Source organism: Poecile atricapillus, chromosome 1 (genome assembly GCF_030490865.1).
Source record: "Poecile atricapillus isolate bPoeAtr1 chromosome 1, bPoeAtr1.hap1, whole genome shotgun sequence".
In the NCBI taxonomy this organism is placed as follows: domain Eukaryota; kingdom Metazoa; phylum Chordata; class Aves; order Passeriformes; family Paridae; genus Poecile; species Poecile atricapillus.
The window spans coordinates 25,529,236-26,016,822 of NC_081249.1; the positions used below are offsets into that span (position 1 = coordinate 25,529,236).

The following is a 487,587-nucleotide window of genomic DNA, read 5'->3' on the forward strand; positions in this document are numbered from 1 at the left end:
TTCTCAGCTCTACCTTAGCCAAACTTTCTGTTCCATGTGCAAATAGGCATGAATGCATTTCATCTTACCAGGCATACTCAATGTGACTGGCAGAAGCATGGGGTCTGTGAGCTACTCCTGAATCCATGAGAGTAGATACAGGATTGGGTACGTGGCTGGGGAGGGTAAACCAGAGCACTGTGCGTGGAACATTTTGGGCACCCCTCTGTTCTCTGGACAGCTTGGACTGTACTGTGATCTTTCTCTGCTCAGCCCTAGACAGGACATTCTCCAGGAAGGGACTATTCTGTATTGCTCATGTGAGAAAGACCCGTACAATGTTGCCTTTCCAGGAAGCCTTAGGATTTTACACCCAATATTTTAGATATATATCTATTTTTAGTAACTGAACTCTTATGAATACTTTTTCCTTTTTCTTTCCCCCTCATAAAAGGGATAAAATCTGCAGTAAACTTGAAAGCCAGTACTAGTATCTGCAGGCATTGAGCTCAGCTCACTTCTTGGCCTCAAGCTGTTGTCTCTTTCCACAATGACCAGTCATCTCCTCTGAGGTTGGGTCAAACTCTCCCAGGGCAGTTTTGCTAAAACATAGACTTCCATGAAACGGTTCCATTTTGATGAATCATAATTTTGAAGTGAAGAATATCTGATTTGATGCGAAATTTACCAGTCTGTTTAACTGCAGTATTCCTTCTTCCTGAGCTAGCACTTGGAGGGCTCTGAAGGTTTGGCACCATAGATCTTGTATTAATTGCAAATACCATAGTACAGTGTATTTTCATTTCTCACAGCCAGTGATTTAGGCACCGCAAGGCATCATTGAATAGACAATGATTTATGAGGAGCAGGCCCGAGACTGCAAAGGTTGTTCATAATTTAGCTCTGCTTTGACATAAACTTGGTGATTCTGTTGGCCTTGGTTATTAGTTATAAGACAAAGAATCTGATTTTCTGAACAAATAGGGGTTATAGTTCTGCAATACAAACATCTACTGTGGGATTCATGAAACACACCACTGCCAGAAATTCTGTTAGTTTTAAGGTTGAAGCCATAGGCCTGTTCTGTAATGCTCACATGAGCAAGGCCTGTAAAATATGGCCTTTCCAGAAAAAGCACTGAGATGAAAACCTCACATTTAAGAAATAGGAGCACCGAAAATTAGGCTCAAATGTCCATTGTCAAGGTCTTAAAAATATTTATGACTTAAGAAGTATTTAGCAGTGGTTGCTAATTCATGGCAAACATAGAAGATAGTTTAGCGATGGTCATTATCCTTATTCAACAAACAGTAGTTTTTTTTCTGCCTGCATATTCGGGAGTTGAAAATGGGAATAAAGGCAGCTCATGAACAATGTCCCAACCCAATAGCCTATAAAAAGTCTTGGGAGAGCCTGCCATGCATCCCATTATGCAGTGGGCATAACCCTTAACACATGCTGGGTGTCTGAAACACACTTGCTCCAAGCACAATCTCCACTGAGTAAAGCCCTTAATCGTATTCCTAAGTCCATACTTGTGCTCAGGGCCTGATCTGTGTCTGAAGGACTTTTTGGAACTGCAAACTGACATTCCTGTGTTCTGCCTCCCTCTGGGAGGTACAGTTTAGAGCAGGGGAAAGGATTCTTTGGCAACTCAGTTCAATCAGCTTGCAAGACTACAAAACATATGGGACAAACAAGCTCTTCTGCCAGCATCAGAGGCCAGGAGATCAGCACCTCTTGCATGAAGGCTTGAAGCTGTGTAAGATGTTCCCTCTTAGTGCCATGCTAAGTGACAGCAGTACCATGCAGAGGTGCTGATCCCTGACCATGGTGGGAGGCTACTGCTCCAGCAGTTCTGGCTGTGTGAGCAATCCTGTAAAGCACTTTGGCAGAAAGCAGCCAGGTTAATGCCAGCTGCCCAGCTCATCCAGGCTAACCCAGGCAGCTTTGCTCATGCAACAGCAACAATGGTGACCTCCAGGAACAGGCTGACACCCTCCTCTGACACAGCTCTTTCCACAATAATTAATGACTTCTAACCTGATTATCTTTGCAGTCTGAAGTGAGTCACAGATGAAAACATCTCTTCCTACTAGGAGCCCAAGCCTACACTGAGCTGGAAAAGCTTATGTATGAGTATAAACCAAGACAGAAGGAAGGGCAGGTAGAAGCTCCCTCTGAGCAGGAGAAATTGTACAACTGACAGAGCTGAAGCCGACTGGACTCCAAACATGCTTAAACGCCTTCCTGAGCTACAGCCTTACAGCTACCATCTCAAATTGGTCTCAAATCAAGATCTCATATCCCATGTTGGTAACAACTCTCTACAACAAAACAACCTGAGTTTAAGACTAGTCCATGCTGGAAATAGATGTTCCTTTGAGGTTAACATAATGGACTCCAAGTTTCTGCCTCCCATGTAGTTTTTTTATTCTTTAAGAAGTAGGAGCACTACACTGCATGTGTGTGATGTGAGACTGTGTGTCAATGAAAGACATAAAAAATTATTCCAGCAAAAGGCTCTGACTGGAATAACAACGGAGAAGCCAAGGAGCTCGAGGTTCTATAACAACTTAATTCAGAAAATCATAAGGCAAGACAGCTGGAGTGAGGAAAGACTTGTGGCAATATTTTTTTAAGAATTACATGACGAAAAAATAGTAATAAATATTAACAATGTTTTTTGCTTGGTTTTTTTTTTCTTTTTTCTTTCCCATGACATAAACAATGGTACTCTGGTCATAAGCCAAAACCTGACAAAGGTCCAAGGTTGAAAAGGGTTTCTTTGAGCCTGTCTTCTTGGTATAATTATTGTAGGTTCAGAGGAACTAGATCTGGAGTGTTGTAAAACTCAACACAATGAACTTGACAGACAGCCAGATTTCTGTTTTCAGCCAGTTTAGGGTTACTATAATCTCATTATTATGCTTGAAAGACGACAAGTAATAGAATCTCAGGTAGCTGTTCTGTCTTTACTCAGCCGCATCTTCTCTTTTATGCCAATTTCCCTTGATTACCTGAACTAGTGAGGCTCGGTTTTCAACCACTTATCTTCCAGCAATAATCATCTGATCAGCCTTACAAGGTTCTCACTGCACTCAACGGTTTTAATGGGTCAAGCGTTAAATTAACCCTTTAACCATACCCCAGGAGAATACAAAACTTATTAAAAAACAATTTACTATTCAGTCATTGTTAACTTTACAGAGGAGAAGGAGTTCTTTAAACAGATTTGCTTGTTGTTCCATCCACTCATACCTTGTTTTGCTGTACCTTTACCCTTACTAAGACACAAAAATTTTTTTAAAGCTTCTTAAAGAAATATTCTTCTGATTCCTTACTTCCAAGGAAACATAAAACAAAGCCACAGAAAAGCTGTGTGTATCTTATGTTCTATTTTAAGTCAACTTCTCACAAAGTTTAAATTAATTTTTCCACACATGGAAAACCGTCCGCAAAGACATGATTCATGTCAGTCAGTATTGCATCTTGGGCAGAACTGTAAGGGTGGTGGAACTCTTATGGACCCATCTATATGATGGGAAGGGTTTGGAATAGCTCTGGAATGGAATGGAATAGTATTTGTACTGGCTACAGCAGGGAGACAGCCAAGCAGGAGGTCATTTACTCATGTTGGTCTGTGTTAGTGTGTAGGGCAGTCACAGCTGTAATGCCACTCCCAGCTTCCCCACAAAACTCTGGAGTCCTCTCTGGGAGGAGGCTGGATGCAGGAGCCCAACAATGTTCTCTGGCTTTATACTTCCCAAGGACAGTGCACAGCCAACAGAAATACAGGTTCTGCCTTAACTGACCCCCTTCAAAGTTGGGGAAACCAAGGGATGTGTGAGGGGATGTGGCTCTGAAGAAGCAGCCTTGCCAAAGCTGCACAGTAGGTCTGCAGGTCAGGGAATAACACTGGATTAGGTGTTATTAACATAACATCAGGAGGAGCTTGAACAAGAGGCAAAGGGCATCAGTGGCTTTACCAGACCTTAGTCCTCTTGCAGAACCAGGGATCCCTGCACACAAGAACAGCTTTAGCAGACCAGGCTATCTTTTCCACAGTAGGGCAAACTCTCCCTTTCAGCAAAGATCCAACAGCAAAAAAGACATAAGAATAGAAATATTTCATGTAAACCACAGTGAGAAAGAGCCTCAATTTGCTAGTTGTTATGAACTAAAAATGTGATACATCCCAGTGCTACTTCTTACAACAGTACATAGTAGATATGCCCAGGGTGTAGATCTACCTTTGCTATTTTTAACCAATTCTTACTTACGCAAAATTCTCACTGCTGGTCACAAGGGTATTGCCAGGAAATGACTTGAATGAAAGACAGAATATTTTACAGAGACATCTCATACAACATTTTCATCACCTTTAGTTTGTACAATCCCATCTGATCTTTGATGACATTCAGAACTGCTTAAGGGTCTTTACTAGCTCAGGTTAGTACTCATCAAAGGAATATTAGGGCTATAAAATCTGCTGTACATGTCAGCCATTACATGTCTGTATAAAATTAAAGTGGTGATTTCAGTCTGTTTATAATATATTGGTCTTTTACAGTGGATGAATTGAAAAAAAGAAGACACAGTGCTTAAACATTAGATGACGTGATGATTTTGGGTACGTGGGCTTTCAAGAAGTGTCTAAAATGAACCCCCAGGCCCTTACACAGAAGAAGGATGGGCCAATGATGAGGACATTGAGCACAGCAATCCTGCTGGGCAGGGCACTGCCAAGAGTCAGCCAAGAGAAACACTAGAAAGAGAAACACATCTTGGGGCTCAGCCCTCTGCAGAACTTCAGGATCTCACTGTGGTCTGCAGTGAAGGTGACTTGTCTTCAAAGAACTCCAATAGTGTGGCATGTTTCCTATGAAAGGGTTATTCTATTCTTCTCCTCACTGCTTCTTTTCAAAACACAGACTTTAGAAAAAACATGGTGGTGACTTTTCCACATCATTCCTACTGGCAAGCATCATTCCCCAGGAGAACAAGTCTCAGGGTTCAGTGGCTCCTTTAGCCTCCAAGTGTTTAGTCTTCAATCTCCTTTCTACAAATTTTTGAATCACTACCCCACAAACAAATATTCTTCACGCAGAAAAAATTCTGCCAAAAGATATTTTCACCCAGCAATCACTAGAAGAACATTAATGGCTGGTACTTTACATGTGAGTGCTGTTTGGGAGTTGCATCTTCAGCCACTTTCTGTGCAATCTCTTCTGAGGAGTGCCTGAGACCAACCAATATTGTGTATATCAAAGATGGCATTTCCCTGCAGAAAAACAACAATGGAAATAAAAAATAATTGTTTTGTTTTTTTTTTTTTTAAAAAAGACACAATGACAAATTCCCACAAATGAAATTAAAAAGACAAGGCAAGATTTACTTTCCAAACACAGGCACACAATGCCACTTGGAGGCATTTTCCCTTGTCTTTGATCAACTGCTTTAGATGCCATGTCATTGGCAGACATGTTAGAAAGCCTCTGAGCTACCTATGGAGGGGCAGATGGAGGCAACTAATAGGTACCCTGCATTCCTAAAATAACTCTAAACATTTCTGTATAGGCAATTGAGTCCCACACCTTGATTGTTTTGCCTTCAATATCAGAGATGTATTTAAAAAAAATATTAAGTAAATATCTTTTTGTTTTCCCATCAGTTTCCATTTGAGGAAAAAAACAAACTCTACATTCAGTGATATTTCTTCAGATCCTCCTACAAAAAAATGAGCATGTCCCTGTAAGAAAAGCAGGGAGTAGATGTTTTTGTGGACATCTGTATATGAAAAAAAGGAAGAGAGTAATGTGAAATTCAAACTGCTTCTGAAGGCAAGTATAATCTGTTTAAATTTGAAAGGAAAAACAGATAATTTTCATTTATGAAAATGGATATATGAATTATTAATAAAGGGAAAGGGCAGATTTGGGACAAAAGAAAACAAAAAAGGAGAATGTTGCAGTTTACAGACCTTTATCAGTGGATGTTTAGCCCTGGGGAAGATGGAGTGAGACCAGCCCTGGGGAGAATGACTTGGGGGTGTTTGTGGGAGAGAAGCTCAATATGATTTGACAGTGCACACCCACAATTCAAAATCCAACTGTATCCTGGGCTGCACTGAAGAGGCGTGGCCAGTAGAGAAAGGGAGGGGATTCTGCCCCTCTGCTCTGCTCCAGTAAGACCCCACCTGGAGTGATGCATCCACCTCTGAAGCCCCCAGCATAAGACCTTGACCTGTTGGAGTGTGTCCAGACGAGGCCACAGAGATGATCAGAGACAGGCTGAGAGACTTGGGAGTGTTCAGCCTGGAGAGGTGAAGGCCCCAGGCAGATGTAGCAGCTCCATCCAATAAAGTCCTAAAGAGAGCTTATGAGAAGGCCATAGAGAGACTTTACAAAGGCATGTAGTGATAAGACAAGGGGGAATGGCTTTAAACTGAAGAAGGGTAGGTTTAGATTACGTATTATGAAGAAATTTTTCACTATGAGGATGGTGAGACCTTGGAACAGGCTGTCCAGAGTAGTTGTGGATGCCCTATCCCTTGATGTGCTCAAGAACAAGTTGGATGAGGCTCCAAGCAACCTGGTCTAGTGGAATATTCCCTGTCCACAGCAGGGAGGTTGGAACTAGATGACATTTAAGGTTCCTTACAGCCCAAACCATTTCTATGATTCTATGTTTCTGAACAGCCACACTTCAATATAATGAGACAAAAATCATACGTAACTTCTCCTCAATGGGCTAATGCTTTTCCAAGCTTTCTGGAATATTCTTGGGAGCATCTTATCCAATGTGTACACCTGGTATTCATCTGACCCAAAGGCTTCCTTTGTAGACAATGGGAAAAGACACATTTAGGGACTATTTTCTCTGAGCAATTTTAAACACATATTTTGAAGATGTACTTTTGAGAAAACCTGTGCCTGTGAAGATTGTGGAAAAGGGAGAAAGTCACAAAATATTTGTAGATCTTTGGTCATGTCAAGCTGCATCATTAGAAATATGTCAACTCCATTCAAAGCACCCTTTCAGTCATAGAATCAAAGAACAGTTTTGGCTGGAAGGGATCTCTACAGTCCAATCACCTGCAATTAACGGGAACATTGTCATCTTGATCAGGTTGCTCAGAGCCCCATCCAACCTGGCCTTGGATGTTTCCAGTGATAGGACATCCACTGTCCCTCTGGGCTACCTCTGTCCATGTTTTCCAGCCTCAGTGTCAGAGTCTGTTTTCCAGTAAAATTTCTACATAGACCTAATGCTTTCTTGGAAGACCATTGAGTCCATTCAGTTCCCCAAAAGACATAAAGTGCCTGAAACTTGTCAAATACAAGATTCTTCTCCAAAGAATACCATAGTATAGCTCTGCACCAACTTGGGTTTAAAGGCCAGCATCTTATTTCCTTTAGCTCAAACAAAGTTCCCTGTAATTTAAGGGAAATGGCCTGTAGTTAAGGGATAAAAAAAAATAGCAGTAAACAGTACCCAAAAACTACATTAACAAGTGCTCCTGAAGAAGCAGTGATTTTCTAGTATACAGAGTGGCTACATTATAATACCTAACTTGGAATCAGTGCAAAATTTTAGCAATTTTAAAGTGTTATCAAAATAAAAATACATTACAGTAGACAGTCTGCAAGTTGGGCATTGTATTTCTGCTTTTTAGAACTGTCTGCTTTATGCACGCACGGAACTTTATCAAACTGAAAAGGTCTTCTTTAAGTCAACAGTGTTTCTTATGTCTTCAAATGGGGTACAAGAACATACCTACATAAATATGTTGTAATTCATCTTGAAAAGTAAAAATGGATAAAGAAAGGTTTTTTCAATTGTATTAAATCCTTCCATTATTAAGACAAAGCTTTTAGGGATGAATAACCTGAGAATAAGCAAAATATAAACAGACAAGTAATTTTTATGAGTGTGGCTGATGACAAATTCCATTCTAATTACTGGGTTCCCACAAAGTTCAAGTCTTCAAAAAATTGCATGAATTTGTCAGTGAGAAGACAGATTTTAATCTATTGTGTGCAGTATTTGTATGCTGAACATAGAGATATTGTAAAAACAGGCAAAACCAAGGAGTGAAACCTGGCCCTACTGAAGTTAGAGAGTTATTCCCAAAGCATAACTTCTCATATTGAATGTAAACTGTCTAGAAGTTTGCTTTCCAGATTAAACTACTTGGCTAAGATGTTTTATAACAAAAGACCTTTAAGGGCAATTCAAATCTTCCCTAGATTGGTGTCTAAATTAGATAGCTCTGTTTCTCTCCATTGGTTCTAGCAGAGACATAGACAACTGGCTTAGGCTGTCCATTACATGGCTGAAGACAGATGAGACAAAGCTTGCTGCCCATGAGGGAACCATTTGCTACGAAGGTAATGTGAGTGGACAACAATTTAAAAAGCTTGCAGTGGAAGTTGGTCCTTCTTTGGAGATGCTGGATTCTTTCTACGTGTTTGGTAGTTTATTACGAACTTTAACAAATCAAATAAAACTCTACACAACTTTCCCATGTTCTCCCAGACACAAATACCCAATGACTCTGCACACAGAGAGGAGCAATGGAGAAAATAGATGGAGTTTTACCTAGATTTTAATAGGCTGTTGCTTAGTAAAACCCTATCAGACAGTGAACTCAGGAGATGAATCATTGTTGTAGGACACAGGGATGTCTGCTTCACTCTTGCTTCTCCTGCTGACCTCCTGCATGGCCTTGGGCAAACTGCTCCACCATCTGTTTCTCCACCCTCCTTTGTGCAGGGGATGGCTGCAGGCCATTTTGCAGTCAGATGGGAACCAGCTGTCTCCATGCCCTGACCCAAAATGGCATGACCAAGATGATGTGGTGCCAAATCTGAGGTAACATACCTAGGACCTTAGAAACACTCTCCAGCTCCAGCTTTGGGCTTTGTTAGACATACTGAAGCCGCTTCTGCTCGGCTCGTGGCACCAGCAGTGCACAAGTCCAAGTAGACATATCCATAGACTAAAAGCACCTGCTCGCTTGTGTCTTTTCTTCTTGAGTGTAGAACAGGCAGCACAACGGGAGCTGTAAACTCTGTCCTAGAGATTTATAGCACTGATTGCATGTATATCTGTTGGTCTGCCCAGCCACCCAGTTCATGCACCCACAGGGTAAAGAGATGGGATGGTGGCATTTCTAATTAACACTTCACTTCCACAGAGAACAAAAGAAGGTTTAAAGTAATTATAGAGATCAAATTGAAAGTAATAATATGAATGGAACTGTTGTGTGTGTATACACCTGTGTATGTACCTGCATGCATTTACACAATGTATTTGACCCCGTTTCCTGAAGTGATATAATAGGAAAGTTCCTTGCCTCGTCTTTTCCTTTACCACTGCTTTCAATTATAGATTTCAGTTCATTCAAGGAATACAAACCTTTTGTCTTTGAAATTAGTGAGTTACTTACTTATTACCCAGAATAAAAAGATCACAGAGGTACTGGAGTCTGAAGCACTGCTACGAATAAATACTTAATATACAGAAATCCTGTGTTTCTCAGCTATTTATTCAACTAGCTGGAAATGTTCTTAGAAATAAAGAACAAGCTTAACCTAGAATCCACTAATCATAGAAGAGTAGCCAGCAATTTTACTTCAATGACTGTGCACTCTCACACCACACTCCAGGCTTGCATTCTTCCAGCATGTTTTCAAACACTCTTCTGAGCATGAATTCTGCTGGGGAAGATTCACAGGCACTGCATAAACTGGTCCTTAATCCTTAACAAAACTTCCTACGGGTAGATGCTCTACACCTCTTTCTGGCAGAGTGTGATGCATTACCCTGTTGCATTACCAAGCCGATGCCCTCAGGTGTGACCTCCCAGCAACAGGTTTCTCTCTGGGGCATGAGGGAGATTTTAGGTAGGAAAGCTGGTCCAGCTCTCTGCACAGAGAAAGCTCACTGGTCTCCTTTATTCAGCCTGCCCTGATTCTGGTGGTTCACGCAAGTTGGAGCATGGCTAATAAAAAAGCCGAAGTGGGTTCCTCTTGTGTGTAGTACACCAGAGTGGTTGTTGGTGTACCAGGCTTATAACTGAGACAAGAATTTGTGGAGAAAAGGACAGGAATTTCTTCAGCTTGAAATACAGGGTGAAGTTCTGAAAATCCATCCTTTGGGTCTGCAAAAAAACCTGTTCAGCTCTGGCTCAACCCTGCTATTATGAATATTCATAATCTCCAAAACCATGCTTGTTTAATAACTGGGCTTGGATCTAGGGTCTGTGAAAACAAGTACATGCCACAGCTTGATCTGAGGCTCCATGCTGACAGATGTAACAAGTGCATGTAATTTATGTTGCTGTCATTGGTCTAAATGCCAAACTCAAATGTTGCTCATTTATTCCCTTGAAAATATCTGCAGAGGAAGTATTGAAAGCAAGGAATGAATCACTCTTTCCAACAATACCATTCCTATTGCATTTGTCCAAGATAATCCAGAAAATGTGTGGAGTTTGGCTTCTTTTCCTTTCAAAGTCTCAGCCCTCTCTGTCTCCCTGAACAGGCTATATCTGTATCTCACCTCTGGAACCAGGAATATGTGCTGGACAAACTTCCAGGATAGGCAGCCAGGACACCTTGATATAAGGTTCTCACTTTGAAGAGTGAGATGTTTTCCTCCAGCATGGTGGACAGCATCAGAGGGTATGTGTGCAAATTAAGCAAAGCCACAGGCTTCCTTGGCAGTGCTAGGCCATTTCCAGCCTATCATCTTCCATGCCTTCCTATCCTTCATCACATGCCATCATCTTCCCATGATACAAACAGCTGAGTCCATCCTAGCTGCATATGCACCCACAATATGTCCATCCCAGAAGGTTTCTCTGCAGAACAGGGAAGTGGTGTCTCCACTAACCCAAAAACCATAGATGCAGGAACTGAAGAAAAAAAAGGAACAGCAGAGCATCAAACCTGCTCCCATGTATCACATTTCATCCCATGAACTCCGCCAGCCACATCAGTCAGGCAAGTGTTGACTATATGGCACAGATGGAAGAGAGACACTACAAGGCAAGTAAAGGAGAGAAACTGTAACTCTGTCTTCCCAGAGGTCTGGAGGAGCGGGAGAACACAGACAAGTAAGCTGCAATCCAGCTTCAAAAGGCAGCAGAGACTCAGCAGCATGAACCTAGAGATGTTGTGACATCACCACCACCACAAACTACAAGATTAAAGCAAAATAGATCAATATAAGAAGCCTGGGTACAATCCAGACATTCCTATGGCATGAGCTCCACACAGAGAAAATACACTTGGCAGAAATTAGGTTGAGTGGTAAGGGAAGTAATCCTCTTGCCTACTCCCCTACATCGCTTCTAGAGAGGGAGATTTGTTCCCAGAACACCTCAATGCTCCTGGGGAGTAAACAGGATTACAACAAGATCCACCTCATTTTGGAACAGATCCTCCTTTCTTTCCAAGGGGCTGCAAAGGATTTGCAACAGGAAAAACCCCAGAGGACAGGTCTCTTCTGATCAAAATAGTCCTCTGATCAGCTGTGACGTGCCCATCAACCAGGTACCACATCTTTACTCTCATCCAGCTGACCAGAGGGTGTTTTACCTTTACATGTTGCTGATGGAGTGCTCTGCAGGACTTAATGTGGGAACTGTGGTGACACCTGAGGCTATCAAAAGGTTAGGAGGTAAATCATTCAGCTAGTCAACTTTCCCACCATAGGCAGGATTTGTCTTCCTTTGCAGCTAGTCTTGCAAATTCTACTTGTTAGGAAATGAAAGACATGAGCAAAGTCTGCTGAGCTAAATGGTTTTGCCATTACTCCCCTTCCTTAAACTTAAGTTGCTGTGGTGACATAAATTGTTATCCTCACTTGGATAAGCCAGCACTAAAATAAGCCTAAAGTCTTGTAAGAGTCAAACTTACAAGCTACATCCATTCAACATAAAATCATGTGTGCCACTTTTGTAGGGGTGCTCACACTTCCCTGTCAGGAAAAGAAAGGCTTTGCAAAGTTTACTCACCACCTCCTCCATTTCCTATCAAAACTTTGTTCTGCTGAAAATGTGGGTTGTCATCCATACAGGCTTTTTCTTGCAAAATTTGCTCTTTAGAAATCAAGTTTCATACAAAAAAACCCATAGCCCCAAAACCAAAAAAACACCACCACCACCAAAAAATAATATTATTGAGCTTTCCAATAGAGATATTGGATTTTACAGCTTTCAGAGCAACATTTCCACAGCATAAATTTATTTGGAAAATAAACCCATCTTTTTTTTTGAAATAGTTAATTACCTTGGTAGAGGAAACAAATGAAATAAAAGATTTATGGATCCCTCTTTCTCATGGGGAAGGAGAAAGTGATCTGTTTGCAGGAGTTATATTTTCAGGCACTTTGCTGAGACACCCCAACCCCCCTCAGTTGCTGACTGTAAAATAAGAAAACTATTACCCAGCTGGGGTAACAATAGGCTCCCACAGTGCTTTTCTGCTCAGCCCGCAGCTGCCAGTGAAAGTGGAAACTACAGCAGCAGGATAACATTCTTTTCTTACAGCCTGTTTCTATGGGCAAGGAGCCCTCCCACTGCTTCAATGTATTTTCTATGCAAAACTGTAGAAGAAGTGACATTTTAAAAGTTTTGACCTTTGTTGTTTTTTTTTTTTCCCCTCCCCCATCCCCCCCCCTTTTTTTTTGCATGAACCAAGGCATAAATTTTTTAAGCCATCTGACAGGGTATGTGTTAGGAACAGCAATAGCCATTACTATAATAACAAAATGTTTCAAAATTTGAAAATTCTATATTGTGTGCGGCTTACTGGTAACCTTTCTGAAGAAAACAATTGTGATAAGAGATTCAGAACCCTTCTGTTTATTGCCACAGGCAAACAGATGATTGTGGCAGATCTCATACACCTTTGCAATATAGTGTCATTGAATGCCACCTTTTCATTTACTAATTTAATATTTTGAGGCCAAAATTTCAAAGTATTTTGCAGGCAAATATTTTTTCACCATCCCTTTTCAAGGAAAAAGAAATAGCCAATTTTATTAAAATTTCCTTTGTAAAAAGTATTTACAAGAGAAAAATAGTGGACTGAATAATGCTAGTGATGAGTTGTAAGTTAAGTACATATACATATATCCAAATTATATGGATCAAATCTGGTAAAAAATTGTCATAGTTTCCAATTCGTTTACAAATATAACAAAAACCCCTCAAAACCCTACTGGTTAAAACATAAAATTACACACCAAATGTCAGGAAATTATAAAGGATGTTAGTGATGTAAAATAAGTTAAAACTGTTCAAGCGAGGTGGCGAGGGGGGGAGGGATGCCCATGAGCCATTGAAGTGAATGAAGAACAGATTCTAAAAACAAGCCTGGCAGGTTAATCCATGTGACACTCTTCCATTTACCACCAATTCCCTCTGCTAGCTACCACTCTATTACCAGCTCACCCTAATGTTCACCAGGGGCACTGGCTCTGCTGCTGGTCCGTCTGTATTTCTCTCTCTCTGGGTCTGACCCTGCATTCTTTTCATACCCAGCACTCTTCCCATCAGACGTTGAAACCAGTGGAAATTTGACCAGGGCAAATGATGACAAACACACCTATGGGACAGAAGTGTTCTAAAATAATCAGTTTTAAAAGCTGTTTTAAAATTCATTAACATTTGGAGGAGAAAGGAGAAAAATCTCACATTTTAAACTAGTGGCTCCACTGGTGGATTGATAAAGAGCTATAAAGACTTCTTGGTAACTTGAGTCCTCCATCAGAACAAGATAAAATCATCTCTCATTCTACAACACACACACACTGTAACCAAATCCATCATTAGCAAACTACATCATTCATCATTAGGCAAGAATCTACTATAAATTACAATGGCTCCATTAAAAGATTGGGAAACCTAACCAAAAAAAAAAGTGCAAAAGCAAAGGAAAAAAAAAAGCTCTCCCAGGAGGGTCTGTGTCAAGATAGAAAATTCTTTCAAGTCCCCCTTATCTGTGCCTGAGACACTATAAACTCCTTGGACACCCCTTGAATTTCACATCCTATACAAGCCATCTCCAGGTAAACAGGGGAAATAAGGTCCTAATTTCTACCCAAAATGTATGGATTTTTTTTTCCCTGTGCAGAACAAGCCCAGTAGATTTTCAAACCCGAAGTTGCTCTTTCTGGTGTGTGAATCAACAGCTTAAAAAAAAAATATTCAGAAAGGTTTCCATGGCAAGCCTGACACCAGGGAGCTGGGAACCAGCCATAGTTCTAGGGAAGACACCAAGGTACCTGCACCTTTTCTGAGGGTTCCTCAAGGGTTGGGGCACAGACCTCTGGAATAGCTCCCAGAACCTGCACCCAGGGAAAGTGGCCTCCTTGCCTTGGTGGGGGTGCAACCAAGTCAAACCAAGTTATCATTTCAAAAGTGTGTCTCTCGTCATCTGCTGTATTAATAGTTTATTTGCATGTTTCCTGGATTCTTTGCTGCAATATGTGGGTGCAGGCAGAAGAATTTGAAATGATTTTTAGGTTGATAGTGCTTCCATTATTCAGGATAATGTGCTATCCAAGGCAGGCAGCTATTTGGGATAAATAGCCTATCCCCATTTGTCCAAAATAGCCAAATGTCTGGCATGAGTCATGCCAAACAGGCAGCTGCTCGGCAGGAGTGTAGTACTGGCATACTAAAAAGGAGAAGATATTGAAGGGGGCAGAGAAAGCTAAAGGTGGCACCAGTGCATAGTGACAGAAGGTTTGTGAGGTTGGTAATACCCAGCTATCACACTCGCTAAAACTCTCAGATGACACCATCATAAACGGCAGCATTTGTCTGCAGGTTGTGCACAACAGTTTCCAAGACACCACTCATCTCCTTAACACCATAAACTGACAATAAACAAATACCTTAGAGGCCACAGTGTGGGAGGTGCTGGCAGGTATTAACTCTGGAGCACATATACTGCAAGTGTGATATCAGGACAGGACAGTTTTGGGAAACAGTTGTTTTAGTAAGCATGCATATGCGATTTGCATAGCACGGGGCATTACCTCAGTTGTCTGATGGATTTGTGAGAAGCAGTGGCTTTCACAGGCAGCAGCATGGATATCACAGGGAGCTGCAACAAAAAATTTACAGATGAGTGAAGGTATCTCTGTCCTTAGCTGGCTCCCAGGTGAAGTCTTGTACATGCAGATTTGTAAGCACTGTACATACCCCTGCTGTGTGCAGGCACCTTCCTGTCCTTTCCAGCCTGTGAAGTCCCTTCCTCCCTCAGCGTTGCCTAATACTGATAATTTATGCAGCAGATATTCCTGTGAAGTAGGTAATGAAATTCATTTCACAGAGGAAGAAACCGAAGATGTAAAATTTGTGCCATACCCAACATGGCAAAGAAATCACGGGACAAGGTCCTGAATGAAAATGGTTACTGCGAAAGTCTGTGACAAGAATATCCTTTGTCACAGTCACCATGATGCAAGCTCAGCAGGTGTCATTTCAAACTCAGTATCTTGGCCATCTACTTGTCTTTTAAAATAAGTGGAAACAGTCCCTGGCATGTAGTAAGCTTCTTGCCAGACTTTGGAATTCTCTAGCTTACATTATCTTTAGCACATTTAAGTGCCAAAAAAAATAGAAAACTACACTGGGTAAATGTGTAGTTAGTCATGCTTGTAAAAATGTCAACGCTGTCAAAAATATTTGTGTGAAAATCATAAACAAAATCTGCTGCCATGAGAAGCTTTTTGGTTCTTAATTATGGGACAAAATGACTTCTTTTTCATGAAGACTTACAAAAAAGACAACTAACAATGTGATGGAAATATTGGCACAATCTTGACTCAGCTGCTTCCCTGGGGTAATAAAGTTGCTCCCAGAAAGAAGAGGATTATGATCTTCACAGAGTACCTTAAAAATCCAGCTGATATGCCAAGCTATCTTAGCAGGTTCCTAATAGGATGTGCAATCTTGCACCTCTCAGCATGTTTGGAAGGTTTCAGGTGCTTAAAGGCAAGAGAGGCCTTAAAGTTAGCAGTCCTTTACTTGGCATTTTTGAGTGGATTTCTAGAACTGTAACTCTCAGATTTGCACGCTTGCTTATAGAGGCTGGATAAGCATATTTTATAACCTAAAAAAATAAACAAAAGCAGTAGGTCACCAGACCAAATCATGTAGGTCAGTGGAGAGGAATACCTATAGCTATGGCGAGGTTTGTGCTCGCTGACCTGTGGGAACGGTTGGTGGTCCCGCTCCATTTCTGAAGGACAGATGTTCTCACCCGCACGCTACCACAGGTGGCAATGCTGGGGTCAGCAGACCCCACGGGCACGTCCCAGGAACGAAGCCACACAGAGAGGGTTCACTGGGGCCAGGTGCTCTGACAGGTCCTTTGGAGAAAGTTGTACTCCCACCCCCGTCTCTTCTTGGCAACTTTGTAAAAGCGGACTCACACTCTTACAACCTGTGGTTAATTGCTAAATTTTCACTGCAAGCAAAGTCACAAGAAGTGGAAGTGAGCATTCAATAGCTTGGTCATCTGGGGACTTAATTTTCAAACCATGCAGTGAGTTAGGGCCTTGTCTTTTCAGAACAGGATCATGTATGTTTGTGCAAGGTTGTAAATAAATATAAACAAACCAATATTGAAATGAAGAGACAGCCAAGCCATTTAAGATTATTTTATGATTAGGGTGGTGAACATTGGAACAGGTTGCTCAGAGAGGTAGTGGAAGACCCAGCCCTGGAAATATTCAAGGCCAGATTGGATGGTGCTCTGACTAATCTGGTTGGATTGAAGATGTCCCTGTGTATTGCAAGGAAGACTTTTAAAGGCTCCTTCCAGCTTAAATCATTCTATGATTTCTCTTGTCCTGAGCTGCAAATATAGCTTGTTTAAATTAATGTCCAGTTGTACTGCTATGGCAGAAGCTGGAGAAATGACTCTGAGAGGTCTGTCACAAACATGGTGTGGAACAAGTTACTAGAAAATAAATTCCACAAAGGGCTGGAGCAACTAATGCAATATTTCCTGCTGACCTTTAAGACCTTTTACAGAAATGGCTTCCCATCCCTAAATATCAGTAACAATGTGCTATACTACAAATGTAAAAGATTTCTTGAAACAAAACAAAAATTCATAACATGCATCTTGTATTACTCCATTCTATGTCAGTTGTTACCTTCTCTCCTCATAGAATTTCAGACTGCTGTTTGAAAAGGCAAGGGAAAACAATCTTATAGTAGTACTGGCTAGATTTATTCATGGGAGTTTACATTACTGTATTTTATAATTGAAAATATCTGCATGGAACTGAGATACAATTAAAATTCAAGTAATATTTTACACATCACAAAGGGAATAAAACATGAAGCAGAAAAACATGACATTAGATGAACAAAGGCTAAATTGGCTAGTTTCAGTCATGTCTACCTTCTTTCCTCCAAAGTTCTCCTGAGAGTGTCCAGGTACCTCTTCCTTGCTATCCCCATGAAAACAAGCTTTTGCTGGTAGAACAAGTGCTCTTATGCACTGTCCTTAAACCTTAGTCTTAATCAGATAGAGCAATTTCTAAAATATTCCATTCTTCCTGAAAAAAAAGCATAAAACAAGAACTGTATAAGTTTTTGTCACCCATTTTTGGTTTGTCTTGTGAAAAAATTCTATTGTTTGAACAACAAATAAGAGCACATTTGCTGCAGTGTTCAGTGAGCATGAGGACTACAGGAAAAGCAGATCAGGAATAAATGGATTAAAGGAAAGACAGTCTTCTCAGCAGAAAGAAAAAATATTGCCTGGAGAATATATTGAAATGTTGAATAAAACAAGCAGTAGTCTGTGACCTGCCTTGCACAAAGGGCAGCAGGGAGATGAAAAGTACTCTCTACCACTGGCTGTCATTACACAGGGAGAGAGAGGCCTTGAAAGCACAGTCTTCTTGTCAGGACTTTTCCCAGTGGCCCTTCCCATCCTCTGTACCGCAGAGATTCAGCAAGAGGATGTGCTGTCATCAGGCCAGCACAGGACAAGCCACTTACGGAATAAGACAGCAAGACTGTCATGCTAAAAAATGCCATCTGCTTTCTGGCCTGTTCCTAAAACAGTTCAAAAACACATTGCCAATGGCTCACACAAGGGAGCTTCAACAGGCATCAGAATTTTTTTGCATCTCTTGGGAAATGAGCTCTTCCAAGGCCACCTATTTCCAAGGTTCTTAGAACACAAAGACAAGCAAAGTGGATTATTTTACATGAAAAGTAATGAGAAGTTTGACTCAGCCTTGTTGAGAGCATCATCAAAATTCAGCCTAAGCCTGATAAATTGTCAAGGTTTGTTTCTATGTAGAGGCTCTCAGCTCACTCTCCTTAGGTTGTTGGGAGACAGAGGAGGGAAGCAGATACCCTTCCAGATGGCTCTCTGGGACATCACTAAAATATTTCTATAAACCTTGTCCCCTTATGTCAGTTTTCTGGGACCCTGAACACAGAAGAGTATCACAGACATTACGAGTTCACACTGGTGCAAAGGATGAGCAGAGATGTGTGAGATAGGACAACTTGGAAATGTTTCCGATAGGAAGGGTCAAAGTAATCTCACCAGTTCATCCAATTTCCAGGTGAGTCTATGAATGAGGCTGTTGCCCTTATCTTTCCCATTCTTCTGTTGCTACCTCACATCCAGCCAGGATAGGAGAATAAGTTCCTTGAGACATAGTCAGTCTCTTTGCTGGATCTGAGTCCTACTAATGCAGTTCTTCCAGGGCAATCATGCTACTGTTGAGTGTAGTTATCTGCCTTTATCCTGCCCACAGCTCTGAGAAGCTGTTGGAACAGTCTATAGGATTGGATGAGATCTACCCATAGGTACTGGGGGGGTGGTGAAAGAGCTTGCCAGGCCACTTTTCAATGTTTACCAGAAGTCCTGGCTAACTGGGGAGGTCCTGGTTGACTGGAGATTGACCGGTGTGATGCCCATCTACAAGAAGAGCCAGATGGAGAATTCTGGGAACTACAACTCTCAGCCCTACCTCAGTGCCTGTGTGGGGACATGAGGCAGATCATCCTGAATGCCATCACACAGAATGTGCAGGATAACCAGGGGAATAGTGTACCCAGCAGGACCAGGGCAGTGATTGTCTCCCTGTGCTCAGCACTGGGGAGACCACACTTCAAATCTCACGTTCAGTTCTGAGTCCCCACTACAAGAAAGACACTGAGGGGCTAGAGAGTAACCTGAGAAGGGCAATAGAGCTGGTGAAAGGTCCAGAGCACAAGTCTGATGAGGAGCAGCTGAGGAAGCTGAAGATGCTTAGCCTGGAGAAAAGGAAGCTGAGTAGGGACCCTACCACGCTCTACAGCTACCTGAAAGGAGGTTGTATTGAGATGGAGGCTGGTCTCTGTTCCCAAGTAACAAGCAATAGGACAAGAGGAAAAGGCTTCAAGTTGTGCCAGGGGTGGTTTATATTGGATATTAGGAAAAAATTCTTCAGGATTGTAAAGCACTGGAACAGGCTTCCCAGGGAAGTGGTGGAGGCACGATCCCTGGAGGTATTTAAGACATGTAGATAGGGCGCTTAGGAGCATGGTTTAGTGATGGACTTGTCATCACCAGATTGATGGTTGGATATGATGATCTTAAAAGTCCTTTTCAACCTAAGAAATTTCATGACTCTGTTCTAACAGTTTGCAGCTTTTCTTGGCTATGTTAACAGGAGATGCCTATACCTAATGCTAAGATGAAATGAACTCTCAGCAGAAGAATTAAAATCTAAAATGAAAATGGTATCTTTTTGTAATACTGTTGTAATCTGCCTCTGGAAATTCCTGAATCTCTTCTCTGTTCAACAATGAATTTACTAACTTTAATTTATGTAAGGCACCGTAATAATAGATACCAACAAAATGTAGACATCTGCACCAAAGCTGTTTTGCTTTGCCTTTTCTTTGTTGCAATCCATGTGACCTATGGTAGCTGTCCAATTCAGGCTGAGACAAATTACTGCTGGGAAGTGCTTACATCTTTCCATTGACTCTCGGAGGGCAAAAGAAGAGGTGGACTAGTTCACATGTCTGTATTGCACAAGTTTTGATTTCAGTCATTCATATATAAATTTTAGTTACTTAGTCTGCTGCAAGGGTCTCTATGCAGTTTAAGGGATTCCATTAAAACTGAATCTTCACATATGGGGCAAACAACAAAGGTAAGGTGGTGAGTGAGTGAGTGAGTGAGTGAGTGAGTGAGTGAGTGAGTGATGTGAAACTTTTCCAGAAACTTTTCCAGGTTCAAGCTCACTTCAGTAAATAGTTTAGGATGGAAATCAGCCTCAGAACAAAATGCAGAGATTGCTTGTTTGGCATAGCTTTCCCACAGTAAATAATAGATACAAAATTAGCTAGTGAGGGAGGAAGGGAAAAAAAAAATAAATCATTTGCTTTCACTTGCAAAGCCTTTAAAGCATTCAGAACAATATAAATCCTGAGACAGACAGAGACTGTCCTCTACAGATGGGCACTGGGCATCTGCAACAAAACACAATCATGACCCTACATATAAGTTTCTGTGAAGGGCCATTAGATGAGAGACAGCTCATTGTGTGCACATGTGCTGGGATGAGAAAAATGAGTCACTCCCAACTCTGGATCAAGCAGGTGATGTAAAGGATTGGCAGGGAAAATGATGCAGACAAAGGCTCTGCTTTCTGAAAAGCACTGAGTCACATCCTAGGAAAAAGCATAAAAAAAGAAAGCAAAACTGGATGCAGTGATATCAGTTGAGAGTTGGGAGCAAGGATGAACACACCCACTTCTGCTATAGAGCATGTACACCTATATTGACCTAGAAGCCCAGCCTATCTTTTGCAGTGTCTTCTGTAAGGCCTTAGGATTGAAACTTTCTGTCTGCTCAGCCACAGTTTTGTAAGGAGCAGTCTTTTTTGTAATTTCACATGTCAACATGATGAACAATTTTCTGGAATGACAAATTCTTCAGTAGTCACAGGGCTGGTAAGAAGTAGGCTGCTGTTAAGGAGAGTCAGGCTCACCATTTTTCCAAAGTTTTGTTGCCCTCCTTAGCAATATTTCTAATTTGGTATTAGTGAAAGGATAACCAGAAACTATGTCATTACATAAGTAATTTAAGAGATGGACTGTTACAAACATTCTAGGATCAGAAAGAGCTGTTAACACAGTGAACTCTTAATTTCCCTGCTATGTTACCTAGATTTTAGAGCAACAGGAAGGCAAGCAGATAATGTTAGTTCTAGACTGTGGGACAGCCATAGTGGATCTGGCCTGCATTTGTGTTGAGATGCTCAGGTATCTTGCTCTCCTCACAAATACTTTTATTATCCTTACATCACAGAACCCATCTACTTACTATGGACAGTGGACATTAATACTGTTAATTTCACTGATTTAGAGGAATTCAGCTCACACAGTACCACCTTTTTGCTGATTTTGCTAACCCCTGTCCATTCACAAGATTGAAACAAAAAGCTGAAGACATCGAAGTTGAGCAGGGGGATAGCCACTACCTCTATCATCACCTTCTTGGATGTGGCAGGGAAGCTAACTCCAGAAAGCCCTTCAGGGAACTAGCTTCTGATATGAATAACAGATTCAGAAACCTGATTTCTGAGCTTGGGACCCCTCAAAGGAGGCAGCAGGTGTCTACCCTTTAAGGCACAGCCAGAGTAATTCTGAAGGACAGCTTCTCTATTGCTTTACAAGCCTCTCTCCCTATGCACATATAACAATTGATACAGCAGATGCTCTGAGAGGTAAAAGTCACCAGGAAAATGAATACAAATCGAGTTAAAGATTAAGTTGAGAAGTGATGCTCAGGCAGCATAAATTGACTTAGTTATCTTCTAAATTTTTTTACGCATCCAAGTCCTGCTTCCTCAAATCTCAAGTCAGGTTTCATTAACATTTCATGATGCCCTCGGAAGACCTTGCTGCTTTGCATCTGCTCTGGCTCTGATTCTGTGAAAGTAATTTTTGTGTATGCTGGTGAACAGATGTGAGTAAGAGATAGATCTGGGTAGATCTGGGGATTGTCATTCTCTTGACACTCCTCTGCAAGTTCAAAGAGGTACTTGTCACTCAACCCCAGCTTTTGGGAAGAAGCACTGGCCAGTTTTGGGACTCCACACATTTTTGCTGGGCTCTGACCGTCGATCTTTGAAACCTTCTGGAGGGACCAGGCTGAAGCCTGAGACCAGAGTGACACATGAGACAATTAACACATTAGACCTCCCCAACCCCCAGTGAACTTTTGTCGGCCTGTCCTCTTCCTGAAAGGAAAGGGGAAAAACATCCTTTTTGTAGTGGCTGCTCATTATATAAAGCAAATCGAGAGTGAAGGGAGGGAGCAAAGCGATGGCACAGAGCCCGATAAGTGCACCCTTAAATCTATAATTAAAACCAAAGGCAAGTTCCCAATATAGCCAATCCAGTTATATAAGATCTTACAAAAGCTTCACACTGTTTGCTGGGTTTTGCTTTATTACTGTTCCCTCTCCTCGGAGTTCACTTCAGGTCAGTAGCGGATGAGGTATTACAGTCAGAGTTTATGGCAGGGTAGAAATCTAACAGTGCCCTGTTTGTAAAGATATGCAAGTGTGCACCCAGAGGGAAAAAATAATCACTGGCTCTACTTGAAAGAGAGAAAGTTAATGGTCACTTTGGAGCTCAGTTTAGACCACCTCTAGCTCCGGAAGCGAATTGCTAGTTACTAAGAAATTGCTTGAAATGATGTCCTGAGAGTCCGTGAAAGGCTGCTTCTTGTCCACTGGTCAAAGAATTATGGTAAAACTACATGTAAGACAGAAAATCAGGCTGGATACGACCTGCTAGCCAGCCAGACTGAGGAATTTGGATACAGAAGTTTTCTCAGAAAGCCCATGACAAATCTGTACCACATTTTTTCATGCCTGCTAAATGCATCCTGCAGGAAAACACAAGATCAGCTGGCATATTTTACGTGTAGGCAGCTCACTGCAACCGTACCGAGAGTAGCTACTTCCATGTGGGTGTTGGAACATGTATCAGAACCACTACACTAAATAGTATTCAAGCTAGATTTCAGAAATATAAATAAAAAGCAGTTATCATTATTGATAAAAGCCATCACTGCTGCATCCTCCTCTTGAATTCTTTACAACAGTAGCACTCCTAAAAGCAATGGTTTCCTAGGGCCATGCTGAAACAAAGCTCTTCCTCCATGTAAAACCCCCCAAAACACAAACCATCAAGAATACCATGTTGGAACATGGTACAACCACTCAGCCATCACACACTGCACAGACATCCACGCATTTCTGAGGTACAGGGTTCCAAAGGTAAGGAGAATATGGGAGCCGGGGAAGAAGGCAGAATTGTGTTCTCCGCTTTCTGATTAAGTGACAAAGTTTAGGCACATTCAATGCTCATTAGTTAATGCAATTTGTTGAAGTCCCAGTGTGGTAAATGTCCTTGAGAGGAGCTTACCTGGAAGAAGCTGAGATATTCTGAGTATAGCACCAACATTCACCTATCAAAACATCTTCACGTTCTAAGCCCCAACTATATTTAATTTGTCCCACAAAAATAGAAGTACAGGAAAAAAGAACACTTTAAAAAAAATTCCTAAAATACTACTCTTTCTTCCCAGTGACAACCAGAAATGCTACTATTTTTTACCAGCATCATAGGTATCAGAAAAATGGGACGAATTATTTGCAAAATTGTTTGTGAAATCTATGACCATCTTTTCTTTGTAACATGAAACTTCAATTAAATATACCTTTCAAAGATTAAGTTTAAATGGTATGTTAATTGCTTGAACTGTGAACTATGACTGTTCCCACCTTGCAAACCTATGGAAAAATGGGCAAAACTGCATTGCTGAGGCAATATAATTAAAATATGATATCTGCTTGAGTTCAGTTCCAATTCTTTCTGCAGGGCTCCATCAGAGGATTTTTATGATTAATAACTGACAATGTCAGGCACTAAAATGGTTATCCAAAGAGTATGTTTTAAAATTGCACTGGTTTGAAAGCTGAGGCTCAGCTCTGCAAAGACCTGTGTGGGAGGGCTGTGGGAAGGAGAGGCTCAGGATCTTACTTTCCTCGTGTACCCACCAGCCCTCATGGGAATGTGGGTGCTGGCAGTGCTCCAGTCCCACAGTGACAGTAGTACAAGGTTCTTCAAAGACAGATTGGTCTTTCCAGGGCAGTGGCTCTACAGCTGCCACATCTGGTAGGCAGGAGGAATGACTGTTTACCCTTTCAAAAGATTACACATGATGCAGAGACACTCTGGATCCCAAAGTACATCTACCCACCTCATAAATACGATGTTTTCACAAAGTTCTTTGAAGCCATGTCAGATGTATGGGGCATAAATGAGAAATGGGCTCATTCAGTTTCATTGAGATGTAGTATCATCCCAGATTATATCTGCTGACACCAGTCGAGCTCACAACCACCACCAAGCTGTCTTCAAGAAGGCTGACATCTCTATATTAAAAGGGAGGATTGACACTAAAATTAAGGCTCACATGGTTACTATTTTCATCATAAGATGTGACATGAACTGTTGTTTTCTGAGCAAAGACAATGATCAGCTTTTGTGATGTTACCACAGAATCACAGGTTGGAATGGACCTCCAGGGATTATCTTGTCCAACCCCTCTGTTCAAGCAGGGGCACCTAAAGTCTAAACCATGTTCAGACTGTTTTCTAATATCTTGTTATATATAATTTTAATATCTCCTCATCTATGTATCCATGTTGTCTTCCAGCTGTACATTCAATAAGACAACTAGCAACAGTAAGAAGGCATTATCTATTTACTAGGTAACATTCTCAGATAAAACATAATTTCTTCCCAGGGAAATAAGAAAAATGGATACAACACACTCTTCACACTTCTAGACTATGGCATGTCTTTCTGTTTTCAGAAGGGCACCACTCAGTGTCTAACCAGTGTCAAGCTGCTCTGTAAGCAGCTTGTGTCTAAATGGGATGCACTAGCAGCAGTCCCATGTACTCAAGCTCTTCTCTTGTGTTTGTCTAGAGTGTTTAAACCATTTCCCTCAGTATACCACCATTTTCCACATGTTCTTGCAGATAGAAGCTCAAGGAAAAAAATGCATCTGACAACTTCTTCACAGCCAAAAGACAGTTAAAAAGTCCTGTGCAAATCTCATGAGGAAGAATAATTTGTGTCAGTCTTATGTTGCTTTTCACTTTCAGAGTGAAATCCACTGTAAGACCACAAGAAAAAAAAATCATTTGATGGTTCTAAGTGTCTGCTAGCCTTGTGGTATTTTTTACTAGTGAAATCAAGGTAATCAAGCTTGAGGTCTAAAAGCTCATTAGGTTCTGGATGGTATTGACTTGACTAGAGGATTTTATTGCCTTGAGCATATTTGATAGTCATTACAGCCTATCAGCTTGGTAAAATAACCTCATTGTGTCAATGCTGGAGCTAATTGACTGACTTTCCAGGGCTCAGACAGTCTAATAAGTATTTCATTGTTGATATTTGTTTAAAAACAAATTTGTACTGTTTCATAGATTTTCAGCTTCAGGTGCCATAGCTTCTCCTCCTATATTATGTGGAAAAATTAGTTTCAGTGCTATGCCAACATCTCATTCCTTCTTGTTGCCTTTTTATGTTTTACATCATGAAAGAGCATGAATTATTTCAAGGGACCATTCAAATAAGATACACAATGTGTGTATGGCAGATCTTATGTGCTGTGGCAAAGGCATGGCAGATGTTATAAAACAGCCTCTGATTTCTCAGTACAGAAACAGCCTCTCTCTCATTAGTCATTTGCTAACATATCTTTTTTTTTGTTTTGATTTCTTCATGTCTTCCATTGTTGGTTTTTTTTTTATTTTCACCTCTAGGGTCTTCACTTTAGATAGACCAACTGATAAAGGAAATACCAAGAAGAGTTTCACTTTCCATGCTATTTTTTTCCTTAATGTTTAAAAGAAACTTTTCATGTATGGTTAAACAACCCCCTCAGAATGTCCATGTCCAAAGTTTTGCTTAGTAACAGTGAAAATAGAGATCACTATGGCAAAGTTCAAAGCCTTTTTCAGGGGCTTTTGTGTTTTTTTCAGATGAGTAATCCCAGAAAAACTGCCCAAGATTTTCAAGACTTTTTCTGTTTCTGAAGATTTCAAAATCTTATATGCCTTTTTTTTTTTTTTCCAACAATGCATTGAGGAAAAGTGCCTGGATATAAATAGATTGGTCACTGAGATAAGGAGTAAGTAAACATCTTCTCTTAAATAACCCAATTAAAAAGATTTTTATCATGCTGGTGCTGTGCACTCAGAACTGAATTTTAATTTCTATACACTTGTGAAGAGCACCATGTACAAATGATGCAGCAATGCTCCTTCACTTAACATACTTTTGAAATGGCCTCAAGAGAAGAGCTACTCATGTTCTCAGGCCCCTCAGATACAAGAAGAAATAAAAACAAAACTTAGTTCAATCTTTGAAGCAAACAAAAACCATAGGAAAAATTAAATATGTGGTTCTCTTCTTGTCTTCTCCCCAGGGAAACCATGACAGGCGAGACCCAGGAAGGTAGAAAAGATTTTTCTCAGTGCTTCAGAATTATTTGTTCTTCCTTCTTGTGGAGATAAAACAGACAATACAGTGATGGGTCCTAGTCAGATCTGCACTTAGGCATGGAAATTGCTTCTCTCCAGTGACTGTACAAAGGACCAGGGTTTGTCAGTAGCAGTCTGAATCACTGAAGATTTTGGATGCAATAGTAGTCAGAAAGCCTAAATCAGGCACCCCAGGTAGTCAGCTGAAGTCTAAAAATGGGAAAAATAAGGGAGACAGAGCACCATAAATTTAGAGGGCAGATCTTTTTCTATTTTAAGTCTTCAAATCTGCCTTAAATCCATGCTATGATTGTAGCACATTGGTTCCTTCTGCTGAGGGTAATAAGGTACCTTCCGAAATATCTTGCTAATTTACACAACATCTGAATGCAGGATGGTATTATGGCACCTCTCTGCTGTTTTAGCATTTCATTTGCAGGCAGCAAATGCTCTTATCTACTCTCATGCTGTCAAAAATGCGTGCATCTTTTGTGTCCACAGAAGTTGTGTGATGAGAGGAAGTTCCTCCCTAGAATCCATCCCTTACCCTGCAGGTGTTTGAGCTTTCCAGACTGCTGATAGCAGGCAGACATATATTATTGGTGGTGCCAGCAACAGTTCCCTTGTCTTAGCTCAATGTGGAAACAATTGCTCAGGGGTCCTGTAAATAATAGTTCTTTGGAATTATCTGGAAAAAAAAAAAAAAGCAGCCCCTTGGTACACTGTAAGCTGGCAGTAATTTTCACATTACTCCAGACAGTATCCCATTCATTGCTTGACAGATCTGTTTTTAATTCCAATTTCTCTTACTCCTTCAGCTCTCCTGTGCACATAGACAATAGAATTTAACTGTTTGTGTCCATCACCCATGTCTTTATTTGCTTCCAAATGTTTACTGTTTCAGAAAAATATCTAGCAAAAAGCACAGACTAGTACTGAGGCTGTCTGTCCTACAGAGAGCAGAGAAATCTGGGGGGGAAAAAAAGAAAGCTAAGAAGACCTGACAGTAGCTCATGTGAAGCCCACTGCACATGCAGGAAAATGATCTTTAGAAATACATCTGCCTGATGTACTCTTAAATGATCTCCCTGTATGATCTCCCTGATCGGATCAGTGACACAGTACCACAGATAACGACATTGGAAAGGAAGAAATACAGTTCTGAGAAAAACTGCACTCCAGGCTAGTGCATTTAAAAAATGTTCCCAGAGTGATTTTAAGTAATGCAAATTATGCCAGAGAACAGAAAGTGCTCGTACCTTAATTTGCAGTTCTGTTAGCTGCACAGAATCTGTTGCCTGAAACCTGTCTAGCGAGCCCTTGATCCACTTGTACATGTAACAAGATGCTGGTTTTGTGGAGGCAGAGAGCCAGACATAAAACACAAACAAGTTTTGAGAGAGGCACTATTAGTGTTACAGTCCCTGTGTTGTACAAAAGCAGTTTCTCTGAGGACTGATGGCTGGTCTATATGCAGGGAAGCTGCTGGCAAATCAAAGGCAAAGTTAGATTTCTGTCAATTAGAATAAATCCCTCTTTCCAGCTGCCGTAACATCAATGTATTCCCATTACTCTTGCCCCGACTACCACGATGTAATAAACTTTCAGGAGAAACAGCGACCAATAGTTACATGAGGGTAGCAATCGTGTCTGGCTGAATTGTTCTCACTAGATACAAAGGCTAGTTATAGGTTCCTGAGCTTTTTTTTCCTGCTTACCACAGCAACTGAGATGCAGGTGTTCTTCTCAGAAAAATTCCTGCCTAGGATATCTGCAGTGTGCAGTAGTGTCTGCAGAAACAGATGATCCTTGTGCTTGTGTCAGCAGACCTGCGTGGCTGGGCAAAATTAGTTTTCACAGCCACAATTCTGAGGTGCCATCTGCAAAGCACAAGAATGCATCATACCATGAGAGTACAAAATATATGCATCTTCATCCAAGATGCTGGCCTATCTCCCCCTGCCATATGCTCCAACTGCTAAGCTAAGTTGCCATTCCTGAGTATGTGCCAAACAGTAAAAACAGCATAACCTCTTGAGTTATATCCAGTAGTGCAGGGCTACTGGATCTTCAGCTGATCATGATTCAGCAGCTGAAAATTCAAATGAAGGTATAATGTTTAAGGCTGATTGTGAAAAGTGAATTTAAAAGCAGGAACCAGAAGGAAGTAACCAAAGACACCCTTAATTTGTACTTAATTTTTTTTCTGGTGTTAGATTCCCCACAGGGAGTCTCCCCCCACACAGGGGGAAGGAACTCATAAAGGAATTAAGAAAGAGCATATAACAATATTAATTAAGGGATAAGTAACTGAAAGGTTGTTGAGTATAAATATGAGCCAATTCACTGTTGATTCCTTATTGCAAAAAAAAATTCAGAATTTAGAAATTAAATTGATAGCAACTAGCAGTAATTCAGATAATTGTTAAAGTAATCATTAAAGAAATAAATGTCCCATGAATTTTTAAGTAAACATAAAGAATCTAATGGAGAATTACAGCCTCATTTGCACACTCCACTACCTTTGAAACTTTTCACTCTATTCAGAGTGATCCAGTCTAAATTCTGTGTTTTCAAACCGGAAATAATAAAAGTAAGCCAGCAGTACTTACTCCAAAGGCTACTGGGGAATTAATGTTGATTGTCAATCACATTTTATCCAAATTCAGTAGTGTGGGGTTACACTTTCACTGGAATGAAGGTTTAACAAGCACAAGAAAGAACCTTGGAGCAATAATTAGATAATTACAGAAATACCATCCCTTTAAGTACCACTGAACTGCTCCCACAGGGGATTCACAGGAAGACCCTAGTACGAAATGAGTGGAAATACAGCACCAGTGCTGAGAGATTTTGGCCCCAGTTTTACAAACACTGATATAAATTACCTCACACAACAGAAGCCCAGGCTGTGCTGTTATATACCTGTGTTCACATAGGAAGTACACATAGGAAATACCTATTATTCTTTGCTGGAAAATTCCTGCCCTGGTTACTGTTCTTATGAATGCCTCATTTGCAAAGGAAAAAAAAGTTGCCCTGCCTTACTGGGAAAGTGGGCAGCAGGTTTCAGCAAGGGTAGGAATTTGAGTGGTTAGGGCTGCTGGATGACTGGAATACCAGCTCCACTGAGCCCCCTTCCTCTTTCACAGCAGGTACAAAGAGAGCTGTGAGATCTTGGGGAGGGCAAAGCACAGAAGGGATGAATTCAGAAACAGTTCAAGTCTTGCAGTGCCTTCCTCTGCCTTTTGCTCATTGCCATAGAGCAGCAGCAGTGAGCAGGTTCCCATACAGCCCAATTTATTTGCCCAGTGTCCAACACACGACTATTCCATGAGATCCTGATAGGATAGTAGCTTCTCCCTTGTACATCTGTGTTATACTAATATAAAAGAAAACATTGTTTATTAAGCAGTGCAGCCTCTGTAGTTGTTTAGCTTTGATGAAATCTTTAGGAAGAATGCAAAGACCCAAGCAGGGAAAATCAGTGGCACACTTTTCAACATAACTAAACCCACAAATTATATCACATGTTGCCAGCAGAAGTCAGTTTTAGTCTAGTAACTGGCTTTGTAGTTCTTGTGTTTTTGTTATGTATTTGACATCTAACACACTGTACATGTGCATTTTTTTGAATGTAAATAAATAAATACGTTTCAGTTAGACTTGGGCAAGTGTTTAACTTTGTCTCAAAGGTCATAAGACTTCTCGGTTTTGCCATCCTTACCTCAGTGCATCTTCAGTGTCTATGTACAGGCCTGGCATAATTCCCTGAGTCACAGGTGTTCCTGGTACCATGTGTCAGGACTTACAGCAGCAAAACAAGGTGTTGTAATGTGTACATCATTCTCACAGTGACTGTTTGTAAACAGGGAAAATAAAGGTAAAAGCTCTGACAGACAAAAACTGATCAATGAAGAGAAATGCAAGCATACAGGAATGAGTTGTATGTGTACAACTCAAGGATGTCATTAGAATCTGGGACAAGTTTTATATAGATACATCTACTATTCTTAGTCTTCTTTAGTTTCATTAATGCAATTAATTAAGGCTCTAGTTACTGTGCATAAAGTGCTATCTTTTTATCAGCAAAGAGTGCAAGAGTAGACATTTCCCCATCTCTTAAGAACAATGTCCTGGGTTTTGCATGAGTTTAGTGATCATGCATGCCATAATTCCTATGACTCCAGAGAAATATTTGTACAGAGCTGCCTTCTTTGGCACAAGCCCCCTGAAGGTGGAGGGCTGCTTGGCACTTCATTCCTGGACTGACATGACTGGAGGAAACCAGACCTTTAGCAGCATTTCCTTTAGTGATGGAAAGTGAGGTTTCAGAAGGAGGCCATGACTTGGTGCAGCTCTCAAGCACCTTCCTGGATCTAAGCATGTGTGTGCACTGCCGTGCTTATTCAGCAACTGCTTGAGGCCAAGCCTACGTTACAGCAGCTTAAATTACATGGAAGCCTGTTGGACTCCAGCATATATTTCAGATCTTTGTGAAATAGGATCCACAGTGATTAAGAACCCAGAAAACATCCTGAATATAACCAGATTCTGACAATTACATTTTACTTGGACAAAATTTTCTTGGACACAGAACTGTAGCAAGTGGATTTCAACATAAACATAGCCAAGATGCTTCTTTGTTTTGAATTTTCTGAGGGCATGTACCCTGCATCTATACAATTTTCCCCTGAAATAAACTTTTCTAATGAGTGTCAAACAGATGCTGACCTTCAAACTTAAGGCACGAGACCACTGTACCCAGAGATGTTCATTAACTTTGAAAAGTCTCTAGAGGGATTGATGCACTGTTGCAGAAAGTGGCATATTATGTGTGACTCATGGCTTTTACGGTAGAGTCCTGCCCCCAGGCTCCCCACCACCACAGGCACAGCATTTGAAGTCATTTAAGAGATCTGTAAAGAAGAAATCCAGCTAAAGTCTGGATTCCCTTCCAGCACATTCAGATGGGCCAAGGGTTGAATGCATTTGGCTTTGTTGCGCTATAGAATTTCCTGGGAGGAAATCACTGTGAGCAGCTCAGCCAGAAGGCTTGTTCTCCAGCCTGCTACTAAGATGCCTTAAAAGACTCATAATTTTATTACTTTTTTTGCTTATTTTTAAGACAGTCTAGCTTAAGTACCTTACAAACATCTAAGGCATGTTCATGATACTGTAGAAACTGTTTAAACAGATAAATGGCTTTCCTCAGAAATATATATATAAAGCAAACTCATATATAAGCAAATGATTCTATATTATGTAAATATATCATACATGCATGAGCATTTCCAAAGACACAGTTGCACAGGACAGGCTGAAATAGATTGACTGGTCTTATTTTAAGCTGTTATCCTCAGTACTCACACAGGACCCATAGCTAGGAAGGACTGTTCTTGCAAAGCCACCATTGAAAATGCCTACTTGAATAGACAAAAATAACAGTATATGTACCTGGTGTTTCTCCTCCCCTCACCTTTGTGACTTTAAATCAGTCACAAAGAGATGGATGAATGCTGAAGGGTCAGTCCTGCACCAGACAGGCAGAAGAAAGGTCTAGAGTTTTGTTTTAGAATGGTGGATGGTTTTGACACAGAGATCGTTTTGAAATTTGTCCCCCCACAGGCATTTTTCACAGACACACACACACAGACACACTGCCCTCCACAAAATGGTACATCTGCATGACTCAATTCAGATGTGCAAGAGGTCAATTTTGTGCAATTTATTCAGGGCTATTACATGCAGTAATGAAGCATCTTTCTTCTCTCCCATATCCACTCTTACTAGTAAGATTAGAAAATGAGTGTTTCCTATGGTAGGAATATTGATGATGGTGCACCTCACTGTGGTTGCCACATTGTTACATCCTGTATATGAGGGAGAAGGTTACTTTAAAAAGTCTTTCAAGTCTTCATTTCTCTAGGACTTTCAGCAGCCATACGAAATAAATGCAACGTAATAGATTATTTTGGCCTATGAATAAATTAATCATAACATATTTATGATTTAGAGATTAATTCACATTTTGACATGTGAAAAAAATGCTGTGGCAATGGCAGAAAAAAATCCCCTCCCTCCCCCAGACTCATTCAAATCTTAGATATGCAACATTTTACCCAGGGTTATTTCCAGTAAATCTTCATACATCCTGGCTCAAATTCTGTATTTCAAAATTGTCCTTCTTGTCAAATACACAAACATCCCAGTTTTCCCTGGCATCTCTTAAATAACTGCTACATATCTTTTCCTCCACCCCTCCTCCCCCTTGCCTTTCTTCTAGGTTCTCTTGTCTTTTTTTTTCCTTCCCCCTCTTGTTCTCCTGCCTCCAGGACCTCATAGTTACTACTTCATGCCCAATCGCTCCTATTCAGTCCTGTCTCCTTTTCTCTCTCTCCACTGGTAAGGAAAACTTACCAGAATGTGTAATCTCCAAGCACTCTTTTCATGTAAATGTGAAGAAGAGTCATTTGAGACTCTCTCCTAGCAAAGAACTGGTCATTTGTCAGTTAAATAAGTTTCTTATCTTTATGTACTTCTGAATAACTTGAGATTTTATTGTTTTATGTTTTGGTTGTAAGATTAAGCATTTTGCAGGAAACCACAAGTGAAATGGTATTTTTCTGCCTAACATAAGCCACGATCAAATCTTTGAGTGCTCACCCCCCCCCCCCCGCTATGCTTTTGACCACAAATTGCTATCTAGTAACTAGTATATCAGAGGAAACAGAAAGTGATGGTTCTCCAAATGGGCAGAAAGGCTGCCCCCAAACCCTGCACTGTTTAACTTTCCGACACACTTTCCCCAGTGCTGCACACCAACTCCCTCCCGCCCCATTTCCATGCATATTCAATGGACCATATGCTTGATCTCAAATATCTCCGGGCATTATGGATCCTATTCACCAAGAAGTGGCTTCTACACTCATGAGCAAAGGAAAAAAAAAAAACCCAAAAAAAAGACCTTTTCAAAGAGCATTCAAGAGTTTTCTGAGAAAGAAATCCTAGTACACAGTGACCTGTATGTACCAGGCCACAGCCCACTTTAAACTAAACCCACATATTTCTGCTGAACACACTCACATTGGCATTAAGAAATTCCTGTTATTTTGCCATAAAAGGAGGCCTGTATAGAGATCTCATGAGAGGGTTAAGCAGAAGCTTATTGACAAACATAAACCTAGTGATTCCTTGGAATCCAAAGTGTTTGGTGGGGTGACAAGGCAGTCCCATCACCAACCCCTGGTACATGATAAAAGCAGAGGCAGCTCCAAAGCTGACACACCAACTGCCTCGGGATCTGCCATGCAGCCAGATGCCGTGTTGGGAATTTTTCCCTGACACCCTAGCATATGGGCTTTGCATTGCCATTTGAAGAGCATGAGACAGACAGAAACAATCTGGAGGGGGTGGGAAATGGATGACATGTCAGCCTGGTGCTTGTATTTGGTCTTTGGTTATTAGGTGATGCTTAAATACCGATTTGGCCTTCAGGCAAAAGAAAATATTGACCCAAAGGAAGCCCTGATGTAACTGTATTAGTTGCAATGCAGTTAGTAGGGGGATTAATTTGAAAGTTTGTTTGCTTTCGCTTGCTTTTTAAAAAAAAAAAAAAATTTTTTTTTTTTTACTCGAGCATGTTGCCAGAGAAATGCAGAAGCAATTCTGGATTATATTTAAATAGAAATTAGGCTACTGTGTAATCACACTTGTTTCTCAAAGCTGTGGTACTCCATTTGCTGTCTTGTCAATTCTGAGCAAACCAGTTTCTATAGCCCAGTCACGTACTGCAACCAGGCCCAGCCAGAGCTAAGAGGATCCCAAGTGCGAGTGGCTTTCAGGTTCATGAAGTTGTCAGACCCATCCCTTCCTTTTTCATCAAGGGTTGTCTGGCACTGAACCTCTGCTTTGCTTCTTCTAGATCATGAAGAAAGAACTGTACAAGATCTATACAAAAAACCAGTGGAGCCAGAATTTCCAGGGAGAGAAGGTGATGAGGCAGGAGGTCCAGAGGAGGAAAGGACCACATGCTAAGGAAACACATACCAAAGGAAAACCACCAGAGAACAGAGGAACATATGCACTGCAGGAAGGAGATGGAGAAGATGAGATTTAAACAGCGCTGAAGAATATTTGAGAAAAGGACATAAATTTTCCTGAGTAAGGAGTAGTGATGGCATACACTGCTGAAGGGAATCTCTGAAGGTACCACATACGTGAGTTTCAATATGCCATCTTGGCTTTCTTTTATCCTTTCCAAGAGAGCTTGGTCTGATGGCTGTAAAAGTATCTCAAATAGTATTAGACTTCACAACCCCTGAGATGACAATTTTCTTCTTCCATTTTCCTCAAAAACTCTACACCTACATGTGGGCACACCTGCCCTCTGCCCCCACCCAGCCTCAGTATGTGTGTGGGCACACGAGCCACCTGTGAGCCCTCCACAGTCAGGGAACACTCTGCTCCAGATGCTCTGGGAACTCTGGAGTTGGAGAATCATAATCACCACACGTGTATTGCCCCAGCTCACCTGCACAGCAAATGAGGGTTCTGCCATCCACCCATTTCTGACTGAACTAGCATTATATGGAAAGGAAGGATGGAAGATCATGTTTTGGCATCAAATGTTCCAATGTCATTTGCACAAAATGTACCTCTTTTTTAATTCAGTGCATTCTCCTGAAGACAGTCACAAAAATGGGGCTTTGTTCTGTCTTGATGTACTACTTGCATCTCATGTTTAGGTTTTTCCACTATAAGCAAGACTTCCTTCAGTGGTATTCATGAGCTGGAAAAAAGAAATATAGAGTCAAAAAAAAATTTCTGAAGAGACAGTTTCATTTTTCACCTGCACTGCTTGAACTGCAACATTTGTACTTACAAATTCTGAGTAAGTGCTTGACCTTTTTATTGTTTCTTCATTTATTGTTCTCTCAGTTCCGCTTCCCACTCTCCATGTTATTGCATGTATTTAGGTAGTTGCTCTTCAGCCTGTTTCTTCTTGCTTTGTTGAATTCTGACTCTGCAATCAGATGTTTGTGTAAAAGCTCTTACTGCCAGCAGGATGCTGACACAGATTTGGGTGTATGAATGTCCTGTGTCTCTGGTAGGGTGCTTGACTTTACTTTAAAAAAGAAAAAGCCTTAGGATAATAATACATTTTAATTAAACCATGCACAACCCCTTTGGCAAGCACAAGGAAAATCATACTCTATCTCCACAGCAGTGCTGCATAAAAACAGAGAGCATCTTTTCATACCTGTGTCTTTAATGGCAAGCATCATGAGACAAATACAATACCATTTAAAAACTGCACTTATACTTTCACCCTGTGAGTGGCTCCTTGTTATGGGGCTTACAATGGATTAGTTTCATCTTTAAAAAGGAGATAGAAAGATAACTCCTTGAGAACACTGTGAGCTTGTTGTGATAAGGACCTGGTATTAGTTGATTGGCATCAAAGATCATGGACGTATTTATAGCACACTAAGCTTGATGACAACATGGATGCAGGTTGTCAAAGGAAGTCAGTTCCCAGAGAAAGCAAAATATTTAAGGCCCATATTTTCATATATATTTGAGCTGAGAGCCTGCCTGTGGGCTTAGATCAGATCTAGCACAGCTAGAGGCAAAGCCTTGCAGGGCTGTTTTGCATGAACTGCAAGCTCTTATCCTACCAAGTGACAGTGATGTGGTAACAGGGAGGACTCACACTTAATTGGTAATCTGGATCACCTTCATTCCCTGCTCTTTTACTTCCAGGCCAAGTTGTTCCCATCCAGTTCAGCAGTTCAGGCCTAATCCATCCAATACACACAGAAGCTGCTTTCTTGGCTCCTGGGCACCTGCTTACAGGAGCATTGCAGAAGATGTACAAAACTTATAAAAAAAAAAGTCTGAGAAGGATTTTATTCATTCTATAATTTTCTGAGAAGTGTGGAGGATATACTAATTTTTTAGTTCTAAAAGATGTTTTTTACCTTTATACCCGGGCATTGCACTATAACATTTGCTCATGGGAAACACTTAAATCAAAAATTTCGGAAAGAAAGAACAAATATAAGTTCCTTGCCTAAAACTAAGCATTCTTGTGGAAACATCCCTATGATTTTTATAATTTTAACTTAGTGCTTTATGACACTTTGTAACCAAGCTAATATATGAAGTTGCCATTCCAATCTGTATTTCTCACACTCTTAGGAATGGGAAAAATATTTCCAGCTGACTGATCAGAAACCAGAAGGACTAAGCTTACAAAGAGCTAATGAAATCCATTTTGCAAGGTAACTCTTAACTCGTTGTTAATCAGCTCCACTGATTGCATTCGACTTAACCAGAGGAGTTAACATGTCCCACTAAATTAGAAGTAGTCACTTTACCAGGTAAAAATAGATATTTTCTTAATATTTGCTGAAGCCTTTAAAAATTTTCTTTTGCTTTAATATTTTTGTTTTGCTTTGTTTCCAGACACAAACTGAAACAGGAGGTTTGTATTTGGCAGCCTGTGTCCTCGCTGTTCCTCGCCTCAGCTTTGCAGGGTGGTTTTGTCCAACCAGTAGCCAATGAAGTCTGTGTGCTGAACAACTCATGCTGAAGGAGAAGCAGCTGCTCACTGACACCGCACTCCACCGCACACAAATCTTGCACTTTTGCAGAAAGAGAACAAATAGTTGCAGAAAATACGCATGGAGTTTGATGCTCAAGGGGTATAAGATTAGGTCCAGTGTATTGACTAGGGAAATAGCCCGCAGGCCTTAGGCCAGCGGAGGCTGCGTGCCAGTGACTTCATTAGGGCTTTTGCCTATGAAAGGGCTGCCTGTTTGGATCCTGGAAACTTGCATCAATACGTCATTTTGTGTGACTAAAGTAAGCAGAATGCATCCAAAGCAGTGGCCAGTTACGGACCTCAATCTGCCTCCATTTTCAGGCAGTGTCACTCTTAGGAAAACAGGTTTTGATTTGATCCAGAGGCTCTTTTCAACAGGACTTTCCTCACTGACTTTAACTCATGAGAAAGATCCCCATTCTTTCTTATACCTTCCCACAACAGACACCAGCAGCTGACCTCCTTCATAGATTTGAATCCCAGAAACCCAAAAAACCTTTGCAAATTTCTTTGCATCCTCATAATAAACCTTCCCACTCCCTACCCTCACCTCGTGGCAGTGGGGCAACCATGATGCCAGTAACTCCCAGAGTTCTGCTGGGAGAAGAAAAGGGAAGGAACAGGGTGTTGTTGCAGATGCAAAAGCTCTGCACTTCTGGCAGGATAAAACTACATATTTACATTGCAAAATCCTACAAGATGCAGCTCCAGCATTTCAAGAGAAAAAGACAGAGAGAAACCAGTAAGCAATCTCCTTCTTGAGCTTCAATGCTCTCTGATACAATCAGGACAGTAGGAGTGACTAGTTTGGTGGGCTTGGTAAAACTGCTTTGGAAATTAAAAGGTTTTGTCAAAGAGCATCAGTCAGAGGAAGCAAAAAGGAGCAATACCCTAACCCCCTGAACTAGCACTACACACAGGTACCTACAGCATCCTCACTGATGTAGAACAAAACCAGGAAACACAAGAATATTGAATTCTTTGCTATTTGCTAAAAAGTAACTATTTTTGCAGGTGTATGGTAAATTATCATTCCTCCACTGCTTTTTTTTTCAGATTCTCCACTTTTTGCTTTCCAATTTGCTTACTTTCTGAAGTTCACTGAAAATATGTGCTTTAGCTGCTTGAAAATAAAAAATCTTTATCAGCAGCAGCAGCATAAAAATCTTCATTAAAGGACAAATTGAACATGATTATGCTACTAATGAAAGCACTGGAATTACTTCTGGAGACTTCCTCTACAGCTTACAGCACAGTAGGTCTAACGATTTCTGAAAATTCATCATTTGTGTCATTATAAACATGTTGTGTCACACACATACAGTTATTGCTCTGCTGAATCAATGTTGATTTGATCAGCTTACCTTTGACATCAGCATTTCATAAATTTCTTAGTCATTTCCTCATGATGACCTCACCAAACATGTTCTAAAGCAGCAGTAAGTTATTTGAATGCTTCCCATCCTTTCCACTGTGCAGTTCTGGCCCAAAAATCTTATTCTTTTTCCCCCTGGTCTTCTCCCTCCTCCCCATTCTTTTTTGCTCTGACCCTGTGAGCTAAAATTCTGATTTAGCTGCAGTTACCAGCTTCCCTCTTAAAACAGGTATTGTCATAGTGAAGGGAAAGGACAAACAAACCCCACCAAATCTATTTTTAGCAGATGGTCCCGACTGTACAAACTTTAGCGGGGGTTATTTCTCTCTCCCCCTGTTTTTTTTTTTTTTCCGACCCCATGCCCGCCCCCCCCCCCCCCCTTCCCCCCGAGTTCCTGGGTTGCGCTCCCTTCAATCTTGTCAGCTGTAAAATGGGTCTCTTTTTAACCTATAATGGATCAGTGAGATTAAAGGTGAAGTCATGAATTAGTAGCAGTGACAGCCCAGCACGATGGCCCCGGCAGCAGGGGGTCTCTCTTTGTGCTCGTCCACTCTGACCCCCGGTGCCACTCTCCGCCTGTGGGAACCGGACAAGAAGAATGTCGGGGTGGGGCCGGGGGCCGCCAGCCCCAGCCCCAGCCCGGCCAGCGCCCCCCAACACATTCTTTCCCTGGAAATATTCTGACATCACCCCGTCATACCTCCTCGCCGGCTCCTTCGTTAACTCCTTTATGCCTTGCCGCCGGCAGACAATGGGTCCTGCTGCAGGGTGGAGGAGGAGGAGGGGAGGGAGATATCTTTCCCAGGACAACTTTTTCATAAGCTGTGGACCTAAGGCAAGCGTGGATTTTAAGACTGGGAGGTGGGTGAATTTTCTAGGAGTCGGGCTGTGCGATTTGAGATGCCGTTCTCCGTGACAAAAAAATCCAAAATGAAATGTGCCAGTAACGCAGGAAGATTTCTTTGAAGTTTTAAACCCGAATTCCTAGAACAAAACCATCTCTACCATAAGCACAGCTTATTCGGTGGCTACATTTTGCCTTGGGAAGTACGTCAGTACCGCTCGTTAGAACCTTTGCAAAAGTGTGATGCATTTCCAGTCTCCTCCATGAAAAGCTGTGGTAGGGCAATATTGGAAACAAACACAAATAACAGCAGCTTCCTCTTGAGAATTCCTCTTTTGGGGAATACCTGAGAGCAGTGAGGCAGTGACAGAGCTACACTTTTCTGCAAATCAGAAACAGACTAGTCCTCCCATTCACATCCTCTGGGATATGTTCTGTCCTTACAGAAACGTAAATTTAATGTTGGCTTCAGCCTATCTTCTAGGATAAGCAGCTAGACTTTTCATAGTCCTTCCCAATGAATGCACTAATTAATTAATTAATTAATTGTAATAGGATTTGTTATCCTGACTGGTTTACCCTCTTAGTAGTGAAGAAACGTACATTTCTGAATGTTCTGAACGTACATTTCTAACCCTTTAAAAGCTCTCCTATTACACCTGCACCAGAGCTATGCCATCTCATATCACTTCTCTGAGGGATATAACGTGTGCAGGACTCATCCAGAAAGGATGGTTCCAGAAAACTTACAGAGGATCTTACCAACACCATAGGGAGATCACTAAAACCCATTTCACAGGATGAGCAATTTCAATTTAATTCTTGTGATATTATAAACTCTGATAAGAATTCACTATCTCTGTGCCTTGAAGTTCTCCTCAAGCATGTCCTAGACATACCCCAACAGAGTTAGGTGGGATTTAGGCCCCTGAAATACATATAGATGTTTTAAGATGTCTAAATTCATAATTGTCATTCCTTCTCAGAGGCTGTCTAGCCCCAGGGAAACATTAGTGTTTGTAGGATTCTTCCATTTGCTCTGAAAGATGCCAGACCACTTGTTTTTCTCTTCCAAGTGGAGTGGTCTGGAAAACAACCCCTCCTTTAACTTACTTTGCAGATACTCCTGGGATTCACATGAGGAAATTCTTGATCCAGTCTTGGAGAAGAGGGTAAGGGAAGAAAAGCATGCGTTACAAACAGATGTCTCTTCTTATAGAACCTCATTTTGCCTTTTCTATGGCTCACTAGACAAAGAACCTAAGATGCAGTTAAAGATGCAGCAATATTTCCTGTAAAACTAGCACAAATAAATGAATGAATGGCCCAGGGAATGGACAGGGAAGACACCATGAGCATCTTCACCTCTTGAGCAACGTGTACTGACACAACCTGACTGGAAAGCTCACCCCAGCTTGACATCACCCTGTTTATCCCCAGCCAGCCCCAGCCCACACCACAGGACTGTGCAGGAAGTCATTGCCAAGGGGAAGGAACAGCTCTGAGGCTTCAGGAGCAGCAGCCCTGTCTCCAGCCCCGAACAGCAGCAGGCACCGGCTGGAGCAGTCAGTGGAGTGTGCAGATGGCACAGTCTCAAACAGGTTTCTGACTAGATGAGCTGACAGCGATGCCTTAAGTTCTAGCTTGCTTTTCCACATCAGTTCATGTCAGCTGTGCAGTATCCAGTTACACTTTCTGCAGGTCTGTTGGGCCTGTTTCCCAGAACAGGCTCATCCCTGCCTGGCATCTACAAGGCTGCAATCCATAACGCTACATTTGGAGGACAAAGAGGAAAGCACATTGGAGTTGTACCTAACTGGCGAGGGAAGGCTGCAGGATGCACATTGAAAAGTGTCACTTGGCAGTGAGGCTTGGACCAAGTGGGACACTCACAGGCTACCAGTTACATCCCCTTCCAGATAACACCCTCCAAGCCCAGGGAAGAAGAGTTCAGACTGCAACCAGCAAAGGTCTTAGCAAGCCGAGCAAGTTGCCTACCTGATGTGCCAGACCAGGATCCCTGTATTATGTAGATCAGTGTCTGTGTAGTATCCACAATGCTTTTGTATTTCCTTAGGGAATTGCAGTATTAGGTGCAATATTTGTCTGAGATGAATCAAACTCATATCTCACTGAAGGGGTATCCAATCTCTATATAGTTGCACGTGCTCAGAAGGAAAGGTGGGGACAAGGCTGATTTTACCTCTCAGATCTTTCTTTGAAGCATAAGAAGATACCTAGTATCTCCACTCAGTCCTTAGGCTATGGGGTCATGTTTCTTCTCTTTGGCATGCCACTGAAAGCAAATTACTGGATGTTCTGTGGCAATGTTCCAGCAAGCAAGCTCCTAGCCAGGCAGTGAGAACACTCAGGGAGTAGGAGAAGACATCTTTCCACAGAGGGGTGGGACCAGAGCCTCATAAACCTCAGGTAAATGCACTGGACAGTAGGTGTCTGTAAAGGATTATATAAAGCACTGACCATGACCTACATTTAAAATTGTGTGTATTTATTTTTTTTAGAAGGAAAGTTTTAGCCTCCCACGATGAGGGGGGTGAGCAAAGGATTGTGCACAGGCAGGCAGGGCTGACTCCAGGGTAGTCAGGGGAAGGTGCCTTGAGGAGCACTTCATTCTGACCCTCCCTCTCACCTTGCTGGTTATGGCATGTAGTGTGGGCTGTTTAGGGGTCTGTGCAGATGTAGAGAGACAGCATAAGGCTCAGGACCCCACTGTGAGGAGGAGTGGCAGATAGAAAGGAGTTTCTTCCCTTAAAGACTTCAAAGAGCTTTCCTGGAATTTGTTCCTTGCCTCACCCAAACAGAAGGAGGAAGAACAGCATTAAACTTATGAAGCAGTGGTGTTATCATAAATCATGATTTCATGAAGTATAGTGTATTCCTTCTTAAAGTTTGGGCTTTTGTATTCTCTCCATGTTAAGAAAACAGGAAAATATTTGTCCTCAGGGTCTGAAGAATAGCTTGAAAACCGTCAACTTTCTAATATTAACATCAGATATCAAATAATTAATAAGTCGATGTTGAAACATACTTCCAAGTACCGTTGTTTAAAACATTATAAAGAATTAATTCTGGTTTTGTTAATTTTGAGATTTTAGACCCCATTTCAGGTTTTGTGGCTCCTGACTACTGTCTGTTGAATAATGGAGCTTGAGCACCCTCTGACTCCACCACAGCCAGGAAAATTTCATAAATCTCCCCCTTTGGAGCTGGGGAAAGCCCCCTTCAGGGCTGGAGAAGCTTGGAGCAGGAGAGGAAGTCTTGAGTCAGGAGCTATGGACAGCGACTGAGAAGGAAATCACCTCCCAGAGTCACAGAGGCATCATACACCAGTGAACAGTTGTCCCCTGTACCATGTGATCCCATATCCAGCCCAAGAGTTCTGTTCATTCCTCCACTACCCAAGACCAAGAGCAAGCCGTCCTGGGAGCAACTTGGTTGTCCTTGGTGGCTCATTAGCAGCTGAAGTGGAAACTCAGTGAGAAGCAATCCAGTCCCAAATGACAGTAAACTCCAACTCCATTTCTTTGTGAATTTCCTGCAGGGCTGCAGCTCCCTATTCACTCTCCCTATTCCTCAACAGTGCATTGGTTGGGGCTAGCACAGAGATTTGGTTCCTTGTTGTGTCTCCTGCCTGCAGCCTCCTCGTGCAGCCCAGAATCCAGAGAGAGGGAATCCCTGCCTTTGCCAAAGCAGCTCCCTGCATCCCTGCTCTTCTCTCATGGGAGAGCCTGTCTGTGCACACCAAAGACACTGCCCTGCTTCTTCGTATGGGCCTGGGCAATTTGTAAAAATAGTGAGTGTTGAGGACACATGCTTTGGTTGAGCACTGCCTGGAAACAAGAACATACTCCCTGTCGTGCCATCTTCTCTGCTCCTGGATGTGCAGCCCAGCAGCAGCACCTGCTCTGACCTCCCTCCAGGGCTATTCCTGCCACCTGCCCTCTCCTGCCAGCCTGAGGGAGAGCTGTTCTGCCTGCTGGGAGGCATCAGCAGGGCCAGTGCTCTCCCGTGTCCGCTGCAGGCTGTCACTCCCTCCTGTTGCACAAGGAGGTGTACACACACACAGGTTTATGTGCACACATACATAAACACACACGTGTCCCTGTGTGTGTGAACAGAGCCTGGGACATCGCCACTCTGTGCAGGGTGGCTCAGGACAGGGGGGCATTATTTAGTTCTTCCCCTACACACTGCCATGGGAGGCAGAGAGGTGTTATGTGTGTTGGCATGGGGCTAACATGGACTGTATTAATCACCATTTTTGCCATTTTCTGTTCCCTGGAAGAAGAGGGAAAGCAAGGCCAATCCTGAACCACTGTGGGGTGTATTGTGCCCTATAGCAAAGCCATAGTTTAATAGCAGCTTTTTATTGAGTCACTTAGGTAGTTTCTTTCTAGGGGAAGGATGGGATTAAAAGCAGATTAAAGTGATCAATGCTCCTCCTAAATAAAAATCAATGCTTCTTCTAAAATAAAAATATTTTAATTCATATTTTTTGTGGATGTTCCAATATTTCCAGTATTTCACTATCAGTCTTGATCTTCAGGAAGAATATAGGTCTGAAAAAAATATTTGCCAAAAATAGAGAAAGCCAAAATTTTAATTATTATGTCTCTGCCTGTTTCTCATACTTCTCACTTAGAAAACAACACAATGAAACGTTTCATTACCCCTTACTAGCTGCTGAGAAAATTCTGGAGTTACATTGAAACATCAAGCTTTCAGATGACTGCAACTTCTATCAAATACTTCTAAAGAAAACCAAAAATGTCTCCATTAGAAATACAAAAACATTTTGTGACCAATACTCTTTTAGGAAGGTTTATTATAGTTTTAAAGTCAAATCCAGCTTGGTTTTTGGTTTTTTTTTTTCCCAGATATCAACTAAACTGTATTGTGAGAAAAGTATAAAGAAATTTTTTTTTCATTAGATTTTTATTTTAATCACCTAAAAATCATTCTTATGGAAATGAGAAAGACAAAAAGATTCCCCAGGGACTGAGAAACTTCACTGATTTGCATCATTAACACTGAAAAGAACTTGCCTGGAAATGGCCCCTTCACGTTTTCTTTTATTTACATTTCCAGACAAATACAAAATTAATTTCAACAAGAAGGTTTCTTGTAGATTCATATCCCATTTTGATTAGTCTAACCATTAAAACACGAATATAGCTTGCTGTGCTTTGATGGACTGATTTAGTCTTTGTTATACTGGAATTTTTTAAAATTTTTTAAAATTTTTTTTCTTAGTTTTTACCTCATTTATAAAGGGTTTGCAACATGAGGGCTCTGAGTGATCACTGACTGTATTAACATTCATAATTAACACCAGTAATTATTAAGATGCTTTTGGAACAATTACCATTTGTGGCATGGAATGGGAGAAAAGTGACATTCATTTAACAAAACTCTGTGGTTTCCGTTTAATGAGTCTGTCCAAGCATAAGCAAGAGAGAAAAAATCCCCAAAAAACAGAGCACACTAAATATATATTTAAATGCAGACAAATTCCTATGACAAAGTAGTTCTTTCAAGGCTCGAATCAAAATTTAAAGCAGTTTACCTTCTTTGTGTCTTCTGAAGAGTTTTACGTAACAAACTTTCAGTGTCATCACTAATAGCAGTTCATGCCAAGGATTACTTTCTTAAAACTGCTACTCAAGCCCGGTGATTTGCAGTACACTTCTTATTACAGGATACATTATGCAGAAACCCTCTGCTATGTGATGGGACATGGCAACCCTGCTGTGAGAATGCCTATCAGCGCTTCTTTTAAGGCCCTTTCTCAATTGTCAGCAAAGTATTTTTTAAGGTTAAAAGGTGTAAAATTATTCTGAAACGCTTTTCTGACCTGTCGCCTATCACTGCAAAAAGCTGTAGTTCATTTTTTTTCTAAAATTGTATTTTTAAAATGTGATATTATAAGAATAAAGCCAGTAAGAAAAAATAGTTTTATATGATTTTCATTATATTTTTTATAATTTTTTCAGTACTGATACACATTAAGATTGTGAGTCCCTTTTTATTTCTGATTTTCTTCATTATGATTCTTACTTTCCTGTGAGTCAGTTATGATGTGCAATTAATGAGAAAACAGCAATTAAAATAAAAATATTTTAATTCATATTTTTGTGGATTTTCAAATTAATTCCTGAATCATATTCTCTAATATAAAAGTCAAATGCAGCAGGGTCATGAAGCATAATCTCGTTTTACTGATATATAAAGCTCACAAGATCTGTCATTCTTCAAGTACTACCTGTACTTTGATTGAAACAACAGTGAATATCAGCAGGAAAACTAGAAGAAGGCTTCTATTCTTCAGACTGGTGGCTGGCTTTTATGGCTTTGCAAGCTGCTTAACTCTAGATTTCCCAGGCTACATGCACGATTCAAGGTCAATGATCCTATAGTTTTAAATCCTGTGCACAAGAGGTTACCATCTCCTATTGTCTGTAGCTTAAGATTTCCAATGGCAGCTAACTATTTATGTGCTGGTAAAATGCTGGAAGGTATCTGAAATCACTTTACACTGTGTTTCATGGACTGTTCTACAGCACAATCTTATCAGACAATACTGGAGAGCTCAGCCCTGCTGTAAAGAAGCGTCAGACATGAAGGGCCTGATTTTCCCATCTGATAGGTGATACATGCACACAACAATGTGAGTTGCAGCCTGAGCCAAGTACAAATAGGTGGTGCAGCTGAAAATAGATGCTGTGCTGGGTTTGTGCATTGAGTTTTGTGGCCTGTAGCAGAGCACCAAGGTGATTACACCCAAGAATTCTTATAGCATAGCCACAAGAAGTGACAAAAGCAATAAGAAGGCATTGTCATTTTGCACTCAGGTACCTAGGAGGTTTGTATCAGTCCTTTCCAACTTGGACTCATCCACTTTTTCTGACACCCACCTAAGCAGTCTGAGCCTCCAGAAAGGTTTTCTTCCTGTATCCTTCAGTGCCATTAGTGCTGAGGTGTGCAAGTCAAGCAACTACTGTGTACTGTGCTGGCATTACCAAAAGGCACACTGCACATTCTGCTTCATATTGATTTTATCACCTCCTCTTTATTAATTGACTATATCTCATTAGCATACAATTCATTTTAGCCTGCTTGCTCATACCTTGATAACCAAACAGGAGAAGGTTGCCATTCATAGATGCATAGGTGACTTCACCTTCAGACCACACAAGGATAAACTGCATGTTCCCCAGCAAGAAACACTCCTCAGGTCTGCTCTTTGAGAGGCATGGCCTGGCCCAGCATCCCTGGAGGCCCTTCATCCCTGTGTCTGTGCAGGATAGGAGCAGGGCTTATCTTCAGCCAGGTTCTGGGTTCAGAAGCAAGTGTTTAGGTCTCAGACATGAGAACAGAAACTGAGATTTCACATCACAGCACAAAGCACAAGGCAGAGAAGCAAACATGCTGTGCTCCAAGGTTGATGTCTATCCAGCCAGCAGTGCCTAGAGAGGCTTGCAACATCCAGCACATAAAACCTTAAAACTCCTCCCATGGATGACTGTTCACTGCTATGCAAGATGGATTGGCTCTTTCAGACAACAAAACAGCAGATTTCTAAAACTATACCCCAGGATATAAAATTCTATATTTAGAAGTTGCTAACAAATGCAAAGAGCAAATGAGATCATTGTAGACTGGAACTAAACAAATAAATCTTATACTGGACAATTCCAGATGAGATTGTAACAGACCTGTTACCACAGGATGATCTTTTAAGTTTGACCATGAAAAATATGGTCACTGTATTTCAAAATGTATATATGTATACACAAAGTAAAATTACTCTCTCCAACTGAACAGTTACTCATCATTCCCTGTCAGTCTTCCTGCAACCATTCTGAATGCCCAACAGCCTTCTCTTAATCAGCTCCTTAAAACCCCACTTCTTCCACAGGGAGAAATTCAAGGAAGTTGTGAAGTGAAACCCACCTTTGTCTTCTCTGGACACTTTGTCCTTGGAGAAGGTAATTTCATGTTCATCCTGTGCATTTTTAGGAATAGCCAGAATCCCAGGCACATCCCAGACATGAAGATCTGGAGTGGTCAATGTCATGCTAGCCAGCTCTTTGAGACCAGACTAAGACATTTTTTAAAATCACTTGAATCTTGCCAGACTCTCTCCACAGAAGTCTTGGGTGCAGCAGAATTAATCTGTTTAAACATTAAAAATCAATCTGTCTGGAATTAAAATAAGGGATCCTTTTATCATACTGAAAGGAAATGTGCAAATCCACAGGCATTTCACCCTAAAGTTGATATCTACACTTTGGATCTTATTCCTGGTTGAGGATAAACGATTCATAGACCTATAAAACTAAGATTTGGGAATTATGTACAAGAAGCTGCTATTGTTCTGAAATTCCAGATTCAATTTCTTCTCCATCCAAATTCCAGTTGTGATCTCCAGATAGGTGAGGAATAAAAGGCAAGATTATTGTCTTGATGTCATTTTTACACTATCTTTACACCTCTTTCTATGTAATCATTTCCATGACATTACCACAATGGAGATAATAGGGCAGAAGAAACCTAGAAGGTGCAATCCTCAGGATGATGAGAATTTTGTTTTTACAATATTTCAGAGACACTAGCCAATGATCTGTGAAAGGAGGTCCTATGCAAAATAGGAACCATCCTGGAATTTCTTCTTTTCCAAGTAGCTGCTGAAGCCAATGGTTGGGTTTTGCAGGAAGTCTGGATTGCAGGCATCTGTGGGAAGTGATGCTCCACACTCTAGAATGATTAGGAGGACCTATGTTTACCCATTAAACCCAGAACATGGCTATTGCCATAATCCCAAATAAACAGAAATCCTGCAGCTAGCTGCAGAGTCACAGGTTTAATTTAATTATTATAAGTTAATGCTAAGGCCGTATTTTGGCCTCTAGGGCAGGATGGAGACCTGGTCATGTAAGAGTTCAAAGCCCTGCAAACCAGCAGCCTGAGGGCAAGGCTGTTCTCCAAAGGTACAGCAGGAGACCATAACCCAGTTATGCCAGCTTCTCTCATGGATGGCCATGAATACCGAGGAGTTTGCCAGCAGTGCTGGGGAAAGCTTGCAGGTTCATCAGGATCCTTTGCTTGCAGAGCTTTCACTGCTTACTGTGCCCAGTCTAACTGAGATATTGAGTACCTGAACTCTTTCTTGCCCAAAGAGAGAGGCTACAGATCCAGGTAGCATTTTCCAAAGCAAGGCTTTGGTAGGGAGGAAGTGTGATGTGTCTCTAACAGCTAGCAGGGGCAGGCAGACGTGAAGAAAAGAAAGTCAGTCACATTCATCAGCAGTGTGTCCAAGACAGATATATGCAACTACTTTTTTTTTTTTTTTTTTTAATTTAGAGGTGGAAATTAATACATAAATATCCATAAAAGATAAGAAATTTACAAGACAATTTTAATGTCCAAACAATGAATGTGAAGAGATGAAAATTAGTGGAAATACTGCAACAATATCCAGACTTTTAAAATCATCTGATTTCATAATCTAAACCATCATATTTTTGCATAGTAAAATACATTGATTTCAGCATGGTGTTTTTCATACACGTTTAGTATGAATATGCTGTTCTCACTTCTTGAACAAGACAGTAGTTTCTTCTGTGCACTATGCAATATAAAATAAAGACACCACTTTTTTTCTTTTTTCTTTCTTCCTTTTGTTCCACTGGTTTTCCATTTTCAAGGTTTCCTATACTTTTCAAAAGAACCCCATATTGCTGAATTTTTTTTTTTTTGTATACTGTACTAGTGAGTAATTAAAAGAAAAAAGCAGCAACTTTATGATAATTTTTCATAAAAAACATGCTCTAAAGCAGTGGGCAAAACGAAATAAATGTTTTAGTCTGCTTTTAAAACTACAGTGGTGTTACATATACATACATATATACATGCAAACCATATAGATATATCTATAAAATACAAAGAAATCAGATGAGGTAATAGCACCCCCTTCTGAGAGTTAGGACCAAAGCTTATGCCCTAAATTTAAAGCAAATTGGGAGATTTTTCTTCATGGTGCTACAGCTTTTTGATATGCAGCTCCTACTCCATGTTTTGTTCTACTGTGCTAAACAAAAGACTTGTACATACTATTTACTTGGCATTTATCCACTCCTCACTCTGTCACAGTAAGAATTCCTTGGTTACAAGGCAGCAATTATAATTTGGAGCTGGGAAGTCCACAAAAAATTACTTTCCCCAGCTTACCTGTTCAATTATTCCATGTATAAAATAGTGGTGCCGTGGCTCTTTTGCAGTCACGGGACAGGTGGAGGGAGGTGTGAAAGGCTGGTGTAACTCAGCAGGAATGTCAGTTCTCTCCTCAACAACTCAGCTTTCCTGGGGATGGAGCGTCATGTATTTTGAAATGGGCACAGCCTCCTATTCCCCATGCCCATTGCCTCCTCCAGTTTGAGGTTAGGGCAGGAAAGGACCAGGAGCCTGTCTCCCCCTTGTAAGCAGCAAGGGTTTAAGAAGTGCTATCTGCAGCAGCTTCTGGGATCATGCCCAGAGCCTGGTACGACAAGAGCTACAGCAATGCTCTTTATGAGCCTCCCTTACCATGTTTACACCAGAAACCTGGGCTTGGTTCCTCCCTTGGCAGAGGGTTGACTTACAACCAAAGAAGGGCATTTCCCACCCTATAATGGAAAAAGCAGACCAAGATGACTTCCTGCCTTATCCATTCTTTTCCGACAGCAAATTTCCCTTCAAGCAATTTCATCTCATCGGGAACGAGATTTTTTCCCCATTTGCTCAACGAAACATGGGCTCCTTTACACAGATGGCACACACAGAGCTGTCTGCAGCAGAGAGCAGCCCTGTGAGCAGCTCTGTCCCACCACATCAGGCTTTAATGCCACCCACCCCAGCAGCCCATAGCTCACCAGCCGTGACACAAAATAAATCATACCAAATAACAGCAATTACACCACAAAATGCTCAGAGAACTGAGAAATATGGCCAGGGTGAAGAGTCTGATCCCTTTTTTGAAGCAGTATCATAAAAGATATCATAACAATGCTCCTTAAATTCCCACTTCTCCTTGAGAACTGATTTGGTGTATCCTTCAGCATATCCTCTGGACAAATAGTTTGCATAGACAGTACTGCAAAAACTTCTGTAGCGTTTACAACAAAGCAGCTTAGGGAATAGCAGAAGGTTATTTACTCTTCTCTTTTTGGTTTTTTTTTTTTAGCTGCTGAAGAAAGGAATGTGTTTGATGGAAGGTGCTAGACTAAGAAAAATAGTGAAGGATGCAACTTAAAGCACAGAAATCCACATGACACTGAGCTATGTATAATTTACCATGACAAATCAGTGCTCTAGCAGAAAGAGAGTCACAGCATGTGAAGAAAAAAATTAGCACAAGCTGAAGATAAGATAGACACCGTTTTCTACTTGTAGTGCTAGGGAAAAAAAAAAGCAAAAATTAAGCCAAACAAATAGAAAAAAAATCAGTAATACTGAAAGAGAAAAAGGCTCTACCAGGACATGTATAAAGGTATGCATCACAGAAATACAACATCAGAATACTATATCATCATAAGGAAAATACTACAGCTGAAAAATTATTAAAGTGAACAAAAAATTATTTGTTAATGAATCTGGTGGAAGAGCCTCCAGCAGAGTTTTTTGCAGCCCAAAACCTGTAGCAAACAACATGCCAAGGTAACTATGAATAAAGTAATTGAGATAACTTGCAATGTAATTACAGTCCATAAAAGGGGATATACCAGAAGCCCAGATTACAGAGGTACTTAGTACTTGTTTTTGGCTCAATGTTGTTATGTGCAGGGCTTTGGCATGTGAAGAACAGCCACCAGTATACTCAGAGAGAGTGCAAAAGTGAAGCTGGTTTGGGGAAAAGAGCTCAAAGCATACCTACACACTTGGGATCTTTCAGGTCAAGGGTAGCAAGCCCCCAGGCTAATGCTTACATTCCCAAAATGACATATGCACTGATCAAGATGATCAAAAACTCATACAGAAAATAGAATACAGGAACATAAATGGGCAAGCATTTGTATTTTGTTATAGAGTTTTTTTAAAATATGACCACTGGTAAAACAGGACTCATGGGAAGGATAAATGGCTTCTCCTGGGAATACAAGGGAGGTTGCAGAGAACCTCTGACCTGGCAATGCCATGCTGAGCAGGATCATCAAGAGCAAAGAAGAGCTTTTTCTTGCTCTCTCTAGGCACTGACAGTTATCCCCAGAAGGAAAGTGTATTATTGTGCCTGGAAGAAGTGCACACTCATGCACTCCCATCGCAGCTCAGGTATTGAGATCTCTGAGCTGGCTCCTTTGAGAGTCCAATTGATTCAGAAGCATTTAAGCTTTAGTGCCAGCCAAGTCCATTTACTCTTTTCATCTCTAACAACTCCTGCCCCATTCAGTCTCTGGGCTGGGCACACCTGACTCTTCAGCCCTTGCAGCATCAGATCTGACCTTCTGCTTCCCTCAGTGGGGCTGGGAGTCAGGGGATTACGTGGGCATAAACTGGAACCTCTCAATTGCATCAACAAAATGTTTCACAGAATCACCTGTAAAAAAAATGGCACCTCACAAAAATGCATTAAAGCAAACAGTATTACTACTTGAGGTGAGATTGAGAGACAAATCCCCTGTATAACCAACGGTTCTTAATCTATGCCTAGCCCAGAAAAGTCTACTGGATTAGATTTGGAGTGGAAACTAAGACAGGACTTTGAAAGTCGACATAACAGATTCTAAAATGAAATAGGAAATTGTTGTGCAAGAAAAGACAATCTGCAATTTTCCCTTCATACTATTTTTTACAATTCTGTCATAGTTCTCGTAATTCTTTGGAACATTTGGAGGCTTAAAATTTCCATTGACTAATCCAAAGAAAAAAAAGTCCATTCAGTGTCACCTGACTTTTCTACTGTTTCTTTGAATTTACTATCGAAGATACTCATATCTCAAAAAATGAACTTTGTGAAAAGACTTTGAACCAATCACAGAAAAAGTAATCATAGTGGAAAGGTTGTAGAGCCTAAGGACATGCCTCCCAATAAAGGTTTGAAGCTATCTATGGAAGTGTAAAACATAATATGCAAAGCAGGAAACTATTTGATAGATTATAATCCAAATAGTTATTCTGACCAGCACAGAATTTGAAGTGTTGCAGTAGTCTGCAGAAAAGTTGAGACACGGTTTGGAACCTCATCAACTGTAGGACAAACTGTGTACATCTGCCTGGCAGTAATCATTCAAAGATCAACCAACCTAAGCAGTAAGTTACAATAAATTACTTATTTTATGAGAAAATATCAATACTACCCTAAAAAAATTAAAACAAAAATTCTATCTCAATAGGCTAAAAAACACCTGCTTTTGAATTTTGGGAGGGAATATAAATGTTACAGAAATCCAAGAAACAATCAAGATGCTAAAGTGTTGTATAAATGGGGTACAAATGATGGGAGTGACTAAAAGCCCAACAGAGAACTGTCACCTCTGCAAGTGACTGTGGTGGCACAGTAAAGCCAACCCCATGGCAAATGCCCTCTTAGTGGCCACAAACTGCTGATGGAAACAGGCCACCATCTCACTTGAGGCTGGAGAGCCACAGCCAAATGTAAGCAAGGCTACAGCAGTTTAACAAGCCTGTGTCTCCCAGCTGAGACACAGCAGCTGGTGCAGCACACCAAAGGACACTGAAATGCTCCAGCCTCAGCAGAACAGGGCATGCATGCTGCAGGCTGATGTTCTCAACCAAGAGCCTAAGCAGATGTGTTTTGTAGAGCATTCAAGGAACTTACACAGGAGATCAAACCCTTAGCCCTATCTGATGCGTTCTGTCAGGTGGACAAGTAATGCAATACAAACAAATTGTTATAAAAGAGTCTCACCAGACAGACACAAGAGGGATCGAGTCCCCACTGGCCAGAAGCAGAGAAAGCCCACCTCTGCTGTGGGATGCTCTCATGAGTCAGTGTGTGCCAGGGCCAGGGCTCCCTCCTTACTCTGTTGATGCGCTGTCACACCATGCTGAAGTGTCTCAGTTGGATCCAGCACCTCTTGATAATCAGTGAACATAAATGTGGAGCTGAATGGAGTCACAGCATTGCCTCTTCCACTGCTGGCAGGACTCTTCCCTGCTGCAGCCCCCCTGCTCAGCACGACAGCACATCAGCAGGCCACGATGAGAGGAGGAACAACATGAGGCACAAAGGAGAAATGCTAACAGAAGCAGGGGGATATGGCAAAGGAGAGCTGAAAGCCTATGAGTAAAGAGAGAGAAGGAAGGAAAAATTAACTTGATGAGCATCTAAATGAAGACTTTATGGGGGGGGGAAAAGGCAATGTATTTCTGTGCTTCTACTTTTCCCTTTACACAGGCAAAAGCAAGAAGCAGAAATGATGGTTTTTATACTGTTCATGATGAAATTCAGAAAGGAAATAGAAAAGAGATTCAAAGGCAAAAAAAAAGCTCAGAGAGCTCCCACTTCCAGGCTGCTAGGCCAGTAATTTTCAAGCTGTGGTCCATTGTGACTTGCACCGGCAGGCTGTGTTTACCCTGTGACTTAGTGCCAGCAGTACTGCTGGATAAGGCCTTTCAGCAGATCAGCATCAAATCCTATTTTCAAAGATTTAAAAGAAAAACAACAACAAAAAAACAAAAGCCGCATTTAAAAAATTTGCTCTGTACAAAGTCTTGTTGTGATAGTCTACATTCTGGACAATTCCTCCACCAACTTTTAAATGAGCATATTTGGGCATTAAGATGTCTATTTTTTATGGATTTTGTGAGCATTGTGAAATATACATGGTTTTAAAGTTTATCAAATTGGCTAAGAACGTACATCTTGTGCAGGAACATAAAGGAGACCCACAAAATCTAAACAATGACATTCAACTTGAATGAGAAGTAAATTTGAAATTACCATGGCTTTTCAGTTCTCATACTTCACCCTGCTTATGTATTTTGAGAGAAGCACTGCCAGGGCACTGGAGGGTGCAGTCATGAAGCTCAGTATCAGCTGCACAAAGCCTGGTGTTGACACAGGTAACTTCTGTGCCACTGCCACATTGATACCTGCAAAGTCTCCATAAACTCCTTTGGCTCACATGAATAGAAAGGCATATTTAAAAATCTAGAGAGAATGGAAATCCCTGGTCACCCTGAACATGAAAAGGCTAGTTCAAATTCTGGAACAACCTAGGCAAAAAAATGTTCTCAAATGGCTAAACCAGAAGTTAGAACAGTTGGCTCACACTGTTTTGCAGCTAAAATGACAAAAGTCCTTTCCCTTGCCTGACGTTCTCTTTCATGACCTGTTTAACACTTTCCACTCTTTCACTCTCTCAGGCTCAATGCTTTTATTTTATCCTTGCCAATTAACTTTACGACTCTCTCTCTTTCTCTTGCCCCTCTCATCCCAGTGATTTTGTCCCCTTGCTGGCTGGGATGTCAGCCTTGGTTTGACCTCCTACCACAGGAACTGCTTTTTCCTTTAGGCAGTCTCCAAGTGAGCTGATTTGTAAGGTTTATAATTATTTCTCTTTTAAATCACCTCCCAAGGCCCTCTCTGCCACAGCAGTTACAAGAAATGAACCAGTGATAAATGGTAGGGATAAAGGGCACTTGATAAAACTAAACTAGATGAACTAAAGTGTATCAGAAGGTACATTGCTGGTTTCTTTTTTCCATATCTACCATTTACAATCCACTTCTCGGAGCAGAAATTAAAGATTAAATATAGTACATCATCCTGTCCCAGAGTACACTGACAAGTGCAATACAGCAAATACACCAATAAAGGTCACTTCAATCACCCACACAGAGGTTGCTGATGGGCATATATCTAGTCATGCCATGCAGTGCTGGAAGTTTTTTCTATGACAAAGCATAGTCCAGGAGTAAATTACTCACCTCTGCTGAAAGGCCAGCAGTGCAATGTTCTGGAGCACCCACTTCCATCAGAGAGAGGAACACCTGTGAGAAGCAGGTATGATTTCTTTGGACCCAAATGTGTGCCTTGAGAACTCCAGACCCTACAAGACACATCAGAAAGCTGAAGGAGCCCACCTTCAAGCAAACCAGCTACTTACCTCTAGAATTAAAAATTGACACGAAGACAGCAACAACAATTGATTTCCTGTATCCATGATCAGTGGCTACAATCAGTTAACTCAGATGTGTGCTGGGGCAGTAGAGCACATGCAAACACTGGGGTATTAATATTCTTGCAGAAAATTATAAGTGAAAGGACACCAGTAAAAGACACAGTGTGAATATTTTTGTCCCATTACTGCATCTTCTGGCTTTCCTGCTCCAGATGTCTTTGTCTTTTCCGCAGTCTCTCCTAAATGAAGAAGCAAAATATGTATGTGAGAGGGTGCATTCCCAAGAACCCTTAGGAAAATCATTATACAATACCAGGAATACAACTTCAGCAGGCACATGAGCTCTATTCTCCCCTGGCTGCAGTAGTCACACTTCTGAGCCTGCATTTCTTGCCTGGAACAGCAGTCACTTTGCTATCTGTCCAGCCAGCATCCTTTTGTTGATCAGTGAAGTTTTGGCACTGCAGATGTGATAAGAATAAAGACATTTAAGCAATCAGTTAATCTAACAAATATGTTAAATATAGTGAGACAATGCCCACTGCTTTCATTGGCACCAGACATAAATCTCAGAGAAAATTGCACAGATGCAATCTGAGTTGAACACGAGAAGTGTTTGGCACATTTGAGCTCTGCTACCCTGAAGATAAGACTTGAAAAAAAGGACAGACTGCCTATCAATACCTTCACAGAGCACACCCTTTTGAGCTCTATAAATACATTACATTCTCACCACAATACTTTTTCCCCCCTAGGACTGTCTTTAAACATACATGCCTGCTTTTCTATCCTGAGATATATTTTTTTAACATCCTTCTGGTAACTTTCTCCAGCTTTGAATTATTAGTGAGCTACTTAATTGTAGCTAACATTTTCCAACATTACTCAAAATCCATGTCATTTCAGAAAGCTATTTATAAAAAGGTGTTTTTAACAAAATATTTGTAATAAGGCAGTTGTCAGCTGTTTGCAGGTGCCCCTCACAGTCAAGTCTTACTAACAAAAGGTGGGAAACAACTTCCTGGAGGAGACTGCTCTGAGATTTTCAATTAAAGCAAAGCTGTTTCACATTGTAATGGCTGAGTGGTGTCTCCAAATTGAATACAATGACTCTTTAGGGAATAGTTGAATTTTCCAGGCAATTGTCTTATTAGAAACCTTCCTAAATTTTATAGACATTTGTAAAAAAGAACTTTTTGAGAACAGACCTTGTTTTCCACCTCCCATTTTCATGTTCCTCTCATGAAAAATCATTTTTTCAACTTGCAAATATGTTTTTCTCTCATTCAAAGTAAAAGTAAAAAAAAATTCTTAAAGTTAATTAAAGTCGAATTTTTAATGCATTTTAGGTAAATCCTATTCAGCTTGCCTGTGTGCTTTCCTCTTCAGAATTAAAATTCTCCTGTTTTAAAATAATTTTAAACCATCACAGCAGGAAATAAATGAAACCAAGAACTAAAACATTTTGAATTTTGAATGAGAATGTACACTGAAGATTTTTAATGTGATTTAGTTAATCCCATTAAATTTCATACCTTTATTAATTCATGAGATATCTTCTGAGTGATCACAACAAGATTATTCTTAGATGGCTAAAAAATGCTCAACTGTTAGTTCAGAGTTAAAAAGACAGTTCAGTAGTCTTAAGACAAGAAAGAAGCTTCATCTTCTCTTACAACTCCAGAAACAGCCTATTTGGTGTTTCTATACAGCATATGCCTCCATGCCTCTCTGGTTAGAAGCCAAAGGTCGTTCAATATTTGAATTGTTGCAACCACAGGGCACGAAGGGGCCAGCAACGAAAACCACCAAGTCTGCTTGAGCAGACAGACAAACATAAAGAGATGTTTGGACAATGCTCTCAGGCATATGGTGTGATCCTTGGGGTTATCTTCTGCAGGGCCAGATGCTGGACTCAAGGATCCTTGTAGATCACTTCCAAATCAGGGATACTCAATGATTCACTGACAATTGTCTGATACAAAAATATAACTGTTTTTTGCTTCAAAGTTGCAGCAATACCTCAATATGACTTTATGAAGTTGTCATGGAGTGGCTTTACCTTTAAGGTGGTTTTGGGAGCTAAGGAAGTTGAAGCTGCTGGTGGCTGATGGGAGTCTTTCCTCCTGACCAATTATCAGTAATTTCTAAAAATTGACAGCAATTTTGACCATTAAAAAGTGAAGTCAACTTGTGAACACCCCCTTAAGATGTACAGTCAAAGCTCTCTTGTCCTCTTTGGGTTTTCGGCTTCTGGAAAGGTAACAAGGCTCTGTCTCGGCCTCCTCCCCCCTCCAGGCCGGACAAGGCTGCAGAAGGGGTGGGGGGGGGAGAAGCAGAGCCGGCCAGCTTGGCTTAGTTTTCAGTTTCTGCTGCTAGACTGAAACCTGACACCATGAACTCTTGCAGCTTTTCTAAGGCTTTAATTCTTTTACTTCCTGGATAAAACGTACAGATTACTCCTTTTTCCCAGAGAGACAGAAAGAGAGACAATCAACATGAAGAAGACATCATAAAACCAGCAACAACAGTGAGGAAAAGAGTTAAGTTTTAGATGGGGAGAGAATAAGGAGATGCATTATAAGCTGAAATATCTTTCTGTTAAAGCTATGGAGATGGACAATAGTAGTTTGAAAAGACTCCTTTAATTCATGACAAAGTATATTGGGAGGAATGGAGTGTTCAAAGTGTGGATTTTTGAGCAAAGAGAGAGTAATTGTGATACAGTGAGGTGCTGGAACAGGGTGAAGCGAAGATTTGAGGCCTTGAGGGCAATGAGAGAACTGTTTCCAGGGAAGCTCACAGAGACAGATGAAGAGGACTTTTGCCTTTGAATAACTCATCCTTAAAATGACATCCCTAGACTCATTGACCCATACACACCTCAGAGTGATGTGAAATGGGAGGAGTGAACTCTGATGACAGATTTCCAGGCAGCTGGCATCAGAAAAATAGAAAACTATAACAGAAATAGTTTTCTCATGAGAAACTCCATAGATCAGCAGAAGAAGACTTCTGTTTCTCTACAAAGGCTGATGAAGACTCTAACAGGAATTGGGACTGTTTTAAGCACCAAAGTTCTAAAGTTTTTCTGTCTCTATGTTGTCGTGTGTACAAAGGAATGGTCAGGTAGTGGGGGATAAAAGAGTATTCTGGAAGTTTATTCTGGTGTTTTTATTCTTGTAATTTTGTTAATAAACTTTCTTTATTCCTTTTAAGTTTTAAGCCTGTTTTGCTCTTGTTCTAATCCATATCTCACAGCAAGAAATAAGTAATTTTTTAGTTACTGCTTTAAAACCACGACAGAAGTGTTATATGAATTGATCTGTCAAGACTGGCAGTGCCTTTGTTGGTTTTAATCTGTTTAAGAATAACTAGAGAGTAAGAAAATTCTCCAGCTCATTTTTCTTATGTTGAACCCAGGAATGTCACCCTCTCCAACATTTAGCTGTCCACCCCAGCTGTGTCCAAATCCAGGACAGGGGAGGATCTGGCTTTCAGCATCCTCTCAGCTCAGTCCCTCTCTCCAGTTCTCTTGTCTTCATGGTCAAAACCAAGGACTCACAGACTAGGAAGAGCTAGGCCATATCTCAGCATAATCCAGACAATTAGGGTGCCAGAGAAGAGGATATGCTGCAGAATTACTGAGGCAAAGTCACAGACACCACCACAGGTAGGCTGAAGAAGAACTTCTCTAAATCTGATTCACATCCAATTCAGGTGGAAGACCTGAATACCATAGAAGACCAAGGCCCCAGGCTTGAGAAAGCAGGTTTATAAAAACCCTTCACATGAGGTGGATGAAGAGATCCATTCTTTCCATAATGATGTGGCTGACAGAGATAAGAAATATGCAGGGATGAGACCAGCCAGGCCAATAGAAAGGTCGCTCCCAGTGACCCCACAGAAACCAAAATATTGACATCTCCCAACTAGTCAGATGATGAGGGAAAGATTGCTGTGGCACTGCTAACTGAGCCTGAGGTAGAGAGTTTTTGACCTCAAAGTTTGGAAGAACTTGACAGAGCTCAGGAAAGTAGATGAGAGTGAACATGAACACTTTTTCCACGTGCCACACTTGCCCCTAAGACAAAGGTTTACACAGATTGCAGATATTGCAGATATGTGGCAATAGGTCTGATGAGGCTTTGGAGGCATAGGACCATCCCAGAGGCCATGGGATGGCTTGCAGGAAGGTTTGTTTTTCTATTGAACTGATGTATCTTGAGAACAAAAACCTGGTGTTGATATGGACATGTCTGCCTAATATTGATAGACTTCACCAGGTTATACACTTATGAGATAACATCACAGTCTTCACCTCCAAATACCCTATGCGAGAACATAGGCAGGGAACAATTATTTGGCCACTTTGAAAACATATTCTCTACACCAGCATGGAAAATTCACCATCTGAGCATCCCAAACAACTGAGAGCTAGGAAGGCTCAGAGTTGACTCCAAGTCAGAAGATGTGCCATTGCACTGCCCTACTCCACAGTTCAGCCCTAGCTCAGCACAAAATAATGCGTTCAGTTTCCAGAGTTACACGACCCTTCATTACATGTAAATAATGACCTTAAAGGAAGGAAGACTCTTACTTTGCTCCTCACTTGCACTGCAGTGAAAGAACTGTTACAATTGATCCCCAAAACACAGAATGGTTTTTTTTTTCCATTGATTAAATGAAATATTGAAACTAGGCAGGAAATCCCCCAAAGTTTAGCACACAGGGTAAAAACTGTGTTCCAGGGATTTCCAGCACTTACATTAGGCTGTAGGTAAGTGGGCTCAAAGTTAGTATGAGTGACAGATCCAGAACACAAGACAGGTTTAAAGTTATCCACAAATAAACACATCTACATGGGCAAGCCCAGCCAATGAAGGCTATAAAAGGCTGCAGGCTATAAAACTGTTCAGTGGAAGGTTGTATACTCCTAGACTACCACTGACATCTCAATTTTGTCCTTCAATTTAGCATGCCTGAAGCCTGTCAGGCCAGCAGTGAAAAAGTGTAGAAGATGGACCTTAAAGAATTTCAGCCTTCCCTACAAAATTATTTTTCTCTCTGGTTTTGCCAGGTTTAGACAGCTAGAGAAAGGGATCAAAACTTGGGGCAAACATAGTTCTGAATAAATAGAAGACAGTCTGAAACTTCTGGGGAGTTACTGGAAAAGAAATAACAGCTTGCCAACATCTTTCCATCAAATTTCAAAAATGATGGATAAAATGTCATCCAGTCCCCAGCCCTGGGATACAATCTCTTTGAAATCTGTGGGCAATATCACAAATATGAGATTGGGTATGCTTAGCATGTAGCGTTGCACACAAGTTCTGTGAGCAGACACAAACATGGAAGTTCACACAAGAATTAAATAAACAGAAAACACAGTAGCTGGGAAGATTCCAAACACCATGTGTTATTTACTTAATCACCCTGCAAACACATTTCAGATTATTCTGTTTTTATTAGGTTCATGTTAAAATGCAAATCACATACTGTAGTTTTAATGACACAATAAAATAGAAAATAATTTTTGGCATAAAGATCTACTGAATAGATTTCTCCCCCACTAAATTGGCTTGTCCGATACATCCTCTGCTCAGTTTTCGTTCCTTCTCTACATAGCAGCTCTTTTGGTAGGACGCCAAAGCCTGTCAATTAACAGTAAGCCTATCCCTTATGAACAGAAGCAGGGACTGTGATCATGTTCAACTAAGATCAAGGATTAGTAAATCAGCATGGCACCAGATTGCAGGCACTATTTAAACCCCACAAGCCTACAAGCCACTGCAACAATATTATATTCCATCTGGATGTGGAGAACAAAATCTCATAGTTACAGAGGAACTTACTTTTTACCTTTCCTGTGCAGGCAATTACAAGTCAACTTAAAATGAGCCCTGATTTAATCATGTTGTCTCTCTCAAATGCCAGTTAGGAAATAACCCCATGCTGCCTCTGCTGGTATCTTATCAAGGACTTTCCATCAAATTACACATATTTTATTACACCTACTATAAATTATAGAAGACTGCATTTTTTACAAGCAAACCAAATATTGCACCAAAGCTGGCACAAAGGTTTCTTTTTAGAGCTTGAAGAAGTGTAATGCTATCTCACCCCTTGCCTGGCACATGGGGTTGTTTCTGCCGCTTGCTGCAGAATCAGTCACACTGCACATGGTGAAATGTTTCATTTACTTGATAAACAGAATTTGAGTTCAGGGCTTTGCCAGAAAATGACCACCCAGTACAGTGTGCATCCCATGTTCCCTATAATCATTCTTTCCCTCAGGGATTTTTTAATTTATTTTTTCCTCCTTAAGAAAGGCATAGGTTTCTTTTATCCCAGATCAGGTGACAAGAGAAGGAACTGAGATATTTGCTGCCAGGTAAAATACAAAGTCATGGAGGTCCAGGGGGATCTCATTCCACAAACCTACTGCCAAGTTGAAAACAAATGATATTATCAGAAAATGATCACAGAAAGCAAGCTTTGCTCAAAGAAAAACAGTCTTTATTAACCTCTCTTTGAAATCACCTGAAAGCAAAGTCAAAGAACAAAGAGGGAAGGTGACCTGCCTCACTACTGCTGCTCCCACCAACCATCCTCAGCTGGAGCAATGCCTTGTGCAGTGCCACACTGCCGGTGTCAAAACAGTGATAGCTCTGCAGCCAGAGAGGACACTTGGGCCTTTAGGCAGAGGTTTTGAATTAACACTGCCTCCCTTGTTGAGAAATAATTTCCTATATCTGAAAATCAAAACAGAAGAAAGGTGATGCTATTGTTTTCAGCCTTGGTGCTTTTGACTTCTTTTTTCTATGACAATCATCATGTAAGGAGAGTGTGGAGCCACCAGCTGAGAGGTCCTAATCTAGTGCCCAAGGCGTGTCTTGTGAATCGAACTACATTTGTTTTATAGCAGGCACATGGGCTATTTCTACACACTGGGACCCCAGAATATGTCAGTTCTTGGTGTTGATGGCTTCTGCAGTCACTTTGCTGTACCATACTGGGATGAAAGCTTGGAAGCAGCCAGCCTCTCTCCTCCCTCCCTCCTCCCTTCCTCCTCCCTGTCTAGTTTCCTGGTGAAAGGCAGACATGCATCCAGGAGTGCCCCATGGTGCTGCCCAAACAGATGTCATTTGGCATCAGCAGAGGACCACAATATAAGGAGTGTGTGTCCAGGCATACCGTGTATATTTGCACTTTCGTTTGGGATTCATCTGTCCTAACCTAATAGATCTGATAGTTACACGTCTGTATCTAAGCTAGCCACAACTGGTTGCTTGTGTAATCAGAAAAGAGGAAGAAGCATTTTGAAGGTGTGATTCATGCCATCTTAAAGCAGATACCAAAAGTATGGTCAAATTCTCTTTGAATTAATATAAAGGCAGTCAGGGAGATGACATTTATTCTGTGGATATCTAAAGACAGCAGATACGCATTTCAGTCTTTGCAACTCAGCGGCACAGCCCCCTTTGCTGAACACCTGGAGTTTACAGAGATGAAAGTGATTTACAGTCATTGTCCTGTTAAGGACAACAATTAATTTGAGACTTCAAATAATATAAACTTAATGTCAATTCTTTAGTTCCACATTGCACACAGACACTGAAACAAAGGATGAAGCCTGCAGATTTCTGCAATTCATTGCAAGACGTAGTAAGCAGACACAGCTGGTTTTGACCTCTTTAACAAGTATCCCACCAAAACCAATTAGCAAATCAGGTTTCCTACGCCGTCAGACTGCTCAATTCAGAAATCCCTCTTGCTCAGGACTTCCCTGTGGGCAGCATGGCTATCAGCATGGATATTAAGCATCAGTCATCTTTTTGCACATCTGCTGTGCTGTGTAAGGGAATTTATTTTCTTTAAATGCTTACGAGAGGCAAGGGCTGTAAACCTCTCAATTTCCTTATTAAAAGCATTTTAAATTATGTTGCCAGCCATCCTCCATGGAAGAGCCATTGAAATCCCTATGCATAGCAGTGCTTCTTCTAGTGACAAGTCCAAAAAGAGACTTTCTTCTATTTCCAATGATGCAGGCACAAGCTCCTTATTTATAAATACAACTTCCTGTGTAAATTTAAGTCCAAGTAGCCTAGGAGCAGCTAGCACATTCTTCAGTACTTTGATGAAAATGTCACATAAATCATGGTGCAAGTACTGAGTTTTGTTTAAGAGAATTGTGTCCCATGTCTGTCATGACAGAGGGATTATTTTAGGAGAAGAGCTTTCATAAAAATCAGGACCTTTAATTTAATCAATACCTGAAGTTCACTAAAGACAAAAAAGTTGCTATGCAAATGAGTTCTTTCTAGTGATACTGTCAGGTTTGTCCCTTTAAATTGTACTTGCAAGAAAAAGTAGGTTGTCTCACTTGATGTTTAAGCTACATAATTGCTCAGATGGACATTTATTGGCTTGCCTAGTGTCTGATGGTCTCTGAACAGCTAAGTAAGAGAAAGGAAATTAACAGGCTGCAGAAGTTCTGATTGTGAAACAATTGCTCTTTGGAAGTGTTACCATGCCAAGTGAAAATACAAGAACTGAATGTAATTTGGCATTGCTAGAACTTGTTAGTGCTTTTTCTTCTCTTAGCAGTATCCTCATGTGACAGGATTTGGTTATGAGGAAACTCCTAGAGCAATGCTCTATCAGGTCCTTAAGGACTTTCAAAGCCTGTCTAAAAAGAGGGAGGAGAGATGGCAAAGGGAATGGAGATCTACAGGAAAAATACAATGAAGCCTGGTGTAGCTTTCCCAGTTCCCTTTAAAGCCAAGATGTAAATGCCAAAAGCTCCTCTGTGTCCTTGAATTCTCAAACTATGAAGTAAATGTACACAACCCTTTTTTCTACCCCAACTGTGCAGAAAAACCTTTCTATTGCTGAATTCTATTTATGTGTCTCAGTAGAAGACACAAAACAAGTTTAAAAAAATATCAATTGCCGATGGTATTTTCAGCAGAAAATTATAATTTTATTTGTTAACTAGAGGCTGAAATAATAAATAATCACTAATGCTATCAGCTGAGGGGTAACATTTGTGTCAAACACCAAAAGCTACTAACAAGCAGTACTACAGTTTCATAACAGGGGCTTTTATTCAAACAAAAAATCCCCACAGGTTTTAGGATTTTTTTTTCCTGCCGATCTTCTGCTGAGCTTATCAAGCTGAGCAGTCATGGAATCAATCTCACTGAGGAGCCGCAATTTCTCCCCAATTCATGAAGCTTAAAATCACAGCTTTGGCAGCAGCCCTCCCACCCACCCACAGCTTTCATGGATCCAGATATAATGTAATTTTATTTTTATCCTGTATGGTTTTACATGGAAACTCAGAAATGCATTTGCACCATCACATAGTGTCTATGAAAGCAGCAGGAAAGCAAATTCTGCATTTGCAAGTTCAGAGAGATCTTTCAAATACTCCAGTCACCAATGCCTTTTGGGGGGCAGGAGGAAGAAAGAAAGCACCTTTTTCTTTGCAGGTAGATGACAAAATGATTGGATCTACCTTCTACTCCGGTGTCGATTCCCTTATCTTGATGGACTATTTATACAGTTGTAAAACCACAGGACTGCTGAAATACTGGCTAAACCCCTGTCCTCTATGCCCAAGGGAGCTCAAGCATCCCAATTCCTTTTTAACAGATGTCAGTCTAACATGTTTTTAATACCTCCAGTAATAATGAAGTCTCCCAGTGTTATTCCAGTGTTTCTGCTTCCAGAGTTGGCAGGTTTTTTCTGTGTCTGACCTGATTTGTATTTGATGCAGTGTAAGTCTGTAGTTTCTCTCCCATTCAGCTTAGACAAGAACAGTTTCGTCCATCCCTGCTGCAGCCTTTCATGTACTTAAAAACTCACCATGTCACACCTCAATATTCACTCAGCTAGAGCAAGCAGTCTGGACATGCTGTTTTCTGGAGCTCTGATCATTTTCACTCTTCCCCTCCAATTACTCTTCCTAGAATGTGCCACCCCAAACTGGACACAGCATTTCATACCAGGCCTTGCTAACACAGAGCAGAGGAGAACTGGACACGATGTGTGCTGTATTGCTATTTATATTCCCAGCCTTTTCAGATTATCTCCTATTTGCCAGGAACTTTTGAATTCTATTCCTGGACCAGCATGCCGGCATCCCCTCTCAAGTTTTTGCTTATTTGCAAATGTATTGAATGCAGTTGCTATGCTATCATTTAGGCTGTTAATGAAAACTGACCCAGATCACTGACACTCAGCTGCTCTTTTTCAGTGTAGTGAAACATGTCATTTCATGGTGGGAAAACACAGAAAATACTATATTTTTTTTATTTTTTTTTAATCTCCGAGTATGCATGTTTTGGTACTATTGTTTGTAATGGGACAACCTATAGAAAGCCTGTATTTTTCATATTCCAAGAATTTTATCAAATTTCAGTGCATATACACTTGAAACCTGGCTTTTGTTTTATGGAGTGGTTTGGGAGTTTTTTCCACTCTTCATTTCACTTTGTTTTTTCTCAGCACAGAATGAATATGATCAAAGAAAATAGTCACCAAGGTGAAAGAATGACTTGTTACAAGACACTTGAAAATTGCTTGTTAAAACTAATGTTTTCTTAGTAAATATGTTCAAGGCTAGGAATAAGCAACCTATTCTACCACTATGTACAATAGCAGAGCAGGAGAGAAAATACTATAAAAAAATTAAAACACTCCAAAATTATTTTTCTGCAAACTATGAGAGAAAATTAATTCTCTAGCAATTCAAATATCTGCTTGGAAAGAAACCTTCCATAACAAAATTATTTGTAGGGCAAGTAAATGTTTGAATAAATCTGAGTTAGGTTTAAATGCAGGGTTGGGGTTTAAATGCTTTTGGGGCTTAAATGCAGAGAATTAACAAACATTTGCTTAAGAAATTTCATTGGTCATCTCAAATCATTATTCCATGGTTTTTTCTGGCATAGTTAAATCAAACTCCCACAAAAAAGAGGAGACTCTGATGAGTTCTCTGAAGTGGACTTTAAGCTGTTGAGACTGATACATAAAAATTAAGACAGTTTTTGGTTTTTTTACCATGACCATGACATGGGATTGTTTCTGCAGTCATTTCTTTAATGTGTCTAAAAATTCTATTAACAGAACCACCTTCTCCTAACATAATACACACCCGTGTTGCTGACTGATCTTGCTCCCCAGACAAATCCTTGGTCCTGTATTTGTGTTACCATGCTCCTAAACTCTGTTTTTTGGCATGAGACAGCATGAAGGGACAATTCCCTCTGGAGAGTGGTGCCAGCAGACAGGCTGGGTGACACTGCTGCAACCTGCCTGGTTGCCAAACACAGCCCCAGCCTCCTTCATCCTCCCCTGCAAACCCTCACACCACATACTGCCACAGACCGGGGGTTGTGCTGTAAAACCACTGCTCTAGGGGACTGTGGCACAGCCCTCTCATCACTTCTGAAGTCTGGAACTGAAGGAGCACATGAAAAATAATAATTAGGTCTAAAGAAGCACCACATGAGACCCAGTGGCCTGCCACACATGGATGTGGCCTGACTGTTTTAGGGAAGGACTTAGCAGTGGATAAAGACATTTCCAAGTGATAGACAGTTTTGAAGATCTAGAGAGGAGAAATCTCTCAATCTACATGTAGAAACCCTGTCCTAGGCTTCACTCTTCTCTGGAGATAGAATCTTAGAAATTTAGGGCATTATTTAAAGAATACTACCTTTGCCAGCAAAAATCTAGGTTCAGAGTGGGTGAGTAGGTGAGTAGGTTAAGTGGACTGGTGGAGACCTGCCTAGAGCAGTGTCAGGGTCTGGGTCCCTTGGCTACAGGCCAAAGTGAGCTATTTGTACATTGCCCTGGAACAGGGGTGCTTGAGGTCTAAACACACTTCCTAATGAAGTAGGATTTATCCTAGAGAAGACACAGCAACAGTTTTCAAATATGCAGAGGACTATTATAAGTACTCATTTTTTTATTGATACATCTTGTCCACACATATTTATTGGTATCTGTTCAGTGAGGAATCCATGGAAAACACAGATTAAATGGCAGCAGGAAAACTTCAGGTTAGGAATGATAAATGATACTGGAGCAGGAGACATGGAGAAGCAGTTGCACAGAAGGTTAGAGGGGAAAATGGGACCTCTAACTTCAAGATTGCTTAAGAACAAACTGAGTGAGATTACCTAAGAAATTGGAGTGTGTAGATAACTCTGTCTTGGGAAGACCTAGCTCAGCCTGTGAGGTCACATTCGTGGCTCTACCAAGGTTTTATGAGTGCTGCTGTGTGTGCATCATAAGTAGGATAGGGAAATGAGTATTACTGATTAAACGAGAGGCTGCTCAGGATGCACAGCAAGGATAGCGCTGTTAAAGCAGGCAAAAGTTCCTTGGGGAGCTCTAATCTGTGAGTAGCTACCAAGTCTGGCAAAGATTCAGATGCTTTACACAGCCAGCATGTGAAAAAAACAAGACAAGTTAAAGGTAAACTTCACGTTTAGGTGCTGGAGCGTGTTCAAAGAAGACCAGTGAAGATGGGGAAGGTTCTAGAGAACAAGCCTTATGAGGAGTGGCTGAGAGAACTGGGGTTCTTTGCAGCAACTTCTTTTAAGAAGGAAGAATACAAATAAAAAAAATAGTAAGAGTGCCTACGCTTATTATTACAAGAACTGTCTTCTTTTCTCTAGCACTATTTTTGTTACTATAACAAAGCAAATCATAATTAACTAGGGACCCAAAGATTCCTCACATTTCAGCTAAATCCTGCAATTTTCCTGTCCAAAAACCCTCACTAGATTTTTGGAGCAAAACTGTTAAATCCTACATAGCAGTGAAGCTTCTGTCCCCAGTCTCCCCAGGAACATGGGCTTTCTGGGGCAGCGTGTGCAGCTAAACCTGCATTCACAAAACCAGCAACAAAACTCACTCTAACCCAGGTGTGCTCCCACCCTCACAGTCCTTGATTATGTGATCACAAAGCCACACACTCCCCCAAACCACATCAAGTTTGTCTACAAAGTTGGGCACATGGGGGATTTACAACTTTAGTCTAACCCAGCTACTTTAATTGCTGTATCAGAACCTTTATTGCTGTAATCGCTCTTCTCTCAAACGTTCACATTAACAAATTGTTCAGCCTTGATGTGCTGTGTACTTACTAAAAGGAAAACCTTGTTTTCTTCTGGAGATGGTACTTCAGAAATGTAAGCACGTAGAAATGTAGAAATGTCTTTTGATGAGTTGAGTGTCTTGTTTGTGACTGTATCTCCTACATAAAGCTGGACCTGCTTTGTGTTTTTCCTGTGACCAGTCCTCAGGTTCTTTTAAGGCTTGCATTCACTGTGCAGTGTGTTAAATCTCTTTTCCTTCTCCATTTCCTTTTCTTCTTCTCACCTCTCCTCTCCTTCCTTCTTTCCCTTTTTCCTTTTCCCTTTACCATATCCGTAAGAATCTGCCCTTGTTTGTTGCTGATCTGTAAGTCAGCAGCATCTCACGGACACTGAGGTGCTGGAGCGTGTCCAGAGAAGGGCCATGGAGATGGTGGAGGGTCTGGAGAACAAACGCTGTGAGCAGTGGCTGAGGGAGCTGGGGTTCTTTAGCGTGGAGTGAAGGAGGTTCAGGGGGAACCTCATCCCTCTCCACAAGTACCTGACAGGAAGCAGTAATGAGCTGGGTGTTGGTCTCTTCTCCCAGGCAACAAGCAATAGCACAGGAGGAAAGGGCCACAGGTTGTTCCAGGGTCCAGGCTGGATATTAGGAAAAAGATCTTCATGGAAAGGGTTGTCAATCACTGGAACAGGCTGCTCAGGGAAGTGGTGGAGTCCCCATCACTGGAGGTGGTGGGTGTTGACATGTAAATGCGGCACTTGGGGACACAGTTTAATCGTGAACTTGGCCGTTCTGGGTTAACTGTTGGGTAATCTTGAATATCTTTTCCAAGCTAAAAGATTCTGTCATTCAGGAACTCAGTAAGAATAATTTGAAAAAAGAATATCCAGAAAAATATTTGGGATATATCTATGCATTCAAATGTTATCTTTTCACATTTTAGTTGGAACAAACACAGAAATAATATTTGTATCACATACTCATCCTGCCATGAGCTCCAAAAGCTCTCTCTTTAAACACATATTCCACAAACTAACTGTCTTCTAGCTTAATCAATACTCAGTATTTTCTTACTCTAGACAGAAGGGAATGAACCCTTACCAAGGCAGAGCAGTTCCATCTTCCTTAAAAGAGATAAGGAAATTCAGCTTGGCTTCCTCTCACCCAGTGGTGTTTAGCATAAACAAAGAACTACCATAATCACCATTATTCAAGAAAACAACAGAACTACCTTTTCTAGTGCAGCCTGGTTTTATTCTTCAGGGTACAAGCAGACTGCATGTGTGTGTGCACCTGCCTGCACATGCCACATAACTGGAGAGGGGGGAAGTTAGCATGCAGAATAATGTAATTACTCATTCTTGAATAGAAGGATAATTACTGTCACAGAAACCCACATAACTTGCAGATCTTTTTGTTCTTTTTAAGATGATAAATACAGTATTTTCCATTTTCTAACAGGATGCATCCTTTTCCTTCTGATTTCCCTTCCCCCCAGTTAAGCTGAATTACATACATTTCAAATGAATAACAAGGGTTATCTGTTCCCATATAGGAAAAGAAAAGCTTATCTGAATTTTTTAAAAAATAAAAGTAATTCCATGTCTCTGGAGCCACAGTGGTTAGTCACTGATTGGGCTGTCACCTGTAATAAACTTCCTTTAAGAATGACTTTCAACATCATATCTAGAAGAGGATGGGGAAAAAGAGGTAGGAGCAGAAAAAGACACAGTGACCAACCACAGACTAAGACTTTAAAAATTCACAGTGTGAATCTCATATTTAAAAGCAATGATAGCCTGTGTGTGCCTTGCTGCCAACCACTCACAGAGCATAGTCTGGAGGCAGGTGGTAAGCAAAGCAGTGCAAAAAGACACACGAGCAGCCAGGAGCTCACAGCTTCTGACAGCTGGCCAGGTACCCTCTTCCCCTCTTCCATCCAGAGAGGCCTTTGGAAATGGAGAGAATTGCCACTGTGTGAGTAACCATCTGTTGGAATACATTCTCCTAAATAGCTTTATTTAAAGATGTCTTTTAAGACCTGTTGCAAAACCATAGGCAAGAAGAGTACTTTTTTAGGTATAAACCTAAATGCACTGCTTGACTTTAGGACATTAGGGCAACAGAAGTAGAATAGATAGTGGCAACTGTTTTAATGGGACTTTTTAACAGCTGCTGACAGAACAAGCCTGCTCTTATTTAGTGACAGTGATGTTGAGGGAAAAATTTCAAAGCCTCCATAGGAGCCTGGAGCTCACATGCATCTTTATGCCTCTGTGAACAACAGTAGTTTAGGCATCATCTGTTCTTACACCCTCTGGAAAAAAGAATTGAGATAATTCCTGCCCAGCAAATCCCCACTAAGGTTAGGCATATTATATATTATATATTATATATTATATATTATATATTATATATTATATATTATATATTATATATTATATATTATATATTATATATTATATATTATATATTATATATTATATATTATATATTATATATTATATATTATATATTAGTTAGTTAGTTTTAACTAACTTTAACTAACTTTTGATGGCTGTACAACTATGACATCATACCACTTAATGTAACTGATTTCAGTGTGTTTACTGGGATTTTTCTCCCACCACTGACCTCAGAATCATAGAATTGCTTAGGTTAGGAAAGACATCTAAGGCCAAGTCCAACTGTTAACCTAGAACTGACAAGTCCACAATTAAACCATGTCCCCAGATGTCACATTTACATGTCTTCTCAACACCTCCAGTAAGGGTAACTCCACCACTTCCCTGGTTCAACACTGGCCCTACACCAGGGACCCACGAGAGCTGTTTGCTCACCATGCCCTGCTACAGCTGTACAGGAGAGAAAAAAAAAATAACAAAGGCTTCAGGAGTTGATATAAGGACTGGGAGAAAACACTCCAAGGGCAAAACAGGCTCAGCTTAAAGCTGCAAAGTGAATGTATTACTAATAGAATCAGAGGAGGTTAATGAGAAGTAAAATAGCCCATAAAGCACGGTTTCCCCCAGCCCCTCCCTCCTTCCCACTGACAGCACAGGGAGACAGGTGTCTGGGTGATCCCAAAACCAACAGGGCATGGGGGTTTTGGTCACTTCATCACCAAGTTTCTCTTCCTCTGCTCTGGGAGAGGAATCCTTCCTCTGTGAGACTGTGGGGTCCCTCCCAAGGGAGAGAGTTCTCTGAACTTCTCCAGTGTGGGTCCAGTCTATGAGCAGCAGCCAGACTGCATCTGCTGCAAATGTGACTTCTCCCCACGGGCACACAGTCCTCCCAAAACTGCTGCAGTGTGGGTCACTCTTCCCACAGGGTGCAGCCCTCCAAGGACAGGATGCTCCAGCCTGGAAGGAAAGGTCCCCTCTCTCCAGCAGGTCTCCCACTGGATCACAGCCTCCTCCAGGCCTCCATCCACTCCAGCAATTCCCCCAGGGGCTGTGGGTGGATCTCTGCATCCCCCGTGGATTCCAGGGGCTGTGGGTGGATCTCTGCATCCCCCGTGGATCCCCATGGGCTGTGGGTGGATCTCTGCATCCCCCATGGATCCCCAGGGCTGTGGGTGGATCTCTGCATCCCCCGTGGATCCCCATGGGCTGTGGGTGGATCTCTGCATCCCCCGTGGATCCCCATGGGCTGTGGGTGGATCTCTGCATCCCCCGTGGATCCCCAGAGACTGTGGGTGGATCTCTGCATCCCCCGTGGATCCCCAGGGGCTGTGGGTGGATCTCTGCATCCCCCGTGGATCCCCAGGGGCTGTGGGTGGATCTCTGCATCCCCCGTGGATCCCCAGGGGCTGCAGGGCACAGCTCCTTCACCATGGTCTCACCACAGCCTGCAGAGGAATCTCGACTCCAGCACCTGGAGCACTTTCTCCCCTCCTTCTCCACTGACCTTGGTGTCACCATGTGATTTCCCTCACATGTCCTCCTCCTCTCCTCTGACTAGAAGAAAAACTGTGTGTCCTTTGTTTTGATTTTCTTCTTACATCACATATCACAGACGCCTCTCTCATTGGCCCAGCTTTGGCCAGCAGCATGTCCATCTTCAGAGCCATCAGCCATTGGCTCTGCTCAACATGGCGGAAGCTTCCAGCATCTTCTCATAGAAGCCATCCCTGTGCCCACCAAAAACCAGTCTATGCAAAACTCGTACACTTGGGCACCCTGTTTCAATGCCTGACCAACCTTTCAGTGAAGATGGTTTTCCTGTTATCCAGTCTATATCTCCACTGGAAAAACTGGAGGCTATTTCCTCTTGCCCTGTTGCCTGTTTCCTGGGAGAAGAGACCAACACCCAGCTTACTACTGCTTCCTTCCAGGTAGTTGTAAAGAGCAATAAGGCCTCCCTGAGCCTCATTTTCTCCAGGCTAAACAACCCAAACTCTCTCAGCTGCTTCTCATAGAATTCATTCTCCAGACCCTCCATCATTCTCATTGCCCTTCTCTGGACACCTCAATTCCAGCACCTCAATGTCCTTCTTACAGTGGGGGGCCCAAAACTGAACACAGACTTTAAGGTGTGGCCTCAGCAGTGCCAGGTACAGGGGGATGATTGCTGCCTTCATCCTGCTGGGCACACTGTTGCTGAGCTTTGTGCTGTCCCAGTTTCACTGTCAGTAATAATCTGCTATGTCTGTGTATGCCTTTTTGAGCTTCTGTGCAGTAAACCTGAAAAATCCTGAGCCTGGGAAGCTCTTTCTGCTCTTATTTTTTAGGTAAATCAGGTAAATAAATCAACTTGTGTGGTGCTATCCCAAATCCCCCTACTTGAAATGGGAGATACTTCATCCAAGACAGATTACTTTGCCGGTTCCAGGAACTGATACCTTGCCATGAAAGTAATAATAAAGAAACAAGAACAGACTACTCCACACTCCACCAGAAATAGCAGGCTGCCTGCTCCAGGCTCCAATTGAAATTCTGTCTGTTTGCAGTAGCATCCTTAGCAACCAAAAAATCATACAAGACAATTCCTGTAGGTGAGGTGTATCCAAGCAGCCAACATTTCAAATGCAAGCTTTTCTTGTGGGCCTGAAAAGCTAATTTTTCTACAAAAATCTTGAATTTATTTAAAAGCCTTATCCAAGATATCTTTCTCACTCACAGATTTAGCATATCAATGTTCCTGGGAAGTCATAATCATTGCTTTCATTCTATAGATTTCCTTGCCCTCTAACAACTCAGATTGTGTGTTGTCTCAAGCATTCCCTTCAAGTCAGCTCTGACAGCTGAGTCAGACCAGAAGAATGGTTGAATTAAAAAGCCTGACAATCCTCTACCCCTTATTCAGCCAATAATCTCATTTGTTCATTGATTGGAAATTAAAGATGATAGAAATGCTTTTATTTTTTTCATTTTTTTTTGCTGGTGATGATATGCAACTCTGCTATTTTGTGCAAACCTCTCTATTACTCACTTAAGGCCAAATTACTGTGGAGACAGAGCCCAAAAGCCCATAATAAAATACAGTAAAGATGTCAGAGAGGAATCAGTTGCAGCCAGGCAGGTGTATCCTACTGATGTTCACAGCCCAGCTGTGAAGGTTCATGCCTTAAAGTCCCAGTGCTGGCTGTTCCTTTTTTGCAGCAAGATGCAGAAGGATGTTTGCAGGATGTCACTTCTCCAGCAGTGGGAATATAGCAGCTGCTTCCCTGGCTGCAGAGAAGGATTGTACTGCCTGGGGTGAAAATGGATATGTTAGTCTCTTACTCTCCTGGAGCTAAAGCTTGTGTTAGCCTCATTGTGTGTTCTGCTGATAGCTGAAATGTTCTCAGTGGTTCAAAATTCATATTTTTACTCTCCTAATTATCCCCTAGCCTAGCTTCTGATATTGGAAAATTATCCTCTAATTCTCTCCCTTTAATCAGATGGTTTATATTTTTAAAAATTCTTGATTATACTCATTTTCATGTCCCCACTTAAGCATAGTTAGCATTTGCTGACCTCTAACCCATGTTAAAAGAGTGATGAATTGACTGCAGTCACTCCAGCTGTTCACTAAATATTTTTCACATTTCTAGAGTGGATTATTCATTCAATATGGGATTAAAACTTCAGTATCTGAAAGATTCCTTTTTAAAAATGTTCTTCACACTTATCCACCCAGGTCTTTGACATCTAGAATGTTGTAATTGCAAGATCTGAGGTACTTCTAAACAAAAAGTCATTTCACAAACACTTATTTTCTGAAGGTGGCACATGGAGCAGGCTGTGTTCATGGAGGCTGCTCTAAAAATTGTGATTGGCTCCTGAACTATATCTCAGAGCATCCCTCTTCACCTCACATCTTCTCCTCTTGTGAAAGATGAGGAGATAAAATGCCTTGATCCAACCTTCGGGGGAGTATATCTTTGGATATCTGAAAGGTTTTGTTTCCACTTGCTCTGGATGTTTACATCAACATTCTAACCTAATGCTCATCACCTCTGAATCATATCCACACTTTCAATGATTTTTTTATCAGTTCTCTCTGAAAAGAGCTGTCCTTAACTTGTGGGGTACATTAATTTCATGAAGGGTAAGAATTAATTCAGGACTTTTAAACTTCCAGAGAAATTATTGGCAAGTTTGTTAAAGAAAGAGATGAAGAGCAAAAAAAAAAATAATATTATGCATGGTTAATTATTTTTCTAAGGAAAAAACTTTCTTCTAATTTTCCACAGAATTATTTTTTTACCTGAGAAATCAGAGTTAAAAACATGCATTTGAGGCTTTGAAACCAAAATCTATTTGAGTTATCTGGGTTCATGTAGCCTTCTTTTACATCCTTTTTTGGATAGTAAAGCCAATAAAAGGATATTGATATTAAGGAAAAAAGACATCAAGGACTAAGAAAAGAAAATAATCCTTGTGTTTATCACTAGCTCACTCTCAGACAAACAAATACTTTCTTTTCTTTGAGGAGGACAACAGCGGTATATGAAAAAAACCTGTCTAAACACTGAGGGCATTTCTTTGGAATGCCAAAAAAAGTTAACTGACAAAATGAAAAGACAAATTACCCACAAGCACCCCAACTGTACTAATTGGCTGTCTGAGGGCCCAGAGAAGCTCCTCAGACACTGTGTGCGTGCTACTCTTTCCTGGGGTAACCAGCAACTACGGCAGAGGGGGAAAAAGGCATTTTTGACAAAAGACCAGGTGCTGACAGGAACAACCCCCAATTGTAGGACAGTAACAATAGAGCAGCCATAGGGTGGAGGCAAAACTGGCCAGAAAGCTGTGCTAGGAAATTAGTTATCAGTGGTCAACCATCAAAGTAAAAGGATGTATTGAGAGGGATTTCCCAGTAGTCTGTTCTGTGCCTGGCTCTATTCAATATTTTCATTATTAACTTGGATGTTGCATTAGAGATTGTACTTTTTATGTTTACATCTGACTCTAACCTGGTAGGAGATGAAAATGATTTGGAGGACAGGAATCAGACTCTGAATAAACTTTGGGAAACTGGAAATGTCTGAAAAAACAGACTAAAAGTTCCACATCCGTTTCTGCATTTCAGCTGCTTAAATACAGAGTGGGAAATGATTGACTACTTAAGAGCTTTGCAGGATCTGGAGTTGTCACAAGCTCAGAATGTCAGCCAAAGACATCACGTGGCAGCAAAAAAAAAAAATCCCAACATGCTGGAATGTGTAAACAGGAGGGTCATCTGTAAGACATACAAAGCAATCCTTCTGCTTTACTCAGCTAAAGCACTGAGTCGATGCAGGGACTGATTTGCACTCAAGCTGGAAAGAGTCTATACAAAGCATGCACCCTAATCAGGACAAACCAAGAGTAGCTGGAGGAAATGGAATGGCCAGAAAAGGAGGGCTGAGGGAACAGATCAACAGTTTTCAAAAATGTAAAGACCAGGAAAATAACGAGGGCAACAGACAATTGCAGCTGTCTCTTCAACATTAATGGTGCATACATCTTACAGCAACTTTTGTAGACCACTTATCTGCCTTGTAGTTACTATGGCTCACAAATAGTAAAAGGTTCTAAAAAGTCATTGATATATTACTTTTATATATAAAAATCTGGGCTTATTTCAGGAAAAAAAAAAAAACTTGGCTAGAAAAGTAAGACATAATTTGTAGGACATGGATAACTTCACCTTCTAGTTATTTAATTTTAGACTTGCTTCCTTTATTCTTTCATACTAACATTTACTACATTAACCTCTTTCATCTCATTACTTTTATCCTTGCGTGCCACACACTGTCCCTCCCCTAATCCCCAAAAGCCCTGTTCATATATGAACAAGTTTCTGTGGACCCAGGCACCATTCTCAAATGACTTCAGTGGCTGGTATTCTCATCAGCCACAAAATACCATCTCCTTCACCATAAGGAATGAGGGAGAAATCATCTCCCTTTTCTCTAACCCAATTTATTCAGCTGAACTCACCACAACATGGTCTTCTCCCGAAGACCTCACTACATTGCAGTGTTTGAATGCTTTTATATTCCTTTGGCATGATAAGTAACAGCGTTTTCCCCTTCAGCAGACTTGCAGGACCCAGAGCTCATTAATTATTCACGGAAGTACAGTCCTGCTGTCCTGCTGAGTAATTCCTTAAGGCCAGGAATTGCAGTTCAATCCCCTATACCAGCACCTAAGTTTTTGGTACATGGTCTTTTTCCCAACTTTATTTCATGAGGACTTCAATTAATAGCTCACATAAAGGGGGGGATATAAAGTGGTGGAAGTTAGTATTATTCATGTTCCACTGGAACTACCTTTCTATTTGAGATGGTGTGAGAGATGCACAGAGCAATGAAAAGTAAAGTGCCTCCCATGTCCTGCTATAGGTTACCACTTCCCCAGTTCTCGTGGCACAACAGAGGTGGGTCCTCTTCCTCAAGCCTCTCACAAAAACCTGTCCTTGCCAGTAGGCTGCCAGCATGCACACTGAAGGACATGGAGGAGAGGTCATGATTCAGCCTCCTCCCTCCACCCTGCAAACATCAGTACACAGCAGCTATGAGGAAGTGAAAAGCTTAAGGAGCAGAAGTGAACTTCAGCATTTACTAAGACAAAATATGTCTCAGCAACTCCATCTCCTCTAGCTTCCTAAGCATGCCTTGGGCTTCTTTCTCTATCTGAAGAGGTCTTCACAGGACCTGAACATCACTTTTATGAGGTATTCAGACCGCTACTGATTCATTGCCTTGTTATAAATGTGTTCATTGGACTATTTCTCCTGGTCTGCCCACTCAAGTGTTCCACAGGAACACCTATTCTTGAATTAATGCAATTTAAATAAGACCATTTCTTGAAAAAGCCAGTAAAACACTGCAAGAATATCCACTGAAAGATGTCCTTAATTAGTTCTCCCTAGAGACTGGGTGCAGCATGAGTGAAAGTTTAGTAACTGAGCCAGCCTGTGCATGGGTGTTTCTTAAGGCTCCAATGTCCCAGTGGTTGCCCATGATGTGGCAGGGTGTATAAAGCAAATACTAGCCCAGCCTGCTTCTGCTTGGCCATTGGATCCAGCATCTGGCAACCCCAGGCAGAAATCTGAGTACAAGTGGTGAGTACAAGTACCTTTCTATGCACAGTAGTAGGGATAGCCAGATTTGCTGTGCAGCCTCCACCTGCTGTGTAGCTCCAACAACCAAGCACCCTGTAGTAAAAGTTCTGGGTAGAAGAGATGGTTAAAAACACCACCTCTTGTGGGTCCACAGGTCTTTTCTTAAAGCCCTCCAATATTTCTTGTCAGATAACACTGGTCCAGGCTGAATCCAGTCTTCTAACAATACAGCTCTCATGCTCAGGATACAAGGGTATTTTCAAATCAGCATTGTCAAGGGCACCCAATTGGGTACAGAAATAAAATTTTAAAATTAAGCCAGTGTAAAATGAGACTGAAGTATTTTATAAGAAAGCTACATTTTTTTAAACTTTAATTTTCATGGAAGACACTAAATTTAGTGTTCTATGAATACAATTCTGTCTTCAAAACTTGTACATTATCTGAATTTAGTAATAAATACAAAAAACCTTGTAAAAAGTGAAACATTGTTCATTGATTGAAACACCATCCATGTTGTGAAAGTTCAAAACTGAGCCTCATTTTACATTTCTGAACCTTCGTATTTATACTTCAAGCAGTATTTTTTAACAGTATAAAACCTACTGTTTCATACTAAATAGATCATTTTTCACTTTATACTTTTAAAAATGATTGTTCACTACATTTTAACACAGCTGTATAATAAACATTTTTTGTAGGAAGTTCATCTCACTGGTTCAAATGGAGTGGCATTGTCTGCAAGGTCTCATTTCAAAATTATTGCACTTTTATCCTTTTTGTCATGCCACAAGTTGTGAAGTCCAAAATATTTACCTTTCTGATTGTCAGCCTTTCCTCCACAGAGACGTCTGAGTGAAGACAAAATAGACAACTTGTTTTGTTGAATCAATAGAGGCATATTATCACAGCAAGATTATAATTCAGGTGTACAATACCTGCATTTTACAGAGCACAAAACTGAAACTGCCATGTGCTGTGTCTCACAGTAGGTAACTAATATCAACAAAGTACCAGAGTCTATGTTCAAATACTGTTGTATGTGTCTAACTTCAATGCACAAAAAGCAAGGCAATTCAAAGTTAAGGCTTAAACTCTATCCATAATCTACTCTCTTCAAGAATTGCATTATGAATGCAGCTGAATTCTCATCTCAGGCTTTTGCAGCTCCATGTTGCCACACAAACAGTGAGAGGAAGCAAACCTACTATTACATGCAGATTCCTATCAATTGCTTTATATCTGGTAAGGATACCATCTACTGGCATCTGTATTTACTTGAGGCCTAAACCTGAGGTTTTGGAAAGAGGCTGTGATCATTGCATAAGGTGTTTGGGAATGTGTTTAGATAACTAAGTACTTTTCTTTTTTTTTTGGGGCATACTGGAGTTTTGGGTTAGCACAGCCACGTTTTCATAGCAGGGGGAAATAGAGGTGGCTGCTGTGAGTAGGTGCCAGAAGCCTCCTTCATGTCCAGCAGAGCCAATGCCAGCCAGCTCTATGAAGAATGTGCTGCTGGTCAAGGTTGAGCCCATAAGAGACAGTGGTGACACCTCTGTAATACCATATTTGAGAAGAAAAAAGTTACTGCACAGTTGTAATTGTGCTCAAAGAGCAGAGTGAGAATATGTGAGAAGAACAGCCCTGCAGACACCAAGGTCGGTGCAGAAGGAGGGGCAGGATGTGCTATACAGCTGAGATACCTCTGCAGCCTGTGGTGCAGCCCATGGTGAGACAGCTCTGCCCCTGGAACACCACAGAGATCCGCCTGCAGCCCACGGAGAAGCCCCATGCTGGAGCTGGATGCCTTTGAGGAGGCTGTGACCCCATGGGAAGCCCCGGCTGAAGCAGGCTCCTGGCTCCAGGGACCTGCAGACCTATAGAGAGAAAAGCCCATGCTGGAGCAGGTTTCCTTGTAGGACTCGTGATGCTGTGGGACATCCATGTTGGAGCAGGACTGCACCCTGTGGAAGGGTGACCCACATTGCATCAATTTCTGAAAAACCATTGCCTGTGGGATGGATTCACATTGGAGAAATTCATGGAGAACAGGGAGGGACCCCGTGGCAGAGCAGTGGAAGGACTCTTGTCCCTGAGCAACATCAGGAACAACTTGTGATGAACTGACAGCAACCTCCTCTTCCCTATGCTGCTTGAGGGGAGGAGCTAGAGCTGGAAGGAGAGAAGGGTGGGGAAAGGTGTTTTTAAGATTTACGTTACTTCTGTTTATCTTGCTCTGATTTTGTTAGTAATAAATTCAATACATATCCCCAGTCTGAGTCTGTTTTTCCCATATCAGCATTTGTTGAGTGATCTCTCCTAGTCCTTATTGTATTTTCTCTCCCCCATAGAGTTGTAGAGGAGTTTTAGTGGGTGCCTGGCATCCAGCCAGCCAGAGTCAACTCAATACACAGATGTAGGAAAACACCTGTTTTGTGAGCTTCTTGTAGCAACAGGAGCAGACAGTCTTGTGTGGATTTCTGCATCTTTTGAACTACCATTATAAGGAGACGGGAAAAAGAGGGAATAGAAGTCCATGTTGAAACCAAAATAAGCCGGAGTCAGTGGTTTTGACTATCAAGAACCTTTCCTTTCAGCTTGTGATTTTAGGTAAACAAGAATACAGTGTAGGAAGAAAAATGGTCTATTTTGAGCTGAAGATATAGAGGGAAGTATAACTAATGTCATCATACCTGAGCTAAGAATTTTGTTTATACAGTAAAGATCAGATTTCAGGCTTGGAAACAAAGGTTGTTTGTGAAAACTCATCAACCCATCAAGACTGTGTGTTAGTCTTATGACCAGCATTTTTTGCCCCTGATGGGTGCATCTGCTACTACGGCCTTACATCTCCCACTGCTCAAAGTCTGATTTCAGTAAATCAAATTCTGCTCCAGGCTGCCCCGTTTCTCAGGAATTTTAATTGTTTGCTTCTTTCTTTGTAGTATTGCCAGAACTAGGGTTTTGCAGCTGATCCACAGATTTTGGAGTTAGCAGAAAGGAGAAAGGTCTGTGTTTTTCACAAGGTGTAGCTATGCCATGGAAACATAGGGTGTGAGCACCCTGGGAACTGCATCCCCCTCCCCAGGGGCATCTTTCCCCAGAGGCATCTTTCTACATGCACTATTTAACTACTTTTTAAATTTTTTTTATATTATTTTAGTTCAGGTTTCAATGATATCAAAGCTCTGATTAACTAGTGGCAGAATGTGAACCACTGTGGATAATCTGTAGCTTCACAATATGCCATATTGAAGAATTTCATAAGCACCAATATAGCAATCTCAAGCATTAAGACACCTTCAATTTTTGACACAAAAGAGACCTCATACTAAATTTTCAAACCTCCTTGCGAACTTCTCCTCCTTCAAGCAACCTAGCAATCTCTGGAAAAGACAAAGCCATGATGGGAGCTGGGAGATGACAAAATATTACTGCAGAACAAATAAAAACAGAGCTAGAACTCTGTACTACAGAGGTATTCGTCCTTTTTTATTGCCTCGAAAAACAATCCTATTCTTCTAATCCAAGTAAATTAGTAAAGAGTACGTTCAGCTTTCAGAAACCTTCAGTATTTCTGTAATGCTTTTACATGGAAAAATGGAAAAATTTAAAATGGAAATTTTAGTAAAAACAGATACTGAAATAGTGTCATTGCTTACTTTCTAAGCTCTGCTGTGAGGAAGATCAGAGAAGAGTCTTTTGTGTCACTTTTATTTTGAACCTATTTTGTTGCCGAATATGGGACAAGATTGGTTCACTGCTCATCGTGCCATTGGTTTTGTGATTCTATGAAAACCCCCAAAAGTCTGCATGCAAAACCAATGAGGTAGAACATGTTTGACAAGCTTAGCTCCAACTTGACCAATGTAGCAGGAAAAGACTTTAAAATCATTGCCTCTCTTCAATAACAATGGTACATACAAGTGTTTACAAGAGGATTAAAGGCTGCTTTAGCAATTTGTATTAAAGATTCCTGTATCAGACAAGTTTTATCACAAAACCTGTTGGAGCACTACGCAGCTGACCAGATGCAAACAGAAGCAAGTTATGCTACTGACTTTAATTTACCTGCTTTAAAAGGATGCTCGATGTATCTGCAAATACACATCATGTGTACAATAAGCCATACCTATTGACAGCCTGGCCAATTACAACAACGGCAAAAAAACCTCCGGAAGAAACGACCCCTAGCACCTGGTAATTAAAATTGCTAATCACCAGCAATTATCTGGCACAGCTTTATAGCCAGGCAAAACAGTTTGACCCTTTGCCCATGGAAAGAAGAATGTTTGCTGTCTATTGATAAGTGCTTAGGCAAAGCTGTGCTCGGCTCACATCCATTAAGTGGCGCCTAATAGGAAGTCAACAAAAGAGCTCTGACATCTGTAGTGGGCACTTGGAGCTGGCCAGGTTTGGGAGCACAGGTGTCCGTCCCATGGGCTCCTGCCAAGGACCAGCGTGCAGGACATGGGGACATTTTCTTGAAAAGAAAACTTGAGCTATCAATGTTTCCCAATTGGCTCCTCTACAACCAAAGAGTAAATTCAGTATGTTTCCAGGACAAAGATTAAAATCATTACTCTCATCAGGAGTGGTGGCTTGTTTTCAAACTGTCTGCATGCATTCAAACACAAAGAGGTAAGAAGTCCAGGAGGCTCAGTCATTTAGGTAAAGGTTGTTCTTTGGTTTATTTCTGTTCTTATTAATTATTGAGTTAAATATATTAAAAAAATGTCTCTCTAGTGTGCTCTTTAAGTCTGATAAAGTATTTGAGATAATAAGGTTTCTTTTTTTCCATATGACACTATTATGCTCAAAGCTATAAAATACCCTTCCATTGTTATAGCTCCAGGAAGATGCTGCTAGAGATAGTTTGAACTACAATAAACAGCTCCATTAAAGCTTCTGATCCCACCAATGACTCTTCTAAGGTACTAGATAAAAAGATCAGGTTTGGTTTTAGTTGGGTTTTTTGTTTTTGAGAAAGAAAGAAAGAGAGAGAGAAAGTCTGGCAAAAATATTGCAAGCTTCTAATAATGAAGCGACCTACAAAACCTGAAGGACAAAGCAACCCTTAATCACTTAGGAATGCAAATTGCTCCAAGAACAGGCATCAGTAGAGATTACTGAGCTGGGAGCTTCTGAAATCCAGAATCAAACCTCTGTAGCCTCATTCCTTCATGAGGCTTTGGGGGAATCTTGGCAAGTTGGAGTTTCAGTGCAAAAGGAAATTTACAGACACAAGCAATTTGGGAGTATTCTGACTTGTAAGTACCATGCCTTTTCCTGCGTAAACTGTCAGAGCCCCTCCATGTGCATCTTTGTATTGTGACGTGAAATCTGAACTGTTTTGTAAGTGTGGAGTAACATTGCTGGCATGCTACTTGGCAGTATCTCCCAATCCAGAACAATTAATGAAGTAATTCAAAGTGTTCTCTCCCTTCCTAATTTTTTCTTAAGCTCACCTCTCAAGCTGCTTCAAGTTACTGGGTTTGAAAATAACTTAATTTTCTCATTGTCATGACGTGAATAATGCAGCCAAGACTTGCATCTCTACATTGTTTGCTTTGGCAAAGATTGCATCCTGGCTGGATACCTCTTGTCTGCAGAGGGCATCTCATAGTACATGGTGTAGTTCCTCTTTAGCCCATACACAAAAGTCGCTTTGCTAGAGAAGAAGCAATGTTATAATGGGCTCATACATCTCACTCCAACACTGACTTAAAATGCAGGTAGAGTTTACATCCTAGCCTACGAGCCTGGAAACACTTTTAGCTCTCCAATTCAGCCATAGCCCAGGAGTTCTCAAGGAGTCTGTACTCTTTATCAAAGCCAGTCGAAATAATTTAAATAATATTACAGATAAAATCAAAACCAGATAAAAAAATCACCAGCCTACTTTTGTATTCCACATAGAGTTCTGCCTTTGTGGAAAATAAAATTTTCTGCTTTAATTTTGGCACATGCATGGATTATTTTCCATGATTCCAATTCTTGATCATTGGTATTACCATGAGATTTCTCTCCCCTGCAGTTTGTAAGCTCCTGCCAGTGTGAAAGAGCAGGATTTTTCTTTGACGAATCTTTAGTGAAGCCAGAAATGAATGAAGTCACTGGAGATACACCTACTTACAAGCTTGTGTTATAAAGGGCAAGGCAAGATGAAACGATAGATCATAAATTCTGGCATTGCTTGACACTCAGATTCTTCTGTCTGCAAGTCTAATTCAGTAATGATCCACAGCAGAAGAGCATGCTACCAGATTTGTGCAGTCTATCCATCACAGGGTGAATTACACTGGGTAAGATGAGAAAATGAAAAATATGAGTGAGAAGAGAAGGATTTTCTCATGTCCTTTGGCATTTGGAGTCCATGAAACACCAGTGGATTTCAGAATGTTCTATTCAAATTGGGACATCATGGTCACCTAGGTTATGAAAATATATTTGTCTGTCAACATTTATGCTGTCGAGTGATTTTTAATACCATTGTCCAGAACACAATCTCATGGAATGGCCAGTGGGGATAAGACATTCTGTTATGTTTTGTTCCATTTTGAGAGGCTGAGTCTTTAGGGGTGATAGTAGCATAAGCAAAGGACTACAGGCACCAGCAAATGAATCCCATCTTTAAAAACTGTGAGCTCAAAACAAACTAGATGGTGGAGGTGCATCTTGTATTACCAGTCATTCAATTTCCATTTCACGTATAATGTGCTTAGCACAGAATCAATGCACAAAGTTTACCAAATCACTGCTTTTCTAATGGTTTTCTCCTTTCTCTGTGTTTAATTCCAAAACAAAACCAACTTGTCCATTTCTGCTTCAGGTGAAAGCCTGTCTGCGCCCCACAGGTCAATGAACCCATTCTGGGCTTCCTTGGAAGAGAACCTCAGAGTCAAGAGTCTTCCACTGAAAGAGTCTTGCAAGAAACCGCTGAACAATTAAACCTGCGGAATCCCTCTTCAAGTGCCTGTTGACCTCTTTTGTCCTGGGGAGGAAGAAGAAATGAAGGAGGTAGGTTTCAAACCATTTAACTGCTGCAGTCCACACAGCAGTATTGTTGAGCTGTGCTACTGTAGACAGAACCCTGGGAAGTGCTTTGTCCCAGGATGGCACATCTCGGCTGGCATACCTTCCAGTGGTTTCCTTGTCAGCCCCAAGGATACACCCAGCACGAGGAAATACTCCACTCCAGAAATCAATAAAGCAATGCCTATCTCACCACACCTCACTCAAGATGTTCGTAACGTAATAAACACTCCTGTACTGCCAGTGCTTCATGGAAAAACAGGTAGATGCTCACCAAGAAATCAAATCTCTCTTCCCCCAGGGTATATGTGTTCCTGCAGATTCCTTCTTCAGCACCAGCTCTGTCTTGCTCAGATTAAAACTTAGCAAGTTTGCTCATGCCTTCATCTTAAGTTCAGTCAGGCTTTTGATGGGCAACAATGATACTCCTCCTGGACTGGACAAACAGCTGCTAGGCAGGACAAAGATGCCATGGTGGCCCAAACCATTTCAACATCTCCCCCTACCAGAAGCAGGACACATGGAATCAAGATAAATATAAAGATAAATATAAAGATAAATATAAATATCAAGATAAAAATAAAGAGAAGGGTGAAAAAGCAGATATATTATACCTGGGATGGTGATTTGCCCTGCTACATCTTGGTTTCCTCATTGATTGTCGGATATTAGATCTCTGGCACTGTGCATTTTCTCAGCCACTGCCCTGGCATACCCTACCATTCTCATGGCACAATTATAGAATTTTCTTAAAAACATGTATCTTTGCATTTCTCACATACATTTTAGTGACTGGAAACCATGGGTTTGTTACCAGCTCAGTCATCTCCTGCTTTAGTTGCTTGTGGTTACTGAATACATGTTGTGCAACTCTTTCTACTTGAAGTGCTCCAGAACCTTCCCTTGACTTGTTCCCTTGTCCTCTTGACTTGTTTTACCTTTGTTATTTGAAGAGAGAAAGAGAGAGAGAGAATGAAAAGCCCCCATGTTACCTAGTGCTCCCTCCCATCAGACTGAAGCAGATATGGTTGATCCATTCGTGCAGTCGGAGTCAGACACCAAGATTATTTTGGGACCCTAATTAAACAGTAAGAGTGAATCAACATCAAAAGCTTCAGTAATGCTGGAATTACGTGGACCTAGGTTTAGCCAGGCATCTGACACAGCTTCTGCAAGTCAGAGTCCCACTCCAGCCGAAGCAGGGATTTGGGAAAGAAGGGGGATCTGAACTGTAAGAATATCTGTACCTTCCCATCCATGGAAATGTCTCCAGAGCATAAAAAGGTGGCTGAGCCAGTCGGGTGACAAGGACAAAGCTTCTGTGGAGGACAGCAACCTCCATAGTTACTACCTCTCAAGGAGACCATCTCTGTGAAAAAGGGTCTGCTAGACACAGGTCAGGATGAGACAGCCCCCAGTACACAGGGACCTCGTATCTTTCTGTGCCTGTTTGCCAAAGTCTTCCAGATCACAAGGTCTCAAATCCCTGTGGCTCCTTCCTAGTCCATGAGGAAATGGAATGAGACCCTAATAGAAGATGAACCAGAGATAGCTAAAAGTGTAAATGTTGGGCAGATCAGTCTCTCCAGCTCTCTAAATCTGAAGAGAAATCAAACTACACTTTTCAGAGCAGTAGTACAAATACAAAAATCTATCACCAGTGTCCCAGGCTCAGCTGCAACTTTTTCCCAGTACTCTGTCAGGAGGTGGAAAAGCACTCCACTGAAGAAGCTTAGCACCTTATTTCTGTTCAATGCAAACTAAATCCCTGCCCAAGAAACTGACTTTTAAGCTGAGTACACTCCATTTAAAATGTTAGGACAGGGAAATCTTATGTCAGTAAATGATAATGCAAAAAAATTTCTTAAGAGAGCTTAAATGGAATATTGTTATTGAGACATGGAGACTTTGCTGAGGAATGTTGTAAAGGAAGCAGTGAAAAAGACTGCAGGACATGCTAGAAACAAATGCAAGTGTTGAAATAAGTTAAAAATAAAAAAAAATAAATTAAGAATAGGATGTGGAATGGGAAAGACAGCCAAGAAAAATGTTAATAAAAGGTATTGGATGAAAGCCCAGAATAGAAGTACAACAAATACAAACAACAAGCAAATGTACACATAACAGGGTGAAAATTAGAGTCTGTCTTCCTCTTGCATGCAGAACTGAGCAAATAGAGCTACGGGCAATTTTGAAGAATGGCAGCTCTGAAGCATCCAAAGTATAATAAGCATTTCTGTCAGGTCAGCAGCCAGAGAGAGAGCCTGAAGTGAACCTGTGAAGTACCCAGAAGGAAGGTGATGTACAAAATGGTACAATTCAAATACTTCATGTGCATCTTTCGAGGCTCTCAACAAGGTGGTGTAATGAAAGTCTCAGAACTAGCTGTCTATCTTACTTGTTATGCCTCCTCCATAGAAAGTTTTGTAGAACATAAAAAGGCCTTTACCCAAGATCAGCAACAGTATGAAAACAGGTTTCAGATGTTATTTTTATTCCATGGAGACAAATAATTAACAGTTACTAGTTACATGACAAAATCTTTTCTGTCCACTGAATATTTGTACTACTTCAGATTTATTTGAAAATTTTAAACCATGAACATTGAATATTACTGTTTATGTTTACCCCAAATAATATGTGACATCTTTGATAGATTCATATCCAATAGTCAGAGTTTGAATTGTGAGTTTTAATTTGAGCTTGATCATAATCTTGTATTTCCAGGAAACATATATTATGTTTCCTGGCTTGATGAGCACTGCTTTTGCAACTGAGAGAGATTTAACAAGCTTCTGTAGATAGGCTGTATTTATATAGGATTGAAAGATTTACATAATTGCAATCCTCCTTTTCCCAGCCTAAGCATGGCTTTTGCTATTCAAGAGAGATGTTTAAGAATAAGATGACATAGTGAAAGGCAAAATGCTAGTTTTAAAGTCAGTTTTCCTATGCAGAAATAAATATAGAGGATATTTTATGTTTCTATTTCTTCCTGTCAGAGTTCAGGCTGGGATTTGGAAAGCTGACTCCCTGGCAGGCCCAACAACATTTCTCTCACTTTACAAGAAGTTCTACTTTCAGAGCAAGTACATGAACAAAAATAATTGAAGTATCTTATCCTCAAGTATTAAGATAGGCATGCTTAGGATTCTTTAAAAAGCAATCTTGTTAAGTACTTTAAGACAATTTTAAGTAAGCACACACATAAATAGAGCACACAGAGATAAATGTTCATATGTAATTGGAGATGGAATAACTACAAGTGAACAAGTACTTTTCACAGTAAGTACATACACATAAAAATAAAATAAAAATGGTTAAAGGAAAAAGCTAAATAGGTAGGTCAATTCCTACATCAAAAATGGAATTAAAATATTGTAGCAAAGAAGGAAGTACTGAGTAGGATGCAGGAATATTTTGGAAGAGTTTACTTTTACCTTATATAAATATTTTTATATTCAAATAATATATTTAAATATATTTTTATATTTAAATAAAGTTTTTTAAAACTGCAAGTGACACTGCTAAAACATTTTATGGTTCCCAACTTCCTTCATATCTCAAATCAGAGAAACAAAATCTGAGATGCCTAAGATAAATCACCACTTTTGATAGACCAGGCCCATGACAGAAAAAGACAGTTCTTCTTGTCTTGTTCTGATCCACACACTGTCTCATGGGGCATAAAGAACCCCTCCTTATTCCCAGGTCATGTCTCATGACAAACTGAATACTTGCTCAAAAACATGAAAATGCTGAAGACTTACATACAAATGGTTGAAAGTGATCACAAAAGCCTTTTCTAACATCATTCTCAAGGAGGTCTTGCCTCTCTTTACAAGTATTCAGGGACTGGCAGAGTGCACGCAAAAAAATGTAATCCCAAATCACAGAAATTTGGCAGAATTATGGACAGAAGAAAACAATAGCATATAATGGAAAAAATTTGGCAATCATAAGAAGTAATGCTAACATCTCAACATCATTAAGTGAAATCTGCTCCAGAAGTTGAGCCAGTTCCCTTTCCTAACCACCACTTCCCTTTTGTGTGAAGTTTGTCTGAAAAGTAAAGGTTTTGGACATGTTTTCAGTCCAACCAAATGGTAAATTCCCTTTCTTTCCAATCAAGACAAACAACAGCCCCAAATCCTCCTGACTCAATATTAAGCCACTGACTGACTGGTTCTCCTTGCAGGATCAAAGCAGACAAAGTCCCAAATGTCCTTTCTGTTCCTCAAGCTACACAGAGAACCTCCTGCTCCCCTTTCTTCTGGCTGCAAGAAGGAGAAGCTCCAAGCATCTTTTCCAAGGGTTTGTTGAAAATGGTCTCAGGAAAGTTCTTCTCAGCAGATCTTTCATCCTCCTTCAAGAAGCCAAATAAACCCTGGTGCTGGCTACAGGAATGTTCCCATTAGAGAAATTTTTGTACTGACCTGATAACAGTTTTGGGAGGAGTGAACTCTGTGTTTTGAAAAGCCAAATGAATGTAGTGAGGCTTTGACCATCCAACAAGCAGACTGTTGGCCTCTACTTTACACAAGGCAGCACAAGTACATTTTAAAGCTGGCAGAAGTATTTTGTGGGGCTGTGCAGTGGGAAGCCCAGGTCAGGTATGAAGCAATTCTCCAAGCAGAACTGTAAGTTTCAAGTATATTGTAACAATGACATATGTGAGATATATATGTGTATATATATATATATACACACATAATGTTCCTGGGGTTTGGGATCAGCAGATAAGATGGACATGGCCTTTCAAAGAATTTTTTGCTGAAAGTGATGAAGCTCAGACATTACAGACTGAGAGGTTTAAAGAATTTTCCTAACAGGTCTCCAGCAGTTTGTTGAGGTAACATAATGTTTGCAATCTTTTTACTGATAGTGAAGTCTAAACTGCAGTACCCGAGTGTTTCAGGATAACTTTAAGATCCAAGATGTGGAGGTATTTTAGAAGTCTTTAACAGTGCCTTTGCCACTCTGTTAGCCACATTTATGAATTGCTCTAATGGCAGCTTTCAGAGGACCATGTGTATCCATCCTGCTGGTGTAAACCCCTCAGCTCACTGAGGATTTAGCAAACAGTGTATGGGGGCTTAAAGGAAAAACACCTCTTTTTACAAAAAGAGACCATGTGTGGGTGTCTAAAACCAAAAGGAGTCTTGAGAAACATTGGGAACAGACATTAGCTGCTTACATTTTCATACTGCTTCAAGTTATTAGCCAGGTACAAAGGATGGTGTTCAGAAGAAAAGATGGTAGGATAAAAAGGTTGTTGACCTTTTTACCCAAAGAATTACAGAAAATTAATACCAAACATAGCATATTTCACATGACTGGGAAAAATATAGGTGTAGAAGGAAAAGATTGTTGGTAAAATGGTTGGCATTGGCCTACTCAAGTCAAAAGTTTTTGGAAGTGGTTTAAATCTATGTCATTTAGATATTAGGCACTGCTGGAAGAAAATAAAAGCAATAAAAGTCTTAACATGCTCCTCTCCAGAAACATTGTGGTTTGATTTTTCCTATAAAACATTAGTTTAGGTTTTACAAAGTTGGTAATCAAATGTTTACAAATAGACTGCCCTTATACCTGGAGTGGTAGCAACAGTGAGATTCCCTTTCAAACTGTACTTATGAGTAAGAACAGAATGTATTCAGTTTGACCTTTCAGAGTGAAATGAAAAAGCTTGTGCTGATTCAGTCTAAACATCCAAGGCTACACAATCAGACAAATCATAGGAAAACATATCCTGATAAGACTAACTTATTTAATATGGGTTTGAACAAGCCAGTATCTTAAGTTGCTCCCAGTTTGAAATATCTAGAAACTATCACACTTTACCACAGTCATCTCCACATGGTTAAACTTCTTGTATGATTGCAAGGAAGTGTCAGGACACAAGTCTGTGGAGACCTTCTCTGTAACCCTGCAACCCCCACCTCAGAAGGACAGCCTCCTTGCTTTCACTGCCTGTGAAAATACTTAGGCCACAGTCAGTAAAATTACAATTACATTTGAGATCAAATCAGAGCAAATAAGATGCATCTCATGTTGTTTCATTAAAAATGGAGAACCCATTATTCTTCTCCTTTTTGAAAAGGTGAGAGGTAGTTGTTCCATCCTTTCACTCACCCAGGAATTAATGATGTGTTTGAATTTCCTTCTTGGCAGTGAGAAAGCAAACCTATGTGTGACAGAAGAGCTTCCAAGGAGTGTCTCTCTATATGTAATCCAGGTCACAAGCCTGTCTTTTATTCCAATGGCTAGAACAGTATTTTGACCCGTGTTCCAAGGGCTGTAATAGGATATTAAACAGCCAAAGAGTAAATATAATTCCAGATTCATCTGCTAAATTTACTAAATGATGAATTACAGGAGAGAGACAGAAAAAATCTTCTCTTTGCCTGATCTTCATGGAGTCAGAATTCTGATGCCTACCAACACTTCATTCTGACAGTGTAGTTCTTTAGGTTGGGGGTTTTAGGGAGAAATTTTTTTTGTTCTGAGCTTTTTCTCTTTTCATTCTGACAATTTGTGTCCAAGAAAGAAGACCAGAAATCATGTAGGAAGGAATAGAAACCAAGGATATGGAAGTGATTTGTAATGATGTGATTTCCCACATGAAATGTGGAAAAACTGTGGAAAGGCCTGGACATTCTTTGCATCGTATCTAGTTTTGCATTAGATCCTTCTAAGGACAACAGAAATGACTGTTGCTGGTTGTGGCTACTGCAGATGTGGTCCACCATGACCAGCACCGGCTTCACTGGTGGTGTTAATCAGATTATAAGGCACTGATAACCATTCTTTAGCTTCTCCAGGCAGCTCATATTTCAAAGGAGCAAAAACTTCTGGCCAGATAACTATAGGAAGAATTCCTGTTTTGCTTATTTTTTTAGTCCAACATGGTCTTAGGATCCCTTAATAGCTATGACCATGTGTTACATGTATTACTGTAGACTTCCGACTTGTTCTTTGTGACCCTACCAGAGAGTTTTGGCGGATGAATCAGGCCCTTGGCATCCATGCCTGAGGAAGCCAAACCACCCTGTCCTTCCTGTATCCACAAAATGCAGCTGACCACAAGGGCTCCTATATGTACATATCTAAGTACAATATCCTGTTCCAGAGCTGAGCTCCACCCAGCAGGTCTAGGAAAATACAGCAGACATGAGAAGCAGGTGAGGAGAGGCTGGCGGTTTCTGCACAATCTGAGATTGTGGTTTCAACACACTGGAAGCCTAACAATGTTTAGAATCTTTGGAGATTTAACAGAAGAGCTCCCAAAAATATCTGATGAGATGAACAGTAAATTTTTAGGAGAAGCTTTCTGCAAAAGTGGAGGGAGCTAGAAGAAGCTTATTTGAATATTATGTGAGTAATGAGGGCAGGAGTTCTCCCAGCAGTACCAGCTGAGGTGGTATTTCCTACCATAGATGAATTACCTACCCATAGAAGGTGCAAATCAGAATAGGGACAGCATGATTCAGGAGGCATGGTTTTCAGCAGATTACATGCTAATCCTCGTTTTCCATGGCAAGGAAACAGCTAATCTCTTGGTACAAAGACAGAATGTGAGGTTGAGGATGGGAATGACATGCAGGGAGATAGTGAGAAATGGTTCCCATAGTGCTCTGGAGGCCTCTGGAGGAAATACAGGAAAGGTCATTAGAGAATCACAGCTGGCTGCCTGCCCTGGATCCCCCTGGAAGTACAATGCATTCAGCTGGGGCCACTGTGGGGCCTCTTCAGATCACAGCCCAGAAAACTGCAGCTGGGGCCACAAACCCCCTGTGGGCATCCCAGAAGTTTTAGGAGACTTTGAGGTGGACACTGAACCCTGTGATCTCTCTCCTAGATGAAGGAGAACCCTACAGGGATACAACAATACAGCAGGCTCTTCTCTGTGGTGCCAGGCAATAGAAGAAGAGGCAACAGCAAGAAACTGATGCACAGGAAGCTCCACCTGCACTGGAGGAAGAACTTTACTCTGCAGGTGACTGGGGATATTTAAGACCCATCTGGGGACTTTGTTTAAGCAAGGAGGTTGGACCAGATGACCCACTGTCCTTCCAAACTAACTTCCTGGGGTTTTGTGACTCTGATTCTGTGAAGTGCAGGTTGGCATTTCCCTATAGGGGAAATAAGACTGTTCAGACTGCTCCCCACACCATCACTCGAGACTGGATTGCATATTCCTCACCTTTCTGAAGATCACCTTAAAATCATTCCACTTCAAGTCTGTAGTATTGTGGGGGTCACACCACACCAGGTAACCTCCAGGTGGGACATTTGAGACACATTGCCATATCCATTTATTCATGGACAAACACGCTCCGTTATGGATCACCTCACATGCAGGGTCAGTAACTGCAGTGACCCCCACTCCCAGTGTCACACATGGAATTGGCAGCTCATCCCATGTCTGAGGAGAGGCTGGCACAAAGCAGGGAACAGACACCCTGCTGATGTTCAGGATAGTGCCGTGCAGCAGCAGCGCTTCCATGAGCTGCTCTTGGCAGACAAGAAGGGAGCAGTGCCCAGCTGCTGCAGGGTCACTCAGAGGAAGGTACAAACTGAGTGTTGTGGGGCTGATGAGCTGTTGCCAAAGCTCTCCTGGGAAGTTCTGCACCTGTCATTCAAACAGGGACAATGTCACACACACCTGTGTTCATTGGCAGGGCTGGAGCAGGAATGAGGGCACCATGCATGCCAAGAACAGTCTGGGGAGGACTCTGACCTGAAATTTTGGTGCAGAGAACAGCAGTGCTCTCACTAGTTTTAAGAGAGCCCTTAACTACCTAAATGAGGGTGACACTTTGCAAGATGGCTCTGCAGAGCCAGCAGTAAGGAGACCTATTCTGCATTCACATCAGTCTCAGGGACATGGGTTTATTTTAGCCTGGTGCATAATCCTGAGGTGCAGTTCCTTGTCTTACTCACCAATTGTTCACTGCCAGGCATTCCATGGTAATTTGTACATAGAGTGGCAATCTCCCAAAGATCCTTTGTCACAGGTAAATCAGGTTATTACTGTGATACATTAACGTAACAGCTTATAAATTCCAGTTTGTATTTACTACATCAAACCATTGTGCAATAATATAGAAAAGGAAAGGTTTTGAGATTAAACATGCAAAAATATGATATTGCTTACTATTGCAGGGGTTTTTTTGTTTCCCATATTTGCATATTTATACAATGCTCCAGGTAAATGCTGCCCCATATATTTTTTTTAATCAATGTCATATTATCAGGGCATGCAATATAATAAACAGATCTGTTAAAGCACCAGTGATGTCTCTATTGGCAGGCTCATAAAAGAGCTCGGTGACCTTGCTTAATTAGCCATGTAATAAACCAGAACTGAAAGAGCCTATTCCCACAAACCACAGCACAGCACCCCTCCACCCCCCGCCTGCCAGAGGGGCTCTGAATGGGAAGTCAGCAGACGCTATGCAAAGTGCAGCCACTTAGCCCTAGAGCCCTTTGGAATGTATGCAAAGATTCACAAAGACATTTCCTTCCAGCCACTGATTTAAGAAACAATCTTTAAAGCAAAAAGATAAGTTTTCTAAATACTTATTTTATTGGTCAGTGCTGTTTAAGTTGTGTTTGGATAATTCTGTATCTTCTTGAAACCTCACAACACTTGTGTTGAAAAACAACTTTAAAACTCTTCCATTTCAAATATGTTTTCTATGAATTCCCTGAATTGTTTTGTTGCTTATTTTAAAAAGAAAAAAAAATTCAACCCCTCTGGTAATTAATAGCTATTGAATTGAATATGTTTAATTTTTTGAGTGGAATTTATTTTGTATCCATACAGAGCAGCCCTCTTAAATTGTAAATCATAATCAATAAATTATATGGAAAACAGGGTTACATGTATTTCTGTTACTCACCTGATTTCATGAAAAAGCACACCTAAAAATTTAGACCTGTACTATAAAAATAAAATTGTTGACCTTTTATCTGAGGCCAGGCAGTAAAATGGATACAAATTTTTAGCAGATTCTTTGACTTTATCCTACCAAACTCTTAAGAAATACAATCTTTTGTAAGTGCAAGCAAAAATCACAGTTTTAAATTTCACCCAAGTGTTAGTTCGTAACAAGCATAACCACAATCAATCACACAGCCACAAAGTTAGGCTTTTCTTCTGCAAGTGCAACAGTTTTTCTGATTGCTATAGGAGTTAGCTCTTTTTGAAGTAAACATATGTGAAGTCCATGACTGCTATCCTTTCATGGCATGCCCCTGAGTTCTGGCAGAGCACAGAAACAAAGAAAAAAACCCAGATCCCCAACAGAAGCTAACACTGTTTTTCAGCTATCATTTCCATACAGGATAGTGATTTTCAATTCTTAAAAAAAAAAAACAAAAACAAAAACAAAACAAGCAAAATCAGCATCGGCTATTTCTTTAAATAAACTCTTTTTTTTTTTCTCCAGAATGCTTTTTATTTTCCTAGTGGACTTGAAATTTGTGGTGTTCCTATGCAGTGAAACTAATGAATATAACTCTGGTTTTAAATCCTATACAGCTGTTCATCCATTCAGGATTGTTTTAGCTGCAGTCATTTCTTTCAGGACTGCAGATCACAGTCAATTAACATGAACAGAGTTTCACTGGGTCTGCCAAACAGTCCCCACTATTCTGGGGAAGTTCCAGAATATCAAGCACAACAACATCTTCAACAAATCTGAGATTACAGCTGGTTGATAGCAGAGTATCCAACAGGAAACTTTTTTCCCTTGATGTTCTTTTTTGTTGTATCCCAGAGTGAAGTGGGAGATGTATTTTAGGCAAAGCATATTTGTTAACTCATTCTCTGAGTTTTCTAATGTGATCTAAGAGATGTCTGGAATGTATCTGAAGGCTCAGGAAGCTGCATAACTGCATGGCTCAGCAGCTGATTCAACAGACAATGTGTGTGTGTGTGTTTGTTCACATTCATAAAATTGAAATTTTTATCCACGTGCTATAAATACAAATGTTAGTACTCACACAGGACTGTGAGCAATGCCAATGACTTCCAATAAGACTATGCATAAACAGCTCAGGATCAGACACTGCAGCTGAATTTTCCAGTCAGTGTCCACCTCCAAGGGTGACCACAGGCATACCAAAAAAGCTAAACTGAATTGGGAGAGGGGTAAGTACACATGCAGATAAAAGGGGCCATTAAATTTAAGGTGAAGTTGCAGAAGATAACAGCAAGCGGACAAAGGAGAAGAGAACAGGGAACTGTGAGTTAGTCGCTTTCAGATCTGGATATCGTACACATTTCTTCAAGACAAACCTATGGGACCCTTCCCAGAAACAAAGCTGGATACAAGTTTATGACATGGTAGAACTGGGACTCTCACCATTTAAAACTGTTATGCTGCATAAAGTACAGTTTGTTGTTGGTATGGCAATCCCACTGAGAAGACTCAGTAGACACTGAAAATACAGATGTGTACTGTAATCTCCTCTGGAGGCTCCTCTGGCAGCCTCTGCTCCTACTACGTCTCACACACCAGTGCAACCAGACTGAGGGCTGAGGACAGGAGTGGTACATCCTCAGCCTGTGATTTGGGGCACAGGGACCTGGGCTGGAGGTGTCCCAGATCAGTCCAGTTGCATGAACAGGGAAATCCCAAGGGCAGCACTCCCGAGGCCGACTCACTTCCCATAGACAATTGCCACTGCTGCACAATCACACACCCAGCAGCTCACTCTCCTGACTGCCAAAAGCGTGTGCTCCAGAGGAGAAAAGTTTGGAAATACCAGCTGCTGCTGCTCTCTGATTTCCAGCTGCTTGGGGCCTGCAGTTGCTAAGGCTGGAGGAGGATGCCCTCCTCTGGCTACGCGCGTTCCCTTTTCATCAAGCCTCGGAGCCTGAAGAGAAATCACTTTGAACACTGAGGCGGGGAGCTGGAGGCAATTACTTGTGATTGATAGCACTAAATATGAAACCGCATGTACCTCATCCATGAAGCATGGAATCAGCAGCATATTGTTAGTGGGGGAGATGAATGGGGCTTGAGATAACCTTGGCAAATTAGGCATATGTTAGCATTAAGCTTTGTCAGTAAGCAGGCTATAAATTACAGACATATTGTAACTCCATAAACTCATCTAATGAATTGAATGACAGTGGTAATTTAAGACAGAATGGAACTGTTTAACCCTTTTAAGAATTTAGCTTTATTTCTATATTACACAACAATCCAAACTGTACTAAAAGGTTGGTATTTCATATATACCACAAGATACCATAACAGTAACAGGGAAACAATTATTCCATGTCTCATGTATGTTTTAACAAACAGTTGGCAATCTGTAAATTATTTCACTTGTAAGTTGGTTTAAAAAGAATGGGAAAAGAATGGAATAGCTGGGGTGAGTTTCTTGAACATTCCCTTACTTTGTCATTATTTTTCCATATGATCAAGCTAAATATATTGAAGCTATAGGACACAGCATGCTGTCATTTCTGGACTACTATTGAACTCCTCAGGAGGTGTTATAAGACACAAGGCTAAAGGGCAGGTGACTTTAGTCATAAGAGAAGTGCAATAATCCCCTCAAAATGCATGGCCTGCAGTGTCTTATTGCTATTCTGAAATGGCAGTTATAAATAAATATAAGAGGAGAAAGTCAGTCTCCTGCATTTACCGGCTGCTATTGACAGACTTATGCCATCAGTGACAGCTAATCCAGGTTTCTGAAGCCATTTTCCATCTTACTGTGTATTTCAGACAAAGTAATATTTGAAAATCACTGGCACACCAATGGCACAAAAGGGCTTAAAATCTAAACCAGAAAATTTAATACAATATTTTATTAATTAAAATGTGTTGATATAATAAAAAATATATTTACTTTTATTCAGTAGAACAACTGAAGAAATGAGCATATAAATTATGCCATAGCTTTAGTCCACTTCTGAGGAAATTTTAGAAAAGCATGTTTCTTCACACACTTAAGGCAATTGATCTTGGCACTCATACAAATCATTGGAAAATTTCTTATCAGACCTTTGTAGAATATTTGCTTTTATGCCCATTTTTCCCTTTAAGAAAGATACAGTATATGAATCACACAGGGACAGTCCTATGGGATGTAAGGGTGGAAGGGACCCTGGGTGGATGGGATGGTAAGCAGAAAGTGAAATCCTCAACATATGTAATGTTATATTATGTAAATGAGCATTACTTCCGATGCTCACCCAAGACAATAAAGACATATAAGAATTAAAATTATAGACTTAGTGATAACTCAATATGTAAAAAGGAGGAAAAAGTATAGTTACAGATATTTATTGTGTGCTTGCAGTTAACACATACTTCCGTTTAGAAAAGGATTCTGTTCACCCCATCCTCAGGAAACACAGGCGCTTTGCTAGTCCTGCTTTGGCTAATGAAGGAACAAAGCCTCCATAGGACTTACCTGGAGTTTTGCAAGGAGTCTGCAGAAAAGCCAGGAGGAGACCCAGCCCTCATCAGTCCCCTTCTTTTAATACACTGATGTCGACACCATGCCTGGAAATATGTCTGAGATCAAAGAGAAGCTTACTGTTGTCAAGAGCCACAACAGAGTAAATTCAGGAGTGCAAGCAAGATAACATAGGAAATTGCTTGCATGACATGGGAAATTCACAGCCCAGGCATGGAAGGAAAGAAGCTCTTTCACACCTTTCCATTTTCTGTTGAGCAATGTCGTGTTTTACAATTGTTGTATATCAATGAAACTTTGTAAATGCTTAAATAATGACATAGTCAGAGTTCTGTAGAGTTTTTGGTTCAAATCTGACCTCTGAATAAAATTGGTTCTTCATTCCAGAAAAGATTACTGTGACCTTTACTACTCCATTTTCCTAATGGTTTCTTCACTACAATAACAAAATTGAATGACTATCTCAGCCATCTCTAATATTTGGAATTAAATTTACCTAGTGCAAATCAATAAAGTGGAAATCAAAACTAAAAGCCTGGGATTATTTTAGCAATACTCTGTGTGTAATACAACTTTGCATTTAACCTCTGGACTAAATGGTGACTCCATAACTAGGTCAGTCACTGAGCACATGCTTTACATATTTCAGTGGAATCAAACTGTTCAGATCAGCAATGATTAATGAAAAGATCTGCCAAAAGTGATTTAGAGAAAAGATGTTTACTCAGTCCTTTGTTGTTAGGCCATCAAGACAGAAGATGTACTTGGGGTACATATGAAATGGTCCTTTGCATGGAAAATAGGATGATTTTTTTTTTGTTTTGGCTGCATGATGATTACATGGCCTAGTTCTTGTGGGAGCACATGCATGGGGGAAGGAATCCCCATCCCAGCACTGCCAACAGAATGTAGGTTAGGACTGCAGTCATTTCTTCCTGTTCTGGCTGTGGGAATCTCAGAGCTGTGGACTCAGGTCTCCTAATGCCAGCCAGCTTCTCAGCAGCACTCACAGTCTGCACAAGGAACACCCTGTTCCCAGGGCTGCCACCCTGGAGCTCTTTATCCACAGACCTTGGTAAGACCAGCAAGTGTCTGACCTGGCAAGGTCTGTTGGTGTAGGACAAATTGAAATAGTTTGCCCAAAAAAAAGTCAGCAGGGAAGAAATTTCACTGACGATTAAGCCCCACCTTCCCAAGCTCAGGCCCCTGTCTCTGCTGGACCACAAGGCTGCTGTGCTGTGATGCTGCAGGATCAGACAGACGAGCAGAGCTGTCATGCAGCCTGTGGCACCAGCACTCCCTCTCCCACCACTCCTTCCCAGTGGTAAGAGAACCCCATTTACCTTAAGGTAACTGGAGTCAGGCCCAGCTGAGGGACTCCAGGACATGCTGGCAGGTGCCACTTATGTTTCCTCAGCAACACGTTGAAAGGAACCAGTCTGACATAGCCATCCTCAGCCTAAGAGGAAAGTGGATTGGTAGACACTCATTGGGATCCAGGGCACACAGTCCCTCCAAGAGAAGTGATGCTGTGACTCCAGAGATGCCACATGCACCTCCCCAGCAGCAGCACACACTGCAGCTCAGGCAGAGGGACAGGCAGGGGCAGAGAGGTGCTCACCCTCCCACGGTGCTGCAGGGAACCACACAAAATCTGCCTGCTCACCAGCCTGGGCTGTTTGTCTCCAGCGGCTGGTGCCGGCTCTGCGCTGGCTCCTCAGCAGCGCAGCACAGAGGGAGAAAGCATCTGTGCTTTCCCTGCAGCTGGGAGCCTCTCAAGGACTCTCATCAGCTCACAGGGGCTGGGATTGCTCCTTAGGCTGGGCAGATAATGGGTAACCAGCTTCATACAGGTCTCTCCCCACTACAGCACCAGTGTAATTAGTCAGTGTTCTGCTGGAGGTAAATATTAATTAACTGTGATGAACCTTCTTTTTACCTTAAGATTTCAATTTAATTTTTATTCCTGCATCTACGATACATGTCATACAAGAATAACACATTAATGCATTAAAATTGAAAATTAGTGGAGACGATGAAAGGATGAGAGGTATAATTAACTTTCAGATAACATACAAGTGCAAGTAGGCAGTATGATAATATGCATAACAAATAATAATAATAATATCACTGCTTAAGGTAAAACCACCTATTTTAACAATGGACACAATTAAGATGATTTCTCAACATGTTTTTGGGAAGTGTCTGTTCATTGCAGCCTTGCCTGAGCCAACCTCTACATAAATGCTCAAATGTTCTGAAGTGCCAGTGTAACCATGGCCTGTTCTATGTCAGGGGTAAGACCTGAGCACAGTGGCCTCCTTCATCCCACCACCTTCACTTTGATATCCCCTGGGAGCACAGCTCAGGAAACCGGTTTGAAAGGAAGACGCAGCTTTTGGATGAAACTTATTCTGGCTTTAGGCCCCTGTCTTACTTTAATCAAAAACGTAAAAAATATTTTTTGCAGATATGGTGATCTGTGGTGATCTCCTTAAGCCCTCAGTAGAAATGTTTGGAAGTTCTGGATGAAAATACCTTTTTCCCAAGCCACACTGTAGTGTTATTTTCTAAGCACAGTTAGAAGTGTAAATCCCCTGTAAATCCCAGCACATCCCTACTCCGGCTGCCTTCCTGCAGATGGCAGCCTAAGGTGGCTGAGCTTGGCTCTTGCCTCGCAGTGCTGAACGTCAGTGGGAAGTTAAACCATTCATGCAACTTCCTAAAATCTTTCTTGCATCCAGTTTAGGAGTCCAGTTGTAGCTGAGGTGACATTTTCTGCATGGACTCGTGGTCCCTGCTGACTTTGGTGAGCTCACATTTTCAAGCTGTTTCATTCAGTGAATAGCAGAGTTAAGCCAAAACTGAAAAGGCATGTTCTGAAGAGGGGAAACAACCTGTCAATCTTTGATAAGACAGATTTTAGATTACAAAGAGAGAAACCCTCTAATTCAAAGTTCATGTGAGTTAAGATTAGTAAACTATAAAAAAGAACAATATTAAGTAAGTGTTTTTATAATTTGAAAGTGCTTCACAGTCATGAATTAATTAGCTGTTATATGAGATAAAACACTGGATGTAAAAATGTTCCCATATTTAATTGGGGCACAGATGCCATTAAAAGACAGACCACAGATAATGTAGCTTGCAACTGACCCCATAGAAGCTTTGAGGGCATTAGAGGGGTAGCATTCATCCACATGGGGAAGGAAAAGGAAGGGAAGAAGAAGGGAGAATGGATTGAAAGCAACAGCTCTTCTGAGCATCTCAACCAATTTTCAGCATTTATTTTCAAGGAGACAAGTGAAAAAAATATTGCAATTGTTCCTGCAAAACTCAGGAAACAATGATTCATTAATTAAATTAGGGAACAGAGTTCTTGAAACAGCCTGTGAAGAATGAAAAGTTGGTCTGATGGATGACATTAAACGTCAGATAATTAGGATCACTTTTGACAGAACAGAGGTTTAGCAAAGAAACCTAAAGTTTATAAAGAACACTGCAGTAGCTTCTGGAAATATCCGCATTTCAGTAGATTTTCTTAGTAAAGCAGATAAGGACAGAGCTCTATCAGCAAAGGCAATTTTAAAATTCATAAAAATTAATCTTCAAGATTGTTTTAATCTCACTCCATTAAAACACTTCCCATAACAACATACTGTACTTTACCACACTTTCTCTTTTGTCTCAAAATATTGCCCTTTCAGACATAAATTGCTAGCCAAAACTCATAGTCTTGAAGGTTTCTTTCCACTGTGGTCAGAACATGACTGTGTTTCATCTGAGGTTCTGTATTGGGGCATCCTGACTTCACCTACTGAGCCATATTCATGTGATCCAGCCAATGGAAAGCATTTTATTAATTCTGGGCAGAAACCACATCCAGAATCTCATCTGAAATCGCTGTGGTAGGGGAAATATCAAGATCCTGTTCTCCACTGAAAAGTTTTAATTGAACAAAGATTTTAGGCCAACCCTGAAAAAGTGTTCTACACCGAAGTCTTGAGACGTGAACACAAGGATCTGTCCAGCAATGCTGTCAGTGCACCTTCACAGGATTTTCTCAGGTTCAGCACTCACTTCAGATGGGTGTCCCCTTCACAAGCATATGGTCCTTTGGGTGAACTCCTCACTTCACCAAAAGTAACAAGAATATTTCCACCTTCTTTGGTGAATTCCCCTTTTCAAGTGAAAATTAATTTTATTGTATATGACTCAATGTCCCTATACCAAATTTATTAAGATCTCCCTTAATTTTCCATCAGACTTTTAAACCATTTTACCGAATAGTTTTAGAAGGAAGTTCCTTTTAGTCTTCAGTGCTGTGTATTGAACAAATGCTCTTTAAAATGGTGAAAAAAGTAAGCTAAATGACTGATAATCACTAAATACTCTAACTGCATGTTGTCATGTTAACCATAGGGTGTAACAGCACTTTTCTTTGACATACAATGGGGCTGTCCCATGCTTATATGTTGTGTAAACAAGTTGCATACTCGTGTCCACAGACTGCTTCTTCTGTCATCCATGTCCTGTGGATTTTCACCTCCACTTGCCCTGCCAGCAGCACTAGAGCTCACCCCAAGAAGGCATTGCTGTCTATGAGTATAAATGGGTAATACAAGAAGGGAAGTGAATTTTCTGGCCTCAGAGTAGTTGGTGGTAACACCAAGTAATTAAATAGTGGAGATTTTGCTTAATTGCAGCCTTCCTCATGCAAGGCAAGATCTGAAATATGGGCAGAGGAGATGAGCTCTATCTGTGTTGTCTTTGTGGGTGCTGCTAAGTTTGCATGGATACTGCAGCCCTACCTTTCAATGCTCCTCTAGAAAGGTTATGGGCTCCTGGATCTCTTTCTGTACAGATACACTGATACTTCCCTCCTTGGCAGCATTCCTGGAACTGGCCTGTCCCATCCCCACAAAACCCCAGCTAAGGTAGGTTACCTCCACAGTCAGATTGCTCTGCTAGCATGCTGAGTTAGTCCACCACCAGCCTTCCATGTTTCACTCTTTGCTAGAAGAATGGAGAGGACTATGTGTTTCACTTCTATATTATGTGTTCTCACATATTTTAAAAACCTTCATGGAAAGCTGATAAAAGCTCAAAGGTACCATCTTGTAGCTTGGTGCCTTCCAAAAAAAATATAAAATTAGTTAATATAACTTATTAAGAACAAAACTGAAAAAACATTATTATTACCTGGCTAATTTGCCCTAGTGACACTTTACAAATTGTCGTACAAGACAAAAGGAGAAAGGACAATTGCATAAACTGCACAAAGATGAGAAATAGTAAGTAAAAAAGCCAACAACAATATATCACAAACAGCTCAGTAAATAATAGTGCAATTTTCCTAGCTAATAGAATGGTTTAACACCTGAATACACTCACACGCCTGATTAAACACTAACAACGTAAACCCATGAAAGAAGATTATAAGTTGTAATATCTCTTTGCAAATAATAGCATATTAGCCACTGTTGCATACTTCTCCAATTACATCCCTTTCATTCTTTTCATCTGGAAAACAGTTCACATTATAATAGTCAGCATCATTTGTGTTTTAAAACAAGCTATTACTTTGCATGCGGTGTATATTGCCAAATTGCAGGTCTCTTTCTCCATATATCTAAGGATACTCTCAAAGTTAATAAAATCAGTAATTGGCAAAGCAAGTTATCTTTAACTTGGCTTTCTATGAAAAGAATGTTTAAAGTTCAACAAACACTTATTTCTTGTCACACTGGACACTTTTCCCCAGCTTTTTTTTCCTTATCAGATGTTGCCAGGAGCATGGATTGTACCTAACAGCAGCATGCCCACATTTACCAAAATTCATGAACCTACCCACATCCACATCCATACAGCTGTGTTTGGCTGCTGCTCAGTTGACTTGAAACAAGTGTGGGTGTCTTGAAAAGAAATGTGGAAGGCAAAACCTCTGGTTTCAGTCACAACAACCTCAGTTCACCACCTTCTCTAATCAATCACTTTCATCCCTTTCTATTTTCCATGCACCTCCAGCTACGCAATTCACTGCCTCTTCTTGCTTGGACATTCAGCCACTCTAGTTTACTGACCTTCAGCCCTGCCCTTCTGCTTGAGTTATTTAGAAATCCCTGGCTGGTTTGAAAATCCTTCAAGTCAGGCAAGAGAAGAGAACCCCTGGAGATTTAAGGGAGTAAAAAACTTTCCAGCCCAACGGCAGAACACTGGAAAAGTTCAACACAGTGCACTGTAGCATTTTTATTGCTGAAGCTCTTAAAGGACAGGATAAACAAAAATTTCTCAGGAACAGTTTGGGTATGCTCCATTCTTTTTTCAATGCACCAGGTGAGACTCCATCACCTGCTGCATTTGCATGATTCCTTTAGAACACAAAGCTCTGTGGTAAATAAAGCCTGGGGTTGAGCCAATATGGCAACTTATGTGCTTCAGAGGGTGTTCAAAACAAGGAGGAAAATCAGCCCAGTGTTTTTAAAGCATGATGTTTGAACAGAGGTGATACTTATTCAGAAAAGGTAGCCTAGATGGATGCATCTGGTAAGAAAAACCCAGGACAGTAGTTTTCAGATAATTATTTTCTCTTTTCTTCCTAATTTTTCATTCCAGCTGTTGAGGCACATAAAATGGTGGTTACGATTTATTCATCATAGAGGCAAGACTGCATTTTAAGATTTTTCATGATCTTCTAAACCATCAAGTACTGGCTATTTACTAAGACAGACCAAGGAAATTTTGGACCTGTCTTCATGACTGATACAGCTAATTCTAAGTTTCCTACCAAGAAAGTTCAAATTGGTTAAAATTTTTCCTTTTGCTTCTTTGACTCCTGGAAGGTAACAATTTGCACAGCCTTTTCAGTCAATCTACCCAATATGCCCATGGGATTCACAATAAGGTATTTTTAAACTGCTCCTATGGCTGAGGCATAATCAGAAATTATAGGAATTATAAATAGCAGATAGCACCCTACACCTCTCTTACCAAAGAGCATTTTGTGTGCTAAAAAGCTTTATAGGAGTAAGCTCTCTTGGAGATAAAGCCAGGGGAAAAAAAAAAAGAAAAAGAAAAAAAAGAAAAAAGTAAATGTAAATGCTGGCAAATACACAAGTGAATTTAGCACATTTTGGTGGCATGCAAAAAGGAACTGGCTCTAGTCCAGTTCTATCACCTCTACAGAAATGAGGATGACAGATTAGCTAGTTTTTCCCCACTCTTATTTTGCATTCCTTTTTTCTTGTGCAGAACTATGGGTCTGTAGAGATACAGTGTTAGAATTGAAAAGCAGGTAAAACAAATTGAAGACAAAAAAACCCCAACTGAATAAGTAAGAGAACCTGGTGTAACCTCACACCCAGCACACATCTCAAGAGTAACAACAGGTAAGTGAGAGCTGGCACTGACAGAAAGCTCATCTGCCACAAACTTTTAAGTGCTCTAGATTCAATATCAAGGCAGTTGATGTAAAGGAGACTGAGGGGAGACCTCATCACATTTTACAGCTTCCTCATGAGGGGAAGAAGAGGGGCAGGAACTCACCTCTTCACTCTGGTGACCAGTGAGAGGACCCAAGGGAACAGCCTGAAGCTGAGTCAGGGGAGCTTTAGGCTGGATATCAGGAAAAGGTTCTTCACCCAGAGGGTGGTTGTACATGGGAATGGGCTCTTCAGGGATATGGTCACAGCACCAATCCTGACAGAGTTCAGGAAGTGTTTGAATGATGCTCTCAGGTGCGTGGTGTGACTCTCAGGGTGTCCTGTGCAGGGTCAGGAGTTGCACTTCAGCACTCTTTGTGGGTCCCTTACAATTCAGGATGCTCTATAATACTATTATTCTACAATTGAATGAATATTGGCTGTGAATTTAGGAAATGAACAGTTTAAAAAACTGTTTATGGCTTGAGCACAGGAAAGGCCACAATGTGTACCTGTCTGTATAGCTTTATATAGCCATATGAAGCACTTCGTTGTCTTGACCAATATCAGCAATTTCTAGTGTTTTTTGATTTTCATTAATCAGTAGTCAATGACATAGATAAGATGTGTGTTCACAACCTCCACAGGAAAAAAATCACCAGGAGGTTGTTAAATAACAGCAGTGAAAAGGTTAAACTGCTCACTTAGGGCAAGTCTGTACCCTACAGGAAATAATTTCCTGCACTGCACAGGTCTAGTAAAACACTGCTGTCTCAAGCACCAGTATTTAAGACCTGTTCAAAGCTATTGTTGTGGTTGTGGCTCCAATGGCTCCTGATGTTGCAACTAAATTTTTCTTCTACCTAAAAATTAACTTTAAGAAATACACCTTTAAGAAGCACATCTTTTTGTTCTTGCCTTTTTGCTGCACTCACTTGCACTTGTGCCAGAATTGCTGGCAGCCTGGATAGACTCCAAGGCAGATGACTGAAATGACCTGCATTGAAAATAAAAAATAAATGAAAACAAACCAGCTCCATGATCTTTGTCAGGACTCTGTGGAGGGAACAGCAAGAACACTTGCTTCACCACAAATAAAGGAGAACCACAAAGCTACCAAAGTTTGCACTTGAAGTAGGTGTCACAGGAAGAGTCAGGAAGCAGATCCAGGGTGTGTCTGAACTGCACCACTCAAAGTCAGCTCATTAAAACACAAAGTCTCCTGGCATGTTGGCAACTTCAGTTTTATTCAGCTGAATAAATTATTATTCGCATTATTTGGTGCAATGACCTAAAAAAGGAAATACACGTATGTACACTTTATGTTCCATAGATGTATGGTATGCCTCCCTTCTCTGGAGGCAGATACCTAGGGAAAGCAGTAGGGTAAGACTAAAACCATAAGCAGTCACCGAGGATTGGAGCACCACTTCAAGCAGCTCAAATCTCTTGAGATGAATGGGGGCAGTTGCACACTAGAATAGTGTCTTGCACAGAGAGATGCTGTGGTCCAGCCTACAAACCCTTCCACCAACCCTGCTCTCTGCAGCTGTTATGTGCAACGTCAGATCCCTGCAGTTGCACAAGTTTTCACCTCCTTTCTGTTCACTTTTAAATAATGTTTTTCCCTCGGCTACATATTCCTGCCTTCTGTTTAAGCCCCTGCACTGTGGTGGGGCGGCTGGCAGGTCTGTATTTCAGGAGTCCTTTCTGCAGAGCCCCTTGTCCCCGCGGTCCCTGCTCAGGGATGCTCGGGAGCATCAGCTAGAGGTGGGGATGGGGTGGTCAGGGCACAGCACCCCTCTGGGTGTTGGGAAACACGGGTGTGTTACAGCATGGGCTGCCTGCCTCGCACTGTCTCTGCTGTAATTACGGAGAAGGCGTGGAGGGAAAACAGTGCTCGTGTGATGCAGCTGTATCCGCTCTTAATCCTTCATTAATGCCTCATCAAAAGAGTACTGTACTTTTCATTTGTTTCGTTTGCAGAAGGTCAGCATACTTGGAAGCTATTGTCGTACAGCATTGCAGACTTTTTACATATTTCTCTGGTATTGTTCCAAGCTATTGTATACGCAAATGAGTCGATTGGTATGCAGATTGTCTATCATTAAAACCGTTTCAAAATCAGCTTTGTTGTGGGTTTATCGTAGAGCTTGCATACCCTTCCTGAATGTAATGTGTGGTTCTGCATTGGTGCGGTGAGGTGGTTGTGGAACCTCACATGGGACCAGTCCTCCTTTTCATATCGGCAGAACTTGCAGTGAAATCGTGGGAAATTTTCCCTGGGAGCAAGCGTGTGAGTTGAATCCCTCTGCTCTCCTCACCCTCCCTCTGCAAACCACACAGGCTACGTGTGGCCATATCGGTGCCTGCGCCTTCCCCTCACCTCCTCCTTTTGCTGGGCTGTATTTGTGTGACTGTGTGAGTTCCTAAATCCTGCAAAACTTTTTCCTTGTCTCCTGGGGAGCTGCGTCAGCCCCAGATCTGGTCCAGCCATTCCAGCAGGCAGCACATCTCTGCAGCTACCAGCACTGCCTGCACTAGCTCCTGCCTTGCTGCCCATGGCACTGAACCCTCCCCATCAGCCCAACACATCCAAACATCACACACACCCAGGACACAGTCCTCTGCTTTGTTTTTACAGCCTTGAGAAACAGTGCTTCAGAAAATAAAGGCCACTTGCCTTTTCTATCACCTTCACACAGATATTTAATGTTTCCTCTGTGGTTTTTACCAGGTTCTTACGCTGGTATCACAAGGTCTTGGTGGAGAACCTGGATTCACTTGTCCACAAAAATGATTTTAATGACTTCAATGTGAAAAAATTAAATAAGAATTTTTATTCGCAGCTGCATTGTGTCAAGTGGCATAAAAGTCTTCTGTCTTTAACAAGGGAACTATAATCATAACAAGAAAAAGATAAAGGTTAAAATTAAAAGCTACATTTTATAAAATAATTCAATGACAGAAAATGTTAATTTTAACAACTAGAAATATATCAGGAGATTTAGAAGAACAAATAATGTAGATATGCGATTCTTACCAGAAGTGGAGGAGAGCTGACTTAGGGATTGTCTGTACAAACCCAGTATTTACAAGGTTACGGGACCTCATAAAATGCTGCTGAAGGAGCTGAAAAGGTTGGTTATCCTCAATGTAAAACTGCTTTCTATCATCTTTGAAAGATCATGCTGATCACAGTGCTAGACAAGTAGGAAAGCTCTAATTTCTGATCATCTACCAAAGAAAAATCTGGGAAACTACACACCAGTCAAGCTCACACTTTTCCCGGGAAAAGCTGTGTATTGAGCCCTCATGGAAGGTATGCCCAAGCAAATTAGGGTCAAGAAGGTGACTAAGACAAATCATATTGGATGATAGCCTTTTATGATGAAACAATTTGCTTGATAGACAAGGGGAGAACTGTGGAGAAAACACTACCTTGATTTTAGCAAGGCATTTGACAGCATCTCCTAAAAAATCCTTGCTGACAAGTTGGAACGTGAGCATGGAATTACAGCAATTCTTCTCAACTACTGAAACCTGATGCCAACAAGATGCATTTTTCCATCTTGGTTTCCAAAGACCAATGCTAAAATAATAATCATGAAGAAATTTTCCATTAGTTTCAATTATTTCTTTATTTCAAGATGTACAGACGCAAGTCAGACACTCATGTCAAGATTTATCAATGGTCTTTTTCTATCGCATCTGAAGAAATCTGTTAAAATCAATTCCCGGTCCAGACCTATTAAAACATTGGCTCTTAGCTGCAGAGACCGCCTCCCTCACTCATCAGCATCTGCAGGAGAGATGCCACTGTTTGACATCACTGTTTGTGGCACAGGTGATGGCTAGAGTGCCCTTGGGAATAGTTTGTTAATGCCCATTTGAAGACAAAGTTTAGCTCAGTCTCGAAGCATGATTTGTGATCTACTGCAACTGTATGGACTTGTGTTATTTATTCCAGTCTGTGCTGGATTCCAAAGCAATTTGTGTTTTCTGCACAGACGGAATACTACACAGTAGTATTGTTTAAAAGGGTACTAGCAGAAGTCACATCTTTTGCACAAGTGATTTTTGGTCTTTTGATTTGTGTTTTAAAGCATCATTGCATAAAGGGAAATTATAATTTATATTCTGAAAGCACTCCCACTCTGGTGACAGGTAAATTTGTGCAGATAAAATAGATTTCCAAACTAATCTTCCCAGCCAAGAAAATGGCAGTAAGATGTGCATGGGCATGTGATGCCTGACAGTGCAGTGGTATGGTATAAAAAGGAGGAGAAAAAACAAGGTCAATCTACCCTTTCTGTTTCATCCCCCTCCCACAGGCCTGAGATGAGAGATGTACCCACTGGTTCTTCAGGCATTTTGAACAGGGAGAATTCCTTTCTGTTGCTCACCAGCAGTGTCTATCTTCCTATGGCTCAGGGGGAAGAACTGGGCTGCCAGGAGCTCCCACTAGCTCTGCCTAGTCCTAAATAAAGGCAATCACTTAGATCATTTAAGCAAGCAGCAGTAGCACCCAAACACATACAAAAAAAGGTCAATTTATGATTGTCAGTTCCAGTACAGCAGCCTAGCAACTCTGGAGCCCTGGCATAATGACAGGAACTTGTTCCCATCATTGCCTCTTGCCCATTGTAATATCACAACTCATTTCAGGTTTTCAGCTCTGTTATCTGAGATGAGTAGTTACCAGAGACACCATTCAGTAAATTTGGAATACAGTCACCTCCAATTCCAATTCACCCCAACTGAAATACTTAAGTTATTAATCTCATTTCTGTTTTCAAGTTCTTTCTGCTTGAAATATTCCTTGCTTTTCACTGGGCAGAGTAAGCATTTCACAAGGTAAATCCAGTCAAATTTACTTGCCTGCTAATAGGGGGTACAGTTTGGTGATACCAAAATGGCCCTAGTATTTCTTAATTTAGTAAAATATAGTTATCCTTGTGCTGGATTTGAACCCTTGCTTTGGGGATCAGAGTTGGGTCTTATTCACCTGAAAGAGAGCAAACATTTTTGTATTGCTATATGACCTCAACTGCAGAGATACTGCTGAAACTGTTGTTGTTACTGAATCATTTAGAATGCAAAGAAAAAATTCTGGTAATGCCAGACATGAGAATTCGGTGTGAGACACTGAACAAAAACAATGGTTTGGTGCATTAATTTTGAAATCAAACTGTGCCAAACTGGTTTGAGAATTCATCAAAAAGACCTTCAGAAAACGCTTTACAAATAAAATCTCTCTAATGAGTCTGAGCAATATTTTTCAGCTGAAATGTATTCTACAGAACAAAGAAAAGTGCAGTAATGCTGCCATTATTATTGTTGTTGTTGTTGTTATTATTACTATTATCATTGTTATTATGCTGTAGTAAAAGCAGAAGATACATAATTCCCTCATTCAGAGCATCTTCAGTAGGAAACCTACAATTTTGAGTTTGTAGGTAGAAGACTAGGGAGAGACAGGCAGAAACATTTATTGGAGAGAGGGATGAGGAGCCCAGAGATTTCTTCTTTAATACTCCTTCTTTTTACTCATAGAGATACAGTTTGAAGCTGATTTTTGGATGCCAAAGGAGTATGTTGTGTGGGGTATCAGTGGAGGGGGCTGGCAGCAGGGGGGCTGCAGGGGGGACATTTGTGCTTTGGATCTGTGCTGCAGCAAAACCTTAAGGCTAGTAATTCTCATTGAGAAACACACCAACCCAGGAAATGAGTAGTAAAAGGTCTCTCTCATTTCTTTCATTTTTAAAAGGTGTCAAAAAGTGGAGAGAAGGAAGTATCAAAATTACAGAGGGCATAGAAATTAACAAGGATGTGGAAGGAAGAAGGAATTATCACAAAAGGGGAAAGGAGGGAACATGTTACTGCAGTCTCTGCATTTGCAAAGCAAGAGTAGTGCTGTGTTAAAGGCATGGATGTTCTAACAAACTAGATAGAAAAAGAGAGAGTCTTTCTTGTTTAAAACTGTTAAAAAATTCTTAAGGGCCAAATGCCAGCCAAGGGTAACCATGGCTTTGTGTTGTCCTGTGTAAAGACAAGCACAGAAGAAAATAAACATATCCTTTAGGCTGATGTTGGCACTGGAATATATCTGTGTACACTGCCCATGGAAGAAGGTTTTTTGACAATTGTGATGTGCAACCATGAAAGCAAGTCAATGGCAGATGAGTCTTCTAGTGAGATCAGTGGGAAGAAACAGCATTCACTGCTGTGAGAGCCAAGCTCACAGAATCACAGAATGCCTCAAGTTGGAAGGGACCCATAAGGATCATCAAGTCCAAGTCTCTGCTCCTCATAGGACTACTTAAAACTAAAACATATGTCTAAAGCATCCTCTGTATGCTGTTTGAATTCTGAGTCCACTGAGGGAAGAAGATCTTTAACACAACAGTAGCAATCGGATGGATGCACCAACAAGCTCTTTCAAGGTCTGTCCTCCAGCAGCCTCCAAGTCCAGATGATAAGGTTCCCTTTGGGATAGCAGCTTTGAGCCCAGACCTGCACTCCAGGTCCCAGACTGCATGTGCAGAGATTAAAAAAAAAAAAAAGTTAAATACAACTGCAAATTTAAATCATTAGCAAAGCTTGGCAAGCATCCCTTGAATGCTGAAATTACAGCTCTCCAAATCAGTTCCCATTAAAGGCCCAGTTCCACACTGTGTAGCAGGAAAGCTCTGAGCATCTGACATATGATAGAGGTATGTAGGAAGACAGCAGTAACATCCCTCTGGTTTGATCCTCTCTGTAATTGTGGATAGGCTGCAAGGACAAGAAGGAATGTGGCTGCATCACTGAATCAGATAATTAAAACAATCTAAACTGCCACAGCCATAAAAGTGGTTCTAGAGACAGTCTACAGAGATACTCCACAGCATAATAATTTGCAATGACTTGGAGGTTCCCTTTGTTGCTACTGAAATCACGAAAATGTTGCTGTTGCAGGATTTTCACTCATTCAGACACTTAACAAAGTGAAAAAGAAAACTTCCTGTCAATGTCAAGACAGGTTACCCAAGGTTACACAACAATGTCAAACACTCTGTGGGATTATCAGCAATGCAGGGTCTTCCCCTTTAACATACAGATTGCATGATTCCCTCCAGACAGGAGGAACACAAAGGCTGCAGATATGCATGAAATCACCACATTGCAGTCTCTGGTTTCATATTGGTTGGGGCAGTGTTGGCTTCACTACAGTAGTTACTTCAGTGATGGAGAAAACAGCTGATCCCCTCTCCACCACACATAATTGTTTATTAGATGGTTGGTATTAGCAATTAAGTGCTTGCAATCACAAGATCCACCACTGAATTTTGGAGTATGGCATTAGCTGGTAACAATACTGAGATCTTTGATGTAATTTTATTTTAATTGGCCTCAACTCATATCAGTGGGTATCACAGAATTTAAAAGGATGGAAAAGTCCCCTCAGACCATTGGGTCCAACTATTGTCCTTTTCTGAAACATGTTTTCTCTTATAGAGGAAGAATATTACCTGCCTATAAAAGAAAAGAAAATCAGAGTAACACAGACAAAACTCAGGAATATAAGCAAAAAGAGGATGTGACTACCATACAAAATACAAATCTCAACCATAGCTGCAGTCAACTATCCATGACTTCTAGGAGAGAAGTCCTAGGTAATGGTATGGATTCAGTGATTTCAGAAGAGCAGTCTGATCATGAGACACCCTACCCTAACTCAGCACCAAAAGCAAATGATAAAAAGACCAGAATTTCTGTAATTCTACTGTACCCCAAAATCATAAGCAGCTATCACAAATACCTGTAATCCACATCCACTGCTCATAAATGAAAACTTAAAAGAACCACAGTGTCTGCCTCACAACAGTGGAGTTGGTCATTTACTGGTCATGATACTAATTTAGTACAGCCAAGCATGCACTACAGTCAAACAAACTGTTTAGTACAGTCAGACAGACCAGCAGTGTAAGTTGCAGGTTCTATGACCCATATTATTCTGGGGAAAAATACTGGGCACGTTATACTGGAGCTGGGAGGAGGAGAAAAAGCATCTTTGCCTCAGCTACAGAATTTGTGATGTCTTGTCAGCAGATCTTTTTCAAGGGATTGGCGGCCTGCAAAGAAGTTATTCTACCCCTTTTGATTCATTTAAAAGGCTTTCTCTTGAGAGTGATATATCTAATTGTCTAGAAAGAAAATGCCATCATGGCTGAATCCCCACCTTTCTTGCCCTGTGTACAGCCCCCTCCCGGGACTGTCTCACTACCTGAACATTACTCTTCTCCAGAGTTCCATTCCTCTCACACCAGCAAGTGCAATTGCAAGGTCTGTGTCCACCCCACCTGGGAAAGGCAGGTTACCCTGCAGGATAGACCCCTGGGAAGCACTGCTTACACTGTCAGCAGTGTCTGCATGGCCAGAGGACAAACCTCTTAGTCTGGACCTGCAGGTTTGAAGCATCATCCTCATGAGTCAGAGCAGCTTTGCCTGCATGGCCTGGTAGGGGCCTCCAGGGGGTCAAACAAAGTAAGGGAAAAGTGCAAAAAATGTCACAGATGTGGCTCATTTGAGATCAAATTTAATTAACAAATTCCATGCAACTGTAACTACAGTAAATAGTTGTAGCAAAGCCTTGTAATGGGTATGTTTGGTAGAGAGAAATGCAAACCACCTGCACTCTGAACTGGAGCCTTCTCCTTGCTTACTCTGCTCAAAAATTAATGTCTTTCTATTGCAAAAGGCAAAACAATTGTCTGAAAGATAACCGGGTTTTTTTTCTAAATTTGTACTTGTAGAAGATAACACACAGTTACTTAATTATCTGACTTATTGGCTTTTTTTGCAAACCAATCCAGAAACATTCCCTCCTCCAATATCTGGACAGAAATGTATAAATGTATAGCAGGAAAATAAAAAAGGAAAAATAAATAAAGTATATCTCAATTACTTGAGATATTTTTTTACATCAGTTTTTAAAAAGAAACTATACCTTCTTTTGACACCATTGAGGTTTTAACTTTAGTTATTAGGATATTTCATAAGCAGTAAGGTCACTTCAGTTCTGCTTCTACAGTTCACTCCTGTACAGTAACCACAGAATTTCCCTACTAAATGACTACTATTTGTAATGCTGAACTTGAAAACAAAGTACCTAAGGTTGCTATATATAGATCACAGTATTGAAAATTATGATAACTAAATGTTTTATGTAACTTCTTAACAGAAAGATTTGGTCTGAATCCAAAACCCCTGGTTATAACAAAAGTGATTTAAATAGAATAAGTATGTATTAAAAATTATTTATATTTTCTTATTAAGAAAGGAAATGGTGCTTTCCATAAACAAAAGAACACATGATTTCTTTGACACAGATATAAGTTACAATGGAAAAAGCTCAGAAAGCTTCAAATAAAACCGGTGTTTGTTTAAAAGGATGATTTAACAAGTTGATTGGATGAGGTTCAGTCAGCCCATACAGTTTGCAGCCAGCAAATTTCTGACAGATTTAAAGCCCCTATGCCAAAGGCTAGGATCACCACAGCCTCCAGAAAAGGTCACCAGTATTCTTTACTGGGGGACACTGCTACCATTAGACCTCAACATGAAGAAGTGAGCTCTTTTTGACAATGCAGCTGTTCATTTACTGAGGCCACAGCTTAGCCAGATGAACAGTGGAATTCCTATTGATAGAAAAGGCTACAATATAATTAAAAATACACTGCTGTTACAAGTCACAACCTTGTCTTGGAAAAACACAGTCTATGAACAGCACACATTATCTGTCTGCACGTTGAATCAGAATTCATAACTCATATAAAAACCAAAGTATCCCGGATTATGAGGCCACAACTGAAAATGCACCATTTGCAATTCTCCACTGTCCTCTAAAGGCTGCTTCAGGAATTTCAGTCTCTGAGTTTGAAAAGCAAACTCTGAATCCACGTACTAGAACACAAGTCAATGGGTCCAAGAAATGTGAGAGGTTTATGAAGAGCTTCAGCTGGAGCTCTGCAAGCTATTGCAAAAGATTGATCTGACCAGGGACACAGTGACCACGTCTGTGACATGTGTGACACTGCACTGGCAGCATCACTGCCTCTGGCAAGGTACAGGATCAGCAGGATTTCTGTTCTTCTGCATCCTGACACAGCTCATTCTGCTGGTGAGGTTTGGAAGCCAGGTGCCTGCTACAAGTAGCAATGTGCATCCAGATCAGCTTGCCAAAACTGAACCAAAAAATTTGGTCTTGTTTGGTGCCTTCCTACCCCTTTAAAGGTGCTTTTGAGGGGTTCTTTATTTATAAAGGAGAAAAGCTTAAAATAAACCTGCAGTTTTACAACTGTCCATTAAGAAACCTCTAGTTCAAGCCACAAGGAGCTGTGACTTCTACACAGCTATTGCTTCTGAGTCACAGTTTGCCCTTTTACAGTCTTAATCAAGGAAATGATAAAATTTATTATTTTATTTTGCTTCCTGGCTACCATTCAATTACTCTTTTTTTTTTTTTGTAATTATTTCCTATTGTTATTAATGTCTGTTATGATCTTTTCATTTGAAGGTGCTTTCTTTAGATTTCCAGAACATTTTGCCTTGTGAAATACTGGAACCTGTGCATGTGTTCTAACTCTGGGATAAGTCTGGATCTGATTCTGGTTTTGTCTTAAACATTAGTTGTGTTAATAAAGTTGCAATTAGTGGAAATTACACTTTTCTCTTCTATCAAATAACATTTTCACCCCCCATTTTAGGTTCTCTTTATGCTTCCTGTACACCACTAAATGGCGCAATTTCACTTGTTTCCATCTGATGGTTCGATTGCTTGTTTTCTAGAGATTTTTAGTTTCTTCCTTTTCTACCCATCATAATGTGCTCCGTATCTTATTTTTACAGACCAGGTTGCTCCCAGCTGCCTTTTTAGTTACTGTTACAAGCCCTCTCTGTAATTTCCCTCTGTTTCTTTATATTTCTCAGCAGGTTCAACAAAAGCAAGAGGTAAAACTCAGTACAAGTACCCTATTTTAAGGAGTGAATGCAGTGCCTTCTAAGAAAGCAAGGCAGAAGACTGTTCTTTACCTCCCTCTTTGTAATTTTTGGAGTGGTGAAGTGGCCTTGAGCGGCTTTGAGAATGTTCCCATTGTAAAAGTGAGAGGCATCCTAGATGCCTGACTACCTTGTTCTTGTGGCAGGTAACTCGAATGCAAATAATTCATTTTCATTTTCTGAGGCACTGGAAGAATTCATAGACGGGGTAATCACCTTGTGACAGATTTTTCCTACCATATATTTTAATATTCAAACTGATGGTAATAATCACTCCAACTGCATTTTCTGTACCTAAATGTTTAGCTAACTTAATTGCTGTTCTGATAACTTCTGAAGGAAAACACTTAACATAAATTGCTCCACAAAGAGCTAAAGTAAATTAACTGTGCAGTGATAGAAATTTCACCTCCTACACTCCTCAGATTTTTCTTGCTATGTTTTTCTTTCTCCACTATTTCCTGAGCGTCTCTTTGACCATCATTGGATGCCTTTCAGGATTCCTGCTCCCTTCTCTTCTCTCCTTTTGTGAATGAGTATCCACCAGTTTGGTTTCTTTAACTCTCCTGACCTCTGTGTTCTCTCTGATCCCATACACCTCTGGTCAGCTTTGGCTTTTCCCCCGCACTTGAGTCTATTTCCACTCATGCAGCACTTAGGTTTTAGTCCAATATTATGAAAGAATGTACAGTACTGGGTTGTCAGAGTGTATTAGCAAAAAAAGCTAACTTTGAAACAAAAAGAAAATAAATACTGACTGAGGTACCTTTGCTGCTCTTCTGGTTAAAGAGAATAAGCATCAAGTTAATCCTTACGAGTGACTTTCACCCCTTAAGGACTAAATTGCACTAAGCTACCAAAAACAGTTAAAATACTGCATCAGGGAGCCTGTTATTTAAGGGAGTCTGAGTGATCCATATGTTAAAGTCATAGTATTCCTTGTCAACATAAAAATAATAAGTTTTCATTATATTTTAAAATTGTGGTTCAGCAAGCCCTCAGAATGATATATGTTAAATCAGTGGCAGCAGAAACTTTTCACTCTGAACAATTACAGACTAAGAAAGAGAGTATTTTACTTGTAATTGTTTATTATTACCCTTGGCATTGTAAGTAATCTTGTTTTGTTAAACAGGGTAGAGCAGGCAATGGTTATAATGCCTTTGTAGAAATCAGACAGAATTTCCTCTGACCTCTGAAACAGCAGGTTCTTGTATCTGTCCCTGCTCTGCTTGCCAATATTTGCACATCTCGTGCAGCTCTCCCAACTTTTTCCTCTCTCCAGTTAGCAGAATCTTATTAGAGGCTAAAGTGGCATTTTAGATTTCAAGTAATCAACAGATGATTTTCAAAATTAATGAGGCACTTTGGAGAAGCCCCTGAGCACCCTTATGTGAATCTGAAATACATTCTGTCATCTCTGAGGCTGCTTATTCAGGTGAAAATTGAAATGAGTACAAATGTGCTAAGCCACGGCTTGTTTCTAAGGCCAGCATCAGGAAATATTCATGCAAGATCACAGACAACTCCAATCTTTAAGTCAAGAAGTTTAAAATAAAGCTTCAATTTTCTGTCCAAATACCTCCCTTTTTCTAATAATTTATTACTTTTCAACTCTCAGTGTGTTTAAAAGTTACATATGGACTTAAAGAGTGTCCTCAATAGTGAAAATCATTGTTAGATGTAGCATGCTGGAAGTCAGAGCTTCATATTGACCAAAGACAATTGGCCATTCTTGGTAAGAATGCTGTATAAAAAGGTTGAAAAAGTTCTTGTCCAAAACATGAACATCTTACATATGTGACAGGAAGCAGATAAAAGTCTTCCACAATTAATTTTAACAAAACAAATCACGTAGATTTAGGCTTTTCAAATAAATAGTATGCTCCTACTGTATAAGGCTGAGAGACCTTGGCATTTATTCACTGCATCTGGTATATGAGGAGAAAATACACAGGGCCTTGACTGAATAGAATCACTTAAATAAAACTGGATTATGATTATATTCTGCCCTTGATCTCCTACCCTAAGCTTATAACTAATTCACTGGAAAATGCATTATGCCATGAGCTTCTGCATGTCCTAGTGGATGCTTCTAAAATACTGAACTGAATCATTCTGTATCCTGGTGCAGTCAAGCTGTTAGAATTTACAGAGGGAGATAAAACTTTCAGGGTTTTTTTTAAACTTTTTCTTCTTCAGAGTACATATTGGTTAAGCTATTCTCTTCAGTCACCAGAACAATATCCCTTGTAGTTTAAAAGAAGAAAATATTTTCCAGCTCTCTTCCTTTTAAAGCATTTATGATATTCGTAGCACCACATGGATAGCCCTTCACCCAGAGAAGTGCTGCATATTGTTATGACATTGTAAGATGAATGAGTTTTATTCTCAGTTTCTGCATTTCTACTTTTACTGCAGTGTCTCAAAAATTTCTTTAGGCCTTGGGAACTCTGAAAAGGAAGGGGCTGAGCATGCAGGCTCAGATAGCAATGGCCCTGGGACAGGATACAGTGAGGAGGAACTGGGTTTGTTCCAGCCTGGAAATATGTCTGGAACCACAGACCAACAGCTCTATTGTATTTTCAGACACTGTAACTCTAAGAAAAAACCCTAAAATTACCAGTCAGAAGTGTACACTAAAAAATAAAGAACATCCTTGTATAGTAAATGTGTTAAGAATTGTTCTTTAACATTGACTGCAGTATATAACTCCAGTATTGAAAAATAAAGAGGTGAAAATGTCTCATGTTTCTCCTCAGAAATACACCTTGATGTAGCACTGCTGCCACCCACTACAAGGAAAGCCACTTGTGCAGTCACAGCAGCAGGAGCCTGTCACTACGTGCATTTATGTAGAATTCAACATTTGTGTTTGGCCACAAATGAAATACAAGATCACTTCTCTCCCACTTGTTAGGAATTGTCAACAGAGGTGAGGTTGTCACAAGAAAACCTGTGTAAATTGAAATAAACATACCAGCTGCCAGGTTAGAGGCTAAGAGACTGGTGTCCACCCACAAAGAAGCATGGGGACAACAGCAGGGCTCCACTGGTCCCTTCAGCCTGGCAGTCAGAACAACTCCTGCAGCAAAGACTTTCCCCAGATCAACAGGTTGCTGTAGCATCACCTCAGAATGATCATTCCCAGTATGACCGCTACTCTGAGTTCCCTGGGTAGTGCTGGATTCATTTTAGGAGCAAAGAGAATTCAACTTTCCTCTGGAACTTGTCCTCTAGTTCCAACATTGTTGCTGCCTCTCTGGCCTCTGACTTGTCTAGTGATGGGATCATGCAACACATCTCAACCCAATGGCCAGAAGTGCAGCTAATTTTTTTTCTAAGTCTTGAGCAAAACACAATCAAATAACCTTTGCTGTTCTTGCAGACTTTACAACATGCTCCCACCAAACTGGCAAAAATTGAGTTACTCCTGCCTGTCAATGATCCATGACCCTATGATGCCAAGTTCAGCATCCTTCAGCTTTCCCTTGGCTCACAGAGCCCATCCTTGCACAACAATAACAGCTGAAATGCTCCCTGCACGCTCCACCCAGTGACAGCATCTGCACCAGCAGGGCACAGGGTGAAAAGCTTGACATGTTTTAACAAAAGCAAGGATTCCAAGGCCTGCACAACAGGAATCCTGATGTCCAGAGAGCAAACCAGTTAGTCCAGGGCTGGAAGTCAGCTCATGGTCCCCATCAGAGCTCACTGCCATGATAACCCCACAGCAGCCTTACCTGCAAGGCCTGGCAGGTGCCTCTGACTCCCAAGGGTGCAAGCAGAGTAAGAGCAAAAGGCAAAAAAGGCCACAGACTTGGTTGATCTGAGGGTAATTGTTAATTAATAAACTGCACACAACTCTCAGTACAGATAAGACTAGTACCAAAATCCTGCAATGGGAAGGATTCTATAAATCAATATGCTTCTAACTGGAAGCTTCTCCTTACTTAACCTGTGAAACAATCAGAAACTTTCAATTACAAAAAGCAACACACTTGTGTGAAAGATAATTGTGTTTTTATTTTTCTAAGCTCGCACTTGTGGAACATAATAAATGACCTGATATAATGACAACTTTGCAAAAGAAGAATCCTCCTCTCCCCAACATCTGGACAGCAATATATAAATATTTACAATGAAAAAAATAGGAAAGAGAAGAAAATGAAGTCAACATTAGCCAAGTCAGTTTGTTTCTACATATCTGATTTTGAACAGTAAGTATTCAAGCTTAATCAACACCTTCCTTCAGTACTGAGGGTTTTAACCTCATTTTCAGATCTTATGTGCAACAGATACACTACTGACTCTGCTTTTATAGTTTGCTCCTGTACAGTACCCATAGAATTTCCCCACTAAATTTTTATTCCAGGTTTTAAACTTTGAAAACAACAAAAAAATTAAATATAACTTTATGTCTCCTGATACAAAGTTTCTCACACAGTCAAACACATCACAACACTGAAAATCAGCATAATGAAATGCTGTATAGCTTCTTAACAAGGACAATAGGTCTGGGTCCTGATCTGTTGGCTTTAACAAAAGCTCTCTTCAAATAGAACAAGTACATATAGAAAAAATAACCTTCTTATTTTCTTTTTAAAAAAGGAAATGGTGCTTTCCATAAACAAAAGAACATGTGATTTCTTTGACACAGATATAAGTTACAATGGAAAAAGCTCAGAAAGCTTCAAATAAAACCGGTGTTTTATTTGAATATAGGATGAAAATTTGAAAAAAGGATGATTTAACAAGTTGATTGGATGAGGTTCAGTCAGCCCATACAGTCTGGTAATTCTAGAAACATCAGTGTAAAAAACCCTGCTTTTTTTGCTTTCTGCTATCCAGTGTCACACAATCACTGACTGGGAACATGTTGTCTGCAGCGATGGAGACGGTGCCCACAGTCTGGCTGCACGGTGTCACCGCTGATGGCCGTGTCCAGGCAGGGGTCCCACTCCCTGCGGGTGCCCAGCAGCTGCCCCTCGGCAGCCGTGTCACACGTGAGAGCTGCGTCTGCCCCGCGTGCCCAGCGACACTCGCAGCCGCGGCTCTCTGGCCTTGTAGTGCTCGTTGAAGTCCAGCCTAAAGCTCAGGAACCGAAGGCTCTCATCAGAACTGGTTGTCAGCAGGACCAAGAACTGCTGGACGATTCCCTGAAGGGGAAAGAAAAACTGAAGACACAGCTAAGAAAACATCCCTGGTGTGTTTTTTGGACAGGAATATCAGGTGGTGCACACACCTGGTAAACAGGCAGAGGGAATCTGGGAAAAGGCAAGCACAGTGGTTCATATCCAACTGTTAACAGATCAGTTGTGCTGGATTCATTCTTTCTGCAAAAACCCAGAGCTCCATTTTTATTTTTCAAGGATCTGCCATGCAGGCCAGAGACTCCAGCACTAAACAGCTTGGTCTTTTAAAGCGTGCTCCCCACTCCCTGTGCCCTGCTGGCACATTCCATCTGTCTGAAGGTTCCCAGGCTGCAGAGCAGTTGCCTCTGTGTGCCACTGCCTTGGGAGAGCATTCAGGATCCAACCTGTGCCAACAGGAGACCTCACCTTGAGTCCGTGTTGCAGGTGCAATGCCATCCAGGCCAGCATTAGAGCACTGCTTGCTTCAAACATACCCATTTGATGTGGGTTGTATAGCACATGTGGCAGCCCGGAACAGCAAAGCAGACCCAGGAGGACAGTCAGTGCTACAGACCAAACTAGACTGTGCATTTGGAGCAATTTGAAGGGGGATTTGCACTTGGCATGTGGGAGGCACACTTCTGCTTCCCATCTTCCCATTCGGCTCTAGTCACACCCCTGCAGGAGCCTCGCAGGACACAGGAAAGCAGAGGGCTTTGGGAGGATGGGAAGACTCACTTGAAGAGCTCATTTCTAATCTCCAGTAAATATTAACATGAACATGCCCATAACTAGAGCACTCCATTACTTCCAAAGATGACCAGAGCAGGCCAGGGAAATCCTGTGTGGAGAATCCACAGTGGGGCTTAGCATGAATACAGTCCAAATACAGTAGGCAAAACCAACATTGCCAGCTTGTTGCAATCTTGTAGAGCACATAAAGCACATATTTATTTACAATCTACACTTAAAGACTTAGGGTCATTTTCCTGGGGAATGGTAGCTTTAGCATCAGATGCAACAAATAAAGACAAAGAATAAATTACTTAAAGAAGATAGCCTGCACATGCTCCCCCAAACATCTTATCCAATGCCCACTCCAGTGTTAAGTGTTAGGCCCTTCTTAAGAAACTTTCTGCAGTCTTTAATAGCAATGACTTGCAAAGACTGTGAGGAAAAAATGGAATGCAGAAGGAACTCTATCTTTTCCTCCCCTCAGACTACACCAAAAGATAGCCATTACTTTTGCTACTGGAGGAAAGAGACAATTTCCATGAAATTACTCTTCTCCTTTGTCAGGGGAACATAAACGATAATAAAATCTTTGACTACTAAGGAAGAGCGAACACAGGCTTGTAAGTACAGAAGGAAAAAACAAAGACCTAGTTCCACAAACTGCACACACATGAATACAGAAGTTACAGCTAGTCAATATTTTAAATTAATTTCTACACAAAGCTCAGTGTATTTTAGATAAATATAATTTAAGAGTCACCTGGTAAAAGTGAGTGAGTATTCGCAGCTGTGAGCACATTTTAGGTATTGACTCTTGAAATTCTTTCATCCTCTTGTTCTCTTCTTCCTCTTCTGATGCAGTTACACCCCACTTGCCCTACATAGAAACCAAACAAGTTAAGAGGTGAAACATCACATGATTCAAGTTACTAACTGGGCCACCTTCAGCCCAGCTACATCGAGTTTATAAAAAACAATCATTGCCATAGAAAGACAAACACAGAGCCTCCAATATAGAAACTATCAGACCCCCATCTTGGTGGCTGTACAGCACAGGAAAGAAATAAGAGGTTTATTAGCAAGGCAAGTCTCACACCAACACTGCATGTCAGTCTCACAGCAGGGAGGCAGACATGGAGCTATGGCATTTTTTGCAAAAGGGCTCCCATTTACTTCATCTAAGAACCCTAAATTTCTCATCCTCCAATGTCCACTAGAAAAATCAACTCAGATTTTAGGCAAGACAGAAATGAAAAACTCCACTCAGCAGTTTTGCTTGAAGTCACTAGCAACTGCTGATGACTTTTACATCTGTCCCAACTACTTTTTTCATTTTTATTGTACTTCTACATGGTATCTAAAATCCTCCATATATCAAAATTCATTTCACATTCTAGAAATATCCTTATCGTACCTCAAGCTCACGCTGTTTTTTCCTCTCTTCAAATTGCAACCTCAGCTGCAGCTCCTCCAAAGCAGCTCTGTACATTGCATCTTGGGCATTCTGGAGTTCAATGATCTGGTCAAAAACTGCTCGAAGCTGGTTGAGAAGTACCTGTTAGGCAACAAAACAAGTAAACAGCTGTACAGCACAAGAGTTTAAAGTTACCACCCTTCTCCAGAAAAGGAGAAAAGAAAAAAGTAAAAGAAAAGTAAAAAAAAAAATAAAATCTTTTGTACACAGCTGGAGAGACTGCTCTGCAAAGCCCTAAGTCAGTTGTTCCATGATGATACAGCTTCTTAGGATGAAAAGCAACTGGCCTACACCACACAAGTTTTATTCAACATTTCTCACTATGTCTGGGCAGTCAGTACAGAACCTAGCATTATAAAATCTTGTATCAGAGGAATAAAAATGACTTTTTCCTTTGCTCCTACAACGTTAAAGGTCCTTCCTGACATATATGCCAAGATCATTAAATTACAATTTCATGAGAAGGAGAAGACTTACCCTGGAATCACTATCCAGCAAGCACCTAGCTATGATTGTGTCCAGAAAAACTTCATGAGCTGCAATGATGTGATCCAAGTCCTGTGCTTGTTGGACTTTGTTCCAGAGTTCATCCCATGAACATTCAAGCACCTGGAGCAATGATACAGGATTGGGCTATTTCAATTTGTGAGATGACAAGCTCTATGAAATTTAAGACACGCAACACATACAGAATTTTACAAGTGCTTCATTTTAAAAGTAACTAATTGGGTGGGTAGAGTATACCTCAAATGTAATATAATACTGCATTTGATGAATGAAATGGACCATTTCTGATGCCAGAATGTGACACTGATGCAGCACCCCAGAAAGCTCTGTAAAAAATCCAAAGAGATGGCATGTTAAATACTGCAAGGACAAGCACAGCCAACAAATCAGCTTGGTAATTTTTTTTTACCAAACTCAATACTTCATAACACAGCCACTAATCTTAGATGGAAGCAGCAGTGACCTTCTGAGGCCAGGTGCCCTCTCCCACCCACCAAAAGTTCTTAATTATAAAACAATAAATTTTTAAGTATAACTATGCCATTAAGAAGTGTAACTCTCAATAGTTATTTTTTACTGAGAGAAAAGCAGATAGATAAAAAAAAAATCAAGAATGAGCCAGTACAGATGCTCATAAATATGGCTAAATTCTCTAGCTGAGAAATAGGATCAAGAAGACCCAGTCCATGAAACATACACCAGAGGCACTACATTTCAGAGCTTTCCTATTTCTTCTCAAACATCTTTCTCTTCTTAGCCTCTTCTGTTCTTAGCTAAACAAAAGCAGAGGGAATAAGTGAAGGTAAAAGTAGTAAATTCAGAACTGTGCATGTATGAGGCTTATCAGTTAACAGACAGCATAAGAAAGAGGGAGACATGGGGTACAAATAAGACATCCAGGAAGATGAATACAAAGGGATGGAAGTTACATTCTCACAACTGGGCCAGCATAAATATACTTATGGTAGTGTAACTTTTCAAGACAGGAACCAAGGATTAAGTAAAACAATAGATAAGAAAATTCCATTTACAATTGTTGTTTTACCTTCATCATCATCACCACCATCTACCATTACACAGCCAGGCAAGAGGAGCACAAAAATACAAAATTAATCTGCACATCACTCATCAGACACTCTTCTCCCTCTTAACACACAGTTTAAACTAAGATGCAGTCATCTATATCCATTTTACAAGCATGTCATCCATCTGGACACCTCTCACCTGGCATACTTTTCAGAAGCTTTGCATTGCACATGTGCCCTTTCCATATATCAGTAAGAATATACTCCATTCTCTTCGCTCTCCAAAGGAAATTAAATACTCTTAGATAGTGGCTCATGCACTCACGTGTAAATACCTACAAAACAAAGAAAGGATCAGTACAAATTAATAGCCACACCATATATCCTAAAGTACCAAGAAACCTCTTCACAGTCCATCTTATCCGATCCATGCAGCTCCTTGGTAAATACTGTAAAAAAAACAAAAAGTTACCTAGAAATGCCAGAGTTTTTGGAAAGATCCTCCCTTCGGGCTAACAGTTACCTAGCATTCAAACAGACAGAGGAAACTGCTAGATGTGTAAGAAGGAGTGAACAGAACAAAGCCTAAGCCTCTTTTAAAACTTAAAGTGAAAATTCCTTCTGCTGGTCAGACTCAGTTTGTCCTGCTTAAAAAGGAAGTTCTTTACAAGTTCTTTATAGAGAATAAATACATTCTGATAAACAGTGCAACTACCTATTGAATGCCATCTAGACAGTAGAAGTTCTCCGGGAATACATTTTTCAGTTCCTTGCAAATTTTCCCAAATCAGCATCTACAGACTAGCAATTATTGAAGAATAGGAGTACTCAATTTATTAAGTACTTGCTAAAGACTGTGCTGGTACAAATGAATTACTGATTTGCAGTAATGACTGTTTTAAATGTAGCTTTTCTGCACCCACAGTTAACTGGTAAGAATTAAGATTTTTACTTAACTGTTGATACAGTGGGTACATCCTACAGGCAAAAAAAAAAAAAATCTCTGATTTCATGCTCCAGAGCAAAAAAAGGTTACTTTAATTAAAGAAAAAACACTTTGCAATTTAATTCAGCACTCAAAACACACAGAGCCAGCAGTGTATGACATTACCGTTGCTATTGGCCCATCAACATGATAGTCCAAGCTGAAGACATCCCATCCAGTGTCCCCAGGAGATACCTGTATTAAAAAGATATGCTACAGTCAGAGTATAATCAGAGCCTACTAAAGCTGAAGAAAAGCATCATTTGCTTACTCTTTTATTCTGAAGGGCCTATGAGCAAACAAGCATCCACATCAACAAGAGATACAGGAGTTTCTTGTTGAAAGTAGCAGATTAGACAAAAATTGATCAAACACTGATAAAAGGGTGAGACTGATCTCACAAAAATACTGATGTTTGCAACATCAGTGTTTCTCCACTGAACCTAGTAAAGGAAAATAACAGTAAGGAAAAATTTCTTTGGCATCTGAAGTAGACTAATTTCAGATGCTATAGCTCATCACTAAAGTCTTACCTGAGAGACTGACGCTTTCAAATTAACTCAAGTTTCTTAACACAGGCTTCTTGCATGAAATGGGCTTTCATTGCTTCTCTTTCTTTAACTAGAGGTAAGAAGGAAGCACACACCCCAACCTGCCCCTTCCTGCCCCAATTCTTGTAAGAGCAACAGCATTACGAGCTCTTTGGAGAACCTCAAATCAGGGCCACCAGCATCAATTTCTGTTAGACCCCAAATACTCAACCTTGTATTGTCAATGGCTGTAAACCCACATCTTGAAATACAAATAGACAACAGACAGGGAAAGTGAAAAGAAGATGACTTATTCTATGACCTTTATATTACTCAAAGTAAACTTCAGTGGAAAGGAAGGGAGGAAATCTAGTCACATACAAAAATCTTGTTTCATATAGATGCCTGTGTACAAACAAAAGTATGTTTCAGGTCAGAGTCACCATGATGCAACGGACCTCCAGAAGTCGAACATCCAATCGCTTGAGAATCTCAGGATTATCGAACTGGGCATTCGTGGCCCTCACTGCCGTTTCCAGGATTCCGGTGAGATTGTGCTGATATAAGGTTGTAGCTGGTCGCGCGAGCTCTGGCCTGGTGGTTATGAAACAGTCATAGCACATTACTGAAATACTCTGCAGCAGCAATTCAGTCCTAACTGCAGCACACAGCAAAACACTTTTCTAACATTCAGAACTTCCCATATTACTCTTTCAGACTTAATTATGAAGAAAATCAGTGAGCAAAACATTTGCACAGAGCATGAGCAGAATATGTCTATTCGCATGCAGCTACACTCATGGATATTAGCATAAGGAGTAACTTAATCCTTATTTAATGCCAGTAATTTGAAGTTACCAGGCAGGATTGCAAGTTTAGCTAGCCTGTAATCTGAATGCCTGTTGCATTCACATCTTAAATGAGGTGGATTACATCATTAGCACATCAAACCAATAATTTCAGTTCAGTTTTGAGAAACTCACTGATAGCCATCTCACAGGCTCAGAAGTGCTGGCAGGAACACAGAAAACCACCTCTATGTAACTTCACCTTTCCAGAGAGTTGTAGCATACAACTCTTGTACTACCTCTCTCTCCCTCAGGATCAGTACTGGAAAGCTTCTCAACTCCTGCCTCAAATGTAATACTGACTCTACAAACCAACCTCATTCTGCTTCACATTAAAAAGCATGGTCATGTACACGTGGATTTTAATTTACAAACAAGTTAATGAAAGTTTTATTACAAAGCCTGCCTTCTAGATCGAAGAAAAGCTTTGCAAGCCAATCCTTCTGTTTGAAAAAGCTTCATCAGTAGCACGAGCATGTAAAAGTGAGCTTGCAAATACTCTTTAAGAACTGGAATCAGTAGTTGGGGGTGTACCTGAGTGCTTGAAACAGAAGCTGGTGAGGTTTTAAAATTGCACTGAGGGGTTTTGACACAATGTTTTGGACCAAACACCTCTGAAATATAGGGAAGACTAATAATTCCAACTGAGCTAATCAGCGGCATCAAGGGCAGAATGATTCTGCTTAAACTTGCTGACAGGACCAAGAGAAGTGCCAACATCCTCGAGGCTGTCACAGGGCCAACATAATGATATCTGTATTAGTTCAACTTCTCAGGACTTTGTCAAATGGTACTGTATGTACTTCTTATCAAAAAGAAAGAACAAATTTTAAGCCTCAGGGTCAAAGAAACGAAGCCCCAAATAGAATTTTAAAGTTATTACTCAAACATTTAATTGAGCAAGGTACTTAGAGGGTTCTCTTCAAGAAGCAAAACAGTTTCTGTGCTGACCATGCACAAAATCATCAGAAATTCCTATTATCTTACTTGAGCAAGTCCATTAAATGCCTGATAAAGTCTCCTTGACCAAGTAACAAGTAGCGTCTCATGGCCTGCATGTGTTCCAGCAAATTGTACTTCTTATTCAGAACATCCAGCAGGTATTTGCTAGTTTCAAAATAAGCTGCATCAATTTTCTCTTGAAATGCATTTTCCAGATCTGTGAACAAATCAGCAGCTAAAAGAAAATAGAAATCGAAATTAACTTAGTAGTTTTCAAAAACTGAGACAAACAAGCTTTGGAGTTGAAACACACAAACAGAAAAACACACTTGCCATAGCCAAAGTGAAAGCAAGTCTAAAGCAGCCTGAACTTCAATAATATGACTTTTAATCTGTGCCCAGATTGTACTTTCCAGTACAAGCTCATGTTATGTCACTTTTACATAAAAAGTTGGGGATTTTTAAGCTTGCTGAAATACTGCAGTTTACAAATCAAATAATTTATGGAGATCCATAAGTGCAGAATTAGGAAAAATCTTTGTTGGGCAGAATCCAATCAGAAGCCACTTCTAAGGGTGCAGGGGAAAATAAATCAAATAATCAGAATGTTAAAACACTCAAGAGAAGAGAGTTTCCATAGATAAGAGAATGAGAAAAAAGGGAATATGCTTAGGTTACCTGGGGGACAGCTAGCAACCTGCTTTTTCTGTCCGTCTTTCATGTATGGGAATTTGGAGACGGAAACTAGGCAGCAATAGAAAGTACTGGGAAGCTTATTTCACTGTTTTCTACAACTACAAGCTCATCAAGAAAGGGACTCCAGTAAAACTGTTATGAGATAGCAAGAACTGTGGCCTCTTCAGGCAACATGGAGCAATACTCCAAATACTGGATTGCCAACTATCATAAGATTCAGACCTCCCTTCAGCATTAAAGGATATACTCCCACTTCAACTGCTCAATTAATAAAATGCTATGACCTGAAGAAATAAGCAGTGGCTCTAATAAAGAAGTCACTCGTTAAGAAGGGAAGCCTAAATGTCTGGTTCACTGACATTCCTGGAGGTTTCCAAACTATCATTCAGTAACCAGTGAAACTCTCCATAGAACACAAAAAGTGCAAGAGATGTCAAAGAGATTACAATTTTATAATACATTGCTGTGTTTAAAATCCCTAGACTAGAGAAATACTACTTAGTCAAGTAACACACATCAACCTTAGGGATGTGAGAATTAATATAGCCTGCAGTGAGTGCAAGTGTGTTCCCTCAAGATGCTGTGAGCCTTACAGGCAAAACAAGAGAGGGAACAAGCCAATCCACAAGGAGTCCCTAGCTAATCTCTTCAGCCCCTGGACACAGAGGCTGGGCCTAGCACTGGCTCAAGGCACAGGCAAAGCCAGCAGGCAACTCCCTGGCTTCTCTATGGCCAGCCCACCGTATCAGGCACGCTGGTCCAGTCTCCACTCACACAGGGGTGAGCATGTTTAAGCAGTAGCTCTGATCTCAGATCAGTCTCAACTTCTTAGTACCTCAAACAGAAAAAACAGCCTTTCGCCTCTCCTTGGTACTGATCCTCTTGCCTTGAAGGAAGTGACCTGGCCACAGCCCTTCATCTCAGACTGGAAAGCCAATTTTACATATGTAGCTATAATGCACCACCTCTGCATACACACACAGCCCCCAGCATAGGCAAAACACAGCATTCCTGTCTGACATGCAAAACTGCTAAAAAGGTTTTTCACATCAACACCAGGTCCAGACACAAGTTCTGAAAACTGTGCAAAATTATCTCAGAACACTGAAAAGCCAGAAACAGATAAAGAAAGGATCAGACTAAAAGCACTGACAGGCAGGTCCATGAGCTGCTACTGAATAGCTAAATAGCTAATAGCTACAGCTGAATACAGTGTCATTCCTGGTCTAGAAGTCCCCAAACTACAGACAGCAGCTACATGTTGGAGCTGAGGCCACTTTATTGGCCTTTTTTACTGTTCCTCTTTCCCCAATTCTACAATTCTCTGCCAGGTAAGATGACCAACTTCAACACAGTTATATCAGAGTTCTTGTTTTAATACATGTTCAGACACTTTTCCACACCATGATTACTGCAGCATCAAAAGGAAACTGGGGAAACATGATAGTTAAGGTTCCCAAAAATATTAAAGAAATAAATAATACAGCCAAACCCATGAAACATTCCGATTTAAAATCCAAAAAAGCATCCAAAACTCAGACTGGCATCCTAGCTTCCCATGATCTTAATAATAAGTAATTATCTAAAGGGACTTTCAGGATATTGTTAGATGGCATAAACAAGCACAAAAGGAAGCATTTCCAGCATTCACGACACAGAATATTCTTTCAGGATTAAATGGGTAAAATGCCCTAAACACAAATGCAGTTTCATGCAGAATAAAAGCAACGCAATACCATGAGATATTTAGGCTGCCAACTGTAAGCTCAGCACACCTTCAGCACACTGCAGATAGAATAACATATTTCTAAAACTACACCTCTGTCTCAAACAGTTATTCTCAGCACTTAAGATAATGTAGGTGCTTTGTAGCTCTCATGCCCTACATAATAGGAAACCTGTATTTGGGCAGATCTTCCATTCAATCAAGGAGAAAGAAAGAAACAAGCGCAAATTTAAAGAAATATTGGAAAAGCATGGCCATAAATGCTGTATAAAGTGGTGAAAGTAGTGCAGCCAAAGAATGGTTTTTTCCCTTTTTTCCAGGAGTAGCTGGCAAGATGATTGTTCAAATACAGCCCTTATTCACTTAACCCTGACCCCTTTCTGCACTTCAGGCTTATCTCTGACTAAGCAAGCACTGAACATGGTACAAAAATCACATTATTAGAAGACATATTCTTCCAGATATGAATGGGCTTTTATTACTAGAACATTTTGCATAGAGGTACTCATGCCAGAAGTCCACACTGAAGAGTTAATACTAAAACTAATTCAAGGTTATCTGGAGGTGAAAAAAAAACCCAACAAATGCAAACCAAACAACCCCACATATACAAGCTTTAAAATGATATGTAAGTAATATTATGTTATAAAGTTAAGAAGTATGTTCTTTGAAAACAAGAATTTGACAGAAAAATATGTAAATGATTAGCATCAGAAAACTTATCCCAGTGACCTGTATCTCAGCAGTTGACTATCTTCAGTATATTAAACAAGTTATCAAAAGAAGTTACAGTAGCAAAAACCATTTGCACAAGGCAACAATCTGTCCTTTCTCTAAGATGTAGCAGCGTCCTACACATTCTTTGCTTAGTATTTAGACAAAGTCTCCTTGGTTTAGATGTTTACTATTTGCTATCTTTCACCATAACAATGTTGATTTCATTGCAACAAATATGCCACCAAAAAATAACCAAAAATGGTATATAAGTTCTCATTCATTAAAACTGAGATCTATTCTAAATAAAACAAAATAACATGAAGGAATTCTAATAGTTAAGTTTTGGTTCCAAGTTCACCAGCTGGCAATCCCAATTTTAAGTAATCTTCGAAAAGAATTTTATTAACCTTGACATACTTATTTTTGACATATTGGTATAGTGTATTCACAGAAAGGCACTATACCAATAGTGCCAATATACAGAAGATAGGCTCCTGTTCTTATTGCTTATTCTCTTATTTATAACTGAGTATTTTTATTTTTCAGCCACAAAATTAACTCAGTATTATGGAATTGTATGATGGAGTATATTTGATGAGAAGACAAACATACTCAATTTTTATTGCAGCACTCAAGAATATCCCTGCTCCAACCCCAGCTGAGGCAGCTGAAGGCAGACTGTTTTCTGAATGGCTTCATTCACAAATTCAGTACATTAACAATCATCCAAAAAACTTAAGAAAATTATACACATGCATCAACATACATATTTTGAAAAAACAAGTATCCATTGAACTATCTATATTGTAGGGCAGATGGGATTTTTGTACTCCTTTCCATCCATGAAGTCAGTTTACAGTGTAAACCACATATAGTAAGGGAGGTCATTTCAACAGGGAGACAATAATAATAATACTGTACCATCTTTTGAAGACTCTGCAGATTTTGCAACAGCAATCATCTTTGTGGATGGAGTTTGATCATGACAAACTTGATGCAAGAAGTTTATGGATTTTCCTATTAATAGGACCTGAAGAAAAAAGGAATTTTTAAGAATTTATTTGCTAAAAGAAAAAAAAAATAAAATACCAAAGAAGCCATCCACAACCACCAGGACAAGAAGATATTTTGTCATCTTTCTGTGCTTTTATTTTTACAATCTCAACCACAGTAATCCAGAATAGCAATGCTAATATGAAAGGGTTTTAAAAATAAACTTTTCCTCCTACTTGAGATCCCCTCAAAGTTTAACAGTTAGAGAATGGAAAGGAGAAACAGTCCTGTAGCCTACCTCAGCAAACAATTCTAAAATTCCTGAGACGATTATTTTTTGTTAAATTTAGCTTCCGTTTTCCCAAATCTAAGCAGCAGCACAGAGCAAATAAATTATCAGAAGATGAACTTTTAGATTCATACCTTTTTTGATTGTTCCATTGTAATAAAAGATGGGATCATTGACTTCCTCAAAGTGTATTTGTCATGCCACAAACGATCAGTTTTAACTGTAGGATCTGAAGCTACAAAAAACTGAAGATTGAAATAAGTATTAAAAGCCAAAGATTAACGTAAACTCTAAGTGATAGTTTCCTCTAAGCTATAGTTTCCTTTAAGCTATTATTCCTCCTATTTTAATAGATGCAGAGGGAAAAAAAGAACCCACAAGGAAACAAAAAACCCAAATTTTGCAACTGATACAGTTATCAAATGCTATAGTCAATCAGCTCCACATAAGAGAATCCCCTCATTTGTAAACAACTAAAACTACTTAATTAATTTTGCTGAAGTTTGGATGGATTATGTCCTCATCCTGTCAAACAATATACCTATTTTCTGGACACAAACTTTTCTCACTGTCTCCAAATACCATTTTCTCCAAGAATGGCCAGTTGTCTTTGTTCAAAACTGTCTATCATATGAAAATTATAGCTTTCGGTACAACACATCCAACAATAATTTTCAATATTAAGAACACTCTTCCAGTGCACATACAGAGGTTAGAGCTAATGAATTACATAAAATCCAAAAAACACAAAATCTCATATCTGGGGAGTAGCTGGGAAAAAAAAGAGTCTATTTTACACTTCTAAAATAAGATTCATAGACATTTTACGCAATTCTGACCTTAAAGTTCAGCTGTTACTGTCATTCAAATTTTGACCAAAACAAGGACATTGCAAGAAAACAGCATACTTGATTCTGCAGTAAAAGTATTCAGATTTGTCTCAGAGGCACTCAACTAATTTTAAAACATGATTCTTTGGCTTTTTGGAAAAAAAAAAAAAAAAAATTTAAAAAAATCTAATCACTTTAAAAAGATACTACTGATTGGGGATAAAGTCTTGAGAGAATTTAGAAAAGCATAAAATATATTTCCAAAATGATAAAGGACAATCGCTGTTTGTAATTGATGTTACGGAAGTCACAACAAGTAACTTTGCAGAGTTTCTATTCTGGAACCATAAACCTCTTCTACCCAGTCTGACAGACTGAACTTACTTATCAAGGATAAGAGTACACAGGCAGATCAAAGATACTTGGAGCTTCATTCCAAATGAACAGTTACAAAGAACTCTGCATACACATTATTGTTGTTACAGTAAGCAAGAAAAGATACAGAGAAATTGTTTTGTCTTCAGAAACTCAGACCTACTGTCAGTACACCATTCTGACTCTATTAAACAGACCCAGCATATGATTTGTTGAAGACAACACATTGCAACCTGCAGATATCAAAATCATGAAGAATTCATGAAGAGAGTGGTATTTCAGGTTGTTATCATATGTATTTCTTACTCATGTAATATATTTTCATCACACTCTATTTTTCAATTTCCCCTCTAAGCTTCCCAGATCATCACACCACAAAGCAAAGAGATGAAGTATTTACTGTAGCATTTACATTACCTCATGGTACGTGTCCTCCAGCTCTCCATCATAAATCCAGCGATAAAGGAAGTTCAGTACAGGATGAGATACTAGGCCAAGAATGTGCTGAACCAGAGATCTCATGTAGGGATCTCCTGTTTTAGTATAGGCATGAACTGCTGAGGCTAGTTCACCACCTTTTCTCCCTGTAAGAAGAAAGGAAGAGGAACAGAAACATTTGAAGGAAAACCATATGCACCCCATTTAAATTCAGCAGCCATTAATTTTAGCTACCCGTGTGTCACACTGAGCTTGCTAAACAGCAATTCTAAAATGTAGCAAAAGTAGACTTTTTTATTGCTAACAGGGAATTCCTAGGTTTGAATTATTAATCTCACTAAAGCATTAAGCAGAGCTCTCTGTCTACTTTATGGTAGCTTAGAGAAATGCAATATTCAAGGCATAAGATCACACACAGAGGCTGATGTTATGCTTCCAGAGAAGCATTAAAAGAGCCATAGAATGTTTTCCTTCTCTCCTGTACTTGACACTCTCAGATACTCTGTGTGCATACATGCACACAAACACAGCTTTCCTGTTTCTTTGTCATAGTTGCCCCCATAGCTCCTTTAGGTAACATCTCCTTCAATTTCTTGCAACTGAAAATTAAGATGCTGTCAAAAAAAAAAGTTTAAAGATAGACTGAATATTTGCTTTTGCTGCCATGCTTCACAGCTAACCACTTCCTTGCAGCAGAGGCCATGGAACTCAAAATTTTTATGAATGTCTTTAAAGTAAAACCCATTTAAAAAAAAATAAAAAATATACCAATTCCAATAATCAAGGCAAAACAAGTATTGTAGGCTTTTTTTTTGCTAAGATGCTCTTTATAAAGGGCTACAATCTCATAAATCTGAAGTGTCATCAGGGAGAAGCATCAGTTACTGGTCAGTTTAGTCACCTATGAGCCAAAGTTCTGGTAAACTCCAACATCACTCTCCCCAGCATTTCCTTGTGGACTGCCAACAAAATCATGGTATTTGCAGATTTGTAAAGTTTTGTTGTTTCACATGAATCTGAAGACAAGTTGCTAATGACTCCTCTATGCCATCATATACAGAGAAATTGCATAATATTCATATATAGTGAGGAAACTAAGCCAACCACTTTATAACATATTAGTGAAGGTTTTTCAGTGTACCATTCTCTGAAAGATGATTGAGTAACTGAAAATACATGCTTAAAATTGAATTTTTGGAGCATATTCTAGTTTTTAAAAAGTAAGAAGTCTGAATGTATCAACACAGCACTATAATTTGTCATGCTTTGTTTAAACTAAACGAGGGAGAATCTAAACTACCTACTTGAAATTTTCTAAAAAAAACCAAAAAAGTCAAAACAAGCACTAATATTATTGATACCCACCTCTAGCACACACAACTATTCAAAGTTATATAACATCCCCAGAAATATTAAATTAATATTAAACAGACCTTGACAGTGATCAACAAGTGCTGCAAGGGTCTTTAACCTTATTTTGGGGTCATATGTCCAGACTAGAAGACGGCGAAGTGTTAAACTGCTCTCAAGTCCCAAATTCACACCCTGATCATCTTCCAGTTGTAACTGAACAAGTTAGAAACAGAAAGACATGTCAAAGAACAAAATTGAAGCAGAACTCAGGTTTTGAAGTTGGTTCTGAAGTCAGATTTTACTAATACACTTGAAATACCTCGTGTTATATATTTTTTCATCAAATCACTGGGCCAAAACCTAAGAGTCAATTTTTAGTGGAAACAGAGACTTGAGCACAGGTAGAAGAACAGAGACAAGCATAAGTGCAATAAGGTAGACACAAAGCACAAAGACCAAGAAAATTAAAGACAGCAAGGTAATAGTCATGAAAACAGAGAAGAGCAAAGGAAAAGAGAGAAGAGATCCCGGAAGACAGCAAGAGATACTCAAAAAAGAGTAAAGAGAATCATCTAAAGGAAAGGCAGGCTGAGGGAGGTAAACCTTTTATTACTGCACATGCAGCTTATTTTACTTCATTATGGGACAAATTCTGTTCAATGTCTTCCTCCAGAAGCCGTCGGAACTTAAATTAGCCTTATAATGAGATTAAGAAATTGCTACATTGAACAAAAAACACCAAAATAAGAAAACTATCATAATGTGACTACCATGAATCTTCCAACACCATGAAAAATAAAAGCTAAGTATTTGCATCCAATGTGCAAATGCAAATCTTATACAAGTACAGATGGAATAAGCTGGACAAGAACACAACCTAAGAATACAGAAGCAAGTTTCTGGAGCAGTACAAGGAGACAGTCTCTTAGAAAATAAGTTGTTTATGATATATGACAACCAACCCACTCTGTGCTTTCCCATCTAGCACATTTTTTTAGCCAAATGCAACATACTAGTTAAATTTAAGTCTAGTGTCATCCACATTAAGTTCAGCCTTGGAGCCAGTTAAATTCATTTGCTTCCGAATGCTCCTGGGTCCATGTCTGGGATTTTTCTTTGGTGTTTTTGGAAATCAGCAATGATAAGAGAGATACATGAGCCACCCTTTGACTTTAGGGAAGACATGGTACATCTTCATCATGGAACTGCATTTTTAAATGGGCTGACAATGTGAAAACAACCTGCAAGAAAAAGACCAGAGACGCTTATGGAGTGGTAGACAGTATCCTCAGGATTACTCATTCAAGGGCAGAAACATGCTCAGGGGAAGCTCTGAAGACATAATAAAAAGTTATCAAGAGTGTATAGAACCCTTTGACAAGTATGCCCGCACTGCTCTCTAGAACTGCAGTTAACAACTCCTAAGCTTGCAGCCTATACAATCTCCTGAATCTAAGAATACCACATACACTCAATTTTAAGTCAATTTTCTACATGTTTTCAAGAAGCTAAAAGGTACAGGTTTTTTGTCCATTCTGCAGTGTGACCTTCAAGCCCCTCCACCTTTCAAGTCACAGAAGAATCTCTCCTCCACTGCTGGACCTCTTTCCTTTCCTTCATCTCTTTGGGAAGGAATGTTGCCAGAAGCTTCTGAAAATCCAAACATAACATGACTCTGAGAACCCCTTCAATTCGGTGCTGGGGGATCTGCATTCCCCAGAAACCCCAGTCTGCTGCTGCAGCAAAGCACTGCTGACACTGTATTGACTGCTCCCTATGAAAATGCATTTAATCAACATACTCAATGCACTCATGGACTCTAACACTGAAGATGAATCTGGCAAGGAACATGAAGAGCAACAAGAAGAACGGCAGTAAGACTGGGAAAATGTGCATCAAACTACTGAATGATGCTAGGTGAATGGTGACAGGAAAAATGGAAAATGCTGAGGTTCTTAATGCCTTTTTTTCCTTGCTATTTCAGTGAGATTTTCTGCTGAGGATACTACATGTCAAGATAGGAACTCTGGGACAAGGAAGACCAAGTTCAGAAGGTTCAGGCTAGGGTACACCAAAAAATGGGATATGGTTAAGTCTATGGGACCTGATGGGATGCACCAACAAGTGTTGAGGGAAGGAGCTGGCCTATGTCACTGCAATGCCACTCTCCATTATTTTTTCAACACAGCAATTAGAAGAGGTTTCTGACAGCCCTGAGAAAGCAAATGTCACTCCTCTCTTCAAGAAGAAGCCATAAAACTACACACCAGTGAGACTCCCTTCATTCCTTGGGATAGCAACTAATCCTGGAAAATAATTTCCAATCTTATAAAGGACAAAAAGCTTCCTCAAGGAAAAAAGCTCAGGGAAAGGAGAAGAACATTTGTGGTGATGCAGTCTGTCTTCCCAAGTAAGTGTTTAGCGTCCCAAGGCCCTGCTTTGCCACAAGCAGCTGGACATCTGCCTGCTGATGGGAAGCAGTGAATGAATTCCCTACTTTGCTTTGCTTGCACGCACAGCTTTTGCTTTCCCTTCTAAACTGTCACTAACTTGATTGACTTGTCTTTTTGTCTTCCTTCTATTTTCTTGCTGTTCCTCAAGAGATGGGGGAGCAAGAGGCTGGGTGGGTGCCTGGCTGCTGCCCAGGGTCAACCCACCGCAAAGGCAAATGCAGTTTGAAAATAAGTAACCACAGACCTTTTTTTTTCTCCTTACAGGCTTTCCCTTCCACCCTACCTATCTCTTCTTTTGAAAGGTTTGGTGGAGCAGGAAAGGTAGACAAAATTGTATTTCAAAGTAGTCAAACATTTTCATGATCAAGAAGTTTTAGAAGTTAGAATAAATCAAAGCTTCAGCAAACCAAGAGAGAAAACACATTTTGGACAGAGCAAGAATTACAAAAGGAATAACTGGGTAACAGCCACCAAAAATAAGCAAAAAGTGTATGTAACAGACATTCCAAAAGAATGTTCAAGAATTGCAAGTGAGTTAAAAGGAACAGATGCTTTGAAAACATTAACAAAAGTCTACGACAAACTATAAAGATTTCATTGAAGACAGAATTTTAGAAGGCAGTATAATTTAGCTTTAGGTTAATTCTCAGAATAAATTTTTCACCATTACAAGTAATGAACCCCTTGAAAACCCCTTTTTTTAAAAAAAAAATCAAGGAGAAAAATAATGTTTATTTTATTTTAGGGACAGCACCTAGATGCACATACCTACAAACTTTAGTAGAAAAACTGCAAGATTATCAGCACTGATTTGGTCTATATGTTACAGAAAAATTGTAAAACACTGAAACATCTGCAGAACAGATGTCTTTACTCTCAGAAAACAAAGGGACAATAAAAATGTATGAACTGCCCCACACAGAAAAAAACCTGGAACTGTTATTACTAGCTGCTGAATCATGCACTGCTGGAAACAGAGATTGCTTCTTTTCCCCTCAAGGATATGTAACATTGTTTGGGATTTGAATGATAAAGACATCCAAGATGAAACTGATAAAAAGGATGCAAAACAGGGACAGAGACCTAGAAATATCCATTGTATTCCTTGCTTATGTAACACATCAAATACCAGTGAATTCTTAAGAGAAAAATATTCAAGGGCACATACATTTAAAGAGTAAGAAACGTACAGAGAATTGTGCTCATTGTCAACAGAAACTGCTGTACATCCTTTACATTCTAACAGAATAAGGAGGTATTACCTTTTTCGGAGATATTTAGATAACATAGAACAAAATAATTGTTGAATACGTACCACTTAACTTACCTGAGAATGTAAAACAGACAGAAGTCGGTAGTATTCTTTAAGTTCCTGATGTAAAGCTGCACAAAAACTCTGTAAGAGAAAGAAAAATAAAAAAAAAGCAAAGCAATCAGGAGAAATCCTTCTGATTTCACGACACTTCCAACATAGTTGGAAATTTCCTGATGTTTCAGCATAAAAGCCAATTCTTAGAGAAATCTTCCCTAAGAGCTGCATATACCTTTCCCAAGAATTTATACACATTATCAAGTGACCGTGTTTCTTGCTACCTTAACTCTATCAACAGATTAAATTATGACAAGTGTAACTCTTCAAGTAGATGCACCATCTCAGTAATGGCATTAACAATTAGCACAGGGATGTACAACATGACCCAGTTGAAGATTTTTTTTTTTTTTAATAATCATGTAAGAGACAATCTGCAGTGAAGTAGAATTTAAATTTCAGGAAGGCCTCTAACAACAGAACACAGAAGTTAGGGAGCCAGCATTATATTTACAGTATAGACTATATGACACGAACAAGAAAGTACAATGCTTATAAAAACGCTCCCAGTAAATGCTGCCAGATTAACTACTCTACATAATTGACCTTTCATCAATTCACAGTTATATATGATTCATCACTTGACATGGAAGAAATGAACAACACAAAGTATGTCTTCAGAAATCTGTAGAATGTGCAGAAGTTAATTTAAGTTGGAACTAAAGCAAAAACTCTTCTTTGTAAAACAATTCTAAGCACAGCTACTTTAGGTTGTTTAAAAATCCAGATCAATTTTAAAAACAATTCCTAAAATAATACTTGTTTAGCAATAAATATTTTCCACGGTTTAGGGTTTGGGGATGTCTTGCTTTGCTTTTGTAATGGTCTTAACATACAAACTAAAAAAATCCCTGCAGCACATTTTTTAAAACAGAACTAAAAATATGGCTCATTAATTTGGGACTAAGTGAAAAAGACTTCAAAACCCCACAAAGAGTGCCCAAAGTTTTTTATTTGTTTGGTTTCTCGGGAGAATACTCTCATGCACACACACAAGTTCTTCAGAACTTTCTAATCAATTCTCAGCTAGTGAATTTGATTTTTTTTCTTTTTAAATGGGAAATTTCCCAGGATTTTCCCTTTAAGGCCTTTTAAAATTACAGTCAAAAGAATCTGCAAAAAATAAGGAAAACTTCATAGAAAGAACCCAAGAACTTGAAGTAAAATATTTATTCACTAGAGTATGTAAAAGGCAGAAATAATTTCTAGAAGCACAAGGAGAAAATAAATCTTCTTTCCTGCTAAGCAGCTAAGAAGCCTAGGGAAAAAAAAGTCATTAATCTTGCCATTGTGTCCTTTTTTAGGGAAAGGAGGTTCCTTTTGTCAACTCAATGTTGTAAATGGCAAAGAAATTTGACATTCATTTTATTCCAGAGGATACTGAAGGGCAAAAAGAAATCCCCTTATGTGTAACTCCACTTTTCATTTCTTCTCACTTGCTTCTCCAGTAAATTTTTCAACCTATTAAAGCGGCACTTGCCAAGATAAAGGGCAGAGCAGAGCCTCCAAGAAAACAATCAAAGGCACTGTTCTGCTCAAAAAGGAAGAACAGTATTCACTGACGTTAATTATTTAGTAGCCAAAAGGATTTAGAATCTATCTGGTCACCAATTCTTCAGAGAAGCTTTACAATTTAAAATTACAAATTAAAATTTACATCCAGTACCAATTCCTGCATCACAAACCACACACTTTTGCTTCCCAAACTGTTACAGGAAAACTGGACATTATCCTAGAATTCTGATTTGGTCTGCTGCAAAAGAGAATTGAGGAAGGAAACAGAATGCTTGTTCAAGAGAAAAAAATTTAAATGCCCACTAGCTCAGCTCAACTGGATCTTAATGGGTAAAATGCCAAAGTACAGGCTAAATTATATTTAACTGCCTATTATTCTTTTTATTTTCTGAGGACAAAGTAAAACTTAGATATTAATGAGCAAAGGTAGGAAAACAAAGTGTAATATCTTGTTATATCTCTACTTCTAATGTCAATACCGGACATTTTGTATGGTAAAACCAGTCACCAGAATCATAATAGAAGAGGTGACAGACATCTTATTCTACACCTGGTTTAAACAGGGGTTTTCACAATCATTCTTTCTGAACATTAAGTGAAAGATGTTTTATAACAATATACACTGTTGTGCTGAATTCCTTAATGCAGAGCAGCACCTGAAATTCTCAGCTATAAAAGCTATGAAGAGCATGAAGGCATTCTCTCTGTGCCCAGATAGTGACAGCAAGAGTAGAATATAAGTTTTTATTTGTACATTTATGTCCTAGATATATACACAAGTGCTTGCCTCAAGCAAAATTAGCAGCATTAGAGCTATGCAGATTCAGGTAACTTAACAGCACAGCCTTCTGCACAGGATCTGAAACCTGCATACAGAAGCCAAGATACTGCACATTTAAATTCACTGAAGAATTAAGGTTCTCCCCTTTCTGTAAACTTGAAGATTAAAGCCAGAGACGGTAAAAATAAGCACAAGCAGGAAGCTGCTAGATAAAGAATAAAACTTCACCCAGATACAAAGGGGAGAGTCCAAAGAAAATGCATACATAGTAGCACTACCATATAAAACATGGAAATCAGCATTGGATCAGTAGAAAAATAGTTATTTATATGTAACTAGAAGGGTTACCTAGAATAAGAGACAGAATGGAACAGAATAAAACATTAGAAAAGCAGGAAGCACTACAGTGTCTCTACTGACCTCTTAAGAAAAATTAGATTGAAGGGAGAAGCACTTCAATTTCTTGGCAGATTAGGTAGGATGTTATGGCTAGAGGCAAGGATAACATTTCTGTCGACTCAGAAGGGATAATATCCAGTTTTACAGAGGGAGCAAGTGAGAGGAAACAGGAATGTCTTAGCAGTAAATGTGGTTTTGGGTATTACAGCAGCAGTGAAGTTACTGTAGACTATAAATCATGATGATGAAACCTATAAAAACAAAAATTAATATTCTTTTGATGCTGTATTCAAAAGAAAGGGCAGAAGATAATGGACTACTTGCATTTTATGTAAGCTAGTGCAGTACTAATACATGAACATAAACAACAGCTGACAAGAATGTCTCCTGCACAGGTAGCTAACAACTGGTGATTAATTACCTCAGGGATGACATCAGCCCATTTAAGAAATGTTTTGCTTATGAACATGCATGAACAATTTTAAAATACTGGTATTTTTTAAAAAGTGAGATTAAGAAAAGGAATTTATGAGTGCTTCCATCTAAAAATTACAGGAGCAAATCCTTAAGACCAGAAAGAGCAAATGCCTTTTTCTTGCCTTCTGACATATCGAATGCAGCATCCTCAAAAGGAGTAAATCAAAGGATGAATGATTCAAGCTCTAAAGTTTATGCATCATCCTAGCACTGCATTTACTCTAAGACCAAATACTGTAGTTAGATTGTTTTTTCTAGCTGACCCACCTGTCCCACAAGTCCAAATGCACGATCCAAACTCCTCTGGTCTGTATATTTTCTTATTTTGTTATGTAGCCACCCCAACTCTGCAAGTCTACTTGTTGTATCTCGGAGAGATTTGGACAAGCTCACCTATAAAGTTAAATTAAAGTTTAAAAAAGTTAAAAGTTAAAGTTATAAATAAACGAGTTTGCAATTAAGTCAAATCTGCCATGCCAATACTGGTTTCTTCACAAAGGTCTCTCTTATAAAAAAGAGGCAGTGTAAGAAAAAAATCCATTTTGCATTCTACAGTACAGATACTGCAAAAAAGCAGACAACCACATAATTAGCATTATATTTATACACACATGCGTTGAAAAGGCAGCAGCAACAAACTATTGGCAACTTTGAGACCTTCTCTTTTGGAAATCTTAATGTAACAGTATTCATACACTTTTTTTACATTAGGCAAGTATGGCAATAAGAAAATGGTCTTCAGAAGAAAGGAAGAAATCTGCATTTTCATGTTGTAATATCAGACTTTATCTTATATTGACAATCAGCAAGACTGAAAATATGAGAGTTGTAGCAAAGTGTTAATGACTAAAACTAATTAAAAAGCTTTGACGAAATAATTAGCTATTGCTACATGTGAAAGAAACCTTTATTAGAAAATAAATGACCCAATGCCTGACTAGGCAGCAGGAACACAAACTTCCAGAATCCAACTTCCAAGGCTAAGTCCAGCTTTTATAAGTTATTTAATCGTATGTCCTTCTGAACTCTCCTAGTCTGTTTCTGTTTTTTTCCTAGTATCTCATTTGCCTTGCAAGCCTGCCTTAGTCCCAATACCCTATTTAGCTACCACTATAATTTTCATCTGAATCAGCAGATTTCTTCCTCAGAATTAACAACAGATAAGACATTTCCAACTTGAGATTTTCTTCTTCCACATTTCACCATATTACTAAAGAACACTATCATCAAGTACTCAAAACTTCATTGAATAAAAAACCCCAAACAATCCCACTGATAACACAGACCACGAGGCAGAGACTGACCTTTGCCCACAGCAGCTGGGCCTATCCTACCTCTACAGACAATTTTAACTTTGACAGCCCGCTGGAACAGTCGAAACCAAAGCAAGGAATTGTTCTAAGAAGTTAAGCTGCCAAATTAGGAATCAATGTTCTTCATTAAACGTTTTAGTTAACAGTACAGGCATTCTCAGGATAACAATTAGTGTCAGAGTATGTTATCCACACCAGTGTGGGCTTGAACCAGGCTGCAGCATTTGGTTGTAAGACCAGAGTTCAGTCCCTAGCCCTCTTGTTTACCCACAGAGGTACAGCTTTAACTTCTTGAACAACTTCTGTAGGGTAAATTCCAGCCCAAACAAGCATAATTGGACACAGAAATCCTGCCCGCAGCTAAAGCCAAAGAGATGACAAAAGAATTATTTAGAATTCTGCAAGTACAGAGTACTTGGCAAACATTGAGCACAACGCATATCCGCTGGATTTAAGTGAGGAACAAGCAAAATTAGCTTGTGTTATTACATTTGTGTGTCTTAGATCAAAACAAAAGCTGCTATCCTATACAATGTTGAATGCCACCACCAGATCTAATATTAACACTAAGATTAGGAAACACTGCAGCAAGAATAGCACCTTATAAAGTATGCTTCTTTCTGGAAAAAAACCCCAACAACCCAGACAATGAGACTGTCAGCTGAGGGAGAACTACATGCTTTGACTACTATTTTGCCTAATGTGCAGTCAATACAGCTAGAGGAGGTATGATCTTGGTCCTCCTTATTTTTCAGAAGTTGCTCCAGTTGCAGCTCTGGTGAGTCAGATAATCTCATCTTCACCAGGTTTGGTAGATCAGACCAAGTACAAATAAGAGAGTGGAAGATGACTGACTTCACAAAAATTACTGAAGACAAAGTTCTTGGGCAAAGATTATTCAGCTGGTTTATGGTCAGTAATTCCTTGAATTACAAGTTCCAAGTAGAACAGCTTCTGACCTCAAATCAGCCTATTGGATATGAAAGCTACACAGAAAACCAATGAAACCCATTGCCAATTTTGTAATCACTAAGTTTTTTTCACATTCCTCCCAAAAAATAAATTATGCTACCTTTCTTTTGCCATATATAAACTCATATATGGAATATAATTTACTCAGTAAAGATGTTGAGGAATTACAAACTTTCCATCATCTACAGTTAAATGTTTATTAAGAATCTGTAAATTAAAAGGATTTAACTTACTTAAAGAGAGTTAGGTTTTTCCATTTATCCCTCCATTAAGCAGACATAAATGTCACTGTAAAGTAATGGTGAACCACTATACATTTCACCTTTTCCTACTATTATGAAGAAAAAAAGGAAATTAGCTCATCTTTCAACATTAAGACCTGTCTACTATGCTCTTGGCATGTGAAATGGACCAAAAATAATTTCCCTGCCCATTTAAGGACTATGTAATATTGCCATAGTAGAAAGTTTCTAATACAGGTAAAAAATTGAAAGCATTGTCCTTCCATCTGAACAAGAACATGAAAACCAACTAGCAGAAACTGAACTCTGAAGCTATACTGTGTAAATACTGAATATGAAGATGTTAAAGTTACTAAGGACATTTTTTGTTCTTTGCTCAGCTGACCCAATCACACATTTGGGGTTTTTTTGAATTGCAGATGGGCTTAACATCTCACCACCTTGAAGCAAAGTCTCTCAGGCATCTCTCCTATTTGATGTCTTCATTCAAATTCACATCAGGCCTTTCTTCAGTTCTACCACCAGTCCTTTCTTTCCTAGGTAATCTGCACCTGATCACTTAAAGTTGTAATCAGGCCCGTAACATCAAGTGGCTAGCATCCATTCTATATCTCAAACTGTTAAATTTAATTCAATAATAACACAGTCAAATGCCTGCATCTGCTTTATATTAATTCTTATACACTGGAGAGGAGAAATGTTGACAGAAGTCCTCAAACCCATAATTTACTAGTCCTTATACTGGATTAAGATTTGGGAGACTATTCATGTTTTGTGAAATGCTGCATTTTCTTTCTGGCATCTAATCTACCCAACCAACTTTCAACTACTATTGTTGAAACTACTCTGTTGTATTAACAAAAGAACCCCCAGAAAAACAAAACAGACGAAACCAGCACAAAACAAAACAGCTGGTAAAGAGAATACAGACTTGTAGTAATATTTTAACTTTTTTACATGTTTCTCACAGCTATTTTTTCCCTTCTTATATACTCCTCTGCTTACATATGAAAAACAAGTCACCATACAGTACCTTTCCCTCCACTTTATAGCAGTTTTCAGAATTGCACATTTTGATATTTTTTCCATCTATTCCCTGGAAGACATATAAAACATCTCTTACAAGATTTGCTTCCGTTATTTCAACAGAACCTAGAAAAGAAAAAACCAAAAACAAAACAAGTATTTAGATTTGTTGAGACAATTAGTTTTGATTACAACTTCAAAGAGCTATTTAGATGCACAGCCACAAAAACCTAAAACTATAAAAACTATAAAGCCTGTTCTTGTAACCTGCAAAGAAATGTTTTTGGTCCTCTTAGTCTGACAGGAAAGACCAAGATTGCCTTTACCTGCCTCTAATGCTACCTGTGCTTCCCTCAGAGCAGTCAGCTTGTATGGCACAGGGCATGTCCTACTTTAACTGACACATCGGCCAGTTCTTAAACTTGTTATCTCCTCTGATCCAACACCAGTGAAAGTTCTGAGGCAAGCACCACAGTAACTTTATCTTTCTTTGAACAAACAGCTGAAGCTGTTAAATAGACTTACAGATTAACCTCTTCTACATTCACCTAGGAAAAGAACAGTTAAGAACAGAAGGAAGAGCTGCTTGTTTCATAATGGCTTTCAATCACATATGCCACTGCTCAGTGAGAAGACTGATCAAATCAGACTGCATAACAGCCATGGAGCTAGAAAATATTTAAGTGTAAATAGTGTTTCTGAAGATAAATAGATCTTTGATTTAGAAAAGCTTTTGCGATTGTAACATACAGTTTGCTTCTGGTTCTTATCTCTAGTAAGTAGTTAGATTGTGTTAGAGATATAAGATATTTATGAATTTAAAATAAACATAAGATCAAAAAAGGCACTGTGTAGGCCATTAAAACTATCCCCATCTTTTCTGGGCAAACTATCATATGCTTTTGTAAATTCATTTAGGATTTCAAGAATTAAACAATTTTAACAACAACTATCCAGAAACTGAGATGCTGCAACATGCTTCTCCCAATTTAGACAGTACTCTTAGTCTTGTCAGTTTGCCTCCCCAACAATCCACTTTCCCAGAAAAAAACAAGAAAAATTAAATTCTATTCTTCTTTCAGCAGAACTAGTCTCCACTTCAAGATATCATTTAAAACTCAGTCTCCCCCTGCAACAATAAGATGTGCATGACTGTAGGTTGTCCCTCTTAGGCACTTGTAGAGAAATGGTGAAAGATGCAAGTGCACATTTCTTTAACTGATAAATAATACAACATGTATTAACATCAGCCATACAATGTGCTTTTTAATACTCTGTAGACGTAACAGTAAAAAAGCCTCAAATAAAAGCAAGCAACTTTAGGAGAAAAAAATTAATTACAGGAATTTTATATTCATAGAACTGTATCTTCTTGACAATAGACTTCTATATTCTGAATGCAGTCCTACTTCTATTTCTATACCAGCAAGTGACTACGTTTAAGACAACTGTCAGTCCTGATACCCATCCCACACAGGAACCAAAGTCACAGCTGCTGGCTGACTCAACACAAGAAGTTCTGCTTTTTATAGCAATCAGTATAATAAATTAAAAGGCAGTGGTAGATTTTGTATGTTTTTCTATTTCTTTTTCCTACGTTTTTTTCTGCTCCATTTTCTACTTATTCTTTTTTTCCCTATTTTTGTATTTATTGAAACTACCACATATATAAAACACATATTTACATAATACAGATAGATACACACACCTTCTGGCATATAACAGTCTTGTTAACTAGGCTCTATATGCTAAATGTTGTCCTCAGATACACCAGTACAATTCTGATCTATAAGCCACTGCTTTGTACACTGCTACTCAAAAATGCAGAGGCTGGCAGACAGGCTATATTTTAGTTCCTTAATATCCACACTTATTTGTATAGAAGGTAAAAACAAACCAAAACAAAGCACCACAAACAAAACCCTGCATCTCTTATCTTTCTTTGCCAGAGAATAACGTTGCTATAGGATGTCAACATCCGCCATCAGCTCATTTATTCAGAACTTAGTTTTACAGTAACAGTTGCCACAGAGATCACCTGTTAAACAATTCCTCCTCAGTTACACTTGTGTAAATTCAGAATAGATCCTCTAGGCATCAGCTTCAAGTTTACAGGCACTTAATCATGGACTTAAATTAGCAATATTAGGAATTTAAGAAGAAATTCTTTACTGTGGGGGCTGTGATGAGGCACTGGAACAGGTTGCCCAGAGAATTGTGGATGCCACATCTCTGGAAGTGTTCAAGGATAAGCTGGATGGCTCTCTGAGCAACCTGGTCTAGTGGAAGGTGTCCCTGCCCACAGTAGGAGAGTTGGAACAAGATGATTTTTAAGGTACCTTCCAACTCAAACCATTCTGTCACGAGTCATTCACCAGTCTGTATTTATATTTTTTTATTTTATTGACAATATCTTACATCACTTCTTCTGAATACAACCACTGCAAACAGTATGCTAACCTGAAGAAGAAAGAGATTTAAGAGCTCTATATTCCAGTACACATTTCCAAGTTCTGAAAGACACCGAACCACAAACAGATGAGTATTTCAGCAAGTTCTGATTACTGAATTCTATCTGACTCTAAAAATAGCAACTTCTGATCATCAAAAGAAAGATCATCACTCACATGTCACAATCACTTAACTGTGGTAAACACTGGAATGAACTCAGTCGTTGAAGAGGAGCAGTCCAACTAACCAGTGCAAAAAAGAAACTAACAACCAGCCAAAGAGATTGTGGCCAAACATACTAGTCTTGCATATTTGCCTCTATCCTTCTACTAAGCACATTCTAGAAAAACACTCTTCAAAAAATCAACATGCTATGATTCCAAAATAATTTAAAATATATGGAGGATATAAATAACAACTGTAAAAAACATGATCTTTAACAAATACATCTTTGCTCACCACTTGTATCCCCTTCTCGCCTAGACCTTGGCACACCACGAGAGACAGCATTTGAAAAGCCTTTTGAGGTAGTGCTTTGTAAAGAAGGCTGGCTTGCAGTTAAAGTCCATGCAAGACGTGACCCTAGCTGCTGACGGAGGCAATCTCCAACGCCCGGAGCTTGATAGGATTGTCTAAAAGGATGAAAGGAAGAAACATCTTAAAAAACTTTGATTCTATACCCATTATATGGGGTGGAGTGATGCAAATTTTGAAAAATGCCCCAAGCTTTTGCAGATGTTTTGTGGGGGGGAAGGGGGGTAGTGGTGGTTTAATAAAGGAACCTTAAAAAAGGGTAGAGAACACAAAAGCAATTAATTTCTTCCTATAAGTCTACACTTTCAAAAAAGCCCCCAACCTGTAGAAAAGGGAAGCGTAAGTTTGATATACATGATTTCATACCAAAGATTAACTTTGATGAAACGTGTAATTATACTGAAATAGGTTAAAAGTGAAGGTACTATAAGAATAATAAACACAGTCATAGTAGAAAAAACTAAATATTTAAGTTTTGTTATTACCTGAAGTTGTAGTTACATGTCAAAGAGCTAAAGGAAAATCAAGAAAGAGGAGAATGTTCACTTTCCAGCTACTCTACTCTTTCAGATAGTTTTATCAACTGCCTGAAGATATACTTAAGGAGGGAATATCCAGACAAGTCCCAGTTTCCCTTCTTTTCAAACTTGACAATTCTTTTCACCAAGTCTTAACCATGAAAAACTGTCACACTGGCCAAGCTCCAGTTGGAGCTCCCCGGTTAGCCAGCATCTTGGTGAGTTTTTCTACAGGGTCCTTCATCACTCTAGGACAAATCCCCTCCAGTCCCATACACTTGTGAGCATCTAAGTGGGTCAGGAGAGCAGTAACTTCTCCCTCCTAGATTAGAGTGGATCCATTCTGTTCCCTGTTCATGTCTACCAACTCAGGAGGCCACCTGTCCTGAGAACAACTGGTGTCGGTGACAAAGACTGAGCTTTGCTGTGTTTAGCATTAGTAAATCATCAGAGTACAACACTGAATTTTGGATGTTCAGAAGAATGTGAAAAGAAAGATATAAAGAGAAGTTCAGCAGGAATGAAACTCACAGAGTTTTAATTTGGGTTATTCAGTTCACAGACTGCAGGACTAAAGAGCACAGTGAAATTGCAATAAAATGGAACAGAATGAACAGGTCAGAACAAGAATATGCCAAAAAGAGGGTAGGTTCTGCTGATATTTTTAAGTAAGCAGATATAAGAAATAACCTCACTGACATATCTGTCTATATTGTACCAGGATTATACAATGACTGAGGCTAGAAGCAAATTCTGGAGATCATCTCCTACAACCCTTCTGATCAAAGCAGATCAACAAGAGGTTAGCTGGTGCATTGTTCAAGTCATGCTTTTAGTATTTTCAAGCATGGAGATGACACAACCTCTGTGGGAAACACATTTCAGTGTTTTGCAATATGCCCCCACCTTCAAACCCTTTTGGTTAACTAGGATTCACAACTCACTAATTTTTCCAGTTACCTCTTGTTCTTCCCCTGACCCAAAACAGTCTAGCTCAGTTTTCTCTATGCCCCTTATCATACCATTACATCAGTAACACCCCAAGACTTTTCTTCTCCAGGCTGAATAACTTCAGGTCTCACTCAGCTTCCCCTCATATGTCAGATGCTTCAACCCCTTAAATGGTTTTGGGTTTTGTTCTCCAGACCCGTTTTTCCAGCCTGCCTATGTCTTCTCTTTGTACTACAACTGGACCCAGTGTTTCAGACGTGTCCTCATCAGTACAGAGCAGTGACAAGTTTTATTTGCCTTACCCTCCTGGTGAAGTCCTTCATAACACAACCCAGGAGGTTCCTTAGCCTTCTTCACCACACATTGCACACTCATGTTCAACTTGGTGCCTACCAGGAATCCCAGGACATTTTCTGTAAAACTGCTCTGCAATCAGCCAGCACCCAGTATGTACTGGTGCATGGAATTACTCCTTGCCAGGTGTGGGACTTTGAACTTCATCAGGCTCCTGTGAGCCTGTGTCTGGAGCCCACTGAGCTCCCTCTAACAAGCAGGTTAATGACCGCCTTTAACAACCACTCGTCCCAGCTTTGTATCACCTGCAAAGTTACCAAAGATTCATTCTGTGCCATCAGGTGAGATGAAGAATGCAGCTTCTGTTGACACCATTAGGGACTGGGTTCCAACTGGACTTTGCGTCACTGATCAAAATCTTTTTGAGTCTAGCAGCTTCAGTACACCTCACTGTCACCTTACCTAGTCCACATTTTATTCATTCTGTCAATAAGGCTGTCACAGGCAGGCAGCATTAAAAGTCTTATTAGGTTGAAATAAGCAACAATTACTGCTCTCCCCTTGTTCACCAAGTCAGTCATCTCATCATAGGAGGCTGTAAGATAGGTCAAGCATGCCTTTCTGAACTCTGTGCTGACCACTCCTAGTCCCCTGCTTCTTGTCCATCACGTGTCTGGACATGCTTTACAGAAAACAAAGACTTTCCTAAGGGTCTCAGTGTCCTGTGCTGACTTTACCAGCACAAAGGCAAAACAAGCACCAAGTACCTCAAGTTTTTTCACATTTGTCACCTAAGTACATGCCCCTTGAACAGGGATCCCTGTTTTCTCTAGCCTTCCTTTACTGCTTTTGTAGTTGCAGAAATATCTGCTGTTTCCCTTCATGCACCTTGACAGATTAAGCTCTAGGTCAGTTTAGGATTTCATTGCAGTCACTCTGCCACTGGATGCTCCTTTGCACCTGGCCTGCTTCTATCTTTTGTACACTTTTTTGTATCTGAGTTTTGTCAGAAACAACTTGGTTCTCCATGCATTCCTGCCACTTAATTTCTCCTTCCCTGTTTCTTTCCTAAGCTTGCAGGATGTGATCCATGAATATCAACCAGCTCTCTAGTCTGACAGTTGAGCCAGATGATCACTGTAGCTCCCTTCAAACAGAATTATCTATTCTGTTCTCTCCTTAATCCTTCTTTTCTCCAGGGCAGCCTCTCAGGGGATCTTTCCAAGAAGATCCCAGAAGAGCCCTAAGTCTCCTACCCTGAAGTCAGGGACTAAATACTGCTTTTTACCATGATTTCAATTCCAGAATCCTGAACTACATCATCTTATCACTACTGCGGTATTTGTACTGTAAAGCCTATTAGTAACAATAAAATACAGTTCTGTCAGCACTAACTCCATAATATGTCAAATACACTCTACTAAAAAATATGTCTTCAACTCAAAAAATAAAAGCTTTGGTCCTTTCTGAAAATACATCTTGTGATTTGGTGTTTATTTCACAACTCTTGGGGGTGGGAAGGAAAATTAGGATACAAGAAGATAGTGATTATAAATGGACACATTTGGCAACCATTTATGGCTTCATATGGTCATATGCCAGCACCTGATATTCTGAACTGTTCAGCTCAGGAACTCAGCTTCTCTGCATTTAAAGTGGGATTTCCAGTGGAATACAAAAGCAAAGGGTGGAGAAAAGAAAAGAAAAAAAGAAAAAAGGCAAGTCTTCTCCAAACCTATCTGTAAGGTGAAATTTACCCTGGAATGAGTGATTGTGGAGTTGGAGTTGGCCCATTTAGGGCATACAGGCTGATGCTGCTGATCCCACTGCTCCCCATGCTGCAGGAACTCTGGGCAGATTGAGCACTGCGATCCTGGTAATTCAGTGGAAGGGTCTGAGGCCTGGCATAGTAATAAGGAGTTGAGTGAGCATCCCGTGGCAATGCTTGAGCAAAAAGCGTGGCATAACTTGACACCTGAAAAGGATTTGAAAAGGAAGGAATAATTAAAAAAAAAAAAAGTGGAAATTGCTGTAAGTCACATCTTCAGTGAACGTGAGTGTAACACCAAGAATACAATAAATATATGAAGACCATGTTTATTCAAAGAAAAATTTGATGATGTAATTATCATGACAAAAAAAGTGTCTTACAGTGAGCAACAGTACTTTTAGCAATACAACTTCTTTTTGCCTACAACAAGTCATTAGCAATAGCTGCAAAAAGCACTTTGGTGCCAACAGAGCTGCAACTGTATTTTGCTTTCACTACTCCATTTAAAACTCATTATCACATGAGCAAGCATCACACCACCAAGCAGAAAGCAAACATAAAAACCACCCATCTAATATACTCACAACTTCAGTTACACATGTTGGACAGCTCATATTTTTACATTTATGTAGCATAAGAAAACTACACCAAATATTACAGGTACTTAAGTCAACTGTTTTCTTCCTTTCAGCTTCACACATAGCTATCATGAAAACAACCTGAGGTATTGGTTAAGACTGGATAATGATTCTTAAAGACATCTAAAATAAGTGACACACATTCACCGTTTCTCAGAAGCGACAAAAATCTCCTCACCTACCTTGTTAGACTGTTTACGTGGATCTTCACTAAGGCTAAGCAGGAGGTAGAGTATTGACCATTTATTTTTCAAAATGCCCTTCAAAAAAAGATGAAGACAAATATAAGTAAGTTTAACTCTTGATGATAACAAAATTCTTTTTAATTATCCAACTTCCTAATATATACATATATAAATAAATTTTCCAGATAAATAAGACTAGCTAAGAATCACATTCCTGAATAAACTGAGAATGTTCAGCGCAGCCTCTGTATTGCTAATTTTATACATTTTTTCCACTGTGTTCAAATCATGAATTCTCATCTGCTCTGAGATCAGCAAACAGGCTCAATTTAAAATTCATAGCTACTAAGACTGAAGTTTATACAGAGCTGAATTGTTACCAGCATTCCCATACTCTCACCACTTAAAACATCTCAGATGCAGCCATTAATTTAACCGAAACATGAAAAAAGAAAACTCTTGGTGAAGTTTTAAGCAAGGACCTGTCTTTTCTCCCTTTTCCTATCTCATCTCCTTTCCAGGGAGGCCTCAAAAGTGAAGGGTTTCATTTCTATTACTTTAAATGCCATTGAACAGAGCTACCAAAAATTTCATAGTTTAAGATGGAAACACTGTTAATACGAAACTTGAGAAATACACAACATAGTCTTTATCAAACAGACACATACAGATTTTTAGAATAAGACTATCAGCAATTTTAGATCTCAGCAGAAAGCTGACCAAGTTCAGCTATAGTCCAAGCTACAAACAGAATACTTTAAAATGAAGGCACATACTAAAATTATTTATTTTAAATATGCACTTTCCTAGATATGTTACTCCATACTTCTGTGACACTAACACCTGCACTTGAATTTATCAGGGACATAGAACCTTATGATGGACATTAAGCTGAGTCAAAGAAACTTATACAAATTCCCTCACAATACTGATCAGGCTATGATCTGCAATACTAAGCAATGTTGAATATAAAGCAAACTTGAGTAATATCAAGATTCAACACAGACTCCATCCCTTATGAAGCAACAAAATTTACCAAAGCTCTACATTTTTATATAAGACTAAAAGGAGACATTCTATATTATTATGTAGAGCACAATTCCATTATCTTCTGCTTTGATCCCAAAAACAAGCAAAACGTAGAGGCATTGCATCTGTTGCAGGTAACTAATACAGCAACTGATTAAGAAGTGGTGAAGAAGGAGCAGCAGCTGCTTCTTCTTCCAGCCAGGATAGAATAAATTCAAGTGCTCTGAGAAGCACGGGTTTGCTCAACTGGCAGGCTGCCATATAAATAAGCACTGACCTCCTTTCCTGTTTGGAGTAATAGATGAAACAAAGTTAAAACAGATTCACACACACTTTTTTTTCCCCCCTCCCAACTGCTTTCAAGAATTGTTGGAAGAAGAGCCTCATTGATTCAGAAAATGTATATCCCTCTGAGCCCTTCCCTATGCTCATGGAAAAAGCAATGATTGTACACCATTAAGAGTAAACCTAACATCAGGCTGAATAAAAACTGGTTGTGTGAATTTTAAAGAAGCCATGATACTATTTCATATACACAAGATGCTAGCAGAGGAAAGAAAGAGGTTAGAAGAACCTTAAATGTTTAAGGAGGCAGTAATATACCAGGATATGGCCTGCATTACAGAAGAATAAGCGAACATATAACACAGGCAAGGCATTTTGTTCCAAAGATTAGTCATCATGCTCTGCAGCACTTTGCCTGCCAAATGGTGATGCAGTACATAAGCTACAGAAACATGTTATACAAAGTCTGTACTAAGAGCTGTCTGCAAATCAGTGCTCTGCCATACAAACCAGTGCAATTAATACACAAACCCACAGGATACCGTAACCACGACAACTTACTCAGTAACTTGAGCTCCAAACACTAACAAAGTAATGGGTAAGTCAAGTATGGATGAGGGGAGGAGAAGAACCACGTTCTGACTAGCCATACTCTCCACAGAATACCTTTTTTTGTAATCTTAATCTTAGCATTATCATGTTCAACTCAGGTTCTCTACACACTAACATATTTTGTCAGAATACTGGTATGCAGTATTCTTTGATTAACACTGGTGTTAAAGCCATCCAAGCCAGCAAAGCTTTAACCTTCAACACTGAAGACCTGGGGCAGTTAAAAATTCAGATGCATGAGACTACTAGATAAGTAAAATTAATACACTGCAAAGCATCTGTAAAATAAATGATGAGAAAATTCATCAGTTTTACATAGAAAATGAACCCTTTATTTCTATAGAGTTCCTTTCTTCTTATGAAGTACCCCTTCACACAACTCGAATCAAATAATAGAAATACAGCTAGGGTTGAAAGGCTTCTCTAAATGTTGTCTGGTCCAATCCCCTTGTTTAAAGCAGGGTGATCTACAGCAGGTTGCCCATGACAATGTCCAGTTAGGCTTTGACTTGTCTCCAAGGATGAAGACTCCACAACTTTCCTAAGCAAGCTGTTTGAGTATTTAACTATCCTCCCAGAAAAAATATTGTTCATGACCTGAGCAGCCTCCAAAACAATTCTAACATCACAAGGATGCTTATGAGTGCTTTCAGTCTCTTCATACATTTATGAAACTACCTGTGAACCGAGTTTTCTGTAGAGTTCTGAAAACAAAGCAGCATCTGCTTCCCTTCTTTGTCGCACAACTGTTTAAAAAAAAAAAAAGTAGATTAAAAATTTGAAAGTGCAACAGTCATGTCTTAACATATACTTGTGGTAAATTATAAAATGCAACCAAGAAAGCTTCAGGATGTCAGACTGTTTCATTGTATTTACTTAAGCACTTCGACTGTTTTCATTTTATCTGCATTACAGGCCTGAGAATTCTTGCACTGCAAGTGATTCAATATAAGTATCTGCTTTTCTTAGCTCAAACAAAATGTACATTTTTTAAGTAAGTGTCCTGGTAAAGTCTAGTCTGCCATTCAGTAGGTTTAGGGAACTAAGGGACTGAAGACACAACTGAAAGTAGATATGCATTAAAGAATGTTATACAAATTACATGCAACTGCTCCAAAACTAGAGTGTAATTGTTTTTATTTTAGGCAATAAAATCAAGACAAAAAGTAGTAATGCCATTTTCCGCAACTCAGGCAGAATTCCAGGGTCACGCAACTTTCATATATTACAAAAAATAATAGACTCAAATCAGTGCCAGTTGCAGAAGTACCTTCTCAGAGGAGACACATCTTCCAACTAAGATTTCTTAAAAAGTTATGCTGCATCAGAAAGAGCCACGTTAAAAGAAAACCAAGAAAATAAAGACATCTGAAGAAACTTCAGTGATAAGAAAAAAAGCTATTATATGTTAGAAATGTTAATTAGCATCAAATGTCACTGGTAAGTACGGTCTGCCAAGTAAGCCATTACTTGGGTGGTATCTCCAAAATAAATATAAAGTTAGAAGGATATATATCCAGTCACTTGTTACATGATCACTAATATAAGCTTACAAGCTGAAGCTGGGGAGGAGGATGAAGGAGACAGTCTTCTTCAGAAAACTGGCTACAGGCCCAAAGAATATATGCTGTCCTATCTACAAGTAGCCAAAGCATGGCAGGATGTATGTATTGTAGATTCCAGTGTTTTGGAGTTGTAGCTAGAGGAATTCTAATGGGCTTATTTGTCTATCAGCAAGTCACAGAAGCTCTGCATTAGCAAAAAAATACACATGGACTTTAAACCAGTTACAACCACTGACTTAAGTTATCCTAATTCAATCTCTGAATATTCAAAGCTCAAATATGAAGCTTTAATTTCATCAGCACAATTCAAATAATTGTTTCTGGACATGCTATGGTGCAGCAGAATCTGCTGAAAGCAGTATTTGGCTTTTCAAGAAGAATTCATCACGTCCCCTTTGGATACACACAGTGCAACACTTGACTCAGAGCAGCAAAGAGCACAATGGAATGAAAATGCAACATCCCTTACAAAGTCATGGTCTGTGACTTTTTTTTTTTTTAAGAAGGTGTTTGCAGAAAACTTGTAGAGAAACTGAAGGCAAGTCATAAGTCACAAACCATTCCATCAGTTCCCAGGACGCTCACGCAGCAAGTTCCACACAGGTGCTCATGAAGTTAATTGTGCCAATGTGTACTATTACTGAAGTGTACATCTCAAAAATACCCGTCTTTTACTCTTCTAAGAAGAAATAAGAACTCAAATTCCAAGTACTATTAAGGTGAAAGGAGTGCAGTATTAATTGCTCTTTGTCTTCACAGTGGCTAAGATACAAAGCAGCAAGGAAAGTTTAAGCTGAATACGCAGAAAAATCTGAGCTGTGAATACAAATAGCCACTCAGGAATAGTCACCAGGAAATTAATGGCATCTACATCATGAGATTTTCAGGAAGTAAGCATTAGTAATAGATTAGATAACTATCTGTGAGGCAGAGTTGTCCCCTTTTCAGAGAAATAACTTGATTAACTTCATGAAGAATTTTGTATTTCTAAGAAAGGAACAAGATGCACTTACGTTCTTTCTTGATTTTCTCTGCTACAAGAAATTCATCACGCTCAACAGTGGGAGCAAAATTGCTTCCAATAACTCTCACTGCATACTGGAACTGTTGGGCTGCATCAGCTGAAAGAAAAAGAAAACTCTGTGAGATAAGGAGAATGCTAAAGTTCTACTAAAACTGATTTTAAAAAAAGTGAGACATGAGATTGCATTGCTATGTCTGAAAGCAGCAAAAACATACTTGGCTTACATCTGATAAGGTTGTGCTGCAATTCTTAGGCACACTTCTAACCAGAGGGCAGCAAAGTCCCGTTTATCCAGCTTAGCCTAACATTAATGTGATATTTCAAACACACTCACCTGTACACACCCCACAAATAACTGCACCAAAATTTGTGAATAAGCCCTTCCTGTTCTGTGCTGTCACTTAGGTCTACTCAGTTATTAGAGAGCATTTGCACACTTAACCGCCCATCCCCATGGACAGAAACGCCATGGGACCTGGTGCACAGTCACAAAATTCAGCTCACACACCAATACACTCATTTACCACCTATCCCTGGATCTTCTCTCAGATATTCATGACAGTGGTTTTACCAGTCTGCATCTCGGTTTTTGGTTTTGTTTAAAACAGTTTGAATGGTTTCACCTTTTGATTCAAAGCTAGCTCAGAGATATCAGCATCCCATCCCAATGCATAATGTGGACACTAACACAGAGGTCACAAATCAGTGACCTCCTTCCACTGCTTCTTCCTCATGCAATAATTCTGGTTTTAATCTTGTTGAACAGCACTGTTTTAGTGCAAGTATCTTGCTTTTTGGGAAAACTAACAGTCTGGTAACACCAAGATAGGGCCAGGTCAGTATTAGTGCCTCTACAGCATAGTCATATTCCCATTTATTGACCTGAAAACCAAACAATAAGCCTACAGACATGTCAAGTGCCCTTATAAAGGGTCAGACACATTTTTATTCTTTATCTAGAAACAACTGTAATAACACAAGGAAAAAGGTACATAAGAAAATATCCAAGAGTGCTTGCCACATATTTGAATCTTTTTACTTCAGGAAAGAAACCCATCTAAGCAATTCTGCATATTGTCTGTTCTGTATATAACAATTATGTGTGCAAATGCATCACATGCTCGTTTTTTTATTCAGCCAGCTGAGCAGTCAGCTCTCAGGGAAAACCGCCAAGTAATGCAGCAAAGGCTCAGCCAAGGATGCTGGTCAGGATAAATATGTACAAAAGGAACAGAAAAATGAAATAAGGTAAAGGACCACTAGAAGAATAAATATTTCAAGTGTCTACCATCTCTTAAATTAACTAATATTTGCAATTGGAAAAAAAAATACCTTGAAGATACTAAGTCAAATATTGATTAAATGCTTTAAAATCTTCAAAAATTTATAGAAAGAAGTTTTAAATATATTCTTCTTGAATGTCCATTTTATACTATAAATGTCATTCACTGGTCAAACTCAACCAGAATACAACCATAGAATAGCAAGCATTCACCAATTCACACAAAGAAATACTTCACACAATCAAGAAAACAGTCTGTTCAGACAAAATCATTAACATTTAGCAATATTTGACAATACTGGCCTACAGAAGATGAAAGAGTATTGTTCTATTGTCAGAGAAGAAAATGCCACTATTACTGTAAGGGCACAAATCTCTATGACAAATGTCTCCTCTACTGTTAAACTAAGCAACCTTTCAATTGCACTATGGTTTTGAAAATACAAATATAAAAATTTAATAGTCCAGCTACCGATAAACCATATGAAGAGTTAAGTATGAGGAAGTATTTCTGTGTAATTCTTAAGTTTAATTCATGTCATAACAGTACTCAAGATTTCAAGAAGTATTCTGCATGGTTAGTTAAAGTCAAATACTGGCACTAAGTTATCCCAAACAGCATATGTTCCATTAAGTCCTCAAGTGTGTAATTGGCAGCAGATAGGAAAGGGGCAAGCTTTTCTTATAAAGGGGAAGTTTTAAGGAAAATTCATTACCTCCTGCAACAGCCTTCTATTTCAATACCAACCATAGCAAGACTAGATAAAGCACTGAAACTTAGTATAGCCTTTTCCATACTGCCCGAACAAGGCATCTGAGAAAGATCTCTAGTTGAAAGACTACAATTCCATTCAACAGAACCTGCTTTTTAAACCTGTTGCACTACTGAAAACATGGGAAAAGTCATCTGCTCTTTATACATTGCTGATTTGCACCAGCAATTTAACTGTAGCAACACTGGTTTTCTATTTTATTTAATTCAGATTTTCATGTTTTATTCATATCAAGTCCAGCTTCTCTTTTACAAACAAAATTCCCTGCTGTGGGTGTTTCCTCAGCAGATTATTTCTCATGAATTCATAAAATAATTTCATTATTTAATAATTTAATGATTAAACATAACTTAATGCAGATATGTGTTAGTACAATAAAAATTTACACAGGTTATAACTAATAGGCACATCTAATTGGTTCCCTCAAAGAATCATCATTATGACAGCAGACATACTTAAAATATACAGCCATCTATCCCATTTGAACATCCTTCATCAGAAAATGATTACAGCATGACTGTTACGTAACAGCAAGCTCAATATATCTGATGCAGCTGACTGAAGGCTAAAGGGGTAAAACAACCTTGATCATTACTTCATTTCCAGAGGTCCGATCAGAGCAGAGAATAGACAGCCACTTCTCCTCAGACTATATCCCTTAAGTAATACACACACAATTAATGACACTTACAAGCAGCTGCACAGCTGAACAGAGAATTTGCACTTGTGAATCACAAGAAAAAAAAGAAAATTTAATAACTGTCTCCTTTGAACAAAGCAGCCCATCAATCCTTCAAATATCTGTACTCCACACATCCATTCAAACTTTCCTAAACACAGTAATATGCAGAATTAGAATTGAACTACTTCAGAAGGCAGATAACTGCACTTTAAAGCTGAATACAAATATAGCACATTAAAAAAAAATAGATATATAAAGAAGCAATGCACAGAAAGACTCTGGTTGTAAAGCAAGCAAGGAGAAACAGGAGTAAAGATAAAATTTAAAGGAAAAGTTCACAAGACAGAGATAATTAGCCAATATACTTGCAAGAAGGCAGTACTTCAGAGGATGTGCTGAAATTCAGCAAGACTTTTGCTATAAAGAAGCTTCTAACACTACCTATATATAATTTTACGGAAGTGAACTGAAATTCACTTTATACTCTTACATATTTCTTTAAACAAGGTTGGTTATCAGTGAATTAAGCTTCCAAAAGCAGGCAGAGGGAAGCCCTGAAAAACCTAAGTAGTAATTGAAACTATTTTTCCAAATCACTGTGAGAAACCTTGTTTTCTGAAAAGAAGACATTTGGCTATTTAAATAGGTCTATAAACAATTTCTGAACTACACAACCATGCTAAAGAAAGTTTAACTAAACTTTCTTCCTTTCTATCTTTCTTTCTTTCCAAGAAAGAAAGTTTCTTTCTTTCTCATCCCAGACAAACAGTTTCCTTAAACACAAATGCCAAATTATTGTAAAACAATTACACTCTAAACTGCATTCAGTGCTGCAGGAGTGGTGCTGACCAGGGAAAAATTATTGCTGCAAACTACTTCAGATACAGATGCTGCCAAGACCCAAACAACAAACTTCTTTCCTGTAACAAAGTGTGTAATATGCCTAATGTGCTGTTGTCACAAAATTAAGCTGGGAAGAAAAGCTGTAAAGCTTTTCACCTTCTCACATATACCATGAGTATATATGATATTTGCCAAGACAGTAATGCTGCTGTATCTCCTCTGTTTTACTCATGTTCTACATTACTATGAAGTACTACCTGGGAAAAAATGAAATTGTATTAACATGTCATATAATGATAAACTAGAAGACTAGTTTATCAATGCCATTAGCATTACTATTTTGTTCTTGAGGAGAACATCTACATGCATTGTGAGCAAAACTGCTTGTTCCTATAGAAAACACTGGGTTTGCAATGTGCAATTATAGGCCCAGCCTGGTTCTGACATGCAAGGTGCCACACTGGCTTGAGGTAATCCCAGACACAACTGCAGATTGGCAGAACCCACTGAGAGCAGCCCTGCAGAGAAGGACTTGGGAGCTCTCACGGATGAAAAGCTGGACATGGGGCAGCAATGCATACTCGCAGCCCAGAAGGCCTGAACACATCTTGGGTTGCATCAAAAGAAGGGAGGCCAGGAGGTCAAGGGAGGTGATTTTCTCCTTTACTGCGGCCTTGTGAGATCCCACCTGCAGTGCCACATCCAGCTCCAGGGTCTCCAGCACAAAAAGACTTGGACCTGTTAAGAGCAGGTCCACAGAAGACCACAGAGGGGTCAAAGGGCTGGAGTACCTCTCCTGTGAAGCCAGGCTGAGAAAACTGGGGTTGTTCAGCCTGGAGAAGAGAAGGCTCTGTGCAGAGACCTCATTGTGGCCTTTCAGTACTTAAAGTGGGTTATAAAAAAGAGATAGCAAGTTCTTACCTAGGCAGATAGTAATAGGACATGGAGAAACAATTTTAAAATCAATAATAAAAAAGGAGACATTTAGACACCATGCTAGGAAGAAATTCTTTACACTGAGGATGGTGAGACACTACAGCATATTGCCAAGAGAAGTTGTGGATGTCCTGTCCTGGAAGTGTTCAAGGCCATGTTGGATGGATTTTGAGCAACCTGGTATAGTGGAAGGTGTCCCATCCCATGACAGCAGGACTGGAACTATAGGACCTTTAGGGTACCTTCTAAATGAAGTCTTTATAAGATTCTATGAAGTATTCCTGAAAAAAAAATTAATTCTACATCAGTCTTCTGATTGAGTCAATGATCTTAAACTTCTCTTCTGTTGATGAAAGCTTTTAGTTGAAGCACTTAAAATTTATTGCTAATTAACTGTGTTTCTATTCTCCAGACTCCTTTCCCACCAAGGAAAAGAAATCAAAATAAGCCCAAGCCACATACACTCCCATATCTTTCCTTACTTAGAAGTTGTCCATAAACTTTGCTCCATAGCACAGGAAGCATAACTATTCTTTAATTCTGTTAATATGGCTGGCTCTTGTTGCATTGTTCGTAAACAGATTTATTTGAGGACCATCCCACTGAACTATCAACAGCTCTGTTATAATATTTTAAGAACTTTCCCTCACTATGAATTTTTTCCTCTTTTGTCAACCTCCATCTGCTCTGTTACTAGCATAGGTAAAACTCCTTATCACCTTTTGAATGAACTCTATGCTTTTCCCCCAAAGATAAAATTTTAACATCTATTCCAATAATTCAGAGTTTAAAAACCCAAAATCAAACAGCAATAACAAAACTGCCACTGACACTCTAGAGATTAAATTGAGGCCACAGTATGGACTTCAGGTAGCAAACTGCTCCCCAAAGACTAAAATACTACTTTACTTTCTAGAGCATGCACACCTCCAATAGTACTTTGGCACACAAAAATCTTTTTAGGTTTCAAACTCAAATAGATTTAGCATGAATATTTATAGCAATACCATTTGTTTCCATTGGAGGCATTAAGAGTTCTTAGAGTTTTAAGATTACCAGGAGGTTTGTGAAAGACAGCTAAGAGCAAGAAGTTCTTTGTCAGAAGGACTAAAATTACTGTCCGAAGAGAGGCATGGAACCCTGTATAAGTGCTGGAGCCTACAAGCACAGTGAGGGGGAAAGAAAATTATAGAAACTACTGCACAGGTAAGCAAGCTCCCTGCAAGACCAGGTGTAAGTATAGAAGTGAGTGGATAGCCTGGAAAAACACAGAAGATAATATAAAGCCAGTACAGTAATTCTTAAGACACTATGAGAACATGTGGAAGAGAGAGGTCAGCAACAGCTCCAACTGCAGGGTCAGAGACCACAAACCAATCACTGGCTGACTGCAAACACACAGCACCATGCAAAGCTTTAAGTCCCTCCTTGAGGACTGCCTAGAGCACAGCAACAAAAAACTTTCAAACACTAGTTTTTGGAAAAAAAAAAAGTTTAGGTAGATAATTTAAAGAAAAAAACAAACTAACAACTAAACAGTTCTTCCACATAACTCAGTAGACCTTGTAATGAATTTCTCAGAGGCAGAGCTGTTTGCAAAAAAGTATATCCAAATAACTAGGCCTATGCAGCTGACTGGTTCTGGAAACAAAGCAAGCCATCTACTTAGGGGATGATCGCAAAAGAGGGAAGAGAGAGAAAATGGGTCCATCACTGACAGCCTGAAGCCACAGTCCATCAAACCACAAATTCACTTCAACATAAATCTTTAACAAGCAGAGAAGGTGGAAACCTTCTAAGGCCATCATGGGCAGAAGCAAAAAATTCCTTGATGAGTGTTTATGGAAGACTTCAGGCAGAGGACTGCACAATGTAGGCTTGGAAGGAAAGTAATCCCACCTTAGCCTTAAGTGAACAATAATCGCACAAACATTATATAAACTTTAGGTCCTCCTAAAGCTGTAGCTCCCTCACAGACGTAACACACAAGTGCTGAGAAGGAACAAAGGGAGAACAAAATTTCTCAAGCAGAAACTCAGGAAATGTAAAGGCAGGAACAACCACTAAGTCATTGAACATCAATTCCTTTATTATTTACCATCTAAATTTCATCCAATTTCATCAGTACCTTGTACTTCACATTCACAGCAGGTTAACTACATAAATGGTTTAAGATGAATGTTTTCAGCTTCTTGTTTTCAATTGTTAGTAGAGATTTCTCTACTAAATTTAAAGATCTGTTAATTGTCTAAGGGTTTTGCCCCTAAACTCCGTAGGAGTACTTGAACATCATAAATTACTTTCCAAAGACTAAGCTGATAACACTTGAAAAGTTTGCTTCAAAAAAGAGGCTGATTATATACAAAGCAGCCTAACTTCACTGTACACAAGAAGCAGAGAAGCTGCACACAGACCACTAACCACACACTAATACCTTACTTCAAACTTGTCCTGTGCTGAAAGGAATGAGAATTATAAGCCTGAAAAATAGTAAGATGCTAAATAGTTTGTCCAGTGGGTTCCTTACCACCTTCGGATACATGCATCTTCCTTGACACAGAGGATGTCAGCGCTAACAAAATTCCTTTATTGTCTTTTATGTATTCCTTGGACATAGGTATCAGCATCTGGGGGGAAAAAAACACCACACACACCCTTTCATGACTTTCACAGAATTTTTCATTTTTCAGTCTATGCACTTGAAGTCTATAGCTGAGCTAACACATGCACTACAGTTGACTCCTTCAAGGGAAATCCTGTCTCAGAAGGGTGAGGTTGCAGTGCTAGCATCCCTCCTAACAGAGGAATAAAGAGCAGGGTAAGAACAGGCTTCCCATCTGTCACATGCATAAAAACATGGGTGATAAATGTGGCAGACAACCCACTTTTTTTTTTTTTTAAGACGCCACTTCAAAGAAGTCCTCAGATAATCCTCAAGTGCGCAAACAAGCAGACTACAGGTTGCACGCAGAAACTCATTGTGATTTTGGCCAAAACTTCCACTTTCACTAGTCAAACACAGCAAGGATTTTAGTTACATTATCAGAATCCAAACACACAGGAGCAGCTTCAACATTTATTTAAAAAAATAACAAAACCTAGTTCTCTTGCATGTTTTTGCACATACTGCTTGTAAATAAAATTATTATTCAAGTCAGGAGACACAGAGAGGTATCGAAACAACCACTTAAAAAAAAATCTAGATCCTAAGTTGCTAGAAGTGAGCCATCTCCTTCAGTACTCATAGTTCAGTTGATAAACAGAGCTTTCCATTTCTGCTCTCATGCTCTGCTTAACTTTTTTAAGTATCACAGACCTAGATAACACTAATAAACAAGCTTAGATGGAATTTAGATTAAATCCCAAGTCTAAGAAAAAAGAGTAATGAAGGAAACAGGACTATTATAGAAATAATGTCCTTGAAAAGGCATGCGCTATTCCAATAAAGCTAGACAATCTATTTTCCAATTTCTTTTTTGTTTTGTTTTTTGGAAATAGAACTAGCAACTAGCACAACAATTTAAGATTTTTGGTAGCAAATGTTTGAAGTACTCTTAAACAAGAACATATTGTATCAGAAAAAAAGTTTCCAGAGAATGTTAAAGGGAAGAAAGAGCTCTAAAAACAGAGCTATAAGAACACCTTAGAATTGTAGTCTGATGTGAAGCACCCTTTAAAATAAAGTTAAAACACCTGCTAAAAGAAACATGTGGTTACATAAGAATACAAGAGGCATTAAACAGTTTAGAAGCTACTGATTATTTAGTGGAGATAGGGAAGGAGTAGAAATTTGCCACATCCTGATAAAATCTTTCAACAGGAATTCCTGACACAGAAATACTATAGATCCTGGGGGAAAAAAATAAATATTGTATTGCAGAAGACTTAAAAATGCAATGGAGAAGGAAAATATTATGAAAAACAAAAAAACAGCTGTTGATCTTAGAATTACTTAGGTTGAAAAAGACTTTTAAGAACTTAGAGTTATATGGAGTGTTTTCTGTGAAGGATTCCCTACTCAACAATTCAGTGAAGACAAAGATTCCAATTTACTACCAATTTTACCAAGGTTCTCAGATGAATCACAGAATCACAAAATGGTTTGGGCTGGAAGGGATCTTCAAAGACCGTCTAGTTCACTTCCCCTGACATGGGCAGGAACATGTTTCACTCAATCAAGTTGCTCAAAGCCCCCTTCAATCTGGTCTTCAACACTTGCAGAGACAGGATTCACAACTCCTCTGGGCAACCTGCTCCAGTGTCTCACAACCCTGGCTAAAAACATTCTTCTCTCTGTCCAATCTAAACATACCCTATAATTGTTTAAAGTCATTAGCCTTTATTCTGTTTGGTAAAACACGTCTTTCTTATAAGCCCTTTCTGAGCACCTAAAGGCCACAATGAGACCTCTGAGCAAAGCCTTCTCCAGGCTCAACAGCCCCAACTCTCTCAGACCTGCTTTGTATGAGAGGTGCTCCATTCCTCTCACCATTTCCACGGCCCTCCTTTAGACCTGATCTAATACATCCACGTCCTTTTACAACTGGGGTCCCCAGAACTGAACACAGTACTGCAGATGGGGGTCTCACAAAAGCAGAGCAGTGAGGGGAGAATTACTGCTCTCTACCTGCTGTCCATGCATCTTTTTAAGGAGGTCAGAATATGCTGACTTTCTGAGATTCACATTACTATCTCATGTCCAATTTTTCATCCACTTCCCAAGTCTTCTTCTCCTTCTCTGCAGGACTGCCCTTAATCCACTCATCTCCCACTCTCTACAGATATTAGGGATTGCTCCAACCCGGGTGCAAACCTTGAGGTTCACAGAGGCCTGCTCCTCAAGCCTGTCAAGGTCCCTCTGCATGGCACTCCCTCCCCTCAGCACATCACTTGCACTGCTCAGCTTGGTGTCATATGCAAACCTTTCAAAGGCACACTCAAACCCAGTCTGTTATTAATAAAGATACAGATCATTGTCAATGATCGATACAGACCTCTGAGGGACACCACTTGCTATTGATCTTCATATTGACATTGAGACAGTGACTACAACTCTATGGACATGACCAGTTTCAATTCCTCATTCACCAAACAGTTCAACCATTAAACCCAAATCTCTCCAACTGAGAGAAAAAGCTGGAGTGTGAGACCACAACATGCTGTCTGCAATAGATGGAAACAAAGTCTGAGAGACAGACAACATATATATCTCTACCTTGTTACTTACTTTCTAGATTTCTAACGTAACAATAATCCATATGTAAACCACATTCTAGTAATTTTTTACAACAGGTCAACCCTTAAAAGTTTTAGTTACTGTCCAGGAAATATCTAAAGGGACTTGTCAGAAGAAACGGGCATGGAGAGAGAAAAGAATAAGGGATTTGACACTAACTGATTACTAATAAGGGAGAAAGGCATCTCTCATACAAGAAAACAGATGCAATAAAAGCTTCTGCATGAGTTTCTCTAGTGAGCCATGCTGATAAACAAAGCAACTTAAAAAGGAGACTCAGCAGATGTACGCCTTCCTTTCCACCTCTCCGACTGCTTACTAAAAAGAGTCTTCGCCTTGACTGCAAGGGAGAAACTTACGCAAGTAGACAAGAGATTCAAGAGATTCATTCCCCTGCTGGAGACTCACAGCAGCATCAAGACACCGAGGACCTGTAGCGGACCTGGCGCACGTCAATGGCTCCACTCGAGCAGGGATCGACAAGGGTTCCTCAACGCGTACACGGAGCCCCCTTTAGCCCCAACACCCCGGCACCGGCGCCCCGCTCCCCGAAGAGGAGAGCGCCTTCACGAGCCGGCCAAACGCTCCGGGTGAGCCGGAGGCGGAGGGCACGGAGCCGTCTGCAGCCGCCTCCCGCCGCAGGGCTCTGGCCCGCGGGGCCGCCGCCGTGCCCGGCCGGCACCTCAGCATTGCCCGGGCTGTCACGGCCCGGGCCGGGAGGCCGCCGACGCTCCCTGCCGAGGGGGCCGGCATCTCTCCAGCCCTGCCGGGGCAGCCCCCGCGGGCTCCGAGCGCTGCCGCCGGGAGAATGGCGGGGGGACGCCGTTACCTTCGCTCTTGCCCAGGATGCGGCAGCACAGGCTCTGCAGCAGAACGTTGGGGGATTTTTGGTCCGGAGTCGCCATCGCCGCGCGGGAAGCAGGAGGTGGCGCGGGGGCCGGGAGCGGGCGGCAGAGCCGGAGCACGGCGGGGTGGCGGAGGGAAGGAGGGAGGCGAGGACGCGCCGCCCGGTCGGCAGCGCAGGAACCCGGCGGCACCTCCCGCTCCCGCCGCCGCCTACGGCGCCATTTTCACGGGACCCGCCGAAAGCCGCAGCCGCGGCCGCGCACCCAGAATGCCCCGCGCGCCGGTTCCGGGACAGGCACCGCCCCGCGCGCGGGCCGGCCCGCGGCGGGAACAGCGCGCGCTCCCCGCCCGGCAGCGGCAGCGGTTGCGGCCTGCGCGCCTTGCCCTGCTGGGAACCGCCTCTCGCCTGCCCTCAGAGTCTCTAAGAGAGGTTCCATCAAAGCACAGGTTCACTGCAACGCGGGTCTTATAACCACTGCAGGAGGTGGAGGCCTCCTCAGGCCATTACAGGCAGGAGCGAAACAGTCTTTGATGGAGGGCTAACTGAGAACTTCAGGCGTGGGATTGCAGAATGTAGACACGGATGCAAAGTGTTGCCAAAACATGTTCTTTCACCTGGTGAGCAAGAGGCCAATACACACACAGAGTCGAGGAATTTGATTTATTTACAGTTCTGCACTGTAAGAAAGGGGCGAATGGATCCGCTGGGTGGCAGATCCGCAAAGCCATTATCCGAACGATCAAAACTTTTTACTATTCAGACATTTGAATAAACAAAAGAATTAGTGTTTATTGGCTACAAGTTACTTAGTTCTCTTCTTAATTAGTATTCTATCTTCATTTAATGATTTGTTTGCATCTCACCCTTGTTAATCTGCATTCTCAGTCTTTCTCTTTTTTTGAGTTGTTGGATTTCTTGAGTTGGTGGCCTGGCCATGAGTCCGGGGTCACAACTCGTCCTGCTGGAATTACCTTTTACCCAGTCGGAGCTGATTTCAGCGCACTTGCTGAGTTGACTTTATTATTTATTTCTTGATCTTGGAAGTTCTGCTAGATGTCCTTGTGGCCCTAAATTCTGTATTCTTTGTGTCCACCATCAGTGGTATATCCTTCTTCTCAAGTTTTTGTTGACCTCCCCCACGTCTTAGGTCATTGAAACATATTGAGCCCTAAACCTTAGCAAAACCATTCTTCCAACAACTAATTCATCTCTCTAACACCTGGACACCACTTACAGCTTCTTAGCTACTCTCTGTTTTACAGATTAAATCTTTTTTTGTTGTTGTTTAGGCTTGAAAGTATACAGAGTTTGAACATCAGAGAACACACTTTCTTCAGAAATATTTACATATTGCACATCTTGCAACAATCCAACATTAGCTGTAAGTGCTGCGTACAGACATCTTCACAAACATAGCAACACACAAGTGCTGAGAAGGAACACAGCCAGGGAGAACAAAAATTCTGAAGTACAAACTGACAGAATGTACAGGTAGGAACAACCAATAGATTGTTGAAACTCAACTCTTCTTTGCTACTTACCCATTAAATTTTGTCCAATTACATCACTACCTTATATTTTATATTCACAGCAGGCTAACTACACAAATGGTTTAAGATGAAGATTTTCACCACCTTGTTAGGAATTTTTACTAGAAATTTCGCTATTAAATGTGAAGATCTCACAGGTATCTGAGATTTTTGCCCCTAAACTCATACAAGTAATTGAACACCGTGAATTACTTTTGGGGAGATCAGGTTCACTTATTCCCCCCAGAGAAGAACAATCTGTGGGGTGGCTGCACTTCTGTGATTTGCTGCCTTGGGGATCAGAGCTCATTAGTGGCTTTTCCACACAAAGTAATTACGAATCAGGGGGGGTCTGAAGGAATGTGTGAGGATCCTGGACCCACGTCTCTGTGTCCTGCTGTGCAGTGAGCTGGGTGTCCCCAGTCCCTGCAGAGGGCCTGGGCTCCGGCTGCTGGGCACCGTGGGGACCAGGGACAGCACGCTCATGGCTGGTCTGCGCTGCTCCCTGTCACCTGCTCCTCAGGCTTCTCACCCCTAGCACAGATGCTGATGTTACCACATGTCCGAGTTCCATCTCTTCAGTAAATTCATGCTATGTCCAGCCCAAAATACATCCTAAGGGAATAGTTACCACCTTTGTGCTGCTGGAGTCATGTGTAACCTCTAAAAGGGATGGTTTGAAATGCTGCAGCAGCAGCCAGGTGGGCTCAATGCACTCCTGGCTGTGAACAAATTCGTTCCTGCTGTGCAACACATGGCTTTTGACAGCCCCTGTTGGCTTCATTGTCTCCACAGCCACATTTTTGTGTGTATGCTTTCTACAGGCACATACACATGGCCTTTCATTATGGGAACATTACAGATGTAAACACTGGCTCACTGCTAGAAACAAATCACAGTGGCAAGTCAAGAACTGAAACACATTGAGGATATATGGGATTTTGGTGCTTGGAATATTCTAGTAGAAACCCTCATAGTCTCATCACTCACACTGTAACTCTTCAGTTCTTTAGATTTTTTTCAGAAGTAAAATAGGACCCAAAACTAATATAAAGTTACCAGAACTTTATCCTGTGTAAATATGGGTTGTAAGCTTAATTTCCAATAATTCTGAAGTAAAGACTTCAAAGATGGCGTGAGGTTTTTTTTGGTGTTGTACTGAATAGCAGAAGAATCTCTGTTCCATTTTTCTGCCCAAAGCAAGCACAGTTGTGCTACAAAGAGCTGGTGACTCACCACTGCTGCTAGTCACTCCAGATTTAGATTCCACCATGGAAGGTGTTAATCTAGCACGCAGCAAATACATGAGGCAAAAAAATAACTTTGGCAGTCATATCTGGAACTGGTGTTCCTTTACAAATCCTTTACATTCCAAGGGAATCCAGTCACTCACAAATACCCTGCTTTTAAGTGGATATTACTAATTCTTTCTGGTCACACTAGTTCATTTTAACTAAGGCAATTATGTCACTGGTCTGAAATCAGAACACGTTATGGAGCAGCAGGATGAGAGCATGCCGTTGAAATGGGCTCACTCAGGCCTCCTGCAAGCAGCAGTACAAATACAAACCTAAGCTTATCAGCTTCAGCACAGCCACATCCTATGTTATGCTTCTGAAGTAGTGTGATAGTCAACCATTCATTTATATTACTGAGAATGTATTCTCTTATTTCTATCTTCTTTTTCCCAAGGAAATGAGACTTACTGCAGTTATTCTGTATATCAGTGCCTCTTCATAACTGCTGGATCTCATCACCAATTTTAAACAAATTCAGCAGAGGGATAGAGTTCTTAAGGATATTAGTAAAATTTAATGGAATTCAGTAGCTGAGAGTACTAAGGCCTAAGTCAGTCCCCCCTTGAAAAGACAGGTAAGGAGAACTTCTCCCTATTGTGTTTGCCCTTAGCAAAGCAGCTGATTGGTGTGCACACCCTGGACAGATAGACACAGATCCTAGCTCCGAGCCACCTACAGTACCAGCTCTTCTTGCCCAGCCTGATGGGTGGATGGTTGCAGAACTGAAGATGTAAGGGAAAGGGAGCTCTGGAAATAATGTGGAAAGTAGTCAGAAAGAGACCAGAGGGATGGAAAATAGAGGGAAACTAAGCTTCATTAGTGTCACTCCTCACAGACCTCCTTGCTTTTTTCTTAATGGAAAGAATGAATCCTGAATTCCTGTTTAGAAATGCTAATTCTGATAAAGCAGGCTGTGAACACATTCAGCTTATTGTGGTTTTACCAACTCCAGTACAGCTATGATTGCTTAAATCAGCTTAAAAAATCTCATTACTAATGGGAAAGAAAAAAAAAAAAATAAACTATTTTCTTACTATATAGCTATAAGCTTAGTTCACCTTGCTGCTTGGTCTCTCAGCATTGGACAAGAAAAAAAAAAAGTTATTGCTGCTCAGATTTTTCACAGTACAGAAAGTTCATCAGTTAGCAAAGTTAAATGTGTGCATTTAAAATTATGACAATTTCTTACAAGAAAATCAGCTCATCCTTAGAAGGGTAAAGGGACTTGTATTTCAGATCTTCTTCTTAAAGATCATATTTCTGATAGTAAATAGCTTTATAACAAAAGAACATGCAATAAGATCCAGCAGGAGGTGGAAGCTGAAGCTTGCCAAAGTAAGGCTAGAAACAAATGACAGTTTTAATTCGATAAGGATATTCACTCACTAGAAAGAGATGTTTAACAGCATGGCACTTTATTCATATCTGAAACACTGTAAATCACCCTTCTGGTACAGGGGATCAGATATGAACTGACATGTGAGCTACTGAGTTGCATTTATATTCTGCACAAGATCAGTCTGCAGGGTATCCTTTTTAATCTTAAATCATCTAAATCTAATCAATAGTACTAAGCAAAAAAATCTTATCCTTACAAAAAAAATAGGGGTTAATTGTGCTGGTTTTGTGAACTCTTCTTTGGTTATGCCTACGGGCCACAATACCTTAGGCTCTTGCTCTTTGCTCTTTGTGGGGCACACCAAAAGCAGTAGGGAATCATGCTAACATCTCCAGCATTTCACTGTGCCAGACAGACTTTTTCATGTGTCCTGTAGCCAATGTTAAGAATTACAGTAGCTGGAAATAGGGATGGATACTGTCTGTGCATGTGGCAGCCCTGGAAGTACAGCAGCTGGGCCTTTTCTGGCTCCAGCACCATGTGGCTTCTGTCCCTAAGCATATATTTTCCACATAGGCAACCTCATAATGGCCTAGAGCCCTGCTATGCTGAGTCTGCACCATTAAAAGGGTATTAAACGGATCTAATTTTTGAAAGGCCATATGTTTTAGGATGATGTCCTGTGACTCAGTTTCAGATAGATGTCCCTGTGCACAAGTGGGGCTCAGATGAAGAGAGACTTTAATCCAGTTTAACACTCTTGCTCATGTTAGTTCTGCATTGCATCCTATTTGTTGTGACTTTCATAATATTACTACCACATCTCCATTTTCAAACTTCACTTCAGCTGTTCCTCTGTTGACTGAGGAGCCTGATGTACATTCCATAATGCCATATACTTACAAAAAGTCTGCTGAACTGGTGTTAGTGTATCAAAAAAGAAACTTGTGTTTCCCAATACTTAAAGAGATGCCAGAAAGTATGATTTTAGCTATATAAGAGCAAAACAAAGGACTTTTTTTTTTTTTTTAATTTGGGATTTTTATTCAATACTTACAATAAAATAACAGTTCTAAATCACAGAGTCAATGTGTCAGGGTGGAAGTGACCATAGTGGGTTATCTGGTTCAATCTACCTGCTCAAGCAGGGTCATCCCAGAGCACTTGGCATGGGATTGTGTGCTGATAGCTCTTCAATATCTCCAGTGAGGGAGACTCCACACCCTCTCTGAGCAACCTGTTCCAGTGTGTGATCATCCACACAGTAAGGAAATTCTTCCTCATGATCAGGAACTTCCTGTGCCTCATTTTCTGCCTGTTGCCTCTTGTGCCGTTGCTTGGCACTGCTGAGCAGGACCTGGCTCCATCCTCTTAGCACTCTGCCTTCAAATACTGACAAAGATTGACACAGTCCCCTCTCAATTCTCTTCTTGAGGCTGAACGCCCAGCTCCCACAGCCTTTCCTTGTAAGAGAGATACTCCTGTCCTTTAACCATCTCTGTAGCCCTCCACTGGACCTGTACCCAGAGCTCCATGTCTCTCTTGTCCGGAGGAGCCCAGAACTGGACACAGCGCTCTAGATGTGCTGGGTAGAGGGGCAGGATCTAAATGAATTAATTATCTAAATGAATAATATTAGCTATCTATAAACTGGAAGTAGTACTGATGTTTTGCATCTTGGCACAGTTGTCTTTCTTCTGCTAGTGCCTTGGCTATCTGAGAAGTTTCATTTTTTTCCAGTTCTCTTTAATCATAAACAGCATTCCTTTCCAACAGGAAGATACACAGACAGATGCACATTGAAGCCCACTCCATATTAAATGCTATTGACCCTACAGGGGTGGACATCATCATACATCTTTCCAAAGAGCAGTGTAGCTGCAGCCAGCAAACAGATTCCAACAAGCTCAGTAAAGCTATCTGACGTTTTCTTAGTCCTGTGCTGCTTTTCATATCACAGACATGTCACATATATGGAGTTTCAGTAAAAAAACCACATCAAATAATCTGCCAGCAAGTGATTCCATGAAAATATTTTGCAAGAAAACTTCTATTTTGTCAAAAATTCCCTAAAATACTGTCAAGATATTTTTGAAAGTTAAAGCAACTTTGTGACAATTATTTAATTTTAAAAATCAGAGTAATAATTTTGGAAGGGAGCCTGGAATGAAGCCCTGTAATAAAACTAAGTTACTATTTCTAAATATATAAGTTTCATTTTTAACAGATGATCAGCTGTTCAATAGGAATTTTGACCATATCTGGCTTCAGTATTTTAGAGCAAAGACTTTTGATCTTTATCAGCCCCAGAAAAAGGTCTGTGTGGGGAAACTATACAAATAAGACACGGAATAAAAAAATGGCATGTAGCAAACCAGTAAAAAAAGATGTGCTAATTTGTAAGGAAATTATTTCTTATGTATTCTATTATGTGATAATGTCACTAGGCAAACATAACTCATTAAGTACAGCATAAGTCAATAATAAAGCTCTACAAAGCATTGCAATACTATGCAAACAAGAATGACAAAATAATTGGAGTTTTCTGTTGGTTTTTGTTTTATGGCATTGTTTTATCTTGTTTCACTTTAAAGCAATAAAGTCAGGGTTGGAGGTTTTACAGTATGATTTTATTTTAAGAACCTTTGTTTACTCATTTTCCCAGGCACATATTTCTCATTCCAGTAGCAGTTCTCATGTCTATGCGAGCTGAAAGCCTCAAGCCTGAGGTTTGGGTTTTTCCTCACATCATAAGGAAGAAGGGAAAGCAACCAGTTGGCAAAGGAGGAACCAATTCCCCACATGCTTTTGTTTTAAATGTCAAAAATATTCATAAACTGATAAGCAAATGTCACCTTGTGATTGTACTTGAGCTAGCTGTATTTAGGCAGTTTTCTGACAGTGCACTCTTTAAGGGGGTCAGTCTGAGGACTTCACTCTGTAATGCTTTTTAGAGTATTGATTTTTCTGCTCTCTTCTCAGCGTTTGGAGTTTATCCTGATGTTCATTTTTTTCTTTCCAATGAACTAGTTAAGAAAATGAGGTAGCAGCTGTGTCCCTAGCTGTGTTAAATGTATAGGGTAAACAGTTTTAAAAATAGAAGGAAACATTTTCTTTCCTGCAGGTTTGAGAATAGCAATTAGTCACTTTGTAACAGTGTGTACCACCATACTTCCCGACTGTCAAGGTAACAATATCCCCTGCAGAATACATCTTGAGCTTCATCTTCCTACAAATGTTGGAAGAAAAATTGCTATTCACTTTAGTGAACTCTTTGTATTTATGAAGCTGATTATCCATCTCCTAAAGTCCACTTCATACCAACCTGAGCTTTTTCCAGTACAGTTCTTGAAGATTACTGACTTCATTCACCCTATTGCGATGAGTCTGTGTATATTACTATATATATTTGTAAGGAAAAACAAAGAAACTTCAACCCATAGCCTTCTTAAGAAAATAAGAACAATTCCTAGTTTTCCTGCCTGCCACATTCTAGCCTGATGGTTATTAGTCCCTGTATCTGCATTAGTGAATATGGAATTTTTCTGTTTCCTGCATTAAACTATCGAATCATCTTTCTATGCCTGATTAAAAAACAACCATATTTGCTTAGGTTGAGAGGTGAAAGAAATAGGTGCAACCAAGTGACTTTTCAGGCTTGAATTTATAAAGGCATGTAGGAATATATGCCTCCATGGCTGTTAAAGCATTGGTGAGTTTTAGGCTTGTAAACGTCTGTGAATCCAAGCCTACATTACATGCTCCCAGATGCCTGTATTAGAGGAAGCTGTAGAATTTCCAAGTGCGGTTTATTACTACCAATGTTGAACTGCTAGCAGCTGAGTTACAAAGGGATCAGCCTGGAGCTGCAAAGATTTGCCAGTTCTTAGGTGTGTGTTTTACCAGGGGAACCACATTTGACTCCTACGTGCAGGAGTGTTTCATTGTCCTGAGGCAGGGTAGTTTTTCTGTAGGTAACTTCTTGTGTGTTATACTGTTCAAAGATTTCTTAAACATAAAATCTAGTGGGTTAGAAACTAATCTCAACATTTTCTTCCTTCTGAACATCTGTAGCAATTAAAAGCATATTCTAGGAGAATCAGGCTCCCAGAGACAGAAATAACTACACACGAGTGATACAATCAGGTAGTAACTGGAGCCTTTGAGAATGAGGTTTGTTGACTCCATTTCTTGGGTTTCCTCTGCGTGATTAGATCAGCTCTAAACTGAGAGCCTGTGTAGCCATATCCTGTGTTTCCATTTATAATGTCAGATAACACCTTCCATCTCAGGATGTCTGTCCCCGCACATATATTTTTGGTATTCTCTGAGGCAGAAAAGGGTTATAATCCGCATTTTATACAGAATAAAATATGGAAATGTAGACAGACAGAGATGAAGCATTTTGCCCAAGGTTATAAGGAAAAAATCTACCCAGTTCAGCAATATAAGACAGATATTCTCTTTCTTATACTTTAACTACAGAACTATGGTTCCTTCCTACTTAGAATGCTCTCAATGTTTTTAAATGCTGCAATTATCCTTTGACTGCTTTCTATTTAAAGACAGGGATAAATACGCAGCACTTCTCTCGAAGGCACAACAGCAGCATATATTTGTTAACAGATTGTTCAGGTTTCTCAAACCTCCTGAAGAAAGAAGTCATTATCTTTCTAGGGCCAATATGGAGTTAAAAGTCAGGAAACCCTCTTATCCTCAATATAAGAAAAAATAGTGAACGCTATATTCCAGATAATTTAGAAAGAATAGTTTTTCTCATGAAAATTGAAATTCATTGGATTATGATTACAGTTATCACTATTGCTTTATGAGGGAGAGAGAGTATAATAACAGTGGCATAATCTTTGTGTAAAAGTCTTCTAATAATCTTGTTTAGTAATGTCTTTTTTCTAAAATGAGCTGCTGGAAATCTGAAGAAATGAAATTTTCCTTCCTTTGTTTCTGATTTCTTAGAGAACTGCATGGTGAGCATTATTATCCTGCTTTATAGGGACACTATGAGATGTGATCAAATAAGCCAACAAAACAGAGTCCAGTCCAGGAAACTATGCAGGTTCATTTCATTTCCCAGTCACTTCCTCTGCTGGACAGAAATACAACACAAACCAGACAGAGCTGTTTATCAAACCATAAAGATGGAAAACATCACACTGAGTCATTCCAACACAATCTGCTTTGCTGAATAGAGAAAGAATTTCAGCAGCAAACCTTATATAAGCTAATACGTGAAAAATCAGTTTTAGATGAAAATTGTACGTTTTCCTCAATTGTCTTATATAATGTGAAGCATCTAAATTCAGTTATGGGCAACTTAGTATTGTTGCCTAGTTATATTTGCCTAAGGGCAAATGTTTATGGTGGGAGGACTTCACAATTTTTACTGTTTACTTGGGGGTGCAGCATTATTCAACAAGTGGGCCCCACATGTTGCCTACCTCTGCATGGAAAGAGGGGCATAAAGAGGAGGCTCCTGGGTGCCCAAGGCTTGTTAAAGTATGGAGTTGGGAAACCTGGAGGTTTATGCTTGTCAGAAGTGACTCTGGGTGTTGTATGTCAATGTCGTTCTAATTCCAGATGACAGACTCCACATATCTTCATGTAAAATTAATGTAATAAGGGAGCTATCTATGTTAATAAGTACTGGCTCAGCTAATATATTGTGTGCATCTGGTAATCATAAATTTTCTGTCATTTTAATCCCCTATTCCATTTTGAGGATAAATGACTCATTGTTTGGAAATGGGCAAAACTGTCTAGAGAAAGTTAACATGTTTAAAACTACAACTCTCAGCTGAAAATGATGGAAAGAGCAAATAATCAAAAAACTCTGGATTTCTGATAAAACCAAGTTGTTCTTCTACAATGTAATTCAATCTTAAAAATGAGGTCGTTTGACTGCATGATAAGAACAAGTTATAGACTACTAGGAGAGATCTCCCCCGGTGAGTTCTCCAGGTTATATTTCTATCCATGTTAGCTTCAGAAGATGCAGCTGAACAACTGCAACTTGAGAACACAGGAATACCACAGCAGAAATGAGACAAGCAAAACACAAATGCTGAGACATAACATTTAGTAAAACAAGCATCAGAGCCTGAATCTAATATTCTGCTACTATGAAGAGCAGAACAACACTAAAACAAGTCAGAGCTCAGGTTTGATCTCAGAGAGTCCTTTTCTCTGCTTGACAAGGCGTGTTATCGGTAAGCTGCACTATAAACTTGCTACTGCTGCTAGTCATCATGAAACAGTGAGGTTGGTCGTGTTGCTGTATTTGTTTTGTCGTAAGGAGAATGGCTTACGAGCATGAAAGCAGGTTTATCTGGAACATCCAACTGACGTTATCAGTCCGGAGGCCGTTCTTTTGAGTCTTCAGAAGACTTGCACGCAAAAGATCAGAATGCTTGGTAAAAAGGAGTGTTTGCAGTCCATCGCCATGCCCGGAGCCGGCGGCAGGTGTCACTGCAGAAGGCGCAGGAAAAGCGGTCGCGGTTCCCAAGCCGCGCTCGCTCCGGCGCCGTCAGTGCCCTGCGGGGCTCCGCTGTGACAGCCGGGCCGCGGGCTCGGGGCTCTGCACCAGCTGCCATCAGCTAACTGCAGCGCTAGCTGCCTATCGCCAGAGACGAAGAGAAGGGCACGTACCCCCTAGTTAGTAAAGGGTATTCTCTATGGTATTCTTATTTGAATGTGGACTGCAGCTCTCACTTGGGAGAAGGGGCTGTTCAGTTCTGCCTTGCTGTCACAGGATGCATTAACTCTTCAACACTTATTCCTGCTTTCTTCCTGCTCTGACTGGTGTTGTTTGTGCACATTCTAGAGACGGTCCAGACTTGCCCAGAAACCAAACTAACTTCCTATGCACGCCCCAGGGCATGGGCTCTTCCCAAAGCTTTTCCACTTGTGCTCAGGCAAACGCTTCAGCAGCAGTTCAGTTCTGCAGGTTCACACTTGATCATTTCAGCTGTTAAAAAAACGTGTGGTGCAGCACAGAGATGCCTTTCTTTCCTTTCTACAATTGTCCGTCTAAGGGAGGAATACATCATCATCCCCTCATGACTGGCCCAGAAACTAAGTCCCGTACTTTTCTCACAGCCGGCGAAGCTAGCCAGACAGAGCAGACTGAGGTCCAGGGAAAGTTCAGAGAGATTGCTCTGAAGCTTAGAAAGGAGTATATTGGAAGAGGGAAAGATCTTCCACCTGTACAGCTTGCTCAGGGATCTGCATTACCCAGTCCCACCAGCCAAATCATTGCTTCTAAGGCAAAAGACAGATTTTGTGGTGATCACTAAGCAATACAACACCACCTGGGGATAAGCGATATATGAACATAATAAAGCAGGTCATTCTACAAAGTGTGCTACACTCAGTGTCCCTGTAAAAAGCACAGAGATCACATGAGGTATAGCTGCTAAGACTCAAAGCAGCTAGGATGTAGTTTTTGTACTGTCAGTGCCCCTCCACACTATCATCTCCTAGAGAAACAGGAGGTGATGCTATCCCTCTTCACATCTTCTCTTCCAAAACTTCCCCAGCCTTCTGAGCAAAACCTCTGGTTTGCAAAATATCAGATTGAATGCTTCATAAATTCATGCGAGAATAGTAAGCTTTCTTGCACCAGAGGAGTGTGGTTTGAGCTGTTCTGTCTCTGTGACTCTCACTCTTGGGACACTAGCTTCCCACATTCCTGAGGGTTTGCCTCGACAGACTGCTGTTGGACCACACATGTGTTCTGCATGCCCTTGTGTTCTTCTCCCTGAAGGCATTAAATATGGAGCAGCCCCATCTGCCGTTCCGTTCTTTTGCCATGTATACTCCAGAATAACAGGACTCTGTAGCAGTGGGGGAGGAGAACAGCTTGTGAAAAGAGAACAAACACAAAAATAAATTTTGGAGAATTAAAATTTGTTCAGAATCCAACAAATTATCAGGGCTGTTTCAGCAGGTATATGAGATTTTAGCTCATGATATCAGTGCTGTTCAGGAGAGACAATAACGTTCAGAATTTAAGTAGAAAGAGGATGTTCATCTTCAGACACTGAAAAATGTCCCTTCTAACTGTAGAAAACACAGAACCGTTAACCTACATCTCTTAGATTCCTGATAAAATGACTTGCTGCTTAGACTGGGTTGATCCCTTGAGTCCATCAGCACATCATGTCCTAGTCCTTTGGGGAGCCACAAAGGAGCAACAGCTAATCAAATCTATTTTTTTTCTCCTAGATGAACAACTTCCACAAGTGCATGAGAGGACATGACGCTGTCAAGCATGCCAGAGGAACTGAGTCAAATCAAAAAGGCACAATGTCACCCCTGGGAGAACAAGAGGAGGTATGCAGAACACCTGCTTTCATTGCTGTGGTGCATGAGAACCTGAGGTTGCGGCGATGACCTTCGGGACACCCTGCAAGATTCAACTGCTTACCCAGCTCTTCTCTGCAGGTGTGAGGAAGGGTCCTATGATTTATTGTGTGTTTTTTGTTGAGGTTGTTGATTCTTTGGTGTGTGTAGTTCATTCACAGGATGAAATGGGTCTGTGAAAAATCAAAGTGCATTATTGCTTTCATATGGTAAGTTCCATCTTGTCAGTTATAGCAATTTTTTTTTTTTTCCCCTAAAGATAAAAACCAGAAGTGCATTTTATAACTTTCGGTCTATTATTCAAAAATTTCTTTCTGTCTCATGTCTTTTTGTACATACTCCTTAAAAACATGAATAAACCTGTGGAAAAATCTTGATAATATATTGAAACGTGATCTGTAAGATCATAATTAAATTAAATTAATATACTTATATTTTTACTAATAATAGAAGTGACTTAAAATAAAAACATAGAGAATTCAGTTGTCTGCTATGATTTACATTAATCCATAAGTATTCAAAAGTGGTCATAAATTGCAGAAAAATAATAAAACGTAATAAAAATAAAGGAATTAATATGAATTATCTAACATAAAAAATGCATTATTTATATTACACTATATCTTTCCTATTTTGAAAGTATATCATCCAGTCAAGAAGCAAGTACATAGCTTAGATGATTAGTTATATACACCAGAGAATGCATATCAAGATACAGAGTAAAAGAATATTCATATACTGAATGCTCTTTGGTAGAGAAAACAAAACACAAATACTAAACAATGTCTTTGATATTACAGCAAGCTGATTAGGACCTTCCAGAGCTCATTATAGAAATGCACTAAACAACAGTTAGTTTTGTTTACTCTACAATACAAAAAACTGGCATTAATTTTGGATAGATATTTTTCACCATTATTCACTCAACCAGATCATGCATTTTTGGAGGCACAAGCAGATTTAACTTGAACATTTCAAACAGAATTAAATGTAAATATCACTTAAAGCGTCCTTAAAACATCTTACATCAATGTAACTGAGATCAATTTTAGGTACAGCTGTCAGCTAAATAAAGGAAACAAAATTATTGACAGAGTTTACTTTGTAGTTCAAGTTCATTTTCTGTTGACTTTGTTGTCATCTGTGCATGATTGCTGCTCCTCTTTTCCAGAATAGGACCGTTCTGTTCCAACATCTTTTGTGCTCTAAGATGCCAGTGTAGAGCTTCAGTATTTGTTCCAGTAAACAGATTCCTCCAGTTCAATAACACTTTTCTCTTGGTTTGTTTGATGAGGCCGAGGTCAGGAAACAAAAGGATTTTGTTCTCCGGATACTGGATATTGCCTTGCTAGAGTTGCTTTCAGCAGTCTTTCGTGTTCTCCTGTTTCAAACTTAGATGAAATAAAAACACTCCCACTGTTGTTCACAGTCACGTTCTCCTCACTGGTATTCTACAGCACTTTTCCCTATAAAATATGTTCTTACCCAATATGACTTTCCAGAAGTTCAGTTCCTGTTTAGTAATATTTGAAACAGGCTCTCTGTGGCCTGTACCAGAGGGGGGAACAAAGGTTGTGCACAACTCCAGACATAGTTTGGTTTTCAGTTGCTTCCTGCCTTTTGTCTAGTGACACACATTTCACAAAGGAATACAGACACCTCAGACACCTTCTCCACCTGCAGCCCATGAAATTTTAAAGACACTTTTAGGCTCTTTACTTCCCCTTATCATGGAAATACAAGCCTTCAGGAAAAAAAGTGGAACACACATCTAGGGGGAGAAACTATTTAGCTATCTTACTATAGCCTGCCCACATCCAATGGTATCTGAACTCAGAGCCCCACAGTGTGTGCACATGCTTCCGATACAGCCCAGACCACACCATGGACAGACCCCAGTATGTACTTGTTATCTAACTCTTTGTGATGCCTGGTTTGCCAAACACTCTTTTTAAAAGTATTTATCTGGAAGCAATTATTTTAATACCCTGAGAAACTGCCTGTTAGGGTAGATAGAACCATGCTTTCACCACAGTGATGCACAAAATTAAATCCATAATAGTTTTAAGCAATATTTTGATATTTCCTATACTTAAAAGACATAGTTTAATGCTAACTGAAAAACCACAAAAACACAGTCAAAGGCAACACCACCAACTAAAGCATTTGTTTAATTTAATAATAAAATTAAAACTTTAATTTTTAAAAACATTTGACAATAAAGAACCATCACAATTTAATACATAGTTTCTCTTCACAAATACCATCTCCTTTTTCCATTACAGTTTGACGATGGATTACTTGTCTGCTGGAAGTAATTATTTATTATATTCTTATATCACCTGATTGCAAGCAAACCTTTCCATAAAATTCTTGACAGGAATTCTGTCCAAAGAAGCCTCTGTAGCAATGATGTCAGGTGTAGCTCTGTGCTAAGAGAACTGTGCAGAGTATGCATTGCATGCACTGAGGAACAGCTACCTGCACACCAGTGGAGCTCTCAGAGGGCTGCTCTGTCTCTGGACGGCACAGGAGTTGTCCCAGGGAGCTTCAGCAGCAGCACTCCCCCTTCCCACAGGCTGAGCACTGCTCATGTCCCAAACTGTCAACAGAGCTGAGGACTCAGGACAGCAAACTTCCTTTACATTCAACAAGCCTAATATATATTTGGACAATCTGCTGTGTGTATGTTTCCACTGAGATGTTCTGATCATGATGTGATTGTGACGAGACAAATTTAAATGGACAGTTACAATAATCCATTACCATTTATTTTAGCAGATGTGTGTTTTTTGCATAGCCTTTTCATAACGAAACAGATTCATAATCTTATGCTCCCCTGCAGGCAAAGTCTTTCTGTCTGAAAAACATCTCTGGATTCTAATTGGAGAAGCAGGCAGAAAAGAGAGGAACATTTCAATTACCTTTTGTAAAATACTGTATCCTTGTGTCAATCTTGAGATCAGCAAGGTACTTGGGGAATATGTCCTTTTAGACACTCATCACCTTCTCTATCACAAGATTTATGGTCTCTCTCCTTAATCTCTACAGTTGAGGTATGTTAATCTTTTACATACATCAGTATATAAAAGTGTGGATTGATTAATAATGTAATTTATCAGAAATCAAAAAGCACAACAACAGAGCCTTTTTTGTCTTTCCCAGACCTTTCTTTTGACATGCATGCTAGCCCATAGCATAAAAGTCTCAGCATTCCACATCACTAGAAATGTACTTCTTCTCACATGAATTTTCAGACTGTTGTGCTGAATAACATAGGTGAAAAGCTATTTTAGGGTCTGAAATTTTCATGTTCTGAACAGCCATTGTGTGCGTGCAGGAGAAAAAGCAAAAAAACTGACCAGTAAAAATACTATTGCAGGTAAAAGTTCAGGTAGGAATTATTTCTTCAGATTCTCCCTGTAAAAATTAGAATACATTTTTCTGGATATGTATTATTCTATTATTTTAACTATTAGTATATACTTATGTTTCACTAATAGGAAAAGTAGGCAAGAATATGGACAATGAATTAAAAGACCTTTAGTTAGAGGTCATGGACAGACCAGTTTTGGTGACTCAGACACAATATGATCAAGTTTATTTACTGTTAGGAAGAGCTTCTCAGTTGATTCACATAGTCAAGAGCCATCTTTATATAAGGTCCTTGGCCATTTTCCTGGGAATGTACAACTGCTGCCACAAAGGCTCTAGCTACATATCACACAAGTTGATTTTAACATTTTATGGCACTGGGACTCTACCTCAAATTGTTTCACAGTCCACATTTAATCCTGAATCAACTCTGTGTGCTTCAGCATAGTTTCTATCCCTTATGCAAAGGATGGATATGGGACATTTTGTTTGATTAAAATTCTGCTGTGACCTAATCCTCCTGAAAGGAATACCTCTTAAGATAGACAAGTGCCCTGGAGTCTCCACTCGCATTCCTGTCCTTACGGATGTCTGTCTTCTGCAGCTTAACCCTTGCTGCTCACTGACAGCCCTGATTAGGGGCTGGTAGAGCAACACCACTGTTGATCCAAGGACAGTGAAAATGCTTGCAAAACTGGTTGTTAATTATATGCTTGCATTTCCTGGGAATTCTTTAGAAAATAACCCTGGACCAAGACATCCAGCATTGTAAAAACAACAACACACAATGTCAACCACATATAAATGCATTTCTGGGATTCCTACAAACTTCTTAGCTGGTAAACTACAGTCATACTTTTGTCTTTTCAGAGCTAAGACAAGATTGGTTGAAGTACCATTAGGTTTTAATTGAAAAGTAAAAATACTTGAGTAAATCAAGGCATTGCTATGGATAGGCTTTAACTGTCATGAAATGTTGTACAGGTATTTTTTTTTCCACCATCATAATGAAGGCGGATGGTACTAATGGGGTAGGCCATGACAATAAAAGATTTAAAAGTCCTTTAGCCCATCCCAATAAATCTACCTCTGACAGATATGAACAGACAATCTCTAACTTAAAGAATTAATAAAGCATGCTGAAAAAATGCGTGTGTATTTATAACATGCCTGTTTGCATCTGCAAACTGGATGAAGTCAAATAATGATTCAAACTGCCAACAGAAGAACCTTTGCTTAAGTCTCATTTTGAAATACATCTGAAAACAGTCAGCACCAGTTAGGATTTCTTAACTGCCAGGGGTGACAGGTATCTATTATTGATGGAAAAGATGAGCTGTGGCAGAACCATCTCTTAATATGGAAACACTGATCCACATTTCATTGATACAGAATGAGAACTGCTCATACAAAATGAAAATGTCCTGCTCCAGCTTCTACAAACCTGAACCCAATAGAAAGATATTGCATTAAATTAATTTTGAACACCTTCCCATTACTATTATGATAGGATTTTGAAAGAGCACACATCTATCCTATATATTTTGGAAGACAACAAATTAAATCCTCTTCTGAACTATGTATTCCTTCCTGTCTTGGCCACATGAACACACACACCCACACTACTCTAGGGCTGTTACATTACTCGGAAATACTTACCTCAGTCTAAAAATACAACAACCCTATCAGTGAGAATAATTATTTTATTATTAGAACCTAGAGGAAAATACAATGCATCTTACACAGTTCTAATCTAACAGTGATTTTAGTCTTCTGTCTTAAAATGTAAACTAACAATATTTCTTAAATTTGCAATATTTTATGCAATAAATCTTATTTAGTGATGTTATTCATTAACTTAGCTTAACACCAGTACAAATCCACTTTCTGAATGACCTTATTTAACGTCACTGTAAATGTGGTGAAAGAAGTTGTCAACTCAGCACAGATTACTTGTAAGACTAGGTGGAAATTCTTCAAAGGATCAGGTTGTTCTTTTCCACTAAAGGAAAAATTCTGTCATGGGAGTCAATACCTGCAGGAGTTTCCCCAGGTTAAATACTTTCTATCTTTTTCTGAAGGAATAGCAGTACTGCAGGTTCTAGCTCTGAGCTTCCACAGGAGTCTGTGGAGCCCAGCGAGATTTTATAAGAGCTGTATGTCTTCTTGTTGCTTGTCTACTCCTAAAACACAGTTAAAAGTACCAGCTGTCTACTATAGATATCTGTATAACTGCAAGCCTTTAAAAACTTCTCAGTGTGGATAAGATATCAAAGGAAAAAAAAAACATCATATGGCAATTTTATAGACCACTGTCCACTCTTTACTAGGAACAAGGTAAAACACATTATCTTTTTCCTCTAAAACCATATACTAATGATAAATGTTTAGCCAAATACAGATTAATTTGAGGAGTTAATCTGGACTTTGAAAAACTACATTTAACCACTAGTGCAAATCTTGTCCAGTTATCCCATCATAGTATCTTGAGATTCAGTTCTTTATCTAGGATCTAATTGTCAATATATGAGTAGCAAAGCATCCATGTTTCAGAAAAGAAAATCCATATATTCATTATACAAGATTGTTTGATAGTCTTACAAATCCATATCAGCAAACTGAATGCACATCACTGAATTTATTGAACTGAAATGAAGGCGACCATAACTGTTATTATGGTAACTTCTGCACCTAAAATTCTAACACAGAGGAGAAAACCCTTTCTGGAGCTGTTGCCATAGAAAGTCAACATTTCTTGCACAGGGCTTCTGATCCTAAAAAGTGCTATTTGAGTGCTCAAATTATGTTAATTAGATTTATTCATGTACTAAACAGAGAAAATGTGTAAGAGGGGAAAAGAGAACCATATCATGTGAATATAAAATAATTAGCAAGATTAGTGGTGGCTGTCATTAGTAGCAGGTGTTAAATGGTTTCAAGCAGAGCTATGTCTTGAATATTTAATTTAATTCCTCTTTTACATTATGTTTATGATTTCCTATTCACCTTTACTCAAAGGCATTGCAAAAGTCAGTTGAGACACTTCTGTGACATGAGGTGTATAGAACAGGTATGCTATTGCAACTCTAGCATGATTTGTGTTCAACTTTAAATCAAGATTGCAATCACTTGCACTTAAAGGACATGTAGTTATGGCACTTAGGTACATGGTTTGGTCATGAAATTGGCAGTGCTGAGTTAATGGCTGACATTGATGAACTTTAAAAAGTGTCTTCCAACCTAAAAGATTCTATGGTTCTATGACTTGATTACAGCTAGTAGCATTCCAGAGTAGCAATCTTACCTCAAAGAGGTACAAGGATTTACAGAAATTTTCTTGGATTGTGTTACTGTTTAAGATGATCAAGACTGGAGGAGTTTCTCAGTGCAAGGAAATAAAAGCTGCCCTGGGATGTCATGAAGGTGCACTAACTCACAGCATAAGTAGAATGCCTTAAATAAGGGAGTAACTTGAAATGGTTTAAACCAACTTCATGTATGTGACATACAAATATCTAGATCATAAACCTGTATGATTGTATGCTCCTCAATACCTAACATATATCTGTATGATACACAGGTAAACTAAGTTTATATTAGGAAAGAAGGCTAAAGTGGTAAATATCAGCTAAAACAATGGGCAATACACTGACATTTAGCATAATTTAAAATTCAAGATGAAAAACATCTACTTAAAACTCAGTTGAAGCAGAGCAAATATTTGAAATTCTGTTCTATACAGTAGTCTCCTTTAAAGGCTTAAATGGATATTCCTATGAATGAGAAGTAAAAATGAGTACTTAGTCAAAATGTACAGTCAAATTGTCAGTTGTCATTGCATCATGATATAAAATGAATTAGCAGACTCCATTAGTTTCACCGTTTTGGCATAGCCTTCCTAATTCCTAGATTTTTTAAACTGACACAGATGTCTACAGAAAATGATTCATGCTAGACAGTGGCATATGAGCTGTAATGGACAGAATAAAAAACAAATAATTTTATTGAAGTAAATTTTTGTATTAAAGTATTATTTTTGCATTAAAGTACTATTTTTGTATTAAAGTATTATTTTTGTTGCCTTTGCCATTGTGCTGTCTTTTCAGTGAGTATGACAAGTTCTAAAAAATATATCCTGGAAAAGAAAAATTTTTTCATGGATGAGGCATTCAATCTTTTTATCTTACTAAAAACAATAGTCCAATAACCATGTTTATTTGTCCTTAAAAACCCCACCATTCTCTCAAATGTCCATATATATTTGATAGTACAGGACTGATCTGACTTTATTGAATAATTGCATTTGATATTAGATACAAAACTAGTTGACATTACATAACAAGAGATGTGATTATTTCTAACTCTATTACGTGTAACATATATTTTCAAATGCAATACTTTTCAAATATTAGGAAAATAACCTTATCCATCTGAAATACGGTTGTTTTCAGCCTTTATAATGGCCCAGATTACACATTTCTATGGCAACAATATAAATGTTCTCTATTAAAAAAAAAAAATCACAGTTAATATAGAAGTTAAAGATACCTTAGTCTATACCTGTTATGCATATTATAGGGCTTCTTTCACATGAAACTGATTTTAAGTACAATCTTCAGTGATCTAAATATCTATTGACTTCTTCACTAGAAAAATCAGTGCTGACAGCATGAAGTTACTTTGAAAATGGCTTTAACCTATACTTACCCTGGAGGTTTATACCCTTTTGGGATTCAGCTTCTTCTGAAGTGATGCCAGGAATGCAAATACGATAGATTTGGTCTTCTAATATCAGCCAGGCACACAACCCAGGGAATAACAGATTTTACATATTCCATAAATACATCTCTTCCATAACTGAAGACAGGGAACTCCATGTTCCTAGTGTTAAATGTAGACAGTATTTTCTCCTGTATCAAAATCTGATAGACTTGATTGTGAGAGCAGGGATGCATTTATGGAAAGGTGCGAGAGGGAAAAAAAAGATATTATGAGAGGTTTAAAAGCAGTATTTTTCACTTTCAATAATTATGGAATTAATAACATTAATATCAACATCGATATCATTAAATGCATTGTGATCAAAGAATGTTGGCCTAAAAACCTCTGACCAAGGTTACATTTGTTGCACAGAGAATGCTGAGGCAGGGTCACCTGCACAAAGTGTTGCAGTCAAGGACAGTTACTCACAGGTGGTGGCTTGCACTACTTCTCATGTTGAGTGTTACTTTTTGAGGAGAGAGGAGGAAAACCGATAATGAAAAAGCTAACTCAGAAGAGAAGGCATGGCAGATCCTCTGATGAGCACTCTCCCCTGGGCAGCTGGTACTGCTGCCGTCCTGCTTTCCCTGCAGGGATGCCCTGGGTGACCTCGGGACCTGCCCCAGGCCCTGTCACATTTGTTGTTTCTGTGGACAGTGTGATTAGGCTGTGCAGGGAGTGCTCTGTGCTGACTGTTCTGTGCACTCCCTCATGGCTCTCCTCGGGTCAGCCAGACACCCCAGTGTGGGGGCAGACAGTAGAGGGAAGGGTCAGCCTCGGCCACTGCTGGTCACTCCTCAGGAGAAGCATGGCCACCGCAGCACTGTGTCTGCTGGGGTGAGGCTGTGCGAATAGCAGCCTGAGAACAACCATGGGGGCCAGCAAGGGAAAAGGACTGAGGCTGGGGGACAGCCTGGGGGCAGGAGCACCCAGCTGGGAGGAAAGGCAGGGTCCAGAAGGGCCAACAGAAGACCCTTAGCAATAGAGAGGGGAAAGAACTCAAGGTGATGTGCAACACTGGGCAACACAGATTATATAAAATAACAGTCTATCTATGCATTGCTGCACATTCTAAAGTTTTTTTACATCCACCTTACATGATATAATATATATATAAGCTAAACTTCATAAAACACCTGTGTCATCCTTGACTGCACTGAATTCACACATTCCATCACAGTCATCTTTCCATACCCCTCCCAGCCTAAATCAGAAACATACCCTCTTTCTGTCTACCCATGCTAAAATCAACATAAAATACACTGCCTGTTTTTCCTAGACTGAGCAAATTTAGCACCTTTTCTCAGATGCACAAAGTACATGCAACACCACTCTGTGTCTTCTTTTGTGATATGTCAGTGCTCCTTAATAAAATGGCAGAACTCAAAATGATTTCTAGTTCAATGAAAACAGATGTAAAGAATTAACAGCCAGTTCAAATTTATTTCTATATCTCATAGAAGTGTTCTAAATTAATGTACTTCAGAAAAATGAAAAACAATCATGGGACACTTCAAGATGGATTATTTAGGTGTAAAACATTAGCCTAAGGTTTGGCATGCCACAGTTTGTTTATATTCTGCCTTGAAGACTTCCTCTATAACCTGTAATAATTCATGTGGAGACAAAATCCCAAAGGAGCTCAGTGCCTGACTCCCATGGGATCCGGTCTGAACTATACCGTTTATACCTGTATTATCCCATAGGACAGAGGGTGGGATAACAGCCACAATATTTCCTGACAGAGTTTTGTTCCTTATCTGCCTTGCTCAGTAGCTGGTCTGTGACCACCTTGCTCAAAGGATAAGGCTGCATGGACTCCAGAGACCTGCAGACCTCAGCTGTCTGTGCCATATGTGATGTAGGGCCACTGCAACTTCCACATCAATCACACATTCCTTGGCTGACATGTCCATTCTCCATCAGCCACGGGGCACGCCGAGAAGGGCTGTTGCTGAATATTGTCTTGGACGCAGTCAGATGCAGAGGTATCAGCATATCCAGCTGCACTTGGGGTTCCCCGAGTCAGTGTCCACAGTGGAAATGTCTGCATATAGACAGGTGTCTACAGGGAAACACATCTGATCATCTGAAAGCCTCCCTGAGCTCCCTGCCTACGGTGGCTAGGTCTTCATTGATTATACAGGAGTTCATTCAGGTGAAAATTCGTACAGTGAAGACACTGAAATGTAAGTCAAATTGCACTCTTAGATTTCATGCCATGGTGTACACTTGAAATTTTGAATCTTTGGAAAATCTGAAATAAAATCAAGACACAAAACAACACAGAAAATGTACCACACATGTGTTCTCAGTTCCCTTTTGCATATGAGGAGAAAAGTACTTCTTCTGCCTCACAGTGCTGTTTTATGACAAGAAAGACAAAAGATATTACAGCCAATGGTAAAAAAAAACCAAAAAAAACCTGTACTATTAAACTTCCTCTTTATAGACAGAAGGGACAAATATTTTAGGAAGATGTTGAAATTTGTAGTATATTTTCTTAGTCCTTGCATGTTATGTAAAAATTTATATAATGCATATTTGGATGAAAACTATTGGTTACCACTTATCAATTTTTCCAGTAAAAGCCTGTTCTTAGGCAGCTACAGTAGAGCCTAGTATTATAGAATCACAGAGTCACAGAATGGGTCTGGTTAGAGGGGACCACAGGGGGTCATCTGCTCCAACCTCCCCGCTCGAGCAGAGTCATCCCAGAGCACAGGGCACAGGATTGCATCCAGGCAGTTCTTGAATATTTCCTGTGGGGGAGACTCCACCAGCTCTCTGGGCAATCTGTTCCAGTGTACAGTCACCAGCACAGTAAAGAAATTCTTCCTCATGTTCAGGTGGAACTTCCTGTGCCTCAGTTTCTGCCCATTGCCTCTTGTCCTATTTCTCAGCACCACTGAGCAGAGCCTGGCTCCATCCTCTTGGCACCCTCCCTTCAGATACTGACAGACATCAACAAAGTCCTGTCTCAGTCACCTCTTCCAAGGCTGAACAGTTCTGATGCTCTTGTTGACACTGCTAGGAGAGAAAAAGCTAAGCAGTCCAGCCAATTTCAATGCAGTGTGGATGGTATTTTTAGTACAATATGTGTTAATGCTGCTTGAACCTTTAATTACTTTCTTTTAGCCCATGTGCTTGTAATAAGATACTGAAGAGAAACCACCTTTTTGTCTCTTGCTTTCTTGCCTAACACCCACTGGAAGATGCTGAGGTTTAGCATCTAAGGTTTTCGGATTTAATGTTTCCCTGTTAGAAATTTAGTGCTGTTTTACTCCTGAAACTGTTTTACTTGTAAATCCAAAATACAAGAGTATGGTGCAAGCTTTTTACTCTAGACAATGTTTATTAAAAGACTAAAAATCTTTTTAGTTTAGAGGAAACAGTAAACAAAATACAACTACTCTGAGCTCCATATCATTTGAGGAGGTGGTTAAAAAATTGGATATTACATTACACAGAAGTATTTCTCTTATTTCCCTGAGTCTTTCTCTTGATGGGCTATCAATTTTAGAAAAGAGTCTTTAAGGGAACTTTCAGACTTGGTATTCAGATTCTCTATGACTTCTAGTATCCACCAAAGGAAAGGGCCTATGGCCTATAGTATTTAAAGGCTCTTTAATCCCAGTCCTTTATACCCTGAATCAAATTTTGAAGATGAATTGTAAGAGATGTCATTACCATATTATTATTAAAGGTATTAATCAGAGATTCTTCAGAATTTCACTAATGCAATGTTGACCAAGACATATCATTTGGATAAGGAAAAAGATGTCTGGATTTTTTTTATCACTGTGCCTTTTGCAGTTTTGCCCATGTCTCTACTTCGGGTCCTCTCTGCCCTTCTGTAAGCTCTAGACAAATTTCCCAATTTCCCTTCAATAAATTCAAAGGTTTTAGGGGTCCCTTTGATCTTGCCAGCACCTGGCTGAGCATAAAAGAGTGAATGCTTTGGATCCTAATTTGCATGTCAGCTATTCTGGCTTGACATATCAGGTAGTTTCAAGCTCACTCTGCCTTTGAAGCAACAGTGTTTGATTTTCTTTCATAGCTTAACTAGATATGAGCTGACAGATTAAACTTAGCCACAGAAGGGCAATCACTAGGATATAAATGTATTAGACCTCCTCTGCTTTGTGGAGTGTCTGGTTGATTTGCTTTAAAAATTACTTCAAGTGGGGCCTTACTTGAATTAGTGTGTTAATTCAATAGTGTGCAGAGGTGTGTCTGGTTTCCTTCTGTGTCTGGAACTTTGCTGGAAATAGCAGATCCTGGTCCTGCTTGTTCAGGCAATCATTTACAGAATTACTCCTTCTGAATTGTCTGTAAGGGAACAGAAAAAGAAAAGGAGAGATTCTGGCTCTCACAAGTACTAGGTTAATTACAGCTCTGACCTCTCCTGAGTACCTGTAGTCTTCACTGGCTACAGTCCATGATTTTCCCTCTCTCTCTGTCTAGGCTTCAGGCTGCTCTTCCCATGCTCAATCTCATTGACTTCAGCCTCTCTATACATATCTCATTCCTCCAATTCCCTTTTCTTTGGATGATAACACAGCAGTGCACATCACCTTCAGCATTTATAAGTAATAGAGCATGGTGGGCAAGAAAGTATTCAAGAGAGGGAGAATTTAAACTAATGAAGATTTTGCACAGGTCATAGGTATTTTCCTGTGTGGAGATCCTTCTGGTCTACATATTTCCTACCTCTTTCAGACCCTCCTCCTGCTCTGTCTGGGCAACATCATCAGCTTTCTTAGCACATAAACCAATTACCGCCCTATCGGTGGAAACCAACAAGGCACTGGAGGAGCATTAACCCACAATGAGGTTAGTTATTGCATTAGTAGTGTTCTTGGTTTTATTTATTTAAACCAGGCATATTTAGTTATGGTAAAGAATACTTGTTAATTTGTTACTTGATTAGGCCAAACTGCAAAGAGATGGACAAATCTCACGAAGTTCCAGGCAGGGATTGTTACCCTGACTTTCTTGAAGAGTTTCTGTCCTGTATGACATCAATGGGAAACTGGTAAACATAAATATCATACCCAAGGAAAACTTCAGTATTATGCAGATACCCTCATTTTGTTGGTACTATGAGCATGTTTTTTAATTGGTTTTATGAAACTGTAGTTTGGGTAAACAGGCAGAAATTTCTGAACTGAATTCAATGATCTAATTTTATTCAAATAATAGCCAAAAAAATATACATGGAGCACAGTCAAAATTTGTGGGTTTGGCACATATGGACTTGTGGACTCAACATAAAACACTACCAAATGTTACCTCTGAGAAAACAGTCCCTTAATAATCATAGAATCATAGAGTCATTTAGGTTGGAAAATATCTTTAAGATCATTGAGCCAAACAATTAATCCAGCATTGCCAGCTTCACCACTAAGCCATGTCCCAAGTGCCACATCTATACATCTTTTGAACACCCTGGACAGCCTGTTCCAATGCTTGACAACTCTTTCAGTGAAGGAATTTTTTCTAATATGCAATCTAAACCTCCCTGGTCCAACTTGAGGCCATTTCCTCTTGTCCTATCACTTGTTGCCTTGGAGGAGAGGGTGACACCCCCCTGGCTACAGCCTCCTTTCAGGTTGTTGTAGAGAGTGATAAGGGCCCCCTGAGCCTCCTTTACTCCAGGCTAAACAAGCCCACTTCCCTCAGACGTTGTTCTTCATCAGGTTTGTGCTTCAGACCCTTCCCCTTGCCCTTCTCTGGACACTCTCCAGCCCCTCAATGTCTTGTAATGAGGGGCCCAGAACTGAACACAGGATTTGAGGTGTGGCCTCCCCAGTGCTGAGTACAGGGGGCAATCACTGCCCTGCTCCTGCTGGCCACACTATTGCTGATACAGGACAGGTGCCATTGGCCTTCTTGGGCACCTGGGCACTGCTGCCTCATGTTCAGCCACTGTCAAACCAGCACCCCCAGGTCCTTTTCTACCAGGCAGCTTTCCAGCCATGATCTTTCTGCACTGGCAACACCATGCAGGATTAATAAAATTCCATCACTATTCCTAGAGTATTATTGTAGAGCTGACTCTTTCCTTTTTTTATTTATATTTATTTATATTTTTTATTATTTATAGATTCATTTTGGCCTCTTCCTTTCACATGAGAATCTACACAACTTTCGTATCAGATTTTCCAGCATAATCAATCATGACAGCATCCTATAAACCATATCAACACAAAGAATGATTTTTCCAGGGACTGAAGTGCCTACTAAATGCCAGAAAACTGTTCTCTTCTTGTTTTCTTCCACCAGAGATTTACATTTGGTAAGTGGTTCTGTAAATCTGACCAAAAGTTTCCTTGAGCTTGCACTCCTGGCTCTGTAATGCCTCTGAGGACTGTGATCTCAAATTAAGAACATCCTAGAAAGTCATTCCATTCCTCTTTTTACTGTGGAGACAGATTTTTGCTTATAGTCCTTTACTACAAATAGGACAAAAATGGTGTTTTAAGGCATTCCTGGGGTCTCCTTTCTTGTTACTTAACATTCCAGATTCTTTTGCTGATACAAAAGATGACTTTTACTGGACAGTTTTAGAGAAAACAAGCTATTTTGACATATCTGATTGCCCCTAACTTCCCTTCCCATTTTGGTTTACCATTGTAGTTTAGGACAGTCTAAGAATTTGTTCACCTGTTGAGTAGAAGTTAAAAAATAAATTAGCATGGTATTTGGTATATTCTGCAGCTGCTACAACTGGAGTCCCCTACCTCACCCCTGTGAGATCTGCCCTGGAGCAGATCATAACAAAAGTAATTCGAGTGTGACAGACATCAAATTATGATATTGTTGATATCTACCTATCACAAGGAACACATGTTCAGGGTTCTAAATATGACAAGTAAGTGAAAAGAGCACTATTAATACTGCTTTACAGCTACTTGTCCTTTACCACTAAACCAATGCTAAGGAGCTGAAGTCTGCAGGGATACACCTCCTGTTTGCAATGTGCTGTGCAGTTCCAGGCTGGTTTGATTTTTAAGACATAAATGTCAAGGGCACAAAAACTCAAGCATGATAAATCGATTGCCTCATATGTGCCTGCATCAGATGTATGAACAATCCAGTCGGGTCTGAGGAGAAAACATGCCAAGTTTTCCAGCTTTTAATAAAAGCCTTGGCAGCCTATCAGCATAGGAAGAATAACATTTAAGCTTACTGAAAAAGGATATTTCATCAGAAAGTGCTTTTTTAACCTAATCATGGAGGAAAGTTCATTGTCTTCACCTTTTCCTGATCAACATAACTACATAAAAAAGAGACATGTTGCGTTTTGTCAGCAGTGACTGAAACACCTGGAACCCCTGTACAGTGCAGGAGATTATGTAGAACCATATCATTATATCATAAAAGGAGGAAAATCACTGGGCAAAAAGGAAGCCCAGTTATGTTCTTCTCAGCAAAAATAATACTTGAGTAAAAGCTGCAGTAACTACTATTTCAAGTAATAATGTTTATGTATCAGAAAAATAGCATCTTTGAAAATGTAATGGAAGTAGAGGGTGGGTCTCAGTATCTGCTCTTTCCTATTTTCCCACCAATTAATATTAAATAAACATCCAGGTTTCTAGACAAGCCTTTCTACTGCATTTCTAAAACATTATATGCATATGCAACACCCCAGTAGTTCCTTAGGCCTTTCAAGATGACAATAGTTTTATTACAAAATGTTCTTTTCTTGCATCATTTAGTAATTTTATAGCATTTTGTTTATTTGATGAACACAAGAATAAACCCAGTCAATACTCATATTTTAAGCGGTTTCCAATTTCATGCAGTAAAAATGCCCAACTATGCTTTCACTGTAAAATAAAGTTTCTTAAAAGAAAATCCCATCAGAGTATTTCACTGATTCTCATTGAAGTCAAATTACCTGTTTACTTTCTGTATAAACACAGCTAAATATATCCTGGTACCAGCAGATGCACAATCGGGAGATAAAATGTTGTTTGTTTGCTTTTAAAATTTTTCTGAGTGTAACATAGTATTCCCACAGCCTTCTTTTGCTAGCTGAGTATGAGACTGAATAGAAAGTCTATGACTTAACAAATGCTTTTATTATCCAGGGTTTCAGTGCCATTAAGAGCTTTTCTAAAAACTACAGAGCTGTAATAGGGCCATCCAAATTCTCTTTAGGCTCACTAGCATAAAGCATACTGGCAGCAGTCTACTCATGGAACTCAGACAACATATGCTGCTTCTTGACTAAAATTAGCTTTTATGTCCCATAACTGTAACACTTAAGGGATATGTAATACACTGTAGTAATACAGTTTCAGCTTCTGTATTCCAGTTCTTTTTTAGCAGCAAGTTCATCTCTACAAATAGTGTAATTCATATGTATCTGCACTGCATTATTTTGTATATGTGCTATATTTACAAATATGTAATGCATCAGCCACCAGGCTATGCATTATTAGAAAGGTGCCGTGATTTTGTATTACTCTATCTGTGTGTGTACACAGTGATAAGTACTAAAGGGCCCCACTGTAATCATGCTGTTAAACAGAAAAAAGGAGTTTGCATGCATGAGGCCATGTACACATTTATAAATAATTATGTCAGTAATTAATTGATAAGAGTTACCCACCTTTTCTCTCTCTACTCCCTTCCCCTCATCTCTCTTCTTTCTGGCTAGCAGTTGCTCAAGACTTGGTAAAATTTTTTCATAAGACTGTTTCTGTCTTCACTGTCAGCACCCCTCAAGCTCAAAGCAGCTCTACAGAAATGCAAGAAGCCATTCAGATTGATTCAGTGTGATGATCATTAGGAGTAAATTCATCTGTTACCTATGTTCCAGTCCACCAATGTCAATGGGACTGTACAGTTGCAAGCAAAGACGGGAAGGCAGTCTAAGGGCTAAGTATTTCAAGGAAGGAATCCCTGACTCATGACCTTAAAGCGTGGCAGCCTCCATAAATCACTTATCCCTCTACTGGGTTCTTAATATCTTGCCTTTGATGATTACCCTGAGCCACCTTCTCTTTCAAAAGCGGGAGGAAGGGAATAGCAGGGAAGAGTGGAAAAACTGACATTTCTCTTACTCCCCTCTCTAAGCAATATGGAAAACTAAGGCAAAAACCTTGAAATTCCTCTTTTCTCATGTGCTTCTCAGTATAGAGGAGGCAAAGCAGTTGCTAATTGTGGAACTCAATTTCAACAGCACTATTGAATACGTGAACAACCCCTCCCATATCCAGCTATAAATCAATACCCATTATAGGACTCATTCTAGAAATGTCACACAGGCACATGCACTCCCCAGCTCAGATGCATCAGGGCAGGCCTGTGCCACTCAGGACAGAACTCCTACTTTATGTGGCTTTGAATCACACCTCCATTTCCATGTATAGGAAAATTCAGCTACATTCATCTTTCTGCAGTAACACTGAATCATTTGTAATGGTGGCCTAATTTTAGGCAGTAAACTGCCAGTAAACAATTATTTTAGGAAGCAAAGGAAAGAGGCATACCCAAAAAGTCAGATAGTTTTCATTCTCTCACCTGGGGATGTTAAAGCACTAGTTGTAGAAGATACCAACCGTGCACTTGTCACAGCTTGGCCCTTCCCTTCCAGCACCAGCCAGCTTTGCAGAAGCTGTAGCACCAACATGGGGAAAAGCAACAGCAGCCTTAAGTCAACACTTCAGTCAACACTGAATGACTGCTGCAGGACTACCCTAGTAGATATGTCTGTTTATACAATACCAAATAGTGTTGGTGGCACTTAATCACAGTACTTGGCTTACTACTGATACATCCCTCTTAAATGGTTTCTGGTCATATTATCCATCTCCACTGTAAGTTCACTACTATTAAACATTGGTTCCCCTGGATTAATTCCCAGCTAATATTTTTTTCTGTCCCACATTTCTGGACACTAGAAAGTCAAACCCTGTTAGCAGCTTCTGCCTGAGTGCAGCAGAGACTTTCACCTGTTGATAAGGACAGCCTACTCCAGCAAACAGGGGGTTTGCCTAACCAAAATTTAGGACCGGTTACATGGAAATACGAGCTTTCTCAGAACAAGTCACTTCAGTCTGCACAGACTGAACATCTCAAGAAAGACCTCTTCTTTGCAAACTACAGCCTCTTGATAAAATCTTTCCCTCAACGGCCTTTTCACCCTGTGTAGATGTTGATTCCCTTTCCTTCCTCCTCAGCTGTAAGTCAGGTGGGCATCCTTTCAGAACCAACAGCTTTGGAAAGCATCACGACAAGGCATGGATACCATCACTACTGTTTATTACTTCTTCTCCATTTAGCACACAATCTTTATGCCCATTACATGAAATAAAGTACGACACAGAAAAAACCAAACATGTAATAGAGCAAAAGCACACACACAGTGTCTGTGGGCAAGCAACCTTCATAATCACACAAATCTACCTCCACAATCTCAGCAAGCTACACAAATTTTGTCATGCTTATATAATTTATGCAGACCAGCACTAGATTTGCCAATTTATACATCTGTCCACCATCTACAAAAGTCTGGCTCCCCTTCCTGCTCCCCTCTAGAGGATTTAAATATGTGGAATGTTAAAGGAGAATATGGAATTGAAACTTCTGTAATTATATATAATATAGATATAATTTACAATAGGCTGTACTCTGGAAAGATAAGGCAATAAAAATGCTAATGTAATTTTAATTTTTGCCCTTTTATGCAACTAATTTATATCTTTATAAGCCCTTTTGTAAAGAGGTAAAGCTTTGTGATAACGTATCTCTGCCGGGAGGAAACATTCTTCCTGGAATTATTGCCTACTTAACTAAAGCAATTTTTCTTAATTCACAAATGTCAATTGGAACAAACCTGTAACAGCAACTATATTAAAATTACAAGCAAACTCTTACATGAACAAAAAAGAGCAATGGCTGTGGCCATTACACATTTAAAAGCAAGTGACATGATGGAATTGAATGTTGTCATGGTTGAAAGCTTCAGGATCTCACACACTTCATTGAACCCATCTACAAAATGCTAAGTCTCACTACGTTCCCTCACAGCAAGAGTTCCAGTCCACAAAATGCTCATCATGCCCAACCTCTGCAGTGCTCAAGGAGATGAGACAGATAGCTGCATAAGGGAAAACATAGCAGTGTCTTAAAGAACTACTTCTCAATTGAATAAGCTTAAAAGCACCATAAAAGCACTTTTGACGCTTGCTACAGGCAGATGAAAATACCACATATAGACCATTAATACTGAACACATGGCCAAAAATTCCTTTGAATATATATATTGGAATACTGATTTTTTTTTTTTTTGCCAGTCTGAGAGGAGATGCTGATACTTTTCGGACAATGGAAATGAAAGACATGCAGTCTGCGTCACTGTCACCTAGGATTTACCTACAGGAAAAATAACGGACTATAGCCATCCTACTTCCATGCCTACTGCCGGTGGGGGGTCATCAGGAGGCATGAAGGGGTTAAAAAAGGACCCTAATTTGGACACTCTCCTGCCACCACCACTCCACTACCATGTCCACTCCCATCCCTTGAGCATGCAGCTTCCAAGAATAACAAAGAGAGAAGGGAAGAGAGAATGATGCAAAGATACGTGGGCAATGGGACAAGTCAGAATGCCCTAGGCTGCAGTGGTCTGTCCCTTTCTTAGGAATTTGTCCTCCAGCTAGCTGTAACTTTCAAACTGGAAAATCTGATGACTGTATGACTGCATCATTATTATCTACGTGAAAGGTCCATTTTTGTAGTGTTTAATATTTCTGGTACTTTATATATTGATTTGTAGTTACTCATGCTTCCTAAATAAACAGCTATAAAACAAATTGAATACAGTCAGGAGAAAAAGCAGATATTCTTGAGAAACCTGAACCACAGCTTTTTTGAGGCCCAGCATGCTGATATTGCTATATTTAGTGCCTTACTTGGTGGGAAAGAGCAAACCACTAAAAGATTTCTTCCAGCTTCGATTGAATGCCTCATCAAAACAAAAGTAATTTTACAGATGACATTAAAGGAGCCAGAACATGATATTCTTATTATTTACTACACTTTTGGAGAACTACATGCTTGCTTTTATGGCTATAAAGTATTGTCAAAAAGTATTTCCTAACCTGCAAGTGTGTTATGATAAATACTTGCTGTATTAACTAGTCCATCTGGTTATTACCATGGAATTTGAAAGGAATTTTCACACTTTCAAAAAAGTTATCTCCTTTTTCTTGATACTTGGGGGGAAAAGTAGCCTCAAGACATGCAATTTATTTGGAATTTGACAGTTTCAGAGTGTAGAACTACTACACAGTTAAGATGGTCTGATCAGAAATGTGTAAAAGGTGAAAAAAATGTATGTAAAGGTGGGAACAAGACCTGTGAAGTGCTACCAAAATAAGACAGCAAAATAATGTGCTTGTCCCTTTAAGATACCAAAAATAAACCACAATATTTTGCTCATCTAAATCCTGATGCTGCACTCGGCTCTACAGTCACAGGAGTCTGACTGTGGGGAGTTCTCTGCTGGATCGAAGCACTGAGGTGTAAAATAGAGACATAAGGCAAGACTAACATTAATGCAAATCCAAAGTGAAGAGAACACAAAGTTTGCAAAGCAGCAAGGACAGAATATTATTCACAATACCCATAGATTTCAGTACTTTCCTTTCTTCTCTTTATTTGCTGATCATTTGTATCTTTTTTCTCTTTGAATTGCGCATAGCTGCCACTAATGAGGTTTGTCACTATTCCAGCAACAAATATCTCTGGAGGCACTTGTGTGTGGTGCTTGAATAAGAAAGCAGGTGAGTGAATAAGGAAGTAAATGGAAAATCACATTAGTAACCATAGCAGCCAACAGCATTTCATCCCAGAAGAAGCTTCCTCTGGTGGAGGCTGGGCTTCCTCTTAATGAGTTTCATACAGTTTCACAGTGATGGGGCAAGTCTTCCAAATGGTCCATGTGATTGTTCTGTGTCACTAGTAAGACCTTCCTGACTCCTGTGCCTCTCTTGGTGAAGAGGATTGCTTTGCAGCAGCCTGGATCTTATGCATCAGGTAAAGCAGACAAACAAATCTTGGTTGTAATTGCAGTTGACTGCCTGAGCTGGCAGACGACGGCAGACGAATTATTTTAACTTATGTGCATTTGTTTGATTGCATCTGTTTAGAAGTCATACTCTGTTCTTTTAGAGGATTTTGTTAAGAAACTATTTAACAAAGGTCACCTTTGTTAGCAAGGATGTGGGAATCATATGTTGCCATAATGACAGTGCATTTAGCTTTTGACTGTAAGAGAAGTTATCCATTATTGCCAGAGGTTAGAAACAGATAGGTCAAAGAGTCAGAAACGTATCTCATTTTCACATACATGTTTTCTGGAAAAAAAAAAACCAAAGAGATCTACACAAAGAAAGTCAAGCAAAAGTGATCTTCAATGTCCAGTGTTTTTTTGAGTCTCCCTCTCAAGTCCTTGGGCTGCTCTACTTCCACTAAAATCATCATCAGAGTGGTTTGATGCTAGTCATTTTACTTGCTTTATCTTCACCTTCAATTTGTTATCTGTCCTGGGCAGGGAAGTTGTCAGAGTATCACAGTAACTGTTAATTATATTCTTCTTCAAATGAAGTACATCCGTCACAAACTCCAGGCAGTGAAATGTTTTTAACATAAAGCATATTTCAGAAGTATTGTTGGTATCTCTTTTCACAACTAATATTTAGAAAGGTCTGAGAAAATACTATTTCAATAAATCAAAACAAACATCTGTTCACTAAGGGAATAATTTATTAGTACAAATTAACTAATTTAAATATATGGGGACTCAAGAATTAGAAGAAGTTGGTCTTTTCATTAGCTTTTCAGAAATGTAATAGATGGAGATACACAATTAAGAGGTGATATATTGATAGGGGAAAAGCCAGGAACACTGCAGAATAAACAATTTCACTCAAAGCACAGTTTCTCAAGTGGATATGTTGCATACAATCAACAGCTTTTCAGTCTCTGCCATTTCCTATTCCTCACACTATTCTCACACATGCCCAAGACAACTCTTATCACCTACATACAGTTTTTTCACTAATTATTTAGTAACTTTGGCCAGAACTACTAGAGGTAAATAGTCACTACCATAGTAAGAAGAAGGAACCTAAACAGATGTAAAACTAAAATCTAAAACAAAGATCCTCTGACGCCTACCATGTTACTCATTTACTCTGTGGTAAGTAGTATGATCTAGAGAATGTGGTAATTCAGCTGGGCTGGTAGGAGTATCCTGAAAGGCCAGTAATGGATCACAAGGAATCAATCAGAAGAATAGGAAGGAGAAACAGAAAGCAGTAGAACAGGAGGTCAAATCTGCAGTCAGAAAAGAAACAAGAAATTTAGAAAAGACAGCATACAGGTAATCTTAGGAATTTTTAAAATGAGAAATGAGGAGTGAAATGAATGTGATGGCATATTAAAAGACAAAGATGATTAGTTTAATAAATTGCTTAAACGTGAAACATTGCATAATAGGCAGAACAGATCCATGACCAATAAGATCAAGGCTCCTCATTTGGCTTGACTGCTAAGTCACAACGTGACCTTTAGCAGGTCACTTTAGGATAGATCCAATAAAGGACTCAGGCACCTTAAGCCTGACATAGGCAGATTTGATGTACCTAAGTCTAAAAGTGTGACCTCAACACCCTCTTCAGTTGCACACTGACCCTGGAGAAGCTTGTCACTCTAACTGTAAAATGTATATGCTGTGCAGTCCTCCCTGTACGAACACAGCTCAGTTGGCAAGGTCCTGTGCTAATTTTCAGTGTCCTACCAGTACTCTCCTCTGAGCTGCACATTTAGGTGCCCTTTCTGTGGAAATATGGGTACAAAGCACTAATGTAGGCTGGGATTTCACCCTAGTGTGTGCCCAGAACCCAGCTGTGCTCATTTTCTCTCTTTTTCCTGGCAGTGTAGGGAAGGGCAGAAAAATGACTCAGCTTTGCTTGAGCAGTAGCCTGGAAATGGCTTTATCTGAGCACACATGTGTCCCCTGCCCTGGACTGAGTCAGTGAGGACAGGAGCTTTGGTCCCCTTCTCACCTCAGGGAATGCAGCCAACCTACACCTATGAGTGGCTTCCAGGCTCTGGATCTGAGGAAAATGCTTCTTGCAGCCCCACCTTGGTTACCTAAGCTGAGGAGACAGCAAGGAGTTCATGCTCAGAACCGAACCATTGTTAACTGTTCCCAGCTCAGCAGGTGAACTCCCTTCCCTTCAGAGATGCTCCGTGAGGTGCACCAAGTAACGTGGGCATTGCACACAGCGACACTTAATGAAGTGTAAAAAATACATTCTCTCATCTGGATGAGAGAAACTACTGAGAGTATTATATGAAAGAAAACTTTAGAAAGCAACTTTCTGCATAATTTGAAAATTTGTTTTCACTCCAAACCCAGGTAAGAAGCAACATCATTAAATTGATTGATTAAATGGTACTGTTTGAATAAAAGCAGAGTAACTTGAAAAATACTACAAAATATGAATATTCCATAATTTCTTTGAAATTTGAATAGCTAGACAGAGAAGTGTGCTAAAAAGCAATGGAAACAGTTCACTGTTACAGCTTTGTGATCTGTTTTGAAACTATTACTTTATATTCATGAAATTCTTCTGAAGTTTTTTCTTGATGAAAACCGATGACATGCATACATATTATTTTAATATGTAACTGTTATTGTATATAAACAGAAAATAAAGTAGTTTTGTGTTAACTCATGCAGGATTGCTAATTTTGAGAAAAATTCCTGTTGTTTCATGGATCTTTTTTTTTATGTTCACCTTTCCATTTCAGTGATGATTGCTCGAATGCAACAAAATGCAAGTACAGAAACCTATGTCACAGAAGTGTTAGGTCTGTAAATAGGAGCATGAAAATGGAAGGTACTGCAAAATGAATATAAATTATTAGTTGTAACCAAGATGACAATTGGGGTTTAGACCAATGTCCCTTTAGAGTTTGAACAGCAACATTAGCTTGACCACAGTGTACTTAGTGTGCATTAAATTATACATTTTGCAATCTAACCAGCAATAAAAACTGCTGAATTTATAAAATGCACCTACATTAAAGGTGACCTGTAAACAGTCATATGTTCTTTCTCTTAGTATTTATGTAATGATCTCAAATAGTTCAATTTCTATTTTTCCTACGTGTTTGTTGTATTAGAAATTTGTGCACTTTGTGGTAGAATATTTGATGGTGTCATGTAATTTGATGATGTCGTGTAATTATGACAAAACACAAGCCAAAATAAGCAAAAACTTCATTATTTTAGCCATCAACTATACAAAAAGGGACAGCTTATGTGATTGCTGCCAAAGAAGGGAATGGATTTTCATAAGCATAAAATTCTTATTTTGTTAAGATCGACTTTCTTAGTAAAAGATTGAATTTTATGAAATCAGTAAGTTTCAATTAGTTTTTGAGAAAGTATTTGGTTTAGAGCCTTCATTTTATACGAAGTTCTAGAGAGTTATCTGAGACTACTTAAAAGATTCCTACAATCTTGAGTGAGCTCCTCGGTATGAATGGCATGAAAAAACGACAGCTGCAGAAAACAAAGGCCTAAATACCTAAAAGGTGTTGTCTCAGGCATTTAGGGAAGGGGGGGGGGAAAAAAGGGGGATAATGATACGCTTCTACTTCTCTTTCGCGCTCATTTTTTGCCGAGTTCTGGTTATCCCTTTACCTACAACCAGTAATTTCTACTGTTCGCGGGCTTAGCAGCTTAGCTTAGCTGTGATGTTTGGGCTCGCCACCGCACAGAAGTTTCTGAAGCTGTTCATTCCGCGCTTTACGAGCGGGCTGGGTCCCATTTGTCCGCGCCGGGCTCCCGGCCGTGCTGCGCCCCAGCGCTGCCGCTCCTCGGCCGGGCCGGGCGGAGCGGGGGTCGCCTCCAGCACGGCTCGGACCCCGCGGGCCACCGGCAGCGCTTCCGGCAGCCCGTCCCGCAGCCCGGGCGGCAGGAGGCACGGTGGGGCAGCGGCCCCGGGAGGCGCCGGGGCGGGCGGGGGTCGGCGCCGTCCTGCCGCGGGCACCTCCGCCCCGGAAGGGCGCGGCGGCCGCTCCCCGCTGCCCGGGGCGCGGAGCGGCGCAGGTGAAGGCGGGGCCCCCGCAGGGTCACCACTCCCTGGCGCTCCCAGCGCCCGCCCAGTATCACTCATTGTCTCCCCACCTTGCTCCCAGTTCCCTCCCAGTAGCCCCAGTGTCACTTCCCGGCTCGCCCTAGTGCTCCCAGCAACATTCCCTGGCTCCACCCCTGTCCCCCCCATGGTCCCGTGCCCATGGCGGGGGGGTTGGGACCAGATAATCTTTGAGGTCCCTTCCAACCCAACCCAACCCATTCTATAGTCACGAGTACTGCCAGCATCATTCACTGACTCCCCGTAGTGCTCCCAGCTCGCTCCCAGCATCACTCCCTGCCTTCCACTCCATGCTCTCATGCCGTCCCAGTCCTTCCAGTATCGCTTCGTGGCTACGCTCAGTGCTCCCAGTTCCCCTCCCACTGCTCCCAGTGCCACTCCCTGGCTCTCCACCAGTGCTCCCAGTTCCCCTCCCACTGCTCCCTTGCTCTCCACCAGTGCTCCCAGTTCCCTCCCAATGCACGCGATATAGCTCTCTGGCTTCTCCCTATGTCTTCCCTTCCCAGTATCGCTCCCGCCAGTGCTACCAGCATAATGCACGGGCTCACCCCAGTGTTCCCAGCCCATTCCCAGGCACGGGCAGGTTTCCCGCCTCCCCCCCCGCCGGGAGCCGGGACGGGACAGGGCGCGGGCACGGCCGGCGGCGCGCGCGTGCCCGCCCCGCGTGACGTGCGCGCCGCCGGGGCCGCCCGGCGAGATGAGAGCGGCGCGCGCCGGGCGGGGGCCGGGCCGGTACCGGGCGGGCCCGCGCGCGCGCGCGCGCCAAGCCCGGGGAAGGGCGGGGGGAGCGGCGCGGGGGCGGCCCCGGCCCCGCCCGCCGGATAAAGCCCTGGGCGGCGCGCGCGGTGGGCAGAGCGCAGCGGGCGGGGGGCGGGAGAGCTTTCCCGGCGGCGCGCTCCCCTCCGCCTGCCCTCGGCGGGACTCTAGCGGCAGCGGCGGCAGCAGCAGCAGCAGCGACGGGGGGCATGCGGGGCCGCGGGGCGCCGCGCCGCAGCGGCGGCGGCGAGCACATGGCATAGCCGGGGGACGGCGGCGAGCGCCGGGCCGGCGTCACAGCGGGTCCGGCGGGGCGAGCGCGGCTCTCTGCATGTGGCAAGTGAGGAGGCGAGCCAGGGAGCGCGGCGGCACCGGCGAGCACCCGGCGGCGCGGTCCTGAGCCGCCCGCCCGCCATGGATTGCAGCCTCCTGCGGACCCTCGTGAGCCGATACGTGAGTACCGCCGGTGCCGCTCGCTCCGGGGCGCGGGGGCAGCCCCCGCCGTGGCCCCGGGTCGCAGGAGGGGCTCGGTCAGGAGTTGGGCGGTCCCGTGACCGGCCCGGCGGCCGGGGAGCCTCGGGGCCGCCGCACGTGATGCCCCGTGCGAGCGGGGATGCAGCAGCGGCGGCACCGGGTGTCGTGCGCTCCCCGCAGCCCGGCCGCCCCACGGGACTGTCCTTCGCTGAACCTCAGCGGCTTGACCTGAGAGTACAGTGTCCGTAGTTAGCAGGGCAGATAAAACCTCTAGCTCTCCAGCTTTTTTCTGCTTTCTGGTTTGTTTTTTTTTTTTTTTTTGACATGTTTGCTTTTGGTTTGTTTTTTCCCTTTCTGTTACCTATATTGTTTCAGTCAAGCGACTTTTTTGTGGAATTGTCTAATTTAAGTATACTGACGACTGGGCAGAACGATCCCAAGTTTTTGTAGGTGTGCGCAGTAAGATTCAAACGAGCCAGACTTGAGAGCGCTCCGGGGAAAGACGGCTGATGTGGTTTGTTGGTCAGCGTGTGAAAACCCACCCGCATCGCCTGGGAGGGCAACTCGGCAGCGCATTAGAGTGGGGTCCAAGTGTAGGCTGAGGTGCGTCAGTGAGCGCGGCTCCAGTTCCATGGAACGCCTAATAAATGCTCAGGATAATGGTTTAAGTAGATTAGCAGAATGCCTGTAAGTGTGGGGCTTAGTACAAGTCATGGGGACCACCAATACCAGGAAATGGTGAATTTCTGCTTTTGGGTATAGAGGTAACTTTGAAAAGATAGGGAGAGATAATAGGAATTTTCGAATACAAATAGCTTTTCTTTCTGTGCAGGAAGTACTTTTGTTTTGGTCAGAGCACTCAAGTTTTCTCACGGTAAATACACTTAGTTTTGTGTGTGCCAAGAGCTGTGTCCACCTACAGGTGGAGGCTACAGGCTGAAGTCTGTCTTTTTGAAGTATAAACAAAGAAAAGTAGTAGAGATGAAAAATTATACTCTTTTTTCTTCTGGTTTACAATAGGATATGTGTGGGATGGGGAGAGAGTGGAGAGGTGAGTATAGAAAGCAACTATGTGTATATGGATCTTTAGAAAGTGGTCCTAAGAACAGAAAGAGACTACTCCAAATAATGTGTAGCAACAGTAATAATGAGGTATAAGAGAGATAATGATCTCTATGGATATAAAGATGAGGTGAGTTGTGCCGAGGTCTGTTTGGAAAGAGGTTGGATCACTTCGGGTGCAGAGATCTGTTAGTGCTGATCTAACTGTTGGATTTAGTTTAAGTATTCTTTCTTTGTGTGTGCTCACCTCTGGAGCCTGTACAAATGTGTGTTCATTCTGCACAGAGCGAGCACACTGTTAAATCTCTTCTGCATAACGTTGTTGCTAATCTCTTTCAAAGTAGGCTTAAGCATCAAATATGATGTAAGTGGGCTTGAGAGCAGCTGCAGTAAAGGTACATGAGAAGACAGCATGTTGAAAGTGAAGGGCTTGAGCTCTTGAATTGTGAACTGTCACCACCCTCCTGCTCTGCCGATGAGACTAACGCAGCAGTCTAAAAGATAAATGGAACATTATTATATCCCATGTGAAGAAGGCTTCCTATTGCCTAGGTCACACTACCTTCTGTATTGTGTGTATGGCTAGGATAGTCCATGCTGCCTTGTGTATTTTCACCTGTTGCTTTTTGTTATTTTGCTTTCACTCAGTGTCTTAAATTCGAAGCCTTTCTTCCACTGAAAGGTAATTTTAAGGACAAGGTGCTGTAAGTAAATTTGTGTTCAATTCAGTAAGACCACTGAGATCTGGCAACCTTCTGTCTGTGTTGCATGGTTTTTCTAGTCTTTTTCATATCTCCATGGTTCAACTACTTTTGTGCATCTATAGCAGTGAAAATTAAAAGTACTAGTTTTAGTTGGTTGCTGGGCCCGAAGCTGACTGCTCTGCATGAGTAGCAGATGTACATGTCAGGGGCATCACTCCAGAATTGTTCACCAAAGCTCTGTACACACCAGCCAGGCACAGATGTAGATGTGCTTGCCACTTTCCAAACTACTTTTAATATGGGAGACAAGGCACTGACTATTGTGTGGGAGAGCTGGAGGGGATAGTTACATCTTGTGTTTATTCCAAAGTAAGCTTAAGCTTGTGTTTAGTTGAACTTTATACAAAAACTTTTTCTTGATCAGGGTCTTAGAACTAGGAATTTTTGTTCTGCAAGTCTTGTGGACTTGTTCAACTGCCGGTCCTTCCTAAAGAAGGCTGGTCTCTGGATTATGCTGAGAACCTTGGCTGATGCATCTGGAGATGCTGGGTTAATTGGGAGCTCTTGTGGTACAGTCTCAGGAAAACAAACAGTTATGATATGATGGACTAATGGAAACTTCTAATAGGATGGTTTTTAACAGTTCTGTGTCATTACTTTTCTTTCTTGGTCCTGTCTGTTGTAGGTCATAAAGGCATAAGTTAAATACTAGGGGGTTTGTTTGATTGGGAAGATCCCTCCCAATCCTTTTTCCTTAACTGGACATTTTCTGTCCTGAAGCAGTGCAAAATTGGTGCACATATTTCCAAAGCTCTGTGGAAGAATAGTAATGACCGTGTGCTGTCAGCTTCCTGGTTAGCATTTTCAAATATTTGCTGTTTTACCTGCATTGAATGACCTTTTTCTATCTTCAAGGCATTGAAGAGTTTAGTGATGTTGGTTGAATAAAATCTCTGTTCAGCATGCTAGTCATACTGTATTTCATACCTCTTCACCAAGGGATGTTGTAGTCACTTAGAAGTACAAGAGGGAATTGTCTTTATCTTACTTGTTTAATTGACATTCTTTTGTTCCCCCTCTTTAGATCATCCTGCAAATTTTGGGTTATTTTCATTTCACGTCTTGCTTCCTGTAGCCATACTCAATTTACAGGACTGATGGTGAAAAATAACTTCTTTACAGAAAAGGTGTTTGTTTCACTGCAGTACAGCTGACATGAAGTTCAGTTTTCCATATCCTTTGTGATCTTTCAAGCTGATAAACAGTGTTGTAATTTTCTAATTTGTGTCTGTTGAGGTTTATCTGTGCATTTTACTGCTTTAGAATGTGTATGAATTACATTAGAGGCATCTTCAAGTAATAAAATAGAAATAAAGCCTAATATACAGCTTTGTTTCTACATGGAATCATAGGAAATGAATGTCTTCTACATTAATACAAATAAGATCTATTTTGACACCAAAAATTATTATTATTTCCCAAATAATGCAAATAATGGCGGTGTGTGGGTAGTATGAACTTTACTTGATGGGACTATACTTTTTGTCACATACTCCATAAAAATATAACCTTTTTTCTAGATGTTGCTTTTGCATCAGACAAAATGCTTCTCTGTCTTCTCCATGGATTCCCCAGAGGATATGTGCTACCCCAGGGAGGGCAGCTGCATAGACAGAAAATACAGAATTAGCATGGGGTATCCTGTAAGTGTCATGCAGAACCTGCTTAGTAACAACAGAAACTTGTTAGCTTAATATTAAGCAGTGCACTATTTAGGGGGAAAAAAACCGGATACGATGGCAATTAAAACTGCCTCTATACAAGATTAACTTCTATTTTGTAGTTAAATTATTTGGGACATTGTGATGACACATTAAGTGGTCTGTTCTGCCCGTTATTAATGTAGCTGCTTTAGTTTTCTATCATCACTTATTTTTTGCTGGTGAGAGGACTTCTGAAGTCTGTCCTCATCATAGTTGAAAGTTGATTAATAATATTTAAACAGGTTTTGGTGACATCTCTCACAAAATGAACACTTTCCTTAATAAAACATGGGCGTATGTCTTATGTAGTTGTTTATATCTGAACATGGATTTGGATATCTCTGAATATTGTTGATTTGAATGTGTCTGGGAAGATGTTGCTCTTCAGCATATGCCTGTTTGGACACTAAATGGTTGCTGAACATCTTGCAGCCTATGGTGACAGTCTGCTCTGTGTTTATAAGACAGCTGGCACTGGGCACTAAAAGCTCCTGCCCAGGCTGATGGCTTTAGGTTGTAAAGTAAATGCTACTGGGTCAGAGGTCTGTATTACTGAGGAGTTTTGCCTGTATTGTGTAGTATATTTAGAGATCTTGCTACTTTACTGCTTCTCCTCTGTCAGACTCTCCTGTTACTTCAGGATTACAAATCTGGATCTTAAGTATTTGTTACTTGTGTAAGTATCTCTAAATGCATGTAGTAGCAGGTAAAACATGTTTCCAGAAGGAACAGTGATTTACTACAGCTTTGGTCTCTGGGGAGCTGCTGGCCTATTACTTGTGCAGGTATTTCTGAAAAATCTTTTTTGGGAGGCTAGAATAAATTGAGTTTACAAATGGAAGCGCTGTTTTTCACTTTTGTAGAAGTGGGTTAACTTTAATCGTAGTTTGAGAAGACATTTGACTAGCCTAACCAGGAAGTTATGGTGGGGATTTTTAGCAAGTTCTTAACTAAGTTTCATGCCAGCCTGTGACTTTTTGTCATTGACTTAGATGATTTTGTTGCTTTTGATTTGCATGATAATTCTAAAACTGTTTTCTGATTAGATTTCCTAAGCACTTTGCTTGTGTATGTAGTCTTTAGTAGACATAAATTAATATTGAACTTGAGTTTATTTATTTATTTATCTAAATTTTATGTAGTAGAGGTTGATAACTGCTTTGACCTGAAAGTTAGTGAAATTGTAAGCCTTGGTGCTTTACAGTTATTTGTGCCTTAAAGGACAATCCATTTGTCAAGTGTTTCAGATGACCTAATGTTTTTAATCTAAATTTAGTTAATTCTTTTGAGGGTGTTTGGTTCTTGCTTTTGCTTCTGAATTTATTCAGCCTACTTTGCACTCCCGCAGATGAGTATTAAACTGGTGTAATCTATGTTTCTTAGTCAAGGTTCCTGATAAGCAGTTTTCTTCCTTGTCAAGTAAGTCAAAAGTGTTGTGTTATGTTTTAAGTTCAGAGGTATAATTTGACAAAATCAGAAGCTGTTTTAAGCTTTATATAAACATTTTTCTATGACAGACCTTTTCTGCTAGCTGTACTGAGTGTACAAAAGATGCTCTCTGTAGGATCTGTGTATGTATTCATGGGTCAACAATTAGTAACTTGAAGCTCATAAGGGTTTGTGTCTATTCCTGATATGTAGTCCATTTTTGTTATCTCTTGTGCAAGTCTGTGTGTCACAATGCTTTTTTTGAAACTTGAGATGCTTCCCATCTCTTAGCTCTGCTTCACTGCAGGTACCACCAGTTCTTCCTGCTGTGGAAGGTTCAACAGAGGGCATCAAACAGCATGAATAACTTTTGAATTTCTGTTTCCCCAAGCACCATTGCTTTGTTATTTGCCTAATTGCCTTTTTCTCTTATTTTTTGGGGGTGTGGGGGGGGCATGCACCAACTCTATGGAGTGCTTCCTGCTGGCTTTTCAGCAAGTTGTTTTAAAAAGGCAAAAAGTTTCAAAGCTTTACTTAGAAGTTAATTTTGTTGAATGTGGCTGACAGAATTTGTCACTCCTGCAAATTTAGCTCTTCAAACTGGTAGTGAGTCTTGTGTTCATTCTGGTTTGTAATGTACTCTAAAGATATTTCAGTATTATCTGATGCTCAAAAAGCCCCAAGGTACTCTCCCTTCCCCCATCAATTATTTACTGCTGAAGGGCAATAAACATAGAGAATTGCATGAGCTCTGTTTTTTCCCCTCCCCCCACCCCATCAATTGACTGATTTACACAAGTAAAACAACTTCCTTTTTCTTTTGAGAATAAACAAATGAAAATAGGCCATTGCGTATGTAAAACAGTTAACTTACAGGAAGTCAGTGTACATATTACATGCTGGTTGCTATTGACTACAAAATATTACTCATCTGCACTCATCAGACGTTCTGTGATAGTAGGAAACATTGTTTTTGGAGCATCTAAATTGTAGAACTGTTTCAATGACTTAAAATAGATTGAGAAGTTTTGATCTTTTTTTAGCATCAAAAATCCAAAAACTGTATAGTTGCTTTTGTCTCTTGATAACATGTTGTTTGATTTAAAAAAAGTTAATATTGTTCCTCTTCTATGCGCTTTCTCAAGCACCACTGAGTATCAGTTCTGCAAGCAGGAAGCCTTTTGAAAATTATTTTGGGGAATGGAAAGTACCACATAGCACATTTATAGCTTAACATCTCTGATCACTGTTTCTCATTGAATTTTTTCTTCTGTCATACAGTAGTGGTTGAAACAAGAAAAGTGACAAGATGGAATGGGATTTTCTAATGAGTCTGCTTTTTAAACCCCCAACACTTAGAAAACAGTGACTGGGCTGACAAGTAAAGCATTCCGCAGATACCATGGCTGGCTACTGTTTGTGGTGTTGAGATGGGCATAAAACGTAGTCCATCTAACTAGGCTGAAGTGTGACTAGAAATCTGTCGTGGTTTCTGAGGTGCTCCAATGGGATTTACAGTGCGGTGCCTGCTGCATGTCATGTGCAGGTGTGTCAGGGAGCAGAAACAAGGGAAAACCGTGTTGCAGAGAAGATTGAGCAGATGTTTTAGAACCTGTTATGCAACTGAATTCAACTTTACTGGGTTTTTTGGGTTTTTTTTTGTTGCTGATGTTTGAGAAAAACAGCCTGCCTCTCCTCTTAGAAGTCTTTTAGACAGTTGATATTTTTTTCCAGAATAATTCTGCTTATTCTAGTGGTTTACCATTACACAGGATAATGTATTATTTTTATTTGTATAATTGTTGAGGGACATTTCAGCTGAAGTTCATCCATCCTGAGCTGTGAAGCAAAATGACACTGGAACGCTATTATCTTCTCTGCTATAATTACCATGGTAACAGCTGCAGGTAGACAAGACAAACCAGGGATTCTTATTCTATCTCATATGTACACAAGCTGTTTTTCTTCCCTCTCCGTAATGACTCTGAGAAGCCTGTGGCACAGACTCTTTGAGTCATCATTAAAAGTGTTTTATTTGGTTTTTTTTTCAATTTAACTTTGATTTTAATTTTGAAAGTATCGAGTATTTGTGATACTATATTAAAAAATGCACTCTTCTTAGGAAGAAACTGCAGCCTAGCTTGGTATTGTTCTAGGAGACTGAGGAGATGAGCCAGTGACTCTGGAGTTTGTTTGAACATCACAGAAGACCACAGGCTGATATATCACCTAGTTATCTTTGCTGACGTTAATTACTATGTGCATTCATTTCTTCTTGGGACAGGGATGAGAGTACTGTCTACCTTTTCCATAGAGAGAGAAGTTGTAGGGGTACTTTAATGCTTCCAGAGAGCAAAATTACTGTGTCACAGGAAGAAAACTGGGTGTGAACACAAGCCTGTAGTGTCTGTGATTTGGGGTTGGTTTTTTTCTTGTTATCTAAATGTTCTGCATAGCTTCTCCTGATACCACCTATTTCCCTCTTTATTCCTGTCTGCATTCATATGCATTCATGTGTAGATGGGTGCACGTGTGCTTCCTTAGTTCGTGTGCTGTTCATTTAGCAATGTAAAAAATTGTGCCAAGATTTACCAGTGATAAAGATGTGTATTGGTATTTAAAGAAAGGGTCTTCACATGAGCTCTTTTTCTGGTTACTGAGGCATACTGGGAATGTGTTTTTTGGTATGCATCTTATTTGCATTGCCATGGTCGTTACTACTAGCGTGGAAACTTAAGAATTTGGATATTTCATAGAGACGTTTTTCCATTTATTTTGCTCTTCCCTGTAAACTAATTTCCCTTTTTGAAATAGGAGAATCTGTTTCCTTCATCAATCATTAAGCTCATCTAGATACAGGCCAGGGTAAGGGGGGAATAGTGTTTCTTTTGCCTGGTGACACTCACTAATCTCTTTGCTTCAGTCAAAAGAGGATTTCATCTAACCTATTTTGAATAGAGGATTAAGGACAATTAGGCTCTTCCTCTGCTTCACCATTAAGATGGGATGTTGTGAAATCCTCTGAAAAGAACATCTGCTGATGTGCCATTAAAAGTTTTGCAAAATTAATGTTAATAATCAAAATAGTTGTATGCAGAAAAAACCCTTTGTGTATGAAGTACTTGTCTGGAGATAATTGTATGGATGGACTGGGGAGAGGGAGGGAATGCTGAACTGTTTGCCCAGTAGTTTTTTTTGTCTCTAATGCTTCTAGTTTACACTGTGGAGTAGACATGCAGATGAACCAAAATGGATTTTTTGTTATCTGAATTGCATTAGTAACTTGCAGTTCATGCTTAACATTTCACATAGTTTTTCAGTTCTTTTCAAAGTCCTATTAATGAGTTGTTTTCACAAATTATTGTAATGAAGTATGAACACTATCCATTATCTCTGCTTGTATAACTATTTTATGCTAGTTATATTCATTGTAAGTAACATCTCTTGAGATGAATCTGAATCAGCTGTGGCATTTGATGGCTAGCGTGAAACTTCTGTATTTGTCAAGAGGTCATTAGAAAATAAAACTGGAAAATGCTACTGTTGGAACATATGATGTGCATAAGACAGTATAAGGGTTAATGTGAAGGAAAAATGGCTGTGTGTATATTTGAGAAGTTTGGCTAACAATTTTGCAGTATAAATGAAAATATATAAAACCAATAAATATATAAACCAATAAACTGGTTCTATAATTTCTGTCGCTCTATCATGAGGCATGGACATGTATCCTGTGAAGCTACAAAAAGGTAGTTGAGTGACTCTTGCCTCTGAGAAATTGCACTTACAGTATTAATTTCATTACTAGCAGTTTTAGGTAGGTTACTGGAACTCATAGTTTCTTTAGGTCTATTTCCTGCAGACCACTAGAGAGTAGAATCTAATCCTATTTTTGGGATGGTAATGTGTCTGAAGAAGGGCTGTCGAGAAAAAGCTAAAGTCTATTTACTTGGTCTTACTCTTGAGGTGACTGTGAGTCAAATAAACTGTAATTTCCCAGGCTGGCGTTATCCATGGCTCATGAATGAGTGGAGTGTTTGGCTGTGGGATCCCGAAGTTCACTCAAGGAGAATTGGTTCTGTTAAAATGTATCTGGTGTCTTTGCCTTTGGCTTGAGGCTATGGAAACAGAGGGCATGCCAGGCGCTAGATGAGTTTTGGGAATGTGGAGGAAACATTGTTGGGGGATTTGACATCTACTTATTCAGTGATTACTTTTTCAGAGGGGAAAACATTATTTAAAATTTAGCTGCGTGAAAGTTCTTAAAAACCAGGCTGCCATTTAATCTTACTATAAAATATGCCTTTTATCATGTGAAATACAATATGTGTAAAAGAAGTTACTGTAGATGCAAGCTTAAAACAGTTTATTGACTGAATCATGGCTAAAAACATAAACTTTTATGCTGATATTTGCAGAAGTATAATGTAAGTAAGTTCAGGCTAGACATTTTGCTTTGGTTGAAAAGACTCCTTACACTCTAAGTAGATTTTTATAGATTAATGTTAGTCCTTTAGTTTAATACTCAACATTTTTTCTGTAAACAGAATACACTGGCATGCTGTTGTTGTTTATTGGTGTGTTGTGTGTGTGTGTTACAGAACAGCCATAAACTTATTTCTATTAAATTGTGTAGTTCCTTTTTCTTTAATTTTTTTTTTTCCCAGTGGAATTGCACTAACAGTAACCATGATGTTTAGAGTTACCTTAATGTTTCATGTTCTAGGGTTCTCGCCATCAATATGAACTTTGGAGAGCTTAACTCTGATAAATCCAATCTTTTTGCTCACCTAGGCTAAGAAAAAAAAAATCAAAGATTTCTCAGGTAACCTTAAGTATTAAAAACATTTTCAAGTTAATTTAATGTTTAAAATCCAATATAGAGATTTTAAATGTCTTACACTGTTACTTTTTAAAGAATATGTAGTATTTTTATCCCTTTTAACCAGAAATTTTTATCAGATTTTCAATTCCTTAACAAGCAGTTTTCAAGGTTCTAAATAAATGCCCTTTATTTTTGACTTTAAGCTCTTTGTATATTGTTGGTACAACAGATACATAGCTAGTTGAATATAGGGTCAGTAGTTAATATCATGGTGGGGAGGATGGGTCCAGGTGGGCTAAAGCTAGGCTAAGAAATTTAATGACAATTATTGAGCACAACTACACAATTCTTTCACCTTCTAAAGATTAAAAAATAAAACTCAAAACTAAGTTATTGTAACTTTACCTGCAAGTGCTGTGGTGTTGTAAGTCTCCTGAACAATGTTAACTGTCTGCTTGCTATTTACAGATGGCCTAGTTTGGTAGGAGGTGCCTGTGTATTGGCACTAAGAGGGAAGAAATGAAGAGAAAAATGGAAAGAAAGCTCTCCCCTTAGCCCAGAATGGCATGATGGCTTTAAGCTGATTCATGAATATGAATATGTTGACTTCTTGATGCTGTAAGCTTTTCTCTGACATAAGGAGGTTATGTTTCCATACTCGTTGGCTGTAATGACACAGAAGCAGTAGGAAAGCTTCACATGCTTTTGTGGAGCAGTGCACAGTGAGCACAGGCAGGTATAAAGACATGTTTGTAAAGGGAGTCTGGATTGTGGTTTTGCATCTCCTGCCTCTTTGAGCCCAGGAGGTCTCAAATTTAAAAGGCTTATCTTTTTTTCTTAAAGGTTCTTAAGCTTCTGACTTACTTCCTACGAAGTGGTTACCTTGAGTATTTTTACTGTTAGTGATATTTGCTGTAACTTTTTTAAAGACCTTTTATGGCAGCATATAAATAAAAATAAGTTTTACAAAAAATTACTTGATGCTAGATTTTTGCTGGGCATGTAGAATTAAAACATCAGCATTCCTTTGCTGTTTCTTTGCAAACTCTTAAGGTGTTTTAAGATAAAAATAATAACACTTTTATGCAGGCATTTGCTTTCTTAAATATTAAAAATGGTGGCAAAAGCCAAACAAAGTATGCTTGAGTTGTGGTAATAGTTGAGTCATTGAGAGAACTGCAAATACTTGAAAACCTTTAAGGTTAGTAAGGCAGTAGCATCGGCTTTTCTTGCTTTCTCCCTCTGCCTGCAGTCAGATCACTTAATTCTGCTTATAGTGACTATTTATTGCTGCAGAATAGCAGCTGCTAGATTATGTGGCTTGTAGCTGATCCTTGACAGTATATGATAAAGGAGAAAAGTGCTACTGCACTGTCAAATTCCTAGTTGTTTTGGAGATGTGGAGTGGAAAAGGAGGAATGCGGTCTTTCCAGCCCTGTGGATTGGAGCACAGGGTGCTTCCCACCTGGCACTGGGCAGTTAGGTCAGTACAGGAGTGAAAAAGCATGGCTGTGGGGCTGCTGGCTGCAGGCAGCTGCATCTTGTCACTTCTTCCTTAAACTGATTAAAAGTGTGGTCAGGACTTCCCTTCAGTTTCCTGCAGTGTGTGGAAAAGACCAAAGCAGAGGTGTTAAGCGAGCTGAGACAGTGGTGTGTAGCTCCTGGAGTCTTGCAAGAGCTGTCAGAAGGGACTCTGGCTGCACAGACAGGTTTGTGCTTTCTTTTCCTCTCCAGATGTGCTGTCGGCTTGTTCATAGAGACATCTGTTTCACTTTGCTGAGTGACAAACCACTGGGCAGTGACTGTGTGGGTGCATTCCTGGAGAGGCAAATCTGTTCCTCTGGGTTTGAAGATGAAATGGATGAAGCAATAGCAAATTTTGCTATGAGGGAAGGAGTGCTGCCAAGAGCCAGAGTTCTCTAGGTAGTGCTTCTAACTGGAATGAAGTGACATCCCTGAGTGCTGATGGATGAGTCAGGGGCTGATTTGGCAAGATGCTGACATCCATGGAACACTGCCTTGTTTTGTGAGTAGCAGCTGGCACCAGAAGAGAAGTTAATTGGGAGAGGGGTGGGAGTTAACAGTTTGTGTAAATGTCAAGAAGCTTGACGATTTATAGAATGAGGAGAAGTATGTGGGGGACTACTGGAGGGAATGTTACTTAAAAATAAGCCAACCGGGAAATAACTCCACCTTTTTCTCTCCAGACTAACTCCCTGCATGGTCTTGTAGCGCTTGTGTCATACGATTTGACCTTCCTTATGTTCTAAGTGCAGTCAAAATGTAATGATGTGTGGCAGAAATGAACAGCCCTTAAATGCCTGATGTTTCCTCCTGTGTTTATGAGAACATATTTTATAGAAATGAAGATGCCAGTGCAGGAATACTTCAAGATTGTGAAAGTCTATAGCACAGGCGCCTATGGGAGACAGGTATCTTTGGTTTAATGTGAAGACTAGTGTCAAATGCTTAAAAATCAAGGTTTTCTTTGCAAGACAAGGTGTACACAATCTATTTCATAATGATATTTGGAATGAATTAATTCTGAAAATCATTACTTAGACTCAGCATTTTTAAAACAAGCAACAGAAAATATTTGTTAATATTATCCTAGTCTGAAAAAAGCTTCATGCTCTTTACCTCTCAATAAAAAGTGGCAAGAGGATCTGGAGAGATCCCTTCTAACCTGCATTGCTCTAATTCTAAAATAAGAACTAGTGGCTTCTGCTTAATTTAAAGGAGAAAATATCTTGCCTCTTTTGCAGCCATCTTGGTTTTAATCTCTGGGCCTATGGTAGCAATAAGACATTCTAAAGTTTAAAACAGACTCTGTGGATAAAGCTGCATAACACCCTTGAGTGATAACTTGGAGTCTCCACAGCAGTAATTAGACTGTGTGGTGCCTTTGTCCATTTGTGCTTTAAGATCACTACAACAGAGGTTCACAACAACTTCCCTGTGTTTATCTGCTCAGTGAAAACTACTGTAGGTGGAACTGAGGCATTCACAGCTGTGCACCTGACCAGGCTAAAGTATTTCTCCTGGTTCCTACTCTTCTAGTTAAAGAAAAATTATTGCAGTCAGCTTATACATGGTTGTTAACATCATCCCCTGCTTTCTTTGACTCATGTGTCAATTACAAAACCTTTTTCCTTCAAAGATGTGTTTTTCTCAAAGTAGCGAGTAATTTGTTAAGCTCTCTGATTCATGTATCTTAATTCAGATGTTCATAATATCTAAGGAAGTCCTAGCCTGATGCTATTGAGTAGCTAGGTGGAGAGATAGCTGTGGATGGGAAACTCTTTGAGAACTACATGCCTATATTTTAATTTGGAGCTGGTGTTGTGTAAGTGTGACCTGAGAGGCTGGAAAAGAAAAGCTACTAGACTTTAATTAGTAACAAATAGTGTGAAAATGCTTGTGCCCTTGAGACTTAAGCTGGCCTGTCTCAGCTTTCACGACATGTCACCATGGAGCAATGATGGGTGCATGTGCCCTGAGGAGTTACTCTGGACCTCCATTTAGGTGCTGAAACTACATGTGTTTAGTTTGGGGAATGGTAAAAAGAAAATAGCATCAGCTCTAGACATTGTTATGGAGTTGTTTATGCAAATGCCATTAATATAGAAAAAATACTGGATCACGGTAATGGGCATGTAACAGTAAGCTGTTCTTGAAAGACTTGCTGGGTTACGAGATGACAAGTTTTGGAAAGTATCTCAGGCCTTAAGTTGAGGAAGAGGTGGTGAAAAGTATTTGACTGTTAGGAAGGAAAATATGAAAGTAAAACCTCCTTGATCTCAGTGTAGTTGACATGTTCTCTTAAAATAATTTGGGCTAATGCAATGGGTTTCTGTGTCTCTTTTAAAATACCAGAGAGAGAAGAATGGTGAAAGAATATTCCATAGAAGACTGGGAGTCCTTGGCTGAAAGAGAAACTTGAGTACTTGATATCATGTGCTTGAAGTCACGTGTTGTAATGTGTCCTTCTGTGGTTTCTGAGCAGGGAGAGCAGGCTATAAATACTTTGCTGTTCTCCACTTATGTGGTCAGTTGAAGCTTGATTGAACTTTTATTTAGAACTTGACCACTAAATTGGCAAATTAAGCCAGCTTTCCTGCTTCTGATTTGAGTTTACCCTTAAAAAAAAAGGCAAAGTGAATCTACCTGTTCCTGCTAAGTGTTTTAAATTGGGATGCACTCTTTAAGAGGCATGTTCTAAAAGAGGATCTGAAAGTTTTGGTAGACACTATTCCAGGAGGAAGATTTTTTCTTCTCTTTGGAGCAGACTTTTGAAGAATTAATGATACTCCTTTGGAAAGGCTGAGTCCAGTACAATCCATTTACATAAAACAGTCTTTGCTAAAAATGTTTATTTTTATTAGCAAATGTGTTAAAACATTTGATCTTATTTTGCACTGTTCCATTGTGGCCATAAAGGCAATGTTTCCATTAGCCTTTAAAATACTGGAGACATTCCTGGAAGGGCTTAATTCTGAGCCTAAGCTCAGAATAGATACCAGAAAGTATACAACCCTTGCTCTGGAGGGTATCTCTCAGCCTCACTTGGCTTGCTGAAGCTCTGTTTGTCCAGCTTTTGCTTCCTCTGCAGATGGTTCAGGATGTTCTGTTTTCCCATGTGCTATGTCAGAATAATGAATTAATCTTTAAGTCCAGATGCATCCTATTCCAGTGCCTCAACTTCCCTTTAGTGTTGCCTCAGGTAATCTTACTATGGTTCCTGCTTTTTCTGTAAAGGCTTTCTTGAAAGATATTTTTCTGCTCAGATTTCCTGGTTCATTGTTCCATGCTTATTATCCTCTTTGAGCCCAGTTTGAGGGTCTCTCTGCAGTTCTTTGCCCACCTTGTCTATCTCCTTGTATGTATCCCATTGAGAAGTTACAGGAGACAACACAGTGAACTCCAAATGAGTTCTTGTGGCCTGACAGAAACACTTTCCTCCTCCTTCCTTCCCACAGTCTGCTCTGGGTCATCTGATCCCCAGCTGACCAGATCAGCTGTTGCTGTGTGGGGCCTTATACAGGGCGGATAAATTGACCCTTGCTTCCTTTGAAGATCCTACTGCTCTGGGTGTTTGGAAAACTGCAGCCAACAAAGCCTGCTTTTGTTATCACCCTCAAACTGAGCTGAAGCATATGACTGAACGGATTATGCCACACCAGGTTACTAAATATATTTTTGCATGGCACTCTTACACTGAAAAGAAAAACACAATGATAGCTATCTCCAGTAATGACAGGAGTACCTTCTTTTAGTGGACATCAGTGCCAGAGCTTTATTTTAGTACCTTCAAAGTCATTACTACAGAAAACAGTGCTGCAGCTGTCTTGGCAAGCTGTGCTAGGAAGAAGTGCAGTTCCTAATTTAGTGTGTATCTGATTGATGCATTTGAAAGTGGCAATTCAGCCTGGCAGCAAAAGAGGATGGAAAGCTGGTGCTGAGCACAGTAGGGTTTAGCTTATGGTAGCTCAGGGCTACTTTATTCTGTACAAAAGGGAATTGTTAGTGTGCTCACCCTGTGCCCTCAGAAATGGTTTGCAGGATGGTCAGTGCTGCAGCCTGGCCGCTTGTTGCTGGAAGGACTTGGAAAATAAAGGTATATTTTGAAATAGGTGCCTTGCTGTCTTTGAGGCTTTGGAACTTGGACTGGCCTACTGTCTGTGAAGCAAGCTTTATACCTGGAAGAACCACCTGAAAATCCATAATAATGGCATTGCATAAATTCCCAACCAGCATGTCCAGGTCTGGTTTAGATTTTGGGTTATCTAAATAATGATCTGATGCTTAGGCTAGGAAACTTTTTTGAGGACACTGGTTGCCATTGGATCACATAAAATAAAATTAAAATCTAGAAGCTTGTTCTTACAGGCACATGGTTTGCAGGAGCAGTGATATATGAAGCTGTCTTGTAGCAGTTTTATAGAGACAGCAAGAGCCTGAGGGAAGCATGTTCCTTTGGCCTCTTACTAGAGATTCACAGGGAAAAATGGTTGCATTGCAGTGTGTGCTGAGGCCTGCCAAACCCCAGGAATTGTGGTTTTTGCTGCAGTGCAAGATGTGTCTCCTTGATGGCAATAAATCTGGAAGTTGCAGTGGGATTGCTGAGTGATTATTATTCTGGGTGCCCATTGCTTTGACACATGGCTGTATGACTACAACCAGGACAACTGTGTAAAAAGCTTGGTGAAAAAACAGATTTAATATAAGCTGAAACTTTCCTTGCATGACAGAGGATGGGCTATTCACGGAAAGTGTGTTATGTTAAGGCTCCTGCATTCTTCACCTTATGGCTTTTTTTGTAGACATAACACACCTAGTTAGGTTTGTTAGGTTTTCTGTTCTGCAGATAGAAAAGTTTTTGGCAGAGGAGGACAGATACTTCCATTGCTTGCATGGAGTTGGTAAACACTTGTGACCTTTCCAGGTTTGTAACGTACACCAGTGGAAAGTGTTGGCTCTCTTTTTGCTTCATGAAAAATGTTTTCTTAAATTTTTTTTCCAGGTAGTGACAAATATCCTTTTTATGGAAAACTACTTGATGCATATTGACCTTAAAGCAAAGGGTTAAGCTGTCTCACGAGGCTGCTTTTTATCCTGGAAAGAATCAGCAGTGAAAGTTAGGCTGTCAGCTTTGTTAGCATTTCCCAGCTATTGTGCATTTGCCAGCATATTTTAAATGTTTTAAATGTAGCTTTTGTATTTTTCTAATGCATAACATTTGTATGTAGTGGTTTTTGTGAGGATGCCAGAACAGCCATATAGTAAATATTTGATAAGAATAGTAAAGATTTTGTGTTCTCAGTGGGCTAAGTTCTGATCCAAAGGAAGTGAAATTGCCACTTTAAATTATTTATGAAATGCTGCACATAAGGAGAGAAGGTTTGTTTGCTTTATTATATGTAGATGGCAGAAATAAAGGTCTCAGTTTAGTTAAGACATAAATGGTGTGGGTGGGTTTCAAGCATGATAAAAACCTAAGTAATCCTACTTTTATGGCTGTGAGGGACATTCTCATCCAAGATGGTAGCTGCAGTGCAGGTTGGATGGTGAAATTCTCCTGTCACTCTGTACTTCAGCTGACTCAGTTTTTGAAGACCTCACTTTGTAATCCTTCATCTGAAAAGCATGAACTGTTTGCTTGAATGTCTTAATAATGGAACTGTCACTTGTGCTAAAAAATTATTTTTTAAGATGGCAGACATGTCTGTCAACTCACATGGGAATATGAATTTTCCTTGTGCTTTGCTAGTATTAAAAAATAAATGTTTATATTGGTATTTCTAACGTCAGTGTAAGGGGAAAGAAAGTGAAGCAAATGTGGTTGATATTTTGGGCATCTAATGAAACATGCAAGAAGTATTCTTTCCTATTTGTTCAAATGCAGAAGGGCTAGGGAAGAAGTGAGGTGTTGAAGGTAAAAGACTAAAGTTGTTACAGAAGAAAAAAAAAGAAAACAGTGTGGTTATCCCTCTGTCCCAAGGCACAAAGCTTCAAGTGCGAGTCCTTGGGTGTTTAGTCAGTTGAGACACCCGTATCTGTCCCTTCTCCCCTCCCTCCCAGTTACTGTTTGATTTCTGATGTGTGGAATGAAGAGTGTTAAAATGAAGGAGAAATGTGAAAATTTCAGAAGATTATGAGGTAGAGACTTGCTGGTTTTTCACAGTAAGGGCCCAGTGTTTGAGTAGTTTGCTCTCTGGAAAGAGTGTGCTTTCTTTCAGCATTATTGTTTTCACAGGTGTTTGGTTTTATTGTGCATCTGTTTGCTGGATTTTCTTTTTGTTTGTTTTCCCTGGGGACCACAGCTCTTTTAAGGGATGATAAATATTTATTTCAAAATTGAGTCTGTGCTAATGATGGGAGACATACTGAAATGGCCTTTACCCAGTTCACTGTAGAACTTTAAATGTAATTCTAGTCTGGTGAGAAGATCCTGTAGTTTTTAGAGCATTGAAGAAAAAGAATGAGCAAGATTGCCTGGCAAACAAATAAGGGCTGTACGTGAGAGGAATAATACTTCTTTCAAGTGAAGAGTTCAAACATGCTTTTTAACATACCTCAACTTTGCAGTTTACTTTTGATGTTGGGATTTTCTTTTAGTTCCTAGTATTAGTTTTCTTTTTTGCTTATTATGCTCCAAACAAGAAACAAAGTCATTTTTTTATAAGCTTGAGTGTATCTGGCATGAAAACACATTGTTGTATTTAAAAACACATGAGTATGTTCTGCAACTTTTAATATAAATTATCTAAACTCACTTGGCAAATGAGGGAAGAGATTCAAAGTAGAACCCATGGAAGTTAAGCTCCATAAAAAAAAAATCAAAGTTCCTGCTCTTATATTGCTTCTCAGTGGGTTTGCAGTTCTCTTTTCTTCTGTTTTCTGTTAAAATAAACCCATTCTAAAGCCCTTAGTGTGTGCTTATATCTGACTGGCAGTTTTCCACTTCTGTAGAAGGTAAGCTTTCAAAATAGTAGTTCAAGGCACAAACATTCTGAAAATGCAGATGATTACCCTTTTTTATGAGTTTTGAGTTATTATGAGTTAATTTTTTTGGGGGGGCAAGATAGAGTAAATCCTTGCTATCAAGTGATTTATTTTTTTTAATTTTAGAGTATGAGGTGGTCTTTATCAATAGACACGAATATTACCATATATGTTACCGAAACATTAAAAAGGCTTTAATGATCAGTGTTTTTAAAATCACTAGGTTTGGCTTAAATCTGCTGTGGTTTGCTTTAAAATGTCTTGATGTCTTTGAGGGGTTCGAAATGGAGCCTGTGAGTTTACTTTCTGCAGTTTTTGTACATGCTGTATCTTCAATCAAAGACATGATAGTAGATGTGTGCATGATAATATTAGTGGACCTGGAGAGACTTACTGAACTTCTTGTCTTCTGAAATATTCTATGAATTAGACTTGACAATTTATTTTAAGCTGTTTCCTTTTGGGCCAATAAAGATGTGATTGTATATTGTGAGTTCATGTATGTGTATACAAACACATATATAAAACTTCTTGTGGGAACAAAATGCATGTTGTAGATATCAAGGATGTATGTGTTCAGAGGAGAAAATGAAGTGGGAGAACTGCCACTGTTTAAAGTCTCCATATTCCTCTTCTAAGTAGCTCTTTCCATTTCTCTTATTTGAATGCGCCAGTTTTACTTCTGTAAATAATTTCTCTGATTCCCAGTGTGAAAAAAACATGGTTTTGGTTTTGTTTTGCATGCATTTTTTTAATGTTGTTTCCATGTCTACTGCAGAAAAAGCAAATGGCTTTTACAAAAGAAACATCCAATTTCCAACTCGTGTCTGGTTGAATCCACATTTGGGTTTTTCTGCTTCTGTGTCTGAACTTCTGAGGTATCTGTTTCTTTCCTCAGTTTCATGCTCAAGAGTCTTTTATAGGCAAATTTTTGCAGTTCTCTGCTGTCCTTTCTTGTCTGAATTTTGTGACCTCTTCCTGGCTTGTAGCATACTCTATTAGTTTGGTCCTTTTGTAGGAAGGCTTGTTATTTCCTCCAGTTTGGAGGAAAAGCCTGTCTCTTATGTAGTAACCTTTCTGTTCAGGACTGCCTCAAAGCCTGTTTATCACCTGGTAAAGTAATAGCAGAAATTGTCTGACTTGAAGCCTTAAGTGGATTGCTTTTGTTAAAACAACTTTGTGTATGCTTTGTGTATGTTATTCTTCAAAATGCCAAAATGGGTTTGCTTGTAGAGGCTGTTATGTTGAAACATTCATTATATTGAGCCAAACATAAATCCTGCTAGTTTTATTCTACTTATATGCAGAATAACTTCAGAATATGCGCTTCTTTCAGTGGAAGTTTTGGGGGTTTTTACTGGGTGTTTATTGGTTTTTTTGTATGATTGTGGTTTTTGTTAGTGTGGATTTTTGGGTTGTTTTTTTTTTGTGTGTGGCGATGGTAAGAAAGGAACACTGAAATAAAGTACTGTTTGTTCTTACAAGGCTTCCCCTCTTCTTATTTCAAGGAGTTAAAGTTACTAGCTTAGATAACTTTCTGATTAAAAAAACATCCTAGAGAAAGGCTAACAAAGATTGTTCCAAAATGGTTAATAATCAACAAGCCATGCTTTCAAGCTATAAACAGTATTGTCCATTTAGCAAATGCTTTTCTTGTATGTCTTAGTACTTTTGAATATTTTTGTTTTAAGGTTTGCAGGTGCATGCAGACTTGTGTTGTCCTTGAGATATCTACATGCTTTCTGAGTTCTAATGTGGGTCATGCACATACCAGTTCTGATACAATAAAAACAGTTGTCATGGAAAAGTAGTAGGTAAGTGAAGACACAGATATGGAAGGGAAGCAGGGAGGGAGCAAAACCTTAAAAATGGTACAAAAGAGTTGTTTATCTGAGGATATCATGTCGTGGACCTTGGACTTTAATTCCATACTTCAACTGTTTAAAATGCTGAAAGCATTAAATACTTGGCAGTGTTAATCAGCTTAAGTGTACATTTAAAAATTAAACCCGAGAGAATGCTTAGACCCAGTTCCATAGGTTGGTTGTTAAGAACCTTATTGAGAGGTGCTGTTCCCTGCATGAAGAGAACTCTTTATGAAACTGAGGCATCTGGAGAGTATTGGGGCATCAGGAAATGTGAGAAACTAAGAGAAGTAAGGATTTTTTTCTGTTTATTTCTGCAGAAGTTCCTGAAGGCTCCTGTTGCAGCACAGTTAGTTTGAAGGATGCCTCCCTGATGTAAAGTGTGTTTTGTTCTCTTGATTAGCAATATTGCCATTTACCGCAGTGCTAACATTAGACTCCTCTCCTACTACAGCGATATATGATAAAAGCCAAATCAGTAGAAGCAACTGCTCAGATTGTAATGACTCCTTCCTCCAGTGCCATATTTATAACATTGATGACCTGGAGTAATGTGACTCTTGGACTGATATTGCTGCAGTAGAGATGGACATAAATAAGGAAGGAAGAAAGCATTGCCTACATAAAGAAAATATTTCTAAAATCGATTCAAGATTTCCACTCCTTTGTATTTTCTGAATCTGGTATCATTGTGAACTACCATGTAATTTAATAAGAGGTATAAAGTTGCTCAAGTATGGTGAAGTAAATTATTTGATCTTAGGATGGAGCTTTGGTGATTTGTGCAATTGCTGCCCTTTATTTCACTTACGAAAAAAAACCCCTGTGTTTTAATCTGAGATGATAAATCCCTCACAATGTATTGTAATGGTATATAGATGTTACCCTAGTTCTGTGTATTTAAAAAGAAAAAATAAAATCCCTTTTTACTTTTGCGATTTCAGCATGTGCCTCTGATGTAATGTCTGTTTCTTTTGTGTGCGTGTTTGAAGCTTTTATATTGTAATGCATCCTGTATGCTGCTGTTATGCATTGTGGAGAGCAACTTCACTATCTCCATTACTGACACAGCTTTCTAATGTCTCACGGAATGGCCTTGCCGTTGTGTTCTCCAGCAGCGATACTGTCTGTGAAGCATCCTTCCTTTTAACTGGTATTATACACAAGCTGAGTTTGCTTCAAGGGAAAAGTGTTGCTCTCATTTCTCCAGTCATCAGGCCTGTTACTGAGAAAGTGGAGCTTGACAAGTGTCTCCCAGTGGCAAGTAAACATTTGTTCACTGAAATTTTTGGGTGTCTACCTGAGTTGTTTTTAAATTTTTTTTTTTTTTTTTTTTTTTTTTTTTTTTTTTTGTCTAAGACACCAAAAATGTGAAGGAAGGACACTCAATGGGGTTTAGCATGCAGGTTATACCTCTCAAGAACGAGTTTATACTGGTTTAAATGTTGAGAGTAAATGGCAAAAACAAAGACTGAGATATTATATCAGGTCATCTGGGCATCTTGGAGCTGAAAATGGCATGCAGCTAATAGCTTTACTTTCCCAAGGGAACTTGAAGAATAGAATGACTAAAAGAATAAAATGGTTAGATATTTAGGTAGCAATTGTAATTTTGTTACAAAACAAGATTACTAATGTTTATTTTGGTATTCTGACTGTGTCAAAGTTCATAGTCTAAATTGTGAGAAGGCAGCTATTTAGCTACTCATGCTGGGTTCGTAGGAGGATCAGCCATTATGTATGCAGTTGGTATCAGATGAATTATAGCTTTGTAGAAACAGACATGTGCTGTGCTCCACCCCAGTCCAATATGTAAATAATTTAATACATTCAAGAATTCTTGTAATTTTGGCCTCGGGAGATTAGCTAGGTCAGTACTGGGCATGCTTGAGTACTGAGGGAGTACATGCTAGCAAATTGCTGTCTCTGCTGTCCAGATCTGGTTGAACTGGAGGAGTGTTTTTTCATATGCAATGCAAACACAGTCCTAGATAGGATAAGCAACTTAGCCAGGGTCCCTCAAACCTGGTGATGACAGTGAAAACTAGGATTTGTCGGTGAATGCTCTCAGTAAGGCTGGGCTTTCAGATAAAACTCATAACCTAAAATGGAGGTTTTAATCTTTCGGCACCATCTGTTGTGCAGGGCAGCAGCAGGTGGTCTGTCCATGGAGAGGACTGGCAGAAGTGGCTGGGTGTGCTGCAGGGTGGGTGGAACTCTGGTGGCACTGAAAGCACTGTGCAGTTACTGCTATCAGTTTCTCCCTATCTGATTTCCATTCAGCCATTATCCAGATGTTGGCATTGAGAAGTCTGTACTTAAAAAACAAGTTAAGAAAAGACATATCTTTGCCTGATGTTGTCAAATTACTTAATGTGCTTGGGCTGAGATTTCAGATCAGCCTCAAGTATCTCAATTTCTCATGTTTACTATTGTCATTTCTTTAAAAGGCTCAGGCAAGTATAGACATAGTATAGTATAGTGTATATATAGACAGCCTAAGCATAGGATGTCTAGCTTTGACTCCCAAGGTTTGCAAAGGTAAGTAATGTGATACTCTAATTGCTTGTTGCACTTGCATCAATGTATCAAAGTACTCCACCATTCTAATTTCACACATTATTTGTTTGTCTTCTTCAACTGTACTCAGCTACCTGAACGTGGTACCTCTTGTGGCTGGTGATAAGGTACTGCACAGCTCAATTGTAATGCCATGTGGAAAAAACCTGGGAAAAGCAGAGAATGCTAGTATGGAAGATACCTAAGTTTTCTCTTCTCCAAAATCAAGTAGTCGATTTTGGCTAACAAATGAAAGCAAATTCAATCTACTACTTTTTAGCTGTTTTTATTTGGGGGATCAGCATATCTTTGGGCTTATGGATTTCTTTAAGAGACCTCCCTGCTAGGTGAGCACCTGAGAGTCATCCAATCTGTTGTTTTAATTGCAGTGCCTACAGTTAGGGAGTCTGCACTGGATGGGGAAGCAGTCCTCTGTTATTTCTACTGTGTGGGTGCTGAGCAGTCTCTGGCTTTTCTCCCCTTTTAGGTAGTGCTATTCAGACTTCATTTTTTTTTTCTTATCACTGTTCATTGTTTCACTAGTTCAAATACAGGTTTTGCATGTTGGGTCATGCTGAAGTATGTGTATCACCAGCTATGCTTACAAAGGTGTTTTTTCCATAGAAGAGGGGAGGGAAGATATTGCTTTGAGCAAAACAGAGACTGGCAGGGTTGAATAAGTATCAGAATAGCAATGAAACTCCTAATTTTGAGGTTGAGGGTTCCCTTTGATTGCTTTCTATGCCTTTAGACAGTCCAGTGTTTCTGTTAATCACAAGAGAGTTGAAATAGGACAAAAATGAAAAACTGTGGTTAAAAAACTTAGTTCTGTTTAACAGCATATTTATTACAGGTAATTTGCTAGTCATGATAGTTTTGAAAACAATAAAACCAAGAAGCCTCCAAACTCTTGGAAAAATTTATTGTGCTTAAAAAACTAGACAAATACTCTAATTCTCTGTCCTTCTAGGAGCAATGACTATATAATCTGACAAAAAATGAGCATACTGTAATCTAATATGTCATTTTTAGTGTAATAAGAAAGCTATTCCATGCTCTACTTCCTTTCATGCTATTAATAAGAGGCTGCCACATTATATTACTTTGTTCCTGAGCTGTGACTTAAAATTTTCACCCTTCGAGCAGGCCAAATTCAGTGATCTGATGCCCACTACATTTATTTCATATACAAAGTCAGATGAAGTGACAGAATAGCTGCAGGTTATGAAACTTTGACATTTCAAGAGGATGCAACAAAAGGCATCAGACTTTGACTGATAGTGAGCTACATCAGAAATGTCTAACAGAATGTAAAGGTTACACTAGTTAATAAATGGAATGCCAGTAATTTGCTGTGTGCTAACATTTTTAATGGAAGCATATATCTAAATATGTAGAAAGCAAATCCCACCCAGAGGGCATCTGAGCCAAAATAATTTGGAGACCGTAAGTGGGGATTGCCAGCTGCCATATTCTTGCTGAACTTTGGGCATTTTTTAACACCTTCTGTCAGTGTAGGTAGCTTTGTCTGCTCTTTTGTTTCTCAGGATTATTATGGTAAGATGTGAGATTATAGAATGATTTAGGCTGGAAAAGATCATAGAGTCCAGCGATTAACTATACACTACCAAATCCAACTGTAGTAGAGTTGGGTTGTCTTATTGCCATACTGTTAGTAATTTCCAGACCCCAGGAAGTTCATATAGACCAGTATGCAGACAGGTGTTTCAGCTTGCCAATGAGAAGTGTCAAGCAATGATAATAGAAAAGGGGAGTTGAAGGAAGCCATTACTGAGCAAAAGACATGATTCACGTGAGCAAGAAGCTTTTTTGGCATTCTCAAGAACAGTGTCAGTAGTGTCAGAGAGGATGAACGCAGGGGGCTTGCGTATGGTGAGCTGGTGGTGACACTGCAATGGTTCACGGAACACATGGCTGAGAAGGGGCTGTCATAGGGCAGTACTTGAGAAGAAGGATTGCTGCACAATGGTGGTGTGCTGTTAGACCTCTCTGGAACTGGCAAAGGGGCTGAAAGGTTTTTCAGTGGAGAACTACTGGGAAGTGTAGGAATGAGCAGTGAATGGGCAGGTGAATTAAAAATGCAAGGATTCCCTTTTAGTCTCTGGGATTGGAGATGCATTCTGCCTTGTCAAAATCTGTAAAGAAATTTAAGAAGTATACTAGCTTTATTGTAATAAATTTTTTATCATTCCTTAAACTGAAAGCTGTAGAAGAAAAGGGTTTTTTTGGATAGCACTTCACTGAGTGATGAAAGGACAAGGAAAATATTTCTGTCCCTTTTCTCTTGTTGCCTCTTTTCTTAATTTTAAGAAAAATAAAGCCAAATTAAGTCCTCTTAAATGGTATATAAAAATAGACAAGCTGATAAAGTATGGGATCTTGTATGCCTTTGCCAAAATGCTGTGTGCCTTTTCAAAAAGGTAGTAGACTGAAATAACTATTTTAAAATGAGTTCACTCATGACGTAAGTGTTTAGAAAAATTGGATGGAAGAGAGATAAGCAAAGAGACTGCAATATCTGGATGTGAATACGTAGGAACTGTATTACAGATCAGTTGCTTTAGTAGAAAGATGCTGTATGATTAAGGAAAATGGGATAAAGTAAGAAATGTTAGTTTAAATGGATTGAAATACACCTTAAAAGGAGAAGGGGGTTAATACAGTTGCTGTTTTGTTGACTGATAGTGTAGCTGTGATGTTTAGGCACATAATCAGATTATTGACAATTGCAAAAATGCTAGAAGGCATGAAAAAAACAGAAGGAAGAAGTTTTTGTAAAAGTAGTACAGTTCATTTACTCAGGACAGAGGAGGAGGAACAAATCTTACTACTGAATGTGGTGGAGGCAATACTTACTTCAGCTGTTGAGGATGGTTTTTGGTCGTCTACCTTGATGCACAAAGAGGAAATGTTAATCTTGGGCAATGCAGGAAGCCTGATTCGAGATGTTACTAGGCAGTTATCTTGAAAAAATGACCTGTTGTATTGGTATATGGCATTCCTGTATGAACAAAAATAGTCCCAATTTTTTTAATAAGACTTATTCTTCCCCTTCCCAAAAATTAAGTCAAGCCTCAGACTCAGTGAAGCCAAGTAAGAAGAAATTAAGAGGTAGAGCTATGAAGGTGAGTTTTGCATGTCAAGACAACAGATTGGAGACTTGGAAGTAACATGTGTCAAGAAATTAAAAAAAAAACCTAAACCCAGCAGGTTAAATAGAATGAAAAAAGCTGATGATAGTAGTCCTCCAAAGAGCAGAACTGTTTGAAGAATGACAGGTTTAAAATTAAAACCTGAAGGTAATTACTGACAGCAGCGACAATGGGAAGAATGTGAGGAAGGATGTGGTCTGTTCAGTGGCCAGCACATCAGGGAATTCTTATGGAAGATGATATTACAACAGACAAGCCACAGGAATTTTTTGCATAAGTGTTCACTGCTGGAGGACTTTACATGAATTCTCACACTGAAGAATTTCTTAAGAGCACGGTCAACAAGATCTTTTTAATTAAAATATGTTGAGAGGAAATCAGTATAAATTAATATGACATCATGCAAACCAGTTAAAATTTACTCAGGTTGTAAAATGCCACAGACATGTGTCTAATTTTTTTGTCAGATGTAATCCATCACTTAGAACAGGCTGTGTTGTACCAGAAGAATGGAAGCTGCAAATGTGATACCACAGTGACTTAGGAAAGAAGTAGAACTGAGTGCTTCAAGAAAGTAGAGCACCATAAAAAATTTTTAAACACGTCAAGTTAAAAAAAAAGATGGCCTTCTAATGCTGTAAGTCATGCATCATAAAGCAGTTAGAATCCTTGGAGGGTGCAGGGAGGGAGAGGAATAAGTATATGGCTGGTGTAATGCACTTCGATTTATAAAAAGCCTTTGACAAGACCTCCTGCCAAAGGCTTTTAAAGGAAATCAGCTGCTGTGGATTAAGAGGAACCACCTCCTGTTGTATTAATAACTGGCCAGAAGAAGAGAATAAAGTAAGACGAAACAATCGATTTCCACAGAGGTCTTTCCAATGGGATCTTCAAGGATATGTGTCCTCAGCAAATTCATACATATTCTAGACAAAGGAACAAAGTGTGCTGACATTCAGCTAGAAATGCAAAATCACACAATGCAAAGTTAATTGTGATATGTTCCTGAAGAATTTCAAAATAGACAGCTACTGGACAATAAATAGTTGATGGGATTCCATATCTTCTAATTGTGGTATGATGCCTACTGCAGGAGGAGGATGAAAACAGTTCTGATAATGTCTGCTTTAACAGAATCATGGTTAGCTGTGAACCTTTGGCAGAAATGTTACTGTTTTCTGGGAAATTCTTTCAAGGGATGAACTTTAAAGGCAGAAGTGTTTGGGAAAGGAATAGGAAGTAGAATAGAAAAGATCATTATTGTTCTTCCTTGCTGTACTGTATGCTGTATCTGTCTTTAATTGCAGTCCATGAGTAAAACTAGTAATGGTGACTGGAATAATCACCATGGCCAGGCTTTTTTGAGAGAAGGCTAAACAGGATTGAGCGGTAAAAGGAAAGTTTGTGGGTTAAACTTAACTATGAAGTTCTTCTGGAAAAGGGACCTAAAGGATGTGTCTCTGCCTTTTTTTTCCCTTTCTCTAGTAAGTCCCACCACTTTGTTGCAAGGTAATTTCCAGTATATTAATTACGGTATGATACTAAAAGATGCTTTGCAGAGGAGATTTTATGGAGAAGGTCACAGATGATCTTAGAGAAGTGTCCTGATTGGTTTAAGAATTAATGCTAAATATAAAAAAATAAATCACTGCAAATACAGCTGACTTTTCAAGGCTGTCATGTAGAGTGTCTGTAATTCTGTTGTCTCTGAGTGATCGTGTCCTTTGTAAAACTTAAGCAATTTGGATTTCCATTAACTACATATAGCAATAAGAATGTGGACTAACTTGGGCATGTGAACTTTGAAACCTGAAAAATTACATTCTTAATAGAGGTATTAGTCACCTACAGCCCTGATTGTCTACTTCAGGAGAAACAGTAGTGAAAATTCTTTAAAATAAGAGCAGCTTTAATTTAGTCACCTTCCTCCAAGGCCCTAAGTAACAGATCTGGTCTCCTCTTCAGAGACCTTGGTGAGTGTTTCTGGGTCAGGGTAATGGTTAAAGCACTGCTGCTTTTGTGAAGAATGCAGGTGTTACAAATTCAGTTATGAAAATATTCCTGTGTGCCACCCTGAATGACTCACCTAATGAACTAGAAGAATAGTTGCCTCCCCGTGAGTTGTGGTGGTTAATGACCACCTACTGTAAATTGCTGTCAGGTATTATGGGTAGTAGAGGAAAAAAGCTGATCATCCAATGTGAGCTGCCAGGGCTAATTTTCATTTTAAATTTGATGTAAAGGACTGAGGTAATTAACTCTTCTGTTCATTTCCCCAAATTGCTAATAGAAATTTCTGAACAGTTTTTAGTGAAGTGTATTAAGGAGATAAAATGAGGGTCTCTTTTAAGTGGGGGGGGGGAGGAAGGCTCCTAAGTTTTACCTTATCAGAGACAGTCTGGCTATAACTGTGCTGGTTTTGCACATGGGTTCTTTGTGATGGGTTTTTTTGTTGTTAAAATTTACACTGAGAGGCATACTACAAAGGGAAATTGATACAAATGGAGAATTTTATTGACTGAGTTATAAATCGAATCACAAAATAACTGCTTTTAAAAGATTGTGTTTTTTCTCCTCAAATTAAAACCTGTGGGGAAAAAAATTGTGACTGAGACTTCTGGTAGGTTTGAATCTACTAGAACTGAGGATCATCTGAAATTCTGTGAAATATTAGCTATTCTCAATATAAATCATTTAGCAATAAAACCGCGTTTTCTGATTTTGCCTTTTTTTAAAATGTTAGTATAAGTTCCAGACCTAGTTTTATTAAATTGGATATGTCTTTAATGCTGTAAATCAATTTTTTCACTTAAGTTTTTGTTGAACAGAGAATAGTAAAATTTTGTATATGAAGATAAGTGGCTACCCTCTCCTCTAAATGACTGATGCACTGGATTCTATACCTTAATAGTGAAAGTCACCTAAGTATTAAGCAAGCTAAATACAGCTATCAAGTCAAATTTTTTGTGAACACTTGTGAAGATTATTCTATATAAAGCAAACAGCTTTTATAAAACCCTATCAAATGTTTCTTGTTAGTAGTCATGGTTGGAGTTCCAGAGCATTTTCAGGACCGGTACTGCCACAGCGCTGTTCGTAAGTCTTGTAATGTATAGAATTTCTTCAAGGCTTTCAGTAGAGAGGAATTTTTCAACTTCAGTTTAAAACCGTCCAATCCACACTGAATCCAGATTCTTGGATAAAAAATGAAGTTTTGCAATTGTAGTCCTGATTGTTATTATTGCTGGAAAGATTTATGAGTATTTCTGGGTGTAAGTTCAAGAGTTCATTGTTATTCTGCAGTTACAACTTTAAAAATTATTCTTATAGAAAGACTTTGTGCAAGAATTTGGGTGGAAATAAGCTATGACAGGATTAGGTCTGCAGATGAAAGGAACAGGTTCTCCTTTAGGGACTATCACTATTGAAAATAATTTCTCTAAAGGTAAAAATGTTCGGTTTAATTTGCAATTTGTATGCACAAGCCGGTCTTCTCTCTAGGCAAAATCCTTCATTTAATCAACTCCTGATAATTCCTCATTTGCTGGAAATGCCCAAATCTGTTTAAATACTTAGAATTCATATAGTTTTATTTGCTAAGTCTGATAGTATACTGAAACATGACCACTAAATTGCTTCTGTTAATTTTGTCTATCTTTTTCTGTGGTTTACCATTTACATAGTAAGCTACTAAAGCCCTTTTTCTACTTAAGTGTTGTTAAACCAGCTAATGCTGTGTAATGTGGGTCACTGGCTAAAATGATGTATACTACTCAATTATCTGAACAGAAGGAATGATACAAAGAGAGGAAGATTGGTACACTGTCTGAAAAGTAGGGGTTTGCCAGTTTTTGCTTTCTTGATGCTTGGAATTTTTTTCCTTAAGACATTGCATACATTGAACAGTTGAGATTTAAACTGAAAATATCCTCTTGAAAGGACAAAGTTCAAACTTCTTTTTTTTCTTTTCATAACTAAGAATAAGTCTTGGTGATTCTGTTGAGTTTAGGTGGCTCTGTTATTGGAGAAAGGAGGTTTGTATGATGTTTTGCTCATTCTGGTGCAATAGAAGTTGTCTGGAGTACTGTGTAGTTCATAGAAGGATTAGTATTTCCCAGTTAGAGAATATAATTTCAAAGCTGAAATCACTGTTCTTTAATGTGGGGAAAGAACATTGTTTCAGATTATTCGGGGAACTTCTAGGGCCTATTTTTAAAATGAAGATACAGAAACATCTGTGCAAGTGGATTGTAGTATTTGTATCAGTGCTTCTGAAAGAAAAAGCTCTTCAATTGTGGCCGAAATCATGTTACGTGCATATTCCAACAAAACAGAAAAGGCCCATGGAAAATGACAGATAATCTTTGAGTTGCTTATGAAGTACGAAATAAGTACCTTATCTATGTATTGTTTGAGTGTCAATGCCAGTTAGCAATTTGCTTGTAGAGCACGTCTTTCTTAAATGGATTTCCATCAGGAATAGAATAGGTTCTCTACTTGTGTTGTGTGTCACCCCCTTTTTAATGTGGAATCATGTTTATCAGGAACTTCATTTTAGTGACATTGAAGTGTATCAGATTTATTTCAGAAGAAACTTGTTTTTTCAGAGGACTTCTGCCTATTTGTTGCTTTCATTTTTCTTTCCCTCTTCATTCCAGCCTCTCTTACTTGTACTCAGTTATATGGTGCTGTCTTGCACATATTACTGTTGCCTGAAAGGGCTCAGGAATTACGTGGAAAATGAGACTATACTGATCTTCTTATGCTCACTTCAGGCACACTTCACCTCTTGAGATTATTTTCTTCCTTGACATTAATTCTTTTGTCTCATTCTACGCATGATGTATTTTTGTTCCTGTGCCCATGCTAACCTATTTTCTTTGCTCAGAATGTATTTTGTTGAAGCTGGGTTTGAATGTCATATCTATTTCTTGTTGTTTCAGAAGAGCGAAATTCTTTCCTCTGATGATGATCTCTGGTGTACAGTCATGTCTGAAAAGTGCTTTACAGTGCTAATAAAATCAGACAGGATTTTGTGAACTTTGTCTCATTTGAGTACTAAATAATCTTCTGTAGAAATGTATTGAGAGAATTTTTCTATTTATTGCCATGTCCTCTCAGTAAATACTGCGTGGTTTTGTTGTCTTCCCAGCTGCCTTTGTCACATGTGTTAGTACTGTGCCAAGAGTCAGGGTGCCTTACATACATGTTTGTGTTTGCAGTTAAGATAGAGTTTAAAGCCTCATTAAGACTTCAAGACAAATTCTGACACAGCTGCTTTGCAGAGACAGTGTGCAGTCAACCTCATGTTAGGTAATGCTTTGGTGTAAACTCATATTTCTTAATCTCCGTTCTCTTTCGTCCCCTCATTTCCTATGACCCAAGAGTTGTCTGCCTTTCAGTCTTGATCACAGTTCAGCTTTGGCAGTATGGGCCTCATTATACCCAAGGAGTCATCAAGGATGCCTGGCTGTGATTCTGTTAGCATTTACCAAGTATGGTTCTGAAGTTAAAGGATCACTAAAACTTCAGCTCTTGCTGCTTGCAGCCACTAGATAGATATTGTTTGGTCAGTGGGTTAAGCACAGTTAGAAGCCGTGAAACTACTCAATATGGCACATAATGCTGTGGTCTGGTTGACAGCATGGTGATATAAAGTGCTACACTCTGATCTTGGGGGTCCTTTCCAACCTTAAGGATTCTCTGATTCTGTTATTTTAAGTCAGCTATAAATATTTCTAGCACACTGATTATATTTTTTGCTTACTGTTAGGCCGTTATTATAGTGGAGACTCTTGTGACAACCCCCCAAAATACTGTTTATGGGTCTTTCCAAGGCTGAAGTAGATAGCTTTAAGTTAGCCATAGCTTAGGAAGTTTAGAACTAGTTCAGGAAGTTTAGACAGCTGTGTCTTCTTTTTTGTTGTCATTTTCTTCACCAGAATGACCTGTTATACGTAGAAAATTCAGTGAGTACAGCACACACAAAGTGCTTCTAAGAAGCACCATCACCTTCGGAAGCAGAAGATACTTTAATGGAATTGCTCTCAGCTTCTTATTCCTTCTCTGTAGAAGGAATATCTCTACATGCATACATATATATATGTATCTATAGGTATCTATATGTATATATGTATCTCTATATATGGGCAGCAGCTGCGTAGTCAGAAGCAAGATAACTTTGTCTGTGCTGGCTCTGTGACAATGTTGACTTGATCATGCTGAAGTGAGAACAGAAGTTGCTTCACTTAACCTGTGTTGCAGGCTATGAATGCTCTTAGCAGGGAATTAGGAGGGAAGAACAGGTTCCCTTAAAGACAGTGATGATTGTTTGCATGTTGCTTCTAGTTCGTCACCTTTTTAGACCTAAATATGATTTGTAGAAATCTTATTGCAAAACTAAGGTAATTACAGTGTGAGTGTAATTAAGGAAGATGTTTATGAGACTTCTGACACCATACGTCATCCTCATGTAATACTAAGGGGATACTCCCAGTTTCAGGCACTGTTTTCTTAGGCAGGAGTCCACAGGTTTTTGTTTAAGCAAAGAACAGCCATACCACTTGCACTTGTTTTTTTGACTCTGGGCTTTGTTGTTCAGTTAAATACTTCCACTTACCCAGGAACTTAAAAATAATTTCTATAAAATGGTTAAATTTAGATGTGGTGGCTCTTATCCCAGTGGAGTATACTCAATGATAGGCAGTGATATTTTGACTGTATTTATTGTACTGCAGCTTGAAAGCTTGAACGTTTTAAGATTGTACTATTCTCTTAATGTATTTTGCTATTTTTGTTTCCAAAGCTGACCCATAGCAATTAGAAAAGGCTATCCTATTTCTTAGCAGAAGTATCCTATTTCTTAACATTCTTGTTAATGTAGGTGTACTGATCTTCAGCTTTGAGGCTACAGGCTGCAAGGGTTAGATAATTGAAATAGACAAAGTCTGAGCTGCTTCCATTTGTTTGACAAGTGTATTAGTTTTCAGTTCTGACTATTGCCAGTTCTGTTGACTGCACAATACATATATCCAATAAATACACATGTATAGGTGTAGTCATCTGTCTTGTCATGTTTGTCAGTAGAAAGTCTTCTGGGGTGAAAGAACGTGTTAAGTGTAGACTAGATGAACAATGTGATATGTTATGGTTGGTACAAACTTTCTAGTAAAACAGATGGCAGGTGATGTTTTTCTAAGCCATATTCTGAAATACTCTTAATCGACTTAATAAAATAAAGTCTATTATTTCAAGTATTTTTCTGTAATGAAAAATATTTTAGGACTTAACATTCTTCAGTGGAATGTTAACACATTTAACAGTGGAAGAAACGTGAGGATTGGTGGTGAGTTAAAAAAATTCTCAGTGAGAGATCATATTTTTATGAGTAAATGATGAGCAGTACCTTCCCTCTCCCAGATGCCTTTTGGCTTTTATTCTTCCATACAAAGTTCCATATTCCAGGAAGCCAGTCGGCATTTGTTTCTTCAGTTTACCAAGTTGAAGAGTTGTTAGAAGTCTTTTTCCGCTGTTGAAAAGTCCGACATTAACCCAGTGCCACGTAATATTCAATACATGCATTTCCTTTGTTCTACTTCAAAGGAAAAGATAACAGATTTGAGAATCTCTCTGGAGTATAAACACCACCCTTCCTACAAGCACACACATTCCCCTACACACCAGCCTGTATAACATTCTTAATCATTTTTGGGAGACTATTACAGAAATAACACACTGAGCTGCAGTGCACTGTGTGGTCCTGCTATTGGGTTGATCTTGGACCTAGCTCATGGTTCTATTACTCTTTAATAAAGAATAGCCTAAAAGCTACTTTTGTGTTGATGCACGCTGATCTCAACTGGGAGGGTTCTCAAGGTAAGGTGTGTTTATGATCACATTTTTTTGTTCTTTTGTTAGAATTACGTGTCAGCAAGAACAGGATGAGCTGGCTTAGTTTTGAGAGCACAGTGTGAGACTTGATTTTTCAATGGAAGTCTTTTGTTGGTATGAATGTGGGGAAAAAAAAAAAAGCTTTCCCAGGAGGAAGGCAATAGAAAGCAACTCTTCATAGCTGAAATAGGTAACATAAAAAGTGGAAAAGCAGAGAAGTATTGTATTAAAATGTTGATACATTTTAGGAAAAAGAGTTGTCATGTATGGCAACCTTGAGAGAACAAAACTTCGAGATGGAACTACTAGACGTGTTTAAAGATCTTTTCATATGTCTTACAAAAGAAAGTCTTTTTCTTTTAGGCTATGGTGTTTGCTTTATTTTCTCTTCCATGTATCCAGGTTGTGGAAATTCAAACTATTTTAAAGATGGGGCAAGAGACACATTGCATAAGAGGATGTTGCTTGTATTATGTCTGGGTGACTTAACAGCTTGTGCTATGACTTACTTTTTCTTCATGGGAGAGGAACTATTTTAATTAATAAAAGCATATTCTTCTAGAATAATTCTGTATCATTCCCACCTTAGTTGTTTAGATCATATTATTTTGAATACAGTGAAGAATAAAGCTGTATAGGAAACTCAAACCCTGTTGTGTTGTTTTTTCCTTAAACTTCACAGTGTGTAGCACTATATGATAATCTAATTCAAGTTTTCCTTTGTGATGCCTAGAGTAAAACCTATAGTATTTACAATTTGTAGATCAGTAGATTGCTTTTTCCCTTTTGGGAGATGTTTTTTAAGGCTTTAATATTAGTGGATATTAGTAGATATCTTGTTTGTTCCAGCAAGTAAGTCTTATTTTCTGTAACAGTGTGTGCATTGTTAACTTCTAATCTTTTATTAGCAGAACAAGAAACTGAAGTTTGTAATTCCAAGTACTTTGCTATCCAAAGAAGAAAAAGCCAGCATAGTCCCATAACAGAACATCTTTATTTTGTTTGAATTAACATACAGTGAAGGGGTAGAAACTTTTTTAGTTTTCTAAATGGAGCAAAATTTAGGAAATACTCTATCCACAGTAAAATAACACTGCATTTATCTTGAAATAGGACAGTCTTATGCCTTTTGGACTAATAAGGCAAGCTACAGTGTCATGAGTGAAGGATGGTAGGGCATGGGATAGTAGAAAGCTTCTCAGGAAGGGCATTGCTTTTTCTATAGTATCACAAATATATCAAAGTCAGTTACTACACTATAAAAATTTTTGGTTATGGGCTGTATCTTTACTGCTTCAGAGGTAGTAGTTTAACTGTTGAGGAAGAGAGGAATTTGTTCATGTATATAGCAAGAAAAATCTGAGGTGCAGATTGCTTTACATCAGTATGGGTAGGGTTAGGCACATTGTGAGAAACTTAGTTTTTTTCATTTTTTGCTTCTTTATGCCATGTTTAAATGAAGATTGTTACAGTTAAGAGTAACCATCTGTTATGTAGAGAGAAGTAATGATGGGAGGAAGTTGATGTGGTAATTGTTTATTTATGTAAACAAATCGAGATGTGTAAAATTTCTGAAGGCCTGAAATACCTAACTTCAAGACTGAAGTATTTTTGCTGATTGGTATGTGTGCTATGTAAAAGGAAGGTTTTGGTGATGATAAAGTGGTTGTCAAGTCACTGTTTATCCTAAAATTACTTGATTTTCATCTCTTTAGCTTATTAACTTAGATGTGGTTTGAAAAGTGTAACAGTTACATGGCTTGTTTTATGCCTTTGGTGATGTGCAGTAGAAAGCTGCCTATACAGATTTGATTTGTGGAAAGGGTGTAACACAGGTAAGTCATTCTGATGACTTCTGGTCCAGTGTGGAATGAGAATGAATATTCTGTCATAGACTGGCCTTACAGTAATTTTCAGTGAAGAACAGTGTCAGAGTTAATTTTGTCTAGTACTATGCAGATTCCTAGTAGAAGTTGGAAGTGGTGCTGATAAGTGGAAGACAAACATTTCTTCTGTGCTTGAGGCTTTTTTCTGAGATTTGGGCTTTTCTTTACTGTTACTGTTTTCCGGGTTCTAGTAACAAGCCAAATGCAAGAACCTTATGGAAGCATGACCTAACGTGCCCTTCCACCTATGTTTGGGAAGTCATGGTAGGTTTATTCTCAAAGGGTCATGAAGAAAATGATTACCCACATTTTGTCAACTTCAAATATCTTTGTTTTGCTTAATGTGTTCAGAACCTTCAAAGCTTTGTAGAAATAGACTCATTGAGCAGACAGGATTTACCAGGCAGCATAAGACAGTTTGACAAAATCCATTACCCTTCTGAATTTACAAGGTTAGTAGTGTTTTTGTAGAAATCTGTGACCAGACAATCTTTCCCCCTTTGCCTTTTTCTGATGGATTTCTGTTTATGCTTGAAAGTTGGATATTGAAGGTCTTCTGACCTTGGAAATTGATCTGCTTGAATTCTCTAGAGCCTGAGCTTGGGAACCTTTAGATCCTGCTCTGAGGTTTACTTGCTCAGCATGTAGTTCTTTTCCTGTTTGTTCCTGTTTTGTTCTAACTTTTCATTTCTCTTCAGTTGATTGTTTGGTTTTATATTGAAGGAAGCATTTATAATAGGCTGAGCAAGTTATTTTTTTGTTTTAAATGCCATAAACTGATGTGCAGTATTGGTTCTTGGCTCTGTCTGGGAGGGGGAGAAACACAGGAAAGTTCACTTTGGCAGATCTAAGCGATGATGAAATTGGTGAGTTTTTCCTAGGATTAAAACAAGGTATGTATTTGCCACTTACACAGTAACTACTAAAGCTTGGAACTTGGTGTTTAAATGATCATAGAAAGCACTTGTAAGGAATTACCTTGTGTATTGGTGTAATTCTGAGCAAACTGAAATTCTTTATAGTGCTTTTTTTTTTTTCTGTTCCATTTTTCTGAAAGGAAAAGCAGCAACAACTCGTGTGAAATCACCTTTGTTATCATATTTGGTCCATAAGACACAGTGCTGACCTGTAACCCTGGTATATTGATATTGAATGTCATTTAGGGGTGTTTAAAGAAAAAGGTGAACATTTTTAGAGAACTGGAACAGAGAAAGTGTCTGGTGAGGATGCAAGTTTTAAAATGTTGCAAAATAGACATCTGCTAATTGATTTTTCAATTTTGGGTCCTGGAAAAGTAGTACTAATCTCTTTCAAACAGCCTCACGTAACTGTGATCTGATCTTACTAGCATCACTAGAAGTAATTGTTGTAATTAGAGCTGTGATCTATTCTCTTACTGACATACAGGAGAATGGGAAAAAATAAGTAATAGATTTGATGTGTATTGATTTATTACTTGCTGTAACTTGAAGGAAAAGTGTGGGCCTTCTCACTTATTTATTAATTCCAAGGAATTGCCAAGGTGATTTCTTTTCTTAGCTTAGCCTTGTTCTATAACCTAGAGAATTTTTTGAACTAAGATGATGGGACAATCCAATACATTACATCATTTGAGTGAATTTAATGTGAGCTCCCTGGAGTGGAACTTGTTAAATCAATAGCATTAGAGCCACTCATTTTTAGAGGAAATGGCACGAACCAATAATGACAAGCTAGCAATAAAAGAGGAATAGCGTTTTTGGAGGTATTTCAAAAGAATAAGCATGTTCTTAGATCTTCTGGTGTGTGATCATTTCAGAGACACTGGAACTACTTAGCTAATGTGGAATAGATCAAATCAGAAAGCTGGCCATATGTTGGTTCTGTATAAAATGGGAGAGATACAAGATATTTGCAACATGATCAAAGATGCTATCCACAGTTAGATGCATAGTACTTTACAGTAACACACAATTCCAGACCACCTTCAAGCCTTAATCGAGGGAGTTCATTAACTTGTGGAAAGGTGAGTACCAGTACAAAAAACAATGGTTGTAGAAGCATGGTGTAAAGAAGTTTTAAAAGGCTGTGAGTACAGGTTAAATGTATTGTTTTAAAACACAAACTAAATTGCAGAGTTGTCAGTTGACTTAACTGTGACCCTTCTTAAAGGAAAGGACTTTTCAAGTGTAGTAGTTGCTGATTTTTCCCCAGTTTTACCATAGGAAATAAAAAACGGTTAAATCATGCAACAGCTAGTATTGGAATTGTCTTTTTCAGGTGCTGAGAGGGAGCTGCATAGTTTCCTATTCTCTTTTACAGTACTGATGATTTAACTGATTCGGTGGTGTGAACTGATCCACAGCATTAAAAAAGCTTAGAACTGAAAACACTAATGGATTAGGAGGTTAACAGGGTAGCAGTAGGGGATTAGATTGTGTATTGTCTATCCTGTGCAACTCTTTATAAACTCAGTTTTAACAGATAATATAGAATACATAATTTTGAGCAAATATGGTTCCAGAGATGAAGTCATACCAGGAATTAGATGTGGGAAAACACCTGTCTTCAGAAGGTAAGAATGGCAAAGGAGAAGACACTTCTGTCTTTCAGCAGCAAGAGGTTGTCGTGACAGTCATTCTACAAGACTGCATCTCCAGTTCAAATCAGTATTTCTCATACAGGTTGTCTCACTGGGATTTTTTGTGCTTCACTAGACGAGAACTTCTCAGGTAGATGACTTTCCTATCTCCATGCTTATTAAGTTTGAAATTCATTCTCTCTTCAGTGCTATATTCTTTTTTAGAAATTCTTTGTTTGCTTTCACAGCATTTTATGGAGATGTGGTGAAGAAGCTTTCTTAGCTGATACTAATCTTAATCTTACAAGGTATAGAATAAGCAGCTTGATTTGTGTTGCTCAACCCTTTTGGTGGCAATGGCAATGCCACGTGGCCATTAGCTACAGAAAGGCCATTAAGGTGGCTCTACTGTCACAGGGGGGAGTTTTGTGTGCCACAGTTTTTTACTGAAGATGCAGTTTTTCCATGTCTTCTTTTTCCCCTGAGAGACACTTGATGAAATGAATGTGCCTGTACACTGGCATCTGTCACATGTTTGAGGCAGTGGTGACTAAGTTACTCGTGTGCTTGGGGCTGCCAAACAAGGATTAGATCTGCTGTAAGTGGGGTCAAGTCCGGGGTTTCAGCAGACTCTGCCAAGTCATGGTGTTCTGACACTGTATAACAGTGGTGGCCCTGGGGACTGGAAACTTCAGTGATGTTCCATTTTGTCTGGCAGGCCAGATTTTAGGAGCACGTTCTCTGCTAAACAGGGTGACAGCTGTGTGGGTATGGCAGGGGTGGAACTTGCTGGTTTTGCTAGACTTTCAAAATAAGGTGTTTGGAAAATAGGTTTAAGATTAGGAAGTTGAATATCATATGAATCAAATACCTTCAACCACATGCATACACTTCAAAAACTCTTCTGTCAGTGGAACGTGGATGCTTAGAGAGAGTGTATGGATATGGTCCCTTGTGAGGTGAGAGCTGGAATTGTTGGTCTGCTCATTTCTTGGCCTTGCAGCAGGGTCTGTGCAGCCATTTGAGAGCAAACCATACCAGCTTTATCTTTGTGTGCCTCTGCTTTTATGGGGAGAGCCTGCTCTCTCGCAGGTGCTGCCCGGCCTCTGGGGACCCTCCGAGTGTGGGGCCTGGCAGTGGCCGGGCGCTCCTGCCCTGCATTTCCAGCCCAGCTCTGGCTTTGTCCTGGTGCTCCCAGCTGGGCCCTCACAGACAGGGCCGTGCGGGGGGCCCTGAGGGGCCGGCCTGGCACAGCCATGGCGAGCGGCCCCCTGCGTGCCCCATGCCTGGAGCTGAATCGCCAGGTGGGTTTATCCTTCGGCCAGTGCCGTAGTGTGGTACTTGTTTTCCACAGTCCTTTGGCCTGTACAGACTTCCTCCATGCTCCTTCCCTTTTTTAATATTTCCTTTTTTTACAGTTCCTATAATCTAGAATTATTTTCATTTTATATTGTAAGTACGGGAGAGCATTATGGAGTTGAGTATCTTTACAGATAGCAAAGGTTTTATGAGCTTTAGGTTTCTTTCCAGGGACACGCAAATTATTTTTTGCCCCCTATTAAGTCTAACTCTTTCAGTATATACCCCTCTGCTTGCTGGCTCTTCACCTGTTTCACCAGACAGGCTTCAGTTTCATTTGCTTAGCAAATCCCACTGTGAATAAATAAGAAAGAAATATGAAGTGTAGGTATTTCCTAGAGGGCTTGCAAGGGTCATGGTGTGGCCTTTGGTGTTCCTTTCTCTCTAGGATGTACCTGAGGTACACCAAGCTTGTACCTCATAAGATGTCAAGACAAAGCCATGTTTTTTTCATAAGAGTATTCCTAACTATTGAATATTTGCTAATTCTAATGCTATGTTAAGTTTTATAATATTTAAAAACGCCCAGACTTTCACAGTGGAGACATCAATGAGAATGTTGATACTAAGATGAGGGATTAAAACGGAAACTAAGCAAAAAAATTTAAGAGATAGAATTTTTGGTTGTGTTATACCTATGGGGTTTCCAGCTAACATCACATTTGAGGAAAATCCTTTTCCATGTGTCCAGTTTCAGATCTTGTGTTGTATAAACACAACACAAGAAAATTTATAAATAATAGTTCACTTACCGCAAGTATGTAAAATTAAAATGGAAACATTAGGAGTAGGCAGATTACTATACACTACTAAGAACAAAACCAGTATGCTATTTCTTCCTTGTTCTGGTATCTACATTGTACGAAATCTGGCTTTTAATTGTTCTCTCTCCAATACTGAAACAAAGACAGTGTCTTAATTAGGTAAATTAAGGTAATTAGAAGAATTACTTTATACTGATTGAATTTAGAGAAGCATAGAAATGAGTATTTCATACCATGGAACCATAGACAGCTGAAGCTGTCCACCACAAATATACATTCCATATAATGGATAACCAAAAGCAAGTTACATCAGTGTTGACACTATTAAAATTCATATGCCATCTCTAAATCTAGATCTGAGTGTTTTTCAGACATGTTCTTTGTTACTCGGAGATTTAAATTCTTTTAGAATTGAAAACTTTAGAATTAAAAACCAACCTTCAAAGTACTTGTTCTCTTTACTCCAGAGGGTGAATTTGAATATAATTGTTGCTGAGTGTTAAATATGATTTTTACTCTCGTGACCGGGACTCAAGGAAACAGTATGAAGCTGAGTCAGAGGAGGTCTAGGTTGGATAGGTTTTTTTACCCAGAAGGTGGTTAGGCACTGGAATAGGCTCCTCAGGGAAGTGGCCACAACACCAAGCCTGACAGAGTTCAGCAAGTGTTTGGACAGTGCTTTCAGACACAGGGTGACTCTTGGGGTGACCTGACCAGGGCCAGGAGTTGGACTCCATCCTAGTGGGTCCTTTCCAACTTGGCATATTCAATGATTCTGCTGGTATTAAAGTTTGGGGACCTTTAAAATGGTCAGCTGCATATAGCAACAAGAAGAGGGACAATTACTTGCTTAAGCATTAGTTGGAGGGCATGGGTATTTGTTAGATGATAGGGGTTTTCCAGCAAAAGTTGCTTTATGACACCTTGTCCCTCTCATCTCCGTGGTCTAGCTCAATTCACTTTGCACAATGCACAAAGAGAAAGCACTCTCTAAAGTTTATCATATTTCAGCTCCCTGAGCAAATGCCGAAGAGCTCTCTGAGAGGGTGATACTGTACGGTTTTTTTCTGCAATAAGGCAAAGTAGAAAATGTGGTTGTAACCTCTGTGCTCTCAGCAGAGCTGAAGCAAGCAGCTTCATCAGTTGGACACAGCACTGTTGTGGAGACATGGTATTTTTCTTGTTGATCTGGAGTGAAACGCTAGTTATTTCTCAACTACCAAAATCAAGATTTTCTAAACCAGCTAAGTTTGATACTAAATTTACAGATAGATAGCAAAGTGCGTTGTAAAAATAATTACTGTTAAGGAAATCTAAGCAGCTTACAAAGAAAATCATTGCAGTTCTTACGGGGACACTAGATCATTGTAACTTTTATATTTGTGAGTTAGTAAGCCTTTCTTTTCACAATAGCTACATTGGAATAAGAGAAAACATGTAATTTATTGTATTTTTTTTCCTCTCCATTAACAGTGCAATGTTAGCATTACTTGTTACAAGGACACACTTTCGGTTTTATGCAGAGCTGAGGCATCATTTTTTGGTCTTTTTATAGAGTATATGGGAGGGATGATAGAGGTTCTAATACAGATGATTTAACATAGGTACTCAGGTTTCACAGTACTTGCTTTGTTTTCACTCAGGATTTCAACTAATATATACAAATGAAATTCTGGTAGTTTTGGCAGTTTGTACATTTGAAATAGAGCTTAGTACTATGAGTCAGGAGAGGATGTTGTGTATGATGTGTGTATAAATGAAATCTGATTTTGTCTCCAGGAAATATTTTTATAGCATATTAAGATTATTTGGACGTGTAGTTTTCTAATAGGACTTTTTTGTAGGACTTCAATACTTCTCATTTGAAAGTGCAGATATATTTCAGCATAGCTTCTATACTCTCCTTTTACTCTTTATGTAAATGTAAAAGTTTACCCAAATTGCAAATGAAACCATTATCTGTTTGATAGCCTCCAGGTAGTGTCCTTCCAAAAGCATCTGGAGGTTTCATTTCTAGAAGTTTGCAGTTGAATTCAGTTTTCTTCCTTCTGTAATATCTTCACCGAACAAAACCAAACCAAAACCAACAAAAAAACAACAGACACCCCTCACTCAAACCCTAGTGTCCTTGGCTATTTTAATATTGTCCGTAATATATGTCCTTAAAAGTAAGCTTTCTTAACAGTAGCAGATTGATGAATTTGATGCATAATATCCTTACTCCTTTTATGTGCCAGAACTTGTCAAACTGGTGTGAACATTGCTTTCCTTCTAATGGTGGGTCCGGTGCCATTTCCACCTCACAGTGCCCCCATTGATGAGAGGCCGTTGGTCAGCTGAAGTAAAATGTTCCAGCTGCCACCGGATACCCTCTTGCATAAGCACATAATCCACTTACATTAAGAAACAAAGTAAGTCATTATCTCTTCTTATCAGAATACTTGCTCCATTTGAGTTCAACGTACAATGTATAATTGACCCCTTAGGAGCCATGTGTACTAGAAAAAGAACTAACAGATTAACTGGTAGACTCAGTTTTGCTCTGCACTTGACCTACAGTAGCAATTTACTTCCAGAGGTGTGCTTGTTGGATATGGCAACTGATATGGCTGCTGTGGCAAAGCCTCAGATACAGTCATATTCTAAAAGCTAAAATAAATGTGAAAATATTTTTTGGTTTCCTTGATTTTAGTCATAACTGCTTATTTATAAGAAAAATATTGAGTTTCCTTTAGTGTTCATACTGTGCCTCCTACGATGATTCAAGTTGGGATCTATGCCTGGTATTTCCTCTGTCTTTATTAAATGTGGTTGTATTTTATTTCTAAGGAATTGTCTAATAGAATGCCTCCTAAAACCAAGAAAGATTAATTATTTCTAGATGGCAAAAGTAGATTACTTTCCCCTCCTGAAATTCTCTCTTACTTATGAACTATATCTTCTTACATTTAGAGGAGGGACAAAAAGGAAAGTATTAGGAAGTGGACAAAAATAACTCCTGTACTACCAACCAGGGCACTGCCAAGGATTACTTATCTCATTTGTAGTAATACTCCTTGGGCTATCACCTGAAGTTTTATTTTTGGCACTATCCTTTTGGTATCTCGCCCCATTTTTGTTGCCTACAGGACAGCTCATCCTGCCTGTATGATGCATGTCCTGAAGAGTCCCCCATGTCATCAAAGCACATTTGGAAATGTGCATTTTACAAAACTGGTCATGTGCTCTTCTGCAGGAATCAAACATGTCTCATTCATTAGAAGTCTGTACTTTTGTTTATGGGTGAAGTAGGATTTCTAGAATCTGGTTATTTTATAACATATGTAACACATATCCTGTATGTGTTTTGGGGGAACAAAGAAGTTATCTAAGAACAAGGATTTCTGATTTGATTTAGGGCTTGCCTTTGGCTTTCAACTTTTTTAAGGGTTTAAGGTAAATAATTACCTGATAGAATAAATGTCATGAATGGTTAGACTCATGTTTACAAACACAATTGTGACTGAAATTGGCCTGGTAATCAATAAACTCGTGTTAGCAGGTTTAGAGAGAGCACAGAATTGCCTCTCCTAAAATCACTGAATTCTAGGCATTTGTCAGTTTATGCAACCATCTGATCTGTGGAAGTTGCTTGATCTAAACCTCTGCTCAGAAGTGGACAGTTTTACAGTTCACTGGACTTTGAAGTCAGTCAAATCTGATTCACGCTTCCTTATCTGTAGGTAGTGTCAAATGATTACAAAGTACAGAACTGAATATATGCTACAGTATAGTAACAGTATTGGATATTCACTTTATACTTAATTCTTATTTCCTCCACACAGATATAAAAAAATCCAAACAACATAGCATGCATGACAAGCTAGTTCAAAAGTCCTCATTGCTTTTTCTAACCCAATTTTGCAGCAACTGAGAATTTTCAGTTTGGGGTTTTTTTTCACTTGGACTGATTACAGGAATTTTTAGTCCAACAGGAAAAGACAAATGAAGGGGCACGCTGTTTTCTGGGAATTAGTTTTATTAAGCATGAAAGTTGAAACTGTAAAAGAACATTTGTCTACTGGACTGCTTTCAAAAAGAACACTAGGGAAAATCTATTAAAAATATTTTCTTTCCTGTTGTAATAATTCCATTTTTAAAGTATGTGTATTCATTTGAAACAAATTGTTAGCAATTGTGCTTTTTATGATTATCTAGCGATTTCACTTTGTAGGTTCTTTAGCCTGTCATATACACAGCAGATTAAAATAGATAATCCTGTTGATTCTGGTTCAGTATTTTTTAATACTTGTTTAGTTGAAGTAATACCTCTCAGGTGTCATTCCTCTGTTGTGAAGGTCAATTGTTTATTTCTTGGATTTTTTTTCCTAAGAGAATCTGTCATAGAGGCTATCCAAAAGCCAGGCATACTCAACTTGGTTTCTGAAGGATCTGTGGGCCTGTGATGCCCTTAGGTATACATATGGTTGTTCAAATTTGCTAAGTAGAGGTTTTTCCTGCCAGCATGTACTAGGAGCTTACTTGCATTTCCCAAAATGTGGGTAGGATGTAGAGACTCTTTGTGGGGAATATGTGGCTAGATTTTTTTTTCCTTGTTTCTTTTTTTCCTTTGCCTGTCATTGAAAAGGGACGGAATGGCAGATCAGCCTTTGAAGTCGGAGAAACATTTCTTCGGGAGATTTTTAAATATGTGAGTTGATGTTGTGTGGAGTATATTTGTCTAGGGGGAAAATAAAAGGTGATTTTTCTTAGATTCTAGAGTCCTGAAAGAGTTTTATGGCAAAAAGCAGCTATCCCATTACAAGTTGTTTTTAGGGGATGATATATCGTAACTGTTTGCCTCTATTCCTCCCCACATCAAAGAAATCACAGCACTAAATCAAAACTTAAAAGTCAGTGACTTCTCTTACATTTTATGTTTGCTTATGCTGCATAGAAACCAGCAGCATCAAAAGGTTGTTAAACCTCTTCTCTGTATCACTGAATGACAGACATGTGGAGGTTGAGATTACACTTATCATCTCATCCCAGACAAACCTGCATAACCTCCTTTGCCTTTATTATCAAAATCATTGCAAGTCAGAATATATTAATGTCAATGTACAGTACAGTTCTAGGCTTGATAGAAAAATATTTAAAAACACCTTTCATTTTCTGCATGAAGGACACAGAACAGTTTTGATACATTGAAGTGCAGTGTGGATATCTTGTCTCCCACATATAAATAAAAGGAGGTATATGGATCACCTAAAGCTTAAAATAGCATCCCCCATATTGTATAATTATACTGATACAAGTCTCATAGTAGCATATTAAAGTGAGAAGTTGCTACAGTTCTGCTAAAATAAAATGATTTGAACCATCTTTGCTTCTGACCAAGAGATGCTCTTTTATACTGTGCTTAGTATACTGGAGTTTGACTTAGATATGTTGTACTGTGCTGACCTTACGCTGAGTTCTCTGGCTATTATTAATGGTTTTATTGGCAGTATTTTACAAGTACGAAATGTTTATTTAGGGTGGCCGTTCATTGTAGATCAGCTTGTAGTACCTTACAGATGACTGACTATATGTTAAGAAAGTGTTTTATTTAAGTGTTCCTCACCTTGGCTGTATCAGAAATTTCCTCTGAATTATTAATGATATCTTGGTTTAACACCCACCCTGTCTTCTCTGAACTGTTTAAGATGATAAAAACTGCAAGTCTGTCCTTGAGTTCTGGTGTCCTGCTTGTTCAGGGATTAGTTAGATACTGGAGTTTCTGACTTCAGTTCCCAAGGATTTTAGTTATAAACCTTCATTTTCACTGTTTCAAATGCTAAACATGGACTATTTTGATTTCTCAAGTTTTTGATTTAATTACTTGCATAACAGATGTTCTGGACTTTTTAGAATTTTTTTTACTAGCAATTTGCAACTAACTTCTAACTAAGCAGTCAATATCTTGTAATGAATTTTTCTAAATGTTATATATCTTATTCTGTATGTCACTATATATAACAAAGAAAATAGCTCTATTGTAAAACAATGGTTTTGTATGAATCTGTAAGTTATAAAATGCAGCTAAGAGCAAGTGCTGATGAAGGTTTTTTTTGGTAAATATTTAACTGGTTAGTTCTTCAGGTCATTTGATGTTTGTAAAAGTACAGAGTTGTGAAATATTTATTGTACTTCAGGTTGTTCAGTTGCAAGTCCTTGAATCTGTTCTTTGAGAGTAAAAGTAAATATTAAAAAGCTCATTGCATCAAAAGAACTGTAAAGTAATGTTTAATCTTAATGGAATTCCCATTCCTTAAGTGCGATGAAAACAAAAGTGATCTAAAATCTTGTGGTTATTGGTGTCATAAACTTCTTGTGCATCATGAGTTGATTTACTCATACTCTGATGTGAACAAAGCTATTGAATGTCCTTTATGCCATTTTATGAGCTTAAAATTCTTGTCTTTCATCAATGTAGACTTTAACCGAAGTCAGATTTATGATCCTGTTGCCTGCTAGTTTTGGAAAATTTAATCTTTGCTGTTATGAATGAGGATTGAATGTGGCATTTCATCAGCAATACCTGTGTGTTAGTGAGTAAAACTGTAAAACACAGTTTGTGACCACTTACCTGAATCAACATATAGCTTTTTGTCTGAAATACTTCAACACTTGGTGTTACTCTGCAGTATAGGAAGAAGTAATAGCTTAAAATTTTATATTAATTTCCTTGAATGTTTCATAATTGTACTTGAATACTATTGTATATGTTGTGAGTGTTTCAAATAGCTCCAAATAAATATTTCATTAACCTTACAGCCATCTGTAATTAGGGTCCTTCCTTCTATCAAAGCATCTCTCTTCACCAAGCTGTATTTGCATAACATCATATATGGTGCTGTGTGCAACAAAAAGCATGGAGATGAGGGAAAATGCTAGGTAGCTTCTAATGCTACATAATTAGTCTATTCTTCTGTACAGCCAAGTTATTTTTGAACTATAAGTTCAAGATTTCTTCAAGATGAAGTATGGGGCTGCTGGGTTATATTGTGACTCTTCAAATAGTGCTCAAAACCAATTGCATATAAGAGAGAATTTGCATGTTACACTGCAGGGAGTATGGCAAAATATAATTCTTCATAATAGGACATTTGGCTATTAGAATTGTCATTTTGACTTATTCCAGGCTGTTGATAAATTTACCAATAATGCAGGGAGACCTTGGCACTTGTACTATACCTGTTTACTTCTGTGGATAGTTCTGCAGACTAATATAGTCTGGCCTTAATGGGGAATAAGTTCAGGACCAGCCTACAAGAGCAAGACCTTAATTTGAAAAATTGTCAAAACATGGCACCTGCCAATTTTACTGAGGATTTAGGTTTCTTCTTATAGATGTGGAAAATTAACAGGTAGTAATTGCTTTAGTAGTACAGTGTTCAGTAGCACCCACATGGTAGTTTTTCTCGCTCAATTTTATCTTGGGTTATTTGCTTCTGATGAGGTTGCAGCCTGACCTCAGGTATTTGTGTTCACACAGCTACAGCTATATACCAGTAGACTTTTTTTAAAGCAGCCTTAGTGTAGCAAAATCAGCCTCAAAAAGGTTAGAGTCGCTGTTCTTTGAGAAACTGTAGTTGAGTATCAAGTAAGTATAAATAATTAAATATGTAAAGGTATATAGAGATGAGTTTAGAGTAAATATTTTTATGATTCTCCAGTACAAATATATAAGAAGCTTTAGACTATTGTGGATGGGACAGTTCATGTAATAACATTTGGACGTTCTTTGGTCACTGACTAGGTGGTCTGCAAGACCAGCATTTTACATGCTGTTAGTTTTGCACTATCATAATATAATACAAGAAGGTTGCCTCACCTTCCATCTGCTAGAATCATAGGTTCACTAGCTCTGTATCCACTGAGGAATGAAAATCCTTTTCAAGCCTTAACAGACACTGACCATTAAGATAGTAATTACTACTTGGCAGTGAACTTGTACAGATTTAAATGTGATGACAAGAGTTAGCGATGGGGGGAAGTGTTTTCTTGACATCAAAACTACATTGTGGCCCTGCATGTAGATCTTTAGTGGCTTTTAGTTGCCTTAAAAAAACGAAATTTCTCTTCTTTTATGGCTTTTCTTGTCACCTAAGGAAGCTGTAAATTTCCTCTGCAAACCTTAATTCAGCTGTTGGTCTGGAGCTACTTAGAAATAAACTTGATTTTTAATTAATTTAAGTACTGAGGCTGTCAAATATCTTCTGTCTTATGTGACACTTTCCCTTGTAGTTTCTCTTACCACTGCACTTTGCAGTGTAGTTTTTTTCTTATTTGCCTTTCTAATTGCAAGTGAGACTCTTGTAAGGATTTCCATGTAGAGGGGGTCCTTGACTGGACCTGGGCAGAGCAGCAGGAGGTGCAAGGTGTCCCTGCCCCACTGGCAACAAGGGGCAAAATGTGTCAGAACCGGTACATTGAGAGGAAGGAAAAATGTAACAAAAGCATTTTTCCACATGCCCAGTAATTCACTATGTCACAGATCTTTCTTACTATCCTTGCAATGATTCCATGAAACTCAATGAAGATTGCATATGTGGATGGAATAGGAGACTTTTATCTCTATCACTTTTATGGTTACTTTTCATGGAAATAAACAGGGGAACTAAAGATTAACCCAAAGAGAAAGCACAGACGTGAGAAATAGCTATACCTAGTGGGCCAGTATGTCAGCAGTATTTGGAATTTAAATTGACTGCTTAGAAAAGATCTCAATCTTCCTTGAATAACTCAGGTGAGTTTTTATGTATGTGAAAAAAAGAACTACTGCAACCCTTCTTAGGAGGAACACAGATCACTGGCTTTGTCATCCAAGAGGTCAAATTATTCAACCATTGAAAGTACAGAGTATGAGGAATTCAGCTAAAAATTATGTTCCAAACTGGAAATCAGAAAGAATTATATTGTCTTCAGAGTGCTATATTGCAGTGTCCCAGTGCCAGCTCATATGACACAACTGGAATATAGTTTTATTAGGATAGCTTCAGAAATGTTTTACTCCTAAGTACAGTGCTCAAGCAGGCAGGAACTGGAAGGCTGAAATAAAATTTATTTTAAGGACACTTAGAAAAGTGTTAGGTATTTTACAGAAACTGGAACATTTGCTGTTGTGACAATGTTTGTTCTAACAGCTGTGAATTGCAGAACTTTGCATCATTTCATCATTATACTTTTTCATTTCCTCTTTAAAAGTGTCACAAAAACTAATTTCAGCCTATGCTATAAATCCATTTCCCCTTCTGTCTGCATGCACAAGACCTTTGCAAGAGGTGGAAAGATCAGAAAACCAGGATGCACCAAATAGTGGAGAATATGGCTTGCCTGGGAAATTTGTGAGCCTGGTACCATTTTCTGAGGTTAAGATGTACCTGCCTTTGTTTCTAATCACATCTTTTACCTGAGAATCATAAATAAAATAATTTATTTGCAGTTAAAGAATGTTAATATCTTCTTTCTTTTCCCTCTGCACACACGTTCAATATTCTGTGATTTGTAGGCAATTGATTGGGGAGTGTTTTAATTTCAGATGTTATTTCTGACAAAAGTCATCATCCAAGGATTTAAAATTCATTTGCTGAAATGAAATGCAGTACTATTCTGTGGCGACAGATCCCATTATGAGTGACCCATAGGAAATGTGTTAATTAGTCACAGAAGTTTCTGGGAGAGAGTTGTTGTGGGGTTTTTTTTTTTTTGATTGGTTGGTTTTTTGGTTTTTTTTTTTGTGGCTGCCTCTGAAGAGCTGCATTTCGGTATTCCATTAAATTAGTTATTTAATGGCATATGTCCATGACTTGTAGGTGAATGAAGTAATTTACTTTCTGTTTACATTGTCTCATACAGAGGTATTCTTTTTTCAGAATATAAAACCTAGCGGGGAGTTAGTCTGATAATATGAATGGGGTGTTAATCTGATTATATGATTTTTTTTATCTGTGCTATTCTATATTCATACAAAACAGGACAATCTGAACAGCTTTTAAGTTATACTCTTCATTCTGAGCTTGGCAAATTCATATGAAGGGCTGGTATAATGCTATGAACAAAATGTAATGCTTAAGTGTTCTCTATAGGTATTTGTGAGTTGGCCTATCATTTGAAATCTAAGAGACTTTAAATAAATGAGAATTTCACCCTTTATCTCCACAAATACATACATAATATTAGAAGGGTTTTTTTTGCAAAAGTGGACTATTTTAAAGCTTAATCTATTTTACTGGTTAGCAATATTAGGAAATGTAGATTATTTTTAAAATATTATTTCTTTAGATGGATTTTTGTTATCTGTAGATCAAGCTACCCTTAAAAGGACTGGCTTTGGAAAATGGGATAAAACTGCACTCTGTGCTATTGTTTGCAAAGGAAGATGGCTGCACCTAATCCTTCAGAATGGTGTCAAGTGTAAAAGAGCAGGCAGTCAGTACATTTGACAAATGAAGACAAAGATGAGATTATATGATATCATGGTTTGGTAAACAGTGCATGGTAAGGATAGTTTCCTTACAGTTATTAGAAAAGAAAACTTCTTTCTTCTCTTCACTTTAATGAATTACAGCTTTGAGATATTGAAGTTTTTTCTCTTCACTGAATGAAAAATTGAAAACTGAGAGCCTTTAGTGCAAAGCTGTTGCAATGCGTGAATGTTTTTTCACACTCTGCACTATTAATTCTTCCTGTAAACTGTGAGTGATAATGGCTTTCAGTATCTGTTATCCTAAAACTCCAAAGTGGTTGAGCAGCTGTGTGTTTGGTGTACAGTTTTAACAGTGGTGCTAATTGCTTAATTGACATCAAATATTCGTGATTCAGTAAAACACCAGGCTGTTAGGAAAGCCTGCCTCTATCTATATAAAGCACTTCTGTGTGGAGGAATGGAGTAACAACGTGGGTGAACAAGGCTATAGCTGATGCTGAGAATTTGTTGCTGTCAAATGTGTGGTTAGAGTGCACTATCCCTTTTAATCAAAAAGCATTTAGAAAAAAATATAAGAGAAGAATACTGTTCAGCAAAATGTACTTAGAGCCTGGCCAGGGCAGATTGATTGAGTTTTCAGCTGTACTTAGTGCATATTAATTTATTTGAGTAGTGTTTGTATTTTTGCTATTTGGAGAGAAAATACAATATTGAACTGAAGATTGTTGCTGGTGATTATGCCCAAGTTATTAGTTCAAGTGGAGAATAAGGAAGTGTCATTCAGTGTTTCCACCGATTCATACGTGAATCATACGTTAAAATCTCTTTACTAAAAATACATGGGAAGAATTGAAATCTTTCAAAGTCAATTACTTTTCCAGCAACTACCACTAGCATCTTCCTGTCATCCTTTTGCTGTAAAAACCAGTAAGTATCAAGCTTGTTGAGTATCAAGCCCCTTGTCTTTTTAGGCAGTACATTTGTTTAAATTAAATCTAGATAAAAATTACCAGAGTAGCATGTAGGTGACTCTCAAGCTGGTTTCTGTTTGATTTTTTTAAAATCAGAAAAAAATGAGCTGCAGAAATACTTAAACTCTTAAGATAACATCCTGTTAACTGTCTCTGTCTCTGTGCCTTTGTCTTTTGCTGGTCTTTGCTTTCATGGTTGCTGACACTGCTTGAAAGAGTAAAAATATGTAACATTTCATTGATGTGCTAATGAAACTATGGCTCAGTACATTGAGCTTTACACTAAAAATAGAAGCAGATAATGCTAAGGTATATTTATGGTTTCTTGGACATACTCTTAATGGGCTTAAGCAATGGAACTTAAAAAAAGAGTGAATATAGTTCATTGTTCTGGCAGTGGCATCAGACTGCTTTTTTTTAGTGACTCTGGTGTCATTCTTTAAGCTGTAATACCAGAACACTAAAAGAACTGTCAGATGAGGGTGTTTGGCTTTGGAGGTTGGCATTACCAGACGTTCAGTTGCTGTAGTTCGATTTCTTTATGTGGCTCATGTCCTGACTTACAGTGCTGTTTTTCTAAGAGTATCTTTTTCTGCTTCACACAAGTGAGTTGCCTTGTTGCCACATTGAACAGTGCACATGACTTTGTGCATTGCAGTTCTACCTCACTGGCAAAGAGAGCCTTCTTCCATGCTTAGTTATTTGTACTTGGACTGTGAGTGGTTTCGAGGTTTGAAGTTGTTGAATTGGGTTGCTGAAGTGCATTTATTTTCTGCACCTATTAACATAGTGAAAAAAAAATAATGTTCTGTGTTATCACATAGTTAAGTTAGATATTGTTTTATACATTTGTGGTAAATTTAGCAATTTGTGATAAAACCAGATGAAATTAAGCTAATGGAAGAGATTGTCTTCATTTTATATCAATGCTTAAAGTAATACTTTGCTTTAAGGATACAAATTCCAGAGTGGTTGGTTTACATAGTGTTGACACATTACAGGGCTCTCAGACCTGCAAACACTGACAGTAGTGGCAGGAGGGTGCTGTTTAGAGCTCTGTCATCCCAGGTTCATAGGTAATTTCAGAGGCCTGTTTTAACTGAGTCATGATAAAGACTCAATCTATCATTGAAACTTTAAAAAGTGATTTTTTGAGCTAAGAGCCTTGTCATGCTGTCTTGGACTGGCTCATAATAATTGTGAGATAAATTGTTGACCTAGGCCTCTATAGAGGAAAGTGGAAGCTGAGGGATTTCTTGGCTTTCAAAGGTTAGATGGCATTCCCATTAGCTCTTTATCATTTCTGAACTTAGGCACTTGATTTATCAGGAGTAATGTTTGTGTTGCATGTCTGGAATGCCCTTCCTAATGAAAAACTAAAATGTGTTGTACAATTATACAGGAATATCTCACATTCCCTTACATTCCTAGGGGTATTAAGTGGCACAAGTGTCTGTAGATAATTTGTGTGTGTTGTACATTTGGTGCACTGAGAAGATAAAGTATTAATGGTAAAATGGTAAAAGATACCATGTTTTATTACCATAGAAGTAAGGTGAATTATGGAAACATCATCATGCTTAATAATTAATAACTTCCAAAATGTTTTGGCTTGCTCAAAGAAAGTTACCTGGCCTTAAGAAGTGGGCGGGCTGAATGACACTTCACTTTTTGACAAGTCCACTGGGTGGTAAGGGAGAAGTTGTTTGACTGGAGAATCAATGTAACTTTTATACCGTCCCATGTCTCAGTTTCAAGTCTATGCTAGATGGGAAAAATTTGTGTGTGCACTCCCACTGAGCCAGTGGCAGTTATGTGGCTTAGCATAAACCTTCACTGAGCTATTGGTGTGTCTTAAAAGAGTCGTTTGTACTTCCTTTGTGAACAGTGTCATATAAGGTATCAGGTGACTCAATTTATTGAGAGGTGAACACATAAGAAAAACATGGGGTTTACTTTTGGTTTTAGTTTTATGCCTAGTGTTGCAATTTTTTCCTTTGGTCCTATCCTTCTGAACATAATGCCTTCATTTGTCTGTCATGTGTAAGAATCAAGTAATGATTTTGAGTCCGTAGTGTCTGCTTCTAGTATCTACTTCTGTTATGGCAGAAGCTGCTTTTCTTTAATCTTTCTGCTTCACTTTACCTTTTACTTGATGGCTTCTACTCAGCTATTTTGTGGTTAATAGTCTGAGTCCAATAGGTTTTCTTTTTATATTTTTGATGTTCCCTCCAATGTCAAGTCACGCACATCACAGAGATAATTATTAGCTTAACTGCTCTAAATCTGCAAAGTATCGCAAGATTTTATACATCTATTCCCAATAAATTATGTAGAAAGTGATCTTCAGCTGAGATGCACTTACAGGCAGTGGAAAAATCACATAGACTTGAATTGATAAAGAAAATGTTAGGGTGAATGTTTTCTAAGTTTGAGAACTAGATTTTGTTTTAGGCTTACTAGCCAAGTGTGTACTAGTAGAGTAAATGATCTGTAACTATTGACATTAAGACTGGCTAGAAAAGAGGGTACCATGTCTGTATGATAAAATTCTGTCAAGAAGGTACAAGCTGCTTTGGGGAATGATGCTTTGGCTGTGTAGATGACCAAAGTCACACTGTTTGTTTGGAGTTAGTTTGCTCAGTGTCAGTCTGACAGTTAACCTATACAGGCAGACACTGATGCCCAGGACATATTTGATGTACTAATTAAATGTAGCTGTTGAAGATGCAGAAAAGAGGCTTCCCTCTAATCTAATTAATGAAAGTCTGTGTAAATGCATCAGTACAACATAAACCAGAGGTTCTGAGTTTAAATTATAGCATATTTAAATTACTCCAGGTTTGACCATATGATGATGTTAAAGTTGCTGATGCCTGGGCTTCTCAAGTGTTAGAAATGTGTGCTGTGCTTCAAAAATGTTTTTCATAAGGTAGGTATGAATTAGATTGTGAATAAGGGACGGTCATTTTATAATTCATGGCCCCCCCAAAAATTAACTTCTAAAGTTAAAAAAAAATGCTTATTTTGGTTCTACAGTGATTTGAACTTTTTTTTTACAGTTAATAGAACACAGAAATACTAATTTTGGGGGAGCTGTAGGTGTGGTAGAGTTTGATGTGAATGTGAGCATTTGGCGCACCTACTTTTTTTTCTACAGCTGTCTGTGAAAGGGAAGTGCTCTGAGCTGACAAGATGAGGTCTTTCCTGGCAACCTAAGAGTCTCTAAGCTTGTTGATGTGTGGAGAAATGATTACTACTAGTATTTCAGAAGGACAGAGTTTCACTTTGCTGCAAATGAAATTCTAAGTTATGGCTTGCTGGTCAAGATGTCAAGTGTTTGTCATATATTATTTTAATTAGCACAGATTTTTGTCAGTGGTAAAAAGAGAAACAAACATAGAAATACTTACTAAATACCTAATTTTACTGAGAATCTTAAACCATTTGCCCTTTTTTCAGTTATAAACAAAAACATCAGAATAGTGATTTTCATGGATGCTCTCATTGCATTTTGGGAAAGTGAAGTGCAGTTAAGGCAGGGTTTTGACATTTGACTTGGCTTTAGGTGTTTTGGTGATCTTGAGATGATGCAGAAAAGTGTGAGGGGTCATGTGCTGGTGGCTGTGTATGTGTTGATGGTCAGGCATGTGATTAATTAATTGAAAGTGTGACTTATGTTACTGCAGAAATACAGAGTAAACTAACACAGTAACTGTATTTTTTCCCCTGTAGTGTGCTGGAGAAGAGAATTGGGTGGACAGTCGGACTATTTATGTTGGGCATCGTGAACCACCTCCAGGCGCTGAAGCGTACATTCCACAGAGATTTCCAGATAATAGAATAGTCTCATCAAAGGTACCAATATTTTCTTTCATTCTTTTAGATAAATCAGCTGAAGTTATTCTTTCTGTTCATTTATTTGAAGATTTTTCTTAGGCTTCCTGTATATTTTTCCTTTCCACAACCAGCAAAGGTAAAATGAAGATATCTCAGATTTCTTCTAGAGAAACTAATTGCTAAGTTGCCACTAAAATGAATAGAAATAGAATAATTCCTCCCATGTTTACTCTAGTATCTAGTATAGTACAGTCTTTGAGTAATAAGCCTTTCAACAAAGATAAAAGCAATTTTCGTTTGAGGCAATCTTGAAGTAAATAAAATCTTCCTAAAGAAAGACTGCATCCTTTGTACTCAAAAGCAATACCTCAAAGTACTAGAAATAATTTAATTTGTTGAATACTTAGATTCATCATACTCTCTCCCCCGTAACAGTGTCATTGCCTTCAAAAGCTCTTACTGTTTCTGTGGGACTTTGTCAACAATCTTTGTTGTTCACTTTAAAGTGCATTGTACTTGAAGTCTTGGCAGTGTAGTACATTTGTGCTGTTTAGAAACCTTCCAGTTGTCCCTTACCTTGTCAAGTGAGTTTTAACTTCCATAAACTCCAGTAGCTTTTTGTGAGCAGTTGGGATGTTGGCACTTTCCAACTGGCTTGCTGTAGCCAAAGGTTTATACTGCAGTGGCATAGAAATTTGAATGCTTGCACGTGATGTATGGCTTACAACTCAATAACTCCCAAGTTTGCAATATACTTAGATTTTAATCTTCATGAGCTCATAGCTTCAGCTAATGTGAAATAATCAATTCAAAACAATATCTCCTTTACTGAGAATTTATTTTTGAATGTCTCAAATCCCCAGCCATTTTAAGAACCTTGGTAGCATTTGATCTCAAGGAACTGAGTGATTACCCTCATGGACCTGAACACTTGCCAGCCATTAACATAATGAGAACCAGACTTTTCACAAATGGTGTGTCAGTTCTCATGTGAGCTTTTCTATTTACTTCCTTGTTACCATACTTCATTCGAAGAAAATGTACTAAGAAGCAGTGTAGTATTTAGGCTTTTTTAATTAGATAGAATGCTTGAAAGGTAAGGCATATGAAGTACAGCTGAGGTACAGTCAGAAACAGTGGCAAATCCTATGCTCTACACAGGGTATTTGCCTTTTGAATTATGGAAGGGAAAACACAATGCAAATTTCTGTACTCTGACATTTTTCTTACTTTTTTTGATCTCATCTGAGATGTATGTAAATAAAGCTGTTGAAGTTACTGCTGGTACTTTTCTTGAAATAAAAAAAAAATCCTGTTCAACTATGTTTTGACATCTTGTGATTATTAAGTTAGTGGAAGTTGCAAGTTGCTTTACTTTTCAGAGTAAGATTTTTTAAGTATGACTTAAATGTGCATTGAACTAGGGAATTCTTGCCAGCAACTGGTAAATATGTATGACTTCAACGAGTTCAGAACAGAGACTTCCCTATATTTTTATTTGGATATAAAGCATATTCAGTTAAATATTTTAAATGTTTAGCTATTTAGCTGTGAACTGTAACTGTAAATAGTCTTTCATAAACAGAAAGTATTAGTGGAAATACAGACATTTTATATATACATGATGTTTCTTAGTTCTTCTGTTTGTTGATTAAACTTAACCTCATTTAAAAAATAAAATATAGGTTGCCTTTGTGGCAGTAAATACAGTGGTGATATTTCAGGAGGGAACAGAATTCATGTAAATGCTTTATAATATTGAACAGTTCCTTAGACTGCTGAAAGCTGTTTTTGATGACTGTTGCCTGTATATGAAAACTTCTATGCTGTCCCTTTCAAGTAAACTGTTATTCCCATGCTGCATCCCAGACAGCTTGAATAAAGCACCATTGTAGCCTGACCAGCATTTGTTCTGGTTCTGTAAGCTGCTACCTCTTACCCTTTCACCCATTCTAGTCCTTTGCTTGTTCATGAACCCTCTGGAGGAGGCACCTATTACAGTGCAGGGAAAGCAGACTTGAGTTTCCTACTAAATGCTCAAATTAAATTAAAATTAATTAATTAATGCAAAATTAAGAGGGCAAGTACATAATCGTTAGAATAGAGTAAAGGTACATGTCTGTATAATGTTACCTCAACCATGAAGGATACTTCCTTCATCTTTGATCAGCAATACAGACAGTAACTTTCAGCTGAGCTTTTATAGGTGTTTAGTGCTTATGTAAGAAAGTGTATGATTGCTCTTCAAGGATGAAGAACTCTAAGCTTCCAAGTATAGACTCTACCAATTTAAGACAAACTGAGTTTCTAGAAAGGGTAGTTGAAAAGCATGAGTAAATGTCATTAAATAGTCTGTCTGTATGCTGCTTTACTAAAAAATGCCATGTCATATGCTCTGAAAAAGACATCAGCTAGCAGTAATATGAACCTTAGACTTTACTGGTCCTTCCAAAGGTACATTGCTATACTTCACCAGAGGCTTCCTGCTGTCAGCAAGGTAATACTTTGATTCAAGTCCAGACAAATATTTCATGTACATTGCAGTGTCACTGTGGAATGTGGTTAATGCTCTGTCTGCTTAATGATACATCCATGATTGTGAAAAATTATACAGGGACGGTCCTTGGCTAGACAGAAGTGTTCTATAGATTTGATGTGTTAATTCAATCATGATATTAACAATATATTGCAAAAGGTGCAGGTTGAAGTAGTAAAAGACAAAATCTCACATCTTCTGGACTGTGCATGAAGTTCCTTTTACATTCTAGAGACAGTGACCTTTGCACCATGGATTCTTTTGTTGATTTAAGTTTTAGCTACTTCAGCTGCCTTGGGTGTTGGCCTTTGAAGTGGCTGTTATGTGCCCTTGATTGAATTTATCACATGATGGTGCTGCAGCATGGAAAAATGTCAGCTGGTAGAAAAACCCTAATGTTTCAAAGGTAGAAGAAAGAAAGTAATTGAATTGGCAGGGAGGTGGCTTGATCTTTTCTGAAAAAAAATTATATACATTCTGGTACTATTTACTTTATGGTAGAATTTACAGATTAAAAGGAAACTAAGTTAAACAAGGCAGCAGTAGCAGCTACCAAAACATGGTGAGAAACAACCTCTTATTTCTGAAACAGGATTTTACTTTTTGGGAAAACTAATAAATTATAAAATAACTTTATAGTACAAAAGTTCCTTAAGGTTCAGGCTTTATATTATTGTGCTGGGAGTATGATTTTGTATTTAGTAGTCTTTAATACATTTCTCCTCTGTGAATTCCTTCAATACTTTTTAATCACATGTTAATTCTCAGAATAAAGAATAGTTCAACTGTAGAAATGTTTGCCAAAAGAAACTATGAGGCTTCATTTTAAATCTTACTGCTAATTTGAGTTCATATTCCAAATAATTGAATCCAGTCATTACATAACAATGACTGTTATTCCCTGTTTATAAACTTGTTTCTGTTGATGGTGTTCCACCATATTCCTTTCCAGGAGGGATAGCCTTAGCCTGTTCAATAATTGTTTGTGTGAAAGCTGCTCCATGCCTTTGCTCAGGTTTGGTCTGTACCTTTTCCCAAGCCAGAACGAACATGCACAGATCATTCAATACATAGCAAACTATGGATTTATGTAGTGGCATGATGATGTTTTTAGCTTGCTTTAATTTAATGTTTTTCAGTATCCAAATTCCCCTTTCCTGAAGTTATTCTAATACCTTTATAGAATTAATGTGCTTGAAGGAGCTCATTTGTTGACAAAGTAGGGGTTTGCACTTCTTGTTCTACCTGAGTCAATGAACTGAAGACTGATTGAATGTGTACATTTCTCTTGAACACAGGGAAAAATTGTACTGAAAAGAAATTTTTTTTTTTTAGGCGGCAACATGGAGTTCATAGGAATATATTTAATTACAGCTGCTTATGGCTTTTGGAAACGCCTCCCCTTCAAAAAAAAACAAACAAAAAACAAACAAACAAAAACCTAAAGAAAGAGACAAAAATTTCAAAAATTCCTGGATGGTTCTAGCCCATTTAATGAGAGCCATAAGAATTTCCTGTGTGTCTCTGACAAACCTGACCTGGAAAAATTAGAAAATTCACAAACCTTAGGCAGGAGAACAGATTTTCCTCCCCTCTCACCCCCAGTACCACCCAATAGAGGAAGTTGGGTTAAGGAGACTTACAAAGACTTTGACTCTTCAATTCAGTCTGTGGGTAATCAACACACAGTATTTTGCCTTGGTGGTCCTGTCCAGCTGCAAACTTTTACTGTCATAATTTAATAAAGAGAAATTTTACAGCTACAGAACCCACTCGTGACTGAGTCACCAACGTAATTGGAGGCAGCAGGGGTTATCCTCCTGGAGGATGCTACTGAAGAGTAGTGGGATATGACTCTTGCATGAAATAAGAGATTGACTCTACAGTGGATGCAGAGCTATTACTTGAAGAATTTGCCCTAAAGAAGTGTTACTAGAAGCAAATTACACATGAAATTATAAAGTGCTCATTTGTGCTGTAGCTTTATTTCCTGGTCTTCCTTATAGAAAAGCAGTAAATTGAACTCGGGTGGGAAAACAGTACTGCTGTTATTTCCTACTTTGTAATAGTATAAGCTATATTCATGGAGCAGAGATGATCCTGATTTGTTGCACAAGTGATGCAGTCTTCTGTTGTCTGCCTGTTTCCTTAGGACTTTTCATCAAATACTGATCCAAACATTGGTTTCTGTGATAGTGGCCTGCGACAGTAATGCTGTGTATTGGGAATCCTATACATTGCAAGGGAAACCTTAGCTACCTTCCATGCTAATCTGATTGAGATGACTCACAACTAATCAGAGTGACTAACGGTTTAATAAAGTTAAGTAATTCTGACATGTTTCAGCAGATGTTGTTGAAATATTCCTTTCTTTCAGCAGAAATTCATGCCCTTGTACTGTACCTCTTCTCTGCAGCACTTGCTCATAGTGCTATTATAAACATGCAAAGACTGGGTATGCTCTGTTTTCTCATTTTGTTGCCACATTTAGATAAAATACTGAAGCTTAAGGAAATACTAAACCACCTCTATCAAGATGAGCTACTTGGAACCCAGCAGAGACCTAGGCTGTCCCACACTTTCTAAGGTCATGCTTCACAACTGCAAGGCTTTGTCTGGCCTCTCTAGGGCCATGACATAGCAGTTTCAAGATGAGTTCAAACACAGCCTTGAGCAATGACATTTGAAAGTCAGAAAAGCATCCAAAGTCCACAGTGGAAAGAGGCATGGTCATATGTTTATGAAGCTGCTAAATAACTGTGTAGCATACTCTGCGGGGGCAGAGAGGGTGGGTAGATAGAAATATGTATGGGACAGGGACTAATGCTGCGAATGTTGTGCGTGCCTTTTACTGATCTATTCTGAAAGCAGCTGTAATGCTGAGCTCCCCATTTCTGCCTGGGTAATCCCTAGACTCCCAGCCCCACAGGGGGAAGCAGGAGGTCAGATCTGATGCTGCAAGGGCTGAAGAGTCAGATGTGCCCAGCCCAGAGACTGAATGGGGCAGGAGTTGTTAGAGATGAAAAGAGTAAATGGACTTGGCTGGCACTAAAGCTTAAATGCTTCTGAATCAATTGGACTCTCAAAGGAGCCAGCTCAGAGATCTCAATACCTGAGCTGCGATGGGAGTGCATGAGTGTGCACTTCTTCCAGGCACAATAATACACTTTCCTTCTGGGGATAACTGTCAGTGCCTAGAGAGAGCAAGGAAAATCTCTTCTTTGCTCTTGATGATCCTGCTCAGCATGGCATTGCCAGGTCAGAGGCTCTTTGAAACCTCCCTTGTGTTCCCAGGAGAAGCCATTTATGCTTCCCATGGCTCAGTCCAGGGTTATTAGCAGTATTTTATCTTCTGGTGGTACTGCCCCTAACCGAGCCTTTTAAATTTTTTGTATCAGTGTGGAGATTTCATGTAGTGAAAGAAGCAAAAGAAGGAAGGAAAACAACAGGTCTAAACCTAATGCCAGGGAAGACAGGTATAATTCTTCGCTCCTTACAAGTGAGAAAGTGAAGCTTGCTTGTTTGCACATGTTCTTTCTTCTGTTTTTCTCGTATTCTCTGTGACTTCTGTCTTCAGTCAGTCATCCTTGCTGTAAGGTTTTGGGTTTTTTTCTTTTTGAAAACTATAATTACATAATTACAGATGCTGGGGGATTTCTTTGTCAGAGGAGCTGGAGTTTAATAGCATCTGTATAATAAGACTGAGAGTTGCTGAACAGGGACTACTAAAGATAGACTTGTTTGTAATAGAAGTCCTGTTTTATTACCAACTGTTTTTAAGAAATCCTATGCCAAAATATGTGTGTTTGTTCATCAAGTGTACCATTTGATCTAACTTCCCCAAATCACTTTAATTTTTTCCCTTTCTCTGAACCTAGTGATGGTTATTTGCTTGTAAAAGCCCTACATGTAGCAGAGCTTTCACTGATCCCTGTGTTGTGAATGACCTTGTGATGTGGAGAAACAGGAGTTCCTCCCTCAGTGGAGGGATAAACACAGTGCAGATTGTGCATATGTTAATACTTTTGTTAAAATATTGTGTCTTTCTACATTCATTCCAAATTGTCATAAATATGACACAACACTTTTCAAAATATTAAAGTTCTGTTGAGTAGCATATAAGCACAGAAGTCTGAATTTTTTTGCTTCGAGTCAGAGTCTTGATATTAGTTTAATACATTAAGGAATATAGATGAGTTCTGCTATAAACTTCCTATATGTTTATAAGCAAGTCACTTGAGTTAGACAAGGCATACTCTCAACTCACTTCTTATGGTCTCAGATAATTATTGATTTCCTGTTTTTTTATATACCCTTTGCCATAGTTTTCTCTACCAGTTCTCTATATTGATAGACAAACGGTGTTTCAAAAAAGTAGTATATTTATAACTAAAACTGCCTTTAAAGAAACAGTGAAACTTTTGATCAGACGTTTTTCGGCTCTTCCATTGAAGAGGGCTACCTGTATGTATATAATATATGTAATATTTATATTTTTTGATAACATAATGCTATGTAAGCTGATGTTATATATAAAATGTTATGTCCTAAAAGTACCTAAAAGGAGACTACAAAAAAAGCTGGAGAGGAACTTTTTACAAGGGCGTTAAGTGAAAGGACAAGGGGGAAAGGCTTGAAGCTGAAAGAGGATGGGTTCAGATTTACATTGAGGATGGTGAGGCACTGGAACAGGCTATCCAGAGACGTAAATTCTGCATCTCTGGAAGCATTCAAGGTTGGTTTGGATGGGGCTTGGAACAACTTGGTCAAGTGGAAGGTGTCCCTGCCCGTGGCAGGGAGGTTGACACTAGATGCTTGAGAAGATCCTGAACGTCCTTTTCCACCCAAACTATGTTCTATGCTATGCACATGTGCCTGCAATCTAGTTTTTAAACTACAGCTTTAAGAATACATTGTTTCTTGGTAATTGATAAAAAATGTGTACATTAAAATTATTGAAGTCACCATGGACACTGTCATGCTTGCAGCTAGCCTCTCTAATGCAGTAGGACACAAATGACTGAAAGATAAGCTTTTTTCTATACTATCCTGATTTTATTATCCTCAGGATGGATTTTTTCTTTTTTTTTCCAGAAGGGATGAAAATCATCATAGGAAGATGTCTATGAACCAGGGCTAAACCAATATAGTAGATTTTTTTTTTTTGTTATAATAGTTTAAAACATTTACAAGAAACAGTCAAAAAGGTTGAGTGAAAAGAGTGAAATCAGGGTGTGTTAGAAGAGAGGTGGTGACTATTTAAAACAAATAATCTCTAAGAAACTGAGGTGTTGACAAAATTCAGTGTGAAGTGCTTTTTCGTACAGCTTCAGCTTCTGATGTAAAGTGATTACTTAAGAAACTCTCCCTTTTTTTTTTTTTAAGAAAATATCTGCTTCTTAGGGTGGAAAGAGTAGCTTGAAACGTGAGCCAAAATTCTGGCATGCAGATGCCAGATGAAAAGGTCAAAATACAGTGTGAAGAAGCACTGTATTTTACACTCTTGAATTAGTGTTACTGGCTCTAACAAAGAGGTGCTGCAGGCAAGATGGTATCAGTAAAAAGAGCAAGATGGAGCCAGGGGCATGGGCAGGAATATGCCAGCACTGCAGGTGCTACTGCAATTATAAATGGAAAGAAAATCTACTTGAATGATGCTGTTTTGACACCAGATGAATCTTGCAGACTCTTGCACAGTGCTTCAGATGCATCTTTTGGCACCGTGTGTTCTTCTTTCAGCTGCATGCATAACTTCTACTGCTTGGTGTCTGATGTGTTGCTTCCCCTATGCAAAAAGCACCCGTGTGCTCTGGCCTCTAGGTCTTTTGTAGCATTTGGAAAAGATCAATTAAGTCATCTCCAGCTTGAAAGCTTATCTAAATAGTGTGTAACTGTTTGGATAAACTTATATCCTTCAAGTGAATTATATTGAATAAAAAGATAGTTAAATATACATAAACTACTTCTCAAGGGTTTACAAAGAGCATGACTAGAAATTATCTGAACTCTCAGCAGAGTAATCTGATGGATTTAATATCATCCGTTTTTATGACTTTCCTTTAAAAATTTTTGGTTTGTTCCTGCCTAACTAGGGTAGAGAAAGTACCTTGAATGCAGCAGTCATGAGATAAATCTTGTTCTGAGTGGCAGCCCCTCTGGTTGCTTCTCTGGGGAGTGATTATGTTGCTTAAACATTACTTGCCCATTTGTAGATACTGCTCTGAGCTACTAATGGCTTGGGTAAGGGAAGGTCTGTCTAGACCTCTTAGTGTGCTTTCTTGCCTAAACTGCAAAAATCATTACTGCTCTGTTAAAGATGAATGGGCAGAATAAAGACATACTTAGTATCCCCGAAACCCAGAGTCATAAAGTGCTAAAAATTTGTCAGATTGAAAATAAAATCTTAAGAAGTGTTAAAGAAGCATCCATTTTAGGAAGCACTTCTCAACCATAAAAGTGATTTGTTCCCATCTTATTCACTTTTATTCACCTAAGAGGGCTGCTGATTAAAGGTGGAGCTGTGGTAGACCACATCTTGGCAGGGAAAGCAGTGAGCTAAGGTTAGAATATAAGAAGGATTGGATACTAAGGGTAAAGGTGAACAACCTTTTCAAAGATTGTTGTTTTAATTGATTTACTTGCTTACTCAATCAGATATTTTAAATATCTAGTCCAACAGTAAAATGCTATTACCAGACATTTAGTCAGATAACCCTGTAGGAGATACAGGATGGAAATTACTACATAAGAGATTACATTTTTATTTAATGAATGATGGTTTGAGGGGCTTGTGTTAATCATCAGACTTTTAAAGATGACCCTCTGCCATGGGAAAAATAGTATTTCTATCAAAAAATCGAAGCAGGAAAATGGAAACAAATGCTTTTGATTTTTCTAACCCAGCAGGTAGAGATTCTTAAAAAATAAATGGATAAAGTTAGAAAACAAAGGTAACTTACCTGATAATGATGAAAATATGCAATTATTGTCATTTAATAGAATCCACACGGTCATCTATCATAATAGCAGTTTTGAATGATCAGCATTGTTTTGCAAGGAAAAATAATCAAGTCTAACTTGTTCTCTTTGAAAATTCCATGTAGCTGGATAGTGGGTAGTGCAAACTGCATTCCTGCCTCTGATTGCAAGACTAGAACACTTGATTTTTGAACTGTTGCATGTCTGCCTGCCTGAGTTTTGGTTTGCTCACAGGTGATTTAATACTGAAGTAGCTATTTTGGAGGATTAAGTGGTAACTTAGGGCATATTTAGGATAGATATTGATTTTTGGAACACGATAAAAGAACATTTCATTCCTATGTCTTACACGTGTTTAGGCTTTAATTCCTATAAGGTAAAAAGATTGCTCTATATAATGGGGTTCCATATACATTTAAAGCATATTTCTCATGGATACTTTTTGTCTTTAGATATAATAGAAATACTTTCCTTCTGGAGCTCTGTCTGTGTTTGCCTTCAGGGCAAAATTCAGAAGATGTCTAGCTCATGGAATAATTCGGTTATCAGCAAGTATAAGTGCAATCTGCCAAGAGGAGACAAGGCACATTTGTAACAGAGCAAGTAAATTAGGATAAGCTTCTTAGCCCATCTCGTTTGAAATGAAAGTTTTATTGGAGTTGTCATTTTATTATGTGTCAAAGGATAATTTGGATAATAAGATGATGCAGTGCTAGTTTTCTCAAGCCATTTTTCAAACCTTTTCACAGGGTTTTAGCTGATGTTTTTTTACATGTGTTTCAATAAGCAATCCTTGCAATGTTTTTCTGGAGCTACAGAGTGAGCTGTGTAAAAAGGCTGTAGTTGAACCTGCTGCAGGGCAGGGGATGGGGACTAGATGATGTTAAGCTCCTTTTCCACTTTTACGTGACTTTGTATATTTGAAGATTTTACATTTTCTGTTTGCAGCTTTATATACTGTTTCCTATGTCATTTTACAGCACTTGTGGCAATTTATAAGATCAGTACAGAAATGCAGCCACTTGCTCTTATTCACCGCTGTAGTTTATCTTGAAGAGTATTTTTGTGTCCTTGCCGAGGAACAAAAGAGGAGCTGACAGCTTTTATTTGGTTGTTTTCCTATTACTGTGTAGTTAATTCTGAGTGCCACCTATCTCAAGTCATGAACATAACATAAAAGTGAATCAGAACTGCTCTTTGAAATCACTAAGGTGCCTTGAAAATCCATTAAATAAACCATTCCATAACTAACTCTGGACAAGTATTGTTGCTAGTTAAAAGTTATTACAATCCCTAGTACAAAGATGATCACAGTTCAGAAAAACTATACTATTCTGAGAATGTGTGATTGTCAATTAAGATTCAAATTCGGTGAATTATTAAACTAAGTAACGAAAATACTCCTTCTTGTTTAGCTTAATCTTGAAATGTGAGTTATAAAATTGAATGTGAGTAATATTTCCTTCAAACACTCATAATATGTGCATTTGTTTTCAGTACACGTTTTGGAACTTTATACCAAAAAATTTGTTTGAGCAATTCAGAAGAATAGCTAACTTCTATTTTCTCATCATTTTCCTTGTTCAGGTAAGCTATCCCCATTTTCTAGTAAGTTCTGTGCTCTTTCTAAAATAGGGAGAAATTGAAAAAGGTTTTAAAATTAACTGATTTTGAGGACCATGGAGGTAAATAGTTTTACAATGATGTTGTGATAAAAGGGTTTTATTTAATTTCTAGGTTGTCAATATGAATTTAATCTGAAGAGAATTTGACAGCATCACTAGTTGGATGGCAAGACATGTCTTGAAAAAAAATGAAAAGAATGTCTGTAATTTTTAATTTGTAATGAACATCCAGATCAGTAAAACTGTTTCCACAAATTCTGTTGATGACACAGTTTTATTTGTTTTGCAAAAATAATTTAATTTATAATAAAATAATGTCTCAATAGCAGTTTTCCAACTGTACTGTGATCAGAGCCTGTGAGAACTGAAATAATAGGTATTGATATGATGCTTGCTTACAGAGGTACAAAAATACTTGGTTTTGAAATTAGTCCCATGAATACCTAGTGCACTGCTTTCTAGGTATCTTAATTCTAAACATGTCATAGTCACTTATTGTGTTAAATAATAAAAATCTTAATAAGTGAAAAGCTGTATTGCTTTGCAGACCAGATTCTGTAGAAACAAAGCAGTGCAGATTCCCAGGACAACTTATATTTTGTCATTTGCACTCCCTCTGTGAATTCTGCCTCTTTGTTTATATTTGCAGAAGCCCCAGCTCAGTATTTCAGAATTGACTCTTTGCATGTCTAAGAACAGCTTTATTGTATAACATGTAAAGCCAGTGCCATGCTAATTTCTAATGGTGCTCCATAATTCTGCTTCCAAAGCTGCAACTTTCCAGTCTAATACTACCTTAAGCTCTTGCAAACAAATATTTTTGAGGCATTAACGTCTGATGTTAATGTGATCTAACTACAGAATTGCATCTTGTTATGGAATCCAGTTTTCAAATTTTTATCTGTCTAGTTAGTACACATTCTTAAAGTTCTGTTGAAGTACTGTTTTTTTCAAATAAAATCTCTTGATGTCCTGTAACATATTGATGAAATAACTTGGGAGATCCTGCTTGAAGGATTGATTGCTTACATTCACAAAAAGGTAACCAGAAAATATTTGTTCTTTTTGTTGCAGTTAATTATTGATACACCTACTAGTCCAGTTACAAGTGGACTTCCACTTTTGTTTGTCATCACTGTCACAGCTATCAAACAGGTGAGTAATGTCGTGAACAAAAGTAAAACTAAAGAGAGAGTTGGGTCAGTTTGTTCTGCTGTCCAAGCAATGCCCCCTCCCAGGCTCTTGCCCACCCCCAGCCTGCTGGTCTGCCATGGGAAAATGTTGAAGAGAAAGCCTTGATGCTGACACTCTTCAGAAGTACCAAAACACTAGGTTGTAACCAAGACTGGTTTAGCCCCAAGTACAAAGCACAGCAGCACAGGACTGCTGTGAAGGAAGTTAACTGCCCCCACATAGACCCAAAACAGAGGATGATTTCAGTTGTCCATTAACAGATAACAGATAACTTACTACCTTCATAGTCTTTATGCTAAATGCAGACTTTTCCTTCATGAGTCTCCAAGAAGCTATGGAGAGTTGTGTTTCTTTACACTGGTAACTATTCATAATTGAGTATATTCTGTACTTAAATTCAGCACTTCTTGTTGAGCGAAAGTTGTGATATATGCAAGAACTAGTATTTTAGTGTGGCTTTGCCACTTTTAAGATTTTAAAATGTTACACTTTAAAGTCCTACTGTTAGTAGTGACCTACCAAAGCCTGGGTTATGAATGCTGTGCCTGGTACTGTTGTTCTGTGTATTTCCTTGATTTTTCTTACCAACAACTTTTGTAGATTTTGAGACCTTCTTGAGGAGCTGTACCAAGCCCTGGAAATATATTACACTAAAGTTTTAAAGTCTCAGTGGGTTCCCAGATTATTTTTGAGAGCATCTAAGGTAGTGATGCTTTTGTTCTGCATTGAATTTTCAAATGTGCTCAAGAGAGTTAGACCTAAGAATGCTAGGACTACAGGTGGTATTTTCTGTCTCTTAAGCACTGATGACTTTGTCAGTCCCAATCTTTGTCATATGGGAGGACTTTTTCAATAGAAAGTTGAAGATTCCCTATCCTTTAGTTTGTCTGCTTGTATAAAACACAAATTCATAGGGTAAATGAGCACTAAAGATAGGGTACTCTGCAAAGTTTCTTGAAATAAAATTCTTCACAACTATATATTGTATATAGAATGAAAAGGTTTGGCTTAATTGTATGGCAGTCATCAAATACGACAATCTTTTGTCATGTCATCACTTTATCAACTTGCAGGATAAAGACCCATTCTTCCAAAATATATTGCCTACACTACTACCTTCCTTGTCTGCTTTTACAAATACTGTGCACTTACTCGAGTCAATAGAGCATGAGCAAGAGATACCAGAAACTGTTCTACACTTTCAAAATGCTTGTTCATCCAAATGTCTTCATTAAAAGATGGTTTTGTTTTTTCATAGATATCCAGCATAACTCTAGTATTGACACGTATCACAATTTCATCTATTCTAGTGAGAATACTTTTTCCCTTACAGTGATGAAGGATAATTCTTAAAATTTTTCTTATAAGCTAGAGCTATTCTGTGTCTTTATAGTCAAATGTGCATCACTGCATCATTCCATTTCACTGTTTTCTAGGGTTATGAAGATTGGCTCCGACATAAAGCTGACAATGCAATAAATCATTGCCCTGTTCATTTCATTCAGCACGGTAAACTGGTTAGGAAGCAAAGCCGAAAATTAAGAGTAAGTAACTATGTCTTAACAGGTTTTGTAAGTCAGACTTTATTTCACCCTTCTTGTACACTTCACACATAAAACAAGTTATACAGAAATGTAGGAAGATGATGTAGCATTTATTTCATTTAATGATTAGACCTACAGTATACTAATTTCCAGTTTTATGCCTCTGAATAAAATATTTTTATAAAATTAAACTTGTAATGAGTTAAACCGTCTAATGAGATTAGATAAACCTCGTTTATTATCATCATTCTAAAATTTTATTTTTAATGTTACTATTGCTGATTTTATCAGGCTGTTTTGCTTAACTGGAATTAACTAACTCCTTCCGTAGATGTTACTTGCATTTTCCGTTTTTAACTTGGAATTTCTTTCATAGTTTATCTTTTCTCTATTTCCTGTCCACTGTGATTATCACTGAATTACAGGATGCTTTGGGTTGATAGGAAGCTTAAAGATCATCTAGTTCCAAACCCTGTGCCATGGGCAGAAACACCTTGCACTACACCAGATTGTTCAGAGCATTATTTAACCTGGCCTTCAACACTCTTTGGGATGGGGTATAATTACTATTATGCACATTATAGTTTAATTAAGGCTGATTGTGACAATCAGTGCTATGTATAGAGATACATGCATACATACAGACAAAACACATTCTAAATATTTTCTCAAAACCCATCAAATCACAATTTCTTCATTGACCTTGTGAATGCTGCTACATTCCCTTTTCAGTATGTTTTCAGAAATTAGTTTTTGCTTCTTGATTTGTGCGGGTTTTTTGTGACCAGGTGAACTTCACATTATTTTCTTTAGAATTCATAAAATTTGATAGATATTTGTTTGGAATTTTCTTATTTTTAATATGTTTGTTTGGATGTCTTTTTCTGCTGTGCTGTTTTTGGGCATAAGTGTATCAACAGTGTTCACAGCCTTTCTGCTGTGACCTTCCATTTGAGTGGGATAGCTTCTGCCTAGGGCTTCCTGGTAATAAAAAAAATCAGGACATCACATGCTTGAGAATTCCAGGTGTGTTAAACTATCCAGTTAAATATTCCAAACAAAAATAGTCAAGTATCATGCAACTGGATTTTGAATTTTAATGGTTAATCTGTTAATCATATTTTCTTAATTTCTCCCCTGCTTATTGCCTTTCAGAGGGTGTTATTGAGTGACTAAATGATAGGAGAGACAGACCTTGAAAATACTTGCATAGGAAGGGATATCTATGTGTATTTGTAAATGGGTGAAATTCTCAGATCTATATAACATGAGAAAACAGATTAAGTTGCATAAAGTAGACCCCTCTGCACCTAAAGCCTCAGGACACTTGATTAAAGAAGGAAAATAAGAAACCCTGAGTTCTATTTCACACAACCTCAGCAACGGCTGAGGTTTGCAGGCATCTCTGGAGGTTTTCTGATCCATCTCCCAGCTCCAGCAGGACAACCAGGAGCTGTTTGCTCAGGACCCTATCTAAACAGGTTTTAAGTCTCTCCAAGGATGGAGACTACACCTACCTCCCTTGGGCAACTGTTCAAGTGCTCAATCACCAGCGCAATGAAAATGAGGCGAACCCTCCCATATTCCAGGCTGTTCCCACTGCCTCAGGTCCTGTCACTTTCCACCAGAAAAAAACTTGTCCCTGTCCTCTTTGCATCCTTAGCTGACATAGCAGCAAATACTGGAACACCTTTTAAATTCTATGAAGATGCTATGTGTTAGTACTTTTATTTGGTTTGAGTTGAGGAAAATGAGAATTTCATACCTGATTGTTGCAGGTATGCTTAGAGTTTGTGTTCTCCTGTGACGTGTGTACAATCTGCAATTTATCATAGCTATTGGTTAAGAAAAAAAAAGAAAGCCTTTCTCATATATAGTTAGATACATGTCATTTTTTATAATCATTCTAAAATTTTATTTTTAGATGTTACTATTCCTGATTTTTATCAGACTGTTTTGCTTAACTGGAATTATGTGACTTCTGCCAACTGCTAAGGATAGTGGAATTTAGCTTTATAAGCATATAACATGAACAATGATTAACCTAAGTCTTATAATAAATTATGATGTAAAAGTATATTGAACAGATGTCGACTTACATGAAAAATAGCAAATATTACATATTTTTGATAGGATTTTTTATTAAAATCTTGATATCCTTAGAACATGGAGTATGTCTTTGCCACTTGTTTAAGCTCCAAAAATGTGGAAAAACATTCTTCTTGAATGATTTACAAGAATATTTTGAATTTGTAATTGGTTGGCTGTTCTGTTGCAACATTTTAACGTGCTGTAAAATATTGCCTATGTTACCATGAATAAAAATATTTTGCTCACCTTTAAACACAGATAAAAATAGGGTGGACTTCTAGTCAAAAATTCTGCTAAAAATGTATTCTGTTTTCATCAGCAGATGAAATTATTGGCTTTTTCAGCTGTGTTTAAGAGCAGCTCACATATCTTGGTGGTTTGAAACAGTTTTGTTGTATTTAGTCTTAAAATAAGGATAATATCTTCCATCTCTCAAATAATGTTGCAAAACTTAATAAGACAGTACTTTCTCGTGGTTTCCTGTAGAGGAAAGCCAGAAACAATAGATCTCAGTCATTCTACAAGGTATGATTCAGTTTTCCAGAGATATCTCTGTTTTTCTTTACTCTTATGGTAAAATCCTAGTGTAAATAAAAGTTGTTGAATTTTCAAAATATTTGTGTTAATCTAGGTTTTAATTTTCAATTCTGAAATATGGGCTGCTACATACATGCATTTTATTTTCTTGTGTTTTTTCCTTAGGTTGGAGATATTGTAATGGTAAAAGAAGATGAAAAATTCCCATGTGATTTAATATTCCTATCAAGTAGTAGAGGAGATGGAACATGTTTTGTTACAACAACTGGTTTGGATGGTGAATCCAGTCACAAAGTAATTAAATGTTCTACATTTCCTTTTTAAGGCCAAGTTTGCTTTTAGTTTTTGACACAGATCACGATATGACTTCATGTTTATATGTAAGCAGGTACACTAATGTACCTTTGGGTAATTTATCTTTCTACCATCTGACTTAATTTCTCTAAAAGTAATATTATTTTATGAGAAGTTTGAAGACTTTATTTGTGATTTTGTCTGTGTCCAGTAAAGGCATGCAGATTACAATGATAATACACTAACTTTTTGTACTTAAATGTTTTCATTGTGACCTGATTTATAAATACACTGCAAGGTACTTGCACATCACTGTAGAATCATTAAAAAAACGGTTGGAAAAGACCATGTAAGAAGATGCCCAAATAGGAGCTTTCAGAGATGCTTCTTATTTGAATTACGAGCTCTTACATAGAAGTTAGTAAATTTTATGCTGAACTGCACTGTATGTACAGATTAATGTCTTGTATATCTGTTCTTTTTTATTTTATTTACATGGTTTCATTAATTCCAGACTTACTATGCTGTTCAAGACACAAAGGCATTTCACAATGAACAAGAAATCGATGCGCTACATGCTACCATTGAATGTGAACAACCTCAGCCTGACCTTTATAAGTAAGACAGTAATTCTTACCTGTTTCATTTAGGGTATCTGAGCAATATAAAATACCGTCATAAAAATATCATAATGAAAAGATACTGGCTGCATGTCTCTGGTTAGAGTGAGCTTTGAAGTCAGGTAGGTCTTCCATCCATACTCCTTATGTGCGGGTAGCTCGCTAGGTGTGCTCTGTGTTAGTGGTTTCCAAAGGGGGATGGCACGAAGCAGTCCTCTGAGGAGTGTGATGAAAATTCTAGACCCTCAGTTTCTTTTTTTTTTAATACAAAAATAAGAAAGAAATTAAGCTTTACTAGTACTTAGTACACTTCTTGATATTGGCACCCACACCTCTCTGGACGTCACATACAGTTTGTGAGGTTCTCTAGAGGAAGAGGGTGTTCCACAATATGGAGATGTTGCCTGTGGCACTCACTCCTTTGCTTTCAGTGTATTGCAAAGTATTGTCATTTATGTGTACCTAGTTAAATGGGTGTACAGATTATATTATCTAGTTTTAACTAAAATAACACTCACAAAATGCTGAAGTGGCCTAAAAAGACTCCTGCAAAGATATTGCAGATTGAAGATAATTGTAACATGCTAGCACAAATGAACAATAAGTAAATGGCAAGCACTTCTAGTCCTGGTAGAGATCTTCATCAGTCACATAACAAAGTAAAGCCACTGTTAATCTAATCAGATCTAAATTTAAATTGTCAAGACTATTTGAAACACAGATTTTCATCTGCTGTTGATAACCGTGAGCCTCGCACCACAGGCTTTGAAATACTGGCTAATGACAGCATGAAACCATCATGATTAGGAAAACACTTGAATGCAGAACATGAAGAAAAATTTCTACAGTTGTATAAAGTCATACAATACTCAATATTTAACAAAAGAACTGTACACAATTCCACTAAACCTAATGAGAAATCTTGAGAGGCCTCTTCTGAGGTTTCTTTCTTAATAGTAACACAGAAAGTCCTATACCATTGAGAGAACACTTGTTTTTTTCTGCCGCAGTAAAAAGTAGCTGAAATAATACACAGAAAAAAATATGATGTCAAGCTAAAATGCACTCTTTTGACAGCAAATATTGTTGGAAGATGCAGAAAAAACATTGCTTATTTCTGAGGTATGAAGGTATATGTTTTCTGTGATCTTGGTGATTAAGAAGCTGGTTTAGAACTCTGCTTGTGGACAGGTTCTGTAGAGCATCAAGTCCATCACTTGCTTGACCCTTTTTTTAAGTTACTTGGGTCTCAAAGTGAAAGACTGCAAGTTGAAACTCATGCTATTACAGATGGTGAAATTCTTTGGGACAGCTGTTGACACAAATTATGAAAATGTTTATTGGTAGTCAGCTTGTATCTCTGCTGATGTCTACTTGAAACTTTACCTCTCAACAAAACACAACAATAAATCTTTTCTTCCAAAGGCACGTGGTTATTTTATATCATAATGCATCATAACCAATTGTACATTGCTGTCTTCAGATGTGGCCCTACGATGTTGCATGTTCTTTAAGCAGACAGGTTACCACTCCTCTGAGCTTCAGAGCTAGTAACAGGCCCACCAGCTCCCCAGTGTCTTCTACCATTGAGAACCCTAATGTCCAGCTTAATCCTCTTTGCATTAGGTTATCCACTTGGACTGTGGTATGGCAAATGCAGTGTACCAAGTCTGGCTGGAATGAAGTCAGTTCTCTTCATAGCAGCCAGTGTAGTGTAGTGTTGTTGCTCTGAGACTAAAACACTGTTAATTGCACACCATGGTTTTACCTATTGGTGCAAAATTTTTGCACAGTGTCAAACTTTGTTCCTCATTTTGCCCCTCCAGCAAATGGGCTGGGAGTGGCTAGGAGGCTGGGGATGGACACAGCCAGGATGGCTGACCTCAGTTGACCAGAGAGATCTGTGCCATATAGTGTCATGCTCAGCAATAAAACCAGGGAGCAGGGGGCAGTCTTCCAAAGCAGCTGTTGCTTGGAGACTGGCTGGGCATCGGCAGGCTCATAGGGGGTTGCCTTTGTGTCACTTGGTTTTCTTCCCTTCACTTACTAAATTGTCAAAATCTTGCTTTTGCTCTTTCAGTTCTCTTCCTTATCCTGCTGGGGAGGGAAGGAGTGAGAGGCTGATGGGTGCTTAGCTGCAATCCAGGGCCAAGCCATCATATACAGATAAAATGCACTGACGGATATTCAGAGAAAGAATTACTTACTAGCTCCATGCTTTGGTTTGCTTTGGTTTTAATTTAGTTGTAGGCTTTAAATGTTGTAAAAGATAGTAATTGCACTGACTTATCTCGGGTAGTTTAGGGAATAACACTTTTTATTTCTTGCTCATGGGTCTACTTAGAATATTTATCCCTAATTTTATCATCTCTTACACCTCTTTATATGCAAAATTTATGTCAAGTTACCATTCTGTGTATTTTTGTATTTACATATTTTAAGTGTGTGTGTATATATATATATACGTATCTCTTACGTTCTTGTTCATGTTCTGGATAATTGGAGCCTGTTCAGTTGGAAAATGGTCTCTGTGATACATACTTTCTAGAAAATATTTCTTAAATACTCTGTTAGCAGTACTGTTAAACTACTTGTATATTTCCCTTTCAGATTTGTTGGTCGAATAAATGTTTACCATGATAGGAATGAGCCTATTGCAAGGTGGGGAAATCCAGAGTTTCTACACATTCAAATATTTCACAGTTGAATAAGTATCAATAATGAGAATTACCCTTTTTTCACCAACATTATGCTGTTTTATTTTAGTGATAGAATATTTTTCTCTTAGAAGATTCCAGACTGCTATTTCATAAATAATTGATATTTCATCTTCTGATCTTATTTATCTTACTTAGTATTTTAATGTCTTTATACAAACTTCACTTTTATGTGAAATTTATTTAGTTTGTAAATGATGTTGATATGATTTTTACATCACTTGTACAATACTGCCCCATTAGCATAAGATCTTGGTAGTGCACTAAACAATATAAATAGTGTCACTTATATATTTCATTTTTCTTAGATTTGAAGGGTTTGAACATGTCAAGTAGTTTTTTTGTGTTTAATTTTTCTAAGTGGGTTTGTACCTCTGTCTAAAACATCCATAGTGCTGTGTCTTCAAGAAAGGCAACATGCAACTTGCTGTACCTGATTTTGTTCTGATTCTTGCCAATAAGAGGCAAAGCAATAGGAGGGAAAAGCTGCTTGCTGGGGTGATATCCTAGATCCCAGCATGTGGGGAGTTACTCTGCTGCCTAAGTACCTTCCTAACCTCAGTGCATCTGTAGATACCTTGTTTTCTGTCACAGTCTGCTGTGGAAACTGTCCATTGGTCTGGGTCATTCATGTAACATTGTTCCACTAGTTTCTTGGAACTAATTTCAAGTTTTACATCAGAATGTAAAAATTGTGGCCCTTTCTTTGTGGTTTCTTGATTTTTTGGGAGTTTCATACTGCAAGTGCACTTTGAATAACCTTTGGAAACATTGAATGTACTTCTTGGTTTGTTTTTTTTATTGCTGTATAGATAGAATCTGAATTCTGCATGTGGTCTGTCTGTAAAGTAGTCCTAGGTATTGAACTCTTACATTGATTAGTGTATATATTGTGTTCCAAAATATTATTTAAATTTCATTGAGGTCCTTACATTAATTCCTGTACTCTTCAATAAATTATTTTAGCTGTATTTATCGGCATTTTAAAAAATGTTTACAGCAAGTATCAAAAATACCTTGTATGGCATTTATACTTAAAATAAAATGGAGGAGTGTATTGTCCTTAAGTAGTAATAACACACAGGACACCATAGTTTATATAAGCCTAAAAACTAATAGAATTAATATTTTTGAAAATAAGTACTGTACAATTAGGATCTTGAGTCTTTATTTGGGTTTAGGTGCATTGGTTTAAGACTTGAATTGTGAAATTGAGCTTAATTTTAGGCATCTGTTTATCTATTTTTAATTTTCACATTAAAATTTTAAATATGCCTTGTAATTTGTTAAAATACAAGTTTTTTAGTAAAACTAATTTTCTGGTTTGTGTGACTTCCACTAAGGCCTGATGGTTTTCTCTAAACATTTACATTTTGTAATACTTATCTTTTGCAGGCCATTAGGATCTGAAAATCTGCTTCTTAGAGGAGCCACTTTAAAGAACACAGAAAAAATCTTTGGTAAATATTTCTATTGACTATTTTAATGGACCCTGAAGTAATAAGCAAACACCAAACAAGGTTACAAGCCTATAGTAAGCCTGGGCTTATGATTTCTACTGGGTAACTTGTTTTACAACTTTATAATGAGGTTTAATGTTGTTACATACAAGCACTTTAGCAATTGGAAACTGTGACTGGAATGGGATGTAAATGCTGCTTAAAATTTCTAAGTACTAAGATAATAAAGCCATTTCTGATTTTGGGTTATCATCCAAATCTGTGGTTTCTTTTTTCAGACTAAAGAATTAAAGAAATTACAGAGATAATAATCTAATGATTGTGCTCTTTTGAAGTTACTGCACTGTGCAATTTTTAATAAAACAAGTTGTTTAATTTCAGGTGTTGCTATCTACACTGGCATGGAAACTAAGATGGCATTAAATTACCAATCAAAATCACAGAAGCGATCTGCTGTAGAGAAGTATGATTTCTAATTCTTATTTTGGGGTTAGAAAGCTGCATGTTCTAATGGTGCAAATCAGATTTTTTTTTTCTCTGAAAGTATATGTGTCATTGATTTAAACGAAAAAAAGAGGTAGAGGGACTTAAAATTTGCTTCTTTTTAAATAATTTTTTACTTATAATGCAAGTCATATAACCATATAAATGAGGTTCTCAATACTGAATTATTCTTGCTAGATGTTTAAAAAAATAAAGCCATTTTTATTTAATGCTTAGCTCATTAAGCTATGATGTTTTGTCATAAGATTTTCTTTCACTGTTTGGAATATATTTACTGACAGTTTTCCAAGGTTGTGGTTTTTATTATCCTAGCATTCAATGTTTTTCATTGCAAGTAAGTCTTGAATTCAGTAAAAATAACTTTTTTAATGTTATCATTTCACTTTGGATCTGCTGCAGTAACTGTGCTTGTCTGTGGCATGTTTTCCATTGTTTAGCTAAAATTAACAAGTTCTGTCCAGACATGTGATGGGAAAGTAAGGCAATGCTATCCTTAAGGAGTGAGCTGACATTGGTTGCTTACTATTTTTAATATAGAGATTATTTTCTATTCCTACTCTGCTATCTGAAATCATCAGCTGTGTGTAAGGTGTCCAGCCTTGTGAAAAACAAGATGTCATTGATTGAGGCAAGATGTACTGACCAGCTGACAGCCTCTCTCTTACACAGTGACTGAACAATGATGATGTCTCTTTCTATTGTTATTGATTTATAACCCATGGCTTTTAGTTCATGCCCATCATTAATGAAAATATAATTTTAAATGCAAAATGTTCTTGCTCTTTTTTTAGATCTGCCTAGAGTTAAAACATTACAGCTACGTAGCAAAATGTTCTTTTTTGGTTTTATATTTCTATAAAAGTACTTAGGTGAGTGATCTTATAATGATTCAGCAAAGTGGCATGAAAAGGTCTGCAGAGACAAGCCCAGTTATTCTGTTGTGATTCTATCTGTGCTATTGTTTTCACTAATATATTAGTTTTGATAATAGAAAAATATAAAAGAATGTCAGTATTTTTTTTCGTCATTGGAAAAGCACTTTGGAAGGGTTATTTAACATCTAAGCATTGTTAGACTTGCAGCAAATATTAGACTGATGTATAACATTTTCTAATAAACTCTGTACTTTAGATGCTAATGGAATTCTTATTCTGGCTTTTTTTTTTTTTTTTTTAGATCAATGAATGTATTTCTTGTTGTATACCTCTGTATTCTCGTCAGTAAAGCACTAATAAATACTGTTCTGAAGTATGCCTGGCAGAGTGAACCATTTCGTGATGAGCCATGGTATAATCAGAAAACAGAGCCTGAAAAGAAAAGAAATTTGGTATGGAAATAAATTATAATACCAAGAAAGTTTCCCTAAACCCTTAAGTTATAGAGATTCTACTGAAAAGTATATACAGCTTGCTTACATACCAGTCATGCTTTTTTCCTGACTGTGGTGATAGATAGTATACTTGTAGAAAGCTTGTATGTTAAATTTTTGCCCTTGAGTTGTATTTATGAATTTAAGTGATGAGAAAATGTCTGGTTTAATATAAAAAGCTTCATGAAAGTGTTTTGGAGCAGCTTGTTATTTATATAAGTTCCTAAAGAATTGACCTCTTGCAGAGAAATACAAGGGCTGGAAGGAATCCCACAGCTATTGGCAGTCCTGTAAGAAACATGTTCAAAATAATCCACTGTAGGAATCTCCATAAAAATGGCTCTCAAAAGCTTAGTTTCATATTGCTCTGTTATGAGCACTCAGAGAGCATCAGTCACTAATGCTCATTAGTTGCTCTGGAACTTTACAATAATGCTGTGTACAGTACCATGCTATGCAACACTATTCTACACCTGTATATCTGTAAAGAAAAAAACAAATTTAAAAGAAAAAGCTGTATTGTATGCCAGATGTGATGTTATAAATCATGAAGGTTTGCATCCTGTGCTGAACTGTGTGAGGTATGAAAGGTGTTGCTTTCTGTTCAACAGTTATTTGAAAAAACAAAATTGTAAATATATGTAGTAATCTTGCAGTCTTTAATGGTACATGAAAAATCAATATTTTCATCTTGTTTCTTTGGCAGTTTCTTCAAGCTTTTACAGACTTCCTTGCATTCATGGTTCTTTTCAACTACATTATTCCTGTATCCATGTATGTCACTGTGGAAATGCAGAAATTTCTTGGTTCTTATTTCATTGCATGGGATGAGGAAATGTTCGATGAGGGTATAGGTGAAGGACCACTGGTGAACACTTCTGACCTCAATGAAGAGTTGGGACAGGTAAATTTCATTGAATGATAGTATTTTCATAAACTGTTTCTACTGTAGGTTTTTATTCTAAAATTGTTACTTCAAGGTTTTTTGGGGTTTTTTTTGCAGCTACATGTGCATTTTCCTTAGTGCTGATTAATTTTAAAAATAAAATCTGAGATATTTTTATTTTCCGATTCAAAAATTCTGATTTCTCACCCAGTCAGTAAAATTCAATTAGTATTACTATAGTATTAAGGGATAAACACTTCCTCTCCATCAGTTATAAGCATCTAGCTTCCTTAGATTAAAAGTTAGATGGAAAAATAAAGCCCTTTTTGTCTGATTAGACTGACACTGCATCTCCAGACACAAGTTTCATCCATTAAAATGATCAATTGCCTAATATTTGAAAATAAATTCTGTTCTGTGTTAAGAAAATCATCACCTTGAGATAGAAACAGTTAAATTTTGTTTGAGAAAATATTTAAGATCCCAGTTAAGAATGTTTTCATAGGTTTTTCAAATGAATAAAACCTATCCACTGTGAAAAAAGTTTAACTGTGGGTATTTCATCCACAGATAAAAAGCCACTGGAAAATTTGGCATGTGCCTTTTCAGATTAGTGAATATTATAGAAGTCAGTCTCAGTGGAAAGTGTGCATAATTAATGATGCTTTTGAAGACTGACCAAAAATTTATTTGGTTTTCAGTTTGTTCAGTGCACTGCATAACTGGTGAAGTTTGATAAACAATCTGATGAATTCTAAATAATAGCCTTATTTTCGGTGTTTAATTCCTTACCTTACTTCATTCTCTTAGCTTATCAAATATGACATGTAGTGTGCATACAATACCTATGTCCAAGATCCAAAATTGAGCCAATCTAGTCCTCTAGTTGAAAATTCAGATTTTGGGGTTTTTTTAGTGTTGTTAGACTTAAGCACTGGGACTCATTGTAAAAGATGGAGTTAATGAAAAATTCAATATTGAGAAAAAAAATTGAGTCTTTCCAGGGTAATTACAGTGCCCATGGATATAACTGTATGTCTCCACAATCCTCATTTAAACTATCGTAATTGTAGTGGGGAATTCTGATACTACCTTAAAGACTGTTCTGACAGTAACTGATCCAAATCCAGGCATGTGCATTAAATAATAATCCCTGGGAAATTAAATTTGTATGCATTTTGTTTCTATAAATACCTGTCTTACAGCAAGAAAGATATTAAATACTAAGAAGGACCTAGAGAGAAGAGTGGAAGTAGGTTAAACACATCATTTTACATGCATTATGAGACAAAAGATAGCGTTGTTTGATATTCTTGTAGGATAAATCTTTGTACGTCTGTGAACATAACTGCCAAAAGAAATTGTTGTCTTCCATTTCTGGAAGAGCATAAGGATTTTCAAAGGAAAGTGTAACCCAGTAATAAACTCAGTTTTGTTCAGAGATGGTGTAAAATCTCTGTTCATGTTTCTACTGTTTTTATCTTGTTCTCATTGGCAGATTGAGTATGTCTTCACAGATAAAACAGGAACATTAACTGAGAACAATATGGAATTTGTAGAATGTTGCATTGAAGGGCATGTTTATGTACCACATGTTATCTGCAATGGACAAATCCTCCATGATTGTACAGGAATCGATATGATTGACTCATCTCCAGGAGGTAGTGGAAAGGTATGATAACTCTATGTTCTTGGTTTTTTACAGTGAAGCATGAAAATTGAACTGTATTGATGAAGGGAATATTAGAAATTCAACATTCTTGAATTTTACTAATCAAAGTAGATAACTGTATGTACATTTTCATTTCCTAGTTAAGAGTAAGATTTAGAGACTTAATGGGAAGTTTCTCATTTTAATGCAGTTGTAAAGCTGAGTTAAAATCCAAATATAGAACTTTCTCTGGTTAATAGCTACAGACACAGATAACTGGTTTCCATTTAACTTTAGGTACAACAGGGAAAGCAAGACAAGAAAATCCCTAAAGGGGAAAATGGGGGCTTAGTGTAAGCACTTAGTCATCACTCAGTGAAAATGTGGCCACAGAATGGTTTATGATCAAATTACATTACTTTAAAATGTGACTTATTTTAGCCACATCTGAAGTGTGCTACCTACAGCATGTGGCTGTTTGTTGTGTAAAGTAAAATTAGTTGAAATTCCAGGAGGCTTCATGTGTGAGAAGAGTTTATATGGGCAGGATAATGACAGCCAAAGTACAATGTATTTTTTATTACATCAGTGCAGTATCATATCATTCTCACTCACTTCATATCATACCCTTCACTGTACAAAATGAGGTCTCTTAAAATACACTGCTGTAGTTCAGCAGCCTAATCTCTCACCCATGGCCCTCAGGATCTGGTCCCGAGGTATGCTGAGTTTTTATCTTGGAATCACAACAGCACAGTCAGTTTGTATTTAACAGCACAGAAGAATAGATTTCAGACACAAAGATAAAGATATGACATAGACAGGTATTCATGAAATAGAAATCTCTTTCTGGTGCCAGGAGCTGTCACTACCAAACCATCTGAAATTTTATAGGAAGTGGGTGGCTGGAGCTGCCAAAGTATGTGCACTTCAGTAGTTTATTTAGTTTTGAGGGGTGTTCAAGCTGCTCAAGAGATTGAAATCTGTAAGCCCTGCTAAGACCTATGCTCCAAGTACTGCATCCTTCTGTGTGAACTCAGGGCTTCTGAATTATACCTTAAGTAGTGATTAATTAATACAAGTTGTTAAAGTTTAAGCAAAAAAAAATAGAAAACAACTTCAGCCACATCTAGGCATGCAGAGGAGGTAGAAGTTGCACACTGGGTTGTTTTTTTTGCATCATTAGCTGGACTTCTTTGGCAATCCCAGCAACCTGACTTGTATGGCAATCCTAAGGGTACAAACAGCTGTGACACGGTTGTGTGGTTACCACAAGGGAAGACCTGGCTCCCCCTCAAGGAGCCTGCCTTTGTCTGATTAATAATCAGCAATCATCAGTGATACTGATCACCTCCCAAAAGAAGAGTTTCCAAGTGATAACACGTAATCACAACCATTCCTTTTATTTTTCAGGAGAGAGAGGAACTATTTTTCCGAGCTCTTTGTCTTTGCCACACTGTTCAGGTGAAGGATGATGACAGTGTAGATGGTTTGAAGAAAAGCCAGGCACAAAGAAGATCTTGTATATATATATCATCATCACCTGATGAAGTTGCTTTAGTTGAAGGAATACAGAGGTATCTGTGTACTTACGTGTTATATTTTTCTAAACTACAGATTTAATCACTGATGCTCAAAATTGTTTCCAGAACAAAAATCGTAATAACGAACACCAGATAATCTACAGCTGATTGTTTCTCAACATGAATTCATGAATTTTCATAGCCTAAAATCAACTAAAAACGGTTTGGGATTTTGGTGTTGGTTTGTTGTCGCCCCAGTCTTAAATCCTTATGACATGCTTAAACTAGATCATTATATATTTGTTGCATTTGTTCTGTGTTTCATTTTACAGACTTGGTTACACCTATCTAAGGCTGAAAGACAATTATATGGAGATCTTAAATCGGGACAATAACATAGAAAAGTGAGTGGTTAAAAATATAACAAAATAGACTGATGACGAGTTTTTGTTGATGTGTTCAATAAACCATTGTTTCCTTACACATGAATTTTTAACTCAGGAAAGCCAGGAACCTTGTGATTTAGTAGAAAAATAAAGGAATTGTAGTAATTTTAGTTACTTTCACTTTTTAAACATTAGATGCAGAATAAAATACTGACATGACAATGAAGGCGTACTGTGGGATTAATGACCTAATCTAATAGCTCCGGATGGTTTTATGTACGGTAAATTCTTAATAGAAAATGCTGTGTACCCAATTTGTTGTTCACAAATAATCCATGGAATTTACAGGAGGGTAATACCTGTAGAATAATTTTTGTGGACCATAATATGAGTCAAATTTTCAATAGCATTGAAATAGTACAGCTGTTCTGTGCTATGTACATACCCTTGAAAATGTACCTTACACTTCTGTAGATGTCTGCTGGTTAAGTCTGTTGTATATAGAGATCTTCCTGCTTGGGTACTCTGCTAACTACACAGGGACTCTTGGAACCTTGCTGTTACTTTAGCCCCTTTTAGGATAATATGGAGAATTTTTCTCAAGGGTTACTTCAGACTTTTTTGGATCAGCACATAAGAACTGGAGTGAGTATTGTTTCGTGACTCAGAAGAAAGCACTATAATCATTGAGAATTTTCTCCCAAATGCATCACATTTTGTAGACATGGCCCTGATGTAGCTTGCACAGGTCTGAGTTCTAGGGCATTAAAAGGACTTAGGACTGAAGTATCTAATTAAACAGGCAGATCTGGACATAGACAAATCCTGAAAAAGTTGGAATTAATGATTGGATTGGTTATGTTTGTGCTGGAAAAAGAGAGGCTCTCTTAAATTCATAGAATTATATAAGAGTAAATGAAAGCAGTATACAAACTGATGAAACCAAAACAGTGCAACAAGAGCTGATGTTCATTTTTGCACTTAGAAAGGAAAAGAACATGTGATAAAATCAAATCCTAGAAATAATGACAAGTGTAAAACCAGTAAAAATAGTTTTTTTTCACTTGAATAAATTATCAATATTTGAGCAATTAAATAAAATTAAATAAAATACCATTTTGTACCATTTCAAACAAACAGTAGTGAGTTGAACTTAAACAGAAAGTCTGGAGAAGACCTACCAAGTCTGTTAATAATATATTAATAAACACGAAAAACAAAAACCTAACGAGCCTTTAAAGTATTCTTCCTGACACAAAACCAAAATAATCAAAACTCCTTGTGAAAGAGTATCCTAAAAGAAATCAGCCCTAAAAAGACTGAAATCTCAAGCAACAGAATAGTAAAAATTAGGAAAAGATAAAATAAAGACTTGTGTTTAAGCATGCATTTCAAGTTTTAAGGCTTTGTCTAAGTATTATACATAGAAACTTTATAATCAGTACAGTGCTCTGTTGCAAGGTTTCTTGTCTTGTACTTAAATAAATTAGATTGACTGTACACACAAAGATACTTAGGGACATCACAAGTTCTGTTTTAAGTAATTAGGAGCTAAGGGCTTTCCATATTTATTATTTGCAACCTGATATTTCATTCTCTACTACTTCCATATTCCATAGTACTCAATGTAATCTTCCATATTAGAAATGGTGTTTAATTTATATGCTTGAAGTCATTATAACCAGTTTAGGGATCAGGAAAAATAGAGTTGTGTGAAAAATAGTTTTGTTTCTGTTTCAGGTTTGAATTATTGGAGGTTTTCAGTTTTGATTCTGTGAGGCGGCGAATGAGTGTAATTGTTAAATCTTCAACAGGTAGGGCTGTCACACATTCTGTTAGATTTTTTGTTTCACTTGAATTTGTTTCAGATTTATCAGAGTTAAGCATTAAACACAGTCTGTGTGCCTTTCTTTATAAAATCAGGGACTAGGTACTAGTATGACTACAAATATTACAGAAAAGTTGGAAGAAAACATTTTGAAGACTTATTAATTTGGTTGTTTTTTGAAGGAAGTCTATTTGGTCATCTTGAATTCCATATGCTGTCTCTTTTAGGTGATATATTTCTGTTTTGTAAGGGAGCAGATTCATCCATATTTCCTAGGGTTAAAGAAGGTAAAATTGAGCAAGTACGATCCCGAGTAGAACGCAATGCCGTGGTAAGATTCCATTTTATTGATCTGTTCACATGATATCAGTGTCAAAAAGAAATTAACTGTTGTGACCTCCTGCTTTATCTGCTAACAGATTTGTCTTTACAGGCACCAAGGCTGTTCTATGCCAAGGTTCACTCAGGCTTTGTGGGTAGCAGTGTGTGTAACTCCCTTATTTGCATCTGTCCTCCATCTCATCTTCCAGATGTCAGCTGTGGTGCAATATGAATGCATTAGATATGCACAACTGTATGTTAAACCAGAGGTCATCAGTTAGCTCATTAGTATGGCATTTTCACAACTGTGGTTTGAATTAATTTTTGAATAGAAGGAAAGTGTAAATCTCTGTAAAAACTATTGCTAGTTTCGGTCCCCAGCCTGAGCAATTACGATTTTCTGCCTTTGATTGTTTTACAAGCTCTGTGGAGACAGTGCAGTGATCATCCATATCTTATATTTTTGGTTGCTAAAAATCAGCTATGAACTGTCTGATCACCTTTAAAAGAAATTCAGAACTTGGTTTTACCTAAAAATAGTATTTGGAGTTGTCAAGTATTGAATTTTGATGTGTCTGAAAATATGCAGAACTCATTGCAATGCAGGGTAACTGCCAGTGTTTCATAGCATATAATTTGATGACTTCTAGTACTCAAACTGAAAACAAAGTATTACAGATATGTGGGGAAAAAAAGCCACAGTGTTACCTGCTTTTGTTTTGAAGGGAAAAACTCTCGAATTGCTTTACCAAGCTTCATTATATGGGACAACTGTCTGATAGTTACAAGTAAAAGAGGCTAATGAAACTGAAAAGTATATATATATATTTATTTATATATAGTATTTATATGTTTATATATTAAATATATATTATATAACTATATTTATATATTTATAACTGTATATTTAGAATATATATTTAAATTTATATATTTAGATATCATATCCATTCAGTGTCTGGAAAGAAATCCAGACCAGCACCTAATTCTTCATCCCACATAGTTAGAAATAGGACTGGCTCCAGGCTACACACAGAAGCCTGTCAAAGAGAATACCTGGCACCTGCTTTTATCAATATCAAGAGTCAGGGAGGTATTTTAATTCTCCTTCTTGGCTGGGTAATAAGTGACTATACGAAGACCTACTGGATGGATTAAACTTAAGGAAGGTGAAGTGCCAGTTAAATGGTAATGTGAGATGCAATATATAACTCAGATGGCAAAACTTTTCTCCGTTATAATAACTTTTCCCCACCTTACACAATTTATATACTCCCTTTTTTGTTAATCACACAGTCCAGAAGTTTGATGCAGTCTGAAACACTCACAGCTAAATTCTAGTTTTCACTTGAACAAAATTGGTACCATTGGATTTTCACTTTCAGTTCTCTTTGTGATGTGTGGTCTCTGTCTGTGGATGTGCTGCAACACAGCATCAAAATCAAGTTCTGCATATATTACTATTATTTATTCTGACTCATTCTGCCTAATTATACACATAGGGAAGGAAACATTTACCTTGACTTTGCCATCTCTTGTAATCTCATATATCCAGTTGGATCACTGAGCTGTTTTTTTAATAGGAAATTGAGGTTGGTCCATCAAGTTGTAACTGCTTCCAGAGCAGAACAGAAGTAAGCTGAACTATATCCTAGTCTATACTGTACTGTACCAGTCTGTACTTAGTCACTTCATGATCCTTTTTCAAATCCTCCAGCATAAACACCAGCAAGAGGTCCAAGAAAAGTTTTGTAAAATACATTTTGTTTCTTTTGATTGTGGTCTTTAGGAGGGACTGCGAACATTGTGTGTTGCATATAAAAAGCTCACAGCAGAAGAATATAGCAATGTACAGAAGCTGCTTCAGAGTGCAAAGTTGGCCCTTCAGGACCGGGACAAGAAATTGGCAGAAGTGTATGAGAAGATAGAAAGAGATTTTATATTACTTGGTGCTACAGCTGTGGAAGATCGGTTAGTTAGTACATTTCTTAGTTTCTTATGTTCAGTGATGAGGACAAAGTAATTGAAGACTCTTTCTGCATTAGAGATTTATTTGGGAAATCCCTTATTTGAATCAACTTCACACTGTTATCTTACTGAAGTTACACATGGCAACTTTATATCCTAGTAAGCAATTAATACTAGTTAAGTGTACAAAAATGGATGTATTCTTTGAACCATTTACATACATGTAATAATTTATTGAACCAGTTATAGGCAAAAGTTTTGGAGGAAAGGACTACAAAATGGGTATTGAGGAAATGAAGGAAGAATCTTTAGGTCTTAAAAGGGTTCAAAAACATATACTAGTCCCCTAAATATTTCTGGAGTCATACTTGGGGGAAAATTCTAAATCTGTTAACTTCTATTGAGATTTTTTATTTGTTTATGAAAATCTTTCAATAAAGACCTTTCTCATTTCCAAGTAGCCCATCAATGTATGTTGTCAATTGACTTTACAGACTACAAGAAAAAGCTGCTGACACAATTGAAGCACTCCAGAAAGCAGGAATTAAAGTTTGGGTTCTGACAGGAGACAAAATGGAGACTGCTGCAGCTACTTGCTACGCTTGCAAACTCTTCCGACGAAATACACAAATACTTGAGCTAACCACAAAGAAAATTGAGGAGCAGAGTTTACATGATGTGCTTTTTGACCTGAACAAAACTGTCATAAGACAAAATGGCAGCTTAACCAGGGATACCTACTCAGGGTAAGGCAAAAGTTGGATTTTAAGGCTGGAAATGGGCTTCTGTGCATTTTGCAAACAATGAAATGATGACCATTTGCCTTAAGAACAACAGTATGTTTCTGTTGCTAATGTGTGAATTATTTTATAGCAATTAAGTATAAGATTGTTTAGAAAAATTTAGGTTTTCAGTCATGGTTCTTTATCTCATTTCTGGAACTACTTTGACTCTTAAAACAAAAATCACAACTGATACTGTTTTTCCACCATAAAACCGTTAGCAATAAGTTAGTTAACAAGTATTTGTGATACTATTTTAGCAGAGATTTTTTATAACTCTTAGCCTCACAGCTTAAATGTCTGGACCAGGTAATATTTCTTAGCTCTCCTTACACTTTATACCCCATTGCTCTAATCAAGAACGTTTATATAATCAGTTAAATAAATAATTTTTCTCCATGTCATCTGTACCATTTTGTTTAAGTTCCATGGGCCTTACAAGGTGTGATCAAACATGCTTGTTTAACTTTTTGTGCAATGCCAATTTTCTACATGTTAAAACTCTTTAGATCTTTTTTTGCCTTCATCTCTAGAGCTGGAGAATAGTACTAAGATAGTAATAGCAGGATTCTGCCTGTATGTTCAAATTCAAGCTAAACATGCTTCACTATAATACACCAAATATTCAGTACCTTACTTGACCTCATTAATGATAGCTTTTCATTTGATATCATTGTACACGGATGGCATTGCCCTGTTTGTGCTAGCAGTAGCAAAGTGATGAAAATATCTAGGAGCTGTTATTAAATGTAGTTTACAGAATTTTATCTTGCCAAAAATTTTATCTTACTTGCCAAAAATAGCTTCATTTCTAGTAAAAGTTATGGAGATGCCTAAAACACGTATTAATAAATACGGTGTTTTTCTCTCAAACACTGGTCTTGGTGAAACCATGTTTGTTGCAACCCCATGCACAGCAGTGTATAACCTTGGAACACTGAAAAGAGTGTAAAAATAAACCTCAGTGTACATTTATACAACATTCACTGTTGACCCTGAGGCTGCCATGTAAATGCAGGCAGATGTAAGGGTGCTCTGAAATAACTTATTTGGATGCAGCAGAAAATTGCTTTTGCAGTCCAGACCATCTTACCTTCTCCCCTTGTTCACTGTATGATAAAGTATTGAATAAACTACTTCTTGTGACCATGGTTACACTTCTAGCAGTGCTCAAATTACTACAGGCATACTGCTAATAGATTTTTATGGATAAGAATATATTGTAATATTATAGGAAACATAAATAGTTATTTCATTTTAGTGAAAGTAAACCTGTATTTGACTTCGCCACTACTCTAAAGGCAAAATATCCATATTGTAGATGTAGACAGTGGCCTTATCTATCTGGGCCAAAAGGTTTCTTTTAGGCATTTCCTTCAAGGCACAATTTACTTCTGTAAATGTAGACCCTTGGAAAAAAAATTATTTCCTCATCAGAGTACCAAAGGCCTTTCCCTTTAACTTACTTTTCCTCTGTGTTTTGGAATGTGGCACAAAATTAACTATATTCCTGCAGCTTGGTTTAGCTCACTGCACTTCTTGGGACCTTTTCAAACCAAACTGAAAAGTCATTAATTATACACTCATACTCAGTGGTGAAGTCACTGAGATATCAGATTTATGTATTCAAACCTGGTGAAGCACTGAATATTTTCAACATAAATCCAGAATTTTAAAATGTTGTAAGTCTTATACAAGGAATTTCCTTTAGAAGTATATTAACTTTGTGGTATTCTATACGCATTATTATTTCATTAAGTAATTTTCACATAATTCTAACTGCCAGATTTTAAATGTGTCTGAGAATTTTACAGTGACACTTAGTTTATATTTTGTCCCCAAACAGACTTTCAACTGATACTCAAGATTACGGTTTAATTATTGATGGAGCGGCGTTATCATTAATAATGAAACCAAGACACGATGGGAGCTCTGGTAACTACAGAGAGATCTTTCTTAATATTTGCAGGAACTGTAGTGCAGTGTTATGCTGTCGAATGGCACCTCTGCAAAAAGCTCAGGTTTGTGTTTAATTTCATAATTGCTCATTAGTTATGCACATATGTAAATATTGAAGATTAATGCTCTGTATGACAAATGATAACTCAAGATGTTACCATTCATTTTTTTCATCTTCTAAAATAAAAAAAGTAAAAAAAAAAAATGGAGGGGTGAAAATTTCTGCTGGCAAGCAATTTAGATAAGGGTATGCTAAAACAGTACTCAGCTGTGCACCTGAATTTGATTTAAGTGCATACTGTTCAAATTTTATGGTTGGTATATGCTAATATGAACATATTTAATACATGCACTAACTGCTCTCTCCAAAAACTCTATAGTCTACTCTTTTGACTCTATAAGAACCTGTGTTACTTGTTACTGCAGTGATATTTTTTCCTCTGTTTTTAACATAAGTGGAAAGCCAAGAAGAATAGACAAGAAAAGTGTGCATTATCATGTTTCAGGATAACCTGACTGTTGCATTTGCCATTTGTATCAAGTAAAAATGTATCCTTCCAATACTGAAACCCCTCAAGATAGCTGAAGAGCTGTTACAGGAAAGAAGTACTCGTATATATATATATTTTTTTTCTTTCAGTTTGTCATGTATTTTTCTCAGTGCACAGGTATAGCAAATGTAACCCTTATTCACATTAACAAATGTATGTAGCCAGCGCTGTAACTATCTGGAAGTTCGTAGAAGTTCTTAGTTGCAGCTGACTCAGTACCAAATTTTCAGAGACTGTAATTTGTAATGGAGAGATTTGAAGTCACATATTTGGACAGTTTCTATATCAATAGTTTTTATATGTATATAGAGTCCGATATATTTTCTTAAATGTAGGAAAAAAATTCAACACAGATTAGAAATAAAGTTTTTAGTCTTTCATTTCAGGATTTCTTTGAAATGGTGCACTCTCTGGAATACTCTTAATTTACTGATGCACTGACACAGAATTAAGCAATCTTAACAACATCTTCCATTATTCAGCTCTTCCATCCTCCTTGTCCCATCTCTCTCTTAGTAGCTTGGAAGTATTTAAAAAATGTTTGGAACAAATACTTTATAATATGAGGAAATATAATACTTTATAATATGAGGAAACTGTGATCTTGTGAATCTGTTGCATTGTGTAATGTTGGTTTTCCCTTCCTTCTGAGAATTTCTTACAAAACTGTCTCGGTAATTTTTATTTAATGTTACACTTAGGCAAAATAGCAAACCATTACAGAGGAGTTTCTAACACTATTTTTTTTTCAGATTGTAAAGTTGATTAAGTTATCAAAAGAACATCCTATCACATTAGCAATTGGTGATGGAGCAAATGATGTCAGTATGATTCTAGAAGCACATGTTGGTATAGGTAAGCCTGCTCTGTAGTATATTATTTCAAGTGAAATGACAAAAACCATGTATTTCTTAAAAACAGGCAGTCTCAAAGAATCAGGTTATATGTGTTACAGACAACTTTTAGTGCATTTGTCCTAGGAATTGTATGAGATACAGTCGTGATCTCCCATTCTGTCAGTACCATAGCATTATTATATAATTTTTCAATTTATTATGTCTTTTTAATGGTTCTTTACTTATTAAATAGCTCTACCTCTTTTTTGTTTTTTAAGGTATCATTGGCAAAGAAGGTCGTCAAGCAGCAAGAAACAGTGACTATGCAATACCTAAATTTAAACATTTGAAAAAAATGTTGCTTGTTCATGGGCATTTATATTACATTAGGATATCTGAACTTGTGCAATACTTCTTTTATAAGGTAGGGTAATGCTTATTCTAATTACATAAGCCTCAAAAACTTAAATATCTGGCTATATAAAGTTTTTGCAACTAATGATACAAACTGGCAGCAATTCCATAAAGAGATTTTCTTGAGTACCAGATGCAGTGCTGAAATGGGATTATTGTTTTTATTCTGAACATGAAGTGAAATAGATTTTATATAGATAGATTCTGTAATAGATGTTACACTTAAAACCAAAACTTTCATCTTATTTTTTCATATCCTACAAATTCTATCTCAGACTGGTCTGCTTATTTCCCACACCATCCAGGTTGTCTCTATCATGAACTTTTGAATCACTTTGGACATAGTACTTGAGAACTTAGACATTACTGCAAATTAAGTTACTCTAAATTCATTAGAATAGTGTAGGTGGAGAAAGTTCATAGTGAGCATCCCCTTATTTAGACAGTGTTGTTATTTCTAAATGTTGGCATCCAATCCAAGTTCTTTTGGTAAGCAATGGAATATTATAGAAAGGAACTCTTACAGGTTTGATCTCATGTTCGACTACAGCTGTAACTGGGAGAGGATGACATTTGGGGTTACAGCTAGAAACATCTTACAGTTGCTTTCTGGAAACCATGCTAACCAGAGTATCCAGGCTTGCTTATCATGGTTTATCTCCTCCTTTGGATTGTCCCTTTTTTGCTTTGCTGTAACTGAACTGTATTCCTGGATCCCAAATTTTACTGCCCTTGAATTTTCAAACTGTAGCCTTGTAAGATTGTTTTGAAAATATTTTAAGTGTTTTTTTTCTAACAGTATTACTGCATGATATGACTGTTTAATATATATGTAGTTTTTATTACTGTTCCTGCCATGCTCACTATTGTTAGTGTTATAAAACTATGATAAACTTATCTATAGCCTTGCGTATAAATTAGTGCTTGCATTTTGCTTTACAACAGTCACTTTGTTTTTCAGAATGTCTGCTTCATTTTTCCTCAGTTTTTATATCAGTTCTTCTGTGGGTTTTCACAACAGGTTAGTTGATCTTTTTCTATCAATGTCATGTTATCTCTTTTGCTTTTTTTATAACAACAAAAAAAAAAGATCTTCCTAAAAATTTAGTATTCACTTACACAGAGAAGAACATCACTTTTGGTTCATACAGTATTCAGTGGCAATTGCATTTAAGTTACAGAAGTTGATTTTATGAATTATCGTAAAAGCAATGTTAAAGTCAAGGAATACAGAAATACAATATTTGGAAATGGCAGTGCAAGGTGAAGTGTCCATGGGAAATGTGCATTCAGTTAGATTTAAGCCTACTGGATGTGAATAGGGGAAATCCTGGAAGATGAGTAATTGAACCAGTTGTTCATTTTTAGAATTCAGAATGAAAATGTGAGAATAAAGTAGTCTTCTCTAGCATAAACACATATGAATTACGAATTTCAGATGAATAGCAGCATCCAAGTACTTGAAAAGAAAATATAAAAACTGAAAAATAGAGGAAAAGTGAACTATTACTCAACAGAAAAGTGCCATCATTCAGGAGACGATTCAGTATTTGCCTTCCTATTTTTGTTTATTTTTTCTTCTCCCTTGTTCTCATCTAATTTCTGTAGAAAAGACCTCTTCTTTCTTCTGAATGAGGGAGCAAAAATCAAAGGAATGATTGACTGAATTTGGACAAAAAGGGTTTATGTTTTCAGTATTAAATTGAGTGAGAGTTGGATTTAATTGGGAGGAAAACAGCACTATTGCTTTGAATTTGTTGAAAGAAAGCCCCAGGAGAAGTTAAAATAACAATTTTTATTTTTTTTTCTGTTTTGAATTCTGTTTCAAATAACCACAGAAAACTTTGTAGGTTTTTATAAAGCATTTTTAGGATTTAGATATGAAAACATGTGTTATGAAAATTTAGCTGAATTTTTATCCTTTTTTATAGACATTGAGGAGATAAAAGGGGAAGGAAATATATAGGTGTTGTGTCAGAGAAAAATTTCTGCCTCTACAGGAATGTGTAATTTGGAGCATTATTGCAGCTGAAACAATAGGAGGAGCCAGTATGTGGACCGCACTGGTCCATGAAATGGATTTTTTTGCTGATCTTTTTCCTCCAGGTAAATGGGATACAAGTGTGGAGAGTTTTGTCCCATACCAGTCAGCAGCTGTTTAGGGGTATTTGCCTCCATTCTGAAGAAATATAACTTTGGTTTCCTGCAGAAGTTAATGCATTCATTTCAAATGAAGTCTCATGCAGAAGATCTCTTTTTAAACTATGATTTGATTTTAAATTAAAAGTAGCTGATTTAATTCTTTTCCATCTACAGACTTTATACGATACTGCGTATCTCACACTGTACAATATCAGCTTCACCTCCCTTCCTATCCTCTTGTACGGTCTAATGGAACAACATGTCAGTCCAGACACACTCAAGAGAGAGCCTTCCCTGTACAGGTAAAATTAAAACACTGTACCCCAAAGTTTGACTGTTCAGTTGTGGGATCTGTGTCTGTTACAGTGGAAGTCCTCAAGATTTCTATACCACAAGGATACAGCAGAACATCAGATACACTCAACAGAAAGATTGAAGACCGGGTGCATGGCCTACAAAGTTACAATAGATACACATGTGTTTTTACATGTACATTTACAAACCAAACCAGGCATTTGCTACAGAGGGAATGAAAGCAAAATAGTAATCACTGTTTAATGAAATCATATTAGGAGATTTATTTTAGTACTCTTTATTTCCTCCAACCATAGGGAGGAAACATGGGGAGCAGAAGTATTTTAAAAAAAGAAAACATGCTGGTTTTTTTCTAGATGCATGTTTGATTCTGTAAGGAAAGATGACTGAGTGTTACAGTGTATCAGAGGATGTATTCTGTGTGGTGTCCAACATATTGTTGACTCATTGCTGGGCGTTGGAATTGACTTGTTTAGGTTCTTAGCCACTTGAAATACAGAACTGCATTTGGCCATCTAAATTAGGAACAGTGCTCAGTTTAGATCCTTGTAGCTGCAAAGCCAGTACATTTCAGGGAGGGGTAGCAGGAGATAATCAAAGAAAAAACATTCTTTGAAAGAAGTAATATTAGCTGCCCAAACATTAATCAACAGTAGTGATGTGTTTTTACTAATGAAATTTGAAGAAGAATACAAGAGAATACTGTGGAGTTTCAGCAGGAATGTTTTAATTTTCTCTGTGATGTTTTGAATGTTTTTAATTTAGAAATTGTAATTCAGAAGCCTCTTTTTGGTTTATGAAAGCTAGCAGAGCTTACTTGTCAGAAACTTGTGTGTTTTAATACCTGACAGAGACTATTGCTAAGCTGTTTTGGGCAATAGTGGTTGTTCTGGGCCAGATGAGGCTATTCGTGGCCAGATATGGGTTTGCACTCTATATTGTTAATCTCTGGGGAGAAATTACTTTAAAGACTGTCTGATGACCACATAAAGTTCATAGTAGTAATGTTTCTGTAACTCAGGGTTTTCATTTAACTGTGTCCTGATTGACTCTGATGCTTTCTATACTGTATTCCAAGTTGATACATACCTGTTATATGGACAAGAACTGAAGTTGTAACATTAAAAATTTTTTGTAGTAAGAAAATACATGCTAGTGAAGAGTTCTGTAGTTTACAAATCCCTGTATGTTTTTGTGGAAAAACATTCAAGCAACTCTATTTGACCTGAAACTTCAAGTCAGCTGCAAACCCCTCCTTTTACATTCCACATAAAATTAATGTTTTATTTTGTTGCAATAGTCTGTATATAAGTATCCTAGGGGAAATAAAGCAAAGTCTCCAGAGACCTCTAGTGTTTCCATTTAATATCTGCAGTGGATCATGACATGCGCAGCAAGCACTGGAAAAGAGATACCTTCTGTAAAGAGATTGAAAAGTAAATGGGTACAGCATAGAGTTTGCCGTTGTTGAAATAAGCAGAATTACAGGGATCAGTAAAAAGGGTTTAGTAACAATTAAATAAAAATAAAGAGGACATGTTGAGGTAGGAGTTAGACTTGCAATGGTAGACAGTTGTAATGTGGAAATGTGGTGGTTTTCAAGAAACAGTATGAATGATCTCATTTATCTGGGATTTTCAAACCTGCTGATAATGAACATATGTTTCTTGTTTCACACAGAGATGTTGCCAAGAATGCTTTGCTGCGCTGGCGTGCATTTATTTATTGGACATTCCTAGGAGTGTTTGATGCTGTGGTATTTTTCTTTGGTGCCTATTTATTGTTAGACAACACAATTGTGACCAGCAATGGACAGGTTAGTGTTGGATTTCATCAGTCAGTGGTAATTTTTTTTAATGCCAGTTGTGAAATGAACATCATTTTAATTGTTTTCTTTTATATTTTATACAAGATGATAACTTTTTTATGAGTTACAGTGAGATAGATGGGTTATCTGTTTAAAAAGATCTGAACAATGCAATGAAACATACTGTGTATTAGTAAGCAGAGACATAAGATTGGATAGTAATTAGGAGAAATATGACATCAATTCCATGTCTTCTTAATGTATATAGTAACTTTTCAGTTTCATACTTAACATGCATCTGATGAATATGTGTTTAACATACCAAAATGCTCTCGGTAGAGTAGTTATGAATGATCATAAAAGATTTTAAATATATAAAAGCTTTTTAATAGTTTAATTATTTTTTGACATATAGCAGCTTAAAATAATCTATCTCTACTTGCTTTGCAGTCACATGAATGCAAATTTTATGAACTTTTGCATTTTATTTATTTTATCCATTGATATTTTGGTCTATTTTATTTGTGTGCTTTTTTTCTTTTTGCTACTTGCTTCTCTTCCTATCCTCAGCTAATGACAACCAGCACTCACATGGTAAGACTATTGTGGATTTGTCATGATATCCATTTCATCTTTCACTGTTCTTAAATTAAACTGTTAAAGAGCAGTACAATATCATTTAAGCCTACAGTTAGAAGTGTTCTTTATAGCTACTCTATAAGTACTTAAAATTAAAGGAACTCTATACAAATTATATTGAGGTATATGAGGTGTGGTATAGAACCATGAACTTTAAAAAAGCTTTTTGCTTCTTTGCATTTTGTTATTCTGTTGTATGCTTTTCTGTAACCTACATTTTGTTGCTGACTCTCTGCTGTAGAAATTTTTTTACAGTTTATGCTATAATGTGCTTTAATGGGTTTAGAAAATGTCCTCAAAATGAGAAAGAAAATAAGCTCTACACAGTTTTCTTGCCTGTATGCAACATGCACATTTGCTACAAATGCAGTTTTCAGATATCATTGAAAACCACCTTTGTGACATCTGTCAGGGAAATGAACTTCTAGTGTGAGAGAGAGAACACTTGTTAAAAAGCATTTTTTTCTAAGGACAGAATGAGCTTCCACTAGACAGAACTATGCATACTGCACTATAGCTTTTTGGTACCATTATGCTCTCTGTTAGATGTCCAAAATTCTTCATCACCATATATTTAGGGTGCTGAAAATTAGAGTTATATCTGTACCAATTGTGTAAACAGTTTGTATTGTGAATATTCTGACTTGGTTCCTTTATGAAATTCTAATTGTCTTCCATTACACGCATTCAATCTAATTCTAAGGCTCTAAAGCCAGATCAATGCCTAATTCTCAAATTTCAGATGTTGTAGTCTACAACTAGATACCCATGTTAAGCAACACATTATCTTCAAGTATTGAGGAGACATTGAGTCTTGAGTGTCTGTGTTAGAAAATTTGTCTTTATTGAGGATGCATGCCTGTGTTTATGTATAAAACTTGAGAGATATTGAGTTGCAATTTTAGATTTAAAGACTTGAAAATTTCAAGTGTTCAGGAATAGCCAGAGACACTTATGTGAGTTTATACACACGTCAATGCTAATAGGTGTTGATAGTTATTTCCCAGTTTTAAAATTTTGCTTACATCTGGAAAAAGTGAAGAATTTGAAGGTTTGAAAGGTTTGCTACTGCAACAAAATGTTATTATTGAACAAGGAAAAATAGAAAGCAGTAAAGAACATAAAAAAGCTGACAGTAACACTAATGCTATAAGTGATATGTAACGCTATAAGTTAGGTTCCAGATTCTTCAAATGGGTACTGAAGCAAAAATTTTGATTTTTTTTTCATTTCCCCACAAATGACCTAATCAATATTATTGCAAAACTAGTAAAAAATGAGCTAAGATGATATCTTTCCCATACAATTCTGCCTGTTAGATTAAAATGAATATACCATTAAACTTGCTTCCAAACACAGTTCCCCCCAAAATGTTTCTTAGTATTTTGAAATTAGTTTGAAACTGTTTGCTTCCTGTAGTGTGATATTACTAGAATAACAGAAAAGTGTACTTCTAATCACTGAGATCTACTTTATAAATGCCTCCCTTGGTCATTTGCTGGTAAGCAAAACTAAGATGACAAAGATTTATCTCTTATTAATTGTTATTAATTTGTGATACTTGGCTTTTGTGATATTTTGCTTTGTGTGGTGTTCCATTATGGATAGGACATCATGGTTGGTGTTGCAAAAACATACAGTTAGAAACCAACTACAGAAGAAAAGTAAGAAGAAAGAGAGGCACTGTAGAAGTCATTGCAGATTGCAAACATCATATACCATGTATCAGTTTACCCATATAATAAAATGTATTTTATTATATGTATACCCATATAATATAATAAAATGTATTTTCGTGGGTAATTTTCTTTATTTTAACATTTGATACAGAGTACATTAAATGCAATTAAGCTGGATTGAGGGAGACTAAGTTAAAAGGAATAACTGAATGAGAAATACAAAACAACAGGCAGGAAGATAGGTGAGCAGAATGCTGAATTGGAACATGGAAGATCAACAAATACAGTCACAGGAGGAGGAAGTCTTGGATAGGCTGGAAGGAGAACATAGAAAAATACTCATGAATAAACTAGATGTTAACAGACTTACAAAAGAATGATTCATTTCCCGAAGGCATGAATCATGTATCTTGAGACATCCAGTGCCAAGAAGACATTGTGAATTTTTGTAACTCACACCTTCCCATATTACTTCACTTACCTTTCTCTGCACCAAAGTAGCAGCTTTTGTCCCTGTGCTGGGACCTCACTTTCTGAGTCAATAAGATGGGTGGATAAGAGGTTTGGTTGCAGACGAATGCTTTCTATCCAGCCTAACAAACAGACAGGGGAAGGGTGTTTTCGAATTCTTTATTTCATCTAGCAGCTTTTATTGCAAATAAGGACAAATCTGTTCAGTGTGCAGAAACTTAGACTGACAGTAGGTTCTGTAACAGATGCTACATATGACACAAGAACATTGTAAAATTTGACTGCAAGAAGAAAGTTGGTAAACAGCATGATTGGACGTTGTGGATCCAGATTCCTTTCCAGTGTTAACTGCATAGGTTTTTATATGGCACAGAAAATACAATGATGACATGAGCCTATTACATATCAAAGTAAAAGATCAAAATGCTGAAGGTTTTCTGAATTTTATCTAATGTTCAGTAGACTCAGTCACACAGTGAGTAATTCTAAAATAGTGAAATGATTACTGAGAATAATTAATCTTTTGGCCAGTCATTTGTTTATTTTAATTTTTTTTCCATTCCCAGTTGATTGCGTTATCTTAGACTAGCTTTCTACTGATTTATGTCCTGTGCTGGCCGTGGTCTTCATTCAAAATATTTTGCACAGCGGCATATTTGTATGATCAAATTCCCACCTGTCATGTAATGTTGGGTGAGCTCGTACAGAAAAGTGTAGATTAGACATGATCCAGTTCAACTCATTGTGCAGGGCTAATTAAAATCAATTTGCTGAAGGCTTTGTGTAGTCTTTTTCAGGTTTTCAGTATCTCTGAAGTTGCAGATTCCATAACCTTCCAGGACAACCTATTCCAATGTTTTTCTGTCTTCATGATGGAAAAATTTCTCACAATACCTAAGCAGAATATTTCTTTTTGAAGAGGGATTTGTTCCAGTTCTTCATCTTTGTACTTCTTCAGGTATTTGTAGGCAGCTGCTATTTGTAGGCAGTTTCTTAACCTTCTCTTCCCCAGACTAAGTTCCTCCACCCCTCTTTGCAGGAGAGTTATAGGCTGCTAAACACCTTGGTTGCCTGCCACTGGTCATTTCCTATTTTTTTCACATCACTCATGAACTGAGGGGCCCAAAGCTAAGCACAGTGTTCCAGATTCAACCTCACCATAGCAGAAGTCAACAGGGGAATAAATATCTTTCTTCAGTGGCCATGTTCCTCCCAGTTGCTGTGCAGTTTACCTTATGTATGTGGAGAGCACAATATAGGCTTGTATTTAGCCTGGAGTCCTTAAAACCCCACTGCAACTTCCTTTTCAGCAGGGCCATTGCCAGTAGCCAGTAGCCAGTCACTACTCCATTGTAGGTGTAAATCTTTGCACTTATTTAATTCCATAAGGTATCTGTTAGCCTGCTTCTCAAATCAGCAGAGGTCCCTCAGGATTGAAGCTGTCATTCATTATTTCAGCTGTTCTCTATTTTTATATCACCTGGTAGTTTGCTCATGATATTCTGTCACCATCCAGCTACTGACAGGGATATTCCACAACTTCCAGCCCAGTTGCTGTTCTAGTGTGATTGACTGATTACCAGAAGCCAACCATCCATCAAGGATTTTTGAGTTGAGTGGTTCAACCAGTTTTCAGCTGTACTAGTAGTCCACTTAGCCAGGCCCTGCTTCCTTATTGTCCAAGTGTCAAATGCTTTGCTAAATTCAAAATATATTGCATCCACTGCTTTTCCTCCTTAAGAAAAACTCATCCTTGTTGGTCCTGCACTGTTGCCTGCTCCTTTCCTTCCCAAGCTTTGCTGCTAACTGCAAGGAGCAGGTTTTGCTTGTGAAGACTAATATCCAGAGTATTGAGTAATTCAGCATTTTCTTTGAAACCTTCCACTAGGTTGTCTTATCCCACTCCATCAGCAGACTTGCATTCTTCCTTTGAGGAAAGGATATCTGTAAATAGCCTTTTTGTTCCCCTAGTAATCCTAGTTAGAGCTGAGTTTTGTCTGATTTGTTCCTCTGCTTTTATGCTGTTTGCTGTCTGCCCACATTGTCATCTCTTGAATGCTTCCATTTTGCCTTTTTGTCCATGTAGTAACATCCTTTGGCAGCTGGATCTTCTGCTGAAATTCCAAGCCTGCATGGAAGTTGTCTCATTCCTGAAGTTGTAACTGCAGAAGGGAGTTCATGAGATCTCAACAGTTAAGTTTCAAAGTAATTCGGATCTCTTGGACACTTCTCTTTCGTGGGTGCAATATCCTGAATCAAACACAGTCTCTTCTAAAATCCAGTGTCCTAACTGTTGCTTACTTTCCCAGTATTTCTCTGGATCCTGAACCTGGTCATCTGATAGCTACTGAAGTCCAAGAAATCCTCTGTGACAGTATTCACCACTAGTTCTTCCCTGCATCAGCATTAATGGTCATTTCTGCCCACTTGAAAAGCAGAGGTGTTTTTATGTCAGTGTGCAAGTCGAAAGAAATCAAACACAAGTTAAAAGTGTTTTATCTTAAAACATATGTGGACGTTTTTGAACTTGTATGATTATAACATTCTTATGCTTATCTGTATAACATGCTGTTGAACCTCCAAGAAATTGTTGGATGCCAAGGACATCCATCAGAGAAGGGAAATCAGAAAAAAGATGACATCCAAGAAGACTGATGATATGACTACAGCTCATTTTCCAATCTCAGTGATTTGTTAATTGTGCTACCCTTGATTTCTATTAGGAAATATATGTGTGAACTTCACGTTCAGAGCATTGGTTGTGGTCTTTTCCTGTCTGTCTGAAATCTGAGGGATGTACATACAGACCAAGAAACCAGAGCACTTTGCACTGGATAGATCATGTAGAAATTCAGTTTTTGCTCAAGTGTCAGTTCATGATACAAAGTAATACTAAGCTTTAAGATACTTATTCTGAACAATTCACAACATAGTGGACAATATTGCCTATAACTGCTTTGGACCATTTTTTATAGGTGTTTGGAACTTGGACCTTTGGAACAGTGGTGTTTACTGTGCTTGTGTTCACGGTTACATTTAAGGTAAGGTATGCTGTATTTTATCTGCTGAGACTTTCTTAAAACTTGTTTTTTAATTGTTACTTATATTGGTTTCTTTTGCTCTCTGTGCCTTTTAACTGTGCTCAAACTTGAAAGATGTTTTTAACTAATTCTATGTAGAAGTCTTACCTATTTTCAAAAGGTATAATTCTGTTTTATCTCCTGCTGGGAATTCTTGTTGTGTCTGGTTAGTAATAACATCATATAATTTTTTTTTTCCAGCTTGCACTAGATACACACTATTGGACATGGATTAATCACTTTGTGATCTGGGGATCACTGGTATTCTACATTGTCTTTTCTCTGCTCTGGGGAGGAATTATTTGGTATGAACTTAATATTAATTACATTGCAAAAGTTGTTTCAGAAATATAAAGTTGTATTTCACCTTTTTGTCACAGAATTAAATTTAGCCTTTATACAATGCAGAACTCTATTTTAAACACATCATAATTGCTAAATGGAGAGTGTTCAGCTCTTCTATCAATGAATGTCTGCTAAAATATTCTTAAAGAAGAGTACAAGGAGAGTATCAGACTCCAGACTACCACTGAGTTTATCTCAGTAGTGTCAGTCAAAAGCATCCCAAGGGCTGGTTCAAAGAGCCAATGTTGCCTTTCTGAGTCAAAATGTCACAGAATAGGTACATATGTGCACTTGGTGATTACCCACCTACCTGCTGGGCTTGTCTTGGAAGCTAGCTGTAGCAGTCAAAACTAGAGACAGTGAGCAGAACTCAAAATTGAAGTGATGTGGATGTCTAAGAGTCGTGTGTTTAAGCTCATTGTTTTGCCTCCTTACTTAGCAAAGGGGAGTTACTGTAGGTGTCTGATCATCCACTTATTCATGTTGGTAAGGAGCTTTATAGAAATTAGTATAACTCCTGTGCATAGCCAATTTAAAGTGTTGGGGGGTTTTGTTATTAAAAGTTCTGTGTACTTGAAACTGAAATTTTTGGAAAGGAAATCAAGTCGGAACAAATTAAGTTCAGTGGTGTGCCTGATTACCATCAGGAGCTGGAAATTTTGTTTCGCACTTGTAGAGCTCCCAGTTACAAGGCCATCTTTTTAACTACTGTTGGAGTCATTCTGCTTTGTATACGGGGTATTTTGAGGGACAGAGAAGGAGGGGGCTAACTATTGCTTGATGCTTAAGATGCCATTTAATTTAGAGAAAGGATTTGTATTTAACTTGTCTTTTGCAAATCAGTAATTACCTCTTAAGTCCTTGGATATTTAGCTGCTTCTTCTTTTTTCTAGTAAGGTCTAATCTCAGTTTCTTCAGCATCAGTTTGCAGAAGTGACATTTTCCCAGATAATGTTTTCCAACCAGCCTTGCTGTGCATTAGAGATATGACTATGTGTATATAAAAGTATATTTTGTCTTAGTTACCTTTTTAGTATGCAAATACTATCAAATTTTGAAAACTCCCAGGAAATTGCCCTACTGGTTTTGTAGTGCAGTGTTATAGCAAACTCCCTTGATCTTGGCTCTCAGTGATTATGGCCTCTGGTTCCCAGTACCATACAGTGATGGCATTTTAATGATCATGCAGGGAGATAGGGAAGAGAAGGTATTAATAGTGTGGTTAGATAACTGTGTGGTGAATAGAATGGGGAGCATAACATGAGAGCATTAGAGATGCTTAGGGGGAGCCTGAGAGGTAGGAAAATAAGTGTGATTAACAAGCCTTACTCTGAGGATACATGCAAAGCAGTGTGCCTTAGCAAAGACCAGGGGAATGGTGGGTGGGACACGAAGAGGAAAGGTGGAAAATAGCTGGAGCAAGATTCATGGAAGAGCATAAACACGTTAAGAATGAACTTAATGTATCTTTGCAAGGGACAGACACTATGCCAGGGAGAGTACAGAATGATATTTCCTGCAGTCGGGAAGACAAAAGGAAGGTAGTTATCTCCAGATGGTGGTGCATGGTTAGCTCTCCCTTTGAGAAGACTGGGATGGATGAATTCCCACTAACTGGGAAACTGAACCTGAAGTATTTTATCACTGGTATAATTCTTGTATTTAATACTGTCAGCCTTTCTTTTGTCTATTAAAGTTTAATAATTATTTTATCTTTTTTCGTCACAGGCCTTTTCTCAATTATCAGAGGATGTATTATGTGTTCATGCAAATGCTGTCCAGTGGTCCTGCGTGGCTGGGTATAATTCTGCTCATAACTGTCAGCCTTCTTCCAGATGTTCTGAAGAAGGTCTTTTGCAGGCAGTTGTGGCCTACAGCAACAGAAAGAATCCAGGTAAATAATCTTTTTCATTGTGAAGTTAGGGTTTTTTTGTATTACAAGTGTCTAATCACCTAGGCCAAGGTCAGAGATAAGATTAAAGCAGAGGTTCCCCATCTGTGGTGTCTGAGCAATATGGTGAAAGAAGCTGCCTGTTATTTACCTGGTGGTGTTAACCTGAATCCTGGGGCAACACTTGTGCCTCCATACCAGCAACCAAAGGGAAGTCAGCTGATGAGGATGGTGGGAGACAGCTACATGGCTCAACATTATTTTTGATTTGAGGAGATAAGGGCAAGGGGATTTCCGTAAGGGTAGCTAAGAGGCACTTACATCTGATAACATACTGATACCTGTTATAAAAACATATGCATTAAAACTTACTCATATCCTATTAATAATTTTTCCTCTTGTATTTCAACTTACATTTTGCCTGTTCTGATCCATTATTTGTACAAAATGTGCCTTGCTGTGCCAATGGGAAGAGGATTTTAGTATCTGTTCTCTCCTTTCATCTGATCAGCCCAAAAGGAGAAATGATTGTGTAAATACATGCAAGTTCTTCTAAGGCTGGAGAGGAAGCCAGGTTCTATGGGGGAACTATGGTACTATGCTGGGGACATGAATAGAAAATGTTTCTAGTATTTTAACCCCAGTAAACTTTTATTTATTATCTATGTTAGAACATGAAAGACAGTAGAGGTGCTGAACTTTAATCTTAATGTTACTGCCCTTGCCCTTTTCAGCCCATCTCCTGCCACCAGTAGGTTAAAAGAATGAGTTACCAACAACAGACAGGATTAGGTAGCATTTTGATGTTTAAGGTACTTTGCATTAAGAGGAAAGGAATAAAGAATGTTGCTACCAAGGAAAAAAAATATCCCTGTGGCAAATGTAAAACCAACCCTCTATCACTGTTTTGTATTCCTAAAATGTACAGGTGTAATAATGCCTCACTTCAGGAAAGAATAAAGAATAGCAGGAAAGAATTCCTAGGCAGATCAGTATTTAATGTTTTTTCATTTGGAGATCTTAGATGTCTCTTTGCCGTATGTGCTACTTGTGGAAGGAGTTGACCTCAGTATAGATTATGAATAGTTAATTTAAAAGTCTAAAGAGAGAGAATGAGCAAGGGTTAAGGTAAAGAAACAAGCTAGTAAATAAAAAGCCCTAACAAAGATATTGTAGCATTTCTTACAGACATTGTATATTAGTACAGAAAATTAATCCATAGTAAAGCAGACTGTGGGCTCTACACTGGCAATATTCATTTTTTTTTAATATTTCATCGAAGATCTGTGACTTTTAACCAGTTATATTGCTTGTGTTTCTTCTTCCCTCTCTTTGCTTCTGCCTGTCTTCCAATCCACTTTGTCTAAATAACTGCTACCTTGCTTTAAACATAAATGATGTGTTCGGTTGCTTCCTACAATCTTCTGGGGAAATCAGACTAAACATCAGTGCCTTTCTGTTGAGCAGTCCACCATCTTTATGCTTTCTCAGACTTCAAGCAGTCTAAGTTTCTAATGGAACAAAAGGTGACTTTTTTCTGCCTTTCTGCATGCTTGGCCATTTCATTCAAAGGACTTTATAAAGTGTATCATCAGAAGTTTTTACCATATTCATTATCTCCATTTGTGATTCATGTTAACTATATATTGAGGAATATTTTTAGTATAGTTTTTTCCTTCTGTGTATCTCAAAGATTGTATGAATTGTTGTCGCAGTCCCTCACTGTCACTATCGATTTTTGTCACTGTTCTTGATGCATTTTACAGATTGTTTCTGCCTCGGGAATATATGACTCTTATGTCCCCATTTTAATCATTGGTCTGTATGTAGATGGATGCATGTTGTGTTTCCAGCACACCTGAATAAGTAGGATGGTGGCCACACCAACAAGTGATAATTCTGATTAGGCTGATGTTGCTAGCATAATACAGAAAATGTGGTACTGGAAACCACTTAAGCAGTCTTTGGAATATATTAATGTATCTTCTCTGCTGCTAGAAAATGCAACTTTTTTTCTTTTTCAAGCATGCATTTTGAGCTTTTCTTATGTTCCCTTTTATGAAATTCCATGTTTTTTCTAGAAAGAAAACAGCTCAAGATCTGAAAGTTTATGACATTATTTAATATAAAAGTAGAAGAAATGCTAGTAAATCTTGTTTCCCCTACAGTCTGCAAGAAAACTGTTTTTTACTTAATATTCAGAGACTGTTGGTTTTCACTGCAGATTTTATATCTTTCTTTCTTAAATGGATAAGATAAAAAATATATTTCTTCCTTCTTTCCCCCTCAAAAATATATAGTCAATAAAATAAAATAAAATACTGCACTTATGTAAATCAGAGGGAAAATACATTTTTTTTCACTATTGACAATTCTGACTAAAATTGTCTCTTAAGTGCCTTAGGCTTGATTTGAACTGAGCTTATAATTACTTTTAAATTTACTGCATTCTTAAAAGTGATATTGTTTTCTTTATAACAAAAGGGCTTTGGGAACAGTTGAAAAGATTAACATAGGACTAGTGACCATTTCCCAGTAATTACTAATTACTAAATTAGTTCTACTCAGGCAAGAAGAATGCATAAAGCCTTTGAAGCAGTTCTTATACTTCTAAATTTTTCAGTTATTTGAGAGTCATTCCAATGTGTGATGAGCGATTGGTTACCATCATTAACATTCAGATGTTGTTAAACATACCACATATAGTTCTGGGTTTTTTTCAGAGAGCTTTTCTGTGATTTATATATATATATATATACATGTGTATGTGTATACACATACATATATGTACATACAAGTATATATGTGTGTGTGCATGTATATTGATATATATATATACGCACATATGAACTGTTGTCTTTCTTGGGCTAAAACATTACTTCTGCAAAAGCTTTGGAGGAATCTGTTGCCTTTTGGTAATTTCGGTCAAAATCTGCTTATTTCTTGTAGTCTCTGCAACTCTGGCTCAATGACACAAACTGAATTTTGTGCTTTTACTGGTGATTGTGCAGCTGCAAGGTTTCAGCTTTAACTTTTAAAAAGCAATAGAGTATTTTTTTTATAGATATCCAATCTACATTGATTATATTTTCTTTTACTTTATTCTTCTTTCATTAGTAGCAGAATTTCAGCCGCTCTGTAGGGAAAAAGTAAATTAAATCCTATTTCCATTTTTATAATTTTCACTTTGATTGACAGTGTTTCAGCAATTCCAAGTATTTGGTAGCTGAAATACTAGGTGTTTAATATCTGAGCTGTAAATGACTTCTGTACTTTCATCCCTTTTCACAAAATATTTTTCTCTTTGTTTTTGACTGATGATTTTTTAACTTCGCTTTCACTCAGTCACAAGCTTGGGCCATCAACCATGTTATAAGATCTTTACCCTTTTCTGCACCTGGGGAAACCCAAAGTGGTCTTTTGCCTGGGGAAGCTTCTCTGGGTTTTCATCATTCTTCTGTTCCTCAGTGGGCTTAGCTGCTGTTGAACAACTGCACTGGGCGCTAGAAAAGTGTTCACCAGCAAACTGCTGCCTTTGTCACGTGTCAGGCTCCTCCTCTGTAGAAACAAAGCAATGGATCTTGCTGTTGCAATATTTGAATGCTGTGGAAGAAGTTTCCTTGGCAACTCCCGGCCCTCTCTGCCCATAGTGTAATGACTGAGCTGTAAGCCAGCCTTTATTAGCACTGCTCCATCACCTCTGTGTGGGGCACTCCCTTCAGTGTGCCGTTGTTCTGGGGAGTAGTGAAGCGGGATTGTCCCCTCCTTAATGTAGGATCAATTTGGCCTCGTAGTATCACAGGCACCTCTCCCATTCAGTGCAAGTTATTATTAGAGGGGCAGGACACACACTCCACAGTACTTAGTCAGTTTAGTGCTTTTGAGAGTAATTTTCTAACAGAGTTTGAAATGGAATTAAAAACACCCTCAAATGATTAATCTAAGGATCCAGAAATAGAAACCTTGTTTTACACTTGCATAACCTTTCCTTTTTAAATCTGTCAGAAAATCCATCACTTTTACAGGACTTTGCTATAACAGTTACCAAATGGTACAATTCGTTCACATTTCTTGTATTCAGCAAGAGTCTCACTGTTTTTCCTCATCCTTGCAGAAGAGTATGAGACATAAAACAGCCCAAAATGCACTGACGAACTGCGATGGGCCACTTCTTGAAGGAAATCTTTCACCTTCCGAGCCATAATTAGATCAAAGCTAGGTAACAGTACTGTACGTGTTGCCAATTTGGATTAATTTCTATTGGTGCTATTTAAAAATCAACTGTTTCCTCCAGAGTTTTTGATGTACTTTATCAGTATTGATACAAAATCATTGTTTTACTTGGAGAGCCTAGTTATTGCAAGAGATGTTCCATGCTGCAGGTAAGATCTTTTTGTCTCAGAAACTCAATCATGTAAAGCAAACCAATAAATAGATATACCTGTATTCATATCTTATAAATACATTGTATTATGTATAGGTGTTGTGTGACATTTCTTCTATAAGAGCTGCAGTCATTATTGCAGTGTGTTCTCACATTACACCACAGTGTAGAGCACATAGTCAGAGGTAATTCTTACCCACAAGCAGTTTATCCATCATCTTTCATGTTCTTGAATACGTATATAGACCAAATGCAGATGGTAACATGTGAAGATAGTCACAGCGAGTTACTTGTGAATAGGACCTTGGGTCAGAAGACTGGGACTGTGCATCTGACAGTACCTGCCACAGTTCTGTACAGACCAGGGCATTGCTGTCTCACTGCCTCAGATCAAGAGAGAAGTGTGATAGTTTAGCTGAATATCTGTGACAGCAGCATAAGCAGTGAACTAAATTCCCCAAACTTAAGGCCAGCAGAATGAAATTCTCTGCTTTACATCCTCTCCTTGCTATGCCACTGACTACACAAACGACTAAGGAGGTACACTCTTGACTCTCATGATTCCCACCTGGATGCTGTGGCTGTTCCAGTCCCTTCATGCTCTCCTGACTCCAAAAGTAGTGCATGAAGAGCTAAGTAAAGGTGCAAAGTTTGCAGTATGTGGGAAGGACAAATGTCATGTGTTCTGTGTGCTGTAGGACTTTAAAGTAGCTGAAGGATAGCTTAAGTAGCCAATTTGTTTTTAATGACTGTTACACAAGTAGTAGGAGAAAACACCAACTTCCTTGATTTGCTGCAGGCTTGGTAAAGGCACTTGTCTCAAAGCCATGTGTGGAAAAAAACGTTTTATTTTTAGAACTATCTATGGTAACTAAAATGCTTCACTTTCTAGCTGAAAGAATAGGAAAATTAGCTACCAAACAGCATGACTATTCCCTCTTACAATTCCAAAGCAAATCTGCTAATCTGTTACCTGATTTTTATGTTATAATGTTGCTATTTGGTCTATATGTGTTTGAAAGAACCCAGGCCTCACTGTGGTGAACAGTTTAATACAGTTTTGTGACCTTTCCAAGAGTGTCTTTTTAAGAGAGCTTTCAGATTGCTCTAGGTTATGCAAGAGTAGTATTTCAAGCTTGTGATTGGCATTAGTGTCATGTTACATTGCAGCCAAAGTTCTTTAAGCTACATTATTAATATTTACTTTGTGATTTTGTCCTTTTGCTACTGTGTTCTGATCAACAGGGAAGAAGGTGGTGATTTAGAGGATTAACTGATTATATAGCATTCATGGAGAGATTAATAACATTGCTTTGAACCATGTTTATAATGCATTTATATGTTAGATACCATCACAAAACCTCCAGACCTCTATACCTGTAAATTGTATCTGCATGTAGTGAAAGGAATTTTATAAACTTATTGGGGAAAGGGCTGTGTTAGTTTTCAGTTTGTGCACATGTCCAGACTCTTGTCATGCAGCTGTGGTGTTCTGTAGTCCTGAGCATTTCCTGAGTGGAAGTGGCAATTCTGCCAGAGTGTGGAGTGATTATGTGAGAAGGATAAATTTTAATGGGCAATTAGACCAAGATAGTATTGAGATGTACGGTATAAATTGCCTGTATAGATGTAACCTAAGCAAGTCTAAAATTCAATACTGCCTAGAAATACAAAGCAAGTGCATTGAGCTCTGGAACCTTCGTCTGTTAGCACAAACTGACTGTAAAGAATTTCCTCTCTTTGGAAGTACAGGGCAAAGTACTTGAATCTGTCCTGTCTTAAAATTCTACATAAGTTTAGGCAGAAATTCCAAAATGAAACATAACCTTGATTTAAAACACTTCCATTTGAAGGCAGGCCTCTGTGTCTTCTCTTCTCTGAGGAGCTGATTATTAGGTTTAGAAGTTAAGTGTAAAATCATGCCTCGTTCTGTAGGTTTTAATATAAAACTAATCAAGCTGAAACTGGTTGATTGCAAAGCAACACGAGGGATTATACATTCATACGAAACAAGTAGCCAGAGTGGTGATCTAGGGAAAGGTATTATTACACCAAGGGAACAGTGGTCCTATGAAAGAAAACAATTATATACCCTTGGTTCCAATATTGTCTATTTACTCTGTATTTGTTTCTTTTTTTTCCTTTAACAGAATGCCTCGAGGCACTGTCGGGAACACATCTCAGAATTTACACCTCTTGCCTGTCTGAAAAGCCCAAGATACAGGAGCAGTGACTGCAGCAATTCCCCAGCAAGAAGGTCTAATTCTCATTCTAAAAAAGTGATGTTTACGCAGTGGAGAGGCATTGATTATTCAGTACTTCCATCTGTCTTTGGCTACTCAAATAAGCATTGCCGTTCCAGTGCAGGCTACCACTACAGTGGGTCAGGTTTGGAAACGTCCATATGAAAGAACACCAAGTCAAGCCTTTAAAAACTGTGGTTTTGTTTATTTATTTTTTTCAGGAAACAGACATGTCACAGAAACATATTAAACTATATGTGGCTTTCGCTGTCTGAGGTAGTGTTGAGACAAACAGGATCAAGAGCTAGAAGTATGAACCCTTCCAGGCCAATAGGCCTCTTTTTATGTTTTGAACTACTGGAGCAATGAACAATCTGCACAGTCTGGTACTGTGAGAATGGTAGCACTAAAAATTATTTTCATCCTATGTCAAGACTTCTGTGTATTTACTACTTCTGTCATCTTTAGTGATTTTCTTTGTTACTTGAAGTGCATAATTTCAGTCAGTGACCTACATTTTAAGATGAACAGTTTTAATTTTCAGCCAGGAGCAATTGTCTCAGTTATCTCAAATGAAATTCTCCTAAAGCATATTTAACAAATGCTGTTTCTGATCTTCCTCTGTCCTTTTTTCTTTCTTTGCTCTTTCTGTAGAACAAACTGGTGTTTCCTCTGTGCAAATCTGCTTTCAAGAAACACTCTCTAATGTGCACTTCCTTGTAAGTGGCCAAATCAGGGCTATGTATGGTTTTGGTTAGTTTTCCCCTGTAGCAAGATAGGCAAAACAATCCTTGTGTAGAGTATGCACACACAATATGAAGTCAAGTTGGCTGTTAAATAGGTCAATATCACCAATGTTGGTATATACTTTTAAAATGAATGTAAGCATTTTGCCTAAAACATCTTTGAATTTGTCAAAGGTGCACATTACCTGGTGTTCTCACTTCATATCCCTATGATTGTAAAATACATACAGCGGAAAGTATTATATACTAAGATTTTTTGACACAGTTTTTTGGGTTTTTTTTTTTCCTTAAAAGAAGAAAAGCTGTTTTTCTGGATGAGCATCTTTTACTGTCTTGATTCATCCTCTTAATTTTGATTTTTTTTTTTTTTGTGTGTGTGCATGTATGGTTAGATACTGGCTAATGGGCTTGGTAGATGTATTACAAAGCACACAACTGTTAGCTTTTGCAAGCACCCCACGAGGCGACACACAACTATTGACTGACAGTTGAACCACAGTTGGGATATAGAAACTAGTTTGCAAGGATTCTGTTTGAATTCCCTTAAGAATGACAGCCAACTTGCACTTCTGTTTTCTCTGCTACATAAACATTACCTTGCAGTAATTCAACTATTAGCTGCATTCTTGTGTTGTTTCTTTAGTCCAGTGTTTTATTTTGGGGTGCAAAAATATGTGAAGGAGTAACCCAATTCCAGTCAATTTCAGCTTAGTGGTTACAACTGGTCAATAGCCATCCTCATTCAACACCTCTGTGAGGACACTACCTAAAAATTTATTTCAGTGTGAAAACAAAATATTTGGAATCAGACCTGCAGCTTTTATTGGAAGACCTGGCCATGACATTGTTAGTTGTCTTTCACATGGACAAGGGTGGCAGAGAAAAGTTATGTCCCTTTTTGTGATTTAACAAGAAAAAACAGAGGCAACATAAGTTTACTTACTACTTTATTTTATAATGAAAGAGAAATCAACTTACTAGGAAATGTTCCTCACAGTATTCTGAGTAGTTTTCATATTAAACAGTGACTAATTATTAAAATGCCCTGGGTCAAGCAGAGATTGTAAAGTGAGTTATGAAATCTTCAGTATACCAAAGATAACAGAATTTTAAAGCCTCACAGTGAGCACCACAGATAAAGATTTTTTATCATTTAACATAAAGCACTTTTAAGTTTCAAAGAATGTTCTTATAGCAGTAGCATTTTGAAATACATACACATGTGTGGGTGTGTGTACATATACTTGCCATTACAGACTTGAATGTTGGTCAGTTAGAACCGTCCCCTACATAAAACACTGGTGTATATATTTTTAAGAAATTAATATGGGTATACATTTTATACCAGTAGCAGTGACAAATTTCTTGTGTGTAGTTAACAAATTATTTGTAATGTATTTTTTAGAAATCTTAAAATTGCCTTTGCACTGAAATATTTTTCATACTGTAGCTATTTATAAATCTGTTTTACGCATACATTTGTTAACACACCATTTCTATTTTTTTTTAAGTATATGTTTTGAAGGCTTTTTTTATAACTATAAGTTTTGGCCACTTAAATTTAGCTTAGAGTGGAGTTGTGGCTGAATGTTAAAATTCTAATGAATGTCAAATTAGAAATACAGGTCTGTTGCTCTGAGTCTCACCCAAGTTATTGATGTTTTGTTGGGATTTGTGGTATAAGCGATTAGAGCGCTGTACTTGCAGTCCTATATTATAACTGCTAGCTTTTTTACTCAATAAAACCTGCTTTTTTACTTTGTGAGTTCCATCTTTTAGCCTTAAATAAGGAAATTTTTGCTTAATGTTTTTGAAAATGCTGCATTCCTGTTCTGCCTACTAACAAAACAGTTCATTGCAAACTTCATGTAGCCCTGCACTTAGATATTGTTGACAACATTGTTCAGGCTGAAACACCTGTATACCTGTTTGAGGAAATTTTAGTTCAACATGTCATTTTTTGGAGGAGAAAGAATGCTTGAATTTAAGTGGAAGTTTCTGCTTTGATTTAGCAATACTTTTACCTTTAAAAGTTGGTGCTGTTTGTTAAAATAGACTGTTTAATGAAATGAACATAAAACATCAACTTGGCTTCACTTGATGTGTTTTTACTTCAGTCCCTGTTACTATTGCCATGTAAACCTAGTCCACTGCACCAGGTGTTAACTTGGGAGTTTTACTGCAAAAGATAAAAAGATGAAAAAATATAAATTAGATCAAAATGCATTAGAGTGATTAATAATGGGTGGGACACTGAGAGGAGACAGATTTTTAAGTATGAAGAAAAAAAAGGAAAGGAAAAGTCTAAAAATCTGTGTAACCTTCTAACTTGCCTCATTTAAATTGTTGCAGCTTTAACAGCATTAATGTCTCCATAACTGCTTCTATAAATGTCTTGAAACTGGTAAGCGCTAACCAAATATATGTGAAGACTTTAGAAAGTATTTCAAGCTTTTTGGCCACAGAAGCTCATATATTCCTGCAGTGGCTTGTGGCAAAAGATCTTTTTTGTTTTACCATGTACAATAATTGTTTGTTCAGCCACTTAATGTAAAAGCTTACAATTTAGTTTCTTGCTTGCATTAGCCTGTTTGTCTTGACCGAACTGGCTTGCAAAAAATAAGAGGAAAAAAATAGCTTAATTGAGGAGCTGCACTACTTTTCTTTTGGAAGCCAGTGGGATCCTTATGCTCATGCTACTGTCTCTGTTAAAAAAGCTTTAATGGAAATTTGTGAAAGTATTACAAAAGTGAAAACATACATGATTCTACTTTACAGAATAATAAAAAAATCAGTTTATGTAGCTTTAATTTTTTATCTTATGAAAATTCACAAGATTTCAGTCTGCATTGTCCTGGACATAAATTCTGTGCTATGTACACTTTGCATTTTAGAGGTTCTTTCATGATCTAATGTAAAGTAGAATCTGCGAAAGTTGCTCTGTGGGGCTGGGGTAGTTATCTGTGCTTTAAAAATTAAAGATGTCTGTAGTCATCAGCACCAAATACTGACACTTATTTTTAATTGAACAATTTTAGGTGCATTTATTTGAAAATAAATCAGCCTTCAAATCTAATATTCAGATTATCCTATACTGCTTCATTTATTTGATTTGAAGAGTCAATGTGTGAATACATTACTGTAAAGTTTCTTTTCAGTACTGTTTTTAACTTTTATTTCTGTAGACAACCAAATATAACTTGTTTATATTCAGCCATATTTTGGATCCTTATGTAGAATATATAAGCAGGAGATACAAATCTGATTGCAATAAATATAAACATTCAAGACTGGTTTAAGTTTGCTCACAAGTAATTACAGTAATTCTAGTATGAATATGAGATGGTTTCATATTAGTCTGTAATAAAATGTAAGTATATAAAGAAAACAGAACAAGTGTTTGATTTGGTTATTGAATATGTTTGTAGTCACGCTTACTTCTCATACTAGAGAGGTCCAGCAGAGCACCACAAAAATGATTTAAGGGGACTGGAGCATCTCTTGCAAGGAGAGACTGCAGGAGCTGGGCCTGTTTAGTCTAGAGGAGAGAAGAGTGAGAGGGAATCTCATCAATACACATAAATATCTCAAAGGTGGGTGCCAAGAGGATGGTGCCAGGCTCCTTCTGGCATTGCCCAGTGACAGGACAAAGAGTAGTGGCTATAAACTAAAACACAAGAAGTTTCACCTCAGTGTGAAGAAGAACTTTACATTGAGATTGGCAGAGCACTGAACAGGCTGCCCAGGGGGCTCGTGGAGACTCCCTCTCTGGAGATATTCAAAATCCACCTGGACACGTTCCTGAGTCACCTGCTGTAGGTGACCCTGCCTCGGTAGAAGGGTTGGACTGGGTGATCTCCAGAGGTCCCTTCCAACCCTACCACTTCTGTAATTCTGCGATTTTTAGAGTGTATGTATCCGGCTGAAAAAGCAAGCTAATAGAAAGAAATTTAAAGAAGACTGGAACATGAGCTGGGGGGTGAGGGCTTGTTCCAAAACTAACAGAAATTGGTACCAGTCCAGGAGAGCTTTGCTCCTCCTGCACAGTGCTATGGTTCTTTCCAAAGTAAACTCATAAGCTGCACGTGAGCAGCACATTTCTTTACAGTTCTGCTGTGTAAGGTACCCAGAGCTATTTCTTTTTTCTTTTGCAGTCTTGTCAGTGTAAAGAAGCTAAAGTAAAAAACTGCTCTGACATCTGAGTTAGTAGCAGTGTTCATAGATTCTTACAGAAGAGGCTGAGTGCACAGAAAGACCATGATTTTATTTCATTTGGTTATACAATTTAACATAACTTCCTGCAGTTTCAAAACCATTACAGGCTCCAAAGTACATTGGCTCCATCAGGGTGAAGGTATCCCAGACAGCGTCCACAAAGCAGCTCAGGGTGTCAGGTTTGGTCCCTCCCTCTGCTGCTCTGAGGATATGTAGAATGCTTAGGCCTTTGCTTCTGTATTGATTTTGCACTTCATGTAATAAAGAATTTAGAGTAATGGGTTTGTATTTATATGGAATTTTCATCTAAGCAGTACAAGGATGTTGTGCCCATCTCCCTTTTGTACGTCAAGAAATTTTGTGTTTCTACTGAATGAACTTCTGGAGAAGGTAGTTTGAAGGGGCTTTGTAAATATGGAAGATGTTTTTCCCTTTATTCATGCAAAGAAGAAAAAAAAAGCATAAATTGCAATTAGAATATTACATTGAAACTGTTTTTGAAAAAAATAATGTGGTGATGTATCTGGATGTCAGGAAGAACACAGTACCCATGTGGACATGTTACCCCACAACTTTATTTTGCACATAAAAATACATTTTCTTATTTAAAAGAAAAAAGGATAGAAAATAATTTAAGTGATGAACAATATTCTCAATCAAATACCGTGTATTTTCCATTATCTTTTAAATTATCCTCTTTTATGAGGATAATTCTGAGGCTACTCAGTATTTTCTGCAATATATGCAACACTGCTCTATAAAATCTTTCCTGAAGGTTATCTTGATATGAAGTGAGGTAGGTTGGAGACAGACTGAAGTTCCTTAGTTTTGTTTTGCAAATATTCTGATTTCCTCTGGTGATACTCTACAGGAATTTAGAAACAGTATTTGATATTCTATTAAAGCTTTGTTGTTGGGTGCTTCCACTGCACGTACAGGTGTATTAATTTCCACTTTATTCAAATGCTAAAGCAAAACCCATATACCTATTTAAAGGCTTCATTTACACTAGGAAGTGATAAGATAGGGATAAAACCAAATAATCCATTAGCTTCCTTCATTATGCAGATCAGTTTATCAGGTGCCTAATGTCCCCATCAAGGTTTAAAAGGTTTTTTAAAAGAAAATTGCACTGCGTGATCTTTCTTTTTTACCTGGAAAGTCTGCAGTAAATTAATAATGTTGAGTCTTAATCATTTAAGTGTTGGTTTTCCATTTAAAGGTGAAAAAGTTTTCAATTTTAAACCACCAAAAGACTTGTTGTTTTCAAGTTCATTCAGTTAAGAAATCTTATGGTGCTTTATACTTTTAAAAATACATAGGATGCAGTGTCCTGCTAGGTTCTGAGGCTTCCTATTTCAGGGAGAACTGTTGAGTCTCTCCTTATTTAATGTGGGGAAAACTGCTCTGTTTTTCTTCCTAACAAGGTAAGGAATGTAAACATTTTTTTTCAAAAGTACATCAACAACTTACCTTGAGATTTCAGACATCTTTTGTAAAGATACTCCATGCTGAAATGTTAACCAAATTAGAAAGCTCTGAATCTTTCCATCTGATAAACACTGGGGTCTAAAAGAAAAGGAAAACAAATCCTGGTCCAAGGATCAAGCCATCAGGTGGTATTCTGACTTTCATTTCAGAAAACACTTCCAACCAAGTAGCCAGCCTAGAAGAGCATTTTTCTAGGAAGTACTGCACGGGTTGCTTCTAGGATGAACAAAATTGCATAGCTAGAGAAAGTTGTCAGTATTTATGAGGTGGAAATCTAATCCCAGCTATGAACAGGTAGTGTGTATAATTTTATTCTGGCTTAATTTATAGCCCAGAAAGAAATATTTCTTCTCCTGAGTGGTTTCAGGCACAAGATCACAAACACTGATGCAGTGATAGAGCTCAGTAACAGTTGGGATTCACTTGGCTTTTAAGTGACTCTTCTTAAAAAGTCCAAATTTTGTATTAGTTTAGCACAAAAGCCATGTTTGTGCATCACTGTGCTGAAAGGAACTAGTCCAGATGGAAAAAGAGCTGAAGATCCTTCCATTGTGAATTGTACTGGAACATGAGTTAGGCTTCTCTGTCTTCTCAAATGTGACCCACAGCAGATGATTTGGAGTCCACCTTTCTTGAATTGTCCATCTGGAGTTTAACTAAGGTTTCAAACTTTGATGCCTGCTCAACTCTAGTTCTTTCTATAGGTAGAAAATGGTGTACATACATTTACATTTCCCCTTACTTTCCTCTTGCCTGACATGCTGGGGTACTTCCCTTTCCCCTAGAAGTCTGTGTAACATACCATGCTTAATTCTGAAAGGAAAAAAACTCATTCCTTTTATGACTGGGCAAACAGAGTTCCATGCATTTTAACAAGAGTGATCTCTCTTTTCATGCTCTCTCAGAGGAATATTCAGCAGGCAAACCAGCAGATCTGAAGCAACATGGTCACCACCACAATGCTTACTCACCTTGGTTGCTTTTACACAAAAGTACTTGATCACGTGCAAACTCTGGGTTTCCCCATCTCATGTGGGAAATAATCACTCATCTTCATCCTGCTTTTCCCAGGCCTCTTTCTCAGCAAATAAAGTAAGCTCATCTATCCTTTTCTTTACTGAAATCAGGCATGTTTGGGAAATTAATTCTCCCTATTGAGTCCATTCATTCAAATTGTTCTGAAAGGATACATGGTCTCATGGGACTTACTAATTTATTTTTCCTTACAAAAAATTGTGATTTGAAGGTATTGGGAGAAAAAAAGGAATTTTTAACCCACTTAATTTATTGCAAACTGCCTGTGTTCTACACTTTTGTCTTGACAAGAGAAAAGGTCTGTTTTCGTACATACACAAAGATTTTATGCTAGCACAGAATGGGAATGGCTGTGTAAATTCTTACACCACTGCTACCACGGAAATTCTTACCCATATCCAAAAGACAAATTTCACTCTGATTTCCTACTGATCTGGCTCTGCATTAATCATGATTATAAAATGCACTCAACTTTGGCATCAGATATCCAAATGTAGTTCATGAGAACCATCTGTCTACACTTTATTTCCAAATGTGTATGAACACTGAAATACGGAATGTTGAGGTTTATCTTAATTTCACTGGCAATGAATCTTCTCAATCCAGAGGCCTCCACCCTGACTCATTGTTTAAGAGCTGTTGCTAGAAGCTGCTTGTGTTTTCCATAAGGTTAATTACCAACCACACTGCTAACTTTTTAACTGTTTCAGTCTATGAAGATCTACACTCCCCTTACATTTCAGAGAGATGCGATACTTAACTAATCCTGATATGATTAATTTTATATCCAGGTATTGAGCCAAGACACTAAGTTTGGAATTCTACTGATTGAGGGAGAAAAGAAGATGTGCAAAAAAGCCAGGCTACTGCTGCCAGGCACTATAAATCCCATGATACTCTTGTTACTGATGTGTTTTCTCATCTCTGTGTGGACACTACAGGTGTTATATGAAAGTATGTCAGCTTGGGAGTTAGGAAGGATAATTAGAGCGGCATAAAAATAAATTTCACTGATCTACAGTAGAGTTCAGGCATTCTCTCATATGGATTCACCTGTAAATCTGATTAATGTCCATTTGAGCATTTGCCTGCACCTCACCCTTTTACATTACTGTTCACAGACATTTCATCTTATACTGCCATGTCACACCACTCTTCGAATAGTGTTCATGGGTTGCAAATCCATTTATTCTCTACCACCACATCAGATGTACTCAAAACTAACATGGTCTACTAATATTTTTAAAGAAAGGCTTTTGTTCAATCCCAAACAATTTATTTTCTTTACTAGGAGTCTTCATTGTTCCATCTTAGTTGTTTCATGGTGCACGGCCCAAAACTGACCTAGATTGTGTTTCCCACAGAACAAGACAGGAGCACCTATGACTTTGAAATCCCTGCTTTGCATACTGCAGACCAAAGCACACCATGTTTCTGGTCCCAAGAACTTTTCCAGTCCCCTCTCCCTCTCTGCACAAGCAGAATTAAGTGGGAGTTGTGTATTTGGACAACTCAACCTCAAGATATGATCCAAGAAGTGAGGTTCAGGTTCAGGCACTTAGAGTTGTTTTTCTTGAATGCAGGTGTCTAAGCTCCCATTACAGCCAGCAGGAGATTTCCTGTTGGGTGAAATAAAAACAAATAGTACCTGCAACATATTTCTAACCATGACATTCAACCTAAATTCTTTTGTATGCATTGTGTTTGTGTGTGTTTGTATTTACTACATAATTTACTGAGCATAACCATAGTGAACTCCATTAATTATTTCAATTTTATTTTTTTTTTAAGCTCTTGGGAAAGCTAAGGAAAAAAGTAACTACGAGGGAGAGGAAACATACATGCCAAAGGATGTTCTGCATCCATGACAAAGAAAAAACCCAAAGAATATTCTTGGTGCCTTCTGTCACTATGACAACAAAGAGACACAAAATTTGAAATGTGAATAGCAAATGTAGAATTTGGGGCTCTTGCACAAGCCATTAGTGGGATGGACTTAGATTTTTGCCCTCCCATATGAATTTTGTTGCTTGTGAACATGTCCACAGTACACATTCTAGGACTAATTTATTTAGCTGACAAGGTCTGGACCTTGCAGCCTGAAGCTGTAGAGTTTTGTAGGACCAAAGCACTTTCAGAGTCCCAGATCTCTAGCCAGGGCATCTTCCTCCTTCCATGTAGACACTCGGGGCTACAGGCAAATCTCCCAGTCCTCCCAGTACATTTAACAGCTGTGGGACCACTAACGAGACCTTGTCTAACTTGTTACCCTGAAAGGAAGGAAGGGAGGAGAGGAAAGAGGATCATGTGCTCCACATGTCAGATACGTTTTACAGGCACCAGGAGTGGTGAAAGAGTCTGATTCTGTGCCAACCACCCAGGTAAACAACAGGACAGATTTTCCACGGCCACTTCCAGAATGAGTATTTGCTAAATCAAGATATGGAGAGATGCTTGCCCTGCAGATTTCCCTATACCTGCAGGAAACCACCTTCTGTCTTGTGACAAGCATTTAAGATTGCATTGCTTTCCCAGGCCCTGTGTGGAAGCTCTGCTGTGCAGAAGCACAGCACATCCGCTGCAAGAACTCTGCTTCCTTTTTGCTGCTAATGCTGTCCACAGTGTTGGCTTGATTAGAATGGAAAAGCACAGAAAAAAAACCTTTCCAGATTTCATAAGATCAGAAGAATATTTTAATCTGCCCTTTTAAAGCCATGCAAATGAGAGACTTTCTGCATATTAGCTATGTTTCCCTTGGTCCCCACTATTGTTGCTATGGGTTTCCTAGTACCTTCTAATAGGAAGGTCCCACCAAAGGATTCTCCTTTTATTACCCGATTCCCTGGAAATAATGTTTGTCCTGGTTTATTCATTCCTCATACATCTTTACAAGACTGGACTGTATCTATACTTTTTTTTTCTTTTCCCAGTGTCTGGTTCAGAGAATTATGGCAATAAATGGTAGGAGATTTACAAAGGATGACTTAATCTCCAGAATCCTGTGTGTCTTCACATAAGTAGTGACCAGAAGTCTCTCACTGGACCATCTGGTTTTTATATCCCAAGCCTGTACACTGTTTTTTGATTAAACTGAGTTCAGGGAGGGCATCAAAGAGCAGTTGGTGTGCAAAGCTTTTTCCTCGTAGCTAATTAGCTTTCTTCCTATTCACTGCACATATTTGAGTGTCTTGTCCATTTGATTCCTGCCCAAGCCAATTCCTTTCCCATTTGTTATGGCAATTGTCCTGTGTTTCATCAAGAACTCTGGCGGGCACAAAAGGAGTATCCAGCCATAACAGGCTGAATGTTCCTGTGCAGTCTTCGCATAAAATCCAAGTTACTATAGGCTAAAAGGACTACCATGGCTGGTATTCCTAGCACATTCAACTTGAATTTTCAGCTGAACCATGAAATCAAGAGTCTTTCTAAAATTTATAGAGAGACTGATGTTATTTTTACTAAGTTCTTAGGATTTGTATTAAAGTAAATATTTCATAGCAGAGAGAGAAGAATTTCTGGAGATACTTTATGCCATCAGAAAGCAGAGTATGATTGCAATAGTGTTCCATGAACCTATGAGTCATGTCTGTTAATGTTCATGGTGTAATAAGAAGACAGGCTAGATTTTCTAGTAATATATTTTGCTCACATCTTGAAAAAACATGGAATTTTTAGCTTACCAATGGGATTCTCTAAAGTGTTGACTCTTCCCAGTTTATTCACATTTTCACTATATTTGCCACTAATAAATTTTTCAGTCCTGTGTTTCATTTCTATTGTTCAGTTTGGGTTTTTTTTTAGCTTGCCTTAATTTTAATCAGAATTGGTTTACATCATTCACTAATTTTTGCTGTAAGTATAAAGAAAAAACTCATTGTCAATTACGTAAAAAAAAAAAGGAATTTCTTGTCTGCATATAGCCATATATAATATAGTCATATTATATGTTAAATACTATAAATTATATATTATATAAAATATATATTATATATAAATATTGTGTATGTATATTTTTATATAAAATCTTATTATATATTGATTATATAGTCATATAGTCAATATATAGTCATATTTTATTCTTGGTATGTTTCAAAAATCTCCCTAACTTACCCTGGAGAACTTCTGCAAATAACAGCTTTGAGTCTTAATTATCTTATTTTTTCTTAGTACATTACTATGATTTCACAGACAGTTTCTGACTCCATACAAGCTGTGGTTCAGACCAGTTCCTCAATAAAGGTCTCAGATTTTTTGATAGACCCAATTCACGTGATCTGTTCCTGAAAGCCAACTTGTTGTCATTTTGTAGCCCCTCCAGACTTCATAACTGGCAGAAACAGGTACAGGTGATGCTAAGAAAATTTCATGCCATAGTGCCATAGTTAGTTCTGCTCTTGTTTGAATTACGTGCACATGATAATGATTCCCTGTTTGGATTCCTCTGTACATCTCTTCTTACTCCTTGAAATTTAAAGTAACAGAATCACAGAATAAATTAATTTGGAAAAAACCTCTGAGATCATTGAGTCTACCATGTGACTGAACACCACCTTGTCAAGTGCTTCATGGCACTCAGTGTCACTTCCAGTCCTTCCTTAAACACCTCCAGGGACAGTGACTCCAACACCACCTGGGCAGCCCATTCCAATGTCTTTTCACTCTTTCTGTGAAAACTTTTTTCCTAATGCCCAACCTAAACTTCCTCTGGTGCAACTTAAGACTGTGTCGTAAATGTGTATTCCAGAGTGTTCTTCTGGATAATTTTGGTAACAGGCACAGGGCAGTAGATCAGGAGACATTAATTCCTGAACAAAAGGTCCTTCGTTCACTGAAAACATTGTCTTCTGCCTTCCCAGCCAGACTCCCAAAACACAGCTACACCAGTGAGTCTCAAACACCTTGCAGAGTTTATCCATCCATAATCCTCAACATCTGTGCAAGAGATGAGTGTGTTCAGCCCTCTGTCCTTGTTAGATCCTTCTGGTCTTGTCCAAGCTTTTGTATGAGTTGGAAAGAAAAAGTCAACTCTAGCCCTATATTAATTTGTAACACTTTCACACTGACAGCATCTGAAATACCATGCACATGTGTGTGAAGGAGTGCCCTGTGGTACAATTTTTGCTAGAGCCATAATACAATTCTTAGGAATCCCACCATAATCCTCATATTTAGGACAGATATTTTAAGAAAATTCATCCTCTGTCCAACCCACTTTTACCTTCAGCTGTTGTAATGTGAAAGCACACATTTGCTCTAGTGACTTTCTTTCTTTCTTTCTTTATTAATTTCTTCAGACCTAAATGCCATCTGTTCTTGACATTTGCTTGAAACTTAACTGCTTCCTGCTGAAATTCACCCCAGCTTCTTCGTATTAGTCAAAACAAAAGTATTTTCCATGGAGTATAGCATTCTTATAAAAGCCAATGTTGTATTAATGAATATATTTTGCTTAATGTAGAAGAAATAACATTTTTGAGACTATTTATAAAATGATCCATTTCTTCCGTAAACTCTGATACTACTAGCCAGTGCAACTATATCTTCCTTTGAGCAAAGATTTCTGTAGAAATCCTGCTCAATCACTAAAATGCTGAGATCTTCAGTCTGACTTCTCACTACTCGACTCCAGCCAGTGCCTAAGGTTCTGGTTTGACACAGAACACAGCGGGAATCACAAAAGTCAAAAGCCTCATGTTTCTACTAGCAAAAAAAAGCAGGTCAGGAACTGTTCTTTGGCACAGGAACCAGCTGGCACAACATGGCTTTCATACGCACAACTAAACTCTTATCTCCTGAAATAGGTCAGTTTCACACAGACTGTCTGCTGGGCACGGCCCCGGCACACACGGACCCTTGAGCTGCTCCTCGGGGACTGCTGTTTGCTAGGACAGAGCCACCCAGGGACACCACCACCCAGGGGACACTACAGAGGATGACCAGTGCTGTGCTTTAATCCTGAACCCTAGACCCATGTAGTTTAATGCTCTAGGTGTAGATATAGGGATAGAGATCAAAAAATGCCTGCAACACCAGAGAACTGCAATCTAAATTGTATGTTTGATTGCTGCCTCCCTTGTGCTTCAGAGACTTCTTTCAAAGATGTTTTTGACAGTATCTTCAAATTAAGGCGTCCTCTCTGCTCTTTTATGTCATCATTAATTGGCCCTTTTCCCTGGACAACCAACCAGATCTTTTCAACCAACACTGAAAATGTTCTTGTGAGGTACTGAAAAAAAAATAAAAAAATTAAAAAAGAGTGATCAATCTGAATCTTCACTTTCTTTCTGCAGACCCCTGTTTATCAGTGAAATGTCACAGGGGCCCCCTTTCCCATGACATGCTGATGAGCACAGTACCTCTCATGGAGAACAGACCTTGGCTGCTGCTAAGGTGACTTGGTTACCTACTTGCATGTTCTGTTTGACCCACATTTTAGGTTAAGATACCAAAACCTTGTTTCTGTAAGCCATTTCCTGACACTACTCTGGGTCACTGGGCTTTAAGAAGGAGCATTTCAGGTTATTAAGGAGACAAGTTCACTCAGCATATCTCTGTCATCTGATGTATTTCTCAAAATCAGAAGCCTCTAGCTCAAGAAAAAGGAAGTGCATGAAATATGTGCTAGCCCTACTTTGTCCTCAGTTCTGGAATATTTTTCCTGGAAAATTTAGTGTCTGAAACTTGCAGTTGTGTTATCATGAACACAAACAACTGCTGTTGCAGCAGAGATGGAGAGAGTAGCATTGAAGACTGCTGACTGTGTCAGAGGGGATGGGGAAAGCCTGTGGTCAGTTCGGGACTCACCTCGGGCGCTTCACATGAAACACGGATCTCTGCGGCTCCCATTCCCCGTGTGTTTGTACATGAAGCACAGAAAAGCACATGCTGTGCATTGTTCTGCTTAAAAGCAAAGGTTTTAATGCTTGGGGGTACCTGAATAAAAAATACCTGCTATTGGTTGGCTTGTTGCTTTTTTTTTTTTTTTTAATCTTTTTATAATGGGAAAACAAATCCACTTCCAGCTGTTCAATTGTCTGATCAAGATGTAAACACAAAAATGCTGTTACCTTCATACACACATTCCAATAAAAGGAAAACAAAACGCTGGGAGCCAAACACTGAAACACCAGAAAACATCAGAACCGAGGCTCCAAAACTTCACGTGGCATACGGTGTACTTCTCCACTGTTGTGGAACCACGGAATTGCTTAGGTTGGAAAAGACCTCCAGGATCATCAAGTCCAACCCTTGACCCAGCACTGCTATCTAAACCTCGTTCTGAAGTGCCACAGTTCCCCAAAAGATGAGGCGATACTCCTATAGGTAGCAACAGCTTTCCTGGAAATAACCACTTTTCACTGAAGAAGGCACGCAAAGCCCCCCACTGCAGACACCCCCGCTACCCGGGGAGCGCGGGCCCTCTGTAGCCGGGGGCGAGGAGGCGGTGCTGTTTCCCCAGCCCTTACAGGTGCTGGAGGTGAGCGCGCCCGGGCCGGGGCCGAGCACAAAGGGCCCCGGCCGCCTCCCGCCGAGCACGCACGGGGCGGGGGACGCCGGTGCCGGGCCGAGGATCGGAGCTCGGACAAAAGGCAGCTCCTCTCCGCCGCCTCCCCGCCCGCGGGCGGGGCCCGGCGGCGCCTCCCCCGCACTCCATCCCATCCCATCCCGCTCCCTCCTTCCCTCCCACGCCGCGGGCCCCGGCGGGAGGCGCTGCCCCACTCGCCCGGGCGAGCTGCTGAGCGCCGGCGGCAGCGGCCACCTGGTCCTGCGGGCAGGGCGGGAGGTGAGTGCGGCGGGCGCCTCGTGGCCCGCGGCAGCCCCGGTTCGGCCCGGCCCGGTTCGGCCCGGCCCGGGAGGCGGTGGCGGCGGGGCCGGGCAGCGGCAGCAGCAGCGGGGCACGCCGCGCTCACCGGCGCTCCGCGGAGCGGCTCTGCCCGGCGGCGTGCCGCTCCCTTCCTCGCTGTTTGCCCCCCTCAGCTTCGGCGGCGATAGGTCCGGGCTGGGGGAGGAAGCCAAACAAAGGCAAGCACGGTAACCTGCCTGAAAACGAGCGGACAAATAAGAAGCGGGGCGCTCGGCGCGGGATGCCCTCTCCTCCCCGGGGGTGTGGGGGTAGCCGGGGCTGCCCCTGCCCTGCGGTGCTTCGAGCAGGGCTTGTGCCCTTGGGGCTGCTTCTCCGAATTACATCCCCGAGTTATATCCCCGAACTGGAGAAACAAAGCGGTCCTTTGGTACGAAGAAGGTGTTTTAGACGCGGGGTGTTGTTGGCTGGTATTACCTGCAATGGTTAATCGCGGGGACTATAAAGAAGGATGTTTCTGCCGCTTGTGGTGTTTATTTACGTTTTGTGTTTCACTGGGGCTGGACTATTAAAATAAATTTGCCAGCTGTATTTGTAGATTGTTGGTGGTTTTGTTGTTTTGGGTTGTTTGTTGGTTTTTTTTTTTACTCCTGTTTCTTTTGTATCTACAAAAGGAAGGAGATTTAAGTGTTCGTAATCTAAAAACAAGAAATAAAGGTTTATTTGAAGATATTTTTAGCTAAAAATCTTGAAAAGGAATTAAAAACTTTTTCACGATAGACATGCAATAGCAAGAGCCTATTTGCTCTTGCAAGCCCTTTATTTCCTTTATACAGTTAGTTTGATTTAATGATTTCAGAATGACTGAGAACGTGAATAACAGAGAAATAGAAAAGCTCAGAAAGCAAATAAATAGAAGCCAAATTTGTTTTCTAAAAGATCTAGATGTAGGTTGGCTTTTTATGATAATCATAAGTGTTTTTTGGAGTTTATTAGTACAAAGAAAGCTTTTCTGGCTTGGGGAGTGGATCACCCAGTTTAAGGTTCAGTAGCAGGGTCTGTGTTTATTAAAGGTACTTTAATAAAAGTGCAGGCTTAGTTAGCATGTTGAAAGAGAAATAATACTATTCTGAGCAGAAGTAAACATCATTTTAGTAAGAGGGGAGAGGAAAAAGATTTGATGTGGACCCTAATTCAGAAAGGTACTACAGCACATATTTGGTAAAGGCACAGTGGTAGGGTAGGGAATTGAGCATTGTTTCTGTACTTCATGTTGCATGTCTGTCCTTTCTTGTGTTTTGGGCCTGGCTCATACCCCACAACCCTCTTTTCCATTTTTCCATTCTTATCCCTTCTGTAGGGAGGCCTGGGTCACATGCACGTGATTTTTTTTATTTTTTTTTGTGTTGAACTTTGCAATGCTTGGGTTTCAGATGTCTTCCAGAAGTGATCTGCTTCACTGATTTGGTGCTGGACTATACAAAAGTAATTACAGAAGCTGCATGGAAAGGCCTTTTGTTTTGTTTTGGTTTTTTTTTTTTAATGATGGAGGTCTGCAAAATCAGTCTTGAAAGCAGCCACCTGTGTGCACTGTTGAGGCTTTGCAGGAGCTTCAAAATAGCTATCGGATTTAATCGTCTTAAAACATACATCTGCTTGAAACTTCAAAGGCAGTGCTCCTTTCACAATTAAAATTGTCAGTTGCTGTTTATAACAAAATTACCCTGTTGGGTAAATCTATAACAACTTCATTAGGAGGTATTCATCATGGTTACTTAACAGGAAATTAAATCCAAGTAGATAGGAAGAGAACTTGCCTCTTCTTTCCTAGAGCATTGCCTTCACCTTGCACTTAGGTTCAACAAATTCTGCAGGTATAGGACATTGGCAGTGCTCTCCATCTCTGCAGACAGGCAGCTGGGGAAAGTTTCTTGAGCCTTAGAAAACCACAGCCATGCCTTTTTCTCCTTCTGTGTGTGTGATGGTACAAGACTGAATGCTGAAGCTACAAGTCTTGAAGGTTTTCTTGGTGGGTTATTGCAAAATGCTTTTGATCTGCCACAAGCTGGGGTTGGGGTGGGGGGAGGAGGAAGAGAAGGGACACGTGGAGTAGATGTTCTGTGAGCCCTTTGAAACTGGACACCTATTATATGTTTGTCAGCAAGTCGGTGGTATGAAGTGACCCAAGTGATCTCTCAGGGACTTGTGTCCTCTAAGCGGAGCAAAGCACGTACTCCTGTTTTACGGTCACTGAACAAAGGCACTCTCCTTGGAGCTTTCTGCAGAGAAATGTCTTAGATGTTCCAAGTTCTGATTTAAAGAGAAACTGCTAATATTCTGATGCTTGTTCCCATGATAAATAAGTTAAGAACTAGAACATGCCATGTACTCACTGACTTTCAGAAAGTAGCATGTATTTTTCTTCTTTCAGTTGAATTAGTGTAAGAATTGGGATTTGTGTGCTTGGCCACAGGTACCTCTGAGTTAAACAAATGGGACTTGTGTAGTGTCCTCATGCTGGTGGGCAGCATCTTGCGTTTGTGCATGGAATAATGCATTGGCGAGATGGGAGTTTGGGTTTATCATGACAACAACTTGAACAAGGGGAGATTTATCAGCCCCTTGAAATAAGAGGTCAAGTACAAAACCACCTCATTCTCCACAGAGCACTGCTTAGAGCTATCAGCTTCTATTGTGTTTCAGGCTTAATCTAAAAATGAAACCTGGCTTGTCATTCTCTGGGGTCTTGGAAAAAATCTCTGAAATGTGATCTGAGTGAAAATAGATACAGTGAACTGTTCTAGAGAAGTATAAGCTGCTCTCCATGCTGCCTTAGAGGACACCATGTTCAGGCCAGTATTTTATTTGATGTCTCACGGATGGAAAGAGGAATGAGTGGGAAAGAAAGCTGGGGTTGTGGGGGCAGTATGAGGGGGCAGGAGGAAAAGTTTAGATGTCTGAGCAAAAGCTCCATTTTCAGGAATGTAGGTGGTTTGGTGGGAGTTTTAGAGACTAAGAAAATTATGCTTTTGCTAATAATGATCTCTAGGCAACTGGAATTCTATAACATGGAGGTTTTCTCACGTTTACATTAACACTCCTCAGACTCTGACTTTTCTTTGGTTATAGTCACTGAAAATATGGAAATCTTGCATTCAGCATTAGACATCAAGTTTGTAGAGAAGGAACAACAAGCCCCTTTTCAAATTTCATGCTGTATAAAAGTTGAGGGCCTCTGTTTTTCTCCTGTTTGCAAAGGGGAAGTGTGGGATGCATAAGGTCCAGGTTTCTATAGGACATGTGATGCAGCTCAGGTGAGGTTGCTTACAGCCAGGTGCTCTGCCCATACCTCATTTAATTTCTGTTGTTTCCTTGTCCTCGTGCTCTGTTCAGACAGTCCATGGATGGCTTGGTGTGCACTGGGCCCACAGCTCTGAAAAAGAAGAGAATTTGGCCGAGTACTTGAAGCACTTCCTGCACTTGAATGCAGAGTGGGTAGGAACAGGCAGTGGGGAAGGTTACTCAAGCCTTGGGAGCTCAGCTACCCTCTGTCATCCTAGGTTTATCTTTTTATAGTTTTTGTTAGAGGTCTTAAAATATAATCCACAATTCTGAGCAGACTAACAAAAGTAAGCTTCTTACGTATTTCTGCCCCAAAAGGAGGAAGGAAGATAGCTGAGTGACTTCATTTAAACGTGTAAGCATTCCTTGAAGAAGAAGTGGCTACCTAGAGGATGAAAAGTCGAATAAATAAGAAATTGTTTCTCTTATGAAATGCATTTGATTTTTTTTCCTTTGTAGAGGCCTCAGGTTAGGTCTTGCTAAATAGTCTTGCATTTTCTTTGAAATTTGTATTTTCTACATAAGCGTGTTGATGACTTTTAATGCTTCGTGAAAGGCTTTTAAATACAAAATGAGTCCCTTTATCTTGAAGGACTACTTAGTATTCAAGTTAAATGTTGATCACAGTACAACTCCAAATGAGAAAAGATTTAGTCTTTAAATTGATTTTGACTTAAAACATGTGAGGGTATTCTACATACCCTAGAGAGAGATTAGAATGGGGCTTTGTTGCTGATGATTTTTCCTTTTCATCCTTCTGAACAAAATGTAAAAGGACTGGGAGAAGGGCAAGAGTAGAAGTACAATATCTCTGTAGGAAAAGCTTGAGTAATTTCATGGACTTTACTGAAATCCTAAAGTGTTTTATTGTTTTAATTACACGACTCATTCTTTGTGGCATTCACTTGGTAACGTATACGAAAGTGGGACTTTTGTTTATACAAACTCAAGTTCATGTGCAGTTGCCTTGAACTCTCTGGAGATAAAGTAAGGGTCTGATGACCCTCAGAGGATGCACATCTCTCTTACTCCAGGGAATGCTGAAGTCATGTGGGTCATCAAACAGATTCTTAGCTTAGACATCTCAGTTTCATGGATGGAAGGAACCTGGGCGATAATGTGTGTCTGATGTATTTTGCACTTTCTCCTTGAATTGGGCAATGGGAAGAATGGCTGGCCAGCATTGCAAAGCATAAAAATTTGGAATAATGCTGCAGACAGATACATGCACCTGAAATAAGATTCTCATCAGAGCAACACTGATGGTTTAAATACCATTCAGAGTATTTTAATCCATTCTAAAATAAAGAGATACTGTTATTGAGATATTGGTATCCAGTTCAGTCCAATTCTCCTGCAGGGGATGAGCCCTTAGATCATCATCTGGACTCTGCTGCCTCTATTGACGTGGGTGTACTGAGCTTGGTGAATTACTAAGTTTAAACTTGCTATCCAGGCTGGATATTAAACAGTTTTTCTTTAAGGGCATTGGCATGAAGTGTCATCATGTTTATGGAAAATAAGTGTGTGAAGTCCTAGTAGGTGCTAAATTGGGAGCAGTTTTTCCCACACAAATATATTTTATTTCTCAGTGACTTAAATGGAACAATGATGAAAGCACAGTAGACTGCTGCACTGATTAAATGCTGAGGGAGGTAATTCACAGGACAATCTGAAAATATTGGACAAATAGTCTTAGAAGTGAGATATATTTAAATATTTGTGTTACACATGCCTAGAAAAAAATACTCTTCACCAGGGAAATGGATGAAGAAATTGCATCCTGTGTCAGCAGCAGTGATCTAGTAACAGAGCATGGATTGAAGGTGATAGGGACCCTGGGAGTTTGGTTTAAGTGCCTTGGTGAAGTGGCTGCAGAAAGTGGATTTAAGTTTCTGAGATAACTCTGTCCCTTATGTAATCTGGTTACTTTTTAAGATAATAATTAACTACTGCCTTTGCAATGTTATTCTTGAATTAAAGGGGGATTTTTAATGGAAAAATGAAGTAAATTCAGTGAAGTGTGTGTGCAAAGAGACTGAAATAGGACTCTTGCTTTTAAAAACTGTTCTTTTGTCTGACTTTCTTAAGCAGTGTTTCAGGAAGCATTTGCACCTTAATTAAGGAGTAATGTGGAGTTAAGAATTAAGGATGTTAAGAATATTATTACTTACGTACAGTTCATGGGCCCACAGGTAGAGAGATCCTGGCTGCAGTGTAGTTTACCAGTGCCTCTGTGTCCTGACAAATGAATCCAAATTCTGCTCCTGCTTTTCCTTGGGTATTTCACCAACTTTGCTGTCTGCAATCTAATTTAAAGCAAACAGAAAAACTCAAACTCTCAAGGAGTATTGGTTCTAGCATATGAAGCTGAGGTTTGGGAGCAGTTGTTCAGATCTGTAAATGTCAAAAGGAGGTTTCAGTCTTGGGCTTTTTCCATGGTGTATCAGCCTAGTTTTATGCTGGCTGAGAGTATGAGTTTATCTCTGGATGCTTTGAAATAATAAGAAAAGCTACTTCTGTCTTCAGAGTCACTGCAGTGATCCAAGTGGAGATATATCCATCAGGGATGCTTTGACTTGTTGGAACATCTTGTATTAGCTCATAAACCAAAAGAAAAAGTTGTGATTGTTTGGGGTTTCTCTTTTCCTCTTTTTTTTTATGTTTTTCTTTTTCTAGTCAATCTTGGTCAGTAGTTTTATGAATGTGCAAGCTGCCTCTCTTCATGGAAGTGTGACAAACATACGGCGACTATCTCTCAGTCCTCATCTATTTTTTTTCCCCAATTTCTTTGCACATGGAGTTCCTACTCTGTTTTCTTAAGATCCAAGTTCACATTACTGCTCTTAAAATCAAGACAACCAGTGGATCAGAAAATAATTAAGGACTAAGGTCATAAATTATTGTCTCTAACTGCATGCTTGCGTATAATTATTTCTGCTAAGTCTTTAGGACTTTCCATTCTTTAAAGAAAGGCAATAAATTAAAAAATTATTCCTATTAGAGTAATTGCTTGCTTCTTATCATCTGCTTTTCAGTTCACCTTGCACAGGAACAGGGAGAAAAACTGCTGGAAGTTTCTGGGATTCTTCTCTCCTGCAGAGAAGACTTCCCCATCCTTGCCCCAATACTTGGGGTAAAAAGTGGGGAACTTCACACTTTGCTAAGCAGATTTAAGAAGTAAAATCTACTTAGTGTCTCAGATATAAGGGTAATTGAAAGAATTCCCCCTGCTCCCACAGAATTAAAAAAAAAAAAATCACTAAGAAGTGTTTTTTTTTAATTAAACCCACTGTGCTGTTCAGGTACCTGCATGTGCACACTTGTGCCTGTCATTGCACATGGCATGACAGACTGTTGCAGAGGCAGAAGCAGCTTGAAGCTGTGTCCTATTTGCTACGTACATTATTTACTAGAAGAACGTGCATTAGTACAGCTGCAAGTGTTTGCCACTTTCTGTGTGACAAGGAGGATGTGTGCAATGAACCTGTCCAGTTCAGCAGCTACAGAAAGAGTTGAGCAATTTGCTTTTAACTCCATTACCCATCCTCTGACAAACACTGCAAAGCCAAAGTCTGGAAACAGGCAAAGAGAACTGAGGAAATGGCAGTCTGTTGGCTAAAATAAAACAAAGTTGCTCTCTTTAAACTGGGGAGAAGATGCACCTTACTGTAATAGTTGAAGGATGTTTTATCTGGAAATCTTCTCTTCTGTTGAAGCATTGCAGTAAGTGCCATAGAGAGTACTTTATTCTTCATGGGTGATTCCTGAGGGATCTGGTGCTAAATGATGTCTTTTTTTGCCTTTTTTTAAGCTGATAACTCTTTTATGTTAAGAAGGCTTTTTAAATTGAATTTACTTTGTTCAAGTCTATAAAACTGACACTTTCAAATGTAATACAGAGAATGCAGACTTATTGCTAATATCCATGGTCTGGAGTGATGCTTTTACTCAATTTAATCAGCAGCTAGAAACAGATGCACTAGAAACACTTGGATTTTGATGCTCACAGGACAAATGAAGATTGTGCATCTGTGTCTTTCCTAAAGCATTGAATTTGCCCAGGGAGATGTATATCTCCCCTACTTGGGCCTGGTGCTTTTGAGATAGACTTGGAAAAGCCTGTCAGGCTCTTTGTGCTTGGAGATTATTTTTCTTGCCTATATGCCTTCTGGTGGAGGGTGGGAACAAACCCATCTCTGGATGTGGGGTAATTTCCTGAAGAGTCAGGGGAAACGAGGACAGGTATCCTGGGAAGAATACAGGGATGCAGTCCAGTTTTAGGGTTATGGTGAGGAAGGTCAAGGTGAAACCGGAGCTGAACTTGGCAAGGGATGCAAAGAATAATGAGAAGGGATTCTGTTGGTATGTCAGGCAAAAAAAGGAAAGTTGAAGAAAGTGTACCCCTGCTGATGAGCAAGGCCAGCAAACTGGTAACAGTGGATGAGGAGAAGGCTGAGGTGCTCAGGCTTCACTGGCACTGAAGGACTGGATGCCATCCAGAGGGACCTGGACAAGCTCAAGAAATGGCCCCCTGGGAATCTCATGTGGTCTAACAGGGCCAAAGGCAGAGTGCTGCATGTGGCTGAGGGCAACCACTGGTATTGATCTGGGCTGGGGAATGAACTGCTCCAGAGCAGCCCTGTTGAGAAGGACTTGGGGTGCTTGTAGACGAGGCAGTGTCCAGGTGCTGCTGGACACAATCCAGCCATGTGCACCTGCAGCCCAGAAAGCCCATTCACATCAAAAGCAGTGTGGGCAGCAGGTCAAGGGAGGGGATTCTGCCCTTCTCTCTGGTGAGAACCCACCTGGAGAGCTGCATCCAGCTATGGGGTCTCCCACGTCAGGAAGATGTGGACATGGTGAAGTGAGTCCAGAGGAGGGCCATGAAGATGGTCACAGGGCTGGAGCACATCTCCTGTGAAGACAGGCTGAGATGGTTTGGGTTGTTCAGCCTGGAGTAGAGGAGGCTCCAGGGATTCCTTCCAGTACCTAAGGGAGCCTGTGGGAAATCTGGAGAGGGACTTTCTTCAAGGTCATTTGGAGATGTAAAAAAGGGACAAAATTTTTAAACTGAAGGATTGGTTTTAGATTAGATGTAAGAAAATAGGGGCTTTTTGTTTGGTCGTTTTTTGTTTTTTTTACAATGGGGCCGTGAGACATTGGAACAGGTTGCCCAGAGGAGTGGTATTTCCATCTCTGGAAACATCAAGGTCAGGTTGGATAGGGTTCTGAGCAACCTGAGTGAGTTGCTTGTTGCAGGAGGCTTTGTGACTTTATAAGTCCACAACTTTTGAGCTCCCAGCTGCCTTTAACAATGATTAATTATTTGGAAAGATCAGGATGTTTCCTCATATGGACAAAATCTTTCACAGTTAGTGCTATTTTCATTGTTATTTCAAGAAGGAGGTGATTTTTGTTTATGTTAAAAAACAAACCTCCCTGTACTTCTCTGGCATAAACTGAGGAGCTTATGAGTGTTTAAGTACCTGCTTGCTCTCTTACCTGTAAATACACATATAATAAGCCTGGTAATTTCTAGGTCCTGCTAGGCTAAAGGAACTGTTACCCCTTCTGCTTAGGTAGAGGGTGGTGATGCAGATGGTGGGTGCTGTGTCAGAAACCAAAGCATCTCCTCTTCCTGCCAGATTTCAGGTGTCAAGATTTCATTCAGTTAATTTGTCTATGGAAAATTTGAACTGTAATTTCAGCCTCCCATATAATGGCAATCATAGTATCTTGTCCATTTTTATCATTATCTTTTTTTCTTTCACTTATTTGGCAACCCATGTTCTGGTGTGTTCTTTCATCTAGCTAAACTTGGTTTTAGAAGGTGCATTTAAGATAAATATTGACTTGTTCTGCTAAGAATACAGTGATATTGATTTTTTTTTTTTGCCTTTATGCAGATCACATGTGATTTGATATTTGTATACTGGTTTTATCTTAGGTTTTTTTTTTTATATTGGCTTCCTGACCTTTGATATGAGCATTTTGAGAAACTACAGGGACCTCAAACTTTTTACTTTGGGTACTATACCATGGATGACTATTATAAACTCCATATTTTTTTCTTCAAATAAAATCAAAGATATTAAAATCCATATGTAACACTTATCCTTAACATTTGAGCCTTTTCTTTCAAGTAGCTAGTTTTTTCCTTATGTTTTGCAGAAAATTATTTTCTGTTTGTTTTCATATTTCAGAAATCAGCTCACAGAGTTTTCATGTCTGACTACTGGTATCGGACCCTGATCCTGTGCAAAGAAGCTGGAAGCTGCAACTGTTTTGCAACAGCCAACCAGCCTGATGAAGAGAAAGAAGAAGATACCAACCATCAGGTTGTGGTGTCAGATACCATGCAGCTTGTGCAAGATCAGCAAGAGGTGACAGAAATCACAGCAGGTGAGAAAAATACAACGTGTTTTGAAACTGGCTGCTGCCAGACTGTTAAGAAGAGGACAGATGGCTTAAAGAATTTTAGCATTTGTATCTTTCTCTAACAATGAGAGTAGGGCAGGGAGCCCAAGAAAAGGAATAGCTGAGTATTCACCAGAGGGGGCTGATGTCACTGCAAAAACAAATGTTTAATAGCAGCCAATGAAAACTTGTACTTGGAAGGACTGATGCTTGTTATAAGAAATTAAAATCATTACATGAATTAATTGTTTAGCAAAAAATAGCTATCCCAGAGAAACCTGACCTACCTTTCTACAGTTTTAAAATCATAGTTTGTAGAAACTGCTGAGAAGCAAGTGAAAAATACCTCTGCACCATATCACATTACTTTTGTTGCTGTGGACCATTGTGGGAAATAAAAAAAGTAGAAAACCCTCAGAAGCTGTGTGAAAGCAAATCTCAGAATAGAAGAATGCAAGAATACAGGCATGCAAGAACAGGAAACAATAAAGCTGTGTTTTTGAACTGTGTAGAGATAGGCCTTAGAAAATATAGTAAGCAAGATAATAGAAAAATGTAAGTTTAATAATAGAGCTTTATCCATTGTTTCTAAACTATGACAAGCAGACACTGATAGAAGCAAAGTGTATGTGTAGTTTTAATGATTTGCTTAAGCAAATGCTTGTAAGCTTTTAACATTATGCTATTAGCTAGAAAGTTTTTAAAAAGGCATTGTAACCAAGGAAGTTTAACTGTTATGGCACGAGCTTTCAACGTCTTTCGTGTCTCACCTTCTATTGATGAGGCTGATGCTAAATAAAAAGCTCCAAGAGTGCCTACCTGCAGCCCCCTCCTGTTACTGATAAAAGATCCAACAGACCATAAGCAGAAAACCATAGTGAGTACTAGTTTGTAGTTGCTGGGACTAAGAATACATTTTTTTTACTGTACCATCTGATTTTATATTTACCTCTGCAGGAGGTTGTCACATAGTTCATATAGGAATGGAAGCTTTGCCTTGATGCAAGTGCAGATGGACTGTAATTTTATAATTTGATTAGCAGTTGCGTCTAATGGCATTTGATCATTATTAGCACATCTTCATTTCATTTTGAAAAATACTTTTATAAAGTCTCCTAGGTAATTAAATTTAATTAGGTAATTAAATACCTAAATATATTTATGCAAACCTCTCTAAGCTGGAAAGCTGTTCCAAAACTGGAAAGGTGGAATTCACTAAAATACAGTTTTGCTGCACAATTATAAAACAGGATATGACTCTTTTGTCCTAGCTGGAATGAACAAATGATGTTGCTACTGCAGAATGATTCACAGTCTGCTCTGACTTAACAGGAAGTAGTGATTACAGTAATCATTTTGATTTTGTACCAGTGACGTCTCAGCCAGAAGGAGGTTTCTTTTGAAGGCAACAAGGAAAGATGGAAAAAAAACCTCTGCAGTAATTCCAGAGGATGATGTCAGGGTTGATCAGATATGATTTCTGTGATATAAGGTGTGTGTATCTAGACTACAACAGAAAACTGAAGGGAAATCACACATATTCTGACTTTCTAGTGGAGACCTGTGCTAGTTATGGAAGAAGGTGAAAATCTGCTTGTTTTAATTTTCTTGTTGTCCATAACTATTAGAATAGAAGCAAGAAAATATGAACTTGATTCCTGCAGAGAAGATTTAGACCTAATTGGGGCAGTTGTTAAACAGACTACCTAAAGAGTTTGTGCACTCTCCACTTGTTCTTAATGAAATCTCCAGTGAAACAAACCACTGCTAGAGGCGAGCTGGGTGTACTTGATTCCATCCCAGTGATTTAAGCCAGTCTAAGAGCAGTATGCTTCTGTGGTAGAAAAAGAATCAAGTCCTGGGAAGGCAGGCCTGGAGTAGGAAGTCAGAGGAAAGATGGTTCTGTATTGTGTCGTCTGGAGGGTTTCAAATGGGAAATTGCTACTTCACCTCCCCAGAAATTCCGGGGAGAGCTGTTGAGTTCAAAGTTGCTTGTTTATTCTCTGCTGAAGTGTCAGTGAATCAATGGCTGACTGGCTAATCAAGAAAAGAGGTTTAGTAAACTGCAGGGATTGAAATGAAAGCAGTGAAGGCAGACCAGGAGCTGAGTGTAGAGATGTACTTCACAGGCATGAGACTGCCTATATTAGCCTGCACATGCTTGACTATGCTAATTTCATCTTTTAGCTGTGACTGCTGCCCTTCTATCACTGCAGCATATGTAAAAGGGACATGAGGTTTAGTGAAAGAAGTTCTGGACTAAGTTTCCTGGCCTGAGAAGTAGCAGATTTTTCACTGGGGATTACATCCACGTCTGGCATGACAGCTCAATTGCAAGCCATTAATTGAAACTGCAAAGGACATGATGACACTCCTCATCCCTGGAAAAAGTGGGATGTATTTTAAAAAAAATAAATAATTTTTTGTTGTCTTTTGACTTGAAGACAGCAGTGTGTAGACTGGGAAAGGAGCTTTCCCAGAACTAGGCAGAGACTACATGAGAAACTTAGTGGTAGATAATTTTCTGCTAAAGTTTATGAACTCTGCAGGTAAATGAAGTATGAAAGGTTTTGTGCCATATTTAATACTGTTGTTGCTAGTATGGAGGATTGACTGAATCATTGTTTATGGATATTTTATTGGGGTTTGATTTTCAATAAATCATTGCTTTTAATTCATGCAATTTACATATTAAGATTTTCTGACTTTATCACGGGACTGCTAACAAGTGTCTGCTCTGAAAAGAACTACAGTGGTATAATGTGGTGAACATTTAAGATTAGAAGATGTTTTACTAGTTTTAATACTTATTCAAATATTTATTTCAAGAAAACAAGTATTTTTTCTGTTGGTAAAGGGATCCACAGTGCCTTGTTCTGTGAAAAAAATCCTTACAGTCTCCTCGTGGGAGAGAGATGCTGCCATGGAAGATCATGTTGGAGTCTTCTCCCTTGTTATTTTTGACTTCTAAAAGCAAACGTGAGGAGTGTTAGTCTCCCATGCAGACTAATAATACTGTATGATGAAGAGCATCTTTCTGCTTTTATTTAAACCATATGTTGCTATTGCTGAAGTTTTAATTCCCTCTCCCTCCCCAGGAACTCATCTGCTGTGCTGTTGATACTATATTAACGGCAATATTTTTACTGTACTGCCTTCATGGAAGTTGTAATTAATATCAGGTCTTCATTGTGCCTGTAAGGGTTCACACAGAGAGAAGATACTGCATCTTGAAAGCTTTAAGAGTAGAGTTTGAAAGCAATAGATGAACAAGCATGCAAAATTCAGCTTGAGGCAGAGCACAAGTGAGATTGAAACATAATAACATCAGAACAACTTGCGTGTACTCTTGTCTCAATTCAAATGGTGTGTGTAATTCAGCCTTCCCTCTCCTGTCTTCGGCAGATCCTGGAAAATGGAACGATCCTGGAAATGAATGGAGGCATGGAAGACAGTCATGGGTCTTTACTAATAATAATAATAATAATTATTAATAATTATTAATTATAATTAATATATAATATATATATAATATATATATTATATATATAATATATAATTAATTAATAATTATAATAATAATAATAATAATTTAAAAATCCAATATTTCTATATTTTCTCAGTGACTGTTACATTTTTCTACCTGTGTGGCATTGGATTTAAGGAGTGATGTGCTTGGAAGCCTATTTACATAGAATTGTGGGTCTTTTTCCTCTCTAGTGATCATCCCCTTCAGATGGTTGATGTCTTTTCTTTATTTGGATTTTTTTTTTCCCCTGTTCAGGTCTTTTTAGAATGTAATCTTTTCATGCAAGGGTTTTAGCCTCCTGCCGTGATGCAGCAGAGGAAACTTTTTGTAGTCTCAAGATTTGGTAGTGTTACATCCATCCATACACACACACACACGTATATATATATCTATATAAATATAAATATATAATAGATATAATAGATATGTTATATATAATAGATATGTATAATTATATATAATATAATTATATTGATATATAATTTATATATAATTATATATAATATATATTATATATATATTATGTATATATACACATAATACAGTCAGAGCTTTTACAAAAGTAAGGAACTACCATGACTCTGCCCAGGTTTAGAAGAATCCAAGAATACAGGTGATAACTGACTGAAGTCTGAAGTCTCCTTAATCCAAATTTACCTAAAATGACATACTTAAGGAGTAGGAAAATTTTTTTTTAATTATTTCAAATTTAAAAATGTGTGCCATTTTATCAATTTACCTGATTTTTTGGCATTTTTGCATCTGAAATTACAAGGCAGCTGAAATGTCAGCAAAGTGACAGTGATGTGCCAATTCTAACACTTGTAACAGTGCTGCAATGCACATTATCAGCTGTTGCACTCACAGGCACTTGAAATTCTCATCTGTTACACTCATGCTCTTTGGAAGAAATGTGTATCATCTCAAAATGTTAAATTGCATTGTTTTCCATACCGAAACACCCTTTTAGGCACTGTTCAGTGGCATTATTAAAGGTGACAGCTTTAACTGAATTATATACATCTGCAACATCAGTGGAACAGGATGCTCAGGTTACATTATCAAGATCACTGATGACTCATCACCTGCATCAGAAGAGGGAAAAATCAACATTCCTCTTAAACACTTGTACATCTGGTAACTTCAGTTATACTCAGAACCCATAGTATAACTTCAGCTACATCTATTAGCCCTTTGCTTCCACTAGTCAGAACTGTGTAAATATTCAAAAGTAATGTACAAGGGAAACATTGTGGGTATTCATTGTTCCAATAACGATACTATTTCAAATTAAGTGACTTTTCAGAAAAACAATGGTTAATGCTGTTTGGATTGAGTCCTCTCTATTCTTTGAGAGTGTATAAAGGCAACCTTTAAAAATCTTAATTAAAAACTAAGGAACTGAAAACTGACTCTTAGAAGCTTTATTCTTTTATTGGTACCTAGAAGAGTGCTATTGCTTTTTTGGAGAGAAGTCTTTAATTTATGCAATATATTTAGAAAGTTCTTGGTTCTTGGAGCTGTTTTATATTCTCCAAGAAGCTTTATCAGATTCAATGTCTTAACAGAAGTTTAATTTTAATTGACAAAGTTGTGTACATTGCAGTATGCTTCCACTAATGACTTCATGAAAATATTTTCTGTTCAGGGGATAATTTATAAACTAGATTGATAGAGCTAGAAGGCACATGTGAAAAATGAGGCTGTGAATATCATACAGTATTTTTTGTTACGAGGTTGTTTGTGTACACAAAAAAATCCCAACCAAAGTGTCAAGACCAAAATATGTGAGGCAATTCAAGATTCCCTCTTCGTTAGAATTCCAGAGGCATCTACAAGAAGACCTCTTTGTTTCATGGGTGTGTCACGAATGTACTGTCATCAGATTAACATTGGTATGTCTCCTGTGGAATGAAGATGGCATTACAGACTTCAGCCTCAGTCTGCTTCTCAGTTGTGCAGGTGCTAAATAGCCCATGACCTTTTTTACCTTTAAATACAAGCCAGCTAGGGCAGGAGTCTCTAAGCCATAATACACAAGCCACTTAGCGATACACGGTCCAGCACGTAGCTGGGAGCTATTGTTGTCCCTGGTGGCATCTGTCACAGTGCTCAAGGAGGGGGAACCTGGGATTTGTTTTCTTTTTTTATGAACATAGATCTGGGCTCAACATAATTTGGCAGAAAAGGGCGTTTGTTTTGCTGTGCACTTTTCTTCATCTGCTTGGTGTCAGTGGGTTGTCCTTCAAAGACCGGTTGTGTTTGGCCATTGAGCTTATAAAAAAATCTGTGTAGGGCTTTCTGTTTGGTACTAGTGTTTTGAGTGATGTGAAGTGGATGTCCAAGTAAGACACAACGTATATTATGTGTGCAGGGTTAGCATTTGCCATTGATGGAGGCTTTTTTGTCTATAAATGTCTTTACAAGCCTGTTCCCTTGCTGGCTGCTGTAGGACTGGTAGTGGTCTCAGCATGGGTTTGTGAGCCAGTGTTTTTATGTGTTAGCTAGAGGAGCTGCTTTTCATTAAAACTGAATTTCAACTGAGGGAATTTGGAAAACTCTTATGAGCTTTACTCCTCAAAATGAGACATGCTTAAAACTAATTGGAATAATCTATCTAACAACATGGAAAAGAAAGCCTTTACGTGGTAAACCTCTTCTGTGTCGTGTTGCTGCTTTGAGTAATAGAGCAGTGAAATCCAGTCTGATTAAAATCAGTAGGAGTCTTGTCAGGATTTTCATCTTAAGACTTCTAAGCTATACAAGCTAGCCACCCTCTTAAATGAAATTAATATTAAGCATCTTACTGTAATTCCTTATTTCCTGGGAATTACACCAGATATCGAATGTATAAAAATAACTTGTTCAGTTCAAGAAGTTAGAGCAGAAAAGCTTCATTAGTGTGAAAAGGCATTGCCAGCTAAAAATGAGCTATGCAGAGATAGTTTGGTAATGTCAGCAGTAAAGTTCTATGTGTGTGTATATATGTATGTGTCTGTCTGTCTCTCTGTAATTAAGTGCCACACTTGATGGATTTTCAGTTCAGCTGCTGCTTGCTGAAAAGAACATTTTCAGGAAATGGTCCTGCCTGAAATTGCTCTTAGCTTCTGTCAAAGGCATGAAAGCATTTTTAATTTTTTCTTCAAAGCTCTTTGAACTCTATTGAGAAATATTTCAGAGAGATGTCACAAGCACAAGTTATAGGTGTTTTTTGGTTTATAGTCTATTTAAAATCTATAGCCATTTAATCAGAAGGGAAAGCAGTAAAGGTTTATTAAGAAAATTCCTAGATTTTGTGATGCATCCGAATGTAGTGAATCTTTCTCTTTTTATTTAAATCATGCTTTGCTTTTCAGATATTCTCAGTGCAGGATGAAGCAATATATGCTTGCTGAAGCAAAAGCAGGAAAGCTTTGTCAATTCTATTTAGTCCTTGACATGAGTACCTTTGTGCTTTTGGTGCCTCAGGTGGCTCCAAAGAAATTGGAAAAGTGTCTAAGCAGCAGTATAATTGAAATTCAAGAGGGGCTACATGTCTAACCTGCTTAGGCATTCTGTAAATCCCATTTTCCTGCATTTGTAGGCAGTGGATATCTTTGTAAATCTGCTTGATTATAATAAGTTAACAGAAAAACACCAAGCTCTGTATTAGAAACTGGCTTATTCTGTAAGTGCAGGCTGCTTGCTGGATTTGGCACTTGATTCTCAGGTTGGGAAGATGGAGAAGTTGTGAATGTAAATATTTGGTCTTGGACAGGTGCAGTAGGAATCATCTGAGTGACACAGTCTCATGTGCTGCCTTAATACCACATCAGTGGCATCTACATATCTGTAGGGTAAAATGTGGGGTTACACAGACTCACTGGCTTCCAGCTGGACTGTTTGTGCTGGACCATTTGTCATGGAAATAAATTGCTTTGCCTCAGTTCTAGCCTATACCCCGATTAAATGTTGGGTTCAGTTGTTGCCTCTGGCACTGAGGAATTACTCAGGGCTGTTTCATGCAAATGCACGGATTTCTGGGGCTAATCAATGCACTCTCTTTCAGTGTTTAGGAAGTCAAACCCTCATTATATAGGAGGAGGGAACTTCGGTAACAGAAAGAGTTGAGAATAATGAAATAAAATATCCTAATTTTGCCTTCAGCTATAGCTGGAGGCAATTTAAGTTGTTTAGTGAGAAGTTGTATTTTTTCAGCTCAGCTTATATCTGTTTAAGTCTATTTGTTGATCATGGAGGGAATTAGAAAAGTTGCGATTCTTTAAAATTATTTGTTGCACATAATTACATTATTGTAGTCTTCCAATGTCATCTGAACTAATTATTGAACAGACTAATATATTTTCAATGGACAGTGCTAAACAACTCTTTATATAGAGAAGAGGGAAGTAAATTTGATGTTGTATCTGGAGTCTGTCAGTTAAAATTTCCTGCTGTCAAATTTGTGCAACCTGTTTTGCAAAGACTTACCTGGGGAAATGTATGTACTTACAAAGTGTGTGAAGGAAAGAGTGGAAGGCCTCATGGTATCCCTGCAACATGTGTCACTTCCATCCGAAAATCATCGTGGGGAAAAACAGCTACACTGAAAATGACAGATTCAGTGGAAAATAAGCCACCTGGGATTAACTGCTGCCAAGGAAACATGCCCAAATGTGAAGGTTTCGGGAAAAACACATTAGTGGTGCTTCTGCTGAGGTTTCTTTGAGGTAGGGAGCAAGTCCTTGAAAACCAGGCAGTCTTGCCAGCAGCTTTTGTTTCCAGTAAGGTGTGTGGATATGTGCATGAGGCCAGGTATGTGCAGAGAATGTATTGGGGACCTCTGTAATGCTGCCAGGAATTGCCAAAAAATTGCCAAATTGAAACAAGGCTGGTGGGCCTAGAAGCAGAGTCAGCTCTCATAATGCTTCCTGAAGTCCTCTTCACTAGCTTTCTTGGTGTTGAGGACAGATTTTTTTTTTTCAAGGTCAGATACTAGATTCAGTTGTTTTTTTCCACATAGACAGGGCTTGCAGCCAGAGGAGTAGGGGGAAAAATATGGAAAAAATACCACATGACACATATTTGCTTTTGTGCTTTTTTCCCCTTCCTACTATAGCTTCTTTTGAGAAACACCTCATTGTAGAACACAGATTTTATGTTTTGCAACCATACTGTATATTGAAATTTGCTGTTTGTGTGCTGTACTGTGCCGCCTCTGTGTGGTTTCAGTGGAGAGCAGTGGTCTCATGTGCTGTACTGTGTATCTGGTCATCCTTCATTGCACAGAAAAGGGCCTGAGCCTGCCCTTTTTACTCTTGCAAAACATGTTTACATAGGAAGTCTATAAATGAGACTATAGAAGGTATCAAAATGACATCTGTGTGTGCAGCCAGGACCAGTCCCAAATGGAGCAGCTGGGTTTTCCTGTTTTACCAACTGGTGGGGTTCCAGCAGTGCTGCTGGACTTGTGTTCACTGCACTGCAAAGATAGAGGCTCCCCAGCAGCCTGTGGGAGAGCAGTGCCAATGTTTGGGGCACTTTGGCAGCCTTTAGGTGTTTGAGGTCCGAGAGGGCATAATTCTTTCAGTAGTTTTTCTGATGAGGACAGAGCTACCTCATCACGGGTTCTTTTGCCATTGCCCAGAGCTGCTGTCATTCTTGAGAGGGCTGGCTGCAGTTTGGTGTGTGTGGTGCTCTTGAGCTGCTTCCTGTGCCCTGCACACACCTTGTTTGGTTTCTCAAAAGGCAGGGTAATCAGCTTCATGCAGAAGGGGTACAGTGGCATTGGGGTTCCCGACATACACCACAGCCAAGTGAATGCAGCACTCTCCCAGAAAAAGTGTTCTCCAGCTTCCTCCTCAGCCTGGAAGTCTGGGTGGATGCTCAGTCTGGCTGCTGAGCTCTTCATGAGTGAAGACACTGTGTTGAAGAATTGAAGAGTCACTAGACCAGTGGGGGTGGCAGCAAGGGGAAACTTGGTTTGCTGTTGAGGCCCCAGCTTGTAATAGGAAAGTCCTGAGATTTTTTTAGTTTCCAGTAGCACTTCTAATAAATCACTTGATTTGTGATGCATTGTGCGTGCTTGGAGCACAGATCCTGTTCTCATCTGATTGCATTTTAAAAGAGGGAATTGTGTAGATGTCAAAATCCAGGTGAGGGCTGTGATTGTGAGCTCTAGCCCATGTGTGCCTTTCATCAGGCAGATGAAACACCAGTCCTTGCAGAGGGGCACCAACAAGGATGAAAGAGGGGCACCAACAAGGATGAGCTTGTCCCACTGTCATTTTCTTTGCATTGCTTAGATGAACACATCAGAAATATGGATTGTCCTGTACCCCTCTCACAAGGCTACAGTTACTGTGTTCTAGTTAGGGAATTTAGAGCCCAGTAGGTTCTACTATGAAAGGGGTGTATAACTGGGTGTTATTATGCCAAAGTTCTTTGGAATCCTTGTTCTGAGCATTTATTAGGTTCACAAGTGCTCATCTTGTTCTTTGTGAAGTTCTAAAGAACTTCTGCTTGGTCTGATCTGGTTGGTTTTTAGTCATTACTGTTTGGTTAGTATCAGTTTGGTGGGGTTTGCTTTCTTTCTTCCTTTATATTTTTAGCAAATCTCTAACTGTTAAACAAAGAGGAAAAATAGATTTAAAGAACAAAAATCTTCATAATAAAACTCTCCATTGCATGAACCTAAAGAATATTTGAATACTTTTACTGGCAGAATTCTTTTCAACTGGTTCTGTTAGCCCAGTGTATCCAATATGCCTAAATGTAACATGTTATTTGTCATATGTATGTCATCATGTAATATGTCATCTCCAAAGGCAACCAAAGCAAAGGAGTCAGTGCTATCCTTCTGTCCATCTTTCTGTTGGGTTTGTTTTCCTTCTGAAGAGATGAAAAGAAAGAAAATGCATATTTAAAAGTTTTTTTTCTTGCTGGTTTCACAGTGACTGCCAAAGTGATGCCCAAGTATCCAGAAATGGATATTGTAAGTATTATATGCTCCTTTACCTGGCCTTTTAATCTCTTTCAAGAAATTGAATCCTGCCCTCTGTGCCCAGTAGATGTTGCTGTTGATTCAGTAACATTGAAAGAGGACAAGTAGAAAAATGCTTTAGGATCTCAGAAGATTTATAAACATTGCAGTATCTTACTCAGAGAAAAGAGGTTACTTAAAAAAAGAAAAAATGCAATGCCTATATTTTAATTTATATATATTGGCCTTCCAATCTGTAGCATAAATGAGAAGTAAGCATTGTATGAGTTACTGGTCTAATGTCCTGTAGAAGAAGTGCATTGAAAGTGGATTTTCTACCTTGCATCTCCATTGTGGTTTAACTAAGAATTTGTATTTTTATCCTCATCCTAAGAAGCATGAATTATACCAGTCATGGTGATATCTCTGTAGCATGGTACAATTTTGCAAAGCTATGCTGTGTGATCAGAACATGCATTCCTGTAGCCTCTCCCAAGTCAGCATTGTATGTTTGAAGCTGGAGCCTTGCCAAGTTGTGAGAACACTTTTTGTGTTGAAAACCCATTGCACAGGGTGGGTTTTGCACACTTCTAGTGAAGGAGACAAAACAAGGGAGGTAGGGCACTTTTGGAGAGGAGACTGGAGGAGAATAAAGAAGAAAACATTTAAAGGTGCTGTTTACTGTTCAGTAAGGTCATGTGTAGGGGAAGGTTTTTTTAATTATGTTTTAATGCAGTATTCTGCATTTCTCAAGCTCTGTCTTCTAGCAGAGTTTGAGAAACAGTTCGTTATTGAGATCAAAAAAAAGTGTGCCTAAAATACTGAGTAGACGAGCTCACTGCTGAATTTTCATTCCCTGGTGCATGGGAAAACACCTGCAGCTGCTGGTTTCCTTGGTAACAAGTTCACTGCAAAATCTAAATGTACTGCACTAAGCCTGTCAACTGCATTTGAGGAGAGTTTAACATGCACTCTTGGATCTTTTGATACATGAGTTTCTCAAATGCCGTGTCATTTATGCTGTTCTTGCGTAAAATACCTGATTAAAGGAGATGTGCGACATGTTTTGGATTTTGGACAAAGCTACAAAAAAGGTATTTACAAGTCTATCATGGCCTTTCTATGTGTCTGTAAATATTTCCTTATGGCATCTTGTTTTCTGAACACTTTTAAAATCTTGCCTTTTAAAGCTTAGTGCTATTGTTTGCATATTTTAAAGCTCAGTGCTATTGTTGCATTGTTGAGTCTTAACTGCTTTTTGGAGTTGGAGATCAGAGAGCTGCTGAAAGGAGTTGCTAGTACATGTGCCATATAATAGAATTTTAGCAGGATATTGGTTTTATTTGTCTAAGTAATTCAATATGGAATACGTGTATATGTTCTCACAGATGAGTATTTTTGCTCTGACTGAAAGGAGTATGATTTCATATATTGTGTTAGAAGATTTTACTGATGCTTATGATTAGCTTCAACTGTTTGAGCCAAAAAAAAAAAAAATCTATGGAATAGTGTGGTTGGGTTATTATACCAGAAGGATTCATTTAAAACCTGAGTTGTACTTTCAGAAGGAGAAACTGTTGAGCAAGTATTGTTAAAGAGTTAGATTGTTCTTCAGGAAGTATGTTTAGCATAACATCATTGTGTGTACCTGGATCACAAGTACAGGGAGTAGAAGTCATATTTGTGACTGCCTTTCTGTGTAAAGGGGTTTCCCATATTTATTGGGAAAGTAACTTATAGTACTGAGAAGACCAGGCAGTATAAAAAACCACAACACATGTTGACAAAACATTGTCTGTAGCTTGTCAAATATTATAGCCATCTGGCAGTGACTCCATGGTGGGATTGCTTTCTAAAATTGGCTTTAAAATGTTTCATAAACTCTTTTTTTCCTTCTAAAAGGAGGCAGCTGTTCACGTGAAATTATGTATGAGTTTAGTTACTAGACTCTTTGCATTTGGGGTCTTATTCGTGAGTATTAAACAACCTTTGAATCTAATACCTTACTGTGTTTCCCCCACAGATAATATTGAATGTCATTAACAAGGTATATGTTTTTAAAGAGCTTTCACTAGGAAAGACTAAGTTTTCATAGACTTTATTTTATTACTATTTGCTTTGGGTGCTCTAAGTTATTAATATTGCATTATAAAGGTCCATGAGCGCTGTGTGTACAAACTGAGCCTATTGGGGGATGGAGGAAGTGGGGAGAGCAGGCAGATACTGTCTTTTACATGAGAAACTAGTCTTTAGTTTTAAATACTCCCTTGCAGATGTCAGGGGAAAAGAAAAGGGACAAAAGGAGAGTGAAAGAACTATTTGTACAGTGCAGTTACTCATGTTCCGTTTTCTAAATCCCATCGTACCCCTTCCTGCTGCTGTTACACTTTGAAAAATGTAGACAAAAATATTTTTTCTATTGTAGGGCAAACAGTTTAGTTTCTTGAACAGCATTCTGCCTCATTCCTCGAGGGAATAAAAGTTAAACTGTCCAACACTACTCTGCTTTTGAGAGCTCTTTGCTTGCAACCCACTGCACCACCAGGAATTACTCTGCAAGAGACCCCATTTGCACATACATGTGACAGTGAAGAGAAATCTGATACTTAGAAAGATGAAGTAGAATAACAGTTTATACATTTAACTTTATGCTATGGAAAGCTTTTGGATACTTAAAGAAGCTTTGAATTTTCTGAAAATTTTGCAGAAACAAACTTGAAGCATTTGAGAAATGGCAAGAATACAAAACCTGAAATTTTGGGGAAATCTCACTTCAAACTTTTAGGTCTTCTAAAACGTGACATGACTCGATGAAAACAGATACAGTGCAAGAGCAGCATGATTACAAAGCAGCTTTTTAAAATACCAGTGTTGAAGATATTTTGATTGCAGTCCTTGGTGCATCCTGGAGATTATTTACCAACAACTTTCTGCAGCTGACCTGACAGCACCTGGGTAGGGTTAGAAACAAATGTCTCCTGAGCTGGAATAGGAATTGTGCTCTGGGGATGTGAGCATGTCCCTCTGCATTAATCTTTGTGGATTTATGGGCCAACTCCTGATCATGGTTATGATGCTTTTTTAAAGTATCTAGTAAATTTAAAGCTTAAATTATTTGAAAGTGAAGTCCATGAAACCTCTTTTGGGTTTTTTTTAATCAAAAAGCACTTTAATTTTGCTGCACTTTAAATAACTGAAAACCCCCCAGCATTGTATTAAGTTTCTCACTGACAGGAGAATCCTTGTTTTTTGCATTGGAAATAATTCTGAAGGGTCAAAGAGAGAAAATAAGAAAAAGCAGCAGTGGTATGTAATCAAAGAAACAAGGAAATGTATGCATTCTTGTTTATATTTTTCTTTCCAAAGCAGTAACAATTTAGGACTGTGGTCATTCAAGAAAGCTAACAGTACTTCCAGTAGCTTATTGAAGTAAAAAGTCAATCTTTCTGTTTCAAGAAAGCATGAAATGGTGGTTTGGATATGGTTTACAATATAAGGAAATCTAGATGATGTTTTACTTTCAGTCAGTTTTACCATAATGCAGCAGAGTAACTAGAGACTGAAGAGCAGTCATTTTCCCTCATCTATTGAGGGTGTTGTGCAGACCACCTCCCAGGAAAGATCAATGTAATTTGTCTTGTTTGAGAAGTACCATATTCCATGAAGAATAGAATTAAATGGAAAATAAAGGGGATCTGAGAATAGCCACTATTTCATATCCTAATCAAAAAAACCCAACCCAACAAATCATTGTAAATTGGATATAGTGATTTTTGCTTGTCAATAAATGAAAAAGTTGTAATTGTTTGCAAAACACTTTTTTAGAGGCGTTTTTCCCCCTACCTGGAATCTTCTGCCACTCTCGATGGTACCTGCTGTATAAAGCATCCACCAGCAAAAATAAGAAAATAATGCTACTTTATTTATTGAGGATTGTATTGCATTAAAATAGATGGAGCAATAGGTGTGGTAAGGAAACAGAGTGTTCAAGCTCTGTTGTGAAGGACACAACAGCACCATTGCAGGACTTGTGATGAGTGTGGGCATTCTGCAGCAAGACTGAGGTCTTGTTTGGGGTGTGGCCTCTGGCTGCAGGTGCGGTTGTTGGAAATGACTTTCCTATTTCTATATGATTAATAAAAATAGACTTCTAGATGAATAATAGAAAGGTTACTTTCCTATTTATATTCTCCTGATTTTGCATTTAGAGAAAGCCAAGTCCTTTCAGAGTGCTTGAGGTGCATTCCAGGAAAGACGCCAGCACCCAGTGGGTGGGTAAGCAGCCTTGGGGCAGCACATCTGCTAGAGGTGGGCAGCTCAGCCAGACCAGCCGCAAACTGCATCTTCCCATGTCCTCAGTGCATTCCCTGAGCATTGCACTACTTCCTTTTATAAAAAGGGAAAAGCTTTCTGTCATCCTAAAGCTCCACTGAATGCTACCTTTTAAGATGTACAAGTGGAAAAGGGCAGTAAAATTTTAAGATACATCCCATTCCATCCCTGGAGGTATTTAAAATCTGTGTAGATGTGGCACTTAGGGACACAGTTTAGAGGTGGACTTGGCAGTTCTGTGTTAATGGTCGGACTCAATGATCTTAAAGGTCTTTTCCAACCTAATGGTTCTGTGATTTTAAAAAAGTTCCAAATTAAAGTTGACATCCTTCTACTGAGCCCTTTATCTGTGTTATAATTTGTCAGCCTGTTCCTCAGGGGTAAGCACTTCAGTTTTATTCTGTGTAATCAAATTGAATGGTCCTGGAAAAACCCTGCTTTTTTATTCTTTTTTACATCGTTGATTGTATGTAAAATGAACAATTTTATGTGGCAGTTAAAAATCACTTTTTGTTACGGAGAAATTTCCTGAGTGTTTTAAATCAATCCTGACTTGAATGGTAGACCTGCTGAACTTCTTTGTGTGCAGCTCGTTCTTTTGAAATAGGGATTTTTACAAAGTAGGGCATGTAATAAAATTCAGACTTCTAATACTCAAAATCTGAACACTCACACAGTTTGATTTAGAGCCTAACACTTTTAGGACACCTCAAAGGTTTGAGCTCTAAAAAAGTGTTGGCCAGACACTTTTGGAGGGAAGAAATTAATTTTATGACCCCTCATCCAGCATTTCCTTTGAAAAGAAAATCACCCTAACAACAGAAAACAAAAGGTGTGTGTTTTCTGGAACCATTTAATTTCAGCATTTGCATACATAATACTTAGTCTGTGGAAGAATGTGACTGTGACATCTCTGCATCTATACCATCTATTTAATTGTCATGGTACCAGTAGCTGATCTTCTGAAACCAGAGTTCCCTGGCATCCACTATTTCATTTTTCTGCATTTAAATTACAGTGGTTTCATTTCTTTTGGGGTTGGAGTAGTTTCCCTCGCGAGGCCTTTCCTTTAAGTATACATATTTATGGAAGTGCCCCAATGAAGGAAATGACAGTGATGCTTCATTTCCTTCCATATTACTCCTTTTTGCAGCAAAATCATTCCCTGCTCACCTTTATGCTTCCTGTTCTCAGTCTTCCTAACTTCCTACACAAAGTACTTCCTTCATCTGTAAAGATTTCTCAGTACACTTAGGAAGGAAGGGTCTTACTTGGCACTGCATTGGCAAAAGGCAGCATTCATTCATTTATTTCCATGCTACTTTTAGAGGAGTGCAGCTGTGGGCACATCTGGATAGTTTAGCTCCTCAGACTGAAGAAGAATAAAAGATTGGAACACCCCTCAGCTGGAGCAGGGGCAACTGGAGGTGTTAAATTAAATAAACTCTTTCAAGGCTGTTGGCTCTGCAGTGATTACTTAATCCCACGTGGCAAAAAAAGGACAAAGAAGAAATCTGAAAGAAGCACTTACAAAGAAACTTGGTACTCTTTAGACACAGCAGACCAGTAGAAGAGATTCAAATGCTATTTCATCCAAGTAAGGAAGGCTGGGGAGAAAGAAGGCCCTGCCTGTTACCCAAGAAGTATTGAAACCTGTGATCTGGTCAGTCATTTTAAGTTAATTCAGGCTGAAGAGCCTTACTGCAAAACTTCACAGCAGTATGAGGAATCTTGCTCTGGCGTGAAGCTGAGACACTGGCTATGAAAGAAACAAAGTAGGGAAAGTTAGTAATTAAGTTAAGCTTTAAGAACTAACTGATGTGTTTGTTTTTGTTTTGGGTTTTTGGGGGTTTTTGTTTTTAAGGAGAAGCTAGATTGCAGTTGCTGAGGGAGGAAGCAAGCTGTTTGGGGAAGACTGAAAGGACAGGGAGCTGGATTGTAGCAAAATTGGGCTAAACTGGAGAACAGGCAATCAAATAGAGATGAGTATGTTGCATTTCATCTATCTTTTACTACTTTTCAGCCATGGGCCTGAGCAATAGTGGAAAAGGAAGGGGAAGGTGAAGCTTTTCCCTTACTGCTAAGTACTTGATCTGGATGTCATCTCAGCTTAATCCCTGTGTGGGGGTATCACACATCCCAGATGAGAGAACCTGGAGAGCAGCTTCTAGAACCTCTTCTGTATGGCACGTACTTTCTGTAAGAAAAAATCATTGAGGATGAGGAGACACTGAGAACTTGATGGAGATTTGGTAAATTAATATATTAATTAAACCTGGCATAATTTTGATGGAATTGTTCTATTCACTGCTCTTGCACATCTGAGAGCTTCTATAGTCTCTGTTCCTGTATGAATGAACCTTGCCTGTACTCTGGCATTGTATGAGTGTTTCTCATGTCAAATTTTCAAGAAGAAAAACTTCGATTTTTTTGTTTCCTTTCCTTCCTCCATGTATTTGCTAAGTTCTCTGTATTCCCTGAGATTGTGAATCTAGGAACAATTTTCTCCTTGTGAAAGAGTGAGGTGTTGCCAAAACCAGAATACTGCCATCTCTGCTTATGAATCCCAGTTTCAAATCCCAGATGCTTTACATAATAAAGCCTAACTGGGCTGATTACCAAGAGAACTCAGTCATTCAGGGAAATAAAAGGGAAAAATCCCTTTTCTTCTTGAAGGAAGAACTCATGCCAAGAGGAGGTTGAAATGTTAAAAATGCATTTTCTGTTTGGATCTTTCATATCGACTGTCCTGTTTCCCTTTTCTTTCCTTTTTATTTAAGGCTGGGGATCACTATCACCCTTGTGCAGTGGGTGTATGTGGCAGTTTTTTGTAGGACCTGAGAGGACCTAAATGTATGAAAACCACATTCAATGGGTCTCTTCCCTCTCTGCAGGAACCCAGCTTAGGTAAGTCTCCCTGGCTATGTTTGCAGTGTCCTCAGAGAGCAGTGGTGCTGTGGATGCTGTGGCTTCTCTGCTCATACTTTATAGAGTTCTGGTGGGTGGGGCCATCCAGGGAAGAGCGTGCAGGCTTGGCTGCCTGATGCTGACCATGTGGTATCACTAGGAAGCTGTATGGGATGTTTGGCAGGGGATCCAGCTGCACAGAGCACATATGCTCTGCCTGTTCCCAATGCCGTGAGCAATGCGGCAGGGCCCGTGCAAAGCGGCAGCAGGGAAACCTCTGTATAACTGTATTTCTTGTAGTCCTGCTTTATAGTCAGAACATAATTTTTCTCCTGCTGCAGCCACTCTTAGGCTTGCAGAGAAACTAAGTTCCTATGGGTTAAACTGGAAGCCCTCTTGTGGTTTAGTAATTGACTGAAAAATAAGAAATGGAGAGTTGCTTTAGGTGGTCAGTTTTCTGTGGGTCGAGGGGGAATTACTGGTGGAGAAAACACAGGGATTTCTGCAGGGGTTCCTGCAGCTGTTCAGCATAATCCTAAATGAACTGGAAATGGAAAAAAGTGTGGAATAAGAAAATTTGCAAATATGTGAAAATATTTATTCAAAATAGTAAAATTCAGTGCTGAGTGCAAACCATTGGAGGATAAATTGGTGGTGCTAAGTGATCAGTAGAGAAGGTGAAATTAATTGTTTGTACAAGCAATACAGATGAGAAAAAAAATGCTATTCTGTAAGCTGTTACCCTCACTGAGAGACCTTGACTGGCTGTGGGTAGTTCCCTGAAAACAGCAGCAGCTCCGTTGGCATTCAGTGTCAGTCCAAAAGGCAAAAAAAAACCATTACAAACCGCCGAGAGGGAAACCGAGAACAACAAAATCCTTATGTCACTGAGTAATCTGTGCTGTGCCTACTTCTGGAGTACCATGTCCAGTTTTGTTCCCTTTGTTAAAGTAGAATTAGTGTATGTGGAGGAACGGTGAAGGCGGTCAGAGGTATGGGCCTGCTTTTATACAAATAGGAACCAATTAGTGTAGGAAATTTTCTGTCTGGAAAACAGGCAATTGGAGGAGACATAATATCACCTACAGTGGCGGTCTGTATAGTCATGAATGGCTTGGGGATGTGAAAAGAGAGTGTTTATTTCCTGTACGGTTTTTTTTGTTTGTTTTTTGTTTGGTTTTTTTTTCCACCGCTTCACAAAAGAGAAACTGGGGCACACAGAAAACTTCCAAGAAGGTTGTTTAAATAAAAACAGTTTTCCACACAGCACATAATTAAATTTTGAAACTCACTGATTCAGTCATTACGTCACAGAGATCGATATAAAGTTAGCAGAGAAATTTTTAGGTATATTGTTGGAAGTATCTTTTGCTCAAGCAAAACTCATTGCATGATTATATGTTAATGATTTATGGTCACTGGTTTGGCCCCCCCACATGAGTGGATAGCTGTGTATTCTTCTGGAACACTTTCAGAATTGCCAAAATTTCTTGAAAAACTAGGTAATCCTATTTGGGTGAAAATGTTTGGAAACAAAAGATGTGTGATGTTGCTGTGTTTGAACAGGATTTGCTGAAGACTAGAGCCAAAACCAGAGTAAAGTAGAGAACTGAAGGAAAAAATAATGTTGTTAAGGCTTTCAAATCTAATAGAAGTTTAGAAATAAGTCAATACAAATCAGGTCAAATATTATCCCCACGCAGCCATGGAAATTGATTGATTAAATTTTGTAATATATTTGTGCCTTTCTTATTATCTTTGAAGTTTCACTGAAAGAAACAGGAGTACAGACCATTTGACAAAAAACATTTCCAATACATTTTAAACATCTAAGACAGAACTAAAAGGCTGTGTACTCCTCAAATTTCTTTATGAATTCTTCTGATACAGCAGGGGCTTGCCTGGGCCTGGTGAAGATATTTTTCTGAAGGTAATACATTAGCAGAAGTTAAAACTCAGAATTCCAGAAGCAGCTTGGATTTTTAATTTAAAAAATAATTAAAAATAATCATATTGTGTCTGGAAAAACATTTCCTATTGTATTTACAGACTCGCAGTGCTAGAACTGGGCATCAGTCCTTTTACTGTTAAATTTTAATTAGGCATCAGATGTGTGAGACTGAGGCTTGTTTAATTCCATGACATGGTAGTCTTGATGATATGAAGGGGTATGGGGATCAAGTAAGCACTTAAAGAGAGTGAAAACTGCTGTAGCTCTTCCCTGAGATACACTCATGTACTTTCAGGACTGTTTTGATTCCATACATAGCTCACGGTCAGATAGTGGATAGCTTCATATTGCAAGAAAACTCGGTTGGGTCTTCCTGTTAAGAGCTGATTTTAATTAGTTTAAGGTCTGTTTCTTTAGTCTGACTCAGGGTTGTTCCTGAAACCATGGATGATCCTGTTTCACAGCAGCTGAGATTGTAATCCCACATTTGGTCAAGTATCTTGAAATACTCTGTTTCATTCAGTAGAGAAGCTATGCCAAAGCTCCTTACTCAGGAAGACAAGGCTGCCTGATTTCCATGAATGAGCATGATTAGACAAGTACATGATTACAAATAACCCACTTTTAGGTAAACTAACTTTCAACCCAGCTCACTAAACCTTTCATGTGGATCCTCTGCTCATATCTTGCATGTGTGGAATTTGTTGGAAGGTGTAGAAAGTATATATAAAGTGGCATTGTTGGTGTAACTGAGGTTTAGCTAACATTAGGGTTTTTCATTCATTTTGCAAAAATATAAGTTACTATGTGCTTGTGATTCTGGAAGTTGACTGGTTGATGTAAAATTCTTCACTACATTTTTGTCTTTTTCATTTGTTATTTCACTGAGAAAGTCCATGGACCTTTGATATATGGGAAGTTTAAGCAGTCTGCTGATTCTCCAAGGGAAACATGAAATTACTATTGAATTGAGGCAAGATACTCAGGGAAATCTGGGATTGAATTACCATCTTCTCTTGCATTAGCTGCTTATGAGTGAATACATTTGCTGCACTTCTTGCTGCACCAGGAAACAGTGTAATCTTACAAGTGAACTTTGCTGTTCTGCATATGCAAAAATGTCTTAGGCCTTTAACTTGCTGCAGCAACAAATCCCATTGACCATCTGACATCTGGAGTTGTCCCTGAGCTGTCTGTGGATGCAATATGGTCACAGAGATTTTGTTTGATAACGAGCCTCAGCTATCCAAGTGCACCTGCAGACTTGCACTCCTTTTCTCATGCATTTGCTCCTCCTGGGTCACCACCAGAATGGCAAGAGCTTGGTCTGGTAATTGTGGTCTTGCTGCCCATCCCTTGTTCCTTTGCATAAATGCAGTCTCAAATGACAATCACATAAACAAAATACTTTTTGCATACAAAGTTCCTACAGGTCGTGTTTTTTCAGTGCTAGTACTTTGTTATGGAAAATCTTGACAGAAGACTTAATTTTATAATTTCTATTAATACTGAAATGGAAACATATATAGCTTTAGTCATATCTAATACATGGGGATGCTGTGGGCCTGACATACTTTGAGTGGAAATAATGTGAATTAATGTAATAAATGAATTATCTAAATTAATTTTACTGGCAGAGGAAGCCTAGATAGTTTGATGAGTCTTCTTAGAAATTTTTTTTAGTTCATGTCCTCTCTAATGGTATTGTTGAGAGTTATGAACAACTCATCAGAGCTCTCTTATTTCCCTCAGAAGGGCTGCTGTTTATACCTGCTGTATGCAATCTGTAGAAAAGAATCTTTATCTTAAATAACACAATGTTATCCTTTTAAACAACAAAAAAACATCTCTTTTTCATTTAGCCATGGATAATTTGTTATTTTTGGTTAAAAATTAGGATAAAACCAAGTGAATGATTAGAAGAGTAGGGGAATTCAGCGGACCATCAGCAAAATCCTGACAATAATGAGATTTAGGAGGCATTAAGATGATCTTTGGGGAAAAAAAGTGTTAAAAGCATTACGGTTTCGAACTTGTAAAAAAGTCTGTATAAAAGCAGTGAAATCAATTATGAGGAGCAGTTGTATAGAGCTGCATTGCACTGCTTTCACTCTTGTCGGTTTTTCTGTGTCCCTGGAAGTTTTCCAGTGGTACTGTACCCGCTGTAGTAAGTGGAAGTTTGCTGGTTATGAGGTTTGGTTTTCCTGGCTGCCTTCTGCAGCAGTTGTGTTGCCATACACCTTGAGGGGTGTGCAGAGCCCCGCTCTAAAACCCCTTTGCCTAAGGTGGGAATACATCGCCTTAGTTCCACACAGTTGCTGTGGAAATACAGATTTCACAGAGCTGCTGTAAGGCTGCTGTGGCACAACATTTAAGCAAACTCCTCCAAAGAGTCCAGCAGACAGCTGTGTTTAAAGGAAACTCGACAGGGTTTAAAGGAGATTTGAAGTCCTCAAAGCCTTCCAAAATGACCATTCCAAACCGAACGCGAGGGCATCCTGCGGGCTGGTGGGAGCGGGATCCCCTTGGCGTTGTCAGTGGGAAGGCATTTTCCCTCCCTCACCCCGGCAGCGAGGAAGGTGGAGGAGCCCCGGCTCACGTGAGTGGGGATGGGGCGTTCTGCGAGCTGGGGCTGCTCCCGCGGGATGCGGCTCAGCCCTTCCCAGCGCCGGCTCCTCCGCGCTCCGCATCCTCCCGGGCTGCGAGAGAACTTCGGGGAGAAGCCGCTGAACATTGCCGGCTCTTGAGCACTGCCCGCCTCGCCCGGGCGCTGCCGGCAGGGAACGTGGGCTCCTGCCTCCCTTTGTGCCGAGGGGAGCCGTGCGGAGCGATTGAAATGCAGGGCTGCGGAGCGCTGCTGTAGTGGGCTGGTTTGGGGCTTTTTCCCCCCTGCCTCCTTTAATCCTTCTGCAGGGGGTGGGCATGTTTGCTGTGGATTGTTTTTGTTTTATCTGAGAATGAGATGCTGGCTGAAAATTGAAGAAATGGCCCTAGAAGAATTGATGCAAAGATTAAATGCGGTTTCCCAGTGCGCTGGTAGGAGGAGCTGCTGGTCTTAAATAATGTGTTGTGTGGATGCTGTTAGTGATTTTGCAGGATTTACAGAAAATCCTGGCACTCTGACTAGCTTTCTTTATGCATGCTCTCATTAATAGGGAAGAAAACATTAAGAGCTTTTATCAGCATGTTAAACTTTCATTGATATTAACACTAATTAACATTTTTCAGTGATTAGTTGTTCCTGAAGCGTGCTTTAGAACATCATTTGGGGTAGTTTTGGGTGGCTGTTAGCCCAGTCATGTACTCTAAATGGGTTTTGATTCCCTTTTTATCTGACTCGGCTGTACCTAAGTTGGGGGAATTTCAGATTTGTCTAGCAAAACGGGTCTGATATGAAGCAGTGACAAGCTCAGCTAACTGTAAGCACTGCAAGTCGGTATTTTGGGTGGATCTAAATTGCAGTTCCATGAGAATGAAGAGTTACATGAATTAATCGTGGTAAATGTGGTTCTACATCTGTATGGATTAAAAACTAGAGCCGATCTGCTGAAATGGTCTTAGCGCTGTAGAAAGATTATGAAAATTTCTGAGATTGTTTTATTGGTTGAAAATGTAAATGCTTGTGTGTTCAAAACTAGAGCTAAGAAGCAGTGCACAATGAGGTGATCTTTGATCAGATCTAGGAGTGTTATCCTGGCTATTGCTCATTCAGAGATGTGAACATATTTCAGAATAAAAAGTTACCTGGAAAGACAAGAGAGGTGGTTTTTTGTATCCTTTGAAACTGTTTGGTTTGCCCTTTATTCTTGGTTTCCTGATTACAGAAATCTTGCATCTTCTTGTCATGTGGGGCAAACAGTGATTTGAAAATACAGAATATTATAAGCTATTATTCATTGCCGTATCAAAACTTGAAATTTATCTTCCCGTTTTTATAGTCCTCCGTTTCCTAAGGGTGACTTTTTCATCTTTTTCATTTTCCATGTGGTAGAAGGAGATAATTAGCAAGATGGCTGATGCTGTTAGTCTGATGAACACATAGATTAAATGACAAATATGGAATGAGCAGATCAGCTGCCTCTGTTTTCTTAGATAGGGAAAAAAGGTATTTTACCTTCTTAACAACATTTTTTGGGGGGGAAACAAGATTTGATGTGACAAGAACAAGCATTAAATGACAAGTAAAGGTCACATACACACTATTTTTATCCTTCCTTGTTTTTCCTTTTGATTATCTTCCTATTTTCAAAACATATATTTATTAAATATTTGGATATTTGTTTCATTTCCTGTTTTAGTTTTCTGAATGCTTAAGATGAAAGCAAATCTGATGTTAGCTGGTGCATACTGTCTGTTGCAGTTTATTTCAGTAATTTGTACATTACTTTTTCTCCTTCCATGAAAACATTGAACTAGTTTTTTTGTGGCAAGATAAATTTTCAGAACGTGTGGTGGATTTGGTTGGGAATGTTGGAGCCTTTTCTTCCTGAACTGAAGGAGAGGGAGGCCCCAGAGTGGGAGGTTTGCCTGTGACACTGCCTGTCTCTCAGCTGTGCAGCTGCAGGTACACTGTGACCTTCATGCAAGCCACCAGCAGCTCCAAACACTGGTTTCATACTTGCTGGCAGCTCTGACCATGTGCTGGCTTTTAGCTTAAAACATTTGCATATTTAAAGGGAAAAAATAAAAAGGCAGCCGTTACTTTACAGCCAATTTCATATACATGTGATTTAGCTGGTCCCCCTCCTCCCCCTTCTCTTTCTTCCTCTCTGTTATAATCCTTGTTCAGGTATTCTCAGACCAAAGGCAATGCTTTTATACAGCCAGTGGTTTTATTTATAGGTCACTGTTTCAGGTTTCCTTTTTCCTTCACCCCCCTCCCTCCCCTGTCGCTTTCAGGTTGTTTGACAGTTTCTCTGTTGCTGTCTCCCATTCTTGGGCTGTACACTGTCCTTGGGTCTAATTATCCTCTGTCTGGCTTCACAGCAGTTCTGTTGATTCAGAAATCTTCTGTAAGCAAAGATTTCCTTAACAGCCCAAGATCACGTTCAGACGTTTTCAGTAGCTCCGTGCTCAGGAGTAATTGAAATGCAGAGGTTCCCCTGGCTTACCTGTGGTACAGCTGTCCACCTTCAGACATCGAGGGATTTTCTCCTCTTTAGGATTCTAGGTGAAAAAAACCCAAAAAACAGTTCTTCCTTAGCTTGTTTTTTTTTTGTTGTTGTTTTGGCTTTTTTTTTTTTTTTTTTTTTTTTTTTAATTATACTGCAGATGGGTTGAGATTTATCCCAGGTACTTTTCAGCTTTTGAGTCAGAAGAGGAAGTCTAAAACCCTTGTGCACCGAACGGAGAGAAGGGGGTACGTTAAGATGGAAAGTCCTTCCACCTTCAGAGGTCCACTGGTCGTTCCTATGACTGGGTTGGGGTCCAGGAAGCCTGGAGTAGCTCAGCTCCCAACCTAGCATCTCCCAATGCCTGAGGTCAGGAATGGCAAATCTGGGTGTGTCCATAATCTTCTACCAGAACAGCCTTTGTGCCTCTGGCTGCTTTCCCGCTGGCAAGTGCCCTGTGTCAGTCTGGCACTCACACAGCCTTGATGGGCTACTCTTCCTTCACTGCCACATCAGCACCTCCCTCAGAGATCCTGCTCCCTCTGCTCTGAGCAAATTCTGATTTACTCACATTCCCAGCCCCATGGTAAGTTACTGACCTCTCCTTACTCTCTTACCAATGTGTGATCCTGTCACTGAGTTCCTCAAGTTCCTCCCTCTGACACATTTCATGAATCTGGACAGCTTTCTCTGGCAAAGCTTTGATTGATTATTTCTTGTCTTCCTCACCTTCACCTTATTCTCCAACACCTTACAGATATGTTGTCTTCTCTTTCTGGACATAGCTACCAAAATCATGCTCCCTAGTTTAATATTATCATCTGCTTCATATTCCAGCTCTGACTCTCGTTCCACAGTTCAAAATAACCTTGTGCTCTATACTTTCCCAACAACTGTAAAGGGTGTTCCCATGGCATCTTCTTTTATTTTTTCCCAGATATGCTTCTCAGTCTTCCCAGCCACTTTCCTTCTATCAGATGGCCACCTGGACTTGAATGACCAGACTAATTGCTTTTGCTGTTCTCATATTAATCCATAAAAGGCAGACATGATTTTAAGAAATTATCTGGATTTTTTATTTTTATTTTCCATTAGATTTTTGGGGTTATTTAATAAAATAACGGTGAAATTATTAGTGATACTAAAAAACAAAATCCTATTTTTGTCCATGTTTATTGTTTTGAGGAAAATGGTATAATTTTTCTTTATTTGGATGTAGTTTTTATTTTTCTTCTTCTTTTTCAGTTCTGTTGCTGTGTTAAATTCAACCCTTATCCACAGATTTCTATTTATGGGCAGGACTTCCCCTCCCCATGGAACAGTAGCTCAGAGGTTGAAGTCTCTGAGATGATAAACAGTTCTGACCTGGGACCTCATGGATTGTCCATGTCCCTGAGTGCCGTGGGGGTTCTGTTCAGGACTGCTCTGACACAGAAGCAGTGTTAAGGCACCAGCTCTCAGTGTCAGTCACTACCCTACATTTGCATCATTTGGAAGCCTTGCAGTGACGTGTTGTCTAATTTGTGCAAACAGGCAATACAAATCTGACATTCTCAGCCTTAAGCTTGTGGAAGCCCCACTATAATGGTTTCTTTCCACCTTGGAAAAGTGCCACTATTACAGCTACCATCTGTTTCCTCTCCTCAAACACAATTTTAATGCTCTGCGGAAAGAAGAAACATCTGCAAACCAAAGAAGGAAAATATGTGGTTCCTCAGTAAATAGGTATGCAGTGCTGGTATTTTCAGTACAGGTAGCATCCCATAGCCATTTCAGCCTCAGTTACTTTTCAGTAGCTCCACATTTTCAGTCTTATTCACAGTCTGGGCCCAAACTTTCCATTACATTTCCCTGGCTTTCTGTTCTTGACAGGCAGGCTTTTGAAGTTTTGGAGGCTGGCTCACCTGTCTTAACAAATTAGGCACAGATGTGGGAGGAAGGGACTCGCACACCATCTCCAAGTACCCAGAATCACTGGGTGAGTTGGATTATTGCAAGAACAAACAGGAACATCCTCAGGCATACTGAAGGGACATTTTAAAGCTGTGGGCAGCTGGAAGGACCTGTTCTGTGTGTCCTTCCCATTCCTACATTCTTGTAAACTTGCCTGCTCTTTCTTACCCTTGTAGCTTCTCTCTGTGGTTTGCTTGATTTTCAACATTGGGAACTCAAAAGGTCTTTCTCCATGTGGGAGAGTACTTCTGTTAATTTGGCAAGCAGGCAGGTCTGAGCATGAAGGCATTGATTTACTACTTGGCAACTTTATCAGCTTTCTATGTAGCTGGTAGAGTTGGAGAGATCCATGTGAGAGCTCTGAAATCTTCAGGTTGTTGGCACATCCACTGCACCCAGGTGGCCTTTAGTGGTAGTGGGGAATGCCTCTGCCTGGTATTAACTTGCTTGCCCTTCCTGACATGAGGTTTAAAATTTTGAAGGTAAGGGTGGGAGCTGCAGTTGAACAGACACAAGCAGTTAAGAGTGGATTGCTCATATTTTCTATGAGGATGCACTGTCACGGATCCTGGCAGCACTTGCATGGAGTGCATATTCTGGCCTAAACCAAACTCTTTATTTTACTAATGAAACAGCTGAATCTAGTGAAACTATTGGGAGTAAGGTTCAGAGATGGCATCAGATTCATCCTTATTAAAAGGAGCTAGCTGTCTTTTTGGGAATCTGAGGAAAAATGTTTTGATCAACATTAAGGTTGATTACATTTTATTTTTAACCAAGCTATTGTTGTTTAAAGATTGTGTCCCAAAACATTTCATCACAATAGGGTTTTGGGGTTTTTTTACATACACCTTCCCCTGCCCCCTAAAAAAACACCTATCCTTGACCTTATATCCAGCAATAGGTATTAAACAGTAAATGATGGCACATTTAGAATGGCTTTTCAGAGGATTGTGGGGTGCATATTTGTCCGTCTCCTCTTCAGTTTATGGATTTGGGTATATATACTTAAAGCTTTCAGAGCCGGGAAAGCCCTGCCTGGATTTAAGTACTTAATGATATGAAAGAAGAAAAAAGCCTTTTCCTTTGATGTGTTTTTATTACCATGGTGTCTCAGAATATTTTCTTGGCAGGAGTGCCTGGCACAGCTGCCTGCCACGCTTCCAACCACAGAGAGCCAAGCTGCAAGATTACCTCGTGCATATCAAATAACAGAACTTCTGCAGCAAAGGAACAGCACAGAGCAGGGATGGAGTGTCTGCATGTAACACATGCTGTGTTGTCTTCAAGGTGTTTGCTCTAAACTGCTGTGTTGGCTGGAACCTAGGAGTAGGAGGCATGTGGGTCACTCTTTCATTTAATGAAGATCAAGCCAGCTACTTGAGATTTTGTTGTATCAGCTCCAACAACTTAAGGTTTCAGTATCTGAAACACTGCATTTCAGCTGAAAGTTTTAGCCTGCTATTTTACAGTATCTGGCTTAGTTCCACTGTTTCTTTTGTCTTGTCCCATTTAATAGCAGCTCTCATTTTGGACAGAAAGAACAGGATCTTGGATGCTTTTATATGGATTAATCACTTGTAGGTCTCTTGAGTCAACCCTGCAATACTTTGTTAGCTATTTTGACCTCTCTCTAGTTACTTATCCCCACAACTACATAGCTCAAGCATGAGCCACTTGGCTCACCACACACAGGAATGCAGCTTTGTGGTGATGCAAACTGTCTGGAAGTCCAGCCTTTAACCTTGCCTGTAACAGCACCCTGGGTGCAGCCTCCTCATGCCTTGTGGAACAGTCAGCCTAAGCACACAGTCCTGGGTGCAGGTAGAGATGGAATCACCATCTTGGAGATTGACTTCTGCATGCAGTGGGCACTTTTAGACAATAGATCCCCTTACTTACAGCAGTCTCAGATGTTAGTTATATCCTCAGTCTGCCTCTGCTATTCTTTTTTTGTGGCTTTTGAGTTTTTGTAATAATGCTTTAAATTTCCTGATGACTGACAGGAAGCACTATTTGACTTGTGGTGTTCCAGGGGCATGGAGCTGGCTGTTGAGCTTCCCACATGGTTCCCTGGAGCAGCAGGGAGTGGGACACAATGAAACCCTTGCTGCAATGAAGAAATGTTAAATTTGGTCATGCAAAAGATGTAACTGGCTGTGAGTTTCAGCATGACCAAAAGCTGAAATGGAGAAGCTTTGTGATAGCCCTCCCCAAATGTTTCTACCTTCATGTGAAGGCTGATGGTGTTTGAGCTTGGTAGGAGCCAGTGATGGTGCCTTAGGCACTTAAATCCCTTTGAGGACACAGCACAAGGCAGTGTGGCACTCAAATTGTGGTGAGCTGATAAAGCACAGTGCAGCATGGTACTGCTAGGTTTTGAAGATTTCAGTGTGTAATGCTGCTTGGCAGCAGTCAGCCTTTTTGAAATTGATAATCTGGGCAAACAGGTATTTGGCAAGCTGAGAACCACACTGCTGTGCAGTAAGTAAGCTCCTGTTTTTCACCTGTGCTGTTACTTCAGGGCTGTAAGTGCTGTCACCCTTCCTGTGCTTGAGGCATTTGCTAAATGACAGTTTTACTAAAAGTCTTTCTGCCATCAGCATTTCATGTGGCAAGCAGAAAATTTGCACTGAGAAGTGACTGTCCTAGTTCTTTTAAAGTCTCAATTTTTGTTGAGCCAGAAATGTATCTTCCTTTTCTTTCAATTCCTGCCTATCATCTGATGGATTTAAAGGGAGGGTGTCTTTGCATATGAAACACCAAGATAATTTATATAAATAGAAAATTGTGAGAATACACATAGCTGATTTTAAAAATAACTCTTCAGGCTACAACCTTTATTGTTAAAAATATCAAATGATAAATTGCAGCCATTTTTGTAAACACTCCTGTGTCTGACTTCTGGGATGGACAAAGTCGTTTCCCTTGGTCACTATTTTGTCCTGGGCTGCTGGTTTTCTCTCCAGGTAACCCTGTGTTACTTAGCTGGTCATTTGAGGTTATCTCATGTCACATGCCAGTGTTTTAACAAGAGTTTTGTAAAGCCAGTCTTGTATCAGCCCATGAACCAAATGAACCAGAGCATTGCGTGACTGATTTGTTTCCTCTTTCCGCATTTACTTTGCGTGTATTACTACGGGCACGATGCCTACTGAAGCAACTGCTGTGGAAAAGCCCTGCCAAACTGAAACGTTCCTTATGGCTCTGTATCCTGCTGCTGTGGAATATTTGTAATTGAATTGGTTCTTCTCTGTTTCCATTATCTTACTATTTGAAATTTTCAGATTTACTGCAGTGAAGAGATTAATTTGGTAATTCAGGTTGTGAGGTGAAAGCTGAGTGGGTTTTTTTGATTCCCTGTCTGCCTCTGAGAAGTGCCTGAACTCTCAGGCAGGTGTTTCAGGCCTGGGAGGGAGGGAAGAATTTACCCTCTTTGTATTCTTTTGTTGATACATACACCATTTTCTCTTTCCAAACATTGGGTAATTCTTCTGCTGGCTTTTGTTTTCAGTTTCCAGCTGAGTCTGGAACATGGTTGTTATTACCAAATGGATTTATAGAAGGAAAATCAATGCTTTCTTACTTAGAATTTCACTTCTTTGAGAAACTTTACTCATCCTTTCAGCATATTTGTAATGGCAAAGTGCCTTTATATAAAATACTCCATTCTTGTTATAATATTTAAAAACAAAATTAAAGCTCCCACCCAAACATTCAGTGAAACAAAGCAGATAAAAAAGCACATTTGTGTTTGAGGAAGGAATTTTTCCAGCTTACTTTGAGGACTGTTGACAATGGGAGAAGAGGAAAGATGGGCAAAGGAAGCAAAACAGGTGTGTTTGGTTATGCAGTTTGGATGAGAATGAAAAGCTGGCAGAAGTGAGGTGATATAAAAAGATTCTTTGGATTTTTGCTCATAGATGGGCATTTAGTAGGACAGTATTCTCTACTGCTCAAAGCTATTGTATGAAAAACAATAGCTTTATGTTCAATAGTTATGATGGAATACATTCACAGAATCAGAAGAGTGATGAAAATTCATCATCATTACTTAATTAATGCTTGAGTACCTGCCAGACTCTATTTATGAGATAGCTCCAGTCTGCTCAGGACCCAGACATTTACTGTGATCCTGGCACAGGTGGTTTTGTTGAGGACACCCACAGTCAAAAATTCTATTTCTGGGTTCTGTGCAACAGCTGCTGAGGCTGCAAGTGACCTGTGGGATGTACACTGGGGTTCTGATACTGGAGGTTTGAAGGTAGAGAGAGGCAAAGAGCATATGAGTGCACTGGAGGGATCAAAAGGTCATCAAAGTTGTTGATGGTTTTCAAAATGCTACCAGCAGCTGACAGGAAAAAAAACCAAAAACTGAGAACCTTTCCACACCATATAAAAAACAGCAGACCAACACATAGTATTTTTGGCTTTCTAATTCCATACTTTCTTAATTTCCTTCTGCTGAATCTCTTCAGTGTTTCTTACTCCCAGCTCATGCTTTACTTGCCTTTCAAGGACATTGCAATCTGCATCTGACTTCAGTGCCATCACTGTTTCAAAGTCAATTCCTTTGAAAATTTTATACCTGAATTTCTTTGAGACCACAAAGCCTGGAGCGGGAGAGGGATATTAATAGAAACAGCTTCTCTCTGTTGTTGTATGAAGACAGGATGAATTATTTCAGTGTGGCAGTGGGAGGTGTTTTTCAAAGGAATTGTTTACATTGTTGAAGACCTAACAGGGAATTAAAAAGGTCTGGGTGGCACAGAGAGCTGACAGAATTTTGCATAAGGAGAGTATAGGTATGCATTAAATGCTGCATTGCTAATTTTGCAAGGTGTGCTTAGCAATTATCCAAGTTAAAGTAGTATTAACAGTTCCCACTCGGCCTTCAGAAAATCAGGAGGAAACTTTGCAGCATCCTACCATGTGCCTTTTAAAACATGGAAACAGGACAATTACTCTGGGGTTTATTTTATACTGTTTTTAAACACCCTCTAACCCCACAATGATTCTTTTAAGATCATGGTCTAGGGGTGAATTCAGTAAAGATTCTGCCTGACATTCATATGATGCTGCAGGGAACTGTTATTTGAGCTGGTGGGAAGAGGTGGGATTTAAATTTTATCCCCAAAGGAGGGTGAGAGTTGAGAGAGATCCAAGAGTAGTTTGAAGGGAAATACAGGTATTTGAGACAGTCCTGATGTGCGACTGCCAAGGCAGGAAAGGATGTGGGTGTTACTGTTTGGCACTTGGACTGCGGAGAAGCCCCTCCTGTTCCCCCACATTCCCTCAGGAGTTCCTCTCCCATCCTTTCCCATCAAGTAGCTCCTGACTTTCTGCACGTGGACGTTCCCTGAGCTGCAGCTTGGCTGGTGGCTCTTTGCTGTGTATCCTGCCTGAGAAGGAAAACAGGAGCAGGCAGTGCTACGAGACAGAGGAGCCTTCCCACTCACTCGCTATCACCACCACCCTGGACCAGCAGTCCTGCTGGTTTGACAACCAGTCTGCAAGTTTCCCTGCCATGTGAGACATGTGATGCATGGCTGGTACAGAGAGCTAGACCTGTGTCATTAAATAGCAGCAAATGTAGTGTATAGTATTCAATTTTAAAGATCTCCTCTCTTTCCTAACCCTTTTCTCTGCTTCCTGCTCCTGGCAGCAGATCAGCTATGGGCTAGCCTTACGGGACGTATTTTTGCTCATTAGGCTCACAGGCCACACGCCCCCACAGTCTCACAGGCCTTGTCAATTGTGTGCTGCTCTCCTGTGCAGGGAGCAGGGCCATGCTGGGTGCTGAGCTGGGGGTTTGCAGATCTCTCAGACGCTGCCCTACAGCCTGTCCGGGACTGCAAGGGCTGCCCTGTCCATCAGGGCCCCTTCATCCCAGTGAGATCAGAGTGCTTCACAAGCAGCTGCTCTGGCTACAGTTTACTGGAGTTGAAAAGTACTCAGGAAAAAAGTTATTAGAAGTGCTAGGTTTGATTTTATAGCATTAATGCTGGAGACCTCAGACTCTGAAAATTATAAACACATTGGTAATTGCAGAGGGAAGAACTTAGTTTATGCCTTTAGAAAGGAATTTTGAGGATCAAAGCCTGATTTTTAAAGTGTATTGCTAATAACACATTAAGCAATGAATTAGTAAGTTATTAAGCTATGAATAAATGAAGTTGTGTTTGTTTTAAAGGCTGGTCATTTGCTCTGCTCCATTTTTTGTACAGCCTGCCAAACCCTTTGCTGATGAGCTATACTGCTCTCGACAGATCCCTGCCTCGAGTAACTTGTTATCTGTATTTGACACAGCAGAAAAGGAAACATCAGACAAGCGTGGTGGAATTGATGAGGGAGGGAGGGAGGGAGGGAGGGAGAAACATTCCCAGCAGAAATAAGGTCAGGCACATCACTGCACAGTACTGCCAGTGGGCTTCAAGCAGTTTTCTTTTTTGGGAGGACAAGGCACGTGTGCCCCATGGTATCTCTTGGCAGGTCTGGTCCTCTGCTTGCAGAGGTGAGAGTTGCGTGGGGTTGTGGCTTCTTCTCAGCTCAGTCACCTGTGTTTCCTTTCCTGGAGGTGAGGTGGGATGGGAGGGAGCAGGGTGAGGCAGAGCTTGGCACTTGTGCATCTCCTCCCCTGATAAAGTCAGGGCACGACAGGGGTGGGAGCTCAGGGAAACAGCAACACCCGTCCATGCGGAGGCAGCCTGGGAGGCGTCTGGCCAGCAATGACTCTGTGTAAACTTGGATATCCGGGGCTGTTACCTGGTCTTGTTCTTCACCTCAGCCTCTTCTGTCAGCAAGCAACCAAAGTTATGTTGTGAACAGTTAAGACATGAAATAGCATTTTTACTCCAATGTTTAGGTTTCCATCTTTGTCACCTTCTTTCCCCTAGTTTTTAAAAGTTGTTTAAAAATGACATAAAACATTTCACTATACTTGATGCAGAGAAGTGGGTTTGTATGGTGTAGAGTCAACACTTGGTGAGCATATTAGGTTCTGACAGCTGTTAGACATCCAGTCAACAGAACTGCAACAAAAGTTTCTATTGTCAAGCAGCAGTTTAAGTGCCATTAATAAACCATGTTGCTGCTACCTAATTTTAAAAAACCCAAAACAACAAAAAGCCCAACAGCAACCATTTTTAATAAAGTTTTTGACTTTTCAAGCTTTTTCAAAACAGTTGGTCCCTAACCACTTTCCAAGCACATTTACTTACTTTTCTCCCTTGCCTTTGGCTTCCCATGGTTTCTCTTATATCAGGTGAGAGATGGGTACCTTGCAGTGGTTTGAACCATTACACTGGTGGTTGATTAAACAGAAATTGACTTTTGGTTGTTTGTTTTTTTTTGAGGAGAGAGAAGTGTGCTCACTGTCATATCTGTAACCTGCCCTGTCTCATCCTGTGGTCATTTAAGCTGATACCAGGACAAGAGTGAGAACACATGGCCATGGCACCTGGAGCAACAGGGATGGGGCATGACTGTTCCTTCACTAGCAGTCTGCAGTTAATTAAGAGGAGAAATGATGAAAATCCTGTGACCATTTCCCATAATTCGTGTTTCCTGGATAGCTGAACCAAGTACAATCATCTCTTCAGAAGTTTACTGTCTTGGTTAACTTCAGATCTGGTTATTGAATGTTATGGCTGTTGGTTTGCTGACTGGCCAAGCAGAGAGACCCTGCTTGATGTTTGTTACGATACTGTGGGTACTTGATTTCTGAGAAGTCTGCCCACTAAGCCCAGCTTCTTGACTGAGTCTTTTCACTTCTTGATGCATGTTTCTGTCAAGATTTAATTTAATTTTGAGGTCACCAGTTATCCTGTAGTTCATTTCAGTAGGTGTAGTACCAGGCTCCTAGTCTTCCATGTTGCGTGAAGTAGAAACGTGTCATTTCTGTTCATTCTCTCCCCTGCCTGTAACTAAGGACTGATGTGTTTCAAGGTGTGATATCTGTACACAGTTTTTTTCACACAAAATTTCATTTGATTGCTGTGAAAGGTAGAAATAGTTACATTCTTTATGGCACCACTTATCCATACTCCTAATTTTTTCACACCTCTTAAACAAATACATGATGTGTTAAGGAATATCCTACTTTGAAGATCAAAACTGTTTAGTTAGAAATTACAGGGAAATTCAGATTCTAGTATGTATAAACCAATACCAGAATTTCTTCAAGTGCCACATTTTTAACTCACCTTGTAAGGAAATAGGATGGAGGTGCAACCAGTGATTGACTTAGACCCTGTTTCCCTTTGCATTTGCATCTTGCACTGTGTCTAAAGAAACAAATGTCATGGGATGGTGTTATGGGAAGGCTCAAGTCTGAAAGCTGGGTATGCACATTGAGTCTAAAAGGTGGCATTTTGTGACTTTCATTTTTCTTTTTTTCTATCATTCAGTTTATCAGTTTACAGATTTGTCTTAGCTGAGTCCAAAATCAGAGAAAAAAGCTTGTTTAAACTACAGACAAAATGTATATTTTATTAGTAACAACTTTCAAATATGTGTAAGCAATCAGCTGCAATGATAAGAGCTAGAAGTACTTTTTTTAATGTGACACCTTTCTTATTTTTTCCAAGCCATCTGTTGAGAGCTACAAATATTGTTAAGATTTGCCATTTGTCCTGTTCTGTCTTAGAAAAAACAATGTTGTGGCATCTATTTGCTGTTTTTTCCAGCCTTAATACAAAACATAAGATGTTTGTCTTTTAATTTAGAACTTTATATTCATAATAAACTTATTTTTCAGTGCTAAATTATTAATCTTAAATGTTATCTAAGAACATTGTGACCATTTACTGGTTATTAACTTTTGTTATTAATTTATAACACTTGCAAAGTTAATATGAGAGATAAGTATTTTTATGCTTCGTGTCTGCTATCAGCTCTTGTGTTGCAGTTTGATGAGAATATATAGACAAACTCTTAAATTTCTTCTTTCAGTTGGAAAAGTGCCTTAAATCATGGAATTGAGGCATGAGATTTATTCTGAAAAGGAAACAAGGTACATCTAGGTTTGTATGACTGCCCAGTGTTTGCTCCTCTGAGGCCTTGTGATTTTGGCTCTGTCTGCTGATCTATAAGATCATGAAAGAGTAGGTCTCTCACTCAAGGCATTGTTTTATACTTTATTAAAAACTGCACCCCATAAACCATCAAAACATGTCAAAAAAAGGTGTAATTATGTTATTTCTTATTTAGATGTCTTGTTTGCACATGTACACTCCTGTCTCTCCCCCTCTATCCCTGCCTGCATGCTAGGGAGCATTTCTGTATTGATGCAATATGAAGAGGATGATCTCACATCTTCCTCACTTGTTTTCTTTGAGACACTACAGCAAAGCAGGTCACTCCAAGTGACTCCCCAGCACTGAGCAGGAAGCACAGGGGCATTTCTGCAAAGCCAGAAGCAGTTTCCTTTGCATGGCAGAGGTGCTTTCTCCTCTCAGAGTCCTGAGAGGTTAACTCTCATCCTGGTCTCTGCTTCTGCTGTCCTCCTCAGATCTCCTGCCTGAGATCCATTGCTGCCCCCAGCCTCACACCACACCTCGCCTCACAGTGCCTGTATCTCCTCTGCCCTCACTCATTTTCAGCCCCCAGATGTCCCTCCCCACTACCAAGGCTTCCTTGCAGCGTCTCCTCTCACTCAAAGTTTGACTGTTTGGCCTCCTTTCCCGTTTTGCTGCAGTCTCACTGAACAGCCTTCCCCAAGCTGTGGGCTGGTGTTCACCCTGTGCCAGCAGCCCCGTGTTCTCTGTTGGGACATCCTTCTACTTGCCACACCTGGTGGTTTTTCTGCCAGTGAGAGGAGGCAGAGGCTCGCACCAGGGAAAGGAGTGAGCTCCAGACCAGACTGAGTGTTTCTGGGGGGTCATGGCAAGCCCCTAGGCTGCAGGTGCTTTGACCCCTTTGCTTGCTGTCATTACACCAGAGCTTATGTGCTGAACACCCCATGGACCTGAACACCCGACAGCCTTCTGGCTGTGGTGGAGCTACTTGAAAGTGCTCAGAGGGGTTCCTGCTGAACTTAGTCAGTGGCATGCCAGAACAGTTTGTCACAAACAGAGAAGACTGCTAATACAGTGTGGATAGGAGATGTGTCTTCTTGTTAGGACATGGAGGAAGTAGATCCTAGATCTTCACTGCCGTAGAAGATTGCATCACCCAGCACCTAACAATAAAGACTACTTTTGGAGGTCCTTTGTTGGTAAGGCCCCCTTCAGAAAAGAAAGGAGATCTTGTTCTGCCAATCCTTTAATGACTATGTCTCTCTGTATGCATTCAGGGGAAGGGAGAGTTCAGATAGCCAGATGAATTTTAACAGAAGGTCTTTGTGTAAAATACATGCACATTAAGAACGAAATATATTTTAAATCAGTTTTCAAGAAGAATGTGAAGTTACAGTGGGGGAAAAAAGTGTAGTGGCATTTTCTGTTTTGCTGTTCCTTTGTAGAAAATACTCAGAACATGGTACTTCAAAACTATTTCCATTTTTCAAACCTATTTCTGGTTAAGTTTTATTTGAAGGAAGTTGTTCAGCTGCATGTATAAGGCAGTAAATACATTTGGAAAGGTTGAATTATGAGGAATTCTGTTTGCTGTCCTTATCTTCATCATGTATAGGGGTTATTGGGAGTTGCATAAAAATTCAGCAGTTAAATATTAGTTCTTTATTTCTTGAGCACCAAATCAAGAAGATACAATCTTTTATTCAAGCAAACTGAATAGGGTTGGTAATTAGAGACTAGAGGATTTAGGATCTGTTTGTTGTTTTATAGCACTTTCCACCCATTACAAACGAATTTGTAATTTATTCTCCCAGTCTGTGATAACCTAATCACCTGCCAACACTTGACAGTTCTGCACACTGGTGATTTATTCAATTCTATCTTTCTAACACATGGAACAGGGTTTTAATTGCCTTTTGTGAGGAATTTGCCAGCATGGCAGTGGAGCCTCATTCCTTCATTTGCAGACAGAAATTGCTTCATCTGCTAGCTCTGAAGTTTGTACAAACTTTGGATCTCCTTAAATACATTTGCTTTAGCTCTTTCTTATACCTGAAAAAATTAGCACAAACTTGAAGATTACTTTTCTCTCCTTAGACAAAGGACTTTGCCTGTCATGCCTATTGTTTTTGTACTTTCTAATAACTGTTAAATATGTGATGCACCATTTATCTGCCTGCATGTGTTTACAACTTGTAAATAATTTAATGTTTTACTTTACCACTTGGCTTCTTCGCATAACTCTAAAATGAGGAAGATAAAATTCTGCTAAATTATTAATTCACTGGGAAATTGAAACAACTGACATAAATTAAGCACAGAAAATGGTTCCCTTTTCCTCTGTGGGAATCAAAGCAGTGAACACAAGTGGATAACAGCGAGGGAGCTAAATGGACCAGATGATTATAGAATAATTTAGATTGGAAAGGGCTTCTGTGGGTATCATCTAGTCCAAACACCTGCTCAAAACCAATCTACTTATTAGAGACATGCTTGGTTGAGTCTTGAATGCCTCCAACAGTGGAGATGACCCAGAGTGGAGGCATTCAGAAATGTCCTGTGTCCATGGGTGCATAGACAGGGCACATCAGACCTGTTGCCTGGCTGGCTGGTGAATTTTGGTGGTATTTTGCAGTGTTAGAAGTTTTCCTGCAGGTTAAAACCTTTGCAGAAAGGTGTACAGGTACTCCAGTGCCACTGAGGCACAGCAGAAAATTTTACAGCTTGCTCTAAATGGATCTTTAATAGATAAAGGCACAGGGACTTTTTTTCTAGGTCTTGCAACTTAAAATAATTTCTGTCAATTTTCGTAGTATCCAGTTGTTTTTTTTAGTTATTTGCAGTGTTTTTGTTTTTGTTTAGTCACATTCATATAGTAATTATTGTAGTAGTTGTCACAGATTGTTTTAAATGTTTAAAGAGAATTAAATGATTGTACATAGGGAAATGTGGTGAGATATTATTGGTATCCAGAACAGCAGCAAAGTCCAGGCATATAGCTGCAAAGCAGAGCGAAGTATAACTTGCGTTTAATAAAGAGCCTTATAAACTTATGTTAAACCTGTATTCTGCAAAATTTCTGCACTCATTAACAGCACTTTTCTCTGATACTACTTCAGTTTTGATCTGGATTTATTTTGATTTTAGAGCAGCCAGGGAATCCTGAAATATTTGAGTTTTGTATATATTTAACTTGAACTGCAGTATCTGTGCTTTTTTTGTTTTGTTTTCTTACCTGCTTCTCACTCCTGGGATATATCTGGGAATGCTGTACATTCTTCTGAAGGAGAAAGTCAGTTTGCATAACGCTTTCCACATGCCCTGCTTATATTTAAAGATACAAAATAAAAAATATCCTGTGCACACCTGTACATAACTAATAGAGGTGCCTGGTGCTGGTGGCCTACACATCACAAATCTGAGCGAAGATTACTCCTACGACCAAGTCCCTGATTTCTGTTGGATTGCACAAAGAGAGGGCCAGTTCCCTAGGTGATCCTGTCCTTGGGCTTGGCATTCCACTAATCCTTCATCATCCTGCTCTGCTAAATGTTGTCAGCTACCCAGGTGGAATGCTGGACACTATTTGGGAAGCAAATCACTTTTTCTGTGGGGATGTGTGCAGAGACCAAAATACATACAGTTTAAATGCATGGGGACAGTATATACGACATGGTAGATGGAGTAATTGTCACCTGGAAGAGATGGCAGCTTTCTGGAGCAGATCACCCTCCTTAAAGATCCCAGCAGCTGCATCCCTCAGACCAAGTATCAGTCTTTTAGTGGGAACACTTGTGCCCCTCTTCTTTAATAGTTCCATCTTCAGTGTCAACATCATCTTCCTCAAGTTGGGATTGATTAATTCAGTTTGGTGATGAAGAGTGAAGCAACGGGATAACGTTTTTAGTGACCAGACTTTTCAGAAACACATCCTTAATGGACAGCAGAGCATGCCTGTGTAACAATTCTTCTGTATAAAAAAGGAACACATAAAAACTGCTGTCACAGTGTTGTCTTTACTGACAGCATTTAGAATGTCTGGAAAAAATTAATCTGTGAATCCAAATGTAACAAAAGAGATCAAAATTTGGGAGGGAGAAAGGGACTATTAGCTGGGATTAACCTTTGGCTCTACAGATATGGGGACCCACACTGTGTGCCCTTTGCAGCTTTAGTCACATCAGAGAATATGCAGACTGTTTTTTTGGTAATTTCTTGACTTTTTCTTTCTCAGTAGCTTGCATACTAACAATGTTATTTTCCCCAGTGTTTCCATGCTGTATGACTATATCAAGAGGAGCCATGATTTCTCCACTGCTTATTTCTACTTTATATATTTAATTCACAAAATCTTCAGCGTCTTTCAACAGGTTTTGATGTAATAATTTGTTTGGCAATTGTAACTCCAATGATGTATTTACCCACTGTGCCTTTATTTGGGTTCTAAGTGTACAGCCATAAATAATCATTATTTATGCTATTTTATTTTATTTATGCAATAGTGGTATTTTATTAAATCATGTGAACATCTCAGCTGAAGAATCTAAAGACAAGCGCGTTTTGCAGTACTATTTTAGGAAATACTAATTAAATAATACACCCAACCTGGAAATCAGTAGATACTTAAAATTTCAGCAGCTTTCCACATGCCTCTTTGTGTGCCATCATATTTGACTTCTTCTTCATGTGTCTCTGCTCTGCTTGTCCTACCTGGAATGTATCCATGCATAATTCACTGTTAGGCTGCACAAATGCAAATGCCCACACAAAGGAAGCAAGAAGCCACTGGGAGCAGGAATTCTCCTTTTGGCAGCACTATGGAGCCAGGTCAAACAAAGTGCCTGTGTGATTGTGGCTGTATTCAGCGTTGGTGCTAGTTGGTAAGATGCTATAGATGGAATGATTTTCTTAGTCTTTTTAAAGGTTACAGTATTAATAACTGCACATCATATAGCACTTATTTTAAGTTTTCAGAAAGAAATTGTTGATTCTTACTTCTCAAAGAACTTTTCACTACTCAGCTGAAGCACGGACTTGTAGTACTTTGCAGTTCCAGATGGCATAAAGACCCTTGGTCTCTCTGACTGTGTTTAGATATATTTGCTTGCATGTCTTTATGACTGTGTAATTAAAATATTTCTATTAAAACCGAGGAGCTGATAAGCAGATTGAGGCAAACCAACTCTGAACAAACTAAAACTTCGACTGTCTAGGAAACTGTTGAACATCGCACCAGAAATCCCTTCATCCCAGTTCAATTAAGCATGCTTATCTGTACACAGGAAAAATCCCGTTTTGCTAGAGGCTGACGTCAGCATCATTGAAATCAGCACTTAATGAATGTTCATTAATATTATGAAAAATCTCATTCCTTCTCCAAACACTTCTGTGATTTATCTCTATAACTGTTCAGAAGATTGCAGTACACAACCTGCTGTGCTGCATCCTAACAGTAACCTGAGAAAAATTGTATGGAGTTCTTATAGGCCAGGGATTTTTGCAGCATTTTTGAAAGGTCCCTAAAAGGTATTACTTACAGCTGCATACAAGCTTTGTAAAGTATTAATAGCACTGCTTCATCTGTGCTGAGTGGATTACTGCCATACATTTGTAATTGGTGTAACAGTGCATGAAGAAGAATTTCAAAGCAGCCACTCAACTGAAAACTCTCTCGTTTTATTAATAGCCCATTCATGAAGAGACTAAGAGAGGATTGTGAAAAGTGTGGAAGAATTGAAGTCTGATAAGAGAAGATGTGAGAACTCTGCACTAGATCCCTTGGGTCCAAAGCACATGGCAACAGAGAAAATTTTTCAGAGGAAGGAAGTTTAGGGTAGCAGAGACTGAAGGCCGAAAGCGTGCTCCTGGCCTGTGGTAGCACTGCAAGACAACATCCTCTGTTGATGTAGGTGCTCAGCAGTGATTTCCCTCTGTACATATTAGGTTATTGAGAACACCTGAAGCTGTATCCAGGGCCCATCCCTGCTGGGAGCTGTCTGGATGCACTGATCCAGCAGCAGTCTTTACAGTGTTTCATAGCTGTCAAAGGTATCATCTGCAGGAAATGACCTGAAAATCATGGAGTTTGCATTTTCCTGGCCCTCAGCAAAATCAGCCCCTCTTGAACAACTGAGAAATGTGTTCCCAGGTGCTCTGTCTCCTTGGAGAAGCTAAGGAAGTGCAGGTTTCATTAGTGAGCTGTTTGCTAATCTGAAATGCGGCAGAGCCGGTTGGGGAAAGCAGCCGTGTCTGTCTAGAGTGTAAATGCATTCAAACCCCTTCTCTGCCTGCTTCTGCCAGAACTCATCCTGATGGAAAAGTGCTGTATACCTTGAACAAGAATTCTATTTTGAGCATAATCAAAGATTCCTAAATGTCAGCCAGAGTTTTTCCAACATCAGATTTTGTGCAGCTCATTCTGCAGAGATGTTTGCTGGAAGGTCAGTCAGTGTTGTTGACTGCATCTGTTATTCATTTCTGTACATTCATATGTGTTTGCATAGGCATGTATATGCATATATACATGTGGTATTACATGTAGGTAATTTTTGAACAGAGCTTTCACTAGCATAAGTCAATATATAAAGCCAGCTACTTACCCTGAGTCCCTGAATTTGATTGTTAGCTGGTACATGATGGGAACAACCACAGTGCCTCAGGGTGTATGCACAAGGAAGGCCTGATAAGCCTGAAACAACAATATCTTTATAGGACATAGTCAATAAAACTGTATTTGATAAACCATTTTAAGCCACCTCTTTTTGCTGCCAATTGTTTTATCTGATTATCAGCAGCAGCTTCCTCTTGCAGTGACTCCATAGTGGGCAGGCACCAAAGGTCTCCCATCACTTTCTTTCTGCTTGTCTTGCTGTGAAAATCCATTCTCTACAGGCCCCCACTGCTGTGGTCTCCTTCCTCCCTTGCATTGGGCTCACAGAGCAGCAGCAGTCAGGTGCTGAACTGTGGCTGGGTGAAAGCAGGGGTTCACATCTAGCTTAGGACTGAAATAATTCCCAGGAGCTTCCAATGTGAGCAGATTCCTCTTCATATGCTTTCACTTCTGACCAAAAAGGTAGACCTCATACCTCTGACAGATCTGTTCAATCACAACCTGTAATTGTCACCTTCCAAGTAATTTTACCTGGTAGAATTTAAGTAAATGAGTGAGCTGGTGGTGGCAGTTGCACAGTTAGCTCCAATATCACATGGCATTTACCTGTTGCTTTGCATTGGCACTGGATACTGATAAGGCTTTTCCCATGTTCTTGACCTCATTCTCTTTGTCAGTGTATATGCAGTTTCCTTACTCTTTCCTAGAACATCTCGGAAGTTTTGAAATTGATTGCTATTTGCCTTCAAAAGTGAAAGGACTCAGATTAAAGGACAAAGTGGAAATGCTGTCTTGTTGGACATTAAATCTCACTTTGGCTGATCATAAAGAGACATTCTCCTCTAGTTATTTTTCTGATCCACTGTGATTTTCAGAGTTATTTCTATTGCTAATGGCAAAGGAGCTTGTTCTTTTGGAGATGGGTCACATTTATTGCTAACCCTCAGGAGATTCAGACATGCAATATAAGATTACCTAAATTAGAGGGACAGATGTTAGGCTTTAAGAGCTTTTGGTTATCTTGACAGTTAAGTGTTAACACTTCCAGAATATAAAAACCCTGATCTTATATATTGCAATGTTTTGTTTGTACATTTAAATTGCAAAACACTTTGTATTAGGTTTAGGAATTATTTTAGTTTAAATTTTTTGAGAGATCTTTCTGGTGTAAAGAAAGACTGGCAGAAGTGGCTCAGCAGCATAATGTGCAAGTATAAATAGAATGCAAGCTGTCCATTTATCTCAATCCTGATCTACTTATATTCATCTGATGCTTATTACAATCATGGTTTGTCTCTGAGCAGATACATCCAGTTAGGATTAAGCTTGGACAACTAACCTAATTCACTCTTGTAACTCACTCTTGTAGCTTAATTCAGGGTTCCAGTCTAGATTTCTTGTGATACCAAATAATTCTTTAAACTTCCAGCCCTTAATAAATCAACATCAAAATATTAAGAATATTTATTGCTGTCTATGTTTTTATAAGACACTGAGTTTGTTTGCAGTGGGTTTTATGTTCACTCAGATATATCTACATTCATATACCTATTTCTGAAATTTCTTCCCACTCCAGCTTCTGCTGCTATGTAATGGTATTTTATTAAATGTATTTTCAGATGACAGATTCTCTAGAATACTTGACGGGACCTCTTTTTGAACTTTTTCCTAGAATGTTCTGCTAGAGTAGTCTGAAAGTGAAATACAAGCACACCTGTCCAATTATAACAAGCATAAAAATAATAAAGGCAAATGATTGTACCTAAACTTTAAATTAATCTTGTCCACATTGAAAAAGCAAGATTCGGTCTTTTCTTCTGTTTCAAGAATCTAGAATGCCCATGGAATAATGGTATATTTCTTGGATTTTCAGACAGGTTTTCTCAGCATTTTCACTCAACAAGAACCCTGTGGAATTTGTGAATGTGAAAATATCAAGCTTTGTGTCTTTAACATCTCAGCTACATTTTCTTTTTCATTTAAAATCAGCCTCTAGTTGACTCTTTATTGTTTTAGCCTAGTGACTGGCCTATGGCATGGATTAATCTTAGACAACCTGTTTTCAGTTTCAAAAATTAACACAACCAACTTGCCATAATTCAACACTTATATAGGGTTATAAAAAAGCTCCAGACTAAGCATAATAACAATCAGTACTAACTTGTTATGGTGTGTGGGTGTTCAATTCTATAAAACAGCTTACATTTCAGATTAGAACTTGTATATTACATTTTAATATGTGCAAGACAATCAGTTTGTACAATAATGTAGCATGAGTCCAATTTTTCTTTCTGTTTGTATGACTGTTAACAAAATAAATAAGTATGCAGGACATAATCGATGACACATGATTTAAAGAGAAAAATATAAACAACATTCACTTTTCTTCCCCCTCATTTCATTTCCACTGTTACTGTGAGTGTGCTGATGCTGAAAGGTCCACATGGCAAGATTTAACTTGTATGTGCCCTTATATTTGCTTTCAGAAACTGATCCAAGAAACAATTTCTGTGCTCTGCATATATGTATGGTAGATGAAGTTCCCCATGCAATTTTCAGAGAATTTTATGTTCTTCATGAGAGATCAGTCCTGCAGCACTCTGGGATGTTACAGGGGATGTGAAGACACTTCTGATACTGGAGTTCCTCCTACCTGCCAGAACTCCAGGGAAAAAAGTGTGTGGTGGAAGATACAGCTTGCACGGGTGGATTCTTGTGCCCTGTGTGTGTGGTGAGATCTTGAAGAGCATGAGAGCTGCCATGTTTCTTGTCTGTGAGATGTACTCTTTTCCCTGAAAAACAAGGTCTACAATAGGAGGAACAGCAACACCAGTGTTAGTGGCTTATCAGGAGATAGCAAGAAATGTGGAGAAATGGAATAAATTTAGAAAAAACTAGAACAGTGATGATTCTGCTGCCAGATCCTCCTGCTCTGTACAGTTAGGAGGGATACGTGCTCCTTAATGTGGATCTTTCAACATTATATGAAATGTGAGGATGTAAGGAAGTATATATAAGTATATATATATTATATATATATATATATATATATATAAGGATGTAAATAATTGTTAGGATTTGGAGGAAAGATCACAGTAGGGTGTTTGAGATGTCCTGTAAAGATAAGACCCTCTGTGCAAAAAAAAAACTCGAAAGGAGAAGTAGGAACATTTAGTGGTGAAGAAAGTGATGGCATTTTAATTTAATGATTAAAGAAAACTTGAAGTTACTGTTCTAAAGTATTTTGAGAGTCCCTGGCAAAGGAGGAATCAGAGAGCACACAGCTGTAAGTGAGCGTGGCTGCTTCTCTTGTCAATGTGCAACACTCCACCTGTGCTCAGAAACAGACCTGGAAATGAAGCATTAGGAAAATAAGCCCTATTTCATTGCCACAATTGTGTTGACTCCATCAGGCTGTCTGCAGTCATTTAAAGATAATTGGAGGGGTGTTACCCACCGAATGTTACAGTTTATGTGATGTGAAAGGAGAGATACGTGCAGTCTAGTTGGTTCTGCCAACTAATACTCAAAAAATATTGCTGTCTATAAACTCTGGCATAATTTGCTGATGCTGTACAGAGCAGAGATGTCCTTCAAATAGGAGCTTTTGTTATAGTAATGCCAACATCAAGGGAAAATATTCAGATTATTTTCCTGGAGATAGAAGCTGCTGCTGTTTGGAAAACAGTGCATTACACCATCTGTTTCCTTCTGATTGCGCGCTACCATAGCCATTGTTGTGATTAATTTCTTTGCTTCTAGGCACAAATTTGAGTGCTTGAAAGAAGATTAAAAGCCTGTTTGCGGACAGGGATGTAGCTAATGGCTAGATTTCAGTAGGATTGTGGGTACTTACCAAGTTTAAGTCATCAATCTTCTGCATGCATTTGATATGTGAAGAAAGAAAGGAGAACATCCTTTTTCCTTGTAATAATCCTCTACATGAATTTTTGGTGAGGTTTTCGCCATGCACCACTGGTGTCATCACATGGTCCAAACACCACTGTGACAAAGAGTCACTTTTCATAGAATCAGAGAACCATTTAGGTTGGAAAAGACCTTTAAGATCAAGTCCAGCTATTAACCCAACACTGGCAGGTCCACAACTAAACCACATCCCAAAGTCACATATATGAGTTTTTAAATACCTCCAGAGACGGTGAATAAACCACTTCCCTGGGCAGTCTGATCCAGTGCCTGTCAAATGTTTTTGTGAAGAAATATTTTCTAGTGTTCAATCTAAACCTCCCTGGTGCAGCCTGAGGCCATTTTCTCTTATCCTGTCTGCCTCATTTTCTAGTGAGGCTTGGCTGCTGAAGAAGGGTGTGTGGTCTCATCCTCATCCCACTTGATTTGTCAGAACAGGTCCTTAGGTCATGAGGCTGATGTGCCCCAAATAAGTAGTTATCCTGCTGGGTAGGAGGGAAGCCCTGGCTGACAAATGGCCACAGGAATCTCCTGGTCACATTTGGTGCCTCCACTGGCAAACTCAGCAAGGAGCGTGTTGCAGTGTTCTCCTTGTGGATGTTGCTGTTCCCCTTTATCTGGCCAGAATCACTGCTTTGTGCCCGCAGTGACAAGCAACACAAGAAAACACAGAATTTTGCCTAATGTCAATGCTGTGACTTAACTCAGTTCCTCTATTGTTTGAACCCTGAGTATATACTACAGGGGCAGTGTGTATCCACCACTAGGCTGTTCCAATCCTTCCTTCCTGTGAATTTCTGGGTATTTAAGTAAGCTTGAAAAGCCTGTGATCCAGGACATGTATGGATCAGCTGCAATATGCAGTGGTCCATCTGCTTGATATAATGAATTTTCAAAAAAGTGATATTTGCTTGGAACTCATCTATTCTTAATTTTTTTAATTTTAAGATTGTCACATTTGTTCATGACTTCATGTCAAAAGTTGAACTTTTTCCAGTTATTCTCCTCTGTTAGCACAGTGTATGCAAACTAATATTTTGTAATAAGGTGTTTAATATTTACCTCAATGTCACTTAATTAAAGATTGTCTCTTTGAATTTGCTTTCAGAGTAATAGATGATATATATATTTTAAAACACTTCTTCAGGGTGATGTGCATAATGGGTTGTGGCAGACCTGTGGCTATACAGGACATAGTTAAACAGAATTGAGAGGAAAATCTTGACTGCCAAGTAAAGCAGCATTATCAATTTCCTCTCTCCTGCACTGAAAGAGACAGGGGGAGCAGACAGTGTAGGGTTTCCTGATACGTTTTGAGAAAGCCTGGGATTCATTTCCCCTCCCTTCCTTCCTATTAGCTGTTTGTTAACTCCCAGGAAGACCCAGGTTTTTCTCGTAAGACCTCTCTGCTCACATACTCTGGACACAAGCTCTGCCTTTGAAGGGCTCTGTGTAAATACAGGGGGAGGAAGAGGAGTTGTTCTGATGGTAGGAGTCTAACTTTGGGCAAATGAACTGAAGAGGAGTTTCTAACCAACAGCATTGTATTCACAATGCTATTTCCTTTTAATTTGCTGGCTTGAGCATAGCACTTGTCCCTGAAGGATACCAGGTGCTTGAGACAAAGTAGAAATGCGGCAAGTGTCAGTGTGAGGTTTGTCTTCAGAGTGCGGAGCTGAGAGCTTACAAGCAAGACTGTAAAGTTAAAAGAAAGACATTCAACATGCCTTTCTTCAGGAGAAACCTTGCAAGTTTCTTTGCAACAGCTGAACATACCTGACTTTAAGGAGAAGGATGTGAAGAAGGAGGTGATTGTACCAGCTGCTTGGGATGAGCTCTGGCATTGGATCTCCCTGCGCGGCTGGAGTGCATCGACAACCTGGATGTTTTGTGGGGGCTTTCCTTCATCCTAAACAGCACAGGACTGTTAGTTTGGAGATAGTTATTTTGGATAAAAAACTAAAGACCAGACAGTTCTGCACCTTTTTTTATTTTCTTGAGATGTCACTTGCTAGTCTGCCCTGCTTGTGTGAGGAGCTGTGACTTTTTTATGCATACTGATCACGCTAAAAGAAGACTGAAGCTGTGGCAAGATGTCCTGTCTGCTGGGTGCAGCATTGTAGGAACTGAGAGTGTGTTGCAACTTCATGCAGAAAGCATCTTGATATTTTCAGTCCATTATCCAATCCTCCTTTTTACTTTCTAGTGGAACTAGGTATTGGTTCCTGAAGAAAAGCATATACAATACAAATAACTGCAGTGCACCCTCTTCCAGGACTCAACTGCAGCCTTTTTATCATTTTTGGTATCATCTGAATTTGACAAAGAAATTTCACACTCCATTGACATTTAAAAACAAAATCAGAGTATTTTTCAGTGTGTTAGAAGAGAGTTATTCTAAAGAGGAGATCTTTCATTTCCTTTGCTGAATCTTTGGTGAAGATACACCCATGTCTCAACGCCGCCTTTTAAGGGAAGGACATGAAAGTCCTTTTAGGATCCTACAAAGATTCTTCCAAATCCCTCATGGCAGAAGGCACTCAAGAAATAACCCACATCAAATATGTTCTGGTGAGGTGAATGTATACGTGATCCTATAGTGTGATGTGTGTGTACACAGAATGTTGCAACTAAATTTGGGCAGCTTGTGAGTTGAATATGAGCAGTAAGCAGCCTGGGATTTGTGTTACTGATTTTTTTCAACTGATGATTCTTGCAGGCACAAGCAGGTTTTTTTTCTGAAAGTGTACTCATATAGGGATCCAGCAACTGTTACAGTTAAAAGATACAAATCTTTATCAATATCAGGTATTATGATAGTAATTACTCTCTGTCACCTACTAGAGAAAAACTTAATACCATGTTTTTCTTGCATTTCCAGATGTATCGATTTGAAAGCTTTACATCAGCCCTCCTTTTAAATTCTAGAAGAGCATTGCTTGAGTATTCCTCTCCTGAAAAGTATACCTATTTATGCAGAAGAAAATATTTATAACTGTACTCAAAAAGTCAAGAAGCCTCTGATCACATCTGTAATATACTAAATTTAGGACTTGCCACCACTTACTCAGTCTCAAAATCTGTTTCGTACAGTATGTGTTAGTGTGACTGATAATTATATAATCTTTGTGTTTAGTAAACTACATTTTGTTTTGCTTTTTTTTTTCTCTGAAATAAGTTAATCCTGACTGGCCAAGATAAGATGAAGTAGATTTTTCAGTAATTAATTAAAACTTTATTGTTTTGTTTTATGTACAGTGACCTATTATGATCTTTAAAAAAAAAAAGACTTTTTTTAAAAATTTTTTAAAATTTATTTGGAAATCTACATCAACATAAACTAAGCTACTTTTGTTAATTTTCAAGGCTTTTCAGTATTCCTTTCTTTGATGTTGACATTTACTCTTAGAAAAAAAAATACAAAGAGAAAAATGCATTTCTGGTGATACTCTTTTCTTACACTTTCATTTGGACTATGCTCACTGAATCTTTTGTCATCTTTTGTGTTTGGAATTAAAATTATAAGGGTTTTTTAAATAAACCTTTTTTTATAACTTATGAAATATAAAGATTTCACCTTTCCTGACTTACCAGTTCTGGGCATTTGTGAGGCTAAGATTTGGTACTTTTAGAAGTGCTTACTAGTAAATTATCGAAATCTAACAATTCTATTCAGCTGAGACTAGAAAAAGTTTTGATGTAAATTGCTGTTAATAACTGTAAAGAAAAATCAGGAAAAATGTAGTGGTATTTTAACCATATGGAATGCCATTTTGTAAAACAAAACAAGGTCTCAAATTTCAGTTTTACTTTCATGTAGGTTTCAACTATCACTTGGTAGCACTCACACTGCAATCAAGTCCATAGTGTAGCCATGAAAACCATTACTTTTACCAAATATTTATATTCATGTTTTTATGAGTTTCAAGTACCTGCTGGCCATTCATTAATGGATTTGAGCTATTCCAAAGTATAGGCAAAGCATTGTCTACATATGAGAAAAACACAAATTTAATACATTGAATACATTCTAAGAGATAACATTCCTAATTTCTGCCTAATTTCCTTTAGACCAAGATCCTTAATATAAACCTTGTAATGCTATGCAATCATGTCTTACATCTTCCTTTCACTATTTAGAGGTGTGTGTATAGTCAGAAAATAGAAGATTCTGTAGGAAGCTGTCTGTTCTGTCTCCCACCCGTCTTTATTATTATTCCAAAACTCTTTTTGATCATGTGGCAGCCTTTTCTGTTTGAAGTCTTCAAGTATGCAAAAATTCTGTTTCCTTTCCTTCCTGTTACCCATTTTATGTTGACAGTAGGAAAGCAATTATAGGCTTTCAATGTTAACCTTGTATATCCAGTAAGAATTACTCCATTGTTTTGGTCAAAGCTGGTTTATGGCCTTTTGGACGGGTACAAGCTTTCCCGCCTTCCTGGTAGCAAACCTCAGATTTCAGTGGCACTTGCAGACAAATGTTACACAGAAGGTAGATCAAAGTTTTAGATTGCAAAAAGGGAGAGGTATTCCAGCCTGGGAACATTTCTGTCCTGTAGCTATGCTGGGTGAAATCACAATTTTGGCAGAATGTATTTCCAAAGTAAATGTGCTTGTGATTCTATGAATCCCATGATGTATGCACTTCTCTTCTCCTGTGACAAAGTTGAGCCGCTCTGTCCTGTTGTCCCAAGTCTCACAAAGCTTTGTTCTCTCTTCATTAGCATCTCTGGAAATTGCTGAGAGCATGTTTGCTTTGCTGTCACTTCATCTTTGCCCTGCACATTAAAATCTTTAATATAGAATATAGAAACTTTTAACTGAACAATAAATGTTCTAGTTAGTATATTGATTTTGCATTACCTTATTTACCTTAATAAGGGAAGCTGGGCTGGCTTCCAGAGTCATCTTACTTCATCAAATCTATCTCTGTTTTATTTTCATTTTAACAAAGCAGGCTTTATTTACTTACAGCTCGTTGACAGTTGAATCTGTCCTCCTTGGCCTAATCTTCATTGCAGTGTTCTCTGCAGGGGTCTTTTACTCAGGGCAGGCTGTGTTGCCTTTCTCTGCTCACCCTTAGCTCTGGTGCCACTTTCTCTTTGGAACGCAGATGTTTGGGCCCAGGCTGGTACAGTGACTGCTGTGAGACAGCATTGTGTTTTCTGAATCCATCTCTGACTCTGTATCTTCTGTGTGCTTCTTCACCTCTGACTGCAAGCAGGTGGGACAGCACTTGTGGGTTTGGGGGGGATTTCAGCCCTGGGAAGCTGTGGCTCTGAACAGTTTTCTCTGGGGATACCCATCAGCAGGGGAGATTTTCCAGGGTGCTGACATGCTGTGGCCCTTTGTGATGGGCATCCCAGCGCAGTGCTCACAGACTGTGCTTTGAGAGTCTCCCTCTTTTCTCTAAGCAAATGGGAACAGTAGGTCAGCTCGATCAGAGAGCTGTAGAACAAGTCTGGCAAGTGGAGATGCCAGAGACATCTGTCTTCAGTCTGTGCTGCGCATGGTATGGACGGGGAGTATCTTTGGAGGCATCCTGTAGTCTGCATCTTTTCACTGTGGATTCAGGTTGGTTTTTTGTGGCAAAGATGACTGACTGGAGATTTAGGGCAGTTTGCTTTTGTGTGTAGTTCTAGGAGTGTGATGAATGCATGGCTGAGAGGACTGTCTGTGTCACAGAGTCCTTCCAATCCAAAGAAGTTCTGCGAAAAGGTACAGTGAGCAGCACTGTAATGTGGGGGTCTCATAGGTTTTGTAGTGAGTCAGACAGAGTTTGGTTAATCCTTGACATGAATAATCTACCACAAAGAGTGAAGAAGACTTTAGAGGAAAAGCACTTCTGCATCATCTCTGTCAGCCAAGGGGATGCAGATGGGATACGTATTTTCCTGAAGCTGCATGAGTATTTCTTTTGGATATTGGGCATTTTTGTAAGGGGAGAGGGAGTTAGTTTATGGGCAGGCTAGCAGAATGTGTGGATGCAGGAAATGTCAGACTGAACACACAAAAATAGCAGAAATATTTAAGTACCTGAAGGCTTCAGTGCAGTCAAAGCCTGCCTGGACCCTGTGCAAACACTGACATTTCTGGTCAGTGTTAAGGTCTGCCAAAACAATTTCATTACTGTTAGTCCCCACACTAGATAGGTCCAGGTGTGTGGGGCTGTGTTTACTGTTTGCTGCTTTCATGCCTTTGTTTGCTGGCTGCATAAAGGTGTTTAAAAGGAATTCGTTTGAGATTTTGGGTTTCCGTGCTTGAGACTTTGATTGACCTGTCCTGCCTGAAATGTTCTTGCACTTTTTTGATCAGACAGATGGAAAAAAGAGTTAGATGTGAATCTATAACAGAGGTGATAGTGAGTGAGCAATTCAATATGACTAGTTCCAGATAGCATTGTGAATATCTGCATGAAAAACAGTTCTGCTTTGCCTTGTTAAAGCCTAACATGAGCAAAAATATGCTAAGGGCTTATGCTTATATATACTGTATCAGACTCTGGGTGTATCAGCAGTCTGTAAATATTCAGGGTGGGGTCACGAGGGGAGAACACTATAATTAAAAAGATAATTACAAGAACAATGGCATTAGTAGGGGAAAATATATTTGTGAAGTCATCTTGTGCCACCTGTTGTATTTATGGAACAAAGTTCAGGTAATACAAAAGCTCTTACCCTCTTGGGACAGTTTGTTCTGAGCAGGAGAAGGGAAAAGTGGACCTCCTTCTTCTCTGATGATGAATCAGAGAGGAATTTCAGTAGCAGAAATGAAGAGTTATTATTTTTTCTCAGAATGGTGTTCATGGTTGGACTTTGTTGCACAGGGTAAGTTGGCTTAACTTTTAATAACTGCAATTGTAATGCAAATGTAAATGTAAACAGACCTGTGTAGTCTGCTAAGTCAGGGGTGTGTAAGGTGTGTGGCTTGGGGCTGTGCTCTTGGGAGTATTTTAAACATGTTTTATATGTGCCAAAAAATCCCATGTATTTCAATAGTTTTAATATAAACTTTCCTAGCTCATTGATTCTTAAAAATATACACTGTCATAGAAAACACATCATTGGAGAGTCTGAGTGGTAAATGGTGGTATTTGGGTTGTATTTTAAAAACCTTTTTCTAAAGGAAGTAAAACATCAGGTATTTTATGATTTAAATTTTCATAGAAGGTTTTTATAGACTTTTTTTTTTCAGATAGCATTCCTCAAACTTATTACCATTTAATAACTGTGATGTACATAATTGATTTATTTGGCTCAGACAAATTGCTTGGTGAAAAGTGAGCACATCAGCAAAACCAGTCACAGCTGACATCCTTTTAAAGACAGGAAAGATCCCAAGTGGGATGTCCATCAAAAGTGAACTGTTTCTTTCCCAAAATAATTTTAAGAGCATCATCATACAATTTAATAGGGATATGTGTTCAGAATATGTTTTCTGATAAAGAGGTTATTAATATTCAGACACCAATTCAGCAACACTGGCAAATGTTTTTCTTCCTTCACTTAAGTGTCTGTATTGACCTGTCCTATAAATCTGAGGGACTTTAGATTCCTTTTTTTTAAACACTTTTTTGGTTTTTTTTTTTTTAACTCTAAAAATCTTTATTCTTTGTGTGAGAAAGTAAAAGTGGAGGAAATGCATTATTTGAGAAGTGTATTTCACAATACAGCAAGATGCATGCTGTGATAGAAAGTAGAAATATCTAAAAAGCATGACATTATTAGCAAATTTGTGAGATTGGTCTCACTCAAGATTCCTGAAATTTCTTATTATGTCTTATTTTTTGTGTTCAAAAAAGTGATTTCAATACAACTACAACATTCTGAATTGCACTGTTGGAAAAGTTACTATTTCCAAATTTTTGGTCCTTAATTTAGAAGAAAGAATGTTACTTTTCCACCTGTGTGCATGATAAGGAAGGAAAACATTTTGGGATACTGCAATAAAGACCACCACTTTTAGGCTCCTGGATGATGATTCTTCCAAGAAAACAAAGACTTTTAGAGTCTCTCTAATGGGCAAGAGACAGGCACACAGAACTGAGGGCAGTACAAGACTGTACCTCTAGGCTGCTCATCCATAGATGCACCCTGAACTCCGTGAGCCTGCTCCCTTGGACCTTTTTAGCCTCTCTTTTCCCCTGTTTGCTGAGATTTAAGCTGTCTTTGAGTTTTCTTACAGGGAACAGACCTATTCTAAGGCTTGTTGTGTGATTTTAGGGGTTACACATGTGAATGGAGGAAAAAAATGTGAAAAATAATTCCATTACTTCAGTACATGTAAAATAAAAGTTAAATTTGACTGTGCTTCAGATTTAACCTCAGAAAGTTAAATCTGACTGTGCCTTTGACTCTTGAAATAGGGGAAAAATGTCTTCCTGACCATTAGTGCTATTTGAAAAGCCCATTCAATTAGAGGGAGTAGCTATAGATGACATTACACCATAACAGACAGTGAGCTAGTAGGAATTTATATTTTTCCTGCTTTCAGGGCCACTGAAAAAATAATGCAAGAGTGAAAAAAAAAAGAGTTGCCCTGATCAATAATCTGAGAGACTCTGCCTCAAGAATTTAGAGTAAAAATGGCTTACTTTTCTTATACTTTTGCTTTTCCACATGGAGAACTGTCGATAAGTAGATATTTACTCTCTGGGCAGAACCAGTCCTGGAGCCAGGATGTAGCTTTATTTACTCCCTTTATCTTCTTCATTGTTCTTCCAAGAAGTTGCCAATCCCATGTGCTGTTGCAATCTGTTTAGTTCTGCTGAAGTCGTGTTTAATAGTTTGCAGTATTTCCTCTTACAGTATATGCTTACAGTGTTTAATGAAATCCCACATGATCTTCAAATTAACCTCGGAGGTTAAGCTTACCTGAAAAGGTTGAACACACATGGCCTCGTGCAGAAGCAACCTAAGCTAAAAGTATCAAAGTTTATTGTAAGATTTCCAGCACTTCCTGACTAAAGCTAGCTCTTGTATTTACTTATTTATTTTATCTTATTTTGGAGCCATTACATCTTCTTCCAAAGCAGGAAGCCGAGATCAGTGCAACTTTTATGTTTTTCATTTCTTGCTCAGGGATGTAAAAAAACATCCCAAAAAAGATTTTATTTTAAACAGCAGTTTATCCAACATCACAGTTTGTTTTTTGCACTTGGACTTGAATATGGCATGAAACCTTCTGCAGTCTTGGTTGCTGTTTCTTTTCTGAAAATAATGGCCAAGGGCTGCTGACAGCTCTGGTTTTCACATATACTTACTCTTCATTATAGTATCTGTCAGCAGCCTTTGCTGTCATTGGCTGTGAGTTTGTCAACTTGCACACAATTCAGGATGAGGGACCAGGCTGTTGAGTAAGTTCATTCTTTCCTTTTGGAGTGAGGCCAAGGAACTAACTGAAGGACCTGGGAATTTTCTGTACAGGCTGCTGCTTCTTCCTTGTTACCCTCCAGGTGGAAAAAATATGAGATTTTTCCACCTACAGTGTTGACAGCATGCAGTGAATCTCAGCCTCGTCTAATTATTATCAGTCTTCCCCTTCTTTGTAACTTCAAAATTTCTAGTCAACTCTGGAGCTTTTTTAAATAGAGGTCACAAATAAGTGAGTCGAGGGACCAAGTTAGACAAAGCTCCTGAAGGGCTCTGTGGGAATGGCTTGCAGTTGCCTTTTAGTAAGGGGTTTTGTCCATTTAGCAAATCATAGTAGTTGGTGGAGCAGTTGGGAGGGAGTAAAGCTGTAATTTCAGGTGTAAGCAGTTAGTCAAGAATACACTTTTAAAAATTGTGTCCAGTACAATTCTCATGAAAATTTATCCTAGAGTTGTCCTGGATTACAAAAGCTCTTGTGATATGTGAATTAAATACAGTAATCTGAATTTGGACAGGGCTATATTCTGAGAACCATTAGGAATTTCAAATGGACAAGCTTAATTGTTGCTTAGTTGTGTAAGTGATGAGTAGTTCTCTGAATGATTCCCTCTCTTGATTTATTTCAATGAAAAATCACCTTAGAAGTATGTGACATATAGTTTATATGATTCTGTGGCAGAGAGCTAGTGGAAGAACTCATTTATCTGTGTCTTTTGGCCTTTGGGGAAGGAGCTACTTGATACTTGCTTTTATTTGAAGGAAAGATGCAATATATATTGCCTTTGTTTTTGTCTTCTTTCATGAAACACAAGCAACTTGTTTCACGCAGTGAGTCTGTGGAGCAGAATACCCACTAGTACCTAAGACATCATGATTAAATAAACATTTTCTCTGCTTTGGCCAAGCACTTTCCTAATTCTTACCATCTTTGATGGATCCAAAGGTGTATATGAGAAAGTGGATAGGGATCAATAAGTCAGTTGTTTTTAAAGAGGGGTAGTATGTGAAGTGAAGAATTCAATATGTTGCCTCATCCTTTTACATTAGAGAAACTTTATCTTTCTAATACTGTTTGTTACAGCTGCATTTTTGAAACAGAAACTAGAAACATGTCCTTCTGGAGAGAATACAGCTCTCCAAGTGTCCTTTCAAACTCTCTAGCTTCTGCCATCCAGATCTCTAGTAGTGCCTTCAGACATTTTAATTTGACTGTGCATGTGGGGCACAGGTAATGATTTGTGTCATCTACCATGATGGCTATCAAAGACTGTTTAAGGACTTCAGGTGCAAGTACAGGTGGTGTCTAGTACTTTCAGTGTGAACTTTTCCCCTTTTGGTTGATAGTATTTGACCTTGATTCTTTCTCTGATTTTTTTTTCTGACTTCCAGCAATTGAAAATGATGTTCTTTGTCTGCAAGGTAAGTTGTAATAATAATTTTTGCAGATGTTGTCATTTGCCTTTAGAGAGTTATTTTAGGGCTCAATTCTTTGGGAAAAAATTTCAAGATTCCAAGTTTTTTGGGGTGTTCTAAGTTGGTTAGCCTTCTCCCAAGTATGAGTAATGTGCACCTCCAGTTCAGCACAAAACCAACCTCTGCTGCTACATTTACTGAAAGCATTAAAGGAGGTTTGCTGCAATCTACCTTTAATATTAAAGCCTAAAAACATAAGAACTGTTTTAGTAGCTCCCGATAAAGCCTGTTTCTTTGCCTTTGCCTAAAGAAGGACTTGGGTGTTTGGCCTAGCACGTGAAATTTCTTTCTATATTCAGTTGTCTAAATACAGATCAGACTATATGCAGAGAACTTGAGTGTGTTGGGAAAATCTGTAATGAACTTCACGTTCTGGGGTGTCAGGAGGTTTTTTGGGGATTGTGTGCTTGGACTCAGGTAACAGCTTTCTCCCTGAAGGTGCCTAAGCTACCATTTGGCAGTGTTTAATCCCTAAATAACTGGAATTGGACTGGGGGTTTGAGGATAAAATGCTTAAAGTCACAAGAGCTATGGATCCTCCACCCAGTATTTCCACTCTGGCATGCTTCCAGTGCAGAAAAGAGAAAAGGTATTCCCAAGCCCATTTTATCAGATGGGGTTTCAGCCATTTGCCCGGTTTCAGGTCACCTTAGTTTATTCCCTTCAGTGTTACAAAGTAACCCAGCATATTTTTTGGGAACAAGGAGTCATAAACAGAGTAAAAACAACTGTTTTCCACATTAGTTTGCTTCCTTCTCTCTTTTACAAAACCCTATTATTATTATTGTTTACATTTAAACAATGAGAATGCTCTGTCCCCTCTCCCAGCACACGGCAGCCTCGAGCCCTTGTGGTGCCCAGGATTTTTGTGGATGCTCTATAGCCCAGTCATGGTAGCATGCTGCTGCCCTGAAGTCTCCTCTGCAAACAATGGGCTTGTTCACTCTTGAATAGTTTAAATTTTTTAAAACAATTTCCTCTATGTGACCATGTTTATTTTAGAAAGGAAAAAACAGAGGTTGCTCTTGTAACCTGCAAAAAGCATCGGTGCTTCAGGGAGAGAAGACATGTTTTAGAGCACAGTGCCAACAGTTAAGCAAGTGAGGGGAGGCAATATGGTATAAAATAATAATATAAAAGCAGAGAAAACGTGACAAAGTAGGCTTTGGGTTGCAGTGTGCCAAATTGTGGAGTACACCAGAAATATACTGATTAGCTGCCAATCTCTGCTGTTGCATGGGAGGCAATAACTTCAGTGGAACTGCTGCCACAGATGGGAACAGGCTTGCATTAGGTCTATTTCTCAGCACTTAGGCTTTGGTTGCTGGTTTACAGCACAGTGCTTGATCTAAAGACTTCCTTGCAAGAGGGGTATTTGCACAAGCTATTTATCAGCCAGCTGCTGGTGGCTGCACCTGTAAACCTTTAATGCCTGTGAATTCACCCCAGCAGGGCTGGCTGAAGCTAAATACCACTCAGCTGCCAGGAGGTGCCAGGCAGATAGATGCATGTGCTTTTGGGCAAGCTCAAAGTAGAGCTGAGTTTTTTCCTTCCACTCAGGTACAATGAGAGCTTCTTTCAGCTTGCCTGAGGAAGAAAACATGATATAAGCTCAGTGAAATTAAGGCTTTTTGTTGTTGATTTGTGAAGGCTAATATATACTGTTGTCTGTTTGTATCTGAGCTGCTATTTTCTTCACTAATTAATAAAATAGGGTTATTAAAAATAAGATGTGCATTGGTTTTTTGTGCCCTAAGGAATTGCATGTAAGTAACAGCAGGGACTTGAATATGTGTTATATGTAAGCCATTTCAAATTTGTTCATAGCACAGGAGAAGACGTTCCATTGAGGAAAAAAATCCTGAGAGCTGATTTTCAGAGACTCAGAAAGGGGAAAAAATGAAAAAACCTTAAACCTTATTCCTCTAAATGCTCTGAAGAAGTGTATACAAGACATTTCTGAAAGAAAATTTCAATTTCTTGCCCTGAAACTTCCCTCAAAAATATAGTTCAGCAAATAAATCCTTGTTGGGAAGTGGGGGTACTTTTAATATTCTTAATATTTCTTTGCTGTTGTTCTGTTTGAGGAGAATATTTAGTTCTTTGCTGATTCTCTGAATTGGTGTCTGCATTTTTTATCCTTGGTATTGAGAATTTGGTATCCTGGAAAGGTGTCTGGAAGTGGTTCAGCATTGGCTGAACTGCTCTAGTGTGGGGTTGAAAACAGCACAGTTACAGGATGTGCTGTGATTGAGCATGGAGAGATGGAAGCTTTTGGCAACAGGCATAAAATCTGTCATATCAAAAAGGCACTGCTAAATACTTCAGAGATGGGCTGTAGGATGAGACCTGAACTGAAGAGGCCTCATTTGCTGCCACCGTAGTGCAGGGAACTACAAAGAGTGCCTTCACCTTTGATGTACTTGCCTTGTGCTTTTTCACTTAGTGCAAATACAGGGGTAAGAGCTCAGTTGAAATTATGTTGAACTAATCAGGTACGCACTTGGTAAGGCAGGAGCTGGTGGAAAATAAATGCATTTTTTGCAGAGTCAACAAGAGGAAGAGCAGAAAGAATGGCTGGGAGTTGTGCCTCTGCTGTGTCTTACACTTGTGAGATTCATGAATATTAGTTCAGCTGCTACAGCTCAGAACAGGTGGAATTTGCTCTTTGGCCTTCATTTCATCTTTTTTTACATCTCCATTCTCCTTATGGAAAGGAGAAGAAACACAAAACTGTTTCAAAAGCCTCTTGGGGTTGAAGCATTTTCCCAGGACTGCAGATGCAGGGGACCCCAGAAGGGTTGCTTTCTGTTAATTGTGACGTCCTAATTGGTGGAGGTTTGGGAGGTTGATGTGGTGGGCTGCCAAGTTTATATAAGTTCATGCAATTACATGGCTGGCACATCCCTTTCTGTTATTGCTCATCTCAAAACAGTGTGAAGGTTTTTAAGATGTGCTAAAAAATCTGGCCTGATGAGAGGCTGACGCTCATGAGCCACCCTTGGCAGAGGCGGGGTTTTGTTGTGTCACACCTGGGCCAAAAGCAAATGCAGTAACAGGGCAAGGAGCAGGCTGTGATGTGGAAAATGAAGGTAATGCTGCTGTTGAAAAGCTTGTCCTCCACACTGCTTTCCTGAATGGGCCAGGAAGCATCCCGGGAAACTGGAAAAGAAGAATGTCTGTTGCTTTAGGTTGATTAAAATCACAGGGACTGGCTGCTTTTTCAATCAGGTAAGGGCATAGGCTTCCTGTTTGGATCCCTGTTTGGAGACTGGAAACTGGACATGGTTACAGCTGCTGTGCTGCAGTTGTTTATGGATGCTACAACAGCTCTTTGCAGGCTTAGATTTTTAAAACTTATTTTAGAGAAGTGGCTCATTAAACGAATCTCTGCCTTTTTAAATAATACGTTACTATTTTCTTTAAAATCGTGCATCTACAAAATAAAAAAGTCAAGTGTGATTTATGTCATGTCTTTCCACAGAATGCAACTCCTGTGAATTTACCTCTTTTCCACTGACTAAATTTAACCAAGAATATCATGCTGCTAAGTACAAGGGATAAGGTATTTTGTTCTCTCATTGTAGTGAGACTTTCTTTAAAGGAAGTGAATTTCTGTTGAGAACCTAAAGCAATTCTCCTGGTAGCCTCTTCAGAAGAAGTCAGTCTGTTTTCTGCTTCTTTCCTTTTTGATGAGTGAAAAATGGTCTTGTCTTTTGCTGGTATTAAGTATCTTCTTGTCTTGAGGAAACTGTGGAGCTTGTTGAAGCCCAGAAGGATGAAATAATTGACAGTGAGAGAAATTGAGATACCATTTTGGAAATATTTAAGTAAGGGGAATGGTGACCTTTGAGGATTGCTCAGTGCATTTGCTTACATTTTTTTTCACACTTTTCCCATGTGTGGGGATTTTGTGGGTTGCACAGCTTGCTGTGGTGTGCATGCCTAGGCCACAAAAATTCCAAATCAAAACCAAGTCTGCCTTGATAAGTAAGGCATTTTTATCCTATCAGTTATGTAGCTTTTACCATTTTCAAGTGTAATCTCACAACAGTGTGGGTCAGATTTATACAGTGTAAGAAGGATTTCAGGTTGATGGCCCATTCTGAAGAATTTTGTTTACATTTGCCAATCTAAGATGACAAGTAATGATATGATCTCATAACCATACTTTTTTTTTATTACATTTGAAGCTATGAGTAATCCTTCAGTACTGAAATATCACAACTAACTTGTCCAAACCCACCCCAGCTGATTATTTTAGAGATGTGTTGGAATGAATATTTTTTAATTCTTAATTTTGCCTCAGATCAAAAGCAGGTCTCTCTTCTTGGCTCTCTGTCCTGTTTGCTCTTTGTGAATTTTTTGGAAATGATGATTTCTGCAAATTTTCTTTTCCTTCCTTTGTAATAAATAGTTTGTACCCTTTTCCCGTGTTCATCAGTATTACAGGAGCACATGATATTTTCTTTGGAACCGGTTCTCCCACAACTTTTGACCTGAAAGTTTTTCTGTTTCCCAAGTATCTTGTTCATCTGGGGAAAAAAAAAGATTCTGTGTACTTTAAGAATCATAAAAAGGGTTTCCTATTGCTGACAAAGTTTTATTTTATACTTTGGCTATAAATATATTTGTGATTGTGGCACAACACTTCATCAGTTGTAATGGTCTCTGTTGGTTTTCCTTGCTTACTGAATCAATATTCTTACTAATATATGTGTTTCAGAATACATAATAAACCTGGTTTTCCTTTCCTAATTTTAATTCCTGTGCTGCTTTCATCATGTGTTTCTGTTGGTATTACTCACTGTTGAGTTCTCCTTTCTTCTGCCACTAAACTCCACATCCATTTTTTTTCCACTTCATTTGCTTCTTTAATCCCACTGCCAGTATAAAAATAGATCTCATCCTCTTGAATTTTCCAAATTTCAGTCCTGCCTTCTATCCAAGCTCAGCAGTGATTTGGTTTCCACCTTGAATTACAATTTTCAGTTGTCATCAGACTGCAATCTCCCACCTCTGAATTTTGAACACCACTGCAGAAACCTTGAGTCCCAAGCCACAAGTCCTCTTTTCCTCACACAGTGCAGTCTGGACAGCAACATCTCTGTGTAGGCACTGCTGTTCTGGGTACTGCTGCTGCTTGTGAAGTTAAAAAGGTCACATCCATTTCTATGTTGGCTTTGTAGCTGTGGACAGAGGGAACCATCACTAAATACTGCAGGATCAAGTGCTTATTACTAACTCCTGTGTGATTAAATTAATCCTGAAAAAAAAGTCCAGTTCTTGTGTCTCTCTGAAGAAAGAAACCTTGGTAAACCCTGCAGCACAGCCAAGGAGAGGCCTATGATTAAAGACTTGTGGGGGAGCTTGTTTAGAAAGGACATGTGAATAAAAAAAGTATAAACTGATTAAAATTCAGTACACAGAACACCAGAAAGATGTAATTTTTAAATTAGAAATTGGAACAGATGTGTGATAACTGCATTCAGTGGCCAGGCTTCTGCCATGGCTTTGGGGAAAGCCCTGAAGAGTAGTAATGAGGCCAGAGAAGTACCATCCTTGGTAGGGTGTTACTCTGCCTTGAAAATTACTGACATGTTCTTTTGCCTTTTGTTTTACTTCTTAGATACCTGGTGTGAAGGATGTGTAATCTTGAAGACTTTGAAGTTTATTATTGTCTTACAGAGCAAAGTGTACTTTTAAGATGTAATTTCTCAGCAGCTTTCCTTATGTTTTTTCCAGGCATTATCTTTTTGAAAGATAGTACAGGGCTCAGTCTTTTTATTGAACATCATCCTTTTCAAGTACTCCAGCAACTATTTGTATTTACCAGCATGCTTGTTTTCAATGGAAAGAGTATATTTCTTCATGGATGGAAGTTTTAATTGGGTTTTTTTTATTGTTGTTTCCTGATCATGATTTTTGATTGGTTGTACTTGCTTAAATTTAAGTTTGGAAATCATGCAGAGACCATTTTTGATAACTTAGCATCCAAGCTGAAAATTGCCAAAGGAGTTTCAAAATGGATTAGTTTTGTTGCTGTGTGAAGATTTAACAAGCTGCTTAGTATAGTGGATTAATAGAAACATTTATGTTTGTGTGTGTGTGTGTTTATGTATAATGGGTGTATAAACTAATTTTAATCCTTGGAATCTTTTGAAGTAAACCAGACAGAATTGTAAATCTTGAGTGCTTGATGACTTCAAAAAGAATGAAACTTCTTTTGCATCCATTCTTTGAAAAAAACATCAGGAAGGATTAGAGGAAGAAAATGAATGGAGCTTTTAAATAGTCTGGTATGCTAAACTAGAAGCCAACAGATTATGCATCAAATTGCTCCATGTCTCCAAAACTCCACAGATTTATAAATTTGCAGCTACAGGTGTGAGTTAGATATATTTTGCTAGTTTTTGTTTTTTGGTTTTTTTTTAGAGAGTATACATTTGCATTATACTAAGGATGATGCTATAAGGATAGCTCTTGTCATGCTGAATGCCACATTATTTTATTGGTGTGCTTTTTGCTAAGTACAGCATCCCTAATGGAAAAATATGTTTAGTAATTATATTTTAATGTTGAACTTGCCAGACTTTAATATCTTTTACCACAAACATTGCCACCCTTATGCTGCACACTTCCACATGCTTTATAAAGCAGGTACAATATCTTGTATATTTAAGCCATAGTCATAGCTTCCTTCTCTGGGTTTCATAAAACTAGGATAACAGTCTTTAACCTCAGTTGACTTTGCATCCATCCTTTAACAGCTTTTCCCACAGTGTTTTCCTCAGTTCTGCAGGCTGGAGCCTGTCACTCACATCCCATGCTGAGGTGGGAGGGAGAATTAACCTGAGTGCTGAGCTTGAGTGGAGTTGAAATTAATTTCTTTGCATTTATAAATACATACTCTTGTGCCCACCAAGATTTTCTCAGGAGGGCTCTTGCTTCTTTGTGTTTTAACAGAGCTTAAATTTTCCCTAAAGTCTTCTTGCTAACATGCATGCCCACATAGCACAATTTTCCTCTCCACTTCTATTTTAAGCTGTATCATGAAGGCCAGGGAAAGGTTTTGTGGTTCAGTGCTCTTTCTTTCTGCTCTTCTCTGAAATGCACAGCCAGGAATTCAGGTATTGTAACCATAGAGCAAACATTTCTACCCCACACACAGTCCAAAATAGAGTGCTAACACAAAAAGCCATTTGGTTACTGGCTGGAACCCTCTTTTACCAGAAGAGTGTTTCCTAAGAGCCTGTAGTATCATCAGCCCATCTTTCTGTGCAAAATGGAACTGCTAGGGAAAAAAATCACCTTCACCTGAACACCTTTTAACCAGGCATCTGAAACTGAGTTCCACAGAGACACTGTGAGGGCTTCTGTCCCTCCAGCAAAGTGGGGGGCAGGTTCCAAGGCTCCTCCAGAGCAAGAGCTGAGCTCTCTCTATGTACTTTTCCTTCACATGTGTTGCTAAGTCTGAAGGCACTGGTCCCTAAAAGTATGATATGAAGGTGTGCCTTGTTGGTCAAGATTGAAAGATAACAGAGTTGGAACAAGTGCTATATTTTGGTGCTCTTAGCCACAGACATTATTACATTGATCAATCTGGGAAAAAACTCGCACTCACTGGAAGTGTTCAGGGCCAGGTTTGATGGAGCTCTGAACCAACCTAGTTGAAAGGTGTCCCATGGCACAGGGATTGGAACTAGATGATCTTTTAGGTCCCTTCCAACCCAGGCCATTCCATGGTTCTACAATATATGTAGCTGTGGGGTTTGGAGATCTAAGGCTAGGAAAGAATAATCTAAGTGTGAGCCTGGAGGATGGCTGTTCCATGTGTCTATTGTGCTAATCCAAGAAATTAAATTGTTTTTAAACTAGTACTAGGTTTTCACTTGAATGACTAATTTCACTGTTTTCTCTGCTGTGAAATCTGAAGGCAGAAGCCTGTTAAAATGTGATTGTTGTCTACATTGGGTACAACATGAAGGGACTCTGGAGCAGTCAGTGTTGATTAATACAAGGATTTATAGTTCCTCTCAATCTTGACAATGAGAACAAGCACAACCAACATGTTATACATGGTTGTTTTTCCTCTTTTACATTCATGGAGGGTTTTTTGGTTTTGTATTTCATTTTTCTTGAGGAAGTAGCCAGCTTGCAAAAGTATCAGGTTCCTGGATCTTATTGTGTGAATCTAGGTGGGAGTAATTCCTATCTGGAGAAGGGTGTAGCTCCTCTTTTTCATGGTTTTAATCTCTGAAGGAAGGCTATAAAACTTCCTCTCCGTCTCTATGGATGTTTGGAAAGTGTCCCTGTGTCTGCTTTATCATCATGTATTATCAATCAGATAATAAGGGTTATACTTCCTGCATGCTGTGCTGCAGGTGACACCAAGCCCATGCCACTCCTAACAGAAGTACCTGCTCAGCCAAGCATATTGCAGTGGACTCTCTGCCCACTGTTTGATACCAGCCTGGAGCTGTTAAGTAAGAAGTTAATATCACTGTGTATACTTGCATAAGGTATCTGAGACTGTTCTTCCTGGAGCCGTGCTGTAGCGCAACAGCCAGAAATTAAAATGCTGTGAAGTGTGATCTTTGTCTGAGGAGTACAAGTCATGATACTGATCTGGGAGCACGCTCCACCCTGTGGGTTAGGTGGCTGTCCTGGAAAGGAGGGAGTCTGGGCTTGGAGCCAAGACATAGATCCTGTGTCTGACAGCGCAACAGATGCTGTTACCTGATCTAAGAGAGGTCACCTGCTCCATCTCAGCTTTCACATGTGAGAGTATTTACATGACTTGTGGGAGTGGTGTGGAGACTCATTCACTATTTTTTAACTCTCTGCACAATCTAATATGCTAATCACTCATAAAATACAGAAGAGCTAAAAGTTGAGTAAAATATTTCTAAGGAGTGTAACTTCTTTTAAATCTGCTTTTATTTAAAAAAAGATAGTGCTTAGAAAACTCTTGTGTTTTGGCTTACTACAAAACATACTGACCGCAAAATGAAATAGCAGAATTCAAAATAAATTACAATGACTATATTTTTCAGGTCACATATTAACATGGTGCACTGAATAGACCTGTTTGTATAGATGATAGGTTTGTTAGAATCTGACATCTGACTAGTGTGGGATTACCAACAGTTCCTGCCCCATGGCAGATGAGTGGTGGGAACACAGATGTGGGGCGCTTCAGAAAATAACCTCTAGTGTGGTCTGTGAGTGACCTGGGTTTGTTTTGGTTTTCTTTTATGGGATTGGTTGGTGGCTGGGAGTGCTGATGCAGAAATGGAGCTTTTTTCCATCTGCAAATGGGATTTTGTGAACAGATGTAACCATCAATTCAAGCTTTTTATCCTCGCTGTCCTCTTTCCTTGACCTCTCTTGTTGGGAGAGGACTCTTACCACACTGTGAAGTGAAGAAAAACAGTCCATTTGTTTTCATATGGCTGTTGCTGTCACTCGTGCTCTTTGGCTCGTTCTTTGTATTAGTGAGTCTGAATGGCCGATAACTAATCTCAAGTGTATTAATTAACAGCTAGTCTGTCACTGAGCAATTACTTGAAAGGATCAGGCAAAGCAAGTCCACTTCAGCATTCATGTCTGAAAGATCAGATCCTATTTTAGTTTATTTTATCGTTTGCCTTATTTTCAGTGTATTTTCACCTGCAAAGTCACATTAGTAAAATGCCTTTTTGTCAGCTCCTGCTGCTTTGGGTAGGCTCCTTCATAGGGAACATGTGTTTGATGGGTTTCCCACCAAGGAAAACACCCTAGTTCAGTTCTATTAAAGACATGTGGGTGAGAATTCCCTTACAAACAGGAAAAGCTGACTGTATTTCTGGGGAGCTTTCTAGCCAAAGGTTCATTGGAAAAAGGGCATTTGTTCCTCAGACAGTGATTTTCCCTGTGTGGAGTAGGGGTGAGTGGTAGAAAAAGATGATAATGCTAGATTTACTGTACCATTGTTTGTTAAAACTAGAGCTTTTAATGGGAGGGTTTTCTGACAAGGCGCATTTAGGATTAATTTTTTAATGCATTCTTACTCTGATAATGTTGGAACAGTGCATGTGTTCATATTTAAAGCAAACAGCTTGCATCTAATGCGTGCCAGCGCGTTATGCAGGAAGACAAGAAGTGGTAGCCAGCAAGCCCTTCGGAGGACCTCTGAGCCTGCTGACAGGCACACTTACTCTGCATGTAATTTGAAGAAAGGCATTGTGCCCCCAGTGGCTTGGCTTCGAGTGAAAGATGGAGTTTTGCGCTCTCATTTTGCACTGAGGATGAGCTCACAGATAAATAGGTCACTGTCCACGGAACTATTTTGCTCTAAATCGATTAGAAGCAACATGACCTTAAGCCTGATCTCCTTGCTCTACAAAGATATTGCTGAATTGTGGCTGCTTCTGAAGAAATGCACAGGTGTGTCTAGTATTTAAAATTTTGTTAGTTGCTTGATTGTGGGTCAGGCAGGAACTTTGCCAGATAACGTTTTCCTACTGAGGAAAATGGTTATGTGTTTTAATACAAAGGCAAAAGTTGTATTCTGCTTGTGTGCATTCGTGTATAAATATAATTTATTGGTGGGTGTGTGTTCTGTCCTTGTGTAAATTTGAAGTGTATCATTTTATTTGCAGATGTATCTCTCAGTGCACCATATGCATCCACAAACTCTATTCCTGTATTTTACATGGAAGGTACTTTATTCATTCATGCCGTGATTATGGTGATCAGAACAGCTGCTAAAGCTTACAGGGAGAATTTGCTGTTGCAGAGAGCTGTCCTGCTGTTTCTGGTTTACAGTGTTTTAATTTTCAGTTCAGTGCATTTTGTGTGAATAGCAGATACACAATTTCTCCTGATCCCTATTGGAGGTAGAGAAAAAGCAATGTTTCTTTCATAAGATCCAATTTGGCTTCCCCTAGTTTTTAGTATAGGCGGGTTGATCTAAAATGAATTCTTTCTTTAGTTCCTTCAGTCAGAGCTTTCTATAGAAATGTTGTTTCTGTTAAGATATAGTGAAATAGTAGAGATATTATTTGCAGTTAATAGTGCAGCCGCAGTCCATGGCAAAATGAAAGCATGTTTTGTGGAACAGGGACAAGCAAAATCGCGTCCTTATTCTGGTGCCTGAATCTACATTCCCAGTTCTGTTTTCTGCTTTTGGTATGCATGACTATTGCAGAGGAGACAGAGCAGCGAGCCCATGGACTGGTGTCTAACCTTACAATACTGTTGCTTTTGAAATGTCAGATTTAAATAAAACAGGTATGTAAAGGGTGGGTCTTCTAACTAAAGGGTGGATCTTCTTACAAATCTTTAATTAGTATTACTAACTCTCAACACGTGAGTCTGAACGCTCTGCTTGATGCTACCAGGGTAATACTATAAGGCATGCTGCTTAGGAGGAATGAATGAAAGGTTTAAGAAAGATGAGGATGACCAGATGGAAAGGGTGGAGTAATAAGCTTGAGTAACTTTTGTTCTTTATGTGCATCCTCATCTGCATCCCTGAGAGGGGTGGGGTGGATTTAGGAAACCACTGATTACTGCAGGAGACAGTGAATGTAGAACTAGAGAGTGTTTTGTGTCAAATCATGGTGGTGCATATGTAATCATGCCAGGACTACTTGTGTAAATTGCCACGTTTAAAATAGGGTGTTTTCATTTGTATTTGTTCACTGAGAAATAAGTGAGCAGGGCTTTTGTTAGCAGCTGCCAAGGCTTGATTCTCATCTGTTGACTGCCACCGCTTCTTGTGGGCATGTTCAGTGTGCCAGTGATCATTCCCTTCTGGAGAGCTGTTGGAACATTCTGCTCAAAGTGGGCAAAGGACTGTCCCGTTCCTCTTCCTCCTGAGCTTTGTATGGAGTATTTTTTGTGCCTACATCAGCAGAGGGGAGAAAATGTAAGTGAAGGAGAGGTCTCAGCAAGGCTGACTGTATTGCACTAAATGCTTCTGTGGCTGCCTGTGGGAGATACTGAACTGTGTCCATGCCCTTCCTCTGAACTGCCTGAAGTAGTTCATATTTGCAGTACTTTAGAGAGGCACAACGTGTTTCATCTTTTTCATGGCATTAAACAGCAAGCCACAGTGCTTCAAGAGCTCTTCATTAACAACTCTGTCATCTGTGTGGTAAGGTGGGACAGCCAGCTGGGTTATGAATTCAGCAACCTCTTCTTTATAAGTTATTTGTAATCAGAGTCCCAAATACTGGGAAGCTTACAAGTAAATTTTTTAGCTGAAAACAAGTACACAGGTCTGAACAAGCCTCTCAGTGAACACTTAGCCCTTCTATCTCACACGTTGCCTTTCCAAACATTAGTTTTTATATGTATAGCTACATGAAAAACTATACTTGTGTTACAGTAGCATAAAATAATATTTTGTCTCTTAGAAGTTATTCTCACCATCCTCTGTGTTGTTGAAATGATAAAAGTCAAGAAAGATCTTTCTACCAGGGCCTGCAATGACAGGACAAGGAGCACCAGTTTTAAATTGAAAGAGGGTAGGCTTGGATTGGGCATACAGAATAAAATTTTTTTACAATGGGGATGGATGGGGCTTTGAGCAGCCTGGTCCAATAGAAGGCATCTCTGCCTACAGCAGTGTGGTTGGAACCAGATGATCTTTGAAGATCTCTTCCAACCCAACCCATTCTGTGCAACCCCACAATTGTTAGCACTGCTCTAATTTATCTCCAGAACAGAGGTGTACAACAAGCAATTAGATTTTACCACTCTGCTGCTTTATGAAAGTGTTTGGTTTTCGTTTTTTGAACAGAGTACAGTCACTCAAGGTTTAAAATCTTACCATGCTTCCAAAATAAGACAGAAAAATAGCATTCTTGTAGTAGAACTGCCAGGTAGTCATATTCATACAGCTGGTCCTCTGTGTGTTTTCAGTTAAAGCTTTGGGGCCTACTTTGAGATACATATTTTTCTGAAGAGGAAGAGTTGAAAGCAGGTGGTTTAGATGGAGACAAATCTTTGGTTTAATTCTCTGAAACATGTCCACTTCAGCATACGTGTTTAAGCTGAGTGATTGCATCATTAGTTTATAAGGCTCACTGAAGATGAGTCCTTTACCTTGCATGTGACTCTTCTGTTCAGAGTTGATCTTTGCATTTTCTCTATTTGGAAGACCTCCTCTTCTTTGCAAAGCTTTAGTATATAGAAAGCAAAATTCCTGTAATAATTTTGTCAGAGCATTAAATCTTACTAAAAGGCAGTTGGCAAAATCTAATGTTTTGTTATTCCATAGAGGCTTGCTTGCTAAAGTACTGAGTGAGACACAGCTGGGTCACTTCCCTTCTTATCACTTGAGTCCTGGCTAGGGGAACATTCTCTGCTGCTCAGTCTTTATGTACTATTTCTCCATTAAAATTAAAAAAAAAAAAAAAAAAAAAAGTATCTTTGCTTTTTTGCAAAATCTGCTGCTTGTAGGTGACTAAGTACATCTAATACTTTAGAAGTATTTTTATTCTGTATGCTCAGCATGATTGGCAGTATTAGGGAGTTAACAATGCTGCAGTTTTGGCAATACTTAAGTGTGGTTCCTAGCAGTCTGAAACTATCCTGCAAGAACAATAAAGGGTTTACCAGCAGGCTTGGCTTCCTTCAGGACATCCTGGAAAGAAGAGAGCAATATTGCTGTTGCAATAGTAAGAACATGCCATACACATGAGGTTAATTATACATTTGGGTAGAAGGTACACCTGACACTGTTGCTGCTTTATCTCTAAGTCCATTTTGTGCTTAATACAAATTTAGGCTATAATATGGCTGTGTGGCATGATTCCAAGTTCCCCTTCTTGGTTTGGAAAGAGTAATTATTATGACTTGAAATAGCACAAGAAATGTGTCTTTCTCACCAAAACAGTCTGGGTGCTCTTGAGCATGTATGCAGCAAAAGCATGGTGAAGCATATTAGATGCTAAAACTGGTTGCACTTTGAGATGTCTTGCAAAATTGCAACCCACATCCCTCTCACATTTTGTCTTACTTTGAATTTTCTTCAAGAACAAAGAAATACTAGATTTTGGGTTTGATCCCTAGATGGATTTTCTGGTTGTTACACAGTTTTCTTCTGCCTACAGATTAGCTAGTGTTCAGTCTCTCTTACAAGCTATATCCAAACTTAAAGGTGATCCCTGCTGTGGACTACAGAATAGTGTGTCAAGTAGGTGTGAGTGATGAAGCAGAGGAGGAAGAAGCTGTAGTATTTAGTGCTCATAGTATCCTGTGAATGCATCTATTATACATGAAAGGGAGGAGATTGTATTTCCACTAGCGTCTGTTCTTTGAGGGGATGTTATTTTAGCAAAATAAGACAAAGAACTTTGTTGCCTTTTACAAAAGGAGAGGTGGAAGAAGAGAAAAATGTACTTTGACATGTATAATAAGTGGTCAAATCCAATATTAGACTTTGAAAGAAACAAAATCTTGGTTGGCTCACAAAGTATGCTTTTGAGCAGGTGTTTAATAATTTGAGTCAAGAAAATGGGAACGGGTACACATTCTGTAATTTCGGGCTGAGCCAACAGCATTGCATACCTCAAAACTTCTTTTTTTTTTAGAGGAAGGATTAGTGTTTAATCTCCCTACCTGAAACCAACCATCTTTCTCATAGTTTTGTAGGTAGTCTCATGCCAAATCCCCAACTCTGTGATCTCAAAGAAGAAACAGGTGGATATTGTCATTCCAGAAAGCAGAAATTACCTGAATAAAGTAAGGGGTTCAGTGGGTTTCTGTACAAAGATGTTGGGATTTATTTTTTGTTCTTTAACAAGTTCCTGCCTCTCATATTTAAATTCTGGAGTTGTAGCCTTTGGGGATTAATTTGTGTGGCTTGTAAGTAGTTGTGGTGTTCTTCAGGTATGATCAATGAAGCAGAATTTTGTAGTTTCACTTCAGTGAAATAATTTAAATATTGCAAAAATTTAGGAAATACGAGCAGTGCTGCAGAAATAAAATTTTTGGACTTTGTGAAGGATCTGTCAGTTTTTCTGATGCACTAGACATTTAAAATACCACCAAACAATAAGTGCCTGTGTCCGCTGTGCCTGGGCTTATAATACAGGGAATATTGTTCCTAAAATTTTAGATTTTCTTTGGCAATACCACTTCCAAGCCTTGACTCACTCGACTAGATGCTTATTTAACACTGAAGGTGCATGGGATTCCATCCTAGCCTGTTGGAGCACTGGGTATGTAGTAGAGCTGTTCTCTGCATATTGTGACAATATTAGACAGCCTTAGAAAATCTACTGATGTTAGTAATGCTGTGGAAGTGGAACTTGTATAAAGCATGATTCTCTTAAAAAAAAAAGATATCTCAGCTTAAGGCTCTGCTCTATTCATCAGGGCTTTTTTTGAGAGGAAATGGTATTTTCTAACTAGGAGAGGAAATGGGAGACAGAACTTACCTGTAGTCTGTAAAGCTCTTGCAAGTAAAATTCTTATGCAACTGTATAATTAAAAATGTTTATTGGACACTCAATGCCATATGAAGCTGTTTGGAGCACCACTTTGTTTTATATCTCTTTGTGCCAGCAACTGTGATGCTGGTAGAGGCAAAGAACTTGCATTTTGTGCTTGCTTAGGATAATTTAGCTCACCAGGAACAAACAAGTTGCAAAAACACTGTTCTGCCCAGGTGATGATTTCCTTCCCAAATACACTTTAACAGACATGTGTTTTGCCTGAAAATTTCTGAATTTATTCACTCATTTTTCCTGGTTCATCATTTTAATGATGGTGTAGTCAAATTAAATTGGAATAAACTCTTCCTAAAGGTATTTTGAACTGGTGAGATTTGAAATCTTAGTTTATGAACACTTGCATAAATTCCTGTCATCAGCCCAGTGTGGCTACAAATAGCATGAGGACCTGAGAGCTAGTCTGCAGCTGTTGTGCCTGAGCATACCCAGCACTGAGCTTGCAGGCATTGTCACTAATCAGCAGTGTTTTTTAAAATTAAGTTTTAAAGCTGGAAAGCTCACTTGGCATCTCAAGCAGCTCATTAGTTTTAGGTGGCTTAGAGCAGAAGAGGGCTTCTGTGCACCAGCTCTGCTGCTCTGGTTCTTCCCTGCTTGGGGGGCTTCACAAAGGAGCTGGCTGTTAGTAGTGCTGGTGGTCGGGGGGTGAAGATGAAGAGGGAAGAATGAGGAAATGAAAGATTTGCCTTGGGGCTGAGAGAGATGAAGGGACTGCTCTGAAAGTCATTATCTTGCATTTATAATTACCAGATGGGAGGCTGGTTTAATGAAGAGGTTTTTCAAATTAAGACCCCCTTCATAAAAGGCATTCAACTCTTTGGGTGGGTATGCTGTTCCAGAGAAGAAGCAAAGCAAAACTGGTTAAGGAAAATACAATATTTTTTCAGTTTAAGGCATGGATTTCATAGAGAAACTGTAGACAAGTTTTCATGCAAGTTTTGCAGGCTCAGCAAGAAAGAGGAGGAAGAAAAATTGTCATTTGATTTCTGATGTGCTACTGAGATCTGTGCTGAAAGGCATAACTGTGTCTGAATGTGAATAAATAGATTGGCTTTCAAGTTGGTATAAAGAAATGGCCACAGAATTTCCTGCAGAACTACTCAAAGGGTGGTGTAATTCCAGCTGGATTCCTGGGAATTTTATTCAACTGGTTACAGAAGGCTCACAAGTCATGTTGGGAGTCTTCCTTGTGTGTAATGTGGGTGAAGTCAGTTCAGAGTCCACTCAGATGTCGTCTTCTGTGAAAATGGGCTTGCTTCAGCATGTCAGACAAACTACAAATTATGATGAGTTTTAGTTTGATCAGAAAAAAAAGAGGAGCTTTTTATCAATAAGGGAAATTCTTGACTGCAGTGACTTTGTGATTGTGACACAAAATTCTTGTGCAGTGACAGTGATTGATTGTTTTCTTAGATCCCAAGTTCTTCAGGGCTTGATGGCACCAGGTAATTCAAGCACAAGTTATCTTTGTGCCCTCATGCTTAAATCTGTCATCCTGCTTCATCTGAAATGCAGTCAGGTGCTTCTGATGGGATGGAGTCAGGTCCCTCCAAGCCATCATTCTTTATCATTGAGACAGGACTATCAAAGCAAGATTTAAATTCAATTAGAAGATGATATATCTACACAATTGTGGTTCACATTTTTAGTGAGAAAAGCTTTTTTTTTTTGTAATAAGAGCCATATATTTAACTGATTCCTTTATATTAATAAGATGACACTTCTGCCCTCTCTTACACTTAATTTTAATACTAGGTAATGTGGGGATTTTTTTAAAGAGCCTCCAGTTGTCAGGTTAGAAAAAAATCTTTGCACATTCCTAGCTATTTTATGTATTGGGGTTTAAAGAATAGTAATAAAAAAGCAGTACTATCTTTAGAGAACCTTATTTTACTGTTTATTATCACCTACAAGACCTGTTGCACTATAATGCCCAGGAGCTTTCTTTTAAGCTTCTTAAGTGAGCTCCTCAGGAAAGACAGGATATTCAAGCATGTTTTGATATCACCAACTTTTTTCAGACATGAGTTTTGGGTACAGAAAAACAGACTTTTAGGTATCTGCATTGAAAATACTGTGTAAAGCAGAAAAGGTAGAACAGGGAAAATAATGGGCTGTGTGAATCTTAATCCATTCAAGTACAAGTGGAATTTGATCCTATAAAAATTCCTTACAAAACAGTGAGCAGATTTTCAGTAATTCTGCATATTTTAATATGCACCTAATTAGCTTTACAAAAATGGAAATGGTCCCTGAAGAATGTAGCAGGTGGCAGGTTCTCTATTTAAAGAATATTTCCAAGAAAATATTTTCCCCAAAGGCCATGAGAGTAAGGAGTGTGTGCTCTCACAGAATATTTAGCACGTGTACCTTTTTCTGCCTTGTCCTTTTAAAGAAACAGCATATTGGAGTAATGATGGACAGCCTTGAGGTGAAATCAGATTAAACCCCAAACAAACTGTGATGAACTCTCTTTTCCAGAGGGATGCTAAATGTCAAAGAAACAGTGCAGAGCAACGAGTCTACAATTGCATCTCCTCTGAAGGAAAACATATTGAAGAGGGATTTCTGGCTAAATCCATGGGTGGTAAAACTGGATTCAAGTGTATCCTGTCGAGCTGCTGGATGTGACCTGTTTGGCAATTCCAAGAGTTGCATTTCCTTGCAATTTTTTTGTGCTGCTATTTATAAACTTAGTTGTTTTAAATTATTGAAAATCAGCTCTGACCTTAGTGCATGCTTGGCTTTTAGGAGTGTGTCTTGAAACCAAATCAGCAAGAGCAGGATGAGATGGCTGTGGTGGAAGGGAGTGCAGCAGGAAGAGCAGTTTGGTGTCTGTCAGTGTCGCATCGTGCTGCTCCTCCAGCTGCAAACAGATGGGCTCTTACATTTGAGTTAAAACCGAGTTTAAACCCAAGGGGGAGGAAGGGACTGTCTTTTCAGGGAAGAGGTATTTGACCAGTATCGTGGGGCTGACCTGTGTGGGTGGCAAAAGCTGCTGCTCCTATCAGAGGGAACACTGGAACAATCAAATCTAGACTTGGGTATTCACATGGCACATGTCCAGATTGCGGTGGGATTGATCACAGGGCTGCATGGGGAAATAGTGATCCTTTTGTAATGATACATAAAGAGTTTCTCTTCCTTGGGCATGCCTGCTTCTGTCAGTGTAGTGTGTCGTGTGCTTACTTACATATGCAAAATTCAACTATTTTACTACATCCTTAGGGTGCAATGCTATGCAGTAATGAAAATTATGTCTGCCTGTGACTTTAGACAGGATGGCATTTTATAGACTGATGATGTTATTTTCCCTTTTTCCATCTCCCACTAAAAATAAGCATTGATCCTGCATGAGTTTACATTCAGGTTAATGGGTGCACCTGCAGGTATTGGTTTGCAGAATCAGGGTTGTTTAGTTTTTTAAACACTGCTGCAGGGAGGCTCCTTATATTATAAGACCCAGGCAGCAAAAATAAATGAAAATCCTTTTTCCTTTGGGGAAGCGGGATATTCCTCTTCTGGAAATTACTTGGCCATCTGAGATTAGAGTTTTGAAAGATCTACGTTCAGTGTTCTGTTGAAAACATTGAAATGGTGACATAACTGAACTGGGTGAAATATGACTTGACACTTAAAAGTATCCACTTACGGGTTTGACAGCATGGTATGCAGAGGTCTTTTGATCAGACAGCAGTTCTCCGGATGCAGGAAAATAGTTCTGATCAGTGTGTGACCTTGAAAATGGTCATGGGTCTTCCTCTGCCCAACGGGACGACAGAGAACAGAGAAGTTCTGTTTCACAGTATAAGTTCTTGCTTATCTGGAAGAAGTAACTGAAAGTGGCTTTTTTGCTATTCTCAAATAATTGCAGTTCTCAGAATTTTACAGATGTGAGAATTGCTCATAGCAGTGTCTGTCTGCTCATGATCTAATGTTTGAAAGACATCAGTGACAGCAAGTCCTTGAGGACCAGAGCTCTACTTCAGCTTGTACTATCTTGTACTTCAGTGCAGGTGACACTTATACTTACATTAGTTTTAGGTTTTTACTTTTCCTGTGCACATTCATAGCTCTGAGTGTCAAAACCTATCTTCATGGTATTTCAATGTACATTAAATCCAAAACTTCAAGGTCAGTACAATGTCAGATTAAAAGAAATGTTCATAACCAAATTAAGAAGCTATGTTATCTCTTCTGTACTTTTCAATGAGGTTAATATGTGGAATAATTATTTTTTAGAAATTGCAAAAGAGTAAAACTTCTTGTTTCCTTGTAAAAAGTGAGATCTTAGTTTATGAGTGAAGCAACTCTGTCATGCAGTCTTTGTCACAATCAGCAAAACTCAGGTTTCTGCTTGACCTCTGGAAACGTGCTGTGGGAAACGCCTCTGCTGAAACACTGGGACAGAAAACCAAGGGTTGGGAAAGCAGTGTGGTTGTCATTAAGCTGAAGTGGAAGGGCTGAGATAAAAGCTTAAACATTGCTTTTCAGTATTGAGGTAGAGTGTGTGTGTGTGTGTGTGTGTGTTTTCAAGGGGAGGATGTACTGTCAAGCCAGTTCTATTGATCTTATTTAATACAATTTTCTTGGAGTATTTGAATCTGGATGACAGGCTAGAGAAATCAGAAGTTTCCTGGTTTGGTTTAATTGAGAAGATTTTAATAAAAATTGAATTTAATATGTAAAAATCCCACTGTTTAACATCATTCCTGAGGAATATTAGTTTTACAGTGTTTTGTTCAGTGGAAGTTTTGTACTGCTTCTAAATGTCAGTAAATGTAAATTCCTCTTTTATTAGTGTGTTATTCGAAGAAAAGTTTGCCCTTTGCAGATGCTTGAAAGACTCCAAAGATTTTAATGTATTTTTCAAAAATTAGTTTTCTCAGTTTTTGTTGTTTCAGGGATTATTTTTTTTTAATGCGTGCTGTGAAATTTTGCATAAAATAACTTTGTAATGCAATTTTTTTTTTCTCTTCACAGATGAGATCATGCATCAGGACATCATTCCCCTCTATGCTGCAGATATTCAAGACCAATTAAAGAAACAATTTGCTTATCTGTCAGGTAAGACTATGGTATTCTCTCCTATACACATTGCTTAGATGCACGGTTCAGCCTGCTGTCCTTTCACAGTCTCTGAGAACTCTTATATGAGAAACCAATGAGTAACTCGAAATGCAGGCTACCAAGGCTTGTCTAAGGATTTATTAAAATATTTTTTTTAAAGTATTATAGAAATTTTTAAAAGACAGGTAATTTTCCAGTTAACTGGAGATTGCAGCTTGAATGTTTAGGTGGTTGCTACGGTCTTGCAGTCCTCAGTTCACAGCCCCAGCTGCCATGGGCTCTGCTGTCATGTTTGGTACTGATGCCCAAGCTGACGCCTTGGTCCTGACCAAAGTGGTGGAGCAAGGACCATGGTACCACATTCCCCCAGAGCAGCTGTGCTGGGGTCAGACAAGGGTAGCACCGAGTTCTGGACAGCATTTTTGGCTTGGTGTCACTGATTGCCTTCTGCAGAGGAATCTGCTTTTGGGATAAGGCTGTCCCCAAAAGCAGCACAGCCACTTCCACGCTGCACAGAGAGTCTCTGCCCCTAGGTCACCTGTGCCAGGTGTTCGTGCCATGCACGTGTTGGCTGCTGAGCTCGGTCCATTTCCACGCTGAGCCCACGGCTGATGGTATTGGGCAAAGGGAGATGGTGCCTTGGCTCACTGATCAGGCGGAGTGGAAGGTGTCTGAGAAGCTTCTGAATTTGTTCTCCTGTCTTCTGCCTGTAAAAGCTCTTGCAGGTGTGTGGCAGTGAACTTGCTGGAGTTATGGCCCAGTCCTGCCCTTCCTCCAACACACAAAAAGGGAGAGCATCAATGCTGCCCTGCATCCTTCAGCATAAAGAAAATTTACCTCTCTGACCTACGGTTGGACTGTCTGGCTGTTCCCTCTCCCTCTGAATCCCATCCTGTGTGGGATTCAGAGACACAGGGGAATGAAACAATGTAATATTTTACTTGGCAAGAGCTCACTGAATCTTGTACTCATAATTAACTATTAATTATGCTTTATTTCTGCTACACAAGCTAAACTGTGGGTCTGCAATACTGTGTTTTCTGTGGGGTGGTGGTAGCACTTGGAAAATAAGAGATTTTTTTTATGAAGTTGGCTGTTCATGCTTCATTTGAGATTATAGTGTTTAAGCTACAATTCTTCTCTGGATATTTATTTTTTTGACTTTCCAAGCTCATTCTTATCTATGGGCAGAAAATGTCTCATGAGAGTGTTATGCAAGAATCAGCCTATATATGAAACTGTAAGTAAGTAGGTTTTATATTTTGCCCCTCTGAAGTGAGGGAGAAAACTGGTGACTGTGGTAGATGAGTTGTTGAGTTCCCAAATCTACAGCAGTGAATTCAGCACTCAATAAATCCACCTGGCAATGGAGCTTAGTAAGAGCAGCCATTCTTCATTCTATTCTATCTATTCACACTCATGGCAATTAGAATTTTGTTTTATTTGCCTCAAGGAATAGGTCATCTGCATTACTGTGACTAGATTGTTGGATTTTATAATTCTTGGGAACTTGAGTGTTAGGCATTATCATTTCACTGTGGAATTCAGGTTTTTTTTAATCCTAATGTTCTCCTGCAGGATGTAGATGGTTAATTCTCTGTGCTGTACCAAATAGTGGTTTTACAGGTTCTGTGAATGAAGGAACAGAGCCAGTGTTTGATACTTGATTTATGTACAATTTGTTTGTTGTTAAAACAAATTGTACATAAAGCTTAAGAGAGGCTTTGCTCTAAGGCCACTTCAGATATTTCCAGTGTGCATGAATGAGATTCTGCTTCTTACTAAGTTGCCTTGGAAAAAGAATCTAAGTACATGACATAAAACTCATTAAAATGAAAGTCCATAGATTACTAATGCCTTTGGTAAAATAGCACATTTGCAAGTATTTCTGAATGTCTTAGATACATTTCTGATTTTAGTTGGCTTTTTAACAGCAAGTGAACGTGTACTTGAGAATTGCTTTAGTTTCTCTAATAGGATCTATGTAGGTCTCATGGGACACTTACTTGAATAGGGAATGAAACCCAGTCTGTGCCTAAAGGCTGCAGCCCTTCCTGAGCTGCTTTCTGTGTTTTGGTATAAATCAGGGTCACCTCTTACTTGTGTCACTCATTGTGCTGAACTGTAGTGGAAATGCTGCAAGAACACCCAAATTAGACTTGAAATGAAACAAAGTTAAGTGAAAACTTCCACTAATGCTTCAGTTTGTCAGTGAATATATCAAAGTGCAATGAAATGAAGGTTCTTACTACTCCTGCAGACTGGCTCTTGCTCAGCAGTGAGTTTGCAGCTTAAACCTAATGGTGTGGCAAGCTGTGGTCAAGGCTTGTACTTAGTCATTCACACAGAAAGTTTATAAACCCCAAAGTTAATATTTTACCTCAAGCACAGTTGTTTACTTTTTGCCTTTTTTCTTTCTGTGGAGCAAGGTCCTTATTGGGGCTAAAATGGTTACTTTTGTTGTTGCTAGGCTATGCTAAGTGTTGTGTCTACATGGTTCAGGGTTTCACCTCTTTTACCTTTGCTTTCTTTGGTTACTATTAGTGCAACCACTTTTCCTCCTACACCGGAAAGGGTCTTCTGACTTTTTTTTTGCTTGTTTTTGTTTTTTTTCCCATGAAGGGCCGTGTAAGGTCCATTTAAAAGTCTCTATAAAATGTATTCCTTCTGTATTCCTCAGTCTTTCATTCATGCTTTGTATTTTCTTTCATAAGGATCTTCTCTTTCCATGATTGCTGTGTGACTTTTGTACCCACCCAGCCTCGTGTCTGTCTGCCACCACAGTGTGCGGGTGTGTTAAAATAAACGTAGATGGAGAAGAGCATACAGACACCTGTGTATGTTGATATGCATCTTTAATCATTCAAACTGTGTCATGTGCAAATGAGACTCTTGGCCACTAGAATACTGAACCAGTTATTTAATTCCCTTTCCTTTGAATGCCTGCTTATGCACAGAACAACTTCAAAGTGTTTCCATTAACGGAATCACAAATATGAGTTCATGCTATTTGCATTTTTGTCTATTGATTCCTAGTTGTTTTTCCTGCCATTGAAAAATTTAACGTTGGTACTAGTTTTCAAAATGCTTTATATTTATATTATTATAGTATATTATTTATATTTGTATTTTTATACCTTTGATTTTTAAATATACATATATGCTTGTACCTTTATCATTGTAAATAGTAAGCATCTGACTTTGACTAATTTTCTAGAAAGTGCTCTTGCTCACCTCTGTGGAAGTGACCTGACCACTCCTCACTGGTCAAAATGTTCCCATTGAAGTAGCTCAGGCTGCTGAGTCAGTAAAATTACATTTGAGAATTTCTGAGTGGATCCTGTACCACATATGCTGCAACAGGTAGCTAAAAATATCAGCCTGATTTCTGCTGCTGGTATATACAGCATCTGTGTTGTGTATGGACGATGAAAGAGGTATTCCTTAGCAGTCTTTGCCTTCAACAGGTGTAAACTTAACTACTGTTTTTTATTTACTCTGCTAAACCTTCTGTCTGTAGAGATTAAAAAAAAAAAAAATAAAATCAAAGCAAAAATGTAATAAAGGAAAAGATAAAAAGTGAATCCTTGGCTAAGAGATTTCCAGTTCAAATATGTTCAGATGCAAATTTATGTACTGCAATCCAATTTTTAAGCCAGTATATTTGCTGCTGATCAGCCTGGGCAGCTTGTGAAGTTATGCAAGTAAAACTTCTCATTTCAAGGAAAGAACATTTTAATAAATTCCTCTTGGATCTGTTTTTCTTTGCAAAGGATATGCAGTGAAGCTTTTATCCACTCCCTCATTGAAGTCTACATGTAATTTCAAATACTGAATTCTCCAGTTAAGTATATTATGCAAGCAGAAAGGAGAAACTCCTTATCAGAAATGCACAAGCATAATAGCTGAACCACTACAATAGTAAAAAAAAACCTGAAGTAAGCCCTTCTCTCAGTCATGTGAGGATTTCACTTTTGACAAGACTGCAATTTTTAAGCAGCATCTTTTGAACTAAAGTTGTAGATCTGAGCCATTCAACAAGGATGATGCTCTTGGATCTTGTGTGTGCACATTGATCAATATGGAGACCATATTTTTTCTTATAATCCAAACACTGTTTAATTTGCCTTACAGAATCAGGCCAGGAAACTCTTTGTTCTGCTATCTAATTATATCCAGCTACTTCCTTTTTGTGAGGGTGCTCAGAGTAGTTTTGAGAATGCCTTTTTTTTTTTGTGCAAAGAGGAGCAGACTAGTTAGGGAAACATTACAAAATAATCACTTACTCATCCTTCCTGGAAATAAGTGTAAGCAATTTCTTTGCTGCTGTCAAACTTTGCTGTCCATACAAAACCCCAAACTAGCATGTCTCTTTCAGGGTAGTGGGGAATTACCCTTTTCCCTGTGTGTGCCTGTGCACATGTGTATGTGATTTTTAGCGGATATACAATAAGCAAGTTTTGTAATTTTCCCTGTTAATGTTTTTTTAAATTAAAAAGAATACTAATTATGTTTCATTTGAGATTGTTTTTAGATACCAAGTTACTAACGTGTCTCTTAATTAGAAATTCTGAAAATGCTGTGTAATTTCCTTGGGTTAGCACTTCCCTATCTCCCAACCTGCTTAATATAAAAGAAAACAAATGCAGAAGACACAGCAACTGTGATGGGAAAAGTTAGATGTAGCAGAATATAAAGAAAAAATGCTAAATCACTGCAAACTTTACCAGTCCCATCTCACAATAGCACAGCTAGTTTCCCATGGTTATTTTGTCTACTGTTTTCACCACAAGACCATGATGCTCTGGGTACACACAATTTTAGCAATTGGTGATATTGCTGGTGTTAATTGTGTTCAGAAGTTAGGAACGTGGAGTGTTCTTTTCTAAGCACAGTAAAGTCCTTTCGCTGCCTAACCTGTGGAGCCAGTACAATTCAATGTTTTTAAAATGTGTGTTTCTCCAAAACACGGGGCTGTCAGTGTTGTAAAAACTGACTCCAGACCAAGGCTTGTAGATCTGTTTAGGAAAGTTTCACCTAACAGGACTTTGCTAGTATTGTGGAGGTTTATCCACTGAAAAATTTCCATTTTATGGAGGCAATTTGTTTTGCTTGACACTAAATATGTTAAAGAAGTTTCATGTGAATAGGCTTCCAAAATCATGTAAAAGTCAATTAATAACAGTTTTCCATTAATGAATGCTCACGGAAGATTTGCTTAATTTAACGTGGTGTGGTGTTTTTATTTTATTTAATTGCTGACATAAGCTTCAGTCCTCTTTACTTCTATGGTGCATCCATTTATAGCCTGGAAAGTAATAATCCTCTCAGTTGCAGAATGTTTCTCACTGCTGTGTGTTATAAGACAAGCATCAAGGAATTCTTGGGAATCATTTCAGGTGTGATTGTACCCACTTAAGGACTGCTGTGTTCTCTTCTGCTCTTTGCAATAAACAAAAAGCTAAAGCTGGCACTCAAGTGGTATTTGTATAATATTTCATAGAGAAATGCTGCTGAATGTATTTCAGCATTTTCATAGAATCACAAGATGGATTGGGTTGGCAGGAAACCTTGAAGACCATCTAGGCAATCCCTGCTCTGCCATGAGTAAAGGCATCTTTCCCTAGATCCCTTCAATCTGACATTTTCGTAGTCAGAACAGGGATAATAATTTTTTAATTAAAATAAAAGGATGTGTTATACTTTCAGAAATTTATGTTTAAAGAAATAAGGGCTATGATTAGACTAAGAAAAATGCTCTTAATGCTCTCAGGTACTTGATTGTCTTAAAACCACATAAAACTATCAAATTCCAGTTGTGTAGCACATCCCTGTGTAAAAGTAGAAGTAGGAGAGCAGGCTTGTGTGTGCCTCTGTGGACAGAACTTGTCCAGCAAATCAGTTAAGGCTGTTCAACAGATGTAGATGGAATTTCAGGACTCTGAGCTAGAGGAGAATGTGAAAGAGGTGATTTTCCAGTGGTTCAGACTGAGGTAGTTAGATGTAATCACTGTGCCAACTGACCTGAATTTATTAAATTATTGTTAGATTACTAATTTTTGTATGGTGATTAAAATTGCAGTAACTCATTTTATAAATGACTATGTATGTGCTGAATTATTTGCATGAGTTGTAGCACTCACAAATTCATCTGTCTTTTTTTTGTAATCAGGTGTATATAATTCTGAGCTGCTAGAAAATTATTATTATATGAATTAATTTTAATAAGATGTTTGAATTTTTTGCCTTAAGCCTGTGTTTCAAAAGGGATAAGAGAAGTGAAATTGTTCAGTACTTGTCATTTGAATGCTTTCCCTCTCACTAAAACCGAAATCAACAACAATAAAACCTCTCTTAGCTTCCTAAACTTTTTATCACTTCCCCCTAACTTCTGTGACTTGATTTACTTCTGGCTGAAGAGAAGAAAATCACATTTTACACAGCTAATTTTATGAATTGTGTAATGCTGCTTTTGCAGAAGTGAAGAAAAATGAGGAAGAATGATTCTGAATAAAGGATAAAAATAACATTTCTGCATCAAGTTCATTAAGAAATAAAGGACACTTTAAAAAGTGAACTCACTCTTTTTTCTATTCTTCAACATCAACAAAATCATTATGTAGGATTTTTACTTTGCTTTATTTCACATGCTTTTTTTGAGAATTTCTCTGACAAATACTCCTTATAAAGCAGGGGCTGCTTTGTCTAGAGTGACTTGTCTTCCCTTGATGGCCATGTATTTAATCACAGAATCACTAGGTTGGGAGAGACCGTCACAATCATCAAAGTTCATAAAGTTGCAATACAGAGAGCAGTTTCTGTAAGTCAGCATTGTTAAAGCTAAAATTTGCAGAAATTCTTATGAGTAGCATTTCAGGTCACTCTTTTGAGCAGCAGGGTTCTGATAAGGAAAAGCAGTTGAGGAGCATCTGAAGGTGTGTGTGCTCAAGTGGCCCAGCAGGGAAACACCAAAGAAAAAGATAATGAGTGAAGAACAACCTTCTAGGAGCTCAGGGCAGAGTCATCTCCAGCCAAGACAACCACAGATGACTGTACTACAAACTGAAAATTAATAGGCTGTCACCAGGCAGGATGGCTCTATTTGCCCTTGACAATCAGTGGTGGTCTGGGAACTTCCTGAAAATCCTGGTTCAGACTTCTGCTTTTAGGACATGTCCTGCAAGTCAATTGTTGTTAGTCTTTTGTTTCGTATTTCCTATTTATAGTAATTAAGTAGAACAAAACAAGTAACCAATAAAGATACCACAAATAATGTATGATTGTGCCTAAAAATAGTTACTCTAGAGAGAGCAGAGCACCTCATAAGCAACAGAAAAAAACATTATCATGCTTTTAACAAGAGAGGAAAATGCTTTAGTCGTGAGAGCTTGGGTAGAACAAAAACCAATAGAATCAAAATTGGTCTTAACTTATATTTGTGTTGTGAATATTTGTATAGCTAAAATTAGCTCCCTTGACTCAGTGCTGCATGTTTGGATGTGTCATAAAGGTCATGTTTGCAAACTTGTGATATTTGCATAATAGTTGCATTTTGTTGGTGTTTGAATACATCCAGAGCACATAATTTTTTTCATGTGTTTTGATTCCAAGAGCTTCACAGTGACAGCACCATGCTGTCTGTAAGCTGGTAAATGGAAATCAGATTCACCACAAATTAACAAAAGATGCTATCTGAGCTCTTCTAATTATATGTGGTTTGGAGGGAAGCTGTGATTTCTTTTATCAAATGAATCTGAGGTCGAATATTTCTCTTCTTTTTCCTGTGAGGTTAGATGCAAAGGGCCTGGAAGTGGGTAATAGTCTTCACAAATCACTGTTGCTCTCATAATTGGTGTTGTTGATACAGTTTAATGTTGATTTCTCCACAGTTACCGGATTTCAAGGATGGAAAAAATATCCTTGTTATTTTAAAACAGTAATTTTTTGTTGCTTTTCTTCTCCTGTTGAGCTATGAAGCAAAGATAACTTCCCAGCAGTGTGTTCCTGCCACCCCAGCGCAGTTAACTTCATGCAGTTGCTAGAGCTCAGCAAGCCCCTTGTCCTACCTGTTTTTATGAATATATACTTGTTAAAGACATGAAACACTAATAATGTCTTTCAAAAGAAATTTTTACATGACACATGTAAGAATGTGTGTGAAGAAGCATTGTGTCTGTGAATTGTACCCAGTGGTGCAAATGCCATGGTATCTAGCTCATCAGCAGCTCTGCTGCAGTGTAGGTGTTCAGCTCTGCTTTACCTTCTGTACATAACCTGGGAATGGGAAATCTCATTTGAAACACCCACACTCATTTCTTTTATTGTTCTGCCCCTTCTGTTTCACCAACCTGGAAGCGAAGCAGCCAACTGAGCAGGGCAGAGGGTGTTGCATGAATGAATTCCAACTGGTAAGAGGGTTGAGTTCAGTTCAAGATGGAGATTCGCCTACTTAATTCTGAATTAACTTTTTTTTGTTTCTAATTTAGTTGATTTTTTTTCTCCCGATTGCTTCTACTTGCATGCAGTTGACGTTTATCAGCAGAAAGTCGCACTGCCATCTGGTGTCAGAACTGCTCACAGGAGCCAAGGCATTTGCCCAGGAAAAATCTAATGTGGTGAATTCCTTTCTATAAAACTTCCTAAGCACTGAAAAAGAGAGAGACTGTTCAAAATAAACTGTCCACACATGAGCCCTGAAAAAAAAGTAAAAGTAAAAAAAGAAAAAATGCCGTTGTTTTATTACTGGGAAATTTCAGTCTGGGTAAAGAGACTTGAATGTAAACGCATTTGCTGCTTCTTTTGTAGGTGGAAGAGGGGGAGATGGCTGCCCTGTTATCACCTTTCCAGACTATCCAGCTTTCAGTGAGATTCCTGAAAAAGAGTTTCAGAATGTCCTGACCTACCTGACAAGCATTCCAAGGTGAGCACCTGTCTGGAAGAAAATATTATCTACTAAGGGACTTTACACATTTGATCCCTTACATGTGGTGTAAAAGTCAGGCTTGGTATTTAATTAAAGAAATGGAAAATTAAGCTTATGGTGCAGATTCACGAAGTGTTGGTTAGTGCCATCTATCTAAGGTAGCTGTTAGATAAATTGTGTACTGCTATTTATATTTAATCAGAAAACTACTTCCTGGTATGTATGAATATAAGTTCCATGATAGACATCATCCTCTTGTGTCTTCACTTCAAGATAAAACCTTGTATCTTAGAATGCAATATTCTGTGTTTCAATTGAGCACATGTATAGTTGTGGCAGAATATGCTAATTCCTGGGTGCTGCTCAGGATATTATGCAGTGAGGGAACACTCTGTATCTATGTGCAGAGGTTTGTCCTCACCACTTGAGCTGTTTCCCTGGCTTAGCTGAACATAGTGTCTGCAGACTTACAGAGTTTTGTCTGAGGGTGCAAAGCAAGCCCAAGGATTAATTCTGACTCTCTCAGAGGGCACAGTGGTGTTACCAACGGGCTGCTCAATAAATATTGTGATTTTTGTTGACAGTCTGTTAAGGAATGAAATAGTGGGCTCAAAATCCTGATGGAGGTGATGAAGGCAAGTAGCAGAATAGACAAGACTAGACTTAGACTTCAAGAGAGGAAATTTTGGGCTTATTCAGGGAACTGGTAGGTGGGATACAAAGGAAGGCAGTTCTTATGAGTAAATCTGCTGCAGAAGGCTGCCAAGTTTTGAAGGACAGCATTCTCCAAGTACAGGAATGGTACGTCCTGGAACGTGAATAGACGTAACAGGAGACTGACCCCACTGTCTGAAAGCGGACTTGTGACTGAGATACAAAGGCAGCATACAGGAGGTGAAAGCAAGGACAGGCTACAAAGAAGAATGTAGATATATTTTCCAAACATGTAGGGATGGCGTCAGAAAAGTCTAAGCACACCTGGAGCTGAGGGACAAGAAAAAAGGGACATCAAGGACCACTTGAAAAAACTTCCGGTGCTTTAGCAGTACAGGAAAAAACAAAGAGAATGTGGAGCTGTGCTGAATGGACTGGGCAAATTACTAGCAGCCAAAACAGATGAGGCTGAGACACTTGAGTTCTTCACTTCAGTCTTCCCTGACAGTGTCTCCCAGGTCTGTGTGTTCAGAGAGGGAGTTCAAGGAGGAGAATGGCAAGCAATGGATGAGGACAAAATCAAGCATCTCTTGAGAAATCTTGACCCAAATCTAGTGTTTGGGATAAGATGAGCTGCTTTGTGAGTGCTGAGGACACTGTCATAGTAAGGTTGCTCTCTATAATCATTGAAAGGTTTTGAGATTAGAGGTAACCTCACTTTGATCTGTGAGAAAATTATGGAGTGTGTCCTCTTAAAACACACTTTTGGGCACATAAAAGAAGGAGGTGATGGGGAGTAGCCAGCATGAATTAGTAATTATGCTTGACCAGTCTATTTCTAGGATGACAATGCATCAATGGGGCAAATCTGTGCGTGTCTTTTGCCTCACCCTAAGCAAGACTTGCAACTGAGCCTCCCCCAGCACTCTTATATTCACTCTGAGTTGTTACATTTTAGCAGGTGAGCTGCTGGGTGGGTAAGTGCTTGGATTATTAGGCTCTAAGTGTTTACTGGCTGATATTTTATCTGGAGACAGACTTCCTCAGGGAACTGTACATATCCATGCTGTCTGATGTCCTTGGATCAAGGATCTGGACTAGGAGTTGGAGTGCATCCTCATCAGGTTATACTTGATGGAATCAGCCCCTCCTGGTTGTGCTTCTCAACACCTAGTTTGTCAGGGAATGAAACCCTGAAGCTCAAAGCCACTTTTTGCATTTTCTTTGTTTATCCTTGTGGTGGTTAAAGTGCATGGGGGTAAGCATCCCTTGATTCTATCTTGGGTACTGTTTCTGCAAATAATTATATTCTAAATTCACATCTGCTTCTCCTTTAGAAAGTCCTTGGTGGTGCACTTCATGGTGGCCCACCGATCTTCTGCACAGAGTGGGGTTCATGTGAGAAATTCTGACCAGAACAAACATCATCTGGTACAGTGGTGGAGCACTGAGTGCATCCCAGCACACCACTTTGATAGGAGCTGACTTTCTGGAGGTTTTTCTTGCAGTCGCTCCTACTTGACAACAATTACCCTGTGAATATTGAGCCAGAAGTGGCCATTCCTTAAGTCTGGCTGTTCTTCTAGGATTTCCTTGTTTCTTTAATTTGTAAGTATTTAGAAAGAGAGGACTGTTCTTTGTAAACAAAGGAGGAAGCCCCCCCGTCTAGATGTTAAGAATAAGGTATTCACTATTGTGAATATAACATTCTCTAGGCTTTAAGTGATGACAGTTCAATTTCAAATATTGTAAAAATAATGCTGTTGTTAAGATATTGATAAATGTACCACCTTTTTATGTCTGAGGATCTATAGAACCTCAAAGGGCTTATGACATTCCTGACTGATATTTTTGCTAGCAGTGTCAGAAGCTTACTGTGCAAAATTGTGTTTGTGAGGCCTTGTGCAGGTTTATAGGAATAAAAAACTACAGAAGGGACATTAGTCAGATGCCAGCATACATCCCCTTGGAAAGATGTTTTGCTATTGATATGTTACATATATTGATACATGTATAACCATAAGAGGGGCAGTGCTGCTGTTCTTGAACTGGGATATTTCTAGTGCTCTTAAAGGTGGTGTAAGGTAGGATTTTTTCCTGCTATCTTAGTGTTCAGATACTGGTTTAGGTGCTTTGGAAGTGGCTTTTAAAGGAAGTGGAGGCAGTTAGTTTTTAGTTTTTCAGTTGGTTAAAGAGGTGTAAGGAGTACAGATTTACAGAAAAGATGGAAATGCCGCTCACAACTCTTACACAGGGACTGCCCTCCCAGGTTATTGTCATTTAGCTTATCAGATATGTAACCCTCTCTTTTGGCTGCTCTGACAGACTAAGGGGAAATGGACTTTTCTAAGAGTAGAGACAGCAGAGCACAGACACATTTGGAGCCACCTCAGTTCCTCAGAAAACTGCTTGTTCTACTTGGCCCTGTACAAGATCACAGCAAGGGGTTGGCAGCAGTAATTCAAACCTCATTGTCTGACTGCCTGGAGTCGCATGTTAAGGGAAATTATATTTCATGGGGTTGACAGTAAGGAGCTACTAAGAGCTTCAGAAGAAAAGATCTTTCTGTGCTCTGCAGTAGAGTTTGCCCAATAGTATATTTACTGGTACAATAAATCTTAGCAGTTACTGCAGGTTTTCAAGATCTCTTCCAAAGTGAAAGAAGGCTAGCTTAGGACTTTGTTGAAAGAGGAAAAACTGAATCCTCTCAACCTACCTTTTTATTCCTTCTAATTTTATGGATAAAGATGACCTTGTCACCTCCTGCTGTGTCCTTGTTTTGTATTATCTAAACACTGGGTTTCACAAGTTTTTTCTGTGTGAACTTTCTCTTGTCTTTTTCACAATAAACTTTAATCATGAAACAAAAATATATCTTGTGGGGTACCTTGCATTTAGGAATAGAACTGTTAAAAGTTGCATGTTATCAACTTTTGGATCATGGAGTAGAATAGTGTAAATAGTAGAGCTCTTAGCATGTGCTTAGATGTGTAAATGCCTGATACATGAGGATGTTAAGAAGGGACACAGTGGAAAGGGAATACCTCATCTCAGTTTAAAGGTACTCAGTTAACCTTGGTGCAGCCGTATAACATTAAGCAGAGAGCTGAACCATATTCTTCAGGTGGGTGTTGTTAATGTCGCAAGGTAAATTCATGTTCCATAGGTGGCTGGATAAAATGTGATGTCTAACATATGGTTTGTAGTGATCTCAAAATATTCAGTACAGATTGTTGCCATAATGTGTGACAACAGTCCTGTGCCTATGTACTAAAATATCGCTGCTTTGTCAGGAAAAAAAACAATGGATTAAGGATGAGTACAATAGACAGTAGAAGATTGCAGCTAATGCTTTTATAACTTCTGTTTTGGTATTGAAATATATGTTGTAAAGGTATCTATGTAATGCTTCTGAAGCAGGTTTTTCCTTTGAGCAAATAATATTGTTATTATTATTATTGAAATTTAAGATAAAGTTTTATTAAATAGGTGAGAATTGTCTTAGAAAAATACATAGGCTACCCAAGTAGGAGAATCCATAGCAGTACTTTCTAGGAAGAGTAGTTTAACTGAAATGCTGAATTGGTACAAATACTTAACATGTAAATATTGATCCACATGAATTAATAGTTCTTATCAATGGAGTTATAGAATACAGTAATATCTCTAGATAAAGTGTCTGTAAGAAGTGGCAACTTCAAATTCAACTGTGTTTCAGTAGAGGACAGTCAGCCATGTCTTGTATCCTTTTGGGATATTTTGGGATTATGTAGTTGGTCTGATTCTCCTTCTGCAGAGAACATCTCCTATTACTTCACTCTGTGAGTCCCCTGGGGATGAGGGCTGAGCTCAGTAGGAAAAAAAAGCCCCACAGATGAAGGTTCTCTTCTCCCTTAGCTGAGGAAAAAACACACAACCTCCAAACACCATCATTCTTACTGCATAGTGGGAGAGGCAGCTGTGCCAATGTACCTTTTACATCACATGTACTGAGGCTGAAGGAAGAATATTGCATTTCAGGGCATTCAGTTTTGAAACTGAAAACTCTGTTTTGAAAGTTTCTTTTTTTTATTTTTCTATTGACCCTGGTAAATAGACTTTTAAGATTTGCAGTGTACCTTGAAGGCAGGTATTATTCATATTTAATTTCTCTTCATCACAGCTGTTTTTTGAAATGTATTTTATTAGCTTAAGTGTGTACCCATTGCTGGTATATGAATTTACCAAACATGGGTAGTAGCATGACAACTTGCTCCAAAAGAAATTAATAGATAATTGCTGTGGTTAAAAAAAACTTAACTACACAGTATTTCTCAACATATGGTTTTGCTTCTGGTTAATTAGCAGTTTCTACTGCAATTAGAAAACAATACACTGTTTATGAGAACAAAAGAGTATAGTTTTAATGCTTTTCTTTCCTGCTTATATAGGCTCATCTTTGAACAAAGAGAGCAAGCTAAAATTCTTGTGGTCACAAGAGATTAAAAAGCTAATATTTTAAAAGTATAAAGCTGAGTCTTAAACACAAAATCCCTTTCAGGAGGAATAAGTAGTGTAGATTAGAAAACTCAAAACAGGTTTTGATGGCCTGTTTAAGTCCCATACTGCTGATTAAGCATGATACATGGGCCTGTTTTGCTTGTATTCTCCCAGAGCCTTGTACAGCTTCTCTTTGTAATGCTGGTCTGTCCTACTGCATGATCTTGAGCATAACTCAGGTTAACTTGGCACGTTCAGCAGTTTCCTGTTTTGAAAGGTGTCCGTCAGTTTCCTGCCAGGGAGAGCGTCCCCTTCTTTGAGATTCCTGAAGGTTTACAAATGCTTGAACACCATGCAGCCTTCCAAAAAATCCTGTTGTTTTTGGTACTCTCTGGTGTAGGAAACTAGGGAGCCATCCTGTCCAAGTAACAGAACAGAACGAGATGACCTCTGAAAGCGTTGATGTCCGACAGCCCAGCAGCTCTGTAGTTAGGGTTTGCTAAGCTTCTGGAAGACCCCTCCTTCTTTGCTATACCAGCTTCCCACTGTTTGGGATAGCACTGGAAAACTCAAAGAGAAATGTGTGTGCTAAGCCTCTCAGTGTGTTCAGACCCATGTGGGCACAGCAAAGCATGATGAGGTGGATTTAGGTAGGGACCAGAAGGACACGCAGCAGCATGGGTGTTGCTGGAGCTAGCAAACCTCTGTGCAGGGACACAGGAGAGCTCAGGCCTCACACAGCTTGGAATTCCAAGGCCAGTCTCCTTGACATAGATCCACCACTGTGCTCTGAAAGCAGCAGTGTTGGGGTAATGATGTGTTTTGAGCCTGTAAGTCTGTCAGAGTCCAGCAAAAAGCCGGTGTGGGAGGGTGACTGCCTGTGCTTGCTCATTTATGTGCAAACTGAATGGGCAGCCCACCACTAGCTAAGAGCTAAGCACTTTTGTTTTATGGAGTGCCAGGGATGAACATCACCACATAATGGGAAAGAGGTGCCAAAAAACAGATGCTCTGACAATTCATACTGACGTGCAGAGCAACAGCTTTGCAGCTTCAGAGTTTATTTCTGTCAGCTGTGCTTAATTTCGCTGCCCTCCTCTTTGTTGGATTACAATCCAGGCTGAAGATATGAAACCTGTACCCTGCTGTTACCTTGGCAGCCCCTCAAATTTGTCAGTGAGAATATCCCAGGACTTCCAGCAAAATCTATCACGCTGCGTGTACCCTTCCTTTCTCAGAGCACAGCTGCCAAACAGTTGTAAATACCATATGTTGCTGTAAGCAGACAGGGAATGTAAGGTCTTAGGTTTGACTAAGAGTGTTGTATCTTAAATTTAAAGCTTTTGTGTCAGATACATACCCTCACAAGATGAAGGTCAAAGCCCAAATTGTTACTTGGAATCTGAATTTTTACTAGGTTTAGAAATATTTACACTCGTTTCAAGGTCTTTTAAGTGCCTTAAACTTGTTTTAAAGCCCAGCCCTGTGCAGGTAAAGCCTTTCCAGTCTTTAAATCCCATTTACACTTTTAGGGTTTAGAGGATTTGGGTAGTATGTATGACACACACCATCCGGTGGTAAATTTAGTCTGCTAATAAGACAAAGTAAATTAAGCACTGTAAAACTGTGAAAGTTAATTACTAGAATTCTGGACTGTCACAAAGGGGTTTTTATTAGTCCAGTATTAAATTCAGAGAATTTAACACCCTATTTAAGTGTAATGGCACAGTTCTGAAATCAATTGGGCAGCATTCCCTGTAAGGTTGTTCCAATACTTTTTGCAGTAGCATTAGCGGTTGTTGCAGTGTCCTGGAAATATGTATATTTCCAATATTGCAGTTCTGAGTAGGTGTAAAAATGCTTTTATGGAGTTGGTCTCAATAGTTCTAAAATGAGGGTTACACAGGCTTTCTGTTGCTCAATTTACTTAAGCTTAAACCAACATGGAGCCTTTTTGCCTTTATTGACCTATTTATCCTTAATTGTCCCTCCAGGATAATGTGACCTACTTCAGCCATCTGTAGTTAAGTCTAAATATGTCCTCAAAGTTGTTGTCTTTCTTCAGACAGTCCTTCTAAAAGCAGCTCTGCATGACCTGAAGAAATCATGCTGTGTTTTCCATTTAGAAAATTATAACTCTTCCTTAAAAACTCTTCTTTTACTTAATTTCACACACTAAAAGAGGATCTGTTAAGCAACGATTGTTAAATTAATTTTTCTTTCACCTGCAAAAATGCATTAAGGTCGCTCTGATTTTAGTTCCTTGGTAGGATAAAGCTTGTGGGGTTCTGGGCAGCCAGAACTAGATGATATTCTAGGTCCCTTTCAACCCAAGTCATTCTATGAATTTATGAAGTTACCATAAAAAAGGCTGATGGGTACCATGGAGAGGCAATAAGTGCACACGGTACAAGCAGATGTCCAGGCCCAGGCAGATGATGATGCCTGGACACTTTACTTGTTATTTTTAACCCTGGCTACATTGGCTTCCCCCCCAACAGCATAAGCTTTTTGGAGCAGAAAGAAGGTCAGCATATATGTTGGAATGTAGCCAGCATTACTGTCTTCCACTCAGTTGTGGTTAAGGAGGAATTGCTGAAAGTGGAAGAGGGGCTGATTTGAGGACCTAAAGGAGCGCAGGAGACAAAGAGCAGATATAGGCACCAATGAAGGAAGATACTGATGCCCATACCTCTGAATCTGAGTGGGTAGATAAAATAAGTATGACTTGAAAGTTATATAAATAGGCATAAATATTTTAAATAAGGTGTATACCAGTGCTGTCCATTTGGCTGAGGAATATAAGCAGTGCTTGAGACAGAATTACCTCACATAAATGTGTTGAGGTTTGTATCCCAAAATGTCAAGAGACCTAGTTCTGTGCAGGATAAAGACTTCTGGTTGCATTTGAGACCAAGGCTGGAGGGCAGCTCTCCTGTTTGTTAGTGAGTTGGCATTTCCCTTGTTGCCAGGACATCTCTGATAGTAGCCCATCTTCCTTGTGGGCTCTTGGTCTGCTGGCAGTGCAGTGAGCTGTTGTAACAGTCCTGTGACTGAGGAATTTTCAGATCAGGCATGGGCCTACACATAACCACTTCTGGCTGTCTGGCCTACAATCATTGTGAAGCTTGGATGAGACTTGAGTTTTGAATTGTTAATAACTGCTTAGACAAAGCTCTTTGAAGTTGCTCTCATTATTTTTTCTCCTGTTTTATTTTTCTATTTTTTCTTCCTGCTTTTAAGATCTCCTGTCACTGACACAACATCATGTGCAATTATTCTTGCCTATGCTTATAAAGTGGCAAAAGGCATTTATTTTCATGGTGTTATTCTGCCAGGCTGTATGATTCTGCTCATCTCTTCTGCTTCATGAGCAAATTTTAATAACTTGTCTATGATGGTTTTTATTTATGCCACCTCACAACCCAACATCCGTCTAAATTCTTCTTTGCCTGCTTGCCGAGAGATCCTAAAATGCAAATTTGGTTATCTGATGGTTCCCAGTCCTGAGAAAATTGCAATACAGTGTGTTTTAGACATGCCTGGGGCATGAACTAATAACAGCTCAGACCAAAAGTGAGCATAATAGGAAAGGAAGGGGGGAAGGTTCTCATCAGTGGTACCCTGGATAAGATTTAGTGAGAGTTAGCTGGAATGTGGAGAAATTAAAAAAAAAAAAGATTCATAGTTGAGGTAGGGAAATGCATCAAATTTCTTATCTGAGCCTTGTCTAATGACAAAGCTTTAACAAGTTCAGTTCCAACACAGAAGCTCAGATTTTCTTAATTTCCTGTGCAGCTTCATCTATATCTGTGAAGGGAAGGCACTATCAAAACCAAAATAGACAGTGTAAATGCTTTGGGTTTTTTAATGTACATTTAAAAATAAATCTATTCACAGAATTTCAGTATAGAATTAATTAGATTGTAGAATAGCATGCATGTTGTTTTTTTGGGGGTGGAGGGAGGGGAAAACATTTTTATTTTCAAAATCAGATTTGAAGCATAAGTGTCAAGAAGAAATGGTGCCTCATTGCTTGCAGATTGTGCTGCTGCTATGGAGTGTCACAGCATCAGCTGTGTTGGGTGAAATGCAGTTGTTAGTGCCAGGAGCTTAAAAGATAATAATTTTTACTTGGCATTCGGCGATTTTGGACAGACCACTAGAGGCTGCACTTGCATAACAGCACTTCTGGCTGTCTTATTTTAAATTTCTTCTGCTGGAATTCCTTCTCTTTCTTATATTTCATCATGAACAGTGGCCAGCCTTAGTTTGAGCTGGGTAGGTTTTGCCTTCCACAGTTACAGTTCATTGAGCTGGCTATGGCAGGGCTCAGTAATCAAACAGAACAAATTTTTCTACATCAAGAGCCTTCTTTTGTGTTGAAGCACAGTACAGGTTGCTCACTGGTGAAGCAGTGTAAAGAGTTGATGGCAAGCTTTTTCCCTGACTCCAGAGATGAGGATATGGAGAGATAGGTGCGGTGCAGTGACTTCCACACCACCAAGCACCAGCTTTGAATTCAGCACCTCAGGAAGTTTGAGGTGAGCCTGTTCCTTAGGTCTGCTTTGGATGATTTTTCAATGAGATAGAAGAGGTGGACACTTCTGCACTAGCTGACTTCTTCAGTGCTTTCAGCTGAAGGGACAGAGGTTACAGAAACTAAAGCCAAAATTATATTAATTCTGTGTGAAATGATAGAATTAATGTATGAAGTTGTTAATCATTGCGTTCCTATTTTTGCCCCATATGCAGTGCCGTGTACCATAAATAGAGTGCACCTGTAATTTCTGTTTTTTCTCATAAATATTCCTGGAATAAGAACTGATTACTGATTACTGATAGACACCTCAGCTGAAAGTGATTCTGGTAGGAATCTGAGATGTCACAAATGAGTATCACCACAAGATGTCAGGCCCACTGTTTGAGTGGCAGCCAGAATGTCATGCCAGTTTGCTTTAGGGGCCCAGCAGGTCTGCTAGGTAGCCAAAGAGCTTCATCTGGGTGTTCATAAATTCTGCCTTTGATAGGAACAATTCTGTCCTCAGATTTGTTCAGTATACTTGATCTCAGACATACAGCTACATCTGTGGCAGAACTTGGCATCAAATTGCTGTTTTCTGTCTGGGTGACTGAATGCCATGACAGCAGCATGCAGTTGTATATGCAGCCGTCATTTGGAAATACATTTTCATTCCATTTATTTTCTTGGCAGATGGTTTCTTTGCCACTGATATCTCAATTACAATGCAAGTCTCAAATTTTCTGTTGTAAAAATAGAAAATATAATTCTAAAGTTTGCTAATTTAGCACAAGTGTAGTTAATAGGAAGGTATTACTGTCCAGCTTTCAGAACACTTCCAGCTTGTCTTAGGGGTGTAATTACTTTATGATTATGTATGAGATAATTCCATGAATATCAAAAATGATAAATTGCAAGTTCAGAATATAATTTGTAACATTATGTAACTTTATAACATGTAAACATGTTACATTTGTAACACATTCTAAAGGATTATAACTTCTTTAATTTGCAGGCTATTCTTCAGTTAAATGCTTTTAAATTTAATTTACGTGCAGGTTTTTAGAAAACTCATTAAGATCTGAAATAGCAGCAGCATTACAAAGCAGTATTTAGCTTAGATACAGTGTTAAAACCTACAGGCTCACTTTGCAATTTAAACGAGGAAGTTCAATGTAAGAGCTCATATGTCTGGTTTATAGTTCTTTTTCAGTTCCTGCTGTCTCTATATTGTTTCAATCAGGAACCTTCTGCAGTGAGGCTGGGTACTTTGGTCTATAAAAGCCTGCAACATCTGAGGCTTTCAAACTGGAGCTTTGTGGAGTGTCATATGTATCAGGCTATTTTCATAATTTCCTCAAGAAATGATCAAGTCCTCAAGAAAGCACAAGTCTGCTTTCTTATCCTCAGAGATGGTGGCTTAAAATGTTAAGTCCTTAAGTTTAGTTTTACTTTGGATTGTGAGAAAGAAGCTGTTATAAGATAAAAATATTTAAAGACCAGATGAGTACATTATAAAATTATTAAGCAGTTTTTAAACATTTTAAAATTAGGGGTACATGCCAAATATGATATTTCTTGTGCCTTTTTTTAAATACCCAGCAGCTGGATTTCTTTTGGAATGAAGTGAACTGGCCAGTTCTGAAACAAAGCGAGCTTTACAATAATGAGCAATCATGAATTGTAAGAAAATGAAACTGCTCTAGATCTAATTACTGTTTAGTGACTGGGTACCACGTTTTGTATAATGTTACAGCTGAATTTTTCTTTCTTTTTCTTTTTCTTTTTTTGTGTGTGTGTGTGTCAAGTTCATAACCCATTAAATTATTCTGCTCTAGGAAGCACTGCATCCTCTAGGATGTAGCTAATGATCAAATTGAAGTAGTCTGGGTTACCCTACATGAGGGACAGGAGGAGAGGAGATCTGCAGCAAGGCTATGCCAGGTGAACTGTTACTGCCCTTTTCCTTGCTGGCAAACCAGCATAAAACTGGTAATGTGAAAAGTCACCACAGGGCTTAGCTTATTTTTTTTTTTCCTTTCTTAGTTGCTGTACTGGAGATTTTTATCTTGATTTGTTAATGCCATAAATCTCACATTCTTCACTATATGATTTGACCATCTTGTAGAGCTTATAAAGGCCACTAAGGAGGTGGCTCTTCTCTGCTTCCATTAATTGTTGGGGCATTCGTGGTTTCATTTTTTTAATGTGTGAAGCACTGATGATGAAGAAAGAATTCTTGTCTCCTCTTTACCCCTCAAGAAATCATTCCTAGCAGCAATAGGAGAGATGGAGAAGTAGCCTTTGAGGTGGCTTAGGTTCAATCAGTTGAAGTTTCTTGTCTCTACAAATGTAGAATGCAAAGTTTCTCTTGGGAAGCAGCAACTTTACTCATTAAGTGTCTGATTTCCAGTGGCCTGTTCCTAAGCAGAGTGACCTATGATGAGTGGGTGAGCCAATTCCAAGTCCTTCTTACATAGGTTTACATTTGTATGCCAAAAAAGTAATGTGTGCGTGTCGCTGTGCTGTGGGTGAGGAAGCTTTGAGATAGGGTGGTACCAGAGTTCTGCTTACAATACAGATCGCTGCAGACATTGCCTTGGTGCTCTGTTCTATGCAGTAACTCCTCCTGAAATGTTACTCAAGTCCTACACGATGGAAATAGCTGCTCAGCCCTTGAGAGCAATAATTTCTAGTCCATTTGTATGCCGAGGTAGTTGAGGTAGGGAACAGTCCTGACTGTAATGTACACCAATTGTTTAATAATAAAGCTCTAAGACTGAAATTCAGTTTTAAATACGTGGACTTATGTAACCTAAAATGCTGTACAGAATTTCAAACGTGCAAAGGTTTGCTACTTCCCAGCCTCTGGGATGAACCCAAAGATGTCCTTTGTTTCATTTATAGCAGAGATCAATGTTATACTAACTGCTTTCATACAGCAGTGTAGAAGCAGTAGGAAATTCTTTGTGTAGCAGTTGTCACCACCCATACCTTGGAGAAATACAAGGATCTTTCAGAGGATGTTTATGTAATTGCTTCCACACACCCCAGAGGGAAGTTTCTTTCCACAGTCCTATGTAGTATAAGCTTTCCCACCCTTTCCCCCAAGTGCATGAGCTAATGAGTCTTGCAAACAGGACAAAGAGATGTCCCCATAATCTAGAGCTGGGGAGTCACCAAGGAAAATTCAGTTCCTGCTCTACAGTCTACATGGCAAAACTGAGTGCTTGTTGGGCAGGTATTTCAGCCTCACTGACACTGCCTCCTGATGGTTTTACACTAGCTCCCCGAGACAGAGGGAGGGGTCTGAGCAGAAAGTCTACCCTCTGCTGCATTTTCTCCTGTCCTCTCTGCTCCTCTTCCTCTACTTTCTGCCTTTCTAACCTGGCCTTTTGTGAGTTTGCTGGACACATTTCCTGCAGAGGCAGGGATGGTTCCCTGCCTTTCTAAAAATGTTCTATTCTTTCTTCTGGTGAATAAACAGAAGAACAGTACTTATCCCATGATGTTTTGGGTTTTTTGTTTCAGTCTGGGTTTTTTTTTGTGCATGTACAAAGGAAGGAAATACTAAATTTGAAGTAAAAGCTTATATAAATTATGTTTCAGAAAGTACCGGATACAAGTTAATACATTAGATACAACAAAGGTCATATGGGAAATGTTAAGAAGCCTGAATAGACAGGTGCTTCTGCTAAGATTTTCTAATATTTTTCATTGTAAGGGCTGCCTTCTAGTAATTTACAACTCTTCCAAATTTTCTTGTCATTTGTGAGGTGCCATCTGATTTTATGGTGTAAATTTCAGTCAACAGAGCTGAGTTGTTCCTAAGACTTAACCTATTCTGCTTTTCAAACATTGAAACAATTGTTTGAGAAGCTCAAGCATCTATTTCCTTTGTTCAAGGACTCAGACTTGACACTCAGAAGAAGCATGGCTTTTGTATCATGAACGTACCTTGACAAAAATCTGCCTAAATCCCAGGCCATGCTAAGCAACTACTCAAGCCTGTTGCCAAACATGTCCTGCTTCATCCTGGGGCTGAGCAGGAGCTTCTCTGTGGTTACAGGATGAGCTGCTCTGCAGCCAGGTCTGCTAGCAGGGCTGAGAGCAGGAAGGCTGTGGCATGGGATGTGAGTGCCACCTCTTGACCAGCAGGCAGTGCAGACAAGCTGCTGGACTCCACCGGCAGGACCACAGCTGAGGGAAGTGTCCACCAAAGGGAAGATCCTGGGAGATGGAATGGGACGTAGGTTGGAGGATGCAGAGACTGTGATATTCAGAAAGGGGTGAGAACTGATGTAATTCATCCTGACAATCTAAAATTAAAAAGCGGGGGAAAAAAAAGACTTTTTGAACTGTTCTTGGGACAGGGAGTGATGAATGGGAGAGACAAATGTCAGTGGTGGAGACAAGTTTATTGGAGAGTGATACAGAGGCATGAGAAGATGTGAGCTAAGCTGATGAGCACAATGCAGCTGGACCAAGGCAGGGAAAAAAGCTTGATGAGCTTTTGATGATCTGTGCCCATCAGAGCATGCTTCTGCTGAGACACTGAGCACAAAACAAAATGCATTCCTCTCAAGCACATGGAGGAATAGGGATAAATCAGGCTAAAATGTAATAAATATCAGAATAAAATGTAATAAATATGGCTGAGGGAAAGAGGGAACTCAGAATTAAATCAGGAGCCAAAGGAAAATTGAGTATGTGCTTATTTCCAAAGCCCCGTTCAGTCTATGCCCCAGAAGAGAGGAGGGTATTGCAAGGTGTCTTGCAACCCCATATGCAGGTGCGTGTCTGGCAGCAAGGAGAGGTCAGTAGAGCAAGGGTACATTGGCAAACAGACCTGTTTTCAATATTTACTTTTCTTGAATACATGACTTTGTTCTCTTTGTAATGTTCTCAACTTTGTTGTACACAATGTCTTAGTTTGGTTTGTTGCTTCCTGCCTGTGACTTGCTGGAGCTGGATCCCAGACTCCAGAGCCAGGCCTTTGCAGCAAGGCACTGTTGTCAAGATAACAAATACTTTTCCCACCCTGTTTGATTTGGAACAGGTCATTTAATTTATTTTTTTTTTTTCCCACCAGTCTATATTAATGGAGTGTTAACAGTTTGAAGTCAGATGCTCAAGATTTTGCCACCAGGTCTCTTCTAGGCAGCAGTGGGGAATCCTGGCTTTTATATCTGAGCTTGCTGATTCATGCAAGCACACAACATATTGGATCCTTCTATTTGATCGAGTGGAAAAAGAAGGTTGGCTGAAGACATCTTTTGGGCTATCTTAGAGATGTGCTTTTCTTGGTTAATTCTTCCACTTAAGTAAGCCTTGTCTTTTTAATTTTTCTAGGATAATGATATTAAGATCTGCTTATTGTCAGGTGTTGAGGCAGGTGATTAACTGTGTGGAGTTGCCATGTAGATAATTTCTGGGATCCCAACTGAGCCTGTATTTTTGTGTGCTCTTACAGAGAAATCCTGTTGATGCTCTTTCAGAGTCACTAATTTTATTCATACTGCACTGAATTATCAGTAGTTTCTTAAAATTTTATACAGATGTTGCATTTAGGTACTCTGAGATTATGCTTCCTCTGAGGAAGTAAGGAGGGATTTCAGGGCTCCTGGGAACTTCTACTGAGCAAGTTAAATAGCTCATTTTGAGTCTTAATATACTCTAAAATCCACACTGACTCCTGTGGGGATAGCTGTAGCACTTTTTTGACTCCATTCATCCACATTAAGGCTGTGCACCCAAGGAGTTTGTTTTGCCATCTGATTGTTGTGGCACATGATTGCTATCATAATTTTATTTTGCTCAGTCACTAAAGGTTAAAATTGAGAACTTTAAACAGGGAACAGGAAGAGGCTAATATCAGTCTGGATCTCTCTCCTCCTCTTGCCCTTTAAATAAGAAAAAGAAGAGGGGAAACTTTAATTAATCATGGAAATATTTGGAGTGGGAAGCATATTGCTAATATAAAGCCCTATTTGTCTGCAGGGGTTGTCAGGCTTACAAGGCAAGTGCTCAGATGTTATTTATCAGTGTTGTCCTAACCCAGAGGCAAGAGTTAAGTAACATGCACTAAATGTGGGCAGTGAGGATTGCTTCTAACATTCTGCTGTGCTGAAAGGACTGCTTAGCTTCTTCTGAAAGTAAGCAAGGGTTCCTTTTCATTTCTAATGATTATTCATGTTTTCCACTAGATAGAATGTCTGTAAATTTGAGAGATGCTGCATTTTGTAAAAGAGAGGGAATAAACTGTGAGTCCTGTTTAAATTTGTGATTTTGAAGAGTAGCTTAAGATGACACATCTGAGTACCTGTGTTCTTCACCCTCCTAAACATCCTCTTACCATTATGCTACTGACACAACTTATGAAGAAAAGCTGGTGTTTCCGTGATTCAGCAATCTTGAATAAAGAATCCTGACATTCTGCTGTGTTGATTTTTATTTTTTGCTTGTAAGATATTACCAAAACAAATTGGTGCACAGTATTTCTAAAGGTCACACAGTGCCACAGCAGGCCTTGCAATAAATTATCAGAAATAAAAATACGGCACACGTGCTGAAAAAGGAGCAAATATATGGGAAGACAATAAATCTGAGTCTGTCTGCCTTGTATTTGCCTGCTGTTTCCATTTTGACTGCGATTGGCTGGCACAGGCTGCTGCTGGCATTGCACAATTGGCTTAGATGGGGAATTACAAAACAGGAGCATACCCCTTGGTCAGGGCTCGGTAGCACATGCAGCTGAGCACAGGCAAAAGAGAAAGGTCACCCGTACACCAGGATTTGAGCAGCATCTCTCTCACAGATGTTTCCATTCCAGAGAAGTGCCTCTGAGCTCGTTGTTCTCGTCCGGGGGCTGAAGAGTTTAAATGCCGTGAGGTTTTTTTGTTTCAGTGAATGTGAAAACGCACCTAGGAAGAAGTTTACAACCTGGAGGCATATGAGAATTTCAGATGCGTGGAGCAATATAATGGAATGATCAGAAGGATCTGTGTTTTTAAGGAGTTTTAATTATCAGTGAAGAGGAAGACAATTCAAACAGAAGGTTAAAAGCAGATGCAAAAGGAAAACAACTTTATTTTGATCCTGAAAATATACTGACGACATCATGAGGAAGGGATTATATCAGCAACAAACAGTGGAGAATCAATCAGTCTTATTTTCTTCTGAAATAATCCCTGGGCAAGAAATGTAAATACTATCTTTTGTGACAAAGAAGAATTCATTATTTGAATACATTTTGAAGCTCTGTGAAACGCTGTGGGACTGCTGCATCTTTGCTATGGTGTATAGTCTATCTTTATTTAAGATACTTATATGAAGAAAACTCAAAATTCAAATTGACAAAAAGGTCAAGCTACTTTTTTTTTTTTTTAACTATTTTTTAAATTGCTTTTCTGTGTAAGAGAACCAGGAGTTACATTTGTACTTTTAACTAAACTTCTTTGTTTTCTTCTTTCCTCCTCCAAACTTAGTTTACGAGATGCTGGAATTGGATTTATTCTTGTCATAGATCGCAGACAAGACAAATGGACCTCCGTGAAAGCTTCCATACTGCGGATAGCAGTGAGTACTCTTTGAAATGACTCCTTAGAAAGATTTTTCTGTGTTGAATCTTCCTCTTACGAGTGCAAAAACATGGGGTTTTTTTTTCTCTTCAACAGTATGTCAGCTAATAGATGATACAGAAGGTATCCAGTAGGTCTTTTGTATCCCAGAGAGAGCATCGGGTGTCTATGATGTGCTTTTAATGCATTTGGCAGCTCAGGACATCTTCCTAAGTATGCACTTGGAAAGAGTGTGTGTGTGTGAATGTGTGAGCATGCAGCTCTCCCAGGTGGGAGCTAATATTTGCATGGACACCCCGTGTGTCCCCATACAGTTTGGGTCCACTTTTCACTATTCAAGTGAACTTCCCTTTTACAAAGAAATGATGGTGAGGCTCCTGGGTGAGTTTAGGACTTGGAAAGAGTTCACATAGAAAAACCATTCTTGTGATGTTTGATTTAAAACCAGGATTACATGTAAGCAAGAAAATCTTATGTGCCTTCTGTGATCAATCAACAGTACATGCTCTTAACTTTCCCAGTCTCCCTTTCAATTAATATTTTTAAAATCAGAAAAAGAATCTTCTTAGAGGCTTGGTGGTTTTTTTCTTCTTTTTTTTTTTTTTTTTTTTTTTTTTTTTCAGAAGCAGGGAAGGACAGATTCATGTTTATCATGTGTTTATTCTACTGTTGGTTTACTTGTTTTTGGTTGGTTGCCTTTTTTTTCTTCCTTGTTATCCATGCTTGAATTGTTAGCAGCAGCAGTCTTTCCAGGAAAGGCTGATAAACAAAGCTGTAAGAATTTTTTTTTTTATTTTTAATGGCTGAAAAATTTTAACTTTGTAAGATAAATGTCAAATTGAAACACTAAATGTCATTTTAATGTGGCTTGATTATGGCCAAACAATTTTTTGTTTATTATAAATTAAAGGTAGTACATTACTCTATACTACATTTAAAGGTAGTATATTACTCCCACTATATGATGGTTTATGAATGAATATATAATGATATAATATTCCCACAATACAACTTTTTACACAATAATTATGGTAGGAATGTTAAAACATTGAAAATACATTGAAGTATCAGCAAAATTTGCTTTTGCAGCTCATCTCAAAGTTTTGAGATGTAGCATTGAGCAGATTCCAGTACTGAAAATTGAGAGCAGAGTAATTTAGGATGAGTGAAGGAAAAGGACACTCTCTGGAGGTTTGGAATCTCTTTCAAAAGCCAGTGCTGTAGTTTCTGTTCAAGGACAGATAAGTGTTGCACAGATTATTATTAGGTCCTTTTATTTGAATAATTGGGGTTGTAGGGGTTAGGGAGCAACTACAGACAAGTTGCTTGTAGCCATGATAACATTTATGGCAACCTCCAGTGTGTGTTATTTTGCTTTGAAGCACAGTGAGCAGAACTGAGCAACTATTCCCCATTATAAGGGATCTGTCACTGTCCTGATGGTGTTGGTGCCTAAGGGATTTGCCCAGAGAAGGTTGTTAAGTGCAGGAGCACTGCACAGTTGCAGTACTGCTGCTGATGGGTTATTTTGCTTTTTGCAGCTTTTCTCATTTGTCTGTGAGCTTTTTCTGAAAGAAGAATCATGCTTCTTAGCTGAAGTCTAATCTGTTAAAGGCATGATTTTTCATATTTGCTTCTCTTGTTGAACAGCAGCAGTGTTGGCTTTGAATTGCACCCATGTATATATATTTATAGCAATCCTCTTGTTGGTCTTCAGGGACAGTCACATCAGCCCTGAATACTTGAAAAATTTTTGTTCCTATTCCAAAAGAAGATGTAGTGAAAAATTTTTTGCTCTTGTCCATCATATCTTTGCTACAGTATTTGATATAAATGAAATCTAATGCATTTCAGCTGTCTGTTGTTTAACAAAAAAACAAAGCCAAATATACAAGATATGTATATAGTGCCAAATTAGAGTGGTCCTATTGATAGAAAAATATTTATTTTGAATGGCTCAAGGGTAACTGGAGACTTCAACTTGTTTGGCTTTCCTGACAGTGAGAGTTGTCTTTTGGTGGTTATGAAGCATCTGAGTGTTATTTGGGCAATCCAGATTGCACTCGATGTCTGAAAGCCTGATAGCTCTGGCAGTTTCCATCACAGAATCACAGAATGGTTTGGATTGGAAGGGACCTTGAAGATCATCTAGTTCCAACCCCCTCCTGCCATGGGCAGGGACACCTTTCACTAGACAAGGTGGCTCAAAGCTCCAGCCAAGCCTGGCCTTGAGCACTTCCAGGGACAGGAAATTCCCAGCTTCTCTGAGTAACCTGTTCTAGTGCCTTGCCACCCCCATAGTAAAGAACTTCTTCCTCATGTCCCTCCTAAACCTAGCTCCTATCAATTTGAAGTCATTCCCCCTTGTCCTGTTACCCCCTGCCCTTGTAAAAAGCCTCTGATCAGTACTTCTTTTTTTTTTTCTTTGTCTTTTTTTTTTTTAATTTTGGATTGCTAAATCTTATTGCTGTGTGTGAGGATAGGAGTCTCATGTTATTTGAGAAGAGAGTTTTGGTTGTCAGTTTATTTGTTGTCATTTCTGTCATTTTTCCTGTTTTTTCTCTAATCATCCTGAAGGGGTTGACCCTCTTGATTTGTGAAATCAGAAATACCAGCATAGGATGCTGTGGTTGGAGCACTGCCCAAAAGGAATATCCTGGCTGGAGCATCTGGCCATCACTAATACCCTGGCTACTGTATGACATGTATTTGTAAGCACTGAGCAGCTGTTAAACAGAAACTCATACTAGCATGTATTTGTTATTATTATTTCCTGTTATTTTCAGGATTCTTCATACACATTTGATTTCTACTAGTGGCTATTTGAAATAATGTTTTGAAAGAAAACTAACAAAATGGTTTATTTCAGGCTGAAATTATTGTGGAAAATATATTACTAAAAATTTCTAAGCTTCATTTTATCTTCTTTGTTGTTAGGGGTACTTTTTTTTCCTGGGGTAGAAAATGAAGGATGATGAGCTGAATCTGTGTTTCATGCTGATACTTAAAGGTTGTTGAAGTCAAGACTCTGGAGATGAGGTTAACCTATTTTTGCAGACACAGTGGAAGGTCAGTGACTGCACCGCTCGCCCAGGATGGCTGCTGCTGCAGCACATGCAGTGCAGTGGGACTGAGAGCAAAGCCAGAGGCCTGGGCTGAAATGTGGCCCTTCTTTTCCTGGGATGTGACAGAGATTGTGAAAGAACGTGCCCAGGCATGCAGACTTTGCTATTGTTTTATTCTACTTGATAAAAGTTGCAATGGGCAGGCAGCCCAGGATGTTGTTGTTAGCAAGTGCAAGACTTGCAGACTCTGTGGCTTAAGAGACGCTGCAAACAACATTATTCTTTTTCATTTTTCACCTGATTTAGCTTAAAGGATTAGCCTAGGAAGAATCTGGTCTACTGGGATAGTCAAGGCTGAGAGGTGAAGTTCTGGTAGAGCTTCCAAGAGCCAAGTTTCATGTTAAGTATGAAGTCTTGATAGCAAATTGTCATGTTGTTAGAGAGATGGTAGAATTTGAAATTTTCTTTCTTACAAGAAAGATACTGAAGTTAGTAGTTGTAAATTGTTCACTTGTATTATATTATTGTTTGAGAATATGAAATTTTCTCAACTTTTTGCCCTGTCACTTGCAGTAATTGTTCTAAATATGTTTTAGAATGCTCTGTTTTCAGTTGAGCACAGTATTGAGAGTATAAAGTGACATGCAAGACCTTGCTGAACCTTTTAGCTCCTGGGGCTGGGCAATTACATAGTCTCATGGATAAGTGTGCAAGAAGGAGCAATCATGCTGCCTGGTAAAGCAGCCCTGTATTGTTCCAGCTGAAGCTGGGTGAATGACAAATGCCAGACAAATTGATCCACTTATCCTTTCCATACAGTTAAAAATTACTTTTTTTTTTTTTTTTAATTTTCTCTCCTAATTTCATTATACACAAACTTTATTATATTCAATCCACAGTTGTAGGAGCTTTTTACTGCTCTCTTCACAGTTCCAGTGTTCCATGTATTTTCTTTAAAAAATGAAGTCTAAGTCATTACATTGTATTAGTCTCTTGTTGTCCTGTCATCGTTGTCTTCCTCCATCTAGAGGGAAAGGTTGCAATGTGAACTCACTCTTTTAGACAAACAAAAAACTGCACTCAACATTGTGAAAAGTTTTGCCATAGCCATTCATCAACCTCATATTGAAGGTCCAGGGAAAATAAAGTTCCTTGGTGTGTAGAGAATAACGTACCTGTGGGCCACTGCTCTTGAGTAAGCAGTTAGGATGAAGATTGTTTGGGGGTGGTAGTGAGGAATTTTTATCCAGTTATAAAACTTTGTAGCCCTTTCTAAATGTGACAAGAGATGGGTTTTATTCAGCCTCCTGGAGAAGAAGCTTGCTTTGTGATTTGCTCCTGCTAACTGAGGATGCATTTCATGCAGATTTCATGCCTTCTGTTTTGGGCTGCCTTGTCCAGAGCACTGCTTTTCTTAGCTGTTCATAAATCAAAATGCGGTCTTCACTGTAACAGCAGCTTAGCCCATTAATTTCTTTGAAGATCAGGGCCAAGACTGCTGGCTAGCAGGAAGGAACCAGAAGCCAATGGACACAGCACACCAGAGTGCTTAGGTTGGACTTGATGATCTTGGAGGTCTTTCCCAACCTAATTGATTCTTTGATTTTGAAATACCAGCCTAAATCTTGCAGGAGTCAGGCAGTCCCATTTTTGTGCCATCTGAAATCTTATTGGTTTGATATCCAAGGTGAGAAACGCTGAATTGCAGTAATCCATCTTTGAGTTCTTTGGCCTTGTTTATAGAGATGTTGAGTTTCTTAGTGAGTTCTTGATGTAGAAAAGATACATTTTGGAAGTGTTGCCCCGTGAAAGGCACTATTTTATTTTTATATGGGATAGGTATTTCCCATTAGCCCAGTTTCTAGTTAGCTCTTTGCATCATGTCCTGAAAAGTATAATGACATTTCACACTTTGTACGGCTTAACTTTGAAAATACTGCTCTTTTTTCAGCCCCAGTCATGTTTCTCATTTTGTTTGGATTTAAGACTAGAACTTGGCAGTATGATGAAGCTGTGACAGTATCTGTATTAATTTTGTGGCTGCTGTTATGAATGAGTACAGTAAATGATAAATTAGTAAGTTTATTTTGAGATCAGTATGATTTTGTCTGATTGCTTTGGATGTTTTGAAACTATTACGCATGCAGGCACTTTTGTGGTAATCCTTGTGTAGTTAGCAATTTTTCTTTATTTTACATATTTGTTTAATATGTGAAAACAGAGAAGTGAGTCACTTAAACTCAGAAAGCAGGATCCTAATGTCACAAGCATTAAACATAGATCTAATGCAAAACAGTTCTCTATGTTTTTAAAACTAGATTTCAAGCTGCTCTTTTTATTAACTGATTTAATTCAAGATTCTTTCATGACAAGAATTATGTGTAAGGCACTTGTTCATTCTAGCCAGGAATAAACAGTCTTAAAAAAAAATAGGTAAGCAAGTACTTACTAGGCCCTTTATATACAGAAGTATTTTGGAAAGAAGTGCTCTGTGGCTTATGGCATACTAGTAAGTGCAGAAAGGGAAACACCACCACAGAGTTTGGTAATGTGGGTATTTTGAAGCTGTTCATAAAATGAAAATTAGTCTTGTTCCAAATATTTTGAAACAGAAGTACTAAAACCAAGTCAAGTATTAGCTCTTTGATGGCTCATGGTTATGATATTTCTGCAAGCTGGCTTGACTTCAGGGTCAGTACTGGTGGTACATACAGCCTCTCTGCCAGTAATTTCTGTGAAGAAAAATGATAGTTGGGATTATATGCAACTGACATGTGGTCCAGAGGAGGCCACAAAGGGGATTAGAGCTCTGGAGCATCTCTCCTATGAGAACAGGCTGAGAGAACTGAGGTTGTTCAAAGGGAAGACTCTGGGCCAGACCTCACTGCAGCCTTTTGGTATTTAAAGGGGGCTTATGAAGTAGAGGGAAAGTGATGTTACACAGTGAGATAGAGACAGGACAAGGGGGAGTTGTTTTTAACTGAATGAGGAGAGACTTACATTACATGTTAGGAAGAAATTCTTTACTGTCAGGGTAGTGAGGCACTGGAACAGGTTGCCCAGAGAAGTTGTGGGTGTCTCAACCCTGAAAGTGTTCAAGGCAAGGCTGGATGAGGACCTGAGCAACCTGGTCTAGTGGAAGGTGTTCCTGCCCTGGCGGGGGGTGAGGGGTAGAAATAGGTGATCTTTAAGATCCTTTCCAATCCATTCTGTGATTCTGTGGTAATTTGATTTTGCATTTTACTCAGAACTCAGCTGTGTCCAGTGTGTACATTTTCCCCTTCCCAGAAGCCTGGGGCATGAGGTGAAAGGCTCCCCATCCCTGAGAAGCAGATGTCTCAAAGCAGGCAGGTTAACCTGCTCTTAAGAAATTATTAGCTGGTTTTCTGGAGAATGTAAGATTGTTCCTTATTTTATCCAGCCAGAAAAGGTTCTTCCCTGTATTCTAGATTCAGGATACTTGTAGGGAAACAAAGATCTCAGTGTATTGGAACACTTTGATCCTGGGGCTGTGCTGTATACAAATTCCTGGTTTGGTTAGATTTAATTTAAAGCTGATAACAATATGCACATCTGTATCTTTTTCTCCTTGGAATTGGCACTGATCTGACTGGATGAGAAAGCAAAGGAGATGAGTAGATAGAAAACTAATCCCATGACTGGCATGAAGTATCAAGTGTAAGTGAGATGAATGCATATATGGGATGGGCTCTCCTAATTTTTGCAGAGAATATGAAAAACATGACCACTAGTCTCTTTTGCATTGGCGGTAAATCAGATAAATTCAATATTTGAGACAAGGTGTTGGGGGAACTGTTAACATTAATTAATCTAGTAAGGAAAGACACTTTGGGGAAAAAAAAAAAAAAACCACAACTGTTTTTGAACTTACAAACCCTGCAACAAATCTGAGTAAGGTTCATTGACTTCAGTGAAACAGTCCTTGAAAGCACTTTATTTGATAGCACTGCTAAACATAACATGAATATTTTTTGGTGCTTAGTATTCAGCAAAGCATTATTGAGAAGTCATTGTTTGTTGTCTGGTTAGCATACAATGGCTTCAAACAAATATGCTGCTGGACTGGAACAGAGAATTTTTGTTTTGTTCCAGTGTTCAGGGTGAAGTTGACTGGTCATGAAGTTCACAGGCAGCTACGGAGTATCTCTTACATCATAGTATTGTCTATGCAAGCCACCAGGGCTTTAGCAAAAAAATGTTAGGAAAAGTAGTAGTACTTCGGCAGTGCAGATACAACCTTTGATAAACTGTAATAGGTGTCACAAGTCCAACATTGTTTACTGTAGCACAACTTCCCTTTCTTGTTTCACCAAAATCAATTCGCAGATTTGACTCCTAGCCACAGCAAGGGAAGAAGGCATCATTTTTTAAGACATGGCATTTTTCCAAATGAAAAAACCAAAACCAAATGGAGACAGACCGGTGGGGACAAGTTTGCACTGTAGTCAAAGGCAGAGTAATCTAGAATTTGAGCTTTTATTCAGAGAGAAGGGAAATTTCTGACAGCTTTTGAATGAGAATTCAAGTGATACAAGACTATTGGCCCAGATTCTGTTCCCAGCCCTCAAACTCCTTTGGAACTGATCCACGGTATTTTCTAGAAAATTTGGGCATCACTGAAGTGGAGGCAGACTGGGAAGCTCAAGCCTTTAAGGTTCCTTAGTCAAATGAACTTGACTAAGCATATTGGCTGTATACTGAATATCTGGGGAACCACAGTGAATCTGTGAAGTTTTCCAGAAAAGTCTTAAACAACTTTTCCCTTTAAAAATTCTTCATTTCTAATGCTAAGTACCTGGAACCCTTGGGAAACTCAACATGATTATTAAATCACTCTTCAACCTTCCAGATACCAACAGTTCCAGTAGGCTTGGAGCAGAGCATAGCGTAACAGCTCCTTCATTCAGTGGGGATTTTTTGGTTGGCTTTTTTTTCTTCCCTCTGGTAAACCAGTTTGCTAGAAAAGGGAAATAATTTCCAACAGTATAATAAAGAAAATTGCATACTTAATCATTATAATGATCATTTCTTTAGTGAATTTCACTGCCTCCCTACAGTGGAAATACTGAATAGAGAAGAATGTTTCCAAGAGTGGCTAAATGCCAAATATGCAAATCTCTGCCATAGCAGAGGTTGTTTTTTAATAATTTAATGCTATTTTTTAAAAATTTGTTTCTTCTCTCTTCCGTTTTTCCTCTACCTGTTGTAGAACTGGGAAAGATCCATCAGATTGCTATTTGGAAGTTGATGAGACAAAACAGAACTGAGAATTTTTAGGCTTGATTTTAATTTTTGTCAGCCAAATTAAAGCTTATTTCTAAGTTACTGCCTGACAAATTCATCCTCTATGGCAAAAACCTGTGTAGGCAACTGGCAAGGTAGTATATGAACAGATTAGAAATTTGTTGTTAGGTTTTCACACAATAATGGAGGTTTCTTTGCCACCTTCTGTTAAAGAGAAGATGAAGTAACCATGAAAGTCTTACTGATAAAAAAATACTAAGCCACTTCTGTTCGCTCATTAGCCTCCTTGGGTAGGTTGTAATCTTAGCTGAAGAGCAGTACAAACCAGCCCTGAAAAAAAATTGATTCCAAGAGAATAGATCCCTGTTCCCGAAGACAAGTAAATGTCTTTTGAATGAAGCTCTTTGTACTAGCAATGCAACAATATGATTGGTCACCCCATTATGGGAGGCCTTTGATAGAGTTAGTTTGTGGTTTATCAGGGGCTTCTCCATGTTCAAAAATATTTTCTGGAGCTGAGACACAGAAAATAACGGGCTGAACTTGCTTTTCAGGCATCTTTCCCAGGAAACCTGCAATTAGTCCTTGTTCTACGCCCAACAGGATTTTTTCATCGAGCTCTCTCAGACATTGCTTTCAGATTCAACAAAGATGAGCTTAAAATGAAAGTACCTGTAAGTAATCCTCTGTTTTCACTTTACTCCCAGGAATCTGTGAAAATACTTAGGGTAGCCAGTGAGGACCAAAGAAACCCCAACAAAAAGCCATGCTTAGAGGCAGTTCTAGCAATTTTAGCTAATTCATGATGACTTTTTCTTGAAAGAGTATGTGGGTTTTGAAGTAGATGCATTTCCCATGGACTAACACTATGGTTTCTGCCACTTGAGCAAAAAACAATGGATGCCTTTTTTTGTATCGCCATCAAACCCACAGATTGTACTTTTGTTTGCAAGTGTACAGCATTTATATTTTAAAATAAAATTTGAAATTATATGAGCTGATGATATAAAAGTTACTGTATTTATTAGATATAAATTTCAAGGAGCAAAGATGGTCTTTAAGAAAATTTTCCCCCATCTTTCATTTACTTTGGGGAACCAGTCCTTACATGACAAATCCATGTAGACACTGTTGTTCTGTCCTGCAGACCCAGAATAACAAGGACAAATGAATAAGGAATTAATTTTGCATTTAGAAAATAGTCAAGTATGGTTTATCAAGATTAAAAAGTCTGGCAGTATTATCCTGTATAATTCATAAGCTTTTATTTTGTAATATGCCTGGTTCCCATGCTCATATTCAGTCATATACATTTACATCATCTTCAACTGAAAGAACTGTTAAGTTTGTTTTTCTATATCGACAAGAAGCAGTTCCATTTCACTTTAATATAAAAGTTCATCTTCTCTGTCGTTGTCTGAAGGATGGGGCTTAGAGTCCTTAACAAGGGACCTATCACCACTGATCATGTTCACTTTTTTTCTGTCCTGCTGCAGATCATAATGCTGGGCTCAGTATCAGAACTGCAGGGTTACATTGATAAGACACAATTAACAGAAGATCTTGGTGGCACCCTGGATTACTGCCACAACAGATGGCTGTCCCGTCGCACTGTAAGCCTTAGGTTTTGTTTTAACTTTTCAGCTTAATGAACCCTTCTGTTTTACACCCTGTCATTTATAAAACAGATTCCAAGTGATGCAAGTTGACTTGCTCAGTATGAGAAGATGTTCCCAATGGTACTTAGTCATCTTAGAGAAATAATATGAGTAATAACTTGGGAGTGGTTTTCTGAACACTTGGAGTGAAGGAACTACAGTGTGTTATTGTGTTGAGGTCTATTGGTTTTGCTACAAGAAAGAAAAAGCTCAAGTTGTAAAATAACTCCAGATTATAAAAATATGAAGATACACCTGATACAAGCCTAAGAAAAATATACAATTAAGGAATTAATGGTGACGGTATCTGTTGCTTGCAAAATTCTACTTTGGCCATTTTTCAGTCTTGTAATTCATCTGTTTGGGTTTGTTTTGAGAGTTATATTTTGTGTGCTTGTGCTTGTTTGTACATATGTGTGTGATGAACACGAAACATCTTTACTGCTTTTTATTCCAAAAGGCTATAGAAGGTTTCGCCCAAAAGGTTAAGCAAACAGCTCAGATTCTTCAGTCCTTTGGGACTGAGCTGGCTGAAACAGAACTACCAAATGATGTGCAGTCAACCAGCTCCCTTCTTGCAACACACACAGAAAAGAAGGACAAAATGAAGGTATGTAATTGCTGTAGAGATGCTGTCTTCTAGTTAGACTGTCTTTTAATTTATAGCTAGCAATATTGTTGGAAAATATGGACAATGCTAATGGACAGTAAAAATGTGAACCATCGATATCTTTTTGGACTTGTTTTTTTTTATGTTAAAAATCCTTTTTGCATTGAAAAATGACATTTCTTGAAACTAAGTTTATGTATGTACAAATGCATAATGGATTGTATGTGAAACAGTAATTTCTTTGTAAGTAGTGGTGTGTTTAATTTGCAGTTTTGTTTGCAACAGGAAATTTGATTGTATTTGCATGCACATTAAGATATATGGCCTTTTGAAGCATGAACAAATGTTCTTTCAAAAAGGATTAAAAGAAAGCTATTTGGTGGTTTCAGAACTGTGCATCTAAAATTTTTGAGATATTTGTAGCCTAAAGCGACACTAGAAGGCTGTCTACCAGGAGAATTCAACTCAGTTACACTGGGGTCCTAAGATGGTAAACGTGGAAGAAGCTGACATTTATAATTTACTGTCTGTTGTCAGCCACTGCTTTTAATAAAACTGTGCTTGCTCAAATACTATGGAAATCAATCTTTCAATTCAGTGCCTTGTGAATTCTGCTCAAAAAAAACAACACACCACTACAGCATGTGGGGTTTTTGGTTTGGTTTTGTTTTGTTTTGTAGGAGGATATCAGGGTAGCAGTAGAACAGGGAGATGATATCCTTGGAAGTATTACAAAACCAGTTACTGAGAATCCTGAATACAAACTGAATCAAGATCAGCTAGACAATCAAACAACAGTAGAAAGGTGAGTGGTGTGAAATATTAATATGCTGTTTTTCTGCTTTTTCGACCCCTCCCCACCTCCTTTATTTAATTCCACATTTATGCTTTGAAAATAAGGAAAAGTTGCAATGTGGACATTATAAAACATTTCAGAAACAACTCCTCTTGTCAGATCTCCCCTGAACAAAGTAACCCCCTAATGGCCTCTGTGGGGTCACCTGGCTAATGGAATAGAAATGGGGTTGGAACTTGGATACCACACAACACTGTTCTTTTCATTTTTGTCACATTTGGACTATATACTTGAGTGTATTTTCTTTATTTTAAGGAATATCAGTGCTTTGTTTAGAAACTGAAGTACAATCCAAGAAATTTTGCTGCTGTACAGAAGGCATGAGGGAAAGACTGAAGTGATCTATCTATCCCTTCTTTTCAGTAGATTTGTCCTTTTCCCCTTTGAAGTGGGAGGGGATTTTTCTTTTAAACCTGATGACTTATCAGTGTTGTTAGTAGCTTTTAAAGGGCTGCTAGGGACTATACCACTCTTGAAGTATCTATACACCAATTTCCTATGTGCTTCCTTTGGGCATAAAAGTAATAGATATTGTTTTACTTTGCTCCCTGCCTGCCACATACACACCCCCCTCACATCCTGCCAGGTTTGAAGACATTATATCACTGTAGCACAGATGTAAATTTTCACAAAGCTATGAAAGCATAGCTCATTTCCCCTAGGCAATATTCTGCATTCTTTTTTTGTCTGTCATTCAGTGTTTCTGTTACACTCTGGCCGAATTTCTTTCCAAGTAACTGTCCATTCCAATCCACAAAGCTTGGCCAAAGTCACTTTTTTTGTCACTGTTGCTATCAGCTATCCAAGGACAATCAGGGTGGGGGTTGCTAATTTATCCATAACATTCCTGTTCAATACAATGTCTGATGGAAGCTGGAACAAACTCTGTGCATGAGTGTGTCACTGCCTTTTCTCTAGTTGGTTTTAACTTGTAAATTCAGAGTTCATTTCTGTGCTGTTTAAGACAAAAGTTCATTAAAATTCTGATGTGTAGCCTTCCCTGGATGTAGCCTAAGTACAGCAAGTACACTGTATGCAGTCCATGGGATATTATACTGTCAAATGCAATAACAGAAGGTAAGAAGTGAAAGTTTTATGTCATTTGCCAGAATTATAATCAAAGATGGTTTTCCTTATCACAGTACAGCTGTACACTTGCCTGTGATATTTAATTAATAACTCTGCTTGGAAGAGAAGGAGCAATGGCTTTCAGTTTTATAGTGAGCTTTGCTCCAAAGAGTGAAATGTAAGGGCAGCTGGCTGGTCACAGCAGTACAAATTTTTACCCTAATTTTTCCTGATAGCCTAAGGCTTGGGTTCCTCAGAGTCTTAACCCACACACATTTGCATATTTATGTATGTTAGCTCCAGCTCCCCATGTCCCCAGGCAAAAGTTGAGAAGCTGCTTAAAAATAAGCACTTGCCTGTTTTTCAGAACTTAATGTTTGTGTTCAGTTTCAGTTTTTTACATCAATGTTATTGTAGGAAATGATACTGTGTGATACAAAAAATGTTTCCTGTATCCAGTTTATTTGTCCTGAGAAATACTGCTTTGGGGAGGCTTTTTATTTACTGTGGAGGATTGCATTGTCCATTGCAGGTTGCACCCATCCTTCTCATAGTATTTTTTTTATATGTTTTGTTTTGATTTTTAAAGGCTACTGGCTCAATTACATGAAACAGAGACTGCCTTTGATGAGTTTTGGATTAAGCACCAGCAAAAACTAGAGCAGTGTCTGCACCTTCGGAATTTTGAACACAATTTCAGAGAGGTGAGAACTTCTTGGTGGCAGTCAATATTTGGTAATATAGAAATGATTCAGAAAATGCTTCCTGCTCTTGATTTTACAGTTCTTGTGTGTACTTGAAAGCTTTCTCCAACCTTTTTCTTTACTTGCCCTTACTTGACACACTGCTATCTTTACTAGTTTGAATTTTTGCCTACAGAGACATAATTTATTTTTTTCTACTGTCTTAGGATTTTTTTTTTCCATGCACCCAGCAGTGTATAAGCATTTAAAATCTCCTTTGAAACCTGTTCTGTACCGTAGGAACATAAAATGCTGCTGCAACGCTTTCATCTTGCCAATAGGTCCTTTTATGGAACCAAGTCTCAACTAAACATTCTGGCTGAAATTTTATGAAAACTGTCTCCAACACTGTGGGTGGGAAGTTGCAACCATAGTGTTAAAAGCTGGGTGGAGGCTGAACTACAACTTTCACAGCCAGATTCTGATCTCATTTTGTTTAACTCATGTGCTTGATGGCACCTACAGGCCCTTTATTGTGGTGTAGCTGATCTTGGAGCACAGCCCCTGTGTCTCCACCAGAGCAACACTCAGAAACCCTCTTGCAAGCATTTGTCCATCTGTAAAACAGGTGCTAGAGTGGGAACCTCTCCTTCATGTTTTGTTGTTAACATTAATGTTGCTTTGTGTCCTTCTCATCTGGTAAAAGCAAGATCATAAATGTTTCCTTGGCATTAGTTTTCTTGCATCCTTTTCAGTACCAGGAAACAGGATTGCTTCATTGCCTTTTCCTTGTATTTGTTTTCTTTTTGAGTTGGGGGGGAAGGATAGGTTGACAAAAAAAAAGGTGCTTTTTCTCTGTGCCCCAGTAACCACATAATGTGAGTCACCTGACAGCAAATAGTGGCTATCAGCTATGTAATTGGTGGGTCTCTGGAGAGGTGGAGCTCTCTTCATTCATACATAGCTGTGTCTCATTTCAGGTCAAAGCAGCTTTGGATATTGTGTCTGAGAGACTGTCTGCTTTCACAGATGTGGGAAACAGCCGTTCACACGCGGAGCATATTTTAAAAGATCTCGCCAACTTTGAAGAAAAATCACATGTAAGAACTCTGAAAGCCTCCCTAATTTCTACTATGACAGTGCAGGAGCAGAGGGGAATGAGACTTGGTTGTTGAGTGTGTCAGCTTAAGCTGACCACAAGGCAGAATCGGCATCTCAGGTAACATACAGAAGGAATCTGAAATAAAGTCTTTAACCATTGGAGCAGAGTACTTCTTGGACATCCCTCAATAAAGAGGAGAGTGACCAGACACAAAGTGTGATTGCTTCATGTAATAATTGCATGAAGTGTCTACATAGCCAAGTTTTGCATCTACTGATCAAGGTGCCACTTCCATTCCTATTAAAGCCACGTCTTTCAATAAATCTTAGAAATAAGAAAGCTGTGTATTGAATGTACAATAAAGATGGCCAATAGAAACATACTCTGAACAACATAGAAAGGGAACCTTTTTCTGGTCTGTGCTTCACAATGAAACAAATTTCTCTCTAAGTGAGGCCATTCCTCTTAAGGCTGATATAGGTATTTTTTAATTTGAGTTCAGATTCTTGCTGTTCCCCAAATTGTGTTCATACACACACAGACCATGCTGAATAAGGCAGAGAAAGACAACGGTGGTTCCTTCACAAGGAGGCTTGTGATTAAACTCACTGTTATTTCTGAGGTACTCTGGTACGTGAAAGTTCTTGGGCATCTGGAAAGACAGGAGATCACTTTGCTTTATTAAGCAAGGCAGATATTAACTAAAGATGTATTCTTTATCAATATGTGCATTTCACATTTGTATTTCACATTTAAAAATTGTGTAAAAACAATTTTAACATCTTTTCATTAATCTTGATCCAAGGAAAGATGTACTTTAATCAGTGCTTGTTTTCTTAGGAAACTGTAGCAAAAGCCAGAATGTTAGCTTCAGAGCGTGATGCTTTTATTCAAAGCAATCATTATGCTGTGGACTCCATTATTCCAAAATGCAGTGAACTTCATCATCTCTGTGATGCCTTCACTACTGAGACAGAACGGAGGAGAAACCTTCTTAACAAATCTCTGGAACTGCATGATTTACTAGAGAAGGTAAATTTAGTATGCAACAGTTTTTTCCCAAAAACCTCAGCTGAACAGTTTTCATAATGGTAGGTAACATTATCTTGTGCTGGAATAACATTATATTGTGCTGGAAGTTTTCTCTTCAAATAGCTGAACATATGACAAGGTTGAGGTGCTTTTGATTCTTGGTGTGTGATGCTGACATTGGTGAATTCTGAGCCTGTTCTACTCTGTTTCCAGTCCATGAAGTGGTGTGATGAAGGAATTTACTTGCTGGCTTCCCAGCCAGTGGATAAGTGTCAATCTCAGGATGGTGCAGAATCAGCATTACAGGAGATCGAGAAATTCCTGGATACTGGTGCTGGCAATAAAATCAAGGAGTTGAATAAAATTTACAGAGAGTATGCACACATCCTCAATGAAGACCTAAAGGTAGCAAAAGATGTTTATGTGTGTCTGTGTGTCCATTTGTTCATTTTAGCATTGCTCTCTTGTACTGCCATTGATAAAGCTAAATAACTAGGAGTTATACCTGTGAACTTGAAAGCCAATACATTTCACTGCCTGAGTCTCGTCATATCTTTGGATAAGCATCAAGGACTTCAGAGATTTTTCATAACTACTTAAATTTTTCAGACAGTAAAATTGCTTTTTAAAATAATTCTCCCAAGCTGGTATTTGAAATACCTTTTTTTTTTTTTTTAAGTAGAAAAAATGTGCTACTTTTTTTTTAGAACTTGAGAATATATTCCTTTTCTTCATGGTTGATCTCTTCATGTAACAGAACCTTTAGACACTCAAAAATACTTCATTTTTTTAAATTGAAACTTGAATCCCAGATTTCTCTATAGTAAGCACACAGAATACTTTGTAGTGACATTCCAATCTTTAAGAGTAACAAATCACAGTAAATTATACTTTAAGAGTGAAGAGTTAGTGTATTGCTATATATGGTACGAAAGTAATTGCAATTTCAAATCAGTATGCTGTAGATACCAATGTACCTTATTGATACATCTCTGACGGGAATTTTTAAATTATAATAAATTATTTAAATTAATTTTTTTAATTCAAGTTGGGTTTTATTTCCATGGCAACCGTAGGAGCATGTGCAAAAGGTTTTCCAGAAGCAAGAAAGTATGGAAGAAATGTTTCAAAAGCGGCAAGTAAGTCTTAAGAAGCTGGCAGCTAAGCAGACACGTCCTGTTCAGCCAGTTGCTCCAAGACCTGAAGCATTTGTAAAATCTCCTTGTACCTCTCCAGGTAAGTAACTGTATTAGCCTTTAGGTTTTTGTGCTATGCTGACAAACTTAAAGAAGCTTCCAGCCATAATTTGTGGCTGCACGAACATCTGTGTCAGATCTGATCCAGTTCTAACTTCTGTTTGATCCTGGTTTACGTGTGTAGGTCTCCAAAGAGAAAACGCGTCCAACTCAGACAGCAGCGCGCTTCGGAGGGTAAACTACAGAAAAGGAAAGGTATTTTTTTCACTTTGCATTTTTTCATGCATGTACAACTTGAAAAAGTCATAGTATAACAGAATATTCAGGAACTCTCAATAAGTGTGAGGGAATTGTACCGAAAAAGTGATGGCATTGTCCCAGTTGAAGTAACGCTGGTGAAACAGTCATGTGGTTTAAATAGGGGCTGCTTTGTTGCTGGGCTGGTTATGAGGGAGGGTAAAGTAAATAGTTGCCAATATTAGGAAAAATGTTAAGGGCAGCAAAATATTAAGTCTATGAACAGGAAACACATTTTATTTGCCAGTAGTAATTGGCTACTCTTAAAACCGTTGACAGTGAAGAAGTAGTTGTCATTGGCTCCAAGACAGCTTCACCTGACCTAGTGGGTTGCCATTCCCAAGTGGGGATGGTCCTCCTGCCCTGCCTGTGGCAAGGGAAGTGTCCTGACAGCAGCAACAGAAAGATGTTGTTTCTCACTGGGTTAGAGAGTTGAATCAACTCAGCAAAGGTTCAGCAAAAGACAATGCAAGGAGGAAGGCAGGACCACACGACCAGGATGGACAGCATTTGGAGAGAAAAGGGGTAGTTCAAGGAGAGCTTGAAAGCAGAACCCCTCTCTTTTTTCAGCAAGCCATAGTTAGGTTTAGGCATTACAGTAAAAGTTTGAGTGAATTTCTGTGTCAGGTTAAGAAGTAACCAGAAATTAGCACAGTACCTTATTTTTAGCTTGGAAAAAAGACTAAGGCTAGTGTTGCCTACAAGATTATGCTGCCACTGATATCTTCTTGAACAGGGGCTTTGAACCACCATCTTTTCTAAACTGGCTTTTGATGAAGAACTTTCTACATCCAAATACTGTGTGCTTCAAGACCTTCAGGGTAGCTTGAATTTTTTTCACGGTGTTCTTGCAAGCTGCCTTCATTTTTAGTGGAGTACAGTCTTTCCAGTGAGAAGTGCTGAGCACAAAGCTCTGTATTTTAGAGTGGTTTTTTCTGTGGTGCCATGATTATTTTTTTCATTGTTTATTTGTTTCCTTCTTTAGAGTGAAATGACTGAACTTCATCAAAGCAGAGGAGGATCTACAATGGATGATGAAGAAAATCTAGCTGTGTTACGACAGTAAGTATCTTTTGATAAGCAAAAATTGTGGGTTTTCTCTGATTTTGTTTCAGCAAAGCCTGAGTTTGGCTAAGGATTTGATAAAACAAGTATATTTCTCTGAAATAATGCTCAGTGCTTTTTGAAATGCATTGGGTGTGCTCTGTGCACAGAGGAAGACATTTCAGTCTGTCTGCAGCATTATTTAGAGTTTGGGTAGTAGCAGAGTCTACCTTTGCTGCAATGAGATGATGCTATGGCAGGACAAATTTTCAATTATTGAAATTGTAATTTCAAATTCTATTTTGAATTTGAAATTCAAAAATTCAAATTTCAGTTTCAAAATTTAAATATTTTCATTTCAGAGGTGATATAGTTTTGAGTAATAAACCCCCTGTAAATCTACTGAAGGTTTTGGTCTCCATGCTTTGAGACTTTTGTCTTTTAATTGGACTCTTTTTTAGTCCCTATTTTGATATATGTTATGAAAAAATCACTTGTATAAAAACTGAACAGCATAACATGTGTTAAAGAAATGACTTAGTACCACCTGCAATGCATATAGCAGACCTTGCATTTTTACTTGTAAACTGGCTACTTACATGGTCTTTTTACTGTAATAACCTTCATCACACAAAAGGTCAAGGCAAGGAGTTTGGGGGGAAGTATGATTCAATGCTTGATCATTACAGAAATTAAATTTAAGTCATCATTGAGATATTTAAAGTGTGCCCTAAATGCCTCTAATTTTAAAATACTAGTGTAGCTTTAAATCTGTATTTGATTATCCTATGTAGCTCCAACTCCAGCTCCCATAGTAGTTGCAAACACAGTATAACCAGACTTTGTAGGTACAATGATAAAACACTCTGCTGCTTCAATTCAGTTACTACAGCACTGAAACTGCTAGATTTTATGTTCAAACACATTTTCAAAAATTTTAAAATGTTTTAAAAATATGTATCTCTCAATAAGGATATATAAAGTAATGACAGGAATATCGATGGAACATCACATTTTCCATTACCTGGAAATTGTTCTTTTATGGACTGAAGTAAAGAAAAATTAATGTTGCCTCATTACTTTACATAAGTGAATAAGCCCACCCAAATTATCATTCTTTGTCCACAGGCATGTAATGAATGAACTTATAGAGACTGAACGAGCGTATGTGGAAGAGCTTCTCTGTGTTCTTGAGGTAAAGACTAAGTTTCACTGTGGATTTTAGTGAATCTCTTGCATTTCATGGATGCTCTAATGTTTTTCTTACCACTGTAAAGTTTCTGATTGTTCTGTCAAGCAATGTGTTCATTATATTTTTCCTTTCTCATCATATTTTCAGAAAGGAAGCAATATGTGATTTTTTTCTAGAAATAGTCATACAACTAGGATTTTGAATTAGAAAACACAAATTGAGCAGAAAATAAGATGTGCCTTAGTATTTAGGTGGAATCATGGTGAGATTTTTAATGATCATTAATTTCTGCAAAAGTTCTTTCCAGAGTCTTGGGTCAGTTCCAGGAAGGTCATGTGTCACACAGGAATGTGAATCTGCATCAAGAAACTCCTGTGTCAGAAGAGAAAAGTTGTTTCTTACATCTTTCTTTGCATATCTTTAGGTGATCTTCCATGTGTCTTGGGTACAACTGTGAGAACAGAATGCCTTGTAATAAAATCCTCGTTTGAAATCATCAAGGAAGCAAAGGTGCTCCCTTTGCTCCACACTTGTGGTGGCCTGATTGCAGCACTGCTGATTTGCTTGTAGAAACACACTCCAGTATTCTTTTCTTCCTCAAGTTTAAGTCTTCAGCTATGGATGTGTCATTTTCCTGTAATCCAATTTGATTGCAGGGAATGATGAAGTTGCAGATAACTATGGCTGAATAATTTGGTCAGGATTCACTAGAGTTGAGATAAGTGGATATTCTTGGTATCCATCAGTGTTAAGCTCCTAAATAGGAACTATCTAAAGTTATGAACCAGAACTGATAATTTCTGAGTACATACCTTCAAGTAAGAGTAGTGTATGAGGGTTTTGGACACTGGTCTTGCTTTTGCTAGTTTGTGCTGAGCTTCCCACAGCATTTACATCCATTTACAGTGTTCAGTCCAAGTGATGAAGTGTTGATTACAGCAGGATGGTCACATCTGACATGTAATAATAAATAGTTTGGAGTGGGCCTTAAAAATCACTTTATTCTCTGCTTTTGTATGCAATGCATCTGTACAGGTCTACTCATAAAATCAAGACTTGAATAGTTGGAGGATTTCTGGTCCTTACTGCTGCTACTGGAGCATCTTGCTATTCCTGTGGTATTACTCTTGTTTTCCATAGAGTGCAGTGCAACTCCCTTCTCTCTAGGCCAAGTGTCTTGGTTTTGTGCCACTGTGATCAACACTGCAGTACTCTGACCATGCCAGGCACACCTCTCTGTGCCTCCTTGCAGTTTGGTATCCCTCTAGCTTGAACCTGGGTGACTGGGAGTGCCAGCAGTAATTCTGGATCAGATACTTGCTGAGGTATGAGTGGCAGTCTTCCAGCTTTTGAGTAATTCTAGTTATTAGTCCATAGTTCTGGCTGTTCTCCCATTGCCTCTGTTTCTCCTATTCTATTAATCTTCCAATTTTTCATGTAAAATAACCTGGTATTTCTTTGTAGAGACAGTGTCTACTCTTATTATGTCCTATTTCTTTGCCGTGCATTTTCTGTCTGCCAAGGATTCCAATAGAAAAAAAAGCAAGGTGGCTTCCCAAGACTGATTTTTTGGAAACTGCTATAGTTTATCCAAGATCAATATTTTTTCTTTCATTAATAACCATGAGCATCCCACTTTAGTCTGTGAAATTCAGTAATCTTTACTGGGAGAAGAATACTGGTCTGGTCTATTTTTAGGTATTGAATTCTACCCTTTTTCCACTTACTTGGATGGTTTTAGAATAGCTTTCAAATGGAAGACTAAGCAAGGCTTTAAATATTTTTAAATTAAGATTAAATCATCTAAATAAGATTAAATAATCTCAGTGGCTCCATTAAGTAGCTTTCCCTCTCTTTTCTTAAAACACAACCACTGCATAGGTAATAAAACAAGAATGTTTTTATAGTAAATTTAAAAAGTGTATCAGCCTAAAGTGATAAAATGACAAAAAACTTTTTGTCAATGTATGTATATCATGCTTTTGTTCCTTCAAAATATGCAAGTAATGAACTCTGTCAGGCTTCCTTTCACGTCAGCTGAATTCGATACTCCTCCTTTTTGCCAGTGCTGGCTGTGCTGCTATGTTTGATATCATCTTGACTTAAAGTGGAAATCATTCTCTTTGTGCAGCTCATCATCTAAACTGCATGGTGGCGACAGTAGTTCTTTTCCTGTTAAAAAAATTAACTCTATTTTATCTAAATTATTTTTAAAATTTTTAAGGCTGTACAATTTTTCTTAATTTATTTATTCCACTCTCTCTTTCAGACTCTGCATTTTCCTGCTTGGAGGCAGGAGAAATATGAGAAAGGAACAAATGTTTAGCTATTTATGAGCTCTATTGTCTTTGTCTATACCACTGGGGTTTGTTTTGGGGGGTTTTTGTTTGTTTGTTCGTTTGTTGTTTTTTTCTGTGGTGTTTGAGGAAAAAATACCCAGACTTTGAAAAGGCTGATTCTGGATTCTTTTTTAAAAAATAATTCTGTCCTATCTGAATGCTTGAATTCTTCAGGTTAGCTGACTTTACCAGCTAGTTCTTCTACTTTTTGTAGTTCAGACTACATGTCGAAATTTAAAATCTTAGCTCTCACTTTTCTTTTAATTAGTTAGTGTCTCATAATTTGGTGTGGTTTATTATATTCATTGTGACAATGCAAGGATCACCTTGTGCTTAAAAAAATTTAAAAAACAAGCAAAACACAAACCATAGGAGAGAGAAATCTAAAGAAGATAGGATGATTCCTTCAATGCCTGTATGCTAAGAAGTCTATCTATATTAAGAAACCTGCTTATAATGCAAGTGCTAGATAATTCCTGCTGGTTTTCTGTTTGATTTGTTGGGAGTGTTTTGTTTGTTTAGGGCTTTTTAGTGTTTTGAGAGAGTACAGATTAGTGACCTCAGGGCAGAGGAGAACAGTCCTGGGCTAAAGCCACTTGTGTCCTTTTCTGTGCCAGATAAACAGACAAGAGAATGTGTGCTTATATGACAAGTGGAAGATGTGGGAATCTAAATCTACTCCTTTTGGTACCAAAGCAAATGGAAGTGCCTTAAACAGAATTTTTAGCTTAATGTTTTCTGTTACCTGCAGAAATAACTACAGTAAGCTTATTCCTTCATAACAATGGCTAAGACAGGCATGAAGGTTTGTGTGTGTACTGCAATTGTGGCTCTAAATTCAGATGTGTAAAGTCTTAGCAAAAAGAGCATGAGCTGTAATTTGTAAGCAGTATAGGAATGTAGAGCCTTTACTTGGTGAAAATGATTGCAAACTTTGTTTCATCTTCACTTATCTAGAATCACAGGATTTACTCAAGTGCCTTTCTAAAGATTCTGTGTGTGTCTGAGCGGGGTGATGGAAAAACAGAATTTGTATTCTACTTTCATGATTAATACTGAGCTTGTCCTTGTCTGTCTGTCAGCCTGAAGGCAGACTGCCTTGTAAGAGAGAGAAGTACTGCAAGTAAAGAGAAATAATAATTGTTCCTCTCCCCTGTGTTGCAGGGTTATGCTGCTGAGATGGACAACCCCTTAATGGCTCATCTCATTTCACCAGAACTGCAAAATAAGAAAGATATCTTGTTTGGGAATATGGAAGAAATTTATCACTTTCACAACAGGTGAGGTTTTGCATTTGGTTCTAAGAACAGCATTTGGATGAGATTCTTTACTTTGTATTTTAATCTGCCTTAGATTGCTAAAAGATCCTTACAGAGTTCTGCTTGTCTATATGGCATGTCAACATTGTGTTGCATAGAAGAAAAAGCCAACGATATCTATATCTATAAAAGATGAGCAAAGCTGTGTGAAACTGCATATGTGCAGTACACAGGTAGAATTTTGCATTGTGGTCGTCCCTCTAAAGGAAGATATTTGGATATAGTTTAAGATAACTAAAGTAGGTTTTATTTGGGTTTCTTTTTTTTATTATTGCTTTTGCTATGGAAAGTGAATTATGGTTCTAAACCACAAATTCTCGATGCTTACATCTGATGAAGGATGATTAATTTTATATTTCTATAGATTTATTAAATAATACATTAAATTAATATATATAACATATTTATTTTTATATATTAAAATATATATTGAATGACCTCTCTGAAGTCTGCATCCTTGCTGCTAGAGAGGTATTTCTTCATAGGATAATATTTAAATTCATAGGAAAGGGAAATTGATTTTCAGGAGAAGTTAAACATATTAAGCAGTTGTTTCCTATTCAGGCAAAACTAGAATGAAAGTTTTGTCATTGTTTTTTGGGTGGGTTTATTTTTGGTTTTGGGAAGGTAGTTTTTGGGTTATTTGGTGTGTGGTGTTTGGTAGTATTTGGAAGCAAAACCCAAACACTTTAAACTGTACAAATCCTGCTGCTGAATACATAAGGAAGGGAAATCAAATCCCCCTTCATTCTCCAGCCCTGTATTTGATTTCAGCAACAGATTTGAGTTGCAGCAACAGTACACTAAAAGAAATTGGTCAGAATATCTATTTTAATTTGCAATCTCCTTTAAAGTACATGACCGACAAGAATTATGTTTAGTTTTGTAGCATTGCAACTCTGTTTCCAAAAGTTTAGAAAACTAATTGCTAGACTGTGAACATTATGACAACTTCCTTCAATGTGTACTCTAAGAAAATTTTCTTTCTCATAGAATATTCTTGAGAGAACTAGAAACCTATGTAGAATACCCAGAACTAGTGGGACGGTGCTTTCTGGATCAGGTATGTGTCGCCTTTTGCTGGCACTTCATGCACAAACCTCTTCAGGGCTCTAACATGTGAGAATAATTCTCATGTATCAATTACCACCACATCCCCTTTGTTTGTCCTGAGTATGTAATCGGTTGAGAATGTAGATGTTATTTGAGAGTTAGAGATATTTTCCCCTGCACAGTACAATTTGATTTTGTTAGAAAAAACTACTATCTCGTTAAAAGAAAATTGCTCTTTTAAAGTGGCAGTCAGGAAAGCATGAAGAGGAATCAAGCACTGCATTGTTTCACATCACTGTAAATGATTGGCTCACTTGGTTAGATTTCTTTATTGGATTGTTGTTTTGTTCTTTTCTGTTTTCTCTAAAGAGTACACCTCAACACAGTAAGTACAAAACAAACTTTTTTAATCAGTTCAGTGAGTCTTGCCTGTAATATACCAAAGGCTAAATAAGAATGTGTGTATGGAAATCAGACTCCTGCTGTTGCTGCCTATTGATGCTCTAAAGCTCCTGGGAGGAGCCATCCCTCTCCCTTCTCCTTACTGTCTACATCCATGGAATGTTGTTTCCTAAAACTGAGGGATGGAGGTACTCCTGTGCCTGCTGATTTCCTACCTGGTCTTTCCTTTATATCTGTTACTACGGTAACAGATATAAAGTAACAGTGGTTACTACGGTATTTTCAGCAGTCTTTATTCCCATTTGCTTTCAGCAAGTGCTGAAGTAATGCTATTTAATTTTTGAAATAATAAAGAGAAACAAACAGTTCACCTTAGTGTGACTCTCAGTGAAAAACACATTTGTGAAACTAAAGAAAAAGGGCAAAGTCTTTCAAAAAAAACTACATAGTGGGTCTCATGGCTGGGCACTCATAGAGATATTTTTCATCTTGTAGTAGAAATATGTTTGTAAATATAACATACGCTTTTTCATAAGGTGTACAACATTTAACTAAAGCAAAAATTAACAAGAATGTTTTATTTTACAAATTAGTAGCCATTACAGAAATTGGTGATTTTGCAGTTCCATGAGGCATCCTAAGCAAAAACAATGATTCAATTTTTGGTGGTGATGGATTTTTTCATAGCATTATTGAAAATTAAAAAAATTGTTTTGAACTTTGTCTGTTAAAGTCACAAGAATTCATGAACTTTTTGCTTGTCTCCCAAATTCCAGATGGAAGACTTCCAGATTTATGAAAAATACTGTCAAAATAAACCTCGATCTGAAAGTTTGTGGAGACAGTTTTCAGACTCTGTATTCTTCCAGGTATGCTTGCTTGAATCCCTAAAATAATGGTGGTTTTGGTTTTGTTAGGGTGTGGGGGTTTTTGTTTGGTTTATTTTTACTGAATCTTCTCAAGAACAAATAGCACAAATACTGATTAGTGTTCTGCTGAAATCCAACACTGATTACAGGAATGTCAAAGGAAACTTGACCACAAGCTCAGTTTGGACTCATACTTGCTGAAACCCGTTCAAAGAATAACCAAATACCAATTATTGCTAAAGGTAAGTATTATTAAACTATAAAAAAGCTAAACTATAAGAAACCTGCAAGTTAGTGAACAGATGTGTAAATGAAAACACACAAATCCCTGTCCATCACTTTTCAGCTCAGTTCTTTTTTCTTTCAGTCAAAAAACTTCTAATAAGTAAACATAGAGACATCTTGTGTAACTACTTTTGCCCTTAGATTGCGGCTGAAAAGATGAGAAGTTGATGAGGAGAAAATAGAAGGTCCAAGAAAACTTTGAAACAAAGATGATAGAGTATCTGAAGTACTTCAGTTATAGTCAGCCCAGTCATATTGCAGGAACTTGCCTTGCTGGACTTCAGGAAATGCACTTGAGAGAGGGCACTGTATGGTGTTTGTATGAAGGGTGCTGTTGTGATTCACTTAAATATGATATATTGAGAGAGAAAAATAAGAGCAATATACTATCATAAATTCATTTAAATTATTATATAACATTTTGTCATGTTTGAACTAAGAAATATTTCTCACGAAGTCGTGCTACAATTCTTGTATTTAACAGTAGCTTAAAAATTCACCTCAAAACAGAGGTAACCAAGGTAAACCCTTGAGTTAAAATTGAGCTGTTAACAGCCTTTAAAGAATTAATTACATTAGTCTTATGTAAAGAGAGGAGAATTATGAAGTTTTTTGTCATAAAATATCTTAACTTCTTATAGTCCATGAGTAAATACTTATTTTCATACTGTGAAGTCAGAGGAGTTCCACATGAACTTGCTGCTGTGTTTATCTGTATCAAATTGGAAGATGGTGCTTCACCAATCATCCCTTTAGAGAAGGGATTCCTTTTTAAATGTGTAGACAATTCCCAATGCGGTAAGTTTAAATCTGTTACTAGCATGCTAGGCCTTGCCATAATTAAAAGAGGAAATTAAATTTGGCTATGTTTTTAAGTTTGTTCACTTTTAAAAAGTAACAAATGAAAAAACCCTATCCTTTTGTTTGAGGATTGTTGGTTTGGTTTTTGCTTGTTTTTTTACAATAGTGATGAAAACAACGTTTGCAAAGTTAATCTTGTAAAATTCTTATGTACAGCTTACAAAACCTCCAGATGAATATATCTGGATAATGAGCAGGAGAAAAGAGAAGAAAATCTTTAGGATCTATTAAGTTCTAGCCACTATTGAACTAACTAGATTATATGGTATAAAATTTTATTTTCCTAATTTTAAAATCACAGATTGATAAAATTAATGGATTTGAAGGGACCTTAAAGATCATCTCATTCCAACACCCCTGCCTAAAATTCAGTGTTAAAATGTGAACATTCCTAGTTGCTACTGTTTCAAAAGCTAAGTGTGTTGTCATTCCCTTGTGCTCAGGAAATGCTGAAGTACAGTAAGAACTGTGAAGGTGCTGAAGATCTTCAGGAAGCACTAACTTCTATACTGGGCATTCTTAAAGCAGTTAATGATTCTATGCACCAGATAGCCATTACAGGCTATGATGTGAGTAGCAGTATTTTTGCTTACTTTTATTTTCATTTCTTTTTTAGATATATGGATAGCATGCCCTATACTATGTACAAATAATGAGAAGTGTGTTTTGAAAAACATGCCTTTAAACTTAACTGTATAATGAAAATAATAGAAAAAGGATCTGTTTATACTCTTTTGAAGTTTTCCTGCTATGACTAATATTTTCCTCTGTCTACCTAAGTTTTTCTTTCTTTGTACTTTGTGTAAAACTACACCCAAAACTTTCAGTTCCCAAAAAAATAACAAAACCCAAAACAATACATGAGGCAGATTTGGAGCAGAGTTTGGGAGGGACAGCCAAACAACCAAACATGTATTGCGGCTCCCTCTCTCTATGCATAGTTCTCTGTGCCTCTGCTACTGGTACTCTGAACAGTAAAATCCTGCCTGAACAGTGTTGGCCAGTGAAAATTATATGTAAAAATTCAACAGTCTTTATTGCAGGAAATGCAGTCAACTGACTTTATTGCAGTTCCAAATCCAGCATAAACACTGATATGAGAGATTATTTGGAACAACAGACTTCTAAACACCTGTTCAGAGTCTGTATTTTAATCTGATGTTATCTCTGTAGTTACAAATATCACTGTTTTTTTTGTTCCAGGGAAACCTGAATGAGCTGGGCAAGCTTTTAATGCAGGGATCCTTCAATGTCTGGACTGATCATAAAAAGGGTCACACAAAGGTGAAAGATTTGGCACGCTTCAAGCCAATGCAGCGACACCTTTTCCTCCATGAGAAAGCAGTGCTCTTCTGTAAAAAGAGAGAAGAAAATGGAGAGGGATATGAGAAAGCACCTTCTTACAGCTACAAACACTCCTTAAATGTAAGCCACTAGTCAGTCCTGATGGTCGAGGTACTGAGGGCTTAGCCTGTAGTAATACAACGTTCTAGTTTTAACTGTGCAAACCTGTGTTGCAGCATTGTACTTCACTCTTTCAGACAAACCTGACTGGTGCTGCAGGTCTGTGTTATTTTGTGCTGCAGGTCTGTGTTATTTTGTGCTGCTGTCTGTCCAGCTGAATGGCAGTTGCTTTAATCACACAGAAAACATAGGGAAAGGTAATGTAAAAACCATGAAGGATTTGGTGGTCTGGATTTTAAAAGTGGCATTTTACAAGTCAGTCTTAATCTAATGTACCTAAACCCTTCTTCCCTCCAGGGTAGCCAGGCACTAAATCTCTTGTCTCCAATGCACTGATCACAAATTGTTAGCTATTCTTTCCCTTGTGCAAGAAGCCAGGTGGGGTTTTCCTGTTCAGGAATAAGGTACCGAAGAACATCAGTAACTGCCAGCTTCTGTTTTTCACACAATTGCAATGCAGTAGGTCAGCTTCTGTTCTCTTTGCTTCCAGATGGCTGCTGTTGGAATAACAGAAAATGTCAAAGGTGATGCAAAAAAATTTGAAATCTGGTATAATGCAAGGGAAGAAGTTTACATCATACAGGTAAATATTTTTTCCTCTATTATATCATATCACATGATGAGGAAATGTAGGGAAAAAAAGAAAACCTAAATCAAATTTCAGTGGAAGAGTCTTCTAGGGGAAAAATATAATCATGTCTTTCAATGTCCATAGAGGATATTGTGCGCACCCTTACTATAGCTGTCACTGGAGTAGTGGATGGCTTGGGAGATGGGGTTTGGCTGTAGCATGTGCACAGCCTCTGCCTCAGCCTGTTCTAGTGGCTACAACCAGTTTCTGATCACAGAAGCACTGTAGAGGGAGCTTTTTCTGTCCCTCATGAATGATTCCTCTGAGGCTATGCTTTGGCATGCAACAATTTCTGTAATAACTGTTCTGTGCTTGATGGCTGATTGTATTTATTTTTGGGTAGGCACCAACTCCTGAAGTTAAAGCTACTTGGGTAAATGAAATAAGAAAAGTGCTGACAAGTCAACTGCAGGCATGCAGAGGTAAATACTTTGAAGAGTCTATTTTCTTTTTCAATTTTTTTAATCTCTTTTCTCATTGATCTTCAGATCCTGCCCTGTAGATCTTCCCTGTGTAGGACACAAAGTATTTTTAAGAGTTCTTTTTCTTTCCTCCATTACAGAAGCTAGTCAGCACAGGACACTAGAACAAACACAGAGCTTACCTCTACCACTACCAGCATCATCTTGTGCAAGGTAAGTATGTTGTCACATCAGCCTGACTATCTTGTAAATATACTAATACATCTGATTTGCAGCTCTTCATTGCTCCTACCCCTTAATACTTGTCCCTGTGTTTTAAGGTTTTGGTTTAGGGTTTAAATGCAAAATTGCCAATGACCTTTTTCAGTCCTGGAAGCTACAGTCTGGGAAGTAACAAATAAAGGGTTTTCAGGCTATATATCTGTATGTAAAAGCCTGTGATTGGATTGATTGTCTCCATTCTCTTTTAATAAACAGTCCTTCACGAAACCACATCAGAAATACCAAAAAAATGGAGGAGAAAAAAGCTGATCTCACAAGTCTAGAAGGTTGTGGTCCTACAGTAGCACCAAAGTACCCCGAGAAAGGCAAAGGTGAGTTTTCCCATACATGTTGTGGTCTTTAATTGCAAGGAGCATGCCTGCACTGCAGATGCACAGGCAGATCCACCAGCAGAGTAGCCATGGTAGTGCAGGGGAGGCAGCAGGATTCCTGAACGAGCAGGGCTTCGCTGTTTTCAGCCCTAAGGCAACCCACCCACAAAGTGCTGTCCACGCTGCACCAGCATGCTGTTCCCATGTGCCCTTAGCTTGGGATTGATTTCTGCATTCCAGTGTGTGGTGAGGACAGGCCCAAAGCCATCTTGAATGGATGGTAGCCAAAGACAGGTGGCAACTATTTGTTACAAAGTCTGCAGTAGGTCTGCTCTTAAAGCTACCCAGCTTCTCGAGGTTCTCTTTCTCTGAAAAAATTTCTTGGCATTACTTGACCTATGAGGGAGGTTTTTTGTTTTATTTTGGTTTTTGCTGTTTAATTTTTTTTCCCATCATGGAAATTATTTATTGAACCAGGGGCAGAACAAGCCCTTGCACAGCAAGAACAAACAAACACTTGTGCTGTACCTGGACTTTCAGCTGTCCCTTCTCATCTTAACATGCAGGTTCCCTGGCACAGCTGCAAATGACTTTTTGCCTTGATCTTTTCATGGCCTTCTCCATTTTGTTTCTGTGTCTCTCTCTTCCTTTATAGACAACACTAGCTCTACTTCAGAATGCTCTGTACTGTCAAAAAAGCGCTTTACACTGCAGGGCTTTACTAACCTCAAAAGTCAGAAAGGTAATTTAAAAACAAGGCTAGACTGTTTTCTGTGTAAGGCTGTAACTGAAACATCACCTTGTATGTGTGTGTAGTGTGATAGGTTTTCAGTGTACACACTAGCTTGTTCTTCCAAGGTCAAGCTAGGTTCCTTAGTCGGTGCCTCTGACAGGGAGATTTCAAGGGAAGCCAGCTCCAGAGTGGGAGGGGGTGAGGCAGCTAGGAAAAGTGGGGCTGTGGACATGCAAGAGTTTGGTTTCCAGTACCTCCAATCTCACTGTCAAGGCCAAGGATGAAGTTTATAGTGCCCCATTCCTGTAGAAAAACTAGAGGAAGGAAGTTGTCTTCTGACCAGACACCTGGCCTGCTTCTAGCTTCAGTGGATCTGCCCCAAACACACTTGTACTTGGCAAAAAGGAATCAAGGTGATTCTAAGGTTTTATAGAGGACTTTTTTATTGGCATCCTTGCTAACAAAATTCTCAAAGCATAAATAACTACAGCAGAATGTGTCTGACAATGTTGTTTTGCTGGACAGAAAATTAAGTACGAATTTCCCTATTCTTCCAGAAATGGTCTTTGCCTCTTCTTTTCTAAAACAGACAATAAGAGTTTGAGACTTTTCTTGCTTCCTCCTGCCAAGTAATCAGAGTACAGTTACTACTTGCTTTGAAGAGCTGTCTTTGAGCACTCTGAATTGCAATAAGATGATGGCACTTGTTCAACAGCATGGTGTTTTTCCCCCTGCAAGCATCTTTCCAGAATGCCTGTTTAAAACCCAATTACCTTTGAGTTCTTTCTGGAGAGTCTCTAGGGTTGTGGATCTAATGCTATTGAGGTGAGCTCTAATGTCCCATGCTTGCCTTGACAGAAACTCCATCTCCTTCTGCTAAAAGCCAGACATTGCCAATGATCCTTCTTACAGGACCAGGTATTGCTGTAGCACTAGATTTACATAAAAACGAATGCTTAATTTGGTAATGTTTGTCTGAAATTGAAGTTAATTGTATTCAGTTGATGTCTAGTCAACTTAGAAAGTTTACATATATTTTTATCTATTACTTTAAAATAAATTTGTCAATTTATCTTCAAATAATTACTTGTAAATAGTTAAATCCTTCTGCTGCCATGAAACAGTGACAGCTAAAATTAGATTACAGAAATCCACTTGTTTTCCAGTGTAAACTCAAAGGTATTTAGCATGCAACCCACCTATTCTCTTTTTTCCAGTTCTTCAATATCTCTCTTCTGTGTTTTTTTACCTATTCATCCTCCTGCAGCTTCTCCTACCAGTCCTGACAAAAAAGCCAAACGGCACGAAGTAGTGAGTGACCCAACTCCTTTTGGTTTAAGAGGTACAGTGATGCCACATCTTGTACTCCACAAGTACCCACACATCCCTCATGTAATATGTTACATCTCAGTGCTGAGAATACCTGTATGATGCTGTGTGCGGTATTGACATCAGCTGTGTCTTTCCAAGGGGATCTATAGATACTGGTTTTGATAGCACAACTGGTTGAAGTTTTACCTTGGTTTAAATAAAGTAGCATATGGGTAACTAGTTTTTAGGAGACAGGGGGAAAGAGATCTGTTGCTGAAGAAAGAGCCAGAAGCCATGTGTTTAATGGAATTACAGGGTTGTCCAGCTACTCTGCAACCATGATTTTCCATGCATTAGAATCCTTCTGTCACTGGGCCCTTGTGGAGAGAATTTAACTTCTAAAAAAGAAAAAACATTCTAAAACTCAGATCACTGTCATGAGGAATTTGTGTTTTAGATCTGCATTTATTACTGCAGAGACATTCCTGTTGCATCTTTCTTTGGGTGATAGTACACAACTTTTACCATCCTGTGAACCCCAGATGACTTAACTGAAGGCGTTGCAACAATTTGCCTCCCATTCTCTCAACTCACACCTAAGCAGAGAATAGGAAAATATTTCAATTAAACAACCCATTTCTAACCAGCAGGGCTGATGGTGAAAGTTTGAGTACAAATCCCTAGGGCTAATTAACTAGAGTAGTAGAGAGTACAAGGAGAGCAGTCCCTCTCCTCCTGACTCTTTCCAGCACTATCTCCTTTAGAAAATACTCATCTAAAGGTGAAGCTGTTTCAATCCCTACCATCAGCCTCCTCTCCAGGTTTCTGAAGTCTTGTATTGTCTGTGGAAATGGTGCAAGCTCAGGTGCTGTGCTGGGGAAACTGTAACACCATTCACCTTGCTGAGCAGCAGGCAATGTAATCCTGGGCTGGACACCTGCAGAAACCCCCACAAGGGTGGATATGAGAGTTACAAGGTTATTCTTTTGCAGGTAGCAGGAAAAACTCTGAGATCTCCATGTACCATGGAAATCCTGCGGGCATAAAAATGGAAGAAAAGTGTATTTTATGGCCTTTTCCTCAGGTGCTGGAATTTTCCAAGGAAGAGAGTCCTTGATCATTGCTGATTTACAGTTAAATTGTTGTGTCCTTGGAACAAGCTTAGCTGATTTGGTGTTCTGTCCCAGAAGCATCTTGCTTTATGAAACTGCTAAACCAAGTAAATTAATTTAAAACATATACTAACTCCTCCTTCTGTCTTGCACCTTCCAACCTCTTTTCTGGCACTTTATCTCTTTTCCTTCCCCAACTCAAAGAGGGATAAGCAGGAAGATGATCTGGGCATTTAGGGATGAAACTGCACCAGGTGCTGGGCACAGCAGACAGCATAGCCCATATTAATTTCCTTTCACTGCTGTATTGCTCTGATTCATGCTGAAGTGAGCTCAAGGAGTATGAATTAGTGTCAGAATTACATTTGTAGGCTGATCATAGCTCTTTGAAGAAACCTGTTAGATTATTTCTGAAGAGAAGCAGTTAATGAATTCTTGGTTTTCCTGGCATCATTATACCTAAAATAATTTCTGAATAACCTTGTCTTTTCTCAGGTCTGCCTACCCTTTTCCTACTTTCCTGTCTTTATAGGGAGCTCTGATGTAGTCCCACCCTGCAGAACACACACACACAGATTGAATGTGCATGCATAATTTTGGTTCCATAGTTTGCTAATATGAATACTACCATGGTGACCACCTCCCTTGCCAGGAGGAGATGGGCTTGTTAATTGTAGAGTGCCAGCTTGTATGAGGAGGAGTAGGATCTTTGGTATGGCAGGATCAGGCCACATCAGCACAATATAAAAGGAAGAGGCTGAGGAACAAGAGCTGTACCCAAAATGCACCCAAGGTGTTACCCAGTGAGTGTAAGGTTACAGGCACTTAGAATGATTTCGCTTTTATGCAGCTCATTGGTTCTCTGTTTCTAATGAAAGCTTGGAACTATTAGGAGAAACAAAGTTTTCTTTTGTTGCACTGTTCTTAACTTAGAAATACCAGAAATGGTTTCAGCTGTGTCCCACAAACCAGCTACAAGATGTAAGATTCCAAGGAAATGTTCATGGAATACAGCAGAAATTTATTACTCAGTTTCTTCACAGATAGAAGTTCATTCTTAACCCTGGACAGGGCCAGATGGGTCAGTACTTCCAATCTGGTGCAGGTCACTCAGCGGCATAGGCAAGGTAAAAGTCCCACTCCATTTGGTGTGCTCTGGGTGTGATTCCTTTCTATGATTTCTTTGGCTTTATTCTGATGCTGCTCAGGTTTTTCTTAATGCAATGGCATGATAAGCTCTGTGACAAATGCCTCAGGAGCAGTGCAAAGCAAAAATGCTGGTACTTTCTCAATTTAACTAATAGTTACATAAAATGGGAGGTTTGTTCTTCCTTTCATTCTTTTCATTGAGTTTCACTGTTATTATTTGTGACACAAAAGCTTGCTTACAAATACTTCTCTCTTTTATTATGACTTTTTTCCATTATAAGCTCAACACATTTATTAGCAGCTGCTGAACTTGGTGTAAAACATCCCACTAATAAAACCTAATGTAGTTTTATTTGGAAGAGGATTTTGTGCATTCTGGATATGATTCAGCTTTATGAATAAATTAAATGCTTCACCCTGAGAGAGAAAAAGCAGTAAATGGCAGGCAGGAGATCATTGTTGTGATGTTTGGTGCACTGGCTTAACACCAAGATGGTTCAGAGTACTTTAGTATTCTTGCATCAGTCTGAACACTCTTAAAGAATGGGCTACCTTGTCAGATGAAGTACATAGTGCTTGTAACTTGTGTGGAATTTTTTGACAGTGCTTAACGGTGTGAAGGAGGCAATATATATCTATCCCTTATTCCAGCAAGCTGGCTAGGTCACTTTGGGTGACAACCCTGTGTGTTCAGCCTCTTCCCAAAAAGTGTATGTTCCTGTCTTCTGCTTCCTCCCAAGAAAAAAGATTATCCATCCCTCGTTTATCTTTGTATAATATATATCTATTATACAAATATTTTTATATATTTGCTTTTCAGCTGGAAATTTGCAGTCACTCCATTCATTTCCCTTTATATAAATCCAAAGGGCTAAATTCACTGTCATGCATTTCCACAGCTCCACTTAATCAGATGGAAACAGGCCAACTTTTGCCAACAGTGAATTTCACCCAGTGCCTGAATTTCACTCTGTGTCAGTTTTTTCTCCTGTTTATGTTGATCACTTATGAGCTTTTCCATGGGGAGAATGTTTCTCCCAGTCAGTGGCTCACTGCTGCAAAGTTAACTGTCGGCTGTTCATTCCCCAAGGTTGGGCCAAACCATCCCATTCTCTTGATGCATCCGAAGAAAATGATGGCTGGTCTAGTGCTGAAGAACCACTGAATTCATCGGATGCAGAGGAAGAAGGAGGAGGAGGGGGAGGCGAGATTAAGCTGGTAACCAGAAATGCTTTCCTATGGAGCTAAGCAAGTATACCAGTACAGTGTGTGTGGCCAGGATACAGGAATGCTTTTGAAGCTGAAGGAGGGAAAGTGCCTTGAAATGCTCAGCTGGGCAAAATTCCCAGAGCTCTTTCTCTAAAATCAGCCCCGTGTTTGTACCTTGGGGAGGTCCCTCCGTGCCTTTGCACACCTGCAGCCCAGCGAGTCGGGGCTGCTTGTGCCATGATACAGCAATCAAGGGATGACTTGTTCAATTACCATGTCAGCAGGCTTCCACACAGACACCACGGCATGGGTTTGCCAGGTTTTCAGTTTCTTTTGGTTTCATCTTCTGTAGCCATATGAATTAATTGTTGTAGTGGGAACATTTCACTGAATGTTTTTCAGGGTATGAGAATTGATGGGTTGAATTTGCATGTAATCAATCAGCAGAATTTTAATGCCACAGTATGTATATTTACACCATCTTCAGCATGCAGGTACACGAGAAAGAAGGGAAAAGTATTATAATTACATAACAAAAGCTGCAGCACCTTGAAGTACTCAACAGAAATAATTTGTTTTCTTTCCTCTGTGTGCATTTAGACTCCTGGTAAATATACAGTTGTGACTGATTATGACAAAGGAGTTTCTGAAGAATTTACAGTGAAAAGTGGAGATCTAGTTCAACTGATTCGTGAAGGGGAGGATGGACTTTGGTACGCAGATCTGTGTTTGGAAATTTGTATACGCAGAACTGTGTTTAGAAGGCAGATGTTTAGGGCAAAACTTTCAAAGGCATCAAATGAAGAAGTCTGACTTCTAATTTTTTTGTATGTTTTTTTAGGTTTGTAAAGAACCTGAGCAGTGGTAGAGAAGGTTGGATTCCAGCAAGCAATCTGCTGATGCTCATAGGCAACTCAAAATCAGCTCAATCTTTAAGCAGCTCTGGTAGGCCATGTATTTTAAATGAGATGATTGTCTCTTGAAGATTCCTATTATCAAAGAAAGTAATGAAAAACAACCACTATATAATATTTTCTTGTGGTCTTTCTTCCCCCCCTTCTTTTCCCAGAATCAGGCACTGCCTCCAGCAATTTGAGCACATCATCAAGTTGCAGTGATAGCTGCAATGTCAGTAGCACCAGCTTCTCTGACATTAAGGGCTAAGATGAAATGTTCATCCCACCTCCCTGGAAGGTAAATCTGCAGACTGTCATTTGCTGCAGAGTTCTGGACATTGGACTTTATTGGAGAAACACCAGTACTGTGTTGCCAGCTCTGAGTATTTTTAGTGCTGACTTTTACAGGTTCTCCCAGAAGATCCCAATGAAAAGTGCATGGAATGTGAAGTTGTAAATAAAAGTTAAATGATTTGAAATAGGATTTTGTAGAGGTTTCTGCTCTGAAGAGCTGTTAGGAGAAAGTGTGTTTTCTCCTTGACACACAATCAGGTTTCTGCAGAACTGTATCTCTTTGTAACAGCCAGAATCTGAATGTGAGCAAACAAAACGTGTTCAATGCTAAATGCTCATTGTAAACAAATAACATAGCATGTACAGGATAGGTATGAGGAAAATAAATCCAAGTTTACAATTTCTTCTCCCCAAGAAACCCTTTCTCCAAGGACATACCTCAGTCAATGCAGTGAATGGGACTCAGTGAAAAGGATGTTGCCTAATGGCAATGAGGAAGGAGGTTTGATCCACCCTTTTCTCTTGGGTTTTCAGGATATTCTTCTGCTCCCTAGGGGCTGGGATGCAAACATGACCAATTCACTAACCACAACAACATCAAGAGAAACTATTACTTTATCCTTTCCAACATTTTAATGACATGTGCAATGGAATAGCTCTTTTCTGAGGTATTTTGTTTGGCCTCACAACCAAATTCTTTACCAAGATCACTGTGTTTACATAGCCTTGGCAATTTAGTAGTATCTTTTTTGTTATGCAGGTGCACAATGAAACACAAATGTTCTAATTCACTAAATGATTTTTTAATAAACAGTAATTGCATGGTTACTTTCAGTTCTCACAATATGCAGTTACAGGCAGAGGAAACTCATACAACTGCACTATGGGTCAAGAGGCTTCCTTCAAACAAAAATGAGGGCTGGAAATCCAACCTATTTTTTGGCCACAGTGTTTGTTCCAGCTTAATTGAAAGAGAAAAAAACCCCAATGTCATAATTTTTCTATAAAAGGGGAGCACAGGAGAAAAAAAATCACAGAGAGGGATCAGATTTATGCTACAGACAAGTATTTTAAATTTTTTTAAAGGAAGGGTGATGCTAAATTTGCCATTTTTCAGGGTATGATGTAAGCCAACGTTGTAAATTTTCACTTTGTCAGACGTTCTTTGCACACCACCCTTACAAACAGTACAAAACTTAGTGCACGGATAGAATATGGTATTCATTCCTGTCCATCTCTCAAGTATTTTTGCTTATATGAAAACAAGATTTTAGCTGATTTATGCACCATATTATTTAAAAATAATGGGGACATGAAGAGCATAACCTTTCAGAAGCACTAAGCACAGCAGATTATGTCAATGGGAACTGCTGTTAATCATCAGACTCACTGGCAGCTGAGCCCTGAATTCTATGTTTATGCCAGAACTGTATGTTTTAGAGGCTGCAGATTAGAGAACTTAAATGACAAACAGTCCTAAGAAAGATGCAGAAGCAACCCTACCCCAGACGCAATCAAAATGCAGCTGACCACGGTCAGCACAAATTGAAGCATGTATATATACACACACATATATTTATGCACATATATATGTGCACGTATGTGCTCGTGTGTATGTATCTGCGTGTGTAGATATGTATATGTGTGTAGATATGATGTATCAATGTAAAAGATGTATTTATAGTCTTCATGCTGCTGAATGTGTCACTTTACAATTCATAAATACGTAGTTTTCTTGCAGTACTGCAATATAAATGCTGATCAGGGTTTTACTTCAGGCATCTTTTTCAACACAGAAATCCTCTGATTTTTTTTTTTTTTTTTATTATTCCATATGATACTGTTCTGACCAGGAATATTTAGTCTGATATTTAACAATGGAATAGCAACATGAGATTCAGCTTATCTTCATCTATGTAAGTTATTTTGTAAATTATCTGTAACATAATTTACTTATATATTGCTGTCATTGCTTGGATAAGACTATAGTTTCATTTCTCACTGCAGCCTCATTTGCGTTATTTCAATGGTTTTTCCACATCATTGCACTTTAATACAACCCATTTGACCATTTTCTTTTTTACTGCTGTTGTGAATTAGAAGTTCAAAGTCAGAGGTCTCTACTGTAATTAATTTGAATAAATTTCAGCACTTCTTGCTGAATGCCTTTATATAGACATGCTCTGGGGTTTTTTTGTCTCATAGTCTTGAAAGGTTTTTATGGGTATCATATTAAAACAGAGGTTCTAGGATTTGGAACAGGAAACCAGGTTTGTGTATTCAAATCCTCAGCCTGCTCATTCTGGCACCATCTCAGAAAAACACCATTTCGCTTTTGTGGTTGTGTCTCATTTAGAATCATGTGGCTGACACTAGGGAATTAAAGTCTAGCTGCAGGCTGAGGATAAAAAATGAAAAGCCAGTTCCAGGTAATTGGATTGTTTCCCCTTTTCCCACACACCCTTTTCTGAAAGGAAGCACGTCACTGTTGGGTTTTCCCAAAGAAAGCTGTGTATCCATGGATCCTATGGTGTTAGCAGTGCAAGTTGGAGTCTGAGTCTGGCCACAGCTGGGTGAGAAACAAGA

At 38.9% G+C, this 487,587-nt stretch overlaps 3 protein-coding genes across 26 annotated transcripts; 2 read left to right on the top strand and 1 right to left on the bottom strand.

The window, feature by feature from the left end:
• Positions 1–121,191: 121,191 nt before the first annotated feature.
• Positions 121,192–170,048, bottom strand: TUBGCP3 (tubulin gamma complex component 3). Its single transcript, XM_058861653.1, has 22 exons — positions 169,765–170,048; positions 159,173–159,280; positions 157,273–157,340; positions 154,666–154,743; positions 153,832–154,049; positions 150,237–150,409; positions 147,334–147,452; positions 144,041–144,166; positions 140,560–140,628; positions 136,860–136,992; positions 135,406–135,572; positions 133,918–134,028; positions 133,423–133,531; positions 129,408–129,597; positions 128,031–128,166; positions 127,169–127,237; positions 126,257–126,392; positions 125,270–125,358; positions 125,003–125,134; positions 124,466–124,606; positions 123,812–123,928; positions 121,192–122,340 (listed from the first exon to the last, which is right to left on the bottom strand). Exons 1-22 carry the CDS (start codon positions 169,838–169,840, stop codon positions 122,182–122,184), a joined length of 2,724 nt encoding a protein of 907 aa, XP_058717636.1. The 5' UTR covers positions 169,841–170,048; the 3' UTR covers positions 121,192–122,181.
• A 38,690-nt stretch (positions 170,049–208,738) lies between these two features.
• ATP11A (ATPase phospholipid transporting 11A) lies at positions 208,739–324,221 on the top strand. Of its 7 annotated transcripts, none has more exons than XM_058849125.1 (30): positions 208,739–208,867; positions 264,391–264,513; positions 275,507–275,596; positions 276,709–276,789; positions 278,265–278,372; positions 281,166–281,294; positions 281,809–281,912; positions 284,525–284,575; positions 286,027–286,091; positions 286,473–286,554; positions 287,772–287,922; positions 288,671–288,868; positions 290,349–290,522; positions 291,915–292,078; positions 292,357–292,428; positions 294,151–294,224; positions 294,466–294,569; positions 296,349–296,530; positions 297,022–297,273; positions 299,156–299,330; positions 300,572–300,674; positions 300,934–301,079; positions 302,031–302,090; positions 303,386–303,513; positions 305,207–305,342; positions 311,098–311,163; positions 311,404–311,507; positions 313,276–313,441; positions 317,553–317,668; positions 319,973–320,083. In XM_058849125.1, the coding sequence occupies exons 1-29, from the start codon at positions 208,829–208,831 to the stop codon at positions 317,640–317,642; spliced, it is 3,417 nt and encodes a 1,138-aa protein (XP_058705108.1). In that variant the 5' UTR covers positions 208,739–208,828; the 3' UTR covers positions 317,643–317,668; positions 319,973–320,083. The 7 variants fall into 7 exon arrangements, with proteins under 7 accessions (XP_058705108.1, XP_058705121.1, XP_058705115.1 ...); XM_058849138.1 differs by lacking the exon at positions 317,553–317,668 and adding an exon at positions 314,876–314,964 and having other exon boundaries at positions 319,973–320,082; XM_058849132.1 differs by having other exon boundaries at positions 317,553–317,657; positions 319,973–320,074.
• An 11,023-nt stretch (positions 324,222–335,244) lies between these two features.
• Positions 335,245–487,172, top strand: MCF2L (MCF.2 cell line derived transforming sequence like). 18 transcript variants are annotated; one of them, XM_058829147.1, is made up of 32 exons: positions 344,908–345,100; positions 422,747–422,830; positions 431,639–431,753; positions 448,899–448,989; positions 457,876–457,995; positions 458,818–458,934; positions 459,440–459,589; positions 460,270–460,394; positions 462,103–462,217; positions 463,177–463,296; positions 464,139–464,330; positions 464,544–464,735; positions 465,407–465,566; positions 465,711–465,781; positions 466,809–466,885; positions 467,996–468,062; positions 471,563–471,678; positions 472,711–472,780; positions 473,949–474,041; positions 474,191–474,283; positions 475,631–475,756; positions 476,391–476,612; positions 477,142–477,234; positions 477,626–477,704; positions 477,845–477,917; positions 478,182–478,297; positions 478,953–479,039; positions 480,298–480,372; positions 483,693–483,820; positions 484,412–484,524; positions 484,653–484,756; positions 484,881–487,172. In XM_058829147.1, the coding sequence occupies exons 1-32, from the start codon at positions 344,923–344,925 to the stop codon at positions 484,973–484,975; spliced, it is 3,657 nt and encodes a 1,218-aa protein (XP_058685130.1). In that variant the 5' UTR covers positions 344,908–344,922; the 3' UTR covers positions 484,976–487,172. The 18 variants fall into 18 exon arrangements, 17 of the variants coding, with proteins under 17 accessions (XP_058684710.1, XP_058684772.1, XP_058685130.1 ...); XM_058829137.1 differs by lacking the exon at positions 478,953–479,039 and adding an exon at positions 479,889–479,948; XM_058828727.1 differs by lacking the exons at positions 478,953–479,039; positions 480,298–480,372 and adding an exon at positions 335,245–335,335 and having other exon boundaries at positions 344,902–345,100.
• Positions 487,173–487,587: the final 415 nt, after the last annotated feature.

Excerpts from the sequence above, each read along its gene's own strand:
- TUBGCP3 (XM_058861653.1), bottom strand. The coding sequence starts at position 169,840 with ATGGCGACTCCGGACCAAAAATCCCCCAACGTTCTGCTGCAGAGCCTG. Across the intron at positions 128,167-129,407 it reads CATTTAATGGACTTGCTCAA|GCCAGAGCTCGCGCGACCAG; the intron begins GTAAGATAATAG and ends CATAACCACCAG. Across the intron at positions 126,393-127,168 it reads TTGATGGGCCAATAGCAACG|GTATTTACACGTGAGTGCAT; the intron begins GTAATGTCATAC and ends TTTGTTTTGTAG.
- ATP11A (XM_058849100.1), top strand. The coding sequence starts at position 208,829 with ATGGATTGCAGCCTCCTGCGGACCCTCGTGAGCCGATAC. Across the intron at positions 288,869-290,348 it reads TCAATGAAGAGTTGGGACAG|ATTGAGTATGTCTTCACAGA; the intron begins GTAAATTTCATT and ends TCTCATTGGCAG. Across the intron at positions 292,079-292,356 it reads TTAGTTGAAGGAATACAGAG|ACTTGGTTACACCTATCTAA; the intron begins GTATCTGTGTAC and ends TTCATTTTACAG.
- MCF2L (XM_058829147.1), top strand. The coding sequence starts at position 344,923 with ATGTCTGACTACTGGTATCGGACCCTGATCCTGTGCAAAGAAGCTGGA. Across the intron at positions 422,831-431,638 it reads ACAATTTGCTTATCTGTCAG|GTGGAAGAGGGGGAGATGGC; the intron begins GTAAGACTATGG and ends CTTCTTTTGTAG. Across the intron at positions 459,590-460,269 it reads AAAAGAAGGACAAAATGAAG|GAGGATATCAGGGTAGCAGT; the intron begins GTATGTAATTGC and ends TTTGTTTTGTAG.